Source organism: Clavelina lepadiformis, chromosome 1 (assembly GCF_947623445.1).
Source record: "Clavelina lepadiformis chromosome 1, kaClaLepa1.1, whole genome shotgun sequence".
In the NCBI taxonomy this organism is placed as follows: Eukaryota; Metazoa; Chordata; class Ascidiacea; order Aplousobranchia; family Clavelinidae; genus Clavelina; species Clavelina lepadiformis.
This window is the reverse complement of record NC_135240.1, coordinates 22,513,606-22,984,727: the sequence shown is the minus strand read 5'-3', so window position 1 is coordinate 22,984,727 and position 471,122 is coordinate 22,513,606. Positions and strand designations below refer to the sequence as shown.

The following is a 471,122-nucleotide window of genomic DNA, read 5'->3' as shown; positions in this document are numbered from 1 at the left end:
TGCAAATCTGCGTGAACAACGTGAAGAGACTATGCTTCATGGACGAGGTTTAAAGACAGAGAGGAAGCGGCTCAGAATGTGCGTTTTATGCGTACTCATTTACTCGTACTCTTGTGCGTTTTATGCGATCAGTGCAAATTACTGCAGTATAGCGCAGGTGCAATTCATTTATTACGCAACACTACAGTATTTTAAATGCGTTGTTTGCCTTTACGCATGACCATGAAATGAACAATCGATTTTCCGCTTAATTCGGACAAAGCCGTTTCTCCGCTTAATTCGGCCAAAAGTGAGCGGAACCAAAGTGTCCGAATTAAGCGGAGTCGACTGTACTTTATGAAATACTCAAAATTAGATAAAAGTTTCTGTTTGTAAGTACATAGTAGGACTTTTATATCTAGTGATTCGCTAGTCTTTTCCAATTTTTTTTTCAAATCAAGTGTAGTGTATATTCTGGCTTGTAGGCTATCTGATAAAATCTGTATTAATCTTAATTCCTACTTGCTATATACGACTTTCAATATTAGTATGTGGTTCATTCCGGATTTTAAAAAAAAGCTTTGGCTGCTTTATGCTACCAGTCACAATAAATTTAAACTTTTGTAACCCTTACTTCGGGCAGTTTAAAACTTCAATCATAGTCTATAATTCTATATATGATATTATGCATAAAGTAGACTATGCTTCAACCAAACTGGATAGATATGCCATCTATTTTTTTGCAAAAAAACATTTCAGGAGAAAAAATTGGTACACTTCCTGCCCTGGGGCACACACGGACATGACAATAAATATAAAAGTATGGAGATAATTTACCAATTGTGTAAAAATTTAAATGGCTTCAAATTGATAATTAGATGAAAACATCGAAATCAAAAACTTACTTGCGGGTCAGTTAGAAGTAGGTAATTTATTATGTTGATGTATTTATTGTATTGCATGTATATACCTAATAATTCTTGTTTTCTCTTGCTGAAAACTACTTTATTAACTAAACTTTTTCTGCTTTATTTGGATTATCCTTATTTCTCTGACACATTTGACGGCAAGATCTTCCAGATCTTGGACTTGACACCGGCGCCCAACGACGGTGCAAAAGAAATCCAGGCACGTTCCTAAACATAATAGCACGTCAACGTCCATCCCTACGCATAATTTATGGTCGTGAGAGGATGTTAAGTGGCCGGGACACCATTCGCTGAATGTTTGTTATCGCCGGTGATCTGGATGTACTTATCTTCATCATTTCAACCTACTAAGTGGAGCCCGGCCACAAAGTAATAAAATGCACAAGAATATAGATTTCTTTGACTTTCAGAGCTTGAAATAAAATTTAATGCCAGATAGACAAAATTTAAGTTGTTAGTTACGTTTTTATACTGCTGCTTTTTAACCAACAGTTTTAGTTGCTACAGTAGGCCTATATCTATTCTTATTTACAGAAATAGGCCTACTTGCAATAAGAATATTTGTGGTTTACAAAATACTAGCTATTGTTTCGTTTCATATTGCCACTATTTACCCCACTAACCCCACTATTTACTTTATGCTTAGGGTATCGTTTCCTTTTATTTAACGTATATATGCCTGCAGATTATATTAATAAGTATCCTATACTTACTGTAGTATCCAGGGTTGCCATCGGTCTCAACTCAAAAATAAGCACGACTAGGAAACGAAAGACGAATATCACCTTAAAAAATGCACAACAGGAGAAAGCAACCAATGTTCCTAACAAAAAAACAAAAAAAAAACGAGACACTATCTGCATGTTTTTAAATTTTGTATCTCTTTGGTACAAAATGGTATACTAAAGGTGTCAAAATGCCCAAAATACGAACCTCTGCCCTAAAAATAAGACGAAAATAAGGACGCAAGTGAAAATAAGGACATTTCTTAGAAAAAAGGAAAAAAACATTTTCTAAGACAAGGACCTTCAAAATAAGGACAAATCTTAGAAATAAGGACGGTATGGCAACCCTGGTAGTATCGCTGTCATGTCTGTATAGGAGTTTCAAAGTTTGTCCGAATGGATTCCTGGGACTCTGTTGGAGCACGTGGCTCGCATCTGAAATGTTGAATTGCTCACAGGCATATCTTTCTTCTCAAGCTGGACTCACTCTGAGTCCGCCTCTCAGGAAGATCGTGTGACCGCCGTACGTGTCAAGCTCCGACTTCCTCAATTTACAAGCGCGTGGCTGCAAGATTTCCTTGCTGGCATCAACATGGAAGTGACCACGAACGCCAACGATTTAACAACTTCTAGTTCTTCTCGTACCAACGTGGATAATTACATTTTGTCGTTGGCACTTTTATTTTTTATATTTATGTTTAAAATGTAAGTAGGTTTGGATTCAAAGTCTCTCTTTAATTCTTTGTCTTTTTTGCTTTCTTACTCTCCCTCCTTCTGTTTTGCAAATATGCAACCTATATTCCTGTTTGTATGCCTGAGGAATGTTTAAAAGAAATGTGTATATAACGCATCAAACAATCAGCATAATGAATTTGAAAGATTTTCTGCAAAAAATGTGAAGTTCAAGTGGCAACCCGTATAATAGCGTCGGATGAGTGGCCTTAGCTATGAGAGCGCAGCAATTTGGCATGACGACATTTTTAATGATAATATCGTTTTAAAATGGAATGGAATGGAGACCATTTGTTTCTTTATTCACATAATTTGTAATATTTGTTACATTTCCTCTGATAAAAAATCTTTGAAGGCTATATGGGTTTGAAGGCTGGTTTTAGACTTCTCCAAGACTTTTTCTTATTTGCTATTGAATGCAGTCAGAAACGGTTTTGTTTCAATAGATTCAATAGAATATATACATTGTATAGGCCTATATATAGGCATACACTGCAGGCTAACTAGCCTTTGCCTTTAAGCCTTAGTTAACTTTGTCCAATATCATAAAAGCCAAAAATTTACTGCGCAAACTACAAAATGGGCTACAAAGCTTTTGCTAAAATTTGTCTATTTCAATCGTTGCTAGATTCGGCTTGTGGTTCTCAATTTCGAAAAAGCCATACATTTTGTGAACTATGCCAAAACAGCACGTTGGTTTAAACTTTAGAATTTAGGCCTATGGTCAATGTGCACAGCAAATTTAGTGCATATATACAGAAAAGTTTCTGTGACTTCAATACGGGATTGAGCATTGAGAGGTTCGTGTCCATATTTATTAATCATTAATGATAAACAAAGAAAAGCAAAAGAAACATTGTTTTTCACTGTATATATGCCGCATGGTACGACTTGTTTGTTTTCTGTCAAACCTGCAAACAAATATTGCTTACAAATGCCTTACCTTATTGTACAAATTCACCTGGCTGGACCGTTATGCAATCGCAAGGTATGGTGAGATTGACCTTAAATGCTACGTAGTTCGGTTTTAAACCGTATGTCAAGTAGCTTATAAATCAAGATAAAGCAATAAAGGTATAGTTTTATTAATCAGTAATAAGTTTGCTTTTATGAAATTAGTTTTGAATTGAAATTAAAGATTACGCAATAAAGTAGCCTAAGAGCGGAACAAAAGAGAACTTTTTCATCTCAAATATTTAGAAATTTACCTCTTTCAAATATTCCAAAGTATTTAATTTATAATTTTAATTAAACTTTGAGACGAAATCACCCAGCCATGCTTTTGTCTTAGAATGTAGCAAACTTAAAGGAGTTTGTGGTATAGGTTACTGCTGTGAAGCAAAATTGAACTGGTCATATCGTGCACAAAATGAAGGCTAATTTAATACCATTATGTTAGTATTAATAGGTCAATAGTATCAATCTTCAATCAGGCAAAGTTACTCTTTCTAATATGATTGCATACCTATCTTTATCCAAGTGATGTTCTACCGTATTTCTGATCTTAAGTGCAGTTAAAATGTTTCTCATAGGGCCTGCTGTAAAACGTATCTTTTAAGTATAGCTTACATAAAAATCACCGATCATCGTCAGTGTTAATTCGTCAATGAATCAATCACGGCGTTAATCGTTTGTATGATACTAATGTAAGTATTCCTAAACATAATTTAATCATTTATTTAAATTACCGTATTGGTTACAAAATTGTTTGGAATTATCTATAAACTTTCCTTTTTACCCCACCGTTTCTATAAATAAATCATAGATCAAGTTAAAAGAAACGGTTTTGCATGTTACGTATGAAGTTTGCAGAGAGTCTGTCTTCTTAGTATTGTTGTAAGTTTTAAAACTTTGTCATAGAATTGAGAAGGTTAATTGGTGTCGTGAGTCGTCAGTTGTTTTTTGCAGGATACATATAACTTTCTAATCAGTTGCTGACAAACTGACAAGGTTCTTATATATGGTGTGCTGAAACTTTATAATAGCCTAGAGATAGTTTCCTCAAGCAAAAGATAAAATGATTTCGATGGATAAGGTAAGAAGAAGACATCAAAGTTGGATGTTTTCTGATTGTGAAAAAATATTTCTAATTGCAGTTTTTCAATTTTACAGATTTTCTTCATTTGTGTGTTGGTGGTGTCACATGACTGCTCAGGGACAAGTAAGTCACTTGAGTTCAGGGGCGAGAGCAGCTTTAATAAAGGGCATTTCTACTCATTCTAAATTTTGAGATCAGGTCAAGAAAGCTGTTGACAAGAAATGTTTTATTGAAACCATAATTTGACTTATATAGAAACAACGTACAATAAAATAAACAGAAACAATCAAGATTCAACTTCTTAAATTCACTGTTGAGAATTTCGAACAAAGGTTTCAGATCTCTCACTTTCTGCTGGAAAAAATTTCTTTTTATTTTATTTATTTCATTTTCAAATTGTAGCTTGACCGGTCAGTTTAAACATTGCCCGGTAATTATGTCACTTTTTGAGCTTGTCAATTCGCTATACGCTATACGCCTGGTCTCGGCAATGAACGGCTTTCCAAGTGAAACTGTCTAGCACGTATCCACCCGATAATATATCGTAACCACACGATCTGACTTGTTGGTTATCTTATTGGTGTTGTAGGTTCTACTTTCCTGGCAAATGTATCACAGTAAAACTAATTAATCGATCTTAAAACGCAGTCATATTTTTAAAGACATTTTGAATGCAACTAACATCCAAAGGTGGCGTAAAGCAAAGCGAGCACTATACGGCGTACGCAACTGGCGTGTTCATTATATCAGACGTCGGTGACTTGAGAGTGCAAACGCATTGAGTCCAACGACATTGACTCCATCATGATCATCAACATAAAACACTGCGATGGGTGGGTCATGTTGTCAGGATTGAAAGCAGCAGACTTCCAAAACCGATCCTTTACTCCTAGTTGAGTGAATTAAGGAAAGCTCACCAAGGGTGGATAAAAGTAACGCTCCAAGGACCTACAGACGGCAAATTTGAAGATGTGTAAGATAGACAGAAAGACCCGGGAAAAACAAGCATAACATTGCGATGTTTGGAGAACTCTGATCCACACCGATGTAGAGTGTATCGAAAACACACGAATAACCAACGTCGATGATAAAGGAAGCATAAAGAGAAGAAAAAAGAAACCAGCCATCCTAAAGTACCCACTACGACCACTTGCAACATATGTCAAATACGGTACGCAAGAAAACTGGGATTCTTTAGCGACTTCAGGGTCCACCGTATACCGCCAACACCAGGGGACGATCATCTTCTACTCACGAGGGATAGTCGCTGCCATTTATCACATTTCTCGCCACTACCGTTTACAACTTTTTTCTCTGATTTTGCAAAAGGCAAAATTTTAGTACATGCAATCCAGGAAAGGTTTGGGAACGTTTAATCATTCTTGAGCAGGATGCAATCTATCACCATAAAACGATAATAAGAAGATGAAAACGAGTGATTTTTCCGACTGTGTTTAAAAAGAAGCAACTTTTGAAAGAAATTAGGGTCACTGGCTGTCAGCAATCGGCTTTATCAGACATTTCAAAAAGTATACTAGCAAACAGAACGAAGCAAGTAAATACGGCATGGTGATGGCATTTACATTGCGGTTAATATTACGTCATCAGCGAAAGACGTGGATAGATCATAAATCAAGAAAAGTAGGAGTGTCTTGTGTACTCTACCTTTAAGTTTAATTCTTACCCGCAAGCATTTCTCATCATCATTACAAACATATACAATGTTATTTGCAATATTTTTTCTCTTTTAGATATCTTACGTTCAAAACAAACACTACCCATTAAAAAACGAATATTTTGAACAACTTACAGTTTATCAGAACAGATTAATGAAATTATCTTACGTATCGTGTTAGAGACATCAGCAAGATGCAGTAAAACTGCATAGGCCTAATGTGAATATACCAAGCGAGTAATTCATAAAAGCACTCTAAAGCTGTTGTACCCCTGGTTTTTCGTTTTTCTAGTCCAGGCTACGAAGTTTGTCTTTGAAGAACTTCTAATACAAACCTACAATTTTTGAATTTTATTGTATTGCGTAAACTTGAAACTGCGCACCAAGATCACTGGACAGGAGCAAGTGTCGATCATGCTTTGTTCAATCGCATTACGACAGCAACACTGCTTGACTCAAATCGCATGACCGCTTTGCCACTGAGCCGGTAACGCACTGACTAATGTTATGTTTGATATGTTAGTTATAGGACGTAAGATTATGATTGGTCTTCCTTTGTTTTGGACCCAGATCTGCCAACGTACTAGCGGAGAACAACGTTTGAATCCACTCCTTACTTACTAGTCTTTGAATACGATTACATACATGCGCCATTTTTTGCGAAAGTAAAGCCCCTATGAACACCGTGGACACAACATACGGTAATCCAACCCACAACACAACATAACCAGTTTATTCTGAAACAAGCCACTGCCCCCATTATTTCCGGCGCCCTTGATCGTGTTCCAGCAAAAACTGCCGCTATTTTTTGGTTGCCGCTGTTTTTTTTGTAAAAGCAAACATAGTTATAGGCTGCGATACATTGTAATTTGCCATGAACCCAACTTTTTACTCAGTTGTTTTGGAAAGAACTACGTCATCCCTATCGTGTGAAGGGCGTTGTAATGAAAACTACAATTCGGCTAACACCTGTCAGTGCAACGATCGATGCAGAGAGTACGAAAATTGTTGTGACGACTTCATTCCAATATGCGCCAATTTGGGTAAATGTGAAGTAATTAAGCATTCTGGTCTTGTAATGTTTGCAACTATTCCAAGATGAACCACAAACAAGAAGCAACTTTTCATGCATTTAGCGATGCAGAGTCGTACAATATCAGTTTTCCATATAAATGAGATTCTTAAAATAATTGTAGCAACGTCGTTCAAATATGTCCGCTTTTATATATAGACAACCGTGATTAAATAATTACCATTTCGTTTTGCGTTTCTTCTTTGCGATAGAAAGCATTATTCCATAATATGCAGATTCCTGTGCTAGACGATGTGCAGAGCCATACAATTCCAGTCTTCCTTGTCAATGCAACACAGATTGCCAAAAGTATGGCAATTGTTGTGGAGATTTCGTCCGCGAGTGCAACCCAACAAGTAACATATCTTTATGAGAAATACAGTGGATGAAAATTTATTTCTGGAAGCGATCGGCTGATACTTATATCGTTGTTTTTTAATCTGCTGGGAATAACTTTAGTGATTTTAAAGGACATTAATTACTCGTTCATAAAAAATAAACTTCTTTCATTCATGTAATTTTATTGATTATTTCATTAAATTAAGGAATTAATTTACAGCATCGTGTAAGGGTCGCTGCGAGGAATCGTCTAAACCGTCCACGGCTAATTGCTACTGTGATTATGACTGCGTTGGATTTGGAAATTGCTGCGACGATTATGGAAACGTTTGTGATGCAGGTAACTTGATAATAATTCAATATGACTTGATACCGTAAAATGAATCATTACATTACGAGCAGTTCGTCAATTTATGTTTTTAGGTAAACAATATTTGTGTAAGGGTGAATGTAATGTAACAAGATCATTGTGCAACTGCACCTCGACATGCGAAAAAGATTCAAGTTGCTGCTCAGATTACGAAGAAACATGTTTAGGTGAGTGTGACTAGAAATATCAAATATAATTCATCAAAAAGAGAACCTCTGAATGAAATGAACAGATTACCCTTTATACACATATCTCTCTTTACAGGAAAAATTTCGTGGAAAGACGAGGAATGTGCCACTTCTGAACAAATGCAGTGTCCACCAGAGTAAGCAAACCTTGCTGTATTGTGTTTGACTATGCATTGTTAAGTCAACTAATCATTCTGTTTGTATTTAGTGTTTGCCATAATCGAGTAATTGGAAATAAGTCTACAAAGCAAACAGTTAGTCAATATTTTGCCAAACTACAAACATCGTTAATAATTAGTTGTGGTAGATTAGGGTTTTATAGTTAAAAACGCTACTTTTGACGTTCATTAAACTTCCAAGACCACGTTTGATGAATGATGAAACTTTAGTGAAAATAAAATGGCTTTACTATATCAACGGCAGCATTACGCGAGTTAAGCGTCCCAGGAACAACAATGAATGATGGTTTTCTAAAAGTACACAATTATTTAACCTTACAACAGAACTTTACGGTATAGCAACTGAGAACTGTGATAACAAATTGTGTCAATTAAGATGGCTTTGTAACAGATTGAGTGGATAAATCGATTTGATGCATGCGGCATGTAGGCCATAACAAGGTTATACAACTGCAGTGGATCGATTTGTTTGGCAAAGCATTTTGCAATCTCTGTCGTGGACAAGCGTCGATAACTTTTATTTTTATAAGATTTTGTTACAGGTACGAACAACCTCCTGTTATATTATTCTCTTTGGATGGATTTAAAGCGGAGTACATTTATCGTAATCTCACCCCAAACATTTGGAAAATTGGTATGAAATAACTATATACTTCAGTAAAGTCGTGGAGGTATTAAAATTACTGTTTATTGGTAGATTAGTAGTAATTTTTAGTAATAATTAGTAGTAATAAGTAATAATTGGTAGTTATTAATTTATATGACAAAGCAAAGTTTGGTGACTAAATAGGTAAAGACGAAGTTTGTCCGTGAAAGCACTAAAGAATAATTTCTGTGAACACTCTTTGCATTTACAGCATCATGCGGCGTCCACGCACCTTACATGAGGTCGGTTTATCCAACGAAAACCTTTCCCAATCACTACACGATAGCAACGGTGAATGTCGTTTTCTTTATTTTAACCAGTGCTTAGGCTTAGCATTTCGTGAAACAAACCATTAATTATCTTAAAAATTAACTACGTTTTCTGATCACGAAGGGTCTTTATCCTGAAAGTCATGGTATCATTGATAATACGATATGGGATCACGACCTGCAGGCGGAGTTTCGTCTTGGAAATGAAGAATCTTTTAATCCAGCTTGGTGGGCTGGCGAACCGGTGAGTAGCTAAAAATGTGTCAATCGCGCATTCATTGAAATTGAACCCTTGTGCTTGAACAAGTCACCTTTAACTAAACAATGTTCTTCTAAAAAACATTGTTAGATCTGGGTCACCACAAGCAATCAAGGCAAGATAAGCGCTTGTTATTTTTGGCCCGGATCGGATGTTAACATCACCAGGTATCCGGACTATTATTATAAATATGACGGAAGTGTTCCGAACGAGGAGAGGATGTACCAAGCACTCGAATGGCTTGATCTTCCTGCTGATAAACGGTATAATTTTGTTGAAATGTTAGGCTTTATTTATAGCACAAAATGCTAAAAACTTAGTAAAAATTGAAATTGTTCATGCAGACTAAATGTATTGATTACTGTGCAAGTCTGTAAATCTCGTTAGAATATCTTACAGGGCTAAATATTGTAGCAAGTTTAATATTATCAGAAAAAACTATGTTGTACTTGCATTAAGCCCTTCTTTCATAACATTGTATATGGACAACGTTGACCATGCTGGTCATAACTACGGACCAACCGACGAAGTGAATCCAGATCTGCAAATAGCTGATGACATGATTGGTATATTGATGAACGGCCTTCGACTAAGAGGACTCGAAAACTGTGTCAATCTGGTTATTTTGGCTGATCACGGTAACGACAATAATATTTACGATGGTTTTTGTATCAAAATATATATTTCACTCTAAAAGCATGTGCTTAAATTTGTACTATTGTTGGTGAGTTTAAGTTCTTTTACAAAGGAATGTCTCAAATTGACTGTAAACGAAAGTCAAGTCTTGAAGATTATGGAGTCAACATGGATGTCGTGTACTCTCGAACTGGTTCTTTTGGAAGAGTGGGAAAAAGTAAAGATCCGTCGCTGTGGAGTCAATTTGACGCTGAGGACACTCATAATCAATTAAAATGTACTCATGAGCAAAGCCATTGGCAGGTTTGTTTATGTTTCAAAAATTAAAAAATATTTCAATTATTTACCTATAGCTAGCCTTTTGGTTTAAAGTAAGTTTAAAGTAAAACAATTATTCATTCCGATTAACTTTACTATACAGTCCTTTTTGAAATACCAATATCTCCCGAAGCGTTACCATTACGCGTACAATGACAGAATAGAACCGGTTCTTTTAACAATGGATGACGAGTGGCTAGTGGAAGGGTATATGTTTCATTATCATTAGAACTTTTATAAACTTTTAGCTAAACCGAAATAAACTAGAATTAAGTGAAATAGCATCAGATTATATACACAGACAATTTTCGTATCAAACGAACGTTCGTTACAAAGTACTACAAGATCTCCAGCCTGTAATTTCTTTTTCATAAAGTACTTCATATATAGGTGCATAAAAAAAATGACAAGTTCAAATTCTTCCACAAGGTGTAATTTTGCGTGTTACAATGTACAACACATAATATTGACTCTATATATTCAGGAGAAAAGGATCATACACCAGCTGCAACGGAGGCACACACGGCTTTGACAATGAGTACAAGAGCATGCATGTAAATGATAGGAATATAGCAACATTTTACGTTAAGCTGTGTGAATTTTTTTTTATTTAAATGATATTTTTTTCTTCCAGGCGTTGTTTGTTGCTCACGGTCCCGGATTTAAACGAAGTTACAACACAACTGAGCCCTTTGAAAACATCGAAGTTTACAACTTACTTGCAGGTTAAAAAGATTTCTTGCGCTAGTTTCCAGTTATACGTAAAACCTTATTTTATATTTTTGAATTCACGGTCTATTCCAGGCGTTACCTTTTATAAGCACATTGTTTGGTCACAAAAGTCAACAATAATCACGTTGTTTCAGATCTTATTGACGTGTCCCCGGCGCCAAACAATGGAACAACTGGTTCTCTTTATCATATTTTGTCACAAGCAAAACCAATACCTGCCTTGCCTGTTGTACCAGTTCCCAACCAGTGTCTTTATCCAGAGTCGAATGTTGCAAATGATCAGCTTGGATGCAAACTTTGTCAAGTAAAAATGATTGTTGCTCTTACAGCCTATGCTATGACATAACTAACTATATTTTTCGAATTAAACAAAATTCAAATGTCTTGACCACTTGTAACGATTTAAACAAGTTTTCATGTTTAATATGTCCGCCGCAGTTTTTCAGAAGAACATCATTTTGTATTGAATCCTCTACGTTTTTGCTCTTCTCAGCGATTTCTCGGTCTTTATTTTACAATTCAATAATTGCCTCTATTATACTCCACGAAACTTTCTGCGTATATAGAGGCAATTACAGAGGTGTGGTAAAAGGATCCAGAAATCGCTAAAAAGTGCAAAAAGTTGGTGGAATCGATGCCGAATTGAGTAAAGATCTGCTGAAGAAAGGTGGAGAACATTCTAAATATTAAACTTGCTTGAATTGCTGCAAGAAATCCAGAAAATATATCAACTGCAAATTCAATCTATTTAATGCAACGTTTCAATTAATTAAAACAATACTATTATTTAAAACACGATAATCTGTTGCAGAACTTAAACGAAGGTCTTGCCAATCAAAGATTAAATTTAGATGAAAATTCAAGTAAGTTGTTGAGAGATATAGCAGCTTTGTCAGAGACAATTGCTTATGATTAAGTCTAGTTGTTTATAATGAATATTATAGCCTAATATGACGAGTAGAATAACATTTTGAATAATCAAGCGGTAATATATGTAGTTTAGCACAATGATTAATAATAGCCTATAGCACATACAGGTAGGATAGCACTCTTAACGAAAGCTGTTGTCCTTAAATCTTTATTTGATTTATACAATAAGAAAAGAATTTCGCTTTTTAGTTTCAGTGTCGCACGAACTAAACATGCCACTTGGTCGCCCTCAAGTGTCAGCTGCCGGAAAAGCGAATATGGTTGACAATCTCGAGTATTGTTTGTTAACACAGACCGACTACGTCATGGCTTATGATTACATAAAGAAAATGCCATTCTATGCTTCATACACTCCCGAGTACAAGGTACAAAGTAACATCAATTTTTTCAATAAACGTTTTCGTTGACGTAATTGTGCGACGTTAAGGTTTTCACTTCACTGACAAAAATAGAAATCAACCTGTTTTTTTGGAGACATAATATTACAAAAAAAAAATCCCAAACAATCCGCCATTTTCGCTGTCAGTTAAGCAATTGATAACTTAAATTTTTATTCTTGGTTTCACATTTTTTCCAAATTAAAGAATTTAGCCCAAGTCTGCTTGAAATATTTGGATTCGCAATATTTACAAAATCAATCGATGTTCGTGCGTAATACTTAGATTCTTCTTCGATTCGACACGTGCTAGTTATAGGCGAACTGTATATAGTTAATTCTTGCGGCAATGGAATGCTTTGCGTAAGTATTGCCAGGTAATAATTAGCCTAATTTCATGTTTGTCCCAATAGAGCAGAGACTTGGTAGCTCCCGAATCATGTAGTCGCTCCGATATCCGAGTTTCGAATGCTGCAATGACCTCCTGTTCTGAGTATTCATCCGCAGTCCAAGCTGCTTATTTATTTGCTCCTGGTAAATATAAATAATTATTAAAAAGAAGTTGTCATTACTTCCTCATTCCTGTTGCTACATTAATGATCAAGGACTAATTTCTTTCACTTCAAAAAAGAGCTTTCAAATGGAGATGCAGTGTACGACGCCACTCTTACAACCAATCAGGTTCCGATGTTCCAATCTGCTGCCAAAAGTAATTAGTTGAGCTTTTCTATACTATCGCTTTAAAGCAAAAATACTTTGATTGCACAAACATGTTTGTTTGATTGGTCTATTCCAAATAAAGATGACCGGAATTTTAATTTGATGCTGCCTGTATAGTGGTGATGCTGTTCTCACTTCTTTTTACCGCTTTTCGTTTAGTTTGGAATTACATGACCAGAGTAATCGCCGACTGGTCAAATTCTTATGGTGGAATCAATGTGGTGTCAGGACCTGCATTTGATTATGATTTCGATGGCTTCGCTGATACGGCGGCCAATTTGCAAGCGTAAGTTGTTTTTATTAATATATGAAACAAAAAAAACTGGGATATTCTTCTGTTTTCAGTTGCATACTGTCTCTTTCCAGACATGGCACGTTCTTAAACAACGACAGCACGTCAACGCCCATCCCTACGCATTACTTTATGGTTGTGACAAGATGTAAAGTGGTCGGGACACCATTTGCTGAATGTTCGTCTTCGCCAGATAATCTGGATGTACTTAGCTTCATCATTCCAAACTACAAAGTGGAACCCTGTCACACAGTAACCAAAGACATACTTTCAAGAAGAAATAAACTACATTTTCAATATAGTTATATCCTTGTTTTAAAATTGTGAATTGATTTAAACCCCACTATTTACTTTATGCTTAGAGTCTAGTTTCCTTTTATTTAACGTATATATGCCTGCAGATTACATCAATAAGTAGCCTATACTTACTGTAGTATCGCTGTCATGTCTGTATAGGAGTCTCAAAGTTTGTCCGAATGGATTCCTGGGACTCTGTTGGAGCACGTGGCTCGCATCCGAGATGTTGAATTGCTCACAGGCATATCTTTCCTCTCAAGTTGGACTCATTCCGAGTCCGCCTCTCAGGAAGATCGTGTGACTGCCGTACGTGTCAAGCTCCGACTTCCTCAGTTTGCAAGTCCGTGGCTGCAAGATTTCCTTGCTGGCATCAACATGGAAGTGACCACGAACGCCAACGATTTGACAACTTCTAGTTCTTCTCGTACCAACGTGGATATTTTCTTCATGTCATTAGCAAGTTTGCTTTGCGCATCCATGCTTAAAATGTAATTCGGTGAACTCATGCTCTCCTTTTTTTCTTTTTCTCACTCATATTCCATTCGTTTCTTTTTTATCTTTCTAAATTTTTATATCTCTCTCCATCTCTCTGTTTCTGTTCTGTTCTTTTTGATTGACTTTGTCTGTCATCTCTTAGTTTTCATATAAAACCTGTATGTAACTTATATAGTTTCTTTAATAGGGTTGTGAATTCATATAGCACTACGTAATTAAAAATTATTGGCTATTGTAAATAAAATTTGAAAACTTCAAAAGACATAAGCTATTATTCTGACTATTATACTATTAAAGACAATAACACCGTACGCATTAAAGCCAAAAAGTTTCGATGTCTTTTAAAGCCAGAAATTCAGTTTGAAGAAGGGATAAATCTTGGAATTGTCGTTCTTCTCTCAACGCCGTATTAATCGTATCATACTTGAAATATTTTTGAAAGTTAATTCGATGAGACTCAGCCATCTTTTGGAGTGCATTGCGCAAAAGCAAAAGCGTCCGTATTTTCTACGATGGCAGTTAAAACTCATAGGCTATCTTTGCTGATGTTTAAGTTACATTTTATATCAGTTAAGATAGTATTTGGAATAAAACAAAACCTTCTCATTTTTTAAATATACTTTTTTATTTTTTTCCGTTTTTGGAATGGTTAATGACTTTTACGTTACATTGAGCTGGTGTTATACATAACATTACACCGCCATATCCCGCTAACCATTGTTTGTTTGTTCTTTATAGCGCGAAGGCTGGTTCGAGTGCAAAGAGCTTTTTTGTTTTGCTTTCTGATTTTTAATTTCTGGGGTCTAAAACTTTTAACCCAAATTAATTTCTTGATGTAGGCCCAAAAAAGTATATTAATTATGCAATGACACATTATAACATATTTTTGATTTTGCAATTAACTTGCAAAGGAGAAAATTTTAGGTAAATTCAATAACTGTCAAAGTTATATACTTTCTGTGCTTTATGAAGCTAAGCTGAGACTTAGCCACACATAAGTAAGAAAGGGTTGGATGTAAATAATATAACAAATAATAAATATGAAATATCGCATAGCAATTAGATACATCCCAGTAAGGTGGGTAATGAAATGTTCTTTGTAATGTATCCGCGTAAAATCAAGAACCCCCTCCACTGTATATGTTTTAATTAAAGTAAGTACCATTGCTGTGTACGATTATAGATCTGGCTCAATTATAGTAAAGGTTACAAGCCAAAGGCTATATTTTTATCAAGTCAGATACTACGAATGTAAACCTTTTATTTGCTTTGCGAATGGCTTTCAGTGCATATCCCATGTTAACCAGAATAAAAAATATTGTGAAAAATTTTTGTGCCTGAAGCGTTCATGTACAGTAGTAAGCTACATGAAGCAAAGGTCACAAAACAACACAATTCCTTGCCGCTGGGCTTTTTTGCTTACTGCGGCTGTAGCTAAACTATTGTAGAAAGTGTTAACATTAACAGAACTGTGTCCTACTTTGCAGTTTTTATGGAAAATTGTTATTTCGTCAATAGCATAGCCTATATTTTAAAATTCTTTTGACAAAACATTGAGATGATTTCGGTAGAAAAGGTAATTGACAGATAAAACAGAAGTGTTGTGCTAATTGATTTTTCGATTTAAAAGTTTCTAATTTTGATAGATTTTACTTCTCTCAATCTTGGTGCTGGTTTTGCGTGAATGCTCTGCAACAAGTGAGACCATTGAGTTTGAAATTTGAAGAAAATATGGATTTTATAGTTTTTTATGAAAATGCAAGCGTTATACTTGGTTTATAAAATATAATATTTGACTGCTGACAAAAATTGTCGTTTAGGTATATCGAAAATAGCGCAGACCACACCGCTCTCATGTAAAGGACGGTGTAATGAAAAGTACAACTCGGCAAACATCTGTCAGTGCAACGATCGGTGTAGAAAATACAAAAACTGTTGCGACGATTTCATTCCAATATGTGCCTCCTTAGGTAAACGTGGCTCAAAACAAGATTTGTTAAAGATTATAATTTATCCAAGAGACAAGAGCTATTATTGAAAATATTTTGTAGATTCTTGTGCTAACAGATGTACAGAGAGATACGATCCCAATCTTCCCTGCCAGTGCAACGACCGATGCAGAGAGTTTAGAAACTGCTGTGATAAGTTCATACCCATATGCGCTTCTATAGGTAACTTGATCATGATAAACTTTACAATTTTATAGATTTCTTCTGCTTAACAAACGTCACATTTATCCACATTACGCAGATTCCTGTGCTAGACGATGTGCAGAGTCATACAATTCCAGTCTTTCTTGTCAATGCAACACAGATTGCCAAAAGTATGACAACTGTTGTGGGGATTATGTCAGCGAGTGCAATCCAATTAGTGAGCATCTAACAAATATGATTCCTATATTTCTTCTCCTGAGTCTCTTTAAAGTAAGGGGCAAGACAAAAACAACTCGGCCTTAAATCAAAGTGTAGTTGTCAGTAAGAATACTGGTGAAAGGATTTTTAATAATATATGCAGTGATTATGGAGTTATTGCCCAAATTATATCGCAAACTTGGCATCCTATTATGACGAACACGGCGGTTATTATGATGTCACAATGGAAAAACCATTATGCTTGATGACTGGAGTTTGTATTAGGTTGGTAGGCTAGCTAACGCGTTTTGGATGGAATACGTCTCCATAATTAGGTGATTAGTAGCAAGTAATCTTTATTTTAAGTATAGGAATGTCAAAGATGACAGCAAATAAACTGGTAAGGCTAAAATTGGACTACGCTATTGACAATAGCTGAAGACTGAACTGTACTGTTGGTTATCATTTAAATTAACGAGTTCAAATACGTTAACGGGAAGCTATAGTTCAGGCTTATATAACGCAAAATATTCTCATTATATACTTAAGTACGCTTTAATTATACCTATTACTTTTTGCTTGTCTGTCACAGAACACATTCTATTTCGTATTTGATCAAAATACCTGTGTCATACCTATTGTTCCTCACATAGTGACGTAATAACAACTCGTCATAATTAAACGATGAAATTGCGTTTTCTTGCCACTTATTTATGGCAATAACTGCTTAACCACTACATATTGATACAATTTTTTTCACCAGGATGTCTACTGACAACTACCCTTTGATTTAAGGCCAACTTGTTTCTGGATCTGCCTCTCACTTTAACCGTTAACAAGATGCCATCAGTCGTTTGCTGCAGTAGTAAACTGTCAAGATACATGAGTATGACCGTTAACTTCCAACTTCAAGTAAACAATAGTTCTTGCTCTAAAACATTAGGAAGAAAACTAAATCTTAAAAATAAAATAATTGGAACGCTTTTTGAGCTCAACTGCGACAAGCGACATGTTTCTATTTTGTAGACTGTAGAGTCTCTTGAAAGTAACCAAAACACAAAGTTTGACGTTATTGGCCGCGGGGTCTCACTTGACTATTGCCATGTAAGAAATTTCCTGCGATTATGATCCGCTTTTGTTTCATTAAACTTAGACCACTGCAAGGCGTTTCTGAACAAATGACATAGGTTAGTTGGCGTCGTAACATGGGCCTTTATGGCTACTGACATGATTATCAGGTACAACAACCTCGGTGGCTTTATTCTGTCAATACTCTACGTTTTAAGGAATATTATATTGCGGATATTGCGTTCTTCACTGATTTCTTCGGAGTAATGTTTCCAATAATGTTGGTTCAATAACAAACAGAAACTGTGTCCTGCAGATAAAAATGAAAACATGCAGCATGTTTTTACAGTTATTTGTGAATAAAACTCACGTGCCTAGAAATGTGCATGAAAATGCTATAGGTGGTTAAGTAACAAAATAAGTAATACTTGTTGAGTATGCAAAAAGTCGGTCTAAGCTATAGAGTTTAATTGGGTTAAATTTATATTAGACAGCCTATAACAAATTTATCACATTGCGCAATGCCCGTATTTCCTTAGCAAAGAAAACTCCATCTGCGTGACATCATATTTGTGGCATTCCTCTAATCGTCTATCACAGTACAGAAGCTTGTTTTCAAGGGGACTTTTGCCGAAGAAGAAAGGCACGTATTGCGCAGTTTGTGAAACTTTCACTGTCCAAAGTGAGGCACAGTTAGCTCCGCACTGCCGCAATTCGGGTATTTCAGAGACTTCGACCACATATAAGCGTTTGATGAAAATTACTGTCATAGAAACAATTTAAGCACAGTTAAAAAGCATGGCGCAACTATTAAAACGCCAAAAATATGAACTAATCATTTGTAAATATTATTTATTTTGCGATGACCGTTACTTTAAAAGTTGAACTTTCCTTCGCCAGAATTAGGCGCTGCCTCCCCTGACCGCACGCCCCTGGTTGTTTTTCCAGATGCTTATGAGTCTAAAAATACCATTTTATCTCCCCGCTGCACTGTAACCGAGACATAAAATAATAAGACAGGTGCAACCTCGTCCTAAATCTATCGCCAACCCACTCACAGTTAGCCGCCGCGTTCTTTTCTGATTACAAAGTCAAGTCATTATACTCTGTTTCTTCATAAACAAACAAACCAATTGCTCCATATAAGTCTGACAACAAGAATAAAAACCGATTTCAACGATCATGCTTAATTTCCAACCACACAATAACACAAGAAATGTGCGCGAAAACCGAAACTATTAAATGTCTGATGTCTGCAGAAGGCTGCTTGTCCCTCGCATACAACACACAGCTTACATGATGCAATCTTGCGTTATAGAGATTTTTAGTGAGTCCTTAAATAACGGTGGGCCTTATTTGGCTCACCTATGTCTTAGTTGCTGAACCAGCGATCACTTATAAGCGTATATCACAGCCGAATAAAAATTTTCTGCTCTATGCCTGTAGATCAGGGTTATTCAACGGGGGCGATATCGCTCCCTAGGGGGCAATTGTGAGAGTTTTTGATGTTGGGGGCGATTTTATTCTTTAAGGGGGTGAAAGACGCTGTAATCATTATCGTCCAAGTTGTGATATTTTCAGTGTAGTGTGAATAATTTCAAAGCATATTGTACATCGCAAGAAGCAAATGCATTTGTAGAATATAATCATAGGGGCGATTTTGACCCAGAACTCCGAAAAAGGGATGATTTTACAAAAAAGGTTGAATACCACTGCTGTAGATAGACTTTTTTTTCAGTGGGTCTTTCGTTTTTTATAAGTTAAATTCATAGTTTAATTTTGGGAATCGTTTCTGCGTCACTGCGAGGTATCATTTGACTTTGTCCGGTTTTGTTCTTCTGAAATCAATGTTCCTTGTTTATCATTTCAACTACTAGATAGAATTATTATTTTCAAAAAAGTGACTCATTGTCTGAAGTAGCTTCTTGAATAAAAAATATTTCTTAGCGTCGTGTGAGGGTCGTTGCGAAGAAAGGTTTAAACCTGCCACAGCTAATTGCTACTGTGATTATGACTGCGTTGGATTTGGAAATTGCTGTGACGATTATGAAGACGTTTGTGATGCAGGTAAACCTGTTAAAAATGAACCTTTGTAAAATGAAACCTTGAGCTACCACTGTATCTCATTCGATTTCAGGTAAAGAATATCTATGTAAGGGTGAATGTAATGTAACAAGATCAGTGTGCAACTGCACCTCGACATGCGAAAAAGATTCAAGTTGCTGCTCAGATTACGAAGAAACATGTTTAGGTGGGTGTGTAACTTCATTTGCACATCGAATGAAAATGAAACCATTTATAGTAAATTGTGATGATTCACAAATAACTTTTATTTCTCATTAGAAACCAATTTTTTATGTTGTAGGAAAATTGCCGTGGAAGGACGAAGAATGCGCCACACTTGAAGAAATGCAATGTCCACCCGGGTAGCCAAATATGGTGTTGAGTTTGTCTTCTAAGCCTTCTTTTGTTAAATATTCAATTTTTTGGCATTTAATTTAAACAAACCAAATAATTGGAACTGAGTTGAGTTCGTTAAAATTTATTCGTTAGAGTTGAATTTATTTGCTGAAACGGACAAGGATGTTTTCTTATAAGTTATTCAATCTCAGTTCCAATATTGGCAGCTCTGAGGTAAATTATTTTTTAGTAGCCATTACCGATTTGTAAAAAAAACTAAAAGCATTTAATTTCTATATTATAGACAGGAATGGAATTATATGTTCTATTCAGAAATTGTGACCAGTTACACAATAAACTATATCTAGAAACACTTTACAGATATAAACCGCCAGTTATCCTTTTTTCTGTTGATGGGTTTCGAGCTGATTACATATATCGTGGTCTTACCCCGAACCTTTTAAAGATCGGTAAAACTTAACATTATAAGTTCTAATGAAATTAGAAGTTAGTTCTAACAACTGCAGTTTATGGACAAATTAGTGATTACAAATATAAAACAAGTTTTAGTATTTAATTACAGGTTACATATCTAAGATTACACATTGTCCTCAAAAACAGCCAAAACCGCTTTATAAAAGCACACTTTTTGTATTTGCAGCGTCATGCGGCATCCACGCACCTTACATGAGGTCTGTGTATCCAACCAACACTTTTCCCAATCATTACACGATAGCAACCGTAATTACATTGTTCTCAATTTTTTTAAAACCCCGGGATACATTGTTTTTATTGTACACTTCTATAATTTATTAATGTTCTGCTACTTGTGTTTTTGTATACTGGTACATATAGGGGCTTTATCCGGAAAGTCATGGTATCATTGACAATAAGATGTGGGATCACAAATTGCAGGAGGAGTTTCGTCTTGGAAATGAAGAATCTTTTAATCCAGTATGGTGGGGTGGAGAACCGGTGAGTGGCCAATACTTTTTGATTTTCAGTTGGCCATGGAAAGCCATTTTGTTTAAAGAATGGCGACCTTCGCTTAGATAATTAATTATTAATCTTTACAGAATAATGTTTTTAGATCTGGGTCACCACAAGCAATCAAGGCAAGATAAGCGCTTGTTATTTCTGGCCCGGATCGGATGTTAACATCACCAGGTATCCGGACTATTATTATAAATATGATGGAAGTGTTCCGAACGAAGAGAGGATGTACCAAGCGTTAAAATGGCTTGATCTTCCTGCTGACAAACGGTGATATCTTGATCTGCTCTAGGTCTATATTGCTGTTAGAGTAAAATGCTTTGTTTAATGTTTTAAAACAATGTTAATTTGATAATGTTTCAATTTGCTTTGTCTGTTTGAAATGTATTTACAAAGGATGTTGAATATATATTTACATAAAAAAAGAAAGAAAAACTTGAATTGAATAAATTTTGAAAACTATACGCTTCTGTTCAGGCCGTCTTTCATTACCTTGTACATCGATGACGTCGACAAGGCTGGTCATAAGCACGGACCTACCCACGAATTAAACCCACAAATAAAAACAGCTGATGACATGATTGGCATCCTGATGAATGGTCTTCGTGTAAGAGGACTTGAAAATTGTGTCAATGTCATTATTTTGTCTGATCATGGTAATGCTTTCATGCTATAGCTTATACATCCAGTGAAAATCTTTTATTCAGTCGTATATTTTTTTGCATTTTACTGTCTGCTGTCCCTGTATTACTACTGAGTTCAAGATATTCTACAAAGGTATGTCTCCAAGTGATTGTCAACGGAAGTCAAGTCTTGAGGATTACGGAATCAATATGGACGTCGTATACGCTCGAACTGGAGCCAACGGGGGAATAAGCAAAGACCCTTCGCTCTGGGATAAGTTTGATGCAAAAGAAATTCATAACCGACTGAGATGTAGTCACAAGAATAGCCATTGGAAGGTATTTTTAAAGTCATTAGCGTTTTCAACGGTAGGTTGCAACCAAAAGCTATTAATTAAATTCCAAATAGAAAATTAATTATTTTCAGTTGTATAAAACAAGTCGGGCAATCTTTTAATTTAACAAAAATTTATCGATACCATGCATTCATTTAGGTTTCTATTGTTTCAGTCATTCCTAAAATACCAGTATCTTCCTAAACGTTATCATTACGCATACAACGACAGAATAGAACCGGTTCTTTTAATAATGGATGACGAGTGGCTTGTTGAAGGGTAAACATTATTATTAGAATTATAAATTAAAATGTAATTGGATTAAATCGAAGTTATTAAATTACCCATCATCCGAATGAAAGCGACGTATTCTTCAAAGAATATGTGAAATAAAGTATAACATTTACTTGTATCACTTTTCCATATTCTTCCAGATATGGATGCACAAAAATGTTACATTTTGTAGAATGTAAATTCTGTTTAAAATCTGGCATACCGGTAATGCAATATTTAACAAAGTATACTTAATTATGAAGGAAGAAAGGTTCATACACTGTGTGCAACGGAGGTAAACATGGTTTTGACAATGAGTACAAAAGCATGGAGGTGAGTTATAAATGGCGGAATGCGGTCACAAACAAATCCTCAATAATGTTTTTAGGCCATATTTTATTTACGTCCAGGCGTTGTTTGTTGCTCACGGTCCCGGATTTAAACGTAGTTACAACACAACCGAGCCCTTTGAAAACATCGAAGTTTACAACTTACTTGCAGGTCAGTGACGATGATATGGTTTGACTTTTTGTTTAAGTTTATTAGCTTCCCAGATGAGCGTTCAAACGTTATAATTCCTCGGGTTATTTTACGTGATCCACTATGACATCATCACGCAGCGTCGTGACTACGTCATCAACCTTGAGTCGCAAGAAGTCAAGTCATTGACTGTTTACGACTCAAGTCAAGTTAAACAGTTTGGAAAAAACGACTCGAGTCTTTTGGGAAATCAGACTTGAGTCAAGTCAAGTGAATTAATATTTAAAATCAAGCAATAAAGCAAGCAAAAACATAATTTCTCTCAACAAAAACCTATAAAAAGTTGAAAGTTTTCTTCGTTTGCGACCCCATGTCGCTCTCGTGAACAAGCATAATTCATTTGGAGTTACAATCTGATGAGTTTGAACGAATGCAAGAAGTATTTGGTTTTCGGTTTTACTGAAATCTAATCGACAAGGACCAATTTAAGTCAGGTCTTGGCACAGAGTGACTCGATTCATTACGACTTTGTTGCCATGACCATGAAGGTATTGTTTGCTCTAAGACTGAGTCCTTAAATGTTTATTACTCACTTACAGATCTTATTGACGTGTCCCCAGCGCCAAACAATGGAACAACTGGTTCTCTTTATCATATTTTATCAAACCCAAAATTACTGGCGGCGCAGCCTGTTGTACCAGTTCCCAACCAGTGTCCTTATCCAGAGTCGAATGTTACAAATGATCAACTTGGATGCAAACTTTGTCATGTATAACACTGAATGTTGTTGTACTGCGGCACGATGCAATCTAAATTTAAGAAAATATTTTGTTCTAGAACTTAAATGAAGCTTTTTCCAATCAAAGATTAAATTTGGATGCAAGTTCAAGTGAGTTATTGGGAGTTGTGTATAGTAGCTGCTTTTTAAACAACTATTTATTTAATTGTTTACGATTGAATACTTGTTTTTGCTGATGAGTATTAAGGTACCTGCAATAAATAAGGCCCGCTAATTTTTAAATACGCTTAACTCTGTAAGAATATAATATATTCAACCCATATTTAAATATTTGGTTGGGAAGGTTCATGATTACACTCGAATTTATTTTTAGTTTCTTAAGTGCAACTAATTTTGAATAATTTAGAAAACAAAAACATTTTTTGGTCTTCACGTGAAGGTAATAAGGCCCAACGAACCAGATAACAAGGCCTGGTATAGAATTGCACAAATAAGATTTTATCTACAAGACATTTCCAAAAAAATCCATGATAAAACTGTTTACAGATAAGTTCTACAGCACTAGGCATACCGTAAGGTAGTGCTTCTGACCCCACATAATTGTGCATACACTATTGCACCAATATCTCGGTAGGTAAAACATCAAAGAAATATAGTAAAAACATCAAGGTAACACAGTGAAATCAATTTTGCAATAACAATTTGCAATCAACAGTAAATAATGTTAGATGATAACTGCACTAACATGATATGAGAGATTGCCTAGGTTTATATACAGTCATTTTTATGGGCCTTATTACCAGCACTACTCATTTGTATGAAACCAAGGATATTGAAATTATACAAAATTTTTTTCCCATATCAGCATATGTTTACATTTCTAAAAGAGCTATTTTTATCACAAGATGCCTAAAATCTGTGCGCTCTTATCGTTAACTATCGTTATTCAAAATGCACACAAAATTATAAAACGCCGTCATTTTCTACCCGCTGACCTTTCTTGCCTTTTCCCGCCCAAACTCCACCAATCGACGTGATATTACTGTGGCATCCAAAATCAACCGCATTAGAAATCAAACTTGCTTTGAGTAAAAAAATATGGGATTTGGGCCTTATAAGTTACTGGGCCCTATTTGCTGCAGGTATCTTATACCAAAAGATTTCTCAACAAAACTTACTGGGATTTGGCTCATATAATAAAAACAGTTTTTGTTTTCTAGTTTCAGTGTCACACGAACTAAATATGCCACACGGTCGTCCTCAAGTGTCAGCTGCCGGAAAAGCGAATATGGTTGACAATCTCGAGTATTGTTTGTTAACACAGACCGACTACGTCATGGCTTATGATTACATTAAGAAAATGCCATTCTATGCTTCATATACTCTCGAGTACAAGGTACTAAGTAACATCAATTTCTTCAATGAACGTTTTCGTTATTGTATTTTTGCGACGTTTAATTTCAAAGTTTCAATTATTTCATGTAAAATTTCTGCTATAGCAGGCTATGCGGTCAACTTCATATGGTCAACTCTTGTTTAAGTTGACGTACCCACAAACAAGTATTATTTAGCATAATTGTTTGTTTATTTTCAAAATATAGAGCAGAGACCTGGTAGCTCCCGAATCATGCAGTCGTCCCGATATCCGAGTTTCGAAAACTGCAATGACTTCTTGTTCTAATTATTCATTCGCAGTTCAAGCTGCCTATTTAGTTGCTCCTGGTAGTTAGTTTAGACAATTTGATTATATGATTATAAGCCATCTATAGAAACAATTCTAGTTATAGGCCTAGTTGATGACAGAGATTTATGACCTGGCTAAAACTTTTCTGCATCATAGAGTTCTCAAATGGAGATGCAGTGTACGACGCCACTTTAACAACCAATCAAGTTCCGATGTATGATTCTGCTGCCCAAAGTAATTGGTTGAGTTTTGTGATGTCACATTAAAGTGACAGGAATTTGAACGCTCTGCCAAGTTTATTTTGAATGTTCTACATTATTTTAAACAAATTATAAGAGTTTGAATTTGGTTTGCTATACTTCAGTTGTATTGATAAGCTTGTTCATTCTTTTCTCACATTTCGTTTAGTCTGGAAGTACATGACCACATTACTCGCTGACTGGTCAAATGTCTACGGTGGCATCAATGTGGTTTCGGGCCCTGCGTTTGACTACGATTACGACGGCTTGGCTGATACGACATTCGTTTTACAAGCGTAGGTTCTTTAACGAAAATAGGCTACATACCGAAATTACTGATATGTACAGAAACACAGAAAAACATACCGAATGCATTTTGTCGTTTTTCAGACATGGCACGTTCTTAAACAACGACAGCACGTCAACGCCTATCCCCACGCATTACTTTATGGTCGTGACAAGATGTAAAGTGGTCGGGACACCATTTGCTGAATGTTCGTCTTCGCCAGATAATCTGGATGTACTTAGCTTCATCATTCCAAACTACAAAGTGGAACCCTGTCACACAGTAACCAAAGACATAAGTTCATAGATACATAGATGTAACTATAGCCGATTGTTTGCTTTTGCTGTCAACTAATTTCATGTGCGCAAGTTTTTTTTGTCTTGGTAGCCGAGTTGTCTTGAATGGCGAGTATACACACAGATTATGTTGACAGTTTTACTGTTGTTATATGTAGGAGTCTCAAAGCAGGTCTGAGTGGACTTCTGGGACTTTGCTCGAGCACGTGGCTCGCATCCGAGATGTTGAATTGCTCACAGGCATATCTTTCCTCTCAAGCTGGACTCATTCCGAGTCCGCCTCTCAGGAAGATCGTGTGACTGCCGTACGTGTGAAGCTCCGACTTCCTCAGTTTATTCCGTAGCTGAAACATATTCTTGCTGGAGCGAAAATAAAAATTAACCACAAACACCAAACATTTGACCGCTATAGTTGTAGTTCTTCTCATACCAGTGTGGTTATTTACGATATTTCTTTCGTATAGTTTATATGTCAATGTCCCTGTGAATTATTTTACTCTATAAATAAGATTAAGGTAAAAGGATGTAGAAAATGTTTGGCTTCCTAAGAACCCGATGTTTTCATCTTAACCTTCGATTCAGCCCAAACCTAGACGTCATAAAACAAACAAACAAACAAAGGTAAACGTACTTTTAAGTTGATGTATTGCGTAAAACTATAAGACCGACATAATTCTGACCCATTCCGACTTTGTCCTACGGGAAGATCGTTCGATTGCTATAGGCGTTAAGCTCCAACTTGCACAAGTTTGAAGTCCATATCTCATAAATTTTATTGAAGAGAATAACTTGGCTGCAATGATGGTTAATTTTCCTACTGACAAAGTGAAAATAACCTCCAACGATAATGATGAGACCCCACCTAGTTCTGGTAGAATCAGCTTAAGCATTTGCGTTTTGTCGTCAGAGTGTCTAATTTATGCAATCCTGTTTTAACAATAAATTTTACTTTTGGAGCATTCTAATTTTACGATCGTTATAAAAGATGATGCAGTGTATTTCTTTAAACTAAATAAGTAGCTCAATGTTTATGATGAAAGTGGTTTTGAACAATTGCGGTAAAATTCGCAAATATATGCTTACCCAACGTAAGCTTTTGATCATTTTTCTGCCAAAATATGTAAAACATTCAAGTTAAAGAACTTGGCCTTCTCCTACGATAATTTTTGGGGACAAAGTAGTAGTATGATGCGACCAGCGGCCTTTGGTTGTAATGTTCAGTACAAGTCTAGTGGATACATTGTAATGCAATAAATGACGGGGCGCTAACTTTTTCTTGTGGTGCAGTCATTGCGGTATTTTTGGTTTCAACGAGTTATCTGAAAACTACTTGCAGTTGTTCTGTACAGGTAAATATACCGCCAGATTTATAATGCTTTTGAGTTACTCGTACAATAAGGTAATTAATTATTGGAAGGACGTAGTCTTTTCACAAAATACACTTTCCCACGCTACATAATCCCGAAAAACATTAACCCAATCTACTTCCATTTCGTTTGAACGAAATCCCGATAATCCCAATATAAGCAATTGAAGCGAAAAACTTCCCTATTGAAGGTAGTTTTCATGGTGACGTTTTACACGTAATCAATGTAGAAATCAGCAGGGACAATAACAACTTGTAGGCCTATGTGGAATTGCCCTAATATTTACTTTTCTTCCAGATCCTACGCTTTCGTATTTCCTCTCTACCGTTATTCTAGTATTAAAGATGATCATGAAATTTCGATCGATTTGCGATGTAAGGCTGCTGTGTGCTGCTGTAATGTGTGTGTAACTGATACAAATCGGAAATGAGCGACACCAAATAGATATCACACGATTAAATTCCAGTAAATGTTTTTCAAGACCTTTTTGTCCAGCATTTTTAGGAGGTCTAAGTTTCTTTGGTCTAAGGTTAGCTTGTTTTAGCACTTCGTCCTCACGTTAACAATAATGTTTAAAGCTGTAAACAAATCAGAAAAAGTTTTGAACCTCAACTAAAATTGACACCGGCTTAAAAAGGCTGCATGGCCTGCTGCAACTTAGAGTAAGCATATTCCCTGAAACCTTTTATAGGATTTTGTGCATTTGTATGCTAGAATTCAAATGCGGAAGTAATAAATCACAAAACGTCGACTGGTCGATTGTAAAGCTTGGCAGGTGACGTGGGAAGGCAACCATTTGTTTCTGAGCACGCGTTGACTGAAAGAGCAAAAGCTAGAGTTTTTTACTGTGTACATTAAATGCAGTGTAAAATCATTAAATCCATACCGTCCTTATTTCTAAGATTTGTCCTTAATTTAAAGGTCTGTGTCTTAGAAAATGTTTTTGTCCTTTTTTCTAAGAGACGTCTTATTTTCACTAGCGTCAATATTTTTAGGGCAGAGGTTCATATTCTGGGCAGTTTCGACACCTTTAGTATACCACTCTGTACCAAAGAGATATCAAAATTAAAAACAAGCAAATAGTGTCTCGTTCTTTTTTTGAGGAACATTGATTGCCTCCTGTTGTGCACTGTTTAAGGTAGTATTCTTCTTTCGCTTCCTAGTCGTCCTTATTTCTGAGTTTAAACCGATGGCAACTCTGATTATGCATGTATAGTGTGTATGTATCAATTTTTCGTGCGCGTTGAGGTACTGTACATGTATTTTGGTTAGTAAGGTTTATATATCGTATTATACAGTCTGCTGGTACATTTCCGCGTTTACACAGACTATGCATGTGTCGATGTGCTTGCAAGCGTAGAAGTACGAACTAAAACGGCGAAAACTTGTTAAATATTGGAATTACTTTAAAGTTTTATGTCGACTTATTTTTCAGTGTGGTAATTAAGTAATTACCGTCGAAAACTCAGTAATGGTCCCTCGATTACATTTTGGGGTAAAGCAATATCCCAGTTAAGTTTGCAACTTGAATCTTAGCAGTTTGTGCGAACTTAGCAATTACGGTTTTGTGGCAACCCTTTTGTTTGCTTTGTGACCTCACTAACACTTGTCTTGGTGATGGGTGCTATTTCATTCTACGTTTAAGTTTTGCTACGAACTAGCTATATGAGAATTATTGAATGATAACTGATTGGCTTGATCTCTTGTCAGGAATTTAGACAGCGCTAAAGTTTTGTACTGTCAGTGAAAACTGACGCAGATGATGATGATCGCAGAAATAAGAAATGATGATCTAGTTTCCCGACAATGCTAAACTAGAGTCAGCAATACTTACAATGAAGGTCGTTTTCCTAACGATTTTTCTTTTTCGATCGTTTTTTAAACACTATTTTTCGGAAGAAAGCGATTTGTTTATCGATTACGTCATTTTCGAAGCAAGACTTGACAACTTTTGGAGGAAATTTTATTTTTTGGTTCTAATACGAATAGATTCGGGATTCGTTCGTGTCGACCTTTATGATATTCGGGTTTGCGCGAACCCGAATAGTCTTCCCCGTGGCACATCCCATTCCCTAGTATGCAGTATGCGCTAACCAACGTGCGCACGCGTACGCACACTAAAAATGAATGAAAGACGGACCAAGATGCTAAGTCGGGGTCGTAGTTGTGCAACAAACGCCATGCATTGCAGTAAAAAATATTCCGCACTGAGTTATAGTGGTTGTGGTACTGCAGGGGAAGGGGGCTTGGGGTTTACTGTGTTTATTAATCAAGCTGAAATTAATATAAGGTCATACGCGTGGGTTGGCTTGTAATTAAAATGGAACTGAAGTCATTTTCAATTTACTTCAAAAAAAAAAAAACGATTAAAATATAAGTTGATTCAGAAAATGTATTGTTGGCAAAAACGTTTTGGTAAAGTTGCGCGGGGCCGATAATGCGCTGTTGCAGCGCAAATCGAAACGTTTAACTTCGCTCGCCAGCACCCACATTCTGCTTTTGTTCTGCCTGCGACTTGTCTTTAGCGTTCCTGGTTAGTACAGTTCCTAAATGCTGAATACCCTTCGACTCCAATACTTTCAAGCGAATCGAAGAATCGGGACTTTAAATTTGCATAATTTCTTCTTTTTGTGAAACGAGAGAGCGCTGGACGTTGTAATAAGCGTACTCAAGCTAAAATGTAAACCGCCTTAATGCAAAGAAAGCATTTCGTAAAGTGGCAAACTTTGTGAGAGCGGAAGACATTATTTATAAGTTCACATTAACTTATTGAAGACTGACTAATAATACGTTATGATAGGTTTTTGCTTCAAACAAGTGTTATCTGTATGAACGTGGTATGGCCGTAGATGGCGAAACAGGAGGCCGGGTGGGTCTATTCCTCTGCACTTTCACAAACCAAACGTGTTAAAATTAGGTAAATACCTACAGAAAAAGACGAATGCCTTTGCGATAGACTTTGCATGCCAGCCCACTGGGCCCACCCACTTTGAAAAAGGTTCCGCCATCACTGGGTGTGGCCTTAACCCAAGATAGTCTAGGTCTAGTCAGAGTCTATTGTAGGCCAAATATTTTCAGGTTTAACTTGGACTTTAAGTATACTTTGGAACACTTTGAACTTTGTAGCCTATGACATAATAAGGAATACGTTTTAATTTGTAACATTTTGTCGTCATATATGTCCAACAGAGAATGTTGGTCAGGCTAGGATTTGATATCGTAGAACATTGGATTAGTATTGAAGAATGAATTCAACAAGGAAATTTATGGTAAGTAAAAAGACGCAGCGTAAACGATGTGAACGTAGCAACGTATGGTAGTTTTGTTATTGATAGGCAAATAATTGGTGCAGTATAACTCTTAATGCACTTGTACTGATTTCTAGATTTTTACGGGGTCCGTGGGTCTTCTACTACTTCAACAAACCTTGGCGCAATGTGAGTAATTATTATTGTGTCATGTTTGGTGATAGTTCATGGTTATCCCGGATAAAAGGAAATATATGGTTTTTTTCTGATTTGCACAGCCGTTTTATATGTTTCATCGCAAGATTTTTCTCCTTGTACTTCGAGATTTAGTAAGACTTTCGTTTCCATGTCCAATTTTGAGAACGGTCAACCATGGAAAGCCAGAGAAAAAGCTGGTTTCACTAGCTGTGTCGCGGTACGCCACAGAGCAACAGATATAGGTCATGCTTAGATTCGCTTTAGGCTACATCAATTACTAAAGTGGTACAGAACTGATATCTAGTGACCCATTAGTCCAGTTTATTAGGCAGATTACACAAGAAAATATATCTCGTTCATTGTCCAAGCAATGCACATGACTACTGGCACATACTCCGCGTAGAAGTGTTTAGAATGCATCTAACGATGTCTGCATCCCCACAAACCCCGTCCTACACCGCCAATGCAAAATTATTGTCTTCAAAATCTTAGGTAGACTGATAAAGATAAGAACTAAAAACATTTAAGATTCTGAAACATTTAATCTAGCTATTTTTAATGGTTACGAAAAGATAGGCGTAGTAACTTTACAAAATCAAAGCTTTGAAAACTATACCAACAAAACGTTTTCCGACTAATCGCATGTTTTCCTGTCAACAAGAGTTAAAGTTATCCCAGTACAACAAAAATTTAAAATGTGTCACTAAAACACAATTCACAACCCCAAAAAATCACATTGCTAATAAAATAAAAATAATAACAAATACGCATTGTTACTTGCATATTTCCTTGAAGAAATATATTTATTAGCTTATTTTTGGAACGTTTTGCTTTATTCATCTAGTTCAATATCTCTATAATATTTAGTTCAAAATACTTAGGCGTGTATAGTCACAAAATGTGGTGTCTGTGTCTCTTTATGTCAGTCGCCGCAATCAAACGGTTAAAGATTTTAATATACAATAAAGTAAGCAACAAAAGCTATAAGAACTTAAAATGGGCATAACCTGTAAAATATCGCCAAATTATGAATAAGAAGCTCTGGTTAATATACTTAGCGTATGTACTTTGTCAAGGTATGTCAATGCAATATGTAGCTAGAACTGATGATAGAAAAGTGAAATTTCCTAAGCTTTTTTTCTTTTTTAGCTTCCTGTCAAGGTCGCTGTGAAGAAGCCCAACGTCCCAAGTCTGCTGAATGTTTTTGCTACAGTCGATGCGTAGAATTTAATAACTGCTGTGAAGATTACAAAACACTTTGCAAAACTTCAGGTAGGAGCGTAGCTAATTCTTCCTAATAAAACGCCTGATGAACGTGCGCTGGGAAACGCACTATCAAATTCGAAACTGTTCACCATGGCCATTGAACAGGAGCAAAGGTCGCCTATGCCTTGCCGAAATACATTAGCACGGTAATCGATAGCGCCACAGGATATCTGACGTAGCGGAAGGTCTTTTTCGGTCGGGGTTATCAACGTGCACACCGGAGTTTTACAGACTTATAAAGGCTAATAAAAAAAACTGGCTAACTCGGCTGCTTAAACGCCGATTCATTAATAAACAAAAAATTGAGGCTTCAGTACCAAATTTGTTTCTTAACACGCAAGATTTCACCTTGAAAAACTGTCGTGGTGTCCACTCGGGCTGGATGGTAACAGACTGATAAGCTACTTAAAACATGTATTTATTTCTTCTCAAAACTCCCTTGTTATTTTGAAATAATTTCTCGTGAATTACTCTTTTTTCAGATCCATAAGTCATACAACTATTCAATGATTTATTGCAACTAAAGCTGCCACTATTTCATCGGAAAAATCGTCTTTTTGAAGCTACTTTTCACAGTTTCTTGTTAACCTCACTTAAATTTTATAGCATGGCAACTTGTACCTAACCTAAATACACCTTAATTCTAATCTAAATCTAACTCCAATAAAACCTTAAATAGCTAAAATTCAACTTTTTTCATACCCATTCTCCTAACCTAACCACCTATCTTTAACAACGGGCTGTGAGACCTACTTACGGTGAAATAGTCACTTTGAAAGTTAAATTCTCAAACGACGTGACTATTTCACCAGGTCACACAGGCTGTTGTTAAAGATAGGCGGTTAGGTTAGGTTAGGAGAATGGGTATGCAAAAAGTTGAGTTTAGCTATTTAAGGTTTTATTGAACTTTGATTTAGATTAGAATTTAGATTTAGGTTAAGACAGTGGTGGGATTCAGCCGGTTCGCACCTGTTCGTGCGAACCGGTTCTTGGAAATCTAATGACTTTGGCGAAGCGGTTGTTAACAAGCGTATGTATAAGTCTATATATATTGGCCCCGGGTCAATAAGGCATGCTGGTAGTGAGAGATGTTAAAATATTTAAAACTGTGGAAAAAAAGCTCTACGAAGCTTGCAAGGCAATAGGTTCAAAATCCCTTGAGCGTAATTATTTTCTCTCTCATTTGGCGAATGATGAATAAAATCGTTATTAATAAAAAGCAGTTGACGGTCAACTGATGAAGGGCACAAACATGGACAATAATAGACATCGCGTAATAAATTTCCAGCTCGTGAAGCAGACGAAATCTTACAACGAGCTTTCTTCCAAGTAAATGGGCAATTTTTAACTGGCTAGTTTAACGTTTTTTTTACAATGCAAAATCCATGATGGAACAATGTTTTCAGATGAAAAATATTACTGCAAGGGTGAGTGCGAGGTCGTGAGAGAAAAATGTAATTGCACATCCACCTGCATTGAGACTAAAACCTGTTGCTCCGATTATCAGCAATCTTGCCTTGGTAAGTTATACTTTTATACTGAAAATTCTTTTCCAGCAGTATTGAAAATTTAATAAATTTGAAGTTACAGAGTTACAGATTCTGTTAATTACTTTTTCAGTTACATTTCTATGTACAGTACTAGTTTTAAAAATTAAATTTGTTGTTTATTTTATTTCGAAGGTGAAAAAGCATGGAAGGACGAAAAATGCTCTACGCAACAAGAAATGACTTGTCCCACAGGGTAAATATATTCTGACTAATAGGCTACAGGTTTTTAAGTTGTGTTGTATTTTTAGGCTATAATTTGCAGCCTATATATACATTTTGTTACATGAAATTGTTTATTGAATTATTTGGTTGGTCGTTTTTACATTGCGTTTTGCAAAATTTCGTGTCACTTTGACAATTTTTTTTAAAGTGGTAAAAGCTATAGCTTTCCACAAACAAATACAAACCTAACAATGGACCACATAAGTTGCAGATAGCATTCTATTTAAATCACTCTATAATGAATGAAGACTGTTTTGTAGATAATCTAAATTTGACTTGAATTTTAAACCACAGATTCGAGGATCCACCAGTAATTCTATTTTCCTTCGACGGATTCCGAGCAGATTATCTGTATCGTGATCTGACGCCAAATATTTGGAAGATAGGTAAACGATGATATATTTTACATTTTATATACAAGTACATATAGGCCGAATGTATAAATCAAATGAATTGCCTCGATTCGCTATTGCGATGTGTGCTACCTTTACGTTCCATTTCAAGAGATAGATATGGTGATTCACTATGGTGTGTACAGTGTATAGCCTACATGTGTATATACATGTATCACCCTGTATATACCTGTGCTGTGCACATTGTTTGTATAGTTTTTATAAATAGCATTATGTTAAATTTTTAGCGTCCTGTGGGATACATGCTCCTTATATGAGATCCGTCTATCCAACCAAGACATTTCCAAATCATTACACAATTGCTACGGTATGGTAGAAAATATATTGAAGATAATCATTTGTTTGTGACTAAATGAACTAAGTTTTCATTTCCAGCCTTAAGGCTTTGAAAATGTCTTCAAAAATGTTGTCGCATGACAGCGCTTGATACTTATACTTTCTAACTAAAGGGTCTTTATCCGGAGAGTCACGGAATTATTGATAACTCGATGTACGACCACGAATTTGGTGCGGCGTTTAAAGTGGGAAGGACTGAGGCATTTAAACCACGTTGGTGGGGCGGAGAACCGGTAAATCCTCAGTAATTGTTTGTGGCGTGCTCTATGTCAAATTGTCAGCGGTGAACATGTTAATCCCAGTCACTTCAACTCAGGTTGAATAGTTTTATTACTGATAATGGTTAAGTTGACGAAAAATCACTTGAAAGAGTTTAACTGATATGGAACCGCCATATCGTTATTTCATCCTTCAGGCTAAATGTTATAAAGTAGAAGCATGGCACACGGCAGCGTTTACAGATTACTAATTTTTTAGATTGACATACTTCACAGAACTCTATATAGGCATACATTTTGAGCAAAACTAACATTTGTTTACAAACTTTTTATTTTGTTTATATTTCATTTGTATGCTACGACTTTCTAGATCTGGGTTACCGTTAGCAATCAAGGAAAGAAAAGTGCAGCATTCTTTTGGCCTGGATCAGATGTCAACATCACTAGGTACCCTGACTATTACTATAAGTATGACGGAAGTATCCTTAATCAGGATAGAATGTACCAAGCATTAAGGTGGCTTGATCTACCAGCTGAGAAAAGGTGAATTCAAAGTTTATTTGTAATGTAATTTGTGGTTTTGCTTTGTTTTAAGGTGGGTTTGTTTAAGGTGATTTTTTTTATGTTAAATACAATACGTTATGCAATAAGAATTTTGTGTATACCTTATGGTAATATACAAATTTTTCTAGGCCCTCTTTTATGACCTTGTATCTGGCCAATGTGGATTCGGACGGGCACGCTTTTGGGCCGACCGATCAACTTGACATTGATCTTGCTGTTGCCGATGACACGATAGGAATACTAATGAACGGTCTCAAGGAAAGAAAGCTTGATAATTGCGTCAATATAATTGTGTTGGCCGATCACGGTAAGTTATTCAGTGTAATTTTGTGAACATTGTCATAAACAATGTACTCCTGTATCAAGTAAATTGTTTAATATTTATGTTGCGGCAGGCATGTCCCCTATTAGCTGTGAAAGAGAGATTATTATCGGAGACTATGGTGTCGATTTAGCGACGATTGATTTTCATGGTGGACCTTTTGGTCGAATAGGCAAGAGTAGATCTTCTGCTTTCTGGAGCAAGTTCAACGCTCAAGAAACACACGATCTGCTTCGCTGCAAGCACGACCGGACCCATTGGCAAGTACGGCGAAATCTAGAAATGAGCCACACACGTGTAGAGTTAGGCGAACCCGAGCCCATGCGTTTGGCATGAACATCCTCTTTTTAAACGTTTTCACGCACTCGTACAATAATTCTTTGTAAAATTTGCTGTCATTCAAATTCTTAACGCATAGTCTATTTAGGTATACTTGTGCTACACGCTAGCCAGTAAAAACACTGTTTGTCTCAAACGAAATTCTCAGAACAACCAGATAAAACCTTCTTCGATGTGGCATAAAATAAGTTTATGGCCTTTATTCTTTACACCGCAGTATTTTTGTACTTGAAGCAATATGATCACGAAACGATAAAATCAAAAATAATTGCACAGAGTCAAATTTTATATTCAGTCGTTTTTGAAGTACCAGTACCTTCCGAAGCGCTTTCACTACGCTAACAACGACCGTATCGAGCCAGTACATCTCGTTATGGACGACGAATGGATAGTCCAGGGGTAAGATATAGTCGTACGTACCGCAATTAATCTAATCATGCATAAATGTACAAGGAAAAACTTGATGTAAAGTAGTGTCAACTGTGTGAGCAAGTCTAGACAAGTACTTACACAGCCCTTTGTACAGTGCACATGCAGATCATAGTAGCACTTTCAATAACGAAACTCAAAAAACGGTGATGGTGTGCTTTCAGAAAGTATAAATAGCGAATATAGGAATAGTTTGTAGTGCCCATAGATTTTTATCGTTTTATCGACTTCGTTTAACGTGTGTAGATGAACCCTTTGATCAAAGTTTTTAAATATCTGCCGACAAATCACCATGTTAATCGTCAAGCCAAGCAAATTGGAAGCTTGGAACCAAGTTAACCAAAGACAAGGCGGCGTAGTTGCCAACAAACCTTGCTTGATCGTCATTAGCATTTCACAAAATCCAAAAGAATTGATAAACGTATCGCGATGGCCTGTTGCGGATATAGCAGGCTTAGCAAAGCTGGAGAGAAAAAAGAGAATTTCTTTAAATTTTTTTATTAACTTTATAAAGTTTTCTTTTTTATTAGGAAGAAAACCGATAATATTTCTCCCCAATTTTGCAATCGAGGTTCACACGGTTTCGACAGCGAATACAAGAGTATGCATGTAAGTAAACCGTGTTCTCCAGCTTAGTGAAGACAGTATAACCCCAGGAAGCCAAGAAAAACTTTGTTTTTTCATATTTACAGGCATTATTTACAGCGCATGGTCCAGGATTTAAACGAAGCTACAACACCACAAAACCTTTTGAAAACATCGAGGTTTACAACCTATTGACGGGTAAGGGACCATCGTTCTGAACTAACCATCGGCGAAAGAATAGATCCTTGTTTTGCTTTTTAGTGTCAACGTGTTTTGTAATTATGGCCATTAAATACACTTTTCTTCACAGACTTAATGCAACTCACTCCTGCACCCAATAACGGCACACGTGGCGCTCTCTATCATGCCATGTCCAAGCCCCCTTCCCTTCCTCCATTACAAAGCCGGGAAGTTAAAAATCAGTGTCTTTTTCTTCAGTCAGGTCCCACAACCTCCTTGGGATGCAGCCCGTGTCAGGTTTGCTAAAATGTTGTCGTGCTGGTTACGGGAAGAAATGTGCTTAATGAATCGGCTTGAACGTTCAATTATGACGTATGCAAAATCCATGTCATGAAATTCGTAGAAAACCAAACTCTGAAACATTTCTTTGTGGTGTACTTTATAGGGTCTCTCGTTTTCGGTTGCAAATCAAAGACTAAACTTGGATAAAACCGCTGGTTAGCAGATGAGATATACTTAACCCTATGAACTTAATAGGCTAATTTCACTTCAGCTTCCGGAAATGTGCTTGTGTCAATTCTTATATTATATACGCTTGTTTTCCTAGTTGTTTTAGGCTGTCTGTGTGCACTTAACCTTAAACTTTGCAGTATGTTATAGCAAGTGAAGCTGAGACTTTGCACATGGCTTTTGGACGCCCTCAAGTATCAGCAGCTGGTGTTGCTGAACTTCAGGATAACATTAAGTATTGCTTGCTCACTCAAGTCGACTACGTCACAGCTTATGACCTTATAAAAAAGATGCCTGTTTACGTCACGTATACTTTAAGCTCAAAGGTACAGAATATAGATCATAGATAGGAAAACTGAAGACAAAACAAACATTATATTTTTTTAAGTTCAGGATTGTTTGTCAAAACAGCAATCGCATCAGGGTTCAGTGGCGATGCTTTTGCGTATTTCTCACTATTGTGAGCACTCTCGTTGTAACTTTGTGCTTAGGATCGGAGCTTGTCTTCACTTGGACCGTGCAGTCGTCTTGATGTCCGGGTTCCTTCTAAAGGTTCAACTCCATGCTCTGACTATGCCCAAAGCCAAACTATAACGGCAGCTTACCTTTACCCACCTGGTAATTAATCTTTAATATCTACAAATATTTTTGCTCTGAAGCTTTTTGTGAAACATCTATAATATTTCTGAAGTTAACAACCTTAACAGAGCTCTCCGACGGAGACGAACGATACGACGCTGCACTGATATCAAATCAAGTTCCCATGTATTTACCTGCCGTTACAGGTGAGCAAGACCAAGTCGAATTGCATCCAATTTTTACAACAAAGATCTTGCTACCAACAGTACACAATTTTTTATAACCTTTAAACACAACTGTTTGAGGTTAACCTTAATTATTTTTTCCTTCTTTGGAAACGCTTGAATGTTTTATTTAGTGTGGAATTATATGACAAGAGTACTGGCAGATTGGGCAAAGTCATATGGCGGTGTAAACGTCGTCTCCGGGCCAGTTTTCGATTACGACTTTGACGGGCATGCCGACACGATGGCCATTCTGCAAGCGTAAGTGGCACCATAGATAGCGTAAATTTAAGCAGCGCTGTTACTTGTTTTGGATACTCTATTACTTGTCGCTTTTGAATGCTTGAATGCTCTTCGGAACAGGAAAGGAAGTTTCTTGGACCGCGCAAAAACCATCCCGATTCCAACCCATTACTTCATGGTAATAACTCGGTGCTCGAAAGCGAATGTTGATTTCAACAAGTGTAAAAATGATCCAAATGATCTCGAAGCTCTCAGTTTTATCATTCCTAACTACGCAGTGGAGCCTTGTCATACGGTATCAACATGATATATTATTGTCAGAATCCTAACATAGCACGGTATTGCTGGATTGTATATTTACACAGTTGTTATACTAATGATATAGATTATAGAATATATACCTGTTTGGATCCAAACTGCGGCTTGACATTTTTCTAATACTTATGTTCTTGGAATTTTTTGGAAGTCTTGTTTTCCATCTTATTTAGAAATCTCAAGCCGAGTCCGACTGGATTCCGGGTACTCTGATCGAGCACGTAGCTCGGATCCGTGATGTTGAATTGCTCACGGGCATATCTTTTCTTTCAAGCTGGTTCCATACAAATGCTGCCGGCCAGGTTCAACGCTTGTCAGCCTTGCGTGTAAAGTTGCAGCTTCCGCAGTTTACCAGCCCTTGGCTGCAAGATTTTCGAAGCTCTAGTGGCAAATCTTCAATCCTCCTCTCGTCAAATATCATGACGTTGATTTTTCCACTGCTCTTACTTTTCAAATTACTCGTCTATTATGATACTTATCCGGAAAATAATTTTAAACAATATTAAGTGTTGCCATATGATTTTTCACAATTCGCATTTCGCGCAATCTTAAAATAGAAATCTTTTAAAACCTGTTTTGCTTCTATTGGTTAGAAATTACGCATTCTACGTCAACAACGTTTGTCTTCCGTTATCATTGATACATCTTCCTCATGAAAAACTTGTAGGTTTTGCAACTTTTTAACAGTTGTATTCGTAGTTATATAGGCTACCATAACATTCTGTTTTTGAAGATTTACAAACCAATCATGCGCCTTTAATTGACTCACTAATTGCTTACAAATGAATTGAAGAAGGTCATTTGTCACAAAAAATATCTTAAGCCGTTTACTTTCGGTCACTCTTTTGTTCACACACGTATAATAGCAGAAGTTGCAGCAACGATTATTTTGTTTGATGTTGGCTTAATGTTTAACTTGGTGTGTGATGCCCTGACAATTATTAATTTTCTTTTTCAAAGCGGAAAACCAGAACCACGTTCGCCGATTAGAACGAAAATCTGGTGATGTTCATCTTTCAGAAAATAACTCTGTTGTAATATTGCTCTGTATCTGTTTAGTCATTTGATGTGTAGTCCATTAGTTTTGGTTGAACGTTGATCCAATATCATTTCGGTGTAATTATGAGCAATACAATACCAGTTGCCATTCTTGTGCTGGTGATATCGTTGGTTGTGAATGCTTCTACGGGCAAAGCCGAAACAGGTTAAATGAACAAACTTGAGATACAATATACGCCATACAGTTTGCGAAAAGTATGTGAATAGTTTCAGTGTTTTCAGAAAAGTATCTGTGCAAGGGAGAGTGTGATGTCAGTAGAGAGAGATGCAATTGCACAGCCTCTTGCATCGATGACAAAACTTGCTGTTCCGACTACGAAGAAACCTGCCGCGGTAAGTCTGACTGGAAAATCACACAAGATGTGCACTGTAGCGGTTGAAACAATCTCAGCGGAAGTAATTTTTTTAATGGCATATAGTCGGTCGTATAACTGATATTGTAAATATAATGATTAGTTCCATACACTGTAGTAGCCTCCAAAAAACCAAACTGATTTTGATAGGTCAGCGTGCCTGGGCGGATGAAGATTGCGCAACACCTTCAAAGGATCAATGCCAAAAGTAATTTCTGAGAAGGAACAAACCATAAAAGTCTTTAAACATGCGAATATTTAGCTTACTGCTTATTTTAAGGTTTGACATTCCTCCTTTGATTCTGTTTTCCATTGATGGATTTAAAGCCGAATATATTTACCGAGAAGAAACACCAAATATTTGGAAATTAGGTAACTCGTGTAGTATCCTAGTTAAAGTCAGGCGTGTATTTATTTGCTAACGTATTTATAAATAATCGCAATGTACAGAAGTATAAGAATTATTACGCAATAAAACATTATCAATATCACTGCGTCTAACTTTAACTAAGCTAGAGCATAACGAGTATAAATTTATTTGTTTATGTTATAATTGGGATAAAAAAGTGATCGCAAAAATGGTTATTTGTGCTATTACGTATAAGCCATAGCCTAAATGGTTATAACATGTAATTGCTCGATTGTTAAGCAAAGACCAATCAATTACGTAAGCAACAAGTACACTGCTGTATACTATTATTATAGCAGTAATTTCTGTTCGGTAAAAGTTCTTAATGCGGTTATAAAACGATTTTGCTTGCATTTAGCATCTTGTGGTGTGCATGCTCCTTACATGCGATCGGCTTATCCAACCAGCACTTTTCCTAACCACTACACCATAGCCACCGTGAGTATAGGGCTTGAGAAAACACATGTGCTCTCGTGATTAGGTCAACCAATGTTTGACATGTAGTAGTAAATTATTGGGTACACAAACAGTGATGCTTCGCTATGGACAATGGATCGATGCTTGTACAGTATACGTAATAAAAAAGAATAATGGATTCGATAAATGCCATTTGACTTTAATTCAGGGCTTGTATCCTGAAAACCACGGAATAGTGGAAAACTCGATGTATGATCACGATAAAGATGAGGAGTTTTATCTCGGGTCACCAAACACGTTCCATCCGTTTTGGTGGCAAGGAGAACCGGTTAGTAAAACAATGTGACAAATAAAAACACAATTTTCTGATATTCCTGTAAATTAGATCAGTTTGTCTAAATATTCATCTCAAGATCTGGGTCACCACAAGTAATCAAGGCAAAATAAGTGCTTGTTATTTCTGGCCTGGATCGGATGTCAACATCACCAGGTATCCGGACTATTATTATAAATATGACGGAAGTGTTCCGAACGAGGAGAGGATGTACCAAGCACTCGAATGGCTTGATCTTCCTGCTGACAAACGGTGAGTATTGTATTGGCCAAGTCTGTGGTGTTCAAACGCTGACAACTTTCAATACACCGTCGTCGTAAATATCGCTTGTACCCGGAAACTCTCTCATGTTTTTATTTAAATTGAAGTTCTACTAGTAACTTATTGTAAATATCTTCTGGGCCTTTTTATTTACTGTATGTTATGTATACATATACGCATATGCAAGTCACACATGTGGCACATATTATACCTGTTGTGATTTTTTTGTTAGACCGAATTTCATGACTTTGTACTTGAGCAATGTGGACCACGCTGGTCATGTTGGGGGACCCGACTCTGAGGAAGTTGACCACGAGCTGGTTGTAGCCGATCAAATGGTCAGTATATTAATGAACGGACTAAAACTGAGAGGAATTGAAAACTGCGTCAACATCATTATATTGGCAGATCACGGTAAGATAAGTTTCATGGTTAAGAACACACTTTCGTCAAAAACCTGAGGACCACGAGTTTAAAAGTGCCCATTTAATTTGCAATTATTTTTTCGTGAACAGGAATGACACCTCAAAGTTGTGAGAGATTGAACTATATAGACCAGTACGGGGTTAACATGGATTTAGTCAATTTTTATGGAGGTGCTTTCGGGCGTGTAGGGAAGAGTAGAAAGAAAAACTTGTGGCCACAATATAACCCGATGGCCATCAAAAAGCAGTTGCAATGCACTCGAGAGGAATCACATTGGCAGGTAATACAATATTTCTGTATATTAACATTTTGCTTGGACTAGTGTTTAGCCTACACTTTACCATAAAGATGTTTCAAATAATACAATATACTGGAGTTAAAATTGCAATTATCTTCTTTGGATATAAAGAAACACCAAAAAACATATCTCTCCGCATGCGCCCGTATCAATTAGCAGTGACATGTCTCGTTTTTAGGCTTTCCTTAAATACGAGTATTTACCAAAGCGTATGCATTACGCTAATCATGAACGAATTGAAGATGTCCATTTGTTGATGGATGACGAGTGGCTTGTTGGAGGGTAAATAATTTTAGATTTGTGATTTCCAATTTATGTTGTATCAACTACGATACATACATGCTGAATAGCTTAATTTGAACACTAACAAAATTAGTCTAATTTTTGCAAAACAAAAGAAATATAGGACAGTTCGCAGTGACAGCCGATCTTACAAGGTTAAAAAGCATTTTCTCTTTTGCAGAAAGTTCAACACCACTACCTTCTGTGATGGTGGTATGCACGGTTTTGACAATGAATATAGGAGCATGCATGTAAGTTAACTTTCATTGGATCTATTTTTGCAAAAAAAAACCAACAGCCATTCTGTTTGAGGGTTTATCAAAATGAATTTGCAAGTTTGCAGACAAGCTTGCAAGCTATATAATGTGTTTTTGGTATTACAGAACTTATCTAATGTTCTAGTTTGCTGATCGTTTGTTGGCATATTTCTATTTTATTAGGCGTTATTTACTGCTCACGGTCCTGGCTTCAAACAGAAATACAACACCACAGAACCGTTTGAAAACATAGAAGTTTATAATTTAATGGCTGGTAAGACAACTGACTCAACTGAATACCTGACACAGTAATTTTAGGGTATTCTACTCTAAAGATATTTCGCAGATTTACTCAATCTCACCGCTGCTCCCAACAATGGCACAGTCGGATCATTATATCACGTGATGTCCAACCCGAAGGAATTAGAAAAAGAATCAAGCGGATCAGATGAGGCTCTTTGTATAATCCCTGATCTCAACTTGACTGCTGTGGACAATCTGGGATGTACATATTGTGCCGTAAGTATATGTATCATGGGATTTGATGTTCAATTTTGTAATATGTCGTGAACCAAACTGGATATCTTCTATAGGGACTATCCGAAGAAAAAGCAAACTCGAGACTCGTCATTGACTTCGATCAGCGTGAGTCAGTGGACAAAACGTTTAATTAAAAAAACAGTCTGCACTTACTTTATCGCTTTGCAGCATATGCTGATTGTTTAGACCACAATCTAGTAAGTGATAAAAATAATTTTGATTTAATATTTTCGTGGTTTTAGAGCTCACATATAGGGATTTTCACATGCCTTATGGTCCCCCGGCCATATTTGGTCATGATGATAATATGGCCTGGTTCTGCGTATTTGCTCAAGAAGATTATACGTTTGCTTTTGAGTTTGAAAAAAGAACTCCTCGATTTGCTTCTTTTACCTTAATGGATAAGGTAACGCTTGAGAAAGATAGCAGGCCCTATTGCGTAAACCATGTTGCTTACCGTGTTGCGTATATCTCATACAAATATAAAAATACCCGTCAAAACAGGTAATATTTCATTTTTTAATTATTATTGCAGCGATGTTTTTTTTTCGGTTAATCCTTTTTTTGCTTTTAGGAGCGCGATTTGATCAAACTCGAAAAGTGCAGTCGTCCAGATTTGCGCATCTATTGGGCCAACCAAACAGCCTGTACTTCGTACAATGAAACAGTCTTACAAGGGTTCCTTTACCCATCAGGTACAGTGACACAGTTATGTATACCCTATAAACACAGCGTTTTTTACTACGTAGTTTAATTTTTAGTAAACTGTCTTTAAATTTTACCAACTCTAATTAATCAAAACACTCTAACTTACAATCTTCATAAACGTGTTCATTTAACGTAACAATATTTATTCTTGAAGAACTTTCTACGGGAGATGCCAAACAAGATGCCGTAATAACTACCAATACAGTCCCGATGTACGCCCCTGCTTTAAAGAGTAAGTTTCAAATATTATTTCAGTCCTGTTGGACTAAGTTATAAGCTGAGTAATTTACCAGTCGTTGATGAGTTCATACAAGTCATAGTTACAATTAAAAATATTTGCTAACATCTTATGCTCATGCATGTTTTACCTATAGTCTGGGAGTACATGACACGAGTACTGGCAGGCTGGGCGACATCGTACGGCGGAATCAATGTTCTTTTTGGAACAATATACGACTATGACTATGACGGTCACGCGGACTCTTACCCTGTTATTTTAGAGTAAGATGGAAAATAAAATGCATACATCAAATATTTGATAACTACAACACTTTTACTCTGTAACGTTTTTCAGGAAAGGAAAATTTGTTGATAGTACACCAATGCCCACACATTTCTTTCTGGTGGTAACGAGATGTGTAGATTATTCAAACGAAAAGAAGAAGATTACAGACTGCATGACGTCGCCTACAGACATAGAAGTTATTAGCTTCATTATACCAAATTACGCGGAAGAGCCTTGCCATACGGTACATTTATAGCTGATGGAGCGATAAAATTAAAACTGTATTTTGATACTTGTAACAATAATGCATTGCTTAAACAGTTCTTAATTATAAATGCAAAGGTTCAATTTTGCTTCAAGTATAAACCGGTCCATTCCAGCAGAAAAAAATCAGTTAAACCAAAATTGATATATAGGCAAATGTTGTACGTTAATGTTAGTGCGTTTTTATTTCAATATTTTACTTATATAACATTTAGAACAATGTTGGATGCTCTACTTTTAATTATTTCTGGTTTAAAAACATCTTCAGCTGTATAAAGAAAATTAATAAGCTCCAACTGTCCATTTTTACTAGAACGAGCAATCAGAATTTGATTGGATTCCTGGAACTCTAGATGAGCACGTCGCTCGCATCCGGGATGTGGAAATGTTGGCAGGAATTTCATTGTTTCCGACGTGGACGCGCTCCGACAACCAGGAAGATAATTTGTTTGCATTAGGTGTCAAGGTTCGGCTTCCACAATTCACAAGCGAGTGGCTTCAAGATTTCCTCACTATCGAGCCCCCGACTCCTGGAAAAGGTTCTGTTTTTAACCCATCTACAGTCTTACTGCTCGGTTCTGCTTGGATTTGTACTTTCTTTAACATTATTAACTTTTGAGCATATATAGCTAATGTTATGATATAATTGAACGTCTGTCAAACAATAAAAAATAGAAGTATGGAAATAGTTTTCATTCTAATAATGTAGCTGTAAATCAAAACTAAAAGTAAAATGAATTATTTAGATGTCATATACATTTATTCAATAAAAGATTACTAAATGATGAACACATCAGTATATCATTTAATAGTAGCAATTGAAAATAACAAAAAGGAAAACGGACGAAAATATATTTTAAGTAATTCCAATGAACAAAGCTATATCAAACCGATTAAAAAATAAACGATATTTTTGAAACAGTTAAAACTGCTGTGTTATAGAGAAATCTGAAGCTGCATCTTCCAGACTATACAGTAAGAGTAAGTCATAAAACGTCTAAAACAGCAACAAACGGAAAAATCTTGAAACAAATATAATTCCCCTATAGGCTTGTATAAAATATATTTTTAGCAATAATATTTTATTTTTAAAATAATAATATTTTTATAATAATAATATTTTTAAATATTTTAAATATTTTTAAAGAGCGGCACAGATTGAAAATTTATCACTATTTTCTTTTATCAAGAACGTTTTTTATTTTAAAATTGTACAAATATTGCAAAAAAGCTGACTTGTCATGATGAATTACGGCTAAATAATAAAGACGTTACAACTGCGCAAAAATATAAACAACTATTAGGCCTATACACGAAAACAACTTGCCGAATTAAACAAAAATTTTCCAGTATTTTACTTATAGAAAACATAAATATTTATGACAAAAAAAATTGTCCACTTGAAACTTGAAACTATGTATAACTGGTGTATATATACACTTGAAACTGGTGTATATATACACCAAGAAAATTGGTGTTTATCAACAATAACACAGAAAGATCTATCAAACAGATACAATGAGATTCTAAGAGCTTAACCCTGTTCGTTGTCAACACTTAAGTCTTTGTAACGTGTTACTCAGCAGCAAGCTCTATCCAGTCAGCGAAATCAAAGTAACTAAGCATAACGAGGTTCCTCATTCTTCACATGAACGTTTGTCGTCGTTCGAAAATACATCGCTTTCATTTATTGCATTCGCTTCCTGCCATTGAAGGTCTTGTTGCAAATCTTCGTATTTGTTTTTGAAAAAACCATTCTGCCAACATATATTTGCATGCTTTAAACTCAACTGAATTGATGTTGCTTGTTTTTACATACTGTTTAATAATCTAGCTTCAAAGTATTTTGTTTAACTTTTTACCTTGTACAAAATTATCATAATCACAATTAGCAGAGCAAATGCTCCTCCGCCTGCAGCAATGTAAATCCACGACTGATCAACTGCTTCAGGTATGACTTCTTCGACATATAATTTTGCCGTGGTCAAGCTCTGAAAATATTTCTGCGATTAACTCTCAAAAAAATGTTTTACAACAAAATTTTAAACTTTATCAATCCTTATCAACATTTTGATATGGCAAAAGATATGGTGACATATGCTATAAGAAACATTCAATTTAACTTGTTTTGCTTAGCTACTTGTATGAACATTTACTTGGTAACTTTGATAGGCCGAACTTTTGGCCGTATCGTCAAGAATAAGAGGAGAGTTTATGGTGCTGACAGAGAATTCTGACCGAAAACCAATTTCACTTAGATTCTGTCAAATACATTTCCTTTCATCAAAGCAGATTAATCTTAAACTGCAAACATCTTGTTTATACTTTCAATAAAAATATAACTCATGGCCTGAATAATGTTGGAAATAATGTTGATAACACAAAACAATTTTCTGAATTATAACATTATAATATTAATTACAACAGAACTGTAATACCGAGAGCCGCAGCGAAGACGTCCAAAGACGAAAAGTGGCTGTCATTTCCACTTTATCTTGAGCTCCCAAGTTTTCGACGACACAGGTGAAATTTTCGCACAGGTGTGAAGTCTGTGACGTCTGACTGCAATCCTGATTGAGTTTAAAAAATAACAGCATATAGGTTATTGTGGTAAATGAAAGTAACAGAATGTCAGTACTATAATGATATATACTAACCAAAACTGTCGACTCTATGGGGTTGAGGTTGACTTGGTCAAAAATACTAGATCCATTTCTTGTGTTCCTAACCAATGAGAGGTTGTATTTGTTGACTAATGACTTGTCACACGTGCAGCCAACATTTCCCTGTGATGAAACCGGTTTGAATTGATTTTTCAACGGAACTTCAACACCAAAATTAAATGCATGGAAATTTAATAAAAATCAGCTCTTATCACAATATGTTTCATAAAAATCTTACATCAAGTGATGTGCACTCAAGTTGGTACAAATATAAAAGCGGATGATTCGATGTGAGATAACTGGGATAACGAAGCATTAATGTTGAACTTGGAACGTTAGAATACCCCAAGCCTTGAACCTATAAGTAAAAGCAAAGAAGGTTTTCATTCCAGAAAGCAAACATACGTAAATTACAAGCTTTGTTATCTATGCACGGATATGTTCATGCCTGCAAGGAGGTTGAAAGATAAGATTTTGCATTCCTTTTACCTCATAGGAGATCTTGACATCGGACGTTTCGAAACCAATTTCCTGAACTGTGTAAATTGTCCTGTTTTCTTCAGTAAAATTATACTGGATAATGTTTTCAAAGTTTGTACTGGGAACAGGAAAAAGTAAGGCGGTTTAGCTCAAAGTATGTTTGCAGATATCTTAAAGTGAAAGAGCGGTTTGGCCACATTAAAACCTTTCCGCAAATACAAACTCCTTAATACTTTACGGTCCGGATGTCAGCTCTATATTTTATGGAGATATCTTTTTCGAAGCTGTTATCTGTTGGATTCTTATCGTTAGAGAGTGCAGAAGACCTGAAAAAATTTAAACATGTATAAGCTCATAAATATTTATAACAAGATAATGCAAAAAAGCCGTAAAATGTTAACCTGAATTTTTAATTTACTTACGACGTGTCAGTTAGTACTGTGACCCTGACGCTTCCCCTGTCGCCAATATTTCTTAAATTTGCTTGCGATAACTGGTATTCGAAATAGCACTGCCAAAACAAAAATTTATTATTTGGGGCAAAAGTGTTCACAAAGCAAGCTATACAAATTTTTTTGTTATAATTATCAATTATGCAAAATTCTTTTTTGTAAATTGCAAATTAAAATAGGGCGAAAATATAAACACCATCCCTCCCGTCACCCACCCATTCCATTTTCGGAAAAACGTTTGAAGGATAGTTGCTGAATCCAAATGACAAAATTCTGCTGTTTACAGTGTCGTTTCTCGGACCAGGCTGGTTGTCAGTCACGCAGCTTCCTTGAGAGTTGCTGGCACTTGATGCTTCGATCTAATGAAAACAGTTAAAAACACATAACGCACCAAACTATACAAGACGCTTAACTTAACTTACATATACAGTAGTTATCCAGGCCGTTACCTTTACGAAACTTAAAACAGAAGAATATGCAATCGTCGCTTTTGGGCTAAATGCGTGTTCTCCTGCGTTAGTGAGGTTAACTTTGACAATAACAGGTTTGCTTGCTGTATCGGAGGAAATCACTAAGATGGATCCACCGTCCGTGATATCACTGACAGTACCGTTGTTTCTGTAGGAAAAATAACAAGATTCGTAAATTCGTGTGTGTAATTCAACATAAGTATGCTTTTGAAATACAATGTGTTAAACTTCAAGTACTTGTTAACACTGAATAGTGGCAGCGTTACACGAGCGTCTACTTGTAGATCATATTCGCAAATCCCGTCATCACCGCAATAGTTCGTGAACATGGTCGCATCAGAAGCGAAATGGTTTGCGTCTCTATAGTCCGAAAACGATATGAAAAAAGGTTTTATCATGAAAAAACTCCACTTTTTAACTTTAGTTCAAAACGGTGGCGTTACTTACGGTGCGGTTATAGACGAAAGAGAATTTGGGCATTGAACCTCTGGCAGTCCGTAAGTCATCACAGCTGAAATCGGAACTGAAGTGTTGACCAATTGTTTCTAAAAATAAAAACAAGCAAAGCATGTTAAGGGATAACCAGCCAACCATCCTTATTGATTAACGCCTGTAGGCTAAATAATACTGACCTTGGGATACATTATAAATGTATCACACGCTTCCACGCCTCTTAGCAAAGTAGTTCTTTGCTTTAAAACAGAATATCCAGATACTGAAGAATTTACATTTTGCCGTAATTCAACACGTTGCAAATTTGCATCCACTGTCAAGTTGTAGTCTACATCTAAAGTGGCACAAGAAACGGCTTTTATCAAAATTCTATAATGTTAAAAAAGAAGATATTAAGTCAAATTATAAAGCGGCCATGGCATCACTTACCAACTGAATCTTCCACCGATTTTCCATCCACAGTAAAACACGCTCTGAGTTTCAGACATTCTTTGTTTGGATTTGCGAAACATTCAAATGAGTCGAAAGCTGAGGAATTAAAATGGACTCTTCCATTTAGAGAAGCAACGGGGCGCGTTCTGAAAGATTAATAAAAGCAAATAAGCTTACAAAATGATAAATATAAATAAGCTTACAAAATATGTCAAATAATCGGCTAAGAAAAATTTAAAACGGTAATATTTTTTCATCAGGTTCAAGTGGTTTAACTACAAAATCACTTGTTATTTGTTGTAAAATCCATAATTAAAATATAAGGTTAATTCAAATAAATTTATACCATTTTATTTATATTTATTTAAATTCATATTATTTTAAATAAATTACAAAGAAATCAAAATAAATTTTCAAAAATTAATAAAAATTCGAATTAGATTATAATTATATCCAAAGAAATAAAGTTTATTAGAATTAAAATTCATTACAAAAAAACTCAAATACATCAAAAATATATTTAAACAAATTGGCATTTATATTTAGCACAATATATTTGATATAATTTATATTAACTAAGCTTTCACCAAAATCGGTATTTGGCTTTAATGGCCATTTTGCCTTTTATTTAGAGTCTAATTTTTGGCCAAATAATGGGTCTAAATATCGTCCCATGCAAGAATTATCATTATTTATAAATTTTAGATTAGTAGCTGCCATTCAACTTAACAAGTGTGTTATGAAAGTAATGAAGTATTATGAATAATGACAGTTTTAGCAGTGGACGTTTTTGAAACCCATCATTAGGGAAAAACGACGCCATTTAATCAGCAAAATAACCTTTATAGCCAATTATCAAATATTTTGTGCAAGCTTAGTTTATATAAATTATATATGTCAAATTTAAATAAACTAGTGCAATATTTTTGAATATGTATAATATTTGAGATTTTGAATGTAGTTCAGTGTTTACAAACATTATTTTGTTTGATATGATTAATTCGAATTTATCTTAAAGTTTTAAAATTTGTATCAATTTTTTATAATTTATTTAATAAAATTGAATCCAATTAAATTGGTATAAATTTATTTTAATTCACCGGGATTTTTATGATGTTATTTAAAGCTATAGCTCTTAAAACAGGTAGCAAGTAATTTTATAAATAAACCACTTGAACTGCAAATAAGTAACCAGGTAAATGGTAACCACCTTCGGCTGCGAATAAACAACTGAATACGTAACCAGGGACCCGGTTACTATACCTTCACGCGGGTTCAGCCAAAAGCTATGCCGTTTCGCTAAAAAATTATTGACTAATATTTTTCATCAAAGTTTACCTGAATAGAACTATCGCGTCGGACATGGGTGCCCCGACCAATAGGTCAGGATACAAATTTCCATCCACGTCTATGTCGCCTTGAAGAGAAAGACCAAAATATTGAAGCCTAAGACCAGTGAACGAAGAGGCTGAAATAATCTGCGAAAAACAATTAGACGAAATGGGCTTTATGAAATACTGCAATACACAGTAATTTCAGGCTTAAACAATCATATTTTATACGCCAGTTATACTTGTTTCACATCTGGATTAAGACCATCGTTTGCTCCATGGTAAATGTACACTTCACCCTGGTTCGATTCTGCACAAGGTGCCGCTATGGCAACGTCAATAAAGCCATCGTCGTTCAAGTCGCCTGCAGATGCCATGGTCGTTCCAAATCGACCTCCCCTTTTATTGCCGTTAATTTCCATGGGGTGGTATGTGCCGTTGGACTGTTTCCAAAATTATAAAACATTTCGTAATGTTGATAAAATATAAAAAAGTTATTGGTAAAATGCTCAAACTTTAGTGAAAAGCTGACCCATTTTTCCACGGTGTTGCTTGGTTGTGAGATGTAAACGAAAACCTTTCCTTCGTCGTAGCTAGTCAACGAATAAAGTGGTGCACTGACCAGCAAGTCATCTTTTCCATCATTGTTGAAGTCAGCGGACAACAATGCTCCGCCAAAGTAACTTCCTATGCTTTGATATCTGGCAGAGCAATCATTACAGTAAAAAGGTCGCAAGGTTTGTGCACCCTGGAACGAGCTGATGGCTGGCTTGGATTCATGTAAAAGCACCTGTGTAAAGATGAATGTGTTGTATATTCAGCCAGGAAAAAGCGTTATGGTTCACAACAGATTTGCATCAATGCCGTGAAAAGTGGCAAAACTAATAGGGCTTTAAACGTGCATCAAAATAGTAGGATATAACTTTCTGATGACAACCAGAACGACTAATTAATCCGGTTTGTTTACGCAATAGTTTGGTTATATTCTGCCGATAGCGTATTCCTTCTCATACAACGCAGACTCAGTTCTAGCGAAACCCAGGTTAAAACAGTAAAGGAAACACTCAGTCAAACGTGTGTGAATGACACACACACATTATTTTCTGGCTTCAAAAGCTGCTTTTAAAAGAATGTATTATATGCTCTATACCTATACGAAATTCCCAAAGAATTCAGTCACATTTTGTCAAATAAGTTGTAATCTACGCTAACTGTCGTACAGTTCCATGGCTGTAGTGCTTTGGAGCTCCAGCTGCCACGTATTCCACAGTTCCACCGTTGAAAAAGCCGCTGGTGATGGCATAACCTAAAAAGAGGTTGCTGCTACGACGGGTAGTTGTAGGAAAAGCTGAATTATCCCTGTTATAAGAAGCTCACTGACAGAAACTCGTACCTAAATAGGAATCAGCTGTTTTGTTCAAGAGTGTAGAGTTAACTTGGTTGGCATCAAACACATCGGCAGTGGGGTCGTCGACTGAATCGTATTTTACGATCGTCCCTCTCCAACCGTTTGCTCCGACAGCACCAAGATATAAAGCGCCCTCCTACAACAAATAACCAAACTGCATGTTTTTTCCGTAAACAATGTTAACAAGTTAAGTAACAAGAACTTGACGAACCTGGGAATAGTGACCGGATAGTCCAAGTTGTGCGTTTTCCAAAGTAAGATCTACTGCGCCACCACCTGAACCGTCATGGTTGCATAAAATATCACAAAAAATGTGTTATGAAAGAACGTGATTAATTATTATTTACCAGAAGTATGAGACACACAACACGTTGTAAAAAATAGGCGGTTTGGTTTGGAAATGAGTATGCAAAAGTTTATTGTAGCCATTTACGATTTATTTGATTTTAAATTTATATTAAAATGCATACAGATTATAAGGTCAGAGTACTGCATTATTACGTTATAACATTTTTAAATTACATCAACACGAAACTCAAATTAAATCGAAATAAATAAAAATCAAAATAAAATTAAAAAAGCTTCAAACGTACGATTATTTCCGCTAAAATTTGACATTCAAGAGTAAATACAGCGGAAGAATTTTTGATATTTTTGTGGCTTTTAATATTGTTCCTGCTTTTTATAAAGGTTAAGTGTGAAACATAAAAGGCAGCATAATCAGTCTAGCTGTGCGGCCGTTAGATCAAGAATGACCCTGGCAGTTGTATGTGATAAGAAACAAAACGTCACAAAGCTTTACTGTTATAGTTGTCTGTCAGGAAGTATTGAACTTTACCAAGTAGTGGTCGTTGGTTCCATTTTGCTTTATCAAAGTCATTCCCAGTCCATCGGTTTTTCGTTTTTGGTTATCGCCAATCTTCAACATGGAGTCGTCCACCGCGATAGAACAATTGACATGGTTTGAATCTGCTGGTTTACCTACATAAACGTGAAAATTACAAACGAACCAGCAAATTGCTTGCCGCACTTTGCTTCTGCGCCATTTATGAGGCTAATGCTATCACTTAAAGATTACCAGAAAGGTTCTCTTGCGTCACAAGGCACTCGAATATTGCGCCATTTGCTCCAGAAATTTGACTTGAGCCCTTCGCGTATCGCGGCGCCCCGGCAACGACTCTGAAATAATTAAACCCTGCAATAATGCGGAGTTATATAACAAGCTAAAGCGTTTCTAATTCAATGAAGAAACAACCGTTTCATGCGACTGAAGGCTGAATTAAAATTACAGTACCTCAATTCATTATTATCTTCAATGCTTGCGACAAAGTTATATCCAGCGTACATGGAGAAGTTTTGCGAGACCGCCATGCTGGATTTGAAATCAATCAGTAACAATGACTCTGACGGTGTTACTTTAACAATATATCCATTGCTCGCTGACAGCAGTGCCAGAACTGAACACGCATAACTTATGACGACAGACAGTTTTAACGCCATAATAACTGCACGATTCAGTAAAATACCTTACCAAACAGCAAATAATATCAAACTAATACTTATCGACAACACCTACTGCACCAACAAAAGCATATGATCTTTCATAATTGCGTTAAGCAAAATGGTGAAACCTAATCTGAAGGATCGTTTGATATGCTGCTACTGTATCTGTATTGCATATATTGTAGGCTTGTACTAAACTACGCAAACTTACGTCGTGGGTGGCAGGAATGATGTATAACTTTTTGTCACATGTTGCGTAGGTGCGAAGCTGTATTATACAAAAAAATACGTGGGTTACGCAAGTTGAGTATTGTATACCTGCAGCAAATAAGGCCTGTTTTCTTCTTAGTTTTTCACTGAAAGTATACTACATTTTCCTAGCGGTTAATCTAAAATACCATATAAAATTTACACTTATTGGTGCAGTTTCGGCTATTTTGGTCCAGTAGTTTTAAAGGAAAAAAATAACAACATTTTATTTATGCAAATAATGTTTGCTTTTGTAGGCGTGGCTTGTATGTTGGTTATAAAGTGCATCAGTAACATTTGAGTCTGAGTTTCTTAAACATTCTTAAATAAATTTTTTTACATCTTAAACAATTTAGACACTTGAGGAAACTGTTTCGATTCATCCTCGCTTTGATAACGACAAATGTTGTTTGAAACACGTCAGCTTTGCAATTAATGAAATGTTTAGACCCGCTTTTGTGGCGTTAGTTGCAACCACTTGGTAAGTAAAATGTGGCCCAAACCTTACTAAAGTTCTAAATCTGGAAACCTTGCTTGAATTCTCAGCTATGGGTCAATCTCAAACAACGGTTTGCATTTGAAAGTGCACACATCCCATGGGTTTGCAAGTCAGAGGTATAAAGTACAATTGCATGTAAAGTACGGTATATAAAGTACAACTGCATGTGTATAATTTGTTGCGTTTCACGACTAAAATTGTTTACTGTTACCGCATGTCTTTGTTAAGATGTTTTAACAAGTCTTGAAGTAAACGAGTACAAGCAGGCTTGGTGACATCATTCGGCGGAACCAATATTGCATGTAAAACAATATACCAGTGAGCTGACAGTGGCTTGGAATCATATGCTGTCATCTTGCAGGCATGAGGAAAGATTAAGAAAGAAACTTTTTCGTACACGAAAGATGTTTGATGATTGCCTAACGATTGGGTCTTGGGTGGTGTGTGTAGCTGCACTAGTGATCACACCACCTGGTTACGAATTGCAGCAGGTAGTTGAATGTGAGTTCTGGGCCAACCTTTATGAGTCTCAAAAGGTCGTGAGCACTTTTCATGCCCAGAAAGTTTGAATGACCCTGCTGATTGATAAATATTTATCGCCTGCTTACAAACGTTGTTTAGCGATGACTGTAGTTTAAATTATGTCTTTATGTTTGACTGCTAATGTAAGCCCGACCGCTTAATGTGGTGACATTCCTTTGTCTTGCTTGTTTGCCTCGTGCATAATCACGCCGCCTTAATTGGTTTTTGTGTTGGTTTCATCTGTACGACGTTATTCAGTAGTAAGCGTAGTGTGGGCTTAATACTAAGAGTTTATCTATATAAGTGTTATATAGTTTACAGTCACGTCTTACGTAACTAATTATATTATATTTTATTTTTAGGACTAGCAATTCTGTTCTAGTAAAGCCTTATTTACTTTGATTTCATATTTGAGTTTCAAGGTCATGACACTTACTCGATTAATGTGAAGTTGAAATTCTGGTTGACTGTCAGTAATAGCTTTCTTATTGGTTTAACATCAATTAGCCCAAATGTTGATATTGATTTAACTTCATTACATCGCTTCTTCATTGATAAAACACATTGATGTACAATAGACAGTAGCAAAATAGCAACGCTCGTTGGACTGAGTTTTAGTAGAATGAATTAAAGGATACCGTAACTACACAGACGCAAATGATTGGGCTACATGATTTTTTATGTTTAAAACAATTTTAATTTATTTAACTTATTATAATGCTTCGCGTTGCTAATTTCTTCACGTGACGCCTAATTCGACACAGGCTAAACACCTATGAAGTACACTTATGACTTCAGTTGACTACCACGCAAGGAAAGCAACAGCAGCAGCATATTGTTAAGTATCTTGACTAATTTATGACATAACAAGAGCCTTCATCTACGTCACAATGAAAATATTCAGTTAGTAGGGGAGGGTGGGGTGAAGCGGACCACCTAAGGCTTAAATCGTTACAATTCACTGATTTCACCAAAACATTTGACTTGTTTGTTTTGAGAGTTAACTCTAAGGTATTTCGCTAATTTTTGAAGTGCCCTTTTATTGATTGCTTGCTTTCTTACATAATTTTTTTTTTATTTATAAGCACCTCCAATAATCCACTTTACCCCACATGTGTGGGGTAAGGTGGACCACCGTAAGTTTTGAGTAAACAAGGCAATTTGTTCCACATCACAATCAATTTATTTACAAATTTTCATCATAAGCGAAGTAGTTATGAAAGTAATCGCAGTTCACCATCAATTTTTAAAAACACAAAAACAGGATCAGGAGAAGAGGATCTTCTTCAGTTGGTTTAACAAAGGATAAAAGTGCTTAAACCAAGAAGTAAAAATATCAAGCTGCATCAACCCAGAAGGGTGGCATGAATAACCAGTGCCAGGTGGAGTTCCATCAAGCAATTCTGGTTTCATACGCTGTCGTGGAAATATGAGATAAGGTGGAACGTAACTTCCTCCAGCAGACATGCAAATCACTGCAGTGCACAAAGTGCCTCTTTCTGCTGAGGTAATACTTCCAACCTGCTTTTTCCCCTTCAACGCAAGCACCTTGGATTGCTTTGTCTGAACTGTCGTAATTCCAGTTTTGTCGACGTTGAACACATTGTGATGCTTAAAATGATGCAAGTTCATCACTTCTCCCAGGAGAGCAAAAAACTTGCCGACGCTAACACGATTAAACCCTCTAGCACGAGCAGCAGATGTAGGCTCTGGGGTGCGAAGGCTTAATTGTGGATTGCGTTGAAGAAATCCACTTACCCAATCAGCACCAGCAAGTCTCTTTTCCATGTTGAACCTGTGCTTAATTTGATTTTTTTCTGCCAATTCAAATGCAAGTGATTGGAGATGTTTCCTAGTGACCCCAAAGAATTGCCGCTCAAGTTCGAGCACATGTGAAACTAACTCTTTTTCTTGGGCTTCGGAAAATGTGGAATGAAACCTTCCCAGTCCCTTTTTGCTCCCAGTAGCATTAACATTATCTCCTTGGACCCTTCTTTTGAGTGTCGTTTTGGGAACTCCATACTCTTTGCTTGCTTTATGGTAGCCCATTCTCTTTTCATTTACTGCCCGAATGGCGATAGTCATAGCCTCTTCGGTCCAAGATTATTGATTTGATGTCCTTTGGCGGTTACGAGGCATTCTACAAAACAGGATTACAAGATAAACATCACCTAATTCGGTCATGAAACTATAAACAAGAAAAAGTTAACGACGGGGTAAAGTGGACCACCACTGGTCCACTTTACCCCCACCCCTTGGTTACTATTATTTTGACTGTTGGCCAAATTTTGGCTAGTCAGTAAGCGTAATGAACCTATGTAATGCGTACGTGATACAGTAAAACTCCTTTCTACCATTCAACCAAACTTCTACCTTATGCATGTAAAATAAAATCTAAGTTACAAGACATACCTTTCAATAGATCAGAGAGTACAAAAAACGAATTCCGTGCCTTTTCTTGCCTTCTTTTCCACGTAACCTCGAATAATGGCGTGTGCAACCACGTTATGTCACGCTTCACTGAACTTAGAGGTATCCGCGCGGTTAAAAAACTTTATTAAGAAAATAAGAGGGGTGTGCCACTTTACCCCGTTGGTCCGCTTTACCCCACCTTCCCTTACTATTGTTCTCTCATAATAAGATCAAGTTGTTTTTGGACTTTTTTGGGTTGTATAAACTACCCGTCAAACCAGTACCGCACTAGTTGTCATGGTCAGGATATAGGCTGTCACCTATCAAGCTATTGGCAGTTAGAACAATCTATACAGGTGGAACAGATACATACATGATATACAGTAGGTATTGTTAAATTTATGAATTAGCGAATTTTGTCTGTGATTACCTATACCAGAGTATTAAGTGAGTAGTGTTCTTTCATATAAGATCAACTTGTTTTTGGATTTTTTTTGTATTTGATTACCTATACCAGAGTATTCAACTTGTTTTTGGATTTATTCATTCTATTTCTTTGCATGATGATTGCGTTATTATATCGGTTTCGTTTTGTCATTGGAATGTCATCATTGCTCACGTATCCCACTACCAGGTTGATTAATTATAAGAAAATTGCACAGCAGACTCATAAACACAACTTCAAACTTTAAACCTTCAACAACTACCTTTAACCTATTTCGTCATAATCTTAATCTACATTTTTTGCAACTCTCTTATCATTCATGTTAAAAGCTTTCGTCAAGAAACTATATCTTTTCTTGTTTTAGTTTTCTTTACAACACTGTTTGTATAACATTCTTGCATTATGGTTTGCTTAAGAAGAGTAGACACGTCTGAAATATTATAGTTGGTTCAGATATATGAAAATAGAGCAAAACCTATGCACGTCCTTAGATTGGTTGTAGGCGACTTATTGAAACATCCTGGTAGGCATATCCTGTAGACCTATACCTTGTACAACGTTCAGGAAAGGTAACTTCGTTGACAGCGCGCCAGTGCCCACATTTTTCTTTCAGGTGGTCACGAGATGTGAACATTACTCAATTGAAAAGAAACGTAATGCAGACTGGGTGACAACACCTTGGAATATTTACTGTTTTCATTTTGCCAGGTATCGCCAGTGACGTTGTGCGGCAAATATGTGCAAGTGGCGTAAATGAGTCGAAAAGTACGTCGGTGAGCAGAATTATGTCCAAGTGTGCCATAATTTCCTTTGTCATAAATCTTCTGGATCACGACAAAGGTCAACTAAAAAAACGGCATGGGTGCGGTTTTTCTTTTCAGAACGAGCAATAAGATATTGATTGAATTTCTGGAACCATAGCTAAACTATTGCTCGCATTCTGGATGTGGAAATGTTGGCGGGGATTCCATTAGTTTCCAAAATGGACGTACTCCAGCACGCATTAAAATACATTTTTAACATTAGAAATCAATCTTCGTTTATCACAATTTAACAACTATTAATTCTTATACTTATACATAAAATTCCATGTCTATTGCATATTATTCTGAAACAAACCAACTTGTGAGCGACATATAGCGTTAACAGTAGGCCTATATACTGTAGTTTCTGATTTAACTCGACAACAGTTTCAAGTGAACAATTCATGAAATGTGCTTTTCTATTAATAAATATTTGCGCGTACTTATTTACTTAATGTACGACTTGTAATGATCAAGGCCGGATTAACGTAATGACAAGTGTAATGTAGTTGCCACATGCCCAGCTAAGTAAACTTTAATTTAATTAACTCTTTGTATTAGCTGAAATATTTTACTTTACGGTGTTGATTCCCTTATCTATAAGATTTTATAAAATTCGGCAAGCTTTGGAAAAATTGCGCAAGAACTCGTTTGCAAGTGGATGGACACTTGTTAAATTAATATTTGTTAATTTTGAAAACAGTTTAAATTAGCCTACTACAGTACTTAAAAAAATAATTTAGGGGATTCCACAGAAAAAGTTTCCACCAGCTCCACAGTTGGTTAATTCGACTCTGGTATAAATCTGGGACGTGTTTATTTTGTCGGAGATGGTGCTACCTATGCGAAAGCTAACAGGTTTTGTCTTAGTATGTGCTTGTCCCTTATTAAAACTAATTTACCTTACTTGCGTAGTATAACTTTTCACTCAGAAATGTTTTGTTTGCTTGCCAACTTAAATAAATTAAGTTTGATCAAATCGCTCGAACAGTTTGAACAAAATTCAACTTACACGCTATAGTTCAATTAAAACATAAATCGTATTCGGACCGTTGATGGAATTAGTGCGCCATATCGATGACTTCACATCTGGTAAAGGTTCTTCGTGCAGTCCTTCTATCTCTTTACACTGTTCGTTTTTGAATTGATTTGTACTTTTTTAAACTTTATTAATCAGTTGCATAGACGAGTAAGTGATATATATTAAGCATTCCCGGATTCCGTAATGATTAATGTAGAAAAAACGACATTTTAAAGGAACCACTTCATACAATATATGATATGAACGAATCCTGGGCATAAACACGTGTGTGAAATGTCAGCGCCTTGTGAAATGTCGGCAGCAACGGAATAAACAAAAGTACTATATATCGTTCATCAACAATACTATAACACAAATGTTTGAAAATTTTTTTTATTCTTTCTGCTGAAAATCAAGGCAACAAACGGAAATAGATTTCAATATCTTAAACATTTTCGGGCTGGATACATTATATATTTGTTGTAATTGCGAATAAGAAAAAAACAAACAAGAAATTACAAAACGAAAAATAAAGATTAACAAAAACTTTTACACAAAAAGTTCGATGCTGAAATTTTTTTTAATTGCTAAAAACGTATAAACAAGCAATGCTCTATTAGGGCCGTTCAGAGCAATTTTCGTCAGAAATAAAGTATTTCAAAATTTGTAACTGTAAAGTTTGTAAAGCTGTAACTGGTACATCCAATCTAAACATTTCCTGGAAAAAATAAGAAATACTGCAAAATTATTCAATGCGATATTGCATTCATTTTGGGAAACTTTATGAAACGGTAAAGTACCCGAAAGTAGTTTTGTTAAAAACAATCTAAGGTGATAAACTTAAAGATACACAAGGTAATGTTATAACCAACTTAAACCATTTAATTGTTAACTATGTTTTTAAAACAGCTAAAAGTGCTTGTGAAAATCTTAGCTTGTGTTCTCCATATGTCCATTCTGGTTAAATTTGAAGAAAGAAAAAATATATCGAAGCTCTATATGTTCTGTCACCAATGATATACGTTTTGTTGGAAAACGATCTTTAGCAGTTACACAATTACATTCAAAATAAATGGAAACGATTTAAAGAAAAAGGTGTAAGGATTGAAGATTATATTCATTATTATTTTTTATAAAAAATTTTGCATAACTCACCAATAATGCAAGAAAATCAATTTACTTGTAAAGTAAAGATCAATAATGAATAAAATGCATTGTGCAAAAATATAAATCTTGATTATAAACGGAAGTAAATTAAAAAGATAATAATTAGTCAAAATCCAATAAAACATTGACCGTTTTCAAAACAAAAGTTTTAAATTTGAAATTTAACCAGATTAACTGAAATATGTATCTATAAGAGTAAACAATTGCCAAGTTATAAACTAGCCTATAACATACTAAAGGCATCAATCTTTGCAGGAAAGCTCATTGATTGTGGGAACCTCGCTTACGTTCGTGGCATTCGCTTCCTGCCATTGAAGTTCTTGTTGCAAATCGTAATATTTGTTTTTGAAAAATCCGGCCTGCCAATATATATGTACATGCGTTGTGCCTACCATAATTCCTTTTGTTTGTATATATATACATTCAATTTGTTTCAACTACATTATTTTAGTGATAAAGCTTTCCCTATTTGAATAATAATTTGAATTTGTCTATAAACAATTACAACTTTATAACTCTATAACCTTTTACATGTACTTTCACAAAAATTGAATAATTTGGGAACATTTAGAATATTTAAGAACATTAATGACTGATAAGAAAGTAAAATAACAACGAAAAGAAAAGAAAAAAAATTGTAAAAGTAAATTTAAATTTACCAAACAGAGCACTCATTACCTTATACAAAATTATCATAATAACAATTAGCAGAGCAAATGCTCCTCCGCCTGCAGCAATGTAAATCCACGACTGATCAACTGCTTCAGGTGTGACTTCTTCGACATATATTTTTGCCGTGGTCAAGCTCTGAAAATGTTTCTGCGATTATCACTTTACAAACAGTTTCACCAATAAATTTCATCAAACATGATCTGCACTTAAACGTTGCAGAACATGACTGTTACCTACGCTATATCAGAAATATTCATTTTAAATTGCATCGCTTAGCTACTTGTATGAACACATACTTGGTACCGGTGATTGGTCGAATTTTTTCCCATATCATCAAGAATAAGAGGAGAGTTTATGGTGCTGACAGAGAATTCTGACCGAAAACCAATTTCACTTTGATTCTACAAATATACAATTAATTCATTGAAAAAAAGTGGATCCTAATATACAACTGTATTCATTATTATTTTCAATAAAAACGTCACTAAATTTTGGGTATAATGTTGATAAGAGAAAAACAAAGAAGCGTCCGCATATTGAATAGAATACCGAGAGCTGCAGCGAAGACGTCCAAAGACGAAAAGTCGCTGTCATCTCCACTTTATCTTGAGCTCCCAAGTTTTCGACGACGCAGGTGAAATTTTCGCACAGGTGTGAAGTCTGTGACGTCTGACTGCAATCCTGATTGAGTTTGAAAAAATGGGATATCCGTTTATCCTGGTAAGTAAAAGTTACTCTTGTGTCAGTTCAACAATGTTGTATTACACTTACAAAAACTGTCGACTTTATGGGGTTGAGGTTGATTTGGTCAAAAATACTAGATTCATTTCTTGAGTTCCTAACCAATGAGAGGTTGTACTTATTCACTAATGACTTGTCACACGTGCAGCCAACATTTCCCTGTGATATAAAATACTTGGGTTGATTTTGACTGAACTTCAACATCAAAAGTACGTCATAGTAATCCAAAATTATTACTATTAAAATCACTTAAAAAACTTGCCTCAGTAGATCTGCAATCAAGTTTGTACAAATATAAAAGCGGATGATTCGATGTGAGATAACTGGGATAACGAAGCATTAATGTTGAACTTGGAACGTTAGAATACCCCAAACCTTGAACCTATAAGTAACAACACTGAATGTTTGATTTTGCTATAAAGCAAACAAGCGTCCATCAGCATCTTTCTTACACTAACGTAAATGTTCATGCCTGCTATGCAGTTTATACAGCTATGGCTTTTTGTAAATCTTTTACCTCATAAGAGATTGTTACATCGGACGTTTTTGAGCCAATTTCGTAAACGGTGTAAATGGTGCTGTCTTCTGCCGTGAAATTATAGGGGATGATAGTTTCGAAGCTTGTCCTGTGGCGAAGTAAAATCAAGGCTTTAGCTTGAAATTTATTTCCAGAAAAGTGAAAGGTTTAAAACTGATCACTATAAGACTATATTCAAATACAAACTGTTAAATACTTTGTTGCTTGGATGTCCGCTCTATATTTTACGGGTATATCCTTTGTGACGCTGTTGTCCGCCGGATTAATGTCGGTACCGGATGATCTGAAAAATAATTACACTTTGATTTTGCTTATAAACCTTTTCCACAAAATGCAGTAACAAAACTGGTAAAGGACAATGAACCAAGTTTTAAAAATATACTTACAATGAGTCGGCCATTATGGACACGCTAATAGTTTTCTTGTTGCCAGTATTTCTTAAATTTACATGAGATAACTGGTACACAAAATAGCACTGAGAAAACAAAAGAATTTTATTCGGTGAGCATATTTACAAAGCAAACTACAGAATTTTTATAAAGTTGGCCATTCTTTTATAGAATTGAGCGAACGTTATATCACGGTTTAAGTCATGGAAAACATGATGAAGCCATTTTTCTTCACCCACCCAATTCCTTTCAGGAAAAACATTTGAAGGATATTTACTGAATCCAAACGACAAAATCCTGCTGTTTACGGTCTCGTTTCTCGGACCAGGCTGGTTGTCAGTCACGCAGCTTCCTTGAGAGTTGCTGGCACTTGATGCTTCAATCTAATGACAACAATTAAAACTCATCACTCTCCAAACTATACAAGACGCTTAACTTAACTTACATATACCGTAGTTATCCAGGACGTTACCTTTAGGAAACTTAAAACAGAAGAATATGCAATTGTCGCTCTTGAGCTAAATGCGTGTTCTCCTGCATTAGTTAGGTTAACTTTGACAATAACAGGTTTGTTTGCTGTATCGGAGGCAATCACTAAGATGGATCCACCGTCCGTGATATCACCGACAGTACCGTTGTTTCTGGGGAAAACAACAAAATCCAGAAATTCGCTTACTGAATGATTTCATATGGAACATAAAAGCATGCTTATGAAATAAAATGTTACGTTATGATACACTGTTTTGTTATGCTTCAAGTACTTGTTAACACTGAATGGTGGCAGCGTAACATGAGCGTCTACTTGTAGATTATATTCGCAAATCCCGTCATCACCGCAATAGTTCGTGAACATTGTCATATCAGACGCGACATTGCTTGCATCTCTAAATTCAAAAAACTTTTAAAATAGGTAAAAACATCTTCATTTTATTAACTTTTATCAAAAAAGCAATATTACTAACGGTGCGGTTATAGACGAAAGAGAACTACTTCCATGGATCACTGGCAGTCCGTAAGTCATCACAGCAGAAATCGGAACTGAAGTGTTGACCAATTGTTTCTTAAAAGTAAAAACAAGCAAAGCATTTTAAGGGACAACCAGGAACCCATCCTTATTGCTTAACACTTTTAAGCCGTGATAGTCAAAGTAATCACCAAAGTTACTTAAACAGAAGTATTGCTACATAATTTTATAAGCTAAATAGTTTCAGACATATTGTTGTCCTTCGTCAGAGCACTGCTGCGTAAAATACGCTAAAATTAAGTTGTAGACGCAAAATGTGTAGTGATATGTATATGTAATGTATATGTCAGGGATGGGCAAACTTGTTCAGTGAAAGAGTCACTTGTGGAAAACTACAAACACCAGCGAACCGCAAAATCAGTCGTGTCAATACAAATATGGTAAACAATGCGTAGATAATGAACAATAATGTATATTAGTATTACTATGCAGCTAGAAGAGCCACAAAAACCATGTCGGCGAACCGCAGTTTGCCCACTTTCGGTATATGTGATATGTACGCTTTGTATATAGATGTTATTGCAAATGCAAATTATTGAAAATTATCTTTGAACAAAAAAACTGACTACTTTCTACTTCAGCATTTGGTAACCTACTCAAGTACATTATTTTGGGCTAAAAACTACTAAAAGTTAAAGTTAAAGTAAAAGTAGAAATACCCATGCACAAAACTAATTTAGTAAGTAGCCAAAGCAGAAGAAGTGTACTTATACGTAGACTACTTAACTGAAACTACTTCGTTGTTGACCACCACTGCTTATAAGTAATACTAACCTTGGGATACACTCTGAATGCATCACACTTTTCTACGCCCCTGATCAATTTAATTCTCTGCATTGAAAGAGAATATCCAGATTGCGAGGAATTTGCATTTTGCCGTAATTCAACACGTTGCAAATTTGCATCCACTGTCAAGTTGTAGATTACATCTAAAGTGACACAAGAAACGGTTTTAATCAAAATGCTATAATGTTAAAAAAGAAGATATTAAGTCAAACTATAAAGCGGCCATAGCATTAATTACCAACTGAATCTTCCACCGATTTTCCATCCACAGTAAAACACGCTCTGAGTTTCAGACATTCTTTGTTTGGATTTGCGAAACATTCAAATGAGTCGAGAGCTGAGGAATTAAAATGGACTTTTCCATTTAGAGAAGCAACAGGTCGCGTTCTGCAAGATTGATAAATATAAATAACCTTACATCAATCTAATTCTAAGTCAAAAAATCGGTTAAAAAAGTGAAACCGGTGATATACAGTAATTTCACCAGCTATCATATAAACTTCCTTTAATTATTTGCAAAAAAGCTTTGCCAATATATTTAGGATCATGTTCAGCCAGAGGCTATAGGCCACTGTTCTGATAAACAAAATAAATTAATGTTTCCATCAAGTCTCACCTGAAAAGAACTATTGCGTCGGACATGGGTGCTCCCACCAATAGATCAGGATACAAATTTCCATCCACGTCTATATCGCCTTGAAGTGAAAGACCAAAATATTGAAGCCTAAGACCAGTGAACGAAGAGGCTGAAATAATCTGTGAAAAACAATTAGACAAAATACTATTTAAGAAGTTATAAGATTTTATAGAGTGAAAAACATATAAATTCATATGCCAGTTATACTTGTTTCACATCTGGATTAAGACCATCGTTTGCTCCATGGTAAATGTACACTTCACCCTGGTTCGATTCCGCACAAGGTGCCGCTATGGCAACGTCAATAAAGCCATCGTCATTCAAGTCGCCTGCAGATGCCATGGTCGTTCCAAATCGACCTCCCCTTTTGCTGCCGTTAATTTCCAAGGGGTGGTATGTGCCGTTGGACTGTAACCAAAATTATAAAACATTTCGTAATGCTTATAAAACATAAAAAAGTTATTGGTAAAATGCTCAAACTTTAGTGAAAAGCTGACCCATTTTTCCACGGTATTGCTTGGTTGTGAGATGTAAACGAAAACCTTTCCTTCGTCGTAGCTAGTCAATGAATAAAGTGGCGCACTGACCAGTAAGTCATCTTTTCCATCATTGTTGAAGTCAGCGGACAACAATGCTCCGCCAAAGTAACTTCCTATGCTTTGATATCTGGCAGAGCAATCACTACAGGAAAAAGGACGCAAAGTTTGCGCTCCCTGGAACGAGCTGTTGGCTGGCTTGGATTCATGTAAAATAACCTGTTTAACAGATAAAAGGATTTAGTCATTCAGTCACTTATATCATTTCTTGTTTTTGGCGAATTTGGGGATAAACTATAGCGCTAAAATACAATAACATGAACGGGTTAACACAAAAAAGTAAAAAATCCTTGAACCTGCACCAAAATCGAAAAGGTTTTGACTAACTGATGACAAATATAATGTGGCCACTGAACCCAGTTTGGTAATCCAGTTTTTTGGTTATATTTTGCCGATAACAGACTTTCCTCAATTTCATATACCAACTAAGACTTAGGTTACTTAGCAAAACCCAACTTAAAGACACTGACGAAATTGTTTAAACTGTAATAATGTATGTAAATAAGACGCACTAATATTAGCGAGCTTGTTAGGTTACCTCTTAGATTGTACAAAATATATACACTTGAATGTATACAAAAGTCATAAAGAATTCAACCACATTTTGCCAGAAACAGCAGACAAACAGACACCCATCGCAGACATTATTTAATATGAATATCTGTCAGAACAGAAAGTTGTAAACTTCAGGCCTACTGACTGCCATATACCGTTCCATGACTGTAGTGCTTTGGAGCTCCAGCTGCTACGTATTCCACGGTTCCACCGTTGAAAAAGCCGCTGGTTATAGCATAACCTAAAAAGAAGTTGACTATGACTAGTAATCGTTAGAAAACTTGAAATTTTAACAAACCCTCATCTATGTCGGTTGTAATAAGTTCACTGACAGAACTGACAGAAACTTGTACCTAAATAGGAATCAGCTCTTTTGTTTAAGAGTGTAGAGTTAACTTGGTTGGCATCAAACACATCGGCAGTGGGGTCGTCGATTGAATCGTATTTTACGATCGTCCCTCTCCAACCGTTTGCTCCGACAGCGCCAATATATAAAGCGCCCTCCTACAACAAATAACCAAACTGAATGTTTATTGCTAATAACGATTTTAAGTAGTTAAGTAAGCAAGAATTTAACGAACCTGGGAATAGTGACCGGATATTCCAAGCTGTGCGTTTTCCAAAGTAAGATCTACTGCGCCACCACCTGAACCGTCATAGTTGCATAAAATTATTACAAAAGAAAAGTTAAAAGAGTAAGCATTTAGCCGTAAGTACGTCACACCGCCCATTTTGAAGTTAAACAGTTTGTTTATGTTAGGAAAATGAGCAGTTGAAAATAAGGGGAGTATAGATTGCAACCCATGCCAACTTTCATGGGACTTCTTGTTGTGTATGTACAAACCTTCGGCTGAAACTGAAGAAATTGCCCTCGTCAGATTCGATAACTGAACCTCCAAGTCACTGAATTGGGATGACGTCAGAACTCTATCGTAATTGGATCCGTTTCCAGTTGCACTAAGAGCAAGCTGCCTTGTGTCAGCATTATTACCAACTCCAATGGCGTAAACTGTGATGTTTTCTGCTGTTGTCAAATCGTAGCTTAAAAATAATTTCAAGATATATTGTTAGTCTAAAATTTTATAAAGAAAAGGACACTATAGTATGGTCACTCAAAGCTTTTCTCTTTGATTTTAAACCGTATAAAAAAGCTGAGAAATTACCTGTTTTTTAGCTCATAAGCATCAGTTGCCGCGCCATCTGTGATCAGGACCAAGATTTTGGTCGAAACTTCTTTGTTTCTAGACTTTGCAAAATCAACCTAAGAGTCAAAAAGGCCGATCTTTATAAAAAACTATATACGCCTTTTTTTCAGAAGGTTTAGAAACTTATTAACGAGTAGACTCAAAGTTTAAGTTCAACCGAAATTCAATTAACAAACTTTTGATGTATGTTGGAATGTCATATTTATAGTTATTGCAGAGTTTAGTGATTCTGAAAATAATCTTTCAACAACAAAAAAGCTAGAAATTGTTTTAATCGATGTCGATGAATAGTTTACCTTAACGGCACGTTTAATAGCTGTTGCAGTGAATGTATTTCCTGTCTTTAAATGGTTCATGTTCGTCCTTATTGCGTTTTGAAAACAAGTAATGCTGTCACAATCACCAAGTTCAGTTGGCGTGGTATAATAATCCGGGTTATTTAAATCCGGAGTTCTGAAAAGGCACCCCACAATTAGTGAAAATGTCCTCCGCTAAATAAGGAAAAGTATGCATGCTAGGGATGGACCGATACGAACCCAAACCCGAATAGATTCGCCGAATATCGCCTTTATGGAAGATTCGGACGAACACGAATATCAACAATAGCGAACCCGAATACAATATTACTTATAAATTTACTGACTTTCGTAAAAATGATGATCTAGTTTCCCGACAATGCTAAACTAGAGTTAGCGGTACTTACAATGAAGGTCGTTTTCCTAACGATTTTGCTTTTTCGATCGTTTTTTAATATTTTTCGAAAGAAAGCGATTTGTTTATCGATTACATCATGTTACAAGCAAGACTTGACAACTTTTGGAGGAAATTTTATTGTTTGGTTCTAATACGAATAGATTCGGGATTTGTTCGTGTCGACCTTCATGATATTCGGGTTCGCACGAACCCGAATAATCTTACTCGCGGCACATCCCTAATGCATATTCACATACTCACGTTACATATTCCAAACTAATAAAACCAACTAAAACACTGTACATATGTGACTGCATCATCACGATGTAGTCTTGATAAATATTTTCTTACCCAGCACGGACGGCCCTGCTGTATTGATTTCCGTATTGCAATATTCCTATTTGTGTAGTATCACCGATACTATCCTTAAATGTATTAGACACGTTCATCAAAACGCTTTTCATGATCGTAAAGTCGGAATCTTCGATTGAGTTTGATGAATCGATGACGAACATAACATCGAGGTAATTGAGAAAACAAGCTGAAATAGTCGGTATTTTCAAAGAAATTATTATCAGCAGTGTGAGGTGCACGGCCTCGTTTTTAGGCGCAGTCAAATTTATTGCTTACGTATTTCGTTCCATCCAGTCATCAACGTAATGTTATTCGAAAGTTCTCCTGAATAGCATGCACCGGGCGTGTAAATATTGCCAGATCCGCACTGTTTTTGACGGCGATGTGTGCAGGTCTAAAACGTGTGCAATATTTAAATCACGCATCAGAAAAATATCGCCAGTTTACAAAACAAGTGGCTTTACCACATTTACCGTATAAATAGGCCAACATACCTAAGAATGTTAAAATACAGCTGTGACAAGAAATTTGTCACTATCCCAATCGCAATGACTTTTTGTATTTAGTTTAACGGTTGTAATGTTAGTAGCGCCATGTATTCGCTGATTGATATTTGCTTGCTGTTTGTTGAGTGCTATTATCAAGTATTTAGTAATCACGCTTCTCTTCACATTTTTAGTAATCACGCATTCCCGCCATCAGGCTATAGCGTCTTTGTGTGCACTTGTTTTCATGACCCGCGGATGATGTGGTTTTTCCAAGCTAGCAAGTGTGCGGGAAGTTAATTCGACTTTTGGGCGTGGAAGAGGACAGACGTCCTCTATGCTTTATCGATATGTCTGTGGTTCAAGTTCTTTTTTAGTGAACATATGCAATCTGTGCAGTCTAGTGATATTTTTGTGGCTTTTAATATCGTTCCTGCTTATTATAAAGGTTAAGTGTGAGACATAAAAAGCAACAGAATCGGTCTAGCGGTCCGGCCGTCAATTCAAGAATGACCCTGGCAGTTCTAGGTGATAAGAAACAACACGTCACAAAGCTTTACTCTTATAGCTGTCTGTCAGGAAGTATTGAACTTTACCAAGTAGTGGTTGTTGGTTCCATTTTGCTTTATCAAAGTCATTCCCAGTCCATCGGTTTTTCGTTTTTGGTTATCGCCAATCTTCAACATGGAGTCGTCCACCGCGATAGAACAATTGACCTGGTTTGAATCTGCTGGTTTACCTACATAAACGTGAACATTACAAACGAACCAGCAAATTGCTTGCCGCATTCTGCTTCTGCGCCATTTATGAGGCTAATGCTATCACTTAAAGAATACCAGAAAGGTTCTCTTGCGTCACCAGGCACTCGATTATTGCTCCATTTGCACCAGAAATTTGGCTTGAGCCGTTTGCGTATCGCGGCGCCCCGGCAACGACTCTGAAATAATAAAACCTTGCAATAATGCGGAGTTATATAACAAGCTAAAGCGTTTCTTATTAAACGAAGAAACAACCATTTTTTATATTGAAAGCTGAACTAAATTACCTCAATTCATTATTAGCTTCGATGCTTGCGACAAAGTTATATCCAGCGTACATGGAGAAGTTTTGCGAGACCGCCATGCTGGATTTGAAATCAATCAGTAACACTGATTCTGACGGTGTTACTTTAACATTATATCCATTGCTCGCTGACAGCAATGCCAGAACTGAACACGCATAACTCATGATGACAGACAGTTTTAACGCCATAATAACTGCACTATTCAGTAAAATACCTTACCAAAAAAAAAAATAATATCAAACTAATACTTATCGACAACACTTACTGCACCAACAAATGCATATGATCTTTCATAATTGCGTTAAGCAAAATGGTGAAACCTAATCTGAAGGATCGTTTGATATGCTGCTACTGTATCTGAATTGCATATATTGTAGGCGTGTACTAAACTACGCAAACTTACGTCGTGGGTGGCAGGAATGAAGTAAAACTTTTTGTCACATGTTGAGTAGGTGTGAAGCTGTATTATACAAAAAACGGTTTGGTGACACTTAATCACGCGACACTTAATCACGCGACGCTTAATCACCGACACATAATCACTAGGGCAACCAAAAGTCAATATGGTCAATTTTTTTTTACCTGCTCAGAATGCTATGAAACAAGCACAAAACAAATTTCAGCTTTGTACGACGTGTGGTATAGAAGTTATTAGGTCAGATAAAGTCAAAATGTTACGTTAGGTCAAAATACGGTCAAATTGTTTCGTTAGGTCTTTTTTTTAGGTCAAAATCTATTAAACTTGTAATTTTGTAACCATTTTGTAATATTATTCTTCCGTTTTTCTCTTTTCTTGTACCGCAAACAATTCCAGTCCCGCAAATTTTACTTAGAACCCAAGCCACAAAGAGAGGGAAGGCTTTTCAGCGCGTTTGGTGACGTCACGATGTGACGTCATTGCATTTGAAACTGCAAGTTGTCAATCTTAATACGCAGAAACGAAAAAAAAGTCAACACTAGAAAAGCATTTTGTCATTTTTAAATGCAGCTTTAGATTAGAAAGTTGCTGTAGACAGTGTAGAGACTATCAGTATAGCGTTTTTCAAAATGAGGTCAAAATTTAAACTTTTTAGGTCAAAATAAGGTCAAAATGTAAACTTTTTTGGTCAAAATAAGGTCAAAATGTAAACTTTTTAGGTCAAAATGAGGTCAAAATTTGCAAATTTTAAGGTCAAAATTTAAAATTTTTAGGTCAAAAAACTGGTTGCCCTAATAATCACTAAGACATTTAATCACGCGACACTTAATCACGCGACACATAATCACTAGGACATTTAACCACGCGACACATAATCACTAGGACATTTAATCACGCGACATTTAATCACACATTTACAATGTTTATTTACATTTACAATTTACAGCAATGTTATGCATGGGAAATGTAAGCAACTGGACGAAGATAGACTAAAATCTCGCTTGACAGATACCGGTCAACTATGTTTTGCACACGCAGTTTCAGTGCCTTGTACCGCATTGGAATAGAAGGTTGAGTACCAGCAATTCCTTGCAGAAACGTTGCATTTGAATGTCTTTTTCAATTCCCTGTATGAAAGTCCACAATGTCGGGTGGTGGCATTGAAAAAGCACTTGAAGACCAAAAGGCCAACTTTCGACTGCATTTGTGGTTCTTGCAATGCAACCTGCCCCGGCTTCGTAATGATTCCAACTTTCGATTGGAAAGATGGCTGAGCCGTAATTTTCACCACGTCCCGGACGTCGTCTGCCTCTGATATAGGCCTATGTGTGTTCGAAATACGAAAGCAGCTCAGGCATCTTCTTGTGATCGGGCATGCTATCAGCTAAGATCAGAAATGACTCGACTACGTCAGAGGAAGGGACCATGGCTAAGGCTGGTAAACACCGAATAGCTGTTCTTAATTCGTCATTAGACTCCACAGAGACACGAGCTTGAATTATTGAATTTTTCTGACGCTTTTCCGACATCGAAGTGATTATGTGTCGCGTGATTAAATGTCGCATGATTAAGCATCCAAGTCGCGTGATTAAATGTCCTAGTGATTATGTGTCGCGTGATTAAATGTCCTAGTGATTATGTGTCGCGTGATTAAGTGTCCTAGTGATTATGTGTCGGTGATTAAGCGTCGCGTGATTAAGTGTCGCGTGATTAAGTGTCGGTACACCACAAAAAACTACGTGGGTTACGAAAGTTGAGTAATGTATACCTGCAGCAAATAAGGCCTGTTGAAGCTGAAAAGTTGATACTGAAAGCTGAACTAAATTACCTCAATTCATTATTAGCTTCGATGCTTGCGACAAAGTTATATCCAGCGTAGATGGAGAAGTTTTGCGAGACCGCCACGCTGGATTTGAAATCAATCAGTAACACTGACTCTGACGGTGTTACTTTAACATTATATCCATTGCTCGTTGACAGCAATGCCAGAACTGAACACGCATAACTTATTACAACAGATGGTTTTAAAGCCATAATAACTGCACGATCCAGTACGAAAGCTTCAGTGTAAATATTACGAAATCATTAAAGCAGTCTTCATCAACACAAAAAGATAATGAAGCCAAGTTGAATTGAATGACCTGCTTTGTGGCTATCCTGAACTCTGGCTAAAAACTTGGTCGATTAGGAAACCGTATAAAGCCTGTATCTTCATAACTACCTAAACTGAAGAACAACATCCAACAAAAAAGTCTTTTTCAGAATTGGTCTGCAGAATAAGTCAAACCTACAGTTAAAAACCGCTTGAAATGCGGCAACTAAGCACCTTGAAACAAAATTACCCTGTCTACGTGGCGGAAGTAGCTCAAAACTTTATTCTCGCAAGCTACGTAGGTGCGCGGTACTAAATTTATAAAGGTCTATATAAATGACGAGTTAAGTTATTGAGAAAATTATAGCACATATACCGTATTAGACGTACTATGTATTTCTTCGTATAAAGATGATATCAGATTAAGCATTACAATGAAACCTTATTGTAAAAAGATTCGCATATAACAAGAAACCTGTACTTGTTATACGCCGTTTCAAAAATAGTCCTGATTTTGTGAAAATAGTTAAAAGAACAAAGTTCAATTACATTTTGTACGAGCAAACATGTCTGCCTCTACTTATCTTATCGGTATTTCTAAAGACTACCATTGAAATTAATTCAGTAATTGCCATACCTTATATTTTCAAGCCCTATTTTGCGGAAATGTCTGTATTTACGTGTGAATCGCTTAAGCTACTTCAACGGAAATTACTCGATTTTATAAATAAAAGCCTCTTCCTGATACACGTAAATCCAAGCGTGACTCCCTTTTACAACAACTTATTGCTGTCAAAGTTCCCGTGGGTTTCGTATCTTGTTTTAAATATTGATTCTTGAAATTTGCTAACGCCTTGATGACCATAGTCTTTGTCATCTACTGGGTTTCCGCTCAATGTTGCGACGATTAGTGCGGTATCCATTTTGGGGTAGTCACAAATGTGTATGTACGAGTACTTCACCTTGAACGGGCTTTTCTAAGATTCGCCCCAGATTCTGCATACCTCATCCTAGTCGGACGTTACAGGCTAAAGTGGTCCAAAGCGTTGCACTGTGTGTTTATAAAGATTTTCGGTCACAACGTGAATTGATTGCGCCACCAAATCCCCATGGTGATGTAACAAATGCTCGAACTTACTGCGTATGTCTCGAAGCACGTGCTTGGAATGATTCATTCTGCGCTTAGTGCCTCGCGGGTTAAAGGGACAGAATTTGTTGCAATATAATTCTCTTTAAATATATCTTTTCTTGTCGTAATACATCAGCTTAAGTTGATTTTGACAAATGATTGTTTCTTTTTTTGTAGTAAAATCTGCCTTTTACAGTCAAAGGTTTATAATTAAATCCTCTACAACTGTACCAAAAAGTGGCATATTCGACGTTAACTTTTAAGCAATATCATTACAATCCATCATCATCAACGTTTGGATAATACACGTTTATAACATGTCAACGAAATAGAAACAGTCGAGTCCAAATTTGGATTCAAAACGGAAATTGCGTCACGTTTTTATACAGGCTGTATGGTGTAAGAGTTCTTTTTAGCCAGCCAGCCATCGTATATTATGAATTGCCAAACTTTGGTAAACAGGTTTGTTGTTGTATATACATTTTGTATAGTGTTGCCATAATATACTACAGTACACATAAAACGCTTCCTGTTAACCTTGGCGCGGCAAAAATGTGAAGCCGGGCCGTTATCATAACAATTATGATAACGGACCGTAGCTTGCCCAATGCTGTCATTACCTATAACTAGTTGATTACTCAACTAATTTGAAAAGGCTGGGTCCCATCATGCCTAATAGGCGTTATACGAGAAACCGCTTGGACCGTTTATTTTTATGGTCGTTCGCGTTTATATTGTTTAGCTTAAATATTTAATGAGGTAACAGAACTTTGCTCAAAGTAAACTAGGCCTAAATTGTAAGTAGCCAATGACCAGTTACTTTACAAACAACTTAAGGTATGGGAAACACACCACCAGAGAGCAAGAAAAATGACTTAATTTGTCAAAACCAGTGTTTTGGACAAGTAGGCTAATACCAAAAATTGGTTTTGTATGAAAAATCACAAAACGAAAATCATTACTAAGCAAGTAGGTCTTACGCATTTTGCCACTTGCTTGGCCTAGCTTTATATACGAGTCGACTGTTGTGGAATTGAATATGCGGTGTCTTTGGTTATTCCAAATCCTTCAAACTGTGATAACACAACCTTTGACAGCCACGCACAAAAAATTATTCAATTCTTTACGGAAGATTTGCTGAGCGCCCGAGTTAAGCAAGCTTTCCAGCATGCCAGAAGAATACAGTTTAAAGATTGCCGAAGCGTTAAGCTGCAATTAAATCTATTTGCCCCGATGCTTTTAACATATTTTCATCAATGGATCTGAATTCATATTTATTGGACATTTGTAGCTATAGTCTATGCTTCCAAATGTACTATCTGCAAGGAAAGAAAGTTAAGTTAAATGAAATCGAAAGCGATGGATAACATTTTTTGATTTGACGTGAAAGCGTTTGAATTTAACACTATTGATTCCAAAGTAACAAGTGATACAGAATGGACCAAAAATGTCAAATTCTTCTACATCAACGACGGATATTCTTTTCCGCGGACTAAGAGCGTATATAAAGGCAATCTCTTCCTTAAAATTAAAACTCAGCAAATAATGTTTGGCGAGAACCTGTATCTGGCTTTATAAATATCAAACGAGCAAGCAAACTTTTCAGATAACCTAATTAACTTATAGACGTAAGTAAACTTAACAAATCGATAGCTTATGCCCAACGTTTATAGGTTTTTTATTGTTAAATTTTAACTGTTTGCGGATTAAAACGTTTATTCAACATCAGTCGTTTTCTTGAAAAGAATTTTTTTGAATTTATGTTCATTCACAAACATGCAAAGAGATCAATTTTGAGACTTTGTGCTTACAAATGCAACAGCCTAAAACCTGAACTTTCTGACAAAGTTTATTGCTTCGATTTTAAAATTTCTAAATAACTCAAAAGTTATAATAAACATATTATAATGGTGATAATATGAAATATTCCGAATACATATACCGAACCTCCTGACGATTACAACAACACGCTGAAAAACGGATCATACGAAAGGTCAATCAAAGCAAACAAAATACAAAGCAATGCAAGCAAAGAAATTAAAATAAAACTTATATAAGCAAGGGTTTGAAAAGGTTTGTATTGTACACGTCTTTAAATCATTACCAGATCAAAAACCTGTCGATAACGCGTGAAAAGTAATGCTTGAAAATGGTTTTGTTCTATTTTTTTTACTTTTATTGGATTTTATAACTTTATCAAGGAATTCCCCTAGCTATAAAACTCATTATAGTCAGCACACAAGCAAGTCGCAAATTCTACAAAAAAAGAATCATCTTTAGCGAATTATGACATAGCTAAAATATTTGAAGCAATTAATCAATGACTTTCAAAATGTCTAAGTTATATGTTTTATGTGATATTGCTTCATAACTTATATTTTATCGAAAAGATTAGTCCTCTGGTGTACATACAGGTTCGCACAAGAGTAAAATAATGCTTTGAAATGTTTTGTTTTATGCAAGTCAAAAAGCAGCGTATAAATGCAACATTAATTTAAGTAGACATTTTTTTGGTCTTTATTAACTATTTTTGAGACAATTTAACTGTACATTTCACTTTTCTTTGGAAGGTTCCATTTTGTCGTAAAACTTAAGATCAATGAACCTTATACGTTTTTATACACACAGTTGAAAAACAGTTTTTCAAGTTCGTTATAACTACTAAAAATAGCTAAAATCATCATCGATATCCTAACCTGGGTTTTTGTTACTGTGGAGAAAACTAAATGTTAACACCTGAATGCGCTGAAAATTTCCAGCAAATAACTTGAAAGGTTTGACAAAAACTCGTAACTATAGGATGGATTAACTGGTGTTTAACAATAATCCTTCAGGGACCATATTTCGATATTAATAATTAAATAGTAGCTTTTTTTTCAGCTGGAATACTTAACGCTTAAACAAACAACATAGGCAAAAAAAGTATAATTATAGCTACGATTGAAAAGCTTCAAAAAGTTAAAAATAATGCGAAAGACGTGGGATAGACAGACATACAATAATAGATAGATGTACAATTACAGATATATATCACACCAATATACTGAAGCAAGAGAGCTCTGCAGTTCTATACGAAGCAGTAAAATAATGTAAATAAGGAAACAATATAATCTGAAATGTGATAATACAAGACGAAAAGAATGAATAGGTAATTTAGCACAAAACGTTTAAACCGCCTTCAATGCTAATTATAAAGTAAAAAAAAAAACTTTTGCAGAATAAATTTGTCGAGTCGTAGTTTCGATTTAAAACCGCAAACTAATTTGAGTTGATAATGGATTTCGACAAAGGCAAGGAACTCTTTGAGGAAATTCCAAAGTCAGTTATAAAAGGAAATTGGGTGACGCCAGATAAAAGCGAAGAGGAAGATTTTAACAATCAAGTGGATGAAGAAAATCTTCCAAAGGTGGCTCTCGCCTTGAAGGCTATTCAATTTACAGATAACGTAACCATGCATGGAATGCGGTACATTTTCATGAAAGATATGGGCAGTTTAAGAAGGTAATCTTTATGGAGTTAAGTTGCCTGAAAAAAATTGTTGTATGTCTGTCTTGTATATAATTAACACTACAAATACTCTCGATAAATCCCGCTCTTACCAAAAAAATAAAACAGAAACTGTTTTACTATAATATTGTCATATAGTTATATTATAGCCTATATAGATCGTTCCTCTAGAATATTTTATTTAATTTCCTATTCAAAATCATGCCCATATTTTAGGCTTTTGTGGATATTGGTTGTCCTGAGTGGTATGGCTTACTGCGTCTACATCATACAAAAAAGCCTGTCAAATTACAATACGTTTCCTACCATCACAAAAGTAACAAAAAATTACGAAAGAATAAGCGAATTTCCAGCAGTAACCATTTGTAGCTACAACGTTTTCCAGTAAGTTTCTCTGCAGTCACGTGTAGAATTTGCTCATCCATTATAACCTCATGTGGCAAATTCACAGAAAAAGCAAATTGTCTCCAAGTGAGCTAGAAATTCTGCATTACATCTACGGTGACTACTATTACTCCGATGAAGAAGAGTCATCGGGGTCAAGTCCTCTTACAGTCTACGATGAAATCAACGTGACCCAGTTTTATTACGACAAAGCATTCGACTATGAACGTGACTTGTATAGCTTTAGTTTATTTTGATTTTATAAAGACTTAAACATAATCTACTTATATCAACTTTTGTTATACCCAAGTTAATAGACTTACTAAATTTTGGTAACAACCCCCGTTAGACAAAATTTAGTTTTAAGTAAATTATGAATATATCAAACAGCAGTAAATTTGTTTTAAACGTATTATTTTTGAAATATAACACCAGTTGTTTGACAAGGGCAGCTGTACTTACAAGCGAAGAATTTGCAGTAAAAGTATGCGCTCCAGGACTCTCACAGATCATGGAGTTTGTCTCACGATTGATCCAAGCAATGACCCGAAACAGAAGTACCAAACGACCCCAGGTAACAAAAATATATAGGCTGTCTGCAGGAGTGTGCCAAACACGAGCCCAAGCCTCAATTGTGTTCTCACGACCCAGAGTTTCACTCCATGATTTACCAGAGTGTAAAAGTTAACTTTAGGTGCAAATAAAAAAGCAGGTTATTGTTCGCAGAGAATTCTTTTTAGAGTAACTTGAAGATTAATGATGCTTTGCAAAATTTGCTGTCGACTGTCGATCACTATAAATTAACTATTTTCACAATTATTGTGTAGCGAGTTGACTCTGTTTTACTCATAACGTTGGTAATGGTTAGTTTTTCTCCTGCATTAAAAAGACAAGAAACAAAAAGTCATTAAACAAGGAGAACGCAAAAATGTCGTATCTAGGCTAAGTATATAAAAGATGATCTAAGTTTCATATAAGAAGCATCGATTTATATGAAATATGCAATGTGCATTGCATAGCATTTATAGTAGAAAAAGTGCGATACTTGCCAACCTGAATCAAATACAACTATAGCCATTTTAATACAAACCTCCTCTTGTCTTATTATTTACTACTGGAACTTGTTTGTACGCTTGCTATAGTCATTAATTATATTTATGAACTTCTTATGTGTGCGCACTACACAGAGTGTCACGCTGTCACGCGTATCGCGATCGATCTTACACGCCAGTTCTTTCAGGAACTTATACGACATAGCTTTACGCGCGAGTATACTGGTTTGTGATTAATCTCACAGCACACATTGTGTCTGTCGAATGACAAAACAAACAAACAAGTAAACAAGATAAACGAAACCAACACCAAACGCTAGACTTATATACTTTGAACGTGGCCAACAGTACAACAGCAGTTTGCTCAGATTTAAATATCTTTGTTTGTTTAGTTATGACCACAGTGCGTTCGGGTTCGGCTTGGGTACTCCCAAACGTTTAAGTTAAAGACTCAGGTTTCATCACACTAATTTACATTTGGTAAATGTACCAGTTAGGTATATCATAATTAAATTTTTTTATAAGCTTGCTGCTGTATGTGACATAAAAGCAGTTAGGTTGTCATAACAAAATATCAATTTTTTTGTTTTAGTCTCAAAATTTGAATCAAAGGGCACGTTAATTGTTTTAGGACCGAACGGGGGTTTGTTTTGGGCCGATGTGCTCAATTTTGAAGACTGGACATATGGACCTTATTTCGTTGTCAAAGGTTTTCGCGTCGCCATTCATGAACCGGGAACTAAAATATACAGTTTACAACAGAAAGGCTTTTCTTTGCAAAGTAGTTTAACTATGGAGTTATCACTAAAAAGAACCAAAGATATACTTCAGGTAAAACGTTTTGCTCGTAAACACGTATCGAATGTGTTAAAAAGAAGTTAACGTTTGTCTCATCTTCTCTAATACAAACAGTCCCCATTTTGTTCTAAATCACACAGCCACCACCTTACGGAGTTTGTGGAAGCGTACCACTTCAAACTAGCAGCGAGTATTCAAATGAAAAATGTTTGCTGGAATGTCGAACAAACTACACAATTAATAAATGTGGGTGTAAAGATGTATACATGCCCGGCCCAGCTAAAGTTTGCAGCTTTGAGCAACAATACAACTGCACGATGGACATACTGGAACCATTGGAAGAAAGTGGTAAATCATTAATCACACCCTGACAGCAAAGCAACACTCTTCTGCTACTTCGTGTTTTTAAACTGCTTTTTGAGATTTAGCTTATGTTATTACTTATGCATTAAATGTAGGCTCAGTATCATTAGGCTAAATGTTTTTAAAAAACACTTGTCATTTGTTATAGACTTATTTGACGCATCGAGTTGCACTTGTCCAAAAGATTGCGAAAGAATCGAGTATGATGTCGATGTGACATACACGGAACCTTCTGACGATTATCTTGACATGCTTCAAAGATGGTTTAGTTCTGAACCTGTGTAAGTTAAGTCAAAAAGAAAGTAGCATCGAAGACTATATATAGCGCAGGTTGCTATATATAATACCAGCTGAGCAAACGAGTTATATAAATATTGCATACTTTTTCAAAATACAATAGGAAGTGTAGTCAGCGTAAAAGTTTAAAACTAAGTTAAGTAAACTGATTCAAAAATTTATTTTCTTTTTCAAATATCAAAGCACAGAAAGGTATGGTCTTAGAGTTTTTTACAATGAGTTCGAATACATTGAATCCACACAAGAGGCGATCTACGACTTGGAACGGCTTCTCTGCGACATAGGAGGCGCTGCTGGGCTGTTTTTAGGGTGCAGGTTAGTGTTAAGTTTGCTCTATTACTTTTATTATTAACTCTGTACCACCTTTATTAATTGAAATTTTACTACGTGTCCAATACTATCGACTGCAGAAAAATAGCCTTCAAAGCATATTTATCACAACGGTAAAACAATTTTTGGCCGATATCTATAGTTTTGTCACCTTCTTCGAGTTTATCGACTTCGTCACTGAGTTTGTCTGGTTATGGAGCTTAAGAAGAGTGGACGTGAGAAGGAAAAACCAAAAGAAAGAAGCTAATACTTTAACTTAACATTTGTTATTCTATGGTTGCCACCAGGTGAAATACAGAACTTTATTTCTGTGAATGTTTTATTAACCCATTGCCCTGATAAAACTAACCCGAACGGGGTAAATGAAACGTTGGCAGAAATATTGTTCTATATTTTACCAGTCGAGCCTTGTATTTGATATTAACATTTGTTCGTTTTCTGTAAGATAAAGAATCTTTACCAGGCATTTGGCTAAAATTTTAAGCAACTTGAAAAACAAAGTTTATTTGTCTTCTGATGTTTTGAGCAAAATTTCATTCCTTAATTCGTTATGCATAATATTGCAAGAATATAAATTTTATTAGCAAGAATAAAAATACGTTTTTATTTGTTTCCGATAAAGAGTTCATTTTCATTAGATCCAAATTTTTAAAACATTTTTCTTGCCATGACACGTACTGTACATAAACGTAAAGCCACCTATACTGTTATTTGTTAAAATTGTCTATATGTTAAATATGTTAATAAAATTGTGCATACGTGTACCATTTCCTATATAGTTTTCTCCAGCCGGCCATCAAAGCAACCGCGTGAACCGGTCATGAGATGTGTTAACCTAAACCTTTCTCACAAGTTATATGAGTCTATAATTAAATATAGTAAGCTATTGTAAACCCTTCATCAATTATTAAATGGTAGCAGCTTTGTGAATCCAAGAAAGTGGCTATTTCTTTGAGAAATTTAATATTCAACTCATGTAAACTGAAGAAGGAATTCTTCATCACAATAGCGAAACATTTTGGTAACAGACTGGTAATAATGCCTACTCATCTTTAAAAAACTCATCCTACGATAAAGGTGTAAAAATAGTAGATGCGAATAGAATAAACAAAATAATTTTATGGTTACAAGTTTCAGCAAGACAGCAATTATGTATATTGTGAAGAAAGGTGTAAGTAAAATTTGTAAATACTGAATTGAACATTATCCCATGTGATTTAGCGATATTAGATCTGTATTACGAGAGTTTTCTCTCAGTTTTGATTACTTTTAATGACCAACATCATCGCATTTTTGTTTAGCATATAAGTAACAACAACAAGTTAAACAAGATTGAAAGTTGATTTTGAAAGCTTAGCAAAGGCCTATATTTCGCCACTTAAAATAAAAGCCATTAAGCTAGCGGACGATGCAGCTTATAGACTTGGAGAGCGAGGAGGTAGTTGAGAAACAGGAAACCTTGTCAGTCAAAACTGAAGAATGGATCAAAGCTCCGCCGACTCCACCGAACTTGAATGAAACAAGCAAGTCTCAAACCAACAGTGATTTTGGCGATCTTACCAAGGATGCGAATATTACAGAGCTGGGATTGGCCGTTAAAGCTTTCCAGTTTACAGACAGTTTCACTATGCACGGAGTACGTTACATCTTTATGAAGGACATCAGCAGGATGCGAAGGTATCCGGTAATAAAACTTGCTGGTTTAAGCTATATAGGGTTTTTCTAGAATTATTGTTGGCAGTACATTGTTGTCACCAAATTATAGGCTATACCGTCTGCTAAGTTAGACAATAGGCCTATGCATCCTAACGTGTTCATAATAATTCTTACAGGTTTATATGGACGGTCATTGTTTTAGCAGGGATGTCGTATTGCTACTACATCTTGTACGAAAATTTTACCTCCTACTATTCTTATCCGACCATAACGAGAACGAAAAAGGTGTTTGAACAAAAAAGCAAATTTCCAGCTATCACAATTTGCAGTTATAATATTTTTCAGTAAGTAGCCTATAGCTTAACTTCAAAAAATAGGTCTAACCGTCACGAACTTCATTTTTCCAGTTTTATAGTTTCCCGCGCAAATTGCAATTTCTTTATATTAGCACCACACATTACTTACACAATCTATTTAAATGCTCACAATAACTTGGTACCGCACGGATATAGAGCTTATAACCTACTTATGCTGAAACAATCTCACTACGCAAGCGATAAGACGTATAATATTCCAACCATTAGAACTTATGAAAAAAAAATTAAAACTTTTGGATAGAAATTTCATAAAACTTACTTTTGCTGGTATATAGGAAAAGCAAGCTTTCGCAAGAAGAACTTTTAGCGGTTACAACTATTTTTGACAGCCTCGGTGCCTTTGTGTCTAAACCCGCAAATCTGTCGGATTTTGACGATTTGAATGTGACAAAATTTTACTATGAGAAAGCATATGATTACGACTCATCATGGTAAGTATAGATTAAGCTTTAGACCTTTATTTTATTGGTCGCTGTTTAAGCACAAAATGTAACAGATTTAACATTTTTCTTCAGGTGTTTTTACAAATCGAAGTCCTGTAATTTAACGTATTTCTCTAAAACATTGACTGATACCGGAATATGCGCAACGTTTGATCCGAGTCAACATCCCGAGGATCAATACCAAACTGCACCAGGTACAGCCTCTCAACCTGTTGCTCTTTGTGTTTTAAACTTGGTAACATATGCATAAGAAATATTTCAGGGCAAAGTGGTGGCTTTTACTGGGCGCAGATATTTGATCCGAGTGAATGGGTCGTTGGACCTTTCTTTACCTATGAAGGATTTCGCATCGCTATTCATGAACCCGGCACTAAGGAGATTTTTGTTCAGGAAGTAGGCATCTCACCTTTACCAGGACTGATTTCTGAAATAGTGATCGAAAGGCACGAAATAAATCTTTTGGTAAGACTTTGAAGTTCGCCTACAATATCGTCAGTTGCAACTGAAATTTTATTTCGTTTTTTTCTCTAATCCATCGGAAAGCTGGTTTTCGCTATTGCAAAAAAACAGTCAACTACGAGCATTTTTGCTATTACAGCCTCCACCTCACGGAGAATGTGGCACAAAACAACTCCAAACTTCAGATAAATACACTCGAAGCTTGTGCACATTGGAATGTCACACCAATCATACGGTCGCAGTATGTGGTTGCAAGTTTGTGCACATGCCAGGTCCTGCGAGAGTTTGCAGATTATCAGAAATTAATTCCTGTCAAGCATTGCTTAAAGACGAGAGAAATATCACCAGTTAGTATAAGATGAATAGCCTACGAGTGTCTGGTTTCGAAAAATTTAACAGTTGTTAATGTAATAAATTTACGTTGAAGACCTATTTGATCCGTCTAGCTGCAATTGCCCTCAAGACTGCACAATAACCAGTTATGAAGTTCACGACTCGTACGCCTATCCATCACAAGGCTACATAGACATATTAAATGCTGGGTACGGATTCAATATCAGGTAAAAATAGTTGCTTTTTAAAAAAAGCTACTCATTTTTTTTCTTAATGCTTTTCTTGTTTCTATGAAAGTGTTTTGCCTGTCGTTTTCAGAGAAACGGGAGTTGGATTACGGGTGTTTTATCAAGACTTGGAATACACTGAAATGAATCAGGAGGCTGTTTACACCTTCCAAAAGCTCATGTGTGATATAGGTGGCGCTGCCGGACTTTTTCTGGGTTGCAGGTAGCTTTAATTATTAACTTTTTTGAATGACGCACAACTTATTTCTTATATTTGAAGGCTCCTGCAATATTTTTTTAGCTTTGTTACCTTCTTTGAATTTTTTGATTTTCTGGTTGAATTTATCTGGTTTTGGAGTGCAAGAGGCGCACTTTTGCGTCGCACGAAGAGAGAAGTGACACCGATAATTTGATGAACTGTAAAGACGTTGTTGTTATTGGTTTTCAACGCTGGAACAATTTCCAATCTTCAGGAATACGTTATCTATCAAGAACCATGGCCGAAACAACATACTTTGAAACATGACTTGAAAGATAATAGAGAAAAATACTATGAAAATAAAGTTAAATTTTCGCATTTCCCTTATTGGCACTAAAGTTAAACTTTTAAGGGAGTATAAGCCCGATCCATAAATAACACGTTCATACTTGTATTTAAATATTTCTGTACATTAGCATGGTATTATTATCGTCGAACTGAGGAAAATCTTTGCATGATTTATCTCGGCGATGATATCTCACAGTTCAAGTGCAAATCACACTGCTTTTAAGTTTGCATTTTCTGATCGCTGTATGTTTGATTAGATTTTTTAGTTTTTTGCGGTCACCCCGAATTTGAAATTTTTCATCACTTTCATCAGACAGGATCAATAGTGGTTAATATTTCGGGCAAGTTCGTCACAGCGGTAGCGCCGATAAAGGGATAGGCCTATAAAACGTGGGCTTCTATTCCTGTGAATTCAGTTTGCCGTCTAACCGCTTCATTACCGAGCTGATTAACCTATGTCGCTGTTTTATTGGCTATTGTTGTGTTAAAACTTTACCTCACTCTGTTTTGTAAATACAAAAGCTTTTGGATAAAGCGAAGAGCTCCGTTTAGGGATTTTTTGTTTTGTTTTTGGAGATGTAATAGCGTCGAGGTAACTGTACACGTTTCTAAATTTTATATCGACCTAGGCATAACTTATTAGCAAAATAAGATTTGCGCAAAGACCTTCTGAAATTAAATGCCCGTCAACAGTGCTAATCATCTTTTTCGTGTGAGTTAATTTCCTCACTTCCACATTATTCAAAGTAATTTCATGAATAATTAAAATAAAAATATTGGGCACCTGGCTTAGAATGTTGAACACAATAGTTTACAACCTATTATTTTGCTATGAATTTCGTCCTAAGAGCTTACATCGGGCAGGCTAGTCCTATTTAAAAGTATATTAGCGCAAAGTCAAGTTTATTTTGTGAACAGCACTCGCTTGGAGTGTCTCAAAAACCTGTGGTCTTATATCAGGCCATATTACAGTTTTCAGTGATAGAAGTAAATCACTTTTTCGTTGTAGTCTACAGTGCTATACACCTTTTAAGTCGTTGCTTTCAAGCCTATATCAGTGACTGAGTTAGAATAATTTACAGTAAATATTACAATGGACGTCCAAGTCAAATCAAAATTTGCAAACAGTAGCACAACAGTGAAAGAACCGCCAGCTTTAAATGGATCAAGCAACTGGGCAAAAAAATTAAGCACCGAAAGTGATGGTTTCGGAAATTCATCAAAGGACAATAACATGGCCGCATTGGTTTTCAATCTCAAAATATTTCAGTTTACTGATAACGTAACCATGCACGGATTGCGTTATGTGTTCATGAAAGACATAAGCCGATTAAGAAGGTGAGTTTAAAAGAGAAAACAAATCGATTCATAACGCAACTTTAAACTTACAGTAAGCAGAAATTTTTTGATGCTGGTAAAACCAAATGTTAGTCATAAATACGTACTGTAGGCTAATAAACATAGTTCATAAAATGTTATTCTTATATCTTTCTTTAGGCTGTCTATAGCATAAGTGCAAGTAAAAAGTAACAAATTTCGTTTAAAGAATAACCAAAGCTGTATAAACGTATATACCAAATTTATCTTTCGATTACAAGTAGGGCTGCTTGTGCAGATTGGCTATTTTCAACACAGGTACTCCATGTAAAACAGGCTAGAGACCACGGGAAAGTTACAATTCCTTTCCAATCAATTTACGCTGTCGATCGAACCTCACCTCGTCATATCACCTTATAATTCTTACACCTAACACTAATACCCCTACTCGAGTACCACAAGAAGAGTAGGCCAACTCGAGTAGTAGGCCTATAGCACCGGAGTCAAGCAGCCTATCTGTAGCAAAAGCAGCTCTGGTAATAATAACCAAAACAATATCTTAGTATCTTTATGTGCTAATGCGAAGGTTGATCTGGATACTGATTGTTATTGCTGGAATGGCCTACTGCAATTACCTATTGTCAGAAACTTTGGCATCTTATTACACCTACCCGACAATCGCAAAAACAAGAAGAAAATCGGAAAAGAAAAGCGAATTCCCGGCGGTAACCTTCTGCAACTTCAACACTTTTCAGTAAGAATTTCCGTATCCGTTATAATTAAGAAAGTTTTACACAAAGTACAAAATAACTTTTGGGATAACTTTGTCACAAGGTAAAGCTTTTAACCAGAGGCATTTTGCAAACCAACGTATGCCAACATAGATAAGCAGGCTGTGATTTTTATGTGGATTCGTCTTTGCATATTTTCGTACAGGAAATCTAAACTAACTCGACAAGAACAATTGGCAGTGGAAACATTGTACAGCGGTTTTCCCCACTATCCTAATCCGCGTGCAAACCTTTCCGATTTCGAATATGTCAACATCACGAAGTTTTATTACGACAAAGCGTTTGACTATCCTAACTCATTGTCAGTATAAAATCATCAATCATAAAGCAAAAGCGTTATATAAACGTGTAAAAGTTTAAATGTTTTGCTTAACTGCATCAATTCAATCATAAGTTATGATTCATAACAAATACTATTTACATGTCAGATGCGTTTACAAGGGAAAGCAATGCAACTCGAGTCATCTTTCACTAACACTCACTGACTTGGGTGTGTGTGTCACGTTTGATCCTGGCAGTGACCCAAAAGATGCCTACCAAACAGCATCAGGTACATACATAGATTGACACAAACTACAAGTTAGTGTCAAAAATGCTTACAGTTTTTTTTCGTAAGATCGGAAGCGGTTTGCTGCCATGTGGCTGTATTGCACCTGACCAGTTTAATCGCACCCTGTCAATAAAAGTAATTATAAGACTTGTAATTGAGGTCCATCTGGAGGATTGTATTGGGGCGAAATATTTCACCCGACCGAATGGATTCTTGGTCCTTTTTACTTCTATGAAGGGTTCCGTTTCATCGTCCACAAATCAGGAACGAAAGTGCGCGACATGTTTGAGAAAGGATTGTCAACCTTACCTGGACTGTCATCAATATTACAGATCAAAAGAAGTGAACTTAAATACTTGGTAAACCCTAATTAACACGTGTGCTTACAAACCTTACAATACCAGTACGGACAATATTGTGCCGCTATAAACGTAAGTATTATGTCCGCTAGTGAGTTTTAGAAATGTATGAAGACTTTGAATGGAACCACGTAAGGTAACTACTGTATATTTACACCAAGAGAATTCCACTACAAAAGGAATAAAAGCGCAAAAATTAAAACTTATCAATAACAATTTCGAAATTTTATGAGTTGGACATTAGTTTCGAATATATTACCTAACACTTTCACTTAGGTTGTCTTAGGACTGAGTTTGTTTTATTTCGGTGTTAGGATTAACAAGGATAGTCTATTTCTTTGATTGTTGCAGCCTCCACCACATGGCACGTGCGGGAGTAGAGTTCTTCAGAGTTCGACTCGCTACAGCAGACATGAATGCATGCAGGAATGCCTAGCTAATCATACTGTGAACGTTTGTGGATGCAAGTTCATACAAATGCCGGGCCCTGCTGAAGTCTGCAGTTTCGCAAAAACGAGCACATGCAATGTACTTTTACGTGACCATAACAATATCACACGTAAGATCAGATACAATTGAAAAAAATCATCAAGTTTCCGACTTTTACCGCACCACGGACAGGCCATAGCATATATTATAATCATACAATAGCATCATGCGCAAGTTTAGGGTTATTTTTATGCTTAGGGCTGTTTGATGCGGCAAGATGCAATTGTCCAGAAGATTGCGAACGAACAGATTACGATCTTCGGTTATCCTATATCAAACCGTCGGAAACCTATGTGAACATTTTAAAACAAATCTGGCCGTTTGACATAAGGTAATTTTGAAAACTATTCTGTATTAAAAATATTTTCCAACATAGCCTATGTGGTTCTTTAATATACAGATCCATGAAGGTAACAACAAAAATAGGAACTTGGCGTCAAAATCTGACATAACTTTGTTAAAAGGAAATTGTGTAGTTGTTTAAACAAGAAAACCTCAACATGAAATTCGACTTACAATACTGTATTAAATGTCCAATATTTATATTAATTATTGGATAGATATTTTAATAATTAATAATTGGTATGGTAAAGATCGTCTGTCTATATTGAAAACAGAAAGAAAACTTGCCACACAACGGCAAAACGTACTCATGCCATATAAATTTAAATACTTTGGCTGATAATGATTCTTTAACAACTTCATAAATATCTCGAATAGCAAACAAGGAGTATCATTGAGAATTTACTATGAAGATCTGGAATATACTGAGCTGGAAGAAGAGGCGGTATACACGTTTGAAAAATTAATGTGTGACATTGGAGGAGCAGCAGGACTTTTCTTAGGTTGCAGGTAAGCAGTGTAAAGTCGTCAGTGCTTTACAAAACTTACTATTGTCAAGAGTTCACGACGCTACAGCTATAAGTCTTAAATTTGTGGCACAGAATAATACCTAGAAAGTAACTGAAACAAAACATTCTTGAAAGTATTTCTCAATATTTCATGGTCTCTTTTTAACCTTTAGTATATGATTAAACAGAGATTCTATTTAAATAAATATTTGTTAAATTAATTTTTCAGCTTTGTGACAATGGTTGAATTTGTGGACTTTGTGATTGAGTTCATATGGTTTTGGAGCAAGGGTGCAGCCATGTTGAAAGACAAACACCACACGGATGTCACAGCCCTTACCTAAAATTGGGACCTGCCCCCTTTCTCGAAAAACACTTTTCCACGCTGCCTAATCCCGAAATAAATCTACTTTAACCTTGTTTTAATGAAATTTGGACTAAATTAAATGCTGAAACTTGGAAATCCTTTAACGACTTACAACAAATATCTGGAAAATCATGAGCTACTAAAAAGCACAAGTGTCAGGAGGCTAGTATGAGGGTTATTATCATCTAAAAGGGCTATTGTTTCTTGTTGGGTATGACAATTTTAGGATAGTTACAAGTGAGAAAATGTCCCTTACGGAAAGCGGTATTTGGGAAAGCATTGGAGACCAGAGTTGGATCAATTACATTATTTCAGTTCAATTACTCCCTTACATGTTTCAATTACATTACAATTACAATTACTCCGTGCTAAAAATATCAAATTACAATTACAATTACAATTATAATTACTGTTAAACATGTAATTGATTAATCATAAATTCAACTTCGGTAGAGAGGTGCTCTTTGAAAACCGTAGCGACGTAATTAGCAACAATCACAAACTATTCATGTTTCATTCATGATACGTAGAATACCCTTTAATTAAAAAAAACTCGAACGTTTTCGAATATTTCAACTATTCCTAATCATGAGTAATGAAAAATACAAACACAAAAAAAATTTTTAAGCGACTGTTAACAACCAATAGTTTGAGCAACTGGCAACGACTAACAACGAATAGGCTACAAGACAGGCAATGAAATGTAATCAAACAAATACACAAAGCTGATAGCGGTAACGCGCCAGCGATAAGGATGATAGCGACAAGGTGTGTAAAATTAAAATAAATGCAAAAGGAAAGAAGCTCCTGATAACTACAAACTACAAAGTTTTGGTTCGCATTTACATTTTCACTTGCTCAAAAACTGTTGGATTGCATTTGATGAACATATAGGTGCGAAAAGTTTCTGGCCCCAGTAAATTTCTTCTTGCCGTATAAAAGTTACCCGCAATTGAAAATATTCTTTCTGACGGGGCTGATGTTGCTGTTAGTCCCAAATAATCCTTGGCTAAAGCAGAAAGCATGGGAAGTTCTTCTGACTTCTTCTTCCAATACATTAGTGGGTCTTCTTCGAAATGCATGGTTTCTACCCCCAAATAGCTGTCGACTTCACTTATTGAATTTCTCGGTCTTTTCTTTTTTAAGCCTTCTGCCATAAAGTTAAATAGCTTTGGCTTTTTTGCAGGGTTTTCATCCTCTGTGCTACAACTCTCTTCGTCATCCTTGCCAAGTCTACTTGCCACATGAGTTTTTAGCAAACGTATTGCTTCTTCTTTTTCAACGTCATCTTCAATCCAGCTGTTTTTAAATCGTGGATCAAGAAGAGATGCAAGTCTGTTGTCCGGAGAATTTATATATGGCAACAACCTTTTAGAAACAGAGTCTTTAAGATTAGCTGCCAGTTTCTGGCAATAGTGGAGATTTGAGATTTTTAGTAGTTCCATTGCTTTCAGTAAGCCAAGCACTACCGGACAAATGCAGGAGGATGTTACAATATTTTCTCCTTCAACTTGCTGCATTGCTTCTTTGAAAGGCAGTAGTACACTCACGAGCTCACTCAATGCCAAATAACCTTGATTTGTTATTTTTTCCCGTGACTGGATCAAGGTGAGCCACGTTAACTTCTTCGTGATCCTTTAAGACACTTTGCAACATAACAAGCTGCGAATTCCATCTTGTCACATTCTGTGCTCTTAACGTTATTTTTTACGTTGCAAATAAGAGGTAGCATTTACAGATTTTCTTACTGAATTTACAATTTTGGCCACCTTTCCCAGCTGCTTCCCAACGTAAGACTTAGCAAACTTCGAATGTTGCAGACAATCCTTAATACAAAGTTGTTGTGTATGAGCAAAACAGCTTACTCTTTCTGGTAAGTAAGCGAGAAGAGCATGTAAATCAGCACCCTCCTCGGACATTTCTTGTTCAGGATCAGGATTCAACTGTTTCTCATTGTCCTCATTGATTTCTTCACCAGTTTTATGCAGTGTGAACTCAGGAAGGGAAACCTGAAATGCTTTTATCATGGAGGAAGCATTGTCTGACACAACCTTTTTTACTTTTGTTGTAAGTCTAAACTTTTCTATTACGTTGTCATAAGCCTCAGCAATGTTTTCAGCTGTATGCCGTCCTAAAAATGAGTCCACTGCCAGGACAAAGCTGCGTAGCTTCCATTCTGCATCAACAAAATGCATAGTGATGCCCAAGAAACTTGTCATGTTGCGGTTAGTCCAGAGATCAATTGTCAAGTAAACATTTGACACACGTGCAATTTCACGTCTCATCTCTTCTTCCATTTGTTGAGTAACCGTTGGTATAAGGGAATTTCTAAATGTGGAGCGGCTTGGTATTACATATCTTGGTTCAGCAGTCAACAACAGATTTCTGAATGTTTGACTATGTACAATACTTAATGGTAACTGATCACAAGCTATTGCTTTGAGTAGAGCTTTTGTTAATGCTTTTTGAGTGGCATCATATGAAGCAAATCGCTGGGAAGAAGAAGTTTGAAAAAATGACTTGATTGGTGGTTGACTCTGATCTACCTTCTTCTATCTGTCTTCTTCGTGTTTTCCTGGTGTTTTCTTTTGAGGTTTATATATTTAGGATAAAGATTGGGAGAACATCTCTTCAAATGCGTGATCAAGTTTGATGAAGCCTTGGTTGAAAACTTAAATTTCTTTTTGCAATTGTTGCAGCAAGCCTCAGTACTGGTCAAAGATTTAAAAAACTCTGACAGTGGCGTAGGAAAGGGTTCAGCACAGGTTTCGGAAGAGTTTATTTGCTGTTCATCCATTTTTGAAATATTAAGATTTAGACTATATTGTAATTTACTAAGTTTTCTGTTGCTGCTGACGTATGGGAAACAATTTAGCATGGCTGAATTATCTAGTTAACGAGGCACGCATAGCACACCTATGTAAATAGGCTTAATTATTTTATGTTGTGCTTGTCAGGTCTCAATAACAATGTAATTGAAATTGTAATTAGGCAAAAATTTTATCAAATTACAATTACACAAAATAAAAATGCTTCAATTACAATTACAATTACATGAAAAATGTAATTAATTACATTCAGCTCAATTACAAATTACAATTGATCCAACTCTGTTGGAGACCCACTGAAATATAGCTGGTGCTATGATATAAAATTTTATGTTATAATTTTACAAAACAAATATAAGAAGTTGTTTCCGCAAAAATATAAATTCAATGGTTTATCTATCTGGCTGTTGTGAAGAAAAGTATTTAATGTCAAAAAACTTCAGCATTGTTTAAATACGATAAAAAATAACATAACTTTGTTGAATACCAGCATCTACTGATCAAAAATTTATGAAATATCGAGCAACAACAGCGTTCCTAGAAAAATATATTCAGTTTAGTTAAATACCAAAAAGTTTGGGAATCACTTAACAGTCGACTAAGAAGTATGTACTGTACCTAAATAGTGGACACAAATAACTAAAAGGTTTACGGAAAGCTTTACGTGTAAAATTACCTTCATTTTATTGATCTGAAATTAAGATAAAGTTTGAATTAAACAAGATGCACAAAATTCCTGCGAGTATTCTTTGTATCTTCGCAATCTTTCATAAACCCATGTTACCAGTATACACAATATACAAAACGATCGTGATTGGTAATGGAAACAATGTTGAAGAACTTTTAAGCTCCTGAGAATGGAGGTACATTTACAAACAGGGTACATTTGAGATATGATTAAGAGTCATGATACAATTCATGAAGTATATGATATTTAAAAGAATTAGAGCAACTTTAATGTTAAAGCAATAACTAGGCTTACCAAATGTTTCAATACATAAACCAAGACAACTTTAATGACAATGTAGGCTACATTATTAAGACATTACAAAGATTATGTTTATCATGGCAAACAAGTTATTGAAAAAAAGTAGAGATTTTACAAACATCAATTATCTAAGATAAATTTTGCATTATAAAGACAAGTAACAAACCAAGACTAGCTGCTGAATCGACACATTTCCAGTCAAAGCGGGCATATGGTAAGTCTAGCAATAACATTACTGTTCACAACACAAATTACAAAAATGGAATACAGGTCAAAATCTATGTGGAGTTTAGCTCCCAGTTCATTAGCATGGTTAAAACTCATATTGAACAATAGAGTAGCTTGGAACTCCATCAGGCAATTTTTCTACTCCCTTCAAACCGGTAAGTTCAATCACACACTGACATTCTTTAATAATCCCACCCAGCTGTTGTACTAACTTACATGCTGCTGACATAGTTCCTCCAGTGGCCATCAAGTCATCTACAATAACAACCCTTTGCCCACTTTTAATGGAATCTGCTTGTATCTCCAGTGCGTCAACACCATATTCCAAGCTATAAGATACAGAATATTTTTCACCGGGAAGCTTTCCCTTTTTTCTAATAGGAACAAAAGATGCATCAAGATGATTGGCCAAAGATGGTCCAAATAAAAATCCCCTCGAATCCAAACCAACAACAACGTCTATTGCTTGTTGTTCATTACTTGTATCAGAAGGTTGTAAACGTTGTACAAACAAGCGAACCACATCATTTAGCAAACTAGGTGTTTGAAACAAAGGAAAAATGTCATAAAACAAAATCCCTTTTTTAGGAAAATCTGGATATACTCTGATCCGATTTTTAACTCCAGTAACAATATCCTGAGGGTTGACACTTGTCTCAGACATAGTGGTTATATGTATAGTAAAGTAAATTTCTATAAAATGACTTTTGCTAAAAATAAACTGTAGCTGTAAATAAAAAAAACCAGAAATTGCACAAACGCTAGCCCGGTAACGGGGTTGAGCGGTGTGTAATCATCGCCAAGTTAAAGTCATACAAAGACTTTCTTCAGTCCGAGAATAGAAATTACAGATGTCATGGTACATTCGCACATTTATATTTCAAAGCTAATTACGACCCAATTTTCTTAAACTTCCCTCTTCAAAAACCTTATACTAACCTTTACCAGCTGGGAAAACTATGTCATGATAATGTTTCCACTGCTCTTGTAGGGTTGTAACATAGAAATCTAATAATCTTATCTAGCTTTAGAATTACAGTATATCATGATTAATTATATTAAAACATATGATATACAGTACTATGATTGTAATGCTTTTCACTATCGGTAGTTCCCCCAAATAAAAAAGTATTTTATTTTTGAAATAGGGTTGCCATTTGAGCCGTTTCAGGAAAAAATCATTTGGAAAACTGTCACGCTGTTGTACAATTAGGCCAATATGAGCTATTTGCGGAGTCTAACTTTCGTAGTTGCACGTAGTAATTGGTTTCAATCAACGAAGAATACGACTGGACCGGAATATATCATATTTAGGCTTATACTTTGTTGGTTATAACAAAGATCATAGAAATCTCGTCGATGTACATCAAAAGTTCAAAACCTTGATCATAGACACACAGAGAGACTTTGGGCTATAAAGCTTTGGCGTGTAGGCTATAGTAGCTATAGCTGCATACGCGTAGGATACTGTAGATGGACATTTGGTGAAATTGCAAATTGGTTGCCAAATATGGCACCTAAACTTGTTTTTGACAACGTAAATATATAGTCAAGTTCAATTGCAGTAATCAGTCGGTGTAAATTTTTGTTTCATCTAATCGCCTTGTAGTTAAGACTAACATGTTGCTGTATTGTGACAATATTAATTACAACAACATTTGAGATATTGTGCTAACTGCTGAGCGTTAGCAATTGAATATTTTCAATGTTATCTGATAGAATAGGTAGCTTAAAGGTGTTAGTTTATTTACTTTAAAATTGATATTGTGTATTGAACTGTTAGGTCAGTTTAGATAAAACTTTTTTTTATCTAAATCTGAATTGTAAAGTCCAGTAAATTTACTTGTGCAGCTTGCACGTTTGCATGCAGAACACCACAAAAGTAAATCCATTAAAAATAGACCGTTTCTGAGTTAGGGCCGCCATCTTGTTATGAGTGGCATGTTTTCTTTCGATTGCCTATATTTTACATTGGAAATTTTCGACCCACTTTGACCCTGTTTTAAATTGCAAAAGTTCTGGGCATCGGCTTGCAACTGATTTTCTCAGCAGCTGAGTAACATATGAATTTATTTATACAGTAAAGAAAAAATATTGATAAAAGGTATATAGTTAGTTTTTATTTTACATTGCTTTGAATCCTACGCGTTGGTAAAGACCCTTTCCAAGTAACTGCCGCGATTTTTTTGGGTGGCAAGTTTTTTTTGATTGCTTATACTTAACAGTTGAAATTTTCAACCCACTTTGATTCTTTTTTAAATTATAAACGTTCTGGGCATTGGATTGTAAAGATTTCGCTCAGGTAAGTTGCATATGAATTCCTTTACGTGATAAAAAAATTTGAAAATATGTTGCTTAGTTCTTATTTTACAGTGCTTCTAATTTTACACGCTAGGCTTGTCCGATATGATGTTTAGATATGTGGTACAGTGCTATAACCAAGTCATTTTTTGAGGACTCGAGCCAAGTCAAGTCATTTGGGAAGTTGACTTAAGTCAAGTCGAGTCAAATTACTGATTGGATCAAGTCAAGTTAAAATATAATGCAAGTGAAATCAAGTCATGTCATTTGCTATACCTTTAACTGATCGTTCGCAATGAAATGAAATGTCTGTAATTCAGTTGGTCAATAAATTAAAAACCAACATTTAATGACTTGGTCAACTTACTTTCCGAGACTCAAGTCAAGTAAAGTAGGGCTACCATATGTCCTCTTTTCTAAAGAAAAACAAATTGTCCTCCGAGGACAAATGTGAAAAATGCCCAAATGTCCTCCTTTTCTGCATTTTGTGCTTTCTTGCTTATATTTTCAACAGAATTATATGTTTATGTGACTTTTCGGCATGAGGCCTAAGTCAAGTCAAATGACTTTTCTGCGACAGCATGTGGTCTAATTATTTTTCTTACCATTTTTTTAATTTAGACAAACATAAAATCTAAATAAAGCTAAGTAATAATGCCAAAGAGGAACACTGTGTTTTCTGATGAACTGCAGCAGAAGTATCCTTGTTTCAGAAAAGGAAATAATGATTTTGAAGCTGAATGCATTACTTGTGCATATGCGTATAATTATCCAAAAACATGTGATAAATTCTTTAAACATAAAACTTCATTTGCATTGTACTTGCTGGAGAAATTGTCCTCTTTTTTGGCAATGAAAATATGGTAGGCCTAAGTAAAGTAATTTAAAAACATGACTCGAGTCGACTCGAGTCATTACAACACTGATGTGGTCAGCAAAGAATATGACATAAAATACATGAAAGTTTGCGTGTAATCTGCGGTGCGTTACACAAGCTAACTTTGTTTGGCATGTCGAGAAAAGTTTGAAATAATCAACTAGAAGTAAATACCAATCGAATTATTACATTCAAACGCGCTGCAGATACCACGCAAACTCTTAAGCATTTTACATTGCATGCTACACTGACCACAAAACATGACTTCGTATCGAACTAGTCCAGTGCGTAGGATTCAAACTGCTGTAAAATAAAAACTAGGAAACGTATTTTTAATTTTTTTATTACCTGAAGGAATTCATATGCAATTCAGCTGAGCGAAATCTTTGCAATCCAATGGCCACAACGCTTGTCATTTAAAAAAATATCAAAGTGGGTCTACATTTTCCATTATTAAGTATCATAGGCAATCGAAAAAAACTTACCACCTAGATAGTAACTCGGAAAGGGTCTATTGCTCGACATGAGGTCACATTACGTGGTCAGCGTAGCATGTGACATAAAATGCGTAAAGGTTTGCATGGTATCTGCAGCATGTTACACATGTAATTTTGCCTTGTATTTCAAGCAAAGTTTAAAAAATAGACCCGCAATAAATATAAACTGTATTACTTTTATACACATACCGCAGTTATTACGCAAACTCTTATGCATTTCACGTTGCATGCTTCGCTGATCATGTATCTAGACGTCATATTAAACAAATCCAGTGCGTAGGATTAAAACTGCTGTAAAATAAAAACTAAGAAACATATTTTCAATATTTTTTCTCTATCATGTAAAGATGTTCATAGGCTATTGACCTGAGCAAAATCATTACAACCCAACTGCTTAAAACTTTTGCAATTATATAAGAATCAAAGTGGGATGCAATTGTGCATCTAGCAACCCTGTGTACCAACTCCTCTTTGAACATTGCACTATTACTATGATTAACCACCTCTATTCTTTTTTGTTATTCTGGCAGATTAGTAGAAAGAAAGTAAATCAAAAAATTAGAAGCACTAGGCAATAAGTGTACATAACACCTCGACAATGCACAAGTTAAATAGCTTAAACTAAAGCCTAAAATAGATAACAATCCGCAAACAATAAACCAGCTCATGGACTAGTGTACATGAGAGAAATAAGATACTAACAGATTTTACCGTTAAATGTTCGCAAATATAGAACTTGGACTGTTTTATAAGAAAATTTATCATTTTAAAATGATTACCACTGGGTAACGAAATATATGCAACCAACAGCATACTCTGTTTTTAGACCCTACAGCTTTTGTCCCTATAAATTTTTCTCCCTTTGCAACGGTGGTTGGTCAAACAAACCGAAGACGATTCATGAATGAACATTTCAACCTGCAGGCAACTCAACTCACAAACAGTTTAATTAAAGTCAATTCTCAGGCTAGCGTTTGATACAAGAAAGCCAGTAATATTAATTATTAACTTTATATTAGCACTTTGTTAAGAAGCTTACATCAAAAATAAATTATAAGAGAACGTAACAAACTTTATTAGAGGTTATGGTCTTCATGAGATCATGGTTTAAGGCTAAACCTAGTCTTACTGTTGTAAACAGGAGCTATGCAATAGAACTTTGTTGATGAATTGCCATATCTCATGTGTAAATTTCAATGTTTGTTGTATTGGTAAATCTATAATTAAATTTTTTTGACAAATAGGGCAATCAGACACTTTCACACAAAAGACACACAGATAGAGTAGCAGTCACAAAAGTAGGGAAAACACCTGTAACAATAGACTATTAGCTGATCATTTTATTGCGTTTATATCTGTGATGATATTATAAAATTGCTTGCAAATCGAATGCCGCATAGAATACTTGTTTACGGAAATCGGCAAAGCAAAGCATTGCGTTACGTAATCGATTCCTCTCTGCTTATCGTATTAAGTCGTGACAAAAATGTCGTGCATGCCTGCTTTGCGTGTGTTGTTATTCATGGTTGTTCAATGCGTTACAGTCTACGAAGTTAACCATAGAAAGTGGTCGACTTTATTATGTAGCTGTCACAATGTCTTATTTAATGTAATCGTTTAAACAAGAAACAATATAACCAGTTTATACAGTTGTCATGGTATACAATTGATTCTAAGATTAAGAGAAGCGAAACAACGACCTGAGACTCATTTCACTTCGAGGACATTAAGCAATTCTACAGACAAACATTGTAATTGAAGTGGTCGTCCTTACAGGCTAAGGAATGATAAACAATCATTTCATTACATATCTATTACAATTGCATGTTTTATATTTATATTCTTTGTAGTGCAACAATCTATAGTGGGTGATAAACGTCTAACATTAAAGTGAGAAGTTTAGATTTTCATTATTCACAGGACAAAAGATAGTAATTTCCTTCAGCCTTTGCTTGTCTTTTATGACTTTATTTCACGAAGACCATACAGTATGGCTTGCTATCTTCTCCTGAGCATTTACATGATTGTAAATTTTATAATAAATCACTAAAATAACCTTTTAACAGGCTTTAAATAACATAAACCAAATATTGTTGACTTTGACATGCCAGACATTTGTTTGAAAAATGGCTTGGAAGGTGTACCATTTATAGGTTAAATTAGTTGGTTACGTTGATATGGAAGCAATTTTACAACTTGTGACATAATGAAAATGGAGATAGATACAAAAGCGTTTAATTACAAACTAATAGATTTATACTGTATGCAATACAGAATTACAGATACATGTATATGGTGTAGTATTTTTTTCTTTACCAATTATTGCTGTACCAACTTTTTACAAAGCAATCCTTTTTTGTATTTTAACAGAGTTGACTGTGTGGATGTGAAAATGGCCTCCATATTTTTAGTGAATGATTCTAACCAACCTGAAAGTAAAACATTTTACAATGATTCTAAATTACCCTCTCTTCCAGTCCCAAGTGTAAAACAGACCATTGAAAAATACTTGGATTCCTGTGAAGCAGTTCTCACTGCAGATGAGTATGAAAAAACTGTAAAAACCTGCCAACTTTTCATGCAAAATGATGCTCCGTATTTGCAAGAAAAACTACTTGAACGAGCTACAAATCACCGCAATTGGCTGGAACAGTGGTGGTCAGATAAAGTTTATCTGGAATCACGAACATCACTTTTGGTGTCAAATTTCTCTGGACCGGGAACCTATCTGGAGCACTACTGGCCACTGCAAGAAGGGACTCAACTCGAACGCTGTGCTCTTGGCACTTACTTGTTTATGCAGTTTTGGCAACTTGTTCGAAAAGAGGTGTTGGCAGCTCATTCCACCAGTGATGGAAAATACTTAACCATGCATCAATTTAGATATATGTTTAATACATGCAGAATTCCACATAAAGGACGGGACAAATTGCACCACAGTTTCCGTACTGAAAGGGAAGGTTCTTCTCCCACTCACACAATAGTTTCATATCGTGGTTACTTGTTCAAAATAGAATGTGTTGATTCTAAGAGTGGTGACATTTTTACACCACCTCAATTTTATAAAGCTTTCCAATATATTCGCAACTTGTGTGAATCTAGAGCGGAAGGGCCAGCTCTACCTGCTCTTACCTCTTTAGACAGGGATAAGTGGGCTGAAGCAAGAGATCATCTTATTGAAATTAATCCGTCCAACTTGGAAGCACTGAGGGAGATTGAATCTTCACTGATGTTTACTGCAATGGACGATACTTCTCTAAGAAATTATACTGAACTTGCTTATGCCGGAATGGTTGGCGATCCAGCACTGTTGTGGTATGATAAATCCTACAACTCTGTTACATCACTTAATGGTGCAACATGGTGTAACTGTGATCACACACCATACGATGCAATGGTTATGGTGGCCATGGTGGAATTTTTTACCTACAGCATAAAAAAGTTAAAAGGGGTATGGCCTGAATCTCTAGAAACAGATCAATTTGTAAAACCAATAGAAATCAATTTCTATCTCGATAAAGAAGCACAAAATAGCATCACTGAGGCAAAACAGCATATTTATAGAATGAGGCAAAACCTTGAACTTCTGCAGATAGTGTTCTACAAATTTGGAAAATCTGAAATGAAAAAGTATAAAATTCGCCCGGACTTTATGGTGCAAATATGCTTGCAGTTAGCATATATGCAAGTTCATGGAAAACCAGGGCCAACCTATGAAACAGCCATCACCAGACAGTACTACCATGGCCGTACTGAGACCTGCCGTACCTGCACTCCTGAAGCAGTTGCATTTTGCAAAGAGATGATAGCTTGTGATTCTGAAATAGATGCAAAGTCTTGCAGGAATCTTCTATCTCTTCTCCAAGCTGCTCAGTCAAAGTTTCTTTCTCTCATGGCAGATTGCATGAATAACCACGGCTGTGATCGACATCTTCTTGGTTTGCTGCTTATTTCTGTCGAAAATGGCCTTGAAGTCCCAAAACTTTTTACTGACCCTGCTTTTTCTGCTAGTGGGGGAAATGGAAATTTTGTCCTGTCGACCAGCTGTGTCGGCTACTTTCATGGTCAAGGAGGTGTTGCACCTATGGTTGAGGATGGTTACGGTTTCTTCTACAGGATTAATGATGGGCGATTAATCTACACCGTGTCTGCTTACAATTCATCTTCAGAAACAAGTGCACAGAAAATGAGTGATCATTTTGAATACAGCATGTCAACGGTGTATGATCTTTTGAAGTTGTCTTCCAGAATGTCAAAAATGTGATTTTATTTTGTCTACTTGTCATATTTTAAATAATTTATTATATCTTTAGTCTCAAGTTTCAATTGTTCTCATAAATTATGTTAATACAATTCTTTTAGGTGCTGCTAATTTACCACTTGGTATTATTTGTCTGATTTATGCAGTATTCACTATTAAAATATTCCCGAGATGTACATTGTTAGACATAGATAACAGCAACTTTGTGAAACTGTATATACATTGGTGGTTACATCAGCAAGTGTTAACTAAAATGAAATCAAAATTTATGTTTGAAATTACTTGTAATATGTATAGTATGCTGTTTTTGATATTGTAGTATATTTTTATTGAAATGTCTCTTGTACACACTTTAATCAATGCAAACTTATTTTGTTATGTTGAACAATGATTAATTATTATAAACATTAATAATTGTATTGTTTGGTATTAATGATAGTGCTTATGTACTGTGTTATACGTATATTGAGCACAGAACGTATGAGCGGTTTTTACAGAAACCAATTCTTTTATGTATTACTGTATAGTAATTATGAAGGCGAAGCATTGTAGTGTCATTAACTAATTTATCTATCCTTGTATGCACAAATACAGTTTTGTGTGCTGTACAAACACTCTGCAATGACCCAGCAAAATTCCATGGAATTGCTGTAAATTATTAATCTACTGTCAGCAATTAAACCATGAGTTCCTTAACCAGGGATGGTATTAACTTCTTACAACAATGGGTTTACTAGCCTACACTGTATGGTCATTATGCATTTGAGATACAAGTTAGTATTAGTAAGTGTTTTTTCTTAAATTGTTTATGTCCTTCTAACAATTTAATTAAGTTGCATCACCCTCGGCAAACAGAATGAACATATTATTGGCAAACTACAATAATTTTGATTGTTGGGTGTGATCATTTAGTGCAAAAATGAGTTTAAAACTATTTACATGGTATTCTTCAAACCTGTAAGGAGTTTTCCCTTATTTTACATGGTTATTTTTAATATTGGGTTTACCAAACTTCGGTCTCAATCAACAATAGGCTTGCAAACAACTTAAAAACTCTCTTGTTTAATTGTGAACTAATTTTGTTCTGAACTTAGATCACTATTTTGTAATTTGATGTACTCCGCTTCATTCTAAATAAATTACCGCAATAATGTGAAAAATTTTAAACACTACTATCCTAGATTAAGATGGCCGCATAGAATATTTTTGCTTTAACTGCAAGTCCCAGGTTTGTTGATCGTCGTCAACATTATCTGTAGTAATGGAGACATGTTCTATGCTTTGTTCAGCTTCCACGCTCTTAAAATAGCTTTATCAAGTGTTTGGCAAGTTACAGTACAGACCTTTGGCGTCCAGACATAGAAAAGCAATATCATCCTATGAGGTATTTCATCATTATCCATCCATTCACCATTGGACTACTAAGTTGTGTACCCCAAAGTTTTATCAGCCAGACCATTGGGAAATTTGGAAGGCGCTTGCAACTACAACTAATGACTTCAAAAATAAAGCAATACAATGCAAAACAACTTTTTGCTTGGAGTAGAATGTATTGCAAAATGACAAAGATGATATGGCACAAGAAACCAAGTTTTAAGAAATTTACACTTACTTGGAATGTGAAAAAACATGTTTTACGGTTTAATCAACGATTTAAAAATTTTGACAAACAGTAAACAATTACAAAAAAGATACTAATTAAGATCGTACGTTTCATTTCAATTTGTTAGATTTAAACCTATTTCAACACAAACAAAAAATAACTTACATGTAATATTCCATTTGCCATGAACCCCTTTATGATAATGAAACATGTAGAAAAAATAAAAAACATTTTATATATAACCTGCAAACATAACAGCGAAAAAATTAAAAATTAACTTTGGAAGATACAACATAAAATGTTGAACAATTATTATTTAACACATAAAACCCAATACAAGTTTTACAATCTTTGCACTGATAAAACTGGAAAGCAAGCTTATCATTATTGCACCAAAATGTGTCTAAAAAAATATCTTGAGAGTTATATGATATTTTTTCAACCATGTCATCATCACATAGACCATCAAGGGTAAAAATGTTTTCATTCGGAAACTTCTTTTGAATATAATAAAAGCTTGTAGCACATGGTTTCAGATCTTCCTCCCTGCTAAACAGTTTTTCATGACACAGTGTACATGTGCATGTCACCGTTTTTCGGGAACTTTGTTTCTTTGATGTTTTTGGAGAGGATTTTGATTTTTTCCTCCTCCTTGTTTTGGGTTTCAGTAATTGTACTTCTTCCTTGTAGCTAGATTCTGCTACAACTGACACATCAACATCTTTCATATCATTTTTGGATGTGTCTGACAAATTAGGGTTGTCACTACCTTCCTCCATAGCCTGTTTGTATTTCTTTGCAAGTTGCTGTGCTATTGTTTTCTTAGAGCGGCCAGGATAACTCTTTCTCTTCGTTGAGCACACCGTCAAAGGTCTAAAGTCATCGTCAACTTCCACAGAATCTTCAGGAGACTCTGGGATAATTATGGTAGACTGCTTCTTTTTGGGAGTGGATGAGATAAATACAACATCATCAACATCAGACTCAAATGTATCTGCTGTTAAAGTCTTTTGTTTTGGATCATTTAATTCGTTTAAAACTATAACTTCCTTGTTGGATGAAGTTGAGAATGTTTTTAATGGAAAAGATGATTTTACAAACTCTGTTGTTATCGATTTTGATTTTTCTTTGCTTTTACAAGCGTGGTTGGTTTTTGCAACCTTTGGAGTGTCAACAAATGACTTTATCCTACTGTCTGATGCTACGTAGCTGGAACAGCACGGACTTTCGACATCGATGACAATGTTGTTGGTGCATGATATGGAAATATCACCATTTAAAGAAATAGGCAGGGTTCCAGCCACACCGGATTTGTGCATGTTGCAAAACGTTTCAAGAGACTCTTGTACTGTTTGGAAAGACAAATAACGCAGTACTTTCTGTCTCACCCATTTGGAGAGACCCTTGCAATAACGTTTTGGGTTCTTGCAAAATCGATCATCAACAATGATTAATGCACCCCAGTCATTCCTGTGTCTTATGCAACGACCTAGTGCTTGATTAAGTGCTCTAAAAGCTTGAATTTCATACCATTCACTCCCTGACAGCAGACCACGACTTTTTGAATTTTGATCATTGTATTCTCGCTTGAGCTCAACTTGCCGATCTTTGTAGTTGGGGAAGGGTATACCAACAGTAATGACAGCTCTGGCATTGTTGTCAGAAAAATCCAGACCCTCACTAACTTTTCCACGACATACAGCAAGAAGCAAAGGACCGGTGACTCCATTTGTTCTTTCAGATGACACAACTTCGTAAAATTTCTTCAGGGTTTCTTCAAATTCCGCCTTGTTTCTCCCATGTGGTTCACAAAAAATTACTTTCCTTTCAGATATGCTATCCCACAAACCCGTACATCTCCATCTTTCACTGAGCTTCTCAAGCAAACTGTAGCTGGAGAAAAAACATAAAACCCCATGTGGAACAATTCTACAAACCTTATTTACCAACTGACCGAGCTCATCTTGAAACCGCAAAGCACTTGTATTTTGGTAGGTAGCCTGCAACGTATGACCAGTTGGTCCAGCCCCTATCGATCCAACCCACACCTGTGAGTCTGAAATGACATGTGAAGCTTCCAGTTGTATTGGAAATGATAAACCGAGTTCTGAAGAAAATGAAGACATTGGTGACAAGGTACCAGAGGTCAACACAATGCTCCTGGCAGATGACAAGTCTGAAAATGCCACAGCTGGGTTAAGGCACCAAAAGTGTAAGTTCACAGTATAATATCTCATTGATCTCTTGTTGATAGCAATCCAGCCTTCTCTTGTTCGTTTGGGAGGAGGCACACCATATTGTGCAGAACGAATTACTGCAATTCGATAGTCTTTTATGAACCTGTGAGAATCGTACATTAAATACTCCAAAACGTGCAATAAACCACCTATCAAACTTTGGCTGGCTGTATGGAGCACAGAAGCTGCTGGATGTTCTTCCTCTTCCTCATCAGTTTCCATCACTTCCTGGAAAAATCTCTTTATCTCTGGTAAAGTACCATCAGTGATTCCCCAATCTGAGAGATGGGAAATGAATTCCATGCCAGCCCAAACTTTTGTCCAAGTGTCATGAGATGTTTCCTTGAGGCTGCTAGAACACTTATGCAACCACTGACCAATTTTTGTGCAAAGTAAATGCAAAGCTTCATGCTGTTCAGGTTTTATTTTATCGACAATCATATGATCAAGATCTGCAATAGTGTTTACAAGTTCAGATTCTTCGACGGTAAAACCAGCAGCTTCCCGTGAAGTGTCTTCAATGTTGTGGGCCTCATCAACAATCACCACTTGGTCTTTGAGATTGATGGACATTTGTGCACGAATTGAAGGGTCAATTAAATAATTGTATGGACAGAAAATGATAGATGCAGAGCTTATAAGCTCTCGAGTGCTGTAATATGGGCATGCTTTTATTCTATTGCCCAGGGTAACCAGTTCTTCAAGGTCCCATGCTGTTGTTATGCCACAACTATACAAACTGGAGTGAGTTTTCATTCGATGTACATTCTGATAGTAAACACAGTGGCTGCCTGGCAACTCTTCGTGTTTGCCTTTGACAAGATCACGACAACCATCATTTTTATTTCTGGATTCTTTGTTGAAAGGATGAATGCAAGAATGTTCACGGCTTGATAAAATAGTCATGTTTGTGGTCTTGTAAGCAGTGCGTGCCAACTCATGAGTGATTTGAGCAATTTGTTTATGAGTTCGAGTACCAAACCAGATCTTTGGAACTTTCAACTTTTTCTCAATTTCATTCAACGATTTCACTTTCGAATTAGATGTCGAGTTTTTTTCAAAGTCTTCCCCATTGCTTTCAAGTGAATCAGTCCTAGCTTCTTTCTTCTCATTAGCAGCTGCTTCATCCATTACTCTCTGTGTCATATTCTTTTGCCAGGCTAAGGCAGAACACAAAAGTGCCAAGCTTTTTCCACTTCCCGTTGGACTTTCAAGAAGGCAATGTTGCTGTTGTTCTAATCCTTTGATGATTTTATTCATCATGGACAACTGCGAAGGGTATGGTTTGCATGGAAAACACACCTTCACACCACTTATCATGAGTTCTTTTTCTGAGGATGCCATATCTTGTTGATCAAAGTTTCCTTTCCACAGCTGCCAAAATATATTCCATCTCATTAGTGACTAATGTACTGTAGCAGCACATAAATTTTACTGTCAGCTTATTTATATATGGCTTACCTTAAAGTATTACATTTTGATGATAGAACCCACATATAAGGCAGCCTTGTCAGATTATCAGTCCCGGAAAGTCATTTTTCTCAAACTTTAACTTTTCTTCCAAACAATCAAACTATTTGAAATTCGAAACAATAAAAATATTGAGACTAAGAAAGCACACCTACCACATAAACACGTTGTAACATAATGGAATTCGTTTTACATTGATTACAATGATTAAAGAATAAAGTAGCAAGTATGTGCATTGTGCAATGTATGAATGGTAACAAAGTAGACCAGGGTTGTCCAACCTTTTTGGCCAAAGGGCCACATGCGATTTATGAATGACTGCGCGGGCCACTAGAGTGTTTACTGCTAATTTGTAATTAAAATCCTCACACCAAAATTCTAATCTTAGAAATACGTATTATCCTGTTTTACAATTGTAAGAACAATAAACATACCAAGATATAGTAAATTCAACAAAGTTTTTACTACACGTCGACATTTTAATGTAAAGTTTGGCACTGTTGTTCTCTAACAAGTTTGGCAATATTCGGCGAGATGGACGATGTAGCAATGCGAAGCGAGTTTTCCATATGGCTGTCAGAAATTAGTAAACAAACAATAAATGCCAATTTCTCGGAATGTAAGTTCGCCATAAATTAGGTAGGCCATTTAGTTGATAATATAAGTCATTTCGATAAATACCGCGCGAGCCACTCAGAACCTTCCCGCGGGCCACGAGTTGGACACCCCTGAAGTAGACAGACGCAGTTCCAACAAAAGGCAATCTTTTTCCATCTGGTCATTAGTGTATTGGCAAAATCATAATGGGTAATAACTGTGGTTTGAAAATGTTGCAAGTTTTGTAAATTCCAAAAGCATTATTTATTCTTCACATCATGTACGATTACCAGTAATTTGCAGCTTAATGCAACATTTCGTCGAATGGGGATCCATGAATAACACTGCCTGTCTTCCTTATTATATTTCTTGGGATATAACCCGCACCTTTTAGGAAAACCTGCCAAAAAGGTTGGGTATTTGTTAACCAGACAAATTTTTATTTTGGCACAAAACTTGCCATCGCTGCCATATCCTCTCGTATCCTGTTGCATTAACTGTTAGCGTCACGGTTCAACAAAAGCAATGCATCCAGTGAAGACAAGGTAATAGTAGTTGGTAAAAATTTGTAAAAACAAAGAAATTTAGTAGTTGCTAAACGTTTTTTTTCCTGCTATGGTAACAAACTTGTAATTAGAATCCTAACATAATACTCTTCTATTGCAATAACCAACAAAACCTTAAGATAAAAGCTGTAGGTGCACCTCACTTTGCTTGCAATGATTTTGGTATGCGGAAATGTGTCGATAATTAAGCAAAAAGTGTAAAATTAGGTAACATTTATCTCTTTACTAACCTACTAGTGAGCTATGTTTATCTTATCCACCAGTGAACACCCTCAACTGTTTTAGTGGATGCCCTTGGACATCCTGGCTCTGTGAAAATGGATGTCAAACTCTTGTAAACTAAGCTAAATCTGCCAACTGACACAACCAACCTTGCAGTTTTTTAGGTCTAAAATTTCATACAATCTCTGCTCTTTTTGTCCCCAATGGTCTGGTCACACTTGTCAGAGTCATTTCCTGCAAATACATCTCTAAATTCAATCTCTTCATGCTGTGCGTATAGCATAGTCTGGCACAGATCACACCTTAAACAATGGCATTATTCAGAAATCATCCACATGGGCAACCTCATTGTGCAGTGAAGACCAATCTTTAAAAAACAATGGGTGCCAGTGGGCATTCATTCAGCTCAATGTTGGATGCCCAATTCAACATTTGGTTGCCATGCCATCAGGCTGTCTCCTTTACAAGTGAGCAGATGTTGGTATTATGAATTGAAACCCTTGAAAAACCCCATCATCCACAGCCAGAGTGTTATCGTTCAAGCATGACTGTGAGGATGCTAATAATTAGCAGCAAGCAAGGAATGTGATTATCCACTATGATCACTCATACCGTGCTGTGTTAAACTATTGTTAGTTGTTCTGTTCTGATACAAAGATAATCAAAAAAGACAATTAGACCTATATGCAAAGAGAATAGGCGTTTAGAGAATGCAAAAAGGTAAGCAAAATATACACAAAAATACTAAGTTTTTCTTCACATTTCTTAGCAAAACAATAGGTGCAGATTATATCCCCCAAAAATATACCAGTGCGAGCTATACCTCATCAAATTAAAACAGATTGTCTTATGCAAGCATTGTTCTGAAAATGTAAGAATATTCAGATTGAAAAGTTGGTGAGCAACATTACTATTTTAACTATGTGTGGTCGACACTGCACACAAATTTTCAGTCATTAATTACTCGAAAACTATACGTCCTAAACTTATCGGATTTTTACAGGTTAGTAGCAAAAACATCTGGCTTTCTCAGCATGGTCACCCAACCCAAACGGTCGAATGTAACAAATATTATTTTTTGGATAGCCTAGCAATTAACAACCTGACCATAATTATTCAAGAGCAATATCTAAGGTAAAACATTTCTCCATTTAATCACTCATCTCCTTTGCTTTCCACGATTTATGAATTCCATCAGACCAGTCTTTATATACTATGTGAAGATTATAAAGACTAAACTACTAAAGACCAAGATATAAAGGTTAGGATCAGACTATCATCGAGTGATAGGTGTTAGCATCATCTTCATTCTTCACCAATCTTCACCAAACTAACTCACAAAATTTGGGGAAATCCCAAAGTGAAATACAGTACGCATAAAGAAAACTATGATTTGTGGCGCCATGAAAAAGCGGAATTATTTTGTGAAGATTATTTATTCAAATTGTAAATATGACATCAGTATTAATTTTTATAGTTTTACGCAATTAACGTCGTTACCGATAACCGGCATTAAATCGCTGAATTAAACCAGTATGTGACTTTTAACGAGGTTTTTTTTAAATTTAATATCTACCAATCGACAAAGCAGCGTTCATGTTAATGGAATACAGTAAACTACAGACCAAATCGCGGCAATTCTTAATGGTTGTTCTATTTCACCGGAAAATATCGTGCACCAAGATAGTTTTCACAGTTTTTTCTTAACCTAACTTAAATGTTATAACATCGGAACCTAACCTTAAGCTCACTTCAATAAACCTTTAAATAGCTTAAATAGACTTTATGCATGCCCATTCTCTTAACGTAACCGCCTATCTTTAACTACAAGTTGCGTAACCTACATACCTAAATAGTCACCTCAATTCCAAATTTCTAAACGACTGGCACTCAATCCGAGTGCAAGACTAACAAAAATAAACTTAATTACAGTAGAAGTATCAATTCAGGGCTTCATGTTTTGGGAAGTTTGCATAAATTCTTTTTGATTTATTGAAAGGATTTACTCTGAATGGTGTAGACTGTAGAGTGTAGACTGTGATAAATTCGATGCATTTGTTATCATTACTTGTTTCTATTGCCCCTATGCAGTAATGTTTTAGCTGTCTATCTCGCTTTCGAGGTAAATAATTAAACGTATTTGTGATTTGTAAATACGTACAGTGGTTACAATTTTGTATTAATTTAATTGCTTTTTTGTAAGAAGTTTGTCTTCAAGTAAATGTTTTTCAGATCTCCCGCGCAGCTGATTATATTGGTTACCACTTACCGGTACGTGAGAAGTGGGGCGAGCATTTTCGAAATAATGCTTGGGGGAATTCTAAATGAACATTTTCGCTTTATGACGAGCAACTAGTTGCTATTAAATCCTAATTTCTCAAGTAGGTGCCATGGAATAGAACGCATTTTCACCTGGCTAGTGGATACAATGCAACATGAACAAAATTTTGTCAAGGCTCAAATTAACGTGGAATTTTATTCAAAATGACACAAACTTTAACACAATATAATAAATCTTCCAGAATATTGTCGCCGAATTGAGAAGCCAAAAGCTGATCAGCCAACAAAAAAGTCATGGTGTACAAAGTTATTCTGCAAAATAAAAGAAAAAGGTGAAACTAGTTCCCCTTCCAAACACCAAAACGAGTAATCTATAATAATATACAGTGGAAGCTCTTCAACTCGACTTTGCTCATTCCAAATTAAGATAAAATAAAGCAACTTGATCAGTCCCGACACCTATTTAAATTTTTCAAAGTAATTCAAAAGGTTCCTTTCAGCGTCCCCTGTTATGTTATATATCAGCAATACGCTGAATTCTAAAAATGACGGTTGCACATTGCTACACTAACACAAAAACACTGACACAAGTTGCAGAAAGTAAGATTTATTGGCACAAATGTACAAATATATTCGCACAATTTCATAACATAAGTTTCAGCAAACACATTAAACAGAATTTTGCGCTAAGAAATTCTTGCATTGAAGTCTGTTGATGTTAGCAGACCACTGCTTTGGTAAAGATTTTCCTCAACATTTTTCCTAAAATAACTTCTATTTTATACAATATTAAAATGAAACCGACATAATTCAAAGCATGACAAGCTCACCAAATATGACTAAGAAGCTGTGTCAAATTACTCTTTATCTGGAGGACCTGGAAGAAACAATTGAAACAATCGATCATGAAACTCGAGCTACTGAAGTGCCAACAAAAAACAGACTGCACTGACTTCAGACTTACCAACAAAAATAATTGTATCTTTGCTATCTGCTTGCACAGCTGGTTCTGTGAAACAAAGTTAAGTGAATCCTTCAAATCCCAATGGATATATATAATGACGTAAGTTAGTTACAGCAACCACAATTAGTACTTAAAACTGTAGTAACTTACCTGGAACTGCAGGAGTTTCAACAACAACAAACTCTTCTTCTTCCGCAACTATTTCTTGCTCTGGCTCTACATCTAGTGGTTGACTCTCTTCGTTTATTGATTCTTCTGATGCTGGCGTCGTTTCTTCCTCTGTTATTATAAAAACCTGTTTGTCATCTTTGAGCTATCAGTCTAATTAAATAAAGAATTGATACAATTTATGACTGTATGAATTACATCATGCTAATTGGTGAACCACATACATGCACGTGACAAAATAACAGACCGAATCACATCAATTAAGGTTTTACAGATTAGTCACTAAATAATTTAACCTACCTTTTCTGAAAATGAAAGATGACAGTCAATTCAGAAATCTTCATTTGAAAACTGACCGTGATTTAAGCTATTGCCTTGCTTTCAAAATAACTTTGTTGGGTCATTTTCTATTCTATTCCACAGCTCTCTGCTACCTTAACCTACACACGCTCATTAAAGTTTCATTCCGATTGCACTATTGCGTTAGCCGTTATTCTTTTCCAATCACCTGCATTCTTCAACGCCAAGATTTATTGTGTGACTGCACAGGTTATGAAATAGACATGTCACCATGCCAGTACAATCATGGCATGTGTTTGTCAATCTCATAAATATCTATGCATTTAGTTCTGGCCTTTTCACATTGAATTTCAATAAATGAGAGTCATTCCATTTTAAATTCATTTAGTGAATAACTAGAAAGTTTCTTTTTAAATATTTATAACAAGACATGCTCAGTTTTGATTGCTCATAAGCTTTGAATGAAAAGGTTGATGTTAGTTACAGTAAACCTTGGAAAACGTTTTGTAAAACAAGTAATTATAATAACCAAAAAACATCAATTGTATTTCAGAAACTAACGTTAATGGAATTAACAAAGGCTTAAGTCCTTTTTGCATTTTTGTCACGTGCACAATGGGTAATAACAATAACGTATGTAATGTAAATACAGATAAAATACATTATATACTTTCTTTTTTGTTTGTTTTTTTTACTTATACGATATAATCTTAGTCTCCATAAAAAGCTTTCCCTATCACCAAACTTTAAAAAAGCTAATTTTCAATAACTTCATTATATAGACAATTACACATGCAGCTTGAGCTAATATCCACCTGTTAAATGTATATTTAATTTGATCAATGTGTAATTCGTATGGATAATAGTATTAGTGTGCAGGCAACATGCAGTTTAAAAAAAGATGTTTTATCGCAATTTTTTTCTAAATCATTGAAAATTTATAACCTAGAGCATAAATCTTACACCCTGCAACAAGGGCATTACAATGCCACTAATTGGGAATTCACCAAAAAATCCCTAAACACCGCATACATAAACATACATAAATACATAAACAAGGTATCTGTTTGTCTTTAAATTACTACCAAGCAAGTTTCTCAAAAAAATGTGCAAATTGTTGATTGAAACAGAAATCATTGGAATTAAGTAAATAAATGAATTTGAAAGTTTGTTGATACTGGAGTAAAGTATTTATTTGTACAAGATATTAAGTCAAGTCAAAAACACAAGAATCATAAATTATTAATATATAAACGTATAAACTACTACATGCTCGATAGTTCAACCTTCTTACCTTCATCCTCCTCATCATCTTCATCAACAGCGGCTAAAAGCTGAAGATTGAATCATTATGTAAGTGAGTAAGAAGTGTATTTTTTAATACAACACTTAAGCTTAGACAGTAATATACAATTTTTGTAAAACAATGTATTAAAACTATCTACATAAACATAGAGTATGTACTGACATGCTTGTAAAGCACTAGTGCTCTACATGCATCTAAGTTTGCAAGTATATAGCATACCTCTTGTTTCATGTCGTACCACTCATCATTGCTTATAACAGTTTTTGGTCCGGGAATAACATGACCGGCTTCTACATCTTCAATCATATCTTTTAAAAGTTTTGTCACATAGAAACCCTGTCAATGACAAAAATGATTAAAGCTACAGAGCTAGCAAGGTTAGCACCAAGACATTTTAGTCCCAAGAAATTTCAGGCAAATCATGAATTACTCCAAAACAGCTGGTAACATTGCACAATATGCATTACAAATGATAGCTGTAAAACAATTGAGTAACCCACAGCTAATGTGATGGGACAGGCTCCAAGAACAAGCCATAACACTGCAGATCTCACTGAAAGGTCTCCAGGTGCAGTGGTTGCTTTCGCTACCATTGTTCTCGCTGGCATTGGCTTCACTTGTTGCACTAAAGCTGGATGAGATAAACACAAAAATAATTGCTAAACAGGTGAACTAGTCACTGTAACAACAAAGTATCCATTTCTCGCATCACAACTAATACAAAATAAGAGTTTTCTAACTTTATCAGCAACTGTATGTTTAGAGTATTAACAGTAATACGTCTGCAATACTGCAAAAAGCTAAAGACAATATATTTCCTTACAAGGTGCTTTTCTTCCATTTCTGGTTAATGTTGAAATCTGGCGAGCTAACTTGAAAGAGCGAGCACTGAACAATCTTGACAGTACCATTATATGATTAATATAATTATGTTTTTTAAAGAAGTGATGCTGTTAAGTAACACCCAACTAAGTTTCCTGCAAAACAAACTTACTTTAGTTTACATTCATTAGTTTAAAAAGCATTTTTGTAAAACATGGCCTGTAAGGCTATTGAGTGTTTACATAAACCCCTGTATTCAGAAGCAACAATCGATGTTAAAAAGAATTAGGACTTAATGTCCAACATATTTATGAATTTTGCACACTTATACTAAAACGTAAATCACAACATCATCCACAGAAAAGTTGAAAAGCCCCAGAGGTATGTTTTTATTGTGCAAATTAATGTAATGCTAAAATTTACGCCACGTAATATTTATAATTATGGAACACCGGTCTGTACTCAATGGCAGAATATGCCAACATCTCAGGTGTGTAAGTCTAGCCAAGTGTGCATCTATTCAATCTTTCTCCGGTGCATTTCTATGTTACCAGTGATATCGGAATAATTATTCAATAGTGGTTTTGATGCAAGATTTTTTTGCCGTTCCTTCCTTCCTTTACTCTCATTTCTTGATTCTTTCCGAAAACCTCACACGCTGTGGATTTCATTGTTTTCACTGACGGCAGACATTTCTTTGCAATGCCATGTGGTATTTTTAGACCTTATTACTGTAAAACAATGAACTTACACCAAGAATTACACCAATATGTTATTTAGACCAGATGTCTGGTCCCTAGACAACTAAACATAAGAATAAACTGTAAAAGGGAGACCGAAGGTTATAGTCATATCGGCACATCATCGTATGGTTGTATGACAAATAAAAATTTGTTGTATTATCTTTTGTGAAGTACACAACAACCATATTCGCCATAAAGACCACGTACACTGGTGGCTGTTGTTTTGATATGAGCGAGGTACAATTGAAGATTGATAACTTGTTTTGCTTCTGCTAAGATGATATGAGTTCCCATTACTCCCACAGTGTGACTATTGCTGTAGTTGCTTAAATTCTGTCTATACATAAGACTAAATGGTAAATTCCTATTTTTATTGTCAGACACAAAGGCTTACGCCTTTGGGCAAAGCTTACAGCTGTTACAGTGCGCAGTAGTAACAAGTGAAAGACAAAAGGGAAGATTGCAAACATTACATCAGTATTTATATGGCACACCAGTTCAAGCGAGGTAATTTATCTGAACGTCATTAAGGAGAATTTAAGCTTGGTCAGTAAGTGAATCACAAGATCCCAAAATCAAATTTCAGCATTTACAAAACAAACCATGACTCTCAACAAAACCATCACAGTTGTTTCTATCAATGTTTAGTTTTTATACCAATAGCATGTCCCAAACTTTCTAAATAAGATAAAATAACAACTGCAACCAAATAAAGACCAGATAGGACATTGGACAATACCACAATTCTTCAGCAGAAAAATTGACGCAGAAAACAACTTCCTGCGCTGGAGGCCAGACTGGGCTGAAGGAACCTGCTGAAACTTCATCCAAACTTTCCAGTAGGGTTTGTGGCTTTAGCTTCAGCCTTTAAGCCCAACGGGGAAGTACAGCAGTTTGCTACAGGAAACACAAATTTTGGCATGACGGCGTGACGGCGTGCATTGAAGGCTCAATTCTTTGTTTATTTATTATAAACTGGCGTTTAAAAAAACAACATTTCTTGTTTGTTTATTATAAATCGGTGTGAAGATATAGCTTAAAAGTTCGGCGTGTAGGTCAGACATGGAATCCAGACAGCATTTTTCTGCCTTTTTCGACAAGACCTTAGGTGCGTAAAAGATCTGAGGGTGCAGGTCAAGTGCGAACTCACAACCTGCCAGATGCTGGTTTAATGCTTGAGCAAGCCACTGTCAGCCTGTCTGCTAAAAACTTGCAATAAATTATGTAAACGTGCATGAAAACTGTGAAAATACTCCGGTTTTCGTCTTCCATTCCGTATCATACTTGACAAGACGTTGTTTGTCCAAATAAAGTACCGGAAAATAATAACTTGCCCAAGAGTCGACCTTTCGGCGAACACTTGTGAATAGCATTTCATATAATTTACGTGTAACAAGAAATAAATTAAAATTCCAATTTGTAAGTTTTTGAGTGATTTGCAACGTTTTACACTTAGCTTCTGTGCCTCTTTTTTTGTTTGTTAAATCTATTTTATGAAGCTCATTTACAACAAACGAAAAAATATATATTTGAATGTGTGTTTTAATACTATATGTGATGTATTGTCTGATAATGGTTTACTGGAGAGGGTTGTGACCTTGATATATGTCACACAGGCGATGCACTTTTACATCAAGAACAAAATGATACGATCAACCGAAAAAATTCTATAGCATAAAGGTACATTTCTGAATACTTCTGGAATTATTGTACTGCAATATTTTTGTATTTTGTTTCCGTGTTGATCATACTTATTTGACGAAAGTAGCAAAGATGTCTAACGCCTGTCCGAAGTCTTTTCGACAACAGAAATAAATTTTTTCAATTTTCTTCCGTGAAAAATTTCAGGCCAAAGTTAATTTTATAACAAAGACAAGTAAAATAAAATTGTGGTCAAAGTAGTATGCACAACGCATGAGGGAAGAATCAACAACGTAAATATCAGAATGACAAAAAAAAGAACAGAAAAAATATCTAATGGCGTAAGTGGTGCAAATTTCGATATTTTTATAGCAAAATTTCTGTTGCAACATATAACCATAACGATATTGTCAGGTTGACCTAAAATGTCGCTGTCTGGAAATTTGCTTACTCGTATGAAGGATTTTTTTAGCTTATATTCGATACTTTCCAAATCATAAATTAAGAAAAATCAAACTGCACAACCACTTTCATTATGGCGTCGCAATCCTATGTTTTACTGGGTAAGCACTAGGCAGCAGCCGGTTGTATTTTATTTGTTACAACACCGACATGCCGTCTCAAAACTACAAGAAAATTATTTAATGTATTCTGTGTTTCAAAATGTATGCCTAACTGCCTTTACCATATTTGATATCTTGAAATAGCAATGTGGTGAAAGAAATAGATTTAACCTTATTTAGATACCGTTTACAAACTTCAACACTGCTTTGTCAACTCAAATATTGAAAAATGGCCTACCAACGAAAAATGTTGCAAAACCCTGCTACAATGTTTTTCATTTGGTTTCGTCACAAAATGCTCATAAAAACGATTATTATTATTATTATTCATTTAATTTATTAATAGTGTTTTATGACTTTATTTAAAAATCCAAAAAAAACATTTTTATTTTTACAGACATCTTATACACAACAACACTGCTGTGGTGGATTATCGCCACAAAATAAAGAACAAAAATATGTTTAAAAGTAGTACGCTTCAGTAGAGTTAAGGCGTTGAATGTGATCTTCTGTTTTACATGTGAGAAGTAAAGTTTTCTTTTCTATTTTCGCCAACTTGACTTTTTTGTATTTGTTGATGCTTGCAACATAACTTTATGGCAACAAATGAAGAAGCCATAGTCGCTCGACTCACTAATCAAAATAAGTTAGCTCGTGCAGGTTGCAAGAAATGTGATTACCCTGGTCATCTAACGTTTGAATGCCGTAATTTTTTACGAGTTGACGCATCAAAAGACGTGGTTTTGGATGTTAGTAGTACAAGTTCCGATGAACCAGATGAAATTCTTGAAAATGACACAACTAAGATTTCAAAGAAAAAGCAAGTAAAAGAAAGAAAACACAAAAAGAAAAAACACAAGAAGAGTTCTTCAAGCGAAGATGGACAAACAGACAGTGACTACGAAAAACCAAAACGGAAGAAGAGAAAACGAAAAAAAGTTGAGTATCAGAGTGGTAGTTCTGATGATTCTAGACGAAAAAAGAAGTCTTCCAAAAAGAAGAAACACAAGAGCCATAAGAGTACATGATTCCTATAACAGTACAAACTCATATGCTTTGGATTTAACAAATTTTTAATCAATCGTATGAAAAGTTGATTAAAGGTTGTATCTGCAAATTGATTGCCATTGTATTCTGGTGGCATTATGCAAAGTGCGACAAACTCGAATTGAGACTTACTACGTTCACCAACACCAACTGAAACTAGGACAAATAAGTTTTACTTGAGAAACTTTATACATTCCAGTTTTCTTGTACAAATGCAACAAGGAATTTTAAAAGGTCATGAGTTTCGCATCATGATAAGAGACTTATGCAGTCCATGCAGCCAAATCAGCATGACCTTTGAACAAGATGTTTTCGCTCAATCGAAGTGTAGGCCTACACTAGGTACTGTTTCCAACTTAAAATGCTCATTTAACAACAATTACAGCATATATTATACACAATACTACTGCAAAAAAATGAATGACTTAATAATCTCAAAACAAATGTGATGTTTTTTTGTTGTTGTTCAAACCAGATTCATTTTTTTATTGATTTGATAAAATAACACAGCCTTATTAAGCAATTGGGCAGAGGCCTGTTCTGAGGTCAATATTATTATTCAGACTGCCAAGTTTATTGTCTGGTCAATTATGTTTTGTGCTCACTAATACTATTTTGCAGTGTTTCTTTACAACAAGATTGAGCTAAGCTAAATAAAGGTTATTTGGTGTTTGAGCACGAAGTCATTTCCATGGATATGTTTTACTAGCATTGGTGCTAGGTCATCTAACCTCATATTTATCTTAAGGCTAAGGTATTTGTGTATTTCTTATCCACCTTATATACTATCTCACATACATGTAACAGTGGAATGAAAGCTACTTAGCAATAAAATTGACTTTGTTTCATACAAAGCTTTATTCAAACATTGTAATTTTGTATGATTCTCTATATGGAATAATGCGTTCAACACTGGGCATTACCTTAAACTGGGTACTGTCTTTCAAACACATTAATCGTACTTTGTTTGTCTTAATATCAGTTATTACAAATGGCCCTGAATGGGGCGCATCAGACCCCATAGTTTCTGCCAGGCGTTTTTTGCTGTTAACCAACAGGACCTTTTCCCCTATTGTAAAGCGGTGCTCTGTGCTTTCAGTCCATTCTCTTGCGTTCTCTATGATTTGATCCAGGTTTGCAGATTTAACATTTTCCATCACCTTCTCGTGGCTTCGAATTTCACCCAAGTGATCTTTATTGGCTGCAGTTTCATAGTTTGGCTCCAAGATTGTGTTCAGGTCGAACTCCTAGTAATTTTACAATCCATGTCATATACCACTCTAAGCAATAGATTTTATAGTATGTGGCTACCTAACACTTACACTATCAATACTGGCAACTGGATCTGTGCTAGACACCGGAGGCATACGTGCTTCTCGTCTGTGAATGAGGTAAAATGGCGTAAACTTCGTAATATGATGTTTTTTAGTTCTTAGAGTGAAAAGTAACCCATCAATATAGTGAGGCCAGTCAAACGCGTGCTCCACAACCAGGTTCAAGAATGTGCTGCAAACAAGAATTAAAAAGTATTGCGGAGATACAGAAACTGCAGCAAAAACAAATCCCCAGAATATAAAAGAATTGAGTTTACGAATTTAGTTGTTGGGCACATTTTTCATCAAATGTTTTTATATTTGGATGATATACAGCTTTGATGCGATGCTGAATTCCAAGCTGCTTAACTAGTTCATTGTTAACCTAATATAAAAAACACCATTAGTAAAATTAATTATTAAAGTATTCTTTCATGGCCTTATCAGAAACATGTGCTGTGAAGCCACACTCGTTACAAATATACAAACAATAAAAAATCGCAAAGTAGCCCTTAGCACAACAGTGCAGGCTATACCTCTGTAATAAACTCAATGCATTCATCAGATAAAACACTTTTACAAGCACCATGGCGATAGAATATCAATTTCAAACAAGCTGCCACTTCTGCAGGATATTTATTGCAGATAGGGAAAGCTTCAACCCATTTACTATAGTAGTCTGTTGCAGTAAAAATAAACTTGTATCCTTCTGCTGTTTCATTTACTGGGCCAATTATAGACATTGTCAGGATTTCCCATGGTTCCGTAACCTACAGAAAATATTGAAGTGTTAATTCGTAACATTAAATTCAGCATCAACCCTTAATAAAAAATCGCAATATTTTAACCTTCAACTGCACCAATTTTGTCTTGTCATCTTTTTGGCAGATAGGACATGAACGAATCTAAAAGTAATTAATAATTATGAAATAGAAACTAAACAATGGTTTTTAAACTGGGTTCGATCGAACCCCAGTGATTTGGTTCATTTCGAATCTAGGGTTTCGTAGACTCAACACACAGTATGTATATATAACATATATGTGTGTTGAAAATTTCAACCAAGTGTTCAGTGAATGCAAGCATAAAACTTGCAAGATTCAGTACCTCCATCAAGTTTAACAACCACTGTGCATTACAATATAATTAAATCCATCGAAAAATTATCTGTCAAACAGCTTATGTGAAAAGATAATGAATGAACGAACAAACATTTGCGTAATGAGAAATCAATTAGTGTCTAGTACCCATTCCGTAATGTCATAAGTCATGCGTGGCCAAAAATATTTGCGAGATATTGACTGCAGAGTTCGATTAAACCCAGGATGGGTAAAGCTGTTTTCTCTGTGGACTTCCAAAAACACTGCTTTTGCATCATCATTTGTTCCAACAATCACTTTGGATCTGCGACGAATAGATCCATCTTTATTTTTCTGAATGTAGTAAACTGCATCTTCTCCTGCAAAATAAATTTATCTGTTAGTACCGCCATGTCCCTGGAAATTATTCCACCAAGACAATACCCCATACGTTATTAAATCTTGCAAATAAATAACCTCACAAAGAAAACAAAAACTGTATAAATGCTAATTGTTACCGGCAGTGGTGTTAGTACACTATGAAGTTTATTTTATCAAGAGCAATATTATGCAAGGCAAGAAAATATATCGTCTTTAGAAAATTGTTTACTTAGGTAGGCTCGTATATCCTAATCTACTGAGCGTTAGGAAAACAGTATAATCTTTATTATCTAACCTTCATCTAACACATAACTTCGACATTTTCGTTTGAATCCAAATCTCGCATGAGACGTTTCAAGCTCGCCTGGTATTTCGGACTTTTTGATGTAGTTGTATATCTTGTCGTATTCCACTTTATTCATAGTATCAGATTTTTACGATAACACAAAATATGCAACTATAGAAATACGTGATGTTTACTACCTGCGACGTTAGTGTCAACAGCCACATAGGAATGACATTACTTGTCAATAAATTACACAGTTCGTTTTCAAAATACAAGATTTTTTACATACTTAGAACTCAGTGATATGTATAAAAGGTAATGCCACAGTTATTTTATAGTTTATTCGTAAATAATGGTATGTTCATTTACGCAATTTACCCATGCTCATTTCAAAATATGGCCGCAGTTCTTCACGACCAACAACGATTTACGGTTACGCCCATCGATCAGTTTAGTGGGAAATACTGCGCATGCGTATCATATTTCCATTTCATGAGATGGTGTTATTCAATTAAAGGTCTTAATCTAGTTAAGCCTGTCAGTAGTCTTCTTAATCATGGTTGTAAAAGCTTACTTGGACTCTTTTGCTGGAGATTTTAAAACATGTGCATAATTAGCTTATATTTATAAAATTAACAAATATAATTCACTCGCCCACAAATCCTAACCTAATGCGAATAACGCCATTAAGTGGCGAAAAAACATAGGACCTTTGATAACACGCATCAGAGACCATAGAAATCCCGACACGCATGGGTGCAAACGCATGTTGTGTTAGAGTTAAGGATTAGGTTCATACGGTTGATTTGAACGTAATGTGATTGCTTAAATAAGCGTAAATGTGATAAATTTAATAAACTATAGTTGATACCTAGGCTACTACTACTATTAACCTACTACTGTTGTACTATTTTGGGTTTGGTGGCCATGCTAGCCAAGCCTGTATAACACTTTATTGGCTACCTCTAGCAGAATTCGGGGTTCTAGTGCAGAAATGTACAACCACAGGATTCTTTTGCTTACTAGACTACTTAAATTGTGGTAGTGCACTTCTGTACTAGGCCCAAAATTTGCATCTTTACACGCACAAGTTCTCCTCCGTTCTCCAAGCACAAGCAAATAGAACAATCAAGAAAATTAATGTGTTACATTGTAATGCTTAGGCTAGTCTAAAGACAAAGGCTATGATACCGTATAAGAAAGCCTATTATTTGTTTTGCTTTAACGGTTACTTGTTAACAGATTTTTTGCTTTGCATAATTAATGACAGACATAAATGATACGGTGGATTTGGATGGATTTTGGCATGATGTCATATACTGAAGCATCATTTCTTTGTTCATTTATTATAAATTGGCATTTGACCTGCCAGCTTTTGTAGTTGTTTATTATACATCAGCATGAAGGTGGAAAAGTTCAGCATTCACCTTCATGATTTCTTTTGTGCAGATGCCAAACTAGTGTACATAACTGTGCCGCCAATTATACCAAGTTTGTTAAGTCAAAACTTCAAATAAGTCAATGTAATTTCATCCAGTCCTCCTCCAACTTCAAGTTAGTTAACTCAAGTTTTAACCTTTTGAACTTTTTTTCATTCTAGTAAAAGATAATTTTATATAAACCTTTCTCGCCTATAAAAATGCCACCAACGAAATTCAAACCCCAGAGGTTCAGCATGGTACCCACTGACACATAATAACGGCAATAACCACAAGATCACAGTGTCATCAGCTGTCAGCTGGCAAAAGTGAGTCTGAGCACAAATTGTTTTAAATTGTTCTTACTTCAGTTTAGGGGTGCACAATACAGAATATCGAATCTTAGAGATTCGAATCTCAATGTATTCGAATCTTATTTGCAGTTTATTTTCGGATATCAGGATTCGAAATTAAATCTGTTAAATGAACAGTGTGCGACGTTAAACAAATGTAAAGTTGATATTTTCCGTCTTGCGCGCCGCCTTTTTTCTTTATAGACTGTTTGTTCCAAGCGCCTATTTTCTTCCTACATAGGGTTCACGCAGTGCGTTCCCGTACGAGTAAATAACACTACGTAACACAATTTTTGTTTGGCTACTTTTTTTAATGCCCCTTTATGTATTTTTGGGTGTTGAGTTCAAAAATCCAGTTAGTTTTTTTGTACCATCGTTACTTTTTGAGATATTCAAATTTTGATATAGCTGTAAGTACAGCAAATCGTGTTCTACTCTTGCAGTAGATTTTAGCTCCACATCAAGGTTCTGTTTGGTTTATTAAACGCAAAAACCAGTTTAAAAACGTTAATAAGGAAGGCTTGAAGATAAATGTAACATAGTTTTGTCAAACACTAAGAGTCGTTCAAAAATGTACTTTTGAGCGAGTTTTTCTTTTATGACTACTCCTGTCTTGCCTTACTAAAGACCAAATGTAGTTTCCCATCATTACACTATCCCAGCGGCCTTTATATCGTTATTCCATTGGCTCAATATCCTGATGAAGTCTCTCACCGTGCTCCTCACTGAAATCACCTAGATTTTCTTGAAAAAAATCCAGATGCGGACATAAAAAATGAAGTTTGACAGACATGCGACAACCCATGTTTTGGAAACTTTTGATCAGTTTCTCCACCAACTCTTTGTAATTTCTGTCCCTTTTATTGCCCAAAAATCCATCAACCACACCTCGAAATGCTTGCCACGCTTCTTTTTCTGTTTCATTCATTTTTTCTTCCAAGCTTTTACACTTTAACATTGTATTTATCTGAGGACCAACAAATATTCCTCCTTTTATTTTGGTAAGTGATGGTCTGGGAAACATTAAACGGATTTCTTGAAAAACTTGTCCTTGAAAATCCAAAGCTTTGACAAACTGTTTTACCAGACCTAATTTGATATGAAGTGGAGGCAGTAAAACTATTTCCCGGCTTAGGTTCCCTAATAACGTTGTACATTCCTGGGTTTAGTTTTTCCCGTGTCGGCCATTAATTTTCTCATAGTGCTCACCGTCAGCTCTACTATTCCACAAGCACAGAAAACAAGAGTATTTTGTGTAATCACCCTGCAGACCAAGCACAATTCCCAACATTTTAAAGTCACCACAAACATACCACTTAAACTGAGTGTAATTGATTTTAATGAGCAGTTGCTTGACGTTTTCATAATCTTCTTTCATCTGTAAGGAATAAGCAAGTGGAATTGATGGGTATATGTTGCCATTGTGAAGTAACACTGCTTTAAGACTTTTGGTAGAACTGTCAATGAAACGCCGCCACTGAGTAGGATCATGATCTATTCCAACAGCACAAAACAGGCCTTCCACATCTTTGCAATAGCAAAGGTCTTCAAAAACGTCAAGGTAGACAGAAAACTCCAAGTGCCTATTCCTGTGGGGTAGGCAGTACTCTTACTTAAAATTTTTCACTCTCTACTAGACTTTTTGATTTCTACTATTTAAAAGATGAACTGAATCTAAGATTTACACAAGACTTAACTCTACAAAATGTAATCATATGGCATACTTCTCTCTGTAAACACTAAACATGACTTTCTAATGAAATACTGAATTTAACAGGCTGAGATAAAATGAAAACTGAGATAAGAAATAAAAGCACATTCGTCTGCATTTCAAACTCCCACTCCCATTCACTTTCTCAAGTAAATAGGACACCCATTTACAACATGATAGTGCTGACAGACACAGATCATAACCGCATAAAATACCTACAGTTAATGGAAAATCACAAAAAACGGAAATTTTTGTATTTTGAAAACGATCGATGATAGAAAAAAACTGATAGCATTTTTGAAATCAGTGCTTGAAAATCATACAGATACACTTAATAAATGTAGCCAAACAAAAAATTTTTTGAATTTTGTTACGTAGTGTAATTTGTCCTGCCTAGATTTTAGTTTAATCATCCGTAACGCAAAACAATGAAGCCAACGAAAAAGCTGAGGTTTGCACGCGCTGCATGTCTGTGCGGGCGAATGATTCATTACGTCTGCTGTGCAGTGCAGTCGCGCGCGCAGCCGCGCATTGATTCACTCACCAACCATGCGCTTGAGATTCGTAAACAAGTAAGCAGTAGACTGTATGTAAGTGTAGAGGAATAAGGTAATCTATTAATTATCACTGCGTCATGTCGACTGGTCGTGGGCGAAAAAAAAGTTCCAGCGTGTGGGAACATTTTTGTAAGCCAGATGAAAAGAATAGCGTGGTTTGTCGCCATTGCAAGGCAATTTTATCATATTGCAACAGTACTGGCAGTCTGTTGAAGCACTTGAAGAAAAAGCATGTGTTCTTAAATATCAGCGGAATTGAAGGCAGTCTCTCTGCAAGCGCAAATAACAACAGTAGGAAGTAGGAACAACACCAGTAGGAATTACAACAGTCCAAGGACTCGTGGAAGAATTGTTACCTCTAAAGGTGGCCAGTGACTTTATTGAAGGAGATAAATATGTGACAACTGCAGCCATTATACCATTAATTAAAGGGCTGTTGAGTAACTACTCAAGCTCCATCTCTACAAGCAGTGCTAGTGTGCATATTTCTGCATTTAGACAAAAGATTAAATCTGATATAGAATGCAGATTTGACTTTGCTGTTGCATCTGATGATGTTCCATTTCCATCTTTATTTGATATGGCAACATGGCTTCACCCAGCATACAAAGAAAAGTATTTTAAACCGCATCATGCTACAAGGGTTCGCCTGCATTTAAAATCAGAAATGATTTCTGACACAACCATAGCAGTGATAGCACCACCCCGTAATCCCATTCCTGTTGGCGACAGCACCACCAGTTCTGTTTCCATGATGGAAAATTAGGTTAATTTAGGAATGGAGGTGCAACAAAGCAACCAAGAAGATGCAGATGATGAGGGAGCTGACATTGACACTATTGTAACTAATGAGGTTTCAGCCTACCTAAAAGATAACTCCAATAAAACAGACGTGTTGGAGTATTGGAACTTAAAAAAAAGAATTACCGAAAGTCACTTAGAAGCACTGAATATCCTACATTGCAACAAGCAGCTTCTTGATTAATTCTATGATTCGATGTGTAAATGTGTTACCTCCGAAAAGTATGGTATTAAGACTGTTGGTAGTGCAGGTGGCAAGAACTACACGGCTCTATGCTTTAATATGAATCGTATGATGCTTGATTTAGCATATGTTATACTGTTTGTCATGTGATACTAATACAATTCAAAATAATGCACAAATATTTTTGCTTTTTGTTCGTTATTATTTGGAAAAAATTGCCTAGAAAAAATTGCCGCGTAATTTCAGAATAGATTCGAAATTCTGGATTCGAAATTAAGTATTCTAGAATAGCCAGGTATTCTGTATTGTGCATCCCTACTTCAGTTAATTATAATTATTCTTCTTGCAGTTAGGATACAATAGCTTACTTTTGTTCTGAACGCATTTCATGCCCTTTTATTTGACTTATATATAAATGGGAATGTCTGCAGTTTGCAGACAGCATATGAGGTTAAAACAAATTTTGAAAAGCGTTTGCTTTGCTGGAGAACAAGGATCAATCCGTGTAAATCCATCGTGTTTAATCTCAGTTCGTTTTCGAAAGCCAAAATTCCTTGGTCGCGCCCCATCAAAGGAACCAAGCTACTTTGCAAAGAAACATCCAACTGAAAAAGATGTGGAAAGCAATACAGCGTTGTATCGAAATTACAATGCCATTTTAAAATCGCTAGTGTGAGTATATGTCATACCTTGGGTTTCCTCGATTTATCTTCTTTGATTGCAGTGGATATTGATTAATGAGATGAATTGTATGAAAAGTTGTGATATTGCCACCCATCCACTTCAGTTTATTATGTCAGATATTATATTAACTGTAATTTCAATTTTATAGCAACAGTCGGCTTTCGCAAACATTTCAACTAGCTTTATTTTGCAGTTGCGGATTCCAGGAGGATCTTTTAAGAAAACAGCAGCTCGAAGCAACTATTACCTCCAATGAGATGAAATGGGATGAAGAGGGTCATCATCAAAAATGCATGTCTTATAACGAAGCTGAAAATGAGAAATTAAGAACAGTAAGGTAGGATTACTCATCTTGATTTTAATCGCTACATATTGTTTTCTAAGTTGCATTTTTATGTTTTTTATGCAAAAATTTGTATTGGGGTTACTTATATTACTTTATAGTTCTAACTATAAAATTATGGATTATTGTATATTAATCTTGGAGTTATATGACGAGTATCTAAATTTATATCTCTGTGATTTACTCACTTAGTGACTAACCGAACATGTTTTCTAATGGCAAGGTCGTTAAAAACTTCCAAATATTCACAGTCGGTTAACTTTTTTACCGGACAAATTATAACACAGTGCTTAGCACCAAAGCTTCATTTTTCATAATCCCCTTACGCAGAGGTTTACAATCCAGAGCTCTTTCTCTAGTAGCCTTTCTACACCAGAGAAAAGAGGGAAAAAAGCATGTGGAGTTGTGTGGCAGTAGCACAAACTGTTGCCCTTTTCATGACTAATTGACAAATGTTTATCATTTATGGCCATTTAACCATTTTTAACGTTGCAAAACATTCCTCTCTACCTGTGAAATTAATTAAAGTTTATTGTTAACAGTAACGTTAAGTAAGATTGAATCAAAAGTAACTAAAATCCAACATTTATATATTTGTATAAAGTCAATCCATCAAATATACTGTAGCTAGCATACATTATCACACGATGCATCAGATTGTGACGAAACATTGGTGAGTGCCAATCAATTGCTATTGGGCTTGTAATTGTTTGCCATGGTATAGTGCATAATGGCCCTGCCCTGTATGTTGCGGTATTCGAGGTTAAATGAGTTCATTGCAAAACTGATGTATAGAAAGGAATGATACGAAAGCATAGTTTATATTTAAAAGAAATGTTATCCATATTGTAATTCTGATGTACATCACTTAGTCAGGCTTAACTGTTTCATCAGTTTGTGTAGTAAGAAGTTCTGAGGAAAACATACTTTGCGTTAGCTGTAATACAGTGTTGTTGTTGTGATTGCAACAGTTTTGCTTACTTTTGCATATGCACTGCACAGGGGTTACATAATGCTCTCAAAGGCCCCATATTCAGAATACTGTATTTGTTTTTAAAAGCACATAAGGCGCTTTCTGGACTTTTTTTGCAAACCAATTATTTGCATGATTAAATAATGACAGCCTTTAGTTTGATGGAACCAATATCAGTCTTCTGTTTCATTCCTAGGAAGTCAGGTTATGCAAGAAATGTGGGATACTGACAATGTGCGTAATGGTGCAATGTTAAAGTTGAGTTAAGAAACGATGACTACTAGATTAAACTTTTTAAATGACAATTCCAAGTCATCCTGACAATGTTTGAACATAGCTAATGAAGAAAATGGAATATCATCACTTTAGTCTATGATATGAAATGCTATACGTAAAGGGCATAAAAATACATAAACAATTTAAGGGGAACTACATGCCACTTAATTTTATTGGTATGATCAGTGCGCTTTAATTTGAAATTTATCATATTAAAAAGCATTGCAAATCAATGTTATAAATATTTAACTGCATATACTACGCACAGACAACATTCTAATATAGGCATATTGTATATATACTTGCGTAAAGGATGGAGAGGATACAAGACGAAATCACAGCAAGGCAGAAGTTTGAACAAACCAAAGTGGAAGAAAAAGAGAAAGAAGCAGAGATTTTGAAGGGAGAGCTACAAAAGCAAGTTGAAAAAGTGATCAAGGAATCGAAGGACTGGATTACGTTAGAAAATCTTGAAGAAAAAATAACTGAAGCAATTGATAACCCAATCAATTTTAACTTTTGTGTTGATGAAAGAGGTGTTATTATAAAACGAACTGCTCAAGTCTTATAATTCCCTTTTTCTGTTTTATTACTCACTTAAACTCTTTGAGAGTAACAAGTTTGATTCTAAGAACTTCAAAAAGTGTTACAGTGAAACTGGCATGCATTAAGATCTTGCAGTATATCAATGTAAATTCAAAACGAAATCTATTTGCAACTTACTAAGTCACGTTGTTCACATGTTCCTTCTACAAATACAACTGTCATCTCACTTTCTAAACTCGTGTGTGCCGTTTATAATCTAACTTTGTTACCATGCGACTGGAATAAATTGAGTTGTAATTTATGTTGAACGAGAACCACACAGGTTCCTCCCCAGCGGGTTTTGCGTTTATTCAACTTGCCCCAGCTGGCTATGTTAGACAAACGTAAAATTCGCCCTCGAGAAATCTGCGTGACTCCAGCAATAGTGAAATGACATTTTCTTAATGATACCACGTCTCTTTGAGGAAAATTTTCTCGACACACTCGCCACCAACAACACAAACATTGCCACGCTTACGTAGTACTTGAAGGATGTGCTTTATAACGGCAATTCCGTACGAGTGATAAAAGCGTTTGGCAAGGGGTGTATTTGTGCCATACACGAATGCTATTACTTTCTTGGGCTTGTAGTGTACATATTTCAAATACATCGTTCGCACGATTATGCACCTAATGACTTTTTGCTGTTAGCATTGTGCCACTATGTAGACACAAAGTGTGGAGCTATCCGTAGCATTATAACCGGTAGTGCCTTAAGGCCATTTTATTGTATAAAATTTGAAACACTCTTAGTGATATAGCCTGTCCGATATGTCATGATTTTCGCTTGATGGCGCCCTCCAGCATCTGCAGTCGGTGCCTTCTTACCGTAAGTCGCAGAAAATGAACGATAACATGGTAATAAGAAGAGAAATGCAAAATTAGTCTAAAGATGTTTCTTCTAGCTGATACTTTTGTTTTGATTAATGCCAATATAAACAAAATGGCCGTTTCGAAGTAATTTGAACCGTAAATGCATTACAAGAAAAAAGTTAATTCCCGCAATAAAATTTTCCAGTGCACGTGAAATAATAGCGAAGCAACTTTCCGGGTATATTTCTTCATCGATAGTATCTCAGACTTACTGTCATCGATACATGCAGACAATACTCTAACTCATTTTATGTTTTGTCGGAGATATCCTTGTTGTTGAGGCTTTTTGCCGAGCTGGTCGCACAGAACGTTTCTCGATATAACTTACATCTGATTGTGAGCTAGACTTAGCCAATTGCTGCCACTCGTTTTTTGATTGATTTCTCGTGTTGAAAAAAAATCACTGCTATTGATACGTCGGACTATGCCCTACGGCTATGTTATAGTCTAAGGCTTGTCATATTTTCGCTCGCTACCACCCAATATACCGTAGACTTTATCTCATATATATGTTGCTCTTGATTTCTTTTGAGGATCATTAGTTTGAGTCTGAATGAATGATTTTGATCATAATTAAAGTTGCGTAAGGTCTATAAGCAAGATATGAGAGACGAGATTCCAATGCAACATAAATTTATTCTGTAGTTCAAATTCAAACGCTACGTTGTGTTAGACTCTCAGATAACTAGGAAATAAATAATACTTCTAATTAGTCAATAAATAATTGCTTAGACATCCCTCGCTATAGAGAGACTGAAGTACTGAACAACAACCTTGTTTCAATATGAGAGGATTTAAGTTGAGGATTTTTGACTAGCGGTAGAAAACAGAGCAATTAGCTTTTCAGCGAAAATTGAAAAGGACGTTTCTCACAGCGGAGCATATATGTGTTGGTATTTTCCGTGAATTTATCGAAATAAATTTTTTTATTTGCTAAATCAGCTTCAAAACTTTGCTCCTAACTTAATAAGTTGTTAGTTTTGAGATTAAAGGACAACAGCAATATCTTCTTACAGGATTACGCTCAGTGCTAAAAGACTAGATAGCAAAAGAAAATTATTAACAAAATGTCACTTTAGATGTCGTAGAACCAAACCTTCGATTATGTTTATAGATTCGTGGGAAACAATGAAGTCACGTTATACCAATAGAACCGTATCATTAAGTCTATCGTCTTGTCTTTGCAGTGAAGCTAATTGCTGGTTATTTAAACGGCAATTGTAGTTACAGTAAGTTTTTAACATGGAATAACCGAAAAAGATTTTTCCAGTGTCCCAAAACTAGAGCGGAAAGGTCATCAAAGAAAACACGGAAAGATTATTTCTAATACACAAACCTGTATTAAATCCTGTTAAATGGCGGGCTATTACTTTGATCTTTTTGTTCTTTCTGTATGCTTTGGGACAGTGTTATGCCAAAGTTCTTTGGATACTGATGGATCTGAATTTGAAATACCAGGTCAGTGGTGTTGATCTATCCTAAAAACAGTTTAGAATATCTTCAAGCGATGAACGGCACTACGTTATGGTCGTTTCCTGTTCGCTTATTAAATATTGTAAAATATTAAAAAAAGTAATCTAAGATGTTTATGGCTCTCTAAGAAAAGATAAAAGGTAATACGGTTTATAAAGTAATGTGAAATGACGAGATGTCGCGTATATAGACAGTACTTGTAGCCTACATTTCGTTTTCATACCCTCGAGATATGTTACCTTAATGAGTATAGTACAATATAAACCTACAGGAAATGAGCTCATACATTTATACGTTTAATTACGTTTTTGTTTTATAATTGGCTTTTTTATAAGTTTATGTCGAATTCACTTGTTGGCTATTTAAGACTATACAGTTTGTGTTGATTTTGGGGTTTCAAAAGGATTCACCACGAAAAGAATGGGATACGAATGCAAAATGTGACGGTTACGATAGAAAATTAAAAATTATTGTTGTTATGAAAAATTCTCATTCGTAAGTAAACGCTTGAAATAATGTGTTTGTTTCAAAATAAAATTTTCACTTTATAATAAATAATAATTGTGGTAAGATTACATCCTTCAAATTCGTCTAACTTATATATTTTTGTCATTTTAGCAAGGCCAACACGTGTTTGATTTGAGAGGGCTGGTATTTTCAGAAAATTGTTTTTACTTAACCTTCAGTGACTTGTCTTCGTTTTTTCTTGAAAGATATTCGAAAAGACAGCTTGCAAGAGTCGATAAAACTTTTAATGCTTGTGGATTAATAAGATAAATAACGATCGTTTTTTTCTGATCTCATACAGTATAAATACCAAAACAAGAAACACTTTTATACACATCTAGCAACACGAGGTCTAAGTGAAATCTACCACCGTTAATCAGATAGTCCCATGGTGGTTAAACGTGTGGCCAAAACTCACTCGTCAGGTTTTGTAGGCTTAGCTACGATGAAGATAATTTTAAAGAGAAGTTAAAGAGAATTTTGTGTTTGATTATGAGTTCAATCAAAAGCGTGACTACGAAAATTCTTACTAGCGTATAAGCTATGGTCTATATATATTTATAAAGTTTTTATCACAGTCGCTAATAAAAATTTTTATTTGCAGAAGTATAGCCTAATTTGTTATGTTTCAATAAGATGTTATTTAACTAATCAACAACAAATACCTATGGTATAAGGCCTATAAAACGACAAATAATCTGTCAAAACATAAAGCCAGCATTTCTGAAATCATGGGTTGTCTCCCAAATTTCAGTCGCCTGGATTACACTGATGGGTCGCGAGTATATAGTTTGGTCGCAACCAGTAATTGGCTTTTACGTAACTAATGAACGAAATACAGTAATTATTTTTTGAGTCGCAGCCTTTAAGTCAAAATGTTTCACCATAGATGTTATATCGGGTAAATTTTGGGTTTAGAAACGCAGCAATAAGCTGACTGAACTAAATAAATCGCTGTTTCAATGAGCGTATATAATAATATAGTGCAACGTTGTTTCAAATAAACTTTAAGATGACACTAACAGCTAACACTGCTCGAATATGGATCGGGCATTTTGAGTTGTGACTCGGTTAGAATCGAGTCGATTTAGTATGAATCATTAAGTGACATCATATCAATGGATGTTGGTATAGGCAATTAAAGGAATTATATTTTTGGCGCAAACAAAGGAAATAACACGCAAAAAAAAACAGATTTGTTTATTTACAGAGTGCAAAGGCCCGTATATGTACATATTGAATAGGTATGAGCAGGCCCTATATGACAAACAACAACAACAACAGTGCACTCTTAACATGTTTACACACTGTTTACAGGTTTTAATAAATAATCATTCGAGAGAAAATGACCTTAGGGCTGAACGCAATTATCTTTGGTGCCCAGCAGGCGACAAACATCAAATTTTTGCGTGATACAAGCATTGGAAGCACGCGCAAAATTTATGACAATATTGATCAATATATTTGACTTAATAAACCATAGCAGCTTGGTCACATGTAATAAAATGTATTACATTTGGATTCTCAGTTTTAGGCAAAGACGTGAACGTTACGTGCGGTGGGAATGCTATTACTATCCGAGTAACTCAGCAATACTTAAAACGTCAAGAAAGATGGCTTAATGAAGGACAGTGGCTGACCTTGTCCGACTCAAAGTGCAAGTCCGAGGTCCTCGCCACAGGAGACGCCGTTCTCACCATCGATGGCGATTTTACCGCGTGTGGAAATAAAGTAACAGTCATGGTGAGACTTTGCTAATGAGAAAATGTGACCTAATTAAAATAGCCTATATTTATAACTTAGCAGTTTCAGAATATTCAAATACTTTTGTTTGTTAAATACACCCGCATTTAAACACAGGAAACGCTTTCTGAAGATGGAAAATTCGAGGCAACTCATTATAAATTTAGCAATATTCTCAAACACAACAAAGATGTCGGAATGGTGTCTCGTCAAATGAATCTTTACAGCTTTGAATGTATTTACAACGCATACAAAATGACGTCAACAGTCTCATCGTATGTATACATACCCATCGTTTCAATGTTAACAGTTTCCAAAAAATTCTCACTTTACAGAAATGCACTTTTTAAACAGTACTTTTCTTAAATACAGTACTGGTAATTATTCTTATAGACAAGTGGATAGTCGTGTTATCCAGATTCAGAGAATCAACGGAGAAATGGAGTTTTACGAGAACTCGACCTTCTATGAACCTTACCGTACAATGTCCGACATGGCCCTTGACGATATTTTATATGTACAGGTGAAGCACAAACACACAATCAATGGAAAAATAACAGATTTATGAGATTTTAAAACTCAAGTTTCAATAACTTACTACGCTAAATACTCAAACTGGATACCTGTAATAACCTTTGAAAATACTCGTAAAATCCATTACCGTATACTTGCTTTATGTAGGCCTATTCGCAGATTACAATTCACAATATACTGTATTTGTGCTGATGTAAATGCATAAAAGTGAACCATGGTAGTCATAAAGTTGACAAACAAGATTAAAACGCTGCGATGTCATCACAAAGCTAATAAAAACAATTGTTTTGTATCTAAACAGGTCTCCGTACTTGAACCTTCGACGGTAAATGTGGATGAAGTTACTTTTCAGTTTGTGACGGTCATAGACACTTGCTGGATTACAACAATTGACGAAAAAAATGCACTTATCATAAACATGTCTTTGATAACTGACGGGTAGAGAACGCTAGTTTGAGTGAATTTGTTAGTGCGATTTAAAGTACAGTAGTTGCTTTGAATAGGATAAAATAGCACAAGGACAGTAGGCTAAATCCTTTGTCTAATCCAAAAATGCTACACGGTTTTTGCTATTAAAAGTTTGATATCTATGTGCAAGTTTTATGCAACAAAAATGTTTATGTTTTGCCATTCACTGTAGGTGTGCCGCAACTAGAGATGTAGACGTGCTGCAAAACAGCCAAACCCTTAATGGACGCTTTTCAGTCAAAGTTCTACCTTTTATTACACACGACACAGCAAGTGCAACCATACACTGCTTGGTGAGGATTTGCAATCAAACAGATAACGCTGGCTGTATTCCGGTAAGTAGGCTATATAAGAAAAAGGATGAAACCTAGGAAGTATACGTTTATGTTACGTTATTATTTCAAGAGCCGTCATTCTCGTTATGAACCACTCGAGTTCTTTTAGCCAGAGCTTTCATAATCGTGCGAGCAACAAAGTGCCCAGCTTATTTGTCTATACCATTTTTTGGCAAAGACATTTGGTTTGAAAAACAGAAAAATTTTTGCTTTAATTGTCTTTAAGTTTTGTTTTCCAGACTTGCAAGCAAAACAGAAAGAAAAGATCTTTAGACCAAATTGGCGAAGCCTCGTCTCAGCATATTCCCAAAAAACCTAAGAAAGAAGTGCAATTATATGTTCAGTCCAATGTAAGGGAAATTGTCCATCAGTTCTTAATAAACGAAGGTGAAAATGGTGAAATCATTGCTGTTGATTATTTTGAGCCAACTATGCCAGAAGTTCTGAAAAACGTCACAACGGAATCGACAGCAGCCCCAGTACAAACGGTTGAGTCAACTAGCAAACTTAATTCTTCACCTTTTCACACAACGGTCGTAACTTCAAAGCATAAGTCTTTTCGAGGACCCTACAAACCAGGTGAGGCGCCAAATATTGGTGCATGAAAGACTGAAAGTAATACGAACATTTACGTTTAAACAGACTGCTGTACGGTCAGCATCTGTGTTTAGTAATAAAATATACTGAAGCTTATAATAGTTATTTTTTTGAATATATAAATTTCCAGACAAATTGCTCGTGATACTCCTGACGGTCGTTGGAGTGGTTGTCATCATCATCTTCGCAGTTGCCATGGTGATGTGCAAAGCATTTGGGAAACAGAAGAAGGAAATTTCAAAACGCGATCACTTTTACATTCCAAAATAGCTAGAAGTACCGCAATGGCCGTGTTATGTTTATTCAATGCTTGCTTCACTAGCTCCATTTTGCATCTTTTGCCTTCTGCTACTCATTCACTGCTTAGTCTAACGTAGGAGACTTAAACTGAATCATAGATCACATTAAATGTTCAAACAGGGTTTCCGAATTTAAAGCGCATCAAGATGTGTCCAAGCTGACAGTGCGATTTTAACTTGAGTATGCCATAGGCATAGAGCCATAGACAGTAAAACATCATCGTGCACGTCTTTATCCGAGTAACAAGGGCCTCTTAACATAGAATCATTACAAAAACAGCTTGTATGTGCATTTGGCTTACAGTCAATACTTGAAATCGCCATGTTTCCAGCGTCTAGGCGACTTCAATGCATTGTATCAGCGTTTAAATTAAAAACCTCGCGAAAATATACCTCTTCATTTCTTTTCCTTCTACTGCGAGACATCAACGCAACAAATATGCTGTTCATTTTAGCCTTTATTAAGCAAGTCAAAAGACTCAAAACAATAAACATGGTACGGCACTAAGTTCGAAAGTTTGACAGGGCAAATATAGTCACAAGAATTGTCTGCATAGCTCCAAAAAAATTTGGCTCCAGTCTTTAAGTCGTTGAAATGGGCCTGGGCTTAAAGAGTACATGTAGTGTTTTAAGACACTTGTAAACGATATGATTATCAAAAAGACTGTGATTGATGAACAACACATACAACTTTATAAGTTATAATATTATCAGGAATAAATACAGAAGATAGATCGTAAATAAGTAAAAGCAATTCAAAACGCATAATCGGTAAAGAACGCAGTTGAAAATGCATCAAAATAAATTTTTTGATAGTTTTGTTACATTGAACTTTGAAAATATATCTCATATTAAATCGCAGTGGTTCACAACCATGCCAAACTGGTTGTGAAGAATTCTGCACTGCATACTTATGGTATAATAGACAGGAAACACTTGGTTGTACAAGCACAGTTGGTTCATTGTGTTACGGAGTTGTTCTATATCTTCTGATACAAAGGGCATAGTAGCATGGCTTTTTGACCAACGGCGCAAAGCTTAAGGCCGTGAAGGAATATGAGGTTCGATTAACATACTGCACAAAGTAACAGCTTTTGAAGCTGCCAAGTAACATAAAAGAGGCAATTGTTTTATACATTACCTCAAGAGCATTCTACACCTTTACAAACCTCAGCTGCTTCGGCACCCTAAAAAAATGAACAGTTGAGCATAACATAAATGTTTAAAAAAGAGAAGGTCAATGGATGAAAGTATAAAACTTACCCAAAGACAAGTTAATGTTACCAGTACCAAATACTTCAAACTTGATAAAATAGAGGAAGTGACTAATTTACTGCAAGCAGGTCATGCAGCAGGTTCTTAAAGATACCGTAGGCAGTTAGGTTAGGAGAATGGGCATCCAAAAATTTGATTATAGTTATTTGGGGTTTAATTGAAGTTAGATTTAGATTAGAAAGTAGATTTAGGTTACTTTGGTATAATATTTAAGTTAGGCTAACAAGAAACCTGTGAAAATAGCTTGGAACGTACGATTATTCCGGTGAAATAGTGGCAGCCTAAAATATATAACCTCTGAGCATTTACCTGAAATTGACGAAGATGTAATCGCAAATGAAGATTAACCTCCGAACTTCGGCTTAAATATGGAAAATGTCCTCCACTTTTAAGAAGTGCTTGCTTTGACAATGGAAAGCATTTGTAAGTTCCCTCTTTAACACCCTAAACATATACAAGTCTGGCTTTCCAGTTTCCAGCAAAATACAAATAAAATAATAGTTGTTTTAACAATTAACTCATAGCCACAGAGACCAAGAACAAAATAGTCACCTGAGGATAAGTGTAATCATCAAACACATCCATGAGAGTGACAGGTGTGTTCTGCAACTGCTGTGGATATCTCACGTATTCTCCGCTGTAGTGTAGTTTCAACCTTGACGCTAGATCTTTTTGACTAAGATCACTGAGTTTTTCAACCACAAAATCAAGGGCATCAGCTTGCTCAACATCAGTGTAACCTAAGTTATAGTGATAAATGGTATTAATTGCTCCTATGTGAATAAAAGAAAACCAAAAGTAATCAAGAAGAATGCACTACACCAGGGATGTCCAACCTTTTATTATAGTGGGCCGCATTGTCACTTGAAATAATTCAATGGGCCGCAGAACCTATGCAATTTCAAGAAAAATGGGTGCATAAAGTACATACTTTTGGAGTGAAAATGACTAGCGGGCCGCACAAAAATCTCAGGCGGGCCGCAGGTTCGACATCCCTGCACTACACCATTCAACTTGTAATACGTGCACGAGTTATTCAATGTGCACTTGTCACATGCATTGTAATAGTAAGCTCTACACACCAGCAGAGAACCTATTGAGAATGAATCTCTTCAAAACAAATGAAGGTAATGTCCACATCATGGCAGACATATGCTGTAACTTGAACACTGTTGTGTCTGTGAATGTGTTACACAAGATTATTGACAGAACATATTGTTTTGTCCGAGTACGTTCTGCAAATTTCATGGCAAGAAACCCTCCCAAACCGCAACCAAAAACGTGGATCTGCAAGTAGGAAAAAATCTTGAAAAATGAATCCATTAATAGTTTAATTTCTTGTAAAATGACTCATGGTATTATGTTAAAGCATTAGGCAAATTTATATTATTTTAAAAGAACTACACTGATATTATAGTGTTTTCAAATACATACTTAATTAGTCAATAAAAGTAATCAAACATATATGCACCTGGTTGAGATTAAGATAATCAACAAGTTTTCGGAGACCATTGCAAAAATCATCAACAGTCCAGTACACAGGATAATCCAGTGCGATTACTCGATAGCCAAGTGCAGAAAGATAGACTACCTAAAACATGAAAATCAGTCAGACAAACTTGACATGACATGAAATCACACAAAAGGATTAATTTGTGGCACGTGATAAATTTTATGCATGTCTTTTTTAAAACTGTGATTTTTATCTTTAAAATCAGATTATTCGACAAAACTTACAGAATCAAACATTAGTCAAATTGCTGAGAGAAAAATATGCTGTGCTGTTTTGTAATTCACTACATTGCAATATCTTTACACCAGAGTTGTTAAATGTGAATCCCAGTTTGTTCAACATTTCCTATGCGGTAGTTTTACTGGCTGTGCTAGTTGTTACCAGCAAATATCAACGTTATTTCTCTTTATCAGATACGGGCTGTTAATCCAGATGGCAGAATTTCGTGTGAAAAAACAATCAAATGACGTAACAAGTAAGTTGTAGACACAACTTCATCGAATCTTTATGGGTTACTATTCAGATGAAATGAGCCTACCTCGTGCCAAAAAAAGATGTTGTCGAATGCACATGAACATAACTAGTGTGCAAAAGGACTTTACAACTGTGCGCCAACTACGTGTGGTCAGAACCACAAAAAATCAACATGATACAGCAAACTTCTGAAGTTATTATGAGTTAGAACCAGTTGTTAGTTTGTTACATGTTAATTAGTCCAATATGAATGCCTTGACTTCTCATAATAATGTGTCGTTGAGTCAGAGTTAACAAGAAATATATATCAAATTTGAGAAATATTTTGTATGGTTCAACTGGTGACAATGAATAGATATACAGTATATAGACTTGCACAAACATCAAAATTAAGGCATATTCCGGTATGCTGGCACAACCTACTAGGCCTACAAGTAGTAAGTCAACAATCATGTAGAGATTTCATTTTAATTATTGGTAAAAAGCTGGTAAAAAAGCACAGTAATACTTTTTTAATTTTTTAAAATTTAAAATAAAAAATAATAAAATTTTTTTTAAGTAAAACCACAAACCAAACCAAAACCTCAATGTATATTGCTGGTTTATAAAACATATTAGGAATTCAATTGTAGCAACAAACAATACATGCCTAAAAGAAACTAAAATTACATACCTGTCTAAAGAATATGTCAGCATTTCCACTAGCAGGCGGTAAACATACCAGCGGTGTCAAAACTGTCTTCGGTCCAGCATCATACAGTTTCCAGATCTTTTTGTAAGGCGCAATAGAAAAAAGACATATATACAAAAACATCAATACGAGCAAACAAAATGTTTTTATTTCGGCACAATTAAACAACACCTTAACGTCACCATATTTTTACCTTTGATGTATCTTCATCTATAAATATCTTCTTACAAGGAATAGAACTTCTAAACGTGCGATACTCTTCTGATTCAGATAAATTGCTCGACATTTTAGACACAACAGGACTGACCTAAGTCAGTAAGTTTTAAACGTATGCAATTCCGCAACGTACGACAGTCGATTTCAAAATGTGGAGTTTCAGTGAAGTTCACGCATTTGATAGAAATGTTTAGGAAATGGCTTCTAAAACTTCACGAAACCACAGATTTTTATAAACAGCAAAACATTTAGATGTTGCAACCTGTAAAATGTAAGATCAGTAAACAAACCAATGCAGATGATTCACGCATGACTGACTTTTTGTATTAGATGTCTATATACTCCATCTACTTACACTCCACTTTCTATGGTACACAACTGGCCCAAAGTCATCAGGAGAAAACGTTTCTTCCATTTACCGTATTTTCTTGAATAGAAACCGCGGTTACTATTTTTTATTTTTGAACGTTTTGTGCGGCTTCTATTCTAAGGCGGCTTTTATTTTTATTACATGAATGTTTTTGTCTTCTATTTGGTGGTCAGTGGGCATTCGAGTTTATCTACCATAAGTACTAGTAACAAGAAAACGGAAACAGTAAGTCAGCTGCAATTTTATTGTCTCTTTTTGTAAAACCGCTAATCCGACAGCTGCCATTATTGTCGCATCTGTGTAAAGCAAACAAAACCAAAAGGAAATGGAAGTTCCAGTGATAATAATGACTTGAACAATATCAGTACTATTGATGACGATGAAAATGACCATTGATACAATACCGTAGTTGAAATAAAACATATGTACAATGCTTGAGTTGTTTTTATTGCATGTCGTTAGATATGTTTACTTTGTTATCTTTTATCAGTAAAAAAGCGATATCATCATTGTCTTCTGATGCTTTTGTTGTTTATATTTAATCAAATCGTGCGGTTTCTATTCAAGAAAATACGGTACCTTTGGACTGGCCCACTACTCAGCACTTGTACCCACGCTGTTATCTGTTCAGTCCCTAACTACAAATAGATGGGGCCAAGGTGGTTTCCCTTTCTGGTATGGCAAGCTAGTTATGGGCTTGAATCTGCCATCCACAAAATTATCTGCCTAAGTAAGGTTTGCAGTGTCAATGGATGTGCACTGCATCCTACATTATAAAACTCCCTTTTAACGTTCCCATCTCCAACTTTCTTTCTCAGGAATAACCAAAAATGAATAATTCTCTAAAATATGGAAAACATTTTATTTTTACAAAATATGATATAAAGTCTAAAACATTTAGTTTATTTGTAGAAAAATCAGGAAACCAAAGTTATCTGGCACCATTCCATTATATCACACAACATCAAAAAAGCAGTGTAGAAAACTAGATTAGGCACCGTTTTAAGTGTATCGTTGTTGATCAAGAAAATAGCAAAACTTAACACCAAATGGGAGGATGAAAGCAATTAATAGCAATAATGATTGCGTGCAACTGATAACATGATGTATCACATATATGAAACAGAACGTGATCGTAGAAATAATACAAACTAAACGACAGTGGATGTCACTTAAATGTCCGCTTTAAATTCGCTAAGGGCTTGTGCTGGATTCACATGACGCTTCTGGGAAGCTCGTCTGACTGGTGTCTTTCGGTCGTCACCCATATCCCGTCTTACAAGAGGCTTCTTTTCTGGGGCCTGGGGTAAAAACAACGAAATCAGTGCGGTACGTATAGTACTTTAACTTTACCATGAATTTTTGCGGCAAGAGCAATCAACAAAACACTATAATTTACTTTTGAATATGCCAAAATTGTACCTTCATTTTCCACAAAATGCCAGGATTTGGAGTGCCAGCCTTACGGTATTTGGTAGACGCAACATAAGACGACTTTACCGTTACTACGACAGCATTCATCAAGTTTTTGGCAGCCTATAAACCGAAATATGATTCAGGCATGACAACAATCTACCGAAAAGTCCATAAAAAACAGCTGAATGAAATCTCATGAAGCAGTCTCTTTGTCTCATTTACCTGAATAAGGGAAGTGGCGCTGTCAAGACCAGAGACAATCATTTCTCCAGATATATTTTGAACTTCGGCTTTGACCTTTGCGCACATATTAAGCTGATGGCAGTAGAGTGCAATGCGTTGAAGATAGGCCAATAAATCCTGGAAAGAAACAATCCAATGTACTTATGCGATCATGAATTCTGAATGATCAAGATCGTATTACAGTCATTGATTCAGGCACATACAGCAAGCAAGGTTGCAAGATTCTTTTCACGAACCTGTTTCACGGTGGAATCTGGACAAACGTCTGCGATTGCTCGTGCAAGCTTATCTAAGCGAGAACCAGCGTCGGCAATGTGTCTTGCGGCTTCTATTACGTCGCTAGTGTTCTTCAGACGACCTGAAAGCGTAAAACTAATTGTACAGAAGAATTGTTGAACTCGTAACGTAAATTGTAATTTTAAGTCTTCATACCACGTCCACGGGTAAAGTCGGTCATGTCCATCATAATAACACACATAGACTTGGCAAGAACAATGATGTCATTGGATGATTCGTCCCATTTGGATATTTCCATATCAAGGAGTTCCTTTTCCGCTACGAACTCCTTCACGTTGGCTAGGATTGCCTTCTTTTCAGCTTCAGGTAGCTTTCTCATCATAGTTTGGTCTGATGGCCCAGCTTCCGTTTCAATAGTCTAAAAATTACGTGAAACGTAACATGCTATTACATCGACACTGAAAAACCTGAGCAGGTTTTATGGAGCAGAGTGAAAACTTTTCGCCAGTCTCATAAACAGAGTACATTATTGCGCAAGGGCCCAGTGCAAAGCACTCTAACACAGCGGTTTATAAATGCATCACTGTATCAAAATTGAAGTGAGATCAACCCACCCTGCCACTGACACGACTTGCTCCAGTTTCTGACCCATCCATTACAGCTTCAATGTCTGAATCATCAACGTCTTCAGGGTTTCGAAGCATTAGGACTGCTCTCCTGCAGTTGAAACATTGAAACAGTTAAAACATTACCTCTTAAAACAATGAACATTAAAACATACAATAACCACAATCTAGTTATTAGGAAGTTCTACTTTTTTAGAGCATTGCTATTAACCTGATTTCTCTGACTCCATCATAGACCAATCTTGAACTGTCTATGAAGTCGTTTTCTTGTGGATCCTCTTGTGGATCTTTAGCGAGTGCATCAACAGTGGTTTCTAAGCGAGCTTCAAACTTGGGCATGACCTGTGATAAAACGATGTCTCAACGTTTAATACAGAAAAGCAATGCTACTGCTAAAAACACTTGCATAAGTTCTGGCCAGTTTGGCTGTAGCCATATAAACGAAGGTTTCGTTAAAGTTACCTCATCTTTAAGGGTGTGGCAAGTTTCAATAACTTTCTCTGTGTAGTAGTCAGGCTCATAATTTTCCATTTCACTGATCACAACCTATAACGAAAAAAAAGTTGCTAATATATACAACTCTACGTAACAGTATCGCGTAACACAGTGGTTTTCAACCTTTTTCATACCGCGACCCATTTTGACAACCCAATGTAACTAACGACCCCCTTCCAAAAATATTGATTCAGGCAAGTGTAATACATATGCAAAAATAATAGTCTATCTCGCAACTTGCTTCCTGGCTGCTCACTGTTTGAACATTCACTAATATCATTACAGTTCATTTTTTATGGTAATTAATTGGCATTCTCGTTATAGTGATTGGTATTTAATTGTCGTCTTCGCGACCCCCAGAGGAAAGGCAAACGACCCACCCGGGGGTCGCGACCCCTAGGTTGAAAACCACTGGCGTAACATAACCTTTGATGTCCTTTTGTAATATAGAATGGGGGATACAAATTGCAAATATTTACCAGGATCTATAAGAGAGACAACCAGGACCTGTTCACTACTTTGAACCGACGCCCAAGAGTTAAAACAAGCCATAAGTCATCAAGAAAAATTTTGACTATGTTAGGCCATATGAAAACTGAGAAACGTGACAAAAACGAAAATCTTAATGTGTAAGGTAGGGGTCTATTTGTCGGTCGATCAAACAAAACAAAAACAGTTACTTGTGGAAGGCTGTCATGTGAAAACCTTATGTTAACATTAGATTTCTTGAAATGAATGATATTTTCGTAAACCTAACCTCATACATTTTAGCCTATCATGTAAACATAACCGAACCTAAACATTATTAATCAAATTTAACTAACTGCATAACTTAATAATTTACTTGTTGTTATACCTTAATATATATTAATCTGATTTCTACCAAATAATCATGAAATATCATGTTAATTCTATAGACTCAATTTTGCAAAAAAAGTCTTTGCCAGTCTTGAAAGTACCACAAAACCTAGCAAACTTCTCTAGTAAGCTCAGAATAGTACATCACTGTATGCTGTGTCAGTGAGGTACGATAATTGGCTTATACATACCTGGCAGATTCGAGCAGTTCTTCCTCGGAGGTCTCCTCCTTTTCTATCAAGCATCTCTGGATTGCCTTGTTGCAAAGCAACCACACAACTGGTCACATCCTCGAGAATATGTGCTTCTGATACGGCCAGAAAGTTTTCAATGGTTGTTATCTCATCAACAGCTTCAGTTAAGGTTTGTACCTGCAATGTGTTAGCGATAATCAATAAACTTTGTAATTACAAAGTGATTTTTAAGCCATATTGACCAAACTATCTGTCGGCATATGTATATTTTATATACAACAGACTATATTACCTGGTGGAGCCAAGAATTCTTGAAGACTGCCATATTTTCTTGAGCAACCTGACTGGTTGGGCGTGCCGCTAACGTTAGAGCGGCATTAATAACCTAATAAAACCAAAGATTATACAATGTATAATGTATATTACCTACAACGTGATTGAGAAAAATTAGAAGTTTTTGTTAGTTTGATTACGTTTACAATCAGTGGAGAGCATACCTGTGGACAAAGGATTTCAATCTGCTTCGCTGCCATCTTCACCATTTTCACACCATCTTCATTGCTTGACATGGAGCAGGCAAGATTGGCGACCTCCACCAATTTATTGGCATGTTCACGGAAAACCTAATGAGATATTTGATAGATGCTATAAACTGAGAGAAACTACAGTAAAATCCCACACCACAGCATAAGACACATACCTGCGCATATTCCTTGACTTGTTTTTCATCCCCACTCTGAGCTGCTTCAATAAGAACCAAAATCGGGATGTTTGTGTCTAGGAATGAATCTGATATATGGTCAATAACTGCTTTGCAGAGTTGCCTTCGCAAATCTTTCGTTTTTTGCATCATGTGATCAACGGCAGATTCAAGCTCATCCGATTTATCCGGTCTTCCAGCGTTGTTAATGTACTCTTGTAATAGATCCTGAAGTTGTAAGTTTGGATGTTATTAGTTTTTATGTTGTTGTTTTTTATTTCAAAGTATGTATATAATTCAACGTGAACGTGGTTATCCAGAGTAACTACTGAATAGTTGCAAGACATAATACATGAAGATGACGTTATTCTTAGACATTCTATTGAAGTTTGTTGTAGTTTATTAAACAGCATTTAACAATGGGAAAGGTATAAAACCTGTAATGCTTGCCGCACAGCGTTGCATTCTGCAACAATTCGTTCTCTTCTATCTTCCCTTGTACAAGAAGAATCAGCCATTAAAGCAGCCCCGCTAATAGAAAAACAAAAAAGTCAGAAAGGTGCGTGTGCCGTGAAGGAATGTGTAAATATAAGTCTGCTTTGAAGCTTTGTCTGTTTGACTCAATGACCACTTCACAAATCAAGTGATTTATAAATACAAAATTTACACAGAAAGTGCAAAATACAAATCTGAACTACAAATCTATGAATTTGATTTAGCACAAATGCTAAAGTACATTTTAAAGTATCACATATACATATCAAAATAAACAAATATATAGAAAGTCACGGAAAAAAACTGGTGGAAGTGTCACCTGATTATGCTTTCCAGTCTCTCTTCAAGTGATGGACGATGTCGAACTTCATCGAAATCAACTGGGTCCATATCAACTCGATCCAAAAATTCATCGAGAGCATATGCAAGTTCACCTGCTCCTTCCTCAGGTCGAGGGTCAGACGGTCCAGTGGCCTATACAGAGACCACGTTAAATTACAATAACTATAGCATATACAGTGGGGATGGCCCAACATGAACCCAAACCTAAATAAATTTGCCGAATATAGCTTCTGGGGAATTTTCAGACGAACACAAATACTAACAATGAAAAACCTAAATACCAATTATTATTTATACATATATTGACTTCGGTAAGATATAACGATCAAGTTTGCTGGCTAAGTTAAACTATAGCCAACATTTCTTGTTGAAGGTCATTTACTTAAGGTGAGGAGCAAGTCTGAAAACAAGTTGATCTGATATGAAAAGATAGTACTCACTCAATATTCTGATAAAATAGTTTTGAAAATAATTCTTAGTTTGGTAATTATAAGCAAAAGAAAATCGCAAAATTGGCCTAATTCTAATTGGGACACAGAGCAAGGCTCTTGTGATGTTATAGGTGATCACAGACAACATTCGCAAATTTAGCAATACCTACTGTATATCATGTATGTATCTGATCCACCTGTATAGATTGTTCTAACTGCCAATAGCTTGATAGGTGACTGCTTACAGCCCAATCACAACAACCAGTACATTACCTTTTTGACGGCCTATGTGGTACAAAGGATACTGTAATTTCACAAACGCAACTGAATGGGCTAACGGATTTTTTAGGTTTAAAACAATTGATTTTATATATTTATTATTTTAATATTTTATTTAATTGTATAATTTATTATAATAATTGAATTTAAATTGTTCAATTACAATGCTTCACATAGCTAATTTCTTTCACAAATTAATTGTCAAAAATAGTTTACCAGAATGTTCAGTAAATAGTGTTCTTTCAAGATCAACTTGTTTTTAGACTTGCCTCTCACTTTAAGGATTTTGCTTTTCAAATCACCATTTGGTTATTAATGTTTTGCAATTGTGTCATGTTACAAGCAATATTTGGCACCTTTTTGATGAAATTTTATCATTATCATCTGATATGAATAGATTCGGGATTCATTTGGGTGAATGTTTATGATATTCGGATTCGCATGTACCCGAATTATCCTTCTCACGGCATATCCCTAATATGACCGTAGAATTCACAGTTGCTACTTTTAGGGAAAACAGTGTCAAAATGAAATACATATAATACCTGTACAGCATTAGATATGCGATCCAATGCATTTAGAACACGTTTGAAAACGAAGTCACGATTAGCCTTAGCTGCTGCCACTTCAGGATGTCTCAAAGTCGCCTGGAAACAAAGTGACATTTTGATATTATTTATATAATTATTTTGCTTTACCACACTTCAAATACAACCATGAGGTTACAGGTTGAAAAACTATGACTATTTCCAATCATGGCGTCATAAAATAAGACCAATATGGCCATTACTAGCATCAACAAAAACAGCTCTAGTACTCACCAGTGAAGAAGTGTAAAGCATCATGCTATTCTTTTTTAACTCAGCTCTCGCCGCAGCCAGCTCATCTCTCCTTCTTAAGTCTTTCAAGTCGTTTTGCCGAAGCATGGTTGCATGGTTCAGCTTAGCCAGATCTGTCCCGAAAGCCTATAGAATATAATTTTATAGACTAACAAACAACCTACCTTTGTTTAAAATCAATAAAATATGTGAATCGTAATTCCTGAAAATTGTTTCGTTGTTAAACTGTTAAAGTTTCGTTTAGAAAGTACAACCCTAACTACAAGGTCCATAGTATGCACTCCAGCACGTAAACGTTTCTAAAAAAATGCTACACAACTCAGATTTAAGCCCTTGGCCTCACCATAAAATTTTTCACCAAATCATCTTGATTAGTAGATTCCTTCACAGCAGCAATACTTTTCCGAACAATTTTCAACCGACGTAATAAATTGAACACATCTGCCATGTCAGCAAGGATTAAAAGTCTAGTTACAGAAGACAGCAATGCTCTGGCAGCTCGCACCATGCTACCCCTCTGTAAGAAACACAAGTATATGTTAAACATGTTTTAAATATCTTTTACCAAGCATATATATATATACAGCCACACAGCACTTTTTAACAAACTTCATCATCTTACAATGTTTTAATTAAATTTACAAAACGCAAAAAAAAACACATTATATGTGTTGTATTTTTGATTTACAAGACAAAGATGCTTATAACCAGGAACATGAAAGTAGTACAGTAGTACCAAGCAGTCAAAGGGCGGTACAAGCAATTAATTAAATTATCAATCAGCGAAATAAAGAAGGAATTTACATTGCGTCAACACAAACAAGTGCCTTAAACTCCATTATGCAAAACTGTTGATACTCATATTTAAAGTAATCATGACATGTTGGACTTAAGAAATCATTATGGAAGTGTGCATCATTAAACTAAACTTGGTGAAAGTTATAAATATACCTTCATGGAGGAACAAGGATCATCAGCAAATTCATGTGAAGTGCGTGACATAACTTCTCCATCTCTACGTGTGTCTTCAATGGCTTCTTCCATCTCAGCTCGAAGTTCAGGATTTTCTCGAGCTATTTCAACACCCCGTTCAATGAATGACGCAGTAGCTCGTTCAACATCTTCAACCAGTACCTTAAACATTTCAAGTGTGAAACAAATTCGAAATAAGCCTTAACATATATATATAGTATATCTCATAGATTAATCTTATACTAAGAAGTGACTAGAAGAGTATTATCTAGTGACAGTTTGTCACATGCTTTGCTATACGCAGATGGAAGGCTTCAAAACAATTTGTAATTAAAATTAACTAAAACCAACATTTCTGGAAGGGAAATATTAGCTTCTGTGCAGCACAAAAGGTATAGTTTGATCCACACTAGTAACTAACCTTGGGCTTTTTACTTTTGCCTTTCTTCTTGTTTGATGGACCTTTATTGTTAACTAAAGTTGTAACTTGTATGACCAACGGTTCAAGTGTTTTTTCAACGGACAACGTTCTAATTTCCAAATTCTTTGGATTCCATTTTTGGCCCGAATTTGAAGATGCAACGGAACTCATTTTTAGAAGCCAATATTCTTTTTCAAACTTATATGGCACCAGTAATGATTAACAAATTCTTAGCTTTCTGTACATTAAAAACAGCAACAACAAACACCATAAAATAACTTAATATCAATTTGTCATGGCATATATCATAAGTAATTAGTCCTGATGGAAGATTAAGCTAGACTAGTACCGTACATACCTACCGTTAACTGCCCTAACTTAGGACAAATTTCTGTAAGAATCCTAAGTTTGAAAGTATAATTTTTTGTTTTCTTCTACGATTTAGAGGAATAACCCGAAGAATATTTTACTTCAGCTTTTGTAGAAATATATGAATTGCACATTCACAACAGCATTTAACATAAATTGAAAACTTGTACACAAAGATACAAATGCTATGTATATTGAAACATTTTTTTTTTAAAGTGGTTAGAATTTGCTACCGTATAATTTTGAAATAGGCGTGTCGCGTGCACTGAACTCTCGATTGTTTGATTTTATTTATTATAAATTGGTGTTCAAACAACCAGCTTTGTTGTCTACTTATTATCAATTGGCGTAATAAAAAAAAATAAAAAAGTTCGGCATGCACATTGATGTTGATGAACCTCGTTTGCGCAACTGCCATACTTTCCACTAAAGGTTTTGTAACTTCTGTCGGTGTTTAAAATTAAATATCATGCCAAGATTCATGCCTGCCGAGATAGATGGCATTATGCTCTAATTTTATCAACAACCATTGTAGTTCGTGAGTCATGATTTTGCGCCAGGGGCCCAAAAAAATATTAACCACACACGTGACTCAATTGTGTACAGGTGTGGCTCAGATGTATCTCATATGTATTGTGACTCAAATAAAAAATTTGAGCCAAACATATGGTTCAAATGCGTCACGAGCGAGGCTCACATGCGCCACCTGTCTGGTCCAGATGCGTCACCTGTGTGGCTTGTGTTTATAAATATGAGAATAAGTAGGTCAAATAAGAAAATTGTAGGCTATACCTATGACGTAGAGCACAGGTCATCAGATCAGATTCGCATTCATGGGAAGGTGAATGGTTCATTGGTCATTTGAAAAATTGTTCATTCAGTTGTCATTTGAAAAATAATAGTATATGCGTGAACTTTCGAGTACCACAAAAATTGTACTAAGTAAAGCAGCTCTGCCACCGAGGTGTTGACATAAAATCATAAAAATGAATCTGTGAATTAATGTTGTCAACAACAAAACTGCATGGGACATGTTGAAATATACAATCATTGAACAATGGAGAACAGCCTACTTTATAAAGGAAATAACTGAACACCAAGCCACACAATTGTTTATTAAATCTCTTGTGTATAAGGTGAGGTCCATTGATGACTATCAGCCAATAGTTGAGAAATAATTATTATACCTCAGATTTTGGCCGTGAGCAAGATGAGCTACATACGCATTTTAGATGCACCACAACTGTGGCAAAAAATTTTTTACGCCAGAAGCTTAAATTGTGGCTCAGAGACGAGGCTATAATCTCGTTCTGCCGTCTCGAATTTCTAACGCACAACTTTCGTTTTGCTTTAAATTTCGCATCATACATAGGCTGAAAATGCGGTAGTGCACTAAAAGTTTCTCTTTTAGCCTACCTGGGCAATAGTGTACTGAAAACAAACTTTCTGACATTAAGGTAGTATAAGCATAATTGGATCTAGGCTAGTGCTGAAGTACATACACAGCAACCGCTAAATACATCGTGTATCAGCCCCAGCAGCTATACTCAAAATGTGACATCATTTGGTTGTGCACTTCTGCATTAGACCCACATAATCTTATCGTTTAGCATAAGGTTGTAGCCCATTCCACCAAGGGTGGCCTAGCTTACATCTATTTGTGAAAAGGCAGTAAGTACGCCCGTCTGACAGTACCATACAGCCATAACATATCTGCAAAAACTAAAGGACGCTCCTATACAAAATTAACATTTTTTTAACTTCATGCAGTGACTTTTAACAGGTTGGTGATGACCAGTGGTCTTTCAACAAAATCTTAACGCAAACACTATGATATTGTAATTGTCTAATGATGTGGCAGGCTAACGTTACGTTATGACAAAAGAAGTAGAACAGCTCATAGTCTAATACGAAAGCCTTTCTGCTTTTTAGGTCCTGCTGCTGGCTGTTCGGGTCCCGCGCACACTGAACACACAAACGGTATACCTACAGACAAGCTAACCAGGGCGTTACCTAAAGCAGAACAGAGTAGGCTGCAGACCTATGTAGCCTAGGCCCGACAGAAAGTTTCTCATCTTCAACAGTATTGAGAAAAGACATGAGATATTCTCAACAGATTTGAGTTTTAGGAAACAATTTGAGCTCGGTGGCTTGTCGCCTACTAACGCCCACGGTTTCTTTTCTCCTAACGTTTACCACAGATGGCGACATTGAACACCGAAAGAGCACACTATAGTTGGTTTGGGGAAATCGTTATTTGTTGAGAAAGTGTGGGCCAATATAAACTACTTTGGTGTTACTTTTTACTCCAAAAACATATTAGGCTACCCTGTGAGCTTACTGTGCATATAGTCTGATAATAATAACTAATCTAACATTACTGTTATTTAAAACGTAACTTCTATTACAACGTTGTTTATTCGGTGATCAGCCGTTGTGGAAGAAATTAAGCTTTGTAAGCGAATTTTTAACTTTTTCACAATTTTATGTTATAAACTATGAATTTATAAACCACTTATTCAAAACAAAACTTATCCACTTTAAAAAATACAAGGATTTAACATTCAACTAAGCTTACTTAAAGCATAAAACTTATTTTAAATAAATACAAGATGAAACGTTGCCAACGTTGTCCTGAGCAACAAGATGAAACGATAGCCATTATTTGCATGATTAATTTTAAACCCTGTGCACTTAGCAAACTTTCCAATCTAGCTTATTTATTTTATGTTTGGTCTGTGGTACAGTAGTGATGAAGAAGCTAGCCTTGTTAAAAACAAAATATAAAATTAAATAAAAAAATCTTTCAATTTTCATGTCATTAACGAAAAATTCTCTGTTCACAATCCTATTACTATCTTTACTCTGCTTCAGCACGAAGTGTTAATACAGCAACACAATTACTATTTCAGCATAGTCTCTTTTCCCGCATTGTCTTGTCCTTATCATGAGTTTTAACTTAGACTTTATGCTGAATGCCAAAGTCTTTTGAGGTACTTTAATTGCAGATGATTTCTGGTTTTCTGCTTAATCCTTCGAATACCTTTTGGCTTTTGAGTTTGACAAGCTGCAGCAATAAACAGCGGTAGCTGGAAAACCGCAGATATGATGTCTGGAGAGGAGATTCGTCCATAGATTAGCAATAGGGGAAGTGATCCATTTATGACCTGCAAGCCAGGCTTCTAATTCAGAAGCCTGGGTCGGGATTACAGAGGTCATGGGTTCTGTAGATTGAAGCCTGGCTCGAGATTACAGAGGTCATGGGTTCTGTAGATTGAAGCTACAGAGGTCATGGGTTCTGTAGATTGAAGCCTGGCTCGAGATTACAGAGGTCATGGCTCGTATAAAATGAAGCCTGGGTCGGGATTACAGAGGTCATGGGTTCTGTAGTTGAAGCCTGGGTCGGGATTACAGAAGTCGTGGGTTCTGTAGATTGAAGCTACAGAAGTCATGGGTTCTGTAGATTGAAGCCTGGGTCGGGATTACAGAAGTCGTGGGTTCTGTAGATTGAAGCCTGGGTCGGGATTACAGAGGTCATGGCTCGTATAAAATGAAGCCTGGCTCGAGATTACAGAGGTCATGGGTTCTGTAGATTGAAGCCTGGCTCGAGATTACAGAGGTCATGGCTCGTATAAAATGAAGCCTGGGTCGGGATTACAGAGGTCATGGGTTCTGTAGATTGAAGCTACAGAGGTCATGGGTTCTGTAGATTGAAGCCTGGCTCGAGATTACAGAGGTCATGGCTCGTATAAAATGAAGCCTGGGTCGGGATTACAGAGGTCATGGGTTCTGTAGTTGAAGCCTGGGTCGGGATTACAGAAGTCGTGGGTTCTGTAGATTGAAGCTACAGAAGTCATGGGTTCTGTAGATTGAGGCCTGGGTCGGGATTACAGAAGTCGTGGGTTCTGTAGATTGAAGCCTGGGTCGGGATTACAGAGGTCATGGCTCGTATAAAATGAAGCCTGGCTCGAGATTACAGAGGTCATGGGTTCTGTAGATTGAAGCCTGGCTCGAGATTACAGAGGTCATGGCTCGTATAAAATGAAGCCTGGGTCGGGATTACAGAGGTCATGGGTTCTGAAGATTGAAGCCTGGGTCGGGATTACAGAAGTCATGGCTCGTATAAAATGAAGCCTGGGACGACATTACAGAAGTCATGGCCGGTATAAATTGAAGCCTGAGTATAGATTGGAAGGGTCATGCCTCGTATGAATCGAAGCCTGGGTCGAGATTACAGAGTTCATGGGTTCTGTAGATTGAAGCCTGGTTCGAGATTGGAAGGGTCATGGCTCATATAAAATGAAGCCTGGGTCGACATTACAGAAGTCATGGGTTAGGCTAGGTAGCCTATGACTGGAAAGTTCACAGCTTTTTTTACTAAAGGTTTGATCGACAATAAAGAGGTCATGCCTAAAAAGGCTGGTTTGAAATGAAATAGATCATGTTTTTTAATTAAATCCTGTATCACTAAGTTTGCGTTGTGCAGTAAATTATCATACATTACCTATATTACGGAAATTAAGCCCCACAAATTACACACGAAGTTAAATTGAATGCCACAGGAATGTTGAGTTATGCAAAACCACAAATACATTATGCAAGTACATGATAAAATTATTGTTGAACTGCTTATTTGTGGTGTTTCTGATAAAATGCCTGCTACCAATTACTTTTTTTCTCCTCACATGTTGATTACCCTATTGTCTTTTGTTGTACTTTACAGGTATATAGTGATTTGCTTAGCTATTGAAGAACATAAAAATGGAGTGGTTTGACCATACATTATTACTGCATGTTAGGATTTTTGATGCAGACCATTTCACGTTGCTCCTAGGATTGTGAAATCATTCACGTGACCCACGTTCAATTGGGAAGTCTCCTGACTGCATGAGTTAAAGAAAACACATTTACAGATGAATGTATTTGTAGTGAGGAAATTGTTTAAAAGTACTTTCTTCAACACCTTCCTTTCCGCTGATATGCTTTAATTCAATAAATCATTTACAGTGAACGCTTGCCTGACTTATAATTGTACCACAAACAGATTAAGAACTGGAAAGAATTTTATTACAGTACATGAATTAAATTGTGCAATGTTTGCATAAGAACTGTTCTTTTTCTGCCGGTTCAGGAGAGCAGGATTCGTGTATCCAGCGGCAGCATTGATCACATGCATACTGAAAGAGAAATAGGCAAAGCAGTTTGATATTGCTGTAATAGAAGCCTTAATGTTATGACATTACATTGAACAACTTCAGGCGAAAACTATTTACCCATGCAGTGCTCCTTGATGTTGTTTTCGAACAATGAACACAAAATTCGTCAAGGTTCTCTTCGTCTAAAAACAAAACATGAAGTGAAATAATATTATTTTTCATTGAATTAATGGGACCCCAAATAAATTAAGCATGGACTTACCACAATGTCTAAGCAGCATATTTCCAATTGCAATGCGTATTGCATTACAATCTGTGGAAGCCTCTCTAAATTCTTGAAATTCATTTTTCATGTATTGCTGGGCAGCCTACATAAACATAACGTAGAAGTAGCTTTCAGTGGATAGGCATTTTCAAGTTTACAATATTTTGTCACATATAATCCAGAAAAATGTATAATCTCCCACATATGTCCACAGTCTAAATGTTCTATGAATTGTAAAGTGCACATTAGCACTCAACTAGTAAAAGTCAAGCTCTTCTTCTACAATTATTATGCAATTGTGGTCTTACATACATATTGAACAACAAATATTATAGCTATAAGGCAAACTACCATGTGGCTGCATCGTTAGGGCGTAACAAGATATGAGTTAGGGGGTTAATCTTGTATGATTGAACACTTACCATGAGAGAGAGGGGCCCACAACTGTGGGAATCTTTTTGTACATTGTGGCTGTACATCACCACTTTTGCGTCTTCGTAAGATGAATTTGGTTGATGCAATTTCATGTTATGAAATTTCTGGAAGAATCTATTTACAATTGAAATATATCAGTACAGTATAAATACTTGTAAAGTACCGAACCCGAATTTTAAGCTCATGCGAGCCCAAGTGATAGGTGTGATAATATTACAAACATTGAAATTTGTTTGTGAAAGCACAAAGGTCCTTATTGACTCACTGTTGGGTACATTAAAATCCCATATGTCCACGGTATACCACCTGTGTATTTGTTAATAGTAATAAAACTTTTTTGTCAATCATTGGACAAATTTCATGTACCATTCCATGACAGATTACAAGCCAATGTTTTAATCACAGCTTCAGCTTACGTTAAATTAGTTGTAATGGTTGGAGCGATGGTCTTTTCCCTCCCAAGTGGATCATAAATAAACACTTCAGCGTTAGTAACATCAATTGCCTTCAAATAATGTAACGGTTAGGCAGATAGCTAGTGTTACAAATAATCTCAATACATTGAATTTGAAACCCATCCAAGGAGAGATTTTGTCAAACTTCAAATCAACTTTCCATGGATTATTTGTTGGACCTGAATTGAGTAATATCAACTATCACCCAGTAACAAACGAACTATATACCTTACAAAAAGAATTGATAATATTAGTTAAAAGTTAATCACTAAAGAAACCCCGTCCGAGTATTTCTTTACAATAACTTAACCAAACTTCTTCCGGATTTATATCTTCAACATAACATCTATGTTCATCCCTTTTCAGATCATCAACTAAACCCAAACAAATCAAAAACAGCTAAAAAACCATGTAAACAGAATGGATTCACTTCTAGCAATCTCATACTGGGTATTTGACATGTGTTCTTCCAGTTGCCATCTCCAACTAATATTTTTGGTGAAGTACCACATTTATAGCACACAAAGTCATAGGAATACTCTTGGAGTGCACAAAAATGATAAACCGCATTTCTAAATTTAGAAATAGGTAGTTTGTCCTCCAGTCCATAAAACAGAGTTTTCAAGTTTCTTTCAATGCAAACATGATTCTACAAATCAAAAAAACACTTTTATAAATTATAAACTTCCAGCAACAAATTTCTTCCAACATTAGGTAAGACTGAAATTATTAATAGTAAATTAAGACTTATCAATGACTTCATTTCACTTGAATGAAACATTCAGAAAAAATTGATTAAACTTAAATTGCCTTTTAAATTGACGAAGTTAGGTATTAAATTATATAATTGTTATAATCCTGTAATAAAAGAACAACATGGTAAATTTTGACTAATGAACATCTGCAAAGGACCATTAAAAAGCCGGTAACTGCTATATTACGTAAACTTGGCATAATGGCAATTAAAACAAAGCCAAATTATGTGAATTCTATTGTAACTATACAAAATAATGCTAAAATATCATAATGCTAACTTCAATTCCTCTAATTAAGTATGAACATAGCTTGACTGTCAGCAAGAAGGTGTTGTCAAAATTGTGAAAGCCACTTTGATAATTTGGGAATCGAATTAATCCTTGACAGGACATACACTTCTTTGTCACCAACGTAATATCTACAAATTTTAAATTTTATTTTTACAAATTTTATTTACACATAACACTTGTGTCAACAAGTCAACCAAATTGAAAGGAAATGACATTACAAAAAAAATAACAAAAAGCTAAGCAAAACCATATTACAGCATGCTGTTTCTCTAAAAAAAAGCTCGTACCGTGCCATAGCCTTCCCATTCCATACACGGTAACCTTTTTTGATTTTTCAGTAAATGCAACACCCTTGCAAATGGGACAGTTTTTTTCACTGGGCATTAGGAGCTTTGGTGGAGCAGCATCATCAAGGATATAGTGAGGTAAATTTGTTGGTATGCGTTTTTCTTCCAGAAAGTAAGCCATCATGGCTTCATCAAAAGGTAACAGAGTATTGCGTCTTTGGAAAGCAAAACAAAGTATTACAAGTATATAAGAAACACTGAACAGTACCATGTTGCTCGACAAGGGACTTGATCAAAGTTACCATTTGCAGATTTGATTTGTATTCACACAAACATGTAACTATATTACCCATATTCTAATTTATCCAAATCTTTTTCAATTTGTCACATCCCTCGAAAGTATATACTCATGAAAATGTTGATCCAGTAATTATTAAGCATCATATTAAGGTTTTATAAAAGAAAAAAGAGAAAACAAAGACAGGATAAAATAATATAAAAAAAAAATAACAAGTGAAATTAAAGTAATATTAAAAATAGCTTTTGATCTTCAAGCAGCATTCATAATACCTCACTGGCTCACTTGCCTCCAACCATTCCCGTTGATACTGACACATATACCATTTTGCTATGTTTTGGTGAACACAGAACACATTATCACCTTTTGCTATCGGGCACTGACAAAAAAACTGGCTTTTATCATAATCAAATGTTACTCTCACTCTGCACAGTGGTGAAAAGTAACTTTCTTCTTCACATAACACTGAGAAATATTTCATTCTACCGCTATAGCCTAGTGATTCAAAATCCACATAAACCAGTAAAGGGACATGTGCCTGTAAGCTGGCTTCCTGAAGCTGCAGGCATTTCTGACAGGAATTATCCGATATTGAATTCAATCTTCTCAACTCATTCAGATAAAATTGTTGTAAAAAGACTGTTTCAGCAATCTGGGAATATTGAACTGCCAATAAATGTTGACATTCATAGCCCGGATTCATGATTGATAAATGTTTTATGAGATACATACACTCTTCATTAGTGCAAACAGATGCGCTCTGCAAAACATTCTTCTTAACATGTATTGGAGCCAAAGGTCCCTTGCTAGATATTGCAACCATAAATATTCCATTAACAGCATCAATTGTCACACATGGCAGCATACTTTGAAGAACATCATGTTTCTTTTCCCCATGTCTACGTAAGGCTATCGTGCTTGAAAAACATTGGCTGCAAATTTTACACATAAAACCTTTTCTGTGAACTTCCTGGTTACAAATTCTATCTGTAAAAAGACACCAGGCTCATTAATATTTAAGTCTTTGTACAGAAAAAATATAACGTCTTTTCAATTGTGTATAAATTTTGTGCAGTGTTTGGTGAAATGAATTTTCTCTGTCTCTCTATACACTTGTGTGAGAATTTAATTCATGTTATAACATACTGTATTTGAGGATGTTGATAATTTCAGTATGCATGCATTCTGCATAATTTACTGGCTTTGCAGTGTTTCACAACTAATGCTAAATATTTATCAGATGACGTTGAACAGAAAATAGCTACCCACCCTTGCCCCAGCTATTACTATAATCTATCTATTCAGCAGTTACAAAACTGAAAAGTTATGTTTATACTACAACATAATTAGCCAAAAACATTTATGTACCTGTTGATGTAGATGGCAGTTGTTTGTTGTTTGTTGTTTGATGGCAGTCGCTGGACGACTTTATTGATCCACATTCCCCTGGTATAAAAATAGCTCTTACAGCAGGCATGCACAACTCAAAACAGTACACGGGCCGTTTTAGGGGAAAAAAGTTTCGCGGGCCGCGTGCTAACATTGTTGTAACTAACGTGTAGCCTACTTTATATAATGTGACCGATTAACCGTCGAATAAGAGATATTATTGAGAAGATGGTTACTGTCAAGAGACGTTTGCCTCTCGCACTACAGTATGTAGTTGTTTTTAACGCTTATCGGCGGTAAAGCATCGGATTCGTTGATTATGTAACTGGAACCGTGGAGAAAATGCCTGAATGAGCGAAATCACGGAATATCTCGTGGGCCGCACGAAAAGGTTTCGCGGGCCGCATGCGGCCCGCGGGCCGTATGTTGTGCATGCCTGTCTTACAGCATGACCACATAAAAACTATCAGTACTGACCAGGCAGCTATATATACTGCACAAGGTATAAGTGCAGTAAAATAGGAAAATATCAGCATTGGTTATATTGACATTTTAGAATCATTTCCAGAGTCCGAGTTACAGTACATCCATTAAAACTGAGCAGTATTTGGTAGACCAGATAATGAAGTTTAAAAATGACTAAATGCAAAAAGCTATCAGGCCATAATTAGTATTCATAAATCTTCATAAACAAAAATATGTTTATACAAAGACTAGATACTAAGTGAGTGCAAAGCAATTAACTTACCATTTTTTGTAACGAGGTGGTGTTTTAGAGGTGTACTCCGACCAAAGACATGAGTACAAAAAGGGCAGTGAAAATGACTCCGTCGAGCCTCAGTTTCACTTTTTCTGTCTAGGCATTCTTGCTTGCGGCAAGGAAGAGAAAAACCTTAACAAATACAAACATATAATTTTATAATCTAACAATGCCCAACTTAACATTATCAACACAATTTGAAATTTAGTAATACTTGAACACTTACCCTTTCTACCTTTTACTTCAAATTCCACCGCGAATTTGAAATGCTTTTTTAGAAAATGATTCGAAATGTTCTCATTGGAAGAATGAAAATTTTCATATATTTCTAGATTGCATAAAAAACAATTTTTTCCATGTGAGCTTTCAATTTTTTCAAAAATCTCTTCTTTCTTGCCCCAAAACACTGAAGAGAAATTCTCTTTTAACTCCATCTATTTAAAATCGGATTGTTTAATAGTTTTGAATTTTATGATAAATATTTGTTTATTTATGTACTGGTATGTACTGGTAGACTACTATACTTTACTTTACCAGTATGTACTGGTAGACTACTATAAGCTACAACCTATAATATTCCTTTTTACGATTGCTTAATAATAAATTTAACCTGATACAGGCCTAGCCTAACTTTCAATGCAGTCAAAACACATGACTTAAAATAATTCAATAGGCCTACACACTGACACAGTAATTTCTTTAACATTAATCAGCTTCCGCATTCTGCTAGCCTAGTTCTAAAAAAAAGCAAAAGAGCTCGACTGGGCTAACCTTCCTGCCTTCTGATTCAACCTATTTACCCTTTTCTGATATCGACCCAGGCTTCAATCTACAGAACCCATGACCTCTGTAATCTCGACCCAGGCTTCAATCTACAGAGCCCATGACCTCTGTAATCCCGACCCAGGCTTCAATCTACAGAACCCATGACCTCTGTAATCCCGACCCAGGCTTCAATCTACAGAACCCACGACTTCTGTAATCCCGACCCAGGCTTCAATCTACAGAACCCATGACTTCTGTAATCCCGACCCAGGCTTCAATCTACAGAACCCACGACTTCTGTAATCCCGACCCAGGCTTCATTTTATACGAGCCATGACCTCTGTAATCCCGACCCAGGCTTCAATCTACAGAACCCACGACTTCTGTAATCCCGACCCAGGCTTCAATCTACAGAACCCATGACTTCTGTAGCTTCAATCTACAGAACCCACGACTTCTGTAATCCCGACCCAGGCTTCAACTACAGAACCCATGACCTCTGTAATCCCGACCCAGGCTTCATTTTATACGAGCCATGACCTCTGTAATCTCGACCCAGGCTTCAATCTACAGAACCCATGACCTCTGTAACTTCAATCTACAGAACCCATGACCTCTGTAATCTCGAGCCAGGCTTCAATCTACAGAACCCATGACCTCTGTAATCTCGAGCCAGGCTTCTGAATTAGAAGCCTGGCTTGCAGGTCATAAATGGATCACTTCCCCGCCTCTAGATTAGATCGTTCATCATGTCTCAGTCTTGATTTTCTTATGATTTTTACTTACGGGAAGTCCCATGTGTAATATAAAACCAGAACAGACCACATGCTACTGGCGATGGGAAACGGCTAGAAAATTGTCAAACTTCAAAAATTATTTTGCAGTCTTTGCTGAAAATGTCAAAACTGACTTTCACTTCTAAATATTTCATCTGTAATGGTGTTTACAAGGTAATCTATTCGGTGATTTACCTTAAGTACTTTCCTCTCAACGCCAGTAAAATCCAAAATTCGGAAAAAGAATCTTAACTTAAAATTTTATACACTTTCTTCAAATTTATTCTATATTATTGCGCAAAGTTTCAAAATCATTGGAAAACTTTAGAACTGTCGACATTTTTAACGTGTTAATATTACCCTACAGGCCTATCCCGTGGGTGGTGGAATTATGCTGATGTTCCGATGTACAAAGACCTATATCCAGAGGTAGGCAGTAGACACTTTGAAAGTACCGTCAGTAACCGTACCGGTACTTGGCAAAAAGTACCGACGGTTCCGGTATTTGGTGGTATTTTTAAAAATGAATTTGGTAAGTTGTCTGTATTAGGTACCGGTACTTTTTGTGCAAAAGATGCTGCTGCAAGCCTGCAAATGCAATGGTTGCCGCTATTATGCCCCAAGTAAAGGTTACTCCAGGTCAAAACATATGTGACGAAAATCGTTTGCAATTTACTTGACATTTCTAGATCAAAAAAGATCAACAAATGCTAAATACAGTATTAAGGATTAATTAACATGTATTTTTAAAAACATATTTGTTAAAATTTTGAAATAATCACATGAAAAGTACTGAGTACTAGGACCGACTGAAATTTATTGAAAAAAATAGTTCGGTACAGAGATTCAGTACTTTTTTTCAAAAATACTGGCGGTAACGGTATCGGTACTGAGAAAGTTCCGCGGTACAGTAATTCGGTACTATAGTACAGCGGTACTGCCCACCTATGCCGTTATCGACGTTCCTCCCAGTATTTGTCGGTTTCAATTGTGATTGTTTCACCATACATCATTGCATAATTTTTTACATGAAATCAAAGATTTTGGATCTCCTTTTTGGCAGCGCAAAGGGTCAAAGAATGGCGAGAGGGTCGGTATGGGCTAGTTTAATTTTCTGACGCTGTTAAGATAAAAACTTTTTTTGATAAAACTAAGTTTTAATGAAAAAAATTTCAATTTTGATTTTATGAAATTAATGCTTGAATCATGTTAGCACTCGAAGAAACCATAGGTCTACAATCCAAAGATTTGCCGTTTTTCGTGTCGTTGTTCTTCCCAGAAAAATTGATAAATTACAATAAAACCGGGAGCTGTGAAATTCTTGCGCAAAAATATACTAAAACAGAATTAACCAAAATTGTAATAATCAGAACAGAACTTTGGAAACAGAAAAATTTTAACTGAAGTTGTAAAACAACATTTTCGAAAACGAAATTATCTAATTTTGTCGCCTACAATAAATCATCATAAATTAGTGTTTTCCAATTTGGTCAACTTCATTCTGGTTATTTCGGTATTGTCTAATTCAGTTTTAGTTATTTCCTGTTTTGAGTGCGCTGTTGACAGCGATCACAAGTAGCCTATGTTATATGCGTAGACTTTTTAGTGTATAATATAATCTATAGGCAACGCAAGCGAAGGTTTTAGGAATAAAACCCGTTCTTTAATTGGGACTTTTTAAATAAAATTTTCTGTAACTATGATTAAATAACTTACATTATACTTTGCTTCGTAAAACTTTTCTCAAGGAAATGTTTGATAACGGCAAAATAACCGATAATGGTAATTATCGGTAATTTACGATTAAATCGGCGTGATTCTAATTCAAACAAAAATCTAATCAAAGTTAAAAAAAGCTTTGAGTGATAGTTGTTTACATGCATTTTAATAAAATATTTGTCGGTACCAGTGAAGTTGCTTCGAGTTAGTGAAAGCCTTGAAATAAACAAAATCAAGTTAGCTCTATTGCCATTGAACCTGTTTTAGAGGCCGCAAGATTCGATGGCTCATAGCAATATTACTAAAAGAGCTACAGAGCTCAGTTTGTTTCTTAAAAATTACTATGCTCCACGTTGGTCAATAAATTGCCAGGTCATTCTTCAGTACATACGCTTTGTTTGATTATAATTTTTTACAAGCATTTGCCCAACTTAAGATATCTAGCCAATTTTGGCAATTATAAGTTTTTTATGAGGTTTGTAAAAAAGGCGTCAAAGATAGCAATGACGAGACGTTAAGTCTATAGACAGCGACAGAGTTACGATCACGCTTCTTTCACTGGGATTGAAGAAAGAACGTTTAGGAATCTATTTCAAAAGCAAAACATTTCAACCAAAGCTATTTCTGTCAATTAAATAAATCGAAACACTAGTAAGCTAATAGCAAGCGAGTTATAAAGCTTTTAGAAAACGTGAGGTATTCCCAATTCTTTAAAATATTTCGTATGGAACGTATTTCAATTCTTTAAAATACACGCATAACAATCACACCTATGGTTTTCACCTATAACAGTAAAATCGTGTATGGTCACGTATACATTTAAAAATACATATAACAAATATAGGTATAAGGAAGGTATTTGTACTGTTTTTTGTCAATACGATGTGATTGTTATGCCATTAGGTTTATTTTTAAAACTAGTTTCCACATTGCACTCTTTTGGATTACTCAACAAGTCAGCAAATTTTAACTAAGTAGAACGACTTTTCAGCATACCAGCCAAACTGTAGGCGAAGCTACCAAAGTGCTTTCAGTCACCAAAATGTATGTCAAGACATTAAAGCATCGTCTGAATTTGGAGAGATTATATTGCCAGACTATAGCCTTGTATAACCTACAAAACATGTTCATGACTGAAAACATGACTAAAAAGCCCATCAATTGTAAAACGTTTAACAATCTTTCACTGTATTCATGCATAGTACATGAATTTCATTGTATTACATAGCAAGAAATATTTGAACAGTAATACGTCCTTCGGGCGCCCAGAAAATAAATAATAATCCAAGAATGCAGTGAAGCAGTGAAGTAGTGATCGAATTGTAAAATTTGTCTACGTCAGCGTGACTTTAACGAAGGAGTTTCAGATATACATTAAACGCTGTAAACGCTTTAGAAGCGTAGGCCTGTGCTTTTGAATTGATTTAGTCAATTTGAATTTTTGCACTTTTATGAGAAACTGAATATAGAAAGAAAAACCTAGGACGCGTTTTTTATCGAAAACAATGTGTAGTTGCTGTATTGTTGTTAGCGACTTTCTATCTCGGGATGAATTTTGTCACCATAGAGATATATGTAAAGAAGAATTTATCTTTCAAAAAAAGCATCAAATACAATGTTACAAATGACAAGACTCAGACGTTTTCTGACCAAGTGGAATCAGAGAGTTATGCTGATAGAAATATCCATGATGTGGATTTAAATTCGACTTCCATTTCCTTCGAACATACAACGTCCGCTTCGAGGACAGCTGATATTCCATGTCCAGATGAATCACCTTTGTTAAAAGGTCCAGTTGGAGTCAATTTTGAAGGTAATTTGTACAACAGCTATAGCCTATAACCTATATATCTACCGGTGTATATAACTTATAACCAATTTCAAAAGTTATAAATTAAAGACTTGTATCGTAACTGAAAAGCTTCGCGTAACTTGCCAGTGGTAGTATTTTTTCAGGACTGATAAATTATTACTATTTCTGTAAATACAGCTACTCAGTAAAACGTTTATACTTTCGACCGCTTTATTGAACGTTTCATTCAATGATTGTCAGCACCGCACTGTCTTCATGTATTATGTAATGGAAAGCGTAGGCTGGAATAGGGTTACTTTCTTCATTGTTTCTATATAACGTATTATTGATGGAGATGTGTGTTCAAAGAAATTCGATACCTATACTACTAAAACCCAACACAATAGAGCTATTCTATGGGCAACATCCTTAATGGAACATATGGTTTAACGGTTTACTGGTTGGCTTTATCTCCAAACCGAAATTATTCTTCTGCCCACAATGTTGATCTACGCATGACTTCTCTCGTTTCTATTATATTTACTTTGGTTACCCGGTAAACTTACGGTTTAACCACACAAATCAATGTCCGTGTAAATCAAATCAAACAAATCTTTGATATTTTGTCGGTGTATATTGGTCATGCACGACCCCTCGGGAGTTTTCTCCAGCAAATAAATAATATGAGTTTCGTAATCGGCTGGTATTATCCAGTTAATAAGTTCTTTAGTCGACCAACCTATTTAAAAGTTAAATCGTCCATAAATAAAATTGCCTTAATATAAAATTTCTCAGCATTTTAATAAAAACAAACTGACCGAATTAGTCATTTTTAAAATTGCCATAATTTTGTCATATTAGCAGCTAAAATCAATTACTTATTAACTGCCAAGTATTTGGTGCAACCATGCTTTATATAAAATTTGGGTTTTTCAAAACGCATTTCCTTTTTATAAACAATAGTTTTTTGATTTCATATTACTTTTTAAACGTTTGCTTAAAATTAAATGATATTTAATATTTTCTATTTAATATAAATTTATATAATTTTGTGTAAAACACGAGCGTATATATATATGTTTTTTAAATTGTGACTGTCACAACAAGCGGCAAGTGATTTAACAATTAGATATTCATTTGAACTCCAAATAAGTAACCCGAGAAAAATTTTGGTCTAGATCATTATCCTAAAGATGTATAGTTATGCTAGGAAGAGTATCGAAACATTAAAACGTCCGAATCATTTAAAACATTTAATTAGCGCCATTATGAGTGTTCACATGTAAAACTTGCATGAAGTAATTCCTCTATACAATAATGATGAACACCAGTAGTGATATTTTCACAAAATGCATCTTTACTGTCACTGCATGCAACAGGTGCAGAAAAAAACGATTCCAATTGGCCACCCACGTTTGAAGAAATTGCCGCTGCATATCCAACGCTAGAAAATGGTGGATATTACCCTGGGCCCAGCAATTGTCGCACAGAGAACACTCTTGCCATTATAATTCCTTTTAGGGATAGAGAGGAACATTTAAGGTGGTTTTGATTATTTATTGTTAATATATAGATTGTTATAAGTGCGGTTTGACATAACTAAAAGAAACGTCTAAGATTTCACTGGTCCAAGATTTTTGTCAGACCATAATGAAGATTGACAGGTTAATTCTTTTTGGTATTGTAACTTTTTTCTGAGACCGGCCTTACTTGAACGTTTAGTTTACCTTCATCTAACATAGGTTTTTCCTCTATTACATCCACGGTATTCTTCAACGACAACAGGCACGTTACCGTATATTTGTGGTGGAGCAAGACGATGATCAAATATTTAACAAGGGACAACTCATGAATACTGGTTTTATTTATGCCCATAACGACACAACATTGCATCCCAAATGCTTTTTCTTTCACGATGTTGACACAGTAAGCGAAGATGATCGAACGTTGTACAGATGTAGAGGTAAGACACATTTTGATTTATCTATGCATTTACATGGTGGAGTGCCCTGGGGCCCAGCATTGGTGGGGGCCCTTTCTTTAAAAAATTGTAATATAAGTGCAAATAGGTACCAAGTTTAGCTTTATGGACTTCAACACCTTTTTGTATGTCTATAGTTAGCATGCAGTGGCATATTTAGGGTTGAGGGGAACCAAAAAACTTTTAGAATTTGGTTTTAAAATTCTCGAACTTGTCTACTTTGCCCAAAATGCAGAAAGCGCAAATATTTACCCCTCAAATACCCTGCAAAAGGCCTTAAACGAACTGTATTTTCATATCTATTTGGACAATAGCCTAAAGCAGTTAGATTATACGGTTCACTTTTGAGACGACGGCATGTCCAACTTGTAAGACCGTACACATCGATTATGTAAATTACATTAGGCTATAATTAATTAATTAATTATGAAATAACATATAATGTTGAAACACTGTCAACCTGCCTATTAATCTTACACGTTTTTCTGTGTTAGTTGTAACTAATATGTACTAGCAAACAAAGAAATACAATGAACGAAAGATTGCAAACGTAAAAAGGCCTATGGCTTAAAAGCGTTAGGTTTGTGATGGGGTATGGCCTAATGCCCCTTCACTAAATATGCTATAGTGTTAGCACAAAATTGTGTCTAGGAGAGCAAAAGGCAGACTCACTGAAAATGTTTTAAGATGTTGACGTTTTTCTGAATGGCATTTTCACGCCGATCTGCTGAAAGAGATTTGCCCAAAATACATTTAGAAAATAACTATAGCCTACGTTTCAATAGTAAGCAGCTCCAGCATTAGTGACATCAACGAAATTTTAATGCTTTCTTGACCAAAGTAATATATCTTGGCATAATTCAAAGTTATTTAATCAACGGAGCTTGTAATCGGTAGAGACCGTAGCCGTACTCACTTCCACTAGCCACTTACTTTAACGTACTGAGTATGTACACGTACTCACTTCACAATGAGTTTTGTACGTACTGTATTTCCTTTCAGCAGCTGTTTTAGACTACACTACATGAATAGTCTTATTTTACTTTTACAACTCGATCAAACAGATAACAACTCTGTATCAGCAACTGCAATGCTCCATTTGCGTTGTCTAAAGTAAGCTCATTAGTAAACTTTAAGTGGAAAGTAAGTAAGCTGCTGAATAACCAGAACGACAAGCAACTTGTCGTGTTTCAAGATAAGCCAATTGTGTTCTTGACTTTGGTCATAATTTTATAAAAATTCACAGTATGGCAGGGGTTATTTTAGCAATATAACCGATGACAGTGATGAGATGTCGCAAAGGAAAGAAAAATGAACAAAAAGACGTGGAAACGCCTATAGTCTCCACAAATTGAGTTCATTATAGGGGGATATGCGCCAATTATGGAGAGAGATTTGTGACTGAGAAATGGGCTTGAGCCCAGCTCATTTATATTTTGAGCCCAGCCCATTTCAATGCTAAGGCCAGCGCACTTTAAATTCAAGGGCAGCCCATTTCCATTTATAGCTCCGTGCGTCATATGGAGTCGTACAGTCTTGATCAGTGGTTCCCAACCTTTTTTGGTGTCGGGGCCGAATTTCAAACTTCAGATTACGTATGGAGCCGCATGAAAACACTCAAGTAATTATAACGAAAATTTTAAAGCATGAAATCATGTACCAACGAATAGCAACACTAACAAGAAAAATAACACAGATCAATTTAATGTCCAACTTGGCATTGGCTTTGAGCTTTAACAACTTTGTCAAAGCGAGGCGCAATTGTGGTTTAGGATTCAGGAAGCGGTTTATGAATCACCATAAGTAGACGATGGGCCATTCACAACAGTATAAAGTAGGCCACAATGTGTAACTGTAAGATTTAAAATGAAAAATATGTAAACAATTTTGAACTAACACTATAAATTTTGAACAATTTTTGACATTTTTGAAAAGTCAAAAAATAATTGCCCTAATTAATATAAATAGATTTTTTTGTGTGTCAATGAGAGACGCAAGAAAGCTACCTTGGAGCCGCATGCGGCTCTGAGAGCCGCGGTTGGGAATCACTGGTCTTGATTATAGTAGACAAAATTTCACATTTTTGTTCATCTATTTTTTTATGCTGAATACAGAGTAGGAGAAATGTTGAACCGACGAGACACAAAAATTATTTTGCGTTTTTCTTTTGTAATTTCCGTCTTTCCTTTCGCTGGGCTACAAGTTGAAATGGGCTGGGCTCAGAATTTAGATGGGCTAGGCTATAGATTTTTGTGGGTTGGGTTTGAGCCAATCTTCAAATCACAACTGCAGTTTGTTGTAATTATTGCCCCCTCCATTAATACGTCGTCTTAGCGAGTCCTTTTTGAGTCATCGACGCGAGTAGTCGGCTTTTAATAAGTTTTAGTTTTAAAAAAATAACATTTTCCAGTCCTGTTTAAAACTATTGAAACAAAATAACCACGCAATGCAAAAAATGCTGGGTAAATACATGTCAAATTAAGGCAAAACAGTATAGTTTTGGTTATTTGTGACACAATGTACCTGGCTGAAAAATTGGTGGGGGGCTCATGAGGCCCTTCCCCTAAATCCGGCCTTGGTAAGAAGTGCAAACTGCTTTTATAAACTTCTTTTAATGAGAGAAGGTATTCAATTGAACTACAATATATATATACATGCAATGGTTCCCTACTTGCCATGGCACCAACAGACATCGCATTTTAATCTGGTATTTCCGAAAGTAGCGAAAGTAGTTGTTGGAATATGATGAGCTATAATTTTATAGAACACCATAAATTATCACGTACGGTATTATTGTATTTGAAATGTGATTAAGCGAAGAGAACCAATGGTGGAGGAGTTGTATATATTGAATTGCAATGAACCTGAAGGGATGCAGCATTTCAAACGAAATCCCGTAAATTCCTCTTCTGTCCTCAACTAATTTTTGGTTTGCTAGTACATATACAGACTTTTATAGCCTACGCTATAAAATAATCTATATCAGACAACAGTATTTGCAATATGCCATCTTTATGGATAATCTGACATTTTGGTGCGAAATTTCACGAGTACGTGCTGCTTCTTACACATGGAAAGCATTAAAATGTGTGTTTTTGTTGCCAAATAGGTGGAACTGAAGTGCTGCATTTGTCGCACCGCATTGACAAATTTAACTATCGATTTTGTTGTGGGATGACAGTGGGTGGAGTGATCGGAATGACAAACGAACAGTTTCAAAAACTTAATGGATTTTCCAACGCTTATTACGTATGTATGTTTGGCCTAAGAGCAAAATAAAAAATGAAGAAGCGTCATCACTCATCAATCGTTAATATGCATACAATACTTTCTCTTTAAGCCGAATGTTCGCCTCCAAATAGTACAGTCGTGGCCAAAAGTTTAAGACCAGAATTGATTTATAACGTTTTTTCTTATTACGTCATAATAGTACATCAGATATTGTTTCAGTTGCATCATCTTTATTCTGGGTCGAAATCTGATGTAATCATTCATTATTTAGCAAATATCAATTGAACATTAGCCAGTAAAGATTACTTTTCTGTATTATTTATCTGCCTAAAATGGGTAAATTGTGCTCTCTTTCGGAGGTTCAGCGATGTCAAATTGTTGTTCTCCACAGGAAAGGCTACACAGAACGTCAAATTGGTGAGCGGCTTGGCTCTAGTAAAACTGCTGTGCATCAGGCAATTGTGAAATTTAAGAACTCAGGAACTTATACTGATGCAAAACGCAGTGGTCGTCCCCGGGAAACAACTCCTAGAGCTGACATCTTCATGAAAACGCAAGTGGTGAAATCTCCAACATGTTCAGACTTCAGACAAAGAAATCAGGGCCAATTTGAATGAAGCCGGTATTCCAGTCAGCAGGAGGACTGTTAGCCGCCGTTTAGTTGTAGAATTTGGTCTGAAATCACAAAAACCAGCAAGAAAACCGAGGCTTACACCAGCGATGAAGAAGAGCCTCCTCCTGTTTGCATTCCAGCTCAAAGACTGGACTTCTGCCCAATGGTCTAAAGTTTTATTTTCGGACGAATCAAGTGTTCAAGAGTTTGGTGCAAGAAAAAAAATGTCAGTCGACCCACAGGAACACGATTTGATGAAAAGTATACCCGGCAAACGATGAAACATCCACCGAGTGTGATGATATTGGGAGCCATTTCGACCAAAGGTACAGCCGGACTCTTTTTTCTAAAAACAGGAACCACGATGAACGGCCAGAAATACTTGGACTTAAGAAGGAGAAGCTACAACTGCACATGATGGTGCACGAGTGCACGATTTTTATGCAAGACGTAGCCCCATGCCATCGTTCAAAGATAGTAAAAGAGTTTTTTAGGCCTAAGGAAATTACTCTTCTGCAGTGACCGGGGAACAGTCCCGATCTTAACCCTATCGAAAGCTTTTGGATTTTTTTCAAGAATAAAGTTGCTGAAAAACATCCCTCGAGTATTCTTTCCCTAATTGAAGCAATCAAATTAGTCTGGATTCGTGAAATTCCTGAAGAACTTTGCAAAAATTTAATCGAAAGTATGCCCAGACGAATCAAGGCCGTCATGAAAGCGAAAAGAGGATACACCAAATATTAAAAATTTGAGATTTTGATGCAAAATACAATATAAATGCTCATTACTTTGTCTTATAGATAGTTTAGGCAAGAAATAGGACGGAGAATTGTTTTTCTCGAAATTCGCGGTTTGGTCTTAAAATTTTGGCCACCTCTGTATATCGTATGAATTTTCACTATTTATTGCATAACAAACCCGATTAAAATCTAGGTTAATTAAGGGGTATAAGTTATAGACTAGTCGTTTTCTGATTCAATGCTTTGAAAATAGGGCTGGGGCGCTGAAGATGACGACATAAACGCAAGAATTATTTGGATAGGTCGCTTTTCGATATACAGACCTCCAGACGACTATATACGGTAAATAAATGTAGATGACCATGCTTATTGTAATTCTAAAAGATTAATGATATTCTAATTATTTTGTTGATATACTTCAGATTCAAAATGATTCGTCACGAAAACGACAAAAAAAATCCTAAAAACAATGAAAGAGGAGCATTGCTCAACAGCTGGAACAAACGACAGTCTAAGGATGGATTAAACTCTTTACAATCGACAATTACGAGCGTTGTTGAATATCCGACTCATACAAAAATATTGGTTAAACCAAAACCCAAATAACGAAAATTCTTTTGTTTGAAATTAACTTGTATTTTTTCAAGATGTTTTCGTAATATTGAAAACTTCATGTTGTGTCCAATTTCTATTTGTAGAAAAAGAGCGAACTGCTTAAACATTGTTAATGGCCCAGAACATCGTGACGAACTCGTCAAGTATTGTGCGATTGCTCATCTTCGTGTTTGCGTTTGTAGCGGTTTTATTCTCATTTATTTTGATCACATGGCTGGGCACCCTTGTTAAATATAAAAGTTGTGCGATGTTTTCTTAGGTAGGTTAGTTGGTCTATGGCTGCGACTAATTATAAATGTGACTTTTCAAAGACCATCGGTATTTTTTTATTAGCGTGACGACGCTTCACAGTATATAAGTTACTGGTGTTGCGGTTGGCCGTAAACGTGAAATTTAGCCTGGCTTCATGAACGAGAGAATTTTCGTTACATCTTTTCAAAGTTATATCAATTGCATTTTTATTTATTAAAGTGCTACTTATATCATAAATTGAATCCCAATTGTGATATAGGCCTATAATTGTGATGGAGATGTATAAGGAAGCTGAGACATCTGTGAATCTCGAAGGCGAAATGTCAGAATGGTTTAAGGTAGAAGTGGGGGTCCACCAGGGTTCAGTGCTGAGCCCATTGCTTTTCGCAATTGTTATGGTTGCTCTGACACATGATTTGGAAACAACAATGGAAGAGTTCTTGTATGCTGACGATTTAGTTCTCGTAGGAGATAGCTGGAAAGAGGTGGAGGAGAAGTTTGTTAGATGGAAAAGCGCACTGGAAAGCAAAGGTTTGAAGGTGAACATCAATAAAACCAAAGCGATGAGAATTGGTAGAAAATCGCCGAATGGAGTAGTCAGTACTGTTGATCCATGCGCAATTTGTGGGAAGAGAGTAGGGAGAAATTCCATTCAATGCAGAAAGTGCAAGTATTGGGTGCATAAGAGATGTTCAGGTATCAATGGAAGGCTGACGAATGGAATGAATTACGAATGTCGCAGATGTAAAGGTTGTATTAGTGATGAAGAAGAGGAGAAATATGTGAAATTGGGAAGTGATGAGATCGAGCTTGTTAAGGAGTTTCGTTATTTGGGGGATATGATTGGGGAAAATGACAGTACTGGCAGGGCAGTGACGGCAAGAATACGCGCTAGTTGGAAAAAGTTTAAGGAATTGTCTGGTACACTCTGTGGCAGACTACTCTCTACCAACCTGAAAGGAAGGCTGTATAAAGCATGTGTAAGAAGTGTGATGTGCTATGGAGCTGAATGCTGGGCGATGAAGAAGGCTGATATCAAGCGAATGCAGACGACAGAAATGAGGATGATTCGAATGATGTGTGGTAAGACACTAAGAGATGGGATTACCAATGATGTGATAAGAAGGTGGACATGTGTGGAAGATATTGAAGAACATCTGAGAGGACATCGTCTGAGATGGTTGGGGCACGTTGAGCGAATGAATGAGGAGAGCTTAATAAGAAGAGTACAACATAAGATGATTGAAGGAAAGGTGAAAAGGGGAAGACCAAAGAAAACATGGGAAGAGACGGTGAAGAATGATATGAAAAGGAAAGGTTTGAATATCGAGGATGCCATCGACAGAGGAAAGTGGAGGCGTCGCTGCAGACAACTGGTCGACCCTGAATTTGTTTCGGGATGAAGACCAGGCCTGAACAACAGGCGAATGGAAGATGATGATATAGGCCTATATTAAGCAAAGAACCTTTCCGTGTTACAGCTTAGATTTTGGGACCACGCCAAGCACTAAAAAGTAGTTATAATTGTGTATCTGGTTTACGAATGAAATTATTTAAGCCTGAAACCAAGCTCGTTGTTATCAATTTACAAGCTAAGGGAATAGCTGGTGCCATGACAAAAGCTTTGTGCTGATGAAGAATATTTTGCTTTAATTCTCAGTGCGATAATAAACCAGGGCAGTTTAATTAATTAGGCCGCCAGTAGTGACTAGTTCCCTGCCAGCCAAAACTGTGGTCAGTGCGAAGCGTTTTGGTGGGGTAAAATGGACGAGGCTGGTCGCCTTTGTTAACTTTGGCCTCTGGCAGAAACAAATAACGACGAGTCGGCAAATATGTTGCTGACTTTTGTGATGGAGGGACTTTAATCAGTATTTTAAAGAATTCCCTTTTATCAATATTGCTAACTTTGGCACCATAATATACCTTAGGTGCTCCACTACCAACAAGCATAATATTACACTCGGCCAAAATCACATGCCGCCGTAATTAAAAAACTAAAATAAAATTAAATTGTCCCATCTTGCCCCATTATTACCAAACTCAATTTGAGCATTAATTATGCACGTACTTTGTAAAGTTAGGAATTCTATAACCACAACTGAAGCACAGTATGCTGATAATGAAGCCATTTTCTATTGTTTGTGTGCTTAATATTCAGGAATATTTCATATTATCTGACTCTAATTTATGCCTGCCACTGAAGCATTGCGTGAAAACAATAAACAAGTAATCAATTGTAATAACTAATATATACAGCACTGGCAATATCTTGTCATATCAAAAAACGATTTGTCTCTATTTGCAGCACACGAATTGCAGGCGAATAACATTAGCTAACAATGAGGCAGAATGATAGGCTACTTTTTGCGCAAAAGTCACACACAAAATTGCCATGTCCAGGATAAGCAGAGCAGTTTTCAAGACACCACTTTTTGCACAAAGAACACTGGATCCAGTCTTCTTTCGGTGGATGTGTATACAATTCACTGCAAATCAGACATTCATAGCTTCCCGAAAATTGCAATTGCTTCTTGTTCCTTTTATGGATAGGTTTGCTTGAGGAAGGAGCTTTGCTCTTTGAAAGTAAAATTTTCTTGAAAGGTGAACTGGTCAGCACCTGCGACTTCATGGCTTTCCTCTTCCGGGCGGGCAGTTTAGCATGAGGGAGTGGAGAGATGTCCATCACATGTACCCTGCTGGAAGGGCCATCAGTCAGCTGCACTTCCGATTGAACTGCAATCTGAGCACTGGTGGTAGGGCCATCACTAAGCAGAATACCCCCAACCCCTTCAGCCTGATCGCTGGGAGCAGAGTCACCACTCTGCTGCATACCCGCAACCCCTTCTCTTTCAGCAGCAGTCTGAGAGCTAGTGATAGTGTTATTACACAGCTGAATGATCGTAACCCTTTATACTTCAGCCAGAGAGCTGGTGGTTGCACCATCAGCTTCCAATTCCAGTGAATCAACAGCATGGATCTCAGTCACCATCGATAAAGCAAAGTCTGTTTCGTCAAAAATGTCCGGGTTGAAGGGCATTATACCTGTCGACTTGAATTTATTCACAGCTTTCTGAACTGTAGCCGCTATGGAATATGCAGTGCAAAAAAATCCACAGACTTGAGAACTTTGAACACGTTTACCATAATTGGTTACCATCCAGTGGTCGATAGCCTGATTGTAATAAGTCTTCAAAGGCCCAAAAAATGTCCTATCCAGGGGTTACAAGCGGTGAGATGTGTGAGGAGGAATTGACAACATTATGATTCCATTCTGACGAGCAAACTCAATCACAGGCAGGGTCAAATGGCTCGCATGATTGTCCAGGATTAAAAGAACTTTTTTATCAATGGAGGGATTTGCATATTTTTTGAAGTGTTTCAACCACTCCAAAAATATGTCGGAATCTATCCAGCCAGATGGTGAGGCAAATCCACAAGAACCTGGTGGGCATCCTGCATTAGACCCATGGCCATCCGTTTTCGAGGAAAAATGAAAATAGGGGGGACATAATTCCCAATGGCGCACATTGCACAAACTGCAGTTACAGTTTTTCCCCGTTCAGCACTTGTAATCCTACCCACTTGCTTCATCCCCTTTTTTGCAATTATTTTTTCTGGCTTTTGGACACAGGTAATTCCAGTTTCATCCACGTTGTACACATTTTCAGCAGTTATTGCTTCTTTTTCATAAGTGGCCTTGAGCAAATAAAAAAAGCGACCAACTTGTGCACGGTTAAAGCCCGTTTCTCTTGACAGGCTTGTTGGCTCTGGTTGTCGCAGACTCAAGTCAGGATGTCAGGTCAGGTCAGGTCAGGTCAAGTCAAGTCAGGTACTTAACAACACCAAAACAGTCAGCCAAAATTAGAATATTGGCTGTTTACATTATTAGACTAGTTAACTTCACATTTGCATCACATTGCAGTAGCCTAGACGACAATTTAGGCTAATATATCATTAGATATTAAACAAAGATTATCAATAATTTCAATGGGGCAGGACGGGACATTTGACCCGTTTTGCCCCAATGACCAACATTTTGAATTTTTTTGTTTGCTCATTATATGTAACTCAGATCTGAAAAGCTATCTACCTCTTAAAATTACTTGTCTTACTGCATCTCTAAAACACATTTCATTTTCCCAAGTTTTGTCAAATCTAGCTAAAATACGAGAGTTTTAAGAAGACTTCTTATAACAAGTGGCTTCCAAACACTTGCAGAGTTTATTAATGCAGATGCAGAGCTTATCTGTCTTAACTTATGTTATATTAACTTAATTTACCTGTTGAATTAATTATCTGACTCTATTGTTGCGTGCGGTTAGAAAACTCTAACCTCTTATCTGCCGAAAGCTATTAATATTACAACAGGTATAGTTTACAAGAAAATGTTTTTATTGTAGGTGCTGTACACTTTCTCAATATTACGCATAATCAAAAACATAGTAATACCACTGCTTATAAGATGTCTATTGAGTTGCAAACATCATGACCAGCGTAGTAAGCTCATACGACTCTCTCTGTATCTCTCCGTCTGTCTCTGTGTCTGTCTCTCTGCTCGCTGTTAGAAGTGCGAGCTTATCAGTCGTGAAGCGATGGGAGTGAAAATGTTCGACAAGAAAAGCGCAGCACTTCAGAACATGTGCAGTGAGGAAAACAAAGGGAGTTACATGTAGTTCAAGCTGACGTATAGATAAATACAATCAGTGTAAAGTTAAGAAGCGGGCATTTGCAATAAAGATAAATAAAGCAATAAAGATCAGCACAGGTGCTGGAAACAACCTGGGAACGTACTAAAAGGAGTTTTCACATGAAGTTATTTAGAGTAGGTTTCCAAATATCAAACGACAGTTGAAGTGTTATCAAAAAACAAGTTCATAAACTTCAATCAATAGCTAGAAAACACTTTTCCAAGAAATGATGTAATAGTATTAAAAATGCCACCTAGGCCGCTACACACTTCTGCAGCTGCCTAAACCACGTGCTTCACGAAAACTTTTCAATTTTTTGCAAGTCACTAAGAATTGTGGTAGCCTGTACCATCCAAATGGATAGAGGGTGCTAAAACTAATACTTCTGGAAAAATCCATCATGTCCCGTCCTGCCCTGTGTCCCATCTTGCCCCACCTCCCCCCGTCAACCAATTTTTTGAACAGGTAATCAAGTAAATCAGTAAACGCTAATTTAAATCAATTTATTCCATTTTTAAACAATATTTATGCACTGATGTTTCAAATAAAAATTAAAAATCATTTAAATCTTTATTGTAATGCAGCAGTTAGAGTTGGAGGTGACCGGAAACGTATTTAATATATTCATATTCAAATATTTTGGGACGGCCTATTTCGAATTAGGGCGATTTGAGTTTATTTTCTTTTGAAAATAGAACGTCTGATCTTTGACTATTCTTAAATGTAAATGCTCTTAAATCATGCAAACACATATAAATAATTAAATCAATAAAGACTGAATAAAATATTGACAAAAAAAAAAGATTTTTGTAAGCCTCACCATACCAAGTTTAATCTGTGCAATATCACCAACATTACGCTGAAAACAATTCCCAATCCTAAAAACCCATGAAGAATTATAGCAAAAGTGAAATTAAAGCATGTAGCTTATAGGTAAAATAGGTTGAATTTCTGGCCAATTTATTTCCAATATAAACTAATTTGGTGTTACTTTTTACTCCAAAAACATATTAGGCTACCCTGTAAGCTTACTGTGCATTTAGTATGATAATAATATTTAATCTAACATTATTGTTATTTCTAACGTAACTTTTATTGCAACGTTGTTTATTCGGTGATCAGCCGCTGTAGAAGAAATTCAGCTTTGAAAGCGAATTTTTAAATTTTTCATAATTTTATGTTATAAAAATAAACCATGAATTTATAAACCACTTATTCAAAACAAAACTTATCCACTTTAAAAAACACGAGGATTTTACATTCAACTACTTAACGCATAAAGCTTATTTTAAATAAATACAATTTTATATCGGTATGATTTAGATATTTAGAAGCAGAAACTGTCCCTACGGCCTCCACTTTTCCAACAAATAACGATTTTCCCAACTCAATTATGGTGCAACCAACTTTTGTGTGCTCTTTCAGTGTTCAATGTCGCCATCTGTGGTAAAAGTTAGAAGAAACGAAACCGTGGGCGTTAGTAGGCGACAAGCCACCGAGCTCAAATTGTTTCCTAAAAATCAAATCTGTTGAGAATATCTCATGTCTTTTCTCAATACTGTTGAAGATGAGAAACTTTCTGTCGGGCCTAGGCTACATAGGTCTGCAGCCTACTCTGTTCTGCTTTAGGTAACGCCCTGGTTAGCTTGTCTGTAGGTATACCGTTTGTGTGTTCAGTGTGCGCGGGACCCGAACAGCCAGTAGCAGGACCTAAAAAGCAGAAAGGCTTTCGTTTTAGGCTATGAGTTGTTTTACTTTTTTTTATCATAACGTAACGTTAGCCTGCCATATCATTAGACAATTACAATATCAAAGTGTTTGCGTTACCATTTTGTTGAAAGACCACTGGTCATCACCAGCCTGTTAAAAGTCACTGCATGAAGTTATAAAAATGTTAATTTTGTATAGAGCGTCTTTTAGTCTTTTCAGATATGTTATGGCTGCTTGGTACAGTCAGACGGGTGTAATTAATGCCTTTTCACATATAGATATAGGGTAGGCCACTCTTGGTGGAATGGGCTACAACCTTATGCTAAACGATAGGATTGCGGAGGTTAACACAGCAGATGCAGAGCTTATCTGTCTTAACTTGTTATTTTGACTTAATTTACCTGCTGAATTAATGGTCTGACTCTATTGTTGCGTGCGGTTAGAATTCTCTAACCTCTTGTCAGCCGAAAGCTTTTATGTCACAACAGATACAGTTTCCCAGAAAAGGTTTTTTTATTGTAGGTACTGTACACGTTCCGAATATTCCGCATAATTAAAAACCCAGTAAAATAACTGCTTAAAACAGGTCTATTGAATTGCAATCACCATGACTAACGTAGTACGATCGTACAACTCTCTGTATCTCTCCGTCTGTGTGTTCTTGCGTAGAAGTTCGAGCTTATAAAACGTGGAACGATGTGAGCGGAAATATCCGACAAAAAAAACACGAACATTTCAGAACGTGTGAACGGGAAAAACAATGCGTTGGCAATGGGGATTACATTCAGTTAAAACTGGCGCGTTTTGAAACAACCTGGTAACGTACTAAAAGGAGTTTTCACACGAAGTTATTCAGAGCAAGTTTCCAAATATCAAACAACAATTTAAGTGTTATCAAAAAACAAACTTCAATCAATAACTGGAACTGGACTACACTTTTCCAAGACTGATGTGATGGTATTAAAAATGCCACCCAGGCCGCTACAGGATTATGTGGGTCTAATGCAGAAGTGCACAACCAAATGATGTCACATTTTGAGTAGCTGCTGGGGCTGGTACACGATGTATTTAGTGGTTGCTGTGCGTGCAGTTCAAAACAATATGCAGTTCTACTCTATCAACTAGGGATCACCACCCAGACTGCAGAGTTTGGCATAGGCACGCTCAATACTGGTTTTCATGAGCTTCAGTCCCATACTTAAGGTGCGTTATTTTGCATTTAATGACTTTTATGGCTTAATAATGGAGAACAAAACCGCTACAAACGCAAACACGATGATGAGCAACCACACGATATTTGACAAGTTCGTCACGATGTTATGGACCATGCATTAAAATTGTTTGAGCAGTTCGCTCTTTTGCTACAAATAGAAATTGGACACAACATGAAGTTTTTAATATTACGAAAACCTCTTGAGAAAATACAAGTTAATTTCAAAGAAGAGAATTTTCGTCATTTTGGCTTTGGATTAACCAATATTCTTGTATGAGTCGGATATTCAACAACGCTCGTAATTGTCGATTGTAAAGAGTTTAATCCATCCTTGGACTGTCGTTCCTTCCAGCTGTTGAGCAAAGATAGTCTTTCATTGTTTTCAGGATTTTTTTTGTCGCTTTCGTGACGAATCATTTTGAATCTGAAGTACATCAACAAAATAATTAGACTATCATTAATCTTTTAGCATTGTGATAAGCATGTTCATCTACATTTATTTACCGTATATAGTCGTCTGGAGGTCTGTGTATCGAAAAGCGACCTATCCAAATAATTCTTGCGTTTATGTCGTCATCTTCAGCGCCCCAGCCCTATTTTCAAAGCATTGAATCAGAAAACGACTAGTCTATAACTTATACGCCTTAATTAACCTTGATTTCAATCGGGTTTACTATGCGATAAATAGTGAAAATTCAAATGATATACTTTTTGGAGGCAAACATTCAGCTAAAAGAGAAAGTATTGTTTGCGTTTTAGCGATAGATATGGCTTCTTCATTATTTATTTTGCTCTTAGGCCAAACATACATACGTAATAAGCATTGGAAAATCCATTAATGTTTTGAAACTGTTCGTTTGTCATTCCGATCACTCCACCCACTGTCATCCCACAACAAAATTCATAGTTAAATTTGTCAATGCGGTGCGACAAATGCAGCACTTCATTTCCACCTATTTGGCAACAAAACACATATTTTAATGCTTTCCATGTGTAAGAAGCAGCACGTACTCTTGGAATTTCGCACCAAAATGTCAGATTATCCATAAAGATGGCATATTGCAAATACTGTTGTCTGATATAGATTATTTTATAGCGTAGGCTATAAAAGTCTGTATATGTACTAGCAAAATAAAAATTAGTTGAGGACAGAAGAGGAATTTATGGGATTTCGTTTGAAAGGTTGCATCCCTTCAGATTCATTGCAATTCAATATATACAACTTCTCCACCATTGGTTCTCTTCGCTGGACCGCAATTCAAATACAATAATACTGTACGTGTTAATTTATGGTGTTTATAAAATTACAGCTCGTCATATTCTGACAACTACTTTCGCCTCTTTCGCAAATGACAGATTAAAATGCGATGTCTGTGTGTGCCATAGCATGTACTGGAACCATTGCATGTATATATGTATTGTGACCATTGCATTGCCTTAAACCAGTGCTTCTCAACCCTGGGTCGCGACCCAAAAGTGGGTCGCCATTTGGTTGGTTTGGGTCGCCGTCGTCTATTAAACTAGTCCACAAAGCCGTTCGATAATTGAGTACCTTACTCTATTCATTGCATATTGACTGTTTGTTGACGTCGTAGTGCATTGTTGCGGAAACACAAGTGAAGAATCGTGGTGATGATTATTATTTGCTGCGAGACTTTAGATTAGCTACGTTCGAGTCAAGGCTAAATATTTGTAAATAACCAATTTTTGGGTAAAAAAATTGGGTCGCCTCAGCATCGCTATTAATTTACGTTTAACTTTGGGTCGCCGCAAAAAAGATTGAGAAGCACTGCCTTAAACGAAAATACATTTCATTTAGGGTCTTTTGTAGGGTATTTTAGGCGCGAGTATTTGCGCTTCCTGCATTTTGGGCACAGTAAACAAATTCGATAATTTCAAAACCAATTTTTGAAAGCTTTTTGGTTCCCCTCAACCATAAATAAACCACTGTTCGCTAACTGTACACAGTTTTACTTGCTAACGCAATATTACAACTATTGTTGTCGATGTTTTAATGTTTACACGCTGACACTATTATTTTAAGTATAGGCTAGTTGTGCAATTGTTCAGTGATTGAGCAATAACAGCAGCTGGCTGGTCTAAATTGACGTACAAAAAGGTGTTGAAGTCCATAAAGCTAAACTTGGTACCTATATATGCACTTAAATTATAATTTTATTAAAGAAAGGGCTCCCACCAATGCTGGGCCCCAGGGCACTCCACCATGTAAATGCATAGATAAATCAAAATGTGTCTTACCTCTACATCTGTACAACGTTCGATCATCTTCGCTTACTGTGTCAACATCGTGAAAGAAGAAGCATTTGGGATGCAATGTTGTGTCGTTATGGGCATAAATAAAACCAGTATTCATGAGTTGTCCCTTGTTAAATATTTGATCATCGTCTTGCTCCACCACAAATATACGGTAACGTGCCTGTTGTCGTTGAAGAATACCGTGGATGTAATAGAGGAAAAACCTATGTTAGATGAAGGTAAACTAAACGCTCAAGTAAGGCCGGTCTTAGAAAAAGGCTACAATACCAAAAAGAAATAACCTGTCAATCTTCGTTGTGGTCTGACAAAAATGTTGGGCCAGTGAAATCTTAGACGTTTATTTTAATTATGTCAAACCGCGCTTATAACAATCTATATATTAACAATAAATAATCAAAACCACCTTAAATGTTCCTCTCTATCCCTAAAAGGAATTATAATGGCAAGAGTGTTCTCTGTGCGGCAATCGTTGGGCCCAGGGTAATATCCACCATTTTCTAGCGTTGGATATGCAGCGGCAATTTCTTCAAACGTGGGTGGCCAATTGGAATCGTTTTTTCCTGCACCTGTTGCATGCAGTGACAGTAAAGATGCATTTTGTGAAAGTATCACTACTGGTGTTCATTATTGTTGTATATAGAGCAATTACTTCATGCAAGATTTAAATGTGAACACTCATAATGGTGCTAATTAAATATTTTAAATGATCTGGACGTTTTAATGTTTCGATACTCTTCATAACATAACTATACATCTTTATGATGCTGATCTAGACGAAAATTCTTCTCAGGTTACTTATTTGCAGTTCAAGTGAATATTTAATTGTTAAATCACTTTCTGCTTGTTGTGACAGTCACAATTTAAGAAAATATATATAAGCTCGTGTTTTATAAAAATTTATATTAAATAGAAAATATTTAATATCAATTAGTTTTAAATAAACTTTTACAAAGTAATATAAATATAGATATATAAAGAGACTCGGGCAAACTTGTTTGATTTTTAAATGTAACTTATTTCACTTTTTATAAACACTATTTAACTTTATATATAAATTAATTGGAATTTATTTGAGGAATAAATCTGACCTACAGATTTTAAAAATTTTCTTTAAAATAACTCAATAACTAATAATTTTTCACAATTATCATGAATTTAAAACAAAATTAGTAATAAATAAGTAACAGAATCTGTAGCCAATTTCAAATTTTCAATTATTAACTGGATAATACCAGCCGATTACGAAACTCATATTATTTATTTGCTGGAGAAAACTCTCGAGGGGTCGTGCATGACCACTTTACACAGACAATGACTTGTGTGGTTAAACTGTAAAATCACCATGAAACCAAAGTGATAATAATAGCAACGACGGAAGTCTTGCGTAGTCAACATCGTGGGTAAAAGAATAATTTGGCTTTAGATATCCAGCCAACCAGTAAACCGTTAAATTACAGATTCCCTTAAGAATGTTGCCCATGAAACAGTTCTATTGTGTTGGGTTTTAGCAGTATAGGCATGGTTGCCATACCGTCATTCTTTTTAAGATTTTTCCTTATTTTGAAGGTCCGTGTCTTATAAAATATTTTTATCCTTTTTTCTAAGAAATGTCCTTATTTTCACTTGCGTCGTTAATTTCGTTTTATTTTTAGGGTAGAGGGCCAGGTTGTAAAGAGATACAAAATTGAGAACATGCAAATAGTATCTCGTTTTTTCATTTTTGGAACATTGATTGCCTTTTGTTGTGCATTGTTTAATGTGGTATTCTTGTTTTACTTACTGTTCGTCCTTATTTTTGAGTCCAAACCGATGGCAACCCTGAGTTTAGGTATCGAAATTTCTTCGAACACACATCTCCATTAATAATAATACGTTATATAGAAACAATGAAGAAAGTAACACTATTCCAGCCTACGCCTTCCATTACACAATACGTGAAGACAGTGCGATGCTGATAATCAAGGAAACAATCGTTCAATCAAACCGTCGAAAATATAAACGTTTTACTGACTTGCTTTATTTTCAGAAATAATAATATAATCGGTCCTGAACAAATACTACCACTGGCAAGTTACGCGAAGCTTTTCAGTTACGATACAAGTCTTTAATTTATAACTTTTGAAATTGATTATAAGTTATATACAGTTACACCGGTAGATATAAGCTTATAGGCTATAGCTGTTGTACAAATTACCTTCAAAATTGACTCCAACTGGACCTTTTAACAAAGGTGATTCATCTGGACATGGAATATCAGCTGTCCTCGAAGCGGACGTTGTATGTTCGAAGGAAAGGGAAGTCGAATTTAAATTCACATCATGAATGTTGCTATCAGCATAACTCTCTGATTCCACTTGGTCAGAAAACGTCTGAGTCTTGTCATTTGTAACATTGTATTTGATGCTTTTTTTGAAAGATAAATTCTTCTTTACATATATCTCTATGGTGACAATATTCATCCCAAGATAGAAAGTCGCTAACAACAATACAGCAACTACACATTGTTTTCGACAAAAAACGCGTCCTAGGTTTTTCATTCTATATTCAGTTTCTCATAAAAGCGCAAAAATTCAAATTGACTAAATCAATTCAAAAGCACGGTTCTAAAGCGTGTACAACGTTTAACGTATATCTGACACTCCTTTGTTAAAGTAACGCTGACGTAGACAAACTTTACAATTCGATCCATGCTCCACTGCATTCTAGGAATATTTATTTTCTGGGCGCCCGAAGGACATTTTACTGTTCAAATATTTCTTGCTTTGTAATACAATGAAATTCATGTACCGTGCATAAATACAGTGAAAGTTTATTAGACGTTTTACAACTGATGGGTTTTTTAACTCATGTTTTCAGTCATAAACATGCTTTGTAGGTTATACAAGGCTATAGTCTGGTATGCTGAAAAGTCGTTCTGCTTAGTTGAAATTTGCTGACTTGCTGAGTGATCTAATAGAGTGCAATGCGGAAACCAGTTACAAAAATAAATCTAATGGCATAACAATCACATCGTATTGACAAAAAACAGTACAAATGCCTTTCTTATACCTCTATATTTGTTATAAGTATTTTTAATTGTATACGTGACCATACACGACATTATTCTAATAGTCGTATAATATATATATTATAATGCTATAAAACTTTTTTTTTAACAGCAAAAGCTTTTATAGGATTTATTTTTAAATTTGACACGAAATGTCACAAAAACCATAGTTGTTGGTTGTTGTTGGTTTGGTCAAATTAAATTTTTGTGCTTTTATGAGAAACTGATTATAAAATGAAAAACCTAGGAGGCGTTTTTTGTCGAAAACAATGTGTAGTTGCTGTATTGTTGTTAGCGATTTTCTATGTTGGGATGAATATTGTCACCATAGAGATATATGTAAAGAAGAATCTATCTTTCAAAAAAGCATCAAATACAATGTTACAAATGACAAGACTCAGACGTTTTCTGACCAAGTGGGATCAGAAAATTATGCTGATAGAAATATCCATGATGTGGATTTAAATTCGACTTCCCTTTCCTTCGAACATACAACATCCGCTTCGAGGATAGCTGAATAAAAAATACAATGAACGAAAGATTGCAAACGTAAAAAGGCCTATGGCTTAAAAGCGTTAGGTTTGTGATGGGGTATTGCCTAATGTCCCATCCCTAAATACGCTGTAGTGTTAGCATAAAAGAGTGTCTAGGTCTAGGAGAACAAAAGGCAGACTCACTGAAAATGTTTTAAGATATTTACGTTTTTCTGAACGGCATTTTCACGCCGATCTGCTGAAAGAGATTTGCCCCAAAAACATTTAGAAAATAACTACACGTTTCAATAGTAGGCAACCCCACGATTAGTGACATCAACGAACTTTTAATGCTTTCTTGACCAAAGAAATATATCTTGGTATAATTCAAAGTTATTTAATCAACGGAGCTTGTAATCGGTAGGGACCGTAGCCGTACTCACTTCACAATAAGTTTTTTACGTACTGTATTTCCTTTCAACTGCTGTTTTGGACTACACTACATGAATAGCCTTATTTTGCTTTTAAAACTCGATCAAACAGATAACAACTCCCTATGTCAGCAACAACTCTGTATCAGCAACTGCAATGCTCCATTTGCATTGTCCAAAGTAAGCTCATTAGTAAGCTTTAGCTGGAAAGTAAGTAAGATGCTGAATAACCAGAACGACAAGCAACCTGTCGTGTTTGAAGATAAGCCAATTATGTTCTTGACTTTAGTCATTGTTTTATAACAATTCTGGAGCTTTGGTGTCATACCATCGTACTTGGCAGTATACAGTACACTTGAGCACAGTATGGCAGTGGTTATTTTAGCAATATAACCGATGAGATGTCGCAAAGAAAAGAAAAATGAACATAAAAACGTGGAAACGCCTATAGTCTCCAAAAATTGAGTTCATTATGGGGGCTATGCCCCAATTATGGAGAGAGATTTTTGACTGAGAAAAGCGCCTGAACCCAACCTATTTAAATTTTGAGCCCAGCTCATTTTAATGCTAAGGCCAGCGCACTTTAATTTCAAGGGCAGCCCATTTCCATTTATAGCTCCGTGCGTCATATGCAGTCGTACAGTCTTCATTATAGTAGACAAAATTTCACATTTTTGTTCAGCTATTTTATTTATGCTGAATACAGAGTAGGAGAAATGTGGGACCGATAAGACACAAAAATTATTTTGCGTTTTTATTTTTGTAATTTCCGTCTTTCCTTTCGCTGGGCTGCGACTTGAAATGGTCTGGACTCAGAATTTAGATGGGCTGGGCTATGGATTTTTGTGGGTTGGGTTTGAGCCCATCTTCACATCACAACTGCAGTCTGTAACAATTATGTCCTGCTCCATAAATACGTCGTCTTAACGAGTCCTTTTTGAGTCATCGACGTGAGTAGACGACTTTTAATTAGTTTTAGTTTTAAAAAATTAACATTTTCCAGTCCTGTTTAAAACTATTAAAACGAAATAACCACGCAATGCAAAAAATGCTGGGTAAATACATGTCAAATTAAGGCAAAACAGTATAGTTTTGGTTATTTGTGACACCATATAGCTGGCCGAAAAATTGGTGAGGCCCTCAACTAAATCCGGCCCTGGTAAGACATACAAACTGCTTTTACACACTTCTTTTAATAAGACAAGGTATTCAATTGGACCACAACATATATTTACATGCAATGGTTCCCCACTTGCAATGGCACCCACAGATGTCGCACTTTAATCTAGTATTTCCGAAAGTAGGGAAAGTAGTTGTTGGAATATAATGAGCTGTAATTTTATAGAACACCATCATTAATTTAAATATATACAATATATATATATACATGCAATATCGTATGAATTTTCACTAATTTTTGCATAATAAACCCGATTAAAATCTACACTGTCATTCATGTGTTTAAAATTTAAACACAATTTTACTTCTTTAAACATGTTAAAGTGTTTAATTATGTGTTTAAGTGTATAAATTTTGTTAATTTGACAAAATTTAAACACTTTATGGGTTAAACACCACAATCCATTACACGTTTAATAATGATTTAAGCCTATTGTACACTTTTTCCACGCTTTAGGCGTTTAAATGTTAAACACATAACACAAAGATTACAAAATGTGTCAAACAAAAAGGTGTTTAGGAGGAATGTGTTTATTTTGATTAGTTTTATTGAATTATATCTTATACTTTAAGTTGCTTTAGAAAGAATCTATCAAAAACAGTTCGGTACTATATGCTTTAGAATTGTTCGCATTACCCAATTACACGAGCTATTGTTCAGTATAAATTTGTATCTCGGACTCAATTCTTAGGTTTAAAGTTGGCAACTTGTAGTCGTTTTAAAAATTTTCCTGTATGGAGTGGCTGAACACTAAATTGTATTGTTCAGGCCTTACTGTAGGCTATATTTCAAAGGGGTGAAAGGGGCCTTGGCCACCCCGCCCCCATATTTTGTGTCTATAGGTTTCTACATCGGGTGGTGGTGTCTTAAAACCAACAATTTGTATGGTTCTCTTTGTAATTTCATGAAATATTTGACCCCCCCCAATTTTTTTCTGGCTACGCCACTGGCTATGATTGGTTTTCAAGTAAAGCCATTCACCCAGGAATGGAGGGTGAAAAACCAATTACCATACTTTGCCCATCAAAGTTTGAAATTACTCGGGCATAGCCTAACGTGGGCGTTCTCTTCTCGTCGTTTGATTGAAAGGTAAATGATAAGCGTTCACTATCAGTTAGTGCAGGGGTGGGCAACATACGGCCCGCGACGGGATTTTGCGCGGCCCGCAGACAGTTTCCGGTCTTACATAATAATGTGGCCACATTCTGCCGCAATCCCTGTATTGCGTCACTGAATAAGTCCAAGTTTGCCAACCTGAGAAAGATGGCCATAAATCTACTTGTTCTGTTCGGGTCTACATAGCCTACATTTATGAGCAAACATTTTCGACCATGAACATTAATAAGACAAAGCTGTGTTCCAATCTATTCAGGAATCCGGCCCGCCAAGTACTTCATTTTCTCATATCAGGCCCGCCGACCGAAGAAGTTGCCCGCCCCTGAGTTAGTGGAACGTCTGAATAACGTTTGTTCATATAATGTAGATTGTGTATCTGAAAATAGTAAGTTATAACTATTTATTCCATGTTTAAATAACTCAAAACCTAAAATATTAAAATAAAAAAACTTTCATAACATTACATTAAACTTTATGTTTTACATTAGAACAAGTAATTGTTGTTTTTATTTGCTTTTTATCCAGCAAGTTTGCTATTTCAAAATTATTTTAAGTTCTATGAAATAATATGTTAAGTTCTACCATTGTCAAAAATGTGGGCGCGCATTTACCACCTTCAGACGGCTACAAGATATCTCTAAAATCTGAATTCTGAATCCTCTTTTCAGCTTACATAAAGACAGCGAATTGTTTTATGACGTTTCGTAGGGCTGTAGCTTATTGTCACAGTTTGTTTTCTGTAGCCTATATAGGTAGCCTGGTGTAGCATATTTCGCTGTATGGTTCAGGTTTGTTACTGCAAGGCCTAGGCTATATTCCAGGCATAAAGGTTTACAGAGTTACAGACGATAACAAATACTTATAGCATGTTTTCGATACCCGATGGTGCCAAACCGTTGTAATGCTCTTGGGAAAGGCAATGGCCTTCGGTAAGCATTTGATGTTGATAATTTATTACTGTAGAAAGAAAATTGTTGTAATAACTGTAATGATAAATGTCTTAGCCTACAATATAAAATATTTTGTACTCAGTTTATACTAAGCTGTTTCTTTACAGGCGTTTTCTGTAGAAAGTTATTGGAAAAACTTAGAAACTTATGTTGGAAGAGAAGCCATCCACCTGTGCCATCACTTATGGTATAGTAAACAACCCTCATCATTAGGTTTCCTTCAGCTACACTGGCAGGTGATGCAGAATTATATATTTATGATCCACATGACATTTTTATTATTAACAATATTGAGTTAATTTTAAAATATACTGTGCATGCCAAAAAGTGTTGCTTCAGTGGTGGATTTGCTTAGCACCAGGTTCAAACAATGCGAACTTATTGAAAATGTCCAGTGTTACTACTTTTGTAATGTTCTTGGGTAAGGCATTATTAATCTTTACTCTTCTGGTCCTGGTGAGCAGTGTCAGGGTTGGTCAATATGTTATAAAATTCAATAAACAAATGAAAATTGAGTTTTTGTGGAAAACTGCAGAGAGTGGAGGAATAATTGCCGAGTCCGAGTCTTCCAAAGACGTTCGAGAAGAAAGATTCTGACACCTTATCAAAAACCTTGATTACATCTCACTACTGTTTTAAAAGCTATATTGTTTAGTTTTATATTTTTAATCACTGTAGATTCAGAATGGACAAAAAAGGGCTACTGAAGCTATTAGACAACATTTAGAAAAGGAAGAATCAGAATGGGAATACGGTCTACTAAAACAGGTATTTAAGACCAATGTCTGTCTTTCACCAAGAAGCAATTAGTTTAATGTAAAGATGGATGCATTAGCGGAATCATTGAAAAGTTTTCATTATTAGGACAAATGTTAGTGTTTGAAAGAAACTTATTATAAGGTGTTTTAGATTTTCATGCTTTTGTAAGAGAATACAGTTGTAGATCATGTTTAGAGGCTGCAACACGGTTATTGATATAATGATAAATTTTGCAGATTGAGGAAAAATTCAGAAATGTTTATCAATTTGATTACAATACGATTTAAGAGGCTTGCGTAAGCATGCTAACCACGCTAGACAACAAATGTAACAGCAATGTTGAGCGGCAATGCCGTAAGAATGAGGTGAGCAGTCTGAGCATTCATCCAGCAATTAACAAAAATCAAATTTGGTTGTTTTTGTATTAGTTTATTGCTTTGTTGAAGGATAATGTGTTCGGATGCTTGATATATATTAAGGGAAAAATAAAGTCATTATTATTAACAGTGTAAAAACCTAACGCAACTTTTGACATAGGATCCATCATCAGAGAAAGAACTTAATCTCATTTTGAGGTCACAAAAACAACTTTGGCCAATCCACAAAACAAATCTTTATGATGCAATGCAGACTGTTAATGTGAGTTGTAGTTGCTTTATTTAACTGGTGGCTTTACAGAACAATTTGTATACATTGACATTTTTGTTTTAATTTTTTAGGCATTTCGGAATAGTTTAAACTTCAGAAAGAAAACACTGCCAAGTTTGCTTGTTTCTTATAACGAAGCCGGAACCATGAAAACATTCATTGTTGCTGATTCAATCCACGTCAGATGTAACAACGATTCGAGGGTGGTGTTAGGCTATTTAATGCAATTTATCGGTTGTTATTATTGTTTATTATTTTATTATTTATCGGTTGTTACTCACGGATGCCGGAAGAGGAAGCGCAGAGAGGCCATTGCCCCCTTTTCTTTCTTTATTTTCCAAAATGACATTCAAAAAGTGCTCTTTTATCGAATTTTGCCCCTTGCCAAAAATAATTCCGGCGCCCGTGATTGTACCTGCCTTGTTTCTGTTGCACTGCTGTAATAAACGCTATTTTGGAAATTTTGACTGCCAAGTAACAATACGCATAAAATAGTAAACACCAAGTTAGTAAACACGTAAACACCAAAGATAATAAACACCTAGTTAGTAAACACCAACAACATTTAAACACAAAACAGAATAAACATGTGCGATTTAAACATGTAACCATTTTAGGTGTTTCTTTTAGGCCTCACTTTTCGTGTTTAATTAAAGTGTTTAACAAAATGACAGTGTAGGTTAATTAAGGCGTATAAGTTATAGACTAATCGTTTTCTGATTCAATGCTTTGAAAATAGGGCTGGGGCGCTGAAGATGACGACATAAACGCAAGAATTATTTGGATAGGTCGCTTTTCGATATACAGACCTCCAGACGACTATATACGGTAAATAAATGTAGATGACCATGCTTATCGTAATTCTAAAAGATTAATGATAGTCTAATTATTTTGTTGATGTACTTCAGATTCAAAATGATTCGTCACAAAAGCGACCAAAAAATCCTAAAAACAATGAAAGAGTAGCTTTGCTCAACAGCTGGAACAAACGACAGTCCAAGGATGGATTAAACTCTTTACAATCGACAATTACGAGCGTTGTTGAATATCCGACTCATACAAGAATATTGGTTAAACCAAAACCCAAATAACGAAAATTCTCTTCTTTGAAATCAAATTGTATTTTTTCAAGGGGTTTTTGTAATATTGAAAACTTCATGTTGTGTCCAATTTCTATTTGTAGAAAAAGTGCAAACTGTTCATACAATGTTACCTGCAAGGCTTAATGGCCCATAACACCGTGACGAACTCGTCAAGTATTGTGTGATTGCTCATCTTCGTGTTTGCGTTTGTAGCGGTTTTATTCTCATTTATTTTAATCACATGGCTGGGCACCCTTGTTAAATATAAAAGTAGTGCGATGTTTTCTTAGGTAGGTTAGTTGGTCTATGGCTGCGGCCAATTATAAATGTGACTTATCAAAGGTCATCAGCTTGTGTTATTACTATTAGCGTGACGATGCTACACAGTATATACGTTACTCACAGTTAAAGGGGTTGCGGTTGGCCGTAAACGTAAAATTTAGCCTGGCTTCATGAACGAGAGAATTTTCGTTACATCTTTCAAAGTTTTATCAATTGTCTTTGCTGTTTATTAAAGTGCTACTTATATCATAAAGAGGAATCCTGATTGTGTTATAGGCCTATATTAAGCAAAGAAACTTTCCGTGATACAGCTTAAATTTTGGGACCACGCCATGGACTAGAAAGTAGTTATAATTGTGTATCTGGTTTACGAATGAAATTATTTAAGCCTGAAACCAAGCTCGTTGTTATCAATTTACAAGTTAAGGGAATAGCTGGTGCCATTGCAAAAGCTTTGTGCTGATGAAGAATATTTTGCTTTATATCTTAGTGGGTAAATAAACCGGGGTAGTTTAATTAATTAGGCAGCCAGTAGTCACTATAACTGTCAAACAAGTCAAGTCAAACTGTCGTCAGTATGAAGCGTTTTGGTTGTGTTATGGACGAGGCTGGTCGCCTTTGCTAATTTTGACCTCTGGCAGAAAAAAATGACGACGAGTCGGTAAATATGATGCTGTGTCCATAACATAAATGCACCGACTCATGATAATTCTGGTTGGCTATTGTTCGAAAATCGTATACCCAACTCATCCCAAGCAGCAGTATATTATCGTCTCAGCTTTACACACATAAAAGTCAAGAAACCTATTTATGTATTTTAGGTTCGGTCGCGCCCGCATCCAAATAAACCTGACTGTGTTTAGCATAGAATGAACAAAACTTCAAAGCTGTCATTTCCTTTTTAGCAAGTGACCATCCAAGGAAGTCGACCGGAGGTTATGTTACCGTGACGGCAGGCCAGAAAAGAGATAATTTATAACGTGTAAGTGCAATAAAATAGCACGTCATTATGCTAATAGACGACTATTGTGACGGAGGGCAGCGCTATCTGCTGTCAGAAGTACGTCAACCAATTATTTGAACAGGTAATCAATTAAATCAGTAAACGCTAATTTAAATCAATTTATTCCATTTTCAAACAATATTTATGGAATGATGTTACAAATAAAAATTAATAATCATTAAGATCTTTATTGTAATGCAGCAGTTAGAGTTGGAGGTGACAGGAAACGTATTTAATATATTCATATTCAAATATTTTGGGACGGCCTATTTCGAATAAGGGCGATTTGAGTTTATTTTCTTTTGAAAATAGGACGTCTGATCTTTGGATTATTTTTAAATGTAAATGCTCTTAAATTATGCAAACACATATAAATAATTGAATCAATAAAGACTGAATAAAATAATGACAAAAATAATAACTTTTGTAAGCCTCACCATACCAAGTTTAATCTGAGCAATATGACCAACATCATGTTGAAAACAATTTCCAATCCTAAAGACCCATGAAGAATTATAGCCAAAGTGAAAATAAAGCATGTAGCTTATAGGTAAAATAGGTTGAATTTCTGGCCAATTTATTTCCAATATAAACTAATTTGGTGTTACTTTTTACTCCAAAAACAAATTAGGCTATCATGTAAGCTTACTGGGCATATAGTAACATCATCGTGGTGATGAAAAAAATATTCTTCATCAGCACAAAGCTTTTGTCATGGCACCAGCTATTCCCTTAACTTGTAAATTGATAACAACGAGCTTGGTTTCAGGCTTAAATAATTTCATTCGTAAACCAGATACACAATTATAACTACTTTCTAGTCCATGGCGTGGTCCCAAAATTTAAGCTGTATCACGGAAAGTTTCTTTGCTTAAAATAGGCCTATAACACAATCAGGATTCCTCTTTATGATATAAGTAGCACTTTAATAAAGAGCAAAGACAATTGATAAAACTTTGAAAGATGTAACGAAAATTCTCTCGTTCATAAAGCCAGGCTAAATTTCACGTTTACGGCCAACCGCAACACCTTTAAGTGTGAGTAACTTATATACTGTGTAGCATCGTCACGCTAATAGTAATAAAACAAGCCGATGACCTTTGAAAAGTCACATTTATAATTGGCCGCAGCCATAGACCAACTAACCTACCTAAGAAAACATCGCACAACTTTTATATTTAACAAGGGTGCCCAGCCATGTGATCAAAATAAATGAGAATAAAACCGCTACAAACGCAAACACGATGATGAGCAATCACACAATACTTGACAAGTTCGTCACGGTGTTCTGGGCGATTACCAACGTTTGAGCAGTTCGCTCTTTTACTACAAATAGAAATGGAACACAACATGAAGTTTTTAATATTACGAAAACCTCTTAAGAAAATACAAGTTAATTTCTAAGAAGAGAATTTTCGTTATTTGGGTTTTGGTTTAACCAATATTCTTGTATGAGTCGGATATTCAACAACGCTCGTAATTGTCGATTGTAAAGAGTTTAATCCATCCTTGGACTGTCGTTTGTTCCAGCTGTCGAGCAAAGCTCCTCTTTCATTGTTTTTAGGATTTTTTTTGTCGTTTTCGTGACGAATCATTTTGAATCTGAAGTATATCAACAAAATAATTAGACTATCATTAATCTTTTAGAATTACGATAAGCATGGTCATCCACATTTCTTTACCGTATATAGTCGTCTGGAGGTCTGTATATCGAAAAGCGACCTATCCAAATAATTCTTGCGTTTATATCGTCGTCTTCAGCGCCCCAGCCCTATTTTCAAAGCATTGAATCAGAAAACGACTAGTCTATAACTTATACGCCTTAATTAACCTAGATTTCAATCGGGTTTGTTATGCGATAAATAGTGAAAATTCAAATGATATACTATTTGGAAGCGAACATTCGGCTAAAAGAGAAAGTATTGTTTGCGTTTTAGCAATAGATATGGCTTCTTCATTGTTTATTTTGCTCTTAGGCCAAACATACATACGTAATAAGCATTGGAAAATCCATTAAGTTTTTGAAACTGTTCGTTTGTCATTCCGATCACTCCACCCACTGTCATCCCGCAACAAAATCGATAGTTAAATTTGTCAATACGGTGCGACAAATGCAGCACTTCATTTCCACCTATTTGGCAACAAAACACACCCTTTAATGCTTTCCATGTGTAAGAAGCAGCACGTACTCGTGAAATTTCGCACCAAAATGTCAGATTATCCATAAAGATGGCATATTGCAAATATTGTTGTCTGATATAGATTAATTTATAGCGTAGGCTATAAAAGTCTGTATATGTACTAGCAAAATATAAATTAGTTGAGGACAGAAGAGGAATTTACGGGATTTCGTTTGAAATGCTGCATCCCTTCAGATTCATTGCAATTCAATATATACAACTCCTCGACCATTGGTTCTCTTCGCTTGATCACATTTCAAATACAATAATACTGTACGTTATAATTTATGGTGTTCTATAAAATTATAGCTCATCATATTCCAACAACTACTTTTGCTACTTTCGGAAATACCAGATTAAAATGCGATGTCTGTTGGTGCCATGGCAAGTAGGGAACCATTGCATGTATATATATATATTGTAGTTCAATTGAATACCTTCTTTTATTAAAAGAAGTTTATAAAAGCAGTTTGCTATTCTTACCAGGGCCGGATTTAGGGGAAGGGTCTCATGAGGCCCCCACCTATTTTTCAGCCAGGTACATTGTGTCGCAAATAACCAAAAATACACTGTTTTGCCTTATTTTGACCTTTAATTTACCCAGCATTTATTGCATTGCGTGGTTATTTCGTTGCAATAGTTTTAAACAGGACTGGAAAATGTTATTTTTTTAAAGCTAAAACTAATTAAAAGCCGACTACTCGCGTCGATGACTCAAAAAGGACTCGCTAAGACGACGTATTAATGGAGGGGGCCATAATTGTTACAGACTGCAGTTGTGATCTGAAGATGGGCTCAAACCCAACCCACAAAAATCCATAGCCCAGGCCATTTCAACTTGCAGCCCAGCGAAAGGAAAGACGGAAATTACAAAAGAAAAACGCAAAATAATTTTTGTATCTCGTCGGTCCCACATTTCTCCAACTCTGTATTCAACATAAAGAAAATAGCTGAACAAAAATGTGAAATTTTGTCTCCTATAATGAAGACTGTACGACTTCATATGACGCACGGAGCTATAAATGGAAATGGGCTGCCCTCGAAATGAAAGTGCGCTGGCCTTAGCATTGAAATGAGCTGGGCTTAAGCCCATTTCTCAGTCAAAAATCTCTCTCCATAATTGGGGCATAGCCCCCTATAATGAACTCAATTTGTGGAGACTATAGGCGTTTCCACGTCTTTTTGTTCATTTTTTTTCCTTTGCGACATCTCATCGGTTATATTGCTGAAATAACCACTGCCATACTGTGCTCAAGTGTACTGTATACTGCCAAGTACGATGGTATGACACCAAAGCTTGAGCATTTTTATAAAACAAGAACATGATTGGCTTATCTTCAAACACAACAGGTTGCTTGTCGTTCTGGTTATCCAGCATCTTACTTACTTTCCACTTAAAGTTTACTAATGAGCTTACTTTGGACAATGCAAATGGAGCATTGTAGTTGCTGATACAGAGTTGTTATCTGTTTGATCGAGTTGTAAAAGCAAAATAAGGCTATTCATGTAGTGTAGTCTAAAACAGCTGCTGAAAGGAAATACAGTACGTACAAAACTCATTGTGAAGTGAGTACGGCTACGGTTCCTACCGATTACAAGCTCTGTTGATTAAATACCTTTGAAATACGTCAAGATATATTTGAATATTTTATTTCTTTGGTCAAGAAAGCATTAAAAGTTCGTTGATGTCACTAATCGTGGGGTAGCCTACTATTGAAACGTGTAGTTATTTTCTAAATGTTTTTGGGGCAAATCTCTTTCAGCAGATCGGCGTGAAAATGCCTTTCAGAAAAACGTCAATATCTTAAAACATTTTCAGTGAGTCTGCCTTTTGCTTTCCTAGACACCATTTTATGCTAACACTATAGCGCGGGGGTGCTCAAATGGCGGATCTCGATCCGGATCCGGATCTTTTCAACTTTTTGTGTGGATCATTTTTCTCACTGAAACAATCTTGCAGATGTAGCACACTTCACTTTTGACTTTTACAAAGTTATTAATATGTTGTAGGTCCTACAATGTAGGGCACATTTACATAAATAAAGCACCGTAAAAATTAAAGCATGTCCAATATGTTTACTATTCGTATTTAGTGGATCATCATGTTGTCAGGTTTGGTGGATCATGGCAGAAATCATATATAGCTATAGCGTATTTAGGGATTGGGCATTAGACCATAGCCTACCCCCTCACAAACCTAACGCTTTTAAGCCATAGGCCGTTTTACGTTTGCAATCTTTCGTTCATTGTATTTCTTTGTTTGCTGGTACTTATTAGTTACACCTAACACAGAAAAACGTGTAAGATTAATAGGCAGGTTGACAGTGTTTCAAAATTATATGTTATTTCATAATTAATTAATTATAATGTAATTTACATAATCGATGTGTACGGTCTTACAAGTTGGACATGCCCTCTCAAAAGTGAACCGTATAATCTAACTGCTTTAGGCTATTGTCCAAACAGATATGAAAATACATCTCGTTTAAGGCCTTTTGCAGGGTATTTGAGGGGTAAATATTTGCGCTTTCTGCATTTTGGGCAAAGTAGACAAGTTTGAGAAATTTAAAACCAAATTCTAAAAGCCTTTTGGTTCCACTCAACCCTAAATATACCACTGCATGCTAACTATACACATACAAAAAGGTGTTGAAGTCCATAAAGCTAAACTTGGTACCTATTTGCACTTATATTACAATTTTTTAAAGAAAGGGCCCCCACCAATGCTGGGCCCCAGGGCACTCCACCATGTAAATGCACAGGTAAATGAAAATGTGTCTTACCTCTACATCTGTACAACGTTCGATCATCTTCGCTTACTGTGTCAACATCGTGAAAGAAGAAGCATTTGGGATGCAATGTTGTGTCGTTATGGGCATAAATAAAACCAGTATTCATGAGTTGTCCCTTGTTAAATATTTGATCATCGTCTTGCTCCACCACAAATATACGGTAACGTGCCTGTTGTCGTTGAAGAATACCGTGGATGTAATAGAGGAAAAACCTATGTTAGATGAAGGTAAACTAAACGCTCAAGTAAGGCCGGTCTTAGAAAAAGGCTACAATACCAAAAAGAAATAACCTGTCAATCTTCGTTGTGGTCTGACAAAAATGTTGGGCCAGTGAAATCTTAGACGTTTATTTTAATTATGTCAAACCGCGCTTATAACAATCTATATATTAACAATAAATAATCAAAACCACCTTAAATGTTCCTCTCTATCCCTAAAAGGAATTATAATGGCAAGAGTGTTCTCTGTGCGGCAATTGCTGGGCCCAGGGTAATATCCACCATTTTCTAGCGTTGGATATGCAGCGGCAATTTCTTCAAACGTGGGTGGCCAATTGGAATCGTTTTTTTCTGCACCTGTTGCATGCAGTGACAGTAAAGATGCATTTTGTGAAAGTATCACTACTGGTGTTCATCATTATTGTATAGAGGAATTACTTCATGCAAGATTTAAATGTGAACACTCATAATGGTGCTAATTAAATGTTTTAACTGATTCGGACGTTTTAATGTTTCGATACTCTTTATAACATAATTACAGTATATATCTATATGATACTGATATATATCTATATGATCTAGACGAAAATTCTTCCCAGGTTAATTATTTGGAGTTCAAATGAATATCTAATTGTTAGATCACTTGCTACTTGTTGTGACAGTCACAATTTAAAAACATATACAAGCTCGTGTTTTACACAAATTTACAAAAATTTATATTAAATAGAAAATATTAAACATCAATTAATTTTAAATAAACTTTTAAAAAATAGTATCAAATCAAACAACTATTGTTTATAAAAACAGAAATACGTTTTGATAAACCCAAGTTTTATATTAAGCATGGTTGCATCTAATACTCGACAGGTAATAAGTAATTGATTTTAGCTGCTAATTTTCTTTAGAATTACTCAATGTATTAACTTATAATTCCTTTAAAATTATCATGATTTTAAAACAAAATTAGTAATAAATTAATCACTGTAGAATCTGCAGCCAATTTCACATTTTCAATTATTAACTCGATAATACCAAACGATTACGAAACTCATATTATTTATTTGCTGGCGAAAACTCCCGAGAGGTCGTGTATGACCAATTTACACGGACAAAATATCAAAGATTTGTTTGATTCGATTTACACGGACATTGATTTGTGTGGTTAAACCGTAAAATCACCGGTTAACCAAAGTAATAATAATAGAAACGAGGGAAGTCATGCGTAGATCAACATTGTGGGCAGAAGAATAATTTCGGTTTGGAGATAAAGCCAACCAGTAAACCGTTAAACCATATGTTCCATTAAGGATGTTGCCCAGAAAATAGCTCTATTGTGTTCAGTTTTAGTAGTATAGGTATCGAATTTCTTCGAACACACGTCTCCATCAACAATGAAGAAAGTAAAACTATTCCAGCCTACGCCTTCTATTACACAATTCATGAAGACAGTGCGGTGCTGACAATCATTGAATGAAACGTTCAATAAAGCGGTCGAAAGTATAAACGTTTTACTGACTTGCTGTATTTACAGAAATAGTAATAATTTATCAGTCCTGAAAAAATACTACCACTGGCAAGTTACGCGAAGCTTTTCAGTTGCGATACAAGTCTTTAATTTATAACTTTTGAAACTGGTTATAAGTTTTATACACCGGTAGATATGTAGGCTATAGCTGTTGTACAAATTACCTTCAAAATTGACTCCAACTGGACCTTTTAACAAAGGTGATTCATCTGGACATGGAATATCAGCAGTCCTCGAAGCGGACGTTGTATGTTCGAAGGAAAGGGAAATCGAATTTAAATTCACATCATGGATGTTGCTATCAGCATAAATTTCTGATCCCACTTGGTCAGAAAACGTCTGAGTCTTGTCATTTGTAACATTGTATTTGATACGTTTTTTCAAAGATAAATTCTTCTTTACATATATCTCTATGGTGACAAAATTCATCCCGAGATAGAAAGTCGCTAACAACAATACAGCAACTACACATTGTTTTCGACAAAAAACGCCTCCTAGGTTTTTCATTCTATATTCAGTTTCTCATAAAAGCACAAAAATTCAAATTGACCAAACCAATTCAAAAGCACAGGCCTACGGTTCTAAAGCGTGTATAGCGTTTAACGTATATCTGACACTCCTTTGTTAAAGTCACACTGACGTAGACAAATTTTACAATTCGATCACTGCCCCACTGCATTCTTGGATTATTTATTTTCTGGGCGCCCGAAGGACATATTACTGTTCAAATATTTCTTGCTTTGTAATACAATGAAATTCATGTACCGTGCATAAATACAGTGAAAGGTTGTTAAACGTTTTACAATTGATGGGCTTTTTAAGTCATGTTTAAGTCATTGTTCAGCCATAAACATGTTTTGTAGGTTACACAAGGCTATAGTCTGGCAATATAATCTCTCCAAATTCAGACCATACATTTTGGTGACTGAAAGCACTTTGGTCGCTTCGCCTACACTAGTGGTTCTCAACCTGTTTTGGCTTACGGCACCCTGCAAACAACCAAAATATTTGGCGGCACCCACAGTCAAACGAAAAACTTTCTGCATTAAATAAAAATAATTTTCGCAACCGTTTCCCTGGCCTAGTTATTAGTGCGCAATAACTTGCGGCACCCTTGCGAAACGTAAATGGCACCCTAGGGTACCGCGGCATCCCCGGTTGAGAACCATTGCCCCTATCAGTCTGGCTGATATGCTGAAAAGTTGTTCTACTTAGTTGAAAATTGCTGACTTGCTTAGTAATTCAAAAGAGTGCAATGCAGAAACCAGTTACAAAAATAAATCTAATGGCATAACAATCACGTTGTCTTGACAAAAAACAGTACAAATATCTTTCTTATACCTCTATTTGTTATATGTATTTTTAAATGTATATGTGACCATACACGATATTACTCTTATAGTCGTATTGCTATAATGCTTTTTTTAAGAGCAAAATCTTTTATATGATTCTTTTTTAAATTTGACACGAAAAGTCACAAAAACCAAAGGTGTTTAACGAAATATTTTAAAGAATTGAGAATACCTTACGTTTTGTATAAGCTTTATAACTCGCTTGCCATTAGCTTACTAGTGTTTCGAATTATTTAATTGACAGAAATAGCTTTGGTTGAACTGTTTTGCTTTTGTAAGAGATTCCTAAACGTTCTTTCTTCAATCCCAACAGAAAGAAGCGTGATCGTAACTCTGTCGCTGTCTATAGACTTAAACGTCTCGTCATTGTTATCCTTTGACGTCTTTTTTACAAACCTCATAAAAAAACTTATAACTGCCAGAATTGGCTAGATAGTGTAAGTTAGAACAAATGCTTGTAAAAAATTATAATCAAACAAAACGTATGTACTGAAGAATGACCTGGCAATTTATTGACCAACGTGGAGCATAGTAATTTTTAAGAAACAAACTGAGCTCTGTAGCTCTTTTAGTAATTTTGCTATGAACCATCGAATCTTGCGGCCTCTAAAACAGGTTCAATGGCAATAGAGCTAACTTGATTTTGTTTATTTCAAGGCTTTCACTAACTCGAAGCAACTTCACTGGTACCGACAAATATTTTATTAAAATGCATGTAAACAACTAACTACTACTTAAAGCTTTTCACAACTCGGGTTGAGACGGTGACGACCCTGTAAGTTCTAAGGTTGGAGATACAAAGTATACGCAAATAGAACAGACCGACAGTACAAATTTGAAACTCACAATTAAATCAGTGGAATCAATTACTTGTTTTAAGATCCTATGATTTATTAAAGGATAATTAAAATATTTTAGGTTATTGTTGGTTAAAAAAAATCTTTTAACTTAAAAAAAGTTTTAACTAACAATAAAAATGTAAAAATGAGTTTAAATTTTAATAAATCCATATCACGTCAAGGAGATTTTTACATATTTAAATAAAATTACTTTTATACATATTCTAAATTATCTAACTAAAGAATCTTTTAAAAATCAAATAATTTTAAATAAATTCAAAAAAATAATATAATCCAAACTAAATTTTATTTGTTTCATTCATAACCCAATGATGACTATGAAAAGCAAAATATGTGAAAAAAACTCAAACAAATTCACAAAAACCAAATCATACAAAATCGATTGAATGTAAAGAAGTTCAATTAAAGTTAATTTAAACAAATCCAGAAACGTTCCTTAAAATTCTAACAAAGTTATAAGAGTCTACTTAACTTTGATTAGATTTATTTGAATTAGAATCACGCCGATTGAATCGTAAATTACCAATAATTACCGTTATCGGTTATTTTACTGTTATCAAAAATTTCCTTGAGAAAAGTTTTACGAAGCAAAGTATAATGTAAGTTATTTAATCACAGTTACAGAAAATTTTATTTAAAAAGTCCCAATTAAAGAACGGGTTTTATTCCTAAAACCTTCGCTTGCGTAGCCTATAGATTATAATAACTTATACACTAAAAGGTCTACGCATATAACATAGGCTACTTGTGATCGTTGTCAACAGTGTACTCAAAACAGGAAATAACTAAAACTGAATTAGACAATACCGAAATAACCAGAATGGAGCTGACCAAATTGAAAAACACCAATTTATGTTTTGTTTTTTTTAATGTGGGCGATAATATTAGTTAATTTGGTTTTCGAAAATGTTGTTTTCCAACTTTAGTTAAAATTTTTCTGTTTCCAAATTTCTGTTCTGATTATTTAAATTTTGGTTAATTCTGTTTTAGTATAATTTTGCACAAGAATTTCACAGCTTCCGTTTTTATTCATATTCATCAATTCGTATGTCTCGGCGGAGCGTAGAAGAACAACGACAAAAAAACGGCAAATCTTTGGATTGTAGACCTATAGTTTCTTCGAGTGCTAACAGGATTCAAGCATTAATTTCATAAAATCAAAATTGAATTTTTTTTCATTAAAAATTAGTTTTCTAAAAATAAAACTTAACAGCGTCAGAAAATTAAACTAGCCCATACCGACCCTCTCGCCATTCTTTGACCCTTTGTGCTGCCAAGAAGGAGATCCAAAATCTTGCATTTTACGTAAAAAATCATGCAATGATGTATGGTGAGACAATCACAATTCAAACCGACTAATACTGGAAGGAACGTCGATATTGGTATAGTTGGGCAGTACCGCGGTACTATAGTACCGAATTACTGCACCACGGTACTATTTCAGTACGGCTACCGGTACCGGGGCTTCCCACGGGACAGCCCCGTAAGTAAAAACTATAAGAAATTTAAGACTTGGACATGATGAACGTTCTAATCTATGGACGAATCTCATCTCCAGACATCATATCTGCGGTTTTCCAGCTACCGCTTTTTATTGCTGCAGCTTGTCAAACTCGAAAGCCAAAAGGTATTCGAAGGACTAAGCAGAAAACCAGAAATCATCTGCTATTAAAATACCTCAAAAGACTTTTGCATTCAACATAAAGTCTAAATTAAAACGCATGAAAAGCGACAAGACAACGCGTGAAAAGAGGCAATGCTGAGAAAGAGAGAGAGAGAGAATTTATTTCACCAGTTAAAGTACAGTAAAACTAAAATATCAAAATACAATTCAACACAATTGATTGGTGTGGGGCAGCGAAAAGACTTCACGGTCGTTCAGGTCAGTTGCCACAGATTCGATTGCAAAAAAAGTACTATGGAAACGGATAGAAAAAAAAGAGAAAAGAGAAAAACTGAAACTCTATTAATGAAATTAACACTTCAAAACAAAAATAGAGACACACCATAAAACCAACGGCAGAACATTTTCTTTTAACCAAATCAAAAATCAATAGCAATATGATGCAAAAGAAATCAACAACCATCACCCTATTCACATTTATCTGAACAGCACTTCCCTTGCACGAGTCCACTTCTCAATCGATATGAGAAATATTCATAGACTTAATTTTTACTGTTTTGGTGCGGGGCAAGAATAAGTTGTCCTTTGATGATCTAGTGTTATATTTGTGTACTGTTTGGATTTCTCTGAAATAGTCATTAAATATTTGGGGAAGAAGATTTGTGTAATAGTTATGCATGAATTTGCCCGTCTGTAATTGATAGATTTGAGATATGTTTAGAATATTGTTTGTTCTATAAAGTGTAGTTAGTTTGGTTATATTTGTTACTGTTGGTAATTAGTCTTCCTATTTTATTGTAAAAACATTTTATATTTCTGTGCTTAAATAGTAATTGTGTTGCTGTGTTAACACTTCATGCTGGAGCAGAGTAAAGATAGTAATAGGATTGTGTGCAGAGAATTTTTCGTTTGTGACATGAAAATTGAAATATTTTTTTGTTTAATTTTCCATTTTGTTTTTATCTAGGCTAGTCATTTATGTACCAGATGGAAATGTTTTATAATCCCCCGAGCAACAAGATGAAACGATAGCCATAGTACGCACGATTAATTTTAAACCCTGTGCACTTAGCAAACTTTCCAATCTAGCTTATTTATTTTATGTTTAGTCTGTGGTACAGCGGTGATGAAGAACATTGCTAGTTGATGGAATTTGCTCTAAGCTAATTGCATAATTCGAAGGGAGAATAGGTTTGACCTTGACCATTGGCAGAAAGGCTTAAAACGTGAATGATAGGTCTAACTTGGACATATTTAAATCTAAGTTATTCAGACTTAATCAACCAAACAGTAGAGTTCAACTTCAATGCTGCAAATTTGTCCATTATTGGTCAAATGAAAGCAACCACAAAATAAACCTCAAACCAGGCAAAAATCTGTTCTCTGGTTGCCATCTGAATGATGTTGAACATTGGCGGTGATCCGGACTGCAGAGTATGTCCATTTTCAGCATGATCTTGCATGCACCAAGCAGCTAAAAATGAAAAGGTGTGCAAAAATCTTCGTACACAATGGAAGTGCGCAAGTACACAGTGAGGTCTGGATGTACACTGTTTCACTTATTCAATCAATTGAAAATTGAGTGCACAGAAGTTCTGTACAAGTCATTAAGTGCAAAATAACGCACCTTAAGTATGGGACTGAAGCTCGTGAAAACCAGTATTGAGTGTGCCTATGGCTATGCCAACTCTGCAGTCTGGGTGGTGATCCCTAATTTATAGACTACAATTGCATATTGTTAATGGTTCCAACTAAAAGAATTCTTTGTTGTTCATATGTGCATAGATAGGATATGCAAACTTAGTCAGTTTATATGCGCCTCAATTAAAAGGTGGATTTGAATACTTCAAAAGCTAAATGTAAATTTACCTCCTTTTGAGTATATTTTTGAATTATTTGATTAGAAAAGAACAACAAATGGAAATATTTTACCCACATGCCACATCATGCAAACAAAGTCTCCCACTGCTAAATTTTAAGAACCAGAATTAGGATAATTTTGTTGGTATCAGCATCGTAGTCAGTAAATATTTGTAATCATTCCAAAACTGGTTGAAACACACGCCATCTTTGTGCTTCATTATAAATTGTAAGAGTAATGTACATAACTAAAGGTGATTTTCAAAATTAATTTTGTATTTAACATTATATTTGCAGGTTTTGCTGCATAAACGTTTTAATAGATATGCCATTAACTGTAATTGGATTTGAAGGCAGTGCTAACAAATTGGGCATTGGCATAGTTAGAGACGGTGTTGTATTTTCCAATCCACGCCATACGTATGTCACACCACCTGGTAAAGGATTCTTGCCACGTGAAACAGCTAAACATCACAGAGAATGGATGCTAAACGTGTTGAAGTATTGTCATGCAAAATTTTCCACAAACCGTTACACTTTAAATGATATGAAGGACATCTATTTAGATAAATAATGTCCATTTTTGTTTGAAGGCAAGCACTGACTGATGCAGGATTGACACATGTCGATATTGATTGTGTTGCTTATACAAAGGGCCCAGGCATGGGAGCACCACTTGTTTCTGTAGCTGTTGCTGCGCGAACTGTGGCGCAGTTGTGGAATAAGCCACTTATTGGTGTTAACCATTGTATTGCTCACATTGAAATGGGTCGACTTATAACCTCGGCTGACAACCCTACTGTACTCTATGTGTCTGGAGGAAATACTCAAGTATATAAATGATTTATAATATGTAAACATTATTAAAGTATAATGCATATGGTATTTTTTTAGAAGGTTTTCTGTCAGTTTGCAATGAAGTTTATCCATATCAATTTTTCCATGTTTAGGTAATAGCTTATTCTGAAAGACGCTATCGTATCTTTGGGGAGACTATTGACATTGCTGTAGGTAATTGCCTGGATCGCTTTGCAAGGATTATTCAGATATCAAATGATCCAAGCCCAGGTTATAATATTGAACAATTAGCTAAAAAGGGAAACAAATTTCTGCAGCTCCCCTATACTGTAAAGGGGATGGATGTTTCTTTCACAGGTGTATTATTAGTTTTTACATGACAAAATGTTTAGTTTGAATTTAATGTCTACTCTGGAACGATTTACACGCGATGATGTAAATCACAAGTAAAGTAAACCAAAAATAGTTGTAAATATAATAGCAAACTAATTGTAATAACATTTCCATGGAATTTGCAGGGATCTTGTCATTTATTGAAGACGCAGCAAAAAACAAGACTTTGATGGCGGAATATACTCCTGCAGATTTGTGTTTTTCTCTTCAAGAAACACTATTTTCCATGTTAGTTGAAATCACTGAGCGTGCAATGGCTCACTGTGGTTCACAGGAGGTTATGATTGTTGGTGGTGTTGGTTGTAACCTGAGATTGCAGGTATAAAGGGGTTTTATACCGGGTTATAGCAGGGTTACTCTTGTTTAGTTTATGCTTTTAACAGAACTCAGTTCATTTCAATTTATCACATTTCACAGCTCCTATAAATAATACATAACTGGGCTGAAATGCCCAAGTTCAGCATCAAATCTATTTAAAAATTCTGATTGTTGCATGTTTTTTCTTCTTTGTAGGAAATGATGGAAATTATGGCAAATGAAAGAGGAGCAAAACTGTATGCCACAGATGAACGATTTTGTATTGATAATGGTGCCATGATTGCTCAGGCTGGGTTTGAAATGTACAGAACTGGGCTAAAAGATGCTACTTACGAAGATTTACTTGAAGAATCTTGGTGTACACAAAGGTTTAGAACAGATGAAGTAGAAGTAACATGGAGAGACCCTTGAAAAAGATTTCAGTTCAGTGATATTTTTCAATGAAAGCATCTTATGAGCCACTAGCCAACTTCAGTTTGCAGAATGATAAATCTATGTTTATGTCACTGTCTGCCATGTTTACTAAATATTGTCAATCTCTGCCCTATGTTGCATATAACCAGTTACTAAATTCCCTTTGAAACTGAATTTTTGATATTACAATGGCTTGTTTGCTGAAATGAACAATTACATTACTTTGAGTTATCGAAAGTTTGAGTTGTCTGGTTTTTATAAACGATTTTACTATATAGTCGTTTGAATAATTAGCACCAGTAAGGTTAATTATTATTGTTGTTGAGTTTTCGAAAATTTTAAATATGTGTTAACGAGTTTCTGCTTTAATTAACAGTGAACATAGCATATGTTATGCAGATGCTTCATTCTTTTATGAAGCAAAAGTCAACATTTGAAACATCAGTTTGTGTTGTGTTAGGTATTTTTTATAAGCAATTTCAATTATTTTTAACATCTTTGATGGTCATTTTGATACTCTTGTTATACTGGTTACTTATTTTGTATTCGTAAATATCTTTTATTTAGGAATAATTACATGAATAAGTAACTATGCAACATGATTGTATATAACCAACTTCATCGGTAAATAAGTTACTGACGTTATAAGAAACCACATGACAGCTAACCAAATTTATGTTTTAAAATTTAAATGATTAAGTACAGGAAACCAGCAACAGATTTTACACCCGTTGACCCGTTATTTTATATGTATGGCGAAAATTTACGGATGTTCATAAATACTTGCTATTAGATCCATAAAACCTATGTTATTTGTAATGTGTTGAGAAAAAGTATTTCATCAAATGAAGAGAAGTCATTTAAGAGCGAAATCTCCTTTACAAGACGTTCGGCTCGAGAGGCCGACGTTTTGATCAGCATTTGTTGGCGCCGGGCTCGCGATAACGCGGCCTGTGTAACATACCCAGTGGTGCTACTATTGTAATACCATGACAGTGTTTAGTTACGTTTTAAACAAAAAACAAAATCTTATTCCGTAGATTAAATCGAATAATTAGGTCTTTTTTAAGTTAATGTTGTTATTACGGTATGCTATATTGGTATTATGTTGTTTTTGGTATAAAAAACGTCTAGGTTCCAAATATTTACACGGATATTCTTTTCAAATTCAATAGGTTTAACAAATAATTTAGTTTACTTATATTGAGATAAGCTTGTTTTCAGGTTAAGTATTTGTATTAAGAATTTGCTATTGAAAAAACAAATCTACATTGTACGACTCACTCCTCATGCACTTTATTACTAACGTAAAAGACGAGGTCACACAAAGATAATTGTCGCCATGGGGCGGCGTCAAAACTTTTGACGTAACTTAACCATGCTTTCGTAGGACTGTTCAGGTAGCAAAGTGCGCGCTTAATATCGATTTACTGGCTTTATGATGATTATAAGAATAGCTTAAGTTTCAAACGATATCTAAGCTTAAACACTCATACGCCAGTTCAAGATAGTTGATATAGGCCTTGGTTATAGCTTAGCTTAGCCTATGCCTACAATGGTCATAGACATGAGATTAATCAACGTTCACGTTTAACTTGTTAACCTTCACGCCGATTTATAATAAATAAAAAAGGTGTCACTGCACGCCATCCCACTAAAATTTAGGCTATCTTTTTGCCATAGTGTAAAGTGTGGTACCTGTACGTACTAGCTATATCAACGTGTACACCGAACTTTCTACCTTCACGCCGATTTATAATAAATAATGAAAAGCTGGTTGTTTAAACGCCAGTTTATAATAAATAAACAAAGATTTTAGTCTTCTGTGCTTGCCGAAATACCGGACTGAAGAGTATGGCTGTGTTTGCTGAGATCCTGGGGAGTTCAGAAGCAAAATTCCGGTGTGCAAGGTAGCAGACAGATGTCCTCTTTGTCCTGCCCAAGTGCACAATAACGCAACTGAAATGCGCTACTAAACCTCACATAAAGCGATATTGGTTACGTCAATGCCACACTCTGCAGTCTGGGGGAGAAGAGCGATTTTTCGGGTCTAGTGCACAATCACAGGATGCCTTTGCATACTAGACCCCACTTACTCAAATTTTGACGTCATCTGGTTGTGCACTTCTGCACTAGACCTGTTCTTACTGTAAAAGTAAAAAATCAATATTCCTTTAAAAAAGTTTATTTAGAAAATCTGCCAACTTAAAAAACATGTGTATACTTTTTGACTATAAAAACTTACGAGAACATATCACAAAGGAGACGCTACTTTTTTATTTTACTTTTTTAGTATAAAAGGCCACCACGAATACACACCAGTTAGTTTGTTGCACACCTGAATTTTGCATCTGCTTCACCGAGAACTTGGTGAAAACCGCCAATTTCTGCAGTCTGCAACGCCTGTGATCTCAACAATTTAAATATTTTGTTACCTACCAAATTTCAGCTTTTTTCTTGGATAGATTGCATTTGTTAAATCCTTTTCTGTAAAACTACACACCTTTTTTGGTGATTACTACACATTGGTATATATCTAGCCCAGCGGTTCCCAAACTTTTCTAAAAATTTTGCCTGGCGGACAATTTGCAATTATTTTGATATTTTGCGGCCCCATAAAAATCAAAGAATGCTATAGGAAAAAATGCAAAAATACGGTAACGTAAATACGGTAAGCGTTTAATGGGATGGGTGCACTTGTTTTGCTGCAACTAACTCATCAATGTTTGGTTTGGTTTTGGATAGCGCAACTCTCATAACGTGTACTACATCCACCCTGTGAAACTGCTTTACGGACCCCAGTTTTGGAACCGCTGATCTAGCCTATCTGCTTAAAAATGTTGAGGAAGATTTTTTTGGATAAAATTTATTGCTTGCAACGTACATTAGCCAGACTGGTAAGCATGGTGCTTTTCGACAAAATCTCGAGGGTGCTGGACGACCAAAGTTGTGGTGAACGGGTGCTGGACGGCTAAAAGCAGTGTGCACTGGGTGCAAAATTATGCACCAGGTTGGCTATAAATAAAGAGAAAAATGGAAGAGCCAAAACCAGTATCTCCTCCTTTTTCAGTGATTGTGCTATTCCGAAGTTGATCTTAGATGCAGCAAGCAGAGTTTTCAAAAGTCTCAAGGGTACAGTTGCCATGCTTTCCGCTATGGCATATTAATGGCAATACTGTACATTATCCAGCACATAGAAATGAATAAAACATTTACCGTGGAGGCAAGTCTTGTTAGGTGAAAATGTTTGATTCGAGTGATTCAGTGTTTGTTTAATAAAAATATTCAAGAAACATTAAATTATTTAGTAAATATGTTCGGTCAATAAAGTCGATTTTTGGAATTTTAATCAGTCAATCTTTTTTACCTTTAATTTTAATTTTTGTTTTTAAGTCAATAAAAAGTCGCCCTAATATTGGTCCACAACATTACATAAAACTTGCAGCTTGAGTTCACCTGGGTAGCAAATCATTGGCGAAATTAAACTAAAATTAATGATTTACACCTTTTGGTTATTAACCAGAATGTTGCAATCACGGAATTATCTAAATATGTACAATTTTTTTTCCAGTATGTAAGAACAACTATAGTACTAGGGCTAGGGTGGTGCAGATTTATTTAGTACGGTATGGATCAAAATGTGAGCACATCCAATGCAAATGGATCCAGTAAATATGGATCGATAATTGATATACTCGAGTGCTCTTGGATTAATGCAGTAACTGGATTTTGGAAAAAATATCCCAACCAATACAGGTAGGTCGACAATTTATTTTACCCCCAAAATAGTTCTTGCTGTGCCTCATAAAGCCTACCAAACTGTAGGCTTTTTTGTGTTTGAAAATTTTATCCACACAGCATTGCGCAATTGTAACTGTGGTTGCACAAAAAATCATTTAAAAATTAAAGCTGCACTTGTGAATACAAAAATGTATGCTACTGCAAACTTCAGGTTTTTTTTCCAAGACCTCCTGGTTTGCTTCTTTAGACAACAACAACAACAACACAAATCAGAAGCAAATGCACACAAATAACAATTCTTCTTTTCTCTAAAACTTCATTAAACTCTATTTGGTATTAGCATGGGAATTTTTTGCTTTGAGTAAAGAAATCTGTTGCTCAGATTAAACTCTATGATGATTACTCACTGTTCAAGCCGCGGTTACTGTTTAATGACTGAGGACTGAGTTTACTGTTCTAATCGACTTGGTGCTTTGCTGCACCACTAATAACTAGGGCCATTTTTATTTTGACCTAAAAAAAATTTTTTTTGACTTTATTTTTATCAAATTTTGACTTTATTTTGACCTAACGAAATTGCTTATTTGTAGAGGCCACAGTTCTTCCTCCAGTTACCCAAACATAATATTTTGTCGATTTCAGACCCAAACGTAAAGTGTGTCGTGTTTTTTGGCGATAGATTTAGGTAGCTTGTGTTATTTTGTCCTTGTGAAAAGGGCACTTTGCCTCGATTTTCTCCGCATGGTAAATTCTAATAAACAGCAAATTAAACAGGGAATGCTTGTTGTTGCTCCAATCCAGCTTGATGGCGTTTACTTTTCCTGTGGCTTTCAACAAAATACTTTTTATCGCACTTCACTATAACCTCGCAAAAAGTGCACCTTAAATCACCCCCGGGAGTTGCATTAAATTCATCAGAAAAATCTCGACAAGTCTGTCTAACTTTTGCTGAAGACGATTTAGCTTGCTTAGGCATTTTTGTATTACAGAATGTCAGTAGGTTATTCCTAAAATCCAAACTGTTGATCTTCGAAAATACCACGTTTATGAAAAGAAGTTTTTTATAAGAATTATTTAAATACGTAACAATGAATAAACAATGGACAATTTGCGATAAAAGTTACTGCTGATCCAAGTGGGCATTGTGACTTATTTCCTGCTTTTATGGGTTAATATGGTTTAATTGTGTCGCAGTTCCTGATTTACAATGCTTCCACGAGGATTTTTACAAGAATTACTCTCAAGAAACACAAAAACTTTGTAAAAAGCCATATTTTGACAAATTTTGACTTTATTGAAAATTTTGACTTTATTGTAAATTTTGACTTTATTTTGACCTATTAACTTCTTAGAAACAATCCCCTAGGTGCTGAAAACAACTTTATTCTTTGATTCGTGGTCAGACGAGGTCCTTAAAAATTTTTGACTTTATTGACTTTTGCGGGCCCTACTAATAACGCACTCCTTGATACTTTTTACACTTGTTTGCGACTGTGATTGCAATAAAAATTGGAATGAAATATTTTCTATGTTTGATTTTATTTTAATCACTATTTTGGTATTTGTTGATTATGGTATTTCTAAACAGTATATATACTGTATATATTTGAAACAAGTTGTGTAAGATCGATATAAACAATGACCAAGAAAGAGCCAGTACTTGTGATGAATGTATAAATGCAGTTGTGACATCTAATAGTGAAAGTGCAATATTGCAATTGTGTCAAAACTGAAAGTATATACCTGTCTGCAGGTTGTTGTAATGGAAACTACAAGTTAATGGTTGTTTACGAAGTTGAATAAGTTTCATTTGTGCAATTTTTGCTTGGAAAAGTGGAAGAAAAAAGACAAAAACCTGCTGCAAAGTAGATTTTTTAAAATATTCTCTCCATGCAGCATACAAAGAATGCAGTTTGGCCCATATAAAGCTTTGCGTTGTATAGTTAAATCATTTAAGCTGAGTTGAGTCATAGTGTTACCACTGAGTTACTCATACCAATGTTGTGCATTCTTGTAAACTCCACATGTTAATTAGAATTTATTTTTTCATCTAGTTTATCAAGTAATTTACATGGTGTCTTGCTCCCCAGACTAATCTTCATGTTTTTTTTTTCTAGTCAACACGTACTAACCGAAGATATTCTGGAGAGAAAGGTATTTCCAGATGGAAAGCTTTACACCCGTCGGCTTCTAAGTAAAACAAACCCATTGCCACAATGGGGTGTTGTTGTGTTTAAATCTCACTTGAAGCAGGTCGCACATGTCATAGAGGAATCAATTGTCGATCCTGCCAAACATGTCATGACTGTTTACACTTGGAACACTACCTATGCACATATGATGGTAAATAATAATCTACTGCTACCAAAAAATTATTGCCATTGTATAAAATGAAATATTGCATGACAATAATACCTATTCGATGTACTACTACGCATATTAGATTATTGAATGTTTGTAGGAAGTACATGAGCGGTTAACCATCACACCAGCCGACATTACAAAGACGACCCAGGTTTTTAGAGAAGGATGGGTGAATTCATCCCTCACTGGATTTCGACATGTTTTAAGACAGTTTGGTTTAACTCGTTGGAAATCGAATGCAAGAAAAGCATTTCTAGGTTATCAAAGTGTTCTTGTGCAGCCAACTACTCACATTGGCCAGCATACAGTTCTTGGAGAGAAAGCTCTCGACTCCTTACATGAAGTAAAAGATAAAGCAAAAAAGAAAGCTATTGATTTGGCAGTCAGAGCAAATTCTCCTAGTGTTCAATCTTGATGTGGAGCATTCTTTACAATCTTTGTTTTAATTTTCGTTTTTTTCTCAAAAAATTATTTCTTTTTATATAAGACATCAACAATATTCCTTCACTTGTGTGTACCTTTGTCAAAATGTTCCATTTCAGCCTTACGGTTATGAAAAAAGCTATTATTATTGTTATTAATGCGTGTATGATTGAGTGTCTGTGTTGTGTACATTGGTACAATTCAGCATTATGTGAAATCGGAGAAATGTCAAACGTCTAGTTCACGGACGTGCTATGGTTTTATATGAAGGTGTGCTAATTAATTGTCATTAAAAAGTAAGGTTTATTAAAATCAGTCAGGAACGATCTCAAGAAGAGTTATTAGAAGTCAGTGTTAAACAATCATTTAATGGCGAATGTAGGCTACGTATATCTATTTATTTTGTTATCTGTATTATATTAATTTATTTACGAGTTATAAGAAGAAACTTACTGCATAGGCGCCATATATGCTATAATTTTGCGATTTCCATGGTTTTGTTTGACTTCTACGTAATAGTTTAAAAAAATGTGTTAGAGTAGTTAGACCAAACAAAGGCCAACATGGCCGGTTTTGTGTTTCAGTACGGAGATTACCCTAGCAAATGGCGCCTCGAAAGCTTCCAGGTCGCAAGTTTAGGTTAGCCTAAAATGTAGGTGAAAATTGATGAAATTTGATTTTTTTGGCCCAAAATTGCAGTGTTGACTTTAACATTCTATTACAAGAGTTAGAAGTATGTGATTTTAGTAAGGTTTCATGAAATAGTACCCTACCTAAGGCGTACTAAAGTGACATACAAAATTTCAGTGAGCCCATGCGGGGTTTCACGATTAATTGAATAATGTTGGATATGTTACCCTCTAGAGTATAGACCTATACATTTGACATGTTCTGTCTAGTGTCTTCAAATTTTTTAGTATCAAAGGTTATAGTATTATTAAAAGTGACGATATATCTTAAACGATGACGTCATGAATAATTATAGAGTATAAACCACACAAAAGACTGTTATAAATCACAGAAAATAAAGGAAGGTAATTACGAAATAAAAACTTTACGCCTGAAAAAATTTCAAAAAAGATTTTCCGGCATATTGATTGAAGATTACGCTGGCTGTGTGTTGCATCCCTCTGATTTAGTAAAGGTATTGTGACGGTTACGTCACGAGTCATGAGTTATTTTGTAAATGCTGAAACTTTATTTTGGGATCTTGCAATCCAGTTGTTGACCGGACTTGAATTCTCCTTAATGACGTTCAGATAAATTACCTCGCTTGAACTGATGTGCCATATATATACCAATGTAATGTTTGCAATCCTTTCTTTTTACGTGATTGATTTCACTGGTTACTACTGCGCAATGTAACATTCAGTAAGCTTTGCCCGAAGGTGAAAGCCTTTGTGTCTGATAATAAATCAATTGAGAACTTTATCATTTAGTAATATGCATAGACAGAATTTAAGCAACTAACAGCATAATCACGCCGTTCGAGAAATGAGAACTCATATCATCGAAGCAGAAGGAAAAACAAGTTATCAACTATCAATCGTCCTCGCTCATATAGCTACAGCCGCCAGTGAAGCCGGTCTTTATGACAGACATGTTTGTTGTGTAATACTTCACACAAGTAGGCCTAATACACAAACGAAATAAAAGTTGTCATAATATAAAACAAAGCTTTTAGCCAAATGTTTGTCAACTAGCCTTAAACAGAAAATTACCTACGGCATTGATCGAATACCATGCTGTGATTGATAGTCCTTTCACAGTATTTTTATTTTGTGTCTAGGTTGATCTTATTACTTTGATAAATTTATACCGGCACACGAAAGTGTAACTAATACCCCTGGGCACAGTTTTGGAAATGGAACAATCTGCTGTAATCTGAAACAATCCTATTCGATCTATTATTTGATAAGTTGTGCAAGTTCCGCTTGCCACACGTTTTTGTTTAGTTGTGTGTTTTGGTTTATTATATTGCCCGAATTTAGAATTGTCCACCAGGTCCACTGAACAGGAGCAAGTGGCTTAATGTCTTGCTCAATGGCACTACAACGGTAGCGTCACTGGGTATCGAACACGGAGCACGTATAACGCAACGGATGACATTACGCTACGCACATGTTGTTGACCTGTTCCTGATCCACGACTGCAGCTAACTTGGTATTGTTGGTTATGCCGAGGCACAGGCACAACTTGAGGTGGAGAAACGTCTCAAAAGAGTGTCTGTATGCCTCCTTGTCTAAAAGGCGACTGACTGAAAATGCGAACAGAGAATAACGACAAAATAAACAATAATTCTTTGGGCAAATAATCGTTATTTCCTGCCGTTATCTAGCGAACAAGGTCGTGAACACTTCACACGCGCCACATTATTCGCTTGGCTACCAAACCGACATGTTGTTTGGCCATTGGAAAATGAATATAACTCCTATATTTTTTCGAAATGGATTGGCAGTGTAAAAGCCGGGACGACAGATTTACAGAGTTTAGCTCAAGAAAAGAAAAACAGCTTAGGTTAATCAAGCATTTACATAAACAATTGCACGCCAAAGTCAAATTCTAGAATTGCAAGTCAAATCTTGCAAAACATTTGGCTACTAAAGATCCGATTAAAAAATTTGATCTGCTAAAACATGCAATTCAACTGTTTTTTTTTATGGAGACGTAGATATTGCGTCATCTAAGACGGTTTGTGTGATTGTTTATTGATTGACAAATACTGTGGCAAACGCAACTATTGTTGATATTTAATAACGTCTGACTATGAAATGACTATTATTGAAATGTTTATTGCGGGTGATGATATATGAATCTCATGAGGTCGTTGTCTATTTTTCTCACCCACAGATTTAATTGTTTACCCTGACGGCTTATTTTCTGATGACTAGCTTCAATTAGTAGTGATCAATATTATAATGACTTGTTTTCCACTGCTATATTATAGGAACAAAGTCCTTGTTACTTTGTGAAGATGACAATAAAATTGTCTATCTTAACACTGAACTTATTCAAATAGAATTCAACAATGGTTACATAGGAATGATAGCTGTATATACTGATTATATTGAAGTTTCTTTGAAAAATTACATTTAGACAAAACATTAGCACAGTAACAGCATAAAGACGTCCATATTATAAGGGTTGATCGTAGTAGAATGAATGCATTGAACAGCTGTGCATAACTCACCCAAGATAGGCAGGCGCGATATTTATGTCATGACTTAAAACGGAAAACAGAAAGTTATCAGTACGCAATGTTATCTATCATTACCGTCATGTTTCGTAAAGCAGACGTCTGAAAATAATAGTTCTATATTCTATTCGATTTGTATACTATTATAATACCCCTTTATGTCTATTATCACAAGCTAAACGTTATATCCACATTTTAACTATTTCAATATCTAAGACTAAGATAAGAGAGCATTCTCTCGAAAATCCAGTTAAAATGTTTGGATATGGAACTCTAGTAATGTAAGTTTTTTAAATTTTTGTTTCGCTGGGTAACACAGCAAAGTGAAAGGTTGAAGATTTACAAAAGTTCACTCTGATGTTGGAGTTATCCCAACCATCAAAAGTTGAAAAGCGGTTGAGAGAAAAAATCAACTTGAGACCTTTGTCATAAAATTATATGATTCAATACACACTATGAAATAAATAAAAGTATTGATGTAGCTTTTACCGACGTATTTCATCATATTCAGTTTAAAAAAGCTATTACATCAAGACTGTTTACCAACAAACAGCTTTTTAACAAGAACTATTTATTTAAGTGTCGTTAAAGGGAAATGCCCTTCTTCGCAATGGTTGCGTCATTCAGGCGTTACTGATTAAGTGCAATCGTACATAGGCTAAAGTTTTTGTATGGAAAACTATTGCATTAAAATTGCATAAAATGATTTGGTTATTTTAATTATTGTCTAAGGTTAATATTTTTTAGTATCCCTCTTCTATGATAACTTTATTTATTTAACTGAATACTCATGCTTTAATACTTTTCTTAGTTTGCAGCTAACCAAAGCAAACTTGCAATTGACAGGTGTTTAAAAGACGTAACATCTGAAGCTGATAGCTGTACTTCGCCTTTTTGGCTTACTTGTGGTTTGTGGTGGTTGTACATTTGCAATTTGTGTGGAAGCTATTGAGCTAGGCCTACTGAGTTAGTGAGTTGTATATGTATTTTTGTTGGCAGAGTTAGTTAAAAAAAAACCTTTGGATTAACGAACGTAAAAACCTCTACACTACTGCCACTAGGCTATACACCTGTTGCTGCTGGTGGTGAAGTTATTAATTTATCAATAGACCCTTTCCGAGTTACTGTCTGGGTGACAAAAGTTTTTCAATCGCCTATACTTAACAATGGAGTTTGGCATAAGTACAGTCAATACGGTCTTCCATCAGCTACTGTGGTGCACTTTGTGACTTGGACAGAACATCTGCACACTTAGTTTTTAATTGATTTAGATACTGAATAAATTAGATAACCAAAGAGCGCACTTCCAGTGCATCCAAACATTTTTGCGCACCCACACTTGTCAAGTTTGGTTGTCTGGCACATGCAAGATCTTGCCTTTTTAGTACGGTCCTGAATTTTGTCTTATAAGATTCTCCGTTTACTATGACCACTGACCAGCTTTCTAATATAATGACCGCTTTTTTAATCTTTTTCAATTTTTTGTGTCAATTATACAACGTGACAATTGTGCCACAAACATTTTCAGTTCACCTTTTGATGTTTAATTTTAATGAAATAAATGATAAATTTCATGCTTTTAGTCATTATCTGCGACTGTATCAATCCTGATGGATGGTTATACAGTATCTTCAGTTATTGTGATCATTTCGATATTATGACCAAAATAGTCTGGTGGTAATATAAGGCAGAGTCTACTGCATATCTTATTTAGTAAAAGTTGAAGCCTTCTAACCAGTTATTGCACAAGTATTGAAATAGTTATAATTATGCCACATTGCCATAGACCTTGGTTTTAATGATCTGTTTTAAAGATAAAGAGACAAAACCTATTGTTAGCATCAGTTAACTATGAAGGATTTACTAACTCTGTTTGTTGGTGCTGGGCTTTCAGAGAAGAAGGCAGTGGAGACGATAAAAAACAAAAATGTATCAGCCACATTTGAAGAAGCAATTACAATGGTTTGTAAATTTATACATATTTCTGGAGCTTGCCTGAACTTTACTATGAATATATAATTTGCATTTCTTAAGCTGAGAGCAAAGTGCGAAGTTGCTTAAACTTAACTTGCTTAAATAAAGTTGAAAGTTTTTATTTGTTTCATACAGGCAGCCAACAAATGTAAAATTGATAAAACTGTTGGAAATCTTCTGTATCAAGTTGCAACTCGATTGAAAGATAAGAAACATTTGCCTCTGCTCGTGGGGTTTATATGCCGCAATAAAATCACCACAGAACTTCAGTTAGCATGTGCCTTTGATTACTTGAAGAGTCACCCAAGTTATCCAGCCAATGAGGAAGAGTTTTCAAAGGCGTGTGGAGTGGGTGTAGTCGTGTCTCCAGAGGAAATTGAAGAAGTGGTAAAAGACAAATTTGTCATTAATCGTAAAACTTTTTTAGTTTTTAAAATATATTAATCATGTTGTGTCGGTGTGTCCTATATAATTATCTACTCATACATTGATTATTGTATGTTAAGTGTTTTAGATTTTAACTTAACCTGAATTAACATATTCCTTTTTTAGATTTTGTCAATGTTTATTTAATTTCATTTTTTGTCAGTTTGGTTTAATGTTGTGCAATAATTATATTTACATTTAAGATTGAATCCATTGTCAAAGAAAATCACAGTGAACTAGTAGAACAGAGATACCATTTTAATTTGGGGAAAGCACTCGGAGAAGCTAGAAAGCGCTTGAAATTTGCTGATGGAAAAATTGTCAAAAATGAACTTGATATGCAAATTCTCGATTTGCTGGGCCCGAAGACTGATGCTGACCTTGCCCCTCCACCAAAGAAGGTGAAATTTTGCTTAAGTACTGTATGCCTTCTTTTGCTTTTGTCGATTTTTTTATGATTTTTTAAAGATTTGGTAAGATTTGTTATTGCTTGTCATATGTGTCTGTGTCTACCTTCTAAAATATCTATATTGTTCATTGTGTTTCCTTGTGCAGCAGAAAGACAAGAAAAGCAAAGGTGACAATGTTCCAACAACCAAGTCAAAAAAACCAAACACCATGTCAGATAACAGTGAGATTCAACTGGAAGAAGCAAGTCTCATGGATCAGCTTCGGGGAGCAGCATTAAAATTTCACAAACCAGGAGAAAATTATAAAACTGAAGGTTATGTTATCAATGAAAACACCATGAAACTTTTGAAAGAACATCTGGAAATAACTGGTGGTCAGGTCCGTGGCAGAATTTTGAATTTATAATTATATCTTTTGAAATTTCTAGCGATAAACTTCACTGCTGATCATACAATTTACTGTGTTAGTGATGTATTCTAGCAATAACGTATGGTAAAAATCTGATGGTTCGGTTTAGAGTTTTCTGCATTTCAGAATATGCGTACATTTGAAAGCATTCAAGTTCAAATTACATACGACAAATGTCACTGCTGTTAATTAATAATGCATCATAATCAGTTATTTATGTTTTTCACGATTTTCAGTTCTATATTTCAGGTTCGATCAAGGTTTCCCCCAGAGCCAAATGGCATTCTTCACATAGGACATGCCAAGGCTATTAATTTCAATTTTGGTTACGCAAAAGCAAACGATGGAGTTTGTTTCTTACGTTACGATGACACCAACCCCGAAAAGGAGGAGGAAAAATTCTTCACTGGGATCTTGGACATGGTTAAATGGCTCGGTAAGCTTCAATTTTACGATGAAATTTTTCCAAACTATTGTGAGAATATATCAGTCTGTCAATGCAATGACATAAAATACTGTGTGTATACTTGAACTATCAGTGCATGCTTAAGTTTTATTAAATTCTTTGTTGTTATGTGTTATTGCAGGTTACACTCCCTACAAGGTGACACATGCATCAGATTACTTTCAGGATCTCTACGAACATGCCATTGTTCTAATCAAGAAAAATCTGGCATATGTCTGTCACCAGAAACACAAAGAAATCCAGGGAAAAAATCCTCCACCTTCACCATGGAGAAACAGACCGATTTCCGAATCATTAACTCTTTTTGAAGTAAGTTTAGTAATTACACTACATAATAGAATATATTTCTCATTTCTTTTAATGCAGCTCATTAATGCCGTGGAGGCTACTGCTTAAATGTATTGATGTACAATATAAACTGCTGTCATATTAAATTGGGCCATATTTTCCAATTAAATTTGCTGGAAACGTACTCGGAGGTAATTCTTTAACCATTGGTTTAATAGGATATGAGGAAGGGCAAGGTAACTGAAGGTGATGCAACGCTGAGGATGAAAATGATCATGGAAGATGGTAAACAAGATCCGGTTGCTTACAGGATAAAATTCACTCCTCATCATCGGACTGGTGATAAATGGTGTATTTATCCAACTTACGACTTCACTCACTGTCTATGTGACAGCATTGAGCATATCACGCATTCGCTTTGCACAAAAGAATTCCAGGCCAGGTAAAGCGCAGCCACAAAGCACTATACAGGCTACTGTCATTTTGTATGTTTCATATGTTTTTTACATTTTCACAACCTGCATATTGCAGATTACTGAAGATCGGCTTAGAAGTGTGTTTTTTACAATTTCAGGCGCTCAAGTTATTATTGGTTGTGCAATTCTGTCGACATTTATTGCCCTGTTCAGTGGGAGTATGGAAGACTGAACCTTCAGGTAAAGTATTTCCATATCAGTTCTATTTTTGTTTGCTTCTGTTAAAATAGTAACCAGTTAGTCAATGTAGTAATATTCAAGCATGGATAATATTGGATATGCATTGCCTGAGATATCAGATGGAATATGAATATGGTTACATCACCCAAAATTGTGGTTAGTGAATTTTTTACTTTGCAGTACACGGTGGTATCAAAAAGGAAGATCACGAAGTTAATAGATGCTGGAGTCGTTCGTGATTGGGATGATCCTAGGTTATTCACACTCACTGCTTTGAGAAGAAGAGGTTTTCCTCCTGAGGCTATCAATAATTTTTGCGCAAAGGTAGTTATATTTAGCATATTTCTATTGTACTATTAACAATGTAAGTGATGGGGTGTTTCCATTTCTGGTATTTGGCAGTAGGAAAATTTCTAGTTTGGTATTATCTTTGCAAAAAGTTATTGTACTCAAAAAATTAAACGTTTGTTGATCTTAATTGCGATTGATCACCTCATCAATACTGTATTAAGTCCCATGAACGTAATGTTTTATATTTAAACAAACTACTTTGATTGTTACTAATTCTATAATACTTACCAGGTTGGTGTAACTGGCAATTTGGTCATTCTGGAACCACCACTGCTTGAAGCATGTGTTAGGACCACATTAAACAACGTAGCACCCAGGTATATTTTTTGTTTAGATGTGGAGCAACTTATGTCAGCAACTTTACAGAGACTCTTGAATACGGAAGTTTTTTTCATACCCTGCTTGTGTTATATGATTTAAATTTTGCGTTATCATGTAGACTTGTGCTGTGTTTTCGCTTTGTTTGTTGTTAAAATGTTTACTTTGATTTGCAGGAGAATGGCAGTTCTTGAACCCCTTAAAGTAGTGATCAGCAATTTTCCCAATGACAGCGGTTCAATCGATATAAGTGTTCCTAATTTTCCAGCCGATGAATCTCGTGGTTCAAGGACGGTCAAATTGACTTCAACCATATACATTGAAAAGACAGACTTTTCTGAAGTTGGTGAAAAAGACACATGTTTTGAAATGTCAGCAAGCCTTGCTCATACCTATAATGTCAATAATTTTACACATTGCAGACTGCAGATAAGAACTACAAACGATTTGCAACGAACCAGAGTGTTGGATTGCGGCATGCTGGTCTTGTCCTTACATTTGAACGAGCAGTGAAAGACGACTCGGGTCATCTAACTGAACTGCATGTTCGATGTGATTCTGTAGATGTTGCCCCAAAGCCAAAAGGATTTATCCACTGGGTGTCAGACCAGGGCAGGGTTGTTGCAGAAGTCCGAATATACAGTCGATTGTAAGTCATGCAAGTATAAATTACCTTCTTTTTGCTTTCAATAAACCTGTTTAGCAACCCAAAACAAACCCTACAATTGTGATCAATATCTACACAATGTTTTACTTTACCTGTAAACAATTACATGAAAAGATATGAATAGAAGCACCTTTACACATGTTGGTTGTTTATGTCTTATCATAAATGTGGTGTCGTTGATTTTCTAAAGAGCTCTACTGATGTTATATCTTAGGCCCGTGAGATCAAAATGGAGCAATAATTAACATAATAATTATGTAGACACAGAATTGTAAATTCAAGGTTTATACTGGTTTTGGTCGAACCATGTTCACCGAGAGCAAGTATAAAAGCAGTAAACAAGTAGCACCATTGTACCGAGCTTCAAGTGTACGAAAGCTTGTCTTTAAATTTATAAAAATACCTCAAACTCAATGATGCTCTTTATTTGCTGTCTTTATATTCCAAGCTTAAATAAATCTGTATGTCTTGTTGCCATCGTAGTTTCAACAGACATTGTTATTTTACAATGCCTTTATATGTATTTCACTTTGCTTAGTAACAGTATTACTATCGAACGTGAATCTGTTTTACGTATGAGCGTCATTTAGTTGGGTTAGACATCGTGTTCCTAGCCTATGAAAATTTCCTGTTCTAGTGTATTAGAACTTTAGAAGGAAACTTTTTACTACTGAGGTTGGGTTAAATATTTTGAACATCGTGTGTGTGCCGCATGTTTGGATTCTACCTACTCTTCGATTTAATTTTTCATCTTGAACAAAATTCTAATGTATTGTAAAAAATTGGTTTCTGGCTTGGTTTTTGATTTTGTAACACAGACAGAAAGGCAACATGCTTAGGTGTCATATTTTCCACCACTGCCTTATTGGTCCATATATTGCTATTGGAAAGTTTTAGAAATCTTTATTTAACTGGTTTAGAACATTTCAATAAAAGAAGATATCTTAAATTAGTTGTCACTCTGTATAACTGGCAATGTAGGTTTGTGCTCTGTGTGAGTGTGAATTAGAACATCCAATATAGGGTTGTGCTTGATCGTTGTTAGAAATACAATTGAATGACCTTAAAATGTTAGCTTGTTAACATGAAAAGCATTAATTAATATTAGTAATCAATTTGCAACACTATTGCTGCTGTCGTACCTCAGTCATATTAACTCTTACCTTGATGTCATGTGTAATAGATTTAAACACAAAAATCCTGAAGATCCCGCAGTTGTTCCTGGAGGCTTCCTAACTGACTGCAACACTGACACTCTTGAAGTGCATGAAAATGTTTACGCGGAGTCTTCGTTACGTGGGGCAGAGGTTTTCAGTAAATATCAATTTGAAAGGCTTGGCTACTTTTGCGTTGACCCAGATTCTTTAAAAGAGAAGGTAACTTTGACATTTTTAGATTTTTCTGAATTTGTGGTCTTGCTATTGCCTAAACACTGCTGTTTACCTAACGTATGTGTGTTTTTTTCAGATGGTGTTTAACCTTACAATTCCATTAAAAGAAGACCCAAAGAAGAAGTAACACATTAAACAGTGTTTCATGTTCTATTATGTTGGTGGTTAGATCATGGTCCACGGGAAGGTTTTATATTTACAACTCTGCAATTAATTATCAAAGCTGCTGCTGTTGTTGTCAGATAGTATTTGCGACTTTATATGCATTGCATTTCAGTGCCCTGGTTTCATTGAAGAAATTTGCATTTGATTGAATAAATGGCTATTAGATGTATTTATGCTGTAATGTGACGGAATAAACATTACAGTTACCTTTTAACTACATATGGGTGTTTCCAAGAGTTTCACAGCACTGTGATATGCTGCAAATTTAGCATTTCATTCTACTCTTGTTTGTGACCCATGTGGTTAACTTGAAACCCTCCAACATGTGTCAATAAGTAGTCAGTTTGCACAGGGGGCTGTTTTTTTTTCAATATTCCTATCAGTTTAATTATAATATATCTTTTATGTAATGGTATTAGTCAGAAAATATTATTATAAGTTAAAACATTTTTTAAAATCGATTTGGTTATCGTTTGTGGGGACCTCAAATACTAAGTAGAGTTGTTGTTGCATATGGTCGAATTTATCAAAGCTGTTAAATACATGAAGGGTAAAGTTTCTAAAGAAACTTAAAAAAAAAAAACGTTCTGTTCCGACTTTGTTATAAAATTAGTAACATGTTAACACCTATTCCTGGTAACCAGAAATACTAAATTAAAAACTTTTTTCCATATTATTTATGATCTTTAGGTCATCCATGATTACAGTATCAATTCTACCAGCAGTTAAATTCACAGCCGTAAATTTGAATCTTAGCAAAATAACCAGTAATTATATATGTAAATTATTCCCACCCAAAATGTCAAGTGTTCAAACTCTCTAACATTTTGTTCCAAAAGGTATTTCATGAATAAGTTGTGCTAACATTTATATTTGTTCGTTACATTTTATTAGTATCACATCAGTAACCTAATACAGTTTATATTCATAAATAAACCGTACTCCTGAACTCTCCAAAATGGTACAAACATTTTTAACAAATTTTATCTGCATCACATTTAGTAATATGTATTAACCTCAAAAAAGCTCCCAATTCGACTACCTATGAATATGAGTAACATCATTTTGTGTGGTAACCATAAATACTAGACCGGAAAACAATTATTAATGAAAATTTAACCATTAAACTTCCTTGGTCTAGACCGTCAAATACAAAGACGTATTTTGACGGATTTCAAAAGAAATCCTGTTTTTACTTCATTCTTCAATTCATATGTGTGGGTATGCCATTGTTTGCCTCAACTCATTGTCTGCACGTAAAAATTTATTGTTTGATTTAAATGTGTTTTTTCACTAAAAACAAAAATTTTAATCTTTTTATAATCATTTTTTTCATCGGTGATATTTGATTGTGAAGTTTTGGATTTATCTGGACAGCCCGAATTTTTAGCGTGGAAATGTCTTCATGCTATCCCAGCTGTGAAGTCAGTATATCACCGGCGTGAAGCTTTCTAGTTACCAGTACCCTGGTTACTTATTCATCGTCAGAAAATACCGCATCTTTGCTTTTACGAATAAATAATTATTCTCAAAGAATAATGAATAAGTAACTATGTAGCATCTAATGATATGATATGAAACTCCATAGCAAGAAATCACAGGTGGCTAGTTGGTATTTTCAAAATGAGCCTACTGTTGGTAACCGTACCAGTACTTGAAAGAAATCGTACAGACGGTAACGGTTCTTGGTGCTGTTTGAAAACATGGTTCGGTACTCGTACCTGCGCTTTTTGTGTAACGTTTCCTGCTGTACTTGTAATGTTTGCCCCTATTATGGCCCAGCTATAGGTTACTTTGTAGGTCAAAACATAGCTTATATGCCTCACTCACAGGGACTTTTTTAGACATTTATCGATTAAAACAGAACAACAAACGAACTATGACTAAAAAGTTGTGCGGCCCGCTTACTCGGCTGTAACTGACAAAGTGGCCCGCGACAGCGAATAGGTTCGTCACCCCTGATTTAAACAATACGTTTAATAGCAACTAATATGCCGCAACGTCAAGTAACGTTGGTATGAACCAAAAACAAAAGTACGAGTTGCCCTTTCGCTCATAGTTTACCAGAAGGCTGATTAGAGAGTTACTACTTTGAAATTTCTGAAAGTTTTTCTAACATAATGCCCGAAGTTTATTACTTATAATTATACTAGTGCACCAGAGCGAAAGTAACTCCTAATTACAACCTGATTAAACTAATTACAAAGTTTTGAGAAAGTTACAAGAAAAGATGTGTAGGAATCGGCTACTGATGTTCAGATCTTCACTTTTAATACCACAATACGACTAAAATCTGTCTTTGTGGTAACCACAAATATTAGACCGAAAAATATTTATTAATTGACTTTTCACTATGAAACTGTCTGGTCGAACCCATCAAAAATTAACGTGAATGTTTGATGGATTTCATGATAAATCCTGTTGCTAGACTTATTCCTGTGTCGTCTGCAGAAAAACAAAATCATCTGTGATTAAGGAAAAGAGTATAGCAAATTTTTGAATATATTGACCACCTATTGTATTGTTTATTTTTTCAGTATGAACAGTACGAAGCGAAAGTTATGAAGCTAGCCGTTGTATTGATAGTACAATAAAACAAATGATTCGACCTAAGGTTAATGTCCTTGCTGATTATTGTGAATCCAAACAGCTACGCCTTACTCAAACGAGACTTGACATCAATAAAACGATTTTACCTTGACCTGTGAATTTTGCTGACTTTTCATGCGAAACATAAAATATAAGCTGTGGCGCTTGTTAACAAACTTTTACGCTTCTGATCTGTTATCCATTTATCACAAATGGTAAAACGATAATTTCTAGTATATAAAAATCGTTCTGTTTGTTCGTCGTGCATATCAACAATCTACTATTAAGGCATACTATTTATTACAACTGTGGACAAACTACGGCTCGTCGACCTTTTGTTTGTGGCTCTTCAATATCTCAATTTAATAGCGAACAGTTGTTATCGCACAATTAAACTTTGTTTTATTTTCTAGTAATTTTAGAACTACAGTATAAGCTTAAGTTAGCATAGTTAAACACATTACAAAACGAAGAAGGTGAGATCAACAAATAACAGAAAACAAAAATATGAAGATGAAAACCGAGATCTTAATCGCAGAGTGGGAGGATTTAATGGCTCTCTTCTGTCTGTGATTGTCGAAATCTAGTTTTTGCCTTGCAGACGTTTTCCCACCTCTGGTCTATTACTACAGAAACATTTTTTGTTATAGTTTTATATACAGTAAAAAGAAAACCTGGAATTTTCAAATCCTGTAGTTTATTTTTTCTTTGTCAATCTCGCCAAATCATGGAAAGAAAAAATCTTTTTTCTTGCGGAATGTATAGTTTCTCCTAAAGGAAAAGTTAACCGGTCATCCAGCTACGAAGCGTTTACTAACACGAAAGAACACCTAAATGTTGCACAATAATAACAATGGTTTGTATGAACAATTAAATTATTTGATGTTTTCATACTTCTGCTGAGCAACAAATTTTCGGAAATAGATGTCACCACTGGGTCATGACGACCGGATAAAAAAGATGAATCGTCTACCGCTATGAGAGTAGAAATAGTTACTCAATACTTATATTAACTTTTAAACAAAAAACATGTAAACACTATATGAAGATTGTGTGCTCGTCTATTTATTAGATTATTAATTGAACGCCGAAATTACCTGCTTAACTTCTGTGTTCTGCTGCTTTGCTCATGGTATTTTGTAACTTAGCCTATCGTTACTGTACGTGTCGTTGTAGCCTATATCATGTTGGAAGCGCCTTGCGCAAATTTCAAACTCAGAAAAAGAATGACTAAGTATAACCCAGCTTTGCCAGTGTGTAGCCTATTACGTCAAACTGTTGTTTTAGCAATCAGTTAATCGTATGGGCTAAGCGGTTGATATAATACCATGATAAGAACATCAACCAGTTAGAACATTCGATTGTAAAAAATAACTTTTATCGCTTATATGCGTCATCCTTTGATGTTTCGGTTTTATTTTTTAGTAGATAAAAACCGATGTACTCCTTTTTTCTACAGTAAGATTTCGATCCGACACACATGCACCGAAATAAGCTTGCAGTTTAATTTGCGAAAGTTAAGTTTACACAATGCATTATTAATGTTTAACTTTCGTCTCATAAGTTAGCAGGTTAACTATTTTGATATACAGTATATAGTAGACTGTATGTGTTTGTACTTTCTGCTTATATTAAACTGTCATAGTTATACATTGAATTAGATGCCGATTGTGATTTTCATGACAGTTCAGTTGTTTAAAATCGCTTTCCCGTGCGGGCAGCGGCAATAAAACAGTATTATCGCGCTATATTGGTGATGCGCGGTCTTAAACCGACCGACACGATACTTGAGAAAGACGCTGGTTAATTGCGTGCGCTTAATTACGGTATCACTTTTATATCGCATTGATCCAGTATAATTAGCAAATAAATAGCAAGGTAACACGTTATTAAAAGCCAATAAAACCTATACGAAAATCATTTGATCTTACAGGAGAATCACTCGCTATGTAAAGCACTTCGTCTCGCCAGCCCAGACTTGCGGTCTGACGCGTGTAGAGAGGCCACTTAAATCGAGCGGTTAATTCGAAGATGATTTTCCATCGACTACAAAGTGACAGGATGACACGCTGGTTCACCAGTGCGTGTCTATATGCATTGCCAACTGATTAGATGTAAATTATCGTCGGCGTATACAATGTGCTTTTAATAAAACCAGTCAAACCCTTAAATCCAGGATAGAAGGTTTATTAAAATTGTAACATTGTATCCATTATAGCTGTTAGGATTCATTCGAAATGGACCTAGATTTTATCATCATGATAAGATAAGGTTAAGGTTATGCAATTCCTTTTCCATCTGATTTTTTGACAATGTACTTTAACTTTTAATGCAGATGCATGGCTTTGATAGACAGCTCGTGATCACTAATGTTTAGTTCGTCATACCGGATGCACGTTATCCAACTGCTAATTAAAGTCTTTATTTCTTAACATATGCTTCATTAAGCATATATTGCATCCAATTTTAACACATCATTTGGAAGGTTAACGAATACATAGACATACTAGACATTAAGCATATAGACAAATCTTGCTGGTGTTAGATCACATATTGGTTATATACTACGGGCACCATTCAGCATATCGACAAAGAAACTTAACCACCAACTTGACTTGGCTTGTGTTGATGAGAGATTTGATTTAAATCAGGACTGTTTAATGACAATAAGATTGGTTGTTCAAGGCTGCTTATAGCTCCTGTAGGCCAGCTTCCAATTATCACCGAACATTATTTTTTACGTTATATAAATGAAAAGCATATTAACAAAATACCTGTCAGCTTGTAGAAGTCACTGATGCTTATTCTTATTTTATCCTTTTTAGTAGTTGGTGTAGTGAATACTGAGATTATTAACGATACGGAATAATGGAGTGTAAAAGTCACAGGTTTAAAAGATGCGTAAAAGTTGTTGCTAGAACAGGTTCAGATCTATACCCATTTGACTCAACCGTTGTCGTATTTGTCTCCATTGCTATACGGCATTTGGTCTAATTCTTATATGGGTTGGCATTTTTGTAACCTGAGATTTCTGGTGTTTGAACTATCATGCCATGACAACCGCTTAAGTATTATTTTATAATATGCTGTCAATAAATTATATTTGTTTAATATTTTAATGAATTGACAATGGTTTAAACTGTCATGCCTTTTGAATTCAAAACTTAAAAGAGAAATTATTTTCTGCGGTTATTAAAGCATAATTATGCTCTCATGTCAATTTTATGCCTTTTTAAATTTAAGGTTTTCAAGCGATGGTGTATCACAAAAAAGCATTCTCATTCCCTTTAAGCACTGCGGAAGTTCTATAGCGTTCAGCATCAATGCTGCAGTCTGCATTGACCTGATGTACATGCGGTGATTATAGCTCATCACGTATGTATTGAACCTTGGCGTGAGAAGTTTAAAATCTGTTGTTGTTACGAATCTAATCCGTCATATTCATTATTTCAGTCTGAAGCGAGTTGAGACTCTTGCAATAAAGTCTGCATAATTACCGTACAATGTTCGAGACGTTCAGGGTATTAAGACGACCCGGGTTTTAGGGTTGCCCGTTGTCGCGGTCCGTCCATTGTTTGGGTAATCTCTCGCGTTGCCGCGCCGAGGGAAAATCCGGACGTCAATGATGAAAAGCGCCGCCACTCATAAATGTGGCCAAAATTAAGTGTTGCAACAAGAGTTTAAACAAACAAACAAGAGCGAGCCGAAGGTAGGCGCGCGAACGATCTGCATTCACAGGGTGTGACGCAATAGAGGGAGAAAAACGATAATAATGGAATAGGCGCGCGTGACCAAATGACAATATTGCTACGATACAAGTCGATTTATTGCAATTTATTGAAAAGAGACAACCAGACTATAGGAAGCGCAGATAATTGGGAATAATAGCAGGCCATAGGGAAAAAACGTCGCGATGGGAAAAAATGTAAATATAAAGGTGCCTGTCCAGTAGTTAACTTTTTTAGTATATGCTTTCACCAGTTAGCGTGGATTGTAATACGTGTGGATTGTTTGTTAGCTGACGTTTGCCGATACGCAGTTTTTATTGCAGATCAAGATTTCAATTAAATCAAAGTTATCTAAAGGTATATTTTGGTTTGGATCGCATTGAACGTTGTAGTTACTTGTACTTCGTGCCCAAACAACTTATACACCTCTCAGTTGGAAAAAATTAATGGTGATTTCAGAAAATAACCTTGTTAGCTTATAGAAACAACTATTTTCGTTGTGCTTAGGCTGCCGCGAAAAGAAGCCGAGTCGCTCAAACATATACCTAGATTATGAGCCCATTCTCTGATGTAGAAAGTCTCGCTTCTGATCAAAGTGAAGTCATGGAAGCCGAATTGCCTCCATATCGAGTTCATTCCTTGAATCGATCCCGGTCGAATTCAGAGTCGTCTCATTTGGATGACTTGTCGTCAAGCAGCGAAAGTCAAGACATACCAAGCGTAGACGCCAAGAAAAGAAACGCAACAACCTTGAAGAAAGAGGAAAAAATCAACTTTAGGTGAATATATAGCGAAGATATTCGATTAACTATATCCATTATACATATTACTTGAAGCGAAAAGTGTTATGTGTTATTGTATGCAAAATATTTTCCTTTAAAACTCAAATAAAAAACTAAAACTACTAACTAAATAAAAAAGTTTTATTAATAACTTTTATCTTCTACAGCATCGACTTCCTTCTTTCGAAACCTGAAAAAAGCCCCCACTTTCCTCCAGCCCACGTGCCGGTTACCCCTCGTGCTTACAAACCCGGCTATTACAATGGTGGAACCTATGTTTGCCCAATCACCCGTCAGTCGATTGATACCACGATGGAAGCCAAAGAAAATCCTCACCATTCTGAAGTTAGAAGAGGCAATGCGAAAAGCCCACATGCTATTTTCGAGAAACATTCGCCATCAGCTTTTAAGCCAAACAGCGTTGAATTTGGCAAGTATTAAATCACAAAACACTCTGAAAGTTATCTGCAGAAAAACAGTTTCTTCACATAAAAACACTAAGTGTGTGTCATAGCTAAAGTTTTGTTTTTCAGCAGTGAAATGCCCATTGCGAAAGCACAAACCTAATCGGAAACCAAGAACGCCGTTCAGCAACGAACAACTGGTTGCATTGGAAAAAAGGTTCCGGAAGAAACAGTATCTTTCCATATCTGAAAGGGCGGAATTTTCGTCGTCGTTATCACTAACTGAGACCCAGGTTTTTCGAATTTTTATTTTAATTTTGTCTAAATTTGTTATAGGCTATCGACATCAAGCTTTGCCATTTTAAATATGAATAGAAAAAGTTCTATTTGAAATTAAATCTGTATTTAAACTAGCAACAGATTTTTTTAATTTTTAGGTCAAAATATGGTTTCAGAATCGACGGGCAAAAGCAAAGCGTCTGAATGAAGCGGAATTCGAAAAGATAAAACTAGCAGCAGCCGCAGCAGCATACAACGACATGATGCACGGTGTTGTGCCTAAAGCTCACGTGCATTATTCCACTAGTCCATTTGACAATTCATTCCATGATTCGAGGCATAGAATGGGGCTCGGAATAAGTCCGCCTCGAGTGCCGCAATTTTCTCCTCAGTTTCCCGCACATTTTTCGAGCCTTTCCGCTCTAGCTCCTCCTAAATCGGAGCCGGTTTCTACAATTTCGTATTATCCATGAGTGAAACATTTATTGGTTATTTTTAATTCTAAACATTACCTATTTAACATTTCTTGTTCAAATTAGCGAACATTCTTCCTTCAACTTCGACATCATGAAGTTATTATTTTGCTTGAAATTTATCAGTAACAATTTTGTTTAATATCGCTTCATTGTTGTGCTGTGACGTGAAAAACATCAACTTCAAACCTAAATGTTTTACTTTCTTTTTACTCGCTAAATTTGTTTAGTTTTATTTGCTTTCTGCATTTTACAGAATAAAATTTTTATTAAAGAGTATTTTGTGCTAACTCCATTTGCCGATTGAAAACATTTTACTACGTTTTGTTAAATTAAAAGAAAAGCCTACATGCAAAGCAGATTTCAGTCATATGAGTTCCAGCAACTTAATATTTACGACATTTCACGCTCAGGTTTGTATTGTAGCACCTCTTTGTACATTTTATATATATGAGGCGCATCACATGCACAGTTTTATAAGCGGTATAGAAACTATTTTGAGTTACACTTTGACAAAATTTATTATACTTCATTTCGGAAATAATTTTTAAATTGAGCATGAAATTGTCATGGGGCTGTACATTGAAGCATGTGTCTGTAGTAAACTTGTGAACTAGAGTATTATCATCTATGAAACTGCAAATAAAAATTGTAAGGGTCTCATTGTTGTATAGAATAAAGCCATTTTCACGGTGCGTTAGCCGGTATTGAAAACAAGACCAAGCTATATCACTAAATAATAAAATGGCGACGGGGGGTATATTAACATCCTTTGTTAGGAGAGACCGGCAATTCTTCCAAACAGATCTTTAGCTTGTGAATTATTAATTTCAAGTATTTATGACTTGTAAAATAATTGCCCATAATAGAAGCAATAATAGTTATTTTTCCCATAACCCAAATGAAATTCTATGATGCCCATCAACGATAATAGGGTAGCGGCTCAGTTGGAGCTAAAACATATTTTTGCTGCCACTGTCCCGGGTTCGTTTCGAAATGATACGAGTAATTTATACAATGCGATTTCATTCTACGCGCTGTTCGATCAATTTGGCTGTTATTGCTTTGTGAACCTACTCTGAACGAAGAAACATTTTCTTTCAGGGCCAAAATTTGTACACAATTACGGTGGGAGACTGGTTTGCATCAAGAAAGTCACCAAACAATTTAATTGTTTGTTTTTTCTGCCTCTGACCATACAGGAGATAGTCTTCAATGTCGTCGTTCGACAGTTACTTTGATCAATCAAACCCAAATTACGGCACGGAAAGTTCGGGCTCTGCTTTGCGTCAGGCGTTGAATGGGCACAATTTGCCTAAGCCCACTTTTAAGGCTTGATCAAAGAAATAGAAAATGAACTAAGACGTTTCATAGACGTCGGCTTAATCGGAGATTGATAAAAACCGCTTAAGATATTGCTGTGGACGTTTTGATAGATACGTCACGCATCGCGTTAATAGCAGTTAATAGTCGCTTCCCTTGATTTTAATGTGCCTGGAAGCACGCTCCTGTGGGCGGTTGATTAAGTATCTTTTCTAAAGCAGATGCCTTTTGTGGTTTCTTGGATTAATGGCGCATAACTATTGTGTAAAGCAAACGTTGAAAGATATTAATTTCGGCAAAAGAAAAATTAATAAAGGAAATGCAGATTTAGGATATTGTTGATTGCTATTTTGAAATCTTTTATTAAAGTTTCTGTACATACAATACGTGGAATAGCAAATACATCGTTTATGATTGTTAGCATAAAGGGACTTACATAAATCGATTCGTTAAAATAGTTTGATAAAACAGAAAAACATTATTATTTTAATGTCTTTATCTTTTTTGTCATTTACGTCAAATTGAATACTTCAAATCATCCCCTTACCAAAGTACACCATAAAAGTTATCTTATTTGAAAAAACCAAGTTGCTAATTTTACGCCTGAGTGATTCGGGGAAAATTGCAGACCGTAATTCGGTTCGTCGTATTTCAAAGAGAGGGACATATTATCGTAATTTTATAACGTTTAATTTTTCCCTTTGAACATCCCGCATGTAAGCCCTAGTTAAAAGGAAATTTTGTTTGTATTTGGGCTTCAAGAAGGAAGTGAATGACGTAATGATACAAGCAGCACAGGCAAAGTTCTAAACAATTGAGGTAAAACGCCAATTTTATCATATTTTCTGGAACCCATCATTTGAATAGATTTCGCAAAATTTAGAGATGTGGTTATGTATAATATTTCGCTTTTCTACTATTAATCGATTTGATAGAGATTTTAACCTTTCCAATAATGTCTTTATGCACTTATTGAAGGCTATAAACACGTATAGTCCCATTTAAAGGTTAAACTGTGAAAGATTAAACAGTTGATTGAATTCAAAATGGTCTTTACTTGCATACGTAGTATAGACGTAGTACTTAATAAAACCATAGAAGTGCAGATTTTTACTATTAGCTCAACGCTCGCAAATCTTATATAGATCTATCATCTGAGGTCAATTACCGAATATTATGAAGGAAACATCAAATTGGATAAAATTAGTTTATATTTCAAGGTTAAGAATAAGTAAACGATGACATTATATATTTTAAAGGTATCCTATGAATAACGTAACCTATTTGATTGTGTCATAATGACGACAAATTGGTTTGAATAAGATAATGACGTGATATTATTTGAGTTACTCCCTCGAAAAAATGAGGGGTATTTCATTGAAATTTTTATTCTTATTATCCTCATTTTCAATCTGTGTTTTGAAAACGTTCCAATTACTTTTCCGTGCAAAACAGAAATGTTTACTAGTTTTTGTTGGTTTATTTCAGCGTTTTGGGTCTCCTTGAAATAAAAATCATTTTAACCAAATGTATACATATAAGACGTTTAATATAGACCAAACGTGTTACTTTACGTAAAACATGGTTTAGTTATAAGTATATAGGCTTATACTCAGTGGATATTTTTATCATATGCTAAAGGGTATAATTAAAAAAATTAACTGTGTAGTTTTTATTTTGCAGTAAATTAAAATTTAATGTACCCGAACGTAAAGGTTGGGGCATGCGCCTTGCGTATCATCTCAAATGCTTTTCTATATCACAAAAGAATACTTTGATGAATGAGTGTATGGCGTCTACATTTTTCATTACATTGCACAAAAGAATTTTTTACTTGCACTGAACATTTATTTACTATATATTGAATTTATCAGTATTAAGTCTGTTTCCTGATATGGGCTAAAATGATTCAGCGATGTTGAAAATAATCTCGAGTTTTCCACGAAGGCAACAAAGCGCTGAGATGTGAGCAATGGGTGCGTTAACATGTAAAATTTTAACCAATTATTTTGAGCACATTGTGCTTCAAAACGTCTTGTGTGAATTCTTTTTCAAAGCGAGGTTTATTACGTAATTAACGACTTGAAAACCCTTCTGTGATCGTATGGATACCTTAAGTTTGCGAACCAATGTTGCTTATACTTCTGGAATTTACGCAGAAATGGCAGTAAACACGCTGTTGAATGATTTTACCTTATTACAGTAATTAATTAATAATTATTAATAGTAATTAATCGCTTTTAGTACTGTATAGTGAACATGGTGTAGCCCTACAGGCTATCAAAGATGGTACATAAATAACTCCATACGTAATGCAAGGATTGCATATCGATATTATTTTTTAATGTAAATTGCAAACTAAACAAAACAAACTGCTTACGTACCTCGTACGATAGGGGATTAAAAGACACAAAAGCATAGGGCTGTTGCAATTCAGCGCGTTGTAGAGAAGGGGCATTTGATTTAGTTGCAAATGGGTTAAATTTTGTGATGAATAAGATGAATTTTGATTTATTTACGGTATTAAAATATTTTTTGCTCCATGTGCATGGGATTGAATATTGTTCTGAGTTAAGCTGCAATATATCTACGATATGTGAGGTGTCTAGCATAGCATATCATCAAGCATATACTTAATGCATGTTTGCAAAAATATCACATATTGCTTCAGCTTTGAATGCTCTGCAGTCTGCACCAAAGAAGCGTTAAGTGTAACTAATAAGATGACGTCGTGTATTAGGACTACGTTCGTGATGACCCATGACATTCTGTCTTTGCGGGAGACCACTATACGCAGAGATACACGATACCGTATGTATATGTTAAACAAACTATTTGATGGCTTAACTGGTTAACTGACCAGTCCCTAATGCCCCAGGCAAAGTACCATGACAATTGTTACATTTACTGCGTCGCACAATTATTATAAAATATTTTTGTAGTAGTGATGACATCAGACAGAGATGAGTAATCCTGTATTAATTATAGCATCCAAATGTTAACAAAGAGATCTTTAAAACCAATGTTGGTTATTGCCGTATAGGCCTATCTGTGTATTTTATAAAGCTTGCAATTATTCTAAAGATTTGGTTTTTCGAAATTTCAAAACCAGTTATCAGCTGCTTACAAGTCATTGGGACAATTAATCTTTGCCAAACAACTTGTTTTCCGTATTTTTGTATTACAGGACTGTATTACTTTATTTACTGCATATGTGCAATTCGTAGAATACTAATTGTATTTCAATAGCTATTGTAATATATAAACTACGCGAAAAAATAATAAGCTTTACATCTATGCCATTAGCGTCACCTGCCGAAGTTGGAACTTTCTCAACTCTGTTGCATGGAGGTATTGAATATAAGACCTTTTGATATGGAACGTTCAAACGAGAACTTGTGAAAAGTCTGACCTGGCAAGTGTGAAGTTGCGCGATTGCGCAGTATTCTACCTCATGACGCTTGCATGTGTGCAGCCCGCTTGATATGTGTTATTATATTGCTTCGACTCTTTGATTGCTTCACTCTGCCAGTAATACGCAGTTGGTCTACAATTTGAATATTTGTACAATGGTATATTGTTCAGCTGAAATTGTGATCAGATGAGAGAGTTCAATTAATGCAGAATTCAGTTATGCAAGTAGTTCATGCGTGAATGTTGTTTGCCCAGACGTTATTAACTGTTTCGGGAAAGTCAGAGAGTCGGACGGGCAACTGTTATTCTCCGGTGGATAATAAATGATTAATTATTGATGAAAATAATAATTTAAGACATCTGAATCATGTCACATGGGGTTTTCATTCATGTAGGCAACTGCTGGTAATATGTTATAATTTCTTTTGCTGCTTTTAAATCCACGATTAAAAAAAACGTTAACGTGTTGTGAATTGTAATCTAATATCAGATTCCTGGAGCTCCTTGAAGAATGCGACTGTCATTATACCCCTTATGACGTTTAACCAAGTTGTTGGGTGAATCTTTGTTTGGTTTGTTGTTTATTTCTCAGCAGAATTTTGGCTGACTTGTATAAGGGTCCAAGTCTTTGTCAGCCTTACCGGCTTCTTTTCAAAGTACCCCGCATGGCAAACACGTATTAGCCTATCTCTTTTATTAGAAAAGACGAATTTAATTAAGTAATGCAGGGCAATATGTCTTTCTCTAAGGAGTGTTATCCACAGAAATGCGAAAAACTATCGTAACCTATATTTAATTTTAGGTTGTCACTATTTCATCGGAAAAAATCGTGCGTTCGAATTTATTTTTCGCTGTTTCTTGTTAACCTAACTTTAAATAGTTATGATCAACTTTAATCCAAACCAAACTATCATTCCTTCTGGTCTAACTTCGATAAAACCCTTATTAACTAAAATCAACTTTTTGCATAGCCTACCTATATTATCCTAACCTTACCGGCTATATCTTTAACAACGGGTTGTGTTACCTTCTTTCGGTGAAACAGTCATTCTGTTAATTTCAATAAAGCCTACCTTTTACGCGAACTTAAGACCGCTTGGTTGACGATTATGAAATTAAACTAACATTTAGGGGCAAAGCCGACGTTATTGTTTTGTTTTGGAAGTTCAATCTCACTTATTGAAGTAATATTTTGCACGGCACTGGTAGATGTAAATCATTCTTTTCTATTTGCTGCAAATAAGCGTGGCCTGAAACATTGACGCCATCAGCAACAAGCACGATCGCTTGCACGTCCCTGTTTGTATACGGCAAGCCATATCCTGGTAAAAATTCAAAATCATCACGCGTGAGGTATTTGGTTGTTGAAGTGGGACAAAAATGGGTGATCATGGATCATGGGTGGGTTGGGATCGTTGTTGGCTAAAGTGCAGTTGCAAACTGGGTTTAGGCTATAGGCTGGTTGTAACTATAATCCGATAAGCTGTATAATTTATAATAACACCTGCACGCATGAGATTTATTAACGTGCACGCCGAATTGTTTTTATCCCTATACGTGATGTTTCCGTCCACATTGGTCAACAACGATACCAACCCACCGTTCCACTCTTTTTTACCCGCGATTACGCGTTTTTGTCCCATTTGACCAATCCAATACCTTACGCGTAATGATTTTGACTCTTGTCCAGTTTAACTTGCGATACTTGTAACCTACTCTTGCATGTGGCTTACTGTTCGCACTCTTACCCGTACCCTTTCAATTGTTACATTAATCTATTTGACCAGCAGCCTGATTGGCAGCAGTTATTGCAACAAGTATGGGATATAAATGCAATTTATTCTATTTTACAACGGCCTCTGCCTAGCACAAAATTCACAATCCTTATTCATAGGCTTACCATACGTCCCGTTTTAGCCGGGACAGTCCCGCTTTTTAAGGCTTTGTCCCGGCGTCCCGGTTAGTCAACCAAAAGTCCCGCTTTGGCATTTAGTGAGCCAGCATTGCCCCACACTACACGAATATTAGCACACTGTGATAGGTCTGTTTAGCCAACTTGCTGAAGAACAATGCTCGATGCGTGTTCTTGTTTCTTTGTGTTAAATGTGAAAGTTATTGTTACGTCATTCTAGCGGGTAATTGGTCCAGTAGTGAGTTGATTGTTAGCGCATTTGCTAGTTCAGTAATAATAGGCTAGAAGGAGAAGGTGATCTTTTTACAGTTAGGTTATTGAAAGAACTTATTTCGTACCGGTACTTGTTTGCATTTCCTTCTGTAAAAAAACATTTGAATTTGTAAGCCCTTATCACCTGCGAAATTAACACGGACGTTTCCTGCTGTGATTTTTATGAGAAATTAAAGTCGAATAAAGACTTCTTGAAGAAAGTATTGTCTACAGAAAAGTATGATTGGACGATTATGTAAATTTACAAATGCTTGAACATTGTTTTGTTTCCAAGTAAAATGCATTATTTTAGTTATTCTTGGTGTCTTACTACTTTAGTTGTCACTGACGATAGGAATCCAAAATAGTTTCATACTCCTAGTAAAATATGAACCACATTTGTCTGATAAGGCTCGTTGCTCTGAAGCTTCCCGTTCTTTAAGCACAAAAATATAGTATGCCTGACCAGAGGTCAAATCAGAGATGGCCCAAAAGCCTAGTGAATGACGACACTATGTTCAAAATCCACTCCGGTATACAATGGATAGGCAAAGCATTGCTAGTGTGACGTCATATTGACAGACAATGTGTTCATTTTAAAAACCGCTAGTGGGCACTAAAGAGTGTCCGGATTTTAGGCCACGAAAATATGGTAACCCTACTTATTCACATACATATTCACTGATCGCAGCATATTGATCCTACGGATTTCTGCTAAGTTATTTGTAACACCGTTGTCCGGATTCAACATTTCTGAAATTCAATCCCATCTTGATAAACAATATAGGCAATACTTTCAAACTGATGAAGCTAGTCTAGTGGTTACCTTTACGTAAGCTTAATAAAACACAAGACAGACTTATTGCTGGATATTATCGATTATTATAATAATTATAATATAAGACAATAACTATAATTGTAGCAATTATTATATTTAGTAGGATTTTATATAGGTTACAAAATAAACATGAAATGATATGTCTAATAAAAAGCAACGAAATTCACAAACTATCTGGTATCGACATTCTAATCTATATTTCGAGCACTAAAACTCACTCATTTGTCAAAAGGTATACAAGAAAGCATTTTTGCAAATGAATTCCGATCCGCAGTCCAACCGCAACATTTTCGGACTTGGCAAAAATAATGAGTGTAGGCCTATGTGCTGGTTAAATCTTTAAATTAATCCTGGTTAAATTAAATTCATGTTCGACTCGTAAACTTAGGAAGAGATGAAAAAATTAATTTTTTATTGCATTCTGCAATTTTTTGTTATATCAGTGAAATGTTTGTTTTGGTAGTGTTGCTTTTGATTTGGTAACTTGACTGTTAGGTTTGCACCTGCATCTCTCGATAGCCAAATGTCCTAACCTTTTCTTGCTTTGCTCATAAGCGGATATGAGCAGGCGCAAGTTTAGCGCCTGGCATAAGTTGGTAAATGTAATTTGCGAGAAAGGACAAAATTTTGGCTGATGTAAACCAAGACCCATCTGTAACAACAGAAGCCTGATGGATCACCCGCTTAATCTTAGCTCTTTAGAGCCCAGAAGCGATGCGTTCTATCAATTTACTTTAATCGAGCTCATCTTGTTTAATTGCGACCACTAGTGCCAAAAGCATATACTTGAAACATTCACTAAAAAAGATGCTAAATTTCACCAAAATTAAGTTTGTAAATCGTTTAGTAGAGTATAAAAATGCAACCTTCTCTTTTACTTTTTTTTCTGTAGTAGAATTCCACCATTGTTGAATAATGTAAACATGTCCAACCAAAGATTTTCAGACAACATTGTTACATATTTATACTGTATAATAATTTTCATTATTGTACATGCTATAGACTAGACTAGAATTCGTAACCTTGATGTAGGCAAGACGTAAAAACTTTTCGAACAACGTCACCAGAAATTGGAAAGATTAAATGTATAAAATAATTTAAACGTAACGTAGACTGCTACAAAATTTTGAAAGGTAACTCAAAACTTTTGATACAATTTGTGGTATTTGTAATATATTTAAACTTAGTACCGGCAGAAACAAAATTGGTGAAATATTTGAGGTCAAACTACGCAAAGAGGTAGCCTGGACCTAAATCCAGTTACTTCATATATATTAAAATCGTCATTCTCATGCAAAAGTAAGTCTTTGCGGAGGGGTAAACTAGGCGACAATGTTGGCGATCCGCCACTTCAGCATGAGTTACAGAATCATTTTTTCTTAAATTTTGAAACATGACATCCAAGGCAATGGCGAAAAATGAAATAAATAAATAAAATAAAAGAGTTATTATGTTTTTATTCGTCAATAAATCCGGTTTTTCCCCTTTAACAGCATTCCTATTAAAATCACAAAGAAGTAATGCACGAATGCAATTTTTGGATTTGATGAACAAAATTTCAGTCACCGTTTTAATTGAAAAACACAATATCTTCGCTAACTTTTTAAATTACTGTTTTCCTCGTGTTTTATCTGCTTGATCGGCTCGTTAGGCTTATATTGCAGTGGGAGATAATAGGACTGTAGGAGCATTCCATTCGCCCCACGGGAAAGAAGGGCAGTTTTCGACGAGAAATCGTGAGTACAATTACGCAAATTTGGCGTGCAATGAAGCCTCAATTCTTTGTTTATTTATTGTAAATTAGCGTTCAAACAACTACTTTTTTTGTTTATTTATTGTAAATCGTCGTGATGGGTAAAACATTTAGCGGTATGTTAATGAATCTCGTGAGTGTAAGGTCTGAAGCACCACATTTTTCACTCGATTGTAATTAACTATTAGGCTATATCTTCAGTAAATAGCTTAGCCTATGAGATTCAAAGTATCTGAGAGTTACTTGCGGAGACAAGTTCAGGTCTTTTAGCGGTCAAATGTTTCGATTGTCCACAGCACTATGCTTTGGTGCTTGACATTAAATTATCCTATTGTAGTGCCTATTCCAATCATTAGCTGCGTTTGCTTACTGTTCAAAGGTTCTAGGCCTAATGAACAGTGCCAATATTGGGCAGACAGGCAATTCTTGGCTAAGCATGTAAAACTATTAATAATAATAATAATAATACTAAACATTTCTATAGCGCTTGGTACTCGATAACAAAATGCTCAAAAGCGCTTCATAGAGAAAACAACAACTAACATATGAGTCATTCCATGTATAATCAACCAGGCCCTGTAACCACTACTCTTGGATTTTGATAATTTCAATAACTGTTATAGACCTTGGAAAAAGTCGAAGATTAAAAAAAAAATTTTGAAAATATCTCCAGGCGTTTTCGAGTTATTCAAATTTGAAATTTTCGCCACACGATGGCTTTTGGTTAGTGAGCACTGGTCACGCTTTATGATTTTCTTTAATATCTTTATTTCTGAAGGTAGAATAATGAAACAAATGTTGAATTTACCATTTTTGGGGTCAAGGAATTCATTTAAGCACATAAAAAACCTATATCACACCTCCTTCATGGAGTAAATTAAGTTTTTTAATTAATGTCAAAGTTCAAGTTTACGACGCAATTACAAAAATAGCAATCGCATTGGAAACATAATTTTTGCACTTTTGTGTAGCATGGTTCATGTATTTTCAAGTATCCAAAAATTGGAAACTTGTTTTTTGTCCTTTAGGAATAAAGTTGGTTTTAACAGCAAGCACTATTTTTAAGATTCTTATAAGATATAAAATGCCGATTTGAGCAATATCGTATAACTGGTCATGCATATATGCAAGGTTGCAATTCCAAGGCACCAACTGCTAGTGTTTAAAGATTATTCACCAAAAACATTAATTACTGCCTGCTAAAGGTGCACTCTGAGAGAGGTTACAGTAAATTTGAGTTCCTTTTTGAACTTCAATTTTGCCTACTCCTATTTTGATTCTTATTATTTTATTATTCTTATTCTTATTATTATTTTGATTTCATCTATGTATGAAAATGATGAATTTACCCGTTTAATGCCTGGAATTAAAGATTATGTAAGTGTTTCCAAAAATGTTCATAAGCAAAAGAGGCTCATTTTGTGCAATTTGAAGGAATTATATGCCACATTTTGTGAAAAATATCCCGAGCTGAAGATTAGATTCTCAAAGTTTTGTTCACTCCGTCCCAAATGGTGTGTCCCCGTATCGTCCAAAGGCAGTCATTCTGTCTGTGTGTGCATCCAACATCAAAATGCAATCCTTCTGGTTGATGCTGCCAACAACAATGAAACATACAAAACATTGATTGACAAAATAGTGTTCAGCACGGTGAACAAAATGTGCATGTTGCATCGTTGTGAACAATGTCCTGGGTCTCCAGCACTAGAAGGCTTTTTGCTTGCACAGTATGATGAGGAACTTGATGATGAAGTCCAATGCCAACAATGGAAGTCTACAGACACGATGGATCTTATCACGGTGTTAATGATGAGATATGAATGGATTCAAGAAATTGTAAAAGTTTTGGATGATCTTACAAAGCATTCATTCATAGCTAAATGCCAATCTAGATACTTAAACTCCAGAAAGAGTTCTGTAACAGATGATACTTGTGTGATTTTGCTGGATTTTGCTGAGAATTACACTTTTACAATCCAAGATGAAGTACAAAGCTATCACTGGAACCAGCAGCAATGTACAGTCCACCCCGCTGTTGTGTATTACATGCAAGATCACATCTTGATGCAGCAGTCATTTTGCTTTGTTTCAGATGACTTAACACATGACACAGCTTTTGTGCATGGGCTTTTGTATAAACTCACTGCATTGATTCCAAGCTTGTCCAGCACCATTACTAAAGTTGAATATTTCTCGGACGGTTGCGCTGGACAGTATAAAAATATGCTGAATTTGTGCCATCACAAGTGTGATTTCAACCTGGAAGCGTGTTGGTCCTTTTTTGCAACCAGTCACGGGAAATCTCCATGTGACGGTGTTGGAGGTACTGTTAAACGACTGGTTAAGACAGCTAGCTTACTAAGACCTACATCTGACCAGATGTGATCTTGCATGTAATACACAACAGCGGGGTGGATTGTACATTGCTGCTGGTTCCAGTGATAGCTTTGTACTTCATCTTGGATTGTAAAAGTGTAATTCTCAGCGAAATCCAGCAAAATCACTTAAGATCATATGTTACAGAACTCTTTCTGGAGTTTAAGTATCTAGATTGGCATTTAGCTATGAATGAATGCTTTGTAAGATCATCCAAAACTCTTACAATTTCTTGAATCCATTCATATCTCATCATTAACACCGTGATAAGATCCATCGTGTCTGTAGACTTCCATTGTTGGCATTGGACTTCATCATCAAGTTCCTCATCATACTGTGCAAGCAAAAAGCCTTCTAGTGCTGGAGACCCAGGACATTGTTCACAACGATGCAACATGCACATTTTGTTCACCGTGCTGAACACTATTTTGTCAATCAATGTTTTGTATGTTTCATTGTTGTTGGCAGCATCAACCAGAAGGATTGCATTTTGATGTTGGATGCACACACAGACAGAATGACTGCCTTTGGACGATACGGGGACACACCATTTGGGACGGAGTGAACAAAACTTTGAGAATCTAATCTTTAGCTCGAGATATTTTTCACAAAATGTGGCATATAATTCCTTCAAATTGCACAAAATGAGCCTCTTTTGCTTATGAACATTTTTGGAAACACTTACATAATCTTTAATTCCAGGCATTAAACGGGTAAATTCATCATTTTCATACATAGATGAAATCAAAATAATAATAAGAATAAGAATAATAAAATAATAAGAATCAAAATAGGAGTAGGCAAAATTGAAGTTCAAAAAGGAACTCAAATTTACTGTAACCTCTCTCAGAGTGCACCTTTAGCAGGCAGTAATTAATGTTTTTGGTGAATAATCTTTAAACACTAGCAGTTGGTGCCTTGGAATTGCAACCTTGCATATATGCATGACCAGTTATACGATATTGCTCAAATCGGCATTTTATATCTTATAAGAATCTTAAAAATAGTGCTTGCTGTTAAAACCAACTTTATTCCTAAAGGACAAAAAACAAGTTTCCAATTTTTGGATACATGAAAATACATGAACCATGCTACACAAAAGTGCAAAAATTATGTTTCCAATGCGATTGCTATTTTTGTAATTGCATCGTAAACTTGAACTTTGACATTAATTAAAAAACTTAATTTACTCCATGAAGGAGGTGTGATATAGGTTTTTTATGTGCTTAAATGAATTCCTTGACCCCAAAAATGGTGAATTCGACATTTGTTTCATTATTCTACCTTCAGAAATAAAGATATTAAAGAAAATCATAAAGCGTGACCAGTGCTCACTAGCCAAAAGCCATCGTGTGGCGAAAATTTCAAATTTGAATAACTCGAAAACGCCTGGAGATATTTTCAAAATTTTTTTTTTAATCTTCGGCTTTCTCCAAGGTCTATAACATATATTGAAATTATTAAAATCCAAGAGTAGTGGTTACAAATTTAAAAAAAATTGGTTGATTATACATGGAATGACTCATATGCAAAATATAAAACAGCAAAACTTTACGCTAAAATCAAGATTAAAACGTTAAAACATAAAAACAGAGCAGAAAAATGCGTTTTATTAATTTTTGAAAAGATTTCAAGTTGTCGGCGTTGCACATGTTTGCGTTAAATCATTCCAGGTCCTGGCCGTAGATACAAAAAACATTTTGTCGGTATACCTTTCCATCCCAATTGATGTAACTTGCAATAATTTCTTAGATTTTAACTGCAGAAATCTTGTTGGATGAATAATGTCACAAACGAATACTGAGATAATCAGGCCTTGCTCCACCTAGACTCTCAAAAGCAATGGTTAGAATCTTGAAACGCAATGTATACTCGACTAGTAACCAATGAAGATGACAGGCTTGATGTGCTTGCACTTTTTTAATTGATAAATCAAGCATGCGGCGTTATTCTGGTCACGTTGCAGTCGAGATATCACATCTTGCGAAACACCGTGGAGTAGACCATCACAGTAGTCAAGTCGTGATATAACCAGCGCATGAACAAGCATCTCGCAGGATTTCATCGAGAGATAACGACGAATCCTTCTAATGTTTTTAATGTGGAAGTAGCAGAATCTAACGATGCTGTCGACTTGTTTGGTCACTGAAAATGCGCAATCGAGAAAAACATTTTCCAAGCTTTTAACGAATGGAGAAAAAACTGAAGTTGAGCAAAGTTATGCTAAAAAAATTTCTTACATTGACTTAATACTACCGTAATGCACATTTTTGCCCTCGAGGCCTTGCCACAATTTTCTGTCCTCCACATTGAAGGCGAAAAATAAAATAAATGAATGAAGTTCCATTCAGTAATGGTAAGGACCTTCTTCCAGATGAGCACTTTGGACGAAAAGGTATGAGCTCTTTTGGGTCTGAGTTTAGCTTGAGCATGTTAGATGCCAACCAGGATTTAATTTCTTTAAGGCAAGCCTTGAAAAGTGCTCACTTCAGCAGGAAATCATCATAATCGTCAACTACAAGGTAGAACTGGATGCAATCAGCATAACAATGATAAGCCACTAGGTGTTTTCGGCAGATGTTGCCTATACCTTGAGAGGACAAAGAATATAACAGAGGACCAAAACCAACCCTTGTGGTACCTCTTGTTAGACGGAAACTTTGTGAGAAATGCTGTTTTCCATGCAGACCCGCTGACTTCAATCAGTTAAATATGAGCTGAATTAATCACGGACTTTGTCAGAGAAACCCTATGTGCAGTCCATGCACTGCAGCAACATCTCGTGATCGACCACGTCAAAGACAGTTAAGAGATCAAGCATCGCTAGCATGGCGTATGATCCTCAAATGCCTCCACGATGTTGCTAATATTACTTTCTCACCAATCTAGTGGAAAGTGCCCTCACCTACATGGGAGACTTATCACAGCACACACTGAACTTTTATATATTTTACATGAACAAGCATGACAAATGTAGTTGTTGAAATTTCAATTTGTAGTAAATATAAACAAAGTATCAGGTGCCTAGTGCACACCAAATGTTATGTCTTTCGCCACACATAGATTCTCTTCAAAAACTGTCATATCTTCCAGACTAGTCCCTTGCATTTGCTAGGCCTAATCTTAAATGCTTTCAAATTTGCTCAAGGTGGAATTGTAAATTTAAATACCTTATTTGTCGAATAGAAGCCGCGGCTACTATTTTTTATTTTTGTTTATGAGCTTCTAATCGAGGGTTGCTTCTTTTCAAGGGCGGCTTTTAATCAAGAAAATATGATAGGTGAATATTGATTAGATAGTTTTGCTTAGCAGTGAACCACAGGAATAGCTTTTGATCCTGTTCAAGAGTTGTACATCGAATCATAAACTAAAGTAAGCATAGAAAGCATTTCTTTTCTCATACTGAATACATACAAACACTCTGAATGTAGATTTTTTGCTGATGATTAGACACTGCTAAATAATTAAGCCAAATAAGCAGATAAATATTGTGGTATAACAATATAACATCATATATCATGCTTCTATTTTATGGTTTCTGCAGGATTGCTTGACAATAGGAAATCACGAGTTTGCATAAAGCAAAAACCTTAAAGAAGCTGCTTCATTTTCAACATATCAAATAGGCTTTAAGCATTTTATTCTCCCTGCACAGTGCTTAAAACAGTTGCTTTGTGATGAGTTTTCAATCAGAAGATTTGAAGAATGACGATGAGATTGATCAAAATCAAAGTTTTCAACCAGTTGGTGTCATTCCGTTGTACACATATCTTCCCCCATTGAAGTCATTGACCCAGCAGCCTAACAACCAAAGGCAGTGGCCTTTGGCAGATGTTAGTTCCTTTCCGTTTTTGCCTTCAATTCATAAAACTAATTACAATGGGCCGAAGATTTCCAACATAGAAATAAATGCTCTTTATCAAGATATTTTGGAGGAATTTGTCACAGAAGAGGTTGGTAATTGATGTACAATGTCTATAAATTATACACTTAGGGCAGGTTAAGTCATGTAAACATAAAGCTATTTCTTTCAAACATTAGGTCTTTGTAATTAGCTGTGCATGTGATATCAGAATGATTGTTATCATGATTTAGACTCTGGACTTGCTTGAAGAGGCTCTGAAGCTTGACATGGACATGTCTCCTCCGGCAATACAAAGAAGAGCCCTTGAAAAGGAAGCCGAATTAAACAGGCAAAATTTGCATTTTTATTTGCAGTGGCATTTGTATATAGTGTTAATCAATCGTTGTAAATTTCTTTACAAATTCTTGCAATTCCTTCTTTTCAATTTGTTTTATTATTAGGTTCACAAGCCAAGTTGCAACTGAGGTTCTGGATGATGTTATAAGAGAGATCTGTTACGAGATTGCAGTTAACTTTTTCGATGACATCATATCGAATCACAGAGTCGAAATTGAAGCAAGGGTCTTCACACAAGACCTGGTACCCGAGCTAGCAGCTGAACTTATGAAAGAAGTTGCCTGTGAAGTGATGCATGCATGCAAGTGTGGTGAAGAATGCATTAATATTGTGCATGAAGTTCTTATTGATGAAGTTAAGAATGTAGTGGAAGATGTATTAACAGACTACGGTGCACAATGTGCATTTTCTCAATACAAACAAATAACAAAGGTAATTTTGAATATTCTTTGCAATAGTAATGTGATCATACATAATAGAAGTTTACGAGAACTACACATGAGTAAGTTTTGCCTAGCTACATCTGGATCTAACCGGAGGTTTCTGTTACAAGTTTGCAGGAGACCTCTTACTTGACAGTTTGTGTTTGCAAGCGTTACTACCAGAGGAGAAGTCAGATACTCACCTTGCTGCCCAAGTTATTGACCATTTTATGTTGTCTATTTTACTGGATAAGCTTCTTAATTTAAAAAGCATGTCTGCAGAAAAGTGCATTCCACTGCAATGGTATAGAAAAAAATTCGTTTTAAATGTTGCTTTTGACTCTGCAATGGATCAATTAACTAAGTTACTGGATAAGGAACTTGGACTGTAACAATAAGCCAATGACATGGTGAATTATATAGGCCAGCCTATGGTTATGTCATATTGGACTGCGAAAAAGTGGCCAGATACATATACTTCAACATTGTACTCTTAGTAAAGAAACACTGTTATACCTTAACTTTTTTAGGTTTTAAAGCACTTGTTCATTTTGTTATTCTATTTTATATTTTTCTACAGTAACAGTATGTCATTTTTTCTTGTCATTTTACATGTAACTTTTTTATTTTAACAAGTGTGTGCAATCATATCAAATATTGTTCTGGTTTATTTATTGCACAGGCTTGATCAACTTTCTCTGACTTTAGCTACTCTGCAAAAAGGATGAGCCAATTGAGAATAGCTATAACTGGCAAGTAAAAGTTGTTTAACTAATTTCATCTCTTTTATTTAAAATTGATACTCAAAAGCTAATGTCACTGCAAAAAAATTCATAACAGTTAACAACATATCCTAAGAGCTAAAACCATGGCAAAGTCAATAATGTTAAACAGGTGGTGTGAAATACATGTTTAGTATTAAAGGCAAGCTAGGGTTACAGCACACAAACCAAATGCTATAAAATAATGAAGACTTAGGAAAGAAGCACAAGAACACTGCAAAGGCAAGTTTTAATCTGTTTTACTATTTTGCAGTAATAAACCAGCCAAACAAATGGCTTGGTAAGCAGAATTTTCATCAATGCACTCTGAAGAGATACGTTTCGCGCTTAGGTTTTCAGAGCGATATTTCATCTCTTCCTGGAGCAAATCGAGCGCATTCTTATAATTTTGCATGTTAACATCACAAATTGCAATCGCCCTCATGGCATCAGCCCTTTTTGCAAAAAATCTATTTTTCTCTCGAAAATTTTTAGTCAAAATTCTTAGTTGTATTTGAAAATGGGTCTTAGCAGATACAAATTTGCCTTCTGCAAAGTGTACTTTCCCTTTCAGTCGATATGCATCTGCTAGAGCAAGGCCAGTATCACGAACAAGGACTTCACTGTAAGCATTAACTATGAAAGTCCAGTTAAGTACACTGAACAATACTTCAGCTACCAGTGAAACATCATCAATGGCTCTTTCTAGTTGATCCAGTCGTTGCAGTGGTAAAAGCCTTTCCCTGGTTATGTTAATGTTATCATACAATCCTTTAACGCCGTTATTTACATCACTGAATATATAGAAACCATCATCGAAAATGGTCCAAATCATACCCAAAATTGGATCTTCAGCTGAATTTGTTTCAGGGTGTAAAAAATTGCTTTTTAAACCTTCTTTAAATGACTCCAGCAAAGAGCATACCACATCCAATATGTTAAAAGCATCATCTGTCGTCTCTTGTGACTGTGATAATCCCATTTGTTTACTGGTACTAAAAGAGTTTATTTTAATTTCCACAGTGTCATAAAAATCTTTAAGTGCTTCTGTGAAATCTGCAACTCTGTAAACCAAGTGCAGAATATCAGGAAACACACCTACCACATGTTTGTCCTGAGGATGATGACAAACAGTTTGCTGAAGCTCTCGTACAGCATTGACGTACCGATCTAGGTGAGAACTCTGATAGCCATTGTGAAAGAAACATCTTCTAATTCTGTCCTTTGAGGAAACGGCCACAAGTTCACGCCTTTCAAAAGCATCGTTGCACAACTCCAATGCTTCCATCATTCCACTGCATTTTTGGAGAACAGGTAATCCCCAGTTATCATCTTCATTGTAGGAGGAGTGCTTATAGTCCATCATCATCTCAAGCATGTAACGGATGACCAATATCAGCTTTTTTGCTGCTAGTTTTGAGAATGGCACAAAATCCTGAAATTCAGGGATGGCTGGAGCTCTTAGCGATTGACTACTTATGGAAAATGACATTGCAGCAGTATCATCATCTACTGGCAAATGTAGAGCATTGTAAACTGTAATCATAGCATTTTTGCTTGCATCACGCATAGAACCACTCATGCCACTTTCCCTAATGTCTACATTGCTCCATATAACTGGATAAAGTGTTGTCCAGAGACACCTTATTATAATGAAGAAATCAACAACACTTTCGGTACCAACCGTATCAGTCAACTGTGACATGTAATCTTGGTTTAAAGTATTTGATAACTGTGGCAAAATATCTACATCGACCACTTGCTGGCCTGCTTGTTGATATAACTTCATCCTTATTTCATTTGCCACGGCAAAAGCATACCTTAAGTTGTGACCAGCTTCTTGTGAAAGCTTACCAACTTCAACAAGCTCATCCACAATGTCAAAGCAGTTTGTGGCCTGTATGTTTTGTAACACCCCCAGGTAAGAAATAAGCATTGATGCAGCCCGATATAACAATACTTTTATGTTTGCTTTGGATATATCATCAGACAAACTAGATAAAACATTCAGGGAATCAAATGACCTCATCACTTTTGTTAATTCCGGTAATAATTTTTTAGAATGAAGATTCAGCATGTTACTGACTTTATCATGATAACAATCATGAAGGTCTTTGCATCCTGCAACAAACCTAGTCTTTATTAAGGTTGTCTCAAAGTGTGAAGAACTTTCAATTATGTCTTTGTCTTGTGTGTTAAGAAAATATTCCAACAAGTAATTGGCCATCTTAGACACTGGTTTAATTAACTCTTTACTGGCAAGATCTCTGGAAGACGTTTTTCGCCCAAGCAGATGCATACAGGCCAAGGGCATGTTGCTGTCGAATTGGATTCCACATTTTGTGAAAATGTCATAAAACCAATCCTGATCGAGGCATTCTACATCGAAATTGTTAAACAGGGGAATACCTAATAATCGAAGCGGAGATTCCCCCAAGCTGATAATAACTATGTGAAACAACACTGCGTACCAGCGAAATTTTTCAAGTTTCTTTTCCTCTATAGTTTGGTCCTCGCCTACACTTTCTGCATCGTCGAGTAAAATCATATTTTCAAAATCAGAAAAAACAGTTATTTCTCCTCGTGCTAGTGACCCCAAACCAACATGCGCATATTTCCATGGAATTTTACTTCCAAATAAAAGATTCATGCATTTCTTTGAAATTGATGACATTAGAGACGAATAGCTTTCGGTGGTGAAGGACAGTAAAAATCTTACACATTCGACTTTTTTTTCTTCTTGTTGCAATCGAATCGATTTATCGGCGTCCTGCGAAACCCGTGAAAGTTCTCCTAATAACCGGTGAACTTCCTTTCGCATAACATGCACTTGATTTCTTATTTCATTCGATATATCAGCGAGTTTCGCACAGCAAGAATCCGCTTCGGCATATTTCAATACTGTTTCCCACATAACTTGAAAATCATTTCTTACTTCTTCCACTTCAACCGGATTCCTCACTATAGCCGCACTAAAAAGCCCTGCACTGTATATGAAGTTCCATTTGTCTCCTTTGCCTTGTTTAGAATAGAAATTGGCTAAACGCCAAAATTGTAGAGCTGTTAATTTTGGTTCTTTTTCCCAGTGCCACCTCTCATCAGATTGACAAAAACTTTTAACTAGGTTGATCACGTTTTGTTCGCTAGTCATTGTTGCAATTTCAATTTACGTCATAAATTAATTTTTTTACATTTCATTTCAGGAAACAGTATTTTGAATTTATTTAGACTATCTGGAAAAAGTTGAAGACGTTAAGAAAATTAAGCCAATAAACGCTCAAAGAAATTTCATTTTTTGCTTGAACTTTCAGAAAATATCAAATGATTTTCCAGAAACAGCATTTTTCTCTCCGGTTAAAATCATGCATTTAACGTATTTTTTCCTTTCAGTGAAATGAAACTTATAAGTCAAATTATAAAATGTATCACCTGTCCTAAGCTAATTCAAACTGTTATTCAAAATTGCCCTAATTTTTATTTTATAACATAATTTGACATTTTTCTTGGTCAATATCTCGTAAAAATGCAGCCGTCAGAGGCCACTTCGTTGTCATCAAGGGTTTTATCATTAGGACTTCCTTTTGCTTTCTTATTTTAAGGAAAAGTTATTTGTTATCGAAACATTTATTCGCTTATTGGTTAAATTGACACGAGTTGCAATATTAATGAAATAACTATTAAGTTATAATAACTTATAATTTGTGCTGTGTATATATGCGACGAATATAGCAGTGGGGTCTGACCTTTTCACTACAAAACATTTTATTAAAATTGAGCTAGAACAATAACTGCTGCAAAAACATAACCTTGAGTTGGTCGGTTATTCAATGCACTTGGCTTTATTATTTCTTGTTGTTTGACTGTGTCGCCATGAGCACATACCTATTAGTATTTAAGCACGTCGCACTATGACTATACCATACCATACCAATCTATTCTTTCTTTCTAAACTACACTCCCTGCTAAACTAAAAAAAGGTTTTTATACCAATAAGCTACACTGGTTAAAATAAGAACTGGTAGCGGAAACCTGTGGCGTATAATCAGCGGGGCCAATGGGATGATTATAAATGTTCAAATGACCAATTTTTAGGGACGTCATTGTGATGGCGTCAGAACGACGTCACACAAATACAGTATACTACTGTATTTTTGATGTGTTTTGTAAGGTATTTTAAGGAACCGAAAAAGCTTCTAAAGTTCTAAAGATCTCTCAAAATTTTTACTTCTGCAACTACAACAAAATATTAGCAATTTAGTAATTTAACAATTATAAAAGTCGCAGTCTCTTAGAAATCGCAAAAATCAAGTCTTAAAAACCTTCATACGTTCTTATATACTTTTGTATAGCCTACTAATTACAGCTAATACAGCATGCAAAAAGATAAACTACCGCGGAAACACAACGGCGGAGACAACATTATGTGGAAAACGACTATTTCGCCATAAGCAGGTCACCAGCCCGCTTTAAGGATGGGATGTTAGATTATGAGAATGGGTATATGGAAGAAGTTGTTTTAAGTATTTACGTTGTTTTAAGTATTTTGCCTGGTCGAAAGGTTCATAATAACGCGTTGTTAAAATACATACGTGTTCAAAAATTGCATGCACGCTAAATTATCGTGCAAAAAAATTAGCTGTGTTGGCCAAACAGGTCACTATTAGTTCACCTATACACGTTTGTAAATTGTAATCGTGTTGACAATTTGGGAACGCGTGTTTTTGTCAACGCAAACATAAATTACAAACACGTTCACAAATTACGAACGCCTTCACAATTTACAATTACACGTTGTTATAAACCTTTCGGCCAGGCAAAATACCATACTTACGCGTTTGTAAATTGTGAACGCGTTCGCAATTTACGTACACGCTGAATAAAGCGAATTTTGACACATCTGGCATTATGGCTAACCATAATACGGAGTTAATGGTAGGATCGCGCAAAACCACTGAAAAAATATTTCAACAAATTTTATTTCACACATTAACGCTAATTCACTCACTCATAGTTTCTACTTCCATGTTGATACAAAAAAGCGCGCATTCTTGTGTCCATAATAGCACCCGACTACTTTTCGACTATAAAGCAACAAGATAAGCCATCGCCTTGTTACGATGTGATATCAACATGCTCCATTACTTTGCTGTTCTTTTTTCTTTGCTACTTTAACATTCTATAACTTTCTTTTATTGGCAGTCTTATTCATGGATTTGCTATGTGATGACTGCGCAACGTGTATTACGGACGAGTTGACATGGCCTGACGCCAAGGCAAGCGTGAAAACGTCAAACTACACAACCAATCAGCGTTGCTTGACTGACAGAAAATCAGACAGACGAATTTCATCCACACCATGTTCATCTTACGCACTAGATTTTTTCTATGTGCGCTAGTGCGTACAGTCTCACCGGTTAAAAAGCACTGGCTTAGGTGATTCGTTTTACCTCGGGCAAAACTTATCTCGTTGTCAATAAAATGTTGAGTCTAGCTTGTACAACTTCGTTTGGTATTTGTGTATGATATCAATTACACATTCCAGTCTTGTTACGTATTCCCAACTATGTGATCTTTTGTTTTGAGTGCATTTATCTAGTGTACTTTCATGTTGTGCTTTTACCCAGCGCATGTCGTTTTTCTTCCATTCTACGTTTGATTTTTCGAACTAAGTTTTATATTTCTCACTAAATATAGACTATAAGCCAGGTTACAAACAGCAACATTCGGTGTTAGATCCGTAAGTTACAACATCAACCAACTTAACGTCACCATAATTTATTTCTTGAAATCTGTTACTTTAAACTTAAATGCAGTCTTGATTTAATGGCTGTGTCTATTTACCATCTTTATAGCAACATCTACGCTATAAAACCTTTCATGTTTTAAGACCGTTTATTGGGTTTTCCAGTTTTTCCCGTTCGTTTACTGCTTGCCGGAATATTCTATTAATTTGTACTATAATTAATAGATGGCATTTCATTTTTATTCCTCACAATAAATGGACGATACTAGCAGCCTAGCTATTTAATCCTTTAAATGTTAGTGTGAAATGAGCCGAATTTTCGTCGTATTTCGAGTAACAAAAATCATTTCCAAATGTCAAACAGCGAAAATAACTGAATTGAAAATTAACACAAGTGATTCTGGAAAATATTACGATTTGAAACACTATTATACCGTGCTACATTAACAGCCTTACTCTCGGTCTGAAAGATTTGTATAGGTTATTTGCATACTTATAAGTTCAAATCTTGACTGAGATGGTGAGTCTATAAGCTTTACCTTATTGACTGTGCAAATGACAATAACAATATTAAAAAGATAAACTTGACTCATGACACGTAGGGTTTGTTGTAGGGAGTAAGCGAATCTTTAATACACCACATACAAAGACGGTTGGTTTCAATTACACTAAATGAAAGAAATGCACATAAAACTAAAAATATGATCACATCATCAGTTGTATACATGGTTGGCAGAATGAACATTCGCAGCAGTAAAATCTCATGCCCACATTTATCTCCACCAAGCTGCGGCTCCAGTATTTGTTAGGCTTAATTAAAATGTGATGGGTTTTGTTTAAAAATTGGTGCGTTTTGCATTTCATGATGGTAGAAAGCAAATCTCCAGGATTTAACGATATGATGTGATTTACACTTTACATGAAACCATATCTTATTTACATGATTTAAAGTTTTAAACAATAACGCTTATTAAAGTGGGCAGGAAGAAAGTCAAAAGGTATCATAATACAGATACATCAAACTGAGTATGTTACTTCAAAATAAAAAGCAACAATGTTTTGCTTAACTAAATTATAATTTGTCAGTTGCAAGGTACTCTGCACAAAACTCATACGACAAAGCACAACAATACAATGGTTTATACAGCCAGACATCAGAAAATAAATTCAAAGAAGAGCTGAAGATGATCCTTTTACAAGCAAAATAACAAGGTAGTCATCTGCGAAAAATTGTGGTTGTAGTGAGGGACCAATTCTCAAAAGCTGCTCCGTGGCAAATGGCCCAGGAGGAAAGCAGTGCAGCACTCCAGATACTGATTTCTCCTTTGGCTTTTCCTTATCTTTCTCACCCTCTTTGTCTTTTGAGGAGTTTAGAGTGAGTACTGGAACTGAGACTATTGCTGCTGCTTCTTTATCTTTGAAGTATTTCACCAATCCACGAAGTGGTTTGTGCTGAGTGGGTGCAGGGCCATTAAAATTACCACTCATATTTAAATTTTCTGGGACACCTGGCACAGCAACGACTAAACAAGTTTTCTTCTCACAGTATTTCATCCTCTTGCTGACCTCCTTAACTTTGTCATCATTCAAACGCAAGCGCTGTGTCACATGGAACATGGTTTGCCTTCCAGTCGGACTGTTTGGGTCAGCGGTGGTCGTATTAAAAACACCCATGTCGCCATCTAATAGGAAGAATAGAACGGGAAATGCAATTTTCTTTAGGACAAATCCACCTTGCCAACAGGGTGGATCAAAAACCTGGCAGAGGTCATGCAAAGTATAGCAAGACTTGGCATGAAAATGCTTAATCTGCATTTCAGTCATGGCAGTTTCCTTAATGGTTGAATTGCCGTCATTTTTGTGAGAGCGACGACCTTTTGATCTGCTTCTTGACTTACGACGTCTGTCAGATTTTCTATCTTCCGCAAAGACATTTCTGCCTCGATATCGGTCAGAGTTCTTGTACTTGTTGTTCGCATAACGATCATTTGACTGCCCTTGGCTATTATTGTCATAACTTTTCTTGCTGTCATGTCGACCAAACTCTAAGAATCCTTCATATCCCGGCATTCCAGGTTCAGGATCAAGAAAATCTATTCTAAGTCTTGTTTCAGCATTGGGCATGAGAAAGCCACGCATTTGATTACACGCTGCTTGAGCAGCATCAATTGTTTCATACAAAATTGCAGCTGTGCTGTTTCCTTTATGATAGTCAATGCGACGGATTGCACCAAATCGATCAAATTCCCTTTCTAAATCTGCATGTGTTGTCCAGCTGCCAAGGCCACCAACCCAAATCTTTGAAGATACCATCAACTTTCCATAACCAATCCGAACCACATTCTTTAGAACTGGTTTTCCATTCAAGGAAACTTTTGCTTTGTATGCTTGGTTAAGGTCTGCAAACCTTATAAAACAGTATGACCCCAATCCCCTTGCAGCTCGCTTGACATCTATATCATCGATTTTTCCAAACGGCTCAAAGACTCTCCTGATATCAAACTCTCGCACATCAGGTTCCAAGTTACCAACAAATAAGGTCCTAGTGGCATATGGATCATCTTCAGGAGGAATGGGCTTATCCATGAAACCTGGTCCTGGAAAGAAATTGGGATCAGGAAAACCACCTTGCATATTCATGTTGGGTGCAGCTGGAATGCTTTTATCAGTCATCGATTCCGATTGTTTTTCATTAGAGGTTTTTTCATCAGGTGTACGTGATCGTTGCCTTTCACTGCTGTCAGGAGATCGCTGTCTTGAGGTTTCATTTCTGCTGTGAATTCTCTCTCTCGAATCACTGCTATGTCTCATTGGAGAAGCATCTCGAGGAGAATCCCTTGGTGAGTAAGTTAGATCTCTTTCAGGACTTACTTCCTCTGAGTTTCTCCTGTCCCTGTATGACATCCTTGGGGGGGACATCCGCTCTCTGTATTGGTTTCTATCTCTCAATGGGACTCGTTCCCTTGCTGGGCTTCTTCCTCTTCCTGAAATCCTTTTTGGTGATCGTCGTCGTGGAGGTGATGGTTTGTTCATTGCGGGAGAACGTCTCCTAATGGGGGAATAACCTAGTTCTCTTTGTGGTGGTGTCCGCTCTCTTGGGGACACCATTCGAGAGGTTGGTTCATAATCATTTGCTATCTCAATGTTAAGCCGACGGTCGTGCATAACCAGATGGCCCTTTGCATTTTTGCACTCTTTGGCATCATCAGAAGAACGAAACGTTGCGTAAGCGATTCGTTCGCCATTGTAGTCACGTGTTACTTTAACAACAACTTCACCAAATTTCCTGAACTCATAGAAAAGGCTTTCCTCAATGTCATCTCTGCCTACTTGTGCGCTAAAATTGGAGACAACCAGTGTGTTATAAAGGTCCTCTTGCTCTCGGTATCCTCCACGATTACTTCGATTATAATCGTAAGTAGGTGAGTATCTTGGAGGGGAAACAGGAGAATTGCGTCTTCGATTCTGTATGATTGTCCTTCGTGCATCTCGTGAACTATGCCTAACATCGTGATAATCTGGGCTGAAATTAGAAATGCATGAATTTAACTATATGACGGTGATATTCTTTCACCACAATGATACAGAGAAGGCCCTTTTAATTGAAGCAGAACAAAATTAAATTCAAGCTATGCTTACCAATTATATACCTTTGGTATATAATACCAGTAATACTAAAAAAATATACATGATTTGGTTTTAAGGTAAAATAAACTTTCTATAAAATGAAAAAAGGCGGAAAAATAGTTAAGATATTTTTAAACTAAAAACAGGTTTCCAAATTTAACGGTGGGTTAATTTAATAATCTCATTAAATTAAAAAAAATTGAATTTTGTTCAACTAGACCTCTCGTTACTGGCCATTCATAACTAGAAATATTCACCGAGTAAAATGAATGTATGAAATCCATAATATATGAAACCGACCCTATGCAAATTGAGAAGGGCACTAGGGCCCTACATTTTACGCTTCACACTCTCCTGTATTTGCTGCAGCAGACAAGTACTGAATAGAATAAACCCTGATATATTTTGTGTCTTTTCACTTATTCGACTTATTGCATAAATCGTAATGCAAAATAAATATATTCACATATCGGCATAAAACCAAATAAATGGAAAAAAGTTTAATATTTTCCCAAGTTAAAAGTGTTATTATCATCGGTGTCAAGTGACTAAACCTGTCTTTGTAATCACATAATGAAAAACAAGTTAACATGAGACTTCTGTTTCTCTCACACATCTGCATGTGCTATTTTCTCGTTTCTCTCTTACAAAGCAGGGTTTTCCCTAGTTTCTATGACAAATAAGGAAAAATTATTCATATATGGCAAAGGGTTGTTTTTTTCATACCACGCTACGCACCTTTGTTTATGCTCTTTGGCTATAAAATGTCATATGAAACAACAAACACTTATTACATCATACAGTAGAATCTGCCTAATATGACCATCCGGTTTGTATGATAATTTGGTATGGTCGCGAATTTTGCCATATAAAGTTCCCCGTTTACTATGACCAGTCTTTGGATAAAACGACAAATTTTTCCAACTTTTTTGTGTCAACTATGCAGAGTAACAGTGACAATAGTGTCACGTGTCACTCATTTCATTTATTGGCATCGACTTTCATGTTGCTTTAAAACATTAATGAAATATATGACGACTTTGATGTTTTTTTTTGTCATTTTGTGCCTAACTGTAACGATCCTGGTGTGGTAAACAGCATTATAGCAGCTTCAGTTATTGTGGCCATTCAGATATAAAAAACCCTGGTCCCAAGGTGGTCATAATAAGTGGAGTCTACTGTATCACTACATAACATATTTTGTAAAACTTTATGATTAAAACATGTTTCGCAAGCTTAGATGTCTTACGTTAAAATTGAAACCAAGTTGACCTATTGAATATTAACAAAATCTTTGATGATCCCAATATGGGTTGCATATAACAAATAACCTGAGCAAAGCAGCAGAAAAAGCACATCAGCCCAACTTTGAACTGTAATTCGCAAACCGAAGGTTGATAACCCAAGTCATTATCAGTCCATTTTGTCAGCATATTTTTCAAAATTACACTTTTGATATTATGTAGAGCAAACACCAGAGCCAAGCCTAAAACCATAGAAAACATGTTATTAGTGGGACGTTTGACTAAAAAAACGTTTTCTACTGTTTTGGCTCTTATGTTTGTTCTACGTATGAGTCATAACTCCCAATCCCTTACTTCTAGTACTGTTATTATATATATATATATATTTGTACATACAGTATAACATATACTGTAATACTCCACCTTGACGGTAACACACAGGTAAATGAACTAAACTGTAATATTAAGCAGGCTTACCTGGGTTGTTTGAACTACACATTCACAAAATTAGTCTAAGTTATCAATTTTCTATTAACAAGATTCAGTGCAAGATTAAGTCTATTCACAAGTCGCAGACAAGTTTATCAGTAGATATACAATAGACTGCTCAAAACTGAAATTCTTCTGAAGGTCAAGCAGAGATAACTGCAACCAGATAAAATGTTTTAATAGTGGCATTTCGTAATCCTTTCAGGTTTAATTTCAACACAAAACTGGCCAAGCCCTGTAGCACAGTGTAACAGAGGCAAAAGCTTCACATAACAATCAGGTAAAATGGACTTTCAGGCTTATACAAAGTGCATTTTTTCTGTAAGACATTTCCCACAGCTACTACACAGTGATCAGCACAGCGTCTCCTTCACCCTAATTAAATAAATATTATTTCTTCAAATGTACGCAAGTACAACTGATAACTATATCCAATAAGCCAGCAGAGGCAAATGCTACAGCACTACACCCTATCACAGTAAGTTGTATTTACACCTCAAAGCAGCACATGAAGAAACACTTCTGTATCAAGTTCATGCATATGTTGATGTCAGAGACATCTTGTGGGTGACAAAACTTTCTGATAAAGTATCTTTCTCCAACAAATGCATCCATGAAAGATCAAACGCAGACAAATTTTTCCCAGTCATCTATACTAACTGGTATCTTTGCAATACCACACTTGCAAAAGCAGGAAAACCAACTATCTTAACAATTAGTTGTCATAAAAAGCATACAAGAAAATTCAGAAATCATTTATGCAACTTCAGTAACAATTGTTTTGCTTTTACGATAAGCATCCCTAAGATATTTTGAATGATTCTGTGATAAAACATACGAGTTCATACTCAAACTACTGCGCAGAAAATTTGTAGTTAACTCAGAAGATAATTCATGAAATAAAATTACACCTACAGAGAACTTCCATTACAGTCCAACAATGCCATTGACACTATCTCGAAAAGTGTTCCGTAGGAGATAAGCATTTTATGTTATAGTACTTCATCAGATACACCATGGGCTCGCAGATTTACTTACTATTCAGGAAATATCTCCTGGTGGTTTAAATAATAAAATTAATTACTTACATTATTTACAATTACAAATAACTTCTATTTAAACAAAAATGAATACAATTTCAATATGGGATGAAACCCCTATCATAGTACGCGATAATTTAGCGAAAGAATTTGCTTCTTGCCTTCTGATTGCTTTTGACTTTTACTTACGAGGTAAAAACTTTTGTGTTTTAGCAAGAAATTCGTTGCACCAATTTTCAGTACAAATACCAGTGTACCTTTTTGCGTGACTGAAAAGTACGACGGTATTCAAAGAGAAATCGTGTGTGCAAAGATGCAAATTTTAGGGTGATGGCATGCACTGTTTGCACAGCTTCATTATTTGCTAATTAATTGTAAACCAGCATTCAAACGACCAACGTTTGTTTTTTATTATTATCCAGCATGAAGATAAAACAGTCTGAAACATATGTTGATGAATTTCGTGCGTGCAATCACCACATTTTCCACTAGGCCAACGGCCTTTTTAAGAAGAACAATTTTCGCAATGTCTTTAATGGTTGTAAGTAAAATGTTTGGCAAAAACCTTTCTTTTTGGAAAGTTAATGCCTCGAAAGGAAGTTAATGCCATTTTCATCTAGTGTTCTAGACTGACAGATAAGCTGTATACTTGTATACATTAGCAAACCGGTGCAGCCATTAGCGCTTACTGGTAATCCCTACTGCTGTACTGGAGAGTTTAAATGATGTCCTGGAGAAAGTTGGCTTATGCGCCAATTTTCAGGCCCAGATTTACCATATATTTTCTATTATAAGTATTACTACGTCGTGGTGCAAATTCTGGCTTTACATTTATCCAGCACGCTGCGTGAAAAGAAACTTTCCAGTAGGGCCTGCAACCTGCTACGGTTTAGGCTAGGCAGTTCAGCAGTAAACGAGCGGATGTTTATATGTCCATGATATAAACAAGCCAAAAATCATTCTACTGTGTAAAGGGAAAACGGTATATGTAAAAAAGTTTGGAGGCTAATTGCCAAAATTGGCTTTAAAAGAAATGCAATGACAGAATGATGACAGCCAGAAAGTGGCTTTCCAAACCTGTTGTTATCTCTGTAAGATCTTCGACCAAAAGGACTGCGTCCACGATTTCGTTTGGAGCGCGCTGGGCTGTCTCTATCACCTTGTCGTTTCATGCTTCCGTCGTATTTTGCGAATCACTACACGGCATCGACTTAATAAGAAGTCGTTGCAAACATTACTGATACAGTACTTTGCAGTTGTATGGAAAAACGTGAGACTTTTACATACGGGTGATTTTGTCTATAAACATCTTATAAACATTTTTAGGGCTGAACGACGTTAACCCAGCATAACTATATATTTTATTACATAATAAAAATCCAGGATATAGGATGGCACTCTAGGATTAACTTTTATTTTCGATCCCTCTACACAAGCTTTCGCAAGCATTAGCTTTCTTCGTCCGGTGTACACCGTACCGTTAAAAATACAACTTTGAAAGTTTAAATCTTCAGATAAAAGCCCTTGATGTGATACTCACATATATATCCCATGAAACTCAAAGGTGACCACTATGACATTTCAATCAAATAGTCATTTTATTTTTCGTCAAAGGTACGGTGAGGACAAAAAGATCAAGCCATTTGTTATTAGGATGCCCCAATTAACATGCATTCATTTAGTTTTAGTTGAAAACATTCGTCATACATACACATAAATCGAATCATTTTATTTCTTGCAAATTGTACGATAGCGTGACCATATCGTTTATTTTTCGCAATTGACTGTGGGATGCGAAAAATATGTTTTTACTGCTAGTGTTACCCTGGTCACAGACTTGTCAGACAAGAAATTGGTTGCGCACACAAACAATCAATGAACAAGAAAGAGTTGCAAAGCCCTAAGAGCTTAGAAAGTGTAAGCTGTGAATAACAGTGGTGCTACCACAATACTGTCACCAAACCCAAGATTGATACCAAAGGCAGCAAACCAGGATACGTTGTATTCCTATTTGCTTTCAAACCACGCGTGAACCGATACTAATAGCATATCCCAGAAAATACAATTTTACAAATAGGGATGTGCTGGCCTACTGACTGCGCTTCTCGACGTGTAACAGTAACATCGATCCTTGTCACATGCCGGCTTTGGCGGCTTCTGCTATCCCGGTAGCTGAGCGAGACAAACGATGAAGTTTGATGAAATTTACGGATATTCTTCCATACTAACGAAACTGACTTCAAAACGTGATTTATGTTGATTGGTTATTGTCTTAGGAATGACTTCCATATGGTCAGATAAACACATAGTTTTTTTTAGTTATTTTATTGGTTCGACCGTCAGAGTTATAAACTCGACATATATGTGATTAGTACGAGCACTACCGATTTGACTGAATAACATAGTGAAATGTGTGAGGCAGAGACACTTTCCTTTTAAATACGATCAAGACACCATTTACAGCAAAAATAACAAGTGCTGAGTAGGCTACTACTTGCCCAAAGGGTGTTATAGGCCTACTTATGGAACGATCAAAAATTTACCATTTAACATGGGCATCGTCATGTAATTAAAGCAATCAATCAATTAATTCTTGTGACGGATACGTCACAAGGATATGCTAATCCACATTAGCTTTTTAATAATGAAACAGTCCTTCTGAATTTACACATTTGCCCATCTGGTATTTGTAGCGATATACCAAACATTTAGCGATTGAAAACTTCCGATTTTTATAATCCAAAATTGTGAAATCGTTTATTACATCTGTAAAAATTATGCGTATACCATTTCAAAAACATGCTTTTCAGAGAGTGTCTTTTTACAAGAGAGCTTTTCTAGAAGAGAAATCTTATAAGAAAAACGATTAAACTAAAATCAATTTTATTTATCGCTTTTGCGGTAGTGGCATAGCTAATCAGCTGAGACCACCATTTTTACGAAACAACTCACATATCGATGTGACACAGAATTTTTCCTTTGTAACCACAAACACTTTTTCGGTACCATTAACGTCACAGAAATAGGCCTATTGTCAACAATAGCACGTGTAAATTCTTAACACTCGAAGTGTAACTTACTACAAGCACTTGAAAAGCACTTCTCAAAACCATCCATTGTTTGAAATCCGGCAACTATTTACGTTTTTAAGAATTAAATGTTTGAATGAGATGACTAACCAAAGACAGTATAACTTTTTTAATAATATGCACAACTTTAAATTGGTTTATCACTACAAATGCCACACCCACTTGCGCTGCTCTGATGAGACTTAAATTATTGTTTACCTGCTGATTACCCCTTGAAGCGAGATGACATATGCACGACAACATACTCTGAAGGCGAGGGTCTTTGCAGCAATCCCAACGCTAAAATAGTCCACCTGATTCGTCAACATTTAGCACAGAATAATGTAAGGAAATTTTGCACGGTAAGAATGTTGCACTCAAAAGAAATGAATATACGATTTCTAGAAACGGAAAGATTCGGAAGTAGTCGAATATTATGAAAACTTCAATAATGCGATTTACGTGCATAAATAAATTTAACGACTGGATTTTGTCGCCGCGCACTTGTCTACACTCAACAAGACTCAAGTCACTAGCAGTTTAATATCACGATTTACGCATGACTCGATATTGAATATATAGCATAATAAAGAAAGATAGGATGAATTACAGTCATAACTAAATGATTCGCACGTCCACTTTCAGGGTGAGGTTGCTCGACATACAAAAGGCAGCTTTCCTGTGATGCTGCGATATATCTCTCTGGCAGCCTTGCGAAATTCCTCGCTTCGAATACTGTAAATGAAACCATTCCAAAGACTATTGCAAACCAAAATCAAAACAGAAACAAATTCAGCTGAATTGTAAGCTACAGCAGCATTTTCATTCAATTTGTCAGGGTTATTAAAATTTATGCTCGGTAGGAAGTGAGACACAACTACAAGGATAATGGATGGAACCAAGCTAAAAGTAAATGCCAACACCATTATCAATAAGGTTTTTGCCAAGCAAACAGCAATGTCTCTGTCACTTTTTACTGTAAAGCGATTCTGTTTACGTGCATGTCTCCGCAGCGCTTCGTAAGTTGCCAATGTAAGAATCCAAAGAGCAATGAGTGGAATTAGCAAAGCAACTGCATACATGATCAGAGAAGCAGGACCAACAGATGAAATCAGAATTGAAGCAACCAAACCGTATTTCAGTGTTGGTACAACCATTGGAAGAATGGCGAATATCAACGCCAATATCCAAACTGACACGCATAATTGTATGGCTAGCTTTTTTGCTACATGTGGAAAATAGACAAGCGGTCTGTGTAAAGCTAAAAACCGGTCAATGGCAGCTGCTATCAGGGAATACGCGGATGCAGCAACTGACGTCACACTGAAGAAATCAACTGTATTGATATACGTTCTCGTGAGCAACGGTGAAAGAGGAACTTCAAGGAAGATCGAAGACGGCTTTGTGAAATTTTGAGTGCCATTTACCACCACAAAATCCATCTGATTAAACGAACTTTTAACAAACGTTCTTCTAAAAACTAATCCATATAAGGTGCTGACAAATGTAGGTAAAACAACAACCCCAACTAGAAGATCTGCGACTGCCAGAAAAATCTTGAAAATAGCTTGACTGTTTCGCAGTTTTGGTTTTGTGCAATACACAGCCAAAACCGTTGAGTTGGCAAAGATAACTCCAACGGCTAGGATAATGCATACTGCACTTTCAAGGATGATGTTGATTATGCATCTGGAATAAAAATGGAAACGTCAGTCAATAAATATTTTGGCGGCGTCATCACTATACTTTCGTTTACTTTCGCACACAAGGCGCACAAGAAAACAAGACAGGCGTGAAAAAGTATTAGTTGGTGTATAATGAAAACCTTGGCATTACTAGTTTACCTTAACGGCACACATTGCCATGGTGTGATGGTTTTGTTCTTGACTGTTTCTTCGTCGAATCCACACCAAATGAACTCACAGAATGGTAAATTTAAAAGAAGTAGTTCTAACATATTTCTCCGAGGTTGACTTTTTTCATAAAGGAGAAGTTGTATGCAAGGTTCTAAAATTTGACTTGGGGTTAGCTCGAATGGTCTTAATAGTGTGGCGGTAGAGTTTCCAAGCATTGACTTATTCATTTCTGTTTGCAGTTGTTGATCGGTGAAATAATGTTTCAAAGTTTCATTTCCAATCACGTCGAAACACTCCAATTTAAAATAAGTTTTGTTGCAAAAATAAGAATAAGCTTTGCTTGTGAAATCAGTAAAAGCGAAAGTTCGATTTTGACATACTTCTTTAAACTGTGGACAATTCCATTTTTGCAAAGTTTCCAGATATGTTGTAAATGTTAGCGAACGTTGATACCATTGAAGAGTAAACTGTTTTACCAACTCATTACATGCGCTTGCTTTCTGCGCGGTTGCTGTCGCTAACTCGTCAAAAAAGTCGATTTCAAAAGCTGTTTTGTTTACAACTTTATCCGCAATAACATCTTGCGTTGAACATATTTTCAATAAATTAACCAGGAGGAAAATGAACGACAACATTGTCGTCATTGGTGTTGCCTTTGATCTGCAAAACGAGTTATGGATTCAAGTAAAAGCCACTTGAACTTTTTAGCTATAGGCTATTAATAATGTTTGCAAGTTACTGTCCTACTTATGCAATAGGCTGTACAAGTACCCATCTCGAATCCAATAAAATGATAGGTAATGAATGTTTTAATACTGTCACTATTTCACCGTAAAACATTTTCCGAAAAAATTTTCGAGGCAACTTTTCATAGTTTTTTTTTCGTCTTAAATGTTGTACGTATTGCAACCTAAAACTACCTTCTAATCTAAGTCTAACTTCAGTTAAACCCTTTCCAAATAATAATCCAAAATCAACCTTTTACATACCCATACTTTTAACCTAACTGCCTAACTTTAACAACAGACTGCATGGCCAATACCTGCACTGAAATAGTTACTTTCCAAAGGAAGATGTTCAAAAATAACAAACATAATAACGTACTTTTACAAAACAAAAATAAAAATAAAATAGTTCGCAGATTTCCCTATCAATCGTTAATGGGTTATATTTTTTAAGTTGGAGTTTTATTTCAACAAATTTTAGAAAAAAGTCGCTGAAGAGGAAATAGGAAATTACGTCGAGATTTTTAGGTGCAGCGATATGGGTTCGGCAACGTTGTGGGAGTTACAGGACATTCGGTTGCCGGTACCAATGTCGCATACTGTATTCTACTATAAAAAATATCACAATGATTCTATCTTTATCTTTATCTATACTTAGTTCGACAATGTGAGGGCACCGTGAAACCGTTCTTCAATAAATAAACGCTACAGCTTGTATTGTTTTGCAAAAATTCGTTTTGAAATTATTCTTTCACGAGCAACAGCTTCTCTCTTCACATATGCTATCGTTTACCAAGCAGCGCTTCCCATGCGGAGTGAATAATTAAAAGCTTTTTATCTTAAAAGATTTGTCTCACCACACAGGCCTATATAATTGTGCATGTATACATACATGTACAGTACATGCAGATAATTATGTTAAGTTTACGCCGCTAATTTTGCCGTTTCCTTTTAATCGTTGTTGTTAATCTCAGAATGAATTATGTCTTTAAGTAAAAACGGTAAACATGTTTGTGTGACATTTTATTCAGAAGGCGACAACTTTTTGACCGACGAACGTAAATTAATCATACAAGCTATAGCTTGGACTTGTTTTTCTCACAAACCATGTGACTTGTTAACAGTCTTCGGCAATTTAAATTAAAATGTTGGCACGGTTTTAGGTACAAAGAAAATGTTTATGTGCAGAAGTTGCTAGCACGGAAACATAAACCAGATATCAACATTCTTTTTGTAAATGATACTGCACTGAATTTACATCAAACAACGTGACAAACGTTGCTGGACGTATCAGAAGCTCGTGCTTTCTTGATAAGATGAGTCTCTCTAAACCTGAAATATTTTAACAACAGTTGCTTCCATATTATGTGACTTAATTATAACTTGCTTGTTTACTTTTAAATTAAGTATCACGTATAGCATTCTGAACATGTTAAGATCTAGTCTAACGCAGACGTTATATTTGCTGTATGTCGTATTTTTCGAATAGAAGCCACGACTACTATTTTTTATTTTTGATAATTTTGCTTCCATTCCTTTTTAAATGGCTGCCACTATATATTTCACCTGAAAGATCGCACGTTTGAAGCTATTTTGTACAGTTTTGTACAGTACAACTAACTTAAATGTTATAAGTTATAACACACTATCCTCAACCTAACCTAAATATACCTTCTATAATGTAAATCTAACTCCAGTTAAACTTTAAACGGCCAAAATCAACTTTTTGCATACTCACTCTCCTAACCTAACCGCCTGTATTTAACCACAGGCTGCGTGACCTGCATTCGGTAAAATAGTCACTTCGTTTAAAAATATCTTTTTTGCAATCTTGCGACAAACGTCACTGCATGCGCTGCAAAATTTCCTTCTCTACGCTATTGCTGACTTAAAGACTATTTTTTGCTCATACAATATTTAGATCAAAATAAAACAAATTCAACCGCTAGGTATACACTGCATAGACTATAGAATGAAAAGATGATGGAAAAAGTTTTAGATAGAACATAGTAAATGTTTACTATGATAAGAAAGGCTATTATTACAAGACGTGCCAGGTTATATGTGACTACAACTTTGTTCTATTTTAATCCCAACCTAAAACAAGTGTAGGCTACCTCGTGTTAAATGTTGAGACGAGCTTTGACATAATAGGGTCTTATAGCTTTTCTCATCTTTGCAGCGAACACGTTTATATGCGTTATTGCTTTGGTATTCGTAAGATGCTTCAAAAACAAAGCTATGAGTTATGGTGATTAAGTCTATAGCAGTAATTGTTACATAACTTGAGTATTTTTATAGAAAGATTATTATCTCATAATTTACCTACGGTATTTATTCATAGTTATCAATCATTGTTTCATTGCATCGTATTTTGAAGCATCCTACCTACATAAGGTAATAACATTAGGAAAAGCACTGTTGACGATGGGAAACTTATATTACGGGTAACAAGTGTTGCCCGCAAAAAGCCGAAAATTAATTGAATAATTGAGGTATAAAAAGCAACCTAAGGCTTTCCAGCGATGTGCATACAGTCAATATACTTCAATTGATTGTGGTGAAGGTATCGTAAACAGGACTATGTATACTAAATATAATTACGATCACGATGTTTTAAATCAATGATTTATTTTGAATGAAGTTTGCAAGGGAGATTTTTTCAAGCACGTTACGCTTGTTGTGCAACAGTCCAGGGACCATGGTATTTAGCTATAGTTATTTTTATCGACTCTATTTAGCAAGATTAGGTTTTTTCATATTACGTCAATCATGAAACAATTGGCTGGCTGAAAATACACCTGTCATAAAGATAAAAATGTCCAGGCTGAAATTTTCCTGTTTTAAAATGTATCTTCGTCAAACCGACTTCAGCTAAGTTGATAAAAAGGCTAAGTGCCCTGACGATTTTCCGAACATTTCCGTAGCTTTGGCGTTCTCAAACACAGCAAGATGCACGCAATAATCTAAAATATGCTCACCAGAAGTCTAATATAATTTTAGTTGCTTCATGAAATCAGTATATATAAAAACTTTTGAATTGGTTGATTTCTGACTAAAGTTAAGAATCAGCGTATAGGCTACTGCTGCAAAACCATATAGGCCTACAGTGCTTTCAATAGAAGGAAGTCATTCCATTTGAAAAGCAGTTTTGTTTCAGAAGTATACAAATAAATCATGCTAGTAAAAGCAATTAACGTATAGTCCCGATTTTGACATTGCTCTTCAAATTGCAGACACTGCTATTTTGCAATGTTTTCATATAAGAGATACTTTCCTTGAATCCATAGCTAGATAAAATTCAACACTATTATTTATATTACAATGATAGGTTTTAGTTATTACCAACTTGTCAACCTTCAAAATTCTACTGTACTTGTCGGATGTGTTAGTGCTACAGATTAGACACTTGTCGGATGTGCTACAGATTAGAAAAAAAGCTTTCTGCCTGTTATAATCGATTAAAATGTTTTAATTGTTACGTTGAACTTATTACCTAGAAATTGAGAAAATGTTTTTTTTTCGCTTGTACAATTGCACCATATCTTCATTTCACAAAATTTAATTGGTGATTTTGGACTGGTCGGTTTTAGAGGTAGTTATACTCAGTAAGCCTATATGTGCGCGATAACACCTTTACCAGCAGTAAGAATATGTGTTACCACAGCATATAGTACTTTTTCGAATAAATCACCTGGTGTAATCTAAAAGTAGGCCATTTGTTTAATCATTTGAATGTAATCATTAGTCTGTCCAAATCCAAATAATGTGAATAACCTGGCAGTTAATCACTTCGTCTGATTTCATAACTCGACCTATTTGTATTGCGCGATTATGCAACTATATCGATGTGTATTTGTGTATATAGCATCCTAGGACCTAGGTTATACAGTGTATGAATAACACTCCAATAGTGATTAAACAAACATCATATATTATATCTGGAAAAAATGCAAGTTATGTTTATAATGAATTGACTCTAGACCAAAGAAATTAGACTTTTTGAACCTAAAAGTCTGTTTTATTTTCCAGAAAAATAACAGCAATGCACAAAAATCAATATTTCTTATATTTCTTATTTAATCATTTCTTCTATATTTGTTGTGATCAAACGCCATGCTAAATACTGTTAAGTGGCTAGAAACTGCTGTACTATATATGCTCACTTACTTTGGCGAAAAGGTCATTTTTACCAAATTTTGGTAAATTTGAAACATAAAACTAAAAACTTGGATACAAATTTAAAACTTGGATTTTTTTCTTGAAAACATTAGAAACAAAAGCCGTAAATATTGTTGTGAATACGTTGTATAAGATTGTAAAAAAAATTTAAACTCGAAGTTATGACAAATAAGTAATTAACATAATGAAGCTTTCTTCTCTTCAGTATACTGGTTCTAGATAACGATGCCAGTTTGTGACGAGACACATAAAAGAATGAAACAACCAGAAAAATATGGATTTAATAAACTGGATACAGAATAACACTTAGAAAGTTCCTTACACTTGTAATGAAACAAAAACTATTAGCAATGTCGCCAAGCTTGATTATATAGCACAAATATACTTGTGCTAATGTGTTCAATATTATGGCGTCATAATCCAATAAATTTTAAATGTTAACACAATGTACAGTGACGTTGGAATCGATACCTGAATCGGTTCCATGTAAAATGATCCATCAAATTAAAAGTAAACAAAATGCCTCAATATTCTTTCATTTTTTTATGTGAAACTTGTATAAGATCATCATCTGATATGGCTAAAACACCTGCATTTTGAAACAGAATTGAATTATTTTGATAAACTCCATCGAGAAATACACGATCCGAAAGAGTTTTTCATCGCAACAACCATGCGGTTGATGCTTGGAAAAAAGTCCATGCTCAATTTTTTATAAGAAACTTCGAGCCTTCGCCCGAGCTTCCATAAGTAATTTATCTTTTAACATTAGACACAATTTTTAAACTTGTTTATTGGATAAAAGCAAGGTACTTTATGGGCAAGGGTTTCATGCAGAAGTAAAGGAATGAACACTCGAACAGCATTTAAAATCAACTGGATTGTTTCTATATCAAGTAGTTTAATCGTTGAAGAAATCCTCAGGGTTTATCGGTATCTTCACAAAGTTCTTTGCATTTTCTTTTGTGTGACGAAACTTTATCATAAATATTTCTACAGAATAACAGACGATTGCGCAAAATTTAAAAGACTATTTCAGCGCAGAAATAACTTTAATCATGTATCTTATGCGTTGCCGGAAGGCAATTGAAGATATCTATCTTCTTTACAATCTTGCAATAAATGTCCTTAGATGCGCTGCAAAACTCCTTGCTCCGTGCGTTATAAATTACCACGTTCCAAAAGCTATTGCAAGTTAATATCAAAATAGAAACAAATTCAGCAGATGTGTAGGCGACGGAAGCATTTTTATCCAAATGCTGAGGAACATGATGATAAATATTGAGTATGAAAGAAGAGGCTACCAACAGTATCACTGATGGAACCAAACTAAATGTAAATACCAATACCATTATCGAAAGAGTTATTGTCAAGCGATGATGATGAGCGTCATCACCATTGTGATCTCTGGTTAGATTTTTCCTTCCTTCAAAATACCGTCGAGCAACGACGTAGGTCGCTATGGTAAGAATCCAAAGAGCAACGAGTGGAATAAGAAAGACAACAGCGTACATAATGATAGCATCGGGCCCAGCAGATGAAATCATAACTGAAGCAACCAAACGGTACCTTAGTGTTGGTACAACCATGGGCAGAATTGCAAACACAAAGGCCGCTACCCACACAAACAAGCTCAGTCGTATGGCAAGCTTATAGGCAACATTTGATAAATATACCAGCGGTCTGTATAAGGCTAAGAACAGATCAACACTTGCCGCTATCAAGGTGTATATGGATACAACAAGCGAAACTATCGTGAAGTAACCAACGACGTTAAAGTAAGTTGTTGAGAATATAGGAGGGGTTCTATCTGTGATGCGTATTAAAAACGATCCGTTTGGAAGATTTTGAGTGAAGTTCTTCTCCGTGACTTTTAATGTTTCAATGAAAAATCCAGTAAATCTTCCTCTAAAAACCATTTCAGACAAGCTGCTGGCAAATGTAGGAAAAATAACAATGCCCACCATCAGATCCGCAATTGCTAGGGAAATCTTAAAAGTTGTTTGCCTGTTTCGCAGTTTTTCATTGAAGCAGTATACCCACAGAACGGTCAAGTTGCCAATAACCACAGCTGCAGCTAGTACAGCACAAACTATCATTTCGATTAGAATACCGGTCCGACATCTGCAAATATTTAACTAAGTTTTTTGTTTTGCATTTCTAACAAAATTCATATGAATTTGATTCGATACTGCCTATTATAAGTAAAAGAAAACATACAGCTAAATTTCTTACATGCCATTTTTTAATTTTGGCATTACTTGAGATATGTGAGCATGTGACGATTGTTTTGCAACAGCGCATTTTATCAACTATCTTTTTCAACCTTATATTTAGTATTGGTATTTACAGTATAGTAACTTGACTTGACTAAACCTACCGTGCTGATAAACAAGTCCAAGCTGACACTCTTCTGTTCCTAAATGTATCTTCATCAAAGCCGCACCAATGGAATTCACAAAACGGTAAATGTACCCTGACGATTTCTCGAAATTTTTTTCCTTTAGCTTTTGCTTTCTCAAACATAGCAAGTTGCACGCAAGGTTCCAAAATCTGTTTCTCGTTTATATATGGTAATTTGAGTTGCTTTATCAAATTACTCCATAAAAACGCGTTGGTTTGGTTTGGTAGATTGGTTCCAGACTGTATTTGGGAATCTGAATGCTGTTTCAAGCTGGTTATGCGTCCAACACGAGCAAGGCAATTCATTTCAAAACTAGCTTTGTCGCAAAAGTACGAATAAACCTTGCTGGTGAAATCAGTCAATGCGTATGTTCGGTTTTGACATTCCTTTTCAAACTGTGGACATTGCCAGATTTTCAACGTCTCTAGGTAATTGGTTAGGGAATGCCTTCCTTGACTCCACTGCACGGTAAAATTCTTCACTAAAACATTGCACGCGTGGACTTTGCTCATGAATAACTTGTCTCCTAAAACCTCATTGTATTTGTCCAACATGCTGCTATTTTGAAGAGATGTATTCTGCTTATTGTCAACAATATAAAATTCTTGTGCGGAGCATGTTGTGCAGATGATGTCCACAAGAAAGAAAATGTATAACCAGACCATTGCCATTTCCCCTATAACAAAATATTTTCCCTATTCCAAAAAAGGGTAATCATTCCAATGAAATAGAGCTTTTGCTGACATTTTTGACAACTAATAACTTTCTTTCATGTATATAACACCCCTAATTTTAAGTGAATCATATACAGATTGCAATTTGTACTTTATCATTGGTGCAGTAGACCAACGAAACGGTTAAATTAGTTGTAACCACTGCTGCAGCAAGGATAGCACCATTTCCATATTGGAATCGCCAGATTTGTTATATCTCTATAGGTATATATAATTCAGTTAGGCTATGCGTTCCTTGACTCCATTGCCAACTAAAATTATTCGCTACAACATAATACGTGTGAATTTTACTTATTCGGCTTAATTTGAATACTAACTTGTTGTTTTCTAAAAGTCTATTGTACTCATCCGACGCGCTCCTATTCAGAAAAATACTTTCTGCCTTTTTGTCGATATTAGGCTTACAATAAATTCCTGCTGTATGAGCATGTTGTCTATAAGTTAGATGTCAACTATATAGGCCTATATAGCAAACATATAGTCTACGTGTAATTGCATCATTGTATTTGATAAATAACTCGCCAGGTGTAAGTATTTATTTAATCATTTCAATCATTTAAGGTTCAACTCCGGGTAATGTGCGTAAATTGACCATTAATCACATCGTCTGATTTACTATTGCTCCGTTTGCTCGCCCCTTTTTTGCATTACGTCATTCTGCAACTATCTGCGATGTATATTTCTGCATACAACGCACACCATTAGGTTGGAAAGTATAATTCACAAAAATTTGGATGTAAAAGTGGAAAACTTGTACAGATTTCTGACATAAAAACTTGCTTATCTTACGGAAAAATTATAAAGCAATGCGTTAAACATTCATTTTTTGTAATTATTTAGGGTGTAATCATCAGGAAAAGGTCGTATTCTTCGTTACCAATGAAAAATGCCAGCCTAAACTACTGAAAGTCAGTACAGTTTTTCAGAAGTAATTCTATACCAATTTTAACCACAAGAACACATCTTGAAAACTCAACCCAGATTCATTCAATTTACAAAATTATTTGTTTTTTGTTTGATCCTAACCGATTTTCTATATGCAATGTATCTGAAAATTGCGTACTGTTTGGGCTGTATTTTATAAGATTTGCCAAGCATTATCTAAAACACACCGCACATTTCTAACTGACGAAACATAATTTCATCATTCCCAATCATTCCTGATCCGGTCCTCGATGAACCAATTTTCAAACTTTATTTTCTAATATCGTTTAAGCTGCATGTGCCCTGATCAATTCACGTGTACGATAAAGCACCACACCGAGATCATGAGTGTCGATTTTGACATCTGACACCTTTGGGAAACGCGAGACAAGGAATGCAGTCATTTAAGGTGTCCAGCTGGCAGCACCATAATGGCGTAGAAAATGGAAAGAAGCAAACAGAAATTACAAGAAATCAGCAAGTAGTACGAACAACACAAAACTATAAGTAACAGTTAAACGACAGTGAGAAAAAATACGGTGCTACGAAAAGCAAATGCGTATATGGACCAAGGGTCAAGTGGATCATCAAACATAAAAACAAACATTAATATGAAGAACAGACTTATCACATCATTTATGTTCTATACCAATATAAAAGCTGGACAAAACATTACTATGATCGACCTCCGTGAAAGTTAAAACGCCTCCACGCTGGATGTCACATTCCGAAACAAACTCATAAAAAAGTAAGTGAAGTAGCCTAAAGATACAACTTACATATGCGATAATGCGTTAGCCACACATTCAAAACGATGTTTATTAAGCAGTAATGCGTGATACGTTGCATGACACTGGACACAAGTAGATGAAGATCAAGACGCTGTTTCTCGCAAAAGTGCTTTGCAGATTCAGGCTATTAATTCTACACTAAGGCTATGCTATACCGAGTACCGGCAATCCGCAATGTTGGATATTTCACAGTCATAAAATAGTTAGGCAAGCCATTGGCAACAGAGTACGTGTTTTTCGTTGAAAATAGATTTACCTGAGTACAGGAAATAAAGAAAATTAATTTAATTTGCAGGTGTTGCAGTTAGTTCCAAGAACTGCAGAGATGAACGCTATATAAATTTGCTTGGTAGTTTACAGTTTAGTCGTCGTCGCTTGATTAGTTTTATTTATTTGTATTTAATAGTTTTATTCAAATATAATCTAAATTTCTAACATTTTGCATATTAGCATCTTATGGGAATATTCACGTATTATATGTTCACAAATTTCTTGGAACAACTTCTTTTGAGTAACGCATGTGTTAGGGTTTACAGAATATACGGAAAGTAGGATTCATGCATTTATTGGTATAAGAAGTGCAATAGTTTGAGCTGACTCGGGCGTCCAGCAGTTACGCTACGCCACGGCATGTAGGCCAACGTTTGTTTTGCAATCTCATAGTCATTTGTTCTTACAACTTTGGCGAGGTTACAACTATTAGTTTGCTACATGTAGTCAGCTATATATTCAGGGTTGCCATCAGTCTCAACTCAAAAATAAGGACGACTAGAAAATGAAAGACGAATACCACCTTAAACAGTGTACAACAGGAGAAAGCAACCAATGTTCCAAAAAAAAAAAAAAAAAACAAGGCACTATCTGCATGTTCATAAATCTGGTATCTCTTTGGTACAAAATGGTATCGTAAAGGTGACAAAATGCCCAAAATACGAACCTCTGCCCTAAAAATAAGACGAAAATAAAGACGCAAGTGAAAATAAGGACATTTCTTAGAAAAAAGGACAAAAATATTTTCTAAGACACGGACCTTCAAAATAAGGACAAATCTTAGAAATAAGGACGGTATGGCAACCCTGTATATATTATAAGTTACTTATAGTTAGTAAGTTAGTTAAATATAACTGAGTGAATCACTCTTTGCGAAGCAACTCGTATTCGTCATCATTAAGTATTCATTCGTATTACTATTCCTACTCATTATGATCAACTGATGACAGAAAACATCATCAGTAAATTATTAATCGTCATGCAGAAAATCCAAAAAGCTAAAAGTGATGGGCAAGTCCAAACACAAGACGGCCTTAAATCAAAGGGTAACCTAGTTGTCAATAGCCTAAATATAGGAAAATAAAGGATTTTCTACAAACATGTAGTGGTTAAGCAAAATTGCCATAAATAAGAGCAAACCACGCAAAATCATCGCTTAAATATGACGTAGATACTCGGGATTATTACGTTACAATATAAAATGATCTGCATAGCTCAGGAATTTACAGCAGATTAAGTCATATAAATCTATAACAACAGTTATTAATATTCCATGATTAACCAGAAATAGAATGTTTCTAGTGGCCGACAAGTAATAGGTATAACCACTATAACGTGTAATCAAACATTTAAATTAATTAGATAAAATCAAACATACTGTAGGCATAGGCACAAATTAATACGTAAGAAAAAGAAAAAAATCGCATCAATGTAAAATTAACACTAATTAAAATAATCCTAATCAAGTGGTCGGCAAACTTTTACTACGTTGACCCAAATTTTCACTTCATTAGTAAACGAAGGCCCAGCATCAAATGTGAAATATCGTAATGCAGTAAATATTACTAGCTAACAGATAATTTCAATGTGCTGTTTTATTTTTCGAAGCAAACATTATTTGTTGAAGCTATTTGGATAACTTCAATTAACTTTTAATCTACTTACGTGCTTTCCACAGGTTTCAGCAATATACGGTAGTCTGCAATTAACAGACAGTTAACTCGCATCACTTATATTAAATCATATTGCGGCCTTGAAACTATAGCAGTCAGTTATCACTACTTTAAATTTAGCAAATTAATTATGAGATATGAAATTTAGATTCAGCTTTCCCATGTTGTTGGAAATTATCGTTTCGTCGTTACTGATGAAATAAAGCTTGAACCTTTGTATATAACTTTTCGCTGACTGAAGTGTGGCTTAGATATACTTCGAACACTCACTGTGAATTATTCAACTATTGTCCAAGTCACAATTGGTAAAAACAAGTCGTAGGGTAGTGAAGAATTAGCGTTATAAACAAAAATAGGCTTGCATTCTCAATATGACGTAAGAATTAACGCTATGTGACTGAGAGGTTACAGGTTGTGTTTTCCAGATGTTAGGTAAACATCGTTTTGAATGTGTGGCTAACGCATTATCGCATATGTAAGTTGTATCTTTAGGCTACTTCACTTACGTTTTTATGAGTTTGTTTCGATATGTGACATCCAGCGTGGAGACGTTTTAACTTTTACGGAGGTCGATCATAGTAATGTTTTGTCCAGCTTTTATATTAGTATGGAGTAAAAACGATGTGATAAGTCTGTTCTTCATATTAATGTTTGTTTTTATGTTTGATGATCCACTTGACCCTTGGTCCATATACGCGTTTGCTTTTCGTAGCACCGTATTTTTTCTCACTGTCGTTTAAATTTTACTTATAGTTTTGTGTTGTTCGTATTACGTGCTGATTTCTTGTAATTTCTGTTTGCTTCTTTCCATTTTCTACGCCATTGCGGTGCTGCCAGCTGGACACGTTAAATGACTGAATTCTTTGTCTCGCGTTTCCCAAAGGTGTCAGTTGTTAAAATCGACACTCATGATCTTGGTGAGGTGCTTTTCAGTACACGTGAATTGATCAGGGCCCATGCAGCTTAAACGATATTAGAAAAAAGTTTGAAAATTGGTTCGTCGAGGACCGGATCAGGAATGATTGGGAATGATAAAATTATGTTTTGTCAGTAAAAAATGTGCGTGGGGTTTTAGATAATTAATGTTTGGCAAATCTTATAAAATACAGCCCGAACAGTACGCAATTTTGAGCTTTCAAAATGTATTCTCGTGGTTAAGATTGGTAGAATTACTTCTGAAAAACTGTGCAGACTTTCAGTAGTTTAGGCTGGTATTTTCCAATTGGTAGCGAAGAATACGATCTTTACCTGATGATTACATCCTAAATAATTACAAAAAATAAATTTTTAGCACATCGCTGTATAGTATTCCGTAAAATAAGCAAGTTTTCATGTCAGAAAACCGTACAAGTTGTACATTTTTACATCCAATTTTTGTGAATTATACTTTACAACCTAATGGTGTACGTTGTATGCTGAAATATACATCACAGAGACACAGATAGTTGCAGAATGGTGTAACTAGACATACTGACATAACCTCTATAAGCCTGCTGCCTGAAACTACTGATATATGTGTGTGTTGTTGTGTAGAAAACTAACCACATGGGCTACATGATGCTGATGAAATGGGTTGACTCAGGGTCGTGCAACCATTTATTGCAATGGGCCACAACGTACAAGTGTAATGATGCTTACGACCAGAGTTATTTAAAACTAATGGCCTACTTGATGAAGTCTGCGCCGGAGGCTGGTCACATAACTAGGTACCGCGAACCGTATGTTGTTGCCTCTAGCCTGTGGATAAACTATTTGGCAGTTTGCTTCAGTTTTTGGTGTTCCCATCAACAGTAGTGTTTATTTCCCATATGGCCCGTTGCTCAAACTCATTATCGTCCTCTTTCTTTACCAAAAGATTTTCAGGTCATCGAAAATCCACTTGATGTATATGTAGTGCTCGTGTTTGCTACTTCCAGGCCACATCAAACCTTTGTTAAAAAGCAAGTAGCCTATAGTCTGCCGGTCTACAGATGATATTAAGGCGTAAAAGTATTTAGTTGAAATATTTTAGGCTAAAAGATAAATTTTGCATATTTTTATGGCACTTGTCAGATTCAAATTATTAGCCCTAGACTAAGAATTAGGCTAATTGGTGCATCTTTACGACGGATGGCAAGTTTAATAAAATAGGATACACAACTTCCATTGGGAGGAAAAACGCACATATAATAAACAAAAACAGTATGCTTTATCATACAGTGGTCAAGATTCTGCATTTCAAATCATTTGAAAGCATTGATAAACTTATTTTTGTGAAGACATCTCCAAAGCGCAAATGTAATCATCACGTTCTTTGTCGTTTGACGATTTCCTTGTGTGTGTCCTTTGTGTACTAACCGTCTTTACAGTTGCACTTGAGGTTGAACTAGAATGACTTTTTCGACGTTGAGACAAATTGGACCACGCAGAGTGAGTTGCTGGTAAGCATTTAAAGATGTCTAGTCTTATTGCAATCTTGCGATAAATGTCCTTAGATGCACTGCGAAACTCCTTACTCCGTGCGCTATAAATTACCACGTTCCAAAAGCTATTGCAAGTTAAGATCAAAATAGAAACAGATTCAGCAGATATGTAGGCGACGGAAGCATTTTCATCCAAATGCTGAGGAATATGATGATAAATATTGGGTATGAAAAGAGAGGCTACCAACAGTATCACTGATGGAACCAAACTAAATGTAAATACCAATACCATTATCGAAAGAGTTATGGCCAAGCGAGCATCAATAGCCCTGTCACTTTCTCGAAGCATGGTCTTCCTTGCACCTGTATGTCGTCGAGCAACGACGTAGGTCGCTGTGGTAAGAATCCAAAGGGCAACGAGTGGAATAAGAAAGGCAACGGCGTACATAATGATAGCATCGGACCCAGCAGATAAAATCATAACTGAAGCAACCAAACGGTACCTTAGTGTTGGTACAACCATGGGGAGAATTGCAAACACAAAGGCCGCTACCCACACGGACAAGCTCAGTCGCTTTGCAAGCTTTTTTGCCACATGGGAAAAATAGACCAGAGGTCGGTGCAAGGCTAAAAACCGATCAATACTTGCCGCTATCAAGGTATATATGGATACAGCAAGCGAAACTATCGTGAAGAAACCAACGACGTTAAAGTAAGTTGTTGAGAATATAGGAGGGGTTCTATCTGTGATGCGTATTAAAAACGATCCGTTTGGAAGGTTTTGTGTGGAGCTCCTCTCCGTGACGTTTAATGTTTCAATGAAAAATCCAGTAAATCTTCCTCTAAAAACCAATTCAGACAAGCTGCTGGCAAATGTAGGAAAAATAACAATGCCCACCATCAGATCCGCAATTGCTAGGGAAATTTTAAAGATTGCTTGACTGTTTCGCATTTTTTCTTTGGTGTAGTAAACGAGCAAAACGGTTAAATTGATAATAACCACTGCTGCAGCCAGGATAGCACAAACTATCATTTCGATGATAATGCCAGCTTGACATCTGCAAATATACAATACAAAAGCCGTTGGAGGTCGCTGATCACATAACAAACCTGACTAAAATTAAAGATTTACTTACAAATAAAAACGCGTTATGCATCACAGGTTTATTTTGCATTAGCTAGAATTTGTAAATAGTGTTAGCGTGCTAATTGTGATAGTGACGTTCGAGCTGTCGAGTATTTCCGCTTTTATTGCAGTGCCTCTCCTGGCACAAGCCATTGTTTAGTAATTAAAGTGTTTAAACTTGTCCAGCTGTACAAAAACGGGAGTTTAGGTGTTAAAGGAACCCCGTTTATTGCAACATGGGCTTGGTAGGCCCCTAGCCCTATACCATTGTTGATCAACCCTTTAGACTTTAGAGTTAGATATTCAACATATATGTAACGGTATAGGAAATTGTCGAGAAAGTAAACGAAACTTTTTGCCTAATATAAACTTACCGTGACGATAAACAAGTCCAAGCTGATATTCTCCTGTTGTTAAATGTATCTTCGTCAAACCCGCACCAACTGAATTCACAAAACGGTAAATGTACCCTGATGATTTCTCGAAAATTCCCTACGGCTCTGGTCTTCTCATACATAGCCATTTGTACACAAGGTTCCAAAATTTGATCATCAGTCAAATCTATTAGTTTTAGTCGCTTTATGAGGTTCCTCCACACAAAGCTGCTCGTGGTATTTTCGGATTGCTGTTGAGAATTGGTTTGCTGCTGCACTACTATGCTTTCAATCGTAGAGAGGCATTCAATTTCAAAACTAGTTTTGTCGCAAAAGTACGAATAAACCTTGCTGGTGAAATCAGTCAATGCGTATGTTCGGTTTTGACATTCCTTTTCAAACTGTGGACATTGCCAGATTTTCAACGTCTCTAGGTAATTGGTTAGGGAATGCCTTCCTTGATTCCATTGCATTGTAAAATTTTTCACTACAACATTGCACGCTTGGACTTTGCTCATCACTGACTTGTCGTTCTCTATAACGCCATTGTATTCATCGGATGTGTTGCTATATTGAAGAGATGAATTGACCTTGTTGTCGATTACAACCAACTCTTGCGTTGAGCATATCGTCCAGATATCAACTAGCGATAGTACGTATAACAACAGCATTGTTATTTAGTCACAATTAACTATAAACTCTCTCAATCTAAAATCGATAATAAACATTTCGAGTATTGACATGGCATTAACAACATTCAGAACATTACACCATTATACTTGATTGTATTATGCAAGACAACAACTGTGCAACTCTTTAAACTCGTACCGTATAAATGTTTTTAATGGTATGTCTGACAACTGAACAGCGTATGTGGACAGAACGAAGTGCTTTGTTAGTCAGTGCGTCTTGCATGTCAAACGTTATATACTTCATTATAAGTGTCATCATGCGTTCAGTAAACGTAACTAATTAAGTCACGCCAAAGCTCAAACATATTCGACTGACTCATATAGGCCTACTTTGTTGGAATGACTTTGCAGAATTTCCTGCAATTGCCAGAAAAAGTTTAAAATCAATCTACAGTCTACTTGTTATCGAGACACTAAATCAAGGTATTGTACTATGGTACTTGCTAAAACCAAAATATTCCGTTACATTTTTTGGTCATTTCTTAAAGTAGGCCAAAACATGGTTACGTATTGCAAAGACCCTTAGGGGCACAAGCCCAGTATCATATACGCTGTGGCGTAAATGGGTAAAAACACTCATGTTTCATGCTTTTCATAATGTTTATTGTTCTTTTAGCAATAAAATGTGTGTACAAATGCCCTGCATATACTGCAGTTCGCAATCGTTCATCATGAAGATATTTTAAAATAACAAATAATTTCGCTCGTTGCTTTGATACCTTGGGATAAATTTACAAAAATTTTCGTTTTAGAGAGGAAAATAATATCAATCAATTCAAAGATTCTGAACTTGATTCGGATGATATTGCTTACCACTGCTAATTACACTTAAGGCGATTTAAGGAGAATATTTCATACTTAAGAATTTTCATCATAATTTACAAGTCTGAAAGACCGTGAACTAAAATTAACGCATACATTACTGATACTGACAAACGAATCCATTTTCTTACGCCTCTCGTTTCACACTTAGTTTTATCTGATATAACATTTGTCACTACTCGGGTTTTCTGCTGAGTTCAATATAAGCGTATTAGGACAATGTAAAAGCCTTCCTGCATGGCTATACAGCGCAATTGCGATATCATTATAGTGTTTACGTCGACATTCTTTCTGCTGCTTTGGAGGAACGAAGACTAAAACAGTTGCAAAACATGAGTTGGATAAAGATACGGGCATCCATAATAAGTTTCATCAAAGAAATATGACTACCACGACGAAAAAGAAAGTAAAAATATCAGAATAAGGTTTTCATCGTATTAAGATCAAGACCATACTTAATTAGTTTGGAATACATACGAGAAATCATGATCATTAGGCCATTTTGAACTTAATCCGGTAGAGAAAGTTATTATTCTGTTCTTGAGATACAAACACGCGTCCCTAACGTTATTTTTGTTTCAATACATGTGCCATTTGATACTAAGAGAAGATGCAATACGTCACCGCAAGCTAACAGCTATAAGAAAATGTTCGATTTAAATATCGGAACAGAACCACATCTGGCGATTAAGTTTAAAATAAAAAAATCCGTATAGAATTTAGCTTACATAACATTAGGTTAACAGTTACAGCAGAAAGAGCAGTAAACTTTTCATTTGTCGAACAACGACCTGAAATAGCACAAACGTAAGAGGTAGGCGACAACGCAACTAACAGTTTAGTATATTATGATGTCATATCCGTTGCTGAAGCCTTAACGCACTGCATATAACCGGGCTATTGTTTCCCTTCGACATAACATATTTTCTTAAAAGCATGCTACTGTGCGACTGACAAGTTCCATTGGCAACATTATGTCAAACATGTAGCCAATTTAAACCAGACGACTAAACTTCTATAATGCTGCTGTTGCTTCAAATACATCAATTTTTCCCGAAAAAAGTTGCCATTTTTAAACAATTGACTGCATGAGCTAAGCCGTTTGTCTCGTTTTTTATCTGGACAGCAGATAAACTACAGGGTGCACGACGGCGTGAAATGTTAAAGTCTGCCCCCAACCCAACACACTCCCTGTCGATTAATTATTTCTAACCTTTAGCGTGTATGTCGTTGTTATGACATAATTATCAGGTTTTGTGCGATAAGTATTGCTGTTGTTATTCGACGATACGGCATGGTGAAATAATATGCCTTTACAAAGTAATATTTTAAAAGAAAATTACGGACGGATTATTTACATCATAAACACACCACTTGCTTCATTTCTGTAAAGTTAAGTTTCGTCAAAGGCGTAATTTTGAATTGCACGTTTTAAGAAAATTATATTCACTGACAAAACAGATTATCCGGTTAATCGCTTATGAATATCGTGCAGAATGTATTAATAATAATGTATAAATAATTATAATTGTCCTGGTATGCCTTACAAATGAATATCTCATCAGCAAACCATAGCGTTCAAGTTCACAAATTATAGTAAAAAGAGCTTTTTGTCAAAAGTGACGGAACCTAACAACGTTAATTGGTTAATAAGCATGAAAACCTAGACTAATCAAATAATTCCCAGTATTACAACTATTATATCGTAAACTAAATGGCAATTAATAAATAAAGGACCAGAGGTGGGCAGTCGGTACTTTGAAAGTATCGTCGGTTACGGTATAGGTACTAGGCAAAAAATGTACCGACGGTTCCGGTATTCGGTACTATCTTGAAAAATTTTGTTCGGTACTTTGTCGGTTCTCAGTACTGGTACTTTTTGTGTAAAAGATGCTGCTGCAAATGCCCCGTTTGCCTCTATTATGACCCGGTAAAGGTTACTTCGGGTCAAAACATATGTGTCGTTAATCGCTTGCAATTTTTCCTGACATTTCTAGATTAAAAAAGATCAACAGATGCTAAAATTAGTATTAAGGATTAACATTAATTAACATGCATTTTTGAAAACATACTTGTTGAAAATTTTAAAATTATCACGTGAAAAGTACGGAGTACCGGGACCGACTGAAACTTCTTCAAAAAAATAATTCGCTACAGAAATTCGGTATTTTTGTTTCAAAAGTACCGACGGTACCGGTATCGGTATCGGTACTGAAAAAGTACCGCGGTACTGCCCACCTATGCAAGGGACATGGACTGGCAAATACATCTGTTGTTGGTATATGCTAACTAACTACAAGATTATCGTATAGGCCCCCGAGGAAGTAAGATAATATGTGTTTACGGACAACGTGCTTTGATAAGAATCGTTGCAACATGTTTATGTCAACGGCAAATCGTTTTTTGAGAAACAGCTGTTACAAGAAATTTATCAGTTTGTAAAATCGTGCGTTTTATTCATTTGGTGCAGCTTCTGACACTAGTTGTCGATTATTAAAAACAATTAATTTCTTGGGAAAAAAACAGTTATTTGGAAGCGTTGTTTCTAAAGGGTATATATATAGTCATCTACAGGTTATTTACGGCAACATTTAAGCATAAAAATACTAAAGTTGTGAATGGAAACATGTTGTGACAATTACATCAAGTAGAGACGAAAAATTAGCAGCCAATCTATCTTTAGACACGCGCCGTTTCGAGGAAATCTGTCATTTTCCAAATTTGGAAGTGAAATGGTTTTAGACCCTAGAAATTTCTACGAAACATTTGAAGCCTAATATTCTTGACTTTGCGAAGGCTGTTGTTCGACCAAGAGGTTAAATATAATATAAAATATAAACGACTAAACCCAAAACGATTGTAAATAACAAGGCTTTCAAGTCATTTTTCAACGTTTCCAGGCTATATGCATATAGAAAACTACGATAGATTTATTAACTTTCACAACTGTTTCTCAGATACGACAAGACGACCGAAAATACAACCAAACAAACCTGAAATACTGTAGTGGATTCGGAACTGCAAAGTAGGATATCATACCGCACCAGCTATCATGTACTTAATCTGGTATAACTTACGTTCACTGCCTTTCAGAGCCCCCACGTAATTATAAAATGCTGTGTTTTTATTTTGCCTAAAATAATTAATTTTGCCAGAAGTATTATTTTAATCACTGAGCTCTATCTCCGTAGCAAATTCTGAAATTGTCGTTAGAGAAGTAGCAGCAAATGAAAAAGTGATTGAATTCAAAACCGTCACACAGACAATGATGTAATTGTATACGGAAGTAGATATCATGGCGGGCGCCATTCCAACTGTCTCAGTTTTCAGGAGCTTAGCAAAAATCATTTGAAATAGGCAACCACTCCGAAAATAATTAGTTTAGGCTTTATGTCGTAATTAGGGCGATTCTTTAATGACCTAAAAAACTTAAAAAATTGTTTAGATTTTTTCAAAAAATTGAGTTTATTGACCTTATTCAAAAAGATATAAAAAAGAAAGAGAAAACAAGAAAAAACAAAAAATTCGCTTTAATTATTACTTAAATTGTGATGTTGACAGACATGGTATTTTACATTCTCTGGTAGAAAGTTTCTATCTTTCGCCAATAGCTTATTGAGCATGGAAAAACTCCGTACCACTGAAGCGGTTGTTGGTTGGCAACCTTGTAGCAAGCCGTAAACTGATGAATTGTACAACGTAACAAATACATCGATGCGTCATAAATATATGATATTGATAGTCAAAATGGTATACCCTGTGCAATCATCTGCAGTAGACTATACAACTTGTTTTTGTCATCTTTTCAGAAATATAGAAAAGTAAAAGTGCTAAGAAAATTTATCAATCGAAATTTTTCACATTCATGAAAATTTATTTCCAAATTCTGAAAGTGCATTTAAATATATAAAGTTATCTTGTCAAACGCAAGCTGTGACAAAATTCTAATATTGCGATCCCGCTGGCGATACCTCAGTTAGACTATAAGAAGTTGGAAAATTGAATATCTCTCCCGAATAGTTGCAAGGTTGCAACATAGCTACATGCAAACACAGTTCAAGATTTCATCATTGCTTCCCATAATCACCATGAACTAATCAGAAAGATTCTGGAATATGAAAAGAAGTTCTTTTTTACTCGACAAATTCAACATGAGGTTATCTATCTATCTGACTACTTGGTACATCAAAAGTTAAATGAGTGTAAAAACCGTGACCGAACAACCTCAAGGTGCGGGGTAATTTATTTAGGTACTCATACTTACTACGTAAATCAAAAACGACGGATCTGTCTCTTTATGCAAACGCTTCAAAGGTTTTTATGTTTTTTTTTAGATGCTCAAGCCAGGAAAAGACGTTAAAGAAAATACTAAATTAAACCTTGCCAAACATGCTAAATGGGGAAAGAATTTATAACAGAATTAACGGGTACTTTTTTCTCTGAGTTTGAACTCTAAATCAGTTGTGTCATTAATTAGAGAAACTCTTATATAAACATCTGGGTTATCGACAGGGAGAGACAAGCCCAACCAAATGAATCTACAAATACTGAGGTTCATAAATCCAGAATTGACCAGTCGTCGCCGCTAACTTCAAAAATAATCCAGAAGAAAGATTTCTTGGTCCGGGAATTAAAATTTACAAAAGAAGATTGCAAAACTTTGCACAAGATATCAAATTTAGCAACATTGTGTATAAAATACACGCATTTTTAAGTTACCATATAGGCATATACCAACTAAGACTTGGTTATAATATTAATGCCCCTGGCATAAGTGTAAGCTAAGTCAGGAAAATAAACCGACGAAAAAGAGTGGTAGACAACTAGGCGGTAGCACGAAGCAAGTCTTCACTAATACAATGATTGCTCTTCTAAACAGCCAATTTAGTTTCAAGTTGGGGATTTACCCGCCAATGACATTCCTATGAGAAAGCAATCAATCTTGGTGTGATTTGATTTAGAATTAACTTATTTGAAATCGGAATTTGACTCGAATTCTGGTTACTAAGCTTGTTTTGAGCATTTTCTTACAGACACGATTATGTATTTGACTTTTAGATTTCATAACAGGCCGCTCATGGATTTATTATACCAGATTCAGGTTGTATAGCCCACTACGTCAAACTTATTGCCTGGCGGCTGGCGTGCTAGTTAATGATTTACTCAAAGCTGGTTGATACAGCTCTATACATGTGCAAAAATTAGATGATTAGTTGTGCAAAATTAGTTAGGCTGAGCTACTTACCGGGTTCCCAGACCTCGTGCTGTAAATAGCAGAACTTTAGCAAGAACAATGCAATTTAATAGGTTTTATAATGACCGTTTATAGTTATACTAAACTCATTGTTGGAATTGTACACGCCTACCACGAAACTCTAAACAAGACTTTAATTTTCCTATGCCTCAAACAGTTTGTTTGAAAATCTATTAGAGCATAAAATATGAATTATTTGACCGCTACTTAACACGTAGCATTACGTTGTGGCAGTGTGCGTTGTTGAAAGATGAAAATGCCTGACTCCATTTGTGGTTGAAGGTTACAAGTTTATCTCGGTATTTCACGTTCTCAGCAGAACAGCCAACAAATGAAAAACTGATAAAAATTTTTTTATACGAACTGACAAACGTAATGTAAAGTAAGGTACTCGGTAGTCAACAAAGTTGGAATCACAAGGGTATATAAAGAAAATTAATCAACGCAAGAATGTAAATTAAGGAGGAAAACGAAAACTTAAAACATATCAACATATTAATGCTTGTCGTCTGCTGCCACTACTTCAGTGGAAAAAGTTGTACATTTGAAGTTAAACATAAACCTAATCTTAATATATTTTTATGAAGCAACTTAAACTTCAAGTTAGCTCCATCAACTCTCTAACGAAATCTTTAATTTAATCACTTATCTTTAAAGACTGGCTGTGTGATCTGCTTTACAAAAAAATTAGGTTAATAGGCTAGGTTAAGAGAAAAGATATGTATAATATCTGTAAAAGTTGATTTTAGTTATTTAGGTTAAGTTGAAGTTGCATTTGCCTTGGGAATTGATTAAGGTTACTGTATTATAACTTTCAAGTTAAGTCAATAAAGGACTTGACAAAATAGCTGCAAGCATACCATACAACTTTTTCTGGTGAAATAGTGACAGCTTATATACTGTATGAATGTTTTTTCTAACATTCATACCGTATGTATCTCATTCATCTTTGGTTTGTAGCAAGCAGACATCATTTTAATCATTTATACCCTTTCTATCTTCAACTAATAAATTTAAATTTCTTTTATAAAAAATTCATAGCTTGTGGTAGTTAACATAAAATTTACGAAGATGACTGATCTTGATGAAACCATGACGGGTGCAGAGGTCATTGCTCATGCTCTGAAAACTCAGGTTAGTGATGTTGGAACAAGTGAGGTTACATGTGATGGTCTGTGGTGAGTAATGAAAATAACATGGATGCCTGGATGTTTGAAGTTTTTAAAATGACCAACTAAGATTTGTGTTTGTTGAAAAATTTGCCAATTTGGTTCATAGACATCAGTTGATAAAGCAACTCTACAAAGTTTACGTTTCAATCAGATTTTTTTATGTACTGCTGATTGATTAGTTATCATTTTTAGCTACAAGCTTACAAATACTGTTTATATAGTTGTTGCTTATCAGCTTTAAAAATCATTTTAAAAGTCCTCTTAATAAAATTTTATCAGGGTGTGGAGTATGTTTTTGGGGTTGTTGGTGTTCCAGTGATAGAGGTTGGCATGGCAATACAACAGGCTGGAATAAAGTATATTGGCATGAGAAACGAGCAGTCAGCCTCATATGCAGCTGGTGCAATAGGTTATTTAACTGGAAAACCAGGTAAGTTATAAATCTTCCTATTCCTACTTGAGTTGAATGGGCAATAGGTAATGCTGAATTTAGGTGCTGTAGTGAGATTCAGTTTGGATTATTAAGTTCTATTAAAATCTACTGTTATGCTTGTTATAAAGTATTTACAAAAAGTTTATGTTTTGCTGTCAATAGCAATTTACTTGTTTTACAGGAGCATGTTTAGTTGTGTCAGGTCCTGGTCTGATCCATGCACTTGGTGGTATGGCCAATGCAATGGTTAACTGTTGGCCAATGATTGTATTAGGAGGTTCATCAGATAATGACCAGCAATCTATGGGGGCTTTTCAAGAATTTCCTCAGGTACTGTAAATAGGCTTGCAGTTTTTCTATGACCATATCCACATCTCTAACGCACTTGTGCCATTGTGCATTCCCAACTTGTGTTTAATCATAGCAAAAATAGACAAGAGTAAATCATAGGTTACATAAATTAGCCTGGGTGCGCGTATTGTTTTCATAGAGATTTATTGCATGCGCATTGTTGTTTTGTGGTCACCATTTTTAAAATTAAGAGGGAAGAATATCATTTGTTAACCCTTGGAGACCACCATAAAACAATCTATGATGCTTGCATCATCGTTTCAGGTGTGATTAACGAAGTTTTCGTTAAAATGCTTGTTTTCTTTCAGGTAGAGGCTTGCCGCATGTACAGTAAATTCTCCGAAAAGCCAACAAATATGGAGATAATCCCTGAAATTATTGAAAAGGCAGTCCGTTTGTCAATGTATGGCCGCCCTGGTGCTTGTTATGTTGATATACCTGGCAATTTCGTCAATGCACAAGTCAAAAGTAAAACGCTAAGGTAACCTCGACAATAAAGTTTATTCGTCTGTTCTTTTTTTTACATTTACGTAAGTACAAATGTTATGTGTTTTCTGTGTTTCTAATGAAATTTTTCTTAAGATTCCGTGGCATGTGTCCTCCTCCTCCTCGAAGTTTGGCTGATCCAGGCGATGTAGAAAAAGCATGTCGTGTTCTGCAAAGTGCAAAGCGCCCACTTGTGGTTGTTGGAAAGGGTGCTGCATATGCTGGAGCTCACGAAGAAATAAAGGAACTTGTGGAAAAACACAACTTTCCATTTCTTCCAACTCCAATGGGTAAAGGGGTTCTCTCTGATGACCACCCACTCTCAGTTGCAGCTGCTCGTTCACGGTGAAGCACAATTTTGTCATATTAAGATGTTCACTGGAGATTGGAGATGTGTATCTAAGAAAAGGTTTTATTAACATACGTTTAATTTCTGTTTCTTTTTTAACGAACATTTTTTCTTCTTAGTGCATTGCTTAATGCTGATGTGATTGTACTTCTGGGGGCAAGGCTTAACTGGCAGCTACACTTTGGAAGGTAATTTTGTGTGCAACTCTCTTCACTTTTAATGCAATCCACTTGATACACTTGAACACAAATCGTACTTATAATGCTCGTAACAGGACTCCTCGATTTCAGAAGAATGTGAAAATTATTCAAGTTGACATTTGTCCTGAGGAATTTCACAATAACGTGCCAACGACTGTTGCTTTACTCGGAGACGTGCGCAACATTGTAAAACAGGTTTGAATCAGTTCACATTCGGCCAGCGTGAGACAAAATGATAAAGTGTCTTTTTAAACTTTTTCATGTCTCTTTTCTATTTTAAATGTTTGCAGCTTAATGAGTGTTATCACAAGACATACAGAGGTGTTGCTTGGAAATTCCCCATGCAGTCTGAATGGTGGAAAACGTTGCAGGAAAAGATAAATTCCAATGCAAAACAGACAGAGGTTACTTTTGTCAAAACCCGTGCAGAGTGCTAGGGACGTTATGCTTAAATATGCTCTCTATGTGATATTGTAGGACATTGCCAACGACAAATCTGTGCCACTCAATTACTACGCTGTCTTTGACGTTCTTAAAAAACAACTGCCAAAGGATTGTTATATCGTCAGTGAGGGCGCAAACACCATGGATATTTGCCGAAGTACAATTCCGAATTACCTACCACGCCACAGGTGTGTTTTATAGCGGAGTTAAGCGTTGTTTAAAAGCCTGTACACTTCGTCGTCACTACAATTTCTTCGTCAAACTGTACCTTTGTAAGTGTTTGTAAAATAATTTGAACTACTTGCAGGTTAGATGCAGGGACTTTCGGCACAATGGGGTTGGGACTCGGATTCGCGATCGCTGCAAGCCTGTATGCTGCTGATACAGCTCGTAAAAATGGAGCTGAGCCGGAGAAAGTGGTTCGTGTTATTGCTCATACGTTGAACAAAGCCTTTGAACAGTTTTCATCTTTGTGAATACTATAATAATAATCCTGATATTAACTTATTACTTCATTTTCAAAAGCTGCTTTTGCTACTAAACTGACGGGTTAACTTTACCATGCTATCTTCAGTGTGCATACGTTCTCTAACGACCTCCTTTACAAAAAATAGCTACGTTAAGTTGTGATGATGTGTTGATAAGCAGTTAATCCAAACGGCTTTAACGCCCTTGTCCTGCATAATCTTGAGATTAGTAAGTGCTAAAAGATTAGAAAGGTTATAAATCTTTCGTTAGGATTTACAAAATTTATGGGGTTCCGCTCGGTTCATTGGTGACGTCATCGTCGCACAATTGATAATCACTTGACTGCCAGAGGTCTATAAACTTTCTTTTGTTAATCCTAATGACTTTTTTTCTAACGACTCTCTTATTGCCAACGCAGGTCTGTATCCAGGGCGATAGCGCTTTCGGTTTTTCTGGAATGGAACTAGAAACCGTTTGTCGATACAAACTGCCCATTGTCTTCGTGGTTGTAAATAACAACGGCATCGGGCAAGGAGCCGGCAAAGAATTTTGGGAAGGTTTGCAAACTACTGACGAGATCGCTGTGGGGTAAGTCGCCGGTATCTTCATCATCGTGAAATAACTTGACACATTAAACGTATACACGCTGTAGTCATATGTGACCGAGTGTAAATCAAATAGTTTGCCGTTTAAATGCAATTAACATGTCAATGCCGGAATATTTGTACAAAGTGCGACAGTATGTGCTAAGTGATATCATTCTGAATATTTTTGAAATCTATGAGCAGAGGAGAAGACGTGGTCAGACTTTAAAACGATGCAAAACAGCGTTTCTCTGCTTCATACAACCATTCATGTGGTGCATCTACTTCAGGCATCTGATAAGTTGCCGCCCGTTTAATACAATCTTCCGCTTCATAGAGCATTGCCTATCTTCCTTTCCCCCAATGCCCGTTATGAGAAGGTGATGGAAGCCTTTGGAGAGGAAGGCCATTATTGTGAGTCCGCTGACCAATTGGCCAAAGCTTTTCAACGTTGCTTGTCGCGCTCCAATCAAAATCCGAGCTTGATCAACGTCATGATTGATCCCTCGTCCAGCCGAAAGAAGCAGGAATTCGGCTGGCTGACGAGGAGCAAGATGTAGTTTGAAGCCAGTTGCAAATTTTTTATAACTTCTAATGAAGTAGTCGTTTTATGATTATAAACTTTGTTCACTGGTTATATGCAACTAATTGATGTAATTGACGCTACAAGAGAACAATATAGATTACAGAAATACTTTTAATAGGTAGAAAATAGACTTTTCACTTAAATGAGTAAATTTGTTAATTTTGCGTGCACTTTTAATTTACACTGCCCCCTATTCTTCCGTATGTTACTGCGCAGTTTCCCTAATTTTTGTTCAGGAGATGCGCAGTTCACTAGAAGTTTTGGATGCATATTTTTGCGTGGTTTTTATTTGATTGAGTATACGGGAACATGCCATCATTATGTAGGTTATTTGTTCGGAATTTGTGCAATAATACAATCACGATACATTGCATTTTTAAATGTACTGTTTAGTGCATGTGCTATCTTGTAATCCAAATTCATCAAACATTTGCAATTTATGGCAATAGAGATTGAGTCAGGTTGCAATGGCATAGGTTTTTGACTCGGTTGACCTCTTCAAGTCCGATCGTTTCAGCTGTCGAAATCAGCCACGCTTCGATGGTTTTTCTTAATGCCTAATCGCTTGGGAATTGATAATTACGTTGGGTCGACATTTTTTGGCGACATGACGCTTGAACGACAGGCGTTGAAATGACTAGCGCTAATGGGATTATCGAATGCCAGAAGAAATGTCGTGATATTATACACCAGAAGATAAAACAACTTTGCTGAACTTAACTTTCAGCGTGGTTTTATCTTACTCTGGGGATGAGTAATCTTGACCTTCATCAGAGCAGTGATAATAAAGAACAGTGAATATTAGGTTACCTTAAATGCTTCGCATACGGACTCTTATTACATTTAGATGAAGCTCTTAGCTTATCTTGTGGCCTGTCGTATGTTCTGCGTGTTGTCATTTTACTGTAGATATTGATAGCAACAGAGCGACATCTACTACTCGAAATATGAAACGCTATTTTAAAAAGCAGCCTAACTCTATATGTTTTAGAGACATTATAAAGCTCGGTCGCGTAGTATTGTGCTGATACGTCTGGTTAGAGAATAGCTTTAACTTACTAGTTTTATTGTCTTAAAAGATTTAGATGCTATAGTTGCTGGCTTATCTCAATATTTATTCTCTAATTGCATTAAGGTCAGCATCGTATTGTGGCAAATACTGCACAAAAAATTGAAGGTTAATTAGTTTAAAAATTGAATTCTTTACACATCGAATTATTAAGTATAGGCGACAACAATGAGGCTACAATATTGTGAATACAGCTTTTTATAGCCTATATACAAGAAATGGAAAAACAGCAACAGGTTTTTGTACAAAGTTCTGTAAATTCATCACAATGGCAAGCTGGAGAAAAGCTTTCAGCACCAAAAACTCAATCGAGTCAAATCAAAAAACAAAATCACGTGATTAAAGGTGCAAGTGGAAGAGTATCACCAAACCTGACTCAAGTGAAAAGCACGAACCAACAAGACGCTTCAGAACACGGGGAAGAGAATGTTGGACTTGCAGTTCCGGAGCAAACCATGTCTCTGCTGCAAACTCCAGAGCAAGAGCGCACATACAGGAAACTGGTGGTCGTTCCGGACGGTCAAAGTGTAACCAAAAGAGACAGGAGTGTTTCACCATGTGTTTCTGAATCCACCTCGTATACAGTGCCTACACATAAGCAAGACGTCACAGAGTACAAAGAGTTCAACTCTGCGACACTTGAGAAGTATTATGGAAACGTCACTCCTTATGGTACGGTTGCAAAAAACGAGCAAGAACAACCCAGCTTCGATTCTGTGGACGTACCCAACGTAAGTGAAGATCCAGGAACTGTTCGCGTCGAGACACCCTTCATTAAATCCACTTCAGCTAGTCGAAGCCACTCCAGAATATCTTCGCCGCTGTATACAACACTTTTGAGAACCAATGCTTCCGGTACGAGTCAAGTACAACTTCTGAGCAACAACAGCGTAGACTACGTTGACTTTGTTCCCAAAATAGTGAAAGAATCATTTTGGAGCAGGGAATATCAGGAATTTGGGTAAAATAGAAACGTTATCGCTTTTTTATTGCTATACTGTATAGCGCATACGTTGTAATACAAATCTGTGTCATAGGCTTGTATAGTAGTAACATAAGAGTTGTAGGTTAATGTAGAAACGTGACAACATAAAATCGTGGTAATGTAGGCCCAGTACTGAAAATCTTATCGTTAGATTATAATAATTTTAAAGCGTGTCTTATTGCTAATCTTGCAATAATTTTTGTGTTATAATTTCACGACAGAGTGTGTGTCGAAGAGGCAAATTTATGGTTGGCCGAAAACGCGGAATACCAAGTTACACAATGCGAGAGCGTCCGCCATCGTATGGATCAGTTTCATGAACTGAATACAGAAAACACTGCTTCTGATGATCGTTCATATGTTATTGGACTTAGGTAAGTTACCGCTGCGGGCCCTGCTATGTTTCATTTGAAAAAGGAAAATTAAAATAGCAAAGGAGCTTGGAAAATCATTTTGTAATCACTATTGTAGGCTAAGTTTGCCCAACTACATGAGGGATCTTTATCAAACTCTTTTTAGATTGTGGGTTAAACGCCAGCCTGATAAATTTCGTCCAACGATACTAAACTACCAAAACATTATCCCGGATTACAAAACAAAAAACAAGGACAGAAAGTGGAAGCGAGGAGATTGTCCGTACATGGAAGATCTTCCGAAAACCTTAGAAAAATTGAACCAAGAAATGCAGGCAATGCCTCTACAAGGTGGGCCTGAATCTACAAAAAGAGTGAAATATTCTTGCGGTGAAGGCGTAAATGACTAGAGTTTGCGCTAAGTTTCCTTGGTGTTTTAAACAGAAATTCCTGATAAATTGTAAGTTATCTTTAACATAACGTACTTTTTGTATGCAGGAAGGTTCCTTAACGCTGAAACGGTTCCACTTAATTACGCCATTGCGCATCGCACAGACGGAACTTTGAATGCAGACACGACCTATTGCAATGTTGACGCACAGGGAATTTGGGAGTTTTTCATGATCAGGATCTATTCTGCTGACAGCGAATCTCATAACACAAGCCCAGACCTAGGTACTCGCTGTATCACAGTGGTTAAAATACTTACGTTACAGCACGGTGTTGCCTATAGGATATGTGGATTTCGTTCCCGGAATTCTTTCAATGCCGCCGTCGACTCCACAATTCGAATCACATGCGACTTTAATAATAAAAGCGAGCGACTGGATGAAAAGGGAGCGTTCAAAAAAGATTATCAATATTCAATCGGTGGAATTTCCCTTCAAGATGAGACATTTGAGTCAGTATAACATACAAGTCTTTGAACTATTACAAGCAATTATGGTATCATCATCACAACATCGATAATTTTTTCAGATGCGTCTAAAGGTTACCTCAACACCAGTATTTCTTGCTTTGAAACGACGCGGGTCAGTGCCCTGCATACAACGTTGCGAGTACTGAGGGTGTGGTATTCACGGGAAAACGTTCAAGACGATGGCAGAAAGTCAATGGAGTTAAGCTTATTTGGGGAAGATCTGAAGCAGGAAATTGACATGGCAACCTTTGTGCCATGTCAATTAACCACAAGATGGTGCTGCGGAGCTCAAAGGGCCATCCATGCGACCATGCGGCATACCGTAGCAAGAATGAACGACTGGTTGTCTCGAACAGGTTTGCATAATAGTGTAACAACCCAACTCCAGCATTGGTTATTCCATGTACTGTGTGATTAACCTTGCGTGAGTTATATTGTGTGATTATATTTATACAAAATCGTACAATAGGCTACATCTTTTTTACACGAGCTTACAACTTCCTTTCAAGGTGCTGAAGTTATATGCGTACAAACCGACAATGTTGAAAAGTGGCAAAAAAGTTCATACAATGTCCACACCATGCTGCCTTCGCGGACCTACAACAAGGAAGATCATGTCTCAACATTGTGCAGAAGCTCTTTGGAATGCAGGCTGACTGTTATCAGAGTCTTTTTTAAGCCCAACACTCTCACTAACGTGGTGGAGCCACCCACAGACAAACCGGCCGAACCATTTTGCTGTTTTGTCGGTTGCGCTATCATGTAAATTTTGCGGGTTCTTTCATTGCCTTTCATATATGCGCACTGTATATATTAAGCTCTTTTTGTGAAATAGCAGAGTGCTTTATTCTCCAAATCTATATCTGTTTGGTTTTATGATTTAACCTACTTTTTGATTAGCTAAGTGTTTAACAGGGCCAGCGAAAAACGGGGATGAAAACGTTCAAAAATCATACTTTGAGTGTGACACAAAGTGTTGAAGTGGAAAGCCAATTTTTTGAGCTAATTTCACATTTAACTCGGCACATAGCAATGCATCATACAGACACAGCAAAGGTATATTGAGCAACACACAGTGCTAAAGACATAAAATGTTTCCGAAGTAAACAATTAAAAGCAAATAAGAATTTACATCAAGGTAAGGCAAAATAAAAATGACAGAGTATATGAAATCAGCAATCAATTGTAGTGCAAATTTGCAAGTAGAAACAGGTGGTTGCCACAACATTTGCACCCGTAAGAAAATGCACCTATACAAGACCTTAGGTAGTTTTCATATTTATATTACGGTAAACAAACTTCATAACCCCTTACTTCATCGGAATTACTGACTTGTTTGACGTACACACAGACCAACATCATATCTATAATATCTAAAATTGAAAATATCCCAGAAATGTTGTATGTTGAAACATTCCCTTTATAACGCAATGGTTATGGATGGCTGAAAGTTGTAAAAGTAGTGAAACTTTGTTATTCGGAAATAGGTGTTGTGGAGAAAAAGATAAAGTATATAGCCAGTACGAGAAGCTATACACAATGAGGTCTTTTCTCCATAGAACATTGTGTATAAATTGGTGTGAGCTTTCAAGTAGTGAACTCCGGAATAACGAGATCCCACTGTATAATACATATATATGTAATCTACACATAACCAAGTGCTTCATTTCGGTAGCATAGGCTACAATTAACTGATTCTAAACATGACTCGTTGATACCACGGCTATGTTTGGGTGCATTTCCTTGGGTGGAATTACTTGTGGCATTTTGGAACATAATAGCAAACTTTTCATCTTAAAGAACAAGACAATTAACTGTTATCACAGAACAACGAGCACCACTTTCATTTACAAATAACTGTTAAATATAAAACAAACTAGCACAACCCCACAAATCCACCAAGCACAGTGATAAGATTTAAAAAACTGGAAAGAGGTTTGGGTTCATATGATCATTCCTAAAGTAGACAATGAAGAGCTTACCTATCAGCAGCAGAAAAACTGCAGACTCAGATGCATTTGGCATCTAATAAAAAAAATATTGCTTCCGAAGACTACAACTGCAATGTGACATTCGTCTCCTTCTCTTCCCTTTGAGTAACAGTCATCTCTTCCTTATAGATTTCTAGAACCCCAGCAAATCGAGGATCGCTTGTTTTGGAATCTGCCCGCTCCCTCTCCACTGGCTGCAAAACAACATCCAACGATTGGGAAGTCAGTACAGGAGAATGAGTGGACACATCGGAATCCGTTGAAGCAGTGGAGAGCCTGGATAAGACGATCGTAGGAGGCACAACACTCAACTTCTTTCTTCTCATTTCAAGAGCACTGTTTAGTGCTTTCATGAGCATTGCAGGATCTTTCAAAGCAGTTATTTCCGCAGCTAATGAATGACAATTTAAGTTTTTTTTGATTACTGGTTGTTTTTATTATTCTGGTACTAGAATATTTAAACCTGGTTAATTTTGTATGTCGGAATACAAGTGTTATTCTGTTGGTTCTGCAAGATTATTAACGCAGTCACGCACTTACCCTTCATAACGTGACCAGATTCATTCATTGTTTTATGTTGATTTTTCCAGACATAGTAAATATGCCAAAAGACAGCAAGATAAAATTCATTCATAACTGAAACAACTTGTTTCCGTTTGTTGCATATTCTGAACAAAAATTATTTTTTAAACTTAGTTCTTTCCCGAATAACATTAGTTGAATAAAATTAACAGAACCATTTCATCGAAAACTTGTTAGTTTAACAATCAAAATATTTTAAAATTGATTAAAAAATTAACTCCAGACATAATCAATAAAAATCAAATAATTATTTGCAACCTGGAAAGCTTATCTTCACGTAAAGCCAAAAGTGCAATTCTGGTAACATTTATAGAAACTAAGCAAAATGGGAAGTTTTGTACAGGATGTGTCGAGAGTTGATAAATTTCAACAGCAACATGCGGGTGTTCTGTGACGAGGAACAGCAGATGAAGGAGTGCAAGAAATCCAGCTCCACGCAAGTCAGTCGCAGGATCATGACCTGTGAGCAAATCCACAAAAATTGCATAAAAAGCGACAAGGTGCATAAAAGAGACAAGATGCTGAAAATAAATCCTGCCTTACTCCTACCCACCCTGAAAACCAATAACTTCCCAATGGGGCCCATGGTTGGGGCAGTTGTGTTTGGAACCAATTAGACGCTTGTAAATTGTTTGGATAACTCGACAATGTACCGGTTCATCATGATTCAACATAGCTGAAATTTATACAATAAACATGTATCACCTTAGCAATGAAGGCCTTGTAACTTAAACATCTCTGTGAAAAAGATACAAATTTAGACCAGAATGGTATTTTTATAGTACCGGTAGTAAACAATATAACATGCAATAAAAAGGTATATACTGTATCTATATGTAAAAGGGTTTTAAAAATATTTCAATGGTTTTGGACTAACCCTGTAATCTTTTAAAACAAACTATAAATATCATTCAAGCAGTATAATTTACCCTGGCTTATGCGACATATCAAATCACGTTCTTGGTGCAAAGATTTATTCAAACGTCTTGGACCAAAAATTAGCCTCATCAATTGTGAAACTCGTGAACGCCGTTTTTTTGTAAAACCTTCTGTAGATCCGACAGCCTGAGTTTGAAAAAACTGCAGAGCTTCCGGAAACAGTATGTCTTCTATTGCTTTAACAACACCGCTAACTAAAATTAAAAATAAAAGGTGACTCAAGTTGATTTTTGCCACTCAAGTTTATCAAAGCTTACATGCAAGTTATCACACATTCATTAAAAAGGCAAGACACTTAAATCATAAAATGACTAATGCCAATGCAATCCCAAAATAAGACAACGATATAGAGTACAAACAAAAAGCTTGAAAATCCTCTATTGCAATGACTGATTGCAGGTTTGCATAGCAACAACATTTTTCTTACTTATTGTTTGACGTCAAAGAGCATTAAAAATGCCAGTTAGCTTTTCACTCCTATCAGGCACATTCAAATTAGCCCACATTACTTAAGGATTTTTCATTCTTAAAAAAATTAAGTAGAATGTAAAGCTTTTCTGGATGGAAGTTAAAACAATGTTTCCCATATGAAACAATGTAAATTACAGTAAACTATTCCATTCTCAGAATACCTCATGTTTCAGTAAGAAGAACTAGTAAATACCTGAAATAACTGATACCCAACGCAAACAATAATAGCATTACAATATGTACCATTATAAATGCAAAAAAAAACAAAAGAAAGAAATTCTTTACGTTATACTCGTAAACAGATTTCTAATGAAAAAGTATCTACTTGTTGAAAGTATTGTTTACGTATGTACATTTAGTAATGATTAAATTTCAAAAAAAATTTGACTGCCGGCACAAATTTTTTATAAACATTTGTTGGAATTTTGAGCTGTTTGAGTTTAAGGGCATTTGAATTTTGAGGTATCACGTTATTCCCTTACCAAACAAGTTATCATAATATATAAAAATACCAACTAATGAGACTGAATTCGTACAAGCATGTTTTCTAAAAAGCACACAATTTCAAAACGGTCTGTGACACATGTGCTCAAACATATGCCAATAGCCCAATACAATACCTGCATGCTTCATCAAGTCAAGAGCATCCCATTCAGCTTTCTCCTGATCCACATTCTTCATCCAGGCAATCTTTTCTTCATTTTTCAAGTCTTTATCCTCATTATCAACAGAAGAAAGCAAGCCTTTTGTACGAAGAATATCAGTCTGCATACAAAGAACCATATTAAATCAATTATGTACAGTTAGTCAGTTCTTGTTAACCTAAACCCAGAAAAAACGGAATCCCCAATAGTCAACATTAAACTGCTAGGCCAACGAGTTTCTTCCCATACTACTCATCCCTTTAATCCAGAAACCTTTTTGTCCAAATCCAACTACAAAGTGACAATTTAGGAATGGGTATGCCACATCAATAATAAAAAACACTAATCTGGATTACAACAAATGTTACATATTTTTAAATTACGTTTTCATAGGTGTCAGATTTTAATGTGTGTCTTACGTGCAGTGATTGACCAATTTTATATATTCTTTTATTTGAATTGAATCATTTTGGGTGCAATTGGATTTTCAGTGAAGTTCTTTTTTCGTGCCTTAATCTATTGTAGTTATAAATACATGCTATCTTAGACTTATGTCAACTGATTCAATACAGTAAACAAACAAGCAAAAAACAGTGAGTGTTTCATTTGTTTAAGTTGACTGTTTCTCTACAATGGAAAATTCCATCTGGTTTTTTGCCTGTTTTCTTAGGCAAGTTCTACTTCATTCAAGTCACAGTAAAGCTCTGTAAAGAATTTTACTGCAATAGGTGCATGGGTACCTCAATAAAGCGCCAATTTTTAACAAAACAAAGTGGTTTAAATTAATGAGGCCTATAGTAAAAAATCATTATTTATACCAATACACTTCTCAAACTGGCTTCCATGCAACTTCAGTAGATACCATTGTGTAGATAGGTTAGAAGTAAAAATTTTATTTGTAATTGTTTGTTGTACTGATTAGCTGTATAATGCTGTTTTTGTGTTATAAACATTGTTGGATATTACAAGTTTAAAATAATACATAACGACTCATTTATAAAATACTCTTATATGTCCAATAATGTGTTCTAGGCTAAAATGCAAGCAATAATAACCCCAGATAAATGCACCAGTGAATACTTGTAACATACAATATAAAGCCAAGCGGCAATTCTACGCCATAAAATTGGCGCAAAACCCAGCTTTGTGCATGATGCAGAAACCCGCTGCATCATACAAACTTTCCAATAGGGTAATAACCTGTATTCAGGTATTCACTTACAGCAGTTTTTGCCTCAGTTTCTTTCATTTCATGCTGGTCGATCCCTTCTCCAATACCACCCTCGGCTGAGGAGCAAGGACTTGCGTACTTCACATCCATGTCGAATTGACACAAATACATTTATAAAAAAAACGTATCTAGTAAAAATTTACATAGGCCAATACCTATAAGCGGCACAAAATAAAAATGTTTCTTATTAACAAAAACCTGACAAAAAATGGGGGAACCGTACACATACAACTGCACTCTGACCATAAACCGAAACAATACCACTACACAATGTCAGAATATGTGCTTCTGAGTTTTAAATATGCATTGTGTTTGAAGTCCATGCATGCCTAGTGCTATATGACACCTTATTATTTCTAATATGTTACAGTTTTAGGTGTTCCATTTATTGGAAGGTTTAACTGTAGCGCTAAAAGCAAAATTTCCAAAAGTTTGACCAAATGACGTCACAATTCGAGTAGCTGGGGTCTAGCACAGTATACAAATGCATGTATACTGTGGTTGTGCACTTCTGCAATAGACCCACCAAGGCTTTACAGACTTTACACCGCCAGCTCTTCCTGAGACGTTAGATGTTTTTGATCGCAGATGAGAACGCTAAGTTTGGAAGTGGATAGGGGGAATTCCGTGAGGCAGAAATGTACTACTTTTGAAACTGTTGCTAAACTTGCTGCAAAGTTTCCTGCCAAATTGTCTTAACTAAAGTGAATACCTATGAAATTGGTCATACCTGTTTCTCTCTATTGCAAGACTTTAATTTAAAACTCTCAATAAACGTTTCCCTTTTTATAGTTTTTCAGCTTCGTGATGTTGGTCATGGACCTAAACACGGTGTTTTATTCTCTTTGGTTCGAAGTTGGAACATCTGATTCTTTTAACACTGTACAAAATCGAACAAATTAAGGTTATTTGGCTGGTGCATGCTGTATAAGCTAAAAATTACTGGACGTTGAATGCAGTACGGACAAAATCTCCCAACTCCAATTGCCTTTTTATGAAAAGTTGGTCCAAAGTATTCTATAAAGATTTACTCCATACACTTTATGACTTACTAGATATATTTATTTTGCTTAATACCCATCAATAGAAAATAAATGAAAGCAAATTGTTAAACAAACGCAAATGAAATAGTTGACTGCGATAAATTCTTTCACTATCCCGTTTATTTGTAGTCACGCATGGATAGGCTTAATTTAATTGAAACTTTTTCTGAACCGCAACACAGAACCTGAAAAAGTGAGAACAAACAATAGGGCCACGCAAGGCATGGAATAACGAAGAAAGCAATTTGGCTTACAAGAAATCTGTGGTTCTGTCCTAATTGTCGGTGCTTATCTCGCTGCTACAACTTTACTGTTAGATAATATGAAGAAGATAATTACAGCCTATTGTTGCTTTTACATACCGCTTACCAAGACATTCTAACACCGCTTACGGTTTGTATGACTTTTCACGAGCCACATAGCCTAGGCTACTTTTTACGTTTAGGCTAGGCATAATCGAGTAACCCGAAAGGGTAAGTGTCATAATTACTTTACATTGTAAACAAATATCAACACACAAATATCTCGCTATAAAGCTTCTCTATAGCCTAATTAAAAATATATATATATTTGCCTCAGGTTGTTATAGCCTGTTGTTATATTATGTTATGTTATATATATATTTTGCTTAAAAATAAACTGCTTGTTTCAAATTAAATTTTTTTGATCTAAAAACAAGAGTTCTAAATTTGAATTCTCCAACAGCCTAACAGAGAGTTACACCAAACTTGAACCTGTAAATTGGTTCAAATGAATATTTTGGGTTCAGTGCAGAAGTGGGGTGTAGTATAGGAGTGCACAACTACAGGATACATTCTGACATTTGTATACTAAACCCCAGCTACTCAAATTGTGACGTTATTTGGTTGTGCACTTCTGCACTAGACTTGATATTTTTTAGTCAAAATATTTTCCCAATTTGTTAATTTTTTTGAACTGAACCATCAAAAGTGATAAAGCATAACCCGAAACTGGAGTGTGAACCTTTCTCAGCAGTTACCACCTGCTAAGTGTGATAATCTTTTCGAAAAGTTCTTAGAAATGTTGTCATGAGTGGAAAGTAGGCTCGTTTTTGACAAGAACTCGACCGTGAAAAGAAACAAATGTTGGCGTGATGGTGTGCACTGAAGGCACAATTCTATGTTTGATTATTATAAATAGGCGTTCAAGCAACCAGTTATTCTATGTTTATCTCTTTTAAATCGGCGTGAAGATAAAAAACTCCATATTTTCCACTATGGGTGATGTTACTATATAAACTGTATATATAATTTATGTAACCTATATATACATGCCTGTATGCCCAAGCTTGTTGACCACCAGGCTGAAAGCATGGCACTTTTCACCAAGATCTCTAGGCTGCAGGACGGCAATAATCGAGGTGCACCAGATGCAAATTGGTGTTTGCATACTAGGTGCATTTTTCAGTCCGCAATGAACCTTAACCTAAACACAAAACCTGTAGGCGCTCTCTTTCGGCGGCAAAAAAGGAGACATTCAGGAGCACAAAGCACAGTCTTTAAAAGTCTGGGGGGTGCAGTTGCCATGATTTCCACTACGGCTGAACAAGAATTTGAAATGCTACAAATTTCATTTGTGCAAACCAGAACCAGAAAATCACATTTTTTAAAACCTACCAAACAGAAAATTGTTTTAAAGTGTGGTTTGATATCCTGGTTGTGACAGCTGTTTGAGAGCCCTGCTGAAAAGTTTGTATGATGCGCTGGACTTAACTGGTGCAGAAAGTTGGCTGTTATGTTAATTTTCTGGCACAGAATTGCTGTTTTGCCCTATTAGTCAGGGCTTTGGAGCCGGACCAGGATCCTGGAGCCCCGGTGCCGTGCATTTTCAACGGAGCTGGAGCCGGAACTCTACCTGAAATTCAAATGGAGCTGGAGGCAGTTGTTTGAAAAATAGCTCCTTCTGCGATGTATTTCATAAGATGTTATGCTACTAGCCTACTACTATTGGCTGAATTCACATAATTTAACAGCAACCCTTCACAAAATTAAGAATTGTTTTCTCTTTGGCGCTACCTTTTCTAACTAACCATGTTGCTGGGGCTTGACAGCAGAACAGTCACATGTCATAGCTGCACAGTTTTTGACGTAATGGAACCGGAGCAGTGGTATCAACACGGAATTTGATTTCATAATTTATGCCTGCTTGTATCATAAGTAATTACGTAACTTTTATTGCTGCAGCTACATTAAAAGCGGGCACAGTACTTCTGTTGTTTACTGCCTGCGTAACATCTGTGTCAGTATTAACTACCATCATTTACGCAAAATGGCTCTCATTAAGATTGACGTTCGCCCTTTGGCGTACTTTGCAAACGAAGAAGTGCATAGAAACTTATGATATTCCTTCAAGCCCAACATAATTATGTCGCAGTGGTTTTGATCAGACGAGGATTTTTCCAAAACGTGGCTGTTACTTTCGCCTAATAAGGTTGTGCAGTACACTTATTCATTATATGTTTCTTCATCTTATCTTTACACAACTTTCAAGGGCGTATCGCACCATAAAAATCTACACCTTACTTAAATTTATCATCTAATATAAATTTCTATTTGTACCCTTTCTTTTAACTGAGTCGCATAACCGTAACTGCCGGCTGTGTGACCTTCTTATGACGAAATAGTTTCTTCGTCTTCATAATGAACACCTGACTTTGTTGCAACAAATTTTTATTAAACCATCTATACACAAAGTAAAAAAGAAAACCTTAAACATTTTTTGTTAAGAATGTGAGCATGTCTGGCTACAGGTTGCAACGCCGAGGATTGTCTACAAAACCAGCTATACTAAAGAGCCGCTCACTTGGGCAACTAGTTTGCACATACACTAAGATATTTTTTCGCCATTGTTGGCAGATGTACCAACTCCTTCACATATTCTTTTTCCCTCCATCACAAAACAGGATCGGCGTCAACTTTCAATTTGGGAACCACTGTATACAATTCAATCTCATCCTCTACCGAGCTTTCACTCCTGCAGCATGGTGTTTGTTCAAAATCATCAACTTCTGTTACTAGTTCATTAAATGTTAGACACGCTCGCTTTGGATCTGGTCCAATAACATCGGTGTTAGTGGCAATGTTACATGACGGAGGTACGCCAACACACACATCCAGAATTTCATTTCAAATGCTTTGCTTGATGAAATCACGTTATCAGTAAGAAGATGTTTAACAGGGATCTAAAATCGTACATTATTTATGGCATTTTTGGGAATTCTATCACTGATTTTGGCTCGCATCCAACTAGCTACTTTATGTTTAATATCTTTTGTTGAAGTTGTGTCATTCTCACTGCTTTGCATTTTCAAGTCTATCAATTTACAGGTTGACTTGATGGCAGATATTGTGATACGTTTTTCCCCAGATAAAATATTGGTAAGATCATAGAGCGGATCAAGTACAGCGCAAATACTTTCAAAAACAACCATATCCTGCCAGGTAGAGCATAAACCAGAAGAGTGAGCATGCATTAAAACTTGCCTTATAGCGCATTGTTCAACAATGTGGTTAAACATTTTATGTAGGGAACCCCACCGTGTTTTGCCAATCTAAAACAAGGCTGTGCTGGGGAAACTTCAATCATAAATGTCCTTCCTGAACTACTGTTGGAGGTTATGGTGGAGCTTGTGTAACAATAGGGGTGAATGGGTGATATACTGATTGCGAAATGCAGATGCGCATTGTGGGCATGATCTAATTACAAGTGACAGTTCATAAATTAATTTGCATCACTGACAAATTTACCCTCTACAGTCTAGTACCAAAATTACGTTACTTCTTCAAGACATCTGTAACAGTTACTCGATTACGTAACTGTTAGCAATTATACCCTATTTTTTAGGTTATAAGTATTATGTTGGCCTGGCGCAAATTTTGACATTACATCTGTTGTCGCATTTATCTGGTGCACTGAAAGCAAACTCTCCAGGTTGTGTCTAAGGTTGTGCGTAAGATTTGTGTTATATGACCTGGATGAATCGACATTGGCAATGAAGTATAGACTTCATAATATGCCAAGGTGCCAGATAAATGAGTTTGCGGGGACAATACAGCACAGTATAAATAATGTATAAGTAAATATATGACTTACATACATTTTGTATTTTAATAATGAGAGAAACAGTGGGTAAAGCCACTGGTTTAGGGTGTAAGAAACATATTTTAAAATTTGTTGGAACCAAATTGTAAAGGAGTTAGGTAGCTTTGGAAACCCTTGATTTTTGGTAATGGGTGGAATTTGATTTCAAAAAAGGTGATTGTTTGTAGTTAGTCAGGACATAATGATAACACTATGCTGGTTGATAGCTCAAGGAATAGCACACGTGACAGTATTTTGAACATTGAAAACAATGCTAGTTGGTAACATCACATAACTCTATAATAATTAACAAGTCAGAAAATTGGTTAACATGAGAGATGTGGTAGCCAGGCTAGTTGTTGTCAGGAAACTATTACCATGACTATTTTCATCTATGTTTTAAGCCTTTTAGGCTTTGTCACCTTTTCCCTGTACATTAGCAAATGCTATTAACAACTGGATAGTAATAATTTTCCGTCCCCATCGCACCAATGACAATAAAGAAAAAAATAAAAGTTGATTGATTGAAATAAGCAATCCAAAGGTCGGCGGATCTTGTAAGTTTTATTATCTTTCTATTTGATGCTGTTTCAGAGATTAAGGAACGTAATTAAACCAATGAAGTTGTAAAATATGCATATATGTCACTTAATGTACATTGTTAGCAACCATCATTCTCTAAAATAAAAACCTCATTAAGTATGCGCACTTGCGCAGTGCTTGTTAATACTAGTCTTGTCTGAAATTCTGATATGTGGTATTTTGTAATTTTTTGGAAAAAATATAAATATAATATGTTATATTTTTTCCAAATTTTTGTTTTAGATTAAAAGGTTAGTTTCATTTCATTCAGTGCATCTTATGTGGAAGTATTTATCACAAACATGCCGTTAAATGTTATAAACCTGTGTGTTTACTAGGACTGGGAATTTTGCCGATTTTGTTTAGCCATCAGCTAAATGGCATCAGTTGTTACCTGGAGGTTAACTGCCATAGTCTCTAAAACTACTATTAATTGTGGAGAAATCTGATGAAAAGAGTTGTATTAACAACTTACGCAATGCTAGACTCCAAGGTCTATTAGGAAAACAAAGTATTCAAGCATTAAAATGGCTAACAGAGCAGCAAAATTAGTCAATGGATTACCAAAAATTTTGCTCCAAAATCTCTCCCTGATGTATGTTTTCGGCTTATGAGAAACAAAATCTTTTGTCACTAAGATCTCTTAATTAGCCGGCCATATTTTCCAAGCCATAGTATTTACTTATGATACTTGTATTATTGTGGCTTGTATTGATTTTTAAGTTTTTCCCATGGGGTAGTGACTAGGGATGTGCTGAGGCAACAATTATGAATATTTAAGTTTATATATATACCCCAGGTACATTTCGACACAAATATCAAGCATTTTGGCTTGAACATATCTCGAATCTATGGAAGTACCAAAAAATGTCTTATTTAATAGCTTGCTTTATTTAGGGCTGTAACGTTATATAATTGTTTAGTAATTTGTTCCATTTTCGAAGCTATGGTTTATCAGCTCTTGAAAACATAACTTTGCTTGGTGAATGATGATCTGAAAGATATATTTCTGTAGTAATCTTGTTTTTCTGATAAATTTACAATAAGGTATTTTTTAATTGAAAATTTTACACGTCACGATGTATTTGTGTTTGTCTGTCTTAGTATATGTGTTCACTCGAATCTGGTAATAATTTCATTCTTCAGGGTATCTATCTAATCATGCTTGGATTCGTGTTGTTCCATCCTTAGGACCTTCCTGTGTTCATTAGCATTCACCATGTATAATGTGTTGCAGTTTGCATGCAATGCATTGCTTCTACTGATTAATTTATGCTCATGAACATAAACACATATAAACACACTCTTGCTTCTTAAAATGTAAATGTTATGAAACTGGAACAAGTGGAAATACATTTTTTTCCCGGAACACGTATATTGTTCTGGAAATGCAATTACACAACCAGCCTTGTGCTTGCATAACTAGTGAACCAGGTTAGATAACTTTTCTACAGATATACTTCTAACATACTATGTATATACTATATTATTAATCTCTTAATACACCTGATGCAGCAAGAGGATGCTTGCAAAAGCTTGTGTAGAGGAATTAAAAATAAAATTTAACCCTAGAGTGCCATCCTTTATCCTTTTTTTTGTATTTCACTATATACTGATAATACTGAGTCGAAACAGCCTCCATCAACTTTGGAGACATTATTTGCAATACTTGTATCATTTACCAGTAAATATATTTTAAATCACCAGTTTGGCCTATGCCAGCTGTATAGTTAGTACTAGTAGCAGTTGTTAATGTAAACTTTGAAAAATACTAAAAACCTTATCAAAGTACTTTTACGACTGACACTAAATAATATAATTAGAGCTGTAAGTAAACAGTATATACACATTTTAGTGTAAATGTGGATGTCATTAAAACCTTGCCATACCCTAAGGCTCAAAAGGAAATCACTGTTATATTTTATTATTAATTACAGAGCATACATATGACGTATGTGGGTGTATCTGGCAGAAGGTTGCTGTCGGAGTCCTAATGTTTATTAAAAAAGAGTTTTTCTCAACTGACTGTCTAATGTGTTCATTACAGTAAATGATGTCACTGGTCCTATGTGCCATAATATCTTCAAAGATATTTATTTAACTATTTCTGTTGTGCTACCTAGCTTCCATAATGTTTTCACAGAAAGAAATTGTGTTAATATAAGTTATGTTTTGAGGGTATAAGTAAAGATTTTAAACCGGTATATTTTCATCAGTAATACAGAATGAGTTCCAGAAAAGGTTTGTTACGTTTGCTGTTTTACAATGTATTGTACGTATCAATATCATTCATATATCTCTTCATGTACTTGAAAGTGAAAAAGATTTAGAAACTTACTTAAGTCTAAATTGTTTATGGTTTTATTTTTGTTTTGCATTTTTGCTTTACTCACTTAGCTATGACATATAAATAACCAAATTTTTAGTGCTAGCGATGCAAGCACGAAAGAAAAGGGCAAAACCAAAAAGAATTGACAGAGTGAAAAAGAAGGAAACCGCTACACACAACTTCTCCAACAGGTGACAGCTTTAAGTGCATTGTGCAAAGCATGCACAGTCGCACACCTAACAGATGGACTGTGCATTCCAAGTTTTCTGTGGCAGTATAATTCTTGTTGTTTGACATCTTTTCACAATTTGGTTCAAGCAGCTGGCAGTTAAGTTTAGCTGTTTTAAAAGTCAAGTGATGAGTTTAATCGTTGCTGATAACTGCATCACTTTCTGGCATGTGAGACAACTTTGTTTTATCAGTAATTCAAGTGCAGCCATTCATGATGGAGGAATGGGATCAGATGATGAGCTGCATGAGGAGGAAACAGAAGAAATACGAGGATCAGATGATGATGAACAAGAAGATCCAGCTGACTATTGCAAAGGTATAATCTTGTTTGTGTTGTCATGAAGATAATGCGAAGAAAATTTATGTAATTTGTTTTAAGAGAAAGCTATAATACACATAATCTTAAATCACCCTTTGTAACTTAATCAACTGTTTTGTCATTTTTCGCTATGGTTGTTTAATGTGTTTTAAATTACAGTTTACGATGTAGCAGCATTAATATTGTATTCATTTCAATTTTCAAGCGTCCTTATGCTTTGCAGTATACTAACATTAATGACAAAAAATATTAATGCACGCTATATACAAAACATTTTTGGTTGTTCAGGTGGATATCACCCGGTTAAAATAGGAGACCTTTTCAACATAAGATACCACGTTGTTCGTAAACTCGGTTGGGGTCATTTCTCAACAGTGTGGTTGTGTTGGGATATGAAGTAAGTGGAAGAGTTTTCTTGTTTCTAGTTTGCAATTTTGTTTATGTTTGTTTTTTTAATGTTTTACATTTTATTAGGTCAAGTCAAACTAGAAAAGCAGCACTTTTAGCATTATTCTTAAGATATAATTATGCTGATTTTTGACGAATGCCTGATTCATCTGCATTGTGTATCCTTTATAGAAATAAACGGTTCGTAGCAATGAAGGTTGTAAAAAGTGCTCCCCATTACACAGAAACTGCCTTGGATGAAATTAAGCTTTTGAAATCGGTATGCTAAATTTTTTAATAACTAATAATAACTGAATGATATCTGCCTAAGTTCAAACCTGAAGCTGGTGATTTATCTTTAAAAACATGCTCCTCTTGTTTAGGTTCGTGATTCTGATCCAGCTGATTCGAACAGAGATAAATGCGTCCAGCTTCTTGACGATTTCAAAACTCATGGAATGAACGGAACTCGTATCCTTCTAATCACTGCTTTGAATTTCTGAAACTACAGTATTTTATAATGTTACTTGTCAATCTCTTTTACAAATTTTTCTGAACACATTAAACTTATTTTTAGTGAACTATGCAAATAGGCAACTTGCATAATGTATTTATAGCTTTGTCAATCAGCCGATTTAGAAACATCACACATGTTTGATAAAACCATATATATAATTAACATTTCCTTAATTTTTTCAACAAGACGTTTGTATGGTGTTTGAGGTTCTTGGGCATCACTTACTTAAATGGATAATTAAATCTAACTATCAAGGCATGCCAATCCCGTGTGTAAAAACTATTACCAAACAGGTATCCTCTAACACTAAACATATTATTAACAAAGATCAGAAAGATGTAATGCGTTGTTTGTTTCATTTTATTGCTGTTACCAATGATAATAAATATGTTCAGGTGCTTCAAGGTTTAGATTATCTTCACAGCAAGTGCAGCATCATTCACACAGATATTAAGCCCGAAAATATACTTTTGTGTGTTGACGAACCATACGTAAGAAGAATAGCAGCCGATGCACAGCAGTGGCAACAACATGGTGGCAAACCACCAAGTGGTTCACTAGGTTTGTAGAAAATTGAAATTTTTTTTTCCTTTTGAAAGTTTGCCTGAGATACAGAAAGTAATTCGTTGGCACTTGGCTTCACCAGCTAGACGTAACCAAACCAGGAAGTGTAATACATTCCATCATCAACTGCTTCATATGTCAGAAATAGTATCATTATGTCCAATGGATTAATTAGAGTGATTCATTGTTAAGTTAAAGGGACATTGTGTTAAAATTACTGATATCATTAAAACGTGGTATGGTTAAAAACGATTTTAAACGATGTTTATATTTGCAGTGAGCACTGCACCACAATCACGTCAGTCTCAGGTTAGTGTTGTTTGACTAGTTTGTCATATCTATTTACCTATATAATTATTATCTATTTACAGCATCATCGTGTAGGCTGCTGTGTACTTTTATCAGCATGTAAGCTTATTATGTCTTCAAGTGCTTCAGATGCGTTTCAATGAAGCATAATGACATGAAATTGCCAGTCACAAAACTTGATCTTTTTTTGTTTACGGTTGACTGAATTACTAAACTATGCCATGAATAATGTCATGCCTGCTTTTCGATACATTTGAATGTGATCAAAAATGTGATAGGGAAGGGCAAAGTGTGCAACTGCACATACCTAGAGCATTTTATTTTATGTTTTGTGTTATCATGTTTCTTATTGTGTAATGTGTATACTTCATACACAGGGTTGCTATACCGTCCTTATTTCTAAGATTTGTCCTTATTTTAAAGGTCCGTGTCTTAGAAAATATGTTTGTCCTTTTTTCTAAGAAATATCCTTATTTTCACTTTCGTCCTTATTTTTAGGGCGGAGGTGGGCACTTTTGTCCTTATTTTGGGCATTTTGTCACCTTTACGATACCATTTTGTACCAAAGAGATACCAAAATTATGAACATGCAGATAGTGTCTTGTTTTTTTTTTTTTTTTTTTAGGAACATTGGTTGCTTTCTATTGTTGTACACTGTTTAAGGTGGTATTCCTCGTTCATTCTCTAGTCGTCCTTATTTTTGAGTTGAGACTGATGACTTATCTGTTTATACAGTATATATGTAATACATAGTTGTATTTAGTGTATATACGACATGTGTTAACTCAATCGATTACTGTAACGTTTTTCATTTTATGTATTACAATCATCATCACGGCTCATGTCAATGCACGATTCCTTTTGTTGGTTTTGATATAGCTTGATTGTGGTGAAATCATTGAAAGCTGGATTAGTTACGGCATTCATCCAACTACTGTTTACAAATGGATTAACTTTTGTTAACTGCTGATCCCACTACCTTTTAGTTATACATTTTATCTACGCCTAAGCTTAACTTGTTTTTTTTTTACATGAAGTCAACGCAGAAGTTATCGAAAAATAAGAAAAAGAAATTAAAGAAAAAGGCAAAGAAGCAGCAACAGCTTCTTCAAATGCAAATTGACCAAATCGAAGAAACAGAGCGCGAAGGCAAACCACTGATGGACGTAAGTTGTTCGTTTTATAACGCACTTGATTTTGCTTCAGTGTGTTCGATGTTCAGTTTTTGTTTGCCGTGTCAACCACTGGTGCGAGTGACGAAAGTCAACAAAGAAGTGAAAACCTCGACATACTGTTTGACACACGATATTTCTTCAGCATACATCATAAAAACGGCTAGGTTGTCTTATTTTCAATTGTAGGCGGTACAGTCGTGTTACCGTTTTTACCCAAAACAGTTGTTCATTTTGAGCAAAAATAGAACATTCAAAACAGTAGAATAAAGCATGCAAACAAATCCTCAATCCCTTTCCAGTAGCATATGTGTCATGACTTGAAATTTGATATTATAGTTACAACTACTATTGTTTAATAATTAATTAAAGGTGTTTGAAAAGTTTTTCATACAAATTAATGAGTGTTTAAATTCATTGTTCATTGGTTAGAAGTTTTAATTAAAGCTAGAAAGGTACTTAATTTTACAATGCCATGTTTTCTGACTAAATTTCTGACTAAAATTTCATAAATTATTATTTAAAAATGTGAGCATGTTTTAAAATTCTAAAACATCAAAAAAAGAAATAAAGAAACAAATACTAAGCATAATGCATGATAGGGTAGAAATAAGCATGCTATTGGGTTGAGCTGAACTGGGCTTAGTTACTCACGGTACTAATGGAAACGAAAAGACACGGCGTAAGTAATCTGAAACCATAACACCTCACTTTACCGCCTTTTCTCCATTATGAACCCACAGCCGTTTTAATCACTCAATTCTGTTTGCCAAACAACATGTGCTCAAAATCTCATGTGATTTTTTTGTGACTGCAGAGCACAGACACAAAAGAAAGTGACAGAAACTCACAAGTTCTCTCCGGTAAAGAGGATGATAACATTTTGTTGAATGGAGACGCTGCTGATGACGAACTTGTTTATGAAGCAAACAAAACAATTCAACCCAGTAGCGAAGAAAACAATGCTGACCCGTGTAAGCCTGAAAGTGGCGATGCTAATACTGAAAGCTCAAAGACTAATTGTGAAGCGTCGAAATCGTGTTGTGATACTGATTATAATAACGAAACTCAAAAGGGCAATGAAGTAAACGAATCATCGTCGATGGACGGCGGCAAAACTAAGACTACACAAAGCGCAAGCCTACAAATACTTACATGTGGTATGTTGTTAGTGGGCTAACACTGTTGATCATAATAAGCTAAAAGCAAGCGCATGTGAATTGGCATGAATAACGGTACACTTTATTATATAATTACTCCAATTGTAAAATTTATACGCAAGCCAATTATTATAATTGTAATAAATAATTGTGTAGTTTTGGTCTGTATGTGCCTCCATAGATAAAGAGTTGCTTATAAAGAATTGAATTCTCTGATTTCAGACAATCTTCAACCTGAAGATACATTAGAAAAACAAATGGAAAGGTAAGCGAAATGCTCCATACCCAGCACCAGCCACTGTTACAGAAAAAAATGAATAGCGTAAACAAACGCCCTAAATAATCACTGAGCCATGCTTTGTATTAACCCAGTCTTTAACCCTTCATCTTAAAGGATGAAGCTCGAAAGCAACAAGGTTGACCTCGATTCACCCCTCCAAAACGGCATCAACCATGAAGAAGCTGATGACAGGTTAAACCTGGTTATGTTTAGGTGTTATTTGTAACCCTGACAAAGCCGCGTTAATGTTACTGGCCAATGCTAACAAGGGTGTTGATCTATAAATAGCGGGATACAATTCGATATACTTTTAACATAGCATTTAATTTCGGATGTTGTGGTGTAAATCGACTCTTGCTTTCCTCAGTGGCTGTTCCTAGTATTTATAACAGAAATACGTATTATGCAAATGCAACATGTACGTTGCTAGCATTGTAGCATTTTTGTAGCTGCCATAACATCGAAGAAGAACTAATAATAACTAATCACCTGTTGCCGTTTGAATTTTCCTTATGTTTACAACATATTTTTCCAGTTCCCTGGGTAACCATGAAGATGAAAACTTGAGATATGGGAGAATGGAAGGGGCAGATGAAAATTTGAACAGAAATAACAGGGCGGTCTCATCAGACAGGTAGATTTTATTGCAACTGAGTAGGAGTATCTCTTGACACGCGTGAGGGTGCTGCTTGCACTCTCTGTCCTACTATTCTCTCGCAAAGACGGTCATTTTCACCAGCAACAGAGTTTCGCGTCGTTGTGATATCGTCTTGAGAAATTGGGACTATACTGTAATCCCTTGCCAATTTGTGTGAGGAACTTGACTATGATTTGTGATTAGAAAAGGATTAACCACAGTTTTTGCGATTGCTAACAAGATCAGAAAGTCAATATCATTCAAGGCAAGACCTGAAGTCATCAAAAAGGCAATAACGTTTATATTTTTCACTGATTACAGTAGTCGGACATCCGGAAGCAAAGGCAGTGATTGGAAAACATCAAGTTCAGCCAATGACCTCCTGGTAAATCTTCTTGAACCTGAAAACTTTGACCAAATCAGAGTAAAAATTGCAGATCTGGGAAACGCATGTTGGGTGGTAGGTTTCTCTTTAGCAATTTTATTTTACAAAAGACATCATTACAGGAAGGAAATTTACAGATATTCTGATTCTTTTTGTGAAAATTATTTAAATAGCATTCCGTTTAATTCATTCACTTTTTCTATAAAGAACAAGCACTTTACTGAAGACATTCAAACAAGGCAGTATCGTAGCATAGAGGTCCTTCTAGGTTCTAGTTACGGTACTCCAGCGGATATATGGAGCACAGCTTGCATGGTAGGTGTCATCACTATAGGACCTATATTTGCGTGGAAATTTGCGAACGTGTAGCTTTTCAGTGTGGTATGATTGCGCACGCCTCTGCCTTAAGCCAAACTAATTACGTTGTAACGAATTTCGAAGCACCAGCGTCGTGCACTTTATGTGCGTTGTATTACTGTACGTTCAGTAATTGTGAAGACCTTAGCATTCAGTGTCAGACGCGTTAAATTCCCTATGGAATACCGGTGGGAACTTAAAATTACTTAATCACGACCTTCGCTACGTGGATCCTTACTCTCGTTTTTGGAAGAAATGTGTTCTTAATCGAAAACCGTTTGTCTAACGAGCCTATTATGAGCGATCAATAACCGTAAATATCTATCAACAACGCTTACATCTTTGCCGCGGTGAATGCTTCTGAATCGAATGGGCGGGATTACCTCCCTATAATAGCCGACTTAAATCGCTTTATGATTTGTCAATGAATGTCAAAACCGTTGCCGGCACAAGCAGGTTTTTAAGTTTTGGCTTTGGCGACCGCCCAGAAATTTTAAGACACCGCAGTTTTGAAGAAGTAACTGCTAATTTTCTGCTGTATTTGCAGAAGTATAAGTTTTGACAGCCTGTTGGAGAAATTTAACAGACCGTTTCGTTGCCCAAAAACACCTTAAATTACAATACTCAGCTGCAGAAGTGTGTTGATTTTCTTGTAAGTTTTATCGCTCGTTCCACGGCAAGCATAGAAATATTTTCATTTTTTTATGGTTATTTGTGAGCGGCCAATGACAACGTCAAGGATAACGTATATGCGAAAAAAATGTTTGAAACAAGCAATCACAATTCACATTATGCGAACTGCCGCATTGCTCATCCATGTATTCTGTTTGTTTTAGATCTTCGAGCTGGTAACTGGTGATTATTTATTTGAACCCCATTCTGGCGATGATTATTCACGAGACGAAGGTAAAGTTGTTAGAGGCAATGCTTTTGTTTCCCGATTTTCGCTGTAACCGTGTTTTTGCTCTCAGATGCAGCTTCGCGTTCATGATAATGGTCCGACTTAGACCTAGAATGCAAGTTGCACGATAACAACGTGAATACACTTTTTCAATTGGTTAATATTTCGTGTTTCAGATCACATTGCACTAATCATTGAATTACTTGGCTACCTCCCTAAAAAGTTTGCTGCAAGTGGCCAATATTCTAAAGAATTTTTCAACAAAAAGGGTGGGTGCGGCTTCAAGCTGTTTCTGATTTATAATGTTTTTTATTTGTAAATGCTTTCGAAAAAGTGAAAATTTTCCTGGGTTGGTGATCGCTCTATAACAGTATAGCTCTTACCACAGCATTTTGTAGCAATAAATTTCTTAAATATAAGGTTTTTCTTTATTTAGCTTGAGTTAGTTAACACACATGGCGTCGTTTAATAAATTGCTTTACATAAATGTCATGCAGGTCAACTTCGCCATATCCACAAATTAAAGATGTGGCCGTTACGCGAGGTCCTAGTTGAGAAATACGAATGGCCGCTGGAAGATGCGGAGCAGTTCGCCTCGTTTTTGTTACCCATGCTCGAAATTACACCGGAACGTCGGGCAACAGCTGCGGAATGCCTCAAGCACCCCTGGCTTACCACGTGACCCACGGGTTGGCAAGCTCACTAAACGCACTTGCATACGATATGCGTCATCATAATAATCTTTACATTTGCACAAATTCGGTTTTAAACGGGACACGTAACTACTCGTTTTAATGTTAGCAAAGCCGCGTAGCGGAACAACCTTTCCTGTTTTGATTAAAGAAGTTCAGTCTGACTATATACCTACTAAACTGTAAATAGAGACCATTTTTGAGTTTTTGTGTCAAGTTGCAACCTCATTCAACTAGAACGTTTTACTACAATATGGAATGTGTAACAAATTGACCTAACGTTGTCGATACTATACTGTAACACAATGTTTGGAATGTAATATCCGGGGTAGGTCACCCAGCTGACTATGTTTGGTTTGCCTAACCGGGACGGACCTCCGTTACATTTTAACTTCTAAATTACCTAGTTTTTTTGCTTCAGTTAGTGCTTGACATACGCGTAACTGTCCGAAAAGGCATACCACCCTGCAGCATGTGACTGAAGAAACTGTAAATATTGTTTAGCGATTAGACCCTGTATTTGTATGTGGTGGTGCTATCGACATCAGCGTGATAAAGTGGTACATTAAACCTTAAACGCATTTCCTCATTTCCGTGCATTATTGTACAATTGTTTAAGTGTTTGATGCTTTTAGGCAAAACGTGCGTAGTTGTATGCTAGTTGTTTCTTGAATTCTTGCTTTAGTGAAGCTGCTATCCGCGTGCTTTGCATGATATTAAAATAAACTTTCACTGTACTTGGTGAATGACAGTATAGACAAGTTATACTTGCGAGTTCAAGGTGTCTATTGCTCCAAGGAAATAGTCGAATGTTTTGAATATGGTACAGTTTTCACGAATGCAGTGTCCGACACCAAATTGGTCTACTAGGTCTTTTTCCTCTACAGTCCAGTACCTATATGTTTGTAATAATGCAAAATATTTATAAATTTTATGCACTAAAACCGTTGTAGCTTGGATTTCTACCACTCGTTTTGAAATGCATTTAAAATTTAATTAGTCCAGGTATTTTACAGTAGAACCCAACTGCACCTCTTGCAAAATCGGTTATAAGATGTCCATAGTATACAATGCATAACGAGGCAGTCACTAGATCAGTGGTTCCCAAGTCCCAACCTTTCAGGGTTCGTGGTCCCATTGCACTGGCCCTCAAAATCCGTGGACCCGATCTCATCAATAAAATAATGTAGATTGCTGTTTACAAAACACTGGCGATAGTGCGTGTGCAGTAGCCTTCGTGCCGCAATTTTTGCACAGCAAGCACTGTTTACTTGTAGAGGTGTAGAGGTGCCAAACTTGAAGTGTCCCACTATGTACTGCGTCCCTCTTTCCCATATACTGCTACATTATAGCTCACTAGTGAGTTCTCTGCTTGTGGCCCCCGGAGAGCGACCCAGGGGTGCCATGGGGCCCCGGTTTAGAAACCATGCATGCACTAAATCAGAGATAGAAAGATTTGAGTCTGGTTTTTGGAAAGACTTGACTCTAGTCACAAAAAAAATTATTTCAAAACGTTGTAAAATCTGAAAATCGGTTTTTATATAAATTTGTGAAAGACTTTATTCCAAAATGACTATGCAGTACATTCTACTGAGTGTGCAAAAACTTCAGAAATAAGCTTTTATATTATTAAAGATATTGTTAAATATTAAGATAGGCTAGGCAGTTAGGTTAGGAGAATGGGTGTGGAAAAAGTTGATTTTAGCTGTTTAAGATTTTATGGAGTTAGATTTAGATTAGAAGGTAGATATAGGTTAGGTTTAGCGTTTGGGTTACTTTGTTATAAAACTTGAGTTAGATTAATAAGAAACTGTGAAAAATAGCTTCAACGCTTGAACTTTTTGGAGAAATAGTAGCAGCCCTTACATTCATGTTACGAGTGTTCAGAAAGCAATTTCAATTCTCATAATTATCGACCTAAAATGAAAAATAAAGTGTAAATGGTGACATGGCTTTGAGACTTAAGTTAACTTTACTCACTCGACTTGGACTTGCGTTGTTAGTGACTTGACTTGTTTCCATCTCTGGTGTATCAACCATTCTCAGTCCAAGAAGTTTTCTTTTTCTTCTAGTTTTTTAGTCAGTTTAGAATACTATCATATAGATCCACTTGACTGGAAAGTACAGCAGTTTTCTACAAAAGTGGTGCGTGCACACACGCAATTTGCGTGATGGCGTGTACTGAAACCTCAATTCTTTGTTTATTTATTATAAATTGGGGTTCAAACAACCTGATTTTCTTTATTATAAATCGGCATGATGAGCAAAATACCCAGCGTATATGTTGATGAATCTTGTGCGCGTACAGGTGCCACATTCTCCACGAGATCAAAATGACAAAAACTTTCTGTTGAGGCAGTGCTTCCCAAAGAGCCGTACTACAGAGTATGGCAGTTTTCACCAAGATCTCTGGAGTTATAAAGCAAACTCCCAGGTGCAGGTGTGCAAGGAAACAGCTGGTATGCACCGTGACTCATCCATAGTTGAAAGTGTGGCACCAGGTTGCAACTTGCAACGAGAACTCATGTGTGCGAAGACACAAATTTTGGCATGGTGGCATGCACTGAAGCTTCAATTCTTTTTTTATTTATTATTATACTGTAAATTGCCGTTCAAGCCGTTAGTTTTTATTTGTATATTTATTATAAGTTGGCGTTAAGATAGAAAAGCTTTGTGTGCACACTGATGAACCTCCAAATATTATACACATGTTTCTGAGTTTGACTATTTTTGTTGTTCTATGATCAGCATATTTAATATTTGAATGCTTTCAAAACATGGTTCGCTAATCAAATAGACTGGTTATATGTACGTATTTGTTTTTTTTTTAGTGCTCTTATTTGATGTAGTAATACTGTCCTGATATGGAGGCGTTAGATGTTCATGAAAACAATGAAAATTTTAAAGAGCATTCACCACTGACTGAAACTCGCTCCTCTGACTTGGATCCTTCCACAAGTCAAACAGCTAAAAGAAAATTTGCAGAGATAGAAACAAATAATAGTCCCCAGGACACAAAGTTGTTTAAAGCTGAAAAATTCTGGGATTTCTCTCTGGAATCTGATGTAGTTGTAATGGAAGGTGCTCCGTGCATCTTTCTTCCTCCCATACCTGAAGTTGAGTTTTTTCGCTTCAACCTGGTGAAGCAAATGAGAGACGAATATCAGGATATTTGCAAACAAAATGAAGGAATAGACGCCCCACAGGAATCCTTCAATCGCTGGCTATTGGAAAGAAAAATTACAGACAAGGGTACTGATCCCATACTGCCTACAGCTTGTTGCAATGATGTCTCGCCTGCTATGTTTCGTGAGATTATTCATGATGTTCCAATTCGAATTTCCAAAATAAAATCTTGCTCTGATGCAAGAAGACAATTGTTCCGCTACGGTGAAGCAGCAAAGCACATGATTGAAAGCAGAAACTTAAGCCTCGAAAGTCGAAAGGTTGTGAAGTGGCACATCGAAGATACTTTGAGCTGGCTTAGAAAAGAGCAAAATGCAGTCTTGACAGATTATTTAAACCGACTTGCTCACATAAGAAGGCAGTGTGGTCCACATTTAGTTGAAGCAGCAAGATTTTCTGTGGAAAATATTTGCAAAAAGATGTACTTTATTGCACAAGAAAATGCAAAAAAGCTACTCGACAAACATCATGCTGTACTTAGGCTTTACAAAATAGATGTTCCCGCACCCTTGCAGCCTAGTGGTAAATTATGTCCTGTAAAGCCAGTACCCATGCTATGTGCCACTCCTATGTTAACTAACAGTATAACCCAGGTTGCAATTAAAGGTACTGTATCACTAACATACAATGCTAATACCCTTAGAATTAATCATAGGTATTTGGAAAAACTGGAACAGCTATACAGATGTTCATGTAAAGACGATCCAACTATGCAATTATTTTTACCAAGGGTATGGTGTCTCTTACGCAGATACCAAACATTTTTTGGACCAAATCAGTATGAAGGCATTATGTTGCACGGTGCGTTGCCTACACAAGTGTTCCAGTGTTTACACGATACCTTTGGAGTTACAATGGAGTGCTTTGCCTCTCCTTTAAATTGCTTCTACAAACACTATTCCTCTGCATTCGCTGACACAGATACCTACTTTGGATCTAGTGGCCCAATTCTTCAATTTTTCCCTGTTCGTGGCTCTTTTGAAGCGAATGCTCCATTTGTAGAAGAGCTCATGGAAGCAATGGTTGATCACTTTGAGAAGCTTTTAAAACAGTCAAACGAACCTCTGTCTTTTATTGTTTTTGTGCCAGAATGGAGAGACCCAACCCCGGTTGCACTTCTGAGAATGGAAAATAGTGCATTTAAAAGGAAGCAAGTGCTCATACCAGCTTTTGAACATGAGTATCGAAGTGGACTCCATCATGCTGCACCCCAGAAAGAGGTTTATCACAAAGCCGTTCATGGCACACTAATATTTTTCCTGCAAAATGACCCAGGCTTTGAATTGTGGGGCCCAACACAGCAGCGTCTTCGCAAACTTATCACTGCTTTTAAGCCTGTTGCAAGACACCATAATAGACAACAAGACTGACATTTTACCGTTTACCTATGTATGTGTGTATGTTTGAAAATTGTGTTTAGGTTGATTTGTTGGGCAGTACTGCCAAGTGGTCACTGACATACCATTAATTAGAAGATTAAAAAAAGTTTGCATTTTATGCAATGCTTATCTCTCGGAGTCTTCAATCATAAAACTTTCATTTCAAAACAAGAATTTTATATGACCTTAATTATTTGCTGGTAACTTAAATGTTAACATTACAACCTGTCACATTTAGTACTGCCATCTGTGTACAATTGTACATACCATTTGTGAAATTTCTGTTGTGTTAGATGCTCAAAGTAAGTTTGTGCTTATTCAGTTTAACTTATAACATAAATAAAAATCAAGGAATCATAGTTTGGTTATCACCAGTTTCAAATTATATATATATCATTTGCACTAATGCAGTTGGCCAGTTGTGTTCTTAACATGTGTCAGTTACTTCAAAACCATTACATTTCAATGAAGTTGCAAGCTACTAATACTACAAATGATCTAACGTTGTTCTATTAATTCCAAAATTTTTAAATATATATCATTAATAACAACATAATGAAGTGCTACAATTTGTGCAACTATTTAAATTTAAACTGTGTAAAGTGAATGTGACTTACTAAAACCTTGAGGTTGTTGTTATCTGTAAGCATTTGCTTACTGTTCATGTTATTGCAGTGTGTTTTATTGCAAATTCCTCAAATAAGTCTTTTTCAATGTGGTACCTCCCTATTGCCCCATATTTTCCGAGATGTGTTCAACTTTTGTACAGCAAAGAAAAAGTGTGGATTGCAATTTCATGAACTCTTTCTTGTTTTACAGCTGTAGGATGCTGGGGATGGATTATCCAGGGGTAGCCACTTCTAACATAACATTACAGATTCGCATTTTTGTTTTGTGGAAGTAGCTTTGCAGTGTTGTGACCTATATACTTAAAAACGTGCCAGACAATTTAGTGCCCATATTAACACTGCCGGATGCATTAAATTTGGTATAATAACGTCCGAGTATGCTTCAGAAAAATATTGTCATTCATGTTACTAGATATTTTTTTCGATTTTAGGATTTTTACGCCTGTATATTTACAGGCTTTCTAAATAACCGGTATTTCTTTGTGCTTTTTTGTGTTTTTTTTTGCTAATAGAGTCAACAGTGAAGACTTGATACACAACTACTAATGAAGTCTACAGCATTCTTTTGAATTCAAGTTGCCCTGGTATGGTTACTATACACGTAATTCAATAACATTTCAACAATCATAAATTTCTGACAACCACAGGAAACTGTGTGACAGCTCACTAAAAATTAATCACTGAGTAACCAATGGGAATTTAGCGAATAACAATAGCCTTAAGCTGCCATAATTGCTAATTCTTGATTTATATACATTGTTTATTGCAAGCAAAACTACTGCTTATATTCATTCATAAGAATCAGGATGAAAAATGTTTAGGGGATGTGTGAGTTTAAAGTGACATCAACTTCAAATGCTATGAAACTAAATGTCTTGTTTTCAGTCAAAAAGTTTACAACATGACTAACTTGTTTGCAGTTTTGTTAAACAGTTGAATATTGTCTGAAAAGTTGGAATAAAAAAGGTTGTATTTTAACCTACTAATGTAAAAATTATTAGGGCAATTTTAAGTAATTTTCTTGAGATAAGTTAATATTGTGTTAGTTTTATATTTTGGAACATCAGCACATCTGGAAAAACATGTTCAGCTCTTGATACCAACTTAACTCAAATTTCAGCAGAAGTTGTCGGTCGTTTTATTTAAAATGGATGCAGATGGGACCAATGAGACAGCATTGTCGATGGCCCATTGTATGGGTTGTTCATAACAGGATTCATGGAAAATTAAAAACGGATTTATCTTTGCTAAAATTGAGGGCATCACTACCATATCAAAAAAGACACCGTACAAGTATTGCCGTACCCAAAACTCACGGCGCAGAGGAAAAGAATGAGTTCAGCAATTAACTTTGCAGTGAACTTCCCATATTTGTGAAGTCGTTATGTAATAGATGTCCATTAAAACTTTGCCTAGGTTCACACTTTATGTACATTAAAATATGCTTTACAAAGACGTTTTTACCGTGTTGTGTTGTCAGATATGTGGGAGCAAAGAAATTGACTAAGTTTTTGTTATTTTAGCTTCTAATAAAAACTGGGCACATTATACACTTCATGACTCGGTAAATACTATTTAACTTCCCTAACCAACATTTTTCAAATTTCATTTAGGAGTTTGGTGAAAACAAAAAGAGCATCATACGGGGCTTCCATACCGTCCGTAGTTATGATTTGCATCTTTATTTTAATAATTATTAATAAGTCTTAATTTTAATAATAATGTACTATGGTTTTAAATGCAGGGTTTATTCATCTTATTTCCAGCATCCCATTTTTTCAGCTGATGTGCGGAGGTAATACTTCCAGTGTTTTGCCACTCAACATTTTGTGACATCATAAAAAAGATACCACAGATACAACACAAAAAAGCAGAACGTATAGCTTTGCTAGCCAGGTAGTTTTTTATGGATGATTTAATTTTTCGGCTGACAATTTATCGCAGGTCAATTTGACATCTGTCAGAACATTGTGTCCTGTCATTCTCTATTTTGGGTCACAGATAGATGGTAACCTGGACTTGCTAGACTCCACAGTTTATCAGGGAAATAAATTATTCAACCATTAATATGATTTTCAGAACAGCACATTTCCAAGATTCAGCTGCTTATCAAATATTTTGCATAAGTTCTCTCCTACATGCATGCTTCCGGCTGATAAATTTCTCAATCAATATGATATAAATTTCAGCAGCCCTGGTTAACAAGGATCACCGTCATTGTTGTCCCGATGAACATTACGATGTAATTCCATTTAATTAGTTTTAAAGCAGGCCTATACTTTCATTGAGAAAGTGCGTTAGATCTGGATTTTCCACCTTTTACCCTAAAATTTGTTTTGCATAAGCCCCTGTGCATGAATTAACCTTATTGAGCAACAGTTATTCTTACGTCTAATACATTGTAAATGCAAGGACATGTGTCACAAAAAAATTTAAATTTTATGCTAGTTATAAAAACAATGAAACGCAAAATTTAAACAAGAACTCCAGTGTATGCATCAAAAAAACTTTAGCTAACAAACAGCATAATGGTGAAGTGTTAAACATTTCAGTAGACCAAGGTCGTTTAACGGCAGTTGTAAGACATGTCCAGTTTCTGGCGCTTATTGTTGAGGCCACTGAAGAAATTTTGAATATCTGTTGCAGTGACAACTTTTCCTTCCTCAGCAAATTTTCTTAGGTATTGAGTGAGACCTTCTTTCATGTCGTTGTATCCATGTAGCATCTCTACCTGGTGCACCCTAGACATCCCCTTCAAGGCATTCTCTTGTTTTTCGTATTTATTTGCGAGAGCTTTTTTTCTTCCTTCTTCTTCATATGAAGACACAGTGTCGTTTTCATCAAGCAGGAAAAGCACCTTGAAGTCGTTATAGATATCCATGCACTTGTTGCATTTACACAGCACTGCTCTCCATCCTGCTGGCCAAAATGTAGCCCCAATGATCTTCACGGGGATAGCACCTTCAATTTTGCAGAAAGATGAATCATTTGATGTACTGCCGCTTCCATTAGCAACATCACCACTATCGGTTTTTATATTTTCCTCTTTCATGGGCAAGCAGGCAATAGCAGCAGCTCCATCTGATTTTACTGGACTGGCTTTCATATCTGTAACATCAACATCACCTTCCTCAAAGCATTTCTCCAACTTGACAGGGCTAACTAACAACGCACTATACTTGTGTAAGAATGTGTAACTCTTTGAACAGTCGAAACATATCATCTCGGAAAAGCCCATGTTAGTTGGAATTGCTGCTTCACCGAGGTGGCGTCCGTGAAACCAATCCTCGCAGACAACACACTGGATCATTTCATCTTCAACATCATCTTCCTCATCTGGATAGGGTCGTTTGCACATGCAGTACAACCCATTAAAGTTTCGACTATAAATGTTTTCGGGGTTGTTGGGATCCTTGTCAGGAATGAGTTTACATTTTAATTCAGGAAATTTGTCATTTCCACAGTCGCAACGAAAATGACGTTTTGTGTATAATTCATATAGATCATGACCATTGTGGCACTCCAGGGAGCATGCCAAGCATATTCCGCCCGGTGAATCATCTATGCTGCTGCAAGTATCACAAGCATACAGAGCTTGTCTTCCTAGGTATCCCTTTGTAAATGTGCACTCCTGATCATCACTGGCTCCAAGAACTGCATCTGCCGTTTCTTCCATTTCCTGGTCTTCTTCGATGACATCTTGTAGAGAAATAGATTCTTGATTGTTTTCGTCCTCATCATGTTTTCGTTTTTGAGACATTCTTGACATTTTATAATTTATTTTTTATGCAAAAACTTACTTCAGAAAATACTCATACTTTAACCATCACCTTTGAGAATCGAGTTTTAATCATGGTTACAAACTTGTAAAATGAGAATTTACAAAAAAAGTATTTGCAATTAACATCTACGCAAGTTATTTTTGATACAAATTAAACAAAATCTCATAAAATTCTTGAGAAGAACTTTCGATCTTGAGGATCATCCAAACGACAATCGCATTTTTAACCAAAATACCGTATTTCGCATACAATAGGCCTACTTGTTTAGGTAAACTGCAACTGACCGACTGATACCGTAGGCTACCGAACAAAGAACGCTATTAAACAAAACCTTAGAAAAAGCAACGTCTCCTACCGTAGTCTGCTGTCTTATTGATTCAGATAATTTCTCGTCTCGCATTTTTAAGATGTGCAAATAGGAATTTTATACAAATATTACCGTCCTTGGGTAATCCTACGTATGCTATCTACCTATTTTCAAAAATTTCCATTGCGTTGCTTTTGCATCATGGAAATCTCCATAATCAAAGAAATCAATTTATTTAAACATGGCAGGAAAGTTTTGAAACATGCACACATAATAATGTAACATATCATAGTAATAGTAGTATTAGCCTTTAGTGTGACCTCCAGTACAAATATAATTTTTCTAGAATTTCTCTTTTTTTTATAAATATGTCAAGTTTTTTTAAAACATTCTAACTAAAATAGCATTCATAACGAAGTTAATAACAAGAACAGTGGGGAATGCCCATTGACAAAACCGTTGGTGAAACGGCATAATACTGTAGTAAACGCAATCGTTAAACTGGGAAAAATCGTACGTTAAAAGCTTTTCAGGATTTCTTGTTAACCTAAGTTTAAGGTTACAACATAGTAACCTAAATCGTTCTTCTCAGGTACACCTAACTTCAATTAAACCCTAAATAGCTTGACCTAAATCGACAGATTACCTACCCATTCTCCATACCTGATCGCCTATCTTTAACTACGGGCTTGATGACCTACTTACGGTGAAATAGTCGCTCTGAAGGGTAAATTCTTTTTAGTAACGCTCTTAAGGTTACTTCAGTGACAGGATAAAGATTATGATATCATACAATTTTTATAGACTGATACTCCGATACCATACCAGATCAATTGCATTCTTTGCCTGCCATTGCCTCTTTATCAGCAATTAAACTTGAAATAATTATAATCTGTGTAAGCTTATCTCTATTGTCGCCCTATATTTTACATATATTTCAATAAATTTTTGTTAGTGAAATTTTTTACATAAACCAATCTATCAATAATAATCAAATCAATAAAGTTATATGCATGTCATCAAAGGAACTTCACCGCTTTTTCAATGCTTTTACCTGGGCAAAATCAAGTATTTAAAGGTATGAAAGTATTGATTTTTTTCCAATTTTTAGTAATAAATTTTTTTTTCATAAAACTTAATCTTGTTAAGTGTAGCAATATGATGGTTTTTAAAACCAGTTATTTACCAGACTAAAAGGTGTGACAGTTTTTGACAAAAACCTGTCTGCATTGAAAGTACTCTTTCAAGTAATGCTCGCATTTGAATGAAGCATACTTTATGTAATTCTTGTTGTATTTTTGATTGATAATACAAGTATACATATACCCAAGAACATCAACATACAAGGTCAAAGCATTGGGTAAATTCAGGGAGCACTGTAAAATGTGAAGATTACAATATAAAAAGTGGACCATAACTTGTAGAATGTTTGAATGGCGCTCATTGACTTTCTTATGTAGTGCGGTACTAATCAGTGCAATAAAGAAAGACTATAAATTGCGGCAAGACACACGCATTCCAAACAGTATGCACTGCATAATCCCAACAGTTCTGTTATTCAAGTCTCGGTAAATGTTTTCCTTTTTTCAAACAGGCATTAAAACTGCAAGAAACTCTTGTACAATGGCAGACAAGCCATCTCAATAACTGTAATCCCATATTGTTGTTGCTGCAGCATTATCCTGTATATACAGTCGGTAGGTGCATTTGAGCTTATAACAGTGTTTTTATGGTTGTTTTATTGGTTCATAGAATGTTATGATAAAGTTGCGATAGCTTAAAAAATTGTTTTGTGTAAATGTCAGTGATTAATATTTTTTTTTTGATGTATTTTTTCAAAGAAATGTTAATTTTGTTCACCGTCATTAAATGCTGCCTACCGTTAGCTAATATATAAAATTATATTTTATTAGGAATACGATCATCTGTGTACAGCAAGCAGGAAGAAAATCATCTTCTTTCACTTGGTGCTGACTTTGTGCGAACCAAGAGAGGAGGTAATTGCATATTGCAAAGAAAAGCTATTTTACTCTAATTTGCTTAAGTCAAATATTCAGATAACTCGAAGTAACTGAACTGGTCCCAGCAAAAGGTCTATTAAAACACATGAAAAACCTTGTGCAAGCTCATTAATTTAAACTTTAATTAACTCATAGTATTTCGACTACCCGAAGGCTCATGCAACATTCGTTATCTCGTAATTATTCAAAAACTGTTTATTCTATCGACAAGCAAAGTGTAGACATGTCACCGCATCAATGCTAACTGCTAGTATACTCTAAAAAATTGTTTGCATTGTGATTGTGATGAATAATAATAGCTTAGTCAATATTTTAATCCAGAAGTAATTGACCTGTGGTGCACTGGTCCCATCCAAAACTCTTGAGTCTCCTATATTAAAAATTTATATTGTATAAAAGTCAGATCATGATATACTTCAATTTTAAGTAAATAAACTTCCCCTGTATCATCACAACCATTCACCACTTTATTAGATAGTTATTGACTAAAGGTTGTTAACACCATTAAAATCGTCTTTGGTTTGGTAGTGTAGCGAATCAAGTGTTGGACTCACAGTTATGTGACCTAGGTCCACAACTCGATGGCATTGCACTGCCATTTTAATTCTCTTGGGCAAGGCATTAACAATGCTTGCTCTTATTCAGTGTTCAGATGAACAGCTTTAAATTCTGGCCACAAAAAACTAAAAACTACAAATCAAAAATAGATCTATTGCACAATGTACACACAAGCGTTTACTAACTGAGGTTTTAGCAATGAAGGATCATCAGTGAAACACTTGCTATGACTTCGCTAGTGTTATGTAGAAAATAAATAATAAACAGAAATTAAAAGTGTGTTATTTTAGGTTTAATAACATTTCATGGGCCTGGTCAGTTGGTTGCATATCCAATTTTTAATTTGAAGATTGTTGATTTTGGAGTCCGAAAGTATGTAGAAACTCTTGAAGAAGTTATAATAAACCTGAGTGGAAGGTAAATAAAATAGCTAATAGCACGTAGCTAATTCCATGACTTTTAAAGCGTTTTTGCATTTATGTTTTAAGCATATAAAACGCATTGCATTCAAAAAATACTTGTATGCCTTATCCAACAATATCATCTGTGATTTTATCATGTGTATTAATACTTATTGGATTATTTTATTGAAACAGGCTCTCTCTGGCGAAATATATTTTTGTGTTTAAGCATTTTACTAACTGATTCAGAATTTTTTCATACTTAAAACCTACAGTTAATTCTTTAAGGTATGGTATTCAAGCAGAAAGATCACCTCACACTGGAGTATGGGTTGGAAACAATAAACTTTGTGCAATGGGTGAGTAATTGTTTAAGCCTCTCTAGTTCTTTAAGACAATTGTCCACTCCTTTCCCATGTCTTTTCTGTTTTTCACAGTTTGGTCTTGGTTTTGAGAAGTAATATTTGCTTTATTGCCAATAGATTAACTTTTTGATAGCATTCCTGTGAGTATTATGTTTTCATTGGTTGAATAAATGATTGTTGCCTAAGTTTTCACATGCCGTCACATTCCAGGAATTAACTGCCAAGGGCGAATAACCTCACATGGCCTGGCTCTTAACTGCAATACAGACATGAAGTGGTTTTCTCACATTGTGGCTTGTGGAATTCACGGAAAAGGAGTCACATCTTTTACTGAGATTCTCCAGAAACCAGTAACAGTTAAAGAAGTTCTTCCTTTGTTCTTGGACGAATTTTCAAGATGTTTCAATTGCGATATGACTCCATTGCGTCATCTCCCGGAAGCATTTTCGTTGGCCGATATGTACGAGGAAGTTAGCCATAATAAACCAAGGTCGAAGCTATTGTCTAGACAAGAATCTTATGAAGATATGTGAGAGATAACTGCGGGTTGGTTTGTACTATTTAGTCAGCAAGCTTTTCTTTGATTGTCGTAAAAAGGCGAATGGTCTTGAAAGGTTTTCTGTAAAACGTTTGTTTTATTATACCTGTTGTATTTGATGCTAAGCTTATTCATTTGAGTTTTTAATCGAAACATACTATTTATGGCTCTACTTTAAGTTATCACAATATTGGTTTGTTCTACTGAAATTAGCCGAAAGTTGAAGCTAACGTCAAGCAAGAAAATGAAGTTAAATTGATATGTTTGACAATTTTTGAACACACGATAACAAACATAAAAAATAGTTAAAATGCAAACATCGAAACAAAGACAAATGGAAACTTTAAATGCTCCATTTGGTTGTGGAGCATAATTGATTCTGGAGTTAAACAAATTTCGTTGTACGCGAAGTAAATTCTGAGTTTCTCAGAGGTATAAGTTTCTCTGGTTGGTTTGTTCAACCTGCGTATGTGAGCAACATACGCCGGATGTAGCAAGATAATGCAACTTTCTCGTTCGAAATTGCAAACTTTAATTCTTTCCCAGAATGGTCACCAACGCATTCGACCCGCACTTCTTGAAAGATTCGACAATAGTAGACGTCTTTGTAGTTCATATTTTTGTTATTTGCGCCACTTGAAAGTACTTGTGCGATTATGCGGCGTCATACACAATGTAATAATATTTTAACGTCTTGTTCTTGATTGAGTGTTAACATTAAGTATTATTTTGCTCGTTACTACGTATGTCTGCGACTAGGCTGGAGAAAAATTTTTGCTTGTTGAGGATGATTTGCTGCTTTGTAGAAGAGTAGGCCTAAGGATTTTGATACATTTTTAATGATATCGCGCCCAACAGTAATGCTAATGCCCCGTGCCTTAATTATAAGTCAGATACGAGATTATCTTCCTGGAAGAGTTTGGTATAACTATTGTTACCATTATACGAAAAGTGTTGATTGATCATTAAAAATTGGTGAAAACCGATCTACCTTTGTGTTTTGTTTGCAGTGTAAACACTTTCCATTTAACCCTTGTTACATTGTTCGTGTCGATTTGGGTCAAAAACTATTAGAGCTTTTGAAATAGATGCCGATCATCGTACAGAACAAACAATTTTGCAAAGAACCCGCCTCAGGCAATCTCAATTGTGTCGGTAATCTCAAAGTTCTATTTGTCTGCTAGATTCTGCGAATATTTTGCGTTTCTTAACAGTTAAGCCAACTTAAAGTTACCGACTACCGAGTCCCATTGGGTTTACTTTTTAATCACTTTTATTATTAAAGAAAATGGACATACAATGCAGTTTGTGGTAAATAACGATTTGTCTCATTTTGGTGATTATAACTGCTTTAACCGATAACACTGATTTGCTGATAAATAGATAAACTTCATTTAATGGGTGATATGAATGGAAACAAAGATAGGAAATCAATATCAAAGCATTAAAGTGTTGTCCTCAACCATATAATTCAAATACTCTTACGCTGCGTCATGAGGTTTGATTATAATATTTCTGAAGGCGAGCCCAAGAACGAGAGAAATTTTTGTCGTAATCGCTCGCTCTGTTGATAGAGCGTGACAGCCGTTGCCTGTGACAACTCGGGCGCGTGGGTATCTCACTCGAATCGTGTATCTCTCTCTTATGAACGATTTGTTGCTACAAAGGGTCGGTGTGATTGTGGAATTGAGTACCCATTCAGTACTAGAAGGTATGGAAGGATAATATTTTGTAAGATGCGAATTGTTTGTTTGTTTGTTTGAGATCACGTAGAGGTCGAAAAAAGTCACGAAAAACATCACTGGAATGAAAAAGGTCCACAGCAGTTACACTAATCGATTAAGTATTAAACATGAAAGAGGCGTTAAGATACGTAAGTTTTAGTTACACAGGAATGCTTTTAAGCAGTGTAATGCAGAAACCTCTAAAACAGCATGCTGTAGTTTAGTGTTGTTTTGGTGTTTATTAGTTCACACACTCCATTATGATCAAACAAAGACTTTAGAAAATCATTAATTAATTTCCTGAGAGAATAGAAAACGTGTTTGTAGATGAAGCTTGTTAGCAAGAGACTTTAACAGTTTGAGAAGATATGGCAGCATTGGTAAGGATTTCTTAATAGACACTTTAGTTATATCTATTTATTGAAATGAAAAGGCAGAAATTTGTACCTACCTCAAAAACATTTTAAAGTTATAATGATGAACCTAAACTTTATCAGCTAAATCATAGTCTCGTTACTGCTAACCAGTTTAGTTGTTATGGACCTTGGTTTTCATGCTGCAACTGTAAACAAACAGATAGCGATAGTTTGAAGCGTTCACTTTTCTTGGTATATCAGCAGTTTTAACAAAAAGTAGAAGAGCATTCGTTAACTGACGTTAGTTTTTATCAACTATAAATTGAGCCTAATCTTTTTAAAGTTTGCATGTAACTTGCAGAAAAGAATTTTGCCCTTTGATATTTCTGTATCTAAACTTAATTACCGCTCACTGCTAACATCTTACCTCCGATTCCGGTCGACCGAAGTAATTCGGACTGCTCATCTCGGCTTTATTCACCCGTTGCCATTTCATTTTTCTCCTTTCAAGTTCCGCTTTCAAGTGCATCGTCTGACATGGCAAGCGCGCAAGTTTTAAGCCGAGGAGAGCCGTCAAGAGAACCGGCGCTCCTGAGACCATCTTCCAGGGGTATTGTGTTCTCACCTCGACCTGCTTTAAATACAGGTATTTTTGCTGCCCATAGTCCTCAAGTTCGTGTTAAAATATACCGGTATCTTTTTTAAATTGTACTAGCTTAGAACTTACTGCAGGCATGCACAGTATCTCATTACTTTAGTTAAGTTCCGCACATTTTTCTGAAGTAGCCTAATTGACGTAGAGTATATTTTCTCTTCGTAAGTTGTTATTTACGACTTTTGTAAATAGTTCTACGTGTCGTGCTCAGGTCGAAACGTTCGGAGTTTACGCAGCAGCTCCATGCCCCCATCGCGATCATTTCAGCCTCCCAGTCACGTCTCTTCATCTGGAAGCAAAAGTGCTGCGATGCTGCTGGCGAAACCCAAGCTAACGGCACTCGAAGTAGAAAGTGTAATAAAACAGGTTAGTGCAACATTATAAAGTTAAAAAGGAAATAACGACAATTGAAACCCCGAATTCTCGGGTTAGATGGCTCAGAAGGTGTTAATTGCCGGGTTTGAATGGTCGCACAACATTAGAAAGTGACCATATTTAATCGGTTTCTTACTAAAAAATTTAACATCTTTTTAGAAAGTAAATGAACAAGCGGATGCGATAAGACAAGCCTTCCACGTTTACGACGCGGAGCGTTGTACAAACGTGACAAAAGGAGAATTTCGGCGTGTGTTAGAAAACTACTGTTTGCCGTTAACCACTGATCAATTTAACCATTTTTTGGCAAAGGTATGAGCCAATACAAAGCTAATGGAAACCACCTGTAATATTGGTGGCAATTTTGTTAGTTAACCTTTAAATTTTGTCCGGTTTTAAATCTCGTGTAAGTTTGTTTACCAACTTAAAGTTTTTGTTTCACTTCAGTAACAAGAGGTGTTCAAATCTATCTTCTTTAGGTCCATGTTAATCCAAATGGAACTATTTCATACAAAAAATTTTTGGAGAAATTTTCCGGGAATCCATTATCTCCTCCCGTAGTTACTATTTCGAAATCAGCTGTAGTACTAAGCGGTAATGAACGTGATCATGCCGGTAGATTGATAGAAAGCAAAATAAAGCCACAAAAATTTGCTGTCAGCAAAACTTCCCAAGAACAAAGTAAGTTGCTGCATTTGGAAACAAACGCGTAATATACATAGTACGAGTCATTAAAAGAAATAACTTATAAAGTTAGGTGGTTATACTTGCATTTTTAGGTATTGATACAATAGAACGTCATCTTCAACACAAAATAGCAGATAATCTTAAAAATGTCGTCAGAGGACTTCGTTTATTTGATTACAACCGTGACGGCCAAGTGCAACGTCATGAGCTGCGAAGAGTGATTGAAACTTATTGTTTGAAGCTGTCAGACTCTCAGTTTGACAAGTGGGTATATAGCATACTATTTTGACTAGCTCAAGTATATCCTGACTTGTACGCCTTCCCTGCTTTGTTTTATTAATGTTTATTGATTAATAGAAGTTGCACGTTGAACAAATTGTGTATTTTAAGAGCTAAAACGGGACAAGAGTAAACTTTTAACTATCGGAAAGGCCGAAACCAACCTTTAAATTTCACAACATAGGTTATTTATTGATCGACTTCTAAAGTATGTGTGTTAAGTTTGTAAGTAGTAGTAGAGCAAGAGTGTGCCGCTATTCATAGGGTTTTTCCATATATATGCTTTTATCTGAAATTTTGTTTGTCGACGTTTTTCCTTGATAAACGCAGACTGTGGTCTCGCTACGACTTTCACCATATTGGAGCAATCGATTACAGAGAGTTTCTCAGAAGACTGGGAGTCAATGCTGCTACCGGTGAACGACAACTTTTAAACGTTAGCCAGGATTCAGGAGGAAATGACGGTATGTGTCAAGTACGACTGTTTTATTTTGCCACATCACAACGTACGACAAGCTTTACTGAATTCTATTTAAGTTGTACTTACGAATCCATAATCCTACCATATATGCATAACTTTGCTTTCTTTTGTTTTGAAGCCCCCTGGGATGCAAAGAAGAAGCGCCTTGAACGAGAAAAAGATGTGACTGATCTTGTGTTAAACCGAAACAAGGACAGAAACAAGCGAAGAAGCAGACGAACTCAAGAAATGTCATTCACGGCGATTGAAAAAGAGTTTCGAAAAAAAGTAATGTACACAGACGGATATATATTAAATTCGATGTATGCCCTTAACGTTGGCAACTGTGTTAAATAATTTTCATTGCAATTGTTGCAGATGCAGGTTAATTACGAAAACATACAAAGGGCGATGATGTCATTTGATTTCTCTGGTGACGGTTTCATCACAATCGAAGATTTAAAAGCTGTAATCGATAACTTTGTACTGCCTACTACCGACGAAATATTTCATCAACTCATGTACAAGTAAATGATTAACATTGAAGCTTTGAAACTGCATTTTCGGCAGAATATCACATTGCATCATAACTTCGCATTGTAACTGCCGTGCTGTACATTGCGTAAGCCGCGTGGCACGACAGTTAGTTGGTTGTATTCATTAATATAGTATGTTTATGCCATCATCAAAGCAATTGCGTGGTGAACTGTGGCGTTGTTATTTAGATATGAAGTCCGTGGTACCGGTAAAGTTTCCTGGGAGCAATTTTTGGGAAAGTTTCAGGATCCACAATCTAGTGGAAATGGACAAACTTTACCCATTGGACAAAATCACAAGGTTTGATTTTTACTTTCATTTTAAAAATGCCTTTTTCAAATGTAACTTTGGTCACAATTTTTTACAGGTTAATCCAATTCGCCACAGTTTAGGTGATGCTACAACTCCGGAAATACTTAAAAAGCTGAAAAAACATGTGCTTAACAATTACTCTACTTTAAAGCAAGCTTTTCTTGCATTCGATGAGGTAAAAGTTTTTAAAATGATACATGGATGTGGTTTATTTTGAAAAACCTGTTTGTGAATAAACTATGAAAATAACTTTTTGTATTTCCTATAAGACGCGTGCAGTTTTTACACCTGATAAAGCCTAAAAGTATATTTTATTGAGCTTTATTGCTTAATACTTTATGCAGAACCGGAAAGGGGTTATTACTCGCAGAGATTTGAGGCGAATTGTTGAAACTTTTGCGCTAAAACTCACCGACGATAACTTCAAGGATCTGATGATAGAGTTGGATCCTCAACACACTGGACTCATACATTACCACAAGTAAGAGATAGTTGTTTTGGTGATCGGCTCGATGAATGTTAAAATAAATAATTAAATGTAAATAAAATAAAATAAAATAAATATATAAATAAGTAAATAAAATAAATGTTCTCGATATGCTTGATTGCCCGTACTCTATACGCACGTCAATAAACTAAAACAAACGAGTTATTACAACGCAGTAATAATGTTTTGGCAATAAACGCTTATTCATTTATCAATATTTAATCAACTGTTATAACCTATTTTTGCTGTTTTACGGCAGTTTTTTGAAGTTGTTTGAGCCGAAAGAATCCGTGTCAGCGCACAAATGGCTTTTCTCCGACCACAAGTTTAATGAAAATCAACCTCCCGCTATAATGGCTTGGGAAACTGTGGAGGAAATCTTGCGAGAAAAACTCTCTGAAAACTATAAGCTGGTATGTCAGTTGCATATTCTCCATGCATATCTTATAGTAACTACGTTTAGAGTAATTTATTAAGTACTTTGTATCAAGTATTCGAACGTATTTAGGTTCCGGCAGGGTTATCTGTTGGAAGGGTATAATTATGCCGCATGTTCGAACATGTGTTTGTGCTTCTGTTAGGTTGCGAGTGAATTTGCTGCTTTGGATAAAGTTGAAGACGGATCTGTGTCAAAAACCCACCTTCGCCGTCTAATTGACCGATACGCACTTCCAGTTTCGGACAACCATTTCAACAAGTAAGTTAGCTTCAAGACAGTCAATATACCCAACTACTGCCAGCAATTTTATAATCGCAATACAGGTAGACATAACGTGTCGTCATTATATATTACTAAAATTTAAACAAAATTGCTAATTGTTTTATGATATGAAAATACTTCACTGTACTCTATCATGTTACAACTTTTTTCATTGATTCATTCTGCGTGTTTTATATACGATGCATATTTGATAGAATGTGGAATGTATGCGAGCAAAAAGGCAAAGACCGAATCATGTTGGCGCAATTCCTCAACAATCTTGGCATCGACGTCCAACCTGGTGATCTGGAAGGGACGAGCACTAGAATCCATGATGAAAGTAACGAAAGAGAAACAAGAAGAGTCTCGGATCAAATGGATCGGTTGGAAGCTGACAAACTTTATTTATTTATTTGCGATATTATCGCTACTTCGCTCTTTATCCCTTCATCTTCTACAGACTAGGACATCAAAATAAAAGGTTGTTATTTTGCCTTGCTTCAGGATCGGAGAGATAGAAAAAGTGGATTTGCATCACACCCGCATATTCTCCGCACCCGAAGTGATCATCAAGTTGAAGCAGCGGATGGCCCAGCATGACACCGCCATCAGAAAGACTTTCCTCCGATATTCAAAATCTGGGAAAGGACGAGTCACCAAGAAAGACCTAAAACTGGTTAGTCGGGAAAATAGAAATAAAAATAAGCGATTGCAAATTATCACAATGAAAGCATGTAATGCTTTGAGTGCACGTGATAATATACTACTTGTTAGATGCTGGAGGACATGGGTTTTATCATGGAAGAAACACAGTTCTTAGAGCTGATTAAAATCCTCCCGTTTAATGGAAAAGGATTAGATTACTCAGATTTTATTGCAAGTTTCCAGGATTTAAGAACGCATGGAATGGGCCAGGTCGGTTTTGAATTCTCTAAACTGTTGATTCTTCGGAAATGGTTGCCTTTAAAAACACTTTAACATGTATTGTTAAACTTCTTTTAGGAACTTGAAAGAGCCGGAAATCACACGGTGAATCCAACCAACGTCAAATACATGAATGCCCAGGAATGCTACCACCAGATTATCGAGAGAATGAGACAAAACTTTGGTGTAAATCCTGCTTGGAACTAGTTTGCAATGTATAACAGTAAACGTCTTACAAGACTAAACATTGCTAACTGTCTCTAACAGAGCGTACGGTCAGCGTTTTATAAAGTGGACGATGACCATGACGGTGTTTTAACGATGGAAGAATTCAGAAGACTACTGGACAGTTTTATGTTTATAATCACAGGTAAGTTATCGGTGGTAATTTGTCAATTTTTGCCAACGACGTTAGCCATGAACGCATCACATACATTTTGCAGACCAGACTTTCCAACAGCTTCTCACTATGCTTGGGCTGACGCGCAAGTCAAGTCTCTCGTACCACGACTTTCTACGCAAGTTCGAAGTCGTGGACAAGGAAGAGGGTCACCCCTGGCTCAATTCTGAACACAGGTTGATGCTGATTACTAAAAAACTGATAGTGGACGTTTAATTATGGTAATAGTTAATAGATATGATTTTTTGCAATAACGTTTCTGCCGCAGGTTTAACAAAACACGTTCTTCCGCCGAGCTTGCTGCAGACAAGGTCCATGAATGTCTTTGCATGAAAGCAGAGCAAGCTTGGTCGGATCTAGCAAAAGCTTTCCAAAACTTTGACGCCGATGGAAATGGGATTATCAAGAAGAAAGAACTACGCTCGATATTATACAGGTGAGTTAGGAAAGTTCAAAGCCACGAGAATTGGGCCAAAACTAATAGTCAAACTTCACCTTGTTGAAAATGATATAAACCTCCATCAATTTTTGTATCCAGGTTTATTCTACCTATGTCCAATGCCCAGTTTCAGAAGCTGTGGAACAGATATGATGAAGAAGGCAAGGGATACATCACACATCAGGACTTTCTAAGAAAATTGGGAGTAAATTTTGCTGCAGGAGACAATCTTGGTAAATGCCTGACATCTTTAGAGTAAATTTTAGTACTCTGTACTATAGGATACCAATCTTAATCGATATTCGATATCCAATTGAGTATGAGTTATCGCAAATGTTTTTTGGCATGCAGGCTTGCAAGGAACAAGCAGAAAGATGGTTGATGAAAATTATCAGAACGTTTTAAATCATCACGACTTTCAGCAGGCCAAGCACGAAGAGATTGCTTTTAATCAGATAAAATACTCGCAACATTTAACAGCAGAGACTGTGGAGCGAGAATTGAAGTATGTACGACAGCAGTGTTGTTATTATGTACACTTTTGGCTCTTTATAACGTCCTGAATTTCCTATACGGAAGTACCATATTCGCTGTAAACTTTTTACAGGGACAGATTCCGAGAATATTACTCCGACTTCGACAAAGCCTTTCGGCAGATGGATAAGAACAAGGACGGCTACATCACTCTTGCTGATCTTCAAAGGGTCTTGCTTCAGTTGAATTACTTCCTCGATGAAGATCAAGTAAGGAGTTAATCAATTAAATAAAACAAGAAACTGCAGCCTTTACACTATCGCTTCTGACGTTTTCAGGACAATTTCAGATGACTTTATGACTTTGTTTCAAGTCTTCTTTTCTTCATTTTATTTATGCGTTTGAAAGTTTACTGTATGCTGTTTTAGTTCGTAGCCCTGCTGAAACGTCTTGGGCTTCCCACAACAAAATCTCGTCTGTCTTATTTTGATTTTCTTCGAGCGATCGATGACGGTAGGGCGTCGAAATTTGCCAGACCGATGGCCGTCAAGAAGGACCAGGTTACGTGGCAATACTATCATCATTTACCACTGGACAGAGCGTTGGCCAAATTGAAGGATAAAGTTACTGTCAATTACGACAGTATTAATGCAGTAAGTAAACACGTTCAAGAACTTATAAAAAAATAATGCGCAAAAATGGTGTGCAAGATGTAGCCACATTTTGAATACCCTAATTCTTTATCATTTTGGCAACATATATAAACATACTTTCTTTTGTGTTTTTCAGTTGTTTTAAGACATTTAAATGATCATATTCTTATACAGGCGTTTAGAGCTTTTGATCGGGCTCAAACCGGTTTGATCAAGATAGCAGACTTTCGTCGTTTGCTCGATAACTTCTGTTTCCGTTTAACTGACAAACAATTCAAGGGAGTACTGGGCAAATGTCGCATCAGTGGCGGATCACTCACCAATTCCTCGAAGATGATCAACTGGATCGTATTCTTGCAGGACTTTTCTCAGATCAAAGATGTGGTAGGAGCGATGTTCTTTGTCTTTCCATCCCTCGCCATTTTCTTTTTTTAGTTTTAAAACCTCGTTTGCTCACTTTCTATAAGTTGAATGTAAACACGTTTTTAAAGGTTAACGTTTATTTTTCAGAGGCTCAAAGAATGGACGGATTATGTCGGTAAAATTGCCCCGCCTCAAACCCCGCAAGAGCTCTCTCTAGATGATGTGGAAGACAGAATGCGAGAGGTCGTTAGTGGGCGCTATTACGCTTTATCGAGAGCATTTGACGACATCGACTACGCCAAGATATACGTCGTATCCAAGGATGATTTTCGGGATATTTTAAATGAACACGTGATGCGACTAACTGATGATCAGGTTTGTGAAGAAATAAGAAGTATTATTATTAGAATTATGTTGATTTTGCTTGATCTTTACGTAATATACATAAATCTAGATAAGAAACGTGTCTTGCAATATGATATTAAAACTTGTTGAGCAACAGCAGCTAAAAACATCGAAAAGGTTTTGTCTATAAGCACCTTGTTTGTTTAACTGATTTACGTCTAATTAATATGTTTTTTTGGTATATTTGTTTCAATTATAATTATTGAAACATACACGGTACAACTTACAGGCATGCATAAATTTTGAAGTTGATATCTTGAAATTCTTTACATTTATAAGTGCTACAGTTGTAAGATTGCTAAAAGTAACTTCCTTTTTGAAAGGTACTCGAAAATCGGAATTTTCTGGGCTTGAATAGAGCTTAGATTTTATATAAACTTTCTGGAGCGGGTCCGCTTGACATTCAAAAGACCTCAAAAGCTTCTCAAGGTCCTCATGAAATCACTCGACTTTTTAATCAAACCCAAAACCAGACGTTGGTGCTGTAAGAGATTAGGGAAAGTGAGAAATTTCGCAACATAATACGTGGAAATTCTTTTTCGACATGAGCCCCAGTTGTCGTTCAAAGGTTTATTTGTTGAACAAACAAACTCGGTGAAGAGTTATCGTCTTGGGTAGCGAAAGTTATTTTTACGCTTGGTTCTTGCTTGAAGCCGATTGTGTCACAACTGTCGATAGGTCTTTTGATAAGATTTATTCCACGTTGTCATAGACAACATACAAAATGTCACGAGCGTTTGTGATTTTAGTGATTGTTCTATCGAAAACATATAACCCCGAAATCGATTATTTAGGCCTCACTTATCGTTTTAGGGTAGAAATGTATATAGTGTCAGCAGCAATACCTGTTAGGTATTTAGTGTATTGGATTTTATGGCTTTATTTATAAGTTTGGTTATATATCTTTGCTAATTTAGCGACTTGATCTTACTTGAGCCCGCTAAACGTTAAGCAAACAGCTCTGTAAAAGCTTAATATTTTATTATCAGCCATAAAAACAAACCTTTTCATGCGTAAAAATTTTGATGAAACCATTTTTGAAAGACATGCGATTTCCCCACAGAAGTAGACACTATTTCTAAAATGACTTAATTGCTTGGAAGAAATAGCTCTACTCGGCGAGATGGATTATGGCTTTACTGATAACATAACTCGATACAATGTAACTCGCATGTGCCCCAGTGGCAAGGCAATCATCAGAAGGCTAGAAAGTGAACAGTTGGATGTAAGTGATCTCGGTTTTCATGGAGAAGTTGTGGAGGAATCTTGGTGTTTTACAGCTATCTTTTCTTGATATGTCTCATATTGGCTGTATAATCTTTATATAGATGATATTAGCTTTAGTCTTTCACGGTTTTTCTCTTAGTTTGACAGAGTCTGGGCCAGACAGTCTGTCAATGAGTTTAACAACATAGAATACCGGGAGTTCTTGAAGAAGTATGGTGACCAGGACCAAAACGAAACAAAGGAACTTTCAAAGCATGATGCGAAAGCAACAGAGGTACCTGTAGCCGCCGGCCTCAGAACTAACTGCTTTCTCATTTACAAGAAAATTGCGTATACGCATAAGGAAACTTTAAATTTTCAAAGTTTTTGCCTATTCATTAGCCTATAGTAACATCATTGCTGGCAAATAAAAGGTTACGTGCGCAATGCTGACCACTGAAAAATTTGTGTTTTAAAATTGGATGTTTTGGTAACAAAAGTTATGCCGACAGGAAAAAGATTTAACAAATGGGAGTATTCCACGATTACCAACGGAAGTTAATGAAAATGCTTTACCTCCCCGACCGCCAAGCAGATTGGTAAATAACAACTTAGCTATGATTTGTTTTATAGGCGTAGTGCAAAACTCAGCCAACTACAGTTTTGTAGCCTATGGGATCCCTTTTGTGTTCCGTTTCATGTAGCCTAGTTTCCCAAAAATATTTTCCTTTGGTTTTGTTTAAAACATTGAAACTGTTAAGGGCACTTCTGACTCCATGTTATCGGTTCGTCTGGCATCTGCTGTTGGTTCTATTCGTTCCTCAACGCCATTGGTGAATGCCGAGAGCGCTGAATCCAAAATAAAGACTTTGGTCTACAAGCATTGGCAAGACATCCAGCGGGAGTGCAGAAAACTTGATTCAGACGGCACCGGAACGGTTTTACCAGATGAATTTGTCGGTACGTGCCACTTATAGCTAACCCTTTGTCATGCCGTGGGGGCCTGGATGTGGAGTTGCGTTTTATTATGAAATAATATATATGTGTATACATAACTGAAAGCATTGCTAACTTTTACTGCAAACTTCATAAGGTCTCTTGGATCACTTCGGCGTGATGCTGTCCATAGAAGAAGCGAGACAACTCATGCTGAAGTACAACATGGGTGAAAAGGAGGGAAAATTTTCATATCGCGAATTCCTTCGGCATTTTATCCTCACTTTAAAACCGCACGATGAGGGATTGTTGAAAAGACGCAAAATTCATACTGCGAGACTGCCGGTAAATTCTTTGAAAGAATTGGCTGAAAAGGCAGTGTATTCTTGTATTTCTGTTTTACATATACAGTATTAGGCATAAACTTGCTTTATTTCCCACTCTAATTAATCTATTGAATGTATCTTTCTTTCCACCACGTGCTTTCTTGCTTACAACTGGAAAATTATTTCCTCAACTGTAGATTGATACCGGCAAGGAGAACGCCAGCTTCGTTGAAGCGATGGTGAGGTTGAGAGAAAGGATCCTCCTCTGTTGGAAAGAGATGAGGAGAACCTTTAGAATAATGGATACTCGCGCAGAAGGTTTTGTTTCGCCGGCTTCCTTCCGACAAGTAAATGTTTTTACGTTGTGCTTTTTGTACCAACTTCTTCAAAAAGCAGCTTGAAACTTGCAGGCAAGTTTTTGGAATATATAATTACTGTTCGAAAGATTTCTCTTTTTCGTTTTAGGTCTTACGTCAATTTTCAATTAACATGTCCGAGGACGACTTTTTTCACCTGCTGTCCTTCTATGACCCCAAAATGAGCGGGCGCTTACCGTACAACGATTTTATTCGCGCATTTCTTCAGTGATGATGTCATCAACTGATGACGTCATATGGAACAAACTAGATCTGCTTCGAGTCAAATGCTCTTGGTTGTGATTTCAATTTAGATAATTTTCTTGAAATTTTTCCAACGACTTCTTTTGTACGTTTGTGAAAATTACATGATCTTCATATTTTTTGCTTCAGTCTTTTGCTACCAATGACGATTACATAATTTACCTTGCGCCATAGGGAAAATTGCTTTACTATAAGGAAATGATCTTGTTATCTATCTCACTGAAGTAACGCTCGTTGTGTAAAGTTTGCTTGTGTGATTTATCCAATGACTTTCGTACCCGAAATAAGTTCTCATTTTAATTTCGAATAATTGTTAATCGACGCCATGCAATCCTATAATCTACATTCAACCCATATCTTATTACCTTAGATTATTCCATTTTGTTTATTTTCAAGTGTTAGTTATTAAACATGCATAATGATGGCGGCGCGTTTCCCCACTGCTATTACTGTACTGTAATATTAGTAAGTTGTTATACCGTTTAGAACGCCTTTAGGCTTATGTATCGACCACTGTGTGCCGCTAAAGACTTGTAAATATTTCTTTATGAGCGGTTAGCTTAGAAACGGAATGAATTACCAAAAACCGCACTAAATGAAATGAATGTAATGAAAATTTTCTATTGATTATTATTTATTGATTATAGGCCGAGTAAACTTCTAGCAATTAGGCTAATTTTTCGAACGCCAATCTCTTTTTAATAAAGAAAGCTGTTTCTTCTTTTGTGTTTCCAAACATGTCCTGCAAGACCTATAGCTGCAAAAATTTAATTTCTGCTCGGCCCGTGTGTTATCAAAATGAAATTTTTTCGCGATTTTCTCGCCGCTAGTGGTGTTCGTTGCTGGCAGAACGGTTGTATACAGATGTTATACAGTACACTATGACATGGCTATTGACTACAAGGCCAGCATAGCATAATTTAAACCTTTATTTAAAATAAAAAGTTATCCCGAATGTTTTAATTTTTCACACAAACCAAAAAATAACGATAAAAAGTTTTGAGGGGTTCAGCTTTTTATGAAAATCGTATAAAAGAAGGTGGATTGATATCATGCTTTTTCGGAGTGTTACATCTCTATATGTTACAAGACGTTTCAACGATAAATATAATTTGTGTTTATCGTTTTATTTTTTACCTGTTGGATTCAATTAAATTGTTTGCCCACGAAAGCTTTATCGCACTAACCCCAGCTCTATAGGCCAATGGTTCATTTTAAAATTTAAACTATAAATGGTTTATTTTGATATACTGTTAGAGAAGTTTCAGCCACAATTTCGAAGTTGCAAAGAAAATCTTTTTAACGTTAACTATTTTACTTTTTACAACTTTAGTCTATTTTTTCCATACGATTTGCAATGCACAAAAATTAATAATATAATAATAACAGCAAACAATGAATAATAATAGCACACGTTTAGTTTCTATAAGTGTAGTGGTATAGGCAACAAAAGATGACAATACAGTATTTATTTAAAAATTATTATCGTTTAGACCAGGGCTTCCCAAACTTTTTTCCTCGCGACCCCTTTCAAACTTCTGAAGTTTTCCGCGACCCTTCACGTTTAAATTGATAAGCAGTGCGAAATATACATTAGTCATTAGTGACATTTATTGAGATGCAAAGACTGAATTCAAGCCACCAGTACTCAAAGCTTACTTACTACTTTACACATATGTAGGCTACTGCAAACAAAAAAGCACACACATTTATTCAGTGTGATTGGTCCGACTGCTTTCTGCTACAAAGCAAGTCCAGCCGTGGCTCAATATCTGTTAATGCTGGTCTCAAGGCGGTTTCTATGTTTATTAGGCTGGAAGTATATTTTGTTTTGATTGTATTTTGTACTTCGTGTAAAATTGGTATACGCTCTGCGACCCCTGAAGTTCGTTACGCGACCCCTTGCGGGGTCGCGACCCCCAGTTTGGGAAGCCCTGGTTTAGACTACCATAGAAGATGAAACCATGACCTAAATAGCACAAAAGAAACAACACTAAAGTTGTTTCGGAGCCCAAACTGTTTTCTTTTAACCAAATTAAATAAAATAATAATGTGGACTTAACATTTTTTACATTTCCATTGATTTTCTCCAGATAGGCTACTCTCTTAAGCCACCTTGCTAACATATAAACTATAGATTTGTAGACTTAAAAACGTCATTATACGCTCTATTAATAAGGCTTCCGGTATTCTCTAAACAGACGTTATTCTGTATTCATGACATGACGTCATTTTGCTTCATGCTTACGTAAAAGAAGAGTTTATATTAAACAAAAGTAAAAACAGTTATAACTACATGTCAATGCTTCTACCAGCGGTAATGACGTAAAAGCTATGTATGTAGGAAACCGTTTTCTACACGTTTTTTCACCGCATCTGTTCTTGCTGACAGTAATTTATGTTACAGATAACAAAACACAGTTTAAGTTGTCATGAGAAAGGCACCGTGTACAAAACTGTAATGAGACAGTTGAATCTCGTCATTCAAGCAAATACGTAGGCGAGGAACCGCAAAGCAACTCACGTCAGATAATATGCAGATTTGCATTGCGAACTGTCCGAATTCTCTGTTCTTCAATTCAAACGCCTTAGGAAATGTAGGCTGCATCCAACAGTCTTATGTGTTCGTAAAACTTACGCATGTCGGTTATATGACGGTGTACCATAAAATTTATTTCGCTGTTGCACAGTGATAATGAAAACAATGAACTGCAATATGTTACAAGAAACAAGGCTAAATGATAAACACTTTGGCATTTCCACCAGTATTGTACCGGCAGCTTTTACAAACGTATCAAAACTTTAACACGACGTTACAACGACAAATGTGTAAAAACTGAACTTATTACAGGAAATAAATACGTTCAGCAGTCGTAGCCGGCATTTTTTAACCAAATGGCAATATACTTAGGCTACATTCGCTACGTGCCAACCTGTGGTAAAATGAATACCGCAAAAACTGATTTTGTTATAAAGCGTTCTGTGTATTTACCGTAAGGGTCATAAAAGCAGAGTTATGAAAGAGTGACCTCCGTTTGAAATCTCACAGACCGCCCAAAATCGCATCTTTGTAAGTCCTCCTCTTGGACGAATTCTCAAGACAGATCCCATATTTCACAGAGGAGCGGTGAAAATTGTTCCTTTTCCTTAAGATTCGACACCATCCTGGCGTAAGTGTGGTACAGAGTCCGGAGTTTGGTGATGAGGTTGAGGATTTTCGCGACGATCTGTGTCCGACGCGGATCCCTCTTCACGCTGTAGTATGAGAGCGCCGAGATGTAGGTCTCCCTGTAGCGATCTATGCGCGCCTTATCTTGCGTATGGGGGTAATCTGAAAGTTAATTCTAAAATATAACACGGAACGGTATGTTTGGTGTACTGCATACGACTATTACTATATAATCATTTCAATGTTATACAAAATGCGAAGTACTAAACTGGTATCGGAGACGGCGAAACATTCCACTATAACATAAAAACGCATCGCTATAATTACAAATTGTCAAGTAATATCCGACATACTCTAACAATATTAATTTAGTTTTTAACTTTAATTACGGTTCTATAAGGCGTTTAAAGGACAGGGTCACGGTTTACCTGAATCGAAGAGAATGATCGCAGCAAGTAAGCCGTATTCTCTCTCATCCAAAGCCAGGTGTTTAATTCCGGCAAAAAAGCTGAGTAACCCTCGGACCTTCGCTTCATGAAGACCTTAGTCGGTGGAAAAAGCAACAATTCAATGCACAAATGCTTTCATTCACGTTTGAAAGTATAATAGCTTTATAATCACTGCGTTATTTTTAATCTTTTTCCGACACATTTCATTTTAGACGACCATTAAACACTGATTAGGGTAATTTGTTTGGGGAAATAAGTTTTAATTTACCTGTATCTTTGACAAAGAGGGAAATGTCGATTTGACTGTTTTTGAAGTTATAGCCGCATGCATTTCTAAGCAGCATTATCTCGACAACACTTCCTTTGAGAAGAGCTATCTGATCTTCAGGACCAAGTCTAGTAAATCCTGTAATTTATGAAACAGGATTAGATTTAAATACTATTTATTTTCGTTGTTATTACGTGGAAAACGTAAGACGTTTGGTGCGTAGAATAGAACAGAAGGCCATGGCAGAATTTTATCGGTTTTACAGCTTTTCTTTTATTCACACAAAATACCTGTATGTAAAAGACAGTAAACAAACACCATAACCTCATATATACCATTTTATAATACGTTTTTGTTATTGCAGCCATATATGCTCGTATCAGTAAACCACAAAGTCAAAAATCTGCTTCCAGGAGCTATTTTAATCGAGAAATCAATAATGTCGAGTCTTTTTGACATCGTCAAGCGAGCATTTCGGCGACGGAAGATTATTAAGTCAACCAATTGCGTAACCAATGATTCAATAAAATGCGGTAAACATCGAAAAAAAGAGTTTTCAGAAATTTGAAATTCTGTCGTCAACAACTCACAAGTGACTTTTAAAAAAAACAGTGAAAAACGGAGGGGATTTTTGACAACTAAGTTATTATACGCTCAGCCAAGTTTTAAGATTGCGTACCAAATAAAAAATGCATATATTTGCACAGACGTTAATACCACATTATAAGTACATAGTTATCTGGCCCGCCCCAAAGAATTATCAAGATTGTTAAATGATTATACCCGCAAGAGCGACCAACGGAAAGAAGAGCACGGACGATATTGCGCAAGAGTGAAGCTTGTATTACAAACTGTAAAATAAGGATATGTTTCTCAGGATTACCTATTTGTTCTGGATATTTCGCCCGTGGGTGCTCGCGTGAGTAAGGTTACCAATGAATGGATGTGTATAGGCGTGGAAGATACCAGCAAATAACGTCGTTACCACCACGCGATTTTTGGCAAACATCGAAGACAATAGAAAACCCGGTCACGTGACTCAACATTAGTCATAAAACATTTTAACGAGTTGGTATGCAGATATCGGTATGAATTTGCTGATTTTTCAGCGTTGTAAAGGCCCAGATATAGCTACTGTCTTGCATCGTTGAGGGAACCCAATGGATAACAATCATAAGCTCAAATGCTTTATCAAACAAATCATTTCCGAGCTAACAAAATGGGCAATCGTCGATCTTTCACAGAAAGACGTGTCATGTTGTCAAACACTATTATTGCTGAATAAATCTCCAAGTCTCATACTTCGGTACTTAGCGATGTTTACTTTTCCTTTTTACCTGGTAATTGTTTCGTGTATTCCACCAAAACTCGCACGTGAGCGGTCGCAATCTCACACAGGTTGGTCTTTTGCGTTTTCTCCAGGTACATTTCCTTCACAAACGAAACACAATGAAAATCTGATTCGCACCGTACAGCCATTGCCACGAAGTACGTGGTTGCAGCTATGCAGGTCGTTGCAATTATGGCACAAAGGAATAACACGGTGTATATATCATGAGTAAGTCTTACCCATCGTTTTACGACCTCAGGACTCGACCGGTAATGGTGAAATGCGTTTCCAACGTATCGCACAAGTCTGTCCTGCTCAGGGTTGGCTTCGACAGGTGGTACCTTAATATACGTGTCAGATGTGAGGTTAGCATGAGTGAGTCAAATCTAAAGTAACGCAGAATTGTGAATCATTTATGGCAAAAATGACCGGGAATTTCCAAGCTCATATTCTCCTACAAACTATGTCAAAGGTGGTCTTAACTAAACGCAAACTAGATTAAGGCAGACTTTAAAGAAATTATCAGTTCTTTTAAAAAAAATTGTTCTTATTACGTGCCTTTTTAGAGGAGTGTCTATAGCCTGGCTTACAACATCAAAACAAACGAGTTTTGACGTTCAAGGATTAGAGTCGAATACCTGTTTTGTAGACTCATATGATTTATTGTCCACTGGCGATGGCTGCGACGATGATGGCGATTGAGACGCAGATGAGCTTGTGTCCTTGCTAGTGGTTTGTTTTTCGTTGGCTGCGGTTCTTTTTGTCTTCCGGCTTCGTCTCTTCGACTGGCACTGGATCTCAGTCAGGAGACCTATAATAGTCAAATGGGCAAATTCGATTGACAGGGCGATTTACAATTAACAGGGCAATAAAATACAAACTTACAATGCCGCCTTATTCAAACTGGGCGCCTTTGGATGTGTCACATGGTTATAACAACAATCGTTAACCTAATTCCGACACTGAGTCAGCCAAATGTATTTCTACGTAGATGACGTATCGTATCGTATGATATAGAACTGGTACAAACAGGCCACTAATAGAGATCACCAGATGTAGGGCAATTCCAAATGCGATTGGAATAAGCGTAACTTTGCCATACCATTAGTCACAAGAGCAGCTATGTGTTATGCGCCCAAGTTGTGAGTGGGAGAACGGGCAAAGAGAGGAAAACACCACGACGAGTTTCAAAACAACCATTAAGCGGTACTCGAAAAAGTTTACCTGTTTTGATATTGCGATAAAAAAGTTTTCAAAAATAGACTCACATTCTTCGAGCATGCCGACTGCCTTGCATTTCCTCAGTCTACAGTCGGGACACTTTCGTCTGGTGTAGGTGTCCATTTCACATGCGCCCCCGTATTTGCATCTGTATTGAGAAAAGTCAAGTTTAAACGACTGAACAAAAGTGCTTGAGGAAATCATTTGATCAAGCTTGCGAAAGCATTATAGTGAAAATTGCCTAATCACAATTGCGTCAACATTTCAGAGAAGTAGAAAACAAACCTAACCTCGAAACTTACTTGTAAGGGGGTTCCTTCTTGTTGATTGACCGCCTGAAAAAACCTTTACAACCTTCGCACGTCAATGCATTATAATGATAACCTGATGCGCGGTCGCCACAAACTTCACATACGTCATTCGCGCCACGTTTTCGATTCTGCTGCAAAATGCAAACGCAAAATTATGCTATTTCTTTGTAAATAAAAACTGCAAAGTTGTTAATAACATCAAGTCGTTTTATAAAAATCGTACATGTAAAAGATTTCAAAATAATCAAGGAAAAGCTCTTTGGATCTTAACAAAACTTACAATAATAGTGGTGTGTTCTTGCTTTATCTCTGTTGGCTTGTTCACCTCCGTTACATCGCTGCTGAAACTCTCACTAGAAACCAAGCGCTGAGACTTAGAACTTTCCTGATAGGTTTCCTTCAACCTTGGTTGTTCTGTTGGCAATGACGTAACAGGTTTGTGCGCAGGAGAAAATCGGTTTTGTCCAGTAAATGAGGATCGTTGTCCTCCCACCGTAAATGAAGGAAGTGAATTCGAAACCTGACACTGGGGATAAACTTGATGACTGGAGTTTGCTTGTTGATCGTTTCCAGAAACCGAAGGTTGTTCTCCTGCAAAGATCTTTATCTCATTCCGGAAAGGGGCAGTTGCAAGATTTACGTCCATAGCACAGCTGTTGGATGAACAGTTCGACGATTCCGGCGGACTTACGGGTGCAAAAAGTGGTGGAGAAGATCCGGATGACAACGGACTTCCATTAGGAAATAAGGGCGGAGACATTCCTGCCGACGAAGACAGGGACGGAGAATGGTTGTTGTGTGAATAGCAACTTGCGCAGTTGGAACACGCGTGCAGATGCTGGCACGACATAGCCATTGATTGCATTATTGTGGAATGCATGAAGCAATTGGCGCATGAAACATCACCTTCTGAATTCGGATTACCGTAGGCTGCACTGAACGGCACACCTTGCTTGTGATTAGGACAGTTTGGGTTAGGCTGAAACCAGCTGTTTCCTCCACTGCAATAATTTGGAATTGACAAAAAATTAAAGGAGTCTGAGCAATTAATTTGTTCTTCCTTTTGCTGGGATGACTGCATACTATTGACGTCAGTTCAAATAGTTCTCCAAGCATTCACAATATGTTAGGTAAGCATGCCTGGAGCCATTTTCAGCAACCTGCTGTGTTACGTATAACCTAAATCTTTAAAACGAAGCAAACAAAGCGATTAAATACCACTAGACAACTACATCGCGAACTTAACGCTCATACGGCTATATAGACCTTTAAAATGCCAGAGGGCAAACTGATCTGAAAAATATGTGAATACATTTATGGTAAAACAACGCAGAAAACCAAAGCTACACGGCAGCACAAGGCTCACTTGATCGATGCCACAAGCAAATACTATGACAACCCTTGTGGGCATTATGCGATTTCTAGGAAATATTGATCTATCTGTTTCGCTTTCCATGAAATGGTAAAACCACTTTTGAGTTTTTTCCGAAAAACACATGGCATTTGCCTCAAATGAACCAAAAACATTGCAACAGTAGAACTAGAACTGTGCTGTTGGTTCTGAAACGCTGCTTCCGTGTCATGTCAAGAGATTTACTTGCACACGACTTCAACTGCCTATTGCAAAAACTGCTAGGTCTATATTTCAGTATATGTCAGCATTACACATTCTTCTGTTGGTAACAAGCCATTGTAACCTTGTTCTTTAACGTTATCCAACTATGAGTTTAACTGTTCTGACATGTCATGTCAGTCGAAATAGCTGGTGAGTTAATGATCTACTAGCTATGATACGATTTATAAGCACCTTTCGTTTACACCTCACCTCGTTCAGGCATTTCTGGACGGCAGAAATCGAACATTTTAAAACGAAATGAACGCACTGGCAACAGGTACAACGTTCTGAGTAAACATCGATGAGATTCGTTTAAAACTGAACAGCTCTGCGTAAATGAAACATAGGTATTGACATTCTTACTGTGACCGATTTCATGGTTTCGAGTACGATTCAAAAAACTTGTCAAATCTTATTTACAAGTAGCTTAAAACTGTTGAGTTAACGCCAAATCCAGGTGTAACAACTTTCTTTTCTCTGTGGCCACGGCTGACTACACAGCGTGGTATGAAGAGCTAGCTATTCCGAATGACGTAAATTCCGATCATGCGTAGAAGTAAACAGCTCATGCTCTAACATTGGTTTGTTGCTCGACACCGACCTACATAATTCTTTCGACAGGTTGCGACATTGACTTGCGCGATTTCTGTACGCTGTAGAATAGATGATTTGTTCACGTGATCACTGACGAACTTCGTGAGCGAATCATTCCTTGTTTGTATACCTAAGGCAAACGTCTCATAAATAGTACAACTTGTCAAATATGAACTGTTACAAAACAAATTGTAGGCTTGTTATATTTTACTTGTCAAGTATAATACGGAATTTCTCCTAAAGCGGTATTCTTTAATTATAGCAGTTTTTGCTTCATGCATGCCACAGAACTGCAGGACTATACTATCTTTGAAAAACATTTTTAACGGAATCCACATTTCGAGCGATCCTTTAAATAAATTTTTCGAAGGAACCGTGATTCACCGATTTTAACCGCTTCAGTTATAATCGTACCTGGATACCAGTATTGAGAAAACGCCACAAACTAGACGGTAGCAGACGTACGTGTTTACTGTAAGCTCGCCACGATAAACGTACATTGTAGATCTAGGTCGCGTGATACGCTACAAAACTAATTCTCAAGGCGCTACAGGTTTTAAACTACAAAATTTATATTTCTACGAACGGTTTAGGATGAAAGTGCCATTTAGGCCATTTCTCAGAGGGCACCTGCTGACTAACGGCTAATCAATGCTGTTTGTTGCTTTTCGCTAATTGTACGAAGTGTTTTCACATTGTTGGAAAACTAAGAAAGTTTTCAGACAACTCTTCGATTTTCAGGAGCTACCTGCTTCAAAAACGCTCATAAACTTCTGACTCTTTCCAGGAACCTTTCAAATAACTTTTCCATGCACGTTTTTACAGTGATCATAAGCCAGCAAAGAGAACATCTCAATTTTGCCCAGGCGCTGACAATGACATATTAAGGTACTTACTTGTATTCACTACGTGGGCGGCCGAAGGCTATTTTTGCACATAAAACGGCTTTAAGCCAACAATGAGAAATGAACACGGTCACTCTCAAAATTGCAGAATTAATTCCCTTCTTATCACAATGCTTTTGTGATTAAAAGTTTAAAAGTGCGAGGAACATGTATAAACTCATAGTTTGCGGTTTCCAAACATCGGTCCAAAGTACTTCCTCGTCTACTGCCAACGACGTAAGCGTTTGCATGTGACGTGACGCTAGACTCGAAAACAATAACCTCGACTTCCGGCGAGGTTCATGCAGATGATATCTTTTAGAAATTACATCAATAGGAAGCTACCGGAAAATTGCTCAAAAGGGCGAAAATCCCCTGGTCTAATTGACCAAAAATAGACTGCGTTCTTCAAAACAACTTGCAAAACAATAAGAAAACAAGCAGGCATCTCGATTGTTTTCAGATGTTTGAAACAATTTCCAGCTGTTTATTGCTTAACGGACAAAAGTTACGAACTATAATGCCCAGACACACGAATACAAATTGTCAGACTGATATGTGATACGGATGTACAATGAAGTCGAATAAAATCGAATACTGAAGGTAAGCACAGCCATGACATATTCAAACTAAAATCAGAATGACAGAGATTTTACCTGCGAAGCTAGAATGAAAGCTGGAAAGCGGAAGCGCTCTGTTTAAGTTGTGCCTTTCTCCTAACATTTTTAACGCTTTTGGAGGGGACATGTGTATTCGTAACTAATCACGCATCATATCTTATCACAGACAGTACATAACACAAGCAGTCGAACACGTCAAATAATGTTTACCCGGTGGGCGTTTTCAATGCAATACCCTACGATTTACATGGATTTTCACTTATTAAAGTAAAAAGGTCGTGTGGAACATATGTCGACTTGTTCCAGGACAAGTTACTTGGCTGCTTGACAGCCAAAAGTTGTTGTTATCCCGGGAAGAATTTCTCATTACCATGTCGCCATCGCCAAGCGTGCTTACTGCTTACAGTCTTACACATACAATTATATGCAACGTACGTGTTGTATATCGTCGTACCGATATGAATATTGTTTCTAATGCCTTACCGAACTCGTGGTAACATGGTGGTAATTTCAAGCAAAACAAGTCAGCATATCTGCAAGTCAACAACCTGGTCAAAGCTGCAAAACATTTCTTGCACGCTTCCGTAGCATTCGGTCATGCGTAAAATTGTTGGTGAAGGCTAAGACCTTGACACTTTCCCACAATCATGGGGTTGTTTTGAAAAAAGATGATGCAACTCAGCGCTTCTTTCACGGCAATTTGTTTATCAGATAAAAACAAAGGCTCTATCACGCCCCTTTAGCCCATAGGGGACAAAACAAACTTCTAACAATGGAATTGTCTAATATGGCATTGAAAATCTCAACATTTGACTTGTTTTTTTGCACCTGGACAATGAGTATATTTGGCTTTCACAATTAAAAGTCATTGCGGTTTTAGCTTACCTTTTTACAAACACGAGGATTAGTTTTTTCTGTAGCGTAAAATTTACCAATTGCTTATGCAGTCTACCATGCCTTTGCACAAGAATCGGTTATGACAGCTCAACAATCAAAGACTATACAGTATTGGATGTCACACCTACTTAGTGTAGTGGTTATGGTGTTTATATTTTTAGTTATTCGTAAGATTTGGATTTCATTAATTAAATTGATCTTTAGATACAAGCTCTTAACTGATTGACGGAGTAACCTCATTAGTATTTCGCATTTTGCCGGTAACAAACTTGTTCTTTTTTTCAATATTTATAAAATAGTTATACATGTTTAAGTGGTAATAGAATTATGTTAGTCTGTTATACTATCGACGCGAGAAAGCTTGAAAAAATTCCATCAAAGAGTCAAGTTCACGATTCTATTGTTTGTAATAAATGTAATAATAATTATTGTTTAAAGGTAGTCCACTATGTTATTGGTCTTATTCCATCAGCTGGTGTTTTTATTTCAGTATTTAGAATTTTGTTCCCGCGGTTATTTTATATATTCCTTCAATTACAGCAATATAGGCATCAAGCTAGGCATAAATGTATCTGAGCATAAAAACTGCCATTTTAGAAATTTTCTCCCAATTGGTTGATCGGAATGTATGCTGGCATAAACACGTCTGGCAAAACCACTCAAATTAAAATTGTTTTTCATTTAATTCTGTGTTCTTTGTCGGAGAATTATTACGCAATGACCAACCCACATAGCAAAAAAGACGATAAATATTGACAACAAATTTTCTACTTTAGAACAGAAATTCTTGGAATGCAAACATACGTAATTTCTTTAGTGCTTTGAATGTGATAATTAACTGGATAATTTAAGATTGACAAGTTTTTTCTTTCGAGTCAACAACATTGAAAAGAATTTAATTCGTTACAAATTCTAATAAAAGTAAGATCAATTGTTGTCACAAAGTTCGATTTATCCTACTCTCGCTGCACATTTTCGAAATCCTACGTATCTGTCTTCAGTACCTACAGTTGAGTCAATCTTGTTCACATCTGCAATATGCCAAAACTGTAAATATCATACGTTTCGGATTAGATGAGCAACTTCGAAGAAGTGAGAGTTTTTATTCGTGGCCTCTGAGGTTTCTCAATTTTAATTTTGTGACGACCGCTCCTACTTCGTTCTACTTCACCCAACAGGTGTAACGCTGGGCTGGCAAATTCTAGAATGCTTACTGAAAGCGACTACGATGCAAGCTGTTATCTACAAACCTCATCATTCATACCACATAGGTAAAAGTGAGGACTTGACCTTAGCCTGAATGAAAATGAAAGTCAATAAGCTTTCCCAACATACCGTACTCCTACCCAATGGTGTGGACGTAAAACGCCAAACATGATCGACGCGCCAAAGCAACAACCCTGCATGACGTAGTAATTCATGATTTTGCTCAACGAGTGGAACACGTAAATGCACATTTTGATGACGTAGTGAAGAAAATGGGATTTTTCAAACACAAAAAAAACAGAGGGTTTTTAGATTGGAACTTTGCACAAAGACCCACACAAAAACGGCAAGAAAACTAAGGATTAGTACGACAGTTGCGACGATCAAAATTCAATCGGTCGCCTAAAATAATTTCATCAACAATTTCAAAACTGGACGAAAACATAAGACAGTTTTTATAATGAAAACTGCAATAACTCACTAACCGGTCGGAGGCAATACAAGGACTGAGCAATATGAATTAGGAGTTTGTCGTTTGCTAACCAAGAATGCAATTGGCGTTATTTCACAGAAATAAAACGCACATCGACAGAACAAAAACACGCCGAATATACTCGATGGTAAATTGCAATTTTGCGCATGTTTACAAATTCCATAGACTACATGCTTTGACATAGAAGAGCATTAGGAATCAATGAAAACAATCATAGTGCAATTAGGTAGATTTCGTTCTCATTCGAACGATCAAGCCAAAAACAAATAGCTTTAACAGACTATAGAAGAATCACCAGTTGCTGAAATTTAACAGAGAACATTTAACAAAAGTTAACAGTACGTAAGACATTGTTGACGTATCCTGAAGTAGTAAGTAAAATTATTTTCAGCGCGGCACAAGGCAGGGCATAGTCAAAGAACTAATCTCAATAACGGAGTTACGGCACTAAATATTAGATAAGTACTATAGTTTTGTGTGGAAGACTCGGTACACATACTCGCACTGAAAACTTCCGCTCATCTAAGACAATAAACGTGGTGTTGAGAATCACCTGTGAAAAACGAGAAGTTTTCCAACTGACTTTAGAAGGGAAAGCCCCAAATCTCCGTCACTAAATAACGCTTGTCCATTCAACAAATAAGGACGAGGGCTATTTAAAAGTTTTGTGAAGTTTGGAAAACCTAATCCTGATAAAAGAGCATGTAGCGATTTTTAAAAGTAACATTGCACGACGTAGTATAGTGATAATGGGCGACAATGATAAAGCGTGAAGAATAAAATGGAACAAAAACGAAAAAAATGTTGGTCAGCAATATGGACCCACAGCAATTTCTTTAGGTGCTATGATAATAATACATTTCTGTTTCGAAGGGCTTGCTACTAGTCAACAGTGCAAGCTCTGCACATATACATAAACACAGTAAACACATATCAAACAGGCCAGTCGGTTTCGCCGGGGCGCGCTATCGAAATACAGGAAAGTTCAAAAGGTCTGTAAGAGTTTTAGATGCCCATTATATCAGGATAAAGCACTATATTGATTCATCTGTCGATCCTTGGCCTAATGAACCAGGTAACTTCGGGATTGACGCGGATCAGGGCGCTAACGTTCGTATCCGGGTCCAGGCACCGTTCGTGGATGTTCCCTCCGACTTCGTACAGCGCATGTGTGGCATTTGTCACTTCCTCGGCTCTGCATTGCAAAATAAATCATACTTAGTTTGGAAGCAATCGAATAATTACCGAGAAAGTCGCCTATTATCACGTATTTAACTCATTAACACGAGGAATTATGCTATAAAAAAGAATAAATAAAATAGAATAAAAAAGAAGTGCTGAGAAAAACACAAATTTCCAAAATTTAACATAACTTTTCCCGTGACAACTTACTCCACCGATGACCCGGTCTCTCTCATTCTTTCGCATTGGCGTTGAAATTTCGCTATGACGTCACTGGCAGTGAGTTTAATGTCAAGTTGAACAGCCATGGAGGTCAGTTTCATGTTGGGGGCTTGAACGCGGATCAGTCCTTTCGGGGTTTCATACTTTTATGAAAACGAAAGCACATTAGTAACTTCCTGTTGTATGTGGTCGCAAATCACATTAAAACACTTGCAACTTTGAACTAGTTAGCCTACCGAACCTTCAAAATGACAGATACATTGGATGCCTCGCTTTATGCATACTGTACCATACCATTGAAATGCAATTTTAAACAATCAAACACTTACGTCGAAAGGTTGGCTTGCCTGTGTTATGGTCAGCTTCTTACCAGGGTCTTTTGCTTTTGCCTTGAAGAAGCCTTTATACTGTAAAATACATACTGGGTTATGTACCTGTATAGTTACTATAGTGTATATATCTGCGCGCCCGAAAATTGACATAGGCTTTGATGAAATCCAAACCTTGTCTTTTGAGGGGTTGCCGTGCTTTTTACTGCTAATCTCAGCTCTGTTCATGTGACGCACCTGCAACAAGAGGGAATGTTGTGCTCAAGGCTGCAAAAAAAATCTGATGAATACAAGTGTTACAACCGTAGAAAAATGAAAAAAAATCGAAAAAACTATATTTTTTGTATGCTGACAAAACAACAATAAACAGTTTGCGTCAAAATGTGCAGACGGAAGAGAGATTATAAATACCTGCGTCAGCATAAAAGCCGGTACAGTCCAGAGCAGCTTGTGATATTTTATCAGCATTCGAACAATGTTGGACGTGCCGGCAGCATGTTTTAAATCCTGACTTGTATTAGAACTTTCTTTCTGTAAAAACAGTTAAGTAACAAAGTATAGTAACAATTTATTGAGAGAGAGATTTGGGGAAAAATTTGAGAAAAGGGGGCAGTTAAAAAATTTACCTTACTGCTTTTCTTGTTTAGAAAAAGGTTGGGCGCGATAATCATTGCAACATTGTTCAAAGACATCTTATTCATTCGTTCTGCAGCCACGACCTGATAATGAGATGTTAATTTAAAAAGTAAAATTAATAACATTATGTAGAAAAGTGTTACTATGTAACAGTAAAGCAAAAGCTGTAATCCATGCAAATACCGTAGAAAATTGTGGACAAAAGATCCAAATTAAAATAAAAAGCGGAACAAGTATCATAGTCTGAATCATATCAGGATCAAGTGAATTCATAGTCTGGTAAAATTTTATTTTTAATGCTTGTTTATCTAGAGACATCGCTTAAGATTGTAGTGAAACTTACCTGGCCAAGAAACTTGAGAAGCAACTTCAAAGAGTTACGATGAACTTGATTTAAAAGAATAATCAGAAGGTTTAAGGCTTGAAGTTGTTCCTTGCGATCAGTGATCACTGTAAAGCAAGAAATGAGATTGGACGAAACGTACTAACCAAGAACAAAGTCTGTCTACAACATTTGTAAATCACACTTAGTACACTGCAGTTTTAAGTTTGCTTGACATAAGGTGTAATTTACATCCACATGATTGAAACGCTTCAATATATTCGGTGGTTAGTAGAGGATCCGGCAAACCACGAAGGAATTCTTTTAATATGGCTGCAACATCGTTAGGATACGCATCAGGCCAAGATGCAGACCCAGATTGATTGGCTGCATCTTGGTGTAGGTTGTTAATGCCAAACTGCACTTCAATTTCCTGTAAAGATAAAATGTTTGTATGAGTTGGGTTAATTTGAACAATAAAGGTATTTAGAAATTTCATAATAGGCAACTTTTTATCACAATGCAACTTTGAAATTAAAATTTTGGATAATTGAAAGGGCAAAAATGTCTAGATGTCGGCAATTATGTTCTATATGTCACTTAATAATAATAATTAATCAAAAGTTATGCAAAAACTTAACTTTTGGCGGTTTCCATACCTGTCGTAGCATTTTGGTCCTTGCTGCTGAACCGGATTTTCTCAAAATACCTTCATCTCTTAAAGCATTTGTTTCAAGAAATGATATAATTTGACTCAGTACGAGAGGAACGCATATGTTGGGATTGTTCGTTCTTTTTCGGTCACATTCAACCAGCGTAGTAAGAGGAATGCCAAACACTCCACTATCTAAATTTATGACACACCAAAGCAAACACATAATGTGAAAATGCATACAGAGGAATATTTGTTGTGATGACAGCTAATGTGAAACTTTTAATGTCAGTAATTACGGGTAAATGGTCTTCTTAGGTCATTCAAACATTAGATTAATATACTTTGGCACACGTTTGCAAACTTGAATTAACATGAAACCACAAAGTTCACGTAAGTAATACAATACGGGCTATAAATGTAAAACAATAATGGTGAGTAAAAGCGTGCATACAAAAACGCAAGTTGAAGTTAGAATTAACTACAGAAACACCACATTTTATATGCACCTTTGGGTTTCATCTTCCCCAGCTTTCTTCTTTTCAAATCAATTCCTCGCAGATCAAACAGTGCTGTCAATTCAATAAGAGCGAGGCTCTGCACTTTTCTCATGTCAATTGGTGAAAGGTCACTGATAAATTAAACGTTTAGGGTAAAAAGCCGTTTACAGTAAATGGTAAACCTTGCTTAGATACTGCAAACGATTTTACACAGTATGAAATCGTTTGTTCTCTGAAAAATACATTCTTCACTTTTCTAAATTATAATCTTTATGAAACAATTAAAACAGTTTGCAAGAATACAAATATAATGAACTTCACCAATGAACTGAAACGTTTGGATGTTAACATTAAAAATAAAACTACAAATAGATGAAAAGTAAAAGCAAAGCAGGTTGTAAAATCTGCTTTAAATATTGATCATATTTAGCTAAGGTACTTTCAACATATTATATTTAATTACTATAGATTATATCGTGTTGTAAGATTCAAGACGGCAATCATGTTAAAGATGTGGAACATTTTAGAGTCGCCCACACGAAAATCAATAATAATTAGAACTCACAAAGTCGACGATCAATAGTAATCATGGATTAGAATAAAACAACAGACACCACATGTATAATTAAATTCTAACAATAACTACAAAAGTAGACTTGGTATGTGTCAATGGCCCGCTTTAATGTTACCTTATTTTTGTGATTCCAAGTCGATCCTTGACAAGAGAAAAGTTTGGTAAACTTTCTTGATTTGCTGTTTCAGTGTAACTCATCGTTTTATCTTGCTACACATTAAATAAACACGTTACATGTTGTAAACATTAATGGAAAGCTAAGGTTCTTTTGGGTAATAAAGCGATTTACAGGTCTGTTTGCAACATCTGTGAACTGCATTGAAATTTCATCTTTGCTTTCCTTCCATGAAGATCTGTCAACCGAGTGGGCACTGATGCTCAAAGTTTCAACGCCTATAAAGCAAACATGACATGAGATAAATTTTAGGACAGCATACTTGTGCTAATAGCACTTTACGCCTGTTAAAATCGTGGGCAAAGTTGAAGACGGAGGCTAAAAATGTGGTTGATTGTAATTTGCCCACGACTTAAAAGACTGATTTGTATCAGTTTTCATACTTGGCACACAATTTTAATATGTATTACATTATTTTTAAATCTTTACTAAGCTTTATGTTGGAACCATTCCATACAAACTCATGGGTAAACATATATAATATATATCCTACGGCAACAAAAAACATGCATTATGCTGTGATGCATGAAACATACTAGAGCTTTATTCAATGGAAAATTTTGGCTTGCCAAAATTAGTTCTGGTAGCACACACAAGCTCCCATTTAGCCCTACGATGGCATCCGAAAGTACATTAGTTTCTATTGTTAATGAAAACAAAAAGATGCGCCTTTATTCCCAAAACATCTTGAGAAACCTGACAACACAAATAAAGCTGCAACAAATTAAAATGCCAATAAGCAATACTTTGTGATGAGGGTCAAGACACAGAAAAATGAGCTGGTAATAAAAAATTCACAAACATTTGAATGTTATATGTTAAAGGATACACTCTCAATACAGAAAGGAAAAAAATTCTGTAGAGTCTAGCTGTTAAGTCAAACTGAATATTTATTAGAACAAAGAATTTTCATGGAAGAAAATTAGACAAAGTTTGCGAAACAAAAGGGTAAAAAATATGAAATAACGTAAACAAACTCGTGCCCAGTGCAACACACAAATGTAAATAATAGTCAAACAGACTTGATGCTTTCTTGGACGAGTAATTTCCTTGGCTATCATCCAAAGATTTTTTCACAGAAACCAAGTTGACTGGTTGGCTCTTCTGGGATCTCAAAGAACGAACACGTCGAAGTGATCTTCGACGACTGTTAGATGTTTGTTTTACTCTGTATGACCCAGTTCGGACAGGCGAAGACCGTAAACTTGAAAATGATGATGACAATTTATGTAACGGCGAGCGTTTTACATTTTGCTTGACTTTATTTGGAGATGTAGGCGATGGCGGGCTTGGATTGCTCAAATGACGACTTTTAAAGGGAGAGGAACGTCTCATGGAAATGGAAAAGTTTGGTGATAGTCGAAAATGGTTTTTTATCTCCGGTGAACTGGATGACCTACTTTTAGCTGGGGGTTTGCCTGTCCTTGCATTGTGGCTACTTTCTTCTACTTGAATGATTGGAGATGGCGGTGCATTTAACACAGGAGTGTCATCCTTATCTGATTTTGTACTTGGAGATAAAACAATTTTGCAAGTATTTCCTGTTTCAGATGGTGATAATGTTGAAATTGCCACCTCCATCTTGTCAGCTTTTCCATCTGTTAGTAACAATCTTGCTGGGCTGTTGTTTGACACACATGCTTGGTCATCTCTCGAAGCTGGAATGTCGCTCAGTGCTTTCTTATGTCTATCTGATGCTATGGAATGAGTTCGAATAATCCCAGAATTCAATGATGATGCTAAGGACTGAGATGAGGTGCAACAATCTATATCATAGCTTTTGTCTTTTCGACAGTCGTCTATTGCATTTAAGTCCGGCATAGAAACCGATATTGCTGTGGTGGTAGGAGCACTCATTAATGCATCATTTATTTCGTTTTTGGATAATGCATTTTTATCTGATAAATTAGCACCACTATTATCTGTTTCATTCAATGATTTTGTAGTTGGTGTAGAAATCTGAGCACCTGCTGCTGGAAAGAAAACATTGATTTGTGCACGTACTAAAGTCAGATTAAGACATGTCAGGCCTTGTTGTTTTGACATTTGGCAAAAACATTTTTAAATACAAAACTATGGCTGACTGCAAAAAAAAGTTTTGACAAACTAATAAAACAAAAGTATTGTGAGACAATATGTTATTGCGCACCACTTTTAACATACAGCATGTGACAAGACAAAAAAGTTAATTTCTCGAAACAATTTGCAATGTTCTTTATTCTAAAGAGAACTTTTATCCCTGACTGGGTGTAATGTTATGCACTAGTTTGTGGTTAGATACCGACACACAGAAAATAGATATAAAGAAACTCTAGGCATGATTTGTGTGTTTATTTCTGTACATATTGTTATTGTCAGGTATGAACAATGCAAACATGTTCCAAACTAAATATATAATTAAATACAGCAATACCGTAATCCAAAACTAACTAACTCTAAACACACTGATCATGTTTAATTGAAATGTCAGAATATTGATCACCTTCTGTTGGATTTGTTGCTACGATTGATGCCACATTTCTCTTGTGCTTGGAGAGGTAGTCAAGTTTAACCTGGTTATTTCCAGGACTACCTGGAGTAACTGGACTGGAGGGAGCTGCGTCCTTGTGAGTTGTCTGAGGGGTCTCAGAGTACCGACGAGGATAACCACCGTCTGTATATCCTCCGTCTCTTGGCAGACTTGTTGATTTTAATGCTAGCTCATCAGGCTAAGTAATGGTAAATGATATTATTGAAATCAGTCAAATAAGTAAGTGATGAAAAACGACTTGTCTTTCACACTTGTAGTCGATCTGTAAACTATATATAAATAGCCTAATAATTTGAATAATACTTGACAAACTGCCAATATTTTAGGCATCAGCATACACACGGTATTGTAAGCAGGTGAAGAGAACATGTACCTTTTTAGGCTTTGTACTATTGTCTGTTGGTGGCTTGACGTCAACTGCAGCATCAGGAAACACCGCGGTTATTGCTGGTTTAGGACGACGCTTACTTTTCTTCAATGACAAAACAAAATATTGCAACAGTAAACACAGCATCGGAATAAATATTGTCACATATATACACACCTGCCACGAAAAATGGGCTTCATTTTCAGCATATCAATAGAATAATACCAAATGATAGACATCAAACATGATGTATAGGATAAATGTTATATATAGCAATGATTGTGATACTCTGTCTATGGCTGGAATAAATCTGCTGCATTAATACTATATATCATTTAACGTAGAAAATGGAATTTAACTGTAAACAAAACATTCTATTAATAAAAACTAAGTAGCATCATTTTTTTTGAAAACAGCAACCAGCTTATACAGTAATGTATGAACAAACGCGTATTACTTGTATGTACGGCAATAGCTTGCAATAGATATTCTTAATAGCTAAATATCTTTGCAAAGTTAGACAAGAATTAATCGCCAAAAACATTGCCAGTACATATTCACCTGTGCCCGATTGAAAGAAGTGATTCGCCGTAAAACTGCTTCACGTTGTGGCCTTGTTAATGTGGACAGAACGGTCATAGACGACAAGCTTTCATTTGTAACGTGAGAAGGAACAGAACGTCCTGATGGACTTGTCATCATGGTTGATGCCGAGGTCATAACTAAATCGGAAAGTCCAGCAAGTCGAAGCCAATCTGCCTCCCGGTCATCATCTTCCTGGTCATCTGGATGCAAGTACAAATTAAAGATCACGTCTTTGTCTATTGATTGGCAACCAATGAGTAATGACTGCAGAATATACCGAATAACAGATTAAAAGAAATGAAATGCAGCATCATATCACATAGTTCTTTAAAAGTAGCAATATCGAAAACACATCCAGTTAATATGAAATCTTCACTGGATTAACAACAGAGTTAATTCTTCCCAAAAAGCATTGTAAAAACAGATGCAAAATGGTGATGGTGACGTGTGTAACATACCACCAGAGTCAGTTCTTGAAACTGGCTGCTTTTCTTCTTCTTGATTCTTTACAATGATGCTTTGCCTAATATCCTGGACTTCTCTCAGATAATCTTCATATTGCTGGGTGGGAAGAGGAGGTATCACCTCATCACTTGGTGACAATCCACCTTACAATAACATAATTAGTTTGGCCGGCTGATATGGTTGAAATAAAAAGGTATTTGATTTTGTTTGACAACACTTTTGTAATTTATCGGTACTTTAAAATGATTATGTCAAAATGATCCACCAATAAAATATTCTTTTGCATATTGTTAACAAAATTTTAAACAGATTAGTAGTTAGTAATCTCCCAGAATGGAAATTACAAAGAGAATTGACAATCAGATAACATTCAAGCAGCTTTTTCAATTGCGTGCCATATTATCCCCATTGATTGATCACCACATCGCTATGAGTATCATGATGTAGTAAAGTGTAGACAGTTTTTGAAAGTATTTTGGCACATGGACCAATGGTGTGTTTTTATTCATTTTACTGAGAAATTTACTAATTGGAAGTCTCTGATCGTTTCTTAGCAACTGTTGCCATAAGTTTGGCACAGGCTTTTGTATAACCTGGGAAGTTTGCTGTTGAACCTTCACCATTAAAACCACTTTCGTTGCTATCCAAGCTATCCATGGATTCACACGACTTTTGCCTACACAACAGTAAAAGCATTTACTGGTGATTATTACATAACCTAATTGTCATAATTAAATGTAAAACAATTTTTCTAAGCCACATGCAAGGTCTTTATAAAAGATTTGCGGGCACAACACATTGCATGACAATAGGATTTAAATCATCTCATAATTAGCCTCACCTCGTGTAAACGCCACTGTCTAAACTGTCTTCAGATTTGCTTGATGATTTTGTGAGCAAAACAATACTTGGTGTGTGTTGTGAGGGAGGTTTTGAAGAATTTAGTACTTGTTCTGCACCAGCACTTTTAATGCGATTAATTTGCAAAACAACAGGGAGGTCTTTTTTGTCTTCCCCCAGGCCCTTGCTTCTTTGGCTCATAATGGGCAATCTAAGACAATAGTTCCTTTCCAAATCCCAAATATTGCCTTATCACATAACACTCTTCCATACTTATCTAGCAACCTGTGGAAGGAGTTCGAGATTTTATTTGCTGCATTCCAACATGGGTCTTCATGTAGAAGATTAACATTTTAAACGCAAAAAAAAACATTTCTGTAGCATACATAATTTTATAAACCTTTTAAGCTAAGTATACACCTTAAATATTAACTCTGAAGACATCACAATTCACTCTATTATGAGCTTGTTTGTAACTTCTATAGCAAATGACATTCCTGTCAAGATTATTGGAGATTGGCCTACAACATATGATAAGGTCCTGGCAAATACTAGCAACCGAATAAAAAGCACTGAAGCTTAGATCAGAAGTGAACATGCCTAGTTAAACAAGCTACAGGACCACTACATGTTATCAGCGATCAGGCAACCAATCAGCCAACATAACGTCATGTTGGTTTAAATGTCAATGACCCTATGAAGAGATTTAAATGGGAATTAACTTAATAAACTAAAACAAGTTGCTTTGTCTTATTAAATTTAAGACAATTATCCTACTACAGTACAAGCTATTTAGTGACCAAAAACTACAACATAGATAAAATACTATGCAAGGATATTGTGGTATATCCAAATTCAATTAAACACATCACCAAAATTATAAACAAATATTCAAAGGTTTGAGTACAGTATAAAACTTACAGCGTTAAAAACAAATAAATGTGTAATTGATGATACCCAAACTCGTGTTACCTAATTATCCCATTTATGCAACGATTTTAAAAGAAAAACTTTAAATTTGCTTGACTCAAAAAATATAAGAGTTACTGTAAAGGCGAGCAACATAAAGCTGTAGGAATAGTAAACAAATACATAACATGTTCCTAAAGAAAAACATGAGCGACATTAAGGCAAAGCGAGCACCCGAACCTTTGCTAATATCCGGTATAATGCAGGAAACAGATCGTACTACGAAGGCATAGCCCACTAATAATCTGTTATTAAAGTTGCCTGTCTGAGTGCAGCAGTGGAAATTGTACAAGATCTGGTTCTATACATCGATCAAATTGAGACAAATTACTGCCCCTTATGTGAAATAAGTTGAAAATTTATTTGCTTCATTCTTTTCATTAAGGTTCTTAAATGTAATAACCTGCATTAATATCAAATATAACAAGTTTCATTGTGAAAAGGCACTTTAACAAAATAGAAACACCTGTACTATTCTAACCTAAACCGTTTAGCGTTTATATACACAATCTAGCACATCAGTGATTGATTTTTTTCTAACCAACGGTCAAATAATAGTAACAGTGAAATTAGGTACTAGTAACTATACCATAACAAATTATATTGCTAAACATATCTCAAATATACAATAATCCAAGCCAAAACACATTTCCATAACTTTTGTTCACAAAAAGGAAACCCCATAATTCTAAGCATTCATTATGTATACATATACAGATTTCATCTCACAAGCCTTAGCTTGACTGCTTGAGAGAAACCTTCAAAATATGATTTTTTTACAGTTTAAGCAGGTAATGTTATCAGATTCTTTAAAACTATTACACTACTGCGACCATAATAAAAATAATCATAAAAGATCAACTGTAAAACCAAGAACAATTCACAGCAAGACATTATATAGGATATGATGATAGATAGTTAAATACAGTGCCGCGCGAAAAGAATTGGTTCCGTACGCCCTTTCACATCCTCAATTGTTTGAAAAAATAGAACCCAAACACAAAAGCGCGTTGTCATTATCGTTACACTTCATTTCCTGGCATGCAGACAGTAATGATATCATTACAAAAATACAAATATTGCCAAAAAATATTTTAATTTAGACTATTATCTTTTAGTTTGAACAAGCAAGCATTTTTGTACAGTATATTTCATCAAACCAAATATGTAAACTATATAGGGCCTATACAATATTTTGCTGGCCTATCTAAACTAATCCAAAACAACTCTAATTTCTTACAATTAAGTAAGTTAAATATATACATAAGGAGTAGGGTAATATCTGGGTTAAACTTAAACTTTAAAAACTTGAATTTTAGAGATATAATTACATCAAAAATATTTACAACATATGTATATATATGGTACATAAAATGATGACAAATGTGTATAGATAGCACACAATATGTTGTGGAAACTCTTAAAACAAAGGTACTGTAAGTGGTCTCGTCTCATATGTGTTAAATGTTTATACTGCCTGCAAATTAATATAACCTATAATATATGTGCAAGTTGATATTGAGTGGAATTACATTTATGTAAAGTGAAAAGTTAGTAACACTGTTATAGCAAAATCAATGATATCAAATAACACGGGTAACTAAAAAATCTTTAAATTTAAACTTGACCTGAGTTCCTAATTTTGACCGGTATATGGCCAAGCCTAATTTGTATATATATATATATATATATATATATATAGGCATACCATATTTTTGTGATTGAAAACTGGGACGCTTCAGAACATCGAGCCTTATCAGACAATGGTTTCTGCAGAAGGAAATGCAAACAAGTTCTGGTACAAAATACGTTCTTTCAACAACCTAAATGCAAAAAGAACACCTACTCCTACCAGCCTAATGTTATTGAACTAGCATATGCGTTAACAATCAACCCACTACTGAACCAATTACCCGTTACAATGACGTAACAATTACTTTCACATTTAACACAACAAAACACATCAGGCATCACTCTTCAGCAATTTGGATAAACAGACCAATCACAGCATGCTAATATTCGTGTAATGTAGAGCAATGCTGGCTGACTAAATGCCAAAGCGGGAATTTTGGTTGACTGACCGGGACAAAGCCTTAAAAAGCGGGACTGTCCCGGCTAAAACGGGTTGTATGGTAAGCCTATATATATACTCAAAACCTTCCTCAATGGCATTAGCCAGGAGGGATTCTACTTTTATTGAATACGAAATGTCATTATAGCCGCAGTCAGTATTGGCGATTTCTACTGTGTTACACTTGTTTATTACAGGGAAAAATTATACATTTTACAAAACTACAAGTTTCATGTATGTATTACACTAAATAAGTTTCAACAGAACATGCCTATTATGTAGCTTACTTTTTTTGGTGAATCATATCTGCATAATAACCATTTTGTTGGGCAAAGCAAATTCACAAAGAAATTCACTCACATACTGACACTTTATTAATTATTAAATCACAAATATATACACAACACACAACATACTGACCTACACTAACAGCTAACATTACTAATACTATACGTTACACAGAATATGCAAGCATTCTTGAACTAAACCCCACAACACATGTTTCTTGTATTCATGCAATATACATATTCAGTAAAACTCTTTTCTTCTGATCTCCATTTCACAGACACACTGAAAATTAATTTTTTGAGTATTTGCTGCATAATATTGGGGGTTATTGAAGAAAATGATAAAAAAGGAAATTATGCAGTAGTCAAGAAAAATATAGTTTTGAAAAATACTGTGATGTATTTATACTTGAGTAAACTCAGGTTTTCCCAACTAAACTGATATATACTTGTATAAAGTCATGTGCAAGAGCAATGGGTTGGTGATAAGCCAACCAACTATAGGATTAATATAATACCACATTATATTCTTGATGATTTTCTTGTATTAACATCACATATGATTTTAATTTTTAAGGAAAATTATGCTTTAAAGCAAGGTGTTGATAACACAGAAATGTAATGATTAGGCTTACTCTCCTCTACATCCAAAATAACCAATATTATCCTTGTTTGGGGAGTATGATATGATTTGAGTTTGTAGTCTGTCCCAATTAGGTTTAATTCAGTCTTTGTTCTTGGGCTAGCTATTCTGTTATCAATACAGAGTATACATAATACAAGTTATTTACTACAGAACCTCTCAGCATTTGTCATAACATGGAATAATTAGCTACAGAAAGATCATACAACATATAGACCACCGCAAAGATTTTACACAGGTTAAACAATATAAATATACTGTCATCATCATGAAATTTGTTGCATTACCTATGCATTCAAACTGCTGGAAGTTGCACAAACCGACAGAAACTCTTTGCGGACTAGCGACTGAAAACCAAAGAGTTTAAAGATAATTTTCTTAATTTTACCTGCTGGCTTAGCCTAGCAAAATATGGCATGGCATAAAACGTTGGCTTTATATTTGAGCTTAAATCTTCATGCCACAAAATAAAACTTTCCATACAATTGCAAGGTTTTTATTTTGTAGAATATACTGTATATATAATAAACTACATAACTTATATTTAATACACAACATCTAGACACAACCAGACTGGCAATCCTGTAGTGACAATTCAGGAACACTATAATCAGGAGGTCAGTAACAGATTAAAAAAGAAACTTTACTGATCTTTTACTGTTAAAGCCTATTATTACAAAGTACTATGTTTTAATATCTGCATCAATGTGTACAGTATAATCATATGATCGATATCATAACCATCGTAATAATGGTGGTTGTTCAAACCGACACAAACCCTTACAGAGTAACTGCTGTTATCTTGTTTGAGCAGCAAGATTTCTTTGATCAACATTCTTTATAATGGAAATTATCTAAAAATTCTAGAAACCATCTTTGGTCTTGGAGCAAATTGTTGGGAACCGCAAGATATTTGAAGAATAAATATCGGAGCCGAAAACCTAGCACAAATTTTTATTTATATAGCTATACATTTTTATGCTTATCTAGCTCTTCAATTCTATTTTAACTTGGTAATGTTCTGGGCATCAGATTGTAAAGATTTCCTAGCATATGAATTCCTTTACACAGCAAACAAAATAAGAAAATGTTGTCTAGTTATAATTTTGTAGCAAGTCACGTGCATGTGTGTGCCACACTTTGAAATGTATTCTTTACTTTTTGTCATCGACTGTGGGGAGCGAAAAGTATGGTGCCAACCTTGTTGTAGTCTGGTCAAACAAGAAATGCGCTCATCAACAATAAACGAACGGTAAATAGCATTACAGCCCTGAGGGCTTAAGACGTGCAAGGAGTAAATTACAGTGGTGTTATAACGCTGGAAGGTTAGCATGGCCACCAAACCCAGTTAATGTGACTATTACTTATTGAGTATTAAATTGGCCTTAGAATATCGGATCTAGTATACAAGTGCACAACCAAATGACGTCACAATTTGAGTAGCTGGGGTCAAGTATACGAAGGCATCCTTTGGATTGTGCACTTGTATGCTATAGACCAAGAATATCATCTACATGTTCAAAAAAGCATTAAGAGTGAGCTGTAATAACAACCCGACAAAAACGCACATTAAATAAAAAAATTAATATGAGACACCCATATTAGGACACTTTCTATCTAAAATCTGCATACAGCTGGATAAATGCTATGGATTAGGGTAAGTTAGCCTAGTAATGTATGTTTGGTGGTATTCACAGATTTAGCTTGCGACTTTGGATTAAATAGGAGTTAATTAGATAGCCAGTAGACAACAAAAACCAGCTTATTGACATTTGCGTAACCCCAAAACCCCAAAGCCTGAAGATACAAGCAAGTAGCAGATTTAGATCCCATTCAATCTCGATACTTTATACTGTCATATCTGAGAATTTCAAAGTTTTAGTACGCCTAGTATTTATTTTTGTTGAACAAAGTTTTTCATTGAATTCTTGAAAGTTTACTGTTAGCAACGCTATGGTTGGCACGTTGGTCGTACGAATGAGATTTGACACAAAAAGTGCAAATCGTCTTCCTAATGTTGGTTGCAAAAAAACTAGACCAGACCTAATTTGTAAACCTAAAACTAGGATACTAATAGCCAACGACAACAAATATATCATCAGGATACTGTTATTAGGCCTAAAAGACGATTCCCTTCGTGTGATACAGTTTAAGCAAACGGTATGATAATTCATCATCAAGGATTCTAGGCTATACTATAGGCCTAGTCCAAACTTAAAAAGCATATGGTTTTCTTTCAAACTAACTAAAATCGCGACAGCACCTCGAGCCGGTCTGGAAATGATTATCACGCTTTTCCGTTTTACATTAATAGGTTTGTTAAATGTCTGTAACAATTTATTACTTACACAAAATTCGTATTTTTCTTTTTAGCGGCGCAAGGGAAAGATTTAGGAAAATTTATTGCAGGTTAAACTACTTTGGTCGAAATATATGACAAAAAAGGAACATGGTGCCTGTTATTTGTCAAGTACGTATTCCGTATTATTTCTGTCATGGGTTTAGTCTTTGAAAACACTTTGTATGAGGGAACAAGAATCAGTAGCAACAAAATAATAACAAAGTGCAGTACTACTTCATTTACTATACGTACACTGCTTATAACGGACCTATGCAACGAAGTCACTATCATGGTGAAATGAGAATGAAGTTTAAAGTGGTTGAATAACCCAATTTTACAGCTTTCCATATTACTTTGGCAATGTTTGGCTTATGCTTTCTGCGGTTTGTGTTCTACTATTCATTTTCACCGATTTCCTGTTTTCATGAACCTATTTCTTATTATTCTTCTACTCAGCATCTTATTCCTTGGCCAACTGGATGTCTACTCTAAACAATGATCGCAACATAAGTTTAACAACAAGCTTGTACAAACTTAAAATAATTCCCAACTCATCGACGATACAGTCTGAACATCTATGTCTGCTTGCGAATGGTTACGTTTTACTGTCTTGCGCTACTTCTGCTGCACGAACCATGTCAAAACATACTGTATTAGATTATGTAACGCAGTAAGACATTTTTCTTGATACGTAATATGATGTCATGAACACGGTTACGGTTGTTCAGCAATTGGTTCAGTAATTAATTCACAACCCTGTCTAACTTGATACAGCTCCAAATAAAGACACAAAACAAAATTAAAATATAAATAAAATATTACCAATTAGTTTCCTTAAGTTTATGATGACAATCAGGGATGCACTGAAACCTTTACCCGGACCCTAGGTGGGGAATAAATGTTTTTTTATTTTATTATAATTATTTCAGAATAATGCTGTCCTCAATCAAGCAAAGTCAGTTAATGGGAAACATTTCAGTTTATTTCAACAGCACATACATTACATTGTAGCAGATGTTCATACAAATCTAAGATGTACTGCTGGCTTTCCCCACTGGGCAGCATGAGGTATAGTAACATATGCCAAATGTTACTTATGAAGCATAAAAAGTTAAACTTAGAGAAGTGTTTTAGTTTAGTTGCCTTCATTTATCAAAAGCTTTTTACTAATTTTTAAATGGAAACATTCAAACATGTTAACTTTAATAAATCAAAGATTGTTAAGTTCAACCTTCGTTTTACATTTTAAAAAGCTATAATCGAGCAAACGGACAAAAAGTAAACAATACCAGTTACATAAAACAGCAAAAATGACATTTGCTAATTGCTAAGCGACTTTGACTTTCATTGTAAAAAGTTAAGCTTCCAACTTCACTAAAGCGGAATTGAGTATCAACGATATAGTTGTCCACCTGAAACTTCTGTGAAAGCTTTGCTATGGTGGTAAAAGTTTACAACATTATGTCAGAATATCACTAGCTTTATTTGCAACAGTTGCTTCCATTGAATTCACATCTAAGCACCAAGCTTCCAATTTTGACTTCATTTTTGATATCTGCAGCATTAAGAGATCATTTGATTAAGTATATTAAATAAATGCATACTTGTGGTTCTAAGCTTAGAAAAGTGCTGCAACGTCACGAAGCTGGCCATGTGACGTGTGTAATGTCACAATTACATAGTGTGCTTTATTAGACGTGTTTTTCATAGCATACCTGCTGTTTGTCAAGAACTCTAGGTTGCACCCATGTCATGTTAACCTTTTCTTCCACCTTCAAAAAAATGGTTATAAGGTTTTCACAAATGCATACCTTGATATGGAATACTATATGACTAGGCATTCTAACTCATGAGAAAAAAGGTTTCAGAAACAGGCATCATGAAAATTGTATTGTTTTCATATTACCTGATCGATTGTTCCTTGTACTAGTCCAAGAGACATTGCTTTCATAGCAAGGATTTCTACTTCATCGATCGGTATTCCGGTCTTTGAAGCAATCTCACTGAAATCAATATGTCGGTTGTTGGCTGGTCGAGCAAATGTGATCTAAAGTTCAACAGAAAAATGGTGAAACAATGTATTACAAGGGTTATGCAACAATTCAAATCTGATAATTCTAACCCAACATTTCAAACCCACACCCTTCTAACTTTCCAACAATTCAAACAATAATTCTAACCCTAATTCTTAAAATTGTTGGGTTTAAACTGTCGTGATACCATTACAACTAAACAGCAGTAATTTAACAACTGGTTCATTCAGACATGGGACGTCAATTAAGACTAACCTGCAGTATGCATTAGGATGTTTCATTTTTTCACCATTTTGGAATTTAAAAAAGCTTGGGGTCTCCCTAGGCGGTATTTTGGGCACAATGAAAGAATCTAAACTTTTTTTTGATTTATGACGTCATTTTGAGGTTGCACCCCCTTGTTGAAGTTTCAGTGGAGGTGCATTTTTCTAATTTGGCGATATCTTGGTAACCGATTGAGCTAGTTCCATAATCAAGGTGTCAAAAGATGCAGAATGGCTGGTTTCCTATAACCACTCAATACATTTTAATTGCATTTTCGCTCTAGAAAAAAAGTTATTTGAGAAAAACCTAAGTTTTGACAAATTTTGTATGCAAATCACAATGTAGTTCCCAACCGGACCTTTATTTTGCTTGGTGGTGATTGTAAACTTTTAGATTGGCCTTCGCCATGAAAAGTAAGCAAAATATTTTATATGTAAGCTATACAAACATATATCTAAAATAAACTTAAAATTACAGCAGTTTGTGTTAATAACTGTTACATCGGTCGTTCTGGAAAGATCAAGTAAACAATCATGTTAAACTGCGACTTTGATTTCTACTTTAGCGTCACTCTACCGTGTAAGAACAGTTCCATAAGCCAAATAACAAATGGTATTTTTTATTCAAATTTATTTTTATTCTTTAAACTAACAACAAACAACAGTTCATGTTAACCCAAAAATTTACTGTCTTCACTAATTGTTATCCATATTGCACAGGTATGCTTGCAAACGAAAATCAGTACGTAAGAAAAGGACCATCACAAGCTTTTGGATGCAAATGCATGATTACAAAAGAGGGTACATAGACTGAAACAATGTATGAAACAATTTTTGTACCCTCTTTTGTAATGATACATTTGCATCCAAAAGCTTGTGATGGTCCTTTTCTTACTCTTTTCCAACGCGACCTTCTTCTTGCTTATAGAGAAATCCAGCCAGATGTTGCTGATATGGTAATGAAATATTACTTGGATTATGCGGCACAATGGCTTGACCCCCAAAATGTGGCTTTAAGTGTTTATTCTGAGGTGCCACCTTACCCAATCGAGGCTGTTAGTATCCTCTTCCATGCCGCTATCCATCGATGTAAATAACTTGCTTATGAATCGTAATGCTGGTTTAAAACAATTTTTCACATTGAACAGCAAACAAGCTCCTTGCATTGTTTCAGATGATGTTGATCCAGAATTTTGGAAAGCCATTGAAAACAATAATAGGTGCAATGAAAGGAAAATTGGATGGTTGAAAAATATTCTGCAGGAGAAAATTCGTGAAAACAAATCTACTCTGAGGCGTACTGATTTTCGTTTGCAAGCATACCTGTGCAATATGGATAACAATTAGTGAAGACAGTAAATTTTTAGGTTAACATGAACTGTTGTTTGTTGTTAGTTTAAAGAATAAAAATAAATTTGAATAAAAAATACCATTTGTTATTTGGCTTATGGAACTGTTCTTACACGGTAGAGTGACGCTAAAGTAGAAATCAAAGTCTTAGTTTAACATGATTGATTACTCGATCTTTCCAGAACGACCGATGTAACAGTTATTAACACAAACTGCTGTAATTTTAAGTTTATTTTAGATATATGTTTGTATAGCTTACATATAAAATATTTTGCTTACTTTTCATGGCGAAGGCCAATCTAAAAGTTTACAATCACCACCAAGCAAAATAAAGGTCCGGTTGAGAACTACATTGTGATTTGCATACAAAATATGTCAAAACTTAGGTTTTTCTCAAATAACTTTTTTTCTAGAGCGAAAATGCAATTAACATGTATTGAGTGGTTATAGGAAACCAGCCATTCTGCATCTTTTGACACCTTGATAATGGCCCTAGCTCAATCGGTTACCAAGATATCGCCAAATTAGAAAAATGCACCTCCACTGAAACTTCAACAAGGGGGTGCAACCTCAAAATGACGTCATAAATCAAAAAAAAGTTTAGATTCTTTCATTGTGCCCAAAATACCGCCTAGGGAGACCCCAAGCTTTTTTAAATTCCAAAATGGTGAAAAAATGAAACATCCTAGTATGCATATTCTAAATTGGTTACGCTAAAGCTGGGGTCACCAAACTATGGCCCACGAGCCAGATCCGGCCTGCAAGATTAATTTGTCCGGCCCGTCTCACTGAATCACAAATGAGCTTATTGTATGGTAGCCTATTGAGCAAAGTGGGAATTTGGCCCGTGATCATCAGTATTCATGATTATCTGGCCTTTTGTGAAAAAAGTTTGGTGACCCCTGCACCAAAGCATTCATAACAATACACAGACTTTAGTGAAAATCTTTAAGAACGTCAAAATATAATTACCTCCATCAGACAAAGCAACATGATTTTTTGTCGAAGTTTCATTTCATTGGCAATGAGATCAGGCTAAAAATAATTAGGCTTCAATAACTGCATAAGCATAATTACATACTATTTCAAGAAAAACATACTTCTAAAAGCATACTGTTTTTAGGGCGACATAATGTTTGTGTATTGTTGTTGCTTTACATAATGTTTCTAAGGTGAAGATGCAAACAGATATTGATAACAATTAGGGCAGTATTAATTAATTAATTATTTACCTGGGCACTCCAATACCCTTTAAGGGCATCCATCTTTTCAATATTGCCACTATTAAAAGCAAACAATAAATCAATGAGCCACTGTTTGTTTGTGCCTTTTAATGAATCAAGGATGGGGTGTTGTAGCTGGAAACAAAGTAAAAATATTTGAAAAAATTGTTAAAAAAATGGCAAAGGTGGCGTGTATATAGGCAGCAATCTAATTGTCATTACACAAGAACTAGCTTACCAATTCTCCAAAGTTATAAACTTTATCTCCTATCAATCCGGCGAGTCCAAGATTAAAAGCTCGTTCTTGCTGTTCCGTGACTATAAATTTTTAACAGAATTTTAGCGCTAGGTCCAAGACTCAAATTGTTTAAATTAGAATAGACTAAAACAAACCTGCTACCAAATAATCTATGTTAAAATGTATCTGATTAAGAATCTCATGCTTAAATTGTTCCGACCCTAAAAAAACCTTTCACACGAAGTAACTTTACCTGGTATACTATCTAGCTCCACACAGCCAAGATATCGCAATGCATCTTTGTAATATTCATTGTGGTTAAACTGTATTTGATGGTAATTACTGGAAAGTTCATAAAATCTGCTGTGCACTGTTGTTACACCTGGCAGTGCGTCAAGCATTTGTTCACACTCTTCCATAATTTTCTGAAAATTATTTCAAGTTATTTTGTTATAGTCATATTCTACACTGGTGTAAACACCCAGAAACTCACAACTAACGCAGAAAAGTGGTTGTAAATGTTAGCAAACAACTTCATTGCTGTTAACCTTTGTATTATCAAAATCTTTCAAAAGAAGGTGAATACTTCCCATAGCGGTTAAACATAATATGTTAGCCTCTTCATATCCTTTTGTTTTCTCTTTAATTTTCTCTAAGAAGTCCAGGGCTTCTTTTGAATCTATACAGCACCAGATGTGAACATAAAGATTGATTAAAAATATGTTTAATAGGCTTTGAAGCAGTACTCATGACTGGCGATTTGTCAGAACCAAAATCATATGTATGTATAAATTAAATTACAGCATGGAATACAGAAAACAGTTTAAACAACAAAAGGGCAAAATTAGTAGGGATTGGGACAAAAACTAATTAATGTCGAGTCCGAGTACTTGTTTATGATGTCAATGTGTTTGATATGATGTTTATGTGTTTTGTTTATGGTGACATCGGTTAATCATAATAAAAACACTCAGCAATTTTGCATTTAATCAATGAAGAGTAATATAATACAAATTGATATTGAACCTAACAATAATAGGCTGAAAATGTTCGAATGAAACCGAATGAAACCATTAAGCATCTTAGAAACAGCAAAATGAATATAAAAATATTAGCATCAGTTTCTTGCTGTTACATTGTCCCTTACTAGACCCAGATTCACCATTTTTGTTTTAATTAAAGGTTCATGCATACATACCTTGCTGAGACAGGTGTTGTAAAAGGTATGATACATGCTATGCTATTCTTAAGTCAGCAGAGAGCACATTGAACAGGGTAAATACAAGACAGCAAAATTGTTTTCAAAAAGTGGTTCACAAAGAGGTTTTGTTTGAATGCAAACAGAGATTTCACTTCTTGTACTTATTGTAATAAAAAGTACATGTTATATTTATGAAGCCATATTACGTAAGTCTTCCAATCAATTTATTCATTGTAACTTTATTGATTTATGATTTAGGTATCAGTAGATTTTTAATCATACTATCTTTCAACAACACCCAGCATATGCCATGATAAAGAGCGTAGTAATGAGAATTAATCATTGGTGAAAAGATTAACAGTTGAAAAATGTATTCGACAAAATGCACCTAAGTGACTTACCAATTTGTTAATCAATTTGCCTAATTTTTGTTTCATGCAAGTGAACTATAAGCTGATTGTGAGTGTAAATATAACAACGATGATAACAAGTATTAAGCAATAATTGAATGAAAATACCAGTAATCAGAAATATGCCAACACTTAATGGACTATAAAGTACCCGAATTCGACTTGCCCAATCCCTAAGATCTACGCATATTAACCTGTGAACTGTCTGATGACATAAGGGCATAAAATTTCGACGAGTGAAAGTGGATTAATTTTGTTTTCAAACTCTGTGATAAAATTAGCATAGAGTTCCAACAACGTCGTTCCCTAAACAAGAAATACAAATAAGTAGTATTAGATATATAAATGTTTAATACTGTTACAAAAGTACATGCTTGCAAGATTTCCCATTAAAAGGTACGATCTGTTCATCACCCCACAACCATTTTCATGTTTACCAATTACACAATATTTTGACAGAAAGAAAACTTTTTAGTGAGAAGTAAAATTCTAATTTGTCAACCTTGCAGCATCACCCATAATTGACCACCCTTATCCTTGCAACTATCAAAGAGTTTGATAAAAAAGGGTAAAATTACATTAACTCTTGAGTCTAACAAGTTAGCTGTGATTAAAGGTGCTGTAACTGTTTTGATAATTTAATAATATTCAAAGAAGACTTTGACAAAATGATGTGCAAGTATGAATGAATCTGCAAAAGAAGAAACAGCTTGTTAGTGTGCTAGCTTTCTCACTATGCTTGCCATTACAGGTTGTTTCAAAAGCGAAAAAAACATGGATTTGCAATGAATACATTTTTGCTTTAATTCATTTAATCTATTAATTTTTTTTCAAGAAAACAAGAAGAAGATTGAGGCATCCTTTAGAACTATGAAGAAATATTAAATTTAGATATTTTACATTCCAGTGATAGAAAGTTTCTTCAGGCGGTCATGTATGGATTACAACTTATGATGTTTGTGTAGGAGTGAACAAACATTAATTCTTGTTTGAGTTTGTGTATTTCGAAACAGCAAGAAAGAGTGATGTTTCATTTACATCAATATTGTAAGTTCAGGAAGCTCATTAGCTCCATAAGTAGCCAAGCTAACGGCATAGCTATGTGATACATTAGTACCATGTACGTTTTGCTATATTGGGAAACCCTGTAACATGAAAAAATTTATTCGGGTCTAGTGCAGAAGTGCATAACCAAAGGATACATTATATAGTAGACTCTAGCTATTCCAGTTATGACGTCATTTGGTTGTGCACTTCTGCACTAGACTCATTTATTCTTTCGATCTCGGCGAAAACTGTCATACCATGCAGTCCAGCCGGTACATGTATCATTACTTGAACAATGCTTACCTTTTGAAAACTCTCATCTTTTACAAACGATTGCAATAATGTAGTTAATTGATGCCATAATCTAAAAAGAACACTCCAAAGGTTAGTAAAAGTTTAAAAAATGTTGATATATATCTTCTTCAGTTTGCACTTACTTTTTGCTGTACAATTCATTAATTTTGTCCCAGGACTCGGTTAGATGAGCAGGAGAACTTGTTTTACCTTCAGTCAGGTAATCACTGACGCTAAGCATTTCTTATTTAAATATACTTTAAATCTACAGTGCGTTACAGTTACTGGCCTACACTCTGTAGTGATTCACTGTAATTTCAGACTAATACCCTACGTTACAAAGCATTTTTAACATTACGGTAATATGAAATATTTTGCTGGACAATGAGCATTATTTTTTTTAACATATTGGCTGAACTGGTGTTAAATAATAATTATTTTGTTTGTCTAGGTTATGTTAGTTAATTTCATTCGTCGCAGAGCTTCTATGTAATAATTTCTTTAATAACATAACAGTTTAACATAACATAACATTTATTTTTGCAAACGTATGTTTTACATTGTGCTAAACCTGGTTTACAGTTTATTAATATGATTTAATTTTCTTTTTCCTAAAATTATTCTACGAAAAATTATTGTAATAATTTAAAAAATAAAAAACTTTATGTGTCTGTTAATGAATGAAACGTGCTTTAAAGAAAATACAAAACAATTTTTGATGCTTTATTTTATTAATTTTAAGAATAACTTGATAGCTTAGCAAAGCTCAAAAATTAGGTACATGAATTAGGGGAAGTCCCTTGAGAAAAACTAAAAAGGTTATTTGGCATTTTGCCTAACCGTGCAGGTATTTGACATCGAATCCCTGAACAGTGAACTGTGCTAATTGTTATATAAGATTTAATTGTCATATATACATAATTATCATGTATGACAATTCGCACAGAATGCCGCATATTAGAATAGAACCCTAAAATAATTTTAGCTTGAAGAAATTGAAGTAGCCTGTATTACTTGCAGGCTACTTGTTACTACTACCGGTACTTGTTTTACATTTGTGGCAGCATGTTGGAAGAAATGTCTTGCTTGTTGAAAGAAGCTGATTTGAAATATGGTGAAAAAGACTATGATACAGCCGAGGAATTGTATTCATCTGTAATAAATAAGTGCAAAGAAGCGTTTCCTGATTTATTCACTACATCCAAACAGCCAAGTGAAAAAGAACAAGTAATAAAGTATGTATAGCCTACCATTTTAATAAGTTTCTTACCACATAGGCCAACTAACTTTAAAATAACCCCAGGACACAAGATGGAATATTAGCCTAAACTTTAATCACAATCACGACATGTAAAAAAAAGTGTCCGAAACTTCAATTTTTGTGTGGAATTTTTGTGCTTATCAATTGTCTCATTACTCATTTTGGTTTTACAACATTGTTTAAATTACTAGAATGAACTAATATGTCATGAACCACATCAATTATTATATTAACTAACAATGGACTCTCAAATATGCTATATTGTTAAATAATTTTCTGTATACCAACTTCAGATAACCAATTTAATAAATTCCTTCAGCTTCCCGTAACAAGCATGGACTCTTTGTTTATTTATTGTTTGTTATTAAACTGTTAGTTTAAGGGAGGTTCTCTAATTTGTGCTTGAGCATTATGTGTGCTATCTGCTGTGTTTGCTTTGTGTGCCATGTGTCCTAATAAGCACTCTTACTGCCTGCTATGAGTCACATTTCATTATACTTGTGTGTGGTTTGTTTTCAATGTAATTTTCCTTTTTTTGCACTTTTTGTCACGATAATATAGAACACTTACATGTGCAAGCTGTGGTCGCATTGCCTTGTATTATATTTTCTATTTTTATATGTTGCACTTGCATTACTATATTGCGTTAACTAGCCTAGCTCACTTAAGATGTTCTCTTCCTACAATTTTGAAATGATGTTGCCCAATGACAGTTTTAAGAAAACAACAAGTTTTAGTCTATTTTTAAATGTAAAAAATATATAAAAATTGACATAACAAGCAAAATTTTTTGAGTTAACTGCACTGAAATGCTTATCGCGCTAAATGATTTTTAAAAAAACAAAGGAACAAATTGTTAAACGCTATAAGCTGTCAAACGGCAAATGGCAATGCTGCTAACATTGTGCACATAGGGACTAATGCACATAAAGCACACATAGTACACAAGCATAAAAGATTTGTTACAAAATTGCAAGTGCTTTCCTATATTTCAGAATAGTAAGCCATTCTCTTAACAACCGCGGCCAAATAAAGTATCTTCGAGTTGATTTCGAGGAAGCAGTTGAAGATTACACTGATGCATTGTCTTTGGACAAAAGGTCTGAGGTTTTGTTTTACAACAGGGGACTCATTCACTATCGACTAGGTGAAAATTGATCATAATAATATAATTAATAGGAATGTGTTTTAATTTTCACAATGCTCTTAATTCTGTTATGAGACCGTAAACACAAACATATTAAGTTTTATAAATACATTACACATATGTGGTTATTTTGGTTCCTCAGGGCGATACACACAGGCACTTTCAGATTTTTATGCATCACTGGAAATACAACCTCATTTCAAAGATTCCATTGAAGCAATCCGCATTGCAAAGATGGAACAATCTCAGAAAGGAGATCGGGAGATTTAACAATATACTTACCAATGATATCTTTATCAAATTGAAGAATATATTTCTGTCAGAAGCAACGATATGCAACACTCTTCTTTCTGCCTTTTAAGTGTTGAATGTTCTTCTTGATTTTTTTTTATACTTTTCCAGTGCTTTACTTTTTTATCGAAAGCAAAGTTACTGTTTAACATGAAAATCTTGCTGTTACGTTATGTAATATTTAATTTTCTGCTATATTTAAACAGAGGTTATGATAGCAGATAACTGTAAAGTTGATAACTGAACATGCGATCGGTATCCTTTGTTAATCACCTCAAGTTAAGTACAGGCGGAAAGGTGAGCCAACAATGTATGGCATTAGGAGATGTGGATGGAGATGGTCAAAATGAACTTGTCGTTGCAGTGGAAGGTATACATTCCACTCTCCATAAGAATCTTTCCACATAAAACTTATATTTTATGTTACGTCAAGGTGGTGACCTTAAAGTCTACAAGGGCAATTCCATTGAACCTTGGTGGAAATTTAATGAAGCTGGGGATATTTCATGTGTTGAAATTGGCGACGTGTGTAATGTTGGAAAAGACTCTGTGATCGCGTTTACAAGAAATGGGCCGTGTTCCATTATTGATCTTTCAATAAGGTAAAAGTACAACTATTATTGTTATTGTGTATACAAGAATTAATTTTACTCCAACCATAGTGGTGGATTAGGTTAATATTTTTAATGCGAACTGTAGCGCTACAGATGACGGTGTCTCATACACATTGAAGCAAGATAGATTACCAGCAAATATAATTAATGTTCTTATCGGAGATGTGGACAAAGATGAAAAGAAAGAGTTGATTGCTTGTCACAGTGATCAATCTGTTTCTGCTTACCGGTGAATACTAAAGATTTAAATATTGGAGTTTGTCTGATTCATATAGCTAATTTAATTAATTGATATTGGTTAATATAACCTATACTAAAAACACTGGAAACTTGTTAATCAAAAGTTAAAGGGACTGATTAACTTAATTATCTGCAGTTGGTAAAATTGGTAGCAAATAACCACAAACTGGGAGATAACAGATGCACTGTCAGCAATAAATTAACGCCTGTTTGTCTTTTCGATCACGATCATTTTCGGGTCCTGAAAGCCTCCACTCAGGTTCGTAAGAGTCCTTGTCAAAATAATTGCAAATCACCATGGGGTTTATGCTACAACATACGATTTTTTGACTAACTTTGAGATAACGGGTGCTATTTCTGGCATTGGCACAAAAATCGAGTTAATCGATAGTTCCAGGTGAAGAGCTTCGAGGTATCATTAGTTCTTTGCATGCATTTTTATACCCGAACTTCCGAGACCGGTGAACTTGTTAACTAAAATTAAGCGAAGTTGGTTAACAAGCTTTCACTGTACATGTCACACAACACATCAAAGTTTTTAATCTGTCTAGTGTTTAAAATTTTGTCTTTATTTAATCACGAAGGTGGCATGAAAAAGAGAAAAAGTTCATACTCCTACAAAGGTGGCGGTTGCGTAATTTAGCTGGCAACGTCACATTACATAATGCTTCAGAAAAGGGTAGACCTACCATTATGGTTTCACAGCCTGGTTGCTCATATGCAATTCTGTCTGTTGATTGGGTATTATTTCTGTTCATATATATTTGCATTTTGTATGATAGACATGGCAAAACTTCATTTCAGACAAAAACATTTTCTTTATTTGTGTCTTCACATACAGGATGCAGCTGATAATGCGACATCTAGATTGAGTCATTGTACAGAAAACATCCAGTATACTCCTTTGTCGAGGTAATTGGTGAAGTTTTGTTAATGGTTGAAGCATCGCATTACTTTCATGAATTAATTTTTATCATAATTTAGTCGTTCAAGGCTGCAAAACCCATCAGTGTTATGTAAAATTCTTGGAGACATTCGAAAAAGTGGTGAAAAAATGGCAGGTTATTTTGCGCTATGCACTCTTGATGGAACTTTGAAACTCATGGAAAAAGACAAGATGTTGTGGTCACTGCAGGTAAAAAATTTCTTTTACTTTAAAAGTATACAGTCCTTACATTTGTCAAGATGACAGTCTGCATCAACACAGTAAATCTTACTGAGTATGCTAACAGCAGCACTGCTCCTCACTTACCTTATATATTGCCATGAATAGGTTGATCATCAGTTGTTTGCCCTCAATAAAGTAGACGTTTTAGGAGACAACAGGGAAGAAGTAATAGTTTGTGCTTGGGATGGTCAGACGTATATAGTTGACCATGATCGCAATGTTGTTCGATACCAGTTTCAGGACAATGTTCAGGTATTTTTACAGAAAATGCTTCATTGTTATGACTCAGCCACATACAAGCAACTACTTTTCATTTTGTTCTAGGCTTTTTGCGCTGGGAAATATAGTGCTGATGGCAAAACTAACTTGCCATGCCTTGTCTATGCCGATTTCCACAACAAGATTACACTTTTTTATGATGTGAGATTATCGTTTCTGAAGGCAACGGACTTTTTAACTGTAGCAAATGGTGATGCTGAAATGAGAGAAGTTTTTACAGAATTGGGAATAAATGAACAAGAGGTAAAAATTTTTATTAACATGGCAGATTCAATAGTCTATTGTAATTCAAAGGTCATGTTAATTAAATAACTTCATTTCCAACTTATAGGAAAAGAGATCATATTTAAAGAATTGTCTTCTTACAAAAGTTCCCACATCAAGCAATGATTGCTTGAAAAGTTAAACTCAAAGTAATGATCCGGGAAGTAATTGTGTGTTTCGACTCGGTTCCAAGTTCCAGCAGAGGAAGGCATTTTGGCAGAGCATTTGAATTAACCAAAAATACAATGAATCAGCTTTTTGGATACTGTTTAAGTTCATTTGAAGTGCTTGTACTTGCAAAACAGTTTGCTTAGTCTCTTAAATGTAATCCTAGTATTGCAAACAGCAATGAGCAGAAGATACAAAGGGCAATGAACTTTCCGATCAATGAGGATAACAAATGCTTTCGAAGATAGCATGGTTGGTGTTCCATCACCATCTGCTACAGACAACATGGCAAATCTTGCTTGCTAAAATGCAAGCTTTTTCAAAAGCAAATACAAGTTTTGGTCAACATTCATGCCATGTAAGTTATTGGCATCTCCCTGTAATCGCATGAGGAGTCCTCCAAATGACACATAAGCTGATAATCTGGATGCCACGTCACCGCCAGTTTCATCACCTTCTATCCTATAGACCTGCAACAATGAATATTTTGCAAAGTGAATGGCTAAATTCTGATAGCAACTGTTCAAGTCCAGATGATGGTCAACTAATCTAATTTATAAAGATATGTAAATATCGTTTGCATTTGTCGTTTCTTGATCTACATATATTTGTTTAAGTAGATCAAAAGTAGAGTGATTTACAGTATTATTAGCATTTTCAAAAATTTAAACTCTGCAATAAATGCTATCCAAGCATACACAGTACCATACAGCAATATGGGGCTGCAGAAGCTGACTTGGTAGTGCAATGCTTAGATTCCGAGTCACCACAACACTGTTGCAATGCACTCGGGAAAGGTATTAATGACGTTTGGTGCTGATGAAAAGTTTCCAATTGGGGCAAGATTACAAATTTGGCAAAGATTGCTCTTGCTTACTTTTCCGTACATGACGTACTCAAATTGATCTGCCCTGGATGGTGTATTCTCCCAAAGTGGATTAAACTCACCATCACCAGGTGTGCCATCTTCATTTAGAGTATTTGCAAGAACTAATCGAAACTTGTCGCCCAGTTCAAGAGGATATACCTGAAATGTAAAAATCACCATTATCAGCAAATACTTACCAGTATTTTACCAGTAAATTGTTATTATACGCAACTATAAGCAAGATAAGGAGAATGGGTAAGGGTTGCAACTGGGTATAGGGCTATGGGTATATGGATATATAGTTGCGAATAAGGTGTGAAGTCAAATATGAATCTTAAATATCAACTAATTTTGTTACTTCAACAATACTAATCTGCAGGTGCGGGCTAAATGCTTTATTTTGTATGAGGTAAGAAACCAATAAGAAAACTTTAAAGTGTTCGATTGTATGATTGACTGTAAAGATGAAGAACTTTTTATAATTAATTTTATCAAATAAAAAACAAGCTCATTTTAGTCATTCACCAATATTTGATTGAAGTAAACATGAATATCCAAGTCTACATATTATTTGTATTCTCATGAATCACAATCTTTTTCAGTTTGGCAAATCCTTGGAAAAATATTATCAACAAACAATTACCAGCAACGCATGTTACATGATAAGTTTGCGCAATGCATACAAAAACTTCATTTAACTCTACCTGTGTGTTAACATCTAAAATTAAATCCATCTTGAAAGATTCACTGTCACAATGTAGCCTTGACACTCTATCAAACTTTTTGCCCTCTGGGTCAACATCTTTAATGTCAAAGATATCTTCAAACAAAAGTCCAGTGGCCATTTCTCCAAGGACTGAAGAATATGTCTTGATATGTTTAATGTGATGAAAGCAAGCAAAATTTTGTGTGCTTTGTTTGATTACAGTATCAGGTACTTAATTCACTGAGAAAGGAAATGATGAGTCAGGTTTTTTTATATTTCACCTTCAGTTGTAGCTAACCTAGCCTACATGCCCTGCACAACTTGGTATCACTTCAATGCTCTATACTAACTACAATGTCCTGCTATTACATTACAGTACATCTATGTAGTTGTGCAATCGAATCGTTAATTTTTCGTCATTACCCTATGAGTATGCCTATTTACAGAATTTAGACAACCAAAAATTGCGTTTAGTTTGTGAATTAGTATAAAATTAATCAATTACAATACTATTGAATCGAATAGGAAAAAAGCTAAAATTGCATCAACACAGAATAAACTATATAGAAATACAAGAGTACACAACTTTTCCTAAAAGAGTCACGCTGACTCCACAGTGCAAAGCATACTGGTAACTGCACCCGAGTTTTCTCTAGTCTGTGCTTTCTGTACTCCATGACTCCAATGCCAACTTCAAGGAGAAATGTATCTCTAAAAAAGCAGATGTTCACTCTTTATTTATTTTTCGTTCCCCCACACACAATGCAGAAAAATAAACAATAAAATGCATTCTGGCCTTGAGTATAGCTCTTTTCCAAGTTACCTTGTGGGTGGCAAGATTTTTTGCTATTGCTTATAGCCTACTTAATAATAGAAATTGTCCACTATGATTCTTTTTTAAATTACAACCGTTCTGGGAATTGGATTATAAAGATTTCGCTCAGGCGAGTAGCACATGAATTCGTTTACCGAATAAAAAAAATTGAAAATATATTGCCTATTTCTTATTTTATAGCGGGTTGAATCTACTCACCACAACTGTCATTCATACCTCATGCGGCCACCAGCTTTCGAATGCATGAAAAATCCCCTAAATCGGAAATGAAGAGAGACTTTTCATTTCATGACATTTGAATATAATGTAATATCTAATCTATGATGTGAACAGGACTGCAAATTCGATTTTGAACACGAAAAAAACGAAACGTTATTTTATCAAACTTGAACACGAAAAAAATTTCTGACTTTTTCCTCAAGCTTTAACTAAAAAATAAAATAACTCCTGAAATCGAACTTGAAAAAATTGATCGAGGTGGAGTAACGAGCTGAGTTGCCTAGTCTTGAAAAAATAAAAACAACTTGTGATAAGAATTGCAATGCAGCATGAATTTCTTCAATTTGTTGCAATTTCCATTACAGTGAACTTCCATGAATGAACAGAAAACGTCGACTTTTAGGTGAACTCGAATTTAAGCTAAATAATTCTGACGAACTCGAATTTTAATTTGAACTCACTAGATTGAAAATACAAAACTAAAAGTTAAACTCGGACTTGTAATAACGTTGTGAACTCAAGTTCGAACTTGAACTCTAATAAAGTGTGGCGGTTAATGCCACACAGACATGCCATGTGGCATTAACCATTTAATTTTCCAGACTTCATGGGGCATTCCTCACATAGGCTATAATAATTTATCATTGGGCGTGCTATATAAATGCTTGTGCTCACAAGTTTGAATAAATGTTTTAGTTTGAGATTTTATGTTGCTTTTTGTATGCAATTAGTGCTGGCAAAGAAAGACACGTAGCCTTCATGGAAGTCAGGTGAAGCGGAGTTATCGAGGCAGACAACTGATCTACCAACCAGAGATCGCTGTAAATGAGTGGTCGAGTTTGCAGCCCTAGATCTAAAGCGATAAAACGCTATCGGGTTCTATTAGAAGTTCTTCCAATCCTGATTGGATCTAAATTCAAAAACAAATTGCCATTGGAAAAAAAACAAAAATTGAAAATTTCCTCTGCTTTGGTTATCACTGTGGTATGAATACTGGTTCCATATTTGCTTGTTTGAAAGACGTACGGAATGTTGCCAAAAAATTACCGTATTTAAAGCGTGTCACACGCACGTCTTTTGCTCATATTTAATGCGATTATTTCAAGGTTTTAACAGGTACGTTTTTCTAAAGCTTATTTTATGTAAACCTTAATGCCAGGTTTTAGCGTTTGTTGTTCTTTTTTATTTTTCATATGCCTAGTAAAGTCACAAGAAGTCATTCCTGTTTATTTTGCTGTTTTTTTTTTGCAGATGAAAACAAATATTTCTACCCTAACGGACATTTTGTATTAAAAATAAATTAATTCACCGTAAATTAAACTAATTAATTAAATATCATGCTATACACAGGCACACAAAACAATACACATTAATGCAACGCTTGAGGCATTTTTCGATAAACATTGTCCAATAAATTTCGCCTATACCATTGGTTTGTTCGTGAAAGACAGGTAACAGAGAACCAGTTATGCTACCTGTAGTATACAGCAAGCAACGCCACAGGTTTTTTTAAAAATTAACAGTTTAGTTTGAAAATTCATAGAAGCATTAGGTTAATGTAATACAAGAGGACATGCGGTCTAACGTTAGTCAGAAACATATGGATTTAAGATTCAAAATGTCAATAAAATTGCCCAACGCCATAGCAAAAAACAATTATTTTCATTCACACATCACTCCTCAACTTCAAGCTGATGTTAAGTGGATCGGCTGGACGGAGAATCAAGTCACCTTCCATCCGTATGTCTTCCTTTTTATTGTGTGATACCACGACATACCGGCGGAGTAGCTTGGAAATGATAACTTTTTCTTCCAGAAGAGCAAAACGTTGACCGATGCAATTTCGAGGTCCGGCGGAAAAAGCGATGTGAGCAAACGGATTTCTCCCGATAGAATTCTCTTTGTTGAAACGATCGGGATCAAAACGTTCCGGTTCTTCCCAAACTTCAGGATTATGATGGAGGGCGTAAATGAAAATTGCGGCCTGGGTACCTTTGGGTATCAAGTATCCATCCATTTCACAGTCTTCCGTTGTAACCCTGGCAATCAATGGCACAGACGGACTTAAGCGAAGTGCCTCCTTGATGACCTGCTCCAGGTATTGAAGCCTCTTTAATTCATCCATGGTGGGGTTGCGATCCACGTCATCACCAAACACTTTATCCAATTCATCATGTATCCGTTTTTGCACTTCCGGATGACTTCCGATGTAGTAAATGGCCCAAGTCATTGCAGCAGCCGTGGTGTCATGGCCCTCAAACATGAAAGTGTCAACCTCTTCCTGAATATCCGACAAAGAAAGCTTTTCACCGTCTTCAGTGACGGCATGCAAAAGGACATCCAGGAACGCCATACGTTTAGTAACTTTGGAGCTTTTGTTCGTCTCCATTCTCTGTGTTATGACACTCTTCGTGAAGTCATGCAAAACACGAAGCAAGTCTTTGTGTTCCAACCCGATTTTCAACTTCTCAAATCCGAAATCCCACCACAGAATCGGGGTTTTTTGACGTAGTTGGATTATTTCTGATAACCTGTGCATAAGAGAATAAAGATGGGTTAATTTTGATTTAACGAATATAGCAGCGACTAATTATATTTATTAATAATCAGGTTGAAAAAATATACCGATAGACTCTATTAACGTATCGAAATTGAGGTTTACGGTATTCCGCTTACAGAAGTAAGTAAAACTGATGATCAAAAACGCTTTTAATCAGGCAAGATGTCAAAAACTCTACAAATTATTTACCACACTTGTGCTACGATATTTAAACAATGGCGTTAACTCTATACATATACACAGTGCAAACAGGGACGGGCAAATTTAACGAGGTCGTATCGACGATGTTTAGTTTACTTTGGCTTGACGGACGTTAGGCATCACGTTTGCAGCATTTTTTTACCACTCATATCAAACGACAGCAAGAAGCAGAAAGATTAATTTCAACATGTATATGTTTTTAGCGTTAAAACTACAAGAGTTACCTGTAAAGTGATTTCACATAAGCCGAATCGTAATTTGACTGGGCGTTTACAGTCTTCCCCATGGCCGTTTCACAAATAATGTCCAACGCACACATCGTCACTACCTTATTTATGTCCACCTTTTGTCCGGATTTGAATTTTTCGTCCACTTTTGAAATCATTGTTTGCGTCTGTTCATTCATTACGTCAAGGAAATCTTGCAAGATATCAAAGTGAAAAGAAGGCGTAATGAGGCGCCTCCGCTGTTTCCATTTTTCTCCACCGGCTGTTAACAGTCCTGTGCCAAGCCAAGGGTGCAGAAAAGTGTACACGTACGATTTTTCCATGTGCTTTGAACTTTTCAGTATGACTTCTGCTGTATCTGGATGCAAGGCCATTAGTAATGGCATAGGTCCCAGCCAGATAATAGTTAACTTATTTTTCGTCTCCATTATGTACTGTTTTGCCATGCTCGAGATGTAATGAAAAAAATAAGCCGCATCTCCCACGAAATTATAAGTATGTCCAATAAGCGGATAAGTGGGAATGTTAGGAGAGGGCAATTTAGCTATCATTTTTCTGAATCTCAGAAACTCTTTGATTTCTTTCCAGTACGTTACAAGCAACGTCGAAAGTAGAAAAACCGCAGCAAGTACACCTATACTCATTTTCTTATGCTACTTATCGATTACAATACCTACAACAGTGTCGTTATATAAACGTTGTTCAGTCTGCGAGAAAGTAAAAGCTAAATGAGCTCTTAACGCGAAAGGTTTTGTTCAAATCATATGAACGACTATTAATGTTCAACCAGCGCAAACAAACAAAACTATACCTACAAACATCCATATGTTAGATCAGGACTTCTCAAACTTTATTATTCTGCGATCTCATTTTAAAAAGAAATTTCTATGTCACCCCTTGATGGGTAGCCTACACGTTAATGATGTAAAAACAATAAACGTTCCATCACAAATCTCAAGTGATCATTTTGTCAATGGCGAAATCATACAAATGTACACAATCCTCGAAAGCAATTGTACAGTAATAAAAGAACCACGTAATGGAAACAGGAAGGCGAATAAGAAGTTAACAAAAAAAAACAATTCAATTCATAAAAGTTGAATTTGTTTCACGACCCCAAACGGGGTCGCGACCTATAGTTTGAGAAGCCCTGTGATAGATGATGGTTTGGCCTTAAAATTCGTTCGGAAATTTGCCATACTTAAAGTGAGGGGTAAGTTCAGAAACAAACTGGCCTTAAATCGAAGAGGGTTGTCAGTAAATATACTGGTAAAAGGATTTGTATTAATATGTATTGGTTAAGCAGTTATTGCCATAAATAAGTGCCATAAAACGCAAATTTATCGCTTAATCATGACAAAGATGGCGGACATTATGACGTCACAATAAAAAACAATAGGAACGACACAGGTATTCCGTATAGAATAGACTCTTTCAGAGTTACTGCCCAGGCGGCAAAATTTTTTCAATCGCCTATACTTAATAATGAAAAATGTTGACCCACTTGGATACGTTTTAAATAACAAGCGTTCTGGCCATTGCCCATTGGGTTGTAAAGATTTCGTTCAGGTGAATTGCATATGAATTCCTTTACGCGATAAAAAAAATTTGAAAATGTGTTATCTAGTTCTTATTTTACAGTGGTTTGGATCCTACGCACTGAACTAGTTCGATACGAAGTAACGTTACGAGGTCAGCGAAGCATGGGACGTAAAATGCAAAAACGTTTGCACGGTATCTGCGGCGCGTTTGAATGTAATAATTCGGTTTGTGTTTACTTCTAGTGGATTATACACTCTGCTTGACATGCCAAACGAAATTAGCCTGTGTAACAAGCCGCAGATACGCATGCAATTTAAAAAACAATCAAAGTGGGTCGACAATTTCCGTTGTTAAGTATGGGCTTGAAAAATCTTGCCCCCCAAAGAGAATGGTGGCGGTAACTTGGAAAGGGTCTATTTGGAGCAAGTATGAATAGCATGTTTTCTGTTACAGACAAGTACAGAGTGTTGCGTTAAATAAGCTTAGTCTATCTTACCGTAGCCTCCGTAGGTGTATTTGTGCTGGTTAATGTAAATGCTAACGTACAGCACAGATCAGCCTTGGCTTTTGGCTCTAGCCTAGTCCGGTAACAGCGGAAAAACAAGAATGCTTCACTAGTTTATGTACAGTACTACCCTTTGTGACATTCCTATGCTGAAACTAAACATTACCTGCTACTAATCACCTCGTCGCTGGCTCCAAACCTGCTACCAAACCTCGTCGCTGGTTCCCTGTTGGTTAATGTACTTATTCAGTTACTTCATATTTGTCAAAAACAAATGTAATTGAGATTCAGTTTGCAACTAACTGTTGCACGTTTTGTCAAGAATATTGTATAATTAACACAATAGCTAGCTTAGTCTGAGACAATTCTCCAGTAGGCCTACAATACGCTTTAGTATTCTATAGGCTGGTATACTATATGTCAGCATGTTTCAACTTCAGGCCATGTGCAAAAAATTGTATGCGACCCGGAGCTCTTTCAGCTTAACTTTGAAACTGAATCAAGCAAGCTATGTTGTAGTGATACAAATGCCCAATAAATTTTCATTGAAATGCGCACTTTATCAGCCTGCTGGATTGCTAGCACTTCGCTCAAAGACAACACGAACACGTTGAAAGCTATAAAAAGAAATGTTGCAGTTCCTAGAAAAGCATTGCTACGTTACGCAACAGTGGTTGTCGAATCTACTAGTATTCATACTGTAATCACTATAACCCTATTCGACGAAGTTTTTGTGCTTGCCAAGTAGGTATATATCGCACTAGCATATTCAGCAATCTCTGTTCAACTTATAAAATATATACAGTAGTAGTTTTAGCTTAAAACTGATTTTAACTTAAAACCTTCAAGTTCAACTATTGTTTAACTTTAACTAAGCAACATTTTCAGCCTGTGCTAAAGTAAAAGTCAACCTTTTTGGCAAAGATTGAAACAAATTGGTCCACCTGTTCTAAAGGGCATGTGAAGTGATCCGAAAGGCAAAAATAGTTGGAATGCCTTGCTCTGTCATATTCTGTCTCTAGACTAAGATTCTAAAAAACTACAGAGCTATCACAAAATTCCTTTCTGTCAGTCAGTTTTCGCTGGTTGCAAAAGAGCGATCGGCCATTACGAGTTTTGTACATCAAATGAGCCTTAAATGACATGCCTGCTGGCTGCTTTGTTGCTTCGCAATGCTTTGGTTCGCGCTGTCTGTGAAGCGGCCAGATGTTTCCGACAAACTTTTGTTTTCATATTATACATATATTACTGTGTGACGGTTACGTCACGAGTCATGGGTTGTTGTGTAAATGCTGAAATTTTATTTTGGGATCTTGCATTCAGTTGTTGACCAAGCTTAAATTCTCCCTAATAACGTTCAGATAAATTACCTCGATTGAACTGATGTGCCATACAAATACTGTTGTAATGTTTGCAACCTTCCCTTTTTACCCTTTTACTCTTTCACTTGTTACGACTGCGCTATGTAACATGCAGTAAGCTTTGCCCAAAGGTGTAAGCCTTTGTGTCTGATAATTAATAAATACAATGGGAATTTTATCATTTAGTAATATGTATTGGCAGAATTAAGCAACTAACAGCATAGTCATGCCGTTTGAGGAATGGGAACTCATACCACCGAGTCAGAAGCAAAACAAGTTATCATCTTCAATAGTACCTCGCTATTAATATATTATTATTATATTAATATTACGCTATTAATATTAGTAACAACAGCCGCCAGGGTACGCGGTCTTTATGGCGAATATGGTTTTTGTGTAATACTTCAAGCAAGTATTACACAAAGGAAACGCTCATTATTTGTCATAAGTAAATCGTGACTCAGGACCGAACGCATTAAAACTGTTTGCGATAAAGACTCGCAAAGCAACTCGAAAAAATCTTCGTGATAATTCTACTTCTGTATTATAACTGCTAACGGTGTTATAACGTTAACGGTATGACGATAAGTTTATTTACGTCATGTATAAGCTATGGTCACGGCAACGACTTTTTTAATTAAAAATACGAATGCAATAAAATTTCTATACACTCTACAGTGATTCGACCATTCACCTATTCCACGTTGACCTTTGACATTTGAGTAGATAGGATGGTGGACCTATGTAACTCTTCATACCGAAATTTCAGTACCACAGTGAAACTTCAGATGTCACAATGCAAATTGTGCTGTATATATTGATTACTACACTACACCATTTGACTAGGTTCGTTGTTAAAATTGAATATATAGATAAAACACCAAATATTTTCCTCGGTCACCTCTTTAGGCTTTTTTCATACTTGCATGTGTAATTTTTCGCCTTTTATTGCAAGCAATAGGGCTACATTACTCGGCCGCAAAAGAAACAGACTGAGTCGATCCGTAAGAATCAGCTGATGCGCTACTCTTTTTCGTAATTCATCAAAATGTTTATGGTGCCAACACCGGTTTTCGATTTACCTGGAAACTTGCTATGTGGACGAGTCATAGGCGTATCTTTACAGAAACAAAAAGAAGCTAATTGTAGAAACAACTATTACTAATATTTTTATTATGGAAATTGACTATTTCACCGGAAGTGCAGTAAGTCATGCAGCCCATTGTTAAAGATAAGCGGTTAGGTTTGGAGATAGGGTATTTGGTTATTTTAGGTATGTATACATAAAAGGATGTTTCTAACTATTGAGGGTTTAATTTATGTAAGCTTTGGTTAGATTAATGTAGGCTAGGAATAGGATTAGGTTCCTGTTATGGCCTAACATTTAGGCTAAGTTCGGTTAACAAAATGCAGTGAAAAATACCTTAATGCGTAAACCTACAATTTTCCCAGTGAAACAGTGGCTGACTATTTCCTAGTAAGGATGGCTATTTTGAAATACCAATTGTACATTTTATTACGAAACTGCTACTAACTTCTTCACTACTTGTTCTGCTAACAAAAGGTCAAATGGCGAGTTTATATCCAAACTGTGTTCTTCACCCATTTCAATATAAGTCATTTTTCCACCCTTTTGAAACGATACAATTAATATATAGGCTACACTTGCAAAAACTTAAAAAGAGTAGTGAATAGTTTATAGTTAGCAACTATAATTTAAAATATAGGCCCATTTCCGGACGGAAAAGAAATGTTTAACCTGAAACACTCCCTCCTTTAAAAGGTGTTTCTTTGCAAAGTAAAATCCGCCATTTTCGCAGAGTTCGCCTGGCCAGTCTTGTCGTCTTTTTCTATCACGGGGATCGAAATTCAATGGTTCCGTTGTTTCATCTGTCATTGGTAAAAGGTAATCTGGTCTACAGTATACATAATTGTGCTATACAAACTGAAGTAATCATTACTTATACTGTACACCAGTTTTATCTATTGTATATTCTTCTAAGCTACTATATATACTACCACAATAAATGAATGGTTGTCAATATTTCATTTGAAAAATGTATGTTCAAAGCTATTTTTTATCTTTTCTAATTGTTAAATCCTAACATAATTGTTATAACATCCTAACCGTCTATCTAACAACGAGCTGCGTAACCTACTTACGGTGGTCACGTTGTAAATGAATTACTTGGGAGAAAGGTCACCTGTTGAATATCTTTCCTTCCATCTAAAATAATGTTTTCGGACAACGGAGAAAGCTGAGTCATAATTATGATCACGAATCATTGCAGCCGCTGTTCTCAGATGACCCGGTTGAACACAAGGCGTAGTTGCTTGGAGGAGGCCAATGGCGTCAATTTCTACAGAAAATCATTTAACCTGCACACTTTATATCAAAGCAAGTTTTCATAAAACAAAAAAACGTGTGCGTTGCAAATGATTTCTGAATAATTTTCAAATAATGTTGCACCTGGGTGCTGAGACATAAATTCTAAAGTTGACTCCATCGACGTAGAATGATCTTGGGATACCTCAGCTGATCGAATATGAATCTCAGCACCATGCTTCTTTGCCACGCTCGCTATGTCTTTGTGATCCGTGGATACCCAAATGCTTGTATCATGAGCAGCATTAAACAAGAAAAATATACCACTTTCATTTCTTGTAAGTTGGTTTAACGAGATTTTTATATAAGCCTACTTTCCTCATCTATATAACTTTTCTTTTTACCTGTCAAATGCTTTGCTATCTTGAGCAGCTTGCAAAACCCATACAAAAAGTGGCTTTCCCGCAACATCAGTTAAATTTTTCATCGGAATACCTTTGCTACCACCTCTTGCTAATATTAAGGCAGCAAGATGAAATCCTTTAGAAGACGGACTATTCATATTTTGTGAGCCGTTTAAGCCCACCAACCTATGCTTACATTGGCCCAAGCTACAGTCACTTTTTCCGTGATATCAATCATCTTGTAAGCCTTGCATTTATTAATTTTGCAACCGTTTAAAACAAACTTTGGGGTTTGAAATCGAATGCTTCTGCAAATATTTGGTTTAGGAAAATGCGGTAAATTGCAATGAAACCTGACATTAGATTCACACAGAGTGTCAGTAGTAGAAGTTATAAGTCACATATTAATGGCTCATATGGTGTAGCTTATTTGTTGAACCTACAAAAGGTCCGTCATGCGTATCAAAATCGTGCATGTTTGCGAGTTGTGTTAAAGGTAAAATATTTTGTGTAATTAAAACAGTAAGAAATTTTTTAAATTAAACTAAATTTCCTTGAAAAAATCAAAGTACAAAAATATTTCACTATCGCATTAACATAAGGCAAGATTTAAGTGACTGTCTGCTTTATTTAGTGACTGGATTTCTGAGTTTTAGCAAAATCATTAGCTATATACTTCAGTAACTATAGTTTATTTATTTTTTTGTAAAACTGTACTCTTTATTTAGCTAATACTTTATGTTAACAACTCGGTGAAGAGCTTCCAAATGTCATTTAGGCTATCAACAACATCATGATAACCCACGGGCGCGTTTCTGTATCAAGAACAAGGTAATATCATTACCAGAATAAGTTCGAAATTGTCTGAATGGGCCTAATTCATTCAAACCAATACGTTCTCGTATCTTTTCCCTACTTAAAGAAATACGGTCTTGATCTTAATTTTATTCCATCTGGTATATAACGATCTTATTTCAGTATTTTTGATTTTGTGTTGGTCTTTGGTAAAACTACTGTAATGTGGGCGCCCAATAACACAACATTTATTTACAATTAATTAAAAAATTATTTGGTAAAATCATTATTCTTACCATATTCCATTAAGCATTAAAAACGGACTCAAGTCAAACAGTAACTATCATTTTTGATCAAAATTCAAAAGATTTAAAATCAAAGAAAAAAGTGTAGGTAAATAAAAATCCAGTTTGTTATTTCAATTTCATGAATCTTTCTGTTTTACATTACCATTCTTTCCAGTAATACCCTTTTAAGAAGACCTATGTGCATTGAAGTCTTCCAACAGAATTGTGGATTTATTGGGTGCCAACCTCTTTATGGCAGCCTCCACTTCATCAACAAACTCGAGATATTGCGACGTTGAATTTATGGCGTATACCTGTATAGCCTACAAAGCAGCCTTTATCCCTCTAGCTTTGCTTCAAAATGCACGTACTCGATCTCCTAAAGAAATCCATACATCAACATAATCTGCCAGCCGGGGGACTTGTGAGAAACTACATCCTCGCCTGGGCAGAAACACTTGAATTTACATCAAAGTAGAAAATTAAGTTTCCACCCATTAGCCAGTTGAACAGTTCCGAAGTCACAATGCTTTGTTAAAGAAATGCCAACAATAAGCTAAGCTATACCGTTTGGCTTCTTCAACCTGTTTCTACTCCTTTCCTGTTAGAGAAAGGACATTCCAAATTCCTACTGTTAGCTTTTGAGAAAATCATTAGCAAATACGCGTAAGACCTCCAAGAGTGCAAGTACTTTACGCTGTCCCCAGTTACCGCCTCAAACACGAAGCGAAAGCATTGTTGGGTTTTTGTTTTTGGGTGACTTGTTGGGGAGAATGCCGCTTCCTGTTTTGAACGAGGTCCTCTGCCCAAAACTCAAACGCCCTTCTTGTTAATCCGCGCGACAGACGATGCGGTATGACTAACATCCCTGTGCGTATTCATGTTTTTTTGAGCACTTTTAGTCTGACCTCTTGCTTTCGACCTGACCTGGTATTGGTATTTTTTTGGAAACAAAGTTTCCTCGAGTATAGATCAAAGTTCGTTGAGGCACTCAAGCTCCTCTGCCGCGACAAGGCAGAAGTCCATAGAGGAGTTAATCGTTACCAGTTTAATTCTGGTTATTCATGAAGATAAATTTCATTCGTGGTACTTTTCAACCTTTTTTTTCTTGTTTGGAATTACCTGGTTAAGTTAAAACGAATTCTTGTACAGTATAGTTTTTTTTTTTTATTTCTTATCTAGATGTTTTGAGTATATTAACTAATATTTTTTTCTTATTTTATTTCTTAATCAGTTGAAAAATTTTTTTTGTTTAATTATATTTTGTATTGAAATTTGAAAGCCTCCTGCACTGATACTGTATGTAGTACGCATTGGGTAAAATTTCTATGAACCGGACGAGTCAGTAGGCTATATGAAATAATGCTATGAACTGTTTTCTTGTTTCTTCCAAGAGAAGCTTGTCTACGAAATCGAGAAAAAGTGTTTTCATCTGAAGCTGGTGAAAGAAGTTGAACAAATCACTCAGTTGATGGCGTATTACGGGCAACAGGTATGGCCGGTTTTCATTAACGATAAGTGTCCAAGTGAAAGCTTTCTATTTTTATACTATTTTAACTGATACTGTTTTTCAAATTAGTAAAGTACAGTATAGCTCAGGCTATAGTGACACTTAATAACTGTACTATCAGACTATAGCTTATGAAAATGTTTAGTCACAGTCTTGTATAGTCGTAAGTTTAATTGTCTGAACTTAATGAGGACGAATGTGTTAGTGTTATTGTTCCCAAATGGTGTTATAAATCCAGAAGAACGTACATAAATGTGGTACTGTTGGAATACTAGCCTACGGTATGCAGGTATACACAATGATTAAACGAAAAATTAGAAAAATTTTGATGTCAGTTTTAAATGACTACCGGGAAATAGAGTCTCTTGTACTTTTGTCACCAATGTAATGGCCTGAATATAAAGAAGTTAAAAATTATCATCTAATAATTCCACAATTCTTGATCTTAATTTGTTGGGGCAAAAGCAAATGATATAGTTTGGTCTCTTGCATCTTTGCCATCCCACATAAATGACGGAATGGAAAAGGTTTGTGAGGTGATAGAGAAAAATTATGGAAGTGATGCCCAAATGTTTTAAGCTTGCGAGCTATTTAATTTTTAAGGTGCATTAAAATGATCGACTAATAAAGAAACTATTATAACAAATGGTAACTATATCTTCATTGTTACTTATTCGGTTGGTTTTGCATATACAATCCAGACTGCAAAGTACGGCAGTTTTCGCTGAGAAATTGTGCTTGAAAAGATGCAAATTTTGGCATGCATGACATGCATTGAAGCCTTAATTCTTTGTTTATTTATTATAAATTGGCATGAAAATAAAAAAATTGGTGTGCACATTGATGATTCTTGTGCCTGCAGCTGCCACACTTACCACTTTGTCTTACAGTATTCAAGGATTTCGATAGTAAAACGCTTTAAAAAAACCGAAGAAAGGCTTCCCTGTTTAAAACTGGGTTATAAAGAAGTATCATAATAAGTTTTGAATGACGAATGATCGACTTAAGACAGTTATATCTTGTTTGCTTTTTTTGTGAATTGGCAAATGATAGATGTATATATATGATAAATTTGGCAAGCATGTCAAGAAATGTTGTGTGTTTGGTGCCACACTTTTCAATATTCCAGACTGATACCAAGTTTTATGGTAATTAAAAACTCATCAATGTGTGACTGATACCATTTACGACAAAATCCAGTTATTTTAAACGTCTATCAAGTTTATCCACTCCTCAAACTGGAAACTATATATGGCACTTTTTCCAAGAAGTTGTTTAAAACCAATATTGCCTTGTTTCTTTACTGTAAGTTGGTGTGAACTTGTAGAAACTTGGCAAGCGTATTGATGAGTCTAATGCGTTATTTTTCCAGACCTTTCCTTATAGACCACTCTTATAGTACACATTTTTGAATTTTGCCAATATGTTATATACATTTGCGCTTGTCAAAAGCGTCATGTAACCACTAACCACAAGTTTTCTTGAAATAAGTCAACATCAATCGTTTACTTTGTATACTTTCTAGTCTGTCAAGTAATCTCATTATTAAAGACTAAATACAAAGAAAAAAGTTTTGAGATTAGTTTGATTTTCAAATGACTTGTTTAAGTCACCATAGTTCACCTTTTAGTCATAGCTTGAGAACAGCCTCGTCCTACGACATGCATTTTTATCCCTAAAGGATGTGATTCATATTAAGACAATGCTGTAGATCATTCCTTTCGTCAGTAAACTTGTATTGGTAATAGTTACTGCTACAATCAAAATACTGTTTTGTCAAACTCTTTACCTTTGAAAGTGAGTCTGCCTGATGTCATGTGCTTGTGTGAGGTGTTTATCTATGACGTAAGTTGTTTACCGTTGGACAAGTTTAAAACAAAATGTCATGAAATAAATGTCTATAAATACCACAGCCTACGTTGAATAGGCCAAACTATTAACATTAAGTGTCACTTTTACGCTAAAGTGTGACTTAATTTGCCATTTTGATTGTATTTTGTTACTTAAGTTGATTCCATTATTAGATTCGGACCCCTTTGTTTGTTATGAATTTGATTTCAGTTCTTCAATTTATATTTTTACTACCATGCATTTCAACATCACCATGTTGCCAGTTGTGCTTACATTTCTATTATTTCATATATGATATATACTTTATTCTTATAAAGTTATAATGCATTGTATTTCGTATAAATATATAATTGTAACTTTTTTATCCCGCTCTCTTTCGTAAAAAACATTTTTCTCCGATGACAAAAATCGAATTTGCAGTATCCTGAATAAATTCCTACTCCCAACCATAAGCATTGCAAAAATTTGGGATTCATGGCTTTTGTGATTGTGTCATGTGGAATATCCTGATCTAAGAAAATTGATTTTCGTTAAAGTTCTGTATTTTAATCCTTAATTTTTACCTTGGTATTAATTTTTGTATTTATACATTGATATTAAACGATACACATTGATCACTTGATTTGCAGTTTTTAATAAGGCTATTGTTATAATCGTAGATTGTTTGATCAATATTGGCCATAACTTATATACAACCCCACCTGATCATGTGAACAATCTAGTCCAACACAGGTTTTGTAAATTGCACTATAATCTTTTAATAGCCTGGTTTTGGTGGAGCTCCTCAGGTTGATCCATCTGTATTAGCGTGGTTTCAATCTGTGGATGCTGATCGAAGTGGTCACATTTCAGCAACCGAATTACAACAAGCATTGACCAACAATGACTGGTCTCATTTCAAGTTGGGCACTTGCTATCAAATGATAGGTAACCATGTTGTGTTATGTTTTAGATTTATGATGCTAGCCATTAACCATTGATTAAATTATAGAGTTCAATTTTCTTACTTAGTTGATATTGAATTTTTAGGGTAGGTCTATAAACTCTGGTAACATTTATTTTATGCAGAAGTTTTCTTATTTGAATAGTTCCATTTTAGTTGATGCTCATAGCAACCAAAATAAGTTGCTACCGATACTTACTACCGAGGTACAGTTGTTAAGTTTCTAATTAAATATGTAGCTCTGTTTGATCACAATTATTCGGGAACCATTGACCTGCATGAGTTCAATTCCTTATGGGGTTACATTAACCAGTGGCGACAAGTCTTTGTGGCATATGACCAAGATAGGTCTGGTTTTATAAGTGAACAAGAGTTGCATACAGGTATGATAATATTTGCATCAAACTTTTATACTGATACTTTTACATATACTCATATATACATAAATTTATATATGTGTTTATACTTTTTGTTTCTAACTATTCTATTTGAAGTACCGATAACGTATGGTGTCATTTTAATGTAAGAAGATTCTCATTTAAATACTGTTGTATTCCTAGTCAAGAACTTATACGTGTCTGGTTAAAGTTATAAGTTGTTTCAAAACATGCCAATTCTCTGATTCATCTCTCTAGTTTACATGCCTGGTGGTCTGGTATCTGAGATAAATTTCTTAAAAGAATATTTTACTGTGATTGATTAATATCTTGTTTTTTAACAATCCCACTGTTTCTTGTTTGTTCGCTTATTGTATGTTTAGTTTTCACTTAAACGCATATATTAATTAGTTTAATGCAAACTTGCCAAGAACTGTGATTAGCCCAACCCAGATGCTCTTATTGATTATACTGTAAAACCAATCTAATTTAATGCTCTGCTATAGCAAGCGCAATTAAAATGAAAACCCTGATTATGTTTATACAGCATTTTCTAGAATGGGTTTCAATGTTTCTCCGACATTTGTTAAGACTGCAATGTGGCGTTATGACGTCCATGGAAGGCGGCAGCTTACATTCGAAGACTTCATTAACTGCTGTTTGGTTATGCAGTCATTGACAGCTGAGTTTAAGAAAAGAGACACGAAAATGATGGGAAGTGCTCAAATGGCATACGATGATTTTATGTGCATGGCAGTTGCTAACATCAAGCCGTAACTGAGCTTTTCGTGTTACTTCGCCGTGGTCATTAAGTTTTCACTAATTTCCACTATTGTAGCTGTTTTTAGCCACTTGTACCTGTTGGCCGTTGTTATTGAGTAGCAATATCATATTACTTCATAAGTCAAACAAGTACATGCTTGCTGTTGTTCTTAATTTATTTTGTGATAGAAATTAATGACATGTGATTCATATTTACAAAAAGAAGTGCTTACATTTCGTCAGTTCAGCTTTAATGTAATTGGTCATAATATGGTTAATCATGATTTTGTGGCTCAGGATCATGTTAATAACAGAATCGTTTATTCAGTATTTTAATAATTGCTTTAAATGTTGCGTGTCATAGGTTGTTATAACTAATCAATTGAAATTTTCCATTTCTATGAAATCCACATAAAAGTGGACTGCTTAGAATAAATCCAAACTTGCACTTAATCCCACCAATTGGTTAAGATTTTTGTGTAGGTTCGTGTTTCTAAGACATGCAGTTTTGTTTTCATCGTAGTGTTTCAGAGAAGGGGAGTTTCTGTTACTCGTTGCACATTTTCATTGCCATTTTCTTTGCAAAAGTTTGTCAAACTATTGCTTAGGATTAAGTTGTAAACATGCTTATGACTAGGAGAGATCATGTAATTGTAAAATCCAATTATATACGTGAATTTTGTTTTATAGCCAATTATAATTCAATTTTGTTGATATTAGGTCAAAATTGATCGTGAAATTGCCTTTAGTAAATCTACACATAAAGCTGTAATTAATGGTAAGAATTCAGATTTACAGTTTGTTCAATATGAAAGGTGCCCCATGTTACTTCATGTAATCGTAGCTAATTTTTATTTGTGTATCCAGATGACTAAGGATTTTATTTATAAGTGGTAGTTTGCTCTGTGGTGACTCTTCATAACTGTAAGCAAACAATTACATCATGTCTGGTGAAGGATTTGGCACAGTTACAATGTGGGGCTTCACTCCAGCCCTTGATTTTCAAGCAGGTATATTCTGTCTGACAATTTATACTATGAAAATCATACAATTACTTTTTGCTTAACATTTATTTTATGTGCTGTGGTAACATTTTATAGTGTATGAGCATTAAAAATTTTTTTAGTGTTTTGGTATGTTAAGTATGACAGTGCTAGAAAACAAACTGTTGTTGCTATACGCAATGTTGCTTATGGGCTTTGTTGTATAATTAGTCTGTAACAATCAAATTTGTTTGAATGTACTGTGCAAGTGTGCTTATCTCTCACTGATGTATGTCCCTTATAAGCATCACCGAAAATCCAAGGGTTGTTGTTTGTCTCAATTAAAATATTTAAAGAAAACTAGCTTTTGAGATGTATTCAGTGATTGAAATTCAAATCGTTGTGGCTCAGAAATATGCGGCTGTGACTGTATTTCTGCCACTGAGGAAGGAGTAACACATGACGCTTTGGATGTTGTCAACATTCTTATGATTGGAGCTGGAGATTGCAGACATATATTGAAAACAGCTGCTCTTCGGAAGAGGCATAAAAAGAGAAAGATTCATGTATGTTTAAATATTGGTGTTTGTTGTAAGTATTTTGCTTCTTAATCGGGTTGCACCTTTTCAGTAGGTGAAGCGCTAGCATACCAGCAAAAAAATTAGTTAAATCATTTATCAAGTAATTTGCTTTTCCCAAGTGACTTCCGTTATAGCTTTCTTCTTGTTTGGTAAACAACAACATGTACTTTATTATGAATCCAATGACATTACTGTAACATAGAATCATTTTACAGATTTATGTGGTTGAAAACAACTTGGAATTACTTGGAAAACACCTGTTATTGTTCACCTTGTCATTGGAACCAGCGCATAGAATGGGCTTACAAGGTACAAAATGAAATACACCTCTTAGCTTTAATGATGGTATTTTAAATGAAAGGAATTATGTGGTGGAATGTAACAATATACAATTATACATATAAAGAGCATATGAAACAGTTATATTGCAATTATTATAAGTAATAGTTTTTAAAAGGTTATCTATAAATCCCCAGTTGTTTTCGAGGTTGTAGACGAATTTTGTCTGCGATATGTGTCTGACTTTGCAAAATATTTAACATTTGTCTGTGGTGAATAATTTATGCTCAATTGCCATTTAGCTTTGTGAAAATGTATGTAACATAGGAGCAAAATATCTGTTGATTATATGGCAAATACATGCTGTAGGAAATGAATAGCCTAGCTTTTTGAGGAGTTGCATACATTATGCATATAAAATACTCATTTTTATTTCACAATTATTTTTTTCGTGCTTAGGAAATGTTTGTAAATATATTTTGTGTGAAATTTTATTTATTGGAGCAAAATTGTTTTTTTCTGTGATTATCTGTGATTCAAGCTCATTTAGATTAACTGCTCAACTTGAGGTCAAAATATAACATAGTTTTACTGAGTTAGTTGCTCCAATTTGATATTTGATTTTTCAACTTTTAGCTAGTTTAACTGCCTTGCTTAAATGTATAATTATTTACAGAAAAAGTAGAACTTTTTGCTGAACTGTACGGCAATACATTAATACGGCAGCAAACAGTGCAGTACCTACAGGAAAAGGCCAATTTGTTTATTGAAATGATCACAGACTTGGATTACTCAGATGAGAGGATGCCTACGATTGACCTATCACAATTGAAGGTCTGTTGAAAAGGACCTTGTTTTTGTTTGCGTTTGATACTCCCGCTTATGCCAGACCTAATTGGTTGCGGTTTTCTGATGACGTCTTTGGCAAGCTCTTATGTACATAATCAATATTTATTGTTGTATTTTCTGCAAAGCTTTGCTAAACATGATACCTTGCATATGATCACCTTAAAAGACTAAAATTGTTTTTTACTTTTGACCTATACCTATGCTTACAGGCCTAAGATTAATGTTATAAAGTTTTCAGGCCGAAAAGACACAAACATTACAACGTTGGTTTATAAACAAAGTCTAAGGTCAATGTTCCACGTCTTCTGACTGACCTTATTTATTAAACCTGTGCACTTTCCACAGTACAAGGAGCGAGACTATCTTGAAGGTATTTTCAAGTTCTGGAGGGAACCAGACATGCGTCATTTTAACGTGTCGTCAATGTGGGACAGTCGATTACGTCAGTATTTAGCGACTCGATATGATGAGAGGAACGGCGCATATGACTGGGACTTGTCCATGAAGCTGCATGACTTAGGGGTAACATTTGCTTTTGAAATCCTTTTCAAATATAAACGTTTTCTTGACATTCCTCCTGAAACTCATTTTAACATGTGTTGTCTATTATCAATTGGACTATAATTTGATGTTTTAAGGACAGTTTTACTTTTACATGTATATTCATAGTCCAACATTACAAACATACAGCATTTCCTTAATAAAATTACGTTCGGTCAGGTCTATATATTATCTATTTCTACGCTGGGCGCAATTTTTGAGCAGTTTAATGTACTGTTAGAGTTGTGTTTCATACAGGCCAAAATGATGACTAAAGCTGAATATTTTCGTTGGAGGGAAACCGGCGTTGCGTTCGAAGCACGCGAAGGCATCTATGACCGACCCAACAAGTCAATGGCCAGTGGCATCCTATTAAAACGCGTGAGTTTGCGGTTGGCTGTATAAATGAATAAAAAGCCTGATTGATACTGTACGCAATTGTTTTTTCTTCTAAACTCACTTCGAGAACGTACAAATGTAAACTTTGAGTCTGAACTTCGCTCTACTAACTCTGTATACGTTGATAGAGAGATGGCGAGCGCGTCCCGTGCCGAGGTTACTGGGGTGACATGGTCACTGGACCGTACATAGCATTTGGTGTGGACACCGAAGAAAAGTCGCTTCTTAAGACGGCGAATGGAAAACCTGTCAAGGTAAAGATGTTATCGTTAGTTTGATATTACCCACAGATACAGTGGTTTGGTATTTTATGATTAGACGCTTATCTCGTTCTGTTTTGTATCATCTAATTTAATTAAGCTCTTTCAACCGCGAAGCTTGTTTGTTTTGAAGTCTGTATCACGCCATGTGCTACTGAACCTACAACAACAACAACCCTTAACGTTCCAACATAACATTCAGGATTATCATCAGTGTATTAAGAAATTTAAAGATCCTGTGGTTTTTTATTGCTAATGCCCAAATAATTCATGTTATCATTTATTATGACTTTATTGTAAAACTGTGCTTAAACATGATATACGCAGAACTCGGCAGACATTTCCCTCCACAACTTAACGGCCATTTTCCACGAGCTACAGAGCGGGACACATTACGAGCCTGCGCCGGAGGAAAACGACAAAAAGGAACCGAAGATAATGGAGCTGGATGAAATCGTGGATACAGAGGAGCACTGCGACGGGGAGACAGAGATGGATCACGCGCAAACTCAGGGCAACAAGGAGTTCTACGGTGAGTGGAAAATGTAGACGGTGCGGTGAGTCACTGAAAGCGAAATGTGAATTCAAATTTTACAAGCAATAAACAGACTAGGGCATCGGTCACTAAGTGTGATGATTCATCCTTTTGACCCAGTTTAATGGATTAATGAACCGTGCCATTAAGCTAGTCGCCATGTACTGTTATTTTGCTTTTCAATCTTCACTGCTAAGCAACTCGAATTTCAAGCTTTCGTTGTTGTCCAATACAGCACCCATACCGTGTGAAGAGGTTTGTGTCCATTTTCTATCCTTAAACTCAGTGGCCGACCTACACAAGAAGTCAAAATTCAAGAATCTCTTCAACACAGCCTTCATATCAGCGAGGTACGGCTGACAGTTTTAAAGCAATTTAACATAGTTCTCTGTTGACATCTCGTAATGTATAGCGACAAATGTTAAGAGGCTTTTAACGCCCAGACGACGCATTTCCTTCGATTGTTTAAAATTGTCCAAAACCAGTTTTTCATTCACGGGTCTGATTAAAACTTGTTGACGATATTACTTCGTCGCGTAAGAGCTTTGTGGCTTGTCAACCCGGTAAGACGTTGTGAGAAATCTTTCAATATTAAGTGGATTTCATCACCTGTTGGCCTGGCTGCTGGAATAACCCTCGTGTAAATGTTATGACGCGGGAATTGAAAATAGCTCCATGGTTTTATTTTATATTAATTCGGTAAACAACTTTTGACTCACAGACACCGGACGTTAAAGAATTTTCAATACATGTTGTAGTTAGTCTCTGGTACTTTTCCAAACCGATGATGTTAAAATATTTTGTGGTTATTTTTTAGCATGGTGCAAGTTTTAACCCCGGATTTACGGCACGTATTTGCTGAGCACGCGACGCTCACCATAGAACTAGTGAAGTAAGTATCAGGTTATAGTTAACGTTTACTATCTTCAACAATAGACATCCCACAATACCAGTCATAATTATCGTATCGTTTCGCAACTGACATACCTTATATTACAATTACGTTTCTTGTCTTCTATAAAACCACAGATACATTTTGGATTTAAACAAGAGTCAGGTGGAAGGATTTGCGGCACGTGTGAGCACCATGGCTCAGGAAGCAGGATTTCAGCCAGTGCCACCCGCGAACAACATACCGCAATCAGTCCAGGGATGTTTTGCTAAGTTCGAACTCGTTCGATCATAGTTAACAGCTAATCGTTTCCGTGACACTGTTGACAGCACGTTTTGAATTTTTTTGTTGAAACGCTGTGCTCGTACCACCGTCGAAAGTGTGGCGTTTGATGACGTAATGTCCCGGTGACGTCATCTAACGTCATTATGGTACATGACGGGACGCACTGTGACCGATTTGAGTTGGATTGATAATTAATTAGTTGTTTGGCGGCGGTGGACCGCGTTTTGTGTTATTTACTTTACAAAAGCAGATGAGCATTACCCTTAGCTTCGTTTTTAATGGTGGCCTGTTTTGGCGCGTTCTTTACGCTGAAAAAGTTTTTCCTTGTGGTGTCATATTTGTAACCGCACCTTGCGCACACCATTCTTTAACTATATTACGGTGTCTAGCGCTGTGTGCTTACCACGCAGCAGAACTTAGCATTCATCAATCCCATATACCTCGCAGCCATTTCTGTAAGTTGTAGACTCTTGGGAGATATTAACACTGATGTTGGATTTGTTTTCGTTTCAGTACGAACCTTTCGCATTCCAATCAATCCTGTACATCTTATAACTATATGCCTTCTGTTGCCAACTTGTATGCGTCGAGTTGTGTATCCGAATCTTTGTAACTGAAACTGCTCGTTATTTGGACCGATAAAGAGCTGTTTTATTATAGACTGGGGTGAAACGGAATACACGCGTTTGAAAAACAGTCCCATGCGTGCTCTTATCGCTACCAACATTATTTCAATGGTTTCTATAGACGTGCTTCCATCCGATAAACATGCCTATTAATAAAAGCATACTCCGACTATGACGTGAACTTATCTGCATATTTTTGGCATTTCTGTTTACGACTTTTCGCTCCAGTGTTGTTCGCTACTCAAACCAACACATTGCGTTTGGATTGCGGATGATTTGATTTCGGTGTCGTTTGCCATCAAACAACATCATTTTATTATCAATCCCCTGCGTTTTATATAGATAGTAATGTGTTGATACGACGTACTTTATAATAATAATAATGCTACATTTCCTAATTTTGTTCAATATTTATATCCTTTGTCGCTATTTATGGTGGCGGTTCGTATGACGCCGAACGGCACGTTACGCTTCTGTAGAATTTGGCTGGTTTGTTGAGCGATTCCAGCGTACGTATCTTATACATTGCGACAACGACGTATGACAATAACTTAGGGAGGCGCAGCGTTATTTTTGATGGCGTGGTAAACATCTCATAACATCGCGGAAGCCCTTTCTATGCTACGTTAGCATTTTCAAGAGAGCAAAGGGCAAAACACAATACACCATTTTCCAAATATATGGTCGGAAGTGGTTTAAAGCGGCATCCTGTGTTTTCCCGCAGCTATAAATAACCTTTCTTAACGACCCAGGGAATGCCTATTGATCAACAGAAGACACTTTGTAATCATTTTTCATAATTAATTACTCTACCGATTTTTAAGCTTTCTTTTTTTCCCCACGGATTGTTTAACCCTATCTGAAGCTAGTCTTAAATATGTTGTTTGTATCTTTGCACGTCGTTGTAATCGTTATTATTATACTTTTGTTGCTGTTTCCAGTTTTTGTGTGATAGTATTCGTAATGTATGTTGACATTGATTGTACATACGCAGCGTTTTTCATGTGTAGGAATAAAACTATTTTACTAGATAATCTTTCCAACTCACAATTTTAAGCTACCGTGCCTAAACTTTTAAGTGCGTTTCTTATCTGTGCCTTCGGAGCTCTTTCAGCGCCAGCTCTGTTCCCGTGTGGCTTACAAGCTTCGACTGCGAGACTCTCACATGTCATACCCACGTACGTTTGCCGTGCAAGTTTCAAGACCAATATATTTTAATAATAAAAATCTTATTTATCTTTTGCTATCACTTCGTATTCGGTGTTTGGCTACATGTGTTGTTTAGTGTAGAAATGAGTGTTCTACATTTCTTGCGGTCTTCAGCCTCCTAACGTTCGACTGTGGTTAAGAGCGGCATTTGTAGCAAATACATGCGTTGACCAATGAGGAAAAAAGTCGTATTTTTACAACATAGTTTCGCCGTTTGCGATCGATTGATATCATTTTCAATCATTCGTTTTGTCATGTTTTATCTAGGATTGAAGCTAGACCAAAAATGCTATAGTGCGGACAAGTTTAACTCTTCGCAAGCACCGACAAATTAAACGTAAACTGCAGACACTCCACTAGTTAAAAGGGGATCTTTTTTGCTGCCACCTTAGCACTCTGTTGTATTTCTTGTTCGGAATATTAACGTTTTCTGGCCATTCATTAAAAAACAAGACTAATTAAACTTTGTTTCCATGTATATTAAGTCACAAAACTGAGTGCCCACGAATTGTAAATGCAAGCTGCCAACGGGGGCCACTTAACCCACCACGAAAAAATTAAGCTCACGCCTTATTTCACCCTGGCTTTACGTATCTTGAACTATCTGAAAGCATCTACGGTGATTAACAACATGGCATGGGCGATCGTTGATAAATGAATTTTCCAATCAACGACAAATTTTTATATTTCACACCACAAACCAAGCAGGAGGTCGATCATGTTGGCTAATTTAATATCCGATCAAGTACATCGTATATTTGCAGGATATAAGATTAGGCTCGTAAAATTATTTTTGGAAGCGTGTTTATGGGTTAATTACAGTTCCGTTTGGCGAATGGAAGGGATGTTTTCCTTTCGTTTCCAAAAGTAGACAAATGCATTTAGCCTCAATTTCCAATCCCCGAAAGTCATCACCGCACAAACGACATTTACCACCAAGTTCACGTTGTACAAGAGGTGGGACATAAAAGGTTGGCTCGTGAATGAGGCCAGAATTGTTACCGTTATGTCCGAAAGTATGCAGATAACTGTGGCGGTGGCTAGACGCTTTATCACCGGCATGATGTTTCTTGCGTTCCTGGGCATCACGATTCCAGAGGCAGAGTAATATCGAACAAGTGGATACACCATGAGAACCACGAGGATAATCTGGTGAAGGATGGTCCAAATGGAGAGAAGAACAGCTTTCAGCCAGAAGGGGATTCCGAGGTCGATGCGTTCGCATCCGGTAGAAGATGCGAAGTGATTGCTGGTGAGAGCAAATGTTAAAATGTTGCATGTCAGAGCAATTATTATGAGGGCGAACGCACTCCAGCTAAGGTTTATGAGGTATTTTGACCGCAAAGACCGCCGCATCGCTGGATGAGCGTAGAAACGTCTTTGTCTTTCCCAAAACAGCATATAAGTCGCGGCGTTGCTGAAACCGTAAGAGAAAATAATTACAAAAAAACACACCCGGCAAGCCACGCTATATTTCCAACCAAGGTGCACTTCGAAAAGTGCAACCGAACATCTTATAACCATAAACACAAGCGCAGTTACGAAAAGTAGTCGAATACGAGGAGGATTTCTATTGCCAAAACTGTTATCGTTTGCAGGCGGCTGCTTAGATGAGGCGTTAGTCGCGCGGAGCACACCGGATGCATTGGTAGAATTTGCTGCGACAGAATACACTGATGAAATATTGTTCTCTTCACTTAAAGCTGAAACATTTGTCGTTCTGGAGCGTGTCTGCTGAAAAGCGTTGAGAGCTCTGCTTGCAAACCGCTCGCGTAGAAGACACGATAGGCATATGTACAACGATATCATAAATATCAGCGCCGAAAATATTTGATATGCAATCCATTCTGAGCTAAGATACTCGAAGGTATGGGTGGTATTATTCGACATAACCCAATTAATTCTACAGTCAAGTCGGAAGCATTTCACCTATAAAAGAAAATTTTGTGAGCTACTGTATGTCATTCATAGCACACAGCTACTCATACAGTATACCACTTTTGGCAAAGATTAAAGCATATATCATGTTTGTCAATGAGTATTGATTAAATTTCGACATATCATAGAGCTTAGTTGATTTAAATAACCTGTTCTCATTCCTGTAAAACCAACTTTTAACTCTTTCTGGCCTCTACGGAAAAAGTGAAAAGTACTTGGCCCTTATTTTCTACTCAAAACATAATTTTGATATTCTTTCTTAGCGCTATGCACAACATTGACAAGTCGGAAATAATCTATTTTAGTTTAGAAACAAATACCTGTACTATCTATGTCAAAAATGACTATAAACACGAGCAAAATGAAAGCAGTTCAACGTCATCTTTCCGTGCTTGTAAGTGGAACATATTATAAGCGCTTTGTGTCGTACTTTCGGAGTTATCGTACGTATGTATTGAATTTTTTCGGTATTATGCTTTCCATATCTTTGGTAGGCTGTTACAAAAACATTTTTTGCGCTCTAGAAGGTCACTTTGCGGAAACTCAGGTAACGTTGCTCTAAAAGACAAAAGACAAGATAAAATCTTGTGTGACACGTTCAAATACCGGAGCTAACCTTTTAAATAATTTATGTCTGATAAAGTGAATAAAAGAAGGTCAATTGTCTGTATAGTATAGTTGTTTCCAAGCTTATTAGACCTTACATTATTTGCCTTAAATATAAATTTTATATCTATCACTTACCTGAGCTCCAGGATAAGTTAAAGTCGTTGTAAGGAATGTACCGACGAAGCATTGCCATCAATTTTTGTTGGTTAGCATTGCACAAGCAACCACCGGCCAAAAATAACTAATGCAAAAGATTTCTTGCTAGCAAAATACAATTGGGCCCAACAAATTTGTTAAACTAAACACTATCTGTTTGATTAATAGCAAAGCCTTAACAGGTTTAACTAAACAACTTTAATTTAACTATAGTAGGTACACACAAGATGCAACCAAAAAAATACAAAAAGATCACCAACAAACAGACGGAGAGAGGAAGCTAGTATTCAACCCATTTGAGATTGTGACGAAATACTTTGATTGATTTAAACGCCAATACTCACCTATCGCTCTACAATACTTGCAAAATATGTTAACACTTTTGCAGACGGTAGGCCCACACTTTTTGCAACTTTTGCACGGTAGACTAAATACCAAACCTAGCACGTACTGTACAAGACAGTTAAGCTAAGTGTTAACCAATAAAAACCCTAAGCATTCTGGTCCATACCAAACAGTTGCAGCCGTTGGTCAAATGGTCAATTTTATTATCGTGGAGCAGAGCTTGAGGCATATCCATGCTGAAACGTTATTTCAATACCCAGAAATAAACTTGCAATTACAAAACATGGTTGATAAAATTTATGTTTCCACAATGCAATAGGTAGGCTAATACTTAGCCTATTACAATATATTATTCAAAAACAAGTGAATATGTGCTATCATTCGTTACAATAGCAATTTGACTTAACTTGATATAAAAAGACCTTAATTTTGTTTAAACAGTGAATTTTTATAGTTACTTGCAAGGATATAACCCCAAGAATCAATAATGCAAACAGTGCAATGGTTTGCCCTTTAGCGCCATCATCGCCTCATGACCTAGCTATAGGCAAAAGTATGGGAAGTTGATTGAACAAAACAGGGGTGACGCCTAAGTTGTGAAAAGTCAAATCATGTTTACATGTATGTGTAATTCTTTTTGGATGAAACCTTTCAAAAATCTTCAACTAACGCCTTAACATAAACTTTAAATCTTTACAACTATTAAAACGATTTCTGCATATTTTTGGCTAGCTTATTTTGCTAACTATGGATGCTATAAAAAAGATACTATTACATGAGAAACGCCATATCGTATATCTAAATTTGTTGCTTGTAAGTTACGAAAGAATTTGTATAAAAGAGAATACTATGCTGCTTCTAATAATAAGCAATAAAAATGGAAATGTATACGCGATAAAACTAGCATCTTCAACTCACCTTCTTTCGGACGCTTTTCATGACGTCATGAACCGGTTTGACATGTCAACGTGGTTGGTTTTAGCGTTTCTAACGACAACCGTAGCCGCGCCGTTTTACGAAAATGACAAAATCTCGGAAGCAGTAGGCCTCAGGAAAGGAACAAGCTGACAAGCAACTACAATACAAAGCATTTGATTGATATCGCACTTTCCTAAAAGTTAGTATGCATAGGAATATTGATGGATTAGCCCATTCCGTTCAACAATCTTTTATCAAACATTTTTCCATTTGGCGTCAAATTTTTCTTGCCACTGTAACTTGCGTAATGCTTGCGGTATACCCATATCCATAACTTTATGTTAAGAGCGCTAGGCTTACCTAAAGCGTAATTGTGGTACCACTCATGGGTTTTCAAGACGTCGTGATGCAACGTGACGCGTTGCATAAAACTGTATAGGCCCTATTTAGAATATTGTTTAACTGTTTTTGAGGATAAAAATGTATTGTATGAAAGCTTTGGTTATTTGCACACCAGGAACTTAGCTGGTAGAATCGTACGAGCAGAGCTGTATACAAGTAATAATTATACTACTCGAATACAAGTACTTAGGTTAAAAAAACAGAGTACAAGTATCAGGCCAGGTGGCAAGTACTCAGCATAGTTAGGCTACTCGAGTACTTCATTATTATATAAAGTTACTGAATAATTCTTTAATTCGTTTGTTACAATTTTTTAACACAGTAAAAATAATGAAAAGGTAATAGAGTAAAAACAAACGAGTCTAGTGCAGAAGTGCACAACCAAATGACGTAATAATTTGAGTACCTTATGGGGTCTAGTATTCAAAGGCATCCTGTAGTTGTGCACTTCTGTGTACTAGACCTGAAAGATTAATATGCAATAACAACTTTCTATAAAAATTCATAAACAAGTACGATACCAACCCGAGTTTTTTAAAAAATAATCAAGTACTAGGAAATTATAGTACTCAAATACCACAAAATCGATATTCGAGTTAAGTACTTCACTCAAGTAAAGCGACTCTGCTTACCAGGATATGTATAAAATGCTACCTAGGCAGGTACAGATGTTATGTGGATTTTTTTACATTTACATATTTTACGATTCCTAACAGATTTAATGTTGTGGATCAAGGAAAGATCTGTGTCAAGAGAAATGGGGGGAGCATCCAGCCTTGTTGGTAACATTCGTGATAAGCTTCTCAAGAACTGGTTTATATTGGGAATTATCACTGTTATCTTGTTAGCACGTGCTAACCCCGGATTTGGGGCCAAAGGAGGTAATAGTTGTGAATTGTGAACAAACTTATGCCATATAAATATACAACTTGTGCTATAACTCACTGTAATAGTTAACATGGTTATTTTTGCTCTGCACATTTAATGGCAAACACTATACTATACGACCGTCACTGCTTTATAGGCCTATAAGCCAAGTCAATTTCGGAGTTATTAAATGATAATAAGATGGGATAGTCTCAAGTAGTTCTATGGAAAATGGTGACATTAAGATTTACTTGTGGCTTTAACACTCTATTCTGCTGGAAGTTGTTTCCATTTCCCTGTGATGTGCGCTGCTTTACAAAAAAACATGTTAAATTTTTGCCACTTTGAATGCAAATACGGCACTGGAATCATACAGCATAGCTATTATTTAAACAACGTTTTTAGTTTATCAATGAAATAAGAAGTTAAATTTTGTATTCTTAACCATATGGGTTGTGGTTGCTAATTGAAAAATGTTTTCATATTGATACTGACATGTTTTGGTGGTTTGTTTATCTTGAGAGTTTAATTGAAATATAGATATATTATGTCATATATGTACATAATTAATTATGCAATGTTGAAATCAGAATTGCTTTAACTCTGAGATATAAATCAAACTTTACAATGGTAAAACTCAATTTAAAAGGAATAGCCTTCATCATTTACTAGAATCTGTGATCCAGATGTAATGCTACTCTCAAAAACTACTATAATTACACTTAAGTCCTAGTCACACTTTTCGATATTGGTAGTCTTTCTTTTGAAACTTTTGAGTGTCATCAGCTTTTTACTGAAAACTACGATAATACTCAAATTTAGCTGCATTATGATGAGTACCAGTATATGCATTAATAAGTTATGTAGAATATTGTAGATACGAGATAGGTAATAGCATAGAAATTTTTACTATATGTCCAGGTACGTAGGCTAGGTAGTATGTTATACATATGTTCTCCTGAAATCTTAAAACATTTCAGATTTAAATATATTTATATCTATAGTGAGACATATCCTACATTATTCAAGTTTTGATGAGTCTTCATCATCGCCTGTTGATGAACATTTAATAAATACTCGTCAATATTTTATTAGCTATTTTAATATTTTCAATTTTTTGCTTTATGTGTAAATTTTAAAATTTAAATGTTTTTATTGCAAATAAATGATTTTTTACCAGGCCTAAATGTTGCTTTTCTGGACGTTTTCATCACCTTCCTAACACAGAACACCCTTTTACTTCGTGTTAGAATAAATAAGCATTAGCCCTTTGCTATATATTTTTTGTTAATTTAAAACAAGTTCATTTCTCTGCTTAATTCGGACAAATCAGCCGTGACCAAAGTGGGTGGCTAAAGCAAAATAGACTGTACTTACAACATCTGAAAACGTTAATGTTCACAAACAACATTATTGAATTTGTAATGCAAATGAATGTGTTGAACTCGTGCTAGTTCCATGATGCCCATTTAAGTCGCTGAAAACTTGTGCTCTACTTTATTTTCTCACTGCTTATTTGATATAGGTCCTTTAAAACCAGAGTTCACAATCAAATATATTGCGGTGTCCACAATATTCTTATTCAGTGGCCTTTCGCTGAAAACAGAAGAACTAAAAAAAGCTTTAATGCAGGTCAGTGTTTACATGTAGTGTTGTAATGCATTAAAAGTATTGGCAGGTGTTTGAGATCTAAAAGAGGAAAGACCGAAACTAATGATTACTGATCTTGGTTTTAATTGTAGTTACAACTTCACGTCTTCATTCAATCCTTCACCCTGTTATTCACTCCTTGTTTTATGTGGACGCTACTTCAATTTTTGTCAAAAACTGCTATCAACGTGTACTTGCTGCAGGGGTAACGTTTAGTTGCTTTTTATTCATTTATTTTATGTATGGTACTAGATCGTCATCTATTGATATATAAAGATCTTGGTAACTGTTTATTAGATATTTTCCACCAAGCCTCGGCGTTTATTTTGCAGATTGCAAGTCGTGAGCTGCATGCCTCCGCCAGTCTCATCAGCTGTTATTTTCACCAAGACAGTTGGAGGAAATGATGCCGCAGCCATTTTTAATTCAGCTTTTGGAAGTTTCCTTGGAATTGTTGTTTCACCGATTTTAGTATTTATATTTGTGAGTGAAAAATAATAGGCAATATTTCCCCAGTTCTGATATGTAACACTATGTCTATTATAAATAATTGGTGTATGATTGGCACTACAGCATATAAACTTCTGTTTTCAAGTTAATGAGTTATGTGATGAAAAAAAATTGTTTTTTATATTTTTTTATTCTTTTAGCTGGGATCATCTTCAAGTGTTCCTTTTATTGATATTTTTTTGAGCTTGTTTGTGACTGTGGTAGTTCCTATCCTCTGTGGACAGGTAAAATAAGACTAGCCAACAAAAAATTTTTTCAAGTGCCAAAGATAGTTTAACGGTTCTAGGGTAACGTTGGGCCGCTGGGTCTGAAAATGACATCCGTTACTTCGAATTGGTTCTATTTTTTAAGATATCATTATATATCATTCGCAGACATATTAGAAATGTCTGATAGTTAATATTCATTCCTTATTTCCCACCAGGTAACAATTTAGTATGTTTATGTTTCGTTGTAACATCCCATTACGTCGGTAGTACAATGTTGAAAACGGTTTTGAGATTTAACATGTTCTAGACTCCATTTTCCATATCACATGATAGTTAGTGATATGTATGTTGTTGTATCGTACATCTTCAGTTTACAAGCGATTTATTCAGCTTTCAGCTTTCAGCTAACTGCGCATTAGGCACTACCAAGCTGTTACCAAGCAGGTGATGGGAGAGCAACAGCGGGTTTATCTTTATGATAGCTATGGTTTCTTTGTGATGCTTATCGCATGTAGGCTACTGTACTCCCTACAGCTACGGTACATCATATTAGATCACGCCAGTATTTTATTTTGTAGCTATATTTTGAGAGACTAGATAATTTTTTTGCCAAAGTCTAATAGCTCTATAGCTAGAGAAAGGAATATCATGATTCTTATTTGAACTCGTACTCAAGTAACTAAAGTTTGGATTTAAGAGATATGAGGAACTTAGTGATCTTGTCAGGGATCTCAACTTATCCAAAGAAGCAGCAGAAATTTTGGCATCTCGACTCACAGAAAAATCTTCCTTAAAAGTGGAGCTTCAATGACATTCTATTGTACCAGAGAAATAGAATTACTTCCGTATTTTAGCAAACAAGAAGAACTTGTTTTCTGCAAATACATCAAAGAGCTTCTACTGTTTGGAGTGCCACAATATAAACCTCAAGAGTGGCATTTATTCATAAACAGTCTGAAAAAAAAGCTTAAAATATGTATTGCTACATAACGGTAACAAGTATGCGTCTCTTCCCCTTGGCCACTCAACAAAACTAAAGGAAGACTACAACACCATCAAAATGGTATTACAGAAACTGACCTATGGCACTCACCAATGGTTAATCTGTATAGACTTGAAAATGTTAAATTTTTTGCCTGCCTAGCAAAGCAGTTGTACAAAATATCCATGTTTCATCTGCTTGTGGGACAGTTGAGCACGTGATGATCACTAGATGCAAAAAAGGTGGCTTTCTAGAGATTCCATAAAAGTTGGTGAAACTAACATCGACAATTAGCCTTTAGTTACCAGAGAGAAAATCATTATTCCACCGATGCATATTAAACTTGGTTTAATGAAGTAGTTTGTGAAAGCCTTGCCTGTAACTGGGGATTGCTTCAACTATATTTGCAAAGCATTTCCTTCTTTGACTATGGAAAAGTTGAAGGCAGGCATTTTTGATGGCCCTCAGATCCGCAATCTCATAAAAGTTCCATGTTTTGTGAAATCTATGGCAGACGGAGAGTACTGCTTGGCAATCGTTTGTCTTAGTCACACAGAACTTTCTCGGAAATCGAAAAGCAGAAAATTACCAGGAGATGGTGGAAGGCATTCTTTGCAAGTTCAAATATTTAGGTTTGAAGACGCGTATCAAGGTTCATTGTCTTTTCAACCACTTAGATCGTTTTCCTGCAATCCTTGGTGATCTAAGTAATGAGCATGGAGAAAGATTCCACCAGGACATTAAAATTATGGAAGAGTGGTAACGGGGCAGGTGCGATGCCCACATGATGGCAGACTACTCTTGGAGCCTCCAATGTGACTCAGGCACATCACATTCTAGGAAGACTTACAAAAGAAAAGTTGTAAACATTGACTAGTTTTTGTTGTAATGTGCGATTGATTATTGTGCTTTAACGGTTTACAAAATGTATTTTGATCAATACTAAAAGCAATGTTTGTGTTTTGAAACAATCTGCATCTACAAAAATTTGTGTTTTTGGTATTGTTGATATTGCCTTATTTTCTAAGATTTTTATCTTAAAACCTGGCTTGCATACAAAAGGCTTTTTGTGGTAAAATTTGCAGTCTTCCATGATATTACATCAAAAATAAAAGACTACTATATGCACATGCTTATAAAGATAGATACAGTATCATACAAGCTGTAACATAAAGAGAGTGCCACTGTAAGAATTTGTGCAATTTTAGCTTTACTTTACTTTTTTAAAACAAAAATATGGAATATCTCAAAAGACTAGAGCCAACTCGGAAAAACCAATGCTATTTTCGGATTCAGTGACATAAAAGTATCCTAAAACCGTTGAAACTTTCTTGGCACAAAAATATGTGTCGGTTAGTGTAATATTTTGTCATTATTGTCTATTACCTGAAAGCTGTTCTAAACATTGTTCGAAGTATGATATTATTCACCTGTGTTTTTTATTTTTTTAAATAGTGCCCCTTAATCATAGAGTCATCACTTTTATGTGTTGGTAATTTTTTTGACCAATTACTTACAATAGCTTTTGTTGAATGCAGATATTACGCCAGTTTATCTATGACTGGTTAGAGAAAGTGAAACCTCCTTTTGGAACAATTGGGAGCTTCATTTTGTTGACCATTATTTACACCACATTTTGTGACACATTTTCAAACAAAGAATTAAATATAGACAAATTCAGTCTAATAGCAGTAGCTGGAACAGGTAAAACATCTTTTTATGCTTAAAAAGAGCAGCACATATTTTTCTGCTGTGATATTTCAATAAATTTATAAAGTTTAATTCTGAGATAAAACTCTGTTGTTATACGTATGTCCTATTTGCATTTTTAATAGATTTATTTTACAAGGTCTATTCATTCTATGTATAAACTTATCAATTTACTTACAAGTTAATACTTTTTGACTGGGGCAGAGATTGTTGTCGCATTTGCATTCTTATGTCTTTTTTAGTGTTTTGTGTTCAAATCTTTCTAATCACCCTTGTATTTCTCATCACAACCCGAGTGAAATGTTTTGGATTTCGTCCCAAGGATACCGTCTGCGCTATGTTTTGTTCCACTCACAAATCCCTTACACTGGGTCTGTATTCTAATATATTTATTGACTTTTATAACAAATTTGGTTAATTGAGTGTCAGTATCTTGTGCATATTTAAATTCTAAGTGTGCATTTTGAATCTGATAGGCATTTGTTTACATTCACAGTTCATTTACTAGAAGTGTTTCTTTTGTAATTATGTGTCCAGGAATTCCCATGATAAAGATAATTTATATGGGCAACGAGTCTCTCTCCTTGATCACGATCCCTCTCCTGATATATCATCCGACTCAGATGTTGCTCGGAGGTTGCATCATGCAGACTGTCAGAGGATGGATGCAGAGAGCAATAAAAACTTCAGAGTTACCGCCGTCGGCCTGACAGATTTATGTTTCAGTTGTGAAATGTTTTAGTATTCAGAATATCACATATATAATATTTATTTACCCCGTTGTTCCTAACCAGTTGCTAACCCCGTTTCCTAACCATCCATCTATCATACCAGCACTGCCGTCTATGCATCGAACCATACTGCGTACAATTCCAAGTTAAGGCAGTCAATCCAAAATTTGGTTTCCTGTATTCCATGGCAGGGAACTTATGTGTACCAAGCGTATATTATTGCGCCAGGCTGTTGTAATAGTTGTGTGTGTGTGTGAAGCTCGTTAGACTATTTATTCAAAGACATTTGTTTGCTTATTTTGTAGCTTTTAGTAGTGTGTATTTGTAATGCATAAGTGAAGCTCTTTGTTGTATTTTATACAGAAATTATCTTTCTATTTATTTTAAATGTCCTGTGCACTTCGTATTAGTGTCTTTAACAAGAATGGTGCTCGAGTAATCTTTTGTAGGTCAAAGCCCATATCGTTTATAGTTGATAACGACAGTTCGACTTATATTCCATATGTCAAGTATAAATTTTTGGGTCTTTTTTTCTGTGCACTGTCTCAAGCCTTTTCTATGGTATTTTTAAAATGTTTCGCATGAAGTGTACTTTGTAGTTGGATTTTGCCAAAAGTAGTAATGTAGCGTCATAATTAACTACAGCAGTTTAATGCGAGCCATTGAAGCCCATCGAACATTATGCTATGCTTTAAAATGTAGATGTAATTGCTGAAATGTAGGAAACTCAAAGCACTTGTATGTTTGTTGAACGTGTTTATTTGCATTGTGTTTAAATGGAAGGAAATACATGTGTTTTTGAATAAAAACAATATATTTTCTGTTTATTACGAAATAATGCGCTAATAGATTAATTTATCTGAAGCTGTCTTACACACAATTTTGAAAATTGTCGAGATCCAATTCCAGTCTCAGGGATTTTTACTTGTCTTACTAAGATTGAATTCGGCGCAGGATAACAAAAGATAAGGATAAAAAAGTAAACATGATCTTTGTTGACTGCTTTCCCTACAAACTACGCGGTTGGTCGACCTTGGAGCAAAGACAAGCACTGATTTGCAGGAAGGAAGTAAGCTGCCTTAAGATGTCGTTTTGCTTCAACACGAGAAAAAATCTGCCAGCGTCACGGTAGTTGGATTCCTGCAGCATGTATATGTCGTAGGTTGCGAGTACGATTCTCGTTGTAGCCATATCCTTTAAGTCAATCGCCAAGCGTATTATTCCATTTTTTTGTAAAGAAGGCTGCTGGTGAGTCGTGACTTGGTTGCAAATTCTCGTAATATGTCGGCTGTGCAAATAATGTACTGTGCATATAATCAAATTAAGCGAAAAACGTCTAGCCTAGGTTACGAGCACGTACACAAGCTCATTGAACATTTTTCAACTAGCACGAATATGTCGTTTGTAACGTATTCGGTCACATGACCGTGGGAAAGAAAATCACCTGATTTATGTGCAAGAAATAAAAATAGGTATTTTCCCATTGGGAATCCCAAGTAATCACGTGACCAAAACAAGAGAAAAGCTTCCTAGGGAATACTATACTATTATAACGTGACAAAAATATTTAATCACGTGATAAGACGTCATTGCCAATTCCAAAAGGCGTTGTCAGAATTGGATGTGGCCGTCCAACCATTTCAAAAAATTATCAAAACAAACGAGTTTATAGACACTGGTTCGGTTAAGTATAAAAATTTCCACACACATTGATCTTGCAGCCTTTTTATGTTTTTGGGAGTTTTGTGAGAGTGGACGTACGTATGTTATAACTTTTAGAGTATGTTTGGTTCTTAAACTTGGACTCAATTGCTTATCGAACAACTAGGCTATTCGCCGTTTTTTCGTTAAACTGACTCAGCCTGACTAAATATTACTTTCAAATAGCACAACATATCTACTGTAAAATGAAAGGCGTGTGTGATCTCCATTCTGCGAAACGTTCTAATAGCCTGATCAATTTTTGAACTAACTAAATAACATCAATTATGTTTAAAAAGTATACAATTGAGCAAACACGTTGGTCATTTAAAGCAATAAATATTAAGATGTTGAAATATTACACAGTTAGACAGCAGAAGTTTACAATAACGAATAACTTACAGGCAGTATAAACAAAAAAGATAAAACAGAATTTAATGAAATATAAAATAAAATCTATGAAAATTGCAAATGTTGAGTTCAAAAAGCTGGTACCACCAACGGACAATAAACTCATAAATCAAGTCCTAACGATCACCGTTCGAGGTATGGAAAATACACCTTTAACTTCCTGCGGTATCCAGACCTACGTGAAATAACAAGAAATTGGAACCTTAACATAATAGCATTTTACTTTAGTGGTATGCTTAACATTAATAAGATTACGTTACCAATGTTTATGACTACATTTTAGAAAGCAGATTATTTGGTAATATCTTTAGAACTAATTGAATAGACAAATGACAATTAGAATATTATTTAACCTTTTCGATAAAACCTCCCTAAACAGATTAAATTTGTGTACATTTTAAAAATTTAATCTTGTTATCAGAAATTAAAACAGCACGCTCTCACCTAGGCTATAAACTGTCAAGTGGTTTCACGTTTTTTGCTTAAATTTCCGAAAAGCAATGTTTCCTGTTCTCTTATTGTGTCGTCGTTCATGCAAATCGCAGAGTAAGTTTGTGATGAATTTTCTTTTCCTTCTTTCTGATGTCAAAGCAAAATATATAAAAAAGCTAATATAAAAAGATTGATAGTAGGTTATTTTCATTCTAAAGCCTACCAATAAATCTGCTTGCGACAAACTAAAATTGGTTTTAACCAATGACAACAATTAAGTTGATACAACGGGAATAAAACTCTATTTCATTGAAGAAGAGCGTATGTCATGAGATGCAACTCACTTTCATCAGCTGAAGCTGGCGTTGCGCCAAATAATAAGCAACTCCTGGTTTGGGTGTCACTGGAAGCTCTATATCACAGCGTGAACTTTCTCCAAGTGGTGTTGGACGTTCTAGGAGAAAAATTTTTAAAGTTGCATTTGGGTACTTAAAAATAAACTGCGAATCGTTTGAATTCATTTATACTTACCGTGCAAACTGCTAGAAGTGTTGGGTAAGGTACCTGATTCGGTGTCGATATTACTGGAACTTTTTCCGTCAGGTGGCGTAGTGAGTCTCTGCTCCAAGCATGCTTCCTCTTTTCTGAAATTCTTACCTACAGTACACAAATTCATAAAATATGGGTGGTCTCTTCATACTGTATCATTTTGTGTATAATTAATGGTGCGATATACGATTAATAATTAATTAATAGAAATTTGATTGGAAGCCACACATTCTTTTTAACGCGAGCACTTATCATGCATTAGCAAGACTAGTGCCAATGACAAAACGTGCCTCTACAGTCAAAAACAGCGTCTAAGCGTGTCAGCTCTAAATCTACAAAATCTGCATCAAAGACTTCTGTACAAGTTTGAAAACAGCAAATGTTAAAAGCAGCGTTTTTTTTTCAAGAAGATTAAGTAGGTACGTTGGTCACCTTGAGCACGTTGCTTTCTACATTTGAGGATCGATACCATGGCAACAATGATGATGATAAGAACACATGCTCCGACACTTCCCAACAATACCGGATTACTCATGAGCGATGGTGGCGTCTTCGGGGCGGGAACATGTTTTGATACGGGGTCGCTTGTGGTCGTCACTTGCGATTTATCTGAAGGAAAACGGGACATCAATAGCTTCTTATAGTACCAACTACGACAAGTTGCGTAGAAAGGCTTTGACATTGATCCTGCTATTCAACTGCAATACAATAAAAAAATCTTACGTATGGCTTCATAGGCAAGAATAAATCCGCAGGAGTTAGTTACTGGGCTATGCGTTGACCGCACGTAGCGAAGAGTGACCGTATTTGACCACGATATCACCTTCTTGTTTTGGTTTGTGAGATAAACAGGTTCACCTCCATCCCTGACAGTAATCACTTCACCAAATCGAGTTTGTATGTCGATGACGTCAACACGTATAACGTATTCAGATGACGTATATAGCTTCCATATCTAGTCAGCAAATTAAAATTTAGAAGTCAGCAAATTATGGAATTTTTTGCCGGCTTTTTTTAGAATCACGTTTACTTTTGTACGAAAATAACGAAAACAAAATAATGCTTACCACCAGAATAAAATAACTTATAACTACGGAATAGTACAAGTTACAATATACATTATAAAATATTCAAAACAAGAAAAAAACGCTTTTACGTATACTTGTATATCTCTGATAGGCTACAGCTAATGTTAAAAATCATAATTAAAATCGAAATCAGAAAATCATACATAAACGAAAGGATACAGACATGTTAGCAAAAACGTACTCACCATTTCATTTGAGTGCTTAAATTCTCCGGATATAGGAGAGGTCAAGATGCATTTTTGAGGCGATTCCGGGGTCAGACAGCTGCAGTTAGAAACTTGACAACGGCACAAGCACTTTGAGCTCGGATCGTTGGAAATCTCAGCAACAGCATCTACTGGACAGTCACTTTTATTTCCAGTTCTCTGTATATCATACTGGATATGTGACGTGGGTTCTAAACAGAATAATTTTGATTAGATAAACTTTACCATCCAACCTAACTATGTAGGTTGGCATACAAGCACGCACCCTTTGAACACTTGGCACCGCGTCCTCTTGGACGGGGGCTATTACATGATCTGGTCCGACGATGAACCGGTGACGTGCATGGCCGGGCACAGGTATTCCAATAAGACCATCCGGACCAATTGCCCTTAACATCGAACCCTACAAAATACCATCAACATCAATTAAACATCAAATGAAAAAAAAACGGTTTAAAAATAGTTTGCATGATCAAAGCAGCATGCTTCTTTGAGTTTAAAATAACGTTAGCGTGTTGAAAATATTCTTACGTGTATCTTTCTTCATCTGTCGACAAACTGTTCGGGTGATAAATTGTGACGTCACGTACCGAAAACATACACCTGGCGAGTCAAGTTCAGAAAAATGGTGACAAGGTATGGTCACGTGATCTTAAAAAAACAATAACGAAAATTTTTTTAAGCTGATTGTGAGCATGGTGGCATGCCATGTTGTAGTCCACATGGATTAGACGTAAGAGATAACTAGGCTATAATATATTAAATGTGATAGCGTTTAGGTAGAAGACCGCCGTAATATCCCACATACCACATGCTGTGTGATGGCTTTGCGTGTAACCACAATTTATTAAACAAATATCATCCCACCGGTTTGCATACTTTTATTATTTGCTAACATGCCAGGTTTTGTGTTTGCCGACTACAACAATAGACTCGAGCCTAAAATCCTTGCAGTCCAAAAATTACGATTTAGCCGTGTAATGTCGAGTTGTGAAATTGCGTTTTAAAAGAAACTGATAACCTCTCGCCAAAACGGTTGCTCCTTTGCCGTAATCTTGCCTAGCCATCAAAACTTGTTGTTTATTTTGCAATTATGGTCTATCTTGGCGCTGATTTATGCGGTCTTATTTTAAAGAGCTTTTCACCCACATTTTTCAAGTTTAATCTGGCTTAAACCGGGTTTATCATGCAAACACGCGCCGACATAAATGCCTGCATGATATAAAAGACAGCAGAGCAAAATACCTGGGAGGAAATGTCTTGTACTGTACCTGATGTTCCTAACGTAGCGTTCGTTAAGACTCGATAGGAACCGTTATTGTACTTTGCTACCGCTTGGATGATGTCATCAGAAGGTACACAAGGAGGACGCATCACTTTGATCCTGATTCCTTTACCTTAAACCAACATGATTTAAATTATGACGAGTATAGCAGTGGAAATGGATTCAGAATATTCTAGAAAAGACATGGGAGATGTTGTACGTCACTGTTTCGAAAAGTGGATCATTATGAACGTGCGAACACAGATTTTCAACTTCATTGGAAAATGTCCATGTTTAGTTTTGATGTTTTTTACATCACAACCCACAGCCCCACAACAAATCTGTTTTGTAACAATTACCTGAGCAAGAGAGAATCTTTTTTGGAAGTTTCAAAGAATATTCGCTGCTCCAGTGAACTTGCATGACGTTGCTTTCACGAACGATAACGTCATTCCCTCGGTGCGTCATTCGTAACTGGACCTTATAATTTCCGGGTTGCGTGAAATCATGGCAAGAAAAAATTGTCGAACTTGGTGGAAAAACAACAGTTCGAGTTGACATGATTACTGAAAAACAAAACAATAAATATAGATTATGTTAAACAATGTTGCAGTAGATGGGGATATTTGTAAAATATTACAAATATTCTTAGTAGTTTTCTTGGTAGCATTTTTCTTTCATATACTGTATAGGACAGCAAACGGTAGCATACCTGTGTTATCTCGCATCAAATTGAGTTGTGTTGGATACTGAGATACGACGTCTGATTTACATATGTCACTTTGCGACATGACCGATACCTGAAGATAAACCGTGTTAATGTTTAACACTGTATTCACAATAACCACAGCATAGGTCACGCTTTATGTATAGCTCTACCTCTAGGGTGCTTTTAATTATTTAGCTTAAAACAAATGCGTCATAATAAAACTACCGTATTTGTTTATCACATGAAACGTATTTTGCGCGGTCGTAATGTTCAGCACTGTATAGCAATTCAAAATAATATGTAGGAAAACAATACAACACGAGCGATACCTTTACATCCGTCGTAGACGCTTCGTGCTCGTTTTTCAGTTTCAGTTCAATTTCAGGTACTCTGAGGGCAGATACGAGCGGCACTCGAACATTCAAAATTTTGTCTAAAAAGTCAAAAAATCGCCTTTCACAAATCATGATCTCCCGCTATATAGTACTGGCAAATACGTGTAAGAGTTTAATGTCTTCATAATAATGTTGTGACAAGTAGGCTATACATGGCATATAGTTTGTATATATATCACTGTCACCACTGTGTTGGAATGATGAACAATAGAAATGCCTTACTTACGTGTGAGGCCGTCTCGTATTTTAAAGCTATAATTTCCTATTTGAGTGAAATATCCACAGTCGAATACCAATTTTGCTTCTTTTTCTTTATGGTCCTGGAATATAACAAGTCGATTGAGAGGTAAAACGCACGACCGATAAGAATTTCTGCTTTTGTCCTAATATTAATAAAGTCGTTCGGACAATCGGCGTAACCGTGAAATCTCAAATCCGCACGTTTGAAAACAGCTTGCACAGCTCACAATTCATTGTGTTCATTTGCAAACGGCTTGCGATATTGAATGAGTCGCATATAATGTTGACTTTAATTTAGATTAGATCTATGGTACTTTTCAAACGGGATTATGAATGAACTTTAACCACGACCCACGTAGATGTACCACCAACGAAATAATTCCATTAATTAATTAAATTATCAACCACACATGAAATAGTATTGTGACAAAACTAAAATATATGGTGATTGGTGTGACGGTATTTTTGAAAGTTTGAAATGAATAGAACTTTATACATTGCTTTGATCTTGTGGTGAAAATTCTATTTAGATAGGAGTTTTAAGGCATAAGCTTTAGGTAATGGGGACCCAATAAAATCGCGTTTAAGGTCAAAAATTACGCCTTTCATTGTTAAATGTAACTATAATTGTAATTGTTAAATGTAAATGTTAATTCGCCTCCACCGCATCATCACACAATATAATTACCCGATCAATTTGTGTTATTATTTGACCCGTGAGGGGTCTTTCTTCGTTGTTATGATATACTTCAAGGACTCCTTCATTGTCGAGTCCATGCACAACTGCGGTGACTCCTCTTGTCAGGACTACTATTTCTTCAGGGACGGTGATGGTTACGTTTGCAAGAAATTGTGAGGAAACTGCCAAAGACGCTCAAGGTTTTTAGAAATCTCTTATTGGCCTTTTACTATAAATCTCTTATTTTTGGCTTATATAAGTCAAATATAAATGGGTAGAACAATCATTTAGTGAATACTATATCCTAGGCTAATAGGCTATCTATAGGCAAATAAATATACCGTATCGGAAATTCACTTTAACACAGGTATCAAAGGAAATCAATCTGTCAAAATCTCATCCCAATTAATGAAAGTGACAGAAGTTGACTTCAGGCAATCTCTAATTTTTAAAGCACTTAGGTGTAAATCGCTATCAAACGATTTTAAATTCAACACGTTAATCGCAAGCGACTGCATCAAACCACGTCGAACCGCATTATTACCGATTTAAAAACAGCTTTTTAGTCTGGTTTATTGCGTTGCCAAGACGACAATTTCATTATCGCTGCGTGACATCGTTGAAATCAATAAAAACACCAACGACAATGATTTCCATCGGCGACTGGGCATTGTAAACCGTTAAATTGCTCCATTAAAAGACTTGAATGACCACAGGCTTCACCATACCACCCGACCAATTATATCGAATTGCCCAACTTACTTTTTACCACCATAAAGATTAAAGGTGAAGTTTTTTAGGTTTATTCTCAAGAAAGACCAGTTTAAGACTGTATACGCAACGATTCAGAGAAAACTAGGACGATTTCTTCATATAGACGCTCTCAATGTTTGAGTCAGTGTTATTTTAGGCGTTTATCCTCCCACTATAAATTGAATCACGCCTTTGAACTTGTTACAATCTAACTGATACATAATTAAAACAATAAACATTTACGATATCCAATTTCCTCCAATATTCGGCGACTTGTTACTTATGAGAGTAAGATAGACGTATGAAACTCGGAGAACCTCACGTAAAGATATGTTATTTTCTCTTTACCCATAAGATCGATCACACCTAAGGTAGCGATCAGTAATTCCTCGTAACAAGTTTTCAGCTACATGTAGATATCACATTTACACCTTTCACAATTCCTATTTACGTACGGTGGTGCGTCACAAAACAATTCCGATAGGCAGCATTCGAATACTAGCTTCATCAAGTTTCCCACCAATTAACACAGTCGGAGTGATATCGTTTATGAAACCAAAAAACAAAACACAGCCTTTGTAATATGTTCAAAGTTACCTTGTTGTAGGAAAAGTAAGGCACAAAGCAGAAGTTTCAGCAAAGTTTGCATGGTGGTTCAACATCCACAAAATGTTTTACGTTTTCCGACTTTTACAGGGTCACTTGGAAATTTAGTAATATCCTCCCTGAAATAATAAACAAAATATCCAAATAAAAGCGGAAGGAAAGCAATTCAAATAATCTCCCTTTATTGAATCATCACTAGAAATTGTAACCGTTGCGCCAAGACCATGAAATAAATCAAATGGTGTTGACAGATATGCTGACTAAACAACAAGTTTACTTCTAACTCACAACTCGGTGCAAAACCTTTATTTGTACGACTACGAAATACTGTAGAAAAGTATTAAACTACGTGTGGTTTTTACACTTCAACTGAAAACTACAACTTTGTCCGCAAAACTGACCACTTGACCACAGCTTTCTTGGCTAGTCATGAATTCACAGGGCGTTGCTAATGGATTGTTTGGACCAGAGATCAAATATTAGGAGGTCGTTAAACTCGTGTTTCTGCTGAAAGGCAACTTTACAGATAGCTTTAATTTACCACTGCACGATCTCGGCCTGACTTTTAAGCAGGACATGAAATCATACACGTGCAGGGCGTAACTAAGATTAGTGCGACTAAATCTGTCTACCATAACTTGTCACACTCCTTGTCCACTTGTTCGACATTGCAAACCGGTTGGTAGTTAACCTGCACTATTTAGTTAAATTAAACACTTATTTACTCTCCTCAGTCTCCTGTTCTCGTCAGACCGCTATGCGCATCAAACGGGTTTAAGTTGGTCTAGCAAAGTGCCAATCCACCCAAACAACCACTTTGACTGTTTTGTGTCGCGGACAATGACTTTAACGCATGTAACAAAACAAACACGCTTTTGTCGTTAACGACATCGGTTGGATAAAACGTGGCGCGTTATTTTCGGAATTCATCTTGTTCATTGTATAACCCTGGAAAGGGGCCCAGCTCGCTGAATAGTTCCCAAACCCTTTGAAAAGTTTGGATATGAAACCGATAACATCACTTATCTCATTATAACCGGATGGGAACTTTTTTCTTTGTCTGTTCGAACCAAAAGCCGTTGATCCCAAAAATGTACGAAAACAAAACACTTTGTTATGTCTGACAGGAAATATTTGTTGACAATTTTAATCGCATTTGATAAGATGAAAAGAGGCATTATCAAACTCTGCCCAAGTATTTATCGAATAATTCACAATCGAAGCACAACCTACAAGATGGATAGCATGAGCTTCGACATAAAATTTTTTACTTCAATGATAATAACGTAGTTTTGAAGCCATCTTGTTTTCAACGAGATAAACCCACTCGCAAACAGCCCACAGCTGAGTCTGAAGATCACGCACTTTTGACTCGACAGCTTAATTGCCTCTTTAACTAATAACACTGATTTAATAAATTGACGAAAAGCGGCGAATGTAACTTAAAATAACGACTAATGAAGTAAATCCAACACCTCTCAGTGCATCGAGTAAATTCCCTGAGGTAATCGCCGGCAATAAAGAAATGAGGCGAATTAAAATATTGCAACAATGTCTAAGCCGTAACCGCAAAAATTCATGTACAAGCAAGCATCAACTATCGTTCTACTCCTCCCGCTAAATGGTCCGTGCCAAGTTAGGATAAAAATTTCGCAATCGCAATAACAGAGAAGCTTTTATTAGATATACCAAATAGAAGCTTTCACGGATATACCATAAAATTGTAGTGCAACAGCTGGCACAACAGAAAGTCAATACAAGACTCGACCAATATTACGACAGTGTAAATAAGTATAATTTGTTAGTATATGCATGATGGCAACACAGACTACACTCTGCTGTGCTAACGCTTTTAACAAGTTGAACCACATTACAGTTCAGCGTGCTCAGTCACAAACATGTTTCATTACGAAAAGTCATGTTTTAGTCATAACATACATTTGTACGAAAATGAGTTTTTCTAAAGTCTAGCGAATTCCCATTTCTCTACATAAAATCCCTGTAACAGCATTTTGCTGTGAAAACTGCTCAAAACAAAACCTCCTTATAGGAAAGTTTATTTTATTTCGTAACATTCACAACCTCATATCCTCAACTGTCTCATAAAGTTATAGCAGCTGCCTAGAGTTGTTTAGCTTCTGTCAGGTTCCTATACGTTGAGCGCCTGATTTAATGTCTTTCAAACTGAAATATGTTTGTCGTCAGTTGCGATATCAGCTCTCGCCAACCGCACACTACGTCATAACGTGGCGTATAACATTGACGGTTATTTTCCTCTCTACTGTGTTTTTGTGTGAAAAAATACCTGACTTAATACCGTAGCTTACAAACGAACCTCAAACACAGATTGAGAACAGGTAATCTGCAAGAAATATGCCTTGTTTGGTTAGTGGGAAATATATAACGGATGTATATTACGACGATATCTAATCTAAATACTGCTGACAAGCTGCCATAAGGCGAAGGTGCCACGCTTAATTTACTCTGGGATTTATTTTTTGTCCTGTCTATCAGCAAGATCTAGCAGGTGCAAAAGAGTTAGCACACGGTTAAAATATTACAGAACGTAAATCTTGGCGAAAAGAACAGCTGAAACGCTTTTGTGGTAAGAACAAGAAGCGTTTACGGCTTCCGGCCATGTCTCGGCCCTGTTTTATCGCACTTGACATCAGCTTCTAAAAGTAAATGCAAAAGCTAAGTTAAGCTTCCGAGTACAAGTCGTGGTGCATGTCAAGTCAAGAATAAATCAGTTGCAAAATTTGTCCAAATATTTGTTTTGAGTGCAAAACGATTTACTTACTTGTGGAGGACAATGTCGAAAAGCTTTTCAGTTATCTGAGTTCAAATAAAACTTTATCAGTTTGCCATTAATAATCACTCACTTTCTCAAAACGAACTCACCTCCGCATTCCAAATGGAGAAATAATTCCATCTTTCTCAAGTGGAGTTCGTGATTAATGTCTGAACGAGCTACATGCATTGGCCCTTGCTCAGTTTAACCATATTGACTCAGTGATGGCCTTTTTGAACTTAGCTGAGTTTAACTAGATATCGTCAAAAGCCCGTCATGTATACAGTACACAGCTACTTTATCTAAATTTCAATTTTGCGATTATCAAAAGACAAAAGTCCGAATTTTGATAAATGATTGTTTGGGAAAGAGGATTAAAACTAAAGCGTAGAGCCTTTATAATGTCATTCTCTGCCAATATATCTCATCTCAAAGCCCATAAATACAACACTGCAGCTGCTTTTTGTACATGTAGCAGCTCGGCTCTGCCTCATTCCCCGCGCTACACAATTCCGAAACACACAAGTCCGATATATTTCAATCTTGTTTGAACGAAATCCTGAATGATAGAAATTTAAAATTCTGTCACGACAACAAACCTTCAAAATCCCGAGCCAGTTAATTTATACAACATTATCACGACTGACCAGAATCCATTTGAACATTTCTTCGGATCTCAAAAGTCTTTATCACACTATATGAAGTTTGCAAATTTTTAGGTTTGTATTTACCTCCTTTTTTCCCTTTTGATCTTTAAGGAAAATAAGCATTGGTATTGTGTCATTAACGCCAAAAAGATTTTTGTTACAGTATTCGGAGTTTTTTGTGTTACTTTTTACTTCAAATGGAGAGTGAAAAAAATTCGGGATTAGTTCTAGTTGGACATTACAATTGCGGAATAGTGTCAAGCAAGAATAGCACTATATGGAAAGCGCCATTTGGAAAAGCGTCACTTAGGCCCTCGGAAAAGCGTCACTTTTTTGTTATAGTAAGTACGAAATATTGCATGATCTAAAGTTTGCTTAAGTTTGATTTTCGTTTTTCACCAAAATTGTGTAAAATCTTATAATGTGTAATATAAGTTATTTAGTGTGCAGCTGTCATTGAAAAAGTGACACCATTTTTGGTCTACTAAAGCATTAAGGTGGGCAAAGCTGGTATACATAGGCTATATTTTCGTATTTCCATGGAGTAAAGGAGAAATTGAATAACAAAAAGTTGGTACAAATCATACAGGCTACCGAAGATATACCGTTTATGCTGGAGAAATATTATAACTTAAAATTTGCTCAATTTCTTCTTTCAACGGACTTTTTAAATGCTCAATTTAACTCCCAAAGAAGATTTAGTTGTTTGAATACTTTTATTGTCCCGTGTGACATGAATCCGCAGAAGTTTCAGAATATTACATTGAGCCAATTTTATGTTCCAAATACGTACTGTAGGCCTACTTTGTTTTCATGAGTTCTACCAAAGTATCTTAACATTATACTTTTAAAGCGCAATTACATTGATGAACGGGCTTTTCCAAACATTAGTGAAATTTTTGTCTTCTCTTATTTTTATCCAGTCCTTTGCTTCCGTCGAGTGCTGAAAACTTGAACAACTATTTACACCACACGATGATGCTCATGACCTAGAGTACATTTCAGAGCTTTCAAAACCAGAGGCGATGGCAACATCTAGTTAAAATGTTAGTGAAATGAAAATATATGATTTTAAGCGGCTAAGATCAGGTAACACTTTACTAAATCAACTCCATCCACAGTAAAGGGAACTTTGTCTCATTCACTAGAGAAGCGTTCCCTCCTGCACGCATTTTGTTTTTACTACAATTGCTGTGAAAAATTTCAAGACTGACTTAAAATACAAAGATCACTGGCGTGAACACCTAGTTTGTAACAGCCAGTGGAAGTAACTTCAACCTAACCGCGCCGACATTGCTTTCTGCAACGTGATTGTATTTTTTTGTTGAAGCTCGGTGTCACAGCAAGTTTGAATTCCTTCCGCTGTTATTGACAAATGATAAAAAAAGGGCGTAGAATGCGGAAATTGTAATAGCCATGCTCATCAATTTTTTTTCTTTCCCGTGCTGTACAAACGCCATTTCAGCACACACAGACAAGGTTATGTGACCTGTATCGATTGTCACAAAGTGCGTGTGGTAGAAGTTAGGCGTAAAACTTCACCTGTTATTTTCGCTATGCCATTATAACACCGAAACAAAACACAAGGCATATTTTATTTCACTGATATCATACGTCAGATCTGAAATACAGTTCTTGTAAGCAACAGCGTTCAATAATAACCTAGGCAATAAATCACACAGTTTATGAGGAATAACACAAGGGCAAAAAAGTTGCGACCGGCAAATTGTTGCTAACTTCTTGAATGGAAAATTTTTTGTAAACACTTTAATCGAGTCGTTTAGCCGTCATTTTAAACTGCGCAACACATCTATTTTCACAATGTTCTTAAAGAAACCGAAGTGGAATGAATGACGTATTTATTAAAATTATTTGCCATTAAAAGGGTCGTACGCAAAAAGTACGAGTCCACCTCTCAGAAACAAACGAGTGCAATTAACTCTGGATTGTAAAATGCGATGGTCACATCAACCATGCTTTGAGTTAATACTGATCAAAGTGTCAGGCAAATATAACTCAGATAAAACAATGATAAACATTACCACTATCCTATCATAGGAAATAAACGGTAGGTCAAAGGTAAAGTGTCCAAAGTAACACAAACAATCAGATACAACTTGACCAAGGTCGACTCCACGACACTCAACTATGACTGTGAGGTTTGTTATATGAATCGTTACACATGAAGTTGGGTATTTCATACAATGTTTTAATAGATGCTTTAAAAATTGAAATTACCCAAATGAAGTACCATTTAAGCTACTGAAAAAGTAACAGTGCGTTTAGCAGGTCAAATATCAATATTTGTCCTATTACAAACACTTGAGTACATGTAGAAAACAAAACACAGCAAAGACCATAAATCAGCTTTATAAAAGCATTAAAACCATTGGAAAATTAACAAATGTAATGAATTATACTGTACTAGCAGCATCATAGCCGTGAAGAATAGACATGGACGAGTTTCATCAGCAAAATGTAGTTTTCATTTGTTAGGCCAATACATTACCACAATAAAAAGTGTCTTGGCACGTTGAGGCCCATATTGCAACGTAGCCGAGGTTTGCCTCTTACTTTGCTGTAGGGGCCACCATTAAAATTACAAATCCAAAAAGCAAGACAGGGTTATGCATGAATTGCCACTGAATGATGACCTGGGCCTCATACGCAAAACAATCTTCAACAAAATTGGTATTGCACTAGATCAAGCTTCTGAATAAATATGTTCACTAGGTAAAGGTAATGTTGGTTGTTGCAGGTGTTGTATAGTTGTAAAATGGAACGGTCGTGGTATAGTTCAAGGGTGGCACTTCACCACTACATAATCCTTCATTGGTGTCCTTTGATAAGTCTATCACTATCTGTTTAACAGCAACTATTGTCCCTGCCACAAATCCTACAAAGCCAAAGAGCGCTATCAGAAAATCTTTCAAAATACTCCACTTTGACATGCGCAAACTCCTAGAAAATAATAGAAATGTTATTAAATGAATTACTGTTGACAAAATGTATAAAATGCATGGTATAAGCAAAGTATATCACACCATAAAGAATATCAAAAGCGTTTAAAAAGTTACAAAAGTTTTTCTTTCACGGGTAAGTATAGTTACGTGCCAAGGCCTTAAAATTCAATTTAAATAATTTCAAACAATAATAGGACAGTAAAGGAATTTTACGACAAAACAGATCACCTTATTTCATCGGGTTCTTTCCCCATTAAGGGTTCAACACTTGCATCGGTAACTCCCGGAGAGTAAAACGTCAGATATTCAATAATTGGTGGAAATATCAATGCCAGCATTGACGATGAAAAGGCACCAATCAGAGTGATATAATCCCCCAAATTCGGAATGGCCACCGCACAAGCGCCTAAAATTGTATTTCCATTTTATCACCTTGTTTTTTTTAACCAACTGTTTGTACACGGTCATTTCGAATTTATGGCCGCTTGTAAGGAGGCAAGAGCAGACATAGCAAAGCATATTAGTTCTTATGCTATCTCCATAACAACATGATTATTCTCTTTGTACCGAATGTAATTATTCTATAGTAAATGATTATATTGATATGATGTTCATTATGCCATTTCTGCTCTGAGCCCATTAGAGCCAAGATGGTACAATAACGAATAAAGATGCGACATATATAAAAAATACTTTTCATAAATGCTTAAACATGATCATAAGCATGCAATGAATTTACACATTTCCAGAGGAAAATCAGAAATCATGATAAGTTTCTTTGAGTTAAACGTAGAATACCACATTTAAGTACTGACACCATGCACACCAAAAAATGAAACCACGTCATGCAAATATTTGTGAACAGTGAACCTCCATTTAAAATTCTACGCATGTGATTAAACCAACAACAAGATGGCATGCTATTGTTACATTTATGTTACCACTTTATATGTCACTGGCTTAGAATCAAGATTTTGTAAGATTCATTACTTATGTCACCGCGGTGATCTTGCAAGATGAAAATGAACATGATTGCAAGCTAAGAAAGACGACAATCAACAAGTAGAACAAACAAGATTTCACAGCTACTGCATTATGATTAACAATTTAACAAGTTAATATGAGTCTACATCAGGAGTGTCCAACCTTTTTGGCCAAAGGGCCACATGCGATTTACGAATGATTGCGCGGGCCACTTGAGTGTTTACTGCTTATTTCTAATAAAAACCCTCACACCAAAATTCTAATCTTAGAAATAACATTTGATGCAATGAAATTAACTTGAACAGTTGTGCACCCCTGCACTAGAGACTATAGCAGACGTCGGCAAACTGCGGCTCTCCGGCATGTTTTTTGTGGCTCTTCTAGTCGAATCGTAAAATTCCAAAAAATGTAAAGGCTACCAAGAGTACCGTTTATGAAAGTTTCTGTGTAGTTTTTCTTTATTTAGGCCAGGATTTCGTTTATGACGTAACACTAGACATCGATTCCGACATTGTTTTCAGGTATAGATTCTATACTCTATGGCAAAGGTTGTCAAAATGCACCTCACCAACATGTTTTTATGGGTCTTTTAGTTAAAAAGTAATATCCCAAAATGACTACTAATAGTATAATAACCAAATTGACAATCATTACTGATTTTGCGGTTCGCTGGTGTTTATATTTTTCCGCAAGTGACTCTTTCATTGAACAAATTTGCCCACCACTGGACTATAGTATATTATCTATCTATTGCTCTGTTATCTATTATTTCTACTATCTATTGCTCTATGATAGAGCAATACACAAAGAAAGCAAACAATAAATGCCAATTTCTCGGAACGTAAGTTCGCCATAAATTACATAGGCGATTCAGTTGATAATTTAAGGCATTTCGAAAAATACCGCGCGGGCCACGGGTTGGACAACCCTGGTCTACATCAACAAACTAACACCAATTCAACACCAACAATCACAAACAATACTTAGAAATTACTAACAACAAGAATCGTAGGTGATGCATTAGTGCATTTTTTATCAAAGGATAGCATAATGTACTCATGAAAACAACAATGAATAAGCTTGTTCTTTAAACTCATTCGGCAAATTGATTAAGAAAAACTGAAGTTTATAGACAGACACAAAAGAATAGCAATGGTCTTTTATCAATATAACAACTATCTCTGGATGAGACATGAAACATTTAACTTACAAGTAAAAATGGTGAGCAAGATTCGAACTACAGCATCAAGCAAGATTTGTTTCTTATGTGAACGTTCTGGTTTCTGTATCCATGGAGACAAGAGGTCCATGGGCACATAAAACTGTAGCAGCCACCCGGTAAGTATTGAAAATGAATAGAGAACTTTTGCACTCTGTGCCAAGCTATAAAATTAAACTTAAAAGTTTAATATTGTAAGTATGTTAAGTAAAGCATTGCAATAAGTAGAATGTACTCATATCTCAATGCTGAATTAGTATCAATAAATGACATTGTAGTAGGCCCAGTGATTTGATTCAATTGGCGAAACGCTTCTTCGAAAAGAAGATCCAAGTAAGAACGGACAATTAACGGTAATTATTCAAACTTATAGAAAATTCAATTCATTCAGCTTTTCAAAACTGTTTTTATTAAGCAAAAATTAAAGTAAAACTTCATTTCATAAGCGTTTCAGACAGAACAACATCTGATAACCACAAGAATGGAATCTACCTTGTTTTGTAAGATGAAAAACAACTAAAATGTAGAAAAAATGCAAGTCCAATTAACAGCAACAAAGCTGTAGCACAAAGAAATGTAAATATAAAAAACAAAATATGCCCATTGATGTGATTAAAACTACCAAACCACTCCTTTTTGCACACCTAAAAGCACAAAACAAGGTTGCCATGACACCATGCAAACCTGAGGTGATGTAACTATAAAAATGGCACACCAGTGAACCACTTCAGATTTTCAAGAATTACCAAACCAAGAAACCAGCATTGAATTACGTCTGATTGGTCTATGTCAGTAAAATATCATACTTAAAACTATTGTTTCAGGTTATTCCACAGCCCAAATATAAAACATTTGCTACTTTCAATGCTATAACATGCCATGCTGCACTATGGATTAGTGCTAAACCATCACCAGGAGAAAAGTCGGTAACCTTACATGTAAAAAACACAAGGATGGTACGGAGGATGGTTTGCCACAAGATTTCATTGCCAGGTCTAAAACGCCTTTTAAATTTAGCCCAAATTAATTCAATGGGCACATAAAACTGTATTGCATAAGTAGCGGCAATGACGAATGCCAGCAAAAGTTTGACAGTTTGATAAAGCCTGGAAACAGAAAAAAATCAAAATGTGAATCGTTATATGACAATACTGTCAGGAGTGTAATTTCAGCACCGAGGATGAGATACAAGTCAGCAATACCTTGATAGCTTCTTGGAAAAAAGTGACAGTTCTATTAATTTATGTATACCCTTATGTATTCGTAAACAATATGTACATACGGTTCCCTGATGGGTAGATTGAGGGTAATACTTCCACAAACTTTGTCACCAAAATGTAGATAGCCAATTACACCCAGGGAGATGTACAACGCGGAAACCATGAACATGCCAATGTTTAGAATAAACGGAAAGTGGTCAGGATGTCTCATTTCATTTTCAATCGGAAGTATCTACATGTAAAAATAGATTGTAAGTCAAAAAACGTAATGGTAATTTTATACCCTTTTAAAACTTAATATAAATGTTGTTACATTTAAAATTGTATCCAGTGCAACAGTGATATTAAATATCAGAACTTTCTGCTCTTAAAAAACCATGTGGTGAAATTAATCTCTGGTTAGAAAGATAAAATGATTAAAATATATAGTACATACAACTCCTATTCCTTCAAAAGCATATATGGCAGTTCCAAAAAACATGGGCACAGATGACGCATTTGCAACTAGCTTTGTCAATTGCACATCCATATCCTACATATATGAAACAGTTATAAAATACAGTGAGTAGTCATTGCCAGAACCGAAAATCACATGAGCAAGCACAATGTTATTGCATCTGACATCTATGTCCTACAGACCTACAACATGGATGTATAAGAAAATTCAAGGTTAAAATGCAAATAAGCAACTACACATTGTACATAACGTTACTGACACACTAACGGTACCCATATTATGTGAAATAGTTTTTAATGCTATATTGCAGAACAAAACTTACAGGAATAATGTATCTAAAAATAATAGCTAATGAAACCACAGTGGCCACATTAGCAGCAATGGAAAACCAAGCTAATATCTTCAGTTGACGTATGAATGACAAGAATAAAATGGGAACACAAATCATGACCATCCATACACGAAGACCAGGAGCATCAGGCCAGTATAAACTCACAACCTGCAAGGTAAGGTATATGTAAAGTGTTGGTTGTTTTCCATTCTTTAATGTCCATCCAGACATCCGATGATTGTTAATACATCAAAATAGGAGACTGTGTTACTGTAAAGGGTTAGGTCAAAATTTTTTTCCTTACAAAATTCACATTAATAAAACTATACTTCACGGCATCACATATTTATTCATGATACATGGTGCTAAAACACAGAAACCTACTAATGCAATTAAATATAGTAGGCTACTTTGCCTACTCACACACATGCATGTGATGGGGTATATGAGAAACGTTTTTGCTAGCCAGCACAAAATAAAATTTTTTTTTTATAATTTTTGGAAAATGTTTTACAAATTTTCTGCTAATTATGATGTGAGTCGCAGTTATTATGTCAGAGAGTAAAATCAGCCCAAGTGATGGTTAATTTTGTATTCAAGGTCTATGGTTCTAAACTTGTAGTTACTGTGCTTTGGATTAAGTATTACCTAGCGAGAAAATGATAATTGCAGATGACATTTGCTTTCTATGATAGAACCTTTTAAATTGAAGTACATGTACAAAATTCAATTCAAATATCCCAGTAATAACCTGGTGCGTCTTTATGCCAAATGTCAATAGCACTAACGTACCGAGTTGCACAACACCTTTAAACTGAGCGAACAGTAAGTTAGGTTGAGCCAAAATCACCCAAGATACTCGTACACGTTTTTGGCAATTATTTCTTTACCAAACAAATATTATACAAACTTTTTCGTCCAGAATGCCTTTTGACATGTCTTCCTTAATTTGAAAATAACTTATAAAAGTACTTACTTGTCGTATATTTTGCGCCATAAAAACAAAATACACACAACAGAATCCCAGTTGTGTGATCATGAGAAATGTATCTACAGCCCTTTTTCCAACATACGAATATTTTTGCAAAGAAACATAGGGTCCATGTCTAATAGCATTCTCCATAACAGTTGAATAATCCATAGATGGAACACCTTCCACCCTAAACATATGTATTATACTGTATATATATAATATATACAACAACAACAACAACATATCATATATGAATATTCCATTTGACGCAATCAAAATTAATCAGATGATATTGATGCTTAAAATAACATCATGTCTGGACTTTTGTCCAAACTAGCCTACTAATCTGGAAGCATACAAGACACACCAAATTTCCATCCTTAAAAAGCGCAATGCTTCGTCAAATACCACCCCAGGTCAAATAGAAACTTAACACATAAGCTATTTGCTAAAGATACTCTGCCAAATGCCAGTGCATAATATAAAAGCCACCGTGAGTGTAACAATACATTTTTGTAACGCTGTAACTCTTTGACTTCATTCTCCCCTTTGGTTGACTAGATCAGCGTGCTGAGGAAAAATCTGCGTGAGTGGAATGGTGGTTGAACTAAGATTTATTCCAGATGTGGCTAGTTGGAGTATGTGCTTTTAGGCTGTGACAATTTCATTATAAAAATCGTACTTTCAACGCTATTTTTCATGGCTTCTTGTTAACTTACCTAAATCTTCCTTCTAATCTAAATCTAACTTCAACTAAACCCCAGATAGCTTATACCAGCTTTTTACATATCCATTCTCCTAACCTACCGGCCTATATTTAACTATGGGCCCCTACTTAATATAAAATAGTAACTCCCATTTTTTAATTGATGTGGTTCAAAATTAGTATTTTTAGTCAAAGAATTATGTGTTTTATCTGTTTCATTAAATGGTGAAATTGGTTATGGGATCCATTTCAGTAGTGACTGAAGAAATCCTGGTTGTTGCGACAGCAGTCACCTCAATAAGGACTTCGCAGAGTACAACAGACATATCTGTTGCAGTACTAGATTACAGACATAACAAACAAATTTAGGATGATGACAACAAACAAGCCAAATTAGATTAATTACACTTTGATCGTGTGAACTATGATTATGCACAGACCAATTACATTTCAGATAAAAAAAAATTACCTAGGATTTGTTACAACAGCTTACCTGCAAAAGTGCTTTGAACACTTGACAAGGACATGCATGCAATGAACACAAACAATGGCCATTACTGCAAGAAGGGGAGGTCCGAGGGCTAACCCTGCATGGTCTATTGCCAATGGTAGTCCAAGCAATCCGGTGCCTATGTTTCCTTTCAGAAGGTGCATCAGAGTTGCCAAATCTCTGAAAGTAACAATTGGAAAGATTAAATTTGAACCATTTTAGATTCTGCTCCAGCCTAACACTATAACCCACTTTCGAGTTTGTTAAAACTTTTATTCCAAGCAACAGAACTAAATGCAATCAGATTTGTAAACACTACAAACCCTTACCCAATGCGCTTGATATTTTCATGTTCTACCATAACTCTTAACTACTGTGCAGCTGGTAAGAGTAACATACTTCAAACTAGTTGCAGTGATATATATGAGTTCAACATACAGGATACAGCGTTAAGATAAACAATGAAAGGATGTAAAACAGCCAATAGAGAAATTAATTACTGCTAACTTCCTTCCAATGACATATTGTCAAAAAGTTATTCGTGCTTGGTATCATAGATGTTGTAATAATGAAGGTGATAAATTACAATAAAAGCAGGAAAAAGATCAAAAAATTAAACTTTAAGGTCGTGAAATATATGCAAAGAATTATCTAAGTAATATAGTATACTACATCTACAGTATATATATACTTCACAATCCACATCCATATGTATAATTTGTAAAAATACTGGTAGTAATAAACTTCGTCACACAAAATGTATATATTATATGTATAAAATATGTTTGTAAAAACCTTACAGCTTTATGCATTTCAAACAGGTCTTTTATGTCTTTTTGTTTATCACTTATCTGGTTAGCAAAATTATTGAAATATCCACCTTTCGATGTAAAACAAATTTTCAGAATACCTTCACTATGACACAATTTCTCATGATATGGGATACATGGATATATTACAATTTGTTACAAGTTTACAACAGGAAGTTAATAAATTCACCAGGGGCTATGATATGAGCACAAAAGCAGTGCCATACCATTCCTGCTCATTTTGCTAAAGAAAAACGGCTCAACAGTGTGAGAGTAAAGGAAAAATGTGTGATACATGCAGACCTTTGAGAGAAACAGAAATGTCACGTGAAAGTTCGTTGCAGATTATGTAAATACTTACTGCAGGTTTATTCAGCTACAATGAATAAAATGTCTTTAACATAGGAAAACATTAAACAATCCACATGTCCGTTCATTTTTATAGTATTAGCCTCACATACCACATTGCAGCGATTGCAAGCCGCATTTAATCACAGACAATAAAAAAAACAAACCGTAAGCCACACCAAGTCATTTTTATCGTTGGAATATGAAAAAGTAATTATATTCCATAAAAATAATAACTTAGTTTGCAGTAGAGTTTATTATTACAGTAATATCCTGATTAAGTTCGCAAAAATTATCACAAAATCTAGATTCAACTTTTGCAGCAATTTATGATTTCATCAAAAACATGTTGACTTGTCATAAAAAAGTCAAAAAATAATTCATAATTTATTAAACATATCCTGAATCGATGGTTGATGCATATTTGCGCATAATATTTACAAACTGCGTCTGTTGTACATGCAAACAATTTAGCTTAACTTCAGTTGAAGCTTCCACCAGTCTTTAATGGTTGCTGATTAGCAATTTCAGTTTTGCTGATATATACATTACATAATAACATGCCTATTGTATAGCTACCGTATTTAAAAAACCATACTTGCTATGTTCACACCTACCACATAAGTTCACACAAACTGTTCAGATGCAAGCTGCGAACTTAATCGGGATCTTAGTGTATTAGATTTAACATGTAATATGCACTCATCTGACAAATGCAAGGACAAGTACAAACAAACGGAGCAAAGGGAATTAAAAAGCAGCAGAATTAGTAGTATGTATTTTTTGTTTTTATGATGTCACATTTTAAAGAGCTCAAAAGGTTGCAAAAAGACAGGTTTCAGTATTCAAAGCAGTCAAAGTAGTATTCATTTTAAAATCGAGGAAATCAATAGAACAAAATAAAATGGTTATCTCATTGTTTGGAATAGAAGTTTAATTCTATTTGAAGTTGATGGTTATGGGGCACGACCACAATTAGTTGTATAATTGGATACAGAAGGCAGTGTTGGATTTTTGGGGGTGTCTTGGGGCCATGGCAACCAAACTTTAAATTGGGCATCCAACATTGAGCTGAATGAATGCCCACTAGGCAGTAGGCACCCATTGTTTTTTTAATGATTGGTCTTCACTGCAAAATAAGGTTACCCATGTGACTGACTTTTGGATGATGCCATTGTTGAAAGTGTGATCTGTGCCAGACTATGCTAAGTGCACAGCATGAAGAGATTGTATTTAGAGATGCATTTGCAGGAAATGTGATTCTGGCAATTGTGACCAGACCATGGGAGAGAAAAAGAACAGAGCATAAAATTTTAGACATAAAAAAAAGCATGGTTGATTGTGCCTGTTGGCAGATTAAGCTTACCGGTAGTTTGCAAGAGTTGGGCATCTAGCTTTTTCGATCAGCACCCATTTTTACAGAACCAGAATGCCAGAATTCAATTAAAACAATTTATAGGTTGACATGCACTGAGCTACATAACATACCAATTAGTAAAATTACCAGATATATTTACTGTAACTTTTAAAACGGACACGTAAATAATTATTAGGCGTGCCCCACCCAAAACGTTACCGAAAACATTTACATGATTCAGTGAGCTGCAATACCAGGACATTTCTTTGAAAACAGCCAGTGGAAAATAAAGAAATGCTGCATGCTATACACTTGGTAATTGTTTTATGATTTAGATAAGAACACAAACTGCCAAAAGATTTATATATAAAACAATACTATACAACTTACGAAGTTGCATGTGGGTTTGTTCGACTTCTGACGGCAAACTCCACATCATCTTCATAGTTTGCATTTCCATCACTAAAAGTTTTAATTAATTAGTTACGGTACTTTATTTATTTTATTCACTTATTTGTTTAATTTAACTTATCCCTGTAAAATTATTCACATGTAAATAGAGCCATTTTATATAATAATAAAATATAAATAAATGTAAACTTTTCCTTGCTATAGAATTAATGCTTATATGATCTTATAATTGCAGTAAACTTTAGTAAAGGATCTTTTCTACAAACCAGTTGGCATTGTCCTCAATTCCATTTAATAGTGGTTTTCTTTGTTCATTTTTCATAGTCTCAGGAAATGTGTTGTAATTTTTTGCGGAATCCTGAAAGACAAATTACGTAACTACATATTATATCAACGATAGGCTTTTTCAAAAAACATATACTACTATGCATCGAGTATGCTAAACACTATCAGTTACTTATTACCTACACTTGGCTTTAATATAAAGCGCTTTAATAGCTGCATCCGTTCTTCAATCTAAAGCTGGCCGTAACGCAGTCGATTTTATTGCAACGTTACAAAAAACTCAATCAATGCACCACAAAACGTGGCAAGTAACAGCGAAAAATGATTGATTCAACTACTAAACTACGTTCTTAATTTAATGGTTTTAGCATATTAACATTCCCTTATAGGCCTACTTCGTGTGAAAAAATTTTATGCGTTGTTTTGTCAACTCTTTATTTCGGTCGCATCTTAGTCTGACGTATGACAAGTCTGCTTTCATTTTAATGTTGCACAAAGGCTATATTAAACGTTTGTTACATGATGAGGTCGTATCGTTGGACCAAATAATCAAAGCTAGAAATTAAACAGATTGCACGGAAAAAGAACGAACATTCCCGTCGTTGCACTGTTTGGAACAAGAGGTTAATCAAAATAGACGCAAAATCAATCGCAGACGTTGCAAACGTGCCAATAACAAATAAAAACATGCCTTTGTTGGTCAAAGTTGTCTTGTTGTCCGGTTGGTATCATGCCAATCGGGATTGGGATCGTCTGTTATTATTATCGCAGAATTCAGTCTATTCAGGTTGAGATGACAAAACAATGAAGGCAATTTTTTTTGCTTTTTAGTTAGTGCTCTTTTTCATTTTATAAGTCTAATCAAGTTATCAATGGCGATCACAGAGGGATGATAGCATGAAAAACTAATAGGTCAATTCCCTGAGGGGAGTGTCGCAACACTCAAACAACCCGTCTAGATCCGCCTAAATCAGACCTAAATCTACCTAACTAATCTTGAAAATCTAATTCCAAGAAAACGTTTAACAGCTGAAATAAACTTTTTGCATAGCCATTCTCCTTAAATAACCGTCTATGTTTTACAACAGGCTGCGGGACCTACATACGGTGAAATAGTGACTTTGAATGTTTTATTAACGATTAGTAACTAGCAATAGTTGTTGCTAGTTAATACTAATAATGATGTCACTATTTCACCGGAAAAAATCGTACGTTTCATGCTTTTTTCATGTTTTTTTGTTAACCTAAGTTAAATGATATAATATAGTAACCCAAACCTAACCTATAACTTCCTTCCAATCTAAATCTAACTCCAATTAAACCCTAAATAACGTACATCGACTTTTTTCATACCCATTCTCCTAACATAACCGCGTATCTTATAACATGAGAACGGGCTGCGTGACCTACTTTTGGTGAAATAGTCACTCTGTATTAATAAATAAAAAAAAATAAATACAAAGAACACCTAAGGTCTAAAGTAATCAAATATAACCCGACATTTCATTGTACGTTTATTCGGTGAAGTCTACACAGAAATAACTAAGAAGAAAACATTAAAATATAAACTACCTTATTTCCAGTCATGGTTCTTGCACAAGGTGGTTTCGGCGAATGATCAGGCTTAACTCTACCCATACAGCGTTATCAGCTGTTAACGACAACAAAGAAAAAAGCTTGCGTCAATATACGTATGACAAGTGAAGTGGAACCAACGCAGCTCTCTATGTATCCAGCTTCTGTTGCAATGGTATGACTTTACTCTCGGGGTAAATGCGGTTAAGTGAGTACGAATCGCTAATAACACCGTCGTTAGAACAACTCAAACGTAAGTGGTAGAAGTTAGATTTCACGATCTGCTATCTGAGGCGTAAAAAATGACGTCATTTTCTACGTAATGACGCTTGTACTTTTCCACTCCAATAGATGACGAATAAATGAAGAGAAAAAAGAGGTCTCACGGCGCACACAACGTGAACAAAATACAGCTGTCGATAGCAAGATCAAGCTATGTGGCAAAAACATGATATTTTGTCTACTCACTCTACTGTATAATCATTAATCACAGCCCGACAGGCCACAATGACGTCATCTAAGTTTTTTAGTGTATTTTTGATGTGTTTTGGCCAGCACTAAAAAGCAATTGATAGGGTTGCGACATCTCTTCGAAATAGTTTTTGCTGAATATCAAAAAACGTCTTTTCCGCATTCAGAGGAATTTCCTTAAAGCGCCAGTTACGCCGGTTCACGATCTGACACATCATAACATGTACTGCACTGCATCACAGTATTTAAACGAAAGCTACAATGTTTAAATTTATATAAAATTATAATTAGTGTTCGAACCGAGCGGCCTTCAATAACAACGTTCTATTTACATGTTACACAAATACATGTCATGGGACGAAGTGCAAACAAAAGATGGATGCACAGAACAGCGAACTTGCTAAATGAAGAAATACTCAACAGAGTATACGTGGCGTAGGTGGATATATAACAATACTGTACGTTTTCTTGGACATTCTGATCAAATACGCCGATTTCTGAGCCTTTGTTGTGTTCCTAACCCAATAACATTTATATACATTCCTTTCGAATTGGTTTTACAGACGAACGGGGTTGTTGATGCAATACCCGAACACGTACTTTGACCAAATTTTGTAGTTTTCCATTAACTCCATTTCGGACAGCCAAATAGATCACATGACGCCTGCATAATAAATCGTGCTTTGATAGAATCAGGCTAACAGATGGCTGCCATTCGATGACATAAAGCACGTTTTTCTAGATTTATTATTTTTGATTGTGCATTATAATGTAATTCTTAATCGAACGAACGGCAAGCAGCATATTAATTAAGTTCTCAACAAGCAAAAAATAGCACTTTATTCGGCAAGCTATGGCTGCAAACTGTGTAGTCCTGGTAATGTACAACACAGAGAGATACGCGCGTGGGATATACGATAACGCGTTATAAGCCTATTCTGAGAAACCTCGTTAACAGTCTCCTCGACAAATGATGACAAACCGTATATAAGTTGAAAACAATTGCGCAACCGCGACCAGTAGCGGGGCACAATCGGCAATCTTTTGATCCAACATAAATGCGAAGACAATAGCCCGCAAAAGCAACACGCCCGCAGGTAATGCCACCAGTTTACTAATCTACCATGTACCTTCTAACTAACGTGAAATGAAAATTTCTTGTGTCCCAGAGGTCAACAAATTTAAATAATAGTCTGGTCTCTTACTTGTAATTATTATATGTAAAAAAATAATGTTGTATTGCATGAGTTCAAAGGATATGCTTCATTTGAAAAATTTAATAAAAGGTAAATATTTGTAATTGTTTTTAACAGTATACTTTTAAGCCAGAGTCAAACAGTGTGCACAATACACCAGTGCATGTATTTCAAAAACCATCCGCCAGCTGTTGCCATTTTGAATTTTAATGCAGTTGCATTTCATTGCAATGTGGTCTGCCACTAATTTAATCAGTAACCGACGTGGTAAGTAGTCAATACAAAAATGTGACTTCTTAAGAAATGTATACATTTATATACAGGTTACAACAAAATAGTTTAAAAAAGCTACACAGTAATGATCAATGGATACATACCTTTTTGCTAAAACTCAGGAAATAGGAAATTAAATCTTTTTACATGTATGTTCTGTAGTTGTTGATCAATTTTAGACTGTGATAAAATAAATATCAAATTCTCTTTTCTTGTTTCAAACCGAGCTTCCAAGGGAAGTAAAGTATCTTCAGAATTAACATCTAAACCTTCACCTTCATTTCCACCACTTATCAGGATATTTTACATCATGCAAATAGCACACAGTAGGCCTACTTGGTTTTCAATATTTCCTTTAAGACAAAAAAATTGAAAAATTGAGTTAATTTTAAATTCTTTTTTATACATTTGGGAATCAATTTCATTGATTTCATTTATAAAAATAATTTACCAAAAGGAATATTTTCTCTCTTATACACCTTTAAAATATTAAAGAAACAGCATGATGTGAATTGTATGATAATAGAATTATAATCTCATTTTGAAACTTGGTAAGTCAATAAAGTGTAAAGAAATCATTTTTTCATGGACTTCATACACAATACCTGACAGGGGTAGATATATTTGGGGTGTTGAAACTTCGCAACATCGCATTCAACAATTAAAACAATTTTTCTCTGTGCGCAGATGTGTTCCATCAAAACCGGCAGCGGTCAACTTCAGACAAAAGTAAGCCGAAATTTGTCTATGCGTGTCATTACCATAAGCAGTACCATATTAGTGCTATTGTCGCTAAGTATATTTGCTTTATTACCGATTAGTTAACCAGTTAATGAGGATATAGCACGTAAGCGGCATTTCCGATGGAGGATGATGTTTTTTCGTCATCTAATTAAGATTAAACATTTTAAATCGAAGGCAACAATTGTTCTAAATAAACTTGCATGTACATGTCGTTAATGCGTTGGTATTTGCTAGTAGTTGTTTCATAGTCGAATGAATTTCTTTCGACCGGTGAGACATAATGCGCTACTGTGATTGTTGACATAACGGAGACAGTACTGCAATTAACAACCACAGTACACCATATGCAACTGCCAACAATCATCAGTACTTTATATCTCAAACCACGCCCAGAAAGACACCCAAAGTTATGTTTACTGCAGCTTATCTTTCGTGAGAGTTCAGTTGATCGTTCTGGTTGATAAAAAAGAAGCAACAAAGTGTTGACACAAGTGATTAATGGAAGAAATTGTTTTGACTATTAGTAGAACGAAGACGAGAGAGAACCGACTGAAACGAATGTTTCGAATTAACCATGTGTTAATGAAATAAAATTAATCATCAACGAAATTTGAAACGATGGGTATTATTTTCAGTTTGATTCTTAATGCAAAGAAAAAACGATTACAATCTAATTTTATAATTTCTATTCCCAGCTTTATTGTGCGCAATTTATAATTACCGGGTTGCATTTAGAGCACAAAAGCGAGCGACATATGAGATCAAACACACCAGTCATTTATTGAAAAATTGGAAGTAGGCCAGCATTATTGTTAATTACGGCTATTGTTGTGCTACAATTACGAACGTTATGAATTAAATTCTTATTCCGTAACCTATTTCTTGGATATAATTTATCAACATAAAACGACGCTAACTAACTTTTCAACCCATTTTTCCATTATTTGCTCTTGGCCAACATGGTCACTTATCGAAACTTTCGTCGTGAAACAAAGATATATTGTGATGTAATAATCTCTCGATGATAATCTCTGAACGACCCAATAGAGGAGGGTTATCGACTGCAAAATGGCACATTTTGTCACTGCGTAAATAGACTGTTGTAAACTCGTTGTCAGGGTGATTTTTTATCATAAATTAAGTATTAAGAAACATGGTGGTGACGTAGTTGTAGCGGTATCAAAGCCTAAACCGGGAGAGGTTAATTTAAACAGTGTGTATGAAAACAAAGTTTTATCACACAAAATATATATCTACGAAGTAATAGATTACAGGAAAAAATATTAAGTATCTTTTAGACCTGAAATAGGTGATTATTAGGGCAACCAAAAGTCAATATGGTCAATTTTTTTTTACCTGCTCAGAATGCTATGAAACAAGCACAAAACAAGTTTCAGCTTTGTACGACGTGTGGTATAGAAGTTATTAGGTCAGATAAAGTCAAAATGTTACGTTAGGTCAAAATACGGTCAAATTGTTTCGTTAGGTCTTTTTTTTAGGTCAAAATCTATTAAACTTGTAATTTTGTAACCATTTTGTAATATTATTCTTCCGTTTTTCTCTTTTCTTGTACCGCAAACAATTCCAGTCCCGCAAATTTTACTTAGAACCAAAGCCACAAAGAGAGGGAAGGCTTTTCAGCGCGTTTGGTGACGTCACGATGTGACGGCATTGCATTTGAAACTGCAAGTTGTCAATCTTAATACGCAGAAACGAAAAAAAAGTCAACACTAGAAAAGCATTTTGTCATTTTTAAATGCAGCTTTAGATTAGAAAGTTGCTGTAGACAGTGTAGAGACTATCAGTATAGCGTTTTTCAAAATGAGGTCAAAATTTAAACGTTTTAGGTCAAAATTTAAACTTTTTAGGTCAAAATAAGGTCAATATTTAAACTTTTTAGGTCAAAATGAGGTCAAAATTTACAAATTTTAAGGTCAAAATTTAAAATTTTTAGGTCAAAAAACTGGTTGCCCTAGTGATTATACGGCCAGACCTAAGAGGATATAATTGAGATAATATAATGACGTGTTAATGAAATAAGTTAATTTGTGAAGTTATGACCTTTCATCACATGTATGAACATCTTTTTTACATTTCTTACAGCTTTTTAATTGTTTTGTTTTTTTTGCTTACAACGTTACTAACTTGTACTAATATCTTATCGCACCACATTGAGTGCATAGAATTGTATCATACTAGGAGCTCTTGTTTGAAATAGAATAAATCAGTTTTCATACAAGTTCTCTGTTTCGGTTTGGTCACTTCACGTCCGATGATGACATAGGGTCAAAACACTGGTTGAATCAGGACGATGCGCCTCTGTGCGTTGGATGGTGTCCAAAACTAGACAGCCATTGTTTTAGTTGGGCTTAATTAAGTGAAGGTGAAATAGTGCGCCAAAGTAACGAACCAAACATAAGAATCACACCCCAATGAAATTTTTTTTATCATGGTTAAGTATTTAAGATAACTTCAAACAACATAGGGTGATAATGACCAAATGATTTGTAATTCCCGTTTTGCAGAAGCGGTTGAAAGTAAAGCAGCAATTATCTTATACTTGGCAAAATATCAAAACACAGAGAATTCCTCATCATCAAATCTTGACATCAGACCCATCAGATTTGTCTTTGCTCAAGGACTAGTATTCTTTGAATTATGCTTGGATTGGTACTTAAAAAAATAATAAAACAAAAAACAGCAATTTTGACCAATTATTATTGTCGTTGTCAATTCAACCTGCACTCCTGTATATGGCATAGCAGTACCCTCTGTACTTTTCATTTAAAGCAACTTAATGTTTTTGTTTTAATACAAAAATTTAATTTGCTATCTCTAGTGCACACAAACGATTTCTTTTAAAATATTAAAACAAGCAGTTAATTTGCTTTATTTGAAGAGTTTTGAAACATATGTAAAACAATCTGTATTTCGTAGCCTTGCACATCTCTTATAGCTTTTTTGAGTAAGCATTCCAATGTGAAAAAAAGTGCTTTTTACATGATACATACAATTATACTTCTATACAAGCATACATAAATAACTCCGTCACTACGCCTATCATGTTTATAATCTAGTATTGGGGATACACTTTTTATACATCAACAGACTAGAAGCCAGTGGTTTAGTTAAGTGTGAGATAAAAAAAACGAACAAAATTTGCTGAAATTATCCCAAATTTGGGCAAAATACGGTGCATTCTACAACCTTCTAGTTAACATTGTGTAAATTTAAATTTGGATTAATTAAATAAAACATATCTTTCTTGGGATGCCAACGCACTCTTATGTTATGTTACTATGACCTAGCAGCCATGGTGAAAGCCACATCAACAATTCGCATGTATGTTGTCCTGTGGACAGATAACAATCAATGCTGGAAAATAGTGATAATGTGAAGTGGCTAATTAATTAATTCACTCATTATAAAAAGTTATATGCTTAAACTTTATGCTATACAGTCTTATTTTCTATACAAAATCTATCCCTGTGAAGAATTGCTACTAGCCTAGTGATATGCACAAACTTTGCAAAATATTTTTACAGACATAACAGTTAAATCATAACTAATATATACCCCAGTAAATTACAACCAACCAAATTTCCACTGGATACCTGTCAGTCTGATTCATGAACAGATGGAGCAAAAATACAATTAAATTATAAATGAATTAATACCAAGAATACATCGGAACCGGAAAAAAATGCATTGAGAATATTAAATTATGATATTTTTGTACTTCAGTACTCTCGATGAAAAGAGTGCAACATTAGTTGCAAGATTTTGGTAACTTTAAGAATTGGATGGAGAAACAATAATAAACTTAGGAACAACTCAATTTCACATTGCAACAATGGTGAAATATCTCAGCATGACCCGATAATTCCCATATAGGATACACGACTGTGTATGGTTGTGCATGTTTATTTGGCCATTTACACAATACTCACTTTTAAACACCATGTACTGAGATATGTTTACTAAACTATGCTATACATTAGAATACCAGGATGTCTGCTATAAATAACGCAACAGCCTACCATGGCAGACTAGTAGACTACATATGCACATGTAGCCTAGATGTTTGCTGGAAACCTAGATCTAGTCTAGTGTATAACTGCAGAGTTTGGTTTGGTGCGCTCAATATTTTCCGAGTTATCGTCACCATTTTTTTGGGCGACATGATTTTTTCGATCGCCTACACTTAACAATTGAAATTGTTGACACACTTTGATTCTTTTTTAAATTACAAACGTTCTGGACAATGGATTGTAAAGATTTCGCTCAGGTCAGTTGCATATGAAATCTTTTGAAAAATTTTGAAAATATGTTGTCTATAGTTCTTATTTTGCAGTGCATTGAATCCTACACACTGCGCTTGTCTGATATTATGTCTAGATATGTGGTCAGGGAAGAATGTGACGTAAAATGCATAAGAGTTTGCGTGTAATCTGCACTTAATTTTTAGGTCATAAAGAGATTAAACCAATTAAGAGAGAAATTATTTAGAGGTTTTGTGCAAAAGTGCACAACCAGGGGACGACACAATTTGAGTAGTTAGGGTCTAATAGACTAAGTCATTCTGTGGTTGTGCATTTCTGCACTAGACCCTTATTTCCATTAAAATTCATAAATAAATAAATATGGTTTACACAGCTTAACAAAAATTAAAAGTTGCTTGGCTTGGGGCGGTGAAAGACTTTTAGTTAATTCTGTGTAATCGCGCAAGATCTTACGGTAAACGGCCATACGCTGCAGTTAGGTTTAGGTTGCAATATTTTAACATTTATGTCAACAAGAAACTGAAAAATAGCTTTGAACATACGCTTTTTTCGGTGGAAAAGGCCTATAGTTACAGCCTAACTTTTATCTTTCTGTCCTTTGACTGAGGAAAGTCTTTACACTAATTAAACCGGGCCTGCGATGATTGTTCATCGCTCAAAAATTAAAGCAAGCTTAATGATGTTACCTTAAACCTGACTGCTTAGGCTAAACCAAACAATAACTAGCATAACCGGAATTTTCAGATCAAATTCAGGTTTTTCACTCTTCTCAAAATGTTGTGTGTTGGCAGTGTTTACACTTTTCTCATTGCGCAAACAAAAATTGATGTCTATGTATTGTAGAGACAACTCACGGGTTGATACTGAAAAGGGGTGGAAAATGCATAGCTGTTTTCTTTTTTTGGCATAGAACAGCCTGAACAGGGTTGTAATTGTAAGTCATTTTTCAGACTCGAGTCAAGTTTAGTGGCCGTGCTAGTTGCTACCACCAGTAATTACCTTAATTATTTTTGATCACGTTTTAAGTCTTTTTGGCTTTGCCACTATTTCTCATTCATTGGCGATTGCGACTGGCAACTGGCTTATTTTTTCGATCCCACCGCGCTTTTGACGAAAAATAAAATGATTGATGATTGATTGAAGTGTAATCAATTTATATGATGACCCGAGTCAAGTTAATTCAATGCCTATAACCTAAAAATTTCCTGACGTCACACTACGACAACATGTGGCATGAAATTGGACATCACAACGTTATGGCTATCTCCAAATTGGTCTAGTACTCTAGTTGATTTTTTCTTTCAGAGAAGTGTAACTATTTAGAAAAGTATCTGTTTTAACTATATATGAATTATTTTTTCCGTCACAACATGATTCGAGTCGTTTGATCTTTAAGTGAAGTCATTTAGACATTTGTTTCGAGTTTAGTCAAGTCATAAAAAAACGTAGAGGGTCTATTGTTAATAAAGTTATGCTGCCCAAAGTAATTATTTATAATTACTCGCGTTTGCTCTGAGAAGAAAACGGTATCAAAATAAAGGGCTCACATGAAAACTGCGTTGTATTACTAAATTTTTTTTATATCGTTATCAGTTTTGCCCACCGGGCAGTTCTTTTGACCTACCGTTATTGTCTTTTTGCATGCCGTACCCGGGCAATTATAATAAGATTGATCAAAGAAACGATTAGGTCTACAAAGATAAGTTCGTGTTCTCTTCTTTGCTCTTAGCTATATGTAGGCTAATTTACATTACCTGTTTTTTGTTACACTATGAAACAAAACAATGGATTTGTTTTTACTGATTGTTTGCAAGACTGCTGGATTGCACGTCATTGAATATCATCTCGGCAAATCAAGTAGGGTACCGGAGCATACATCAATATACTGAGCTTTTCAACAAACTATATAGTATTTATAAATTGTCTTTAATATTCAAATATAACGTCATGTACAAAGAATATTCTCAGCTACAAAGTAGATGGTTGCGAGTAATGGTTATTACAAGAAAAACAAACAGGTCATATTTAGCCTATATTAATTGAACTTAAAAGATCGCTTGTATGACTTGACTGAAAGGTTTAGAAAAGTTCAGAATGCGATTACTGTGGTTGTACTCGTACTAGGCCTACCTGATATTTGCAAATTTGGCTGTTAGCCAGCACGTTTGCCTCGTATGAGGCATTTGTCTGTTAGTCATCAATAGGGCAACCAGTTTTTTGACCTAAAAAGTTTAAATTTTGACCTTATTTTGACCTAAAACGTTTAAATTTTGACCTTATTTTGAAAAACGCTATACTGATAGTCTCTACACTGTCTACAGCAACTTTCTAATCTAAAGCTGCATTTAAAAATGACAAAATGCTTTTCTAGTGTTGACTTTTTTTCGTTTCTGCGTATTAAGATTGACAACTTACAGTTTCAAATGCAATGCCGTCACATCGTGACGTCAACAAACGCGCTGAAAAGCCTTCCCTCTCTTTGTGGCTTTGGTTCTAAGTAAAATTTGCGGCACTGGAATTGTTTGCGGTACAAGAAAAGAGAAAAACGGAAGAATAATATTACAAAATGGTTACAAAATTACAAGTTTAATAGATTTTGACCTAAAAAAAAGACCTAAAGAAACAATTTGACCGTATTTTGACCTAACGTAACATTTTGACTTTATTTGACCTAATAACTTCTATACCACACGTCGTACAAAGCTGAAATTTGTTTTGTGCTTGTTTGATAACATTCTGGACAGGTTAAAAAAAATTGACCATATTGACTTTTGGTTGCCCTAGTCATCAAACACCCGGGCAAGGCATCTGTGTGTATTTTACACGGTCTTAAATTAAAACGATATTTTACACTTGTTTACATGCACAATGTTGCATGTATATTTACAATCTTATATTATATAATATATCACGACATTTTAAGCTTCTTTAATCACACGATCTCAGATAAAAAAATCTATTTCATCGATATGATTCGAAGTGAGGGGCAAGTCCAAAGACAATTTGGCCTTAAATCAAAGAGTAGTTTGTCAGTAAATATACTGGTAAAGGGATTTGTTTTAACATGTAGTGGTTAAGCAGCTATTGCCATAAATTGGTGCCAAAAAACGCAAATTAATCTCTTAATTATAACGAAGTTGGCGGGCGGTTCTTATCATGTTACAATAATTAATAGAAACAATAGGGATGACTCAAGTATTTGGATGTGGACGACAAGTAAATAGTAATAGGTATAATAAAAGCGTACTTAAGTGTATAACAAGAACACTTTGCTTTAAATAAGCCTAAACTAGCTTACCGTTGAGGTATTTGTACTGGTTAATGTACAGTAGATACTAACCTACAGTATGGTTCAATTTTGGCAGTTGGCTCCAGCGTTGTCCGGTACCGCTAACTGCGGTAAAAACAAGAATGCTTTACTAGTTCATGTGCTGTAATTTGTGACATTCCTATGCTGAAAACAAACATTACCTGCTACTAATCACCTACGTATGAAGACGTATTCCATCCAAAACGCGTTAGCTAGCCTGTCACTACTATCATATCTAGGCATACCATATTTTTGTGATCGAAAACCGGGACGCTTCAGAACAACGAGCCTTATCAGATAAATGTGATTCATATTTTACTAGGAGTATGGAACTATTTTAGATTCCTATCGTCAAGGACAGCTAAAGTAGTAAGACAACAAGAAAAACTAAAATAATGTATTTTATTAGGAAACAAAACAACATTCAAGCATTTGTAAATTTACATAGTCGCCCAATCATACTTTTCTGTAGACAATACTTTCTTGAAGAAGTCTTTAGGCTACAATACAATTTTGGCAATAACTGCTTAACCATTACATATTGTTAAGAATTCTTTCACCAGCATGTTTACTGGAAACTGCTCTTTGATTTATGGCCAACTTTTGTTGGACTTGCCCCTCACTTTAACATTATTAGGAAGTTATATGTTCAAAACAATTGTTTAACGGGAGAAATGTTTTGCTAATGGTGGAATTGATTCGGAAATTAAATAGTCTCTTTTTAAAAAGAGTTGTGCTAGAGTTAATGTTTTGTTGAACAATCAGTTTCCCCCACTTGATTTTCGAAAATCTTACAACAAAACATTCTGTTCCAAGCCTGTTTACATTGGCTATGTATTTAAACGCGGGATGGGCAGTAAGATTTTTGTTTACTGGGAAGTACAGTATAAATGCAAAAGACTGTTGAGCACCGAGTAAGTTATATCCAACCATAGACGAACGAGCGCAGTAGTAACTCAACAAAGAAATCCGTGGGAAAGTTTACTTCCTGAACAAATTTAATTTCCTTAACGTAATTTAGAGTGGTGTGTGTTTTCGTCTGCTTTTCCATTGCCAGAGGTAGGCCTGTAGAAGATAGGCTATCATTTGCTGAAGTGCACATACCAACAGAAATGACTTATAATAGGCTGACTAAACATTCTGGATGCTATAACTTATAAAAAGGCGTATAGAATGCATAAGATCTTCTTTCACAAAGAACTTTGATAAAATACTAGAATTTTTTGAAATATGTAACCTCTCTGCACCAGAGCGCGCGTAGCCTACGTTGCATACCAATCCCAATGCTTATAACACTTTCATGCCATACTGGACTGCAGTGTTACCGGTTTTAAATCAAAATGAAGCAGTTGATGTTATACAATAAAACAAGTGTGCTTGTTATATTTCGTGGCAAAGTTAACTCTTGCATTTCAAACTAAAAATTTTAAGAATCTGGATGGAGTCATATTAAAGCTTTTCATGACACTGCCATATAACTTTCTAATTGTTGTGAATACAGTGTGGCCTATAATTTAATAAAGTATTCTAGCTCAGGTTAAAAACAATAAAAACGATCACATTGAACCTGAATCCGCAAGCTCCGCTATTCCACCGATGTATTGCCTTGCAGGCTCCACTGTGATTGAGAGAGGTTGTAATTAATGATAGTAATAGTGATTTAGCATAGGCCTAATATGGTAGGAAACAGGATTTGGTAACTCAGTATTATTGAACGAAAATATGTAAAACTGCAAAAGAGGCCTACGACATAGAGGAATGACGTAATACTTTCTAATAGACGATATAAAGCAAATATCAAAAGTGACCAACTTGTAAGAACAAACTTTGCTATATTTTAAAAGTTAGCTCTTGGCTTTAAACGTTTTAAATTCAACAGAACATGATATTTAAGCTAATGTTACTTGCCTTCAAAAGAAATACGATGGGAAGCCTTACACTTACAGCGAAAAGACAGACGTGTCGCTGCAAAGGGAAAACGCTTTTATAAATCAATAATGAAATAATATTATCACCGTAATAAGTTCAAAATAAGTAGAATATTTTCATCAAAACAGGACGTTTGAGTATTTTTAATTGTTTACTCAAAGCGTTTATAGCGTTATTCCATTCGGTGATTGTTTTCACTCTAGTCTATAGGGCAGGGGTGTCCAACCCGTGGCCCGCGGGAAGGTTCTGAGTGGCCCGCGCGGTATTTGTCGAAATGACTTATATTATCAACTGAACCGCCTACGTAATTTATGGCGAACTTACATTCCGAGAAATTGACATTTATTGTTTGTTTACTATTTTCTGACATGGAAAACTCGCATCGCATTGCTACATCATCCATCTCACCGAATATTACCAAACTTGTTAGAGAAAAACAGTGCCAAACTTCACATTGAAATGTCGACGTGTAGTAAAAACTTTGTTGAATTTACTATATCTTCGTTTGTTTGTTGTTCTCGTAATTGTAAAAGACAATAATACGTATTTCTCAGATTAAAATTTTGGAGTGAGGGTTTTAATTAGAAATTAGCAGTAAACACTCAAGTGGCCCGCGCAATCATTCGTACATCGCATGTGGCCCTTTGGCCAAAAAGGTTGGACAGTGGACACCTCTGCTATAGGGTACAATGTTTATAGTTTTAGTCTCGTGAATATCTTATTCTTTGGACCTTATATGTAGGTAGGTGCAATTAATCCCGGTACCAACTGAAATCCTTTGTAAAGATGTCTCCCTAGTCATCAAACAGTCGCGAACTGAAAATCTATTTTCGTAAAACAAAGCAAAACAATAAACTAGATGTGACCAGACCACTGGCCGTGCCTCCTTCACGCCCATGTATTCCAAATAAAACTCGAGTTACGTTGTTGGGGAAATCCTCATTGGCGTCACCGATATTAACCCTATCAGACAAGTCAATTCATATCGCAGCACGCCTATGAACCAATTTAAACCGAGAGCCGAATTCCATGTTTAAACAATAAATTTGTTCTTACAGCCAGTTACTTATTAACGTTATGCATGATTTTGATAGCTTACAGTATAAAACAGTGCGTGTTCTTTCCAAGGCTACTTCTTTGTATATCGCCCATGAAGGGACAACGCAATACTTGGTCATTTATCATCAAGCTCTAAATAAATGAAGATCAGAACTAAAAAAGATTTTCGGTTTAAAGTTAGTATGGTTTAGAGCATGCAAAATTTCAACACAAGGTTTTCTAGAATATAGTGTAAGTTATTTATGGTTATGCTAAGAAAGTGTGGAAAACCACAAGATTAAAAGCAAAGATATAAACAAATGATGTTCTATTGTTTGGCACTTCGTTTGCAACAATGCACACAACTTGAAGTGATCATTTAAAACGGTGGAATTTATGTGGTATATGTTTAGTTTAGCCTTTTTATTTTATAGAATAAAAACTTTGAGTATCTGCTATGGAGAAATTTTGTCGAGTCAATATTCGGTCAAATCAATCTTTGTTATTGCCTCCTCTTACTGTGCACCTTAAACAAGGAAACATCTTATCATCAGATTGCGATGTAATTGTCAATACAACCGGAAAAGATTTTAACCTTACCGGTAAGTGCTGGTTACGCTTCGTTTATAGTTTATTTGTACAGATCCACATATTGCTTTGTGAATTACACAGTAAACAAGCATACCTGTGTGTACTAAAACAAATATTTTACTTTACAACTGCACTAAAACAAATATTTTACTTTACAACTGCGTTTGCGATTTGTGTATCATGCCATTTTGAATTACGTTGAAGCACATTAATTTACTTTGAAACAGAGGGCCAGTTATCAAAAAAGCTCCTCCAAGCAGCTGGTAACGAAATTTTGTCGGATTGTCAATCGAACCCATATTTTCAATCTTCTGCCTGTCGAATAACGAAAGGAGGAAATCTGAAGTGCAAAAATATTGCACACGTAGTCACTCCAGTCAATGAAAATGGTTTATTTGAAATATTGCAAGAGGTTTTTGAAGTTGTAGACGGAACTTTGACTCTTAATACGCTGGCCCTACCCGCAATTGGAACAGGTGAAGAAGATTTCTACAAAAATCGTTTTTTATATGCAATATAATCAGGGTTGCCATCGGTCTGGATTCAAAAATAAAGACGACTAGGAAACGAAAGAAGAATATTACCTTAAACAGTGCACAACAGGAGAAAGCAATCAATGTTACTAAAAAAAGAACGAGACACTATTTGCATGTTCTTAATATTGATATCTCTTTGGTACAAAATGGTATACTAAAGGTGTCGAAACTGCCCAAAATAGTAACCTCTGCCCTAAAAGTAAGACAAAAACAAGGACGCAAGTGAAAATAAGGACGTTTTTTCTATAAAAAAAGACAAAAATATTTTCTAACACACAGACCTTCAAAATAAGGACAATTCTTAAGAATAAGGACGGTATGGAAACCTTGATTATAATAAAAGTAGTCGCTATATATGACGAATACTTACTGGTCTTGTTCTATATCAAGTTTTCTTATAGATGTTATTGATGAGATGATTTGTATAAAACAAATTGATGATCAAAAGCTGGAAATTTCTCAGAATTTTTACAAATTTTACTAATTTTAATCTTGACTTACAGGAGAAGCAGGTTTAAAATGTGAATCAGTCGCTGAAACCATGCGTGTCGCGATTGAAACGTTTGCTGTCAGCCAGCCGCAGAATCTGAAAAGAGTAGACGTAGTTGTCTTCCAGCCAGCGATGTTAAATTCTTTCAAAGCTGCCTTCTCCGAAAAAAAATTATCCCAGGACACATCAGCAGCACCAGTTGGTGAGTTTTTTTCGCTAAGTTTTGATTTGTGGCACTTTGATTGCTAAATATAATACTTAGTCTACATACGTGTAACACATATGCAGTGTCGCCTCGCTCTTTGCCACCTCGCTCTTTGCCGTCATCAACGTGTTCGGGTAGCTTACAAGAAGTCGGACCTTTTCGGCCAATACCTCAACCTTCACCATTTTTTTGCAATCGCGTTACACAAGAGCTAACCGCTTTTGGTGAGCAAATTCCTTCTTAAGTATAATTTTCCTATGTTGTTATCTGGTTGTATATGAATGACATATTTATTATTATTGTAGAAAACTTTGGTCGTTTGTTCGGTCCCCAGCCAGAACAATATCCGGGACGCCTTGTTTCTAATCAACAACATAGTGGGGCCTTGTTGCCATCAGGTTGTGCCGTGAGAAAAGAAAATCATAGAAAAATATGCCAAATGCGTCTCCGAGGCTGTAAAACCAATAAACGTCTTCAAGTAAATGAACTTCAAAATAAAATAACAACTGAGTGTAAATTGGATGAAAACCCGGAAGGGTATTTCAAACATCGAGATCTATTCGTTTTACTTTTATTAGTTGTTTGCAGAATCAAAGAGTTTTGCAAAATGAGCTTTTGACTTACTTGGACGACGATGAACTTATGGAGATAACGAATCTCGGAAAAACACAAAGTGTGAATATGAAAAGAGTTCAAAATTTGTGAGTATTTTTCTGCAAGACTATGTATGCTGTACTTCTGTAAAACTTCAAAATACAACTAGCCTATAGTATTAAGGATATTTTATCAACAAAAGTCTTATATGTTACTTGCAGGCATGGCAGTCGAATAATTATTAGCGGCTCCCAAGACAACGTTAACAAAGCGTTTGAAGAAGCTTCAGAAATTTTAAGAAGATTAAAATCAGTTCTGGTTTGTGCTCAAAACGTTAGATGGACATATCACGACCCTATCGAGAACGTCACGAAAGATTTTTCAACTAAACATAACTTTCAAATCGAAGAAGCATACTCGGTATAACATTTACATACAATTAATATTATTCGCTCAGTGTATTTCGACTGAAGTGACATTTTTTTACAAATACTTTGTCAAATTTTTCAGAAAAAAGAAGTGGATACAGTTTTAAGTGCCGACTCGAACTGCTTTTACATTGATTTAATTAACATGAAAGAGAGATCAATTGATAATGGGAAGGTTTATGACATCAAACGTTGTCCAAGATCATTGATAAAAATACAGAACCAAGGCGCAGACATTGAATACAACCAACGTAAGTGATTTTCTTTACTGTACTTACTTTAGTGTAGCTTACGCAGCTATAATTAAAACATGTTCTACTGGAACAGCTATTTTACTTTACTCATCCTGCATGCGTACCAAGTTGATTACAATTGTATAACTATGAGGGTTAACGTAGCTTCTGCGTTACGTAGAGTTATTACAACATCGTTTGGTGTTTCCTGAAACCTGCTCTTCTGACATCGGACAAGTTTTGTGGAAAAAGGTAAACCTTGATCGAAATACCAAAGAATACTCAGATGTGTGTGATTTTTTTGCTGCAACCATTAACAAGCCAATCCAGTTTAAGTTGGTGAGTATAACTATACCGGTATATACTTTCATCGTCCTATTGGTTTGCTTTATGGCGCGACCGCGGGAATTTTAATTCTAAGAGAACTTCACCATATTAGTTGTGTGAAGACTTTAGTGCAACATCCTTAAGTCAATTATCATAAAATGATAATTGCTTATGTTTTTTAATGATTAGATCGAGCGCATTCAGAATTATACCCTGTACACGCAATTTGTTGCGCAAAAGGAAAAAGTTGAAACAAGAATGAAAAGCAGAAGAAAGCAAGGTCCAGCGACAAAGCTACTTTTTCATGGAACTTCTGCCGACACAACTGAGAAAATTTGCAAGGATGGATTTGACAGGAGTTTTGCTGGGAAAAACGGTACAAGCTGAAGATGTAAACTACCAGCTTTTTGTCGACAAAGTCATCATCTAACTCTCGTGATACTTTATGTTTTTCCCCAGGAACTGCTTACGGCAAAGGAGTTTATTTTGCAACCACCGCAAAACTTTCCTGTGGTTTTGCGAAACCAGATCCCAAACATGAACGAAAGATGTTTCTGGCTGAAGTGATCACTGGAGAGTTTTGCAAAGGAGGCCAACAACTTTTTACTCCACCTACTATTTCAGGATCAAAAGATGACCGATATGACAGTGTGGTCGACAATGAAGAGAACTCAAAGATGTTTGTCGTGTTTAAAGATGCGAGTGCTTACCCACTTTATCTTATTACTTTTAAATAATTCGATGAAAGCTGTTTCCATCATGAGTTGTTTATCAAAATACGAACAATGTTGCCAACAAACTTTTCCCTACACATAGGTCTATAGGCCTGCGACTTTAAGTTCGTATAAGTTTCAGTTTATTTACTTTCCACTGCTTAAAGTAGAATGTGTCGGCATGATCTTTTCTGGATGAAATGATATTTGTTTAAAACAATTTATAAATTAATTATTTAGCAACAAAATGTGTTGCTTTTTAGTCTCTTTCACGTCGACTGCCGTTTTTGTTCTTTAAGTACGGTTCCATGGATAAAAATGACTCTCAGTGTAAAGGTTATATTTCGCAATGAAATGTTAAGTTATATATACTAATATTAGTTTGCACGAGTGTACCTTCCAAAAGACGATGTTTGCATTAAAACAAAATGGAAACCAAACAGGCCGATAAAGAACTTGGAAACACAAATAAAATTCGGAATAATCATAACACCTTAAATTTGCTGTCAAGACATTCTTTGATTCAGATGTGATTTTAAGCAGCATGCTGGTAGTCTTAGAAAATAGCGTTAGTAAGAAGAAGTAAATCTTTCACAAAGCGTGATTTTGCTGCCATCTTTGTGGATAGCATGGTTAAGTTTTAGTTACGCAACATATTGTTTGTAGTTTTTAGCGTATAGCGAAATAAGTTTTAAGATAGTAGCTTGTATAGCATCTCAAATAAACCATAAATTCAAACGTTTGAGACACTGGACGGATTGGTTGTATTTGTAGTATGATACAGGAAGAATGCGTATAGATTGTCATATAACTTCATAGACACGGTTTTTGTGGCTGAGGTTGTCCCAGACTTTAAGAGATTAGGGTGGGTGCCAAACAAGTGAGTCTTTGCAAAACTGTTGGTGTGTTTAATGTAGGCCGAGTCTTTGTTTACGTTTATTAGTAAAATTGAAATGAAAGTTTCGAAAGCCAAGTCTGGAATTTGGAACTCAAATAGGCTAAATACAGTTTGATAAGGGAATTGGTTCATGTTTATGCGTAGAACTCGCATAGGTTTACATGTGATTTAAAAATACACTAGAGCAATATTCTTAATATGTTTTGCAGATCTTTTAAAAGCAACTGGGAAAAACTAGGCTACTTATGGGTTGTAAGAAAATTACTATGATGAAGTTCCTGATCTCACCTTTAAATTTCCATCTTCTTGTCGTACACTCTAAGCAAGGAGACGTCTTATCTACTTATTGTGGCGTGATTGTGAGTATAACGAAAGAGGTTGTGACTATACTGCTGTAGTATGTTTGCAACCATAAAAACTCAATAAAATTAAGCTACACTTACTTAACTTACAGGCAGTCAATCGTTATGCTTTACACATTAACGCTGCCAACTTTGTACCATACGAGTT

General features: G+C 35.7%; 58 protein-coding genes and 1 pseudogene across 86 annotated transcripts; 31 read left to right on the top strand and 28 right to left on the bottom strand.

Annotated features, from left to right (window-relative positions):
• Window positions 1-3,878: 3,878 nt before the first annotated feature.
• LOC143444149 (venom phosphodiesterase 2-like) lies at window positions 3,879-14,456 on the top strand. The gene is made up of 25 exons (XM_076943281.1): window positions 3,879-4,011; window positions 4,274-4,400; window positions 4,478-4,526; window positions 6,975-7,121; window positions 7,387-7,506; window positions 7,710-7,829; window positions 7,913-8,026; window positions 8,124-8,184; window positions 8,769-8,860; window positions 9,084-9,163; window positions 9,266-9,385; window positions 9,491-9,663; window positions 9,860-10,038; window positions 10,149-10,339; window positions 10,458-10,561; window positions 10,839-10,908; window positions 10,989-11,079; window positions 11,221-11,390; window positions 11,898-11,949; window positions 12,206-12,381; window positions 12,806-12,926; window positions 13,024-13,101; window positions 13,272-13,398; window positions 13,479-13,656; window positions 13,861-14,456. Exons 2-25 carry the CDS (start codon window positions 4,383-4,385, stop codon window positions 14,191-14,193), a joined length of 2,964 nt encoding a protein of 987 aa, XP_076799396.1. The 5' UTR covers window positions 3,879-4,011; window positions 4,274-4,382; the 3' UTR covers window positions 14,194-14,456.
• A 1,192-nt stretch (window positions 14,457-15,648) lies between these two features.
• Window positions 15,649-26,943, top strand: LOC143444150 (venom phosphodiesterase 2-like). The gene is made up of 25 exons (XM_076943282.1): window positions 15,649-15,772; window positions 15,843-15,894; window positions 16,017-16,166; window positions 16,248-16,367; window positions 16,447-16,566; window positions 19,563-19,682; window positions 19,753-19,866; window positions 19,981-20,041; window positions 20,397-20,485; window positions 20,677-20,756; window positions 20,871-20,990; window positions 21,106-21,278; window positions 21,486-21,664; window positions 21,786-21,970; window positions 22,142-22,245; window positions 22,503-22,572; window positions 22,650-22,740; window positions 23,319-23,488; window positions 23,557-23,608; window positions 24,679-24,854; window positions 25,060-25,180; window positions 25,299-25,376; window positions 25,551-25,677; window positions 25,772-25,949; window positions 26,122-26,943. The coding sequence occupies exons 1-25, from the start codon at window positions 15,755-15,757 to the stop codon at window positions 26,305-26,307; spliced, it is 2,934 nt and encodes a 977-aa protein (XP_076799397.1). The 5' UTR covers window positions 15,649-15,754; the 3' UTR covers window positions 26,308-26,943.
• Window positions 26,944-30,517: 3,574 nt separating this feature from the next.
• On the top strand, window positions 30,518-40,220 carry LOC143444151 (venom phosphodiesterase CdcPDE-like). Of its 2 annotated transcripts, XM_076943283.1 has the most exons (22): window positions 30,518-30,599; window positions 30,716-30,767; window positions 31,926-32,048; window positions 33,449-33,562; window positions 33,725-33,785; window positions 34,109-34,200; window positions 34,455-34,534; window positions 34,677-34,796; window positions 35,152-35,324; window positions 35,474-35,652; window positions 35,741-35,931; window positions 36,302-36,405; window positions 36,966-37,044; window positions 37,128-37,218; window positions 37,331-37,497; window positions 37,646-37,697; window positions 37,861-38,036; window positions 38,202-38,328; window positions 38,418-38,495; window positions 38,648-38,774; window positions 38,877-39,051; window positions 39,245-40,220. In XM_076943283.1, exons 1-22 carry the CDS (start codon window positions 30,576-30,578, stop codon window positions 39,575-39,577), a joined length of 2,718 nt encoding a protein of 905 aa, XP_076799398.1. In that variant the 5' UTR covers window positions 30,518-30,575; the 3' UTR covers window positions 39,578-40,220. The 2 variants fall into 2 exon arrangements, with proteins under 2 accessions (XP_076799398.1, XP_076799399.1); XM_076943284.1 differs by lacking the exons at window positions 30,518-30,599; window positions 30,716-30,767; window positions 31,926-32,048 and adding an exon at window positions 32,944-33,371.
• LOC143444152 (venom phosphodiesterase 2-like) lies at window positions 40,134-46,163 on the top strand. Its single transcript, XM_076943286.1, has 20 exons — window positions 40,134-40,275; window positions 40,353-40,463; window positions 40,634-40,691; window positions 40,764-40,855; window positions 41,251-41,330; window positions 41,518-41,637; window positions 41,723-41,895; window positions 42,137-42,318; window positions 42,420-42,610; window positions 42,807-42,910; window positions 43,092-43,161; window positions 43,351-43,441; window positions 43,514-43,686; window positions 43,761-43,812; window positions 43,950-44,113; window positions 44,282-44,402; window positions 44,570-44,647; window positions 44,790-44,916; window positions 44,990-45,164; window positions 45,498-46,163. The coding sequence occupies exons 1-20, from the start codon at window positions 40,194-40,196 to the stop codon at window positions 45,801-45,803; spliced, it is 2,550 nt and encodes an 849-aa protein (XP_076799401.1). The 5' UTR covers window positions 40,134-40,193; the 3' UTR covers window positions 45,804-46,163.
• Window positions 46,164-46,646: 483 nt separating this feature from the next.
• On the bottom strand, window positions 46,647-54,244 carry LOC143449585 (integrin alpha-1-like). The gene is made up of 24 exons (XM_076949853.1): window positions 54,168-54,244; window positions 53,952-54,052; window positions 53,712-53,854; window positions 53,085-53,162; window positions 52,859-53,009; window positions 52,686-52,771; window positions 51,998-52,255; window positions 51,708-51,908; window positions 51,473-51,612; window positions 50,132-50,280; window positions 49,882-50,036; window positions 49,697-49,794; window positions 49,487-49,609; window positions 49,229-49,397; window positions 48,995-49,138; window positions 48,750-48,838; window positions 48,561-48,653; window positions 48,337-48,445; window positions 48,086-48,205; window positions 47,842-47,970; window positions 47,623-47,754; window positions 47,341-47,445; window positions 47,047-47,175; window positions 46,647-46,941 (listed from the first exon to the last, which is right to left on the bottom strand). The coding sequence occupies exons 1-24, from the start codon at window positions 54,242-54,244 to the stop codon at window positions 46,822-46,824; spliced, it is 3,099 nt and encodes a 1,032-aa protein (XP_076805968.1). The 3' UTR covers window positions 46,647-46,821.
• Window positions 54,245-56,912: 2,668 nt separating this feature from the next.
• On the bottom strand, window positions 56,913-58,241 carry LOC143449578 (uncharacterized). Its single transcript, XM_076949840.1, has 2 exons — window positions 58,059-58,241; window positions 56,913-57,786 (listed from the first exon to the last, which is right to left on the bottom strand). Exon 2 carries the CDS (start codon window positions 57,729-57,731, stop codon window positions 56,913-56,915), a length of 819 nt encoding a protein of 272 aa, XP_076805955.1. The 5' UTR covers window positions 57,732-57,786; window positions 58,059-58,241.
• Window positions 58,242-60,704: 2,463 nt separating this feature from the next.
• On the bottom strand, window positions 60,705-72,411 carry LOC143444147 (integrin alpha-2-like). The gene is made up of 29 exons (XM_076943280.1): window positions 71,215-72,411; window positions 71,006-71,106; window positions 70,766-70,908; window positions 69,961-70,078; window positions 69,682-69,871; window positions 68,934-69,090; window positions 68,596-68,693; window positions 68,277-68,473; window positions 68,014-68,078; window positions 67,786-67,936; window positions 67,588-67,673; window positions 66,779-67,036; window positions 66,489-66,689; window positions 66,261-66,400; window positions 65,883-66,031; window positions 65,633-65,787; window positions 64,797-64,894; window positions 64,596-64,718; window positions 64,307-64,475; window positions 64,074-64,217; window positions 63,832-63,920; window positions 63,642-63,728; window positions 63,425-63,533; window positions 63,170-63,289; window positions 62,938-63,066; window positions 62,716-62,847; window positions 62,463-62,567; window positions 62,173-62,301; window positions 60,705-61,853 (listed from the first exon to the last, which is right to left on the bottom strand). Exons 1-29 carry the CDS (start codon window positions 71,418-71,420, stop codon window positions 61,737-61,739), a joined length of 3,966 nt encoding a protein of 1,321 aa, XP_076799395.1. The 5' UTR covers window positions 71,421-72,411; the 3' UTR covers window positions 60,705-61,736.
• A 5,692-nt stretch (window positions 72,412-78,103) lies between these two features.
• Window positions 78,104-82,214, top strand: LOC143449572 (bile acid-sensitive ion channel-like). Its single transcript, XM_076949826.1, has 10 exons — window positions 78,104-78,372; window positions 78,595-78,762; window positions 78,830-78,997; window positions 79,112-79,121; window positions 79,198-79,336; window positions 80,446-80,645; window positions 80,753-80,960; window positions 81,124-81,256; window positions 81,456-81,587; window positions 81,745-82,214. Exons 1-10 carry the CDS (start codon window positions 78,146-78,148, stop codon window positions 81,860-81,862), a joined length of 1,503 nt encoding a protein of 500 aa, XP_076805941.1. The 5' UTR covers window positions 78,104-78,145; the 3' UTR covers window positions 81,863-82,214.
• A 710-nt stretch (window positions 82,215-82,924) lies between these two features.
• On the top strand, window positions 82,925-85,990 carry LOC143460802 (acid-sensing ion channel 2-like). The gene is made up of 9 exons (XM_076958438.1): window positions 82,925-83,279; window positions 83,435-83,602; window positions 83,911-84,066; window positions 84,151-84,272; window positions 84,341-84,540; window positions 84,677-84,884; window positions 84,965-85,097; window positions 85,189-85,320; window positions 85,399-85,990. The coding sequence occupies exons 1-9, from the start codon at window positions 83,011-83,013 to the stop codon at window positions 85,508-85,510; spliced, it is 1,500 nt and encodes a 499-aa protein (XP_076814553.1). The 5' UTR covers window positions 82,925-83,010; the 3' UTR covers window positions 85,511-85,990.
• Window positions 85,991-86,586: 596 nt separating this feature from the next.
• Window positions 86,587-90,549, top strand: LOC143450258 (acid-sensing ion channel 1C-like). Its single transcript, XM_076950724.1, has 9 exons — window positions 86,587-86,982; window positions 87,548-87,715; window positions 87,898-88,053; window positions 88,181-88,302; window positions 88,462-88,661; window positions 89,013-89,220; window positions 89,349-89,481; window positions 89,871-90,002; window positions 90,231-90,549. The coding sequence occupies exons 1-9, from the start codon at window positions 86,738-86,740 to the stop codon at window positions 90,343-90,345; spliced, it is 1,479 nt and encodes a 492-aa protein (XP_076806839.1). The 5' UTR covers window positions 86,587-86,737; the 3' UTR covers window positions 90,346-90,549.
• Window positions 90,550-90,873: 324 nt separating this feature from the next.
• On the bottom strand, window positions 90,874-93,216 carry LOC143450263 (zinc finger BED domain-containing protein 4-like). The gene has a single exon (XM_076950738.1). The coding sequence runs from the start codon at window positions 91,886-91,888 to the stop codon at window positions 91,211-91,213; it is 678 nt and encodes a 225-aa protein (XP_076806853.1). The 5' UTR covers window positions 91,889-93,216; the 3' UTR covers window positions 90,874-91,210.
• A 385-nt stretch (window positions 93,217-93,601) lies between these two features.
• On the bottom strand, window positions 93,602-95,429 carry LOC143450269 (adenine phosphoribosyltransferase-like). The gene has a single exon (XM_076950747.1). It carries the CDS (start codon window positions 95,074-95,076, stop codon window positions 94,498-94,500), a length of 579 nt encoding a protein of 192 aa, XP_076806862.1. The 5' UTR covers window positions 95,077-95,429; the 3' UTR covers window positions 93,602-94,497.
• A 617-nt stretch (window positions 95,430-96,046) lies between these two features.
• Window positions 96,047-103,049, top strand: LOC143450248 (peroxisomal carnitine O-octanoyltransferase-like). Its single transcript, XM_076950712.1, has 2 exons — window positions 96,047-96,714; window positions 100,458-103,049. Exon 2 carries the CDS (start codon window positions 100,480-100,482, stop codon window positions 102,349-102,351), a length of 1,872 nt encoding a protein of 623 aa, XP_076806827.1. The 5' UTR covers window positions 96,047-96,714; window positions 100,458-100,479; the 3' UTR covers window positions 102,352-103,049.
• Window positions 103,050-103,878: 829 nt separating this feature from the next.
• LOC143459092 (Fanconi anemia group J protein homolog) lies at window positions 103,879-110,352 on the bottom strand. Its single transcript, XM_076956065.1, has 3 exons — window positions 108,340-110,352; window positions 107,650-108,231; window positions 103,879-107,562 (listed from the first exon to the last, which is right to left on the bottom strand). Exon 3 carries the CDS (start codon window positions 107,530-107,532, stop codon window positions 104,218-104,220), a length of 3,315 nt encoding a protein of 1,104 aa, XP_076812180.1. The 5' UTR covers window positions 107,533-107,562; window positions 107,650-108,231; window positions 108,340-110,352; the 3' UTR covers window positions 103,879-104,217.
• Window positions 110,353-111,914: 1,562 nt separating this feature from the next.
• On the bottom strand, window positions 111,915-115,071 carry LOC143462944 (uncharacterized). Its single transcript, XM_076961265.1, has 8 exons — window positions 114,885-115,071; window positions 114,562-114,692; window positions 114,281-114,397; window positions 114,050-114,089; window positions 112,438-112,566; window positions 112,288-112,332; window positions 112,154-112,200; window positions 111,915-112,085 (listed from the first exon to the last, which is right to left on the bottom strand). Exons 1-7 carry the CDS (start codon window positions 114,970-114,972, stop codon window positions 112,181-112,183), a joined length of 570 nt encoding a protein of 189 aa, XP_076817380.1. The 5' UTR covers window positions 114,973-115,071; the 3' UTR covers window positions 111,915-112,085; window positions 112,154-112,180.
• A 3,189-nt stretch (window positions 115,072-118,260) lies between these two features.
• Window positions 118,261-119,563, top strand: LOC143461560 (uncharacterized). Its single transcript, XM_076959325.1, has one exon. The coding sequence runs from the start codon at window positions 118,427-118,429 to the stop codon at window positions 118,856-118,858; it is 432 nt and encodes a 143-aa protein (XP_076815440.1). The 5' UTR covers window positions 118,261-118,426; the 3' UTR covers window positions 118,859-119,563.
• Window positions 119,564-125,900: 6,337 nt separating this feature from the next.
• LOC143449562 (uncharacterized) lies at window positions 125,901-127,269 on the top strand (annotated as a pseudogene).
• Window positions 127,270-127,289: 20 nt separating this feature from the next.
• On the top strand, window positions 127,290-130,448 carry LOC143460492 (small ribosomal subunit protein mS26-like). Its single transcript, XM_076958006.1, has 3 exons — window positions 127,290-127,632; window positions 127,838-127,981; window positions 129,549-130,448. Exons 1-3 carry the CDS (start codon window positions 127,376-127,378, stop codon window positions 129,805-129,807), a joined length of 660 nt encoding a protein of 219 aa, XP_076814121.1. The 5' UTR covers window positions 127,290-127,375; the 3' UTR covers window positions 129,808-130,448.
• Window positions 130,449-131,864: 1,416 nt separating this feature from the next.
• Window positions 131,865-137,042, top strand: LOC143457720 (uncharacterized). The gene is made up of 8 exons (XM_076955261.1): window positions 131,865-132,152; window positions 134,203-134,417; window positions 134,535-134,692; window positions 134,811-134,940; window positions 135,253-135,389; window positions 135,592-135,754; window positions 135,994-136,333; window positions 136,482-137,042. Exons 1-8 carry the CDS (start codon window positions 132,050-132,052, stop codon window positions 136,619-136,621), a joined length of 1,386 nt encoding a protein of 461 aa, XP_076811376.1. The 5' UTR covers window positions 131,865-132,049; the 3' UTR covers window positions 136,622-137,042.
• Window positions 137,043-137,090: 48 nt separating this feature from the next.
• LOC143457737 (maspardin-like) lies at window positions 137,091-141,082 on the bottom strand. The gene is made up of 7 exons (XM_076955263.1): window positions 140,797-141,082; window positions 140,586-140,681; window positions 139,397-139,516; window positions 139,008-139,212; window positions 138,478-138,665; window positions 138,235-138,369; window positions 137,091-137,837 (listed from the first exon to the last, which is right to left on the bottom strand). The coding sequence occupies exons 1-7, from the start codon at window positions 140,887-140,889 to the stop codon at window positions 137,793-137,795; spliced, it is 882 nt and encodes a 293-aa protein (XP_076811378.1). The 5' UTR covers window positions 140,890-141,082; the 3' UTR covers window positions 137,091-137,792.
• A 955-nt stretch (window positions 141,083-142,037) lies between these two features.
• LOC143458899 (catenin alpha-2-like) lies at window positions 142,038-149,995 on the bottom strand. Its single transcript, XM_076955808.1, has 19 exons — window positions 149,738-149,995; window positions 149,296-149,478; window positions 148,688-148,861; window positions 148,327-148,470; window positions 148,051-148,152; window positions 146,773-146,927; window positions 146,396-146,489; window positions 145,959-146,186; window positions 145,756-145,881; window positions 145,551-145,643; window positions 145,256-145,435; window positions 144,174-144,257; window positions 143,923-144,053; window positions 143,700-143,802; window positions 143,281-143,503; window positions 143,085-143,206; window positions 142,828-142,965; window positions 142,612-142,725; window positions 142,038-142,490 (listed from the first exon to the last, which is right to left on the bottom strand). The coding sequence occupies exons 1-19, from the start codon at window positions 149,906-149,908 to the stop codon at window positions 142,362-142,364; spliced, it is 2,694 nt and encodes an 897-aa protein (XP_076811923.1). The 5' UTR covers window positions 149,909-149,995; the 3' UTR covers window positions 142,038-142,361.
• A 5,156-nt stretch (window positions 149,996-155,151) lies between these two features.
• On the bottom strand, window positions 155,152-156,518 carry LOC143465799 (uncharacterized). Of its 3 annotated transcripts, XM_076964292.1 has the most exons (6): window positions 156,379-156,465; window positions 156,228-156,268; window positions 155,950-156,076; window positions 155,525-155,630; window positions 155,380-155,444; window positions 155,152-155,283 (listed from the first exon to the last, which is right to left on the bottom strand). In XM_076964292.1, the coding sequence occupies exons 3-6, from the start codon at window positions 156,052-156,054 to the stop codon at window positions 155,188-155,190; spliced, it is 372 nt and encodes a 123-aa protein (XP_076820407.1). In that variant the 5' UTR covers window positions 156,055-156,076; window positions 156,228-156,268; window positions 156,379-156,465; the 3' UTR covers window positions 155,152-155,187. The 3 variants fall into 3 exon arrangements, with proteins under 3 accessions (XP_076820407.1, XP_076820389.1, XP_076820398.1); XM_076964274.1 differs by lacking the exon at window positions 156,228-156,268 and having other exon boundaries at window positions 156,379-156,518; XM_076964283.1 differs by lacking the exons at window positions 156,228-156,268; window positions 156,379-156,465 and having other exon boundaries at window positions 155,950-156,221.
• LOC143465788 (uncharacterized) lies at window positions 156,379-161,227 on the bottom strand. 2 transcript variants are annotated; one of them, XM_076964266.1, is made up of 8 exons: window positions 160,424-161,226; window positions 160,186-160,329; window positions 159,417-159,494; window positions 158,321-159,035; window positions 157,751-157,965; window positions 157,452-157,591; window positions 156,865-157,066; window positions 156,379-156,467 (listed from the first exon to the last, which is right to left on the bottom strand). In XM_076964266.1, the coding sequence occupies exons 1-8, from the start codon at window positions 160,629-160,631 to the stop codon at window positions 156,460-156,462; spliced, it is 1,710 nt and encodes a 569-aa protein (XP_076820381.1). In that variant the 5' UTR covers window positions 160,632-161,226; the 3' UTR covers window positions 156,379-156,459. The 2 variants fall into 2 exon arrangements, with proteins under 2 accessions (XP_076820381.1, XP_076820376.1); XM_076964261.1 differs by lacking the exon at window positions 156,379-156,467 and adding an exon at window positions 156,603-156,791 and having other exon boundaries at window positions 160,424-161,227.
• A 3,601-nt stretch (window positions 161,228-164,828) lies between these two features.
• On the top strand, window positions 164,829-172,907 carry LOC143473206 (beta-1,4-galactosyltransferase 1-like). 2 transcript variants are annotated; one of them, XM_076970090.1, is made up of 6 exons: window positions 164,835-165,270; window positions 166,629-166,791; window positions 166,992-167,212; window positions 170,340-170,479; window positions 172,068-172,156; window positions 172,237-172,907. In XM_076970090.1, exons 1-6 carry the CDS (start codon window positions 165,006-165,008, stop codon window positions 172,418-172,420), a joined length of 1,062 nt encoding a protein of 353 aa, XP_076826205.1. In that variant the 5' UTR covers window positions 164,835-165,005; the 3' UTR covers window positions 172,421-172,907. The 2 variants fall into 2 exon arrangements, with proteins under 2 accessions (XP_076826206.1, XP_076826205.1); XM_076970091.1 differs by lacking the exons at window positions 172,068-172,156; window positions 172,237-172,907 and adding an exon at window positions 170,853-171,045 and having other exon boundaries at window positions 164,829-165,270.
• A 52-nt stretch (window positions 172,908-172,959) lies between these two features.
• Window positions 172,960-174,084, top strand: LOC143449551 (uncharacterized). Its single transcript, XM_076949807.1, has one exon. It carries the CDS (start codon window positions 172,960-172,962, stop codon window positions 174,082-174,084), a length of 1,125 nt encoding a protein of 374 aa, XP_076805922.1.
• A 5,499-nt stretch (window positions 174,085-179,583) lies between these two features.
• LOC143471303 (beta-1,4-galactosyltransferase 1-like) lies at window positions 179,584-185,810 on the bottom strand. The gene is made up of 6 exons (XM_076969744.1): window positions 184,764-185,810; window positions 182,973-183,135; window positions 182,552-182,772; window positions 181,106-181,245; window positions 180,797-180,885; window positions 179,584-180,716 (listed from the first exon to the last, which is right to left on the bottom strand). The coding sequence occupies exons 1-6, from the start codon at window positions 185,104-185,106 to the stop codon at window positions 180,533-180,535; spliced, it is 1,140 nt and encodes a 379-aa protein (XP_076825859.1). The 5' UTR covers window positions 185,107-185,810; the 3' UTR covers window positions 179,584-180,532.
• Window positions 185,811-187,961: 2,151 nt separating this feature from the next.
• LOC143470246 (uncharacterized) lies at window positions 187,962-191,648 on the top strand. 4 transcript variants are annotated; one of them, XM_076968276.1, is made up of 6 exons: window positions 188,598-189,744; window positions 189,886-190,001; window positions 190,444-190,533; window positions 190,761-190,889; window positions 191,062-191,163; window positions 191,244-191,630. In XM_076968276.1, the coding sequence occupies exons 4-6, from the start codon at window positions 190,827-190,829 to the stop codon at window positions 191,613-191,615; spliced, it is 537 nt and encodes a 178-aa protein (XP_076824391.1). In that variant the 5' UTR covers window positions 188,598-189,744; window positions 189,886-190,001; window positions 190,444-190,533; window positions 190,761-190,826; the 3' UTR covers window positions 191,616-191,630. The 4 variants fall into 4 exon arrangements, with proteins under 4 accessions (XP_076824372.1, XP_076824391.1, XP_076824382.1 ...); XM_076968267.1 differs by having other exon boundaries at window positions 189,873-190,001; XM_076968286.1 differs by having other exon boundaries at window positions 188,604-189,744; window positions 191,244-191,616.
• A 2,790-nt stretch (window positions 191,649-194,438) lies between these two features.
• LOC143472133 (beta-1,4-galactosyltransferase 1-like) lies at window positions 194,439-201,166 on the bottom strand. The gene is made up of 6 exons (XM_076969939.1): window positions 200,419-201,166; window positions 198,924-199,086; window positions 198,503-198,723; window positions 195,531-195,670; window positions 195,222-195,310; window positions 194,439-195,141 (listed from the first exon to the last, which is right to left on the bottom strand). The coding sequence occupies exons 1-6, from the start codon at window positions 200,759-200,761 to the stop codon at window positions 194,958-194,960; spliced, it is 1,140 nt and encodes a 379-aa protein (XP_076826054.1). The 5' UTR covers window positions 200,762-201,166; the 3' UTR covers window positions 194,439-194,957.
• A 5,045-nt stretch (window positions 201,167-206,211) lies between these two features.
• Window positions 206,212-208,230, top strand: LOC143469709 (tRNA N6-adenosine threonylcarbamoyltransferase-like). The gene is made up of 5 exons (XM_076967503.1): window positions 206,212-206,451; window positions 206,544-206,781; window positions 206,901-207,105; window positions 207,267-207,460; window positions 207,655-208,230. The coding sequence occupies exons 1-5, from the start codon at window positions 206,276-206,278 to the stop codon at window positions 207,868-207,870; spliced, it is 1,029 nt and encodes a 342-aa protein (XP_076823618.1). The 5' UTR covers window positions 206,212-206,275; the 3' UTR covers window positions 207,871-208,230.
• Window positions 208,231-211,426: 3,196 nt separating this feature from the next.
• Window positions 211,427-214,727, top strand: LOC143470002 (PRELI domain-containing protein 1, mitochondrial-like). Its single transcript, XM_076967835.1, has 3 exons — window positions 211,427-211,629; window positions 213,732-213,957; window positions 214,076-214,727. Exons 1-3 carry the CDS (start codon window positions 211,502-211,504, stop codon window positions 214,391-214,393), a joined length of 672 nt encoding a protein of 223 aa, XP_076823950.1. The 5' UTR covers window positions 211,427-211,501; the 3' UTR covers window positions 214,394-214,727.
• A 4,633-nt stretch (window positions 214,728-219,360) lies between these two features.
• Window positions 219,361-225,332, top strand: LOC143465617 (glutamine--tRNA ligase-like). Of its 2 annotated transcripts, none has more exons than XM_076964018.1 (14): window positions 219,361-219,559; window positions 219,707-219,958; window positions 220,201-220,398; window positions 220,556-220,786; window positions 221,066-221,252; window positions 221,404-221,591; window positions 221,789-222,012; window positions 222,145-222,226; window positions 222,407-222,550; window positions 222,809-222,894; window positions 223,072-223,237; window positions 223,318-223,544; window positions 224,746-224,938; window positions 225,030-225,332. In XM_076964018.1, the coding sequence occupies exons 1-14, from the start codon at window positions 219,449-219,451 to the stop codon at window positions 225,078-225,080; spliced, it is 2,340 nt and encodes a 779-aa protein (XP_076820133.1). In that variant the 5' UTR covers window positions 219,361-219,448; the 3' UTR covers window positions 225,081-225,332. The 2 variants fall into 2 exon arrangements, with proteins under 2 accessions (XP_076820133.1, XP_076820125.1); XM_076964010.1 differs by having other exon boundaries at window positions 219,362-219,559; window positions 220,553-220,786.
• A 6,274-nt stretch (window positions 225,333-231,606) lies between these two features.
• LOC143459183 (uncharacterized) lies at window positions 231,607-233,652 on the top strand. Of its 3 annotated transcripts, none has more exons than XM_076956219.1 (5): window positions 231,607-231,792; window positions 231,943-232,214; window positions 232,385-232,647; window positions 232,751-232,914; window positions 233,077-233,652. In XM_076956219.1, exons 2-5 carry the CDS (start codon window positions 231,988-231,990, stop codon window positions 233,371-233,373), a joined length of 951 nt encoding a protein of 316 aa, XP_076812334.1. In that variant the 5' UTR covers window positions 231,607-231,792; window positions 231,943-231,987; the 3' UTR covers window positions 233,374-233,652. The 3 variants fall into 3 exon arrangements, with proteins under 3 accessions (XP_076812334.1, XP_076812342.1, XP_076812324.1); XM_076956227.1 differs by having other exon boundaries at window positions 231,611-231,792; window positions 232,010-232,214; window positions 233,059-233,652; XM_076956209.1 differs by having other exon boundaries at window positions 231,616-231,792; window positions 233,059-233,652.
• Window positions 233,653-242,635: 8,983 nt separating this feature from the next.
• On the top strand, window positions 242,636-250,539 carry LOC143459008 (uncharacterized). Of its 4 annotated transcripts, none has more exons than XM_076955970.1 (5): window positions 242,636-242,848; window positions 248,897-249,194; window positions 249,337-249,434; window positions 249,547-249,874; window positions 249,996-250,539. In XM_076955970.1, exons 2-5 carry the CDS (start codon window positions 248,919-248,921, stop codon window positions 250,254-250,256), a joined length of 963 nt encoding a protein of 320 aa, XP_076812085.1. In that variant the 5' UTR covers window positions 242,636-242,848; window positions 248,897-248,918; the 3' UTR covers window positions 250,257-250,539. The 4 variants fall into 4 exon arrangements, with proteins under 4 accessions (XP_076812085.1, XP_076812077.1, XP_076812093.1 ...); XM_076955962.1 differs by having other exon boundaries at window positions 248,786-249,194; XM_076955978.1 differs by lacking the exon at window positions 242,636-242,848 and adding an exon at window positions 246,771-248,613.
• Window positions 250,540-256,972: 6,433 nt separating this feature from the next.
• LOC143450793 (RNA-binding protein spenito-like) lies at window positions 256,973-264,013 on the bottom strand. The gene is made up of 2 exons (XM_076951496.1): window positions 263,846-264,013; window positions 256,973-259,891 (listed from the first exon to the last, which is right to left on the bottom strand). Exons 1-2 carry the CDS (start codon window positions 263,938-263,940, stop codon window positions 257,536-257,538), a joined length of 2,451 nt encoding a protein of 816 aa, XP_076807611.1. The 5' UTR covers window positions 263,941-264,013; the 3' UTR covers window positions 256,973-257,535.
• A 1,627-nt stretch (window positions 264,014-265,640) lies between these two features.
• Window positions 265,641-268,346, bottom strand: LOC143459149 (uncharacterized). The gene is made up of 2 exons (XM_076956152.1): window positions 267,681-268,346; window positions 265,641-267,525 (listed from the first exon to the last, which is right to left on the bottom strand). Exons 1-2 carry the CDS (start codon window positions 268,334-268,336, stop codon window positions 266,478-266,480), a joined length of 1,704 nt encoding a protein of 567 aa, XP_076812267.1. The 5' UTR covers window positions 268,337-268,346; the 3' UTR covers window positions 265,641-266,477.
• Window positions 268,347-272,530: 4,184 nt separating this feature from the next.
• Window positions 272,531-275,799, bottom strand: LOC143460054 (uncharacterized). Its single transcript, XM_076957414.1, has 2 exons — window positions 274,980-275,799; window positions 272,531-274,723 (listed from the first exon to the last, which is right to left on the bottom strand). The coding sequence occupies exons 1-2, from the start codon at window positions 275,672-275,674 to the stop codon at window positions 273,652-273,654; spliced, it is 1,767 nt and encodes a 588-aa protein (XP_076813529.1). The 5' UTR covers window positions 275,675-275,799; the 3' UTR covers window positions 272,531-273,651.
• A 5,701-nt stretch (window positions 275,800-281,500) lies between these two features.
• Window positions 281,501-283,997, bottom strand: LOC143458242 (uncharacterized). Its single transcript, XM_076955299.1, has 2 exons — window positions 283,298-283,997; window positions 281,501-282,855 (listed from the first exon to the last, which is right to left on the bottom strand). Exons 1-2 carry the CDS (start codon window positions 283,966-283,968, stop codon window positions 281,640-281,642), a joined length of 1,887 nt encoding a protein of 628 aa, XP_076811414.1. The 5' UTR covers window positions 283,969-283,997; the 3' UTR covers window positions 281,501-281,639.
• Window positions 283,998-291,110: 7,113 nt separating this feature from the next.
• LOC143470453 (2-hydroxyacyl-CoA lyase 1-like) lies at window positions 291,111-295,609 on the top strand. Of its 2 annotated transcripts, none has more exons than XM_076968601.1 (12): window positions 291,111-291,199; window positions 291,517-291,667; window positions 291,852-292,000; window positions 292,330-292,502; window positions 292,604-292,852; window positions 292,976-293,044; window positions 293,131-293,251; window positions 293,347-293,460; window positions 293,534-293,688; window positions 293,808-293,919; window positions 294,387-294,556; window positions 294,890-295,609. In XM_076968601.1, exons 1-12 carry the CDS (start codon window positions 291,137-291,139, stop codon window positions 295,110-295,112), a joined length of 1,749 nt encoding a protein of 582 aa, XP_076824716.1. In that variant the 5' UTR covers window positions 291,111-291,136; the 3' UTR covers window positions 295,113-295,609. The 2 variants fall into 2 exon arrangements, with proteins under 2 accessions (XP_076824716.1, XP_076824723.1); XM_076968608.1 differs by having other exon boundaries at window positions 294,757-294,890.
• A 629-nt stretch (window positions 295,610-296,238) lies between these two features.
• Window positions 296,239-299,320, top strand: LOC143465754 (uncharacterized). The gene is made up of 7 exons (XM_076964223.1): window positions 296,239-297,168; window positions 297,414-297,566; window positions 297,712-297,896; window positions 298,044-298,220; window positions 298,279-298,446; window positions 298,524-298,820; window positions 298,974-299,320. The coding sequence occupies exons 1-7, from the start codon at window positions 296,426-296,428 to the stop codon at window positions 299,228-299,230; spliced, it is 1,980 nt and encodes a 659-aa protein (XP_076820338.1). The 5' UTR covers window positions 296,239-296,425; the 3' UTR covers window positions 299,231-299,320.
• A 184-nt stretch (window positions 299,321-299,504) lies between these two features.
• Window positions 299,505-304,480, bottom strand: LOC143465763 (ELMO domain-containing protein 3-like). 2 transcript variants are annotated; one of them, XM_076964234.1, is made up of 7 exons: window positions 304,314-304,480; window positions 303,068-303,212; window positions 301,967-302,170; window positions 301,591-301,713; window positions 301,296-301,497; window positions 300,996-301,123; window positions 299,505-300,846 (listed from the first exon to the last, which is right to left on the bottom strand). In XM_076964234.1, the coding sequence occupies exons 1-7, from the start codon at window positions 304,431-304,433 to the stop codon at window positions 300,518-300,520; spliced, it is 1,251 nt and encodes a 416-aa protein (XP_076820349.1). In that variant the 5' UTR covers window positions 304,434-304,480; the 3' UTR covers window positions 299,505-300,517. The 2 variants fall into 2 exon arrangements, with proteins under 2 accessions (XP_076820349.1, XP_076820357.1); XM_076964242.1 differs by lacking the exon at window positions 301,967-302,170.
• Window positions 304,481-308,197: 3,717 nt separating this feature from the next.
• On the top strand, window positions 308,198-321,025 carry LOC143445917 (SRSF protein kinase 3-like). Its single transcript, XM_076945321.1, has 19 exons — window positions 308,198-312,289; window positions 312,475-312,568; window positions 312,800-312,924; window positions 313,216-313,324; window positions 313,507-313,594; window positions 313,698-313,785; window positions 314,018-314,124; window positions 314,227-314,392; window positions 314,673-314,704; window positions 315,742-315,870; window positions 316,694-317,036; window positions 317,259-317,301; window positions 317,431-317,508; window positions 317,852-317,950; window positions 318,275-318,413; window positions 318,546-318,653; window positions 319,532-319,601; window positions 319,773-319,865; window positions 320,094-321,025. Exons 1-19 carry the CDS (start codon window positions 312,274-312,276, stop codon window positions 320,276-320,278), a joined length of 2,112 nt encoding a protein of 703 aa, XP_076801436.1. The 5' UTR covers window positions 308,198-312,273; the 3' UTR covers window positions 320,279-321,025.
• Window positions 321,026-323,099: 2,074 nt separating this feature from the next.
• LOC143462665 (mRNA (2'-O-methyladenosine-N(6)-)-methyltransferase-like) lies at window positions 323,100-325,851 on the top strand. Its single transcript, XM_076960910.1, has one exon. The coding sequence runs from the start codon at window positions 323,153-323,155 to the stop codon at window positions 324,842-324,844; it is 1,692 nt and encodes a 563-aa protein (XP_076817025.1). The 5' UTR covers window positions 323,100-323,152; the 3' UTR covers window positions 324,845-325,851.
• Window positions 325,852-327,902: 2,051 nt separating this feature from the next.
• Window positions 327,903-329,336, bottom strand: LOC143470624 (putative E3 ubiquitin-protein ligase UBR7). Its single transcript, XM_076968878.1, has one exon. It carries the CDS (start codon window positions 329,249-329,251, stop codon window positions 328,049-328,051), a length of 1,203 nt encoding a protein of 400 aa, XP_076824993.1. The 5' UTR covers window positions 329,252-329,336; the 3' UTR covers window positions 327,903-328,048.
• Window positions 329,337-330,488: 1,152 nt separating this feature from the next.
• LOC143458823 (octanoyl-[acyl-carrier-protein]:protein N-octanoyltransferase LIPT2, mitochondrial-like) lies at window positions 330,489-334,440 on the top strand. The gene is made up of 6 exons (XM_076955703.1): window positions 330,489-330,649; window positions 331,166-331,268; window positions 331,485-331,568; window positions 332,441-332,567; window positions 332,840-332,910; window positions 333,127-334,440. The coding sequence occupies exons 1-6, from the start codon at window positions 330,581-330,583 to the stop codon at window positions 333,447-333,449; spliced, it is 777 nt and encodes a 258-aa protein (XP_076811818.1). The 5' UTR covers window positions 330,489-330,580; the 3' UTR covers window positions 333,450-334,440.
• Window positions 334,441-334,917: 477 nt separating this feature from the next.
• On the top strand, window positions 334,918-347,494 carry LOC143458815 (EF-hand calcium-binding domain-containing protein 6-like). The gene is made up of 33 exons (XM_076955692.1): window positions 334,918-335,558; window positions 336,046-336,180; window positions 336,401-336,555; window positions 336,724-336,876; window positions 337,044-337,245; window positions 337,344-337,515; window positions 337,861-337,994; window positions 338,130-338,278; window positions 338,369-338,517; window positions 338,716-338,827; window positions 338,895-339,014; window positions 339,184-339,320; window positions 339,586-339,739; window positions 339,908-340,023; window positions 340,242-340,409; window positions 340,531-340,702; window positions 340,801-340,941; window positions 341,029-341,136; window positions 341,218-341,320; window positions 341,394-341,526; window positions 341,619-341,786; window positions 341,889-342,022; window positions 342,141-342,294; window positions 342,397-342,532; window positions 342,692-342,916; window positions 343,091-343,300; window positions 343,427-343,654; window positions 345,051-345,185; window positions 345,403-345,489; window positions 345,652-345,850; window positions 345,984-346,171; window positions 346,350-346,499; window positions 346,618-347,494. The coding sequence occupies exons 2-33, from the start codon at window positions 336,072-336,074 to the stop codon at window positions 346,738-346,740; spliced, it is 4,824 nt and encodes a 1,607-aa protein (XP_076811807.1). The 5' UTR covers window positions 334,918-335,558; window positions 336,046-336,071; the 3' UTR covers window positions 346,741-347,494.
• A 1,925-nt stretch (window positions 347,495-349,419) lies between these two features.
• LOC143460372 (bile acid receptor-like) lies at window positions 349,420-354,755 on the bottom strand. 3 transcript variants are annotated; one of them, XM_076957867.1, is made up of 9 exons: window positions 353,801-354,754; window positions 353,512-353,648; window positions 353,257-353,357; window positions 352,627-352,799; window positions 352,228-352,329; window positions 351,996-352,089; window positions 350,659-350,796; window positions 350,370-350,483; window positions 349,420-350,103 (listed from the first exon to the last, which is right to left on the bottom strand). In XM_076957867.1, exons 1-9 carry the CDS (start codon window positions 354,599-354,601, stop codon window positions 349,868-349,870), a joined length of 1,896 nt encoding a protein of 631 aa, XP_076813982.1. In that variant the 5' UTR covers window positions 354,602-354,754; the 3' UTR covers window positions 349,420-349,867. The 3 variants fall into 3 exon arrangements, with proteins under 3 accessions (XP_076813982.1, XP_076813973.1, XP_076813990.1); XM_076957858.1 differs by having other exon boundaries at window positions 353,512-353,651; window positions 353,801-354,753; XM_076957875.1 differs by having other exon boundaries at window positions 349,941-350,116; window positions 353,512-353,651; window positions 353,801-354,755.
• Window positions 354,756-359,521: 4,766 nt separating this feature from the next.
• Window positions 359,522-375,351, bottom strand: LOC143446516 (rho GTPase-activating protein 18-like). 3 transcript variants are annotated; one of them, XM_076946175.1, is made up of 20 exons: window positions 373,466-375,351; window positions 369,210-369,493; window positions 368,962-369,044; window positions 368,362-368,511; window positions 367,880-368,103; window positions 367,325-367,423; window positions 366,904-367,129; window positions 365,444-366,391; window positions 364,536-364,639; window positions 364,362-364,456; window positions 363,682-363,803; window positions 363,180-363,367; window positions 362,773-362,953; window positions 362,542-362,648; window positions 362,189-362,281; window positions 361,974-362,093; window positions 361,737-361,799; window positions 361,563-361,640; window positions 361,222-361,376; window positions 359,522-361,024 (listed from the first exon to the last, which is right to left on the bottom strand). In XM_076946175.1, exons 2-20 carry the CDS (start codon window positions 369,407-369,409, stop codon window positions 360,874-360,876), a joined length of 3,387 nt encoding a protein of 1,128 aa, XP_076802290.1. In that variant the 5' UTR covers window positions 369,410-369,493; window positions 373,466-375,351; the 3' UTR covers window positions 359,522-360,873. The 3 variants fall into 3 exon arrangements, 2 of the variants coding, with proteins under 2 accessions (XP_076802290.1, XP_076802303.1); XM_076946188.1 differs by lacking the exons at window positions 365,444-366,391; window positions 373,466-375,351; XR_013113942.1 differs by lacking the exons at window positions 359,522-361,024; window positions 361,222-361,376; window positions 373,466-375,351 and having other exon boundaries at window positions 361,595-361,640; window positions 361,737-361,829.
• Window positions 375,352-376,479: 1,128 nt separating this feature from the next.
• On the bottom strand, window positions 376,480-383,904 carry LOC143465113 (26S proteasome non-ATPase regulatory subunit 13-like). The gene is made up of 11 exons (XM_076963281.1): window positions 383,722-383,904; window positions 383,588-383,648; window positions 382,432-382,543; window positions 381,175-381,305; window positions 380,880-381,051; window positions 380,627-380,706; window positions 380,398-380,523; window positions 380,138-380,200; window positions 377,426-377,566; window positions 377,235-377,291; window positions 376,480-377,074 (listed from the first exon to the last, which is right to left on the bottom strand). Exons 1-11 carry the CDS (start codon window positions 383,817-383,819, stop codon window positions 376,979-376,981), a joined length of 1,137 nt encoding a protein of 378 aa, XP_076819396.1. The 5' UTR covers window positions 383,820-383,904; the 3' UTR covers window positions 376,480-376,978.
• Window positions 383,905-384,442: 538 nt separating this feature from the next.
• LOC143463401 (KICSTOR complex protein ITFG2-like) lies at window positions 384,443-389,048 on the top strand. 2 transcript variants are annotated; one of them, XM_076961875.1, is made up of 11 exons: window positions 384,443-384,813; window positions 385,835-385,939; window positions 386,129-386,647; window positions 386,711-386,879; window positions 386,977-387,120; window positions 387,716-387,872; window positions 387,973-388,043; window positions 388,116-388,266; window positions 388,405-388,551; window positions 388,624-388,821; window positions 388,910-389,048. In XM_076961875.1, exons 3-11 carry the CDS (start codon window positions 386,524-386,526, stop codon window positions 388,982-388,984), a joined length of 1,236 nt encoding a protein of 411 aa, XP_076817990.1. In that variant the 5' UTR covers window positions 384,443-384,813; window positions 385,835-385,939; window positions 386,129-386,523; the 3' UTR covers window positions 388,985-389,048. The 2 variants fall into 2 exon arrangements, with proteins under 2 accessions (XP_076817990.1, XP_076817986.1); XM_076961871.1 differs by having other exon boundaries at window positions 385,835-385,986.
• LOC143463418 (DNA-directed RNA polymerases I, II, and III subunit RPABC3-like) lies at window positions 388,816-390,846 on the bottom strand. Its single transcript, XM_076961884.1, has 3 exons — window positions 390,583-390,846; window positions 389,888-390,037; window positions 388,816-389,480 (listed from the first exon to the last, which is right to left on the bottom strand). The coding sequence occupies exons 1-3, from the start codon at window positions 390,721-390,723 to the stop codon at window positions 389,313-389,315; spliced, it is 459 nt and encodes a 152-aa protein (XP_076817999.1). The 5' UTR covers window positions 390,724-390,846; the 3' UTR covers window positions 388,816-389,312.
• A 1,994-nt stretch (window positions 390,847-392,840) lies between these two features.
• LOC143461321 (cytochrome P450 4V2-like) lies at window positions 392,841-395,440 on the bottom strand. The gene is made up of 2 exons (XM_076959211.1): window positions 394,624-395,440; window positions 392,841-394,169 (listed from the first exon to the last, which is right to left on the bottom strand). The coding sequence occupies exons 1-2, from the start codon at window positions 395,268-395,270 to the stop codon at window positions 393,305-393,307; spliced, it is 1,512 nt and encodes a 503-aa protein (XP_076815326.1). The 5' UTR covers window positions 395,271-395,440; the 3' UTR covers window positions 392,841-393,304.
• Window positions 395,441-396,177: 737 nt separating this feature from the next.
• On the bottom strand, window positions 396,178-401,009 carry LOC143461330 (N-acylneuraminate cytidylyltransferase-like). Its single transcript, XM_076959225.1, has 6 exons — window positions 400,765-401,009; window positions 400,505-400,647; window positions 400,239-400,394; window positions 399,794-399,924; window positions 399,570-399,664; window positions 396,178-399,152 (listed from the first exon to the last, which is right to left on the bottom strand). Exons 1-6 carry the CDS (start codon window positions 400,920-400,922, stop codon window positions 399,128-399,130), a joined length of 708 nt encoding a protein of 235 aa, XP_076815340.1. The 5' UTR covers window positions 400,923-401,009; the 3' UTR covers window positions 396,178-399,127.
• A 2,189-nt stretch (window positions 401,010-403,198) lies between these two features.
• On the top strand, window positions 403,199-408,157 carry LOC143446259 (peflin-like). The gene is made up of 4 exons (XM_076945828.1): window positions 403,199-403,338; window positions 405,972-406,134; window positions 406,390-406,533; window positions 407,075-408,157. The coding sequence occupies exons 1-4, from the start codon at window positions 403,318-403,320 to the stop codon at window positions 407,302-407,304; spliced, it is 558 nt and encodes a 185-aa protein (XP_076801943.1). The 5' UTR covers window positions 403,199-403,317; the 3' UTR covers window positions 407,305-408,157.
• On the top strand, window positions 407,927-414,764 carry LOC143446255 (dynein axonemal assembly factor 3-like). Its single transcript, XM_076945814.1, has 12 exons — window positions 407,927-408,067; window positions 408,157-408,299; window positions 408,684-408,838; window positions 409,069-409,162; window positions 409,809-409,966; window positions 410,327-410,503; window positions 410,780-410,902; window positions 411,049-411,174; window positions 411,508-411,712; window positions 411,951-412,065; window positions 412,533-412,607; window positions 412,745-414,764. The coding sequence occupies exons 2-12, from the start codon at window positions 408,233-408,235 to the stop codon at window positions 412,899-412,901; spliced, it is 1,452 nt and encodes a 483-aa protein (XP_076801929.1). The 5' UTR covers window positions 407,927-408,067; window positions 408,157-408,232; the 3' UTR covers window positions 412,902-414,764.
• A 658-nt stretch (window positions 414,765-415,422) lies between these two features.
• LOC143462936 (uncharacterized) lies at window positions 415,423-418,799 on the bottom strand. The gene is made up of 3 exons (XM_076961253.1): window positions 418,694-418,799; window positions 417,410-417,515; window positions 415,423-417,223 (listed from the first exon to the last, which is right to left on the bottom strand). Exon 3 carries the CDS (start codon window positions 416,615-416,617, stop codon window positions 415,544-415,546), a length of 1,074 nt encoding a protein of 357 aa, XP_076817368.1. The 5' UTR covers window positions 416,618-417,223; window positions 417,410-417,515; window positions 418,694-418,799; the 3' UTR covers window positions 415,423-415,543.
• On the top strand, window positions 418,382-426,575 carry LOC143462924 (sodium/bile acid cotransporter 7-A-like). The gene is made up of 9 exons (XM_076961242.1): window positions 418,382-418,892; window positions 419,812-419,976; window positions 421,488-421,594; window positions 421,705-421,817; window positions 421,945-422,095; window positions 422,263-422,346; window positions 424,852-425,017; window positions 425,266-425,394; window positions 425,561-426,575. The coding sequence occupies exons 2-9, from the start codon at window positions 419,817-419,819 to the stop codon at window positions 425,731-425,733; spliced, it is 1,083 nt and encodes a 360-aa protein (XP_076817357.1). The 5' UTR covers window positions 418,382-418,892; window positions 419,812-419,816; the 3' UTR covers window positions 425,734-426,575.
• Window positions 426,576-427,652: 1,077 nt separating this feature from the next.
• Window positions 427,653-435,499, bottom strand: LOC143469512 (uncharacterized). 3 transcript variants are annotated; one of them, XM_076967253.1, is made up of 16 exons: window positions 434,779-435,499; window positions 433,438-433,610; window positions 432,736-432,829; window positions 432,444-432,547; window positions 432,118-432,205; window positions 431,765-431,971; window positions 431,413-431,538; window positions 430,673-430,792; window positions 430,407-430,544; window positions 430,121-430,332; window positions 429,571-429,802; window positions 429,280-429,456; window positions 428,830-428,955; window positions 428,643-428,752; window positions 428,311-428,445; window positions 427,653-428,068 (listed from the first exon to the last, which is right to left on the bottom strand). In XM_076967253.1, the coding sequence occupies exons 1-15, from the start codon at window positions 434,828-434,830 to the stop codon at window positions 428,326-428,328; spliced, it is 2,079 nt and encodes a 692-aa protein (XP_076823368.1). In that variant the 5' UTR covers window positions 434,831-435,499; the 3' UTR covers window positions 427,653-428,068; window positions 428,311-428,325. The 3 variants fall into 3 exon arrangements, with proteins under 3 accessions (XP_076823368.1, XP_076823358.1, XP_076823375.1); XM_076967243.1 differs by having other exon boundaries at window positions 427,653-428,041; window positions 434,779-435,498; XM_076967260.1 differs by having other exon boundaries at window positions 427,653-428,041; window positions 428,863-428,955; window positions 434,779-435,498.
• A 4,308-nt stretch (window positions 435,500-439,807) lies between these two features.
• Window positions 439,808-454,646, bottom strand: LOC143444247 (proton-coupled amino acid transporter 1-like). 5 transcript variants are annotated; one of them, XM_076943415.1, is made up of 12 exons: window positions 454,398-454,646; window positions 452,351-452,429; window positions 450,760-450,851; window positions 450,473-450,544; window positions 447,572-447,748; window positions 446,376-446,559; window positions 445,391-445,567; window positions 445,048-445,143; window positions 444,674-444,843; window positions 443,383-443,555; window positions 441,417-441,594; window positions 439,808-441,186 (listed from the first exon to the last, which is right to left on the bottom strand). In XM_076943415.1, the coding sequence occupies exons 2-12, from the start codon at window positions 452,414-452,416 to the stop codon at window positions 440,955-440,957; spliced, it is 1,617 nt and encodes a 538-aa protein (XP_076799530.1). In that variant the 5' UTR covers window positions 452,417-452,429; window positions 454,398-454,646; the 3' UTR covers window positions 439,808-440,954. The 5 variants fall into 5 exon arrangements, 4 of the variants coding, with proteins under 4 accessions (XP_076799530.1, XP_076799532.1, XP_076799531.1 ...); XM_076943417.1 differs by lacking the exon at window positions 452,351-452,429; XM_076943416.1 differs by lacking the exons at window positions 443,383-443,555; window positions 454,398-454,646 and adding an exon at window positions 444,328-444,497 and having other exon boundaries at window positions 452,351-452,816.
• Window positions 454,647-461,051: 6,405 nt separating this feature from the next.
• LOC143444245 (protein mono-ADP-ribosyltransferase PARP14-like) lies at window positions 461,052-470,089 on the top strand. Of its 2 annotated transcripts, none has more exons than XM_076943414.1 (12): window positions 461,052-461,177; window positions 466,032-466,199; window positions 466,416-466,664; window positions 467,228-467,416; window positions 467,503-467,643; window positions 467,725-467,897; window positions 468,008-468,120; window positions 468,235-468,433; window positions 468,524-468,692; window positions 468,856-469,013; window positions 469,191-469,377; window positions 469,461-470,089. In XM_076943414.1, the coding sequence occupies exons 2-12, from the start codon at window positions 466,055-466,057 to the stop codon at window positions 469,736-469,738; spliced, it is 2,001 nt and encodes a 666-aa protein (XP_076799529.1). In that variant the 5' UTR covers window positions 461,052-461,177; window positions 466,032-466,054; the 3' UTR covers window positions 469,739-470,089. The 2 variants fall into 2 exon arrangements, with proteins under 2 accessions (XP_076799529.1, XP_076799528.1); XM_076943413.1 differs by lacking the exon at window positions 461,052-461,177 and adding an exon at window positions 465,738-465,849.
• The last annotated feature ends 1,033 nt before the right edge of the window (window positions 470,090-471,122 follow it).

Excerpts from the sequence above, each read along its gene's own strand:
- LOC143465799 (XM_076964274.1), bottom strand. The coding sequence starts at position 156,054 with ATGAAATTGCATCAACCAAATTCATCTTACGAAGACGCAAAAGTGGTG. Across the intron at positions 155,631-155,949 it reads GTGGGCCCCTCTCTCTCATG|GCTGCCCAGCAATACATGAA; the intron begins GTAAGTGTTCAA and ends ATGTTTATGTAG. Across the intron at positions 155,284-155,379 it reads CATCAAGGAGCACTGCATGG|TATGCATGTGATCAATGCTG; the intron begins GTAAATAGTTTT and ends TTTCTCTTTCAG.
- LOC143457720 (XM_076955261.1), top strand. The coding sequence starts at position 132,050 with ATGGCGGGCTATTACTTTGATCTTTTTGTTCTTTCTGTATGCTTTGGG. Across the intron at positions 134,941-135,252 it reads ACGATATTTTATATGTACAG|GTCTCCGTACTTGAACCTTC; the intron begins GTGAAGCACAAA and ends GTATCTAAACAG. Across the intron at positions 136,334-136,481 it reads TCGAGGACCCTACAAACCAG|ACAAATTGCTCGTGATACTC; the intron begins GTGAGGCGCCAA and ends ATAAATTTCCAG.
- LOC143444147 (XM_076943280.1), bottom strand. The coding sequence starts at position 71,420 with ATGGCGTTAAAACTGTCTGTCATCATGAGTTATGCGTGTTCAGTTCTG. Across the intron at positions 63,729-63,831 it reads TCCATAATGGCCGACTCATT|ATCATCCGGTACCGACATTA; the intron begins GTAAGTATATTT and ends ATTATTTTTCAG. Across the intron at positions 62,568-62,715 it reads CGTCTTCGCTGCAGCTCTCG|AATCAAAGTGAAATTGGTTT; the intron begins GTATTCTATTCA and ends GTATATTTGTAG.
- LOC143458815 (XM_076955692.1), top strand. The coding sequence starts at position 336,072 with ATGGCAAGCGCGCAAGTTTTAAGCCGAGGAGAGCCGTCAAGAGAACCG. Across the intron at positions 339,015-339,183 it reads CTTTTCTTGCATTCGATGAG|AACCGGAAAGGGGTTATTAC; the intron begins GTAAAAGTTTTT and ends TACTTTATGCAG. Across the intron at positions 342,533-342,691 it reads ACTTCCTCGATGAAGATCAA|TTCGTAGCCCTGCTGAAACG; the intron begins GTAAGGAGTTAA and ends ATGCTGTTTTAG.
- LOC143450248 (XM_076950712.1), top strand. The coding sequence starts at position 100,480 with ATGGCCTCCATATTTTTAGTGAATGATTCTAACCAACCTGAAAGTAAA.
- LOC143459149 (XM_076956152.1), bottom strand. The coding sequence starts at position 268,336 with ATGACGACAATGTTGTCGTTCATTTTCCTCCTGGTTAATTTATTGAAA. Across the intron at positions 267,526-267,680 it reads TGGCAATGTGTGCCGTTAAG|ATGCATAATCAACATCATCC; the intron begins GTAAACTAGTAA and ends TTTTTATTCCAG.
- LOC143461321 (XM_076959211.1), bottom strand. The coding sequence starts at position 395,270 with ATGAGTATAGGTGTACTTGCTGCGGTTTTTCTACTTTCGACGTTGCTT. Across the intron at positions 394,170-394,623 it reads TATGTGAAATCACTTTACAG|GTTATCAGAAATAATCCAAC; the intron begins GTAACTCTTGTA and ends TCTTATGCACAG.
- LOC143470453 (XM_076968601.1), top strand. The coding sequence starts at position 291,137 with ATGACTGATCTTGATGAAACCATGACGGGTGCAGAGGTCATTGCTCAT. Across the intron at positions 291,668-291,851 it reads TTATTTAACTGGAAAACCAG|GAGCATGTTTAGTTGTGTCA; the intron begins GTAAGTTATAAA and ends CTTGTTTTACAG. Across the intron at positions 294,557-294,889 it reads ACTGACGAGATCGCTGTGGG|AGCATTGCCTATCTTCCTTT; the intron begins GTAAGTCGCCGG and ends TCCGCTTCATAG.
- LOC143459008 (XM_076955970.1), top strand. The coding sequence starts at position 248,919 with ATGAGTTTTCAATCAGAAGATTTGAAGAATGACGATGAGATTGATCAA. Across the intron at positions 249,195-249,336 it reads AGGAATTTGTCACAGAAGAG|ACTCTGGACTTGCTTGAAGA; the intron begins GTTGGTAATTGA and ends ATCATGATTTAG. Across the intron at positions 249,875-249,995 it reads AATACAAACAAATAACAAAG|TTTGCAGGAGACCTCTTACT; the intron begins GTAATTTTGAAT and ends TTCTGTTACAAG.
- LOC143473206 (XM_076970090.1), top strand. The coding sequence starts at position 165,006 with ATGAATTTTGTCACCATAGAGATATATGTAAAGAAGAATTTATCTTTC. Across the intron at positions 166,792-166,991 it reads GATAGAGAGGAACATTTAAG|GTTTTTCCTCTATTACATCC; the intron begins GTGGTTTTGATT and ends CATCTAACATAG. Across the intron at positions 167,213-170,339 it reads AACGTTGTACAGATGTAGAG|GTGGAACTGAAGTGCTGCAT; the intron begins GTAAGACACATT and ends GTTGCCAAATAG.
- LOC143457737 (XM_076955263.1), bottom strand. The coding sequence starts at position 140,889 with ATGTCGAGCAATTTATCTGAATCAGAAGAGTATCGCACGTTTAGAAGT. Across the intron at positions 138,370-138,477 it reads ATGATTACACTTATCCTCAG|GGTGTTAAAGAGGGAACTTA; the intron begins GTGACTATTTTG and ends GTATATGTTTAG. Across the intron at positions 137,838-138,234 it reads TACATCTTCGTCAATTTCAG|GGTGCCGAAGCAGCTGAGGT; the intron begins GTAAATGCTCAG and ends TCATTTTTTTAG.
- LOC143465754 (XM_076964223.1), top strand. The coding sequence starts at position 296,426 with ATGGAAAAACAGCAACAGGTTTTTGTACAAAGTTCTGTAAATTCATCA. Across the intron at positions 297,567-297,711 it reads TCATATGTTATTGGACTTAG|ATTGTGGGTTAAACGCCAGC; the intron begins GTAAGTTACCGC and ends AACTCTTTTTAG. Across the intron at positions 298,821-298,973 it reads CGACTGGTTGTCTCGAACAG|GTGCTGAAGTTATATGCGTA; the intron begins GTTTGCATAATA and ends CTTCCTTTCAAG.
- LOC143450793 (XM_076951496.1), bottom strand. The coding sequence starts at position 263,940 with ATGAAACGACAAGGTGATAGAGACAGCCCAGCGCGCTCCAAACGAAAT. Across the intron at positions 259,892-263,845 it reads TCTTACAGAGATAACAACAG|CCCAGATTATCACGATGTTA; the intron begins GTTTGGAAAGCC and ends TTCTAATTTCAG.
- LOC143465788 (XM_076964261.1), bottom strand. The coding sequence starts at position 160,631 with ATGGAGTTAAAAGAGAATTTCTCTTCAGTGTTTTGGGGCAAGAAAGAA. Across the intron at positions 157,592-157,750 it reads AATGGGAAGGCTATGGCACG|ATATTACGTTGGTGACAAAG; the intron begins GTACGAGCTTTT and ends TAAAATTTGTAG. Across the intron at positions 156,792-156,864 it reads GAACACATGTCAAATACCCA|TTGATGATCTGAAAAGGGAT; the intron begins GTATGAGATTGC and ends GTTTGGGTTTAG.
- LOC143469512 (XM_076967253.1), bottom strand. The coding sequence starts at position 434,830 with ATGCAAACTTTGCTGAAACTTCTGCTTTGTGCCTTACTTTTCCTACAA. Across the intron at positions 432,548-432,735 it reads AATACGAGACGGCCTCACAC|ACAAAATTTTGAATGTTCGA; the intron begins GTAAGTAAGGCA and ends TTGACTTTTTAG. Across the intron at positions 431,972-432,117 it reads TTTGATGCGAGATAACACAG|TAATCATGTCAACTCGAACT; the intron begins GTATGCTACCGT and ends TTTGTTTTTCAG.
- LOC143462924 (XM_076961242.1), top strand. The coding sequence starts at position 419,817 with ATGTTGTGGATCAAGGAAAGATCTGTGTCAAGAGAAATGGGGGGAGCA. Across the intron at positions 421,595-421,704 it reads TAAAAAAAGCTTTAATGCAG|TTACAACTTCACGTCTTCAT; the intron begins GTCAGTGTTTAC and ends TTTTAATTGTAG. Across the intron at positions 425,395-425,560 it reads TCACAAATCCCTTACACTGG|GAATTCCCATGATAAAGATA; the intron begins GTCTGTATTCTA and ends TTATGTGTCCAG.
- LOC143444151 (XM_076943283.1), top strand. The coding sequence starts at position 30,576 with ATGAATTCAACAAGGAAATTTATG. Across the intron at positions 32,049-33,448 it reads AACACTTTGCAAAACTTCAG|ATGAAAAATATTACTGCAAG; the intron begins GTAGGAGCGTAG and ends CAATGTTTTCAG. Across the intron at positions 34,201-34,454 it reads GCCAAATATTTGGAAGATAG|CGTCCTGTGGGATACATGCT; the intron begins GTAAACGATGAT and ends TTAAATTTTTAG.
- LOC143471303 (XM_076969744.1), bottom strand. The coding sequence starts at position 185,106 with ATGAAAAACCTAGGACGCGTTTTTTGTCGAAAACAATGTGTAGTTGCT. Across the intron at positions 183,136-184,763 it reads AGTTGGAGTCAATTTTGAAG|GTGCAGGAAAAAACGATTCC; the intron begins GTAATTTGTACA and ends TGCATGCAACAG. Across the intron at positions 180,886-181,105 it reads GATTTTCCAATGCTTATTAC|GGCTGGGGCGCTGAAGATGA; the intron begins GTATGTATGTTT and ends CTTTGAAAATAG.
- LOC143445917 (XM_076945321.1), top strand. Across the intron at positions 315,871-316,693 it reads AAGGCAAACCACTGATGGAC|AGCACAGACACAAAAGAAAG; the intron begins GTAAGTTGTTCG and ends TTGTGACTGCAG. Across the intron at positions 319,866-320,093 it reads AGAATTTTTCAACAAAAAGG|GTCAACTTCGCCATATCCAC; the intron begins GTGGGTGCGGCT and ends AATGTCATGCAG.
- LOC143446255 (XM_076945814.1), top strand. The coding sequence starts at position 408,233 with ATGTCTGGTGAAGGATTTGGCACAGTTACAATGTGGGGCTTCACTCCA. Across the intron at positions 410,504-410,779 it reads TGAAGCTGCATGACTTAGGG|GCCAAAATGATGACTAAAGC; the intron begins GTAACATTTGCT and ends TGTTTCATACAG. Across the intron at positions 412,608-412,744 it reads CTCACCATAGAACTAGTGAA|ATACATTTTGGATTTAAACA; the intron begins GTAAGTATCAGG and ends ATAAAACCACAG.
- LOC143444247 (XM_076943415.1), bottom strand. The coding sequence starts at position 452,416 with ATGGGTAGAGTTAAGCCTGATCATTCGCCGAAACCACCTTGTGCAAGA. Across the intron at positions 450,545-450,759 it reads ATTGAGGACAATGCCAACTG|TGATGGAAATGCAAACTATG; the intron begins GTTTGTAGAAAA and ends TAAAACTTTTAG. Across the intron at positions 446,560-447,571 it reads TGTTCAAAGCACTTTTGCAG|GGTGGAAGGTGTTCCATCTA; the intron begins GTAAGCTGTTGT and ends ACATATGTTTAG.
- LOC143469709 (XM_076967503.1), top strand. The coding sequence starts at position 206,276 with ATGCCATTAACTGTAATTGGATTTGAAGGCAGTGCTAACAAATTGGGC. Across the intron at positions 207,106-207,266 it reads GATGGATGTTTCTTTCACAG|GGATCTTGTCATTTATTGAA; the intron begins GTGTATTATTAG and ends TGGAATTTGCAG. Across the intron at positions 207,461-207,654 it reads GTTGTAACCTGAGATTGCAG|GAAATGATGGAAATTATGGC; the intron begins GTATAAAGGGGT and ends TCTTCTTTGTAG.
- LOC143449585 (XM_076949853.1), bottom strand. The coding sequence starts at position 54,244 with ATGGCGGTCTCGCAAAACTTCTCCATGTACGCTGGATATAACTTTGTC. Across the intron at positions 54,053-54,167 it reads GAAGATAATAATGAATTGAG|AGTCGTTGCCGGGGCGCCGC; the intron begins GTACTGTAATTT and ends TAATTATTTCAG. Across the intron at positions 49,398-49,486 it reads CCACTATTCAGTGTTAACAA|AAACAACGGTACTGTCAGTG; the intron begins GTACTTGAAGTT and ends TTTTTCCTACAG.
- LOC143458242 (XM_076955299.1), bottom strand. The coding sequence starts at position 283,968 with ATGCTGTTGTTATACGTACTATCGCTAGTTGATATCTGGACGATATGC. Across the intron at positions 282,856-283,297 it reads TGGACTTGTTTATCGTCACG|ATGTCAAGCTGGCATTATCA; the intron begins GTAAGTTTATAT and ends GTATATTTGCAG.
- LOC143472133 (XM_076969939.1), bottom strand. The coding sequence starts at position 200,761 with ATGAAAAACCTAGGAGGCGTTTTTTGTCGAAAACAATGTGTAGTTGCT. Across the intron at positions 199,087-200,418 it reads AGTTGGAGTCAATTTTGAAG|GTGCAGAAAAAAACGATTCC; the intron begins GTAATTTGTACA and ends TGCATGCAACAG. Across the intron at positions 195,142-195,221 it reads CCTCCAGACGACTATATACG|ATTCAAAATGATTCGTCACG; the intron begins GTAAAGAAATGT and ends GATATACTTCAG.
- LOC143460492 (XM_076958006.1), top strand. The coding sequence starts at position 127,376 with ATGGGAATGTCTGCAGTTTGCAGACAGCATATGAGGTTAAAACAAATT. Across the intron at positions 127,633-127,837 it reads GCCATTTTAAAATCGCTAGT|TTGCGGATTCCAGGAGGATC; the intron begins GTGAGTATATGT and ends TTTATTTTGCAG. Across the intron at positions 127,982-129,548 it reads GAGAAATTAAGAACAGTAAG|GATGGAGAGGATACAAGACG; the intron begins GTAGGATTACTC and ends ACTTGCGTAAAG.
- LOC143459183 (XM_076956209.1), top strand. The coding sequence starts at position 231,988 with ATGAGCCCATTCTCTGATGTAGAAAGTCTCGCTTCTGATCAAAGTGAA. Across the intron at positions 232,215-232,384 it reads GAGGAAAAAATCAACTTTAG|CATCGACTTCCTTCTTTCGA; the intron begins GTGAATATATAG and ends TATCTTCTACAG. Across the intron at positions 232,915-233,058 it reads TATCACTAACTGAGACCCAG|GTCAAAATATGGTTTCAGAA; the intron begins GTTTTTCGAATT and ends TTTAATTTTTAG.
- LOC143449572 (XM_076949826.1), top strand. The coding sequence starts at position 78,146 with ATGGATTTCGACAAAGGCAAGGAACTCTTTGAGGAAATTCCAAAGTCA. Across the intron at positions 78,373-78,594 it reads GATATGGGCAGTTTAAGAAG|GCTTTTGTGGATATTGGTTG; the intron begins GTAATCTTTATG and ends CCCATATTTTAG. Across the intron at positions 81,588-81,744 it reads GGGCTGTTTTTAGGGTGCAG|TTTTGTCACCTTCTTCGAGT; the intron begins GTTAGTGTTAAG and ends CGATATCTATAG.
- LOC143444149 (XM_076943281.1), top strand. Across the intron at positions 9,164-9,265 it reads ATCACTACACGATAGCAACG|GGTCTTTATCCTGAAAGTCA; the intron begins GTGAATGTCGTT and ends CTGATCACGAAG. Across the intron at positions 12,927-13,023 it reads TGCTTATTTATTTGCTCCTG|AGCTTTCAAATGGAGATGCA; the intron begins GTAAATATAAAT and ends ACTTCAAAAAAG.
- LOC143470246 (XM_076968257.1), top strand. The coding sequence starts at position 189,717 with ATGCTCTTGGGAAAGGCAATGGCCTTCG. Across the intron at positions 190,002-191,061 it reads TCCTTCAGCTACACTGGCAG|GATCCATCATCAGAGAAAGA; the intron begins GTGATGCAGAAT and ends CTTTTGACATAG. Across the intron at positions 191,164-191,243 it reads ATGCAATGCAGACTGTTAAT|GCATTTCGGAATAGTTTAAA; the intron begins GTGAGTTGTAGT and ends TTAATTTTTTAG.
- LOC143462665 (XM_076960910.1), top strand. The coding sequence starts at position 323,153 with ATGGAGGCGTTAGATGTTCATGAAAACAATGAAAATTTTAAAGAGCAT.
- LOC143461330 (XM_076959225.1), bottom strand. The coding sequence starts at position 400,922 with ATGAATAGTCCGTCTTCTAAAGGATTTCATCTTGCTGCCTTAATATTA. Across the intron at positions 400,395-400,504 it reads ATTTATGTCTCAGCACCCAG|AAATTGACGCCATTGGCCTC; the intron begins GTGCAACATTAT and ends GATTTTCTGTAG. Across the intron at positions 399,153-399,569 it reads GCAGAACAAGTAGTGAAGAA|ATACGCCTATGACTCGTCCA; the intron begins GTTAGTAGCAGT and ends GTTTCTGTAAAG.
- LOC143446259 (XM_076945828.1), top strand. The coding sequence starts at position 403,318 with ATGGCGTATTACGGGCAACAG. Across the intron at positions 406,135-406,389 it reads CACTTGCTATCAAATGATAG|CTCTGTTTGATCACAATTAT; the intron begins GTAACCATGTTG and ends TTAAATATGTAG. Across the intron at positions 406,534-407,074 it reads TGAACAAGAGTTGCATACAG|CATTTTCTAGAATGGGTTTC; the intron begins GTATGATAATAT and ends ATGTTTATACAG.
- LOC143450263 (XM_076950738.1), bottom strand. The coding sequence starts at position 91,888 with ATGCAGCAAGTTGAAGGAGAAAATATTGTAACATCCTCCTGCATTTGT.
- LOC143449578 (XM_076949840.1), bottom strand. The coding sequence starts at position 57,731 with ATGACTATCGCCATTCGGGCAGTAAATGAAAAGAGAATGGGCTACCAT.
- LOC143444152 (XM_076943286.1), top strand. The coding sequence starts at position 40,194 with ATGAGCAATACAATACCAGTTGCCATTCTTGTGCTGGTGATATCGTTG. Across the intron at positions 41,896-42,136 it reads GATCTTCCTGCTGACAAACG|ACCGAATTTCATGACTTTGT; the intron begins GTGAGTATTGTA and ends TTTTTTTGTTAG. Across the intron at positions 44,403-44,569 it reads AGGGTTCCTTTACCCATCAG|AACTTTCTACGGGAGATGCC; the intron begins GTACAGTGACAC and ends TTATTCTTGAAG.
- LOC143450269 (XM_076950747.1), bottom strand. The coding sequence starts at position 95,076 with ATGTCTGAGACAAGTGTCAACCCTCAGGATATTGTTACTGGAGTTAAA.
- LOC143446516 (XM_076946175.1), bottom strand. The coding sequence starts at position 369,409 with ATGAGCCAAAGAAGCAAGGGCCTGGGGGAAGACAAAAAAGACCTCCCT. Across the intron at positions 367,424-367,879 it reads CTTCTTTCAATCGGGCACAG|AAAAGTAAGCGTCGTCCTAA; the intron begins GTGAATATGTAC and ends TTGTCATTGAAG. Across the intron at positions 363,804-364,361 it reads CTTGGAATCACAAAAATAAG|TGACCTTTCACCAATTGACA; the intron begins GTAACATTAAAG and ends TTAATTTATCAG.
- LOC143450258 (XM_076950724.1), top strand. The coding sequence starts at position 86,738 with ATGGACGTCCAAGTCAAATCAAAATTTGCAAACAGTAGCACAACAGTG. Across the intron at positions 87,716-87,897 it reads TGCAACTTCAACACTTTTCA|GAAATCTAAACTAACTCGAC; the intron begins GTAAGAATTTCC and ends ATTTTCGTACAG. Across the intron at positions 90,003-90,230 it reads GGACTTTTCTTAGGTTGCAG|CTTTGTGACAATGGTTGAAT; the intron begins GTAAGCAGTGTA and ends TTAATTTTTCAG.
- LOC143470002 (XM_076967835.1), top strand. The coding sequence starts at position 211,502 with ATGGATCAAAATGTGAGCACATCCAATGCAAATGGATCCAGTAAATAT. Across the intron at positions 211,630-213,731 it reads AAATATCCCAACCAATACAG|TCAACACGTACTAACCGAAG; the intron begins GTAGGTCGACAA and ends TTTTTTTTCTAG. Across the intron at positions 213,958-214,075 it reads CTACCTATGCACATATGATG|GAAGTACATGAGCGGTTAAC; the intron begins GTAAATAATAAT and ends GAATGTTTGTAG.
- LOC143465113 (XM_076963281.1), bottom strand. The coding sequence starts at position 383,819 with ATGCTTAGCGTCAGTGATTACCTGACTGAAGGTAAAACAAGTTCTCCT. Across the intron at positions 382,544-383,587 it reads AAGATGAGAGTTTTCAAAAG|GGAACGACGTTGTTGGAACT; the intron begins GTAAGCATTGTT and ends TTTCTTGTTTAG. Across the intron at positions 381,306-382,431 it reads TGTCATCAGACAGTTCACAG|ATTCAAAAGAAGCCCTGGAC; the intron begins GTTAATATGCGT and ends GGTGCTGTATAG.
- LOC143465617 (XM_076964010.1), top strand. The coding sequence starts at position 219,449 with ATGAAGGATTTACTAACTCTGTTTGTTGGTGCTGGGCTTTCAGAGAAG. Across the intron at positions 221,253-221,403 it reads GGACATGGTTAAATGGCTCG|GTTACACTCCCTACAAGGTG; the intron begins GTAAGCTTCAAT and ends GTGTTATTGCAG. Across the intron at positions 222,895-223,071 it reads TTAAACAACGTAGCACCCAG|GAGAATGGCAGTTCTTGAAC; the intron begins GTATATTTTTTG and ends TTTGATTTGCAG.
- LOC143449551 (XM_076949807.1), top strand. The coding sequence starts at position 172,960 with ATGTATAAGGAAGCTGAGACATCTGTGAATCTCGAAGGCGAAATGTCA.
- LOC143462936 (XM_076961253.1), bottom strand. The coding sequence starts at position 416,617 with ATGTCGAATAATACCACCCATACCTTCGAGTATCTTAGCTCAGAATGG.
- LOC143460054 (XM_076957414.1), bottom strand. The coding sequence starts at position 275,674 with ATGGCAATGGTCTGGTTATACATTTTCTTTCTTGTGGACATCATCTGC. Across the intron at positions 274,724-274,979 it reads TGGACTTGTTTATCAGCACG|ATGTCGGACCGGTATTCTAA; the intron begins GTAGGTTTAGTC and ends AAATATTTGCAG.
- LOC143465763 (XM_076964234.1), bottom strand. The coding sequence starts at position 304,433 with ATGTATTTGTGTCAATTCGACATGGATGTGAAGTACGCAAGTCCTTGC. Across the intron at positions 301,714-301,966 it reads GATATGTCGCATAAGCCAGG|CTATGTTGAATCATGATGAA; the intron begins GTAAATTATACT and ends TATAAATTTCAG. Across the intron at positions 301,498-301,590 it reads GGAAGTTATTGGTTTTCAGG|GTCATGATCCTGCGACTGAC; the intron begins GTGGGTAGGAGT and ends ATTTGCTCACAG.
- LOC143458899 (XM_076955808.1), bottom strand. The coding sequence starts at position 149,908 with ATGAGTTCCGTTGCATCTTCAAATTCGGGCCAAAAATGGAATCCAAAG. Across the intron at positions 148,153-148,326 it reads TGCTTTACACTTCTTCACTG|GCGACTTTGAGACATCCTGA; the intron begins GTGAGTACTAGA and ends CTTTGTTTCCAG. Across the intron at positions 144,258-145,255 it reads GAACTGCTCGAATCTGCCAG|GTTGTGATCAGTGAAATGGA; the intron begins GTATGTATAAGC and ends TTTTCGTTATAG.
- LOC143459092 (XM_076956065.1), bottom strand. The coding sequence starts at position 107,532 with ATGGCATCCTCAGAAAAAGAACTCATGATAAGTGGTGTGAAGGTGTGT.
- LOC143460372 (XM_076957858.1), bottom strand. The coding sequence starts at position 354,601 with ATGCAGTCATCCCAGCAAAAGGAAGAACAAATTAATTGCTCAGACTCC. Across the intron at positions 353,652-353,800 it reads AAGAACACACCACTATTATT|CAGAATCGAAAACGTGGCGC; the intron begins GTAAGTTTTGTT and ends TGCATTTTGCAG. Across the intron at positions 350,104-350,369 it reads GATCATTCTCTTCGATTCAG|ATTACCCCCATACGCAAGAT; the intron begins GTAAACCGTGAC and ends ATTAACTTTCAG.
- LOC143461560 (XM_076959325.1), top strand. The coding sequence starts at position 118,427 with ATGGCAACAAATGAAGAAGCCATAGTCGCTCGACTCACTAATCAAAAT.
- LOC143444150 (XM_076943282.1), top strand. Across the intron at positions 16,167-16,247 it reads TCCAATATGTGCCTCCTTAG|ATTCTTGTGCTAACAGATGT; the intron begins GTAAACGTGGCT and ends AATATTTTGTAG. Across the intron at positions 22,741-23,318 it reads AGTTTACAACTTACTTGCAG|ATCTTATTGACGTGTCCCCA; the intron begins GTCAGTGACGAT and ends ACTCACTTACAG.
- LOC143462944 (XM_076961265.1), bottom strand. The coding sequence starts at position 114,972 with ATGGTACTGTCAAGATTGTTCAGTGCTCGCTCTTTCAAGTTAGCTCGC. Across the intron at positions 114,398-114,561 it reads CCTGTCCCATCACATTAGCT|GGTTTCTATGTGACAAAACT; the intron begins GTGGGTTACTCA and ends TGTCATTGACAG. Across the intron at positions 112,201-112,287 it reads AGATACAATTATTTTTGTTG|GTCCTCCAGATAAAGAGTAA; the intron begins GTAAGTCTGAAG and ends TGTTTCTTCCAG.
- LOC143463418 (XM_076961884.1), bottom strand. The coding sequence starts at position 390,723 with ATGGCCACTGGACTTTTGTTTGAAGATATCTTTGACATTAAAGATGTT. Across the intron at positions 390,038-390,582 it reads TTTTAGATGTTAACACACAG|GTATATCCTCTTGAACTGGG; the intron begins GTAGAGTTAAAT and ends TTTACATTTCAG. Across the intron at positions 389,481-389,887 it reads AGTACGTCATGTACGGAAAA|GTCTATAGGATAGAAGGTGA; the intron begins GTAAGCAAGAGC and ends TCATTGTTGCAG.
- LOC143444245 (XM_076943414.1), top strand. The coding sequence starts at position 466,055 with ATGGAGAAATTTTGTCGAGTCAATATTCGGTCAAATCAATCTTTGTTA. Across the intron at positions 467,417-467,502 it reads CACATCAGCAGCACCAGTTG|TGTCGCCTCGCTCTTTGCCA; the intron begins GTGAGTTTTTTT and ends ACACATATGCAG. Across the intron at positions 468,121-468,234 it reads ATGAAAAGAGTTCAAAATTT|GCATGGCAGTCGAATAATTA; the intron begins GTGAGTATTTTT and ends TGTTACTTGCAG.
- LOC143458823 (XM_076955703.1), top strand. The coding sequence starts at position 330,581 with ATGCATGTCATCAAAGGAACTTCACCGCTTTTTCAATGCTTTTACCTG. Across the intron at positions 331,269-331,484 it reads TTATCCTGTATATACAGTCG|GAATACGATCATCTGTGTAC; the intron begins GTAGGTGCATTT and ends ATATTTTATTAG. Across the intron at positions 332,568-332,839 it reads ATAATAAACCTGAGTGGAAG|GTATGGTATTCAAGCAGAAA; the intron begins GTAAATAAAATA and ends TAATTCTTTAAG.
- LOC143463401 (XM_076961875.1), top strand. The coding sequence starts at position 386,524 with ATGCGATCGGTATCCTTTGTTAATCACCTCAAGTTAAGTACAGGCGGA. Across the intron at positions 386,880-386,976 it reads ATTATTGATCTTTCAATAAG|CGCTACAGATGACGGTGTCT; the intron begins GTAAAAGTACAA and ends TGCGAACTGTAG. Across the intron at positions 387,873-387,972 it reads CAATTCTGTCTGTTGATTGG|GATGCAGCTGATAATGCGAC; the intron begins GTATTATTTCTG and ends CTTCACATACAG.
- LOC143460802 (XM_076958438.1), top strand. The coding sequence starts at position 83,011 with ATGCAGCTTATAGACTTGGAGAGCGAGGAGGTAGTTGAGAAACAGGAA. Across the intron at positions 84,273-84,340 it reads TCAATACCAAACTGCACCAG|GGCAAAGTGGTGGCTTTTAC; the intron begins GTACAGCCTCTC and ends GAAATATTTCAG. Across the intron at positions 84,541-84,676 it reads GGCACGAAATAAATCTTTTG|CCTCCACCTCACGGAGAATG; the intron begins GTAAGACTTTGA and ends TTGCTATTACAG.
- LOC143470624 (XM_076968878.1), bottom strand. The coding sequence starts at position 329,251 with ATGTCAAGAATGTCTCAAAAACGAAAACATGATGAGGACGAAAACAAT.